This window comes from Meles meles, chromosome 17, assembly GCF_922984935.1.
Source record: "Meles meles chromosome 17, mMelMel3.1 paternal haplotype, whole genome shotgun sequence".
NCBI classification, from domain to species: Eukaryota; Metazoa; Chordata; class Mammalia; order Carnivora; family Mustelidae; genus Meles; species Meles meles.
The window spans coordinates 216,590-758,068 of NC_060082.1; the positions used below are offsets into that span (position 1 = coordinate 216,590).

General features: G+C 54.0%; 22 protein-coding genes, 1 long non-coding RNA gene, 2 other non-coding genes and 1 pseudogene across 65 annotated transcripts; 14 read left to right on the forward strand and 12 right to left on the reverse strand.

Moving 5' to 3' along the window:
* The first annotated feature begins 6,517 nt into the window (after positions 1-6,517).
* On the forward strand, positions 6,518-45,498 carry INTS3 (integrator complex subunit 3). 2 transcript variants are annotated; one of them, XM_045982339.1, is made up of 30 exons: positions 6,519-7,233; positions 16,158-16,241; positions 18,180-18,263; positions 22,943-23,056; positions 23,240-23,324; positions 24,625-24,691; positions 27,135-27,279; positions 28,140-28,269; positions 29,521-29,618; positions 31,450-31,641; positions 32,554-32,641; positions 33,326-33,405; positions 34,012-34,103; positions 34,403-34,509; positions 35,171-35,290; positions 35,608-35,737; positions 36,147-36,201; positions 36,383-36,486; positions 37,396-37,440; positions 37,631-37,750; positions 39,824-39,977; positions 40,923-40,991; positions 41,707-41,782; positions 42,141-42,254; positions 42,582-42,630; positions 43,502-43,669; positions 43,954-44,054; positions 44,167-44,239; positions 44,324-44,480; positions 44,585-45,498. In XM_045982339.1, the coding sequence occupies exons 1-30, from the start codon at positions 7,096-7,098 to the stop codon at positions 44,660-44,662; spliced, it is 3,117 nt and encodes a 1,038-aa protein (XP_045838295.1). In that variant the 5' UTR covers positions 6,519-7,095; the 3' UTR covers positions 44,663-45,498. The 2 variants fall into 2 exon arrangements, 1 of the variants encoding a protein (XP_045838295.1); XR_006815502.1 differs by lacking the exon at positions 44,585-45,498 and having other exon boundaries at positions 6,518-7,233; positions 43,954-44,058; positions 44,324-44,386.
* Positions 45,499-46,315: 817 nt separating this feature from the next.
* SLC27A3 (solute carrier family 27 member 3) lies at positions 46,316-51,525 on the forward strand. Of its 3 annotated transcripts, XM_045982340.1 has the most exons (11): positions 46,409-47,100; positions 47,393-47,602; positions 47,815-47,973; positions 48,494-48,618; positions 48,829-49,023; positions 49,133-49,223; positions 49,326-49,524; positions 49,736-49,833; positions 49,960-50,090; positions 50,352-50,530; positions 51,115-51,525. In XM_045982340.1, the coding sequence occupies exons 1-11, from the start codon at positions 46,509-46,511 to the stop codon at positions 51,119-51,121; spliced, it is 1,986 nt and encodes a 661-aa protein (XP_045838296.1). In that variant the 5' UTR covers positions 46,409-46,508; the 3' UTR covers positions 51,122-51,525. The 3 variants fall into 3 exon arrangements, with proteins under 3 accessions (XP_045838297.1, XP_045838298.1, XP_045838296.1); XM_045982341.1 differs by having other exon boundaries at positions 46,316-47,100; positions 50,352-51,525; XM_045982342.1 differs by having other exon boundaries at positions 46,319-47,100; positions 50,391-51,524.
* A 15,041-nt stretch (positions 51,526-66,566) lies between these two features.
* On the reverse strand, positions 66,567-155,153 carry GATAD2B (GATA zinc finger domain containing 2B). 3 transcript variants are annotated; one of them, XM_045983035.1, is made up of 11 exons: positions 155,071-155,153; positions 82,188-82,523; positions 77,551-77,680; positions 75,998-76,129; positions 75,160-75,291; positions 74,574-74,744; positions 73,775-74,015; positions 72,660-72,862; positions 71,523-71,633; positions 71,254-71,371; positions 66,567-70,650 (listed from the first exon to the last, which is right to left on the reverse strand). In XM_045983035.1, exons 2-11 carry the CDS (start codon positions 82,520-82,522, stop codon positions 70,517-70,519), a joined length of 1,707 nt encoding a protein of 568 aa, XP_045838991.1. In that variant the 5' UTR covers position 82,523; positions 155,071-155,153; the 3' UTR covers positions 66,567-70,516. The 3 variants fall into 3 exon arrangements, with proteins under 3 accessions (XP_045838991.1, XP_045838990.1, XP_045838992.1); XM_045983034.1 differs by having other exon boundaries at positions 73,775-74,087; XM_045983036.1 differs by lacking the exon at positions 155,071-155,153 and adding an exon at positions 154,497-154,696 and having other exon boundaries at positions 73,775-74,090.
* Positions 155,154-157,975: 2,822 nt separating this feature from the next.
* DENND4B (DENN domain containing 4B) lies at positions 157,976-171,119 on the reverse strand. Of its 7 annotated transcripts, none has more exons than XM_045983032.1 (28): positions 170,966-171,119; positions 169,443-169,782; positions 168,668-168,920; positions 167,988-168,057; positions 167,617-167,786; positions 167,283-167,527; positions 166,950-167,016; positions 166,799-166,857; positions 166,339-166,483; positions 165,918-166,093; positions 165,692-165,792; positions 165,219-165,434; positions 164,729-164,874; positions 164,295-164,434; positions 164,089-164,215; positions 163,496-163,702; positions 163,091-163,219; positions 162,187-162,364; positions 161,768-161,935; positions 161,155-161,543; positions 160,942-161,064; positions 160,632-160,801; positions 160,398-160,539; positions 159,991-160,227; positions 159,400-159,517; positions 159,146-159,311; positions 158,994-159,058; positions 157,976-158,886 (listed from the first exon to the last, which is right to left on the reverse strand). In XM_045983032.1, exons 2-28 carry the CDS (start codon positions 169,757-169,759, stop codon positions 158,741-158,743), a joined length of 4,470 nt encoding a protein of 1,489 aa, XP_045838988.1. In that variant the 5' UTR covers positions 169,760-169,782; positions 170,966-171,119; the 3' UTR covers positions 157,976-158,740. The 7 variants fall into 7 exon arrangements, with proteins under 7 accessions (XP_045838988.1, XP_045838983.1, XP_045838985.1 ...); XM_045983027.1 differs by lacking the exon at positions 170,966-171,119 and adding an exon at positions 170,462-170,919; XM_045983029.1 differs by lacking the exon at positions 170,966-171,119 and adding an exon at positions 170,341-170,919.
* A 937-nt stretch (positions 171,120-172,056) lies between these two features.
* CRTC2 (CREB regulated transcription coactivator 2) lies at positions 172,057-181,021 on the reverse strand. Of its 7 annotated transcripts, none has more exons than XM_045983228.1 (15): positions 180,748-181,021; positions 177,973-178,074; positions 177,786-177,902; positions 177,247-177,308; positions 176,555-176,623; positions 176,280-176,383; positions 176,150-176,179; positions 175,938-176,032; positions 175,787-175,836; positions 175,428-175,678; positions 174,717-175,120; positions 173,469-173,738; positions 173,192-173,272; positions 172,818-173,004; positions 172,057-172,690 (listed from the first exon to the last, which is right to left on the reverse strand). In XM_045983228.1, exons 1-15 carry the CDS (start codon positions 180,898-180,900, stop codon positions 172,470-172,472), a joined length of 2,196 nt encoding a protein of 731 aa, XP_045839184.1. In that variant the 5' UTR covers positions 180,901-181,021; the 3' UTR covers positions 172,057-172,469. The 7 variants fall into 7 exon arrangements, with proteins under 7 accessions (XP_045839184.1, XP_045839188.1, XP_045839182.1 ...); XM_045983232.1 differs by lacking the exon at positions 180,748-181,021 and adding an exon at positions 179,771-180,513; XM_045983226.1 differs by lacking the exon at positions 180,748-181,021 and adding an exon at positions 178,385-179,721.
* Positions 181,022-181,488: 467 nt separating this feature from the next.
* On the reverse strand, positions 181,489-185,322 carry SLC39A1 (solute carrier family 39 member 1). 2 transcript variants are annotated; one of them, XM_045982542.1, is made up of 5 exons: positions 185,250-185,322; positions 184,963-185,091; positions 184,523-184,771; positions 184,223-184,353; positions 181,489-183,026 (listed from the first exon to the last, which is right to left on the reverse strand). In XM_045982542.1, the coding sequence occupies exons 3-5, from the start codon at positions 184,707-184,709 to the stop codon at positions 182,370-182,372; spliced, it is 975 nt and encodes a 324-aa protein (XP_045838498.1). In that variant the 5' UTR covers positions 184,710-184,771; positions 184,963-185,091; positions 185,250-185,322; the 3' UTR covers positions 181,489-182,369. The 2 variants fall into 2 exon arrangements, with proteins under 2 accessions (XP_045838498.1, XP_045838497.1); XM_045982541.1 differs by having other exon boundaries at positions 184,523-184,777.
* Positions 185,323-190,121: 4,799 nt separating this feature from the next.
* CREB3L4 (cAMP responsive element binding protein 3 like 4) lies at positions 190,122-194,714 on the forward strand. 5 transcript variants are annotated; one of them, XM_045982537.1, is made up of 10 exons: positions 190,122-190,766; positions 190,869-191,040; positions 191,198-191,420; positions 191,574-191,680; positions 193,032-193,124; positions 193,261-193,367; positions 193,489-193,557; positions 193,668-193,752; positions 193,915-194,011; positions 194,125-194,714. In XM_045982537.1, the coding sequence occupies exons 1-10, from the start codon at positions 190,459-190,461 to the stop codon at positions 194,316-194,318; spliced, it is 1,455 nt and encodes a 484-aa protein (XP_045838493.1). In that variant the 5' UTR covers positions 190,122-190,458; the 3' UTR covers positions 194,319-194,714. The 5 variants fall into 5 exon arrangements, 4 of the variants coding, with proteins under 4 accessions (XP_045838493.1, XP_045838496.1, XP_045838495.1 ...); XM_045982540.1 differs by having other exon boundaries at positions 190,122-190,483; XM_045982539.1 differs by lacking the exon at positions 193,668-193,752 and having other exon boundaries at positions 194,125-194,265.
* JTB (jumping translocation breakpoint) lies at positions 194,499-197,780 on the reverse strand. Its single transcript, XM_045982543.1, has 5 exons — positions 197,387-197,780; positions 197,207-197,244; positions 196,964-197,046; positions 195,424-195,503; positions 194,499-195,032 (listed from the first exon to the last, which is right to left on the reverse strand). Exons 1-5 carry the CDS (start codon positions 197,467-197,469, stop codon positions 194,876-194,878), a joined length of 441 nt encoding a protein of 146 aa, XP_045838499.1. The 5' UTR covers positions 197,470-197,780; the 3' UTR covers positions 194,499-194,875.
* A 3,121-nt stretch (positions 197,781-200,901) lies between these two features.
* On the reverse strand, positions 200,902-205,769 carry RAB13 (RAB13, member RAS oncogene family). Of its 3 annotated transcripts, none has more exons than XM_045982330.1 (8): positions 205,459-205,524; positions 203,790-203,850; positions 202,975-203,117; positions 202,665-202,742; positions 202,491-202,580; positions 202,343-202,408; positions 202,185-202,238; positions 200,902-202,015 (listed from the first exon to the last, which is right to left on the reverse strand). In XM_045982330.1, exons 3-8 carry the CDS (start codon positions 202,975-202,977, stop codon positions 201,938-201,940), a joined length of 369 nt encoding a protein of 122 aa, XP_045838286.1. In that variant the 5' UTR covers positions 202,978-203,117; positions 203,790-203,850; positions 205,459-205,524; the 3' UTR covers positions 200,902-201,937. The 3 variants fall into 3 exon arrangements, with proteins under 3 accessions (XP_045838286.1, XP_045838287.1, XP_045838288.1); XM_045982331.1 differs by lacking the exon at positions 205,459-205,524 and adding an exon at positions 203,354-203,561 and having other exon boundaries at positions 202,975-203,035; XM_045982332.1 differs by having other exon boundaries at positions 200,905-202,015; positions 202,975-203,035; positions 205,459-205,769.
* A 1,711-nt stretch (positions 205,770-207,480) lies between these two features.
* RPS27 (ribosomal protein S27) lies at positions 207,481-208,519 on the forward strand. The gene is made up of 4 exons (XM_045982333.1): positions 207,481-207,513; positions 207,761-207,869; positions 208,028-208,138; positions 208,434-208,519. Exons 1-4 carry the CDS (start codon positions 207,508-207,510, stop codon positions 208,460-208,462), a joined length of 255 nt encoding a protein of 84 aa, XP_045838289.1. The 5' UTR covers positions 207,481-207,507; the 3' UTR covers positions 208,463-208,519.
* A 278-nt stretch (positions 208,520-208,797) lies between these two features.
* NUP210L (nucleoporin 210 like) lies at positions 208,798-284,464 on the reverse strand. Of its 2 annotated transcripts, XM_045982328.1 has the most exons (40): positions 284,259-284,464; positions 281,865-282,001; positions 275,887-276,018; positions 274,097-274,190; positions 273,200-273,350; positions 271,601-271,733; positions 270,401-270,559; positions 266,062-266,130; positions 264,534-264,640; positions 263,556-263,696; positions 260,634-260,771; positions 259,524-259,679; positions 257,749-257,947; positions 255,207-255,352; positions 248,428-248,649; positions 247,774-247,947; positions 243,879-244,071; positions 239,397-239,485; positions 239,089-239,193; positions 238,749-238,850; positions 237,711-237,839; positions 237,282-237,409; positions 236,340-236,472; positions 234,724-234,786; positions 234,180-234,359; positions 233,756-233,836; positions 233,545-233,676; positions 229,923-230,081; positions 228,924-229,015; positions 227,126-227,300; positions 225,857-226,032; positions 224,650-224,867; positions 222,359-222,495; positions 217,565-217,691; positions 215,089-215,238; positions 213,467-213,717; positions 212,020-212,224; positions 209,404-209,511; positions 209,072-209,146; positions 208,798-208,998 (listed from the first exon to the last, which is right to left on the reverse strand). In XM_045982328.1, the coding sequence occupies exons 1-40, from the start codon at positions 284,456-284,458 to the stop codon at positions 208,895-208,897; spliced, it is 5,670 nt and encodes a 1,889-aa protein (XP_045838284.1). In that variant the 5' UTR covers positions 284,459-284,464; the 3' UTR covers positions 208,798-208,894. The 2 variants fall into 2 exon arrangements, with proteins under 2 accessions (XP_045838284.1, XP_045838285.1); XM_045982329.1 differs by lacking the exons at positions 212,020-212,224; positions 213,467-213,717.
* Positions 280,791-280,922, forward strand: LOC123928577 (annotated as a pseudogene).
* A 789-nt stretch (positions 284,465-285,253) lies between the features above and the next one.
* TPM3 (tropomyosin 3) lies at positions 285,254-307,901 on the reverse strand. Of its 3 annotated transcripts, none has more exons than XM_045982145.1 (8): positions 307,688-307,901; positions 301,617-301,750; positions 300,034-300,151; positions 299,848-299,918; positions 298,439-298,514; positions 297,697-297,759; positions 297,449-297,518; positions 285,254-286,574 (listed from the first exon to the last, which is right to left on the reverse strand). In XM_045982145.1, exons 1-8 carry the CDS (start codon positions 307,817-307,819, stop codon positions 286,492-286,494), a joined length of 747 nt encoding a protein of 248 aa, XP_045838101.1. In that variant the 5' UTR covers positions 307,820-307,901; the 3' UTR covers positions 285,254-286,491. The 3 variants fall into 3 exon arrangements, with proteins under 3 accessions (XP_045838101.1, XP_045838100.1, XP_045838102.1); XM_045982144.1 differs by lacking the exon at positions 298,439-298,514 and adding an exon at positions 299,136-299,211 and having other exon boundaries at positions 307,688-307,896; XM_045982146.1 differs by lacking the exons at positions 298,439-298,514; positions 301,617-301,750 and adding an exon at positions 299,136-299,211 and having other exon boundaries at positions 307,688-307,755.
* Positions 307,902-311,478: 3,577 nt separating this feature from the next.
* LOC123928211 (tropomyosin alpha-3 chain-like) lies at positions 311,479-314,059 on the reverse strand. The gene is made up of 3 exons (XM_045983293.1): positions 313,893-314,059; positions 313,071-313,196; positions 311,479-311,529 (listed from the first exon to the last, which is right to left on the reverse strand). The coding sequence occupies exons 1-3, from the start codon at positions 314,004-314,006 to the stop codon at positions 311,479-311,481; spliced, it is 291 nt and encodes a 96-aa protein (XP_045839249.1). The 5' UTR covers positions 314,007-314,059.
* Positions 314,060-324,227: 10,168 nt separating this feature from the next.
* On the reverse strand, positions 324,228-332,760 carry C17H1orf43 (chromosome 17 C1orf43 homolog). Its single transcript, XM_045983334.1, has 7 exons — positions 332,462-332,760; positions 332,106-332,207; positions 329,031-329,148; positions 328,760-328,813; positions 327,991-328,157; positions 327,849-327,907; positions 324,228-325,036 (listed from the first exon to the last, which is right to left on the reverse strand). Exons 1-7 carry the CDS (start codon positions 332,525-332,527, stop codon positions 324,841-324,843), a joined length of 762 nt encoding a protein of 253 aa, XP_045839290.1. The 5' UTR covers positions 332,528-332,760; the 3' UTR covers positions 324,228-324,840.
* Positions 332,761-332,989: 229 nt separating this feature from the next.
* UBAP2L (ubiquitin associated protein 2 like) lies at positions 332,990-375,391 on the forward strand. 5 transcript variants are annotated; one of them, XM_045982133.1, is made up of 29 exons: positions 333,067-333,112; positions 335,170-335,373; positions 337,871-338,000; positions 338,702-338,779; positions 339,354-339,464; positions 343,952-344,120; positions 344,509-344,604; positions 345,038-345,083; positions 345,953-346,068; positions 349,858-349,910; positions 351,501-351,586; positions 353,559-353,730; positions 358,326-358,524; positions 359,139-359,416; positions 359,571-359,743; positions 360,722-360,911; positions 361,607-361,661; positions 362,037-362,211; positions 362,520-362,592; positions 364,051-364,246; positions 364,326-364,414; positions 365,751-365,804; positions 366,418-366,499; positions 367,245-367,462; positions 367,942-368,047; positions 372,532-372,599; positions 373,319-373,516; positions 373,924-373,974; positions 374,778-375,391. In XM_045982133.1, exons 3-29 carry the CDS (start codon positions 337,911-337,913, stop codon positions 374,871-374,873), a joined length of 3,318 nt encoding a protein of 1,105 aa, XP_045838089.1. In that variant the 5' UTR covers positions 333,067-333,112; positions 335,170-335,373; positions 337,871-337,910; the 3' UTR covers positions 374,874-375,391. The 5 variants fall into 5 exon arrangements, with proteins under 5 accessions (XP_045838090.1, XP_045838091.1, XP_045838089.1 ...); XM_045982134.1 differs by lacking the exons at positions 333,067-333,112; positions 335,170-335,373 and adding an exon at positions 332,990-333,047; XM_045982135.1 differs by lacking the exon at positions 335,170-335,373 and having other exon boundaries at positions 333,022-333,112.
* Positions 366,203-366,339, forward strand: LOC123928553. Its single transcript, XR_006815762.1, has one exon. It is a non-coding gene; the product is annotated as a small nucleolar RNA SNORA58 (small nucleolar RNA).
* Positions 375,392-375,608: 217 nt separating the features above from the next.
* HAX1 (HCLS1 associated protein X-1) lies at positions 375,609-378,935 on the forward strand. 5 transcript variants are annotated; one of them, XM_045982140.1, is made up of 7 exons: positions 375,609-375,714; positions 376,791-377,053; positions 377,220-377,410; positions 378,028-378,079; positions 378,204-378,310; positions 378,439-378,529; positions 378,682-378,935. In XM_045982140.1, exons 2-7 carry the CDS (start codon positions 376,816-376,818, stop codon positions 378,765-378,767), a joined length of 765 nt encoding a protein of 254 aa, XP_045838096.1. In that variant the 5' UTR covers positions 375,609-375,714; positions 376,791-376,815; the 3' UTR covers positions 378,768-378,935. The 5 variants fall into 5 exon arrangements, with proteins under 5 accessions (XP_045838096.1, XP_045838099.1, XP_045838097.1 ...); XM_045982143.1 differs by lacking the exon at positions 375,609-375,714 and adding an exon at positions 375,766-375,895; XM_045982141.1 differs by lacking the exon at positions 375,609-375,714 and adding an exon at positions 376,139-376,291.
* Positions 378,936-383,745: 4,810 nt separating this feature from the next.
* On the forward strand, positions 383,746-387,297 carry AQP10 (aquaporin 10). The gene is made up of 6 exons (XM_045982675.1): positions 383,746-383,903; positions 384,357-384,483; positions 385,143-385,280; positions 385,377-385,495; positions 385,711-385,928; positions 386,374-387,297. The coding sequence occupies exons 1-6, from the start codon at positions 383,799-383,801 to the stop codon at positions 386,564-386,566; spliced, it is 900 nt and encodes a 299-aa protein (XP_045838631.1). The 5' UTR covers positions 383,746-383,798; the 3' UTR covers positions 386,567-387,297.
* A 151-nt stretch (positions 387,298-387,448) lies between these two features.
* ATP8B2 (ATPase phospholipid transporting 8B2) lies at positions 387,449-406,027 on the forward strand. Of its 4 annotated transcripts, none has more exons than XM_045982672.1 (29): positions 387,449-387,672; positions 388,413-388,468; positions 389,848-390,659; positions 391,787-391,845; positions 392,033-392,146; positions 392,254-392,352; positions 392,606-392,667; positions 392,765-392,837; positions 393,474-393,544; positions 393,769-393,848; positions 394,556-394,714; positions 394,960-395,048; positions 396,846-397,042; positions 399,023-399,231; positions 399,698-399,741; positions 399,976-400,141; positions 400,280-400,468; positions 400,593-400,708; positions 400,793-400,957; positions 401,040-401,151; positions 401,249-401,354; positions 401,441-401,585; positions 401,716-401,899; positions 401,994-402,217; positions 402,765-402,848; positions 403,003-403,248; positions 403,332-403,470; positions 404,502-404,632; positions 404,902-406,027. In XM_045982672.1, the coding sequence occupies exons 3-29, from the start codon at positions 389,885-389,887 to the stop codon at positions 405,178-405,180; spliced, it is 4,317 nt and encodes a 1,438-aa protein (XP_045838628.1). In that variant the 5' UTR covers positions 387,449-387,672; positions 388,413-388,468; positions 389,848-389,884; the 3' UTR covers positions 405,181-406,027. The 4 variants fall into 4 exon arrangements, with proteins under 4 accessions (XP_045838628.1, XP_045838630.1, XP_045838627.1 ...); XM_045982674.1 differs by having other exon boundaries at positions 389,848-389,915; XM_045982671.1 differs by lacking the exon at positions 388,413-388,468.
* A 15,231-nt stretch (positions 406,028-421,258) lies between these two features.
* IL6R (interleukin 6 receptor) lies at positions 421,259-460,385 on the forward strand. Of its 3 annotated transcripts, XM_045982246.1 has the most exons (11): positions 430,657-430,923; positions 433,155-433,531; positions 436,672-436,920; positions 437,341-437,464; positions 439,155-439,336; positions 439,569-439,735; positions 440,085-440,226; positions 449,768-449,814; positions 450,903-450,972; positions 453,130-453,223; positions 457,304-460,385. In XM_045982246.1, the coding sequence occupies exons 2-11, from the start codon at positions 433,501-433,503 to the stop codon at positions 457,515-457,517; spliced, it is 1,320 nt and encodes a 439-aa protein (XP_045838202.1). In that variant the 5' UTR covers positions 430,657-430,923; positions 433,155-433,500; the 3' UTR covers positions 457,518-460,385. The 3 variants fall into 3 exon arrangements, with proteins under 3 accessions (XP_045838200.1, XP_045838202.1, XP_045838201.1); XM_045982244.1 differs by lacking the exons at positions 430,657-430,923; positions 433,155-433,531 and adding an exon at positions 421,259-421,526; XM_045982245.1 differs by lacking the exon at positions 430,657-430,923 and having other exon boundaries at positions 430,982-433,531.
* Positions 460,386-469,841: 9,456 nt separating this feature from the next.
* On the reverse strand, positions 469,842-484,285 carry SHE (Src homology 2 domain containing E). Its single transcript, XM_045982247.1, has 6 exons — positions 483,370-484,285; positions 480,812-480,938; positions 473,401-473,685; positions 472,374-472,530; positions 471,627-471,746; positions 469,842-470,441 (listed from the first exon to the last, which is right to left on the reverse strand). Exons 1-6 carry the CDS (start codon positions 483,844-483,846, stop codon positions 470,255-470,257), a joined length of 1,353 nt encoding a protein of 450 aa, XP_045838203.1. The 5' UTR covers positions 483,847-484,285; the 3' UTR covers positions 469,842-470,254.
* Positions 484,286-491,718: 7,433 nt separating this feature from the next.
* Positions 491,719-495,034, forward strand: LOC123927571. The gene is made up of 4 exons (XR_006815488.1): positions 491,719-491,753; positions 492,053-492,531; positions 493,242-493,647; positions 494,202-495,034. It is a non-coding gene; the product is annotated as an uncharacterized LOC123927571 (long non-coding RNA).
* Positions 495,035-515,747: 20,713 nt separating this feature from the next.
* UBE2Q1 (ubiquitin conjugating enzyme E2 Q1) lies at positions 515,748-522,914 on the reverse strand. The gene is made up of 13 exons (XM_045982248.1): positions 522,405-522,914; positions 520,174-520,278; positions 519,754-519,858; positions 519,316-519,366; positions 517,987-518,127; positions 517,766-517,850; positions 517,500-517,560; positions 517,309-517,399; positions 517,164-517,222; positions 517,030-517,078; positions 516,842-516,937; positions 516,603-516,669; positions 515,748-516,223 (listed from the first exon to the last, which is right to left on the reverse strand). Exons 1-13 carry the CDS (start codon positions 522,729-522,731, stop codon positions 516,192-516,194), a joined length of 1,269 nt encoding a protein of 422 aa, XP_045838204.1. The 5' UTR covers positions 522,732-522,914; the 3' UTR covers positions 515,748-516,191.
* A 4,360-nt stretch (positions 522,915-527,274) lies between these two features.
* On the forward strand, positions 527,275-527,380 carry LOC123928524. Its single transcript, XR_006815737.1, has one exon. It is a non-coding gene; the product is annotated as a U6 spliceosomal RNA (small nuclear RNA).
* A 2,479-nt stretch (positions 527,381-529,859) lies between these two features.
* On the forward strand, positions 529,860-540,914 carry CHRNB2 (cholinergic receptor nicotinic beta 2 subunit). The gene is made up of 6 exons (XM_045982243.1): positions 529,860-530,088; positions 531,456-531,601; positions 531,764-531,808; positions 532,226-532,335; positions 533,105-534,005; positions 537,625-540,914. The coding sequence occupies exons 1-6, from the start codon at positions 530,025-530,027 to the stop codon at positions 537,793-537,795; spliced, it is 1,437 nt and encodes a 478-aa protein (XP_045838199.1). The 5' UTR covers positions 529,860-530,024; the 3' UTR covers positions 537,796-540,914.
* The last annotated feature ends 565 nt before the right edge of the window (positions 540,915-541,479 follow it).

A 541,479-nucleotide genomic window follows, 5' to 3' on the forward strand; every position in this document is an offset into this window, starting at 1 on the left:
ATATTATAAATGGAATTGCCTCTTTCTCATTCTAATTCCACAGCTACTTGTATTGTATTTATTTTTTGTTTTTTACTCTCCATCAGGTACAGCAATATACATAATTACAAAATGGTGAAGAAAAGAGGTTCCCTGCCCTTGGGTTGCTCATGGTCTTGTCATCCAAGTTAAGATCCATTATAGAGGAGCGCCTGGGTGGCTCAGTGGATTAAGCCACTGCCTTCAGCTCAGGTCATGATCTCAGGGTCCTGGGATCGAGAGCCCCGCATCAGGCTTTCTGCTCCGCGGGGAGCCTGCTTCCTCCTCTCTCTCTGCCTGCCTCTCTGCCTACTTGTGATCTGTCTGTCAAATAAATAAATAAAATCTTAAAAAAAAAAAAAAAGATCCATTATAGACCCAATTTTCAGCCATTACTTTGTCTCTCTGATGTGGTTTTGAAATATAGGTGAGGTTCAGTGGGCTGGAATCTGGAGCTGATGACAAAGAAAGAATTCTTGAGACATCTTTGGTGCAAAATGCTGCTTTATTAAAGCAGAGGGATTCCCATGGGCAGAAAAGAGCTGGTCCACAGGGGTTGTTTGGGGTGGCTGATTATATAGTATGGGGTTGGGGGAGTAAGGAAAGGGCAGATTTCAAAAGAACTTTCATGTGCTAAAGAAAACCTGTGAGATACCGGAGGCCTTGCCCTTGTCAGGTTAAGGTTGTTTCCCCCTCTAGCAAGGCATTACCCTGAAGGCGGCTGGGGGGATTCCTGGAAGAATGTCACAGGCGCCCCACCCAGGGGTGGGAGTGGGGGAACGGTGCATGCTGTCTACTTCTGCTTTGTCTTCAGCCAGCCTTCTGCTCCCTCATCATCTCCTCAGGTCTTTCCCACTGTCTTGATGTGGCCCTTTTTTTGTTTGCTGTGAAGGAGCTGTTTAGTTAGTTTTCAGGTCTTTTTCAGAAGGAATTGTACCACTCATAGCTGTAGAGTCTGTGTGTCCAAGCAAGGAGAGTTTAGGACCTTCCAAATCGTCCATCTGGGACCACCCTAGATCACTGGTTGGTTACAAAATGATACAACTTGGGAACAGGCGGAGGGAAGAGTTACTGGGGGGGGGGGTGGGTATGGGCAGGGGGCATGCAGCCTCTCTGTTCTTCAGACAAGCCACTCTCCCCAACCTTCACATGTTGGCCAACCCAGAAGCTTCAGAGATGCTTTTTTTTTCTTTTTTAAGATTTTATTTATTTGTTTGACAGACAGAGATCACAAGTAGGCAGAGAGGAAGGCAGAGAGAGGAGGAAGCAGTCTCCCTGCCAAGCAGAGAGCCCGATGCGGGGCTCGACCCCAGGACCCTGAGACCATGACCTGAGCTGAAGGCAGAGGCTTAACCCACCGAGCCACCCAGGTGCCCCAGAGATGCCTTCTTAATTTCCTTTCCAGATTGCTCGTTGCTGGTGTAGAGACACAGGTGGGTTTTGTGTGTTGATCTTTTACCCTACAACTTTGCCAAATTCACTAATTAGTTCAAGGAACTTTTTTGTGGATTGTTTGGGGTTTTCTTTTTTTTTTTTTTTAAAGATTTTATTTATTTATTTGACAGATAGAGATCACAAGTAGGGAGAGAGGCAGGCAGAGAGAGAGAGAGAGAGAGAGAGGAGGAAGCAGGCTCCCCGCCAAGCAGAGAGCCCGACGCGGGACTCGATCCCAGGACCCCGAGATCATGACCTGAGCTGAAGGCAGCAGCTTAAACCACTGAGCCACCCAGGCGCCTGTTTGGGGTTTTCTATATATAGGATCATGTCATCTATGAATAATTAATATTACTTCTCTAATTTTTTTTTAAGATTTTATTTATTTATTTGACAGAGAGAGAGATCACAAGCAGGCAGAGAGGCAGGCAGGGAGATAGAGGAGGAAGCAGGCTCCCCGCTGAGCAGAGAGCCCGATGCGGGACTCGATCCCAGGACCCTGAGATCATGACTTGAGCCGAAGGCAGAGGCTTAACCCACTGAGCCACCCAGGCGCCCCACTTCTTCTCTAATTTTGATGTCTTTTATTCCATTTTCTAATTGCTCTAGAATTTCCGGTATCTCATTCTGGTTTTTTTTTTTTTTTAAAGATTTTATTTATTTGACAGAGAGAAATCACAACCAGGCAGAGAGGCAGGCAGAGAGAGAGGAGGAAGCAGGCTCACTGCGGAGCAGAGAGCCCGATGTGGGGCTCAATCCCAGGACCCTGGGATCATGACCTGAGCCGAAGGCAGAGGCTTTAACCCACTGAGCCACCCAGGCGCCCCCATTCTTGTTTTTTGGGTTTTTTTTAAATTTTTTTTTTAAAGATTTATTTATTTGACAGAGAGAAATCACAAGAGAGGCAGGCAGAGAGAGAGGAAGGGAAGCAGGCTCTCCGCTGAGCAGAGAGCCCGATGTGGGACTCGATCCCAGGACCCCGAGATCATGACCTGAGCTGAAGGCAGCGGCTTAACCCACTGAGCCACCTAGGCGCCCCCCCATTCTGGTTTTAATTACCCTAATAACTGATAATGTTGACATCGTTTTCATGTGTTTATTAACCATATGGATGTCCTCTTTTGTGAAATGTCAACTCAAGTCTTTTGTCCATTTTTTCAAATGAGTTGTCTTTTGTATATTGTATCTATCTAACCCTAGATACATATTTATCTTCTGATACAATACTTTGTCACATATATGCATTACAAATACTTCCTCCTAGTCCATGGCTTAACTCTTAATGGTTTTTAAATGCATCCTTTTTTTTTTAAGATTTTTATTTATTCGACACAGAGAGATCACAAGTAGGCAGAGAGGCAGGCGGGGGGGGGGGGGAGCAGGCTCCCTGCTGAGCAGAGAGCCCGATGTGGGGCTCGGACCCAGGACCCTGGGATCATGATCTGAGCCGAAGGCAGAGGCTTTAACCCACTGCGCCACCCAGGTGCCCCTTTAATGGATAATTCTTAATTTTAGTGAAGTCAGTTCCATCATTCCATCGTGATGTATCTATTTAAGAAATCTAGGGGTGCCTGGGTGGCTCAGTGGGTTGAGCCTCTGCCTTCAGCTCAGTCACGATAGGGTCCTCAGATCCAGCCCCGGGCTCTCTGCTCAGCAGGGAGCCTGATTCCCCCTCTCTGCCTGGCTCTCTACTTGTGATCTCTGTCAAATAAATAAATAAAATCTTAAGGAAAAAAAAAAAGAAAAGAAATCTTTGCCTATCCAATTTCATGAATTTTTAAAAAAAGATTTTTATTGGGGCGCCTGGGTGGCTCAGTGGATTAAGCCGCTGCCTTCGGCTCAGGTCATGATCTCAGGGTCCTGGGATCGAGTCCCACATCGGGCTCTCTGCTCAGCGGGGAGCCTGCTTCCCTCTCTCTCTCTGCCTGCCTCTTTGCCTACTTGTGATCTCTCTCTGTCAAATAAATAAATAAAATCTTAAAAAAAAAAAAAGATTTTTATTTATTTGGCAGAGACAGCAAGAGAGAGAACACAAGCAGGGGCAGAGGGAGATGGAGAAGCAGGCTTCCCGCTGAGCAGGGAGCTGGAGGCGGGTCTTGATCCCAGGACCCTGGTCTTCAACTCAGGTCATGATCCCAGGGTCCAGGAATTGAGCCCTGCATCAGGCTCCCTCCTTGATGGGGAGCCTGCTTCTCCTTCTGCCTGCTGCTTTCCCTACTTGTGCCCTCTCTCTGCCAAATAAATAAATAAAATTAACCAAAAAAGGTACTACATTTACATGGTGCTTAATTAAAAAACTATCAAAGTGATGAGCAGAAGGGAAGCTGAGGACAAAGCACAAACTGATCCCCGCCCCCCACCACTGTGGAATACTTGTGACATTCCTCAGGCCCTCCTGGATGCCCTAAAACTAGGGGCAGAGAAACAAAAATGGTTACTGATAAAGATCACAGTCCTGGGGCGCCTGGGTGGCTCAGTGGATTAAGCCACTGCCTTCGGCTCAGGTCATGATCTCAGGGTCCTGGGATCGAGCCCCGCATCGGGCTCTCTGCTCTGCAGGGAGCCTGCTTCCTCCTCTCTCTCTGCCTGCCTCTCTGCCTACTTGTGACCTCTCTCTGTGTCAAATAAATAAATAAAATCTTTAAAAAGAAAAAAAAAAAAAGATCACAGTCCTACAGCACTTGGGTTCCGGCAGTTTACAAATGTCTTAGTGATGTACAAGAAAAAGCATTCTTATGGATAGCCTAACTTCCAGAGATCCATAGACTCAATTTCCGGGAGCCCTAAAATCACCCTACCCTCCATTGTGATGTGGAGAACAAAGGTAAAAGGAAATGCAGGTAAGATGAGATTTCCCTATAACCTGCAGCCATTGACAAGGACTTGCAATCCAAAGAGTATAATATTCCTCCAGGAAACTCCCAACTGTCTTTTTATTTTCTTTTTAAGATTTTATTTATTAGACAGCAGAAGCAGGGGGAACAGCAGGCAGAGGGAGAGGGAGGCTCCCCACTGAGCAGAGAGCCAGATGTGGGGCTCAGTTCTAGGACCCCAGGATCAGGACCTGAGCCAAAGGCAGACACTTAACCAACTGAGCCACCCAGGTGCCCCAAACTCCCAACTGTCTTAATACTTTAGCAGAGGGAAAAACAACCTCAGCTTCTCGTTGGCAAGGGCTCTAGCATCCTGAAATTCTTTTTTAATATATCAAAGTCCTTTTGGATGTCTCCCTTCTTCCTTGCTTCCCCCAACTCCTAAGCATATTATCAGCCATTCCTCACAATCCCAGAGCAGCAGCTCTTTCTGCCCATGGACCCTGTTCCCGCGCTTTATTAAAATCACCTTTTTTTGCCCCAAAGACATCTCAGGAATTCTTTCTTGGCCATAAGCTCCGGACCTCACCAACATCCCAAAACTCATCAAAAACATACACAGTAAAGGGGCGCCTGGGTGGCTCAGTGGGTTAAGCCTCTGCCTCCTGCTCAGGTCATGATCTCAGGGTCCTGGGATCGAGCCCCGCATCGGGCTCTCTGCTCAGCCCGGAGCCTGCTTCCTCCTGTCTCTGCCTGCCTCTCTGCCTACTTGTGCTCTGTCAAATAAATAAATAAAATCTTAAAAAAAAAAAAGTTAAAAAAAAAAAAAACATACACAGTAAAAAGTTTCTCTCCCACCCCATCTCCCAGGCAGCCGGTCTCCTACTCAAACACAACAAATAACTACTGGGGTTTTGTGTGCTTCCGGAGGCAGCCTCTGTATTTACAAACATGGGTGTGCTTTTCCCCAGTTCCCACTTTTAAAAACCCACACACAATGAAAAGTGTGAACGTAGTGTTTTAAACCTAACTTTTCTTCTTTTGTCTAATGTATCTTTGTGTTTCCAGTGACCCATAGTCGTCTTACTGTCAAGACATGTGCATTCCTCAGAGGCTAACGCAGCGCCGTGCACCTGGAAGGAACCCAAATACATTCAAATAGAACTAGACTTTCCGAGCTCTAAGGGTAGAGACCAACCAATCCCTTTATTTTACAGGCAGGATAATTTACTGAAAGTCAAAATCACTTGCCTAAGGTCTTCTAGTTACCATGTACATTAATGCAGGAGAGCCAACCTCAAGGATCACCCACGTCATTTCGGCGCACGTGCACAGGTAGCTCAAAGACTCAGCCTAGCAAGTGTAGACATCGAGTCCCCTGTGGTGTTAACTCGTATGTGACCAATCTCAGTTTAAAAAATAACCTCACACCCGTTAGTCCACATAGCAGTCCTCTGGTCGGTGACCCTTGTCTGCATTTTCTAGAGGGCAGAACGGCACGGGTGTGGGTTTTCTTCTGGCTTCGGATCCTGTGTCAGGCAGTCCTAAGTGCTCCCGAGTAAACGGGCGGAGCTGCCGGGCCCGGAGGCCGTGCGCTCGGGGCTGCGCCGCGCGCACAATGCACGGGCCGGGCTCCGTGGCTGAGGGTGAGAGCCGACTCGGGGACCGGGGCAGACCGCGGTGCTCAGCACAGGGGTGCAGACGGTTGTGTCACTCAGCACCCCGGCTGGTGCGGGCGCCACTCTAGGGATCCGGGCTGCCCGAGGGGGGTCCCCGCGCCGGGCGCGTGGTGCTCGCGCGCGGACACGCCTCTGCGACGCGCGCTCAGCCCTGGGAGCTGGCTCCGTGCCGCTTGACCGTCTCTGCCTGGGACTGCTTAAGGCGACGCTCCCCCGCCCCGTACCGCCCGCTCGCGGCCAGGACTCGGGTTTCCATTGCCAGGCTGGGACCCGGCAGAAACTCGCGCTCCCACCCACGCCCCAGAAGGAGGAGGGCGGGAGGAGGACGGAGGCCGGCGCCGCGCACGCGCACCGGGACACGCCCGTCAGCGCGCGCAGGCGCAGCCTCCCCTTCCTGATCGCCTCGCGGTCCCACCCCTCTCCCGGAAGTCTTCCCGTCCCGCCCCCCCGAGAGCAACGAGGGCTGCGAGTGGGCACGCCGGTTGTCCATCAGGCCGGTCTTACTGCCATTGGCACCCGGGGAAAAGGCCGGGCCCCGCGGCCGCTCGCTTCCGGTCTCCGCGAGCCCTCCCCGCCACCACCGCCGCCGCCGCCGCCGCCGCCCTCAGCCTCCCCGCCCCCCGCCCTTCCACCATGGCCGCCTCTGTGTGGTGTGGGGAGAAGCTGGCCCTCGGTGTCCTCCTGTAGCGCGCACTGCCTCCCCCTCACCCCTCGGGCCGGATCCAAAGGAGCCTCGCTCCCCAGCCCTCCGGCCCCGCCAGGAAGCTCCCTGCCCCTACTGCAGGGGCCGGACTCCTCTTCCCCAGCTGCTGAGGCAGACACTTAGGGTTGGAAGCCAAAAAGGGCGCCCCGTCCACTCGAGGGGCGGAAGGCTCGCGTGCCCCGCCCGGAGGTGCGGACCTGCCCCCGGCACCCCCGGAGCTGGCGGCCTTCGCTCAGCACTGCCACCCCAGACACAGGACCCCGAGGGCCGCCCGCGCCCGCGTCCTCCACAGGAGCGGCCTTTCGGAGACGAGGGCGGGGCGGACAGCGCGGGACCCTGCCCGACCCCGCTCGTGCCTCTGGCCCCGGGCCCTGGCCCCCGGAGGGGTCGTTTCTAGGACTTCCCGCCCGTCCACCCCCCGGCCTCTTCCCGCGTCTTGGCCGCGGCCATGGAGTTGCAGAAGGGGAAGGGGGCGGCAGCGGCCGCTGCGGCGGGAGCGGCGGGAGGCGGAGCGGGAGCGGGAGCCCCAGGAGCGGGGAGGCTGCTACTCTCCAACAGTTTGGACGCCAAGGATGAGTTAGAGGAGGTAGGTGTGGGGGGTACGGAAGGGGGCCGAGCGGGGCCGCCGGCGCGGAGCGGGGCCGGGGCGGGGGGCCGGGGACCGGGCCTCCGGGCTGTGCCGAGGCAGCACGAGCGCCGCCGCACACTTCCTGCTCCGGGAGGAAGGAGCGCGGCCGACTTCCTGGACCGGTTGTCATGGCAACAGCAGCCACTCGGAGGCGGCCGGCGGGGGTGTCGAGGAGGACGGGAAGCGCCGTCCGGATCGGCCGACTTTGCTTTTGACGTTCCTTTCCTCGCAGGGGCCGCGCGTCCGCTTCGGACCTGTCCTGCCTCAGCCGGGCGCTGGCTGAGTGGACGATTCGGCGCGCGCGCGGGCGGGCGTCCGGGGCGCTGGCCGGGGGTCGCGGCCGGCTTCGAAGCCCCCTGCTAGGTAGCAGGGACTTCGCGTGGACGGGGTCCGTTGACGGCGATGTGCACTGCGCCTGCGGGAGTGTGGAGACCCGGGAATGGTGTTAGGGTTCCCTCGCCTACAGCCTCTGCCCTTCAGAAGCAGAGAGCACCCACGGGAGGGTGCTGAGGGTCACGCTGGGCAGTGGAGCCTCTTCTCCCGCACTCGTTCCCCCTTGTGCCCGACCGCGCAGATGCTGCCGCTCGCGTAGACGCGCAGCTCGCGTAGGAGACCCCGCGCCGAGAGCGACTGCGACCGCTTGTGGCGTGGACGCCTTCAGCTCCGCTCGCCGGGCACAGGAAGAGCACGCGAGCAGCACCGGGCCTTCCCTGACCGTTTCCCTGCCTTCTCTTGTTCTGTTAAGATCTTATTTCTTGACAGCGAGCACAGGCCGGGGCGGTGCCAGGCTCCGCAGTCAGCAGGGAGCCCGACGCGGGGCTCCATCCGGGACCCTGGCATCACGACCGGAGCCACGCAGGTGGCCCCATTGCCCTGCTTCTTTGTCACGGCCCTTTTTCAGCCGCAGAGGGTGGGCAGGCAGATAGGTGGAATTCCTAGTTTCGATTTTTAAAAAACGTTGGTTCAGATACAGAGTGATGGAACGTACAATGAACTTTGCAGGTCGAGGTGGCGGGTATAACTTTGTGGATCATCCTTTGGCAAACGTCTGCTCACAGGCTGGTGTTCCATCCTGCTTCTCCCCCGTAATTCTGTGTGCACTTAGAGAAATCAGTTTTTCTGCTGCTGTTTTTAATCAGCTAAGGTAGATACAATTAGGAGAAGAAACAATGTTCTAAAAATAATGTATTCCCAAAACAATAAAAATGGCTATAGGTTTGTCTGGCACTTTGAATTGCCCACTTTTTAAGAATTGGCCACTGGGCGCCTGGGTGGCTCAGTAGGTTAAAGCCGCTTCCTTCGGCTCAGGTCATGATCCCAGCGTCCTGGGATGTCCTGGGATCGAGCCCCGCATCGGGCTCTCCGCTCAGCAGGGAGCCTGCTTCCTCCTCTCTCTCTGCCTGCCTCTCTGCCTACTTGTGATCTCTGTCTGTCAAGTGAATGAATAAAATCTTAAAAAAACAAAGTTAAAAAAAAAAAAGAATTGGCCACTGCCATTGTCTAAGTATTTGTTGAGCCCAGTGTTCTGGTGCTGCAGCTCTAAAACTGTAGGAAGAAAATAGCTGACTGCCTTTGATCCCTCCACCAGTTTGGGTGGAGGGAAAAAACCCCCAAGCATTGGACGAAATCTGTTTATTACCCACCCTGATTGCCAGAGGGTTCATCCTGCCTCTGCTGATTTGTACCACAGCCCAGTACAGCATCCTGTCCTGAACAGTGACATGTTTGCCCTCAGACTCAGTGATATGGTAGGAGGGAACCATGAAAGACAGGAAGCATTTATTTTTTTGGTTTTTTGGACTGAGAGTGAACTTTCAACTGTTTCCAGAGAGAAGGGGCAGGGAAGGTCTCTCCCTTTTTTCCTCCTATCCTTCCTGGTGTAGATGCTTCCCAGCATTTCTTGGCTCCCCCTTTTCCTTCTTTGGCCTTTACCCTTTGCATTTGAATTTTCCATGTTTTTAACACGTGTGTATGGTTCCCACTGGACCAGAGTGTCCCTAAGGGAAACACTTACTGGCTTCTTCCTCTGGGTCTCCCCACAGAGCTCTGTATGCAGAAGTTAACAAAACCTGCTGCTGAGTGACTGGTCTGTGTGTGTTCTGGTGTGGTACTTTCCATCGCAGGCATACCTGTTGCCCAGGAGCACAGAGGTAGCTTCTTAACTGTCTGTGCTTCCTGTGTGCAGTCTCACAGGAATATAGATGAGGGAGACCCACGTCTGCTTTGCAGAGCTTCTCATCGGAAGACTGAGTTAGCATACCCACAAGGAGGGTGAAAAAAAAGCACCTCAAAAACCTGGTAGTAAAGAGGCTAGGGTCGTTGTAGATGGGTGTGGTGAGGAAAGGCCCCTCAAGAGTCCTGGCAGATGGACACGATGCTGAAGAGCATCCCAGCCGGGGGCTGTGAATATTCTACTCAAGGGATCATTTGTTGTGTCCTTTCTTCTCTTTGGCTCTGTTTCTCTCTCTGAAGGGAAAATTCTTGCCCATCCCATTCCAAGTTGGGGAATGAGATAAAAATAGGGCCAGAGATTGGAGGCGTTTAGAACATGCAGCTAGTCTCCCTTCCACGGCTCCAGCTCATTCTTCGCAGGGAAGGACCTGGTCTACTCTGAAGTCAGGCTGAAAGCGGAACTGTGGCTTAAATAAATCAGAACTTCCTCTTAAAACGATGGACAGGTCTTAGCGTTGCATTGGGTAGAGGTGCGCCCCTTTCAGGTTTCCTCCAAGGGATAATTCATCTCTTGTCTCTGAAGAACCTCCAGGGAACAGGCTTTGAGCCAGCTCTAGTTTTTTCTCCTGAAATCCTCATTGCACTTAGAAGTGACTCTTGGCGATAGAGTACTTGGAACCCAGCTTATTCAGTAACTCCTCACTAATGTGGGCTCTTGGGGATTTTGTAGGTTGAAACATACCTTCTTCTCCTGAAGACAGTGGACTTTGCTCTTTCAGGGCCACTGACTTCCCATAAGAGAACCCTGTTTAATACATCATTTACCAGGCTGTCTTTTCACCCGTTTGAGGGAGCAGAAACTGGGAGGTTAGAGGGGTCTCTCTGCCTTCAGCCCCAAGCTTCAGGTATACACTGGCAACCTGGAAGGCCTTCCCCTACTCTGCCCCGCTCTGTCCCCTGCCGCTGTTGTGGAGAACATGGGCAGGTACTCTTGGTACTAGAAAAGTTATTTCAGAAGCTCCTCAAGGTGGTAAACATTTACTCAGCTCTCTGAGGTGCTGTCATGGAGGGCTTACTCTGAACAGAGCCACTCTGCCAGTAATTGTTGGCAACCGCGTGTATGATTCCAGGTTTACTACGGGCCTCAGGGGACTTGGGGGAGAAGAGGGCTTCTGCTACCTGATTGTAGGGATTTGACTTCCTACAGGCCTCTTTGATGGGTTGTGGTCCTTCTTTGACTCTGAACGATTTGTAATTCCTTCTCCCATCCCTGTTTGGAAAAGTGATTTCTGTAGTTTGTGAAGAGCAGCATCTTCCACATTCCTGTTGCGTAGAAATCGCCGTCATGTTTCTTTCCTCATCACTTTTATCCGTGCATCCAAATTCTGGATTTGGATTCTGGACCCAGGCGCCCGGACAAACAGGGTTTTTAAAAAAAATAATTTTGGGGCGCCTGGGTGGCTCAGTAGGTTAAGCCTCTGCCTTCGGCTCAGGTCATGATCCCAAGGTCGTGGGATCGAGCCCCACATCCGGCTCTCTGCTCCGCAGGGAGCCTGCTTCCTCCTCTCTCTCTGCCTGCCTCTCTGCCTAGTTGTGATTTCTCTCTGTCAAATAAATAAAATATTTTAAAAAAATAATAATAATTTTGTGAGAGAGAGCCAGAACGTGGGAGCGGGAGTGGGGGAGGGGCAGGAGGCGCGGCCGGGCCAGAGTCTGCACAGACCTCCAGCTGAGTGCGGAGCCTGCCCAGGGACTCAGCCCCACAGCCCTGAAACCGTGATCTGAGCCAGAATTGAGTCGGACGCCCAACCGACTGAACAGCACAGGGGCCCCTATTTCTGTTTTTCAGATAAGAAAACCAGGGTTTAGAGAGGCTAAGGAACTCACCCAAGATTAGCTTCAGTCTAGCGGGGGTGGGGGGCACCCTTCCATACCACGCTTTCGGTGTGCTCATTAGCTGGCTGCTGTTTGACCTCTCGCATCTCTTGGTTTGGCAGACTCCTTCCTTTGAGTAGGAAGCAGTATCTGGAATGGGTAAGCAGGGTTAGCTACTGGGGGATCTGAGTCCCCCGACGCTTACAGCTGTCTTGGGTTAGACAGGGATACGACTCACAAAGGGAAAATCCAGCTGGCTGTTTTCCCTCCCCTCTCCTCCTCGTGTGGGAGCCGGACCAGGTAGTGCCGGATCTCACAGCTCTGCTTTCCCGTGATCTCACAGCTCCTTTTCACAAGTACACAGGTCCTGTGGAGGCTGAGTGTGCAGAGCTGACCTAATTTGGAGGCTAGTCAGACCAGACGGGCAGTGAAGTTGTAATACCTTCAAATCTGCATAGCTTTGGGCCTAATGCAGGTCAGAGTTTTGAGGCTGTGGGAGCTCCTTGCCTTAACTCTCCGTTCTCCTCTGTGCCACCTTATGCTCTTGGTCAGGGATGGATATAGGCAACCTTAGGATGATGCTGAAGGGAGACACAGGGTTGCCTTTCATTCCTACACCTCTTTTCCCCAGTCCTTAGTCATGGGTTCTTCTCAGCACTGTGGCAGAACCTCTTCTCAGCAAGGTGTTTTGTAATGACCTGTAGGGTTAGGGGGAAGTAAATTGCCTGCCTTTGTCCATTTGCCAGCATCACCATTACTGGGAATTGGAAATTGGTTTTCCTTAAATAGTTTTGGGGTTAGTCCTAAAGTTTTAAAGGATTCGGGAAGTACTTTAGGTGGTGATAATGGAGAGGCTCACTGATTTCATATGATACACATTTGTCAATATCTTCTCAATATTTAGTATTAAATGTTTCTTTGGAACAAGGGCCAGTGACTAAGGTCTCCTTAGAACATTGAGCGTGTGTTGGCCTTTGAAACTGGAGTGCCTCTTGGGTGGACTTCAGTGCACCTGTCTCCACCTTGGTTTGTCCAGAGGCTCAGTCAATTTGGCCTCTTGTTCTCCTTTCCTTTCCTCACACTCATTTTTTAAAATTTGCCTTTAGCTTTTGGGGGGACAGATTTTATGTATTTATTTGACAGAGCAAAAGAGTACAAGGAGGGTAGCAGCAGAGAAAGAGGGAGAAGCAGGCTCCCAGCTGAGCAGGGAGCCTGATGTGGGACTCAATCCCAGAATCCTGGGATCACGACCCGAGCGGAAAGCAGACACCCAACCCACTGAGTCATTTGGAAACAAATCCAAGATAAATAATTTCATCTGCAAATTACTTTATATATATGTCTGTGAGGGAAGGATTTTTTTTTTAACATAGCCATGATGTAATACCTAAAAATATTAGTAGTAATTCTTCAGTGTAATAAAATATTCATTGTTCAAATTGATTGTCTCATAAATTCCTTTTTTTTTTCCATTTTATTTTTTCAGCGTAACAGTATTCATTCTTTTTGCACAACACCCAGTGCTCCATGCAAAACGTGCCCTCCCCATTACCCACCACCTGTTCCCCCAACCTCCCAGCCCTGACCCTTCAAAACCCTCAGGTTGTTTTTCAGAGTCCATAGTCTCTTATGGTTCGCCTCCCCTTCCAATTTCATAAATTCCTTTTTATAACTGGTTTGTTCAAATCAGTGCTCAGACAAGCACCACACATTGCATTTGATTGATATGCTTCTTAACTTTTTTTAAAGATTTATTTATCCATTTTAGAGAGAGCAGAGGGAGGGGCAGAGAGAGTCTTAACCAGACTCCTTGCTGAGCACGTAGCTCAAAGTGGAGCTCAGTCCTGCAACCTGAGATCATGACCTGAGCTGAAGCCAAGAGTTGGATGCTCAACCGACTGTGCCACTGATATGCCCCATTATGTTTCATTAATTTTTTTTTAAATATTTTATTTATCGAGAGAGGGAGAGCACGAGTGGGGTTAGGGGCAGAGGGAGAAGCAGGCTCCCTGCTGAGCAGGAAGCACTACTTGGGGCTCGATCCCAGGACCCTGAGATCATAACCTGAGCTAAAGGCAGAGGCTTAACCCACTGAGCCACCCAGGTGCCTCAGTGTTTCTTCAACCTTTTTTTTTTTTTTTTTTTTAAGATTTTATTTATTTATTTAACAGACAGAGATCACAAGTAGGCAGAGAGGCAGGCAGAGAGGGGGAAGCAGGCTCCCCGCTGAGCAGAGAGCCCGATGCGGGGCTCGATCCCAGAACACTGGGACCATGACCTGAGCCGAAGGCAGCGGCTTAATCCACTGAGCCACCCAGGTGCCCCTTCAACCTTTTTTTTTTAAAGATTTTATTTATTTGACAGAGAGATACACAGCAAGAGAGGGAACACAAACTGGGGGAGTGGGAGAGGGAGAAGCAGGCTTCCTGCCCAGCAGGGAGCCCCATTCTGGGCTGGATCCCAGGACCCTGGGATCACGACCTGAGCGGAAGGCAGCCGCTTAATGACCAAGCCACCCAGGTGCCCCTTTCTTTAATTTTTTTAACAGCTTTTTATTTTAAAATAATTTCAAGCTGGGGCGCATGAGTGGCTCAGTTGTTAAGCATCTGCCTTCAGCTCAGGTCATGATCCCAGGGTCCTGGGATCGAGCCCCCACACTGGGCTCTCTGCTTGGCGGGGAACCTGCTTCTTCCTCTCCAACTCCCCCAGCTTGTGTTCCCTCTCTCACTGTCTCTCTCTCTCTGTCAAATAAATAAATCTTTTAAAAAAATGATTTCAAGCTTAGAGAAATTTTAATATGTAGAACACTCACAGACTCTTCACCTGGACGCAGCGGTCACTAACTCTATTTCCCTGCACAGACACGGTTTCAGCCTTTTGAGAGTCAGTTGCAGCTGTGAGGGTTTCCTCACATACTTCGTTGTCTATTTCCCGAGAACAGAGATGGTCAGTTAACGGAATTGCTGCTCTGTTGTCCGGATGGGGCATTCAGCTTCGATGTGCTGCTGTGACAGAACGCGGACTTGACCGCTTGTCCCAGGAACATCTGTGTAGCAGTCCGGGATCACAAGTTGAGTTTAGATGCGCTCGCTCTTTACCCTGAAGCAGATTCTTCATCTTCCTTTGTCTTTCATGACCTTAAACACTTTTGACAGGTCAGTTATTTTGTAGAATATTTTTCATATTGGGTTCTCTGAGATTTCTTCCGTGGTTAGATTGAGATGATTCGTTTTTTGGCCAGAAAACCATGCAGGTACTGCTCCAGCTCTTCGGGCACCCGCCGAGGCATATGCAGTGTCAGGAGTCAGTGTGTCTCCCTGTTGGGGACGTTAATTTTGATCACTTCGTTAAGGTGGTACCCTCCAGAATCTCCTGCAGTTACTCTTTTTCCTGTGTATTAAGTATTTCGAACCCACATAAATATTCCCTTGTGCAGTATCACCTCTGGTTTAGTATCTGTTGGTGACCTTTCCCTGAATCATTTGTTGCTCCTCTTGTTCCTTACGGATTTATTAGTTGGCATTCCGCTATAAGGGAGAGCTTTCCATTCTTTATTATGTGTGTACCTATTAGCTTGGATTCTTATTTTATTCAATGGGTTATAAACTCTTTTTTTTAATTCCTTCCAGTAAGCTCTACACCCAACGTGGGGCTTGAATTTATGTCCCCTTGAATTTTTTTTTTTTTAAATTTTTTTTTTAATTTTTTTTTTTAATTTATTTGACAGAGAGAAATCACAACTAGGCAGAGAGGCAGGCAGAGAGAGAGAGAGGAGGAAGCAGGCTCCCCGCTGAGCAGAGAGCCCAATGCGGGGCTCGATCCCAGAACCCTGGGATCATGACCTGAGCCGAAGGCAGAGGATTTAACCCACTGAGCCACCCAGGCGCCCCTGTCCCCTTGAATTTATGAGATCAAGAGTCACATACTCTAAGGACTGAACCCCCTCCCCCCTCCACCGCCTTGGGCTATAATCTTAATCCTCTTTTATCTTACTTTTTTTTTTTTTAAGATTTTATTTATTTATTTGACAGAGATCACAAGTGGGCAGAGAGGCAGGCAGAGAGAGATGAAGGGAAGCAGGCTCCCTGCTGAGCAGAGAGCCCGATGTGGGACTCGATCCCAGGACCCTGGGATCATGACCTGAGCCGAAGGCAGAGTCTTTAACCCACTGAGCCACCCAGGAGCCCTTAATCCTCTTTTTTTTTTTTTTTTTAAAGATTTTATTTATTTATTTGACAGACAGAGATCACAAGGAGGCAGAGAGGCAGGCAGAGAGAGAGGAGGAAGCAGGTTCCCTGCTGAGCAGAGAGCCCGACATGGGGCTCGATCCCAGGACTCTGGGATCATGACCCGAGCTGAAGGCAGAGGTTAACCCACGGAGCCACCCAGGCACCCCTTAATCCTCTTTTAGTAATGGGTTTCCCCCTCCCTACTTTTTCTCCTTGGGATTTGTGGAAGAATCAGGTTACCTGTCGTGGTTTCTACCCTCTGAACTTAGCTGATTATATCCTAGTGTAATTTTACTTTAAACTGGTAGTTAGATTTAGAGGTATGATGAGGTTTAAATTTCTTTTTTTTTTAAAGACTTTTAAAATTTATTTGACAGAGACAGCAAGAGAGGGAATATAAGCAAGGGGAGTGGGAGAGGGAGAAGCAGGCTTCCCACTGAGTAAGGAGCCCCATGTGGGGCTTGATCTCAAGACCCTGGGACCATGATCTGAGCCAAAGGCAGACGCTTAATGACTGAGCCACCCAGGTGCCATGGTTTTTGGGGTCAGAAATACTTTATGGGTGATGGTATGACACACTCTGAACTTTTTCTCACCCCTTCACAGAGGTTAGAAAGGTGCATGAGCATTGTGACATCGATGACTGCTGGAGTCTCCGAGAGGGAAGCCAATGATGCCCTCAATGCTCACGTGAGTATAACGCTCTCCCCATCCATTACCACTGCTTTGGAAGCTTGGAGCTGTGATCCAGAAGATAGGACTTACGTGGCTGGGAATTAGGGAACTGAAGTGCATATCTTGGCTCCTCGAACCAGACTTCCCAGCAACTCTTTCTCTCTCACCGTGGCAGTCCAGCTCTTGGAGCTTGTGTGTCTTTAAGTCACAACTTTTAAAAATAACTCTTCGTTCTGTAGTGACCTTTTTTCTTTGCAAATTATTCTCACATAGTTGATCCTTTACATTTCCTTTTTTTTTTTTTTTTGTAGGGAGGGAGGGGCAGAGGGGTAGGAAGGAAGGAGAGAGAGAATCTTAAGCAGGCTCCACTCCCAGTACAAAGCTCCATGCAAGGGCTCGATCTCACAACCCTGAGGTCAGGACTAAATCAAGAGTCAGAGCCAAAGTCCAGTCGGACGCTTAATGGCCTAAGCCAGCCAGGTGCCCCGTGACCTTTTATATTTCCTAATCTGTGATATTGAAAAGATTTTAAATAGTTAGTACATGTAAAGTTCTCAGTAATTCCAGGCGCACAATGAATGCTTAGTATTTCCTTTCTGTTGGTAGCATATTATATTTATTGTCTTCATCTTTTTTTTTTTTTAAGATTTTATTTATTTATTTGACAGAGAGAGATCACAAGTAGATAGAGAGGCAGGCAGAGAGAGAGAGAGGGAAGCCCTGCTGAGCAGAGAGCCCGATGCGGGACTCGATCCCAGGACCCTGAGATCATGACCTGAGCCGAAGGCAGCGGCTTAACCCACTGAGCCACCCAGGCGCCCCTGTTGTCTTCATCTTATAAATACCACGGACTCAAAGATTTACCCAAGGTCTTGACTTGATATGTACGCCATTACCCGGTTCTGCGGGTCCCTCCCTCTTGAAGGCTATTGAGGTCTGGTAAAGGTGGTACAGTGGGATTTTCTTTCTGTTTATTCATTATTTTTAAAAAATTTTCTTTTCTCTGAATATTTATTTATTTTGAGAAAGAAAGAGTGTGCACACACGCGAGTTGGGGGAGAGGCAGAGGCAGAGACTCTTTCAGGCAAACTCCACCTTGAGTGTGGAGCCTGATGCAGCTGGATTCTATGAGATCCCATGAGAGTCCATGAGATCCCATGAGATTGTGACCTGAGCCAAAACCAAGAGTGGGATGTTTAACCAACTGAGCCACCCAGGTGCCCTTAAAGATTTTATTTTGTTTTATTTTTTTTAAGGATTTTTATTTATTTATTTGTCAGAAAGAGAAAGGAAGAGAGTGATTGCACAAGGAGGGGAAGCAGCGGGCAGAGGGAGAAGCAGGCTCGCTGCTGGGCAAAGAGCCTGATGTGGGGCTCGATCCCGGGGATCATGACCTGATCCAAAGGCAGACGTTTAACCAACTGAGCCACCCAGACATCCCAAAGATTTCATTTTATTTATTTATTTACTTATTTATTTTATTTTATTTAAAATTTTTAATTTATTTGTCAGAGAGAGCCACCAGCAAGGGGAGCAGCAGGCAGAGGGAGAATAAAGATTTTTTTTTTTAATTTTTTTTTTTAAGATTTTATTTATTTATTGGACAGACAGAGATTACAAGTAGACAGACAGGCAGGCAGAGGGGTGGGGGAAGCAGGCTCCCTGCTGAGCAGAGAGCCCCATGCTGGACAAGCCCCATGTGGGACACGGTCCCAGGACCCTGAGATCATGACCTGAGCCGAAGGCAGAGGCTTAACCCACTGAGCCACCCAGGTGCCCCACCTCTCTCCTGAAACAGATGCTTCGTCACTTTTAGGAGAAGGAGATCATCAGAAGAGTTAATGATTCTCCTTTGTGGGTTACTCAGGAGTCCCAAGTTTTCTGGGAGAAACTGTGCTCAAGAACTTTTCTCCTGTGAGAGACAACTAGTTTTTTTCCTTCCTCATATCCTAGGTATGCAAAGGCCCCCCCCAGCATGAAGAAATCTGCCTGGGCCTCTTCACCCTTGTCCTGACTGAACCTGCCCAAGCCCAGAAGGTAAGACTTCCTCCTCTGGACCCACAGACTCCCCTCCGATGGTCTGAGGATACAGTGGGTTTGCTGGCATAACGCCAAACCCGTTGACCAGAACTGGATCACCTTGTTGTCCTGATAAGCTTCCAACTCTATTTTTATTTTTAATAAATTGGTCATTCTGACTCAGATCCTTTCTCTATCTAGATTCTGAAGCTAAAGGGCAAGAAAAGCATTTGTGAGGTGGAAAAGCATCTGAAGTGTTGCACGTTGTAGATGGATGATGGGTCAAGGGTATGGGAGTTGGAATTGAATCCAGAGACGAGAACAAGTACAACCAAGTCCATTGAGAGTTCTTATCCAGAAGAGTGTGACCTGTAGTTTGCAGGTTCTGTCATTGGCAGGTGGATAGAAAGTAGGCTCAACATTGTAGCACATAGGATTTAACAGCTTAATGTTGATGATTGATGCAGCCGTGGTGTAGTGACCAAGAGGACCCTGGAACGGACTGGAGCCAGATTTCCTCAGGAATACTGTGTAAAAACTAGGCTGGGGTCTTCACAGCCAGGAGAGTGTCCTTTATGTGGAATGTTAAAGTGGGATCCTTGCCTGGGGTGAGGGATTAGGAAGGATCTTCTCTTTGGATTCCACTCTTTCCAGAATAAAGCAGCAAAATTCTGTCTTTTCCTCTCCAGCTGTACCTTTTCCAGCAGTTCTGTGTCCTGGAACTCTTGGGGCAATGCGTTAGAAGTGTACGACTGCGATCTGGCATTAACTATATGACATTAACAGAGAGGAGCTGCAGAAATTCAGTGTTGTTATTGGCCCTTCCTTGAACAAGCACGGAAGAAGACACATGTGCTCTGTGCCCAGCGTTGTGTTGGGCTCTACCCAGACAAGTTCTTATTTAATCCTCTCAAGACTGGTGGCTTTGTCCCCTCTTTCCAGACTGCTCCCAGTTTACCTATAAGATAACTGGAGGTCAGAGACGTTATCATCTGTTCAGGGAGAATCAAGAAAGTCATCCCCAGGGCCAAGGACAGGATGGCCATGCCCTCTCTGGCATTGAGTTCACCCCAGGGGAAGATCTGTGGGCATGGCAGCCTGAGCAGTGTGTCGTCCTCTGACGCCAGCTGCGGCAGTGTCCGGGATGAGGGTCGGTGGTAGAGCAGCAGGTGCGTGCTGGTCCTTGGGGTCCCAGGCCATTTCTGGGCTGGGACCTTGATGCGTTAATTTGACATTTCATTTTCATACTGGATTTATCACCAAGATCCTTGAAGACAAATGAATGTCTCCAGTTTGGAGCTTCCAGTCTAGCCACTCTGTTTAAAAGAAATGGTTGGATGGGGCGCCCGGGTGGCTCCGTCATTAAGCATCTGCCTTCAGCTCAGACGCTGGAATGGAGCCCAGCATTGGACTCCCTGCTCGGCGGGAAGCCTGCTTCTCCCTCTCCCACTCCCCCTGCCTGTGTTCCCTCTCTCGCTGTGTCTTTCTCTGCCAAATAAATAAGTAAATAAATAAATAAATGGTTGGCAAAGACTTTTATAAATAAAGTTAAAATCTCACGTAGTCACCTTAGTGCAGATATGTGTATCCTGTTGGGTTGGCTTGTTTACGGGGATCTTCGTCAGCCGGGGTGAACCCCTAGCCCTCGTGAAGGAGGCAGAGGGTGCGTGGTGTTTCTAGGTCTTTGTCTAGCCTGGCAGTGAAAGGCCATAGCACTCTCCAGTGCAGACACTTATGAAGTCATGAATTTGGCCATGTAGGCGTGGGAGGGTACTAGAGCGTGGCAGGGAGATACACAGCGAGAGAGGGAACACAAGCTGGGGGAGTGGCAGAGGGAGAAGCAGGCTTCCCACTGAGCAGGAGCCTGATGCAGGGCTCAATCCTAGGACCTTGGGATCATGACCTGAGCTGAAGGCAGACGCCTAACGATTGAGCCCCCCAGGCGCCCCGGCACTTAGTCTTTTTAAGCTGGGACAGCCCCATGAGAGTGGCCCAGGCCCTTCCTTTCCTTGGCCCTCATCGCTGGTTGACAGCCGCACCAGGCCTGTGTTCACACACGAGCTGCTTCCAAGTAATTCCCCTCCCCGGAGTGTATGAGGCCGACAGGCCCGTGTCAGGGCTCTTCAGACAAAGCAGTGGAGTTGGGGGTTCAGAGGACAGCTGAGGGTCAAGCTCCTGAGCTTCTGGCCGGTGGTAACTCGTTGAGAGACTTGGAGCCAAGTCAGAGTATGGGAAGGATTAGTGACCTGTCTCTGAGGTGCTTTGATCCTTCTCCGTAAAAGGGTGATTATCTTGTGAAATCCTTCTGTCCTGCAGAAGGTTCAGGCAGGAGTTACTGGCAAAGACAGATTCTGATGCATTGTTTTAGGCTTCAGCTTAAAACAAGGGAAGTGTTTTTAAGAGTTTGTTTGGGGTTGACTCTGTGTCCGGACCAGAAAGCTCAGGGAGGAGCAGAGACCTAGTCTCTCGGTCTCGGCCGAGGATGGTGGAAGTGGGACGAGTCTTGAGCACATTACAGCCTGCTCTGGGAAGCGCGGCTAGCTCTCTAGGACTTGGCGGTGGCGCAGGGGTGGGTTGGACGCGAGCGCTCGGTGAAGGACAAAGCAGGCTGGGTTTTGGGGGGAGAGTGGAACATGCATGGGGTGGGTTTTGTTCTAGTTGTACCTTAACTTTCATCTGCCGTCTTGGCAGCTCTTACATATACGGGTTTTGAGTTTGTTTTCTGTTTGATGTCTGAGCTGACTAGCTGGGAGCAGGCCATCTGGGGGCCGTGGGGCTGTAGGAGGCCAAGTGGCTAGGCTCTAGCAGTTAGATAGAGGAAAGGACAAGGTCGAGCATCCGTGAGAAGGGCCCTTTTCATCGAAGAGTCAAGGACCCAGCCGTGGGAGTTGTTGATCACAAAGGCAGGTCGGAGGCTGCATGTGCCCAGGCTGGAGAATCGCTCCTGCCAGCAGTTGGGGCCGAAGCACCAGCTCCCTGCCATCCGGCCACCTTTCCTTTCTTTTGAGACTCTCTGCTTCTCCTCCGTGTTCCCCGCTGAGTTGTTTGGTTTGGGTTTTTCCCCCACCTACTTCTCTTTCAAGCCACTCAGAAAACTGGCACAGAGGTTGCGGAGGCAACTGGCGGCATCAGGATGCGGTCCCTGGTGCTGAGCTGCGAGTTAGCAGCAGTGTGGCCGAGAAGGTCCCACGTGGCACGTGGGATTCGGCAGACCATCTCTGCTCTCTTCTCTGTTCCCTGTGTCTCCTGAGAGACTTGTCTTCTTTCCCTGTCTGGGGTCTGTTCTGCATTTCTGCTTCTGGTTGAACAGACAGGGCTCCTCTCTGGTGAGCCTGGTCTGTTTGTCCTGACGTAGATTTTCCTTCTACCTCTGCCCCCCTCCTCTTCTCTGCCCCCTTCTCTGCCTCTGCCCCCCTCCTCTTCTCTGCACCCCCTTCTCTGCCTGTCCTGTAAGTCAGACCTCCAGGGGAGGCTCCAGGGCTGAACCCCGTTTTACTGATCAGTAGAGGCAAGAGATAGTAACAGTAGTTAACCTCTCAGGAGCCCCTCCTCACCCCCAGGCCAGAGAGTAGGAGCGCCTTTCTCCGAACACTGAGGAGGAAAGCGCGCAGGAGTAAGGTCTCATCAAAGCCACTTGCACCACCCCCTGGCTCCCTGGCGGCCGCTTCTCCTTGCCGCTGTTTGTGGTGCTGGTGCGGAGGTGTCAGGAGCGTGGAGTCTGGAGCGGGACCGCCCGGACTTGGGTGTTCTGGTTCTTCCTACCTCTTCAGTGACCTGGGCCGAGTTACTTACCCTCTTAGCCCTGTTTCTTCATCTGTAGGAATAAAGGCCGCCGCGCCTGGTACCTATTTCAGAGGGTGGTTGTGCGGTTCAAGTGCGGCCACGGGTGCTGGCGCGCGACCCCAGGGCGTGTTGGCTTATCGCAGGCACTACTGTTGCTGCTGCCTTGGGTGTTCCCAGGTGGTGGGGTGACACCTGCTTTTCCCCTCCATGCCGAGACCCTGAGAACATGGACGTCCGCAGGCCCGTGAGGCCGCCGGACGCATTCCTCCAGAAGTCTAGTCTCTGGAGAACCAGGGTGAGAGCCCTCTCGGGCAGGGGAGCAGGAGCGCTCCGAGAAGGTCACCATGCCGTCCCTCACCTCTTCCAGGGTTGGGTGTGCTTAAGGACCCCTTCTTCTTCAAGCCTGGCAGAAGCAAGGGCAGCCCAGAGAAAAGAAGAACGATGTTTAGTTAAGGAGGTTCAGTCTTGGCCTGCCCCTCTTTCTGGGGCCTGGTCCCCAGTCCGCTTCCCTAATGCTCCTAGCCCTTCGCTTCATCCGTCTGGGTCAGTACAGGTCTAAGAACCTCTTTGGGGTCCTTTCTGGTCTGTCAGCCAGACCCATTCTGCAGTGACCTTCCCAGCAGGTGGGAGGCAGACGGGCTCCACCTGGGTCTGCTCCGCTTGTGACAGGAAACAGTGGGGCACTTTCCAGAAGGGAGGCAGGGGAACAAGGAGGCTTTCTTAGGCTTTTCCGCCTTCTTAGAGTAGCTCCGTTTCTTCTCTCTGCCCTGTGTGACAGGGCCAGGGCTGGGTTCGGGGTGGAGGAGCCCTGTAGAAGGTCTTTCATTGTCATTTGAGTCCCGCGGGTGGCATTTGAGAGGACGTGGGAGCCTGTCCTCGGTCGGCCAGATGCTCACGAGTCTTCCTTCTCACAGTGTTACCGGGACTTGGCTCTGGTGAGTCGCGACGGCATGAATATTGTCCTGAATAAGATCAACCAGCTGCTCATGGAGAAGTACCTGAAGCTTCAGGACACCTGCCGCACTCAGGTGAGGCCAGGAGAGGGGGGGTCTGGCTCAGAGACGGACCAGACGATGGGCTCTGTCTCCTCCAGGGTAGGGAAGGGGAAATCGGGGTAACACACACCCCACCTTTGCACACCTAAACGGTAATGTGATTCACCCCTTACTCAGAGGCCCTTCTCTCCACCTGCCTTTTCCTCTCTCTTTCAGTTGGTGTGGTTGGTACGGGAACTAGTGAAGAGCGGGGTCCTGGGGGCCGACGGCGTCTGCATGACATTCATGAAGCAGATTGCCGGTGAGTTTGGGGACAAGCGCGTAAAGAAGAAAGGACAGGAGCCCAAAGGCTAGACGTGGGCAATGGAGAAGGATTACTTGCCCGGGTGTCTCCATTCCTGGGTTGCCCCTCGACTCTTCCTTCTGGGACAGGCCTCTTTTGGGAGAAAGAAATGGAAAACTCACATGGGGTCTTTTGAGGCAGTACATCTACCTTGTTCCCCTTTCTGCGAAAAACCAGGGCCTGACGTAGCTGGTCTCTTTTAACCAGTCCTCACTCTGGGGTTTCATGGCGTGTTGGATCTGGAAGGATCCAGAAGGAATGGGAAGAGTAGTGAGGGCAGATCATTTGTTCCCATTACATTATGCTTCCAGAAACCCGACATCTTCCTGGGCTCCACCCCGGGTTCTGAACACTTGCTTCCAAATATTTATGACATCTGATGGGAACCGGTTTGAGAGAGGGACTGTGTCCCAGAAGAGACCCTGACATTTAGGTTTTGTTATCTCCTTGGCATCAGTGATATCTGTTTGAGCCTCAAATATCCAAGAGGCCTGCCTGTACTACGTCTTCTGCTCCCAAGAACACGTGTGTGTGTTTAAAACTGGCTCTGCTGCGCCATCTCCCTTTTCCCATTGGTTCTCGGCTTCCTCTTTGGAGTTTCTGTGACACTCGCAGCCCTGTTCTGATGTGTGTGACCCTCGGACAGTGGGGACACTGACTTTTCAAATGAGGGCTGGAGAGCAGGCCTAGTGTTGGTCTGGCTCCTTTCCCTCCTGGCGTTTCCTCCCCAGTCTGGTCCTCGGTGTCCTCTTCTTACCGTCACACTCTGGTCTGGCTTTGCCCCAGGGAGTTCCACCGCCAGCACGAAGACCAGGATGCCTGGAAGCAGGAAACTCTGGGCCTGTCCTGAGCCTGACTCGGGGTTTGAGTTACTCCGGCGCTGGAGTGCCGCCGCCGCTGGTCTCCTGCACCTCTGGTCCTATCTGAGATGTCACCGTTTCTTCCAGCCAGGCCTTCTTCACGTCTCTGTCTCAGACATTTCCTTTCCAGGGTCAGGGTATTCTTGCTCCAACCCCCAGTCTGTGGAAAAGTAGCAGCTCTGGTTTCTGGAAATAGCGAGAATTTCCCTTCCTTTCTCTGAGGACACAAAGGGGAAACTCTAAAGCCTGACCGAACAGAAGGCGGTTTTCCCAGCACTCGGAACCTCTGTAACAGGATAACCGGGACGGAGAAACAGGAGGGGTGAAGAAATGTGTGGGATGAGCTGAGTCGCTAATTGGAGCCATTCTTCTTCTGTTTTGTTCCCCTTTGAAACCAGGTGGCGATGTTACTGCCAAAAATATCTGGTTGGCAGAGAGCGTCCTGGATATCTTGACGGAGCAGAGGTAGAGTCTGCCATGACAGGAGCAGGCGTGGGTGTCGGGGTGTGAGGACTGACAGGTGGCCTGAGAACACCTGGGGTTAGAACGGGTGAGGCGGGGGAGGGAGAGGCAACCGAAGGGATCCATGCCATGGTCTGGCCCTAAGGGATGAGGGGTGGGAAAGAAGGGCTTCGCTGAAATACTTCAGAGCCCGGGAAAAGCTGGTTTCATCTGATAAGGGTTTATTTTTGATCCAGACCTCCTTGGAATGTTTATCTTTGGGGGGAGATGGGGGAGAATGACCTCAGCAGAGTGGGACCAGCCAGTGGCCCCGGCCTGGCAGGTACCCCTTTTCTCCCTTCCGAGGCTCTCCACCCAACCCCCAGACCCCTTCGCTGAAGCGGCCAGGGGCGTGGTGGGAGGCCGAGGTGACCCGCCGGGGATACAGCTCAGATCTGCACACTGCGTTGGTAGAAGGCATAAGGGGGCGCGTGGGCATTCTGGCTAATTCTTTCCCTTTCCCGTCGAAGTACAGGACCAGAGATCTGGTCCAGTGGCTTCGCTCTCTGTTGCTTGACTTCTGAGTCGGTTTCTGTGCGAGGCCACTGCCGTAGTCAGATGACTGAAAGGCCTGCAAGTGGCCTAGTGTCCCGTGGTTCAGGACAGACCTCCTCCCTCCCTCACACTTGCCCTGGGCCCCGGCCAAGCTGAGGCCTGGGTCCGGAGCCTTGCAGCGCCACCTAGCGCCCCGGGCACAGCTCACTGCCACCGCACAACCTGGGAGATGGCGGCAGAGTCCGGCCGGATCTCTACCTTCCTAGTGTCCCGGTCGATGGTTTCACTTTCTCTCTCTCTCCATGATCCCATCCCGGGGTTCAGATACACTCATCACCTCTGCTCACAATCTTCCTGGAAACTGATTTTCCTCATTTGGGCAGTTAGAGTGGTCTCTGTGCATGTGTTAGATAACTGCCCTACCTTTTCTCCTGCCCTCCAGAAACTCGGGTCCTTTGGTGCAAGTGAGTCCCTAGATGTTGGGGGCTGTCCTCCTGTACAGCCTGCCTCCGTCCCTCCCTCCCCCGAGTTTCTAGGGCCTCAGAGTTAATAGGGAGCAGGTGGGGGAGGGCCTCCTGTGTCCTTGGCTACTGTGTTCATTCTGTGAGAGGAAGAGACCGGTCTTTGAATTAGGTGGCTTGAGCACTTTTCAGGAATCAGGATGTCGCCCGGTTGGACTAATTAAACTCCTTGGCTCCTTGCTTTCCAGCAGGGGCGCCAAGCCTTGCAACCACTTGCTTGGGGGCCGGCCTCCGCATTCTGGCGCTTCGAAGCAGTGTTGAGAGTTTTTGTCATCTCTTCACTGTCTTTTCAGCTTTATTTTTATTTCTGGTTTTTTTTTTAAGATTTTATTTGTTTATTTATTTGAGATAGAAGGCACAAGAACAGAGGGAGACGCAGGGTCCCTACTGAGCAGGCAGTGGATGTGGGGCTCAAACCCAGAATCCCAGGATAGTGACCTAAGCCAAAGGCAGGTGCCCAGCCTGCTGAGCCACCCAGCACGCCCCCCCGACTCTGTTTGTTTATTTATTTATTTTTAAACTTTTTTTTTTTAAGATTTTCTTTATTCATTTGACAGACAGAGATCACAAGTAGGCAGAGAGGCAGGCAGAGAGAGAGGAAGGGAAGCAGGCTCCCCGCCAAGCAGAGAGCCCGATGCGGGGCTTGATCCCAAGACCCTGGGATTCTGACCTGACTCTGTTTAAAGCAGCAGGGAACACACAGTTCCTTCACTACCCTCTTTCCCCCATGGAAGTTCTAAAACTCCTGGGAAAGTAGGCTTTGCCATCCCCAGTCGTGTTTTTCTTTTCAGACTGTGGTTTAGGACAGGTGCCTCATTGGCCGTGAGTGGGAGCAGAGGGCCAGGGAAAGGCGTGTAGCACGGTGTGCCTCTGACGATAGGCACAGTGGCAGGGCTGACACAGTGTCCTCAAACCCCCAGGGTCCTCAAAGGATCTTGCACCCTGACGGTCCTCATGCCACACTGTAAGATCTGCTGACATAGAGATGCCTCTAGAACCTCTCTCCCCTGCTCTCTGAGCTGGAGGAAGCTGCAGTGTGCTCTCTGTCCCCGGTCCCTCACAAGGTGCTAGGCGGCGATGGGCGCTCAGCACTTGAGCAGTGAGCCAACGAGCAGTTACTTCGCTGGAAGCTGAGTGGTCAGTGGGAAAGAGAGGTCGCTTTCATGCGGTGCTTGTCTCTGTTGGGAGCCTGGAGGAGCAGTGGGAGATTGTCGCTCCCGTAGCCGGTTGATGGTCCTAGATAGGTCGTGAGCAGGCAGTCAGGGAATCCAAGAGCCTCCTCCCAGTGCTAGTAACCGGGCGCCGCTGAGGCCCCAGAGCCACGCGTGGGAGCGAACAGGGAGCGTGAAGGGCCAGGCAGAGCCTCAGTGCCAGGCGCCCATGTCCTGCAGGGAGTGGGTGCTGAAGAGCGGCATCCTCATCGCCATGGCTGTTTACACGTACCTCCGCCTCATCGTGGACCACCACGGGACCGCCCAGCTCCAGGCCCTGCGCCAGAAGGAGGTGGACTTCTGCCTGTCACTGCTGCGGGAACGGGTGAGGATGAGCCCGGGCTGGCACACCTGTGTGAGTTCCGGGAGGTGACCTAGGCCAAGAGATGTCATTGTAGAGAGAGAGGTGGTGCAAGGCCTGGTGCTTTCTCATCATTCTGCGACAGAGGAAGGGGGAGGTGGGGAATCCAGGCAGAGCAGCCCGGCCTCCTAGAGGGGCTGCCTGTTGGGCTGGCATCCTAGGGGTTTCACTGGTCAGCGTCATAGACGCTCCGGCACACCACAGACGGAAGCTGCCGCTGTTCTCTCGTCCTCCCTGCCTGCCCGCCTGCGTGACGGCTGTGATCAGGTGGGCACTGTCCACTGTCAAATCTCCTGAGAGAGATCCCAGAGCTGTGGTCTCTACTCTGGTAGCCACTCCCCATATGTGGCCATTTAAATTAAAGTTAATTAAAATTAAACAAAATTTAGAAACTCAGTTCCTTAGTTGACTTTGCCACGTGTGGCTAATGGTGATCCTTTTGGACAGCATAGAAGTGGAGATCGTTTCCATTTTCACAGATTGTTCTGTTGGACTGGGGAGTGGGTGGGGAAAGGTGTCTGGGGCTCAGCTTGCCTGTCCTGTCCTTTCGGAATGGTCTCTCTTGATCTGGGTCACAGCCGTTCTGCGAGGGGAGGGGAATCGATTCGTGTGGAAGCTGGCAGGCTTCAGTCGTTCTCAACAGCCTGTCCTCCTGAGGTCCGTCCCCAGCCTCCAACTCTCTTCCCCTTTGGTTCCAGAAGAAACCCTCTTGTTTCTGGGATCCTCTTTCCTTCCTTCCCTAGAACAAGCTGCTGCTTGGTCCTCCCTTAGCCGGTAAAGTTTGTGTTTTTCTTCTCTCTCCTGTCCCTCCTCCCCCCATCAAGTTCATGGAATGTTTGATGATTGGCCGGGACCTGGTGAGACTACTTCAGAACGTTGCTAGGATACCAGAGTTTGAGCTGCTTTGGAAAGATATCATCCACAACCCTCAGGCCTTAAGTCCTCAGTTCACAGGTAAGTATGAAGCAGGGCTCCCTGCCCTTGGGAGCTGGGAGGTCAGTGGGTGTGTGCTGAATGAAGCCAGAGGGTAGGAGAGGCTTTGGCAGCCAGACACAGAAAGCCTGGGACAGGACAGGCCCTGCTAGGTACAGCTGTGTGTGGCGACGGCAGAGCAGAGCCTAATTCGTGGGACTCCCAGCAGCCCCTGCGTGGCAGACCCTGGCTGCCGCTGCTCCTAAGAAGAACTGAGCGGGGGCTGCGCACCCCGCCCTGCAGCTCTTCGGCTTGGGAGGTGATGGCCCGCTTCTTAGCCTCACCGAGGCCAGCAGGGGAGTCAGAGGTCAGCTCGTGAGACTGAGTCAGCAGAGGGGCTGGGATTAGCCTGGGGAGAGAACGCTTCTCCCTGGGAGCAGTCTAGCCTCTGATCCAAAGATCCAACTTGGCCAGAATTCTCTTCAGGGGAGGGAGTCTCGGTGTGCCTCTCCCCAACAAGGCCCTTCTGACGGCTCTTTCCCCTTCTCAGGGTCCCCACCCCACCTGTACATCTGTACATGTCGATTCGTGGGTGTGCCTGTTCACGCGTGTGCCCATGGAAGCAGCTTTCTGGGTCCTGGGGAGTCAGGAAGGAGAGGACAGGCCTGGCTCCCCCGTATGTCGTGTTGCTCTCATACTGAACACGTGTTGAGTTGTTTAAGCGCTTACTGTGTGCTGGACCCATGCATGTGAACTCTTTTAATCCTCAGGACAACCCTGTAAAATGGGTATTTTACTTTCCATATTTACAGATAAAGAAAATGAGGTTCAAGGAGATTAAGTAATTTGCCCAAGGCCACACAGCTAGTGAGTGTCAGAGGCAGGATTTGGATCCGGGTCTGTCTGACTCCAGAGCCCGTGCCTTATACCACAGCACCACATTGATCCCAGGACCCAGGGATGGGACCTGGGTCAGGAGCAGGAAGGGAGGCTAGGGTTCCCGTTTTCCCCCCTAACTTTCCTACATGTTGCCAACTGGAATAATGTGAGTAGCGGGCTCCGGATGGCCAGAGCAGAAGAGAAGTAATATATCTGGGTCCTGGGGATGGGGGTTGGCAGATGCTGGATAGAACCCCACTCGTATCTGTGCTTGGCCTCTCTCGGTCTTGTCGTGGAACTTTCCCAAGAGCACGACCGCTGGCCATCACAACTTGGCCCAGGTTCCCCACGGGCCTGCTTTCCGTCTAGTCCTCAGGCTTCCCTCTTTTCTCTTCCCTCACACACTTGGTTCAGGTATCCTGCAGCTTCTTCAGTCAAGAACATCCAGAAAATTCCTAGCATGTCGTCTAACCCCAGACATGGAGACTAAGCTCCTCTTCATGACCTCCCGGGTAAGCTAAGCTTTTGCAGCAGGGACAGAAGCCGCAGGTCGGCTGGGCCTCTTCCTGTAGATGCCTTTCCCCCAAGTGCAGACCGGCGGAGCGGGCAGGTGGGGACCCCGTCTGCCTGGCCCCCGGCAGGACGCTGCAGTCTGGGAGCACGGGGTTGAAAGACGTGCATCTAGCTCAAGCGCTTGGGAAGCTCCAGTGTGTCTGAGACGGTCATTAAACCAATAGTCGTGCACAAATTACGGAATTTGCAAGTGTGGAATGTGCTCTAGAAGGGTAGAGTGTCTGTTCTGGGAAGGCCACTGTTCCTCTGCTGCACGTGAACTCTGGCCTGCTGGTTTCCAGACGTGACTGAGTTATGGCAGAATTGCTTGAGCAGTGTGTTGAAAATGCATCTTCCCAGACCCTATCTCCCAGAGAATCTGCTTGAGGAATCTGTGTTTTTAGCAGAGTTTCCAGGCAACGGCAGCTGGTCTGGGGTTGGGAAGCCACTGGCCTAGACCACTTTTGTTCTCCCGAGTCATGCGGGAGAGCCGTCCAGAGCTGCACTCTCCTGGGTGGTGGCTGCTAGCCAGGGGTTGCGATTGAAAGTAGTTCAAGCTCCGTCAGCGGAGCGTGGGGCTCTTGATCTCGGGGTCATGAGTTTAAGCCCCACTTTGGATGTAGAGATGGTTTAGCAAAATCTTAAAAAAAAAATTGGGATTGGGGGGCCCCTGGGTGGCTCAGTCAGTGAAGCCTCTGCCTTCGGCTCAGGTCATGATCCCAGAGTCCTGGGATCGAGCTGCACATCGGGCTCTCTGCTCACTGGGGAGCCTGCTTCTCCCTCTGCCCGCACCTCCCTGTGCTCGTGCTCACTCGCTCGCTCTCTAACAAATCAATAAAATCTTAAAAAGAATTTTTTTAAATAACTAAAGTCACTAAAGCTCAGTAGAATTAAAAATTCTGTACCTCAGCTGCATGAGCTGTGTTTTAGGTGCTCAGGAGGCACCATCGTCGCAGAAAGTTCTACTGGACAACGTTGATCTGGATGTATCTTTCTTTTCTCTTTTATACTTTATTTATTTAGAGAGCGCGTTCACTCATGAGAGAGAGCCTGATCAGAGTTTGAGGGGCAGAGGGAGAGGGTGAAGCAGGCTCCCCGCTGAGCAGGTGCCTGATTCGGGGCTCGATCCTGGGGCTCCCAGATCATGACCTGAGCCAAAAGCAGGTGCTTAACCAACTGAGCCACTCAGGCGCCCTGTATTTTTCTTTTTATTCCTTCTACTCTCTGTTTTGGTCGAACTTGGGGAGCAAAGGGGAGAAAACCGGATCTCCTCTACTTAGTGTTGCTGTCGCACCGGTGTAGAGTGAGTTGCTGCAGAAAGGTTTGGAGGGTCTGTACCTTGGGTTGCTGAGACAGAAGCAGTCAATCAGTGCCCTAGGGCAAACAGGCTCTGCTCTTGTTGTCAAGGAACACTCCCTGTTGGCCACAAGGGCCTCGAGAGGATAAGAAAAGATGTTGCTTAGGACTGGAGCCTTGGTGACCAGAACAGGAGAAGGGAGCCAGGAGTGGGCTGCAGCTCGGGGGAAGCGTTTGGACATCAGGCGGGTGGCGGGAACGAAGGCAGCTGGTAAGAGGTGAGTGAGGAGGAATCTCGGCACTTCTCTTAGTCAAGGGAGATTTCAATCAGGAAGTCTCCACAGAGGAGAACCCGAGAGGAAAGTGAGTTAGTGAATGAATGGAGGGAAGAGACTGAGGTCTGGGTCAAGCCCAGTGTTGAATGGTGCTCATTTCCCTCTGCCCGGAAACCCCGGCCTTGCTTCCAAGTTTCTCTCCTGTGCCCCTTCACTCCAGGTGCGGTTTGGCCAGCAGAAGCGTTACCAGGATTGGTTCCAGCGCCAGTATCTGTCCACCCCAGACAGTCAGTCTCTGCGCTGTGACCTCATTCGCTACATCTGTGGGGTCGTCCACCCGTCCAACGAAGTGCTGAGTTCGGATATCTTGCCACGATGGGCCATCATTGGCTGGCTCCTGACCACATGCACGGTGCGGGGCCGGGCTGTGCGCCGGAGGCTCTCCGGCGGTCAAGGGTCCTCTTCCTTGAGTTCCCCCTATTTCCATGCTTCCTCCTGACTCGCTGGGCCTCCTGACCCCACGGGCTTGCCTTCGCTTTCTTCCTGCTCACCGTCTCCACCCTTGTCCACCTCCATCCGAGTATCTCAGAGCTGACCGCACTCTTCCTCCCCATCTGGGGCTGGGGTTGGATCGGTCCGTCTCTGCCTTTACTGCTGGTCCTGAAGCCCAGATTTCTCAGGCCTCCCATCTCTCCTTTTAGTTTCCGGAACCATGTGTGGTTGTTCCTCTGAACGGCTCCTTCCTCAGATTCAGGGCTTGTGTTCGTTAGACCCTCGCTGGGCAGCCTTTTGGCATCAGCTTTGGATACTAAATGCAGACGTAGGGACTCCATGGTCAGCCACATCTTTCCCAGCATTTTTCTCCCTGTTCCTTGGGTGGGAAACTCCACATTGTCTGCTCTCTGGCTCCTAGTTGCCTTTTGACCTCCCCTGTCTGACTAGGTCCTTGGAATGTGCTGATTCAGACACAAAAATAGGCTGTTTCTGGGGGGGTCTTTCAGTCAGGAATGTGCAGGGGAGCCCAGCAAGGACAGTCCAGGGTCTGGTCTGAGTGAGTGTCAGCCAGGTCCTTGGCTCCTTTTCTAGGATGGGGGATGTGTTGTTCTGGATGCATGAGAACCCAGGTCAATCCCTGGCCCCTTGGTCAGTGAGAACATGGCCACTCACAGACTCGTGTGCCCCGCACCCCTGGGGAGTTCACCTGTCTCACTAGGAAGTGAGTTTATCTCATAGATGGGCCGTTGTGGGGGCCCTGGAGTCTGCCTTGAGCTTCTGAAGGGAGCTGGTGGATGAAGTCAGCCATCCTTTCTTACCCCTCTTTCAGTCAAATGTCGCTGCCTCCAATGCCAAGCTGGCTTTGTTCTACGACTGGCTGTTCTTCAGCCCAGACAAGGACAGCATTATGAACATAGGTACGTGACCAGGACCACCTCCTGAGCCCCCGCTTAGGCTTGCTGACGGCAGTCATAAATCTCGGCAGCGTGGGGGGAGGTGGCGGATGCGAGGGCAGGTTCACTGTCACTCGCCAGCGCTCCCTTGATGGAGAAGGAAGATTGCTTTTGTGAGGCCAAACGCTCACTCCCACACTTCCTTTGTGGTTTTTTTTTTCAAGATTTTATGTATTTATTTGACAGACAGAGATCACAAGTAGGCAGAGAGACAGGCAGAGAGGAGGAAGCAGGCTCCCCACTGAGCAGAGAGTCTGATGTGGGGCTCGATCCCAGGACCCTGAGATCATGACCTGAGCCAAAGGCGGAGGCTTCACCCACTGAGCCACCCAGGCGCCCCCTCACTCCCCAACTTCTGCCCTAGACCTTCTGCTTTGGCTTCCAGTGGGGGGCGCCTGGGCACAGGACTGGACCACGCCTTGCTTTTCCTCTCCTGTCCCCTCTGTCCTCCAAGCTTCATGCTGGGGACAAGGGAGATGAGGGCTAGGGCTCAGCGCTGTTTCGGGGTTGTCTGCTCAGTGGGAATAGGGGGTATAGGAGGTAGGGATACAGCTTTCTCCCGAACCACTCATGAGCAGTGATGCCTTGTTCCATGGAGCTGGGAACGGACTGTCTGATATGGGGGCCCTTTCATTCCGCTGTCCCCAGAACCGGCCATCCTGGTCATGCACCACTCCATGAAGCCGCACCCGGCCATCACTGCCACACTCCTGGACTTCATGTGCCGCGTAAGTCTGTGTCCCTCCACCTTACGGGCCTGCAGGTAGCTCTTCCCAGTGCCTTCATTGTGGGGGCAGCTGTGGTCATACGTCCTACACCCCAGGTTAAGGAATGCTCCCCTTCCAGTTCCTGCCATCTCCTGTGGAATCTTTGCATGTCTTTCTTGACCTCAGGAATCATGGCTTAAGGTAGAATCTGGTCTCTCTGAGGAGTAGTCAGGTCTAGGAAGAATTAACCATTTAGCAACCTGGAATGATGAAGAACATTCCAGACCTTTTTTTTTTCTTTTTTTTTTTTTTTAAAGATTTTATTTATTTATTTGACAGAGAGAGAGACCACAAGTAGGCAGAGAGGCAGGCAGAGAGAGAGGAGGAAGCAGGCTCCCTACGGAGCAGAGAGCCCGATGCGGGGCTCGATCCCAGGACCCTGAGATCATGACCTGAGCCGAAGGCAGCGACTTAATCCACTGAGCCACCCAGGCGCCCCCATTCCAGACCTTTCTGCACCCGTACTCCCTAGTGTCTCCTGATCAAAACTGAAGCAGCTTCTTAGCTCTGGTTCAGCAGAACACTCTGTGCTGTGTGTCATTCTTTGCTTCCTTTCTTCCCTTCCAGATCATTCCCAACTTCTACCCACCATTGGAGGGCCATGTGCGACAGGGTGTGTTCTCCTCCCTCAACCACATTGTGGAGAAACGTGTCTTGGCGTAAGAACTTGATGTGTCTATAAGCAAGGGGGAGGCGCTGTTTTCTCATGTGTCACCAGGTCGGGCACATTCAGATACTGTCCTGCCACTGCCGACTCTTTTTTCTTGACTGGTACCGAAAGTACTGGCTCTGCCTCAGACTGCTAAGAATATGTCCTCTTGACGCTCAGAGAAATTTCTGTCTTGTGATCGTATTCCAAGGGTCTGAGTATGGCCCAGCTCTGCTGGTTGGGGGTAGACTTGTCTCTCCAGCTGAAGTGAGGAGCTCTGATGTTGACCTTCATTCACGTTCCCCCCAGGCATTTGGCTCCCCTGTTTGACAACCCTAAATTGGATAAGGAGCTTCGGGCAATGCTGAGGGAGAAGTTTCCCGAGTTCTGCAGTTCACCCAGCCCGCCGGTGGAAGGTACGGGCCCTCCCATGCTTCACCTGTTTGAGAAGAGGGATGGACGTACCACGTGTGTCGTCCTGGGGCTGCCCTACCTCTGTGACTGTCCATTTCAGGTTTTTGTTCCACACCTTCTCGTTAATGAGTTTTTGTGTTGTCTTCCTTGGTTCTCCCTCTCCTCTCACCTGACTCTACTGACCTCTCTTGCTCCTCAGCTCCTGTGTCTTCCCTCATGAGCCTCCCTGCCATAGGGAAGTCTTTCATGGGATGTGTGTTTGCCTCACTGTAACTTCACGCATTCTCTTCCCATCCCCAGGCTCCAAGCCCTCATAAGAGGTGGTCATATTAGGTCTCAAGTCTTTTCTCCCAGTTATACACACGCGCGCATGTGCGTGCGCGCACACACACACACACACACACTTTTTTGTTTTGGGGTAAGGGTTAAACCAAGCAGAACATCCCAACTTGGTTTTGAAGTGAAGAGCACTTGGGACCTTCCTTGGTCTTACCTACGTGCCGGTGCGAGCTAAGCACAGGAGGCATTTCCCGTACCATTCTGAGGTGATATGAGGACAAGATGTCTCCTTCCAGGGTCTATAGTCCACCTGCCTCCAGCCTAGAGAGTTAGGCATCTTAGGTCACAGGAGGCCATCAAATGCCTTGTCTCTTTCCTCCGAAGTCAAACTTGAGGAGCCGGTTTCCGTGGAGATGGACAACCATATGTCCGACAAGGATGAGGGTTGCTATGACAATGCGGAGGCGGCCTTCAGTGACGATGAGGAGGACCTCAGCAGCAGAGGTGGGCGCAGCAGCAAAGGGGCTCCGGATGACATCCGCCCTGAGAGGACCAGGTGGCAGGAGCAGCTCTCTGTGGCTTCTCTGTCGCCTGGGCCCCCTGAGTTCGTTCCGTTAGTAGGATTACTGGATGGGACTCCTGGGCGCAGAGCCCTGCCCTTGGCCCCGAAGCAGCGGGAAGAGGAGGAGGAGGGGCCCTCGCCGTCGTCTGCTCCGCAGGCTGGGTGTGCCCACATGCAGGGTGTTTGCACACCGGCGCGTGGGGCTGTCCCTGCTGCTGGGGCCTGGGCAGGTGACCGCTTCCCTTAACACCCCCTTCAGGGAAGAAGAGAGAGTTCCGCTTCCACCCCATCAAGGAGACCGTGGTGGAGGAGCCAGTGGACATCACCCCTTATCTTGACCAGCTGGACGAGTCCCTGCGGGACAAAGTGCTCCAGCTGCAGAAGGGGAGGTGCGCGCCGCTCATGTCCTCGCCGTGGGAGGCTTAGCCCCAGGCTCGCTTCTGCTACCTGGGCGGTGCTGGGAGTATGGAGAGGGAGCAGAGGCCCTGTGATGTGCCTTCTGCAGTTTGGGGGTACAGGCAGGGCAAAGGGCAGCCTCAGTCCTCAGCACGTGGTTCTCACTCTGTACGTTCTGAGGACGTGAGTCTCTGAGAACCAAAGCAGGGGGATGGGGATTTCCCTTCTCTTAAGGCCTCTGCCCAGAGAGTAGCAGATTCTGCCCTAAAGCCTCCCCAGCCCAAGCCAGGATTCCCACAGAGGTCCTTTGTTTTGTCCCTGCGTGAATGTGCTTTGCTGGGTGTGTCCTGCCTTCTGCTGTCATTTCCGTCCCTGAGATTTCCTCTCAATTCTGCACCACAGTGACACCGAGGCCCAGTGTGAGGTCATGCAGGAAATCGTGGACCAGGTCCTGGAGGTGAGGAGATCGCACCCAGCACAGGACTCCCCCACCCAGGCAGCTGACTCTTTCCCATCCCCAGCTGCTCACCTCTGGTTAAACCTCGAGGTGGAAGCAGATGGAGTGCAGGGGCTCTGGGTCCTGGGACTGGTCAGGGTGGGATCATGTGGTGAAACCCGTCACTCGTCTCACCACCCAGGAAGACTTCGACTCGGAGCAGCTGTCTGTGCTCGCTTCCTGCCTGCAGGAGCTCTTCAAGGCCCACTTTCGAGGGGAGGTGTTGCCTGAGGAGATCACCGAAGAGTAAGGCTTTTCTTCCCTGTCCCCTCTGCCCAGCCAGTGGCTCCTGGGAGCCAGGAGTGTGGTCTTAGAGCCCTAGTCCAGAAGGCATCTGCTGTAGACTTGAGAGGAATAATCTTCACTTGTTGTTTAATTTTCTTTTTTTATGATTTTATTTTCAAGCAATCTCTACACTCAACACGGGGCTCGAACTCAGACCCAAGAGTCACACACCCCATCTACTGAGCCAGCCAGGCGCCCCTCCTTGCTTTTATCCCATGTGTGCGGATTCACTTAAGGGTTCGTTTTTGTCTGCCAAATGCAGCACATGGGGCAGAGACTAGCACCCCTTCCTGTGTGCCCGGTCTTTGCTGCTCCAGGTGGGATTGGAACCTCCCAGAAGGGCAGGAATCCCATTTTCTTTTTCTTTCTTTTTTTTTTTAAGGTTTTATTTTTATTTCTTTATTTAAAAAAAAATTTAAGATTTTGGTTTTTTAAAGATTTTATTTATTTATTTGGCAGAGAGAGATCACAAGTCGGCAGAGCAGCAGGTGGGGGGAGGGGGAAGCTGAGCAGAGAGCCCTGAGATCATGACGTGAGCTGAAGGCGGAGGCTTTAACCCACTGAGCCCCCCAGTGGTGGCGCCTCTGTACCCAGCTTGGGGGCTCAAGCCCACAACCCCAAGATCAGGAGCTGCGCGTTCCTCCAGCTGAGCCAGCTGGGCGCCCCAGGAATCTCATTTTCAATGACAGTCACTACCTAGACTGTGGTGTGTGTTGGGAGTCTGTCTTCTCCGTTACTGAGCCTCTGGGGCAGCAGGAGGGTGACGTCTTGTTTGGAAAGGAGCAGGCTGGCATCTGGCCTCCGTAGTGTTTGCCTGTCGTGCGTTTTCTCCACTCATGTGGACTCTTAGATGTCCCCCTCCTCTTGCAGGTCCCTGGAGGAGTCTGTGGGAAAGCCTCTCTATTTGATATTTAGGTAAGAATCCCGTCATAAGAGACTCTGCTGGGCCATCCGTCCTCATCTCGGCAGTCCTGTGCTTCTGTCCAGGGGGAATGGGACCCTTTTTCCAGAAGGGAGGGACGTGCAGTGGTCACAGACAGCTCCTGCCTCCGCAGGAGGGTCTGCCCTACCTACAACTCTGCTCCCTCCCCCACCCCCCCTCCAGGAACCTGTGTCAGATGCAGGAGGACAACAGCAGCTTCTCGCTGCTCCTGGACCTCCTCTCTGAGCTCTACCAGAAGCAGCCCAAGATTGGCTACCACCTGCTCTACTACCTGCGGGCCAGGTGCGCGCTCCCCGGGCCTCCTGCGCATGCCGACTCTCCGGCCCTTGGCTGCCACCACCTGGCCTTCCGTGTAGTGTTTCTGGGTTTTTTTAACAGCAGCTTTAAAACCATAGTTCAGTGGTTTAAAGTACATTCCCGAAGTCATACAGTTGGTGCTGGTGGCTAATTCAGAACATTTTCATCACCGGCAGGAGAAACCACGTCCCAATCACCGCACCCCTGTCGGCCACGGATCTGCTCTCTCTTTCCAGATTTACTTCCTCCGTATATTGCGTAGAAACGGAATCGTAGCACGCGTGCTTGCTCATGACTGACTTAGTGTCGTGTCTTCAAGGGTCAGCCCTGTGTCGCTGTGTCAGGACTTCCTTTTTTATGCCCAAATGCTCCTCCGCTGTCTGGAGGTACCACAGTTCATTTCTCCATTCACCCAGCGGTGGACATCTTACTCGTTTCCACTTTTCTGTCTATTGTGAAAAGAGCTGCTGTGAACATTCACGTACAGATTTTTACCTGGATGCGGGTGTTTGATTTTCCCAGGTATATATACCTCAGGGTAGAATGCCGGTTGAACAGTAACTCCGTCTTTAACCCCGTGAGGAACTGCCGAACTACTTTGCGGAGTCCCTGCGGCCCATTCCCAGGGCTTCCACGGGCTTCCCGACCCCTGTGGCTGGCAGCTTTTTCAGTAGAGCCGTCCTAGTGGGTTGGTGGTTTTGATTTGCGCTGGTGATACTGAGCCGCTCTTCATGCGCTTGTCATTGGCCGTTTGTGTGTTGTCTTTGGAGAAATATCTGTTCAGATCCTCTCCTGTTTTTTTTAAGATTTTATTTATTTATTTGACAGAGATCACAGGTAGGCAGAGAGGCAGGCAGAGAGAGAGAGGAAGGGAAGCAGGCTCCCCATTGAGCAGAGAGCCCGATGCGGGGCTCGATCCCAGGACCTTGAGATCATGACCTGAGCCGAAGGCAGAGGCTTAACCCACTGAGCCACCCAGGCGCCCCTGTTTTATTTCATTCTGAGACTTATTTATTAGCGAGAGAGAGTGTACATGGAGGGGATGAGCACAGGGACAGGGAGAGAGAATCCTCAGGCAGATGCCACGCTGAGCACAGAGTCTGAGGAGGGGCTGGATCCCACCGTCCAGAGGTCACAACCTGAGCCGACACCCAGAGTCAGACGCCTCACCAACTGAGCCACCCAGGCGACCCTCCTCTCTGTTACTTAATTGGAGTCATTCATCTTTTTATTGTTGATTCTTAAGTCTTGTTTTTATATATTCTGGATACGAGTCCCTCGGGAAGCTTGTGGTTTGCGGGTGTTGTCTCATCCTGCGGATTGTCTTTTCACATCCTCCGTGGAGCCCTTTGAAACACGGAAGTTTTCCGTCTTGAGAAGTCCGGTCTGTTTTTTTCTCTGTCGCTTGTGCCGTGCTGTCACGGAGATTTTCTCCTGTGTTTTCTTCTGGGCATCGTGTGATCTCAGTCCTTCACTTTCAGGCCTGTAACCCGTTCTGGGTTGTTTTGTACGTGAGGTGAGGTGGGGGCCTCCATGCCTCGTTGCCCTCGTTGCCCGACGCCCAGGAAGTGGGAGAGCGAGCTTTCTAGGCTAAGCTGAGCCCTCTCCTGTGTTCGACTCTCACCGGTTAGCAGCGTCAGTAGCCGCGGTCAGCGCTGTTGGGGACACTGCAGGAGGTGGGGGGAGAAAAGTGTGTCCTCGTTTCTCTAAGTCACCACACTCTTTTTTTTTTATAATTTTTTTTTTTAATTTTTATTTTATTTATTTGACAGAGAGATCACAAGTAGGCAGAGAGGCAGGCAGAGAGAGAGGAGGAAGCAGGCTCCCTGCTGAGCAGAGAGCCCGATGCGGGGCTCGATCCCAGGACCCTGGGATCATGACCTGAGCCGGAGGCAGAGGCTTAACCCACTGAGCCCCCCAGGCGCCCGAGTCACCACACTCTTGAGGAAGGCGGGGGGAGCGTCGGGCAGCAAAGGGACTGCTGACGAGGGCCTGCTCGGGGAGGCTGAGGCTGGCCGCCAGGCTTGGCTGCCGGCTCAGGTCCGACTGCTCTTGCAGCAAAGCAGCTGCTGGGAAGATGAACCTGTACGAGTCGTTTGCCCAGGCCACGCAGCTGGGGGACCTGCACACCTGCCTGATGATGGACATGAAGGCCTGCCAGGAAGACGACGTGCGGCTGCTGTGCCATCTCACGCCCTCCATCTACACGGAGGTCAGCGTCAGACGGGTTCCGCTGGCTCGGGCCGCGCTGCTGGGCGGGCTCACGAGACTGCGCGTCTCTGCGTACAACCCCTGCTGGCCGCGCGGGGCTTTTCTTTCCGGCACCACACCTGCCCGTGGCCCTCCCTCCCCCATTAATGGCTAAAAAATGTCTAAGACCCCCAGAATTCCTATGCTGTGCTTTGTGGTGTGAGTTGGGGTCTGGGCCTCTACACCCGGCTTCTCAGCTTTGGCCCCATCCTCTGGACCCAGGACAGGCCTCCGGCCAAATCCACGCTCACACATCCCAGGCCCTCTTGCCAGCTGACTGCTCGCCCTTGGTTTCTCTAGTGGTTCCCGAAGACCAGGGCCTTGGCGGTGGAGACTCGACTTTCATTTCCCTCATTCACTCGCTGTCTTCTCTAGGAACAGGGAAGTCAGGGCGTGGGGTGTGGGCATGACAGGAGGAGCTGTGATCTCAGCCGGAAACTGCAGAGGAGGTGCACGTGCCCAGCGCAGAGCAGTGTCCTCTTCTGCTTCCTCCCCGGTCAGCCGGCCTCCCCCGGGACGGGCCTGTCTCTTGTGCAGCCCAGACTCTCTGTGCCTTCTCTTCCTCGGCTGAGGGTCAGCACAGATCGGACTTGTTGTCACTGCTGCCGCACAGCCCTCACCAGTCAGGGCCAGTCCTCTTTGGCTCGGGCAATGGCTCCCCATTGCTTTCCTGAGATGCACACACTCCTCGTGCTGTGGGCACACAACAAGCAGATTTGGGTTTTAGAGTAGTTAGAGTCCCAGCTTCGCAGCTGTTGGACCTTTCTTTAGGTATTTGTGTTCGGAGCCCACATCTGACTAACCCAGCTGCCCCCTGAACTTCCGGGAAGCAAGGGGAGCAGATTATGAGGTCCAAGTCGGGGATGCACCCTGGACCCCTACCCCAGCTTCCCTCTCTTTTGCCCAGTTTCCAGATGAGACCTTGCGGAGCGGCGAGCTGCTGAACATGATCGTGGCCGTTATCGACTCTGCACAGGTGCACGGGGCGCTGTCATCCTGGGGGGCGGGGGAGCTGCACCTGTGTGCGCTTCAGGCCGGGGGCTAGGAGAGGAATGGATCCCCACGGAGGCAGGTGGGGCTCATGCTTTCCTGGGTACGCCAGGTCCGCGCGGAAAGCGAGGAGGTGGGTTTCTTTTTTAGCTCTCAACGGGCCGTCCCGGTGGCTCAGGATGAAAATGATCAGGCCGCTGACCCCACCACGCACAGGCCCCGGGAGGCTGCAGCTTTGCCTGTGTGTTTTCTTGTGCCGAGCTGCGGTCCCGGTTCTGCTCCTCCTCCTCCACTCACCACCCCGTTGGTGACAGAAGAGCCCTTCTTTCTTGGCCTTTCGCCTACCCACACCTCCGTTTCAGAGCTCGGCCTCCCGGGGCCCTCCCTCCTTCCCAGCACAGGCTGGTGTGGGTGGGGGCCCAGAGTGGGGCCAGGTAGACCAGTTGCCCATTCTCCCTCTGCTCTCAGGGCATGGAAACCACTTTAACGATTTTCTTTAACTATTTTGCCCCAAACAAGCCTTCACCTGTTCTTCACCAGCCCTGTGCCCTTCAGAGACCTCCCCAAGCCTTTAAACTAGATTTTCCCTGCCTCTGGTTTTTCCCCCATGTGGGTCCTCCTGTTTCTCCTTCCACACCGGCTTCCTGGCTTCTTTTAGAACCAATGCGTCTTGCCTCCTTCTTCCTCCTCCTCCTCCTCAGCTCCAGGAGCTGGTCTGCCACGTGATGATGGGGAACCTGGTTATGTTTCGAAAGGATTCTGTCCTCAACATACTCAGTAAGTGAGCAGACCCCGCAGGCCACCCGGGGGGAGCGGGGAGCGCCGTGTGGCTGCCCGAACGTTTTCTAGTAACAGCGGAGCTGGCTTGGGCTGAGAATGGGGTAGACGGTCACTCTGCCCTGCTCCATGGTCTTGGGTGGCGTCTCTGGGTCTGGTTATTAAGCTCAGGGCGGGTGGGACTATAGAGACAACGTGAAGCCTTTGAAAATGACGCTCCGTGCGGAAAGGGAGAGTATCTGTAGCCTTGGGGTCGGTATCCCCACCTGTGCACCACCCCGGCTTGCAGGGCTGCAGTCAGCGGCTCAGCCCTAGGTGTGTGTGAAGGAGAGCACACGCCCCTCTCTGTCTCCCGCAGTCCAGAGCCTCGACTGGGAGACCTTTGAGCAGTACTGTGCCTGGCAGCTCTTCCTGGCCCACAACATCCCGCTGGAGACCATAATCCCCATTCTGCAGCACCTCAAATACAAAGGTGGGCAGGGCTGTGGGCGGGGAGAATGGAGGGAAGGACCACCCCAGTCCCTCAGGGGCAAGGCTGAGGCCCCTAGCCTTCTGGGTGAGCAGACCCCCTGCTGCCCCTCCCTGCGAAGTCCAGAGGGCCAGGCTCCCTGATGAGTCCTGCAGGCAGGCGCACTCTGAGCCAGGCGCGAGCTGGGGCTCAGGCTGCTCAGAACTCTGTAGAAGCAGGGATTGTTCTTCGACTCCTTGGGGAAGGCTGCGCGAGCGGCTGTTGATGGGAGAGGGATCGTGCTTCCCGGGATTTGACAACCCTCTGACCAGCCTCTGCCCACCCCCGCAGAGCACCCAGAGGCCCTGTCTTGCCTGCTGCTTCAGCTCCGAAGAGAGAAGTGAGTTCTGCCGCCAGGGACTCCTGCTCCCATTCACAGCAGATCGAGAGGGAGCATCCTGTAAACGGCTCCTGTCTGCTCCTTTAGGAGGCTGGCCATGCCTTCTCTTAGCGTAGACATCTGCTTACTCTGCCCTTCCCTAAAATGATCTACAAACAAGCAGCTCCCCTGAGATCTGGGCTTCCTCTCGACCTTAAGCCCCTGCCCACCAGGAGCTGCCCTGGGAGGAGGGGATGGGGGGGGACCGGACATCCCGGTTTCCTGCCCCCCCCCCCACTGTGAGGAGGCCACCCTGGGCCAATCTCCGAGAAGACTGGGTCAGAGTACAGGGGTGGGGCCCGGAGGGGAACCGCCAGAGTCCCCTCTGCCCTCTAGCCCCCGCACTTTCCCGACAGCCCAGATAAGTGAAGCAACAGCTGTCGCCTTCCTGCCACCTTTTCTGCTCTCTTGCCTGCGAGACCAGAAGTGGTACGGAACGTCCTAAAGGAAGTGGCAGGTTGAGGGTTGTGGCTGGCCAGCCCCCTCCCCTGCGCCTTCTCGGCCTAGATAGCGGCCATCCTTTCAGCTCCCTGGCCCGTTTCCTGACTGTTGCGGGCACGGTGGGAGAGTTCTGGTGCACTGCCTCCCCGGCATGCCCGCCGTCACTGCTGCTGCGGAACTGGCAGGGTCCCTTCTGGCGAAACCAGCACCCGCAGGCCCAGGGGCAGGGGGTGTGAGAGAGGGGAGGGGTTGTGGGGGGGTGAGAAGGGAGCGGGGAGGGGTGGGGTGGGGAGGGGGTGTGAGAGCGGGAGCCGCAGGAATAGGGGGCTGAGGGCTGGGGAGTCGGCGGGGAGACCGGGGGACCCTGAGGCCTCCCCCGCGTCGCGCCCAGGCCCAGTGAGGAGATGGTGAAGATGGTGTTGAGCCGCCCGTGCCACCCGGACGACCAGTTCACCACCAGCATCCTTCGGCACTGGTGCATGAGGCACGAGGAGCTGCTGGCCGAGCACATCAAGGCCCTGCTCATCAAGAACAACAGCCTCCCCCGCAAGAGGCAGAGGTGGGGGCAGGGGCCAGCGGGGGCGGGGGGACGTGGGCCTGTGGAGGGCTGCCCCCTGCCCACTGCCCACAGCCCGGCACCCGGGCGGTTCCTTCGCCGTGGTTAGCGGGTGACACCTAGCGGTCTGAGGCTCCGGCCCCTCCCTAGAGGCCAGCTGGTCTCTGTCCCAGCCCCCACTCCCGCTCTCCTCACAAGCCCCGCCCGGGGGGGGGGGGGGGGAGGGTGTCCCCCACTCCCCGAGCCCGCCCCTCCCCTCAGACTCTGGCTGTGTGCCCTCCCTGCAGCCTGAGGAGCTCCAGCAGCAAGCTCGCCCAGCTGACCCTGGAGCAGATCCTGGAGCACTTGGACAACCTGCGCCTCAACCTGACCAACACCAAGCAGAACTGTATGTGGCAGACCCTGGCTCAGAGCGGCCCTGGGCGGGGGCGGGAGGACCCAGTGACTTCCCTGACCCCTCGCTGTCCTTCCTTCCCTGCTCTCCCTCCTCCTCCGGCTAGTTTTTAGCCAAACCCCGATTCTCCAGGCGCTGCAGCACGTGCAGGCAAGCTGTGACGAGGCCCACAAGATGAAGTAAGGCGTTGGGAAGCCGCGGGAGGGCCCTCCCCTGCGGGACAGAGCACCCCGGGGCGTGTGCTGAGGCCGGCTCTCCCTCAGGTTCAGCGATCTCTTCTCCCTGGCCGAGGAGTACGAGGACTCATCCGCCAAGCCGCCCAAGAGCCGGAGAAAAGCAGCTCTGTCCAGCCCCCGCAGCCGAAAGAATGCGACGCAGCCCCCCAATGCCGAGGAGGAGTCAGGTTCCAGCAGTGGCTCGGTGAGAGCCCTCTCCTCGGTGCTCAGCCGCGGGAGCGGGCGCAGCGGGCGCAGCGGGGACTGGTCACTGCTCAGGCTAATGGCCGGTGCCCCCATCTCTTCCAGGAGGAAGAAGACACAAAACCGAAGCCTACCAAGCGGAAACGGAAAGGGTCCTCTGCGGTGGGGTCTGACAGTGACTGAGGCCCCTGTGTTCCTCCATCCCTCCCCTCCTTGGTGCATCAGAGATTAGTAAGGGCCGGGGAGATACAGGGGGGACGCCCTCTCCCTCCGCCCTGAGGCTCACCTGGTGCCCAAGACTCGCCTGGCAGGAAGGACGAGCTTCTCCTTCGGCTCAGCCTGCGAAGCTGCCACGCAGCCCCAGCCCCTGCTCCCTCCCCTCCGGGGGCCTCTAGCCCCCTCACACTGCGGCTCCCACCGACTCAGGCCCCACGGAAGCCAGAGGCTGTGTGAAATCTGGGCTGGTGCAGGTCCTCAGCCCCTGCCCCTCCCCAGCCCCCCAGCAGGCGGGGCTTGCTGGTCAGAGAGGCCCGGATGGGAGTGAAGACAGTGTATGGACAACCCTTCCCGGCTCCCCCATCTGGCCTGGATTCGCTCCTAACAGGCGTTTTATAGTTGCTCTCCGTCCTCCCCTGTGCGACGGGCGTGTCACCAGTGATGTTCACCTGCCTGCCTGTTCCTCCGCATGGAGCAGATGCCATAAGGGTCGGGGCAGGGACCGAGGGCAGAGGGAGGCCAGAGCCCCTGGGGCTCCCAGAGCAGCTTCCACGGAACTGTCAAAGGGTCCCATTTCCTTAGTTCCTTTCTGTTTGGTTTCGGTTTTTGGCAGAGATAATCGCTTTTTTAAGAGTTTTTAAATGACAATAAGAGCCAGAACCTCTTTTGTGCTGGAGTTGCTGGCCGGGTGCTCCTAGTGGGGGGCACCTGACCAGCGCTCCTCCGGCTCCCTGGTGCCACCACACCCCCCTGGCTGGGGAGCTTCCCCTTGTCCCTTCCTGCACACCCACTGGTCTGGCCACTGGGGCTGTGGGCCAGGCACTGACCTGTCCAGGCACCTCTCCCTCAAATAAAACTCTGTTCCTCCCTACTTCTCTCTCAAGAAACTAGAGGCTTCCAAAAGTGAGTATTTGTTCAGTTTAGTAGATCTGTGTGCTTACCAACTGCTGGAGGATTCGTTGGGGGTGAAGGGTGTCCCCAACTCAGATTCTGATGGACAGAAGTGGGCCCAGTGGGGAGAATTCAGATAGGAAGGAACCTCTTTGTTCCACAGCCACTTGCCTTGTCCCCTGTGTCCCAGCAGTAAAGAACCCCCTTGGCTGCCCAGGAGGCTGGGTGGCCGGCGGAGCAGGGAGGAGGGAGGTCTGGGCGGGGGACAGGGGGCCTTCAGCGTCCAGTGGCTCCTTCCTCAAAGCTGCTATTCCTTCCTTTAAAAGTCCAAGTCGCAGGAGCCTCTCCTTCCTCTCCCCTTCCCCTTCCCTCTGTCCCAATTAAAACCAGGATGGAAAGCATTTGCTGGCTGGCCCCAATCATTGTGCCCTTGCCCAGAAGGAGGGGCCTCCGCCGTCGCCCCTCCAGAACTTGCTGCCTGGGCCGCCACCCTTCCCCTAGGGCTGCTGCTGGCGCTGGGGGAGGGCACTGGTCTGGCCCTCGGGCCGGGACTTGCAGCGCCAAAGGGGCAGAGGGCCCAGGTCTCCGGCCGTTTGCGGGGGGGAGAGCAGTGGTGGCATCCTCAGGCCGGGACAGAAGCGGCCTTGGGGAGAAAACCCGAATCCGGACGGTGGAGGTGTGAGCCGTCCGCTGTCTGGGAGGGAGCGCACAGGGCGGAGCGCGGCGGTGGGGAGGGCCGAGAGTTCGGGGCCGCCCCCCACGCACCTCCCGGCCTCGGCTCCCCGCCAGTGCAGAAGGGGGGCGGGGGAAGGGGCGTGTGCTGGCGCACGCGCGCTCCCGGGAGGGAGAGCTCTCCGAGCAAAAGCGAGCGGCCCCAGTTTTGGAAAGGGAGCCTCGGGGTCGGGCCTGGGACGAGGGCACCATGGCCGCCCTCCTGCTGCTGCTGCTGCTGCTGCTGCTGCTGCCGCCGCTGCTCCTGCTGCTGAAGCCGCACCTCTGGCCGGGGCTGCGCTGGCTCCCGGCGGACTTGGCCTTCGCGGTCCGCGCCCTGCGATGCAAGCGGGCTCTTCGAGCGCGCGCCCTGGCCGCGGCCGCCGCCGACCCGAGGGGCCCGGAGGGGGGCTGCAGCCTGGCCTGGCGCCTCGCGGAACTGGCCCGGCAGCGCCCCGCACACATCTTCCTCATCCACGGCCCGCGACGCTTCAGCTACGCGGAGGCCGAGCGCGAGAGCAACCGGGCCGCGCGCGCTTTCTTGCGCGCGCGGGGCTGGGGCGCGGGGCCCAGCGGCGGCGCAGAGGCCGAGCGGCCCGCGGGAGTGGCCGGCGCCGCGGCCCCTCTAGCGCCCGGGGACACCGTGGCGCTGCTCCTCCCCGCCTGCCCGGAGTTCCTGTGGCTCTGGTTCGGGCTGGCCAAGGCCGGCCTGCGCACAGCCTTCGTGCCCGCCGCCCTGCGCCGGGGTCCCCTGCTGCACTGTCTCCGCAGCTGCGGCGCGCGCGCGCTGGTCCTGGCGCCAGGTAAGGCCCGGGCGCACGGCCCTGGGGGCGGGGCCGGCCTCGGAAAGGGGCCGCAGAGAAGGGGCGGGGCTCCGAAGGTGGCCGAGCCTTCTCTAGGGGCTTCGGAAAGGGTGCTTGAAGGCTGAGTCTTCGGGTTGGCCGCGGGGTGGAGCCGGGTCGTCGGTCCCCAGAGCGGTGATGGGATGTTCAGACCGTTCCCGCCCTGGAGCGGCGAGGTGGTGGGGAGGGGCGAGGGCAAATAGGCGGAGGGCGGAGAAGAATCCCCCCCCCCATGCCTTCCTGCCTCACCCAGAGTTCCTGGAGTCGCTGGAGCCCGACCTGCCAGCCCTGAGAGCCATGGGGCTCCGTCTTTGGGCTGCGGGCCCTGAAGCCCAACCTGCAGGAATCAGCGACTTGCTGGCCGAGGCCTCGGCCGAAGCGGACGCGCCCGTGGCAGGGCACTTGTCTGCCCCCCAGAGCGTAACGGACACGTGCCTGTACATCTTCACTTCTGGCACCACGGGTGAGCGCCGGCCGTGCCTCCCGAAACCAGGCAGAGGAAGGCGGGAGACGGAACAAGAACTACCGCCTGTTTCCAGGCTGCTGCTCCCCGCCCGCCCGCCTTCCTCAGCTTCCCCCTCGCCTCTGCCTCTTTCTGTGCGAAACCCAGCAGGGGAGGAGGGAGGCAGGGCCCGAAGCTCAGACCCTTCCCCGGTCTCCGCCCGCTGCCCACAGGCCTCCCCAAGGCTGCGCAGATCAGTCACCTGAAGATCCTACAGTGCCAGGCCTTCTACGAGCTGTGCGGGGCCCACCCGGAGGATGTGATCTACCTGGCCCTCCCCCTCTACCACATGTCCGGCTCCCTCCTGGGCATCGTGGGCTGCTTGGGCATTGGTCAGTCTCCCCAGCGCCCCCACCCACCCCCCCCCCCCGTCCTCCCCACCTCTAGTCCTCCCACAGGTGTTTTTTCTAGCAAACATTTATTAAGGCCCCTCTGTGATGTGCTCACCTGGGGACGCTCCCTGAGTCCTTCTGGGTAGGGAATCCGGAGGGAGAAGGAGGCAGGGGCTCCTCTCGGAGAGCTCCTGGTCCAGGGCTGCGGCACCCACCCCTGCAGAACCTGCAGCCGGGCTAGGGAGCCCGTACACTTGGCAGGACTCCAGACTCCCAGGGCGGGTTGGGGAAGGAGCAAATGGACAGAGTTGGGGCTTGGAGCCAGGGCGCAGGGCACTGAGCTCTCCGGGACACAGGCAGGGAAGGAGGCGCATCAAGCCGCCTGCTGCTACACCCGCAGCAGGGCCTTCCCGGGAGCCACACACAGCAGTGAGGGCTGGTGTCTGGGAAGGGGGTGGTCAGGGCGCGCCCCTCAGCCCTTCACCTCACCCTTCTCCACCGCCCCCTCCACTTCCGGCAGGGGCCACAGTGGTGCTGAAGTCCAAATTCTCGGCCGGTCAGTTCTGGGAGGACTGCCAGCAGCACGGGGTGACCGTGTTCCAGTACATAGGGGAGCTGTGCCGGTATCTGGTCAACCAGCCACCGGTGCGTGGGCCGGTGCAGGGGGTGGGCACTTCGTAAGGCGCAGACCGTGCGGGAAGGCGGTGGTGGGGCGGGCTGAGGAGCCTGGGATGCCAGGACGTCCGAGCGAGGTCGCGGGGGGCAGGGGCTTCAGGGGACGGGGAAACGGGACCTCACGTTTGGGAGCCGGCGTCTTGGTGGTGACCCTTCACCGCCCGTCTCTCCTCGCCTCAGAGCACGGCGGAACACGGCCATAAGGTCCGGCTGGCAGTGGGCAGCGGGCTGCGACCCGACACCTGGGAGCGCTTTGTGCGCCGGTTTGGTCCCCTGCGGGTGCTGGAGACCTACGGGCTCACCGAGGGCAATGTTGCCACTTTTAACTACACGGGACAGCTGGGTGCTGTGGGCCGTGCCTCCTGGCTTTACAAGGTGAGGGAGGCCTGGGAGAGAAACGGGGGGTCCTGTGGCAGGTGGGGGCCGGCAGGGAGGGGGCTCACGCCACCGAAATGACCCAGTGCCTGGGTCTCCCTTCCCCCAGCATGTCTTCCCCTTCTCTTTGATTCGCTATGATGTCACCACAGGGGAGCCGATTCGGGATACCCAGGGGCACTGTGTGGCCACGTGTCCAGGTTCGTGCTCAGGCGGGCTGGGCTGGGTGGCGCAGCCGGCAGGGGAGGACCGGGACCGGCCAGTGGGCCAGGCGGCCGCCCCTGACCCCAGTGCTCTGCCAGGTGAGCCCGGGCTGCTGGTGGCCCCGGTCAGCCAGCAGTCCCCGTTCCTGGGCTATGCCGGGGGGCCGGAGCTGGGCCAGGGGAAGCTGCTGAAGGACGTCTTCCGGCCGGGGGATGTTTTCTTCAACACTGGGGACCTGCTGGTCTGCGACGACCAGGGTTTTCTCCGCTTCCACGATCGGACTGGAGACACCTTCAGGTATCCGTGCGTGACCTGGAGTCCTTTCCCAGACACGCAGTCCCTGTGACCCAGAGCCCCCGACCCTGACCCTCACACACACCCAAACCCGGCCCCTCGCCCATCCTCTCCTGTCAGAGCGGCCTCCGCAATGCCTCCCCGGGAGCGTCGGGCTCCCCGCTCTGCCCTCCCCCGCCCACCGCCTAAGGCCCGCACCTCCGCCCTCCGGCAGGTGGAAAGGGGAGAATGTGGCCACAACCGAGGTGGCGGAGGCCTTGGAGTCTCTGGATTTTCTTCAGGAGGTGAACGTCTACGGAGTCACCGTGCCAGGTGCCAAGACATGGGAGGCAGGAGGCAGCCGGCCGGCGTCCCTGACCCGGTGTGACGGGGGCACAGGGAGCGTGAGGCCAGCGGGTGAGCCCCCACAGCAGCTGGCAACCTGTCCCCGCCTCCCAGGGCACGAAGGCAGAGCGGGAATGGCGGCGCTGGTTCTGCGGCCGCCCCACGCCTTGGACCTGGTGCAGCTCTACGCCCACGTTTCGGAGAACCTGCCGCCCTACGCCTGGCCTCGGTTCCTGAGGCTCCAGGTACCTGGCTGCCCCCGCCCACCCCTCAGCCCGCGGGTCCACAGCCCTCGGCGGGCCCCACACCACACGCGGGGACCCGAGGGGACGCTGTCCGGCGCAGAGAGGGAACAGCGCCTGCCCAGACGGGCGTTCCCTCGCCCCCGACATCCCTCTGCCTTCCTCCAGGCTTGTCTCTTTCTCTTCCCTGTCACCCCGTCCCCTAAACCCCGGCCTCGTACCTCCTTGTCCCTGCCTCTTGGCTCGCCTGAACCCCCGGGGCAGGACACGCCTGCCTTCAGCTCCCTTCGTCGCCCTCCTCAGGAGGCTCTGGCCACGACGGAGACCTTCAAGCAGCAGAAGGTGCGGATGGCCAAGGAGGGCTTTGACCCCGGTGCACTGTCTGACCCCCTCTACGTTCTGGACCAGCCCGGGGGGGCCTACCTGCCCCTCACACGGGCCAGGTACAGCGCCCTCCTGGCTGGGGACCTTCGCCTCTGAGCGCCCCCCATGCTCAGCAGCCCGAGGGAGCGACCTTGTGGCTCCGGGGAGTGGCGGGTGGACTGGGGGCCGCCTGGGACCTTTTTGGTACCAGATGCGGAATCACTGTTTCGTAGTAAACGGGGCCGGAGCCCGCCGAGCTCGGTCGTTCCCATACGCACCTGTGCTCTTCCGTGTCTGGGGAACTGCTTCGCCCTGACCCACAGCCCCACGCCCCTCTGCCCCGACCTTCCGGGGCCGGAGCTCTGCGTCTGGACTCTCAGGACCCCCTGTGGCCCTCGTCCTCCGAGGGCCGCTGGTGGTGGATGTCAGGGTGTGCCCTGTGTGCCCATCCCAGCCTCACGCCCTGAGCGCCGGGCAGCTCCGCAGGGGGAGGTGGGGGACGGGAGGGATTGACCCAATGGCACGGGTGGGCCGAGGCACGGAAACGCTGCCGCCCGCGGCCCCACAGCCCCAGGTGCGGCTGGGCCGGAGGAGGGCCAACTGGGCCAAACAAAGGTTTGATCTGGAGGAAAAGGAATCTCTAGACACCCCTCTTCCCTCACAGCCTCTGAGGAAGCCAGTCGCGGGGCCCCCAGCCTGACCCGAGTCCTGCATTCCCAGAGCAGCAGCCTCGCTGGGGACCCCTCAGGCTCTGAGGAGACTTTGAAGGCTTTCCTGGGAGCAAGGCTCACAGTGCGGGTGTGCATGTGGCAGCAGGAAGAGGGGGATCAAGAGGAAAAAGGCCTGTCCTTAGCCTGCAAATGAAGCATCAAAAAATTTCATCATTTAAAAAATGATGAAGCTCCTGCTTCTCCCCCCACCCTTCGGGGTTCCTGACTGGCTCAGTGGAACATCGCACTCTTAATCTAGGGGTTGTGGGTTCGACCCCCACACTGGGTGCAGAGATTACTTAAAAAATTTAAAAACAAGGGTGCCTGGGTGGCTCAGTGGGTTAAGCCTCTGCCTTCGGCTCAGGTCATGATCTCGGGGTCCTGGGATCGAGCCCCGCATCGGGCTCTCTGCTCCGCAGGGAGCCTGCTTCCCTCTCTCTCTCTCTGCCTGCCTCTCTGCCTACTTGTGATCTCTCTCTGTCAAATAAATAAATAAAATCTTGTTTTTTTTTTTAAAAAAAATTAAAAACAAATAAAACCCCTTCAGTTTTGAGCTATGGGTCCTCAACATTTTCGGCCACCTTCCCTTGGGTTATCTTTCTCCCTCCAGGTCCTCTCCCCAGAATGAGAGGTCAGGGGATGGGCCTCGCCAACAGCCTGGGGTCCCGATGGCTAACTCCTGTTCCAAAATATACACATTCCTCCACCTTCCACCAGAAATCCCGGCTCAGCACCAACAAAGACTGAGGTACACACTGAGGCGTAGGTGACGTCACGCACTGACCAATAAATGAGGAATCTGGCTCGTTCCACTCACCTCTCTCAGCCCAGAACAAGAGCAATAGTTACGTGTATGGGGGGTGACAAGGGGGACTGGGTAGGTGTGTCATTGGCTGACGGCCATGCCCTGCAGCTGCCCTCTTAAACAGCTCAACACAGCCGTTTCCCAGGACTCAGTGGAGCCATCTCTTCCCTCGTGGAATCACACACGTTATTTTCTCCACATTCCCTGTTGCATTACACCGACGTCTGCTGTGTCCAGTGTGGTGGCCACTGGCCACAACTGCCTCCTGAGTGCCCAAAGCAAGATGTGCTGTTCGGTGTGAACTACACACCAGGTCTCAAAGACTTGGTACACCCCCCACCAAAATGCATTTTTAAATTTTGTATTTTTATTTTCTATTACTTACACGTTGAAGTTGCATTTTGGATGCACTGAGTTAAATATAATAAAGTTAAACTTGTTTATTTTTACCTTTGTAAATGTGGCTACTAGCAAATTTTAAATTCCATATAAGTCATGTGGTTAGGAATTCTGTTCCAAGGCTCAGAGCAGGTGACCGCGATTGGCACTCGTGTTCAAGATGCAGCCTCAGGGCCGCCTGTGGGGCACCGGTCATGATCCTGGAGTCCCGGGTTCGAGTCCCGCATCAGGCTCCTTGCTTGGCCGGAAGTCTGCTTCTCCCTCTGACCTTCTTCCTTATGCTCTCTCTCCCGCTTGCTCTCTCATTCTCTCTCATATAAGTAAATAAAATCATTTTTTTAAGATTTTATTTATTTGACAGACAGAGATCACAGTGGGCAGAGAGGCAGGCAGAGAGAGGAGGAAGCAGGCTCCCCTCTGAGCAGAGAGCCTGATGCAGGGCTCGATCCCAGGACCCTGAGATCATGACCCGAGCCGAAGGCAGAGGCTTAACCCACTGAGCCACCCAGGCACCCCTAAATAAATAAAATCTTTAAAAAAAAAGCAGCCTCCGTACAGACGCGATCAGCAGTAGTAGAAACTGACAGCTGCAGAAAAGCGGATCCAAAAGAATTAAGTGTCCCACTCACCACAATTAAAAATAATAAATCCGGGGCGCCTCTCTGCCAACTCGTGATCTCTGTGTCAAATAAATAAATAAAATCTTAAAAAAGTAAAACGAATAGATCTTAAAAGAACTAGGTTACTCTGCGAGGAGAAAACCCCTGGAGCAGAACGGGAAGGGCCGACGACAGCTCGCGCAGACCAGGGGCTGCGCCTCCAGCACTTCCGCCTCCGAGCCGCGGGAGCGGAGGGCGGTGCAGACGGCGCCTGGCCCCGCCCCGCCCCGCGCCTGGCCCCGCCCCGGCCGCCGCCCCGCCCCGCCCCGCCCGGCTGCGAGCCGCGGCGCCGGGGCCTGCACCGCCAGGGGCTAAGACGGGTTCTGCGCCGCGCGACCGAAGAGACGAAAGGGGACTGCGCGACGAGTGAAGACCACGTGGGCTTCCGAGGTCTGCGGCCGCCTTCCCGCACCGAACCAAGGCGGGCCGGCGTGACAGACCGCCGGCCCAGGGCACCTACTCCGCTGGCCCCGACACTAGCCTCTGCCGCGGGGCGCACGGGGTCACCGCCCGCCTTAGCGCCCAGCTCTCTACCCAGGGCCGCCTCCCACGACCCGCTGGGGAAAGGCCGGAAGCGCCGGCAGCGCGGCGACTTCCGGGCGCCCACCACCCCACCCCTCTGCGGGCTCCCTGGGAGCGCTCGCCCTCACGGCGCAGGCGCCAGTTGGCGCCCACGGCCGACCGCCTGGCACGTGCCCGGGCTCGAGGGAGGTGGAGCCGATCTGGCCAGTGGGAGGAGCCCTCCCACGTGGGCGGGGCGAGCCGGAGCGCCTTCCGACCGAGAGTGGCGCCTGCGCACTGGTGCCCCGCGCCGCGTGGGGGCTCTCCCTCGGCGGTCTAGGAAACTGGAGGAGGAGCGGGCGGGGGACCCCGTGTCTGCAGCTCTCTCCTCTGGGGCTCTGGGGACAAAAGCGGGGAGTGGGTTGAGCCTCTGCCTTTTGGCTTTGGCTCAGGTCCTGATGTCAGGGTCCTGGGCTGGAGCCGCCCGTGGGGCTCGGTGCTCAGGGCAGAGTCGGCTTGTCCAGCCGCTCACGCGTGCGCGCGCGCTCTCAGATAAGGGAAATCCTTTAAAACGTTTTTGGCTTTTTTGCAAATTCTCTTTATTATCTGCTGCATTTTTTTAAACTGTCTTCGTTCCGGTTACCATACAGGGATGTTCTCGTGGTTGCAAGTGTCCGGTGTAGTGACTGAGCCCTTCCATCCATCACCGGGGCTCATCGCCACCGGCGCCCTCCTCTCTCCCCCGCCTTGGGGCCACCACTGTGTCCTCTGTGTTAAGGGTCTATGAGAAGGGGCGCCTGGGGGCTCAGTCCTTAAGCGTCTGGGGCTCAGGTCATGATCCCAGGGTCCGGGGATCGAGCCCCGCATGGGCTCCCTGCCCGGTGGAAAGCCTGTTTCTCCCTCTCCCACTCCCCCTGCTTGTGCTCCTCTCTCGCTGTGTCTCTCTCTGCCAAATAAATAAAATCTTCTTAAAAAATCATGTAAGAGTCTATGAGAAAATGTTTAAAATTCAGATCAATGCATATACCATAAAATGTGTGGTATTTACTTTGAAAGTGTAAGGTGCAGGGTTTTTTACTATGTTCATAAGTTTGGACAGCGGAGGCGTTATCTAATTTAGAACATTGTCATCAGGGGCGCCTGGGTGGCTCAGTGGGTTGAGGCCTCTGCCTTTGGCTCGGGTCGTGGTCCCGGGGTCCTGGGATCGAGCCCCGCATCGGGCTCTCTGTTCAGCAGTGAGCCTGATTCCTCCTCTCTCTCTCTCTGCCTGATCTCTGCCTATTTGTGATCTCTGTCTGTCAAATAAATAAATAAAATCTTTAAAAAAAAAAAAAGAACATTGTCATCAACCCCAGAGGAAGTCCCTACCCATCACTCATCTCTCACTGTTCCCCCTCACTGTGGTCCCTGGCGATCACCAATCTACTTTCTGGGTCTCCGGATTTGCCTCTTCTGGACATTTCGAATTAATACACTCAGAATAGGTGGTCCTTTTTTTTTTTTTAGGTTTTTTTTTTTTTTTGGACAGACAGAGATCACAAGTAGGCAGAGAGGCAGGCAGAGAGGAGGAGGAAGCAGGCTCCCTGCCGAGCAGAGAGCCCGATGCGGGGCTCCATCCCAGAACCTGGGATCATGACCTGAGCCGAAGGCAGAGGCTTAACCCACTGAGCCACCCAGGCGCCCCTTATTTTTTTTATTTTAATAATTTATTGAGGTAAGGGACTTCATTCCTGGGTGGCTCAGTCAGTTAAGCTTCTGCCTCCGGCTCAGGTCATGATCCCCCTGGGAGGAAGTCCCACATCAGGTTCCCTGCTCAGAGGGGAGTCTGCTGCTCCCCCTGCTTGTGCTCTGTCTCTCTCTGAAAAGAAATAAAATATTTTAAAAGTAATTTATTGAGGCACGATTCACATAGCATAAAATGAACCATTTGAGGGGAGCAATTCGGTGGCATGCAGTTCACTCTGTGTGTGTGCAGCCGCTGTCCCTGTTGTTCCCACGTATAAGCCCCATCCACTCAGCGGTTTCTGTTACCATCCCTCCATCCCAGCAACCACCGATTTGTATTCTGTCTCCATGGATTTATCTATTTTGAGTATTTTGTATCAATGGAATCAGGTAACATGGGACCTTTCGTGTCTGGTGACTTGAGTTAGCAGCAGGTGTCTGTGGTCCACGCCCACTGCGGTGTGTGTATCAGAACTTCATGCCTTTGTATGGCCCATTAATATCTACCGGATGTAAAATAGGTGATGGGTGTTAAGGGGGGGCACCTGTGACGAGCACTGGGTGTTGCACATCAGTGATGGGTCACTGACTTCCACACCTGAGGGACACCCGGCTGGCTCAGTCAGAGGAGCACGTGACTGAGTTTGTGCCCCACGCTAGGTGTAGAGATTACTAAATAAATAAATAAACGAACTTGTGAAAAATGTTCTACAACAGAAACTAATATTACACCATATGTTAACTCCCTGGGATTTAAATAAAAACCTGGAAAGGGAAAAAAAGTCTCCCAGCTTAAAAAATATATATGTTCTATTGGCCGTACAGACCACAATTTGTGGATCCATTTCTTCGCTGCTGGAATTTGGGCCGCTTGCTCTTCCAGGCTAGGGGAATACTGCTTTAAGCAATTGTGTACAAGTTTGTGTGCAGGCTTACATTTTCAACTCTCTGGGCTGTGTATTTGAATGGTAGCGCTGCGTCTCATAGAAGCTGTGTGTTTTTTTACTTTGTGAGGAACCGCCAAACTTTTCCACAGTCGCCGCGCCATTTTCCATTTCCACCAGCAGTGTGGGAGGGTTCCAACTTTTCTACGTCTTCGCGACACTCGTTACTGTCTTTTGACTGTAGTGATCGAGTAAGTGTGATATGTTACGTTACTGTAGTTTTTGATCTGCTCTTCCCTGATGGATAACAATATTGAGTATCTTTTCAAGTGCTTACTATGTGTATATTTTCTTTTGAGAAATGTCTATTCAAATTCTTTCCTTATTTTACAACTGGGTTGTCCTTTTATTGTTGAGTTGTGAGGGGTATATCTGTAGGTCTGTAGATACAGATATGGAATCCAAGCTCCCTATCAGACTTACGGTTTGCGCTTCCTTTATGGCGTCCTTTGAAATACAAAGGTTTTAAATTCAATGAAGGGCAGTTTCTCTATTTTTTGTACAGAGATAATATTGCAAGAATTAATTTTTCCTTAAGAACAAGTAAAGATACAAAGACACGTTACATTTCATGCCGTAGTGTACTCGTTATAGTAGCGCTGACGTTAATTTTGGAACTATTTTATGGCCTGTTACATAATAATACACATACTAGGAGTCACCGTTTCCAGAGCAAGAGAAAAAAAGACGTAAGTAAAGAACAAAATTAGTGAAGTAAAAATCTTGGCAATGTTGCTGAAAAAGCCTAGAGACAGTCTGGCAGCCCTTAGGTCTGCTGGTGAGACTCCTCGCAGAACAGGTTGATTCCCTGGGCGAGGCAGGAAATACTCAGAATGGGCCTCGGGGCATCTTGTGCCAGAAAGCAAAGGTACCAAAGAACAGCGGAACAGCAAAAGAACACAGAGCTCCTACTGCCTAAAATAGGGCAATCGGAATGTCAAAAAGATAATAAATGCATTTGAAACCTTGAATATACAAAATGTATCAGGTCAGAGTGACAGTAAACTGAGCGAGGATAAAGGGAGAGAAACACTTTGGGTAGGGGTGCCTGGGTGGGTCCCTCGGTTAAGCGTCTACCTTCAGCTCAGGTCATGATCTGGGGGTCCTGGGATCCAGTCCTGCATCAGCGGGGAAGCTGCTTCTGTCCCACCCTCCCTCCCTCCCTCCCTCTGCCACTCCCCACTGCTTGCTCTCTCTCAGATAAATAAAGAAAACTACCCATTGGATAAAGCATCAGCTCCTTGCTCTGAAAACTGGCAACTAAAAGAAAGAACTAGACATCTGTCCCTGTGAATTCCAGGTCCTGTGTGGATTGTATCTCAGACTGACTAAGTTGTCCCCGATGATGAGGAAAAAGCTCTTTGCAAAGACGCTCCAGTTAGTAGGTGATAAAGGGAAGACCACAGTGGAAAATCACTTTGCAACCCAATGAAACCACTGTGGCAGGCGATTCCCAACGAATGCAACCACTAGACCAGGCTGGCGGGGGTTACACTGAGGGGTCAGGCCGCCCCCAAACATCGCAGACCTCCCGGAGGCTGCGGTCCGGCACACAGCAGCCCCTGTGCGGGTCTCTTCTCTAGCAGCGGAGCCCAAATCCAACCGAGCTTCTAGGGCCCGCACTAACTTGTAGAGGGTTATGTTCCATGACCCCGAGGACGGCGACAGCCGGACTGCGGGAATTCCAGAAAACGTGCCCATCTCTTCAGCTCAGTGACACATGGCAGGGGCTGGGAGCTGGGCCGCCTGGTTGGCTCAGTGGATAGAACATGCCACTCTCGATCTCAGGGTTGTGAGTTCAAGCCCCATCCTGGGTGCAGAGACTGTGGAAAAAGAAAATCCTGAGGGGCACCTGGATGGCTCAGTCGTTAAGTGTCTGCCTTCGGCTCAGGTCATGATCTCAGGGTCCTGGGATCGAGCCCCGCATCAGGATAGAGCCTGCCTCTCTGTCTACTTGTGATCTCTCTCTCCGTCAAATAAATAAAATCTTTTCTAAAAAAATCAGAAGGAAAAATGTAATTATGAATATATAATAATAATGAATATAATATTGAATATATAAAAATGGATTATATTTGTTTTTATACCAATTAAATTATAAAATACAATTGTGTGTGTGTGTATTTAAGTAAGTTTTCCTTCCAGCGTGGGTCTTGAATTCACAACCCTGAAATCAAGAGTCAGGCTCTACTGACTGAGCTATCCAGGCTCTCCTATAAAATACAATTTTAAATGTTTTTTGTGTGTGTTTTTTTTTAAAGATTTTATTTATTTCGGGCATCTGGATGGTCAGTGGGTTAAGCCTCTGCCTTCAGCTCAGGTCATGATCTCAGGGTCCTGGAATGGAGCCCCCCATCGGGCTCTCTGCTCTGCAGGGAGCCTGCTTCCTCCCTCTCTCTGACTGCCTCTCTGCCTACTTGTGATCTCTGTCTGTCGAATCTTTAAAAAGAAAAAGATTTTATTGATGTAACAGAGAAAGACACAGTGAGAGAGGGAGCACAAGCAGGGGGGTGGGAAAGGGAGAAGCAGGCTTCCCGCCGGGCAGGGAGGGCAGTGCAGGGGATCATGACCTGAGTCAAAGGCAGAGGCTTAACAACTGAGCCACCCAGCCGCCCCTTGTGTGTGTGTGTGTGTGTGTTTTGTTGTTGTTTTTTTTTAAGATTTATTTATTTATTTATTTGACAGAGATCGCAAGTAGGCAGAGAGGCAGGCAGAGAGAGAGGAGGAAGCAGGCTCCCCGCTGAGCAGAGAGCCCGATGCGGGGCTCGATCCCACAACCCTGAGGTCATGACCTGAGCCGAAGGCAGCGGCTTAATCCACTGAGCCACCCAGGCACCCCCCTTGTGTGTGTTTTAAAGGTTTATCTATTTATTTTAGAGAGCGTGTGCGCAGGGGTGAGTAGGGGAGGGGGCATGCGAGCCTGGCGGGATGACGGGGGAGGGGCTGGGGGAGAGAATCTCCAGCAAACTCCCCGCAGAGCACAGAGCGCGATGCCCCTCAGGACCCTGAGATCATGGCCTGAGCCGAAGCCGGAGCGGGAGGTTCACCAGCGGAGCCGCGGCCGCAACCGTCAACGCGTTCACTGAGGGAGGCCGAGAGCTCGGGAAGTCACTGCAGGGGCCGCGGGCAGGGGCGGGGCCGCGGGCAGGGGCGGGGGCCGCGGGCAGGGGCGGGGCCGCGGGCAGGGGCGGGGCCGCGGGCAGGGGCGGGGCCGCGGGCAGGGGCGGGGCCGCGGGCAGGGGCGGGGCCGCGGGCAGGGGCGGGGCCGCGGGCAGGGGCGGGGCCGCGGGCAGGGGCGGGGCCGCGGGCAGGGGCGGGGCCGCGGGCAGGGGCGGGGCCGCGGGCAGGGGCGGGGCCGCGGGCAGGGGCGGGGCCGCGGGCAGGGGCGGGGCCGCGGGCAGGGGCGGGGCCGCGGGCAGGGGCGGGGCCGCGGGCAGGGGCGGGGCCGCGGGCAGGGGCGGGGCCGCGGCTGGGGCTCTGGGGTACAGCCTCCGGGGGCAGAGCCAGTTCCGGACGAGCGGACCCCTCCGCCCCGGCCCAGACGCAGCCGAGAGTCCCCGGGGCCGAGCGGGGCTGGGACGGGGCGCGGCCGGCCTGGGGCGCACGGGGTCCGGGGGGCGGGCGGGGCTCGGGGTCGCCTTGGTGTCGCCGGGGGCGGCGGCGGCGGCGCGTCTGGGGCGGAGCGGAGAAGCGGAGCCCGGAGGAGCCGGTGCCGGGGACGGGCCGGTCCCGCGCGTCTGCGGCTCCGGCCACGAGGGGCCCCGCGGCACCGCCGACTCGGGCCCGGGTGGCCGCGTCCCCAGCCCGCGGACGACAGGTCACCGAGGGTCATTCCACCGAAGACGGGGCGGGCAGCGCGTGTCTCCGGAAACTGAAGGCACAGGGTGGGGGTCAGGAGCTGCTCCCCGAGGGCAGAGAGAAGCCTGCCGGGTCCTTCCCGCCTCCGCCTCAGTGCCGGGAGGGTCCCTTGTCCCCAGAGGCTCAGAAGCTTCGGGTATGCCAGGACAAAGACGCACCTGTTGGGAAAGGTCAGGGAAGGAGCTGGGGTCTTCCCCAGGGGCTGGAGCTGAGGACCAAGGCCCCAAACCATTGGCCACTGCTCACACACTCCCCAGGGAGAGGGTGTGAAGCCTCCAGGATCCAGTCTCATCCCCTTGGGGCCAGCGACTCACCTCTCTGATGCTTGCTTTTCCCTCCTCCATAAGCACTTGCCTCCCGCAGGAGGGTTCTAGGTGGGTTCGGGCAGGTGGAAAGGCTCAGCAGTGGCTCCTGGGGCCCAGGCTCTGTCTCCACCACCAAGAGTCAGACCCGGAGCACAGCCTCCTTGGCCAAGGTCAGTCCATTCCAGGATGGTCTCGGCCGGAACGAGCGAGCATGAGAGGCGATCGGAGGGGTGCCTGGCCTGGAGTCGGTCCTAGGTGTCTTGTTATGGGATGGATGGATGCAGAAAGGAGATAGGAAGAAAGGAAGGAGGGAGGGAGGGAGGGAAAACTAATGTAGGTCTCAAGGGTAATGTAGGTCTCAAGGGTTATTTAAAGATGTGCAAGACTCTGTATCATTCTTGAGAAACTTTCCCTTTAGAGACACAAAATTTTGTATGAGATGTTCTTTAAAAAGGACATTAAGAGGGGCACCTGGGTGGCTCAGTTGGTTAGGTCGCTGCCTTCAGCTCCGGTTGTGGTCCGGGGATCCTGGGACTGGGTCCCACATCAAGCTCCCTGCTCGGCAGGCAGTCTGCTTTTCTCTCTGCCTCTGCCTGCTTGTGTTCTCAATCTCTCTGACAAATAAATAAAATCTTAAAAAAAAAAAAAAAAGACATTAAGAAAGGGTTTAAGATAAGCTACAAAGGAGGCGCCTGGGTGGCTCAGTGGGTTAAATCCTCTGCCTTCAGCTCGGGTCATGATCTCAGGGTCCTGGGATCGAGGCCCACATCGGGCTCTCTGCTCAGCAGGGAGCCTGCTTCCCCCTCTCTCTCTCTCTGCCTGCCTCTCTGCCTACTTGCCATCTCTGTCAAATAATAAATAAAATCTTAAAAAAAAAAAAAAGATAGGCTACAAAGTTGCATAAAATACAAAGTGCAAAATTAGAATGCCGGGACTTGGTAAGGGAAAACAAAGGTGTATTTTCTGAAAGTTTGTAGCCATGCTCCGGGGCGAGGACGGGGCACACGGCAGCCCCCACTGATTGGACAAGTCACCTAGTGAAATGGGAGACAGTGGCATAAATGAAGACTTGGTTTAACCCCAAATAGCAGTGAATTTCAAACACGTTTCTACCCCTCCTGAGCTGCGGGGCCATCACTGCGTTCTCAGGAGGCCCTGGCTTGCTTTCTGGGGGAGGGTCTCCTGCCACGCCGAGCCGGTCCCCTCCTTCTCCTCGAACCTTAGCCCCGGGGTCTCCTGGCACAGCACCTGGGTGAGTCGTGTTCTTTCTCCAGGAACCGGGAGCGAAGCAGCAGCTGCCCAGCCCCGCTCTGAGGCCTTTTGAGGACTGGGAGCAGAAGCTTGTCCTGGGCGCAGAGCCGGGCAGCTCCGTTCCCCGTTCCAGCTCGCTGCTCCCCTCACAGCAGGGTCCTCACGGCTACCGCGGGAGCCGGAGGTCCTGTCCGGGCCTCAGAATCCGATGCCCACCACGCGTCAGACAGTGGGGCCGGAGTGCACGGCCACCAGCCACCTGGGGCCACACGTCTCCTGGAGCTGCGAGGTACACAGCCGTCCTGCCCCGGGCCATCAGAGCCCCCGGCCCTCGGCCCTCTCCTGGCCCAGACCACGGGCCTCCCTGCGGACGGCCGCTCCATCAGAGGGGTGAGGGCGTGCAGGTCCTGAGCGCTCGGAACCTTGTGATTTCCGAAGCGTCTGGCCCAGGGGAGTCTGTGTCTGTGCTGCTAATTGGCTGGGCCCCGTGACCGGCGCCTGGCACAGGGCGTCCCGCTGGCAGGTCCAGTTCCCAAGGCCGGCCTGGAGGGCCCTGGGCTTGGTCTCTCCCAGTGGGAACCTGCACGGGGAGAGGGACAGGTAGGAGGGGACAAGACACAGGGCCTCACGGGGCCGCCTATCCATCGGCCAGCACCGCCCTCCCCTCCACTGCCCTAACCCCACCAGCTTGTCTGGTGGCCACAGTCCTTGTTCAGGCCTCCCCGCAGCAGCGCCATGGTCACCGGTGAGGCCTAGGGCGTCCCCAAGCCCCAGCTGGTCTGGTTGAAGAATGGGAAGGTGCGGAGTCTTGGGGGTAACATTTGGTTGGGCCATGACAACAGGTGCCCCAGGTTCCTGTGCCCAAAGTGGGTGCCTTTGACGCCGCAGGCGCGCATGCCCGCCTGCACCGAACACGCCGCCTCCCTCTGAAGCCCTCACGAAGTCTCGGCAAGTGGCCCCCAGGCAGCTCCGCTCCCGCGGCTCCACTGAGGCAGGGCCCACAAGGGAGGCAGGGCCTGGCCCTGGACAGATCCGTGGCCTCGGAGAGAGACAGTCCCCTCCTTAGGGCCCACTAACCGGGACAGGGGACTCGGCAAGAAGGAGGCCCCAGCGGGTGTGGCTTTCCCTTGCACAGGGACACTGGTGGGGCTTCAGCAGAGGGCAAGGCCATCAACCAGCGCAGGCTCCAACCAGGCCAGTGGCCGCCTGGCTGTGACAGGGGACCCAGAGCCACCCAAGGGTTAGGGTTAGGGTTAGGGTAACCCTGACCCACGGGGGCTGCCAGCGACTGCCCTGTCCGTCTCTGCCACTCCCCTTGCCCCCAACCGCAACGTCCTTGACCATGTGCTGAACCTCAGGCCTGTGCCAGGTGGGGCGTGGGTGGGGGGACAGGAATCCCTGGCCACCTCTGGGCCTGGAGGCACAGGGCACGTCCCTTCTAGTCCTCGCAAGCCTGGACCTGTCTGGGCCGTTGCTGGGCTTCCGGATCTGTGGCCCCTTGTGTCTCCTCATGGCCTGGCGGCCATTCTCGTCCAGCCCCGACACTTCTGCCCCCGGCCACCCCGCTCCGTGTCCTTCCCCAGGCATGGAGCTGTCCAGCCCAGAGAGGCGCACTGCCTTCCCGGTGTCCTGCTCCCTGCAGAGCCGGGGGGGGGGGGGGCCCTGCAGGAGAGCCAGGCTCAGGCACTCAGTGCCCAGGGGGATGGTCCCAGTAGCCCGCTGTCCCCTTGCACGAGGAGGGGTGTGTTGGGAGGGCAGCAGGCGCGGCGCAGAGCGGCCGTCCCACAGGACTCACGAATGTGGGTCTGCAGGGAGGCGGAGGGGCTGGACTTCCCCTCCACCCGGCCCGCTGATGGCAGGCACTGTGTCCGCGCAGTCCGGCGCCGGGTGCTGCCCAGGGTTGTGCTGGGTGTCGCCGCGGGCCTCGCTGCTCCGTGCCCTGGGGGATCCGTCTGCATCCAGTGGCCCTGGGGCCACAGAGTCGAGAGGAGGAGCTGGCCGCCCCCTCCCGGAGTGGGAGAGGCACACTCTGCAGGCAGGGCTCCCAGGAGTGCTCCTGCCTTCCACCGAGCTGGGACCCCTGAGGGGGCGCTCCAGAGAGAAGGCTGACCTCCTCTGTCTCGCAGGGGAGGGGATGTGCAGGAGGCCCGCGGGCGGGGAAAGCAACGCACTTGAGGCCTGGGGCTGAGGCCTGACCCGGGCAGCGGCCCTTGGCCTAGGCCCTGCAAGTGGGCTCCCTCGCGGATGGCGCCAACTGGTCCCCCCCCCAACTCCCCGAGAATGCCTCACCTGCCCCGTCACCCCGAGTCAGGAAAGAACCAGCTTCTTTCCGGGGAAGCGTAGGCCCGCCACAGGCGAGAAGGGCTGCTCTCCTTCCTCCCTCCTCCTCAGTAAGTGGGTGTCATTGTCCCCACGATGACATAGCTCAGAGCAAACCAGGCCCAGCTGGGGGTCATCCCGACGGCTTGACACCTGCCTCTGCACCCCACCCGGGAGACGCTCCTGAGCCAGACAGGACGCTACCCGGAGACATACAGCCTCAGGGGTCTGGCCTGATGGGGAAGCCGGGCAAGGGTCTCCGCCACCATCTCTACCGCAGGGCCAGGACCCCTCGTGTGGGACGGGTCTCGTCGTGGCCCAGCTGAGCTCTGATGCAGGGCCCGCAGCCTGCTTTCCTCTGGGTCTTGTCCGGAGCGGCGGGCGACGGGCTCTCAGCATGGACAGGCTCGTGTCCCGCCGCCGCCGCGCCCCCCGGGGAGCATTTTCTTGCGGGTCTGTTGGCCATTTGCGTGTTCTTCGGAGAAATGTCTGTTCATGTCTTCTGCCCATTTCTTTTTTTTTTTTTTAAAGATTTTATTTATTTATTGACAGAGAGAGAGATCACAATTAGGTAGAGAGACAGGCAGAGAGAGAGAGGAAGCAGGCTCACTGCCGAGCAGAGAGCCCAATGCGGGACTTGATCCCAGAACCCTGAGATCATGACCCAAGCCGAAGGCAGAGGCTTAACCCACTGAGCCACCCAGGCGCCCCTCTTCTGCCCATTTCTTGACCGACTACTTGTTCTTTGGGTGTTGAGAAGGATCTGGAATTTAAGACACAAAACCGAGGATCAGAGGGGAAGGGAGGTGAAAGTGAGGACGGATGAGGGGGAGACAAGCCAGGAGACAGTCTTGGCTGCAGGACCGGCGCGGCGGGGGTGGGGGGGCAGGAAGGGGGCGCGGGCTGGGATGGGAAGAGCACTGGGTGTCGTCCAAGGGCCGACACTGAACTCTACTTCTGAAACTAGTGACACACGGTATGTTAATTAACTGGATTTAAATGCACAAAGTGCGCAGTTAAAAAAAAAAAAGCCCCAAATTTTCAACATCCCATCCTCCTGGGTGGACCTGACTTAAGTGTATTGTTGGGACATAAAAAAGCATATGGAAAAATTAAATTAGGATCTGGTTAATGTTCTGGGTTGGAAGAACTTGGGGGGACGCTGTGGGCAGATGAGGGGACGGCCGCCACCTCGGGAGATCAGCACGTTACAGACGGCGCTGCAAGTGGGACAGACCAGAGCAGCAGGACCGGCAGGGCCAAGGCCGGCTGGGGGGGGGGGGGGGCTCACCGTCCTGCGCAGTACCGCCAGGCCCTCGGCTGCTGGAACACAGGGTCCATGACGGCGGAGGAGCAAGGGCTTCCTGCGACCCCTGCAGTGGAAGGCATACGGGCACCCCAGAGCTACCCCAATACCCCTGCAACTCCCCCACCAAACTGCCGCCCCAAGCCAGCCATGACGAAAGCACGAGCCACAGGAAAAGTTTAGAAACCATTCCTTTCTTTATTAAACATAGCTTGCAAGTGATAAATATTACAAAGTTTTTTTCTTTTAATCCTTTCTCCAAAAATTAGCTTATTATTTGAATCTGCTGCTGCTGAAATGCTCAGCAGCCTCTGAAACAGATGGGAGTGTATTTGCCTTTTTGAAAACCAGTTTCTGTTGGTCTTAGTTTTTTCATTTTAATTTCCAAACACAATGCAGAAAATCAGAATGAGTTAAAAAAAAGGAAACTTAGAGCCTGTGCAAAAGGGTCTTGCCCCCCCATCCCCATTCAGAGGCCCATCCCGCCCCAGCCCTGCTCCCCACCCGAGCCCCGCTCCACCCCCACCTCCGCCAGGCCTGCGCCACCTCCCCAGACCCTCTCCAGGCTTCCCAGGCCGGGAGCCTACAGGGTGGGAGCCTCAGCCCAGGCCGCGGGGAGCCGCCTGCAAGGGCTCACGTGAGTTCTGAAGGAGCCAGGGACTGGGGTGCATCGGGCCCCGCTACACTGTCACCAAGAGGACGGGCAAGGTCCGGCCCCCCCGCAGCTCACCAGCAGCCTGGGCACCGCCACTCACGCGCCCCTCAGGCCCTGCGGCTGCCTGCGATGGGGTCGCAGGCCGGAGGCCGAAGCTGTCCCAGGTCCCCTGATGGCTAGACGTCACTCTGCCCCCTTCCCCAAAACCAGAGGACCGCACACCCCACCCCACCAAGGAGGTGCCCTCCCTGCGCCTGCGGCCCACCCCGCCCGCTCGGCAGCAGAGGCAGTTTTAGTCCTGCCGGTGGCCGCTCTCCCCTGTCGCCGCACAAGTTAAGAACTGCGACCCGGAACACCAACTACCAAGGTCGCACAAGTTAACGGGAAAGCCTGGGGCGACCCCAGGTTTCCGGCGGTGCCCCCCCCCCCCCGCCCCGGGCTGCGGCGCCCCCCTCTGCGGCCCAGACCGGGAACCCGAGCCTTCACGGAGGCCCCGCGCCCCAATTTACGAAGCCAGAAACCGCGAGCAGACGCGCGGGGCTCGGGAGCTGGGCTGCCTGAGGAGGAACTTGTTCGAGTCCCTGCCCTCCATCCCTGATCATCTCTCCAAGAGCCCCGGAACCAGGTCCTCGTGTGGGGGGCGGGGCGGGGGCCCTGCGTAAGAAAGCTTGACACTGAATTTCGTTGTATAGGTATATTGTATATACGCTGATGCAATCGGAGGGAAAAAACAGTGCAAATACAGTTACAATTCATAATAATACTTGGTTTCGATGCCCCCAGAACTGCCCCTTTCCTCGGCTACCTCCCGGCCCCCAGCACTTCCCACGGTGTCCGCCTATGCCGGGGTGGAGGGTGGGCAGGTGGGGGAGGGCGTGGGCTGCCGAGGCAGTGCTGGTGACCCGGCGGGAGGCAAGGCACAAATCAGGGCTGGGAGGTGGGGGAGGTGGCATCTCTGAGGAGGGAAGGGGCTGGAGCCAGGCCAGTCTGTGCGCTGGGCCCGGCCCACTCCCCGCCCCGCCCTCCGCAGCCCTGCCTCCCGACCCCCGCCCCTTCCCCAGAAACCCTTTTGCACGGATCATACACAAACGGGCACATTACAAAATGACATAACACAGTTTCACAATATCCATGGCGAGGGCTTTTTTTTCTCTTTTTCAGGTTTTTTTTTTTTTCTACACAATGTACAATTCCTTTTAAATGGATCAAGAAATAGCTTATATACACGAATGAGTCCTTGTTATAACATCTCGGCAGCAAGTATCATAAGCTAATGAAGGTCTTGTTGGAGGGCAGGGGAGCCTAGGGCCGGGTGGGGTGGGGTGTGGAGAGGAAGGTTAGGAGGAAGGAGTGCTTGGGGTAAGGGACAAAAGTAAAATACCAAGAAGCATCTTTACAAAGCGGCTCTATAGCTAAGTCCTTTTAAAGGGGAAAGGAAAGGTAACCAAAGCAGGAAAACATTTATCTTTGTGTCTTAAAAAAAAAAAAAAGTCTACCATACATACATCCAAAAATATGGAAAAATACTTATTCTGGGGATGGGAAAGTCCAGATGCTGTGGTCAAATGACAAAAATAGAAAATGAAAATTAAGAATTAAAAAGAATCGACAAATGAGGACGTCTGTCCCTCAGCTTTACCCAAGCCTTCCTGCTCATCTACCCACTTCGGGCACCTCGGGAATGAGCCACTGTCCACGAAGGACCACCTGGAGAGCCTCTGGACGCGGAGGACGTTGGGAAGAACGGGGGGTCCTCACTCTAGTTGTCCTCTGAGCTTCAAGAGCTCTGGGAGGGAGGGGGACTCTGAACACAGCGTCTTTCCTCCTGTCTTCAGGCATGAGGGTTAGTGTCTATGGGCCCAGCCTGGGGATGGGGAGCAACAAGAGACTCAGAGGGACACAAGGTGGTCAGCGATGAGGAAGAGAGAAACAAGGAAGACGGAAGGACAGGGTGGAGGGCAAGGGAGGAGGAGGAAGGCTACGACTTCACCATGATTACGGGAAACTCACCCCCATCACTAAGCCCAAGGAAAGGGATGAAAACGGGGAGGAGGGTTAAGAAATCAAACCTCAGCAACTGAGCAAAGGGTCACAGAGCTCTACTCTTCGACAAGCAGCCTCTATGCAACTGAGCCTGAGGGGACAGACAGCAGGGAGGGCTGCCCTGTCCTCCCCTGCCGCCTCAGGACCCGGGCAGGCACTCGGCTGGGCATTCCTCCCCCATCGCTCCCCTCTCATCGAAACGTCCTACTTCCAAACCCCACTCAAGGGTGCTGGCTTCCAGCGAGGAGGCTCAGCTCAGGGCAGGGGTGGCCCCAACCAGACGGTATTGCACATTCTCTGTTCCTCACTTTTAATCTCAAGTGACAGACTTGGGCACCTGGTACCTCCGAGCTGGGGGAGGGGAGACATAACAGAAATGGCACTTGGTCACGGCGGGCGGGGCGGAAGAGGCTAGACAGACAGGCCACAAGGCGAGATCACTTGTGGGCAGGGGTGGGGGGGAGCTTCCAATTTCGCGGAAGAGAGAAAAGCAAAACCAAACAATTTATCCAGTGCTTTCAAAGCACAGAGGGCAAAGAAAAGATGTAAGAATATATCTTTATATATATATATATATATAATTTTAAAATAACCCCAGACCCAGTTTCATACCCCCCTCCCTCTCCCATCACGGACAGGGGACCACATTCCCCCTGAAAACCGCTCCGAACAGCCCCATCGCTCTCCGTTACTAGCATCGAGCTTCAGATCACTTCACCACTGGGGGAGCCCAGACACAGGTGTATCTCTGCTCCTTTATTAAGTGCTCAACGAATCTGGGGGAAGGAAGGAAAGAAAAAACCCAGGGAGGCCCGTAGGGCCAGTACAGCAGCCCGCAGTGGCTCTGGGGTCTGCGACAGGAGGGAACGGAGCCTGACTCCACCCTCCTCCACCCCAACCCCCCAACTTTATGGGGCAGGCGTAGGCGTGCGGTCTGAGTGTGTTATTTTCAAAGTGCCTTCTTACTCTAAACAATTTATTTAATTTCTTAAAATAAAAACGGGGGGATTTTTCCAGGTGGCTTTCAAGGGCAAAATGCTCCACTCGTCTTCACACCCTGCTGCTCCGAGGAACCCTTCCCTCCCCCTGCACTCAGGCAGCTTCTAGAGCTGCAGAGGCCGGTGAGAGAGCGTCACCAGAGAGCGGAAACCCCAGCCTCCAAGGGGCTTCCCTTACCTCCAAACCAGCCTGGTCCCTGCCCCCGCCCCCGGGGTGTGGGCCGATGGGACGCTAACCTCCCCGGACCCCAGAACAGCAACATTGCACAATTCAGTTCATCCTCTACATTAGTAGCGCTTGAAGAAAAAGGTGAAAACAACACGAAAGGAAACTTACTAGAGTTCTGCGGGGAGGGGGGTGGTGGTTGGGGGGGGCAACCGCTACTCGGCACAGAGGTCCAGAGCTGGCGACCGGAGGGGTGTGGCTCTGAGCAGTTACTGCTGTACCTGCCGCGGGAGGCTGGGGCAGGACTCCGGGCGGCTCAGGCCTCCCTCCCTGCCCTCTCCTCCTGGCACTGAGCGGGGAGGGCGAGATGGACGGAGTCTCACCTGCTAGGAGAGAAAGCCCTCCGCCCCCCCCCCCCGCCCCTGCCTGCCCCCAGTCTCTGCGCTCCTCTGTCTCACTCACCATGCCCAGCCCAACTTCTGGGACCCTGGCTAAGTTGGGCTGGAACAGCCACATAAGAGTCGGGGCCGCGCTTCCCTCTTGCCAGGAGCAGATTAGGAGTAAAAACGTGGTATGGGGGAGGGGCAGAATTTTACAAAGAAAATAAGATGAAATAATTTTGGGCTAGTTAACCTGGAACAGACTTCCATATCCGCTGGGACCAGGGGAGCATCCAGGAGGCCAAGACCAGCCTCCGTCCCTCTTGGCTGAACACTACTTGTCCTCACGTCCCCCGGCCCCTTCTCTGTGGGTTAAAGCTGCTCCCTCTGGGCTGTCTCCCCTCATTCTTAGAGCCCAACTTGAGCACAAGCACTGCTTCCCAGACTGTCCAGACCAGGGACACCCAAGGCTGATGTCCTCTGATGCCCGCCCCCCAACCCCAGGTTAAGTGCATTAAAAATTTCTGCCCCCAACACTCCCAGTCATGTCCCCTTGGGGAACCCCCTGCAATGCTCCTGTCACTTATCTGAATGTCATCTGTGTTTAAAAAAAAAAAAAGGCAAAAGTAAAGAGAAAAAGAAAAATACTGAGGGAAAATAAAAAGGTTTAACCGTCCACTGAACAAAGGGAGGACACACATCATCATTAAAATGACAATAATTATAGCATAAAAACTTTAGAAACACATGTCAGAGGGCTTAGATGGCTCCCCAGGCCCTCACTCTGACCTCCACCAGAGGCGAGGAGCACCTCCCTGTATGTGAGTGGGGACAGGAGAGAAGACGAGAGCGGCAGGGTCGCAGCAGTGGGGGTTGCGGGGCAGGCGCGGGCCTTCCTGTCGGTTTCTAGTCTGTCCTGTTTCGCGGTTTGTTTTCCGTGTACGGGAGGCACCAGTACAGGCACTGCATGCGACGGAAGTTGGGGGCAATGGGAGAGGAGGGGAAGAGGGTTCGAGGCTGGGGCAGCGCGCGTGGACAGGCGTTATTTCTGCCCGCTGATGGACTGCGCTATAGACCGGGGAGGGATCATGTCTAAAAGGTACTCCCGCTGTCGGTCCGCCAAACTGGGAGCTTTGTGTCCTCCGATGCCGGTGTTCAAGTACGCGATGTTGACACCTGGACCCAGAAGACAGAAGGGGGGGGTGGGCATTAGAAAGGAGGCCGCACCTTCTGGGGCACGGAGCGGGGGCGGGGAGGAGGCAGCGGAAGCGTCTGCCTCTGTCCAGACTCAGGCAGGTTTTAGGTCAGCAGTCAAGTGCCCCCCTGCACCCCAGCTTTAGGGAATGAGGTCTTCTTGACACTTCGGTCCTGCCAGGAAAACAATAAGCACGATCTTGACAGGATGGGAGAGTCAGAGGAACCAGCGGTGAGACGGGACGAACCAAGGCAAAGAGACACACTCACGGAGTCTGCTCTGGATTTGGGGGGGCCAACTGTGAGGAAGCACCCCTCCGCCATTCAGAGAGCGCCCCGCTCTTCTCACCAGGAGATCGGCAGCCACACGCCCGCCAACAGGGGGCGCCAGACAGCGAAGCATAATGGCAGGGACTGTGGCGTCTTCACTACCAAAACCTGAGTGTGCTGGGCCGGGAATGTTGCGAATTTAGCCAACGCTTGCCAAATAACGAAGAGTGAAGGGAGGCAGGCCTCGAGAGCGCGCGGAAACAGGACAGACTCTGTCCCCAGGGGCGGCGGCCGAGCCAGCCCAGCCCTTCTTACCTGGCATCCCGAGGAGGCCGCCCGGCACAGAGAGCTGGGGCGCCTGTGCGAAGTTGGAGAGCATGGAGCGGGCAGAGGTGGGGAGTCCCCGCTGCAGGCTGCTCTGGGGCTGTGGGGCCTGCAACGCACAGCGGATGCGGGTGACGACGTGGCCGCCGCGGAAGGGCAGGGGGGAGGGAAGGGCATGGGGCACAGAGGAGCAGAAGGACTTCCCGCCGAAGAGACCCAAGGCGGGATCAGCGGCCGAAAAGCCCTCCAGAGACCCTCACCTGCCGAAGCGTGTGGTGTCTCAGGATGGTGTCCTGTTTGCTGACGCTGGACACGGCGGGAGCCGCCGTCGGGGAGAGGGCTGCCTGCTGCTGGAGTCGCTGTTCAATTTCCTGTCGGGAGTCACCAGGTCAGCGCGGCAGGACGGCACTCCGTGGCCTACCCACACAACCTAGAAGCCTTCTTATCTCTAACGCTGCCAGTGAGCAGGAGGAGATGGAACAGGCCAAGAGTTGGGGGGGGGGTAGCTGCACCGTCTCTGGCCACAAGCAGCCAACGCGGCTTCGCTGATGAGGGGAGCCGCCTGTCTGGGAAAGCTGGTGCTCAGGCGCGGGCAGGAGAGCTCTGGGCGGCGGCAACCGGCAGACTCAACCGATGCACCACGACGAGTTTACGGAGGTTTTAGTTTTGACTCTTGTCTACCCATTTTCCAGAAGATCCATGACGCTACCCAAAAGGGTCTGACGAGTGGTGGGATGGGACGGGACAGAGGAGAAGGATCCGAGCCTCCCCACACGTCCTCCTCTCTCCCAGACATTCGCGACTCCGGAAACACTACAGGGGCACAAGCCACTCACTCGGCACCACTCCTCTTCCCTGCGCCACGCCACAGTCCGCTCTCTCCACTGTCATTCCCTTGCCAAACTCGGGCTGTAGAGGTTCTGTCTCTCCAAGAGGTCCAGGAGAACCCTGGGCCGCAGCCAAGCTGGCTCTCCGCCAAGAGCTGGAGAAGACGCTCCTGGGGATCCCGCCCCCGAGGCCTCCCGCTCCCCTGCTACACTTCCTGCCCAGAGCAGCCAACACGAGTCCCACCAAAACCCATTTCTTTGAGGAGGAAATAAGGTTGAGCGAAAGGAGGGACTTCTTTGGCACCGCTAGGGAGGGACACCCACGTCTTAGCCGCCTGTCCCTCCCACAGTGGACCATACTGTTGTTACGCTCCGGCCCAACCAGAGACAATCAAGTGGAAAGGGGAAGACAGAACGGTAAAGAGAGAAACAGGGAACCCGGGCCTCGAGGTGCCCGAGTCCAGGTCGTCAGGGACTGTGGGGATCACACAGACAGCCCTGCTCAACCACAACGAACCACCTCTTGGGAAAGCCCCACCGGAGCGCGGGCTGCTGAGTCTGCGGTCTTACCTGTTCCTGCTGTAGGGCTTTGACAAACGCATTTTTCAGCCGGTTGGTGTGCTCAGCCTTCAGAGCCTTCTTCTGGTTGGAGGTCATGCACTGCTCACACAGAATCTTCCCGTTCTTCTCCTGCTTCCAGTGCGGGGTGAAGTCTGTGCGGCACTGGGCGCAGACAAAGGGTTCGACCCGCAGGAGCGAAGCGCAGCTCTTGCCTGGATGCCAACGAGAAGAACAGTGAGGGGCTTCCCACCCCGATGCCTCATCAGATCAGTTTTCCAGAAGGCTATTCTGCTGAAGTAAGGAGACTCTACAACTTAGAAAATAGTTTTATTTGACTGTAACAGCATCACCTCAGGGATTTCGGCGCCCGGCACCCTGTTTAGAGACGAGGAGGCCAAGTCTAAGCGTGGCCGCTCACGGCCAAGCCGGCCCGAGAACCCACGCGCCCTGACTTCCCTGTTCGGCGAGACCGAAACGTGCCTCGTTCCAGCGGACTCCGTCCGACCCCGCCAACGCTTCTGCTTCACAGCATCTTTTTTTTTTTTTTTTAGATATTTTTTTTCACAGCATCTTTTTACATCAGACTGCACTCAGCCCTGGCCCCGAAGTTCACAATTTTCAGCGATCAGCGTCTGACTCGCTCCCTTCGTGATCTGCTGCGAGTCAGCACTGAGTCCCTCAGGCACTTGCCCCTACCATCCCGTGTTCCCCCCTAAGTCCACGAGTTTGGAAATTCAGGCGTCGTAACTTGTGAGAGTTACTACATCCCAGCCTGGCCCAGCCACGACTATGACCGCTCACGTCCTCCGGGAGTCTACTTTCCCAACTCTAAGTCCTCAAACAGCAGGGACGGCCCAGGAGAGCGCAGCGCAATGCCACCCGAACACAGATACGAGCAGTAAGTGCTCTCGTCATCGAAAACGCACCCACAGCGCCGGCACCGCTGAAAACTAAACAACGAGCTGCAAAAAATACGCAAAGTACCGTCAAAATATGAAGCCTAAGCTATGCAGACACACGAAAAGCATTTCTGCTGTGCTGTTCCCGAACAGCCTCTGAGCAACGGAGAGGGTGCGGCGAGAGAGAGAAGCTACTTGGAGGTGCGCAGCCCCCGCGAGCCTCACCTTGGCTGTCGATGACACTCTGCACGACTTCTTCCAAGCCCACCATGTAGATGAACTCGCTGTTGGCTGCACTGGGCAGGAAGTGTAGCAGGGGAGCGGGAGGCTTCGGGGGCGGGATCTCCAGGAGCGTCTTCTCCAGCTGTTTGCGGAGAGCCAGTTTGGCTGCGGCCTGGGAGTTGGCGGCGTCAGTCATGGCGCTGGGGCTGGGAAGCGGTGAGGACACTCTGTTCACGGCCCCTGGCTGGATGTGGGAGGCAAGGTTCATATAGATGGCGGAGGACGCTGTGCGCTGGCAGGGAGCAGAAGAACTCGACTGCTGGAATGCAGGGAGCACAGCGGTCAGTGACGGCATGTGGGAGCAAAAGGACCAAGTCTTGGTGTCAGGGCAGAAAACACTATCTGAGCCCCGCCTGCACGGCCAAGCTCGCCCCAAGCTCGGGAAAAGACAGGAGGTGTCCGACCTCAATGAAAAAGAGCTCCAGCACACCGCGAAGGAGGGTGGTAGCGGCCGGGACAAAAGCTAACAGGAAGACGGGGGGACGCTCTCTGTCCTCGCGCCCCTGCTTCCTTCCAGGCAGGCGGACTGGCTGCTACTCGCTGCGCCACCCCCTCTGCCCACTCCTGTCCTCAGGGGCTCCCCGTGCCATCACGCCCATCAGGACTGCTGTCAGTCCCGACTCCACCAGAACCGCCCTGGGTTGTCCTACAGCCTCTCCACCTCCACACCTTCAACCCTGTACTCCTCTCAACAGGGAAAGTGGTAGAAGACCTCCCTGCCTCCACACCAGGGCTCTCTCACCGGCTGGTAGTTGATGGCGGGGTTCATGCTGGGTGTCGTGGTGCGCACGAGGCCAGGCTTGGGCGGGCCCCGCTGGCCCTGTAGCTGGGCGGGGTTTGGCGCGATGACGCGCTGAGACATCAGCATGTGCGGGAGGGAGGTACTGGTCGCTGAACGGATGACACTGTGACCCTGGAAGGGAAAGAGGAAAAGCAGCAGTCAGAGCTGGCAAAATGCCCCACCAAAATGCTGATGAGGTAACATGTAACGCACGGCTGAGTGGAGATGCGGACTTGGGAACTCTGTCTAATGAGCTACTGAATGAATGCGTCGTCAGTGTAAACCCCGATCAGCGGCAGGAATCCCCTGGATCTTCTTGGAATAAGCTGGATGGAAAGGGGCAGAGCTGGAGATGTCCAGATGGAAGGTGGGGTTGCTCACCCCATGATGCCCCCAGCCCCACACAGCGAGTCATGCCGGGGGACCCAGGGCCATGGTGACAGCACCGACCCCAGCCCGGTTCTTCTATAACCGTCATCAGAGTCCCCAACCAGAGACGGGAGACACAGGGCTCTCCGGCAGAAAGACCCCAAGGTGGGTCACATACCTGTAATGTTCTCAGACTCTGGGGTTCAACCCCTTGGGCCCCAGGCCGGGAGGGAAGCTTGGACAGGCCCTGCTGTCCCCCGTGGGCAGGAGATGGCTGAACAATGGACGCTGCATTCTGCACAACTGGGGTCTGAGGAGAGAAAAGACCATGAGACGGGAGGACGCGCCTGGCCCACTGCCAGACTTTAAAACTCCTTGTCGGGGTGAAGCCTCTGTTGGCCAGAAGGAAAAATGAGAAAAATGGAATCAAGGTTTCTTCTTTTCTTTTTTTTTAAAGATTTTATTTATTTATTTATTTGACAGACAGAGATCACAAGGAGGCAGAAATACAGGCAGAGAGAGAGGAGGAAGCAGGCTCCCCGCTGAGCAGAGAGCCCGATGCGGGACTCGATCCCAGGACCCAGAGATCATGACCTGAGCCGAAGGCAGAGGCTTAACCCACTGAGCCACCCAGGTGCCCCAACAATCAAGGTTTCTTGATTAAAGCCTAAGATAAAGATGGACGCCTGGGTGGCTCAGTGGGTTAAGCCTCTGCTTTTGGCTCAGGTCATGGTCTCAGGGTCCTGGGATCGAGCCCCGCATCAGGCTCTGCGCTCAGCGGGGACCCTGCTTCCCTCTCTGCCTGCTGCTCTGCCTACTTGTGACCGCTCTCTTTCTGTCAAATAAATAAATAAAATCTTAAAAAAAAAAAAAAGCCTAAGATGAAACAAAAAACAGAAACCACCACTATTCTTAAAAACGAAAACCCATGGGACCAGAGAAGAACGGGCCACCCAATGGAACCTACCCGGGAAGTCCATTCTCAAACCCAGACATGCATTTCTAGGCCATAATACCTTCTGGACGACGTTCTCTTTCTGCAGCTGGCTCTGCCTCAGCTTCTTTAACAGCACCAGCCGAGCTTCCTCCAATCGCAGCTCATCTCTCAGCTGCTTGATGAGCTGCTGCCGTTCCTCCATGCCTTTCCCCTGAGGAGACAGGAGGCGGTGAGCAAGGGGAGCAGGCGCCCAGACAGAGTCCCTTCCTGCAAGATGAGGCTTCCTCCTGGGCTGGAATCATCTCCCAACCAAGCAGAAGCAGCACCGGGACTGGTGTCTTTGTGTCCCAGAGCCCAGCACAGGGCTTGGTATTCAGCAGGTGCTCAAAAAGTGCTTACAGAATCCAAGAAGAGACCACATATAAATTGCAATCAATCAGATTTCTGGCAAAACAGAAGAATGGCCACAGGGAAACACTGCTTTCCTTTAAAATAATGTTTCTGGGGCGCCTGGGTGGCTCAGTGGGTTAAAGCCTCTGCCTTCGGCTCAGGTCACGATCCCAGGGTCCTGGGATCGAGCCCCACATCAGACTCTCTGCTCAGCCTGCTTCCTCCTCTCTCTCTGCCTGCCTCTCTGCCCACTTGTGATCTCTGTCTGTCAAATAAATAAATAAAATCTTTAAAATAATGTTTCTGGATCTTTTAAAGCCGAGTTTCTTCTAGATACACATAAAAACTTAGGAATCCCCTCAAATTATGAGAGCCAGGGTAGGGTGGTTCTAGCTTAGAGTTTATGGGACAAATGAAGCTTTGTTTTCGCATTTTCCAAAGGTAAGTCATACTGAATATGCTTTGTCCAGTTAACTGTTCTTCACTTGGTTCTAGTAATTCCCTGTAAAAGGGCATGCCCTTGGGGCACGTGGCTAGCTCAGTAGGTAGGTGGAGCGCATGACTCTTGATCTTGGGGTTGTAGGTTAGAGTCCCAGGTTGCTTAAAAATAGTATCTTCAGTGGCAGGGCGCCCAGGTGGCTCAGTTGGTTGGGTGTCTGCCTTCAGCTCAGGTCATGATCCTGGGGTCATGGGATGGGGCTCCATGGGATGGGGCCCCGCATCGGGCTCTCTGCTCAGCAAGGAGGAGCCTGCTTCTCCCTCTCCCTCTCCCCCTGCTTGTGCTCTCTCCCTCTGCCACATAAATAAAATCTTAAAAAAAAAAATTCTTTCAGGGCATCTGGGGGGCTCAGTTGGTTGAGTGTCTGACTCTTGATTTCAGCTCGGGTCATGGGTCCGAGCCCCACATTGGGCTCTCCAAGTGGGGAGTCTGTGTGGGAGTCTCCCTTTCCCTCTGCTCCTTCCCCAGCTTGTCTTCTCGCAAATAAAAATACATAAATCTTTAAAAAAACAACAAAAAATAAAATCTTAAAAAATTTTTTTAAACTTAATAATTAAAGGGCATGCCCTTGAAGTTGAGAATCACTCGAAAAGTTTCATCAATGGGAAAAAAAAATTCATCAATGGGTAATTATTTAGATTAAAAAAGTAAACCATAAAAACACAGAACGGGGACTCTTACATAGGGGGAGCAAAAAATGAAGAAAGAAATTGTTTTTTCTTTCTTCTCTCTCTCTTTTTTACCTTAAACATCTCTAGGTTGGCTGCTTTGAGTCTTTCTTCCATTCGGGAGCTGGAACGGGGACTGGAAGCCTCATTATCAGATAAAACAATGATGTCTGGGGAGGGAGTCAGCCTTCCTCGGTCTGGCTCACTAGACAAGAAAAGAAAAATCCAAGTATTTCAACAGTGAAAATTCATAGAAAAGTTAAAATTTTTTTCTGCACTAAACAAAGAGATTCAAGGGAACTTAAGTCTGTCCCAATTTACCCAGGGTATTCAAGTCCTAGGACGAAGAAAATACCAAGACAGAAGTGGTGGTGAAGCCTCAGCCACGGGATCTCCTGTCTAAATCCCTTGTGTGGGGACGACATACACACACAGCCACTGGCTTCAGAAGTGGGGACAAGAGAGGAGTGTTCTTATCACACTGATTTGAATAAAAATTCTAAATGTTTCCCCTATACCTCACTCTCCTTTGGGTTGTCTCACGAGTTATGCAGAGGCTCAGGAAGGAAACACCGTGCAGGGAGAAGAAGGGCAAAGGCAGCTAAGCTCCGGTACAGACGCTGCATTGCTAACGAGGACCCTAAGCTTACTGCACCCACAACACGGTCCCGGCCACCTGCAGGTTTACGAAAGAGGAGGTTCTATGACAACCCTAAGGACAGGCTGTCCTGTCACGAGTTAAGGCAAAAGAAGGTACTGCTATCAGCTGCTTGAGGGAACGGACAGTGCCAAGTCCACAGCCTTCTGGAGGGACTAAAACCCCAAAACTAGATACATGGGCCCTGCATCTACTTGCCAGAGCTCCACTTAGCATCTGCCCTCAGCAAGAAACTCTTTAGCAATGACTCTGAAATCTAAATCCCCCACACTGGGTCCCCGGATTCCCAATCTTATTTATTAGACAACTGTAGTTTTGGCCTTTTGGGGCTAGCTGTAAAAGCATCATAGTTGCTTTTCTGATTTAAAAAACAAACAAACCAAAAAACTGCACTGCATTCTGGAGATTCTAACTGCCTCAGGCCCCCAAATCAATGACCGCATCTTCTAACTCTCTGATTTCTTAAAGATATCCTTCCAGAACCTTCTTCCTCGAGACCTTCAGTGTGGTTAGGAACACACGGATCTAAAGTAACATGTAGGTGTTACTTAAACATGAAACTCGAACCCATAAATCCACAGATCTTTAACGCTGAGCCTTTCTACCATTTCTCTGGGTCTCTTCTGTCAGCTCTGGGCCATAGATGCCTTTTGAACAGGGCACCCTGACTAGAGGGAATAAGCACCCAACTTCTCAACAGGGTAAAACAGTTAATAAAAGCAACCAAATTTAGCTGAGGAAACAGAGGGACAGACTGACGTGTACGCCTGTGCTGGGAACTATGACGGCATTTACATCTGTCTGGACTGTTCTATAACCGCTGGTCACAGACGGCAAGCTGAGGATGTGAGGTTCCAGAAAACGAAGGCATAGAGAAGACCCTGTCTTTCTCTGACCTCAAGTTGCTGGAATAATGGTCGGGCCTTACAGTGTTTGATTTTACTTTCTGGTGACTTCATTTTTCATTTCTGCATTCCTTCATCCCTGCCTTCCACCCCTAACGCTAACACAGGTGACTGATTTTGAGATCTGGTGGATTTCCAATTCCACATGACTTCCCGATGTTTATCTACATCAACAGTCTGATGCTACTTCCATTCCGGTCCTGGGTGGATACATACATCAGTAACATCTCTAAGAACTCCTTTCTCACGTGAATGCCACCCACTGCTGAAGGACTGTCCAGCAACAAGACAGGCAGAGACATTCCTGGGTGGAGACTGTGGATGAGCAGCATTTATCAGGAAGCTGATCTGAGAACAACCCTAATAAACCATAATAAAATAAATGGTATTTTATTCCTGGATGTAAATCAGACACAACAGATAACAGCACAGGCAAGGCAATACCCAAGTCAAGCTTTGGTTCATGCTTCAATTGCTTTTTTTTTACATCTGACTTCAGATTCTGGTCTCATTAATTAAGCTTTTCGCGGAAAGAAAATATTTTGCTACCTTCCCAAATATATATATGATTTACATTATTTGGTGTTCTTAGGTATGAAACTTTACCTGTTGGACAGAGATTGCCCAAAGTCTGTTTTGTCGCTGACCTCACTTATGACCCAGACTGCCAGGTTCCCTTCAGAGCTAGGTAACAACTTTTTTTTTCCTAATAGACAATTTTGTTTTGTACTTTAGAGGTTTTTTTTTTTTAACTTGATTGGTATTTCTTCAAAGATTTTATTTATTTATCTGATGGAGAGAGATCACAAGTAGGCAGAGAGGCAGGCAGAGAGAGAGAAGGAAGCAGGCTCCCTGCTGAGCAGAGAGCCCGATGTGGGGCTCGATCCCAGGACCCTGATCTGACGACCCCGAGATCATGACCTTAGCTGAAGGCAGAGGCTTAACCCACTGAGCCACCCAGATGCCCCAAAAGCTTTGTAACTTCTAATCCTTATTCCAGTTGTAAAAACAACTAAATAGAATGAAAACTGCCATGTCTCTCTAGTGTTCCAAAATATGAGCAAGCACTGGATTCACACACCCCTTATTTCATACATGTTGTGACCTGCCCAACGGATGGCAAAAAAAAAAAAAAAAAAAAAAAAAAGATTTAGGCAGTTATGATGCGGCTATCATGGTTGTCAGGGCTCTTCCCTCTGCTTTCAGATCGTCTTCTTTCAGCCAGATCAAAGACACTGTTGTTCTCCCTGCTCAACAATTCATCAATCCTGTTCATTCTTAGAAAAAGCTTGCGGCTAGTGGAAGTAAGTGTCAGTGGGTCTGGTGGAAGGGGAGAGAGAAGAGTGCCAGGGGCCAGTGGGGCCCACTCCCCATGCAGAACAGGGACCTATGTAGTTTACGTCAACCCTCCTTTCCTGGAGACCATTAAAACCAGTTCCCAGCTTCCAGAGGATCAAGTTTCAAAAGCTCATTCCTCTAAAATAAGATTAAATGCAATAGTAGGGTTCTCAGGGCAGTCTGACTTTTCAAAGCAGGATTTAAAAAATTTATTTAATACGATACCAATAATACTAGTACTGAGATCTCACCAAAATGTGTAACAATGTTTCTGCGAAAAATGCATTTTCGGGGCCAACTTGGGATCTGAGGAATCCGTCCAACATTTGTCCTCTTTCTCCTCCCTAGTCAAGGAGGGTCAGTGCCTGCTCGAGACGGTGAGGGTGGTTATGGGCACGTGGGTTGCTCAGGGGCCTGATTGCATTCATCTGCTTTCTTTTTTTCCCAAGGATCTCAGAATTAATCTATTTTCGTAATATTCTGCTGACACTACATATAGCTTCCAAGCTACCCAAGGACTTTTCTCATTTATGACCAACAGGGAATTTATTTAAAGTTTCCTAAGGATATTAAATGCTATTACCAAAAGTAATGTTCCATCATTGGGTGTGTTTTAAAAAAATAATTGTGTGGGGGGTACCTGGGTGGCTCAGTTGGTGAAGCAGCTGCCTTCGGCTCAGGTTATGATCTCAGGGTCCTGGGATGGAGCCCCGAATCAAGCTCCTTGCTCAGCAGGGAGTCTGCTTCTCCTCCTGCCCCTCACCCTGCTTGTGCTCTCTCTAATAAAATCTTAAAAAAAAAAAAAAAGAAATCTTGGGACATTAACAGTAAGTAAACGTTAAAAGCTAGAGAAAGAAGGCTCTAACTGGGGGTGCCTGGGTGGCTCACTGCATTAAGCCTCTGCCTTCAGCTCAGGTCATGATCTCTGGGTCCTGGGATCGAGCTGCAACGGGCTCTCTGCTCGGCAGGGAGCCTGCTCCTGCCTCTCTGCCTACTTGTGATCTCTCTGTGTCAAAAAAATAAAATCTTAAAAAGAAAAAAAAGGCACTAACTAACCTTTCTTTCTTCTCCAGTTGTAAGACAAATTCAGCTGAAGGGCAAGTGGACTCTACAGAATCATTCCCACGCCCTATCGGCTACATGTGAACTATTGATAAACAATGTTCTTGAAGCCAAGGCTGTCTACACTGTGACTCACTGTCCCGGACGCTCTCCCTCCAGCCAGCACCTCCTCTAAGTAGACGAGCGCCCCTGTTTCAAGTACTCAGCCTTGACAGACACCAGAAAAAGGTCCCGTGAAACTGCGTGCGTGCGAGAGCACACACACAAGGGCCTGTACACAACATACGAATGTTTGCGTGTACGTGCAGGCCGAAGAGAGCGGCACAAACAAAGCAAGAAGGCAGAGAAGCAGCGCGTGAAGGCCACTGCCTTGTTGGCACGAGAGAAGCTGGGCCCCTGCTTTCGGATGGAACGGGAGCGGGGGCTCCGGCGCGGCAGAGTCTAAAACCCTCAGGGTGACCTGGGGGCCCGTCTGCTGCCCTCCGAGAATGGCCCTAAGATTGGAGGGCAGCCCGCATCACCTCCCTGCCGGCGCCACGGTGCCTCGTTCACCGCCAAGTGACCTTTCTCCGCAGGGCGCTGACGACGGGCGCTCCGCGTGCTAAGCAGGGACAGGAGGCCCCGAGCCTCACTGGAAGGGAGAGGGATTCCTGGTCAGGCCAAACGGCGCACGCCTGTCTTCTTCCAGGAAGCCCCCCCTCACCGGAGCGCGGCCCACGAGGAGCGGCCCCCGCCGCAGCGCGCCGTACCTCCGCCTCGCGCTCATGTCCACGGGCTCGTCGCTGATGTTCTCCTTGCCGGGCCTTCCGGCCGCCCTGCCGTCCCCGTGAGGCCGGAGGTTCCCGTTGAGCTTCTCCTCGTAGCCCTTGCCGCCCCCGCCGTCCTGCTTGCAGGGCAGCTCGTGCGGCACCTCCAGGTTCGCCAGGTCCTTCCGCTTCAGCAGCGCCAGCATCTTCAGGCGCTCCATGGCCTCGTGCCCCTCCATCTTGAGCCGCTTCGCCAGGACGTCGTCTCTCTCGTCCGCCGGGTCCAAGCTCCGCTTCAGCAGGTTGAGGCGAAGAGCGTCTTCTGTCATTCTGTCCATCCTGCGGAAAGGAAAATACAAGTGAGAGGAGACCCTCTTCGGCCGTCTGGAAGGGAGGCGGGCGGGCGGCAGGGGGCTCAGAATCGCGGGGCACCTGGTCGGCGGCGCTGGAGAAGCGCGCGACCCGATCTCAGGGTGTGAGTCCAAGCCCCACACTAAGTGCAGCGCTTACTTAAGAAAAAAGAGGGGCGCTTGGGCGACTGCCTCTGGCTCAGGTCATGATCCCGGGGTCCTGGGACAGAGCCCCGCGTCAGGCTCCCTGCTCAGTGGGAGCCTGTATCTCCCTCTCCTCCCTGCTTATGCCCTCTCTCCCTATCTCTGTCACTATGTCTCTCTTTCTCAAATAAATAAAATCTTAAAAAAAACAGTCTAAAAAAAAAATCAGATACATGGAAGTTCAAAGGTCACCGAACTAACCTACCTTCTATCTTCCCAGAAGACCTATAACTAGAGGAGATTTCTCCACTCAACTTCAGCAGTGAAAAGTAACCCTCAACTACTTTCTAGTCATCGAAGTCCTTACTGTATTACCACTACACTCAACTGGATGGTCCATTAAAAACCCTACCTTTCTCAGAACAAACATTCTTTTGTGACGGGCTTTTTGTGCCTGTATGCTCAGTCAGATGCATTGGTTTTTGCTTTTTTTTTTTTAAGATTTTATTTATTTTTCAGAGAGTAAGCAAGCACAAGCAGGAAGAGGGACGAGAGAGGGAGAAGCAGATTCGCCACTGAGCAGGGAGCCTGACGTGTGACTCCATCCCAGGACCCTGGGATCATGACCTGAGCCAAAGGCAAAGGCTTAATCGCGGGAGCCACCCAGGTGTCCCAGATACGCTGGTTTTAACTATCACACCAAATCCTTTTCCTGGAAAAGACTCTTATGAACGGAGAAGTTCTTCCAGTCACCCAGGCGGATCTTTAGCCAGCCCATCTTATGAAGGACGAGAAGACAAAGTAGACAAAGAACACTTCATGGGAAGCCACGGTTGTCTGGACACAGCAGGTCTATGCAGACACAGATCCAGTATTTTAAGACACATGGCTTTAGGGGGTGCCTGGCAGGCTCGTTTGTTGGAGCAGGAGACTCTTGATCTTGGGGTTGTGAGTTCAAGCCCACTGGGCATAGAGCCTACTTAGAAAAAAAAAAAGATACTTGACTTTTATGAAAGACTCAGGTGTTTACGCTGAAAAGAGGTAATACTTTCTCTACTTATGCAACGACATTATTAAAGGAAGAAAATTATCATTTTCCCTCTCACTTTTTTTATGCTAACAAAATTTATTATTTTAAAAAATATTTTATTTATTTATTTGATAGACAGAGATCACAAGTAGGCAGAGAGGCAGGCAGAGAGAGAGGAGGAAGCAGGATCCCTGCTGAGCAGGGAGCCCGATGCGGGGCTCGATCCCAGGATCCTAGGATCACGACCTGAGCCGAAGGCAGAGGCCTAATTAACCCACTGAGCCACCCAGGCACCCCTGCTAACAAAATTTAAATGCAGATTCTCTTCCATACTTTTAAATCCAGGGCTGTTTTCCTGGTAGGAAATAGCAATGAGGCACTGGAAAGAAAGTTTTTTGAGTCATGGAAACACAGGTTCAAAGTGCTCATTGCTTTTATAAGGTCTTATAAGTTACTTTACCTCCCTAAATCTCAATTTTATCTTTAAAAGTGGGTACTTAGAAGATGCTCAACAGAATTTAATTTCTATACCCTAGGGTTATGACTTCTACACCTACAACATGAGCTCAGACCCAATACTCACAGGCTTGAGCAGCAAGACAGAGAAGACCAATGCTAACTGTGCTCTTGCAAAGAAAAATATGTGTATGCCTGTGGCAGCTTCCTTCTTGTAGTCAGGAGTAAAATAACTGCTACTTAATCCTTTCCTGAGTATGACCAAAAACAAAAACAAAATCAAACAATTCCAAAAACAACCAACAAAGGAAACAGACATTTTGGAGATCAGAAAAAGAAGTCAGAAGCCAGATCTCTGAATTTTTGGGTAATGTTACTTCTTTTCTTTCTTTTATTATGTTATGTTAGTCATTTTAAAAAAAACTGTTATTTATTTTTTTTAAAGATTTTATTTTAATTCATTTGACAGAGGGAGAGAGATCACAAGTAGGCAGAGAGGCAGGCAGAGAAAGGAGGGGAAGCAGGTTGCCCGCTGAGCAGAGAGGCTGATGCGGGGCTCGATCCCAGGACCCTGGAATCATGACCTGAGCTGAAGGCAGAGGCTTTAACCCACTGAGCCACCCAGGCGCCCCCAAAATTGTTATCTTTTTTTAAAAAAGATTTTATCTATTTATTTGAGAGAGAGTGAGCACAAGTGGGGGTTGGTGGGGAGGAGCAGAAGGAGAGGGAGAGGGAGAAGCAGGGTTCCCACCGAGCAGAGAGCCTGACGCGGGACTCCACGATCCGAGGACTCCAGGATCATGTACTCAGCAGAAGGCAGTTGCTTAACTAACGGAGCCACTCAGGTGACCTGAATCTACCTATGAAAAGCGTACACTTTGGGATGCTGGGTGCCTCTGCTGATTAAGTGGTTGACTTGATTTTGGCTCAGGTCTGATCTCAGGGTCCTGAACAGAGCCCCGTGTCTGGCTCCATGCTCGGCAGGAAATCTGCTTCAGGATACGTCTCATGTATGTATCTCATGTATGAAGCAGGAAATCTGCTTCAGGATACGTCTCTCAAATAAATAAATGTTAAAAAAATAAAGTGCACATTTCAGTGGTTTTTACTACATTCACAGAGCTGTGTACCATCACCACAATCAATACTACAACATTTTTATCATCTACCCCCTAAAAAACCATACCCATTAGCAGTCCCTCTGCCCCCATCTCTGTCCTCAACCAATTTACTTTCTGACTCTAAATTTGTGAATTTGGACTTTTTTCCTTCTTTTTCTTTTTTGAGAAGGAGGGAGAGAGAGAGAGACAGAGAGCAAGTGTGCACAACATGGGGGAGGGGCAGGGTGAGAATCTTAAGCAGATTCCACGCCCAGCACACAGCGAGACATGGGGCTTGATCTCACGACCCTGAGAAGTGCTGACGTGAGCGGGAATCGAGAACCGGATGCTTAACTGACTGAGCCACCCGGGCACCCCTGGACTTTTCACACAACCGGAACCATGTAATATGTCTTTCTTTTGTGACTAGCGTCTGTCCCTGGGCGTCACTCCTGTCTGCAGCCTGTGTCAGTGCGTCTGTCCTTTCATGTCCAAATAACATTCCCTTCGTGCTTGTGCACTTCGTTTATCCATTTTTCAACTGATGGACATTTGTCTTTCCCCTACTTTTTGCTGTTATGAACAATGCTGCTATGAACTTCTGTGCACAGTTTTTACGTGAACAGGTTTTCAGTTCTCTTGGGTAAAGACCCAGGAGGGAACTGCCGGGCTGCACGGCAGCTCTTTGTTCAGCCCTGGGCTGCTTTCCAAAGAGGCCAGGCCATCTTATGTCACCTCGAGCAGCACATGAGCTTCCAACTTCTCTGTATCCTCGTTTCATTTTAACAGCTTCAGACAGGAGACAGACGACACAGCACACAGAGTCTTTGGCTACGGGTCCCCCTAAGGATCCGGTATTTTGATGAATGTTATTTCTGAAGTGGTTTACTTCTGAAAAATGCCCACAAGGTGGAAACTGGAATGCTGAATGCTACAGAACATCAAAAGTTAAACCCCAACTCCCCAGTGTTCCAGAGAAGGTGACCAACACCTCATACTGAGGGGCACCTGGGTGGAATAGTAGGTTAAAGCCTCTGCCTTCGGCTCAGGTCATGATCCCAGGGTCCTGGGATCGAGTCCCAATCAGGTTCTCTGCTCAGTGGAGAGTCTGCTTCTCCCTCTCCCTCCTCCTCCCTCCCTCTCAAATAAATAAATAAAATCTTTAAAAAAACAAACTAAAACATCTCATATTGAGAGGACCACTGAGAATCCCATGGGAAGTTGCAGGTGAGAAAAGTCTGTTACTCAACTGATCATACACCTAGATGCAAAAAATACTCCAGAAAAGTACAAAGCAAGATACACAAATGCAAATTAATATGGCACAGAGTTCCAAGTTTTGAGGCAAATTCATAAGCACTGAAAATATGTAACAAAGGAACAAAACTTCGATAACCTAGAGTGAATGGAGTCTGGGACCCCATTATCATCCCAGCTTCTCTGAAGGTTATACAAACAGTTGAACAATGCTCAAAGCCCCCCGCCCCCCATATTATACTCCAGCAAAATACACTAGAAGCTGGGAGAAACCAGAAACAGATATTTGAATAGAAAGGTAAGTAATCTTTCCCAAGAGATGCCTTGAAAATGCTGATCAAACTTTCCTTGCCCATTCTTTACTGATCTAGCCATTCTGCCTCAAAATCCAATAAAATATGGATGAATCTTGGAAATATCATGCAAAGCGAGGTGAGTCACACGCAGAAGGACAAGTATGTCCACTAACATGAGGCACCTACAATAGGCAAATTAACAAAGACAGGAAGTAGATTAGTGGCTACCCAGGATTGCAAGTGGAGACAGGACAGTGAGGAACTATTATTTAATTGGAACAGAATCTCTGGGATGAAGAAAAAGTTCTTGGTGGTGCCTGGGTATGGCTCAGTTAAGCGCCTGCCTTTGGCTCAGGTCGTGACCCCAGGGATCCTGGGATCGAATCCCACATCCAGCTCCTTGCTCAGCAGGGAGCCTGTTTCTCCCTCTGCCCCTGTTCATGCTCTTTCAAATAAATAAGTAAAACCTTAAAAAACAAAAAACAGTCCTTAAAATGGAGAGTGGTGATAGTTTCACAACACTGTGAATATACCTAAAGCCACTGAAACTATACAGGTAAAAATGGTTAAATTGATAAATTTTGGGAAAAAAAAAGAAAAAAGGTTAAAAAAATAAATTGTTACATTTTGCCACAATAAGAAAAAAATCCAATGTAACAGAGATAAATTAAAAATGTCATGAGAGGGTCGCCTGGGTGGCTCAGTGGGTTAAGCCTCTGCTTTCGGCTCGGGTCATGATCTCAGGGTCCTGGGATCGGTCCCGGAATCGGGCTCCCTGCTCAGCAGGGAGTCTGCTTCTCCCTCTCCCTCTGACTTCTGCTCTGCAAACTTGTACTCTCTATCTCTCTGTCAAATAAATAAATAAAATCTTTAAAAAAAATGTCATGAGAGAGGGGTGCCTGGGTGGCTCAGTCATTTTACACGTCCAACTCTTGATTTGGGCTTAGGTCATGATCTCAGAGTCATGAGACCAAGCCCCTGCACTGGGCTCTGTGCTGGGTGAGAAGCCTGTTTAAGATTCTCTCTCTCTCTAAAAAACAAAAAAAAAAAACAAGAAAAAAAACAAAAAAAAAAAAAAAGAAAGAAAAAAGAAAAGGTGAAAGAAAGAAAAAAGAAAAAATATGGCACAAGAGGTCTTTTGGGGTGATAGAAATATTCTAGAACTGGATTGTGGCAATAGCCACACAACTCTGTATATTTACATAAAAAAAAAAAAAGAGTCACTGAGGGGCGCCTGGGTGACTCAGTCAATTAAGCATCTGCCTTCAGCTCAGGTCATGATCCCAGGGTCCTGGGATTGAGCCCCACATCCCTGCATCCGCTCTCTGGTCAGCAGGGTTCCTGCTTCCCCCTCTCCCTCTGCCTGCTGCTCTGCCTACTTGTGTGATTTCTGTCAAATAAATAAATAAAACCTTAAAAAAAAAGAATATTAAATGAAAAGAATATTCAATGTAAATTTATCACATAAAAATTCCTCTCTAAAAAAGCAAAACAAAAATTCTGCAAAATAGGGGAGCCCCGGCTGACTCAGTCAGTAGAGCATGGGTTGCTTAATCAATCTCAAGGTCGTGAGTTCAAGCCCCATATTTGGTGTGCAGCACCCTTAAAATAAAATTTTCAAAAAACTCTCTAAGATAAATGTTGATTTTGCCTTTTAAAGATTATTTACTTATTTGAGAGAGAGAGAGAGCACGCGTGTACACTAGAGAGTATAAGCTAGGGGAGGGAGAGCTGAGCAGGGAGCCCGATGTGGGGGCTGGGCCCATCCCCTGGAATCATGACCTGAGCCTAAGACAGATGCTTAATGGACTGAGCCACCCAGGTGCCCTGTATTTTGCCTTTTAATGCCTAACCAGCCTTTTTTTGTTTCTTATGGGCTGCTAATTATAATCACTTATCTTTAAAAGCCAAACACACTGCTAGGCACTTCTCATGTGCTCTCATTTAAATCTCCTCGACAAGTTACTAGGTGGTATTATCCCTAACTTCACAGTTGGGAAAATATTCAATCCAGTATCCCAACGCTATAAAGCTTTAGACAGCGAATCTGGGATTGCTATGCAGGACTAACGCACTTCAAAAATCTGTTACACAGATTGACGGACCAGAGCTGGAGAACCGTGGGAAGCGGTGCTGGGTATTGGAGAATGCACACACCCATCCACCCGCCCCTGCCCCAAACACTAAGAATACTATGCATCCAGTTCATGGTTAGCTGGCAGGAATAAAGGTGAAAAAGATTAGGTCACTGTCTCTTTTTCTTTCTTTCTTTCTTTTTTTTTTTTAAGATTTTATTTATTTGACAGAAAGACAGCGAGGCAGGAGCCTGATTGGGGCTCCATCCCAGGATCCTGGGATCATGACCTGAATTGAAGGCAGACACCCAATGGCTGAGCCACCCAAGGGCCCCTAGGTCACTGCTAACAATTTCATTCTGACAGGAAAAGATGTGCATGTAACTGAAATAAGAACTCGGGTGTTCACACGAACCCATCTTCTCTGCCTTCTTACAGCCGGCTTTTCTTATACGTCAATGAAGAGAGCTGAATTCATCCACAGACAAAAGCCAGAAGCCTGGGAATCATCCCTGACTTTTCCTGACTTAAATCTCAGCCACCAGGTCCTACCCAGTCCTATATTCTCTCCTCTGAATGAGAATGTGAAAATACGCAGTCCTGGCGTGTTGCTGCTGGCAGCCGTCTTGAGACCACGAGGGAAGGCAGGTCGCCTGCAGACAGAGCAGACAGTGCACCAGCCACACGGAGATGAGAGGTAATCCCAGAGCCGGGCCACACCTCAAACTGCCCCAGAGCTAGTTCCTGGATTCCAGTTACACAGACCAATAAACTCCCTTAATGTGTAAGCCGTTGGAGCTAGGTTATCTGTTACCCAAACGGAAAACATCTTCATGGAAAACTGTCAGAAGTGCCGATGTGACACCGAGGGGCATGCGTCCAATGAACAGGGCACACAGCAAGCAAACTGAAGAGCAGGGCTCAGGCCAGGGCTGGAGACAGGTACTTGAACAGGCAGTGGAGGTAACGCAAGTAATGGATGGGCGCTGAGCAACGCTGCCCAGAAAAAAATACGGAGTCACAAGAAAAGAGAATCAAGCATAGATCCCTGGGCAGTACCTACATTTAAGGGTTGGAGGAAACTAGGAAACGGACAGAGAGCTGGAGGAAAAAACCAGGAAAACAGGACCTCTCAGCAAACTAAAGGAGAGTCCCGACGCTTACGTCTAACAATTACAGCCGAAAAATGCCCAGCTTAAATCTGCTGCTGCCCCTGTGAAAAACAAGAAAGGCCAGGTGGTCACAGCTGTGGCCTCACGCTTGTCCAGCCTTCATCTGACTGTCAGCCCCAAACCAAAACCCAGGTCTGCAGCGGAGACTCAGAGGACCCTGAGAGAACAGAGGGTGGAGAGGAAGAGCGAACCAAACAGACATCTGCCGAGTGACCGCTGTTCGCCGGCCGACGTACAACGCTCCTCACATTTGCTTTCCCGAGTAACCACATCAGAGAATGAATAGAAAAATTTTAATTGTCAGTTAAGTTACAAAGCCCCAATTTTCAGGGCACCTGGCTGGCCTGGTCAGTAGAGCATGGGACTCTCGATCTCGCAGTTGTAAGTCTGAGCCCCATGCTGGGTGTCGAGCCTACTCAAAAACAAAACAAAACAAATCAGAACAAAAAACCTCCCCACCAATTTTCAAAAATGATGAAATTTAAGCCTATAGTTATATAAAAGCGAAGCAGTATTCCTTTAAAAAAATGTTAAATTCGGGGCGCCTGGGTGGCTCAGTGGGTTAAGCCTCTGCCGTTCCCTCAGGTCATGATCCCAGCGTCCTGGGATCGAGCCCCGCATCGGGCTCTCTGCTTGGCGGGGAGCCTGCTTCCTCCTCTCTCTCTCTCTCTGCCTGCCTCTCTGCCTACTTGTGATCTCTATCTGTCAAATAAATAAATAAAATCTTAAAAAAAAAAAAAAAGTTAAATTCTAGTTAACATACAGTGTAATATCGGTGTCAGGAGCAGAACCAAGTGACCCGTCACTTACCTACGACACCCAGAGCTCATCACAAATGCCTCCTTAATGCCCATCCCCCATCCAAGCCATCCCCCTAACCCTTCCCTCCGGCAGCCCTCAGTTTACTCCCCACAGTTAAGAGTCTCTTATGGTTTGACTCCCTCTCTGTTTTTATCTTATTTTCCCTTCCCTTCCCCATGTTCATCTGTTTTGTTTCTTAAATTCCATGAGTGAAATCGCATGGTATTTATCTTTCTCTGACTGACTTATTTCGCTTATAACGTTTTCTAGTTCCATCCACGTCACTGCGAATCCTGAGCCAAAGGCAGACACTTAATGACTGAGCCACCCAGGTGCCCTGCAAATGGCAAGATTTTATTCCTTCTGATGGCTGCGTAGTATTCCATCGTATACATACACCACATCTTCTTTATCCACACATCTGTCGATGGACATCTGGACTCGTTCCATAGTTTGGCTACTGTGGATGTTGCTGCTATAAACACTGGGGTGCATGTGCCCCTTCGGATCACTACGTTTGTATCCTGTGGATAAGTCCCTAGTAGTGCGATTGCTGGGTCGTAGGGCAGCTCTATTTTCAATTTTTGAGGAACTTCCATGCTGTTTGGATTCCAGAGTGGCTGCGCCAGCCTGCATTCCCACCAACACCGTAGGAGGGTTCGTTCCCCTTTCTCCGCATCCGTGCCAGCATCTGTCGTTTCCTGACTTTTTTTAGCCGTTCTGACTGGTGTGGGGGTCTCATCGTGGTTTTGATTTGTATTTCCCTGATCCCGAGTGATGTTGAACATCTTTTCATGTGTCTGTTGGCCCTTTGGATGTCTTCTTTGAAAAGCTGTCTATTCATGTCTTCTGCCCATTTCTTGATTGGATTTTTTGTGTTTTGCGTGTTGAGTTTGATTAGTTCTCTATAGATCTTGGATACCAGCCCTTTGCCTGACATGTCATTTGCAAATACCTTCTCCTGTTCTGTTGGCTTTTAGTTGTGTTGATTGTTTCCTTTGCTGTGCAGGAGCTTTTCATCTTGATGAAGGCCCAGTAGTTCATTTTTGCTTTTGTTTCCCTCGCCTCTGGAGACGTGTCTAGCAAGAAGTTGCTGTGGCTGAGGTCAAAGAGGTTGCCATCTGCTTTCTCCTCTAGGATTCCGATGGTTTCCTGTCTTACATTTAGCTCTTTCATCCACTTTGAATTTATTTTTGTAAGAAAGTGGTTCAGTTTCATTCTTCTGCATGTGGCTGAAGAAACCGTCTTTTTCATTTGGATATTCTTTCCTGCTTTGTCGAAGATTAGCTATTTAACACATAAAAAATAAGTTGTTTCGGAATGCCTGGCTGGTTCAGTTGGAGGAGCATGCAACTCTTGATTTCGGGGCCGTGGATTCGGGCCGTATGTTGAGTGTGGAGCTTGTTTTTTGTTTTTTAAGTACTTAACACATATTATATATATAATATACATGTCTGTGTAAGATATATATATTCATATAAACATATAAAATATACCCTTCTTATAAATTCTAATACTTTTCAAAAATCTTAAGACTTTTTGGGGCACCTAAGGGTGCCCCAGTCAGTTAAGCCTCCAACTCTTGATTTCAGCTCAGGTCACGATCTCAGGGTTCCTGGGATTGAGCCTCACACCCCCCATCAGCCTCCCCACTCAGCGGGAAGTCTGCTTGTCTCCCTCCCTCTGCCGCTCCCCCTGCTCACACACGCTTTCTTGCTCTCTAAAATAAATATATCTTATAAAAAAACTTTAAAATCTAAAGACTTTAATTTTTTTAAAAAAAGATTTTGTTTATTTCACAGACAGAGATCACAAGGCAGAGAGTCAGGCAGAGAGAGGGGGAAGCAGGCTCCCTGCCAAGCAAAGAGCCCGATGTGGGGCTCGATCCCAGGACTCACGACCCAAGCCGATGGCAGAGGCTTTAACCCACTGAGCCCCCCAGGCACCCCAAGACTTTGACTTTAATTTTTAGCAACCTCTATGCCCAACATGGGGCTCAAACTCACAACCCCAAGGATCAAAAGTCATATTCCAGGATTTGGATTCCCCAAATCCAAAGACTTTTAAATGAATATTAATAAGTTAGCAAAAAATACTTTCAATTCATATTGTTTCCAATATTTTTACTGATTTCTCTCTCTCTGACCCATCTTCCAAATGGTCACAACATGGAGTTAGGGAGAATTTCACCGTACACATGAAGAAACTACACGTTCTCTTTGTTTTGCCTCTACTTTATTTTTTATTTTTTTTAAGATTTTATTTATTTATTTGACAGAGAGAGATCACAAGTAGACAGAGAGAGAGAGAGAGAGAGAGAGAAAGAGAGAGAGAAGCAGTCTCTCCGCTGAGCAGAGAGCCCGATGCGGGACCTGATCCCAGGACCCTGAGATCATGACCTGAGCTGAAGGCAGCGGCTCAACCCACTGAGCCACCAAGGCGCCCCTCTACTTTATTTTTTAATTTAACTTTCTGAGGTAATTGTAGAGTCACAAGAAGTTTTAAGAAATCTTGTAGGAAAGATTCCATGTACCCTTTACCTAGTTTCCCCCAACACCATGACCAGGATATCAACGTTGATATAATCTACAGATCTGGGATGTCTGGGGGGCTCAGTTGGCTAAGCATCTGCCTTTGGCTCAGGTCATGATCCTGAGGTCCTGGGATTGAGCCCTGCTCAGCGGGAAGCCTGCTTCTCCCTCTCCCACTCCCCCTGTTTGTGTTTCCTCTCTTGCTGTCTCTATCTGCCAAATAAATAAATAAAATCTTAAAAAAAAAAAAAAAAGGCAAACTCCTGAGGCATCTGGGTGGCTCAGTTGGTTAAGCATCCGACTCTTGATTTTGACTCAGGTCATGATCTAAGGGTCATGAGATTGAGCTCCGAGTCTGGCTCTGAGCTCAGCACGGAGTTTGCTTAAGTTTCTCTCTCCCTCTGACCTTCCCCCACCCTGGGCACATGTGTACTCTCCCTCTCTCTCAAAATAAATAAATAAATCTTAAAAAAAAGAAAAGGATAACACTTTAGATATGGAAAACAGATCGGTGATCACCAGCGTTTGGCATGTGGCCGGGGGGGGGGGGGGGGGGGGCAGTGACAGGGTGGATATGTTTACAAAAGGGCAACGCTGAGGATCTCGAAGTGATGGAGCTGTTCCCTACCTTGACTACGGAGGATGCACGTGCCTACAGACACGGTGACACTGTACAGGACTAAATAAGGACAAACGCGCCCAAGTAAAACGGGAAGATCTGTAGATGACTTTAAAAATTTTTTTTATTTGTAAAGATTTGAGAGTGCGCGTACACACGAGAGAAAGAAACCAAGCGGAAGGGGCAGAGGAGAGGGAGAGAGAGAATCCCACGCAGACCCCACACTGAGCGTGGAGCCTGATGTGCAGTTCCACCCCAGGACGCCCAGATCATGACCTGAGCTGAAACCAGGAGTTAGACCCTTAACTGACGGAGCCACCCAGGTACCCCTCGGGTTGGCTTTTTTAAAAAATGGATTTTAGTAGAATTCCTTTGAGATTCGTCCAAATTTTTCCATGTACCAATAGTCCATTCCTTCTTATTGCCAACTAGTAGCCCAGGGTCAGAACGTACCCTATTTATTGCATTGCTGAAGGACAATGGAGTTGTTTCTAGTTTTTGGTGTGTGTGTGTGGTTTTTTTTTTTTTTGGCCATGACAAAGCTGCTATGAACATTCACATACAAGTTTCTGCAGAAACATAAGTTTTCATTTCTCTGGGATAAATGCATAAGAGTGTGACTGCTGAGTAATATAGCAAATTAATGTTTAGCTTTATAAGACACCACCCATCTGTTTTCCAGCATAGCTGGCCCATCATATAATCCCATAAGCAATGTTTGATAAGTCCAGTTTCTTCATATCCTCACTGGCATTTGATGGTGTCATTATTTCTTATTTAACCCATTCTGAGAGGTGTGTAGTGATAGTTCACCATAGTTTTCATTTGCATTTCCCTAATGGCTAGTGATGCTCAATATCCTTCTATGTGTTTATTTGCCATCTGTAAATCCTCTTTTGCAAAAACCCCTCTGTTCATGTTTTCTGGCCATGTTCTAACTGGATTGTTTTTACTGTTTAGTTCTGAGAGTTCTCCACATAGTTAGGCCCTGGTAATTTGTTACATATGTGGCTTCCTAACTTACTTTAAGTGAAATTAAACACTTAGAGATATATTCAAAGCACCCGGGATAACTACACCCCCAATCCATTCCCCACCTCCTCCTCTCCCCAGAGAAAGGCGTTATTCTGATGGGTTTGTTATCATTTCCATGAATACTGTTATAAGATTACTGCATAAATATCTTTAAATAATATACAGTATAGTTTGTGTGCTTTTATAAATTATAGTTTAGAAAGTAGGCTCTTGTACATGTCCTTTTCCATTTGACTTTCAATGTTCATTTTTAAAATTTTTTTTAAGATTTTATTTATTTGACAGACAGAGATCACAAGTAGGCAGAGAGGCAGACAGAGAGGGGGTGGGACAAGAGCGGGAAGGAGGCTCCCTGCCAAGCAGAGAGCCTGACGTGGGGCTCGATCCCAGGACCCTGGGAACATGACCTGAGCTGAAAGCAGGGGCTTTAACCCACTAAGCCACCCAGGAGCCCCCATTTTTTTAATTTTTAAAATTTATCCAAGTAAATGTACGAAGTCCTAGTTCATTTGTTTTAACTACTGTGTAGAACTCCATTGCAAAAATATACGATTTAGTAATCCATTCTCCAGTTCAACATTAAGTATCAATTTGTTGATGTTTAATGCTACGGAGTCTACTTCTGGCCAAGATGGTGTTAACAGGGCTGGCTTTACTCTCCCCCCTGAAATAACAACGGCCCAGACAAAAAAATACATGAGACAGGTTTTCAAGACACTGGACATCGGGCAGCAAAGGCAGTGATCCCGCAGGAACAGGAAGCAAACAAGGTAAGCCCGCCAACTGCCCTCCTTTATTGTCTTGGGAGAGTTTCTAAGACACGGTGTGGGCAGGGGGAATTGAGGCAGAGCCAGGCCGACTCGTGAGCAGAAGAGATGGAGGGGAGGTACAGTGGAAGGACAGAGTACCACAGAGGTGATCGCTGCAGAGACACACCAGTCACAAAAAGCACAGGAAGTGTTGAGGAGCCTGCAGAGAAGCGGCAATCTTTTCACACTGCTGCTGGGCATGGAAAATGTACAATCAGTTTGGAAAAGAGCCTGGTGGTTCCTCACAAAGTTAAACACAGAGTCATCATACGACCCGCCGATTCCATTGCTAGGCATATACCCAAGAGACCTGAAACATTATTCCCACACAAAAATCTGTACACCGATGTTCACTGCAGCATTATTCCTACAGCTGAGAAGTGGAAACAACTCAAATGTCCGTCAACTGATGAATCAACAAAATGTCGTGAATCTGTAAAATGGAGTATTATATGGTCACAAAAAAGAATGAAGCCCTGATAAGAATTACAACATAGCTGAACCTTAGAAACATTACCTAAGTGATGGAAGTCAGGCACAAAGGCCATCTATTGCATGATTCCATTTATGTGAAAAGTCCAGAATGGGCAAGTCAGTGGAAACAGGAAGTGGACCAGTGGGGGCCTAGAGCTGAAGAGAAGGTCATGATGCATCATGTCTGCTGACGGGTCAGAGGTTTCTTCCTTCCTTTTTTTTTTTTAAAGATTTTTTATTTATTCATTTGAGAGTGAAAGAGCAAGCATGAGTGGGGGGGTGGGTGGCAGGGGGGATAAGAGAAGGGCAAAAGGAGAGGGAGAAGTGGGCTCTCAGGGCTCAGTCTCAGGACCCAGAGACCATGACCTGAGCCAAAGGCAGATGCTCAACCATTTGAACCACCCAGGCGCCCCAGAGGTTTCTTTTTTGGTGTGATGAAAATGTTCTAATCTTAGAGTGTGGGGACAGTTGCACAACTCTGGGGATACACTGAAACCATTAAACTGTCCACTCCACAGGTGCATTGCCTGGGTGGCTCAGTTGGTTGGGCGGCTGCCTTCGGCTCAGGTTGTGATCCCGGCGTCCTGGGATCGAGTCCCGCGTCGGGCTCCTTGTTTGGCAGGGAGCCTGCTTTGCCCTCTGCCTCTGCCTGTGCTTGCTCTCTCTCTCTCTCTAATAAATAAATAAAATCTTAAAAAAAAAAACAAAAAAAACCACTGATTTAAAAAGCAGATTAGTGGGCGCCTGGGTGGCTCAGTGGATTAAGCCGCTGCCTTCGGCTCAGGTCATGATCTCAGGGTCCTGGGATCGAGTCCCGCATCGGGCTCTCTGCTCAGCAGCGAGCCTGCTTCCCCCTCTCTCTCTCTGCCTGCCTCTTTCCTATTTGTGATCTCTCTCTGTCAAATAAATAAATAAAATCTTAAAAAAAAAAAAAAGGCAGATTAGTGATTACAGGAAAAAAAAAAGATTAATGAACCAGGAGATGTAGTAATAAAAATTACCTCAAAACAGTCAGAAAGAATAAATAAGAAGAGCATGAGGGGACCGGGAGACTTTTTTTAAAGAGAATAATCTATTTTTTTTTTAAGATTTTATTAATTTATTTGAGAGGGAGAGAGAGAGCATGCGTGCAAAGGCAAGGGGAGCAGCAGGGGGAGGGAACAGACATCCCAGGACCCTGGAATTATGACCTGAGCTGAAGGCTGATGCCTAACTGACTGAGCTCCCCAGGTGCCCTAAAGCTGGGGAACAACTTTAAGCAGCCTAATATCCAGATAACCGGAGTCCCTCAAAGAGCGATAGGAGTGGACAGAAAAAACGTATGAATAAATAATGACCAAAAAAGAATAAACAATGAAAATTATAAACCTACAAATCCAAGAATCTCAATAAACCCCAAGCACAAGGAACATGAAGAAAACCATATCCCAAGGGACATAGTTAAATTGCTTAGAACTGCTACAAAAACTTAAAAGTAGCCAGGACAGGGCAAGGGGAAGACAGATTATGTAAAAATAAGGATAATCCCAGATTTCTTGTTGGAAACAAGGCAAAAGAGAAGACAAAAAGTGGAAGAAAAAAACCTGACAACCTAAAATACCATACCCAAAATAATATCCTTTAAAAACAAGGGTGCCGGGGCGCCTGAGTTGCTCAGTGGATTAAGCCACTGCCTTCGGCTCAGGTCATGATCTCAGGGTCCTGGGATTGAGCCCCGCATCGGGCTCTCTGCTCCTCAGGGAGCCTGCTTCCTCCTCTCTCTCTGCCTGCCTCTCTGCCTACTTGCGATCTCTCTGTCAAATAAATAAATAAAATCTTAAAAAAAAATGGTTACATGGTAACTATTTAAAACAAAAAACAAAAAAAACAAGGGTGCCCAGCTGGTTCAATCAGCAAAGCATGTGACTCTCGACTCTGGGTTAGCAGTTCAAGTCCCACATTGGAGAAGACTGTACTTAAAATTTAAAAAAAAAGAAACTTTAAAAAATTTCCTTTACCAATGTTCTCCTTTATTTTTAAAAATTTATTCTTTTTTTCTAAGTAGACTCCACACTCAGTAGAGCCCAATGTGGGGCTTGACTCATGACACTGAGATCAAGATATGAGGTGAGCTCAAGAGCTGGACACTTACCTGACTGAATCACCCAGATGCCCCTAATCTTTTTCTTTTTTTTTTTTTAGATTTATTTGTATCTTAAAAGTTACTCTAATTATGGCCTCAAAGTTTATTTTGTCTATTATTAATATGTAGACATCAACTTTCTGATTATACTTACTTGGAACATCTTTTTCCATTCTTAATTTGTGCCCCATTTTTAAAAATTTCTTTGCCTATTTGATCGCATTTACCTGAATTTTTCCATGCAACCTGATAAGGCTTCTCGAGCTGGCTAGCACGGTTTATGCACGTATTACCACGATCGCGCATGTGCACGTGAGCACGGTTTATGCACGTATTACCACGATCGCGCACCTGCACATTTTACTTCCAGCACCTTCACGCTGTCTTGCTTGTTCTGTGCTGCTTTTTTGGTCGTTTATGCCTTCCTATGACTGGAGTGACTTAAATAGTCTTTATTTATTTTCTCTATTTTATTTCAGCCCTATTTTGTTTTTTAGTTTCTATCAGTCATTTTTATTTTTATTTTTAAAAAAATATTTTATTTATTTGACAGAGAGGGAGAGAGGGAACACAAGCAAGGGAAGCGGGAGGAGGAGAAGCAGGCTCCCCACTGAGCAGGAGCCTGACACGGGGCTCGATCCCAGGACCTTGCAATCACGACCTGAACTGAAGGCAGACACCCAACAACTGAGCTACCCAGGCACCCCTCAAATTAGTCATTTAAAAAGTTTTTTTATTTATTTGAGACTGAGAGAGAGCACACGTGCACAAGCGTGTGTGAGGGTAGGGGCAGAGGGCGAGCATCTCAAGCAGACTCTGAGTGGAGTGTGGAGCCTGGCGCAGAGCTTGATCTCACAACCCTAGAATCATGATTTGAGCCAAAATAGAGTGGGATGCTTACCCCACTGAGTCACCCATGTGTCCCTCAAATTAGTCATTATTAGTGTGTTATATACAGTGAAAGCTACCTTGGATTTACCCACAAATTTCTTTTAGTCCTGCCAATCTTAGTGGATGCAAATTCTTTTCTCTTTTTTTTTTTTTTAAAGATTTTTTCTTTATTTATTTGACAGAGAGAGATCACAAGTAGACAGAGAGAGGCAGGCAGAGAGAGAGAGAGGGAAGGAGGCTCGCTGCTGAGCAGAGAGCCCGATGCGGGACTCGATCCCAGGACCCTGAGATCATGACCTGAGCCGAAGGCAGCGGCTAACCCACTGAGCCACCCAGGTGCCCCACAAATTCTTTTCTCTGGATACATACCCTGTATTAGTTCTTTCAGCAGAATACCTAACTACCAACAATGTCCACACAGTCAAACTATGCAAAGAGGCCGGATGTCCACTGACAGGTGGATGGATAAAGGCAACATGGTACATACACACAGTGGAATACTACTCAGCCATCAAAAAAACTTAAAATCTTTCCATTTGCAATGACATGGATGGAACTAGAGGGTATTAAGGTAAGTGAAATAAGTCAGTCAGACAAAGACAATTATCATATAATCTCACTGATATGTGGAATTTAAGAAACAAAACAGAGGATCACAGAGGAAGAGAGGAAAAAAATGAAAAAAGATGAAATCAGAGAGGGAGACAAACCATAAGGGACTCAAAATCATAAGAAACAAACTGAGGGTTGCTGGAGGGGTGAGTGGTGGAGGGATGGGGTAACTGGGTGATAGACATTAAGGAGGGCACATGATATAATAAGCACCAGCTGTTACATAAAACTGAGGAATCAGGGGCACCTGGGTAGCTCAGGTCATGATCTCAGGGTCCTGGGATCGAGCCCCACATCGGGCTCTCTGCTCAGCGGGGAGCCTGCTTCCTCCTCTCTGCCTACTTGTGATCTCTGTCTATCAAATAAATAAAATACTAAAAACAAAAACAAAAACTGAGGAATCATAGATCTGTTCCTCTAAACCAATAATACATTAATTAGATTTTTAAAAATAATTTTTAAAAATGAATTAAAAAAAAAAACCTAGCTGCTGAACACATTCAAGTCTCCCTGAAAATGCTTACTTCACCCTCACTTTAGAACGAGCACAGAGTTCGAATTCACTTATCTTTTCTCTGTCCTTTGAAAATATTACTTTCCTTGCATTTTCTTGGTGTTGAGAAGTTTGACTGAAGTCTAATTTTCATTCCTTTGTGGTAGTATTTCTTCCTCTCTGGTTGCTTTCATTAGTTCTTTGTCTTTGACGTTTTACAAGATCCAGTATCACTAGTGTGTTCTAATGTATTTCATTTTATTGCTCCTTTCAAAATTCACTTTTTTCCTGAAGTTGAAGACTGGTATGTTTAGCAATTCTGGAAAATTCTCAGCTATTATCTCTTTGAGCATTATTACCATCTCATTTTTCCTATCCTATCCTAGAACCCCTATGACATATATCTTGGGCATCTTATTCTGGTCTCTATCTCTCAATCTTTTGGTCATATTTTCCATTTCTTTCTATCTTGATGCTGCATTCTATAAAATTTCCTCCTGTTGCTCCTTATTCTTTCTTTAGCTATGCTGAATATGCTATTTAACAAACATATCTTGAGTTTTTGTTTTTTTTTTTAGATTTTTAAAAAATTTGGCAGAGACAGAGAGCGAATGCACACACAAGTAAAGGGAATGGCAGGCAGAGGAGGAAGCAGCAGGCTCCCCGCTGAGCAAAGCCAGATGCAGAACTCATCCTAGGACCCCGAGATCATGACCTGAGCCACCCATGCGCCACACATCTTCTGAGTTTTTTTTTTTTTTTTAAGATTATTTTATTTGACAGAGATCACAAGCAGGCAGAGAGGCAGGCAGAAAGAGAGAGGAGGAAGCGGGCTCCCTGCTGAGCAGAGAGCCTGATGTGGGGCTCGATCCCAGGACCCTGAGATCATGACCTAAGCCGAAGGCAGAGGCTTAACCCACTGAGCCACCCAGGCGCCCTGTCTTCTGAGTTCTTAACTTTACTCATCTACTGCAGAACATATCAACTTTGGATACAATTAGAATCATCTGACGGGGGTACCTGGGTGGCTCAGTCATTAAGCCTTCAGCTCAGGTCATGATCTCAGGGTCCTGGGACTGAGCCTGACGTCGGGCCCCCTGCTCAGCAGGGAGTCAGCTTCTCCCTCTGCCTCTGCCGCTCCCCCTGCCTGTGCTCTCTCTGTCCCTCTGTCAAATAAATAAAATTAAAAAAAAAAAAAAAAAAAAAAGAAAAATCCACTCACTTAGCAACTTTCCAATGTATCACACAGTATTATCAGCTATGGTCACACCATGCTAAACGCAGCATCTCTGCGATTAAAAAGATCTCTAGAACTATTTTCATCCACTCATCCCCACAAGCAACCATCAACCTATTCTAAGTTTTTGGTTTTGTTTAGATTCCTCATGTAAGCGAGAAGGTACCTTTCTCTCTCTCACTTACCTGAGAATAATGCCCTTAAGGTCCAAAAAGGTAAGATTTGTCGAAAAGGCAAGATTTCCTTCCTTTTTATGACTAATATTCCACATTTATATTTGGTGGTCTGTTTTCCGCCCATTAAAATGTTAAGCTGCTTGGGAGAGGTCCCCGCCCCTCACTTTATTGAGTGTCTAGCCTGCTGAACAGAAGACCACATTCTGCATTTTTAAATATTCTACTCGGTTCTTTTTTTTTCAAATCTGTCTCCCTCAAATTATTTTTTCTATTCTTTCAAAATCTTTACACTTGATACTTTAAATATAGTTATTTTTTAAGCTATAATCAAGAGATTTGGGGCACCTGGGTGGCTCAGTGGGTTAAGCCTCTGCCTTCGGCTCAGGTCATGGTCTCAGGTCCTGGGATCAAGCATGCATCCGGCTCTCTGCTCGGCAGGGAGCCTGCTTCCCCCTCTCTCTGTGCCTACTTATGAGCTCTCTCTGTCAAATAAATAGATAAAATCTTAAAAAAAAAAAAGAGAGAGAGAGAGAGAAAGAGAGAGGGGCTCCTGGGTGGCTCAGTCGTTAAGCGTCTGTCTTCTGCTCAGGTAATGATCCCAGCATCCTGGGATGGAGCCCCACATCAGGCTCCCTGCTCCACGGGAAGCCTGCTTCTCCCTCACCCACTCCCCCTGCTTGTGTTCCCTCTCTCACTGTATCTCTCTCTCTGTCAAATAAATAAAATCTTTTTTTAAAAAAGAGAGATTATCTGAAGTTTCAGTTCCTACTTATTTTTTTAACAGTGACTTATTCATGGTAAATGAATTAATTGTTTCTTGTGCCTTTTGTCATTTTCTATTGCGAGCCTTGTTTTCACTGTGACTTTATCTGAAGGAACCCCGTGTCATTTGGATTGTGGACCTGTTCCTTCAGAGTATTCCATATGCTTCTGCCAGTTACCCCAAGGGAACAAAGGGTTCCAAATAGTTTTTTTATATTTATTTCTCGGCTTGGGGGTCTCCAGACGGAAGCAGTCGAAGCCTACATGAGCGCAGGCCGGTACTGAAAGTTGCAGGGGGCACTCCTGCCCACCCTAATCAGAGCCCGAGTGTGACAGAAGTTTCCTTGTTTCTCTGAAATGGGGTTTTTATGGTCACCTCTCTGTGACCTCCTGGCCTCACAAGGGGGTTCTCATCTCTAACTCTGCTCCAGGCCTAATGCTTTGTCTCTGGACCCCAATCATTAAAGCATTAAAAACAAGTCTTCTGGTTCCTGAGACTGGGAAAGCCCCCAGAACTGTCCCAGCATGAAGTCACACACACACACACACACACGCTCATTCTCAGTTCCCCTTTCACTTGCTGCCCCCAAGGATTTTCCTTATTTCTTCCAGGCTTAGCTGTGCATTTAAGAGGAAGTTTGTTTAAGGGGAAAAAAAAAGTTTGTTATGCTTTATCCAATACTCCTAGGTTGTTGTTGTTGTTGTTTTAATATTTTATTTATTTATGTGACAGACAGAGAGAGCGAGAGGGAACACAAGCAGGGGGAGTGGGAGAGGGAGAAGCAGGCTTCCTCCTGAGCAGGGAGCCTGATGCGGGGCTCCATCCCAGAACCCTGGGATCCAGACCCGAGCCAAAGGCAGATGCCTAACGACTGAGCTACCCAGGTCCTCCGTACTAGGTATTTTGTAATGGAATTACAAAGGGTTTTAAGGTTATGTGGTCTGCCATACTCCAGAGTCAAAATGATAATCTGAAAGTGTAAACTTTTTATTTTTAATAACTACTTTAGTAACTTTTCAGAGCAGACAGGCCTTCCAGCTCCAACAAACAAAACAACCCCACATATCGCTAAGTGCAAAGGGAAAACCGTATTTGGATGACGGAGAGATCTTGCTGCCGGCTGCAGCCGGGGATCAGACCCAGCAGCGCAGGCAGTGAGACTGTCAGGTGGGACATGCCTCCTGGTATGACACAAGTAGGAAGTCCACAGTGTCTCCCACGAAGTATTTCTGCCCAAAACAAGTGACCTTCACAATGAAATCCACTTCGCAAGAAATACAGAGAATCAGAAAGGCAGCTAGAGGATACACTACGGGAACAACACGAGAAATCTAAAATGCAGAAGACCGTGCACAGAGACGCTCTCTTCCAGAGCCGCTACGAAAAAGGGCATTATGGTGGAACAGGAAATTTTTATCTTTTTGGAGAAGCATTTTTTTTTCTTTTTTTTTTTTTTTAAGATTTTATTTATTTATTTGACAGAGAGAGATCACAAGTAGGCAGAGAGGCAGGCAGAGAGAGAGGAGGAAGCAGTCTCCCTGCAGAGCAGAGAGCCCGACGCGGGGCTCGATCCCAGGACCCTGAGACCATGACCCGAGCCGAAGGCAGCGGCTTAATCCACTGAGCCACCCAGGCGCCCCTGGAGAAGCATTTCTATGGCTGTGTAAGAAACTACCACAAAGTTGGAGGCTTCAACAATGCAAATTTATTACCCTGTGGTCTGGGAGTCTGAAGTTTTGAATGGGTCTTGCTGGGCTAAATTATGGGCATCAGCAGGGAGGACTGCCACATCTTCTGGGTGTCTGAAGGAAAATCTACTTTTCTAGCTGGATACTGCCTGCTGTCCCTGGGGTTTCTCCATCTGTAAAGTCATCAGTGATGGGCTGGGCTCCCCTCCTGCTCAAGCTGTCATCTTTCGGACTCTCTTCTGCCCTTTTCCATGTTAAGGACCCCTGCGATGACAGCGGGCCCATGTGGATGCTCTGGCCCACTATCCTTATTTTAAGGTCAGCTGATTAGCAACCTTAACCCCATCTGCTATCTTAATTCCCCTTTGCCAGGAGAGCGGGACACACCCACAGGTTCTGGTAATCAGAAAGTGGCTATCTTGCAGGGAGGGGCAGTATTCTGCTTAATCTTCAGCATCTGGCAGTCAAGTCTAAAATCGACTTTGAAACAGTCCGGAAGAACTAGGCACACGCTGCACACCGATGAAGCAAATACGGCAAACGCGTACTGCTAACTGTGTACCGCTAACTGCATACCGCTAACTGAAGATGCTCTTACGTACGGTGGTACTGTTCTAGCCTTTGTTTCTTTATGTATTTAAACATTCCCATTTTTCTTAGAAATTGGAGTTTTTAGATTAACTGAAAAGGGGGGGGCATGAACAGAACAGACTCCTTTTTCAAGAGGAGGCCTTTCCCTTGACCACAGAGAACAGAAAGTGAGGCAGAAGGACACAGAGTGACACCGCACCGAGCAGCAGTATGAAGGGAAGCGCAGACACAGCCCTCCTGAACCAGGACCCGGTTACTGCCGGGCTCCTGTGAGGGAACTCGGCCCCGGCTCTTGGCACAGAGCTACTACAACCCTTGTCACTTCCTCAGTGATAAGAACACGAGGAGCAGGGGCGCCTGGATGGCTCAGTGGTTTGGGCCACTGCCTTCGGCTCAGGTCATGATCTCACGGTCCTGGGATCGAGTCCCGCATCGAGCTCTCTGCTCGGCAGGGAGCCTGCTTCCCTCTCACTCTCTCTGCTTGCCTCTCTGCCTACTTGTGATCTCTCTCTGTCAAATAAATAAATAAAATCTTTAAAAAAAAAAAAAAAGAACACGAGGAGCATCTTTTGTTCTGTAAGACGTATCTGCGTGGGCGCTTGGAGGGCCCCCAGGTGGCGGCTGGTCACCAGTTAAGATCAAGCCCCAGTCAGAAGCTCAAAACTTTCCCTCTCCAGCCCCACCCTCCAGACAGGGGCTGGAAATGGAGTCAATGATCCATCCAGACTATGTGACGAAGCCTCCACAGAATCCAAAAACCACGGGGTGCAGGAGCTTCCAGTCGGTGGACAGTCAGAGGTCCTGGGAGAGGGGCGTGCCTGGACCGAGCACGAAAGCACCTTAGATTCTATGAAATACAGTATTATGAAATGCCTCCTACTTATTATTAGCATTATTCTGCCATTGAGGACACAATTTTGAACAAAGTCTCTACCCTCCTGGGCTTAACATTCCAGTGGGAAAGAGAAAACAGTAGAGAAAACACACATATGTAAAGTAGGGATAAGTACCTTTAAGAAGGTTAAGCATGAAAATGGGTTAGAGAGCGTTGGTGGGGGAGACTATTGTTAGGGCACAGTCAGGAAAGTCCTATCTCCTGAACTGAGTGAGGAAGTGAAACCTGGACCGAGAGACAATGTAACAAGTACAGGAAACAGCAAGAATGCTGCCAGAGACAGGAGCTCAGCAAGTGCAAGAAACAGTTAAAAACACAAACAAACAAACGATGAAATGCCATAGCCAAGACAGAGAGTGGTAGGAAATGAGGTAGGAGAGGTAATCTAGAGGCCAAATCAGGTATGGCCTTGACTCAGGAGTATCAGGTAGGATACACACCTTGAGAGAAGAAATAAGAGGGACTCCTGGGAGACTCAGTCAGTTGAGAGTCTGCCTTGGGCTCAGGTCATAATTCCAGGGTCCTGGGACAGAGCCCCGCACTGGGCCACCTGCTCAGTGCACAGCCTGCTTCTCCCGCTCCCTCTGACGCTACCTTTGCTTGTGCTCTCTCTCACATGCGCTCTCTGGCAAAGAACGAAATAAAATCGACGCCTGGGTGGCTCAGTTGCTTAAGCATCTGCCTTCGGCTCAGGTCCTGATCTCGGGGTCCTGGGCTGGAGCCCTGCGTCAGGTTTCCTATTAAGCGGGGAGTCTGCTTCTCCCTCTCCCTCTGCCTGCTGTGCCCCCTACTTGTGCTCTCTCTTTCTCTCAAATAAATAAATAAAATCTTTGGGGCGCCTGGGTGGCTCAGTGGGTTAAAGCCGCTGCCTTCGGCTCGGGTCATGATCCCAGGTTCCTGGGATCGAGCCCCGCGTCGGGCTCTCTGCTTGGTGGGGAGCCTGCTTCTCTTCCTCTCTCTCTCTGCCTGCCTCTGCCTACTTGTGATCTCTGTCAAGTAAATAAATAAAATCTTAAAAAAAAAAAGAAAGAAAGAAAATCTTAAAAAAAAAAGAAAAGAGAAGAAAAAAAGAAGGAACCGAGAAGTACGGGTGCACGGGATGCGGAATCTGAGGAGACAGAGCAGGCTCCAGGTCTTCCGTCTCCGCAGGTGTGTGAGTGAGTGATAATGTCTTCTGTAGAAATGGTCACTCGTGGGATGTCCGCGGTGAAAAACGAGAGGAACCTTTACACGGTGAGCCGGAACTGCCTGAGACACCAGCTCGAGCTAAGAGGAGACGCTTAGGGTGCAGACACACCACCCACACGAACAGTGCGCAGAGTCACGGGGCTAAATCAAAACCACAGAAAGAGTGAGAGCAAACGGAGAAGAGTCCAACATTTACAAACTGAAGAGACACAAGCGAGCAGGACGGGACGTGGTCTGTGCAGTAGAAGGGAGCCAGGAGCAGGTGTCGTAGAAGCAGAGTAGAGTGATTTCCCACTGGTCTGAGTCTCTACAGCTTTCAACATCTCCCGAGTCTCTCCATTCTTTCAACCTTCCTGCCATCCTTCAGAAGAGCATCTTTTCTCTCCTAATCTACAGCAAATACGTTCCATGACCTTGAGGTCTCTGCATGTAAGGCACCCTGCCTCCTCCCATTCATCTTTCAGAGAGCCAGGAGAGTGACCAGAGAGAGAGAGAGGAAGAAAGAAAGAAGAAAAGTGTAACCTTACCATCTCAGCCTCAATATCACAGACTTCCCGTTACCTGCAACAACAGCACCGTTGGTCCTTACATCGTCTGGTCTCAATTCACCTCCTTACCTCCTGCCATTCCCACCCCAAAGTATTTTATGGGCCAGGCACACCTACACACGCTCTCCAAGCTTTACGGTGTGATATTTTCTTTTCTTTTTTTTTTTTTAAGATTTTATTTATTTATTTGACAGATAGAGATCACAAGTAGGGAGAGAGGCAGGCAGAGAGAGAGAGAGGTGGAAGCAGGCTCCCCGCCAAGCAGAGAGCCCGATGCGGGCCTCGATCCCAGGACCCTGGGATCATGACCTGAGCGAAAGGCAGAGGCTTTAACCCACTGAGCCACCCGGGTGCCCCGGTGTGATATTTTCTTAGTAAATCTTCCAACTTTTACTTTAACACCACACAAAGACATTTCTTTTACGAATAGGGGGACAGTGTGTACTAGTGTGCATGGAACAGTACCAGTTTATACCTACTGTCCCCTCAAAATGGAAAAAGCATCCCTTTCCCCTTTGATACTGTTCCAGTTTAGAGGGTAAATTTCGACAGGCCGCTCTATCTAGGAAAGCTTCCCCATTCTCCCAGGCAGTACTTTTCCTCCTCGGTGTTCTCAAAACATTTCTGACATGTCACCACCTATCTCATTACTAAATTACTTGTCCCTTTCCCTTAAAAACCTGTGAGATCACAGAGCTCAGGAACCATGTCTTCTTCGTTTATTTACCTCTTGCACCTAACCCATACATATCCGGCACTCAAAAATCATTCTGTTGAATGAATTCCTGGCTTCAAGGATCGGTCGGTCTCTCTCTCTCTCTCTCTCAAACACTCTGAGAGGAGGGGCCAGGTAGACGCGAGGGAAATAAAGAGTGTGGGGTTGGAGAACAAGACGAGACCGGAAGCCAGTTGAGAGAAGGGATGATCTGCTCTAGGATTAACAGTAAAGGACCCTAAAAGGAGTACCAGAAACTCCAACTCAAAAGGGCACCCGACTCCTGAATGCTTTAACTCTATTAGAGAAGTATGTTACATGCTTTCAAAATGTCTTAGTTTGGATTTATTACAAAGAAACATCACCAAGTTATACACTTTATTTTTTTTCTAGTTTTAAAAGATTTTATTTATTTGACACAGAGACAGAGATCACAAGTAGGCAGAGGGGCGCCTGGGTGGCTCAGTGGGTTAAGCCGCTGCCTTCAGCTCAGGTCATGATCTCAGGGTCCTGGGATCGAGTCCCGCATCAGGCTCTCTGCTCAGCGGGGAGCCTGCTTCCCTCTCTCTCTCTCTGCCTGCTTCTCTGGCTAGTTGTGATTTCTCTGTCAAATAAATAAATAAAATCTTAAAAAAAAAAAAAAAACCAAGTAGGCAGAGAGGCAGGCGGCGGGGGCGGGGGGGGGGGGCAGGCTCCCCGCTGAGCAGAGAGCCTGATGCGGGGCTTGATCCCAGGACCCTAAGATCATGACCTGAGCAAAAGGCAGAGGCTTAACCCACTGAGCCACCCAGGCGCCCCCAGATATTGGTTTAAAATGCATTTTTGCCAGCACCTGGGTGCCTCCGTCATTAAGCGTCTGCCTTTGGCTAAGGTCATGACCCCGGGGTCCTGTGAAAGGCCAGGGTCGTCAGTCTCTGCTCAGCCCAGGAGCCTGCTTCTTCCTCACCCGCTGCCCCTCCACCCCGCGCTCTAATAAATAACCTTAACAAAAAATGATTGCCCTAAACCTTCATAAAATAACAGGCAAGTAAGCAATCTAGAGCATATATAATTAAATAAAAAGGATGAGTGAGACACATTTTTCCAACCTTCTTCAGAACTTATCTATAAACTCCATTTTTCTTCACGCGATATAGAACAAATGGAGGGTTTCTGTAGGAACATTACTAAAATAACACCTAAAAAGAAAAACAAAAAAAAAAATCTTTTTCATGTTTTATCCCAGAGCTAATAACGATGGGCAGAGGGAAAGAGGAGTTTAGGTTGTTGAGATCTTTCCTACTGCTGGGAAGACTATCTCCTACGCACATTTTGTACATGCGTTTGGAAGCGCCTCTTCTCAGACAAACCATGTTTCAGGTGAAGCATTCACAGCACATTTCTGAAAACAACTGGGCAAGTGCATTTCAGCAGAAGGTGTCAAGGTGTGTTTGGGGGCAAAGAGGAAGGGAAGACAGGAGAAGAACAGGGGTGCCTGAGTTGCTCAGTGGGTTAAAGCCTCTGCCTTCCGCTCAGGTCATGATCCCAGGGTCCTGAGGTTGAGCTCTGCATCGAGCCCTGCATCAGGCTCTCTGCTAGGCGGGGAGCCTGCTTCTCCCTCTCTCTCTCTCCCTCTCTCTCTCTCTGCCTGCTTGTGATCTCTGTCTGTCAAATAAATAAATAAAACCTAAAACAAAACAGGAGAAGAACAACAGCTGAGTGATGGCTAAATAACGAAACTGGGGGCTAAGAACCACAGAAACAGTGTTCCGTGTAATCCTCAGCACACTCTTGTGGGGTCCCTGTGAGCACCACCCAGCCTATGAATGAGGTGACTGAGACCCAGGGAGATTGAAGGTCACACAACAATTAGGAGAGTCATGATGAAAACCTAGGTCTAAGGGTGCTTGGCTGGCCCAATAGGTGGAGCATATGACTCTTGATCTCGGGGTTTTGAGTTCAAGTCCCACGTTGGGCACAGAGATTAAAGGTAATTAAAAAAAATTTTTTTTAAGATTTATTTGACAGAGAAAGAGCACAAGCAGGGGGAGCTGCAGACAAAGGGAGAGGGAGAAGCAGGCTCCCCGCTGAACAAGAAGCCCGATGTGATGTGGTAACTGAACCACTCAGGGGCCCTTAAAGATAAAATTTTAAGAAAACAAAACAAAAAATAAAAACCCAAACAGCAGCAGCAACAACAAAACCCCCACAAATTCTGGGTTGAACTGCAGTACCCAGGACACACCCCTTCCACCACACCAAGGATGGCAAGTGAAGGCAGCTTCCTATCCCTGGTGGTGGTCACCTATAAAGTTCTGTTCCGCCCGGAAAGACTTTTATGCACTTATGGTCTTCCATAGCTACAACACAGGAGAAAAGCAGCACACAGGTAAACCACGTACTTTCCACATCCACACTCTCATACACAGACTAACAGAAGCCAGAGGCTGTTGAATTCATGGCCTCTGAAGATAACCACATTTTTGCACTTTGAGGAAACTAGAGCTAGGAGGTGGTCATGACAACAGAAAGAGCAGTGATCTACAAGCCATAGGAAAATCTCACGGACCGCTGCCTCACAAAAATTTCTCCAGAATATTGTAAGTAGCAGCCCAGCTTGATATTTATTCCACAAAGAGTAGGCCTAATAAAGTTTCTCCGTGACAATTCATGTACTTTATTTTTTTTTTTAAGATTTTATTTATTTATTTAACAGAGAGAGAGAGAGATCACAAGCAGGCAGAGAGGCAGGCAGAGAGAAGAGGGGGAAACAGGCTCCCCGCTGAGCAGAGAGCCCGATGTGGGGCTTGATCCCAGGACCCTGAGATCATGACCTGAGCCAAAGGCAGAGGCTTAACCCACTGAGCCACTCAGGTGCCCTGACAATTCATGTACTTTAAAGGGACAAACAAAATCCCACACATAAATTCTACTCTCAACAGTGATTCGGAGATTATGGGTTTGTGCCCTCTTCTTGCAACTGTAGAGCAGAACGAACGGCCATTTGTCTCCCACCAAACTGGAAGCAGACTGCACTTCTAGGTCCTACAGGGCAAAGATTCTGTTCTGGTTATTATTTTTAAGTGACCTCCATACCCAAGGTGGGGCTCAGACTCACAACCCCAAGAACAAGAGTCGTGTGCTCCTCCAACTGAGCCAGCCAGGCGCTCCTTTACCTTGGTTTTTTGACATGGTATGCATTTGCTTGTTGTAGGTTTCCTTCCCCACAGATTTTTAAAGTCTATGGAGTGAGGACTTGTCTACTTTGTTCACTGCTACATCACCAGTTCTCAGCTAAGTTCCTAGCACTTAAAAATCATTCAATAATTATGTTAAAAGAATAACTGGGCCCTTTATGCTGTTTTAGCAGGGAACAGGGGAGAAGCTTAAGACTGAGCAAATGCTCAGGTCATGATCCCAGTGTCCTGGGATCAAGCCCCACATCAGGCTCTCCGCTTAGAGGGGAAAGAATAACTGGGCCCTTTATGCTGTTTTAGCAGGGAACAGGGGAGAAGCTTAAGACTGAGCAAATGCTCAGGTCATGATCCCAGTGTCCTGGGATCAAGCCCCACATCAGGCTCTCCGCTTAGAGGGGAGCTGCTTCCCGTTCTCTCTCTCTGCCGGCTTCTTTGTCTACTTGTGATCTCCGTCACATAAATAGATAAAATCTTAAAAAAAAAAAAAAAAGACTGAGCAAATGCGAAAAAATTCTAATTTCAATGGCAGAACTGAGTAATTTCTGCTACTTCTGGGTTATTCAGCCCCCTAACTAGATGAAGATTTCTGGGGGTTATTCTGTGCATTAACATCTTCCCACTTTTAGACATTTTTTTAAAAAAGATTTTATTTATTTATTTGACAGAGATCACAAGTAGGCAGAGAGGCAGGCAGAGAGAGAAGTAAGCAGGCTCCCTGCGGAGCAGAGAACCCGACGCGGGGCTCTATCCCAGGACCCTGGGATCATGACCTGAGCCAAAGGCAGAGGCTAAAACCACTGAGCCACCCAAGCGCCCCTCTTCCCACTTCTAAAGCAAGAAGCCTCACCCCCCACCATAAAATATCCCCACCCTACTCTAGACGGTTAGCAACGTCTTAGCTTCACATTTTTCATTTGGGTTTGTGGGCCAGGGAAGTGAGGGGATGAGTCCCCCTTTAGGAGAAATTCTGGATCACGTACACTATTTGGGTACTTAGCCACCAGGGTACCAAGGGTCCCTAAAACAGTGTTTGTGGCTATGATTTAGAGTGCAAAAGTAACAGCACAGAGCATTACCAACAGGGAAGATGTCAAGGCCCTTAGGTTTCTCAGCTGACTTCTTGCTCTTCCATTGGTATAAATCTGATCACGCTTCCTACAGTATCTTTTAGCTTCCATTACTACTTTTACTGCCTGGCCTTTTCTACTGTGCTTTCTTAAGCCACTCTGTCCCAATCTTCCCAGAAAAACCAGTCTCACTTCTACATATGCCTGTACACCTCCCTGGTTAATCAAGCCTATTCAGTATTTATTCTTCCAATGTCTTGACGACACTGTTGCTCACTGCCCACCAAAATTACTTCTCCCTTTTCCCCACGGTAATACAAGTATTGGCCACGTGGCTGTTCAGCTACACTACACTTCCCAGACTCCCTGCTGTCAGGATAGATTCTTACCAGTGGACTAAAAAGGAAGTCATGTGTGCTACTTCCTGGCTAAGAACTATAAAAGGTACACAAGCCCTCCCATCCTCTTTCCCCTTCCCATTGGCTGCACAACCCAGTTCTAACCCTGCAGAAAAGGAAAATACCCTGGAAACTGATATCCCTCCTAGAGGCATCAGCATCCCTGAGGAATCTGTTAAGACATACAACTTTCAAGCCCCATCCCACATCTATGAATCCAAAATGCTGGGGAGGAGGACTAGGAATTGTGTTTTACCAAGTTCCCTAGGCAACTCTGTCTGGGCACTAAAGCATGGGAACCTCAGTCTCGGGGATCAGTAGAAAACACATGTAAAAGAAATAGAGTTCCTGAACTACCACTTGAAACAACAGAGCAACAGGAACCACCTACCTTAGGCAACTACATGAAAGAGATATTTTCTGTATTGTTTGAGCCACTGTATTTTTAGAACTTTGTTGCAGCTGGTAGATGCACTCTCCTGGTTCTCAAAACTTTTTGGCCTCAGGACCCCTTTAAGAGGACACTTGTAAAAATTAAGGACCCCGAACAGATTTTGTTTATGGGCTACAGCTACCAGTAGCGCACATCAGAAATTAAAACAGAATTTTAAAATGTGAATTCATTAGGAGAAAAAAAAAAAAAAAGCCCACATTCCAAGTTAACATGACACATCTTTTATTAAAAATAACCCCTTTCCCCAAAAAAGAACAATATGGTGAGAAGAGTGGCATTTTTTTGAGTGGCAAATCTCATTACTATCTGGCTTAATTACCCACAGACAGCAGGACTCCCACAGCGGCTTCTGCCTCCGTCCGCAGCCCCGCCCTGCACCTACTCCTAATGTTTCCTGTTTCTCTCCTCCAAATGTGACAGTTTCTTACTCTCTTCACCTCACATTTTTGAAGAAGAGTACTGGCCAGTTTTGGGGTAAAATGCCCCTATATTGGGTTTACCTGATGTTTTCTCATAGACCAAGGTTATATATTTTTTACAAGAATATCACCAAAGTGATGTTGTATCCTATCAGGAAGTACATGATGTCAACAGGTGGCACTATGATACTAACTAATCACCTGACTGCCCTGCTGTTTGACGGGTTTCTCCACTAAAAATTACCAAGAAGAGATACTTTTGAGGCTATGCCAAGTATCATTTTGCATCAAACTTTCAGCCACTAATTTTAGCATTCATAGACAGTTCTTGCCTGTAGTTACTACTATTTGCCTAATGTTCCCATTGTTCCTTCTATATTTATTAATTTGAATTTTACTGTAATAAACAGCTACCTCCTATTTATTTAAATATTTATTTATAGCTGCATGGACTAGATATTTATTTTATCCTTTGGATTATAACCCGTTATTATCATTATTATTTTATTTTTATTTATTTATTTGACAGAGATCACAAGTAGGCAGAGAGGCAGGCAGAGAGAGAGGAGGAAGCAGGCTCCCCGCTGAGCCAAGAGCCCCTTACGGGGCTCGATCCCAGGACCCTGAGATCATGACCTGAGCTGAAGGCAGAGGCTTTAACCCACTGAGCCACCCAGACTCCCCTATCATTATTATTTTGTCCTTCAAATTTACCCAGATCAGGTTGTTGGAAGCTCCTACACATTGGCTTACCATTTTTTCTTTTTAAAGCATTTTGTTAGGGGTGCCTGGGTGGCTCAGTGGTTAAGCGTCTGCCTTCGGCTCAGGACATGATCCCAGGGTCCTGGGATCGAGCCCCACATCGGGCTCCCTGCTGGGCAGGGAGTCTGCTTCTTCCTCTCCCACTCCCCCTGCTTGTGCTTCCTCTCTTGTGTATCTCTCTGTCCAATGAATAAATAAAATCTTTTTTTTTTTTTTAAAGAGTTTATTTATTTGACAGACAGAGATCACAAGTAGGCAGAGAGGCAGGTAGAGAGAGAGGAGGAAGCAGGCTCCCCGCGGAGCAGAGAGCCCGATGCGGGGCTCGATCCCAGGACCCCGAGATCATGACCTGAGCCGAAGGCAGCGGCCCAATCCACTGAGCCACCCAGGCGCCCCGAATAAATAAAATCTTTTTTTAAAAAAAAGCATTTGGTACTTTCTGGTACCTATGTGATGATTCAGGTCCATATGATTTTTCTCTCTGCCCAAGTCATTTTTCTAAGGAAAGAGTTTCTTTCTTTTTTATGATTTATTTTTATTTGGGGGGGGAGTGCATATCTGCGTGAAAGAGTAGGTGAGGGACAGAGGGAGAGTCTTTTAAGCAGCCAACGCCCTGCCCCCGGCCCCCGGGGTGCAGCTCAAAACTCAGGCCCTGGGATCAGTCACCACCCAGGACACCACCCAGGATCACAACGTAAGCCGAAAGGAAGAGCTGGATGCTTAACCAGCTGCAGCACCCAGGTGCCATGGAGCTCTGGCTTCGTTCTGGAGAACAGCATTTAGAAACCAAGATCTGGGGTCAAGTGTGCTCACTGCTATGGTGGTGTCACTGCTTCCAAGTCCTCTCATAAAAAGGAAATATATGTACATTTGCATATACACACATTTGTATTTCTACCTCTATCTGTGTGCATAAATATGTCTGTATATTAAAACTCATGAGTTCTTACTGATACCAGAGAAGGGCATTCTAGCAATCTTTTCAAATGATCAGAACTGTAGATATCTTCATCTTTGACATCTCAAAACTCAATACAGGGGCTCCTTGGTGGCTTAGTTGGTCAAGCATCTCTTGATTTCAGCTCAGGTCATGAGATCAAGCCCCCCACTGGGCTTTGTGCTCAGCAGGGACTCTGCTTGAGGATTCTCTCTCCCCCTCTCCCTTTGTTCCTCCCCCTGCTTTTGTACATGCTCACTTGTTCTCTCTCTAAATAAAACTTAAAAAAAAAAAATCTTAAAAAAAAACCCTCAATACATGTGGGCAAAGAACTTGAACAAGATGATACATTAATGGCCAATAAGCACATGAAATGATGCTGAACATCATCAGTCTTTAGAGAAATGCAAATCAAAGCTACGAGACACCAATTCACGCCCATTAGGGTGGCTATGATCAGAAAGACAGAGGAGTTAAGTATCGGTGAGGATGTGGGGAAACTGGAATTATAGTACAGTACACTGCTGGTGGGAATTTAAAATGGTACAGCTGCTTTGGAAAATAGCTTAGTGGTTCTTCAGAAAGCTAAAATTATCAAAAACAATTATCACATGACTCAGAATCACCATTTATAGGTAAATATCCAAAAGAACTGAAAAGATGGATTCAGTCAAAAACTTACACAAAAGCGTATTCAGCAGTACTATTCGCAACAGCCAAATGTCCATCAACTGATGTGTGGATAAGCAAAATATGGTATATTCCTATTGTGGAAAATTACACATAAAAAGAAATAAAGTACTGTGATGTCTGGATGGCTCAGTCAGTTGGGGGTCTGACTCTTAGCTCAGGTCTTGATCTCAGGGTTGTGAGTTCAATACCTGCTACAACATGAACCTATCTCAAAAACATGCAAAGTAAAAGGAGCCAGACTTAAAAGGTCACATATTGTATGACTCCATGCACATAAAATAACCAGAAGAGAGAAATCTATCAAGATAGAGAGCTTAGGGGGCACCTGGGTGACTAAGTGGGTTAAGCCTCTGCCTTCGGCTCAGGTCATGATCCCAGGGTCCTGGGATCGAGCCCCGCATCGGGCTCTCTGCTCAGCGGGGAGCCTGCTTCCTCCTCTCTCTCTCTGCCTGCCTCTCTGCCTACTTGTGATTTCTCTCTGTCAAATAAATAAATAAAACCTTAAAAAAAAAAGAAAAGAAAAAATGACAGAGAGCTTAGTGGTTGCCAGAGGCAGAGAGAAGGAGAAATGGGTGGTGATGGCTTAGTGGATGTAGTTTCCTTTTGGTGTGATGAACTTATTCTGGGATTTGATTTAGATGGTTGCACAACACTGCAAATGTACTAAATGCTACTCAATCATACAAATTAAAATGGTTAATTCTATGTTTGTGACTTGCACCTCAATTAAAAAAAAATAAAGCACAGTAGTTTCTAAGTATTACTTGCAATGTGAAATCTGAGACCTTATCAATAAATTCTTTACACTGTTATATTAAAATCTGTTGGTCTATCTTACCTTACACTATGAATGAATCTTTCACCCAAATGTGATTTTGTTACATCATGCACTGGTCATTAGAAAAATTCTGGTCCACTAAGTCATGCAGATTTCAAGTGTTGAAACATTTCATTATAATATAATAAAAGAATCACAATGGTTAATGTCACCACTAATTGCATCAGAAAAGTAAGTTCTGGGAAGCTGCCAAACTCATAGTTTAATTTTTACTCATTTTATTTTGATATTATCACTGGGCACAAATACAATCAGTTGTTTCTCCAAATCTAAAGACCATGGTTTGTTGATCACACTTTCATCAAGCAGAAAAAGTGTCCTATGAAGAGAGCAGCCGGTCAGCTCAACCGTACTTTTCCTTGGGACAAGCACTGAACCACTGCACTCCAGTGCAGCAAAGTGCTGTAGAAGCATATTTTCACACAAAATATTTCCCATTTTATCACACAAAGTATTCAAGAGCCATGTTCTGAAAGATCAAGATAAATAAAATTCATTTTCACTCCTTCATCAGAACACTTATGTGAAACTATCTTTAAAAAAATTTTTTTAAACAAAATTTTTAAAAAGATTTTACTTATTTGTCAGAAAGAGAGAGAGAGCAGGAGAGGGAGCACAAACAGGGGGAGCAGGAGGCAGAGGGAGAAGCAGGCTCCCCACCAAGTAAGGAGCCTGATGTGGGACTAGATCTGTGGACCCTGGGAACAGGACCTGAGCCAAAGGCAGATACTCAACCAAGTGAGCCACCCAGGCATCCTAATCTTTTTTTTTTTTTTAACTCCAAGTTTAAACGGTGCAGCAGTGAAGAATACAATGACTACTGGTACAGTTTGGTGCCACTGCTCTGATTCATGCTAAGGCACCGGCAGCTTTACTCACTACTGCTTCTGGATCATCAGTACAAATGTCAACACAGTGAAAAAGAAAAAAAAAAACAAAAAAAAAAAAAACCTTTCTATTATTATAAAGTATTCTTCATCTCAAGACTCCCTGAAACACTCAGGAATTCCCAGGAGTCCACAGACCACACTTTGAAAACTGCTCGCCTACTCCAACTGACACACTTGTTTAATAAAGTAACCTACCATCATATTACTCCCACATTTTACATGTGATCTCTACCCCCAACGTGGAGTTCAAACTCACAATCCCCTTAAAAAGTTGGGGGGGGGGTGCCTTGGTAGCTCAGTCGTTAAGTGTCTGCCTTCCACTCAGGTCATGATCCCAGGGTTCTGGGATTGAGCCCTGCATCAGAAGGGAGCCTGCTTCTCCCTCTTCTACTCCCCCTGCTTATGTTCCTGCTCTGGCTCTCTCTGTCAAATAAATAAAATCTTAAAGAAAAAACAAAAACAAAAAAACCAAACTCACAACCCCAAGATCAAGAGTTGCATGCTCTACCAACTAAGCCAGCCAGGTGACTGTTTTCTAAGTTAAATCCAAACTAAACCACTTGATGGTAAACCTTCCTTCTTTGTAATTTCTCTTTAATACCCACTACATGAAATGCCCCAACAGACTAGATAAGTACTAGTATTGCCTAACCAACTCCAAACGGCACTGTCCTTCACCTCAACTTGTATCAGTTATGCCAACAGAACTTCTTTCTACTAGTCTCCAGGCTACAAAATCCCATACCTAAAACCCTCTCCTCCTGGCCCATTTAAATTTAGTCTATTTTAATTACCTCTCTTGATTTCTAGAGCTTTCTTACTGGCCCACTGTTCTACTGAAAAAAGACTCTTGGTCTAGACCAGGGGTCTGCAAGCCTTCTCTGTCAAGGGCCAGATAGTTAAATATTTTAGACTTTGTGGGCCATCTACTCAATTCTGTTATTGTACGGAAATATGTGTGGCTGTGTTCCAAAAAAACTTTACAAAAACAGGCACTGGCTATAGTTTGCCAGACTGACTTCCAATCTCAAGTCTTCCAACATATAAGCCAATAAATCCAGTCTTAATGGAAAGATATGCCAAGAGTAAAAAATGGAGGTGGTCACAGATTGGCTAAAAGGAACTAGTGAGAGCACCAAAACAGCAGTAAATGAACCTAACAGACAGAATACTAGTAACAGTTGCAAAAATGCACTGAGCTCTTATTATTGGCTGAGAACAAAATGCCTAGTGCCAAAGTGCTTTACAAAATATTATCTCATTTAAGTCCTTCATAGGAGGGCTTTAATAATTTAAATAATTCTCCTTTTATAGAAAACAGATCAGGGGCGCCTGGGTGGCTCAGTGGATTGAGCCGCTGCCTTCGGCTCAGGTCATGATCTCGGGATCCTGGGATCGAGCCCTGCATCGGGCTCTCTGCTCCGCAGGGAGCCTGCTTCCTCCTCTCTCTCTGCCTGCCTCTCTGCCTACTTGTGATCTTCTCTCTGTCAAATAAATAAATAAAATCTTTAAAAAAAAAAGAAAAAAGAAAAAGAAAACAGATCAACTACTCACAGTCTGTAAATGACTAAGCCTACTTCAAACACAGAGATCTTTCTTACTTCTAGGTCTGTGTGGCATCTATCTTTATTGCGATTCTTGTTTTTTTGATCCAAACTGGCAAGCTAGTTATTCCTAATAAGAACTGACAGGCTATTATTGTTTACTTACTCTTACTGTGTCTCTTCTGTTTCACTTAGTTTCCCACACAAACGTGGCTCAATCATTGAATGGAAGAATCTAGGTGGCCATGTTTTCGGTGACAGAATGTTTAGTAATAAGCACCAAAGACCATAAAGGCCTCTATACTTAACTGTGACAACTTAGGGGTATGCTGCCTAAAAACTTAATGAATAGGAGGTAAGCAATCCTCTCCCGTTGTGATCTTACAATAAATCTATACAATAAATCAGCACAAAATAATAAGATATTATTGTGCTAATATATATTATAATAAATCAGCACAAACGTTCTGACATATAATGAAAATCCTGCCAGATGTCATTTAAAACAAGGGATATTAGAATGAAGGAGACAAAGGTGTCAAAGGACAGATTCCACACATCCTTCAAAATGACTCTTCAGCCACTCTTAAACAATAACTAGGGCCTAGTGAGAAGAAATAAAAAGCCTGTCCATTAATAAGATGTCTTCACTTATGCCTCACTGATTGTAACTATCTAATCATAAGATTATCCCTACCAATCTGCTCCCAAGCACCAAGAGAAAAGTTAGAAATAAAAGGCTGCAAGAAGATCTTTTTTGAAACCTACTGCTCCAATAAGCATCAGAATATAGACAGAATCTTAAATTAGAGAGGGTAAGGGGAGAAATAAACCTTATATCCTCACTTCTCTTTGTATTTTAATATAAACCAGTGTAAGAGGGAAACCTCATACCACACATACACACACATAAAACGGCTACTTCCCATGGAGAGTATTTCCAAGCAATCGTATAAAAATGGTATCAAGTAAAAAAGTTAAATCACTTCTAAGAACCAGGGAATCTCACAACTCCAAATGAATCCTTAGTCTCTAGGTCTAAGCTGGGTTGGTCTGATGCTGTTTTATCTTCCAGTATCCAACTGACTGGGAAACAATCTCCTTTCATTCATTTATAAAGAAATGAGTAGTGACTCCTGCTACTCAGGGAAGGGAAATGACAGGACAGCCCAGGGAACGAGCACAGCCCAGCCACTCTGGTAGATCCCATCCAGCAACCCTTCAAGTATAACCTCATATGCACCTCCTAACACTTGCACCAAAATTCACATACCAAAGGGGAAAAATACACATATTCAAAGATTGCTGGTTGTAAAAATGTGGCAAGAGTACAAATTCATAGGCTATAACAAAAAGACTGAATTAAGGAGCTTCCTCTAGATTGGAACCTGACAAAGCTTACTAGAGGCCAAAGTAGTCTGAAAGCTCCCTCCCACTCCAACTACTGCATGACCCTATTGATTTCCGCGGATCAGCACCATCGGATGGTGAGACAACAAGCAGAAAAAAAATCACATGAAACAACTGTAACAGTATATCCCCCCCTTTTTTTTTTAAAGATTTTATTTATTTATTTGACAGAGAGAGATCACAAGCAGGCAGAGCGGCAGGCAGAGAGAGAGGAGGAAGCAGGCTCCCTGCCGAGCAGAGAGCCCAATGTGGGACTAGATCCCAGGACCCTGAGATCATGACCTGAGCCGAAGGCAGCGGCTTAATCCACTGAGCCACCCAGGCGCCCCGTATATCCCCCTTTTGTTCATTAATACACTTTATTTCATATCCACCTAACACAAGAGCCACATCATTTATGTATCACAGCTAAGAAACACATAAAGAAATTAAGAAGAAAGACACCGTGGTAAACTGAAATACAATTTCTAAATGAATGTTGAGCTCCTAGTAACAATGAAAGATACAATCATTCAAATGAACCTCCAAATGGCAACACCTGCAAGGTCTGCAAGCTCCTAGCTCTAATTTTTCCTTCTGTCCATGTGCTATTTGACTTTCCTTTTGTACAACTCTAACTCCCTAGCAGATGGCAGGGAGGAACACGGCATTTTTGTAACACACTAAATACAACGACCACAAGAAATAAAGAAAAGGAAAAGGGAGGGAGGACTCGAAGGAGTGGTTAACATATTATTTTGATTTCTATTATCTGGCTTTTTGCTTCTCCTTAAAATAACCACCTTGGCCATCAACCCCTGTACCCGTGGCAATCTCGAATGATTAGGAACAGTCTGGGTGGGGGTGGGGGTCTTAACAAATTATAGCTGTTAAAATCAGGCGGCAGTGCTCTCTAGGGACTTGAGCAGGCACACCTCTCAACGGGCGCAGGAAGAAAAGATGCAGAACGGACAGCCTCAAGCTCCCAAAGAGTTGCTGGTTCCACGAGGAACACAGTCACTATCACTTGGACAGAGAAACCCCCTCTCATTTTGCCACAACAAAAATACCTTTTTTTTTTTAAGACAGCAAGGGGAAGAAGTGTGAGCGCGCACACACGCATGTGTGTGCATGTGTGTGTGTGTGTGTGTATCAAATGGGTATTTTCCTGTTTTAAACCTTCCCCTTTTCCTTGTCCGTCAGCCCAAGTAAGCAGAGATGACGCAGACTTCCGTATATAATAGCCTGTGACTTCCTAGACTGCAGGCCTCTCCCTTTGTGTTCTGTACACACTCACACACGCGAGCGCGCGCATATTCTCACTGCTTTGCAGCCCCTGGCGTGATGCCAGCACTCAGTCAGCTGGCTGACTCCATTCACAGAGCAGGGCTGGAGCTGACACGGAAGAAGGGGGGCTAAGTGAGGGTAAGGGGGAGCTAGAACCATCATTGCTACAGACAAAAGAAATTTTTTAAAAAAGAAAGAAAAAGAAAACCTCAGTATAACATTCTTCTTACAGCTTCAGCTCAAACAAAATAGAAGCCAGAGACCATCACAGCAAAGGAATGACGCAGAAGGGCTGAGGACCCAAACCGAAAGGAGCTTTGATTGAGAAACGATTACTGCACAACAGATTTCAAAAAGCAACAGTATTTATTACTTCAATCCCTTTAGAAACCTCAGCATATCACCTTCTACACATAGTCATGAAAAGGCTGTGAAGAACTCAGAGCAATTCTGAGTTTCTGCTTTTAGAAAAAGAAAAAAGGGAGGCGGGGGGAGCAAGACAGTTAAAAGTACTTACAGGTATACATTTTCCTGCTCCCTCCTCTAGCTGCCAGGAGAGCTGGAGACAAGAAGGGGTGGGGGGAGGGAGGGCAGAAAGAGGAGGAAAAGAAGGAATAAAAGATGGGTTTAGGTTTTTGTTTTTGTGGGGTTTTTCTGAGGGGGAGGAGGTGGGGAAAGGCTCCCTTTCTCTTTTCTATCGTGAGAGGCTTTTTCTATAGCACAGGGAGGACCCCATACGTGCCAGCCCCCTTGAGAGACCTGCATCAACCTGGTCTCCAAGCGGGCACTGCCCTGCCAATCACATGGCGTACTGTTACATTAAACAAAAGAAACAGAGGGATGCTTACTTTTACCCATGATGCCTAGCGGGGGCAGGAGAGGAGGGGAGAAAAACCAGTTGTAGCCGGTTTATAACCTCAGGACATGGAATTATCTCTTAATTTTTTAAAATGTCATTTGTGGTACAAAAGTCAGTCAGTCTCCCCACCCTAACTATCCCCCCCATTATTCTGGCCTAGTGCCAAACTTTGCCTTCATTCATGAGAGCTAGTTTCCTCTCAAATCAAGATGCTTTAACTGTTTAGTTTCCAAACCCAACATCCAGGACAGGAAATCACAGCATCAATAACAAGACTTGCCCGAAATTTAAAAAAAAAAAAAAAAAGAAAGAAAAAGGAATACGCTGCCAACAAGGTCTTTACCCTTCCATTTATTGCTGGTGCCAGGGGAACAGATACCGGTAAGGCAGTAGATGTGTTCATTAAAGATGTGCTCCTGGAGCTATCCCACAGGTAGACACTGATGTCGTTTATTAATTCACATCACTCAAGGCAGCGGAGCCACATCCCACACAGATTACAGCAAGGTTTCAGAGCAAAGTAGTCATGATAGTATATGTATATTCCATACAAATGGGCTAGACCCTTGTGATGCATATTTCACCACAATTAAAACAGATTTTTAATGGTTTAGGCCTAGCCACAGTATGGTTGCAGTATCATTCTCCTTTCCTGGGTCCCAGCCAGAACACTTTCCTCTTCGCATTCCCGCAAACTTCTCACCCACCACGTACCATTGACACCATCCTATGTCATTCTATTGACTGATCAAGACTCCAGACATGTCTGAAACTTTCTCCTGATTTTCTTTTTTCTGTTTAATTTTTTTTTTTACAAAGATTTTATTTATTTATCTGACAGAGAGCGAGTACAGCAGGGGGAGCAGCAAGCAGAGGGAGAGGGAGAAGCAGGCTTGTGGGAGCAGGGAGCCCGATGCGGGGCTTGATCCCAGGACCTAAGCCAAAGGCAGATGATTAAAAATTGAGACACCCAGGCACCCCTCTTTTTCTGTTTTAGAGTGACTGTCTTCAATTACTTTATAGGGAGTTTTCATTTCTCAAAAGTACTCGTAAGAGGTCAGAAAGTGGTTGGGAAGAAAACCAAGCAAACCAAAAAGGAGGTAAAGTAGTAATTGTTTTGGAGATCTACTGGCTAGAAGACCCTTACTCTAGGATCTCTGTTTAAGGAAATAAGTTCTTTAAAAACAGTAACGAGGGGGTGCCTGGGTGGCTCAGTGGGTTAAGCCTCTGCCTTCAGCCTAGGTCATGATCTCAGGGTCCTGGGATTGAGCTCCACAGAGCCCCATGTCACATCACGTCGCATCACGTCACGTTGTGTTGTGCATCGTGTCTCATGGGGCTCTCTGCTCAGCGGGGAGCCTGCCTCCACCACCCCGCCTCTCTGCCTACTTGTGATCTCTGTCAAAACAACAACAACAAAAACTTAAAAAAACACAAAAAACAGTAACAAGGAATAATGGGGGAGGGGTTCTTATTTTTCAGCTGATCTCTTCTATCAATATATACCCCAAACACCTGTCTCATTTGGGCCTCTGAAATTCAAATCATAATTGTACTAGCTGCATCAGAATCTCTCACAAACCCTTATTTTCCAAATATTAAAGCTTCTAGAGTCTAGAGAATACAGAGAAAAATAATCTATACCATACCCAAAGATTTTAGTTTGTAAATAAAAGTTTTCCTGAGCAATCTAATATCAACCTTAATTTTCAGAAAACAAATACTGAGTTAAATCTGAAACAGGCAGTACTGGCCACTAGTAAAAGGCATCCAATAATTTACAAACTACAAAGGAAAATCCTACCTCTTCTCCAAGCTAAGCTTTAAGCGGATGATGCTGTAATATCTCAGACACAATAAGATGTACTTAATAGAAGTTAGGGGGCACCTGGGTGGCTCAGTGGGTTGGGTCTCTGCCTTCGGCTAGGGTCATGATCTCAGGGTCCTGGGATGGAGCCCTAGAGCCCTGTATCGGGCTCTCTGCTCAGCAGGGAACTTGCTTTCCCCTCTCTCTCCGCCTGCCTCTTTGCTTACTTATGATCTTTCTCTCTGTCAAATAAATAAATAAAATCTTAAAAAAAAAAAAAAAAAAAAAAGGAAGTCCATCAGAGGTCCCCAGATCTAGGTACTACTGTTATTTTAGGAGACAAAAGAAATTATTATGTCTTGTGAAAAATGGGGCCAAGAAAATAATTCATTTTCCTCTTATTCAATACATTTCACAAAAGACCAACTATGAATTTCAAACTGAAGCTCACTAGGTTCCATGTTTAATCAGGGCAAGGAAGACTGTATTTTTCAAACATCACTCAGAGATCATGCTCATTTAAGTCCACTGAATACATTTTACTGCATTTATACACTGGTCAATTTCTACCAGACTCTGAGATCATACAAAAGGCTTAGATACAACCAAGCATTTAATAGTGATTACCATCAGCTAGGAGTTTAATTCTCCAACATTACACAGGCTAAGGCAGTGTGCTCTGTGTACTACAGTACCTCCTCTGTATACTACATTGCTTAGTGGTCCAAAGGGACCCCCGATGTTCTCAAACCAACAGGTATTTTTCTTCAGGGTCCTGAAAAATTAAGAACAACGTGGCAGCCAACAACCCAGATCTTTTCAGCTGATTATGATCATCCAAAACCAAAGGTACTTATTGTGTAAGCTGAAAACTGTATTTAAAATACCTCTTAGTAGGCGCCTGGGTGGCTCAGTGAGTTAAAGCCTCTGCCTTCAGCTCAGGTCATGATCCCAGAGTCCTGGGATCGAGCCCCACATCGGGCTCTCTGCTCTGCAGGGACCTGCTTCCCTTCTTCTCTCTCTGCCTGCCTCTCTGCCTACTTGTGATCTCTCTGACAAATAAATAAATAAAATCTTTAAAAAAAACAAAAACAAAAACCTCTTGGTAACTGCTATCCAAACTGTGATGCTCTGAAGAACATCAAATTGTTTCAGGAAAATAAAAGATCTAACAGTCACTGAGCATTTTAATGCACTAAATATTTATTTCGTCCATACTACAAACCAAGAAGATAGGGTTCTCTTCCTATTTTATAGATATGGAAATTAATTTGGTGAAATTAAGAAATTTGAATGAAGTCATTCATTCACCTAACAATAGCAGATGCTGGCTCCAAAGCCATAGTCATTCCAGTACACCATGATGACGTGAGCACTTCTCGGCCAATACTCAAGAGCCCAGTTCGCTATGTGTGCCTCACTGATCTCCACTCTAAGCCACAGGATTAGCCGAATACAACTGAGGTAAAAAATACAAACTCTTTGGCAGGCACATCTGATTTCCACTCACAGAAGGTTTGATTCAGGACTTCTCTGGAAAGGCTAAGAAGGACATACAATCTAGATATGGAAAAAGGAGATCTGATAGATAAATGACCAGTAGGGTCAATTCATAAAATTCCATGATGAGGAAAGAAGCAATTATCCATCCAGACTCAGGAAACAAGACTTCAAATTAAATACAACTAAAAGGTTGAAGGTACTCCTACAAAAGAAGCATTAACTTTGTACAAACACTTAAAAAAAGAAAAACCTTCACCAATAACAGGAACAAATTTGCAAAAGTTATATAGTCCCCCTCTTTGTTCTTCAAAAATTTTATAATAACCTGCTAAATTTTTGGTGACAATTTTAACATAAATCCCCGGGCTCAGAGAACAAGAGATCAAAATTAGAACCACTGTTAAGGTTGAAAAATAAAATTTATTTTTTAAAAAGCCAACTTTAAGGGCACCTGGGTGGCTGAGTGCGTTAAGCTTCAGCCTTCGGTTCAGGGCATGATCTCAGGGTCCTGGGATGGAGCCCCGCATCAGGCTCTCTGCTCATCAGGGAGCCTGCTCCCCCCCCTCTCTCTGCCTGCCTCTGCCTACTTGTGATCTCTCTGTGTCAAATAAATAAATAAAATCTTTTTTTTTTTTTTAAAGATTTATTTATTTATTTATTTGACAGAGAGAGATCACAAGTACACAGAGAGGCAGGCAGAGAGAGAGAGAGAGGGAAGCAGGTTCCCTGCTGAGCAGAGAGCCTGATGTGGGACTCGATCCCAGGACCCTGAGATCATGACCTGAGCCGAAGGCAGCGGCTTAACCCACTGAGCCACCCAGGCGCCCAATAAATAAAATCTTAAAAAAAAAAAAAAAATCCACCTTTCTCACTAAATGCAGAAAAGCTCAATTAGTCAAAAGAAGTTAATTCTTAGGAGAGAGGAGTTCTTCTCCACATTCTTTAGAGACTGTACACAATACTATCAAGCAATACTACAAAAAGACAAACAAAAACCCACCACCCCAACAAAGACCATTTTGCTTTTGCAAAGCTTAATACATGAACTGGGTAATTACTTCCAAAATAATGTATTGGTTTTAGTCTCTAGAAATATGTGATTTATACTCATTAACTAAAACAGAATAATTTCAGGGTACCTGGGTAGCTCAGTCAGTTAAGCATCTGACTTCGGCTCAGGTCGTGATCTCAGGGTCCTGGGATTGAGCCCTGCCCGGGGCTCCCTGCTCAGCAGGGAGCCTACTTCTCCTTCTCTCTATGCTCTTCTCACACTGTGCGTGCATGCACACACACACTCTCTCACAAATAAAGAAAATCTTTTAAAAAATTTAAAAATCAGAATAATTTCTGTTTAAAAGGGGGAAAGTCAGTCCTCAATTACGTGGAGTTATAAATTAGTGATTGATGGACTGATTGACAGTGAAGTGTCCACCACTAACTGGGAGAATGTACTTATTAAAATTTTGGTTAAAACCAAGTAAAGACTAGGGATAGTACCTTCTAAAGCAGAAAACGGACTGAGTCCTACCCAGGTGGAAGAGGAAAGGAGAACAAGACTTCCTGTCCTGACGCAGCATTTGAGTTAGGAAGTACTGTGTTTCTCAGAGCAGGATTCCTTAATGTGTTCACCCCTTCTGGTTTACAGGAAGTAAGATTACTGTAGAGGTAAAAACACAAAACTCTACTGACTCACGTATTGCAAATAAGTATAAAAAGCTACTGTCACACCCTACTACCAATAACTTCACCACCAAACAGAAATACAGGAAGTAAATTTCATCAAGTATTTCATCTGTAGCATGAGATGTTTCTAGACCACTCTTTTCTATGAGGCTGGCTTAATTTTTCCAATGGTACTAGGGAATTCCTCTGCCTACCCCCAGGAAACAGAAACAGGAAAATCAGGGCACCTGGGTGGCTCAGTGGCACTTGCCTGGTCTGGATCTCACTTAGGGGAGCTTCTGACAGTCTATTAGCTAAGACTTGCCTACCAGCATTAACAGGCACAGGGAGACTACAGGAAAAAAGGTGTCACTTTTCTTGAATACAGGGACAAAGATCTGAGACTGTTGGTAGGATCTGGTATCTTAAGCGATCAAGAAAAAGGGTTATCATTTTATGTGGCAGTAAATATTCACCTTAAGAAGTTTATCTTTGGGGGGCACCTGGGTGGCTCAGTGTTAAAGCCGCTGCCTTCGGCTCAGGTCATGATCTCCAGGTCCTGGGATCGAGCCCCGCATTGGGCTCCCTGCTCACTGGGGAGCCTGCTTCCTCCTCTCTCTCTGCCTGCCTCACTGCCTACTTGTGATCTTTCTCTGTCAAATAAATAAAATTAAATTAAATAAAAAAAAAAGAAGTTTATCTTTGGGACACCTGGGTGGCACAGTCAATTAAGCATCTGCCTTTGGCTCAGGTCATGATCCCAGAGTCCTCCGATCAAGTCCCACGTGGGGCTCCCTGCTCAGTGCAGAGCCTGCTTCTCCCTCTGCCCCTCGAGGTCTCTCTCTCTCTGTCTAACAAATAAATAAATAAAATCTTTTAAAACTAAATAAATAAAAAAATAAAAAGAAGTTGTTTACCCTCAGGATGCCTGGGTGGTTCAGTCAGTTAAGCTTCCGATTTTTGGTTTAGGCTCAGGTCATGACCTCAGGGTTGCGAGATGGAGCCCCGCATCACCCTCAGTGAAGGTCTCCTTGACATTCTCTTACCATCTGTGCTCACATTCTCGCTCTCTAACAAATAAATAAACCTTTAAAAAATAAAACAGTTTACCCTTAAGGGTTCCTTGTTAATAATGATTTTTTTCTATGTAAGTAAGGATTTTTGCTTAATGACAAAAGTTTCAAAAGCAGAATAGGTTTGGGGCACCTGGGTGGCTCAGTGGGTTAAAGCCTCTGCCTTCGGCTCAGGTCATGATCCCAGGACCCTGGCTGGGATCAAGCCCCGCATCGGGCTCTCTGCTCAGCAGGGAGCCTGCTTGCTCCTCTCTCTGCCTGCCTCTCTGCCTACTTGTGATCTCTATCAGATAAATAAATAAAATCTAAACAGAAAAAGCAGAATAGGTTTTCTTTCTTTCCTTTTTAAAAAAGATCTGTTTAGGGCGCCTGGGTGGCTCAGTGGATTAAGCCGCTGCCTTCGGCTCAGGTCATGATCTCAGGGTCCTGGGATCGAGTCCCGCATCGGGCTCTCTGCTCAGCGGAGAGCCTGCTTCCCTTCCTCTCTCTCTGCCTGACTCTCTTGTGATTTCTCTCTGTCAAATAAATAAATAAAAAATCTTTAAAAAAAAAAAAAAAAAGAAAAAGATCTGTTTATATTTTAGAGAGTGTGGGGGGAGACGGCAGAGGGAGAAGAGAATCCTCACGCAGACGCCCTATGAGGGTGGGCCTGACTCAGGGTTTGATCTCAACACCCTGAGACCATGACCCGAGCCCAAACCAAAAGTCAGGTGCTCAGACAACTGAACCGCCCAGGCGCCCCGGGATAGGTTTTCAGCAACCGAATGAATGTCACCGCCAGCATCACTGCAGTGGGTCCTGGCTTGAGGACAGGGTTTCTCAGCCTCAGTAATACAGACTCTGGGAGCCAGACAGTTCTTTGCTGTGGGAAGCTGTCCCGTGCATGGGAGGGCACCAAGCAGCCCCACATGCTCGAAGCCAGCACCACTACTCCACTTCTGAGAACCAAAATACCCCATACACAGCCAAACGTCCGCTGGGGAGGGGGGTGCGGGCGGGGGGGGCAAACCCCCTGCTGAGAACCACTGTACTGACCGCCGCCAACAGCAGTTCGGCCTGGTGGAGGGCTGGAGCGTTTACCTCAGCCCCAGAGCCAAACGATGTTAGCAGAGGAAGTCAAAGGAGCAGTGGTCACCTCTAGGGGTGGGGAAGGAAGGATAATGGCAGGAGAGAGCCTGAGAAAGCTGCTGGGTAGAGGTGAGCTTCTGTATCTCTGTCTATGTGGTCACCTTATAAAACTTCTTCTGAATGTGTTTTGCACCTAGCGGGAGAGGGGAAAGTTCACCAAAAGCACAAAATGCTAGACGAGAGACCGGCAGCAACTTCCTTGCCTCAGTGCTGATACAGATGTCGCGCGAGAGTACAGAACCAAGACATCTGAGGGCCAACACAAGTCACTCGATGTTTCTGGATGATGCAGTGATTTACCCTCAGATTCAAGAAAGCTGACAGTATCCGGGTCCTTCCTTTAGCCACACAGCAAAAGTTACCTATTCCTTTTTACCTAAGAATCTTTCTAAGATTGCGGGGCCTGGCTGGTTTAGTCCATTAAGTGTCAACTTTTGATTCAGTTCAGGTCAAGATCTCAAGGGTCATGAAATCAAGCCCTGCTTGGACCTCTGCACAGTCTCTGCTTGTCTCTGCCTCTGCCCCCCACCCCACGTGGGCTCACTCACTGTAAAATAAATAAACCTTTAAACAAAACAAAACAAAAAAAAGAGGCTAAGATTGATAATCATATCTGAGGTAAGGGGTCATGTATCCTATTCACTGAGACTCTCATACTTTTGACCTTGGCAGTTAAGAAAGGCTCAAGGGGCGCCTGGGTGGCTCAATCGGTTAAGTATCTGCCTTCAGCTTAAGTCCTGACTTTGGGATCCTGGGAGCCACCTCAGCAGGAAGTCTGCTTCTCCCTCTCTCTCTGCCCTTATGTTCTCTCTTTCTCTCTCAAGTAAATAAAATCTTAAAAAAACAAAACAAAACAAATAGCCTCTTCAAAAATCCCTCTAACAAGAAAATCTCTAAGAGCATGAAAGAGGTCTACACAAGATCAGGCATAAACATATTGGTTCCTAATATCAAGACAGTTGGGATGCCTGGGTGGCTCCATTGGTTAAGCATCTACCTTCCGTTCAGGTCATGATTCCAGGGTCCTGGGATCGAATCCCACATTGGGCTCCTTGGTTCAGAGGACAGCCTGCTTCTCCCTCTGCCTGCCACCCCCCCTCCTGGACAATTAAATTAATTAATTAAACTTTAAAAAAGATTGATTTATTTATTTCACAGAGATCACAAGTACGCAGAGAGATCCACAGAGAGAGAGGAAGGGAAGCAGGCTCCCTGCTGAGCAGAGAGCCCGACGCGGGGCTCGATCCCAGAACCCTGGGATCATGACCCGAGCCGAAGGCAGAGGCTTTAACCCACTGAGTCACCCAGGTGCCCCAATAAATAAGAATTTTTAAAGGTTTTATTCATTTATTTGAGAGAGACAGAGATCACAAGTAGGCAGAGAGGTTGGCAGACAGAGAGGAGGAAGTAAGTTCCCTGCTGAGCAGGGAGCCTGATGTGGGGCTCCATCCCAGGACCCTGAGATCATGACCTGAGCTGAAGGCAGAGGTTTACCCCACTGAGCCACCCAGGCGCACCAATAAATAAAATCTTAAAAAAAAAAAAAAAAGAAGAAGAAGAAGAAGGTTGCCTCTCCCCAAGCAAAAACACCACTCAACAAGAACTGGATTCTCTACTCCACTTAGAACAAATAAGGGGATAATCTGAATCAGAAAGGAAAGCAGGAGGGACCAAAACCCAGAATGGCTTGTAGGCCTTTCTGTAGATAGGAAAATTTTCAAGCTCAAGAAAGCAATTCCCAATATTGACTCAAATATTAATTGCAGAGGAGTTTAGAATATATATCCCCAGATTTCTTAGAGAAAAAAAGTCATCAGACTAGACATTTTATGTTTCATTGCTTTTTATGTTTTTTTTTTGTTTTTTTTTTTTAAGATTTTATTTATTTACTTGACAGAGAGAGATCACAAGTAGATAGAGAGGCAGGCAGAGAGAGAGAGAGGGAAGCAGGCTCGCTGCTGAGCAGAGAGCCCGATGTGGGACTCGATCCCAGGACCCTGAGATCATGACCTGAGCTGAAGGCAGCGGCTTAACCCACTGAGCCACCCAGGCGCCCGCTTTTTATGTTTTTATATTACAACTTTATTAAGATGCCTTTTGGAAGGGTCTTTTCTTTTTTGGAATGATCTTTTAAAAAGAGGAGCTGGTAAAGTAAATGATTCCAGTTAATTAAAAAATACTGTGGCTGGGGTGCCTGGTGGGGCGCCTGGGTGGCTGGCTCAGTGGGTTAAGCCTCTGCCTTCCGGCTCAGGTCAGGATCCCAGGCTTCTGGGATCAAGCCCTGAGGGCCTCCCCCCCCCCCCCCCCCCCCCCCCCCCCCCCCCCCCCCCCCCCCCCCCCCCCCCCCCCCCCCCCCCCCCCCCCCCCCCCCCCCCCCCCCCCCCCCCCCCCCCCCCCCCCCCCCCCCCCCGCATCGGGCTTTCTGCCCAGCGGGGAGCCTGCTTCCCTTCCCCCTTGCTCTGCCTGCCTCTGGCCAGCTTGTGATCTCTGTCAAATAAATAAAATCTTTAAAAAAAAATACCGTGGCTATGGCTCTGAAAACTAAATCTCTTAAAACACTTTTCATAGCGAAGAAAAGATGAAGAACACTCAAATCATCCAATTTTGCCTTTTCCATTTCTTCTAATATGATGAAAACAGAATGATCTCACGCAGCCTGGAGAGAATGTGAACAGCAGACACTCACCCAAACAACGGATCTGACTCTTGGTGCTGTTTCAGACTCCCCAATGGGGTGCAAGGGAAAGATTAGTGCTTCTCAAGGAAATACTGAATAAAATCAATATTCTTCTACAAATAATCAAAATTACATCATGTTGTTGTGAAGTGGAAATCTTAAGAGAAACTTCTATAAGGATCCAGCATTGTCTTTGAAAAATACCAACTATACTGTAATGGATTCAGGTCACCACTTCTGCTATATGGTGCTAAGTTCCCAAGGTTAAACACTTGGCCAGAGTTTAATCCATCTTCAAACTAAAAGGACTGCTGCAAAAATTCCCCTTACTCTAGCGACTTTGTTTGTTTCCGTATTTAAATATTACACTCCTCTAAAATGCTGCTGGTTTGCTAAAAGTTGTTGAAAGAAGAAACATTAAGCTACCAAAAATCATGCAGCTCTGGTAGGTATTTAAAACTGTCAAATATCCAAGGGTAAACTAGAATCGGGAACTTTAATAACAAGCAAGTTAAAGAGGGAGTCAAAGGGGAAAATGCGTTAGATTCGGATTCATCCAACAAAATGGGATTACTCCTGGATAGCCATTTTATTACGATTGTTTTCAAAAGATTTTATTTATCTGAGAGAGCGTGCGCATGTGCGCGCACATAAGCATGCAGAGTGGGCAGGCCGCAGAGGGAGTGACTCTTGACGTGTGACTTAATACCATGACCCTGAGAGATCATGACCTGAGCTGAAATCAAGAGTTGGACGCTTAACCCACTGAGCCACCCAGGCACCCCTGAGTAGTGATTTTGAAACTTCCATGAAAGTCAATTTCCGGCGGACCGATACTCCTCTGAAGGAAACATTCTTTCAAAAAACACAATCTGGGGATAACTTCCTCAAAATTATTACAAATGTTTACCAAATAACAGCCCACTTGCCCAGTTATACCACTATTAATCTAGAACTGGAATTTATCTATCTACACCATGGATTGGCCTTTTCTATAGAAGGCCAGACAGAAACCACTTTAGTCTCTGGGGACATCATCTGTGCTGTGACGACTGCACCACCGGGGCAGTGTGACAGCAGCCACACACAATACGTAGAACGTGCGATTATTTCCAATGAAACTTTATTTATGGCTACTAAAATAGGAATTTTATATAATTTCTGCATATAGTGAAATATCCTTCTTTTGACTTTTTCAGCCACTTAAAACTGTAAAGGGGCGCCTGGGTGGCTCAGTGGGTTAAAGCCTCTGCCTTCGGCTCACGTCATGATCCCGGGGTCCTGGGATTGAGCCCCACATTGGGCTCTCTACTCTCTCTCTACTACTTCCCCCTCTTCTCTCTCTGCTTGCCTCTCTGCCTACTTGTGATCTCTGTCAAATAAATAAAATTAAAAAAAAAAGAAAGAGGGGTGCCTGGGTGGCTCAGTGGGTTAAAGCCTCTGCCTTCGGCTCGGGTCATGATCTCAGGGTCCTGGGGTCGAGCCCCGCATCGGGCTCTTTGCTCGGTGGGAAGCCTGCTTCCTCCTCTCTCTCTGCCTGCCTCTCTGCCTACTTGTAATCTCTGTCTGTCAAATAAATAAATAAATAAATCTTAAAAAAAAAAAAAAAAAAAGGAAAGAAAGAAAATTTCTAATGTTCTTTTAATTTCAAAGGAGATGGTAACTTCAAACACACATCATGCCCTTGAATTACTCAAATTTCCTGTCATTCCTTAAGAATGTTTATGAAAACTAAGTTTCATTTTACTTTTTTTTTAAAAGATTTTATTTATTTGTGACAGAGAGAGAGAGATCACAAGTAGACAGAGAGGCAGGCTCCCCACTGAGCAGAGAGCCCGATGTGGGGCTCAATCCCAGGACCCTGAGACCACGACCTGAGCCAAAGGCAGAGGCTTAACACACTGAACCACCCAGCGCCCCTATTTTACTCTTGACAGCAGACCGGAATATGGGATAAAATAAAGAATGTGGGGCTGTGGTACCAACAAAGGTAACCCTCTACTCGGACCCTATCAAGGCCTGCTAGCAAGCTCTAAGTTCACTAAACAAAATTTAAATCTATTAAATAAAACAAATCACCTTCACCCTAGAAGCACAGAAACAGAATGAGGAAGACAAGTGACCCACTCGGCAGGAAAACTAGTCAGAAAGGCAGTCTAAGTTGTGTTAGGCATTCAGTCTCACCCATCTGAACACCGTCATTTCCTGAAAACAGGACCCCGCTGCTGACAGAGCAGGGTTTGAGTCTCTCGCCTCCGCCTACTGGGAGTTCAACAAGTCAGTAAGAAGTTGCCATGTGAGCAGTCAACCGGGAACTGTACATGCTCCAGACTCCGACAGTTGTTCTGCTTTAAAAAGACTGTGGTGACAAAAAAATCAATTTATCAAAACTTTTACATTTAGATTGACAATTGAGAGGTTTGAGGGACATTTCAAACTTGAACATTTTTCTCTTAAAATGCCTTTTCTGGGGGCGCCTGGGTGGCTCAGTGGGTTAAAGCCTCTGCCTTCTGCTCAGGTCATGATCCCAGGGTCCTGGGATCGAGCCCCGCATCGGGCTCTCTGCTCAGCAGGAAGCCTGCTTCCTCCTCTCTCTGCCTGCCTCTCTGCCTACTTGAGATCTCTGTCTGTCAGGTAAATAAATAAAATTAAAAAAAAAAAATGCCTTTTCTGCTTTTCAACCACTGGCTATAGTCACATGGCCAATAATTAAAATTCAAAGACATGTACTTTTAAGAAAACAAATGCTAATAAGGCACATAAGTATTCCCAAAAGTACGCGAAGACAGGCCTCATCACTGCCAGCCACACGACTTCCATAAGTTTAAACTGGGTTGTTTTAGAAACTCATAGCCTGTTGGTGTGAATGTAAATTGGTACAAATTTCTGGAGAATAATAATATCTAACAAAATTCTAAATATGAATACACCTGATCCAGTAATTACATTTCTAGGAACTTTACTTACAGATAAACTACACTGTATAAATGCACGAAAGATGTTTCACTGGAACCCTGGTTATGAGAGAGCATGCGTGCATGTGTGCGCGCGCACACCGACAAACTGGAAACATTCTGGGTGCCTGGGGGCTCAATGGGTTAAGCGTCTGCCTTGGTCTCATGTCATGATCCTGGGGTCCTAGGATAGAATCTCACATCAGGCCCACTGCTCAGTGGGAAGTCTGTTCCTTCTTCCTTCTCTGTGTGTGTGCTCTCTCTCTCTCAAATAAATAAATAAAAACTTAAAAAACAAAACAAAACTGGAAATATCCTAAACATTTCTCAGAGGGAAAAGATTAACTAAATTAAAGCATATCCTACAAAGAAACATTATAGACACTGAAAAATGACATACACGCGTGTCACATTTCTACATGTGTGCGCATCCCAACACACAGATAAGAATACAGCATAATGTTCAAGAGTTTGAGCCTAAGAGTCAGACTTCCTCATTCCACCCTCGAGCTCTTCTACTTAGATTTGTGGTCTTATGCAAATCACTGAAATTCTCCCCACCTCCCTTTTTTTTTATTTGAAAAATGGAATAACAGCATCTACCTTTAGAGTACTGTGAGGATTAAACAAGCTAACTAATGTGAAGTGCTTAGTGTTAGTTATCGTTAAAAACACATCCAGGGGCGCCTGGGTGGCTCAGTGGGTTAAAGCCTCTGCCTTCGGCTCGGGTCATGGTCTCGGGTCCTGGGATCGAGCCCCACGTCGGGCTCTCTGCCCGGCGAGGGGCCTGCTTCCCCCTCTCTCTCTTCCTGCCTCTCTGCCTACTTGTGATCTCTGTCAAATAAATAAATAAAATCTCTAAATAAATAAATAAATAAATAAAAACACATCCAAGGTAGGGGCACCTGAGTAGCTCAGTCGGTTAAGCATCTGCCTTCAGCTCAGGTCATGATCCCACAGGTCCGGGCTACCTGCTCAGCACGGAGTCTGCTGCTCTCTCTCCCTCTGTCCCTCTACCTGGTTCATGCTCTCTCTTTCAAATAAATGAATAAAATCTTAAAAAATTATATCCAAAGTAGTATATGAATATGGGCAAGCAATCACAACAGCTAAAATTAAAGCAACAGGGACAGGCAGAAATTGAGAGATTCTGAAAGCAGCATTTTCAGGATTTGGTAAGCCTATCTCACACTTAGACCTAAGTAGCAAAAAAGTGCTGAATAAAGGCACTGTTCCTACTTAAAAGGCACTTTTTTTTTGTTTTTTAAAGATTTTTTATTTATTTATTTGACACAGACAGAGATCACAACCAGGCAGAGAGAGAGGGGGAAGCAGGCTCCCCGCTGAGCAGAGAGCCTGATGCGGGGCTTGATACCAGGACTCTGAGATCATGAACCGAGCCAAAGGCAGAGGCTTTAACCCACTGAGCCACCCAGGCGCCCCTAAAAGGCACTTTTAATGCTGGTTACTTAATTTATAAACACTCTCTGTCAACTACTGTAATTATTTTAATATAGATTTTCCCTTCTGGGCTACAGATCTTCTAGAACAATGAGGCTGTATCATTTATCTTTATATATTCTACAACACCTACATAGAGATCTTTTCACAGTAGGTGTACAACAAACATTTTGTGAATATATAAATGGTCAGGGCTTTTCAGTTTTCCATAACCAGTGGATTTAAATGGTTACAAAGCTCTGACAGGCTGAAGAAGAGAAGAAAACCAAGGTTTTTTTCTCTTTTTCCCCCCCAAGGTTTCTCTTTATTAGAGTGATTAACTGTCATTTTCCTAAACTGAAGCAATGTAGGACAGAGAAAACCATGTGAGGTCTATACTTAATGACCTGGAAAGATAGCTCCATATACTGATAAAGGCCTTGGATTTTCTGACATAATCTGATTTCATGAACTGGGTAGCCAACATTCCTAAATTAAGTTGTTGGGTCTTTTTTTTAAAAGACTTTAAAAAAATATTTAATTTATTTATTTGACAGAGAGAAAGAGAGAGATCACAAGTAGGCAGAGAGGCAGGCAGAGACTCCCTAAGGAGCAGAGAGCCCGATACCATACTTGAGCCCAGGAGCCTGAGATCATGACCTGAGCCACCCAGGTGCCCCTGAACTAAACTTTTAAAAATAAAAAAAATTGGGGGCGCCTGGGTGGCTCAGTGGGTTAAGCCGCTGCCTTCGGCTCAGGTCATGATCTCGGGGTCCTGGGATCGAGTCCCACATCGGGCTCTCTGCTCAGCGGAGAGCCTGCTTCCCTTCCTCTCTCTCTGCCTGCCTCTCTTGTGATTTCTCTCTGTCAAATAAATAAATCTTTAAAAAAAAAAAAATTGTTCCAACTATAACAAAATAATTCAATTCACTTATAAGAGCAAAGGTATTTGGAGTAACCTTGCATCTAACACAATGAAAAAACAAACAAAAACCTGTGATCCAGGGAGCTAAAAGTTAATTCGAAACTCAATGACAGGAATCAGCTACCATATTATAATAATAGGGTCTCATTCAGTTTAGTTTTATATTCTTTGGTCTGATATAAAAAAGCATGTGAACAGGGGCGCCTGGGTGGCTCAGTGGATTAAGCCGCTGCCTTTGGCTCAGGTCATGATCTCGGGGTCCTGGGATCGAGCCCCGCATCGGGCTCTCTGCTCCGCAGGGAGCCTGCTTCCTCCTCTCTCTCTGCCTGCCTCTCTGCCTACTTGTGATCTCTCTCTGTCAAATAAATAAATAAAATCTTAAAAAAAAAAAAAAAAGCATGTGAACAGAAAAAACCCAACCTAAAATTCACAGGGATCCCAAAAGGCCAAACAGTTCTGAAAAAGAACAGATAGAGGAATCACACTTCCTTACTTTAAAACCTGCTGGGAAAACGGGTTACCACAAGCACAAGAACGAAACTGGACCCTTACAGCACACACAAAAATTAACTAAAATGGATCGAAGACCTATATGTAAGAACCAAAACTATAAAACTCTTAGAAAAAAAAAAAAAAATGGATAAAAGCTTTGTGACTCTGAATTTGGAAACAATTTTCTTTAAAAAAAAAGCTACTTTAAAAAAAAGATTTTTTTAAAAATTTTTTTAAAAGATTTTATTTATTTATTTGACAGACAGAGATCACAAGTAGGCAGAGAGGCAGGCAGAGAGAGAGGAGGAAGCAGGCTCCCTGCTGAGCAGAGAGCCCGATGCGGGGCTCGATCCCAGGACCCCGAGATCATGACCTGAGCCAAAGGCAGCGGCTTAACCCACTGAGCCACCCGGGCGCCCCAAAAAGACTTTATTTTTAGAGAGTGCGCACACACACAAGCAAGAGCAGGGGGAGGGGCAGAGGGAGAGAAAGTCTCTCTCCCTCTGAGAGGGGCTTCTTTAAGATTCTTTTCTCTCCAGACTCCCCACCCAGTGCAGAGCCACCACCTGGAGATCATGAGCTAAAACCAAGTCAGATGTTCAACCAACAGAGCCACCCAGGCTCTCCTATTTTTCCCTTAAACACTGTATTTATTTGAGAGAGCATGAGCCGTGGCCCCCAGGCATGCACACATGCACTCGAGCAGGGAGAGGGGCTGACGGAGAGGAAGCAGCAGACTCCCTGCTGAGGGCAGGCACCCCTAAAAGACTTTATTATTACATAGTCTCTACCCCAACATGGGACTTGAACTGAAAAATCCCAAGTTCAAGAGTCCCATGCTCCACTAAGCCAGCCAGGTGCCCAACAAGTCCTTGACTATGACACCAAAAACACAGGCAACAAATGAAATAATAAGCTGTACCTTACCAAAATTTAAAACTTCTGCACAGAACGCCTGGGTGACTCGGTCAGTTCAGCGTCTTCCTTCAGCCTGGGTCATGATCCCAGGGTCCCAGAGTTGAGCCCTGAGTCAGGCTCCCTGCTCAGTGGGGAGCCAGCTTCTCCCTCTCCCTCTGCCCCTTCCCGTTTGTGCTTGCTCTCTCTCCCATGCACTCCTGGGTCTCTCTCTCCCCCCCAAAAAATTAATAAAATCTTTTTTTTTAAGATTTTATTTATTTGACAGAGAGAGCACAAGTAGGCAGAGAGGCAGGCAGAGAGAGAGGGAAGGAGGCTCCCCACCGAGCAGAGAGCCCGATGCGGGGCTCGATCCCAGGACACTGAGATCATGACCTTTACCAAAGGCAGAGGCTTAACCCACTGAGCCACCCAGGTGCCCCAAAATTAATAAAATCTTAAAAATAAGTACGAACTTCTGTGCATCAATGGACACTAACAACAAAGTAAAAAAGGCAACCCACAAAATGGGAGAAAATATTTGCAATTATACATGTGATGAAGGACTAATATCCAAGAAATATACAGAGTTCCTACCATTCAACAGCAAAAAAAACCAAATAAAAATGGGGGGGGTTGGGGCGCCTGGGTGGCTCAGTGGGTTAAAGCCTCTGCCTTCAGCTCGGGTCATGATCCCAGAGTCCTGGGATCGAGCCCCACATCGGGTTCTCTGCTCAGTGGGGAGCCTGCTTCCTCCTCTCTCTGTCTGCCTGACTCTCTGCCTACTTGTAATCTCTGTCTGTTAAATAAATAAATCTTTAAAAAAAAATGGGGGGTCTTGGGGGGAGGACACTGGCTGGGTCAGTCAGAAGAGCATGAGTTTTGTTTTTTTTTAAGAGTTTATTTATTTGAGAACAAGAACATGAGGGAGAGGCAGAAGGAAGGAGAGGAAGAGAGAGAGAGAAGCAGACTCCTCACTGAGTGGGAAGCCCAACGTGGGGCTCTATCCCAGGATACGCAGATGATTGAGCCAAAGGCAGACACTTAACCAACTGGGCCACTCAGGTGCCCCAAAGCATGAGATTCTTGATCTTGGGGTCATGAGTTTGGGCAGAGAGTACTTAAAAATAAGTGTTTAAAAAAAAAAAAAAAAAAAGGAATGGACTTGAATAGACATTTCTCCAAAGAGGATATACAAATGACCAATAAGCACATGAAAAGATGCTCAAAGTCACTCATTAGAGAAGTACAAATCCAAACCACAATGAGATACCACTTCTCACCAATTTGGACAGCTTTATAAAAACAAATAAACAAAATAAAGTATTGGTACGGACACAGAGCAGTTGGGACTCCTTGTGCACTGCTGGTGGGAATACAAATGATACAGTCACTGTAGAAAACAGTATCGTGGCTCCTCAAAAAATGAAATACGGAACTGTCCTATGATCCAGCAATTCCAGCTCCAGGTATATTCCGAAAAGCACTGAGAGCATCGACGTAAACAGGTATCTATACACGGATGCTCATAGCAGCATTAATCACAACAGACAAGAGGCAGAAACAACCCAAGTATCCACAGACAGATAAAAAGATAAAATGTGGCTAAAACAATAGACAGGGGCGCCTGAATGGCTCAGTGGGTTAAAGCCTCTGCCTTCGGCTCAGGTCATGATCCCAGGGTCCTGGGATCCAGCCCAGCATCGGGCTCTCTGCTCAGCAGGGAGCCTGCTTCCTCCTCTCTCTCTCTGCCTGCCTCTCTGCCTACTTGTGATCTCTGTCTGTCAAATAAATAAATAATCTTAAAAAAAAAAACAAAGATAAAAGAAAAAATGTGGTATATACGTGAAATGGGATATTATTCAACCTTAAAAAGGAACAAAATTCTGGGGTACCTGGCTGGCCCAGTCCGAAGAGCATGTGACTCCCGATCTTGGGGTCACGAGTTCCAGTTCCATGGTGGGTGTAGAGATTACTTTAAAAAATAAATAAATAAAGGGGTGCCTGGGAGGCTCAGTTATTAAGCGTCTGCCTTCGGCTCAGGTCATGATCCCAGGGTCCTGGGATCAAGCCCTATATCTGGCTCCCTGCTCAGCGGGGAGCTGGCTTCTCCCTCTCTCACTCTCCCGGCTTGTGTTCCCTGTCTCTCTGTCAAATAAATAAATAAATAACTTTTTTTAAAAAAAGGAAGGAGATTCTAATGCACACTACAAAATATGGATGAACCTTGAAAACTTCATGCTAAGTGAAATCAGCCAGACATAAAAGGAAAAATATTGCATGATTCCACTTTTATGAGGTACCTAAAGTAGTCGACTGTGTAGAGACAAAGTAGAACAGTGGCAAGGGGCTAGGGGCTGGCGGCAGTGGGGAGGGATTGGAGAGTTGTTGGTGTTTCTGTTTGTCTGAAGTAGGCTCCACGCCCAGTGTGGAACTCAACCCCGGGGCTCGAACTCACCACCCTAAGATTCAGACCCAGGCCAAAATCAAGAACTGGACACTGAACTGGCTGAGTCACCTAGTCGCTCTATTTTTTACTAGGTACAGAGTTCCAGTTTGGGAAGATGAAGAAGATGTGGAGATGGACAGTGGTGATGGCTGCAGGAGGAGAATCTACGCACTGTATACAGGACGTATAGAATATACGAGGGATACAGTAATACCATGGAAATGAATATTTATGGTTAAATGTAATACTTATGGTTAAAATGTTAAATTTACGTATATGTGACCACAGACTATATGCTAAATTTACTATTACCTTTTAAAAGAACATCTAACTTTACTGAATAATTTCTATCTGCAAGGAACAGGAAAGTTAAGTAATAGGTCTTAAAACTACTAGTAAGTGATGGAGTAGAAATCTGAACCCAGGACTTTGGACCGCAGAGCTATACTTGCAATCATTACAGTGACCAAAGGGTACTCTAGTTTAACCAAGGAAAGAAAGCTTTCAAGTAACTAAGTGGAAAATATCCACCAGGAATAGTAGCAATACTAGACCAATCTTTCATACACAGATGGCAGAATTCAATTCATGCCTACCACTGAGAATGGTTGGTTTGGGGGCGGGGACTGGGGAGACCACACCAAAGCTTTTCAGAGTAATAAGCAGAAGCGAATGCAGCACAGTGAAATGTCCTAAACAGTCCTGGTAACAACAAAATTAAAATGACAACTTCCAAAAGCTTCTTCAGTTAATTTATAGAGCTGTAAAACAATGACGAAAAAATCTCACTGTTGGGGAGCCTGGTGGCTCGGTCAGTTAGGCGTTCGCCTTAAGGTGAGGTCATGATCCTAAGGTCCTGGATGGAGCCCTGCATAGGGCTTCCTGCTTAGTGGGGAGTCTGCTGTTCCTTCTCCCTCTGCCCCTCTCCCTGCTCGTACTCTCTCAAATAAATAAAATCTTTAAAACAAACAAACGAACAAAAACATAAAAGGTGGTACCTAATTAAGACCTGTATTAAATCATTAGATCTCAGAAAGTTTTACAACCAGGGAGCCTGGGTGGCTCAGCTGGATAAGCGACTCCTTTCGGCTCACATCATGATCATGGAGTCCCAGGATCAAGTCCCACATCGGGCTCCTTGCTCAGAAGGGAGTCTGCTTCTCCAGCTGACCTCTCTCCTCTCATGCTTTCTCTCTCTCTCTCAAATAAATAAATAAAAATCTTTAGGGGCGCCTGGGTGGCTCAGTGGTTTAAGTCTCTGCCTTCAGCTCGGGTCATGATCTCAGGGTCCTGGGATCGAGCCCCGCATCGGGCTCTCTGCTTGGCGGGGAGCCTGCTTCCCCCTCTCTCTCTGCCTGCCTCTGTGCCTACTTGTGACCTCTCTGTCAAATAAATAAAATAAAATAAAAATATTCTAAATAAATAAAAATCTTTAAAAAGTCAAAAAAATTTTTTTACAAACCTACTTAGGTTACAATGGTCTCATGCCCTTGAATCCTCAAGGTTTTTCAAAAATGCACTTGTTGGGGCGCCTGGGTGGCTCAGTGGGTAAAAGCTTCTGCCTTCGGCTCAGGTCATGATCTCAGGGTCCTGGGATCGAGCCCCACGTTGGGCTCTCTGCTCAGCGGGGAGCCTGCTTCCTTTCCTCTCTCTCTGCCTGCCTCTCTGCCTACTTGTGATCTCTGTCAAACAAATAAATAACATCTTTTTTTAAAAAATGTACTTGTTATTTTTAAGATGTTTCTATCCGCTGCATAACACAACTATAAAAGATCTTCTTCCAGTCACCCATATTCCTTGAAACCTTTTAGTTCAATATTAATGCATTACACAGAATTTAGATGGGAAATGGCTCTCTAAGCAGAAGGTGAAGAGTTAAAAATGAAGCTAATGAAAATTTAGTCCTGGATCTTAGTGCAGTAAGAGACCAATATTCTAGTTTCCACTCATTTGGCACAAAATACCTGGATTTAAAATACTCTCAGGGCACCTGGGGGGCTCAGTGGGTTAAGCCTCTGCCTTCAGCTCAGGTCATGATCTCAGGGTCCGGGGATCAAGCCCCGCATCGGGCTCTCTGCTTAGCGGGGAACCTGCTCCCCCCGCCCCCACCTCTCTGCCTACTTGTGATCTCAGTCAGGTAGATGAATGAAATCTTTTTTTAAAAGTTTAAAAAAAGGGGCGCCTGTGTGGCTCAGTGGATTAAGCCGCTGCCTTCGGCTCAGGTCATGATCTCAGGGTCCTGGGATCGAGCCCCGCATCGGGCTCTCTGCTCTGCAGGGAGCCTGCTTCCTCCTCTCTCTCTGCCTGCCTCTCTGCCTACTTGTGATCTCTCTCCCTCTGTCAAATAAATAAATAAAATCTTTAAAAAAAAAAAAGTTAAAAAAAAATACTCTTTAAAAAAAGCACTTTCACACTTATAACGCACTCAGCTGAGGAACTGGGCATTCTTTACTACCTGAATTATAAAATAAGAAAAGAACAGAATCAGAGTACCATACCAATTTATTCATGGACACTTATTTTTTTTTTAATATTTTATTTATTTGACATAGAGAGATCACAATTAGGCAGAGAGGCAGGCAGAGAGAGAGGAGGAAGCAGGCTCCCCGCGGAGCAGAGAGCCCGATGCGGGGCTCAATCCCAGGACCCTGGGATCATGACCTGAGCCAAAGGCAGAGGCTTTAACCCACTGAGCCCCCCAGGCGCCCCTCATGGACACTTATTATAAGCCAAAATCTAGTATATGGCAAGAGTGACATGCTATTCACATCAAATTTCCATAAAAGAGAATATAAGGTCTTCTAGCCAACCTGTCCAGGGAAGTAGGAATACACAATACCAATTACTTCAAGCTTTTTGATAGCAATGCATCAACCTAGCATTAGGTTAATGTTAAAGAATGTTAAACGTTAAAGAATGTTTAAAATGTTAACGAATGATTAGAAAACTGCCCCTCCCTCCAAAAAGTATTATCGTATTGGGGAAACATTTTCAGTATTTTCACTGGTAGCTCAAACTTTGAGATAAAAACTTGAAATTCAGGGGTGAACACCATTCAGGTACCCTTTATGCCATCAAACAACAATTTCTCCAAGTTTTGTTTTGTTTTTAATTTCAAGACCAACATATCACTTTCAAAAGACTGGAAACCAAGGATAGTTCTTCTCTCTCTGAGACCCTGGTCCCTCTGCATGCCTCCCAGTCTAATGCTGGGCTTTACAAATTCCCTACTGTGGTACTAACATCTTCAGGGAAAGGAAGGGCTTCTTGATTGTGGCTCCAAGGTTTCTGTTTACTTACAAAGTTGCAACCTTACTCTCCTGCTTCTAGCACATTAGATTAAAGATGGGGGCGCGGCATGACAGCAGCTCACTTACCCTCCTGCGAATTCACTTCTAGTGAGGGCCAAGCTGGATAAGCTGTGCCGTTTGCCTTAGAAGATTCATGGGGAAAAAAATGGCAGCCTCCATACCAGTGAGGTTTCTAAAAAATATCTAGCTTAATGCCACCATCCTAGTTCTCTGGAAAACTAACACACAAAAGCAATCAATTCCCTCACTCCAGAGTAACAACCCTTAAAAAACTTTCAAACTCAAAGAGGAAAGCAGAATAGCAAAGTGCAGTATTCTCCAAGCACTGAGATCACTAATACCTTAAGAAGCTCTTTCATGGCCAAGTAACTAGGAGAACCTCCGCACGCTCTAGCCATTCTCTGACCAGTCCCAACGTACAATGTATATTTAGACACGCAAGGCTCTGAGAAGTCATGCCGTAAAGAAATCTGCCTTAATTTAACTCAGAATTTTTCAGACCACTATTTGACCATATAACTTTTTTCACATAAGACCTATTAATGGGCACCTAGGTGGCTCAGCTAGTTGGGCGACCGCCTTTGGCTCAGGTCATGATCTGAGTGTCCTGGGACTGACACCCACATCAGGCTCCCTGCTCCGTGGGAGGAGCCTGCTTCTCCTTCTCCCTCTCCCTGCCACTCCCCCTGCCTGTGCTGTCTCTGTCAAATAAATAAAATCTTAAAAACAAAAACCAAAACCTATTAATACTATTGTATTTTTTGTCTGGTTGTTTTTTGCTTTTTTAGGGCAAAACAAAACTCTACAAGAAGGGACACCTGGGTGCCTCAGTTGTTAAGTGTCTGCCTTTGGCTCAGGTCATGATCCCAGGGTCTTGGGATCAAGCCCCACATCAGGCTCCCTGCTCATCCGGAAGCCTGCTTCTCCCTCTCCCATTCCCCATGCTTGTGTTCCCTCTCTTGCTCTCTCTCTCTCTGTCAAATAAGTAAATAAATAAATAATAATAAAAAAAGATTTTATTCATCTATTTGACAGACACAGATCACAACTATGCAGAGAGTCAGACAGAGAGAGTGGGGGAAGCAGGCTCCCCGCCAAGCAGAGAGCCCGATGTGGGGCTCGATCCAGGACCCTGAGATCAAGACCCGAGCTGAAGGCAGAGGCCTAACCACTGAGCCACCCAGGCACCCCAATAAATAAAAATTTTTTTTTTAAATCCTCTACAAGGGGCGCCTGGGTGGCTCAGTGGATTAAGGCCTCTGCCTTCGGCTCGGGTCATGGTCCCAGGGTCCTGGGATCGAGCCCTGTGTTGGGCTCTCTGCTCGGCGGGGAGCCTGCTTCCTCCTCTCTGTCTGCCTTTCTGCCTACTTGTGATCTCTATCAAATGGATAAATAAAATCTTAAAAAAAAAAAAAAAAACCCTCTACAAAAAATGTTGGAAGAATTTAAGATTACAACTCTTGAGGTCAGGCAGAGTTGTTACATACTGGATTCCAGCAAAATGACACTACCTCTGGGAATTGGGTTGTCTCATCTGTAATATGGTTACGTATTAAATATATACATTTAAAAAATTCCTTTTAAGGGGCACCTGGGTGGTGCAGTTGGTTAAGCATCCAACTCTTAGTTTCGGCTCAGTTTGTGATCTCGGTCACGATCTCAGGGTCATAAGATCAAGCCCTGTGTTGGGCTCCACACTCAGCACAGAGTCTGCTTGAGCTTCTCTCTCCTTCTGGTCCTTCTACTTGTACACATGCTTTCTCTCTCTCAAATAAATAAATCTTAAATAATAAATAAATTCCTTTTAAGTTCTCAAAGTTGCAAAAGTGCAATCCAAAAAAAGAAAAAAAAAAAATCTGAGGGGGAGCCTGGGTGGCTCAGTGGGTGAAGTGTCTGCCCTCAGCTCAGGTCATGGTCTCAGGGTCCTGGTACTGAACCCCATGTAGGGCTCCCTGCTCAGTGGGGAGTCTGCTTCTCCCTCTCCCTCTGCTCCTCTCCCTCCCCTACCAGCTCGTGCTTGCTTGCTCTCTCCCAAATAAGTAAAATGTTTTTTAAAAATCTGAGAAAAAATGACAGAATTCATGACTGAGACATTCCTTGAGAAGAGCAACTTCTGAGAATTTTACAACCTTTTTTATCCGCTAGGATACTGGAGAAGTCTTTAAACCCTGCACGCTTACGGTGACATACAGGAGTACGTCACACACTGATGAAAATGGTATGAACAGAACACAAGTTGCTGAAGAGTACTTACGGCTTCAACGATAAAAAAAGGGGGGGCCTCATTTCAACATGAACAAGAAAAAAGAAGTTATGAGGAAAGCTCAGCTTGTGTTAGCACAAAGCAACTGTACAGTGCTGTACAGTTTATAAAGCACCTTTATATGTAGTCTCATTTGACTGACACGGACATCTAGTGAAAGAGATAAAGCAGCTCTTGATCCCCATTTCTAAGATGAGGGAACTGTAGTGTGAAGGCTTCAAAGGACTAAGCCAAGGTCACACAGATGATAAATGGCAGAGCAAGGACTCCAACCTTGCTCTTCTGTGCCAGAACAAAACAAAAGGGGTAACTTCTAAATGTACACATTTTCTCATATTCGTATCTTTAATACTTTTCAGATGACAGGTACTACCATGCCAGGCACAGGACACACAACAGTAAAAACACATGGTTATCTTTCAGGATGTTTACAGACCATTGAGGGGAGACAGACACTATTTACAGAGTGAGATCGAAGAAGAAAGCGAAGTCTCTCTGGGAAAATCAGGAGGCGGCTTCCCAGAAAGGAGCACTTTCAGGAATAATCCGTAAGGCAGAAATGTAAGGCCAGACAGAAAGGCAGAGGCCAGGATTACAGGGCCTGAATATTGGGCAAAGTTTAAATTTCACCTTTAAATGATTGGAAACTATTCAAAAGTATTGAGAAAGGCCAAGAGAATAATCCGATCTCTGTCAGACCATTTTGAGCCAATAGAATTGAGAGTTTAAAAGGCAACAAAACTAAAAACAAAGAGAACTATAAGAGATCCCGGCAACCTCCCAAATAAGAGTTGAGGCCTGAAGCAGGAGACCGCGAGAGAGACAGAGACAGGGGCACCTGGGTGGCTCAGTGTGTTAAGCCGCTGCCTTCGGCTCAGGTCATGATCTCAGGGTCCTGGGATCCAGCCCGGGCTCTCTGCTCAGCAGGGAGCCTGCTTCCTCCTCTCTCTCTGCCTGCCTCTCTGCCTACTTGTGATCTCTCTCTCTGTCAAGTAAATAAATAAAATCTTAAAAAAAAAAAAAAAAAGAGAGACAGAGACAGAGGTACTGGTTGAGAAATATTTAGAAAGTGATGGAGAAGAGAAATGTGGCGATGCTACTCCCACCTCTGGCTTAGGGGACTCGAGGAATCACAGACGGGGCACCAGGATGAAAACAGAGTGTGAGATGCCGACGGAGGAAAGTGGGCATGCCCAGCACCAGCAGAAAACTGGAAACAAGAGGCTGGAGTTTAGGAGAAATGTGATAATCTATGGGAATACATGAAGGGTTTTTCTGAACAATCAAGTGTTATTTACCATTTCAATGGGAAGGCAATAATTTTATCTTCATTATTTGTATGACACTTCAAAGTCTACACTTTAAAATCCCATATTATGCTAATCACATTTCACACTTTTGTTACAAACAATCATGAGATTAGGAAAACGGTTATTATTATTTGATCAACAAATATTATTAACTATGTATCAAGTCCTGTATTAGGCGTTAAAACACCAAAATAAATCCATGCTTTTGTAGACCCTGTATCACAGGCGGGGAACCAAAATACAATAAATGTAAAAAAGGGGGGGGGCACCTGGCTGGACCAGTTGGAGGAGCTCTTGGTCTCAGGTCATGAGTTCGAACCCCACGCTGGGTGTAGAAATTACTTAAATAAACTTTTAAAGAAAGGCAATAAAAGTCAATCAGAGAAAGAATTATCATATGGTTTCACTCAAGAAACAGAGGAGAGGATCAGGGGAAGGGGGGGAAACTGAATGGGAAGAATCAGAGAGGGAGACAAACCATGAGACTCTTACCTACAGGAAAGGAACTGAGGACAGCCGCAGGAGAGGTGGGGTGGAATGGGGTAACTGTGTGATGGGCACTGGGTACCACTCATGCAACTCATAAATGACTGAACTCCACATTTGAAACTGACGCTGTACTATATGTTTGCTAATTGAAATTAAATTGAAAAAGCAATAAATGTAACAAATAAACATTATAAAGTTAGAAGCACTGTAAAAAAAAGACAATAGAGCATGGAAAAATCAGGAGAGGTGGGCGCTGAAGGTACAATTTTAAGAGATCTCACTGAAATGGTAACATATTTAAGCCAAGACTTGAAGGAAGAAACCTAGTCATGTGTATTATCTCTGTGAGAAAAACAAGCTATTTCCCACTAGAAGGAATAGCTAGTGCAAAGGTCCTAAGAGTGTGACTGGTGTATTCAAGAAACAAGGCAAGGTTGGGGTGCCCGGGTGGCTCAGTGGGTTAAAGCCTCTGCCTTCGGCTCAGGTCATGATCTCAGCGCCCTGGGATCAGGCCCCAAATTGGCTCTCTGCTCAGGGGGAGCCTGCTTCCCCCTCTCTCACTGCCTGCCTCTTTGCCTACTTGTGATCTCTCTCTCTGTCAAATAAAAAAATAAAATCTTCTAAAAAGAAAGAAACAAGTCAAGGTGGCTGGCTGGATTGGAGTGGGCAAGAGGAAGCAAGATGATCAACAGAGAAGGTGGTGGGGAACCGCAGATCATACAAAACCCTACAGGCCACTGTAAGAACAGACTTTTATTCTGGAAAAAAAAAAAAAGGGAATTTTAAAATTAGGACCCTTAAGTAGCATGGGGGGAAAAATTAGAAGGCTTATCCAAAATCATACAGCTAGAAAATGGCAAAACTAGGATTTGACTCGGGATTTCTAAATTCTCTATGCCTGTGTTCTACTATCCCAATATGCCACTTACTAGCCCTACAACCTCCCTCCCCAGAAGTCGGAACTTAAATACTCTCAAAAAGCTAACTCCGCAAATATTTTCTAGGTAAGAGAGGTACTAACTCTCTGGTTAAGATTTCTAATCCCTCACAACTATAATGGGAATTTATTAATTCTGATGTCTAATCTAAATCCCACTGACAATCCAGCCTATATTTTGGGTGATTAAAAATTCCACCTTCCCCCCAAATGAGACAAGCCCAAGAAAGCTTTGATCAGGAGGCTTAATCCATGACTTTCAGCTTCAAGTCATGGTAACCTGAATTACTTAGAAAACGTGTACCTCTCAGATGTGAAAAGCAAAAAGAATGGCTCAGGAATGTGGAAGTATAGTCATTTTTGTTAATACTTTACCAGTTAGTATTGACTAAAAGTTTGTATGTTGTCAAAGAAGTTTCTGCAGTTACTGTAACTTTGTGGTCTAGGACTTGACCAGTCTCATACCTCAGGAGTAACAAAATATGTGTTCTTATTCATCTGTTGCTTTTGGTACTTTAACCCAAAACTCCTGATGGCTTTTTGCCAGTTCGTGGCAATTTAAGGCAACAACAAAGATTAGAGGATTTTGAGGGACACACCATCTAAGACATAGACAACTTTAGCTCTTTAACGACTCTGGGTCACTCCTTTCCTACTAAATGAACTCAAAACCACACAGGAATATTTCAAATATCCCTGAGAGGGGAAAAATGGAACATGAGCATTTCAAATCCAATCTATTTGCTTCAACATTACTACACAAGTCCAGGAGTCTCTGCTCCATGGACTCAGGAGCCACCAAGATCCCCAACCAGTACCGACAGAAAGTGTCACAGGGTAACTGAGGATAAACCAAACTATACAGCTAACAGAAGGTTTCTCCTTAAACGCACACCTTTTCAACAAAAACTGAACTTCCTTATACATCCTTTCCCAAGCTTAGCCAAAGCAGGGGAACTGCAACTTTGTGTGGCATTGTCTGATAGGTTACATCTTTTCCTGAGCAAGAAATGGACAGCTTTACACCAGGGCTAGATTTATAGTCAATCTGGGTGTGTCTTTTTTCCCCCCTCCCCTCCAAACTGCTTCAGAAAATGCCTGGCTATTGTGCTTTGATACGTAACGATACACAGCTTTAAATACTGTAAAAGGTCTAAGAAAGAAAATTCCTTGACCCTAGTGGAGGCTCAAATCTTATGCTTTCTCCAGCAGTTGTTTTAATCAATCAAACGACACAGTATTCTGAGTGCAGAGGGGCGGCTTGTTAATGTGCTTATCCCAGTGGGTTGTCTGACATGGAATATACTCCAGTCTAGAAACCAGGACAGCACAACTCTGTTCCCCCATACACGCACCTCCAGCTTGGTGGGTGGGAAGATAAGGAAGGAAGAAACACAGTAGACTGAAGCAAGAGGCTTGTTGTTTACAGCAACATCCTAGCTTAAAGTGAGGATGAATCCAGAGGTCCCAGCATGATGGAAATCAGGATACTATTATTGAGAGACTCCTGAATGGCTCAGTCGGTTAAGCGTCTGCCTTCAGTTCGGGTCATGATCCCAGGGTCCTGGGATCAAGTCCCACATCAGGCTCCCTGCTCAGTGGGGAGCCTCTCCCTCTGCCTGCCTCTGCCAGCCTCTCCCCTTGCTTGTGCACCCAGCTCTCTCTCCGACAAATAAATAAATTTAATCTTAAACAACAACAACAAAAAAGGATACTATTATTGACACACTGACACCCTCCTCCCACCCCCACTCTGCTGTTCTGTAACCAAAATCCAACCTGAAGGTCTGGCCAGGACCAGCCAGGGAGAGAAGGAAAAAAAAGAGAGAAAAAGAAAAAAGAAGTGTGTATGTTGGGGGAATTGGAAACATTTGTCCAAAAAAGAAAGAGAAAGGGGGCAGCACACAGGGTTTTGAATATCTTTAAGACTGTGAGGTTCAGGGCGCCAGGGTGGCTCAGTTGGTTGACCCGCTGCCTTCAGCACGGGTCATGATCCCAGGGTCCTGAGATGGAGTCCTGCATCGGGCTCCTTGCTCAGCAGCCTGCTTCTCTCTCTGCCTGCCTGTGTTCTCCAACAGATAAATAAATAAAATCTTAAAAAAAAAAAAAGACTATGAGGTTCAGAAAAAATGTGCGTCTTCCCTCCCAACGCCCGTGGCCTTCTACTGAAACAGTAGGAAAGGTCACAGCCAGAACCTAGCCGAGAAGAGCTGAACAGGGACCCGGGTCAACACTGTTCCTAGCCAAGCACTGGAGCGGCGTCTGTGCAGCCCCTTTCCGGCCTGCCCCTAAACAGGAAGTTAGCAGACATCACAGTCAGAGGAGGCAAACCGCAGTGTCCTAAAGATGGATGCTGCCGTCAGCTACGAGTTCCTCTCGCTTCATCCAAAGTGTTTTCGAGTGAGGAATAAGCAGGACAAAAGTCCGTAAGCCTCGCCTCCTCTCAAACTGGGTCACTCAGCCTACAGGTCTGGCCTTCCGATTCCTGATTAATATTTATCTGCTCCACTCCTCACCACGATGACAACTGACCCAAGACTGAAAACACTAGATGCCTCTACGGACGGAAGGCAGCACTGCCAAACCAGCACGGCTACTAACTCCTTATTCACACAACCCACCTGTTTAAAAAGCCCAAGGAAAAACTATCCTCGACCCAGTCCATCCCCAAACACACACTAGAGATCAGTTACAAAAAAAAAACAAAACAAGCAGCCATTCCCAGCAGATGCGGGCCTTCCTTTCAAACACGCGGAGGCCCCCACGGCACCAACTTCACAGTCCGGAAGTACCTCCTTACCCACAAGCACAGACAGAAATGCTGCTCTAGAACAATACCCTGTCACGATCGCTCTGACACCAAAAACACGAGTCAGACCTCCACGAGCAGTGTAGGTCAGAGCATCCAAGAAAAAGCAAAAGTTTGCTCATGTCCACCATCCAGGCGCGCTGCAGCCAGGAAACAATGAGAAACCGGTAAATGGTGAGAACCGACAACTGGAGCAGTGAGAGGGAAGGCTTCACTTTGCATCCCATGCACGCACGACCTATCCAAAAACTGCATTTTTATACATAAAAATGTTTCCCAAACCGAAAGCATCAGCTCTTCAACGGGACCCGCGAGCCCTCCAGCTGCCGCAGTCTGGCCCGAAGGCACCGCTCTCTTTCCCAGCTCTGACAGCACACAAAAGCCCCGCAAATAACCACGGGTCGGAAACGGGAAAAGTCGCTCCCGGGAGGCGGCCGGCCTCCCCGGCTGACAGCAGGAGAAAAGGCCGAGGCCAGCTCGGCCAGCGGGCACGTGGCCCCCGCGCCGGGCCTCCACCGCCACCCCCGCGCCAGCCCCGAGCGAACGCCGCGCGGCTGCGGGGGAAGAGTCCGAAGAGGCGAGCACGCCTTTCCGGGGGGCGGCGGGCCGTCCTGGGCCGGCGAACGGCACCCCCAGGAGCCGCCGCTCCTCGGCGTCCCAGCGAGCAGAGGGGCAGAAAGTCCTCCAAGTGCCGCTCCGGTCCGCGAAGGGCCAGTCCCGGCTCCGTCGGCCCCCGGAGCGCCCCCGAGGCCCCGCCGTCGCTCGGAAGGGGAGCCCCACCCGGGCGGAGAGCGGTGCCCGCTCCGACGGCGGCGCGACGGAATAAAGGGGCCCGGCTCCGCGCGGCCGATCCCGTCCCCTAAATAAAGGGAATCCCGCCGCGCTCCCCTCACCCGAGGGACCCCCGCGCGTCCCGGCGGCCGGCGGGCCCGGACTGCGCGCGGGGAGCGGCCCCGGCCCCCCGAGGGCACCCCCGGGGCCGGAGCGAGCTGGGGGGGCGCTAGAGAGGAGCGGAGGGGAGCATGGCGGGCGGGAGGCAGGGAGTGGAAGCGGGGATGGCGGGGGAAACGGGGCGCGCGGGAGGGAGAAAGAGTCAGAGCAGAAGGAGCGGAGGGACGCGAGGCGGGGGCGCGCGAGGCCGAAGGGAAAGGCCGGGGAGCGCGCGCGGGGCGGGGGAGGGGACGAGGTGAGGGGAGCGCGAGGCGGGGGCGCGCGGGGCCGGGCGGGGGAGGGGGACGCGAGGCGGGGGCGCGCGGGCGGGCGTCGGCTCGCGGGCGCTTCCCCTCCCCCGCCCTCCACCTTTCCCTTCCCCCACCGCCGCCGCCGCCCCGCTCCCCCGGTCCTCGCGGCTCGCCGCCCCCGGGCGGGCGGGCGGGCGGCCAGGCGGGCCTAGGCCAAAGCTCCTCACCTGGCGGTGGCGGGGTAACTCCCGGCGAGCTCGCCTCCTCAGGCGGCGGCGGAGGCGTCGAAAAAGGGAGGCGACGGCACACTGGGTTCCGGGCCCCGCCGACGGGACCGGGGCGGGGGTGGGGGAGGGGGGCGGGCCGGACCAGGGCGGGCGGGCGGAGCAGACACTGCGGTACAGACGGGGGGCAGCGGCGGCGGCGGCGGCGGCGGCGGCGGCTGCACCGGCGGCGGCACCACACAAACAAGGACGCTGATTGGGCAGCTGCCAAGCGCCTCGGCTCCGCCTTCCCCACACGCCACGACGCCCATTGGGCGACCCCAGCCGGCCTCCCCGCCCTCCTCTGCTCGGCCACACCAATAGAAGAGGGGATGCCGGGACTACACCCCACCCTTGAAGTGTGAGTGGCTGTGGCAGTGATGATTAGCGTACGGAGTACCCAATCCTAAGCGGAGGAGGGGGGATGGTCTAGCGGGGGCGCGTTAATGGGTACCTCGGCCAGTCCCAGACACATCCGGGTCTTCAGCAGCCCATTAAGTGTCGGGGGTCAAAAAATCGCTTCAGGCTGCAACTTTACCTTAGAGACGTTTTGGTCCCCAGGCAGCCGCCGTACCCCAGTATCCCCAAACCCGGCTCCCCCCTCGGCCCGCTCTCATTCTTCCGACTCCAAAGATGGAGACGGGCGAGCGGCGCCGGGCTCCGCGCTGGGTGGTGGCTCCTCGCGACCGAATCCCGGAATCCGACGATGGCAGCGGCCGCGGGCGCTCGGGCCTCGCGGTCTGCGCGGGGCGTGGCCTGCCCGGGGCCTGCGGCTTCCTGGTGTGCGTGGGGCCCCGCGCGCGCGCCTGCCGCGGCCGGGGCGGCGGCGGTGCCCGGGGGCCGCGAGGGGCCGGCGGGGCGCGGCGTGCGGGGCGAGCGCAGCGCCGGCGCCGTGACGGCGGGATCCGACCCCGCAGAGCCGGCGGGGCAGGCAGGGGCCGGCGGGGAGCACCGTTCCCCCCCACACACCCGGGGCGCAGACCCCGCGACGCGCCCGGAGGTCCCCACGCTCAGTCCCCGCCGCGGCCGGAACCCCGAGCTCAAGAAGCGGCTCCGGGACGTGGAGTAACTCGCAAAGGTCGACAGCGCGTCAGGGAGAAAGCGGGGCTTTGAACCCCGAGAGCTCGGGCTCCCGGAGCACCGCGGCGTGCCAGTCGCGAAGTCGAGCGGGGCCGGGCAGTGCCGCGGGCGGAGGGGGCCACCTGAAGACAGGGGCCGCCCAGTGTCGCCTCCGTGGGCGGAAGCCTCGTCTCGCCCCGCACAGTCACCGGCCTGGCCTGGGAGCTTGGCGCTCCGTCTTAGCGGTTCCAGGATGCGGGTGCAAGGGACTCAGCCGCTGCTCTGTGCCCCGCTCTCCCTTTCTGCGGCGGAGTCCAGCTCAGAGCGCAGTGAGGTTTCGCAGGAGTGCGTTCAAACTGTGCGGGGCAGTGCGCAGGACACAGCCAGCACTCCGCGGGCACGGTACGCTGTCCTGCTTGGACCCGCCTTGCACTACACTGAAAACCATTTCTCGTTTTAACGCTTTCCCCGACTCAGTTATTTGAGCCACAAGACGGAGGGCCCGTCGTGCAATCAGGCGGCCCTCCGGGAGCCGGGGGTATAGCAGTGATGGTGAGGGAAAACCGCTGCCCTCTTTCCCTAACCTGCTGCTTTGCCCCTTATCACTCGGGCGCCTTCTCTGGCGTCTGCCGAGCCATCCTTCAAGGGCGCGGAGGAAGGGGAGTGCGGTGGTGGAAGATACCAGCCTGACCAAGACACTAGTGAAGCCTGAGAACACACTTCTCAGCAGAATTAAGTCAGATGGTGCAGGGAGCGTTCAGTCTGGCGTGATCCAACTCCAGGGAAGACAAGTGGCCGGGACCTGACTACCTGCCTGTCGGTTTTCTGAAGCTGAGACTGACCGGGAGTGCTTGGCGCTCCATGTGGACGGTGTCGTCGACCTTGACAAACCACCTCCTCAATCTGCACACAAGGAAAAACCGAGGCACGAGAGTTAAGTAATTTGGCGATGTAATAAAATTAGTAAGTGGCGGAGACAAAATTTAATTAAAATTTTGTTGTACCAAGCCTGTTTGCGCTCTGAAGTCTGGGAAGAGAAACTGGGCCTGGACGAGGCATGGCCTCCCCCATCCAGCCCCCCGGGCCCCAGCACAGAGATGTCAGGTGCCCCGGGGAGTACTTTGCTGTCGGAATTTCCAGATAGTCTTGTGGTGCAAGAACTCTCCAGTCCTGCACATCTGACCACAGGGCTCCGCAAGGAGGCCCAAAGGCGAGGGCGCACCGGAGGCGAAGGCGGTTACCACGTTCACCGGAGTCAAAGGGCCTTCAGGCCATTAAGATTGTGTGCTCTGTCAAAGTAGGGACTGAGCCCTAAATCTCTAGAACTCCAGGCAGTTCAGCACTCTGCTGGGCACACCGCCCTCGACAATACTTGTGAGGTTGCAGGGGGCAGGATGACTGCTCCCTTGCAGAGATGGGGAGAGGCTGGTTTTAGGGAGCAAGGTCTGATCAGAACGTGGGCTGATAGGAGGACTTCCCCTCTGAAGAAGGCGCCTCCTAGTCCCAGGCAGGATAGAAGGTACTTCCCAAGGCCCAGCTTCCCTCCTGTGCAGCTCTTTTTGGAGGAAAAGCATCTCATACACAGCACAGGATGGGGGAAGGGTCGGTCCTGTGGCCTGAAGTTGCCCAAATTCAGAAGTGCTACACTCTCCACCCCTGGGAATTTGCACTGAAGCCTCGCGTAAGTTATTCCCCCCACAGACACTCCCGCCTGCCTTCCCCAGGGCAGGCGTCTTGTTGGCTAATTCCCTGTGGTGACTGGTTTTGCAGTTCTGTTAGGGGTTCTTTCCTGTGTCTATTTCATCACACAGGAGAGGGAGAGTTGTGGGTGGGCCTGTCTCCCTGTTGCACATTCCGCGAGCTCCTCAGCCCTTGCCCCGTCTTCCTGATCTGTCCCAGGCCAGGAGCCTGGCTGGAAGGGGCCTGCAAGAAGCCAGAGCAACGGGGGAGCCTAGGACGGCTGCCAGGGGTCCCAGGATGCCAGAGAGTCGCCAACACCAACTACTAGGAGAGGGCTGTCCGCTCTGTGGCGTACTAGAGAAGCCGAGAGGCAAAAGCTGGGGGAGAGGGAAGAAGGCAGGGATGAGCTCAAGGCCCCCAGAGAACGGAGCCTTTGTGTGGGGTACAAATGAGGGACAAGGGGGTGATTGTGTGGGAGGGCCGGAAGCGCCACACAGACTGGCACCGCCATAGGCAGCACCGGACTCAGCCTCTCCTGCTCCGAGAGTGCCCCAAGCCCCACAGGGCCAGCACCTGCCCCGGTGCAGGAAAGCAGGGCATGCCCGAGGCTGCAGGGAATGGGAAGGTGGAAAGGACGTGCCGCCCGGGGAAAGAGAGCAGCATCCCCTGCCATTATCCCAGACTCAGGGAACAGGAGGCAGAAGGAAAAAGACAGAAGCAGCTTTTACTCTATTTACATCCAACAAAACTTCGCAAGGAACAATCCTTACTGCGTAGCCAGGGCCCTGGGCGGGTGAGGCATTCCCCACAGCGGAGGAGATGGGAAGGGTCAGGACTGGGCGGCCCCGGCCCTTCCTGAGCAGAGTATGGGGCTCCCCTAGCTCCCTCCTGACTTTACAAACCACTGAGCCATGGTGCCCCGTTTCCCTTCTTTTTCATCATCCCTAGGAACCTCATAAGCAAGGGGCCGTGGTTCCAGAATAAATAACTGAAAACACGAACACTAAGGTAGGAAGACCTGACGGAGAGCTTTGGGCTACTTCAGCAGTTCCGAGGAGGAACGACTCACTGGCGGAGAATGACATCCCTCCCTCATTCAGGGCAAAGGCTCAATAGCTCTGTACCTTTCCAGTTGTTTTTTAAAACAAAAACTCAGACAACGACCAGGGCAGTGCAGATCGGTGGGTACCCTGGAGCAGAGTCCCCGGCGTAACCTGGGGAGAAACAGCTGTGCCAACTCCCGCCAGGCCTCGTACAGCATCAGCATGAGCAAACTGGGCAGGCTGGAGATGGGGACTGACTGCTGCGGACAGCGGGTCCCTCTTCCTGCTGCCCACATTCGGAGCCTACAGCGGGGCCTGCTTCCCGGCCCGTTCCCAACTCCTCCACGAAAGGAGTAGGAAAGCAGGGCATCTCCAGAATCCGTTCTCCCTCCCCTCCCCAGGCTGGAGAGGAGAGCTTAAGGGTCCCTAGCATTCCAGAGGTGCTCCAAAACACTTGCGACAATCAATGGCCTTGGGGGTGGGCATCTGTGCCCGTCGCTGCCTCAGCTCCTCCTTGCCCATGCTGCCGGCCAGCTTGTTAAAGGCGGACTTATACTTCTTGTCGAAGGCCCCTAGGAAAGAGCGTGGAAGCAGGCAGGGCAACGGATTACAATTCCAACCCCCCAACACCGGGCGCCCGATACTTGTAAACTCCTCAGCCCCCTGCCTGCTCCCTCACCGATGTCCACGTGGTCCTTGCCCAGAGCAGCCATTGTCAGGAATAAGATCTCACGGTAGATGCCCCTGGAGTGGAGGCAGAGGGTACGAGTGACAGAAAGGGGGTACGGAGCCGGGGACAGGGCAGGGACCCCCCGGATGGGAGCAGCGTACCTCTGCAAGTGCAGACCACTGGGAGGTGGCCCTAAAGTCTCCAGCAGGAGCCCCACTGCCTTATGCACCTCGTTGAGACCCACATGGCGCAACACGGCCTCCAGCAGCTCCAGGCCAAGGGCTGCAGGGATGGGGCCCGGCCACACCACCCGCTGCGGGATCTGGCCTGGGTGAGGGAAAGGGAGGTGGCCAGATCACTGCGCCCTGTGGGCATCACCCACCCCTTCCCAGCCTAGGCTGGACGCCAGACTCACTGTGGACCCTCCAGAGCACGTAGAGAGGGGGGCAGCTGCTGGGATCCGGGGTCAGGATGTCCCACAGCAGCCGCACCTGCACAGCCGTGGGGTCAGGCGTCAACCAGGGAGGCGGGGCCTGCAGGGGCGGAGACATGGGGCGGGCTCAGGGGACAGCTGGCAGAGGGCTGGCAGAGGGCTGGCAGAGGGCTGGCGAGGGACGCTGCAGGCTAGAGCCAAAAGGAAGAGGGAGAGGAGCCCTCGGGCCCCCAGGGGAGTGCGAGCTCTCCAAGGCACACACTTGGTCCTGGAACTGCTGCGTCCCTCGTCCCTAAAAGCTGCCCGGAGCCTAAAAGGTGCTCAGTAGATGTTGGCAGAATGATGCCACCATCAGGGAGTCACCAGGTAGGAACCAGGCACTACATGGGCATCGAATGAGCCTGGGCACTTAGGCTGTTCTACAGATGAGAAAATGGAGGCTCGGTTGTGAAGTGAAAAGGCCAGGGGTCAGCCCAGGCCTGTAACTCGCTCTGCAGGGCCTGAGGGACAGACCCAGAGGCGAGGCGCACAACACCCAGCAAGCACCAGCAGGGGCCACGGGAGGGCACTGACCTGCGAGGGTGGGGGGCCATCACAGGAGGCCAGCACCAGGCATGGCAGAATACTGGGCAGACGCAGCCGCTGGAAATACCACAGAAGGTTCCAGAAGATGATGGGGTGGGCAGCAGGCAGCTCAGGCAAGGCCAGAACCTCACTGCCCTCATTTTCCACCAGCGACTCCAGTTCCTTACGCAGCACCAGGGGACTCAGGTACGCCCAGGCACCCCCATCGACCCGCCGGGAGGCAGCCTGTTGGGCACAAAGAGGGAGGACGGTCCCATCCCCAGAACCCTGCTTCCCACTGAGCCACCACAGGCCGCAGCTCCCAAGATGCCCCATACCCTCGATGCCCATCGCACCCCACCACCGCCGGGCAACAGGCGTGGACCCCCACCATTCTCCTCTGGCCCAGCCCTTACCCCTGTGTGCCCGTTGCACAGCTGGGGCTCATCCAGGGCAAGGCAGAGCCTGCGGTCACTGAGCACGGGGCCTGGGCCCCCAGGGACGGGAGCATCTTTGCTGCTACTGGCACCAGTAGGGACAGGCTTGGGGCTGGGGGCGCTGCAGGGGGATGACGGGGGTCAGCGGGGGGGTCAGCCCCAGAACTCCTGCCTCCAAGTCCCGCCCATAATACTTCCCCCCGCTTTGGGCACCTGGGTCGGGAGTCAAGGGTCTGGACGCTGAGCAGGGGCACAAAGGGGCAGGCACAGAAGGGGCACACTGTGTTGAGGTTGGAGTCGTCGGGCGCCCAGCCAGCCATGATCTCCTCGTCGTACACCAGCGAGTCACAGGCGCGGCACAAGGAGCAGCTGGAAAGCAGGATCTGCGGGCGAGAAGAGCCCCCGCCCCAGGCTCAGGAGCCCAGGCTCTGTCCACCTGCCCCAGCCTCTGCCGCACCAGAGGGAAGGTGGGGGAGCCTGCACGGGGCTGTGCGCCCATCTGTGCGGCAGGGGCTCTCCTCACTTCCAGGGAAGGCGGCTGCGAGGACCCAGGGGTGTCGCTGAGGCGCTCCGAGGACCGACGCAGGCCCAGGCTGCTGACGGAAGACTCGGAGAGGTCCCACTCGCTGCCCAGAGAGGCCGAGCTCTGCCACGGCAGGAGAGGGGCACTCAGTTGGCGCCCCGCCCCCGCCCAGGCTCTGTCTCCAGGTCTCTGGCCCTGCCCCTCGCAGGCTACCTCGGACGCTGTGGAGCCAGGCCGCTCCCGGGGGCGCAGGAGGCTGTCCATCGGGCTGCGGCGGGCCGGAGGCGGCAGCTCAGGGGGCAGCTCAGGGGGCGCATTCCGAGAGGCAGGGGAGCGGCGGGAAGGGGTGAGCAGCTGCTGTAGGCGGGCGCCCAGCCCTCGTCGCGGGGTGCTGGTCTCCTCCTGACGCCCACCAGCCTTGGGCGCCCGCCCGCTCAGCCCTTCCAGGGCTTCTGCCGACTGGGCGCTCAGAGCTGAGCCCGAGTCCTCTGGGCTGCCTCCAGGGGCCGGCTCCTCGCCGGTCAGGCTCAGGTCCGAGAGGCTCCCGTCGCGCCAGGGGACAGGGGAGCCCCGGGGCTCCAGCACCCCCAAGGCCTCTATCACTGCGGGGCAGACACAAGTCAGAGAAGACAGAGCCTCGCCCATCGTCCGGGAGCCAGGGAAGCACAGCCCTCGCCCGCAGGAAAGACAGCAACCCGGGCGAGGCACCCCAGCGTCCACAGCACCCCCCCACCCCGGTCACCTCACAGCCTGGCTCCGCTCTCCCCTTCTCCCTGCCCCGCGGTAAGCGAAGCCAGCTGTGGGGGCGGCTCCGGCAGACACTCACTGTGGGCCACGCCGGCCTCCACGGTGGGCTGCGCCCCGCGGGCACTGCCCAGACTGCCGCTTTTCACCAGGCGCCCCGCGGGGGAAGCCAGGTCCCGGAAGCTTCGACCGGCCCAGGTGGTCTGGCGCTGAAGTGGGCGGGTGGGGGAGGGCCGTTCCAGGCAGGGCTCTGCGGAGGACCGGGCCTCGGCTGAAGACAGCCAGGGAGAAGCCCAGCCCCAGCCCAGAAAAGGGCTCCTTGCGTGGGTCTGGGGTTGGAGGGCTCCCCCCAGGCAGAACATCCTCTCCTTTGTTCCCAGCCAATTGCGGCATCCCCATTCCCAGGACACCCGATGCCAACCACAGGGTCAGCCCCCGGCTCTCTGCACCTCTCCCCGCCGGAGCCTGGCTGCTCGGCCCCCAGCCCAGTCCCGTACCCACCTGTCCGGCCGCTGCCCGCCTCTCGTGCGGCCGCCTCCTGCTCCTGCTCCTGCCGCCGCCGCCGCCGTTCCCTCAAGGGCTGGCGGAACTGAGCAGCCCCCAGGACCACGTTCCGGAGCTTGGCCCAGCGCAGGCGCCCACCCGGTGTACCCGACAGCCACTTGCTTTCCAGCACGGCCTGCCAAGCACAGTGCCCATCAAGATGGCCCACTTCACGCCCGGACCACAGCCGGATGGCCGCTGCCTGCTCCAGGGGCGCCTGGCACCCAGGGGCCACCTTCCCCTGCAAACATCCTGCCGAAGGCTCGGCCAGGAGCAAGCCCACACGAGGCAGGTGGCAGCGGCCACCTGGGCGAGATCTGGAGGAAACCAGAAGCTGTGTGGATCCAGCTTCGTATCCAGACTCTGCTACTTAGGCAGTATATGGCTTTGGAAAAACCTTTTCGCTTTTCTGGACGTCGACGAGTTTCACCATGTAAAAACCAGCTCAGTTTTGTGGTTAAGGACCCGAGCACAGGAAACGTTGCTGTGCCTGTGTCCCATGCCCTGAGTCCCTCATTGCCTCCCTGTGGAGCCCCGGACCAGCCAGCCGCTCTCTGCAACCTCACCGCCCCCCAAGAGATGCAGGGGCCGGGGGCGGCCTGCAGGAAAGATGAACAGAGAGCAAACGTGGGAGGCGCAGGGACCGCTGGCTCACGCCAGGACTACCGTGGGGAGGGGGCCGCGCTCCTGGTGGGGGCCCAGGCGAGTGAGGGAGCTGCCCGCAGGAAGGGACGTGCCCGGTACAGGGGCGGACAGCGGTCACGGCCCGGTCTGGGGCGGGGTGGGGGTGGGGCGTCAGGGAGCAGCACCCTCCCCGTACCACCCCTGGCACTGACTGCCCCGCCCCGAGCAGACCCCGAACCTTGTTGTAGTAGCCGTAGGTGATGGTGTTGGGCACGACACCCGCCCGCCTCATCTCCAGCATGACCCGCACGGACAGCACGGGCTGCCCGTAGTGAGAGCAGAGCTGCAGCAGCACCCGGTAGCACACCTGCGCGGGGCCGGAGGTGAGGCCGCTCCCCTGCCCCCCGCCCCGGGCTCAGCACCTCCCGCCCCACCCCCCCGCCAGCCCCCGGGTCTCAGCCGCCCCCCCCGCCAGTCCCCAGGTCTCAGCCTCCCCCCCTGCCCCCCCGCCAGTCCCCGGGTCTCAGCCTCCCCCCCCCCGCCCCCCCCAGCCCCCGGGTCTCAGCCTCCCTGGGTCCCCACAGACCTCACCGGGCCCGCTCCCCCTGCCTCCCTCCCGGGCCCCAGGCGCACAGGCCCCCACCTCGTCGGGCAGCACCACCTTGCGGCTCTCCATCTGGCGCAGCACGTGGTAGGCCGTGTGCAGGGCCTGCACGCGGGAGGGCGCCGAGCGCACAAAGGCCGGCAGACACAGGAACCACAGCCCGTAGCAGTGCCCCAGCAGGCACCGGGCCCACAGCTCCGGCACCGCTGCCGCCCTCTGCGCCGTCCGCTGCGCCACCTTCATCTCCTGGACGGCGCAGGGCACACCCGGTAAGGACCGTGCCAGGCCAAGGCGGGTCTCAGAACGGTGGGGGAGACGCGGCCCCCTCCCCCGAGGCAGGGCCTGGGCTCCGAGGGGGGCAGGATGGACGCTGCACCCGGGGCTCGGTCCCGGGGCCCCAGGCAGAGACGCCGAGCCCTCAAGCGTGGACGGGGCCCCGGCCTCCGGAGCCTGGGAGACGAAGGTGGCGGCCACGACGGCAGGGCCGGCCACAACGGCAGGGCCGGCCGCCAGCGTTTCACGGGCCAGGCGCGCTGAAACCTGCTAACGGTAGCGCAGCCTCCCTGAGTCTGCCTCACAGCTGAAGAAACGGCCCAAATCAGGGGCCTGTGCGGGGCCCACGTCCTGGTCACCTGTTTGGTCCGGCGAGGGGCAGGGCTGCTGGGTGCGCTACGGGCTGGGCCGGGCACGGGCAGCGCCCCGGGCTGCTCCCGCGGGGACTCGAACAGCTCAGGCCGCAGCTCTGGGAACCCGTCGTAGCTGCGGGGGCGGAAAGAGGCAATAGCAGGGACCGCCAAGGCGAGGGCGGCCGCAGGGGCCGGGAGCAAGAGGCCCTCACCAGTACTGTGGGGGGGGTTCGCCGCCCTCAGGCGCGGGAGGCTCCTCAGGGGGTGTGATAAAGACCGTGAGCTCACTCCCTGACCGCTCCTCCAGCTCCACCAAGGGCGTCAGCTCAGGCTTCTCCTGCTCCGGGTGGACCTGCGGCAGGATGGTGAGGCTGAGCGTCAGGACGGCAGGCACCGTGGGCGCCACTCCCAGCTGTCCAGGAGACGGCATCGCCCGGCAGCACTGTGACGGGGAAGGGGCACGTGGGCCCGGGCGCCCCCGAGGCCCCCGAGATACCGCGGGCGGCGGGCACGGGTGGCCGGTGTGTCTGCGAAGCCAGCAGCGTGCACCGTGTAACTGCGGCGGGGGGCACCCCAGCGCGGGCCAGGGGTCCAGTGCTCGGAGCAGCAGCAGCAGGGAGCACGCAGGGCGGACGGCGCCCAGTACCTTGTCGACGCAAGAGTCGAAGAACTCGAGGGCAGCGTGCCGCGCGGAGCCGAAGGAGCACTCCTCGATGAACTGCGAGAACATCTGTGTGCGCAGCAGCTGGCAATACAGCTTGTGGCTGGAGCGCTCCCGGGAGCGGAGGAAGCCTGGGGGGGAGGGTCGTGGGGGTCAGCAGGCTCCTTCCCCCAAGGCCTCTCTTGGGCTCCTCAGGCAGGACGCCTGCGGGGCCCAACGTCCTGTCTGTCTGCACCCAGGGCCTCAGACCGGGGTCCCTGAGGTCAGGTCCCCAGGGACAGCTTGGCCCCAGGGGCACCGCACCCAAGCCCTGGGCCCCCAGAGGGCAGGCCGGTGCTGGTGTATCTCAGCGCCCCGACTCCAAGCCCAGAAGCGAGCAAGCGGCCGGTGCCTCTAACGCTGCCCATCGCACCCGTTTCCCGGGGCCCAGCACCCCTCCCCTGCCAGCTGCCCTCGCAGAGACAGGCCTCCCTACCCTGCAGGAAGAAGAGGTTGTCGACATCCCGAGCCCCCTCGGAGGGCGCCCGGGTGAGCGGGCGCAGGAAGTCCCGGTAGCCCTTGAGCAGACAGGCCATGAAGCGGAGGAAGGCTCCCTGGACCTCGCGCTCCAGCCGCGCCCGGCGCCCGCATACCGCCTCGTAGTCCGTCAGCAGGAACTCCAAGGACGCCTCCTCCTCAGGCCCAGTGTATGCTGGGGACCGGGGCAGCGGGGGTCAGGGCCGGCTCCGGCACCCCTCGGCGGGCACGGACCGCAGCATCTCCCGTGCGGAACGTTTCAAGCCGCCCCAGTGACCCGCTCGCCCTCCGCCCCTGCGCACACAGCGCTCCCGTGGAAACCCCGATACCGCTAAGCTCCTCAGGGAAGGTCTAGCTCTCCCCAGGCCTCCCCATCTGGGGGCTCAAGGTCAGTGCCGGTTTCCGGTCCCCACCCTAGCCCAGGGTTCTCACTCTGGTCCAGCTGCTGGTACAGGCTTGTCAGGGCGGCCAGCAGAACCTTGTAAGGCCTGCGGGGCAGGGTCCGAGGGGACAGGGGCTTCTTCTCCTCGGTCCTGGGAGATCCGCAGAGAGCAGAAGGGGCTGGGGGCAGCTCGCCAGCCTCCCCCGGGCTCGCGGAAGGTTCTGCGCGCACGTGGCGCGGCTCCCACCAGCCCCGAGGGAGGCCCAGCGCTCTTACTGGAAGAGCGCGTTGGTGTCAAGATCGACGCAGATGACGTCAGCAGGTGGGTCATGCAGGTCGAAGTAGCTGGAGTGGATCCCCACGATGAAGGGCACGGGGGCGCTCAGCACGTCTGCCAGTGCCAGTGGGCACAGCGGGATGTAGGGGCACTGCCAGTGCAGCGGGAAGGTCATCTGGGCACCAGGGAGGGAGGGAGCACCGGTGAGCGGGGGCTGGGCGGGGGAGGGGGGGCGGGCTGGGCGGGGGGATCGGAGAACTGCCCGCCACGCCTGCTGTCCGGAGCCCGTGCCCAGGGAGGAGGCCCAGGGACACCCCCACCCACGCCCCCGAGGAAGCGAGAGGAAGTCCAGTCGGGTCAGGAGTGGCTGGGGTGTCTCGCAGGTGGGAGGCTCCCGAGGAGGGAGGGGCTGGCGCTCACGGAGACCAGGGCCTCGCAGACGCTGGTGAGCAGGTCTGGCCGCAGGGAATGGACCAGCAGCTTGTGCTCTGTGAGCACGGCCAGCAGCAGCGTGACAGCCCCCTCGGGACCCAGGCTCTGCAGCAGCTGCAGGAAGCTCGCGCCGCTGCGGGGGGGGGGGGGGGGGGGGGGCAGCAGGGGGTCACCACGGGCCCTGGAGACCCCTCCCCAGACACCGGGCGCAGAGGCCACTGGGGCCTGGCCTGGCGCCTACCGGGTCCTTGGTCATCATAGCACCCTCCCCCGGGGCCCAGGCTCTGCAGCAGCTGCAGGAAGCTCGGCTGCGGGAGGGGGGGGCAGCAGGGGGTCACCACGGGCCCTGGAGACCCCTCCCCAGACACCGGGCGCAGAGGCCACTGGGGCCTGGCCTGGCGCCTACAGGGTCCTTGGTCATCATAGCACCCTCCCCCGGGGCACATACCTGAGGGGCAGGGGTGAGGACACCGGCTGGCAGAGCAGCAGGTTGTCATACGGAGACATCTGGGAGGCAGAGGAGCAGCAGGTAGGAAGGAGGAGGCCGCACCTCCCTCCCCTCGCCGCCACCACCCTGCCTGCCCGGCCTAGGCTCCCACCTGCACCAGGATGCGGGGTCTCTGCGGGGAAGGGAAGGGCACGTTGTGAATGAAATGAGAGATGTGCCTGGGGAAGAGACGGCTGCGGGTCAGAGGCAGGCTCCCCCGTTCTCTCTCCCTGGCCTCCCCGTGCTTCGGCCACGAGAACTCATACCCCGAGCTCGGAGCACAGTCCCTCCTGATTTCGGGCCTCCCCGCCCCCCTGCACGAACCCCACAACCCTGTCTGTGCTACGCACACCCGGCCGGAGCTCCCACCACCCTCTCCCACCGGCCCGGGGCTCGCCAGCCCTCCCTCTCGCCCCCTTCCCAGCAGCCAGGCAGCTGTGCTCACGCTTCCAGGGGCAGGCGGTGGGGGCCGGAGACAGAGTAGCGGTAGAGGAAGGTGAGGAAGGCGCGGAAGGCAGGGAAGGCCGGCCAGCGGGACAGCACGGCGATGGCCCGGCGGCTGCGCACCGCCCGGCCCCGCAGCGGCCGGCCCCGCTCCACGGCACTCAGCAGGCCCAGGGCCCGCGCCTGCCTCTCCGACAGCCGGGCCCTCGGGAAGGCCTCGTAGAACTGCAGGGCGGCGCCGTACACCTGGGGATGGGGGTGGGGGGGGTGGGGAAGAGAATCGGTGAGGCGGGCTCGGCAGGGCCGGGACCCCTCAGCGCACTCGGCACACCCACCTTGTCACCCGCCGCGCCCGTGAGCACGAAGGTGGAGAAGACGGGCACGGGGTACTTGGTCTGGGCAGGCCAGCACTCAACAGTGGCTCCCATGGGCAGGCAGAAGACGGGCACGGACTTGGGCAGTGGGAACGCCTCGTTGTCCTCCTCTGGGTAGCGACCCAGCAGCTCTGCGCCCCCAGCAGAGGGGTGTGGGGACGGACCGAAAGGAGGAGGGTCGATCAGACTCGGCAGGGATTCGGGGACGCCAGAGAAGGGCCCAGTGGCAACGGGGAAGTGGGTTCTGGGCACACTGAGGGTACCAGCCAAGAGGCAGCAGGAGAGGGGGACATTAAGGACCAAGGGCTTGGAGGGGCACAGGGGCCACTCACCTGCCTCGTAGACCAGCGTGTTGGCCTTGGCCAGGCCCACTTTGTAGCACAGGTACACCGCCGGGCCCCACTGTCCCAGAAATGACAAGAGACAGACACACAGCGGACAAAGATTTCTGGGCGTCATCTCCTCTACCATTCCTTTGTCGTCTTTTCAATTTTATTTAAAAGTTAAAAATTTTTTAAGTAGGCTCCATGCCCACCGTAGAACCCAAAAATGCAGGGCTGGAACTCACGACCCTGAGATCGAGTCAGACGCTTAATTGACTGGGTCCACCTACATTGCAGGGGCCTCTTGTCTTTAAAACTCCCGACAATCCTGGGGCATCTGGGTGCCTCAGCCGGCCGAGCATCCAACTCTTGGCTTCAGCTCAGGTCCTGATCTCAGGGTCATGATATCGAGCCCCATGTCGGGCTCCGGGAGGGGCATGGAGCCTGCTGGAAATTCTCCCCCTCTTCCTCTGTTCCTCCCTTCTCTCGCATCTCCCTGCCCCAATAAATAAATAAAATCTTCAAGGAAAAACCTCCCAGCAATCCTGGTCTCCCAAGGCTAGAGTCACTCCTCTGGGCCCACCCTGGGCATCAGAGGCCCCAGTGGCAGGGTGCCCTCTGTGCCCCGTGCCCAACCCCCATGCCAGCACCGTGCAGGCCTCCGCTCCCAGCCCCGGGGCCCTGCTCACCATGCCAGGGTTGAGGTTGCGGGCCAGTCGGCAGTAAGTATGAGGCGTGCCCTCGCCCTTGCTGGGCAGCACCAGGCAGAGGTCAGTGATGCCCAGGGCATGGAGCCCCGCCCCCTCTGCTGCCCGGCGGCAAGTGAGGTAGGTGCGGGGGTGTCCAGGGCCGGGAGGGGCCAGGTTGGCTGAGTGGCTGTAGGGGGTCGTGTCCAGCACCTGGAAGCCAGGCTTGGGTCGTTCCTTCCCTTCATACAGGACCCTGGACACAGAGAGCAGGCATAGACGTCAAGGTCTCAGGGCAGTGGAGAAAGACCCCAGTCCTGCCAGATCTGCCCAACTAGTCCTACCCACCAGCCTTGCACCCTCGGCCCTATCAAACTGGGCACCAGGGCCCACTTCCTGCAGGGCTCTGCCCTCCAGAACCCTGTGCGTCCTATCCTGCACTCGGCCCTGCTTCTCGGTCAGTAACCCCCTCTGCAGCCTTCCGTGGCTCTCCCACTCATTCCTAAACGCCCAGGGGAAAAGCCTCCACTTACAGACTCCGAGCCAAGTCCCACTCCTCGACCACCCTATGGGGCGGTGCTCCTTCCCTTCTCCAGGGGGGCTCAAGACCCGGCCCGGACCCCACAGCTAGCCAGCGGCCACACTGGTCCACGGCCCATCTCCGTGTACGGACCTGGTGAGTCCACCTCACCAGTCTCCGGCCTGCTCTGTTCCTGACCGCACCCCAGCCCCTGCCTGCCCCCGCCTCCCCTGGTGCCCGCACAGGAGGGACACGCACCCCAGCTCAATGAGGGGGGGCTTGTCACGGCCCCTGCGGTAGCAGATGGCGGGCTGAGTTCCCCCCAGGAGGCCAGCACTGAGTTCCAAGGGGTGGCCCCCGGCCGAGGCCTGGATGCAGGTGTAGCCCTGTGGGACCTCCTCGCCCAGCGCCCTGGCAATGACTGCCACGTCCGTGATGGGATCGGCCGGCCGGGGAGCGCGCAGGGGCCCACTAGGTTCGGGGACACAGGTCTCCTCCGGGATGGGTGCTCCGTTCCCTGCAAGCCCAGCTACCACGAAGTAATCCACCAGCCGGGGGGGCCGCTCCTCCGCCATGGCCCCCCCCTCACTCACTGCACCTGGAACAGCGGGGGAGGAGATGTGAAGAAGCAAGGGAGGCGACCAAGGGGCCACCCTCTGCTCCCTCCTCTCCTCAGTCCTTCCAAGGGGAGGGCAGGGTCAGTGGTGGTCGGCCAACCCTGAGCTCTCCCGCCTGTGACGTCACCAGGCAATTAAGGAGGCCAGGACCCTCCCTCTGGGTGGCACCGGCCCACTCCCCCAGGCAAGCCCAGCGCCGCTGCAACGCCCACAGCCGCCGTGGGCTCTGACCCCACACGGCTCCCCTAATCCCTTTAAAGGGCCACCCGGCCTCACTCCTGTAATGGCCCGCAGTGACATCATGCCAACCTGGCCGTCTGTTTGAAGGGTTTCTGACCTTCCCACTCTACTGATGACATCATCAGAACCTCTCGGTCCAGCTAAGGTTCTTAAAGAGCGCACCTCTGGGTTTTCAGGAGGACCCCACGGGGTTCCAGGAAGGCCCACAAGACCCAAGTTTTCGTGTCTTTTCCGCAGACTCAAGTGTCCTTGCTCCTCCCCTGTCCGCTAACCCGACGAGAAGCCCAGCGCCCTCCCACCTCCAGGATCCTGAAGTTAGGTCGGAGCCGCCGCGGGACGCAGTCCCGCCATCCGCCCTCGTTCGCGGGGCGCAGGGAGAGAGCCGGGCGCCCCGCGGGCCTCCGCGAACTGGGTCCTCACCTGCCGCCATGGCCCAACCCGAGAGCGGGGGCCCCGGGGCGTCCCCAGAGCCCGGGGGCGCCGAGCTGGGGAGCAGCTCGGCGGGAGGCTGCAGCGCAGGGCCGGAGGCACGGGGCGCTCGGGAGGGGAAGGGAGGGCACTTCCCGAAACCCGCGAGGGGAAGCTGCGCGGGCGGAAGTCGGCCCCGGGGCGTGCGGCGGGGGGACCGCCGGGCCGGCCCGCAGCCGCCCTCCGCCTCCCCCCCCCCCCGCAGCCCCCCCCCGCCCAGGGCGGCCACCCGCGGCGGGTCCCGGCCCGAGAGCCGCGGACCGGGCGGGGGAGGGGGGAGGCGGGCCGGGGGCGCCCTCCGCCCGCCGCACACCTGCGCGCCCGCCCCTGCCCGGCGGCTCCCCGCGCTTTCACTTCCCCGCGGCGGAGGAAGCGGAACCAGCTGCGCCGCCCGCCGCCCCGCCCGCCGCCCCGCCCGCACCCCCTCCCCGCCCCCCGCCCCCCGCCCGGCCCTACCTGCCGGCCCGCGGCTCCCCGGCCCCCGGCCCGCGGGCGGGCGGCTCGGAGGCGGGCGGCGGGCGGCGGGCGGCGGGCTACCCGGCCCCGGACATGGCGCCCGGCTCAGCGCGCTCCCCGCCGGGCGGCGGGCGGAGGGACAGGCGGCGGGGGCGCCGCGCCGGGCTCGTCCGCGCGCCCCGCTTTCCCCGCGGCCCCCCCACACCCCCACCCCGGCCGTGACCCCGCCGCGCCCGCCCGGCGCCTGCAGCGCGACCCCTGGCGGCCGGGAGGGCCCCCTGCACGCAGGCGGCGGGCGCCGGGCCGGCCCGGGGGCCTGGTCACATGCCGTCCGGGCGCCTGGCCGCGGACCCCGGAGGCCCAGGCCGCGCCGACCCCGCGACGGCCCCACTCCCAGGTCTAGGGCGCCCTGCACTCCCTGCGGGTCCCGGCCGCAAGCTCTCGGTTCCGTCTCGGGAAAAGGGGCTCTGGAAAGAGGAAGGGGAGCGGGCGGCGTGCGCGGTGCGCGAGTCCCGGAGGCGGCGGGTAGCCGCGGGGACAAGGGCAGAGGCTCGTGGCCGGGGGAGGAAGGCCCTTGGGGACCCTGCGAGCAGGCCGGCTGGCACACAGGGACAGCGGGACAGAGCCGGCCGGGGTGGGAATGCGGGCGAGGGAGGAAGCCACGCAGACCCGCCGCGCGAGGTCAGAGGCTGGGCCAGGTACCCCTTGGCTTCCAGGTTCTCTGGGATTAAAAGGCCCAAAGGAAACCTGAGCCCTGCCCGGGCACCCACCGGGGGCACAAAATCCTCCTGGGGCCCTCCCTCTGCCAGGCGGCCCTTGGGGCCAGCTGCTCCCGCGGCCAACAGCAGCCCGTGCACTCGGCCGGCAGTGGGGGCGGCGAGGGGGGCGCACAGGAGAGCCCGGGAGCTGCCCGGGGAGCATCCGGTCCCGACTTCCGTGCTCCAGGCCGGTGCAAATTCTGAGGCTGGGGCCTGGCCACAAGCCACAACAGTGACAGGAAGATGCAGAAAGCCTCACAGACACAAGGGCCTGGCCCCAGGGATCCTCTGAATCCCCAAATGCATCCCCAAGAGTAGAAACCACACCCAGTGTTTGATACGATTTTTTTATTAACATATAATATATTTAATAAAAAATAATATCCACTCTGGCTCTCTCCTCCACTGCACGGGGAAGAGTTGTGAGGAGGGGCCGGCACTGCCCACCCCAAGGCCTCAGGGTCCCCCCTTCCCCCCCCCCCCCACCTTCCAACCAGCTCTGACCTCCAGACAGACGGTTCAGGTTCAAAGTTACAAGTGCTTCAGGTCCTCCCTGCAGCTCCCCCAGGCCCACCCCTTGTGCAGAATTCAGGGGCCACCGGGACAAACCCCTCGCTTTGTCTCATTCCTAGGATCCCTCGTTCATGAGGATCTGGGGGCAGAGTGGAGTCTCTACTGGCCAGGGGAAAGGGAGGAAAGGGACAGTGATGGGGCACGGTCACGAAGAGGGGCTCCGCCAAGGCCCCTCACTGCAGCCGGTCGCTGCGGAATGAGTCCTCCACAGCAGGGTCGGGCAGCAGCGCGCAGGGGTCGCTCAGCATGTGGAGCCCATCCAGGCCCAGCGGCTCCACGCGCAGGTCGTCCTCCAGCCCCAGCCCCAGCCCCAGCCCCGCGGCTGCCACCTCAAAGCCAGGCACTCCAGCCAGGGCCGCCGCGATCTCCTTGGAGAAACCTGGGGAGGACTCGCCTGCGTGAGCAGAAAAGACGGGTGAGGCCCCACAGCCGGCCACTCCCCTACAACCCCTTGGCCTCCGAGGCACTGGGGAGCGGACCCTCCCCTCCTACCGCACCCCGCCGCCACCCACGTTCCTCACCTGGGAGGAGGACGTTGGGCCCTGAGGCGTGGCGGGAACAGTGGGTCAAGTTCTGGTGGTTGAGGGCATGGGGGTCCTGGAGGCTCCTCACTGGCCCCTCGCCCCCTAAAAATCCAGGTCCTTCAGAACAGCCAGGGGGATCCAGCGCCAGGCTGGCGGACGGGCTCTCCATGGTGAACTGCTCCAGCTACGGACACAGGGATGGGGCCCGAGGAGTGCACTTCAGAACGGGGGTCTCACAGACCCTGCCTGCCCGGCAAATACGTCCCGTTTGCCCAGCAAAGCGCGCCCCGCCCCCGACTGCAGAGATCAGAGCAGAGACAGGGAGAAGGTCGCCAGCAGAGCACGGGCGGCAGTTGGCGTGGGCCCCGTACCTGCCGGGACAGAGCGTGGGCGTGCCCGGGAGAGAAGGCATCAGAGCGTCTGTCATCAGCGAGCACACTGCGCAGAGCCGGCTGGGGGCAGCAGCAGGAGGAGGGGTCAGACGCAGGAAGACAGAAGCCTTGGGCTGGCAGAGCTGTGACCCGGGGGGGCATGGAGCCCCGCCCGCAGGTCTGCCGATTCAGCGTGCACCAGCCACCAGCGATGCGGGGGGGCCCCTCCAGCCCCTCCCCCCCGGCCTCCCCCCTGCTTTTGGACCCGGATACTCACACTCCCCAGGCCGAAGTCACTCACTGGCCGGTGGTAAGACTGCTGCCCATGCCCACCGGAGCTGGGCGGGTACAGTGTGCCAAAGTGCAGTGGCCGGCCCGGGGGCTGTCCCCCAGAGGGCTGCACGGAGCAGGCCTGGGAGGTCAGCCCGGGCTGCTGCAGAGGCTTTGGGGTGGCTGGCTGGCTGGGCAGAAGCAAACTGGGGGGGCTGTATGGGTACGGAGGCAGCCGCTGGTCAGTGGGCAGTGTGCTCGTATCCAAGGGGACCCCCTGAAGAGAAGGAAAGAGGGAGAAGCTTACCCCTCAGGAGAGCCCCTCAGCCAGGGTTTCCCACCCTGTGAAGCCGCAACCATTCTCAACACAAATGTGCCAGCGTTCCCCAAGGCACCCCGGGGCTGGGTGCCCGCAGTCACCGCGCACATCAGGACCACAGCAAAGGAGTGAGGCCGCCACCGGCCCCCCCACCCCCCACTCCCTGCCGCAGGCGCGCGCCCGTCGGACTAGAGGGCAGACACAGGTGAGCAGGAGGGAGGGAGGGAGGTCAGGCTTGATCCAGGCTGCAAGGGAGCAGAGCCCGGGCTGGCCCGGCTGAGTCTTTCCTCCAGCAGCATTCGGACCACCCGTCCCTGGGAAGGAAGGGGGCGGGGGTTGCCAGCAGCCAGGCGCTGAGGAAGGGCCCCTCCACTGGTTCTCCTTCAGCCCCCAATGCTTCCCAACTTGCTAAACGAGCTCGGAAAGTACTTTCCCTCCGGGCAGTGCCCTCATCTGTACCACGAAGACGACCTGAGAGCCCCTGACTCTATGAACTCTGCGGAAAAAGGACAGCGACGGGACAGAGGGTAGGACAGGATGGAGGCCCAAGAGACAGACAGATGAGGAAAGCAGCTGGAGGGGGGAGCGGAGGAGAAAACACCAGCACCTGCGGGGACGCACCCAGCAGGCCCGGCCCAAGCACGGCCGTATGCGGCTCCTATGACCCTTAGGACAGCGCCCGGGTCCGACAGGTGAGGCTAGAGGCTCTGCTGTCCCAGGACGGGGCGGGGCGGGGTGTGAACCAGGAAGCAGCTCACTCCCGGGGGGGGTTCGGACAGGAGGAGATGAGAGGGACAGAGGAACGGAAGGGGATGGCTGAGACACAGGAGTGAGACACAGGAGTGAGGAGAGGGCGTCGGAAGAAAGGGACGCGGGAGTGTGACAGGAAGAGCGGAGGAAGGGAGACAGACACGGACAGGAGGCAGCCACGCGTACCTGAGTGATGGAGGACAAGGTGGGTGACATTGTTGGCGAAAACTGTTTGGGCAGCTGCTGTTGGGACCTTCTGGCTTCAGCTGGGCCCGCGGGCAAACTCAGGGGGCTGAGGGGCACACGACGGTGGCGGGGGGAGGTTCCGGGAGTCGAAGGTGGGTAAGGGGGGGCCCCAAGCGCGGGAGATGAAGCAGAGGAGGATGTGGAGGAGGAGAGGGCTGGGGCGCTGAGCGAGGGGTGGCCCAGGGAGGTGACGGGCAGGGCATGGCGGGCCAGGGAGGACGCCGGCAGGGAGGGGTGGCTGTGGGAGCCCTGCAGCTGGGGCTGGGGGCCACTCAGGGAGGCCTGCAGGTTGGGGTTGCTCAGGGAGGCCTGCAAGGACGGGTGGCTGAGAGGGGACTGGAGTCCTGCAGGCACAGACAAGAAGCACGGATGCCAACGTTACCGGTGGGAGCCGGGCTGCTTTCCGCCCACAACAGAGAGCAGCGACCAGACTATGAAGTGGCGACACAGTGTCCTCCCTGCTCTGTCCCTGACAGTGAGGCCGGCACGGCCCACCTGGGGGCTGCCCGCCATCACCTTTGAGGAAAAGCCGCATCTGCCCTGTGGGATTCCTGGGCAGGACTGGCGTGGGCAGTCACAGGAGGCTACCGGACCGGCCCCCCCACACACACGCCGTCCCCCGCACCCCCCCCAGCCAGGACAGCCGCTCACCCGGCGCATCGTAGCCAGCGCCCGCGCCCGGACCCAGGCCCCCGCTGATGCCAAGGTGGGTCATGGTGTGGGTCAGACTGGAGGTACTGTTGCCCCCGCTCAGGCTGGGGCAGGCCATCTCCTCCGGGTCCAGGGGAGTGGGCAGTGGCGGGGGGAAGTGCAGGCTGGTGAGGTCGGGCAAGGAGCCGCCCGTGCTCATGGCCGGTGGGAGGACGGGCGTGCCGGCAGGCTGGTCGGGAGACGGGAAGATGCTGCAGGGGGACAGGAAGAGAGGGGACATGGGGGCAGTGGTCGTGGAGGGGGACGGAGGCCTCCCACGTTTCCCTCAGTCCCTCGGCCAGCCTAACAGAGGCACCTACTTAATTCCAGGGACTTCACAGGACCGAGGTCGGGAAGAGGATGAGGACAGCTGAGGAGAGAAGGAATAGTGTGGGAAAGGAGGCCAGGGCTCCTGAGGACGGAGGCAGGCCCGCCCCACAGAGCGAAAGGGGAAAGTGGGGCCACACCGACCTTCTTAGCATCCCACGGCTTCAGCCAATGCTTGTCGTCCGGCACGTTCTCCTCAACAGCGGGGACTTGAAAGAGAAAGACTGGCGATGAGAGAGCTGGAAAGGAGTCAGGAAGGCAGAAGCCACCGAGGTGAGCGGGCCCAGCACGAAGCCCCCAACACCAGCCCTGAAAGTCGTGGGCATCGGCACCCACGAGTGGCGTGGAACACCTACCTTTGGGATCCACTTCACCATCCAGAAAACCTACAAAGGATGCGGGACAGTTGGCTACAGTCCGGACTTCTCTATGGACTTCCGACTAAAGCTCCTCAGGTCACTCCCTGCCCGGGGCCAGGCCATTTACCTCCACGGCGGCTGGGCAGGATGCTGGGAGGGGCAGGGCCTGGGTAAGTGTCCTGAGGGCTGGGGTTCATCACACTGGTGTGAAGGGCAGAGTCAGAACTCGTCCTGGGGGGCGGGGGGGGGGCGCGCAGAGATGAGCCGGGGGGGACCTTGTTTCTGGTCCCCAGGCCCTGCTCGGCAGGGACACCGCTAGCAAGGCTGGGACAGGAAGGGGCGGGGGGCGGGCAGACAGGACAGACGAGACACGCGGCGCCGGCCAGGGGGCCAGGGCATCACCTGTTCAGCGCAGACGGTAGTCGAAACAGCTGGCCCTTCTCCGCGGGGAAACTGCCCCAGGGCACCGCCCTGGCGGGGGGGTGGGGGGGGGTGGGGGGGGGTGGGGGGGGGGATACAAGGTCAGGACGAGCAAGGCTAGCAACACTCTAGCAACACTCCGCAGAGCAAGCATGGGGTTGGGGAGGACCAGGCCACAAGCGGAAGACAGACGGGGCTGAGCACCCAGGACCACGCCTCCTTCCTGCTTCTTCTGCTGCCGGGGACCCCTGACCCCTCTCCCAGTCAAGCTAAGAGATCTGGAAATTCTCAGCTTGTCTCTGCCGGGACCCCGCTGAGTAGCCCCCAGAGCCCCGCAGCCATGCTGGTACAAGCGCTGAGGACAGGACGACTCGGCCCGGGGAGGTTCAGACGCCCGAGGGCCGGACCTGACACACCGGACTCCCAGGCCTGGGGACGCGCCCCCCAGCCAGCCGCCGCTACCACTGCTCCTGCACTGGCTGGACCCGGAGGCTTGGCCGCCCGTGTCAACACGGCCAGGGCTGGACTCTGACCGTCCCCCCCCACCCCCCGGCCGTCAGGGAAGACGGAGTGTTCAAAGCCTGGACCAGCGAGCCTAGCCCCAAGCCCAGCTCCCTCCAGAGGCACAGCTGAGCGAGAGTGGACAGGAGATGCTGTCTGCCCTAGACACTGACCTCCGCCAGCCAGACTCCGGGGGAGGAGACAAGTAGGCAGGACCGTAGGGAGAGCTGTCGACGTGAGCAGCATCAGTTAAGGAGAAAGGGAGGAGGGGCAGAGGGCACCGAGACCAGATAAGCGCAGGGCGCCGGAGGAGGGGGACGAGCTGTTGAGAGAAGCAAGTACCTCCCTCCTCCTCTTCCGTGAGGGGCAACGGCAGGGCCAAAGAACGCAAGAGAAAAGGGAACCAGGCCCAGCAGAGCCGGAAGAATGAGGCAGAGTGTCGGGACGGGGCTTGGGACACAGGTCAATGCGCGTCTCCAAAACCGAAAGCTGCCAAGAGAAGGTGAGGCAAAGTGTGAAGAGGCGACCAGACCCCCTTGGGCAGGAGACACGTGTCCCCCATCAAAGGCGCCATCGCAGTCACAGGGGCTGAACGGTGGCTTTTCTGGGAGGCCCGGAACGGATGGGACGGAACCGCACACAGAGCCCCTCCCACCGCAGGTTCCCGCGGAGCCCGCCTCCTCCCCGGCCTGCCCGGTCCCCGGAAGGATATGTGGCGCGGGTAGCGGCGCAGCGGGGACACCATCCTTCGGGGGTCTCGCTGCACCCGTTCCACCAGCCCGTGGTGCCGAGTGCCCCGAGACGAATCCAGAGGCGAGTGCAGGGGGCTCTGCCGGAAGAGACAGGCAGGTCAGCGAGGGAGGTCGCCCGAGCGCCCGTGCTCCCCCTCGGCCGCTTACCTGGAACTCAGCCAGCCCACAGCCAATCTGGTTGACGTTAGGCAGAGAACCGCCGTAGTGGGAGCTCCTCGTGTAGGCCAGGCGCAGCTTCTGGGCCTGTAACTGAGAGGGAGGACGAGCGGGAGTGTCAGGGAAGCTTCTGCCCACTGCTCCTGAGCCAGCTGTCTCCACGGCATGCCGCCCGCTGGTGCTGGGAGGGGACGCGCCGGGAACCGCAGAGCCAGCCAGGCCGGGAACATGCCACCCGCACCCGCGGCTCCAACGGCTGGCGTTACCCAGCCAGGCAGGGTCTGATGCTCTGCTCGGGGCCTGGCCCAGTTGGCCTCCGTCTAAACAGAATCCCCAAACGGTTGCCAGCAGCCTCCAAGCTAGTCCCATGGGGTAACTCCCGGGAAGGGGGCCCATTAGGCACCTCCGCTTTCCCTTCCCGGTGCGCCAGGACTAACTGGAACACGAGGGGACCGCCACAGGGGGAGGCCACAGAGACATTATCGCCAACCTCCTTCCTTCCCGCTCTGGACGCGCGGGCTTCTAAGCTCGGCCATTTGCCCCGCCTCAGGAAAGCTACACAGAGCCTGCACCACCCCAACTGGAACATCTGGGAAATGACGGCTCTCCCCGCTGGAAAACCAGTGCCAAAACCAAGAAGCAGTCTTCTTCTAGCTCATTCAAAAGGCCCTGGATGGCCAGGGGAGCCTTGAGACCGGCGGTGAGAGAGGGAGCAGTAACCCTGTTCAGCCTGGCCTGATCCCCCCTTTGCGGAGAGGTTATCTGACCCGGCAGGGAGACGCCACAGCCCTCAGTCTGGCAGGCCGGTCCTGCAGAACCGGAGTCTGTCTACAGATCCTAAGTCCTTCTGCGGGAAGGGAACACCTACTTCTGAGGACCACTGCAACCAGCCGAAACACAGACCTCGGGCAGCTGATGAACCTCTGGGGGTCCTGCATTGCTCTGCTGAGCCCAACGTCAGAACTTTCTGTTCCAAGAGGTCAGCACACAGAGTTCGGCAGACGCTACGGAAACCGTTGGGCCGCTCCAGATTGCTATTAGTACGCATTCCAACACCTGCCTCCCGTTACCATCGGCCCCGACGGCTGTCCGGGCCTCGGCAGAGCCCTCTCGGCGAAGCTGAGCCCCAGATCCCTTCCCTCCAGCTTCAGACTCTCGGGTTCCCAAGCCCCGGCCTTGTACACCCACTAGGCGTTGATGAGCAGCAGAGAAGTCATCTGCTGTGGCAAGGTGGGCACGGGGCGTGTTTGGACAAACCAAGGCGCTCAAAAGAGGCCTCAGCTCTGAGCTGCTCACAGGCTTTAAGCTTGTGCACACAAACCCTAACATCCCACCCGGCGGCTGCGGGAGTCAGAGCCCAGAGGACAGGGCCTCAAGCGGAGGCTCCGGCCCACCTTCCGGCCCACATTCCCGCCTCCGGCCCCACCACGACCAAACGCTCCTGCGGCGGAGCCGGAGCCGTCTTGGCTCAGATGGGTCACGACCCTCCCCGCACTGAAAGAGAGCTGCGCGCCGGGGCCTCCGACCTGCTTCCCCCCTAACGCTCTCTGTGCTGACTCCCATGAACTAGGACACAAGGTCTCTAGAGACCCGAAGGGGAAAACACACAAGAATAACAACAGTTGGGGAGACACAAACAAGAGCACAGCCGGAGTCACAGGCATTGATGCAAACCAGTCAGATGGGCAGAAAGAGCTCCCAGCGGTTTTCTGCCCCACCCTCTCCCTGGGAGCCCCTCCTTGCTCCGGCTGTGAGGGATCGGATGCCGCAGACCCTGCAGAACCCTCACCTGCCGTTCTAGAAGAACGTGTCCCTAAGCGAGGGCTGCACGCCAGCTGGGCAGGCTCCCCCCCTCATGCCCTCTGATACCGGGGCCTGGGAAGCAAGAAGCGCAGGCCAGAGGGGCTTCACAGGCAACCGGGCCAGGGTGTCTTCTTTCTGGAACTGCTCAGGAAGGAATGTCCCCTACCCACAGGAGCCCCTCCGAGCAGGCACCTTATAACCGACCCACAAAGCAGCCATCTTCCTAGAAAGCTCAGCAAACCTAACCCACAGCCAACTAACTGGTGACCGCTCTGGAGCTTCGAAGTCCTGCGTCCCCTCCGCGGCGGCCAGGACAGAACATCAAGCGCCGTCTGTGAGCCACGGACCTCACCTTCGTTCACGTCAGGAAACCACAAGAAGTATTTGAAAAAGGAAGCAAAGAGAAGGGACGCAGGAGGGGACTTCCTGCCCCCACGAGACCCAGCGCGGCGGCGCAAACCGCTCCCGGGCCCTTTCCCGAAGGCACCCGAGCGGCGAGACGGGCGCAGCGGGGCAGAGGGACCAGATCAGGAGATACCCGAGTCGGAGACGCCGGCGGCCCGTGCCCCCGCCCGCCGCCGCCCGAGCCCCGGGGATGCTGCAGGGGCGTCCCCCGGCACTCCTCCGGGGATGCCCGGACCGGCCGCCGCCGCCGCGGCCGCCGCCGGCTCCCCCCCCCCCCCCCCCCGGCTCCCCGCACGCCCGTCTGCCACCGCCGGCCCCCCCGGCTCCCCGCACGCCCGTCTGCCCCCGCCGGCCCCCCGGCTCCCCGCACGCCCGTCTGCCCCCGCCGGCCCCCCCGGCTCCCCGCACGCCCGTCTGCCCGCCCCGCGCGGCCTCCCCACCAGCGCCGCCCGGCCGGCGGCCGCCCCGCTCCGCCTCCCTCGCCGCGGCGCCCGCCCCCGCCCCGCCTCCCGCTCCGGGACGGCGCCCCCGGCTCCCGCTCCCCCGGCGGCCCCTCACCCGGGTGGAGCCGATGTCCATCATCACCTCCTCGAAGGCCGCCGTCTCCTCGGCCTGACGCTGCTTCTGCAGCGCGATCTTCTCGCTAAACTTGCGCGGATTGGAAGCTGCGGCCGTGGCCGAGCCGGGCCCGTTGGCGCCCGCCGTCGCCATCTTCCCCGTGCGTCCCTCCCCGCCACCCTCCCGGACAAGCCCCGGCCCCGCCGCGGGCCCCGGCCGGCGCCTCCAGCCGCAGCCGCCGCCGCCGCCTCGGCGAGCACCGCGAACCCGGCCCCAGCCTAGCCCGGACCTGCTGCGCGCGGGGGCCGCCGGGAACTGTAGTTTGTTTACGTGACCCCTGCGCGGCCCCAGGCGAGCAGTCCGGACAGGAAGCGGACTCCATTTCCCAAGAGTCCTGCGGCTCCGGGGCCTGGAAGCCTGGCCCCTCCCCCGCGGCTCCGCCCTGCGCGCAGCCCGCCGGGAAGAGTAGTTCTGAGCTGGTCTCGCGCCTCGGAGCGCGAAGGGGAGCGGGACGCGGGCGAGGGAAGGATTCGGGAGGAAGGGGAAGGGGTGGAGACAGGGCGGGAAGAAGGAAGGAACAAAAGAGGGAGAATCTGGGTCTTCGGGGAAGCGGACGGCGGCGCCCGAGAGAAGGCGAGAGCGGGACCATCAAAGCAGCTAGAAACGTCTGGGGCTCCGGCCCCTCAGACGGGCCACGTGCCCACCCCTTGCCCAAGACAAACGAGTCGGACACTGCACAAGTGTAGAGAAACATCTTTTATTTGGGTAACAAGTCCCAAAACAGGTCAGTTAGTAAAATAGATTCTAGAGGACGTGGCTCTACCCACAGCCCTCCCTCCCCCGAAGTACTGGGGTGAGCCTTCCCGGCTCCGCTGGTATAAAAACGTTTTGGCAGCTCAGTGTTTGTCCTCTGGGCCCGCGGCAGCCCTGTCGGGTCGGGCCGGGATTCCTCGGGCCGCGGCCCTGCCCACCCTCCCCCAACCTCAGCTCAGCTATAGGGCTGCCTGGAAGGGGCAAGCAGGCCCCTCGCCGAGACGTTGGGCGGGGTCCAGGGCCATCACTGTGCTTTTCGACAAAGAGGGAAGGGATTTATTTGGCACTTTAAAAACAGAGAAGGGAGCAGGACTCGAGAACCCAGAGAAGGTACCAAAACTGGCAGGAAGAAGCCATGTGGCATGAGTCCTCTGGGAGAAGGGAAGCAGGAGATACGAGGAGGAGCTCGGAGAAGTCGCGTCCACTCCGCCCCGGGTGACAGAGGGCCGAAACGGGCTAGAACCCGCAGGACTGCTGACTCTGGGCTGGGCCTCGACACCTCCCCATCCCACAGCCGCTGGGTGCGGCCCTCCCAGGCTTCCCACCATCAGCCCGTCCCTGTACGTAGTGTCTGACCCCAGTTTCTAGCACTCGGTGTCTTCCGCAGTGTGCATCCCCAGTCACGTCCTTAGAGATCTGACTATCCCTTGGGGCCAGGCTCTTGTCTGCCACATCCCTCCCACTGGTCGGTCCGTCCCAAAGACTCCACCCTGTCTCCCAGAGAACCCTCTGACCCTCCGTCCTCCCTTCCCCACTCCTACTCTTATACACTGGGGAAAGAAAGAAAGGTCAAGGGCCCCTGGAGCTCCCTAGACCTGGATGAAGAGCAGGCCAGTGAGCAGGGCAAAGCCTGCGAGGAGCAGAATGACCTTGAGGATCCTCTGCTCAGAAGTGGCCAGCTCCTGGGGCAAGATTTCCAGGAAGGTGATGTAGAGAAAGGTGCCGGCTGCCATGCCTTCCAGCACAGACTGGGCCAGCTGGTGCAGCGGCCCGGCCGACTCAGCCAGCGCTGCCCCCAGCCCGATGCCCAGAGGGGTCATGCATGAGAAGAGGATCCCACAGCCAGCCACCACCTGTGCCCGCAGGTGGCTCTGCAGCAGCCGCAGGGACAAGCTGACCGCCAGAACACCCTTGTGGAGCAGCAACGCCAGACACAGCTCCACGGCCCGGGCCCGGTCCCGCTGCAGCCCCACCGCCAGTCCCTCGAACACCGAGTGCAGGGCCAGGGAGAAGACCAGTACGCAGGCGCGCAGGGCTGAGGGGGCTGCTGGGGCACCCCCTGACTGCGGGAGCCCCGGCCCGTCGTGCCAGTGCTGTGGCCCGCCGTTTGCCGCTCCCAGCAGAGCCCTGGTCTCCTCTCGAGGTGGCGGCCCTGACTGCTCCCTGTACGCCAGTGTGATCTGTTCCATCACCAGGACCAGGAAGAAGCCCATTGCCAAGATGAACTCTTGCAGGGGAAACTGGAGCTGTGGGCAGACGGGCCGAGAGTGGGGCAGAGCCGTCAAACTCCGCGTCTCGAGGAGTCCCAGTGACGCAGACTTAGGGTCCCCCACAGGCGCAGGGCTCCTCTCACTTACACAAACACACCCACAATCACACAGATGAGGCCCAGCCCAGAGTCAGCAGTCCTGCCGGTTCTAGCCCGTTTCGGCCCTCTGCCACCCGGGGCGGAGTGGACGCGACTTCTCCGAGCTCCTCCTCGTATCGCCTGCGTCCCTCCTCCCACACGAGTGTCACTTGCAGGATCACACAGACACCAGCTTCTCAGCTTTGGCACTATTAAAATTTGGGGTTGGACCATTCATTTTGGAGGGCCGTCCTGTGCTCAGTAGGATCTAACGGCATCCTCTGCACCCGGCATATGCCAAGAGCAAGCACAAAGCCTTCCTTCCCCGAGTTGTGACAACGAAAAACGTCTCTAGACACTACCAAACGTTTGCTGCGAAGGGGTCGCAAAACCAGCCCCCGCTGCCAGCGGCTCACACAGACTGCACAGAGTGGGACACGAAGGCACACACAGGAAGGATCACACGTTGCCCGCCTCACAGAGCCACGCAGTATCATGGGGCCATCGGACTTACACACAGTCACACAGGGCCACGGGGCACTCAGTCACAGAGGGTACATCCTGTATCACTTCCCCAGTCTTAGGAAGAGGAAGAGTGCGGGGGGCCTTCCCAGTGCCTCTGCACAACTGTGTCAGTTTTCCCGAGACCTTCCTACGCCTTGGACTCGCTCTTCTTCACGCCCTACCCCTTGAGTTATGGCTCCTTTGGTCCCAGACTCCAGGCCTCCCTCCCTTCCCGGGCCTGTAGGGCGCTCTACCGCCAACCCCGTCAGCAAAGTGGTGTGAGAACGAAGCTGATTCTTGGAGGCTGGGGCTGAGAAATTCCCGGAGGAGGTCACATGCCTGGCCAGAGGCTCCTCTCCACCACCCGGAGTGCATCACAGTCATGGAGGGATGGGGGTGGGGGGGGAGCACCACAGGAAGTTATTCCCCATCACCCAAAATCACAATTCATAGGGTCCCGCGCTCAGTGCCTTCCGCACGGTCACAAGGTCACAGAGCCCCCAGGAAGGGATCCGAAAAGCCCCCTCTCCCACAGGGATGTGACTGAACACCCCCACCCCCACGGGGTCACACGCAGCAGCCAGAGCTCACCGTCACGTGCAAGGCCGCTAGGGCCTCGTCTATGGCCGCCAGGTAGTCAGGCAGGAGGTCCAGGAGACAGGTGGCCAGGAAGACACCCCCAGCGAAGCAGCTGACTAGGCTCAAGGCTTTCTGCCGGGAGGCTGGACGGGAGTGGAGCACGGACGGGAGTGAGCCTGGACGCCCTTGAGCCTCGCTGCCCCACCCCAAGCAAGGCTCCCTCTGGCCTTCCTGCGCCCGGGGGACCCTCTTCAGCTCCCGGCGCCCTCCCTAGGCCCAGCGCGGGCGGCAGCGGGGACCCGAGAGACTCACCGGAGGCTTCGGGGTTAGCCCCGGGCCGGCGCAGCGCGCAGACGGGCACCAGACTGCACAGCGCGGTGAGCAACAGCAGCAGCACCAGGGCCCCGACTTTCACCTCCAGCCCCACGGGCCCTGCGGGTTCCGAGCCCACCGCCTCCGGGCGCCACACCAGCAGCTCCGGCTCCTCCCAAGGCCCCATGGCGGCTGCAGCGGCAGGCACGGCCGTCGGACGCGAGACGAAGCGAGCGGGGCGGCGGTCACCTGCGGCTGGGGCCGAGCAGAGGGGAGAGCTGGTCCGCGGAGGGGGGCTCCCTCCCCCCGCCGCCCTCCGACCTCCCCGGCCCCCTGTGGCTCGTGCACGCCGGGCCCCGCAGCCTGCGCGCCCGCAGACGGCTCACCGGGGGACCCCGCGCGGGGGTTCCGGCGTCGGGGCGGCGCGGGTGTCCCCTTACCTTTCCCCTGGAGCGCAGCCCTCCGGGAGAGGACAGGCCGGGCCCCCCGCAGGAAGGAGCGGACCGAGCCGAGGGGGTCGGGCTGCGCGAGCTGTCGCGGGGAGCGTCGCGGGGAGCGTCGCGGGCCACCTGGGCAGGGCGAGTTTGGGGCTGGATCACTCCCCGCTCCCGCTTCCCCAGCGCCGCGCCGGAAGGCACAGCGGCAGGCAGACGGCCACCGCGGGGGGCCCCAGGTGGCGGGGTCGCGGCCAGGTCGCCCAGCCCGCACCGGCCGGGCGCACACTCACCTCGACAGGGTCCCCCCCTCCGCCGCGGCCGCTGGGTTCCGCCGCGACCCTGGACCCCGCCCCGCCGCGTCCCGCCTCCCCGCCGCCGGCGGCCAATGACGGCGCCCGGAGGGCGGGACCCGACGCGGAGTGACGTGCCCTGGAGGCAATCGGAGGCCGGCGGGCGGGCTGGCGGGGGCGGGGCGGGGGTGCGAGGGGGCGGGACCAGGGGCTGCGGGCCCGGGGCGCCGCGGGGCGGTCCGACTGGCCGGGCTGGCCGGAAGCGCGAGCGGCCGCGGGCGCGGCGGGAGTCGGGACCCTGCGCGCGGAGCCGGGTCTTCCGCTCTGGGACGCCGGGTTCGGGTCCCGGTGTCCGGCAGCGCCTTCTTAGCCATCTCCGCGGAGACGCGGGGACCCGCTCTGCGCCCTCGGCGCCGGGGGCAAACAGCCCCTTCCTGGGACGGCCTCCTCGCTCGGCTTCCCTCTCCGGCGCTCACGGCGGAGGAAGAGGACGAGTCGGAATGGGAAAAGGGAAAAGAGCAAAGAGAGGCCGCTTCTCCGCAACGATCCCTCCGGACCACCAGGGGCCTGGGGGCACTCCTGTGCGGCCTTCCCCGAGAGTGTGCCCGGAACCGGGGGGACGCAGCCTGCCGGGGGAAGAGCTGCTCCGGCCTCCGTCCCGACCACGCCTCAGGGCATCTAGCCCGCTTCTCTCCAAACTCGCCTCGAGCTCTGCAACTCCTCTCCCGCAGCCCTGCTCGCCTCCCTTCTGTCTTCTGCGCCTGGATTGCACCAAGTACTCGCAACTCAGGACCCTCTTGTTTGCTTAGCCTGGATCCTTTTGGCCCACGTTCCCTGCGCTATCAGAACCCAACCTCATTGGAGGGTAGGATTTAAAAAGGGAAATAAAGAAGGGGGTTCAGCCTAGTCTTTGGAAAGGCGCAAAGACCACTGTCTCAAGAAGAGGCAGGAGTAATGTCTCTGAAGGCTCTGGAAATGGAGGCCAGCAACTTTCTCAAGAGCGAATGTGAGGTGGCCTGGGTGGCTCAGTGGGTTAAGCCTCTGCCTTCGGCTCAGGTCATGTCTCGGGTCCTGGGATCGAGCCTGCTTCCCCCTTTCTCTCTGCCTGCCTATTTGTGACCTCTCTGTGTCAAAGAAAGAAAATGTTTTTTAAAAAATTACCGTTAAGAGGAAACTCTGGGGCATCCGGGTGGCTCAGTCTGTTAAGCATCTGCTTTCAGCTCGGGTCATGATGCCAGAGTCCTGGCATCACGAGCCCCATATCGGGCTCCCTGTTCAGCAGGGAGCCTGTTTCTCCCTCTCTCTTTACCCCTCCCCCAGGTTTATGCACACTCAAATAAATAATTTTAAGAAGTTTGGGGTACCTGGGTGCCTCAGTCATTAAGCGTCTGCCTTCGGCTCAGGTCATGATCCCAGAGTCCTGGGATCGAGTCCCACATCGGGCTCTCTGCTCAGCAGGGAGCCTGCTTCCCTCTCTCTCTCTCTCTCTCTCTCTCTGCCTGCCTCTCTGCCAACTTGTGATCTCTCTCTGCCAAATAAATAAATAAAATCTTAAAAAAAAGATTATTATTATTTCTTAAAAGATTTATTTATTTATTTTAGAGAGAGACAGAGACAGCATGACTGGGAGGGGCAGAAGGAAAGGGAGAGAGAGAATCTCAGGGAAACTCCACACTGAACACAGAACCTGACAAAGGGTTGAGCCCAAGACCTGGAGATGATGGCCCCGGGCCAAAACTGAGAGCTGAATGCCTAACCGACTGTGTCACCCAGGTGCTCCTTAATGTGACTGATGAGTAGTAACATTACCAAGAAATCATGGACTGCGAGACAGGACACCTGCATATGGGTCCCAGCTCTACCTTAAATTTTTGGTAAGATTTTATTTATTTATTTGAGAGAGAGCAGAGAGAGGGGCAGAGTGAGAGAAAATCCTGAAGCAATCTCCCTACTGAGGGCAGAGCCCAATGCAGGACTTGATCTCAGGTCCCTGAGATCATGACTTGCGACGAAATCAAGAGTTAGTTGATTAACCGACTGAACCACCCAGGCACCACAGGTTTTTTTTTAAATAATTTTTTTAGGGATGCCTGGGTGGCTTCGTGGGCTAAGCCTTTGCCTGCGGCTCAGGCCCTGATCTCAGGGTCCTGGGATCGAGCCCCGAATCCAGCTCTCTGCTCAGCAGGGAGCCTGCTTCCTTCTCCCTCTCTCTGCCTGCCTTTCTGCCTACTTGTGATCTTTGTCAAATAAATAAAATCTTTAAAAAAAATTTTTTTTAATAAAGATTTTTCTTGGGGCGCCTGGGTGACTCAGTGGGTTAGGGACTCTGCCTTCGGCTCGGGTCATGATCCCGGGGTCCTGGGATCGAGCACCGCATCGGGCTCTCTGCTCCGCGGTGAGCCTGCTTCCTCCTCTCTCTCTCTGCCTGCCTCTCTGCCTACTTGTGATCTCTGTCTGTCAAATAAATAAAGAAAATCTTTCAAAAAAATAATTTTTATTTATTTATTCATTTATTTTTAAAGATTTTATTTATTTATTTGTCAGTGAGAGAGCACAAGCAAGCAGAGTGGCAGGCAGAGGCAGAGAGAGAAGCAGGCTCCCTGCAGGACAAGGGGCCCGATGCGGGACTCGATCCCAGGATGCTGGGATCATGACCTGAGCCAAAGGCAGTGGCTTAACTGACTGAGCCACCCAGGCGTCCCCTCCAAAATAAATTTTTTTTTTAAGATTTTATTTATTTGACAGAGAGAGATCACAAGTAGACAGAGAGAGAGAGAAGCAGTCTCTCCGCTGAGCAGAGAGCCTGACGAGGGACTCGATCCCAGGACCCTGAGATCATGACCCGAGCTGAAGGCAGCGGCTTAACCCACTGAGCCACCCAGGCGCCCCCAAAATAAATTTTTTAATGAAGATTTTTATTTATTTGACAGACAGAGATTACAAGCAGGCAGAGAGACAGGCAGGGGCCGGGGGAGCAGGCTCCCCACTGTGCAGAGAGCCTGATGTGGGCCTCGATCTCAGGACCCTGAGATCATGACCTGAGCCAAAGGCAGAGGCTTAACCCACTGAGCCACCCAGGCATCCCCCCAGTTTGTTTTTTTAATATGAAATTTTTATGTGTGTGGGGGCGCCTGGGTGGCTCAGTGGTTTAAGCCTCTGCCTTCAGCTCAGGTCATGATCTCAGGGTCCTGGGATTGAGCCCCACATCGGGCTCTCTGCTCAGCGGGGAGCCTGCTTCCCCCTCTCTCTCTGCCTGCCTCTCTGCCTACTTGTGATCTCTCTCTGTCAAATAAATAAATTCTTAAAAAAAAATTTTATGTGTGTATTTAAAATTTTTTTTTCTTAAAGTAAGGTATACCCCAAACGTGGGGCTTGAACTCACAACCCTGAGATCAAAAGTTGCATGTTCCACTGACTGAGTCAGGCAGGCATCCCTCTACCTTAATTGGATGTGTGATCCTAATCAAGTCATTTTCTCTCTGAGGAATTTGATGAAGCAGGTGAAAGAGGGAAGTCAGACTAGAAAATGATGCCAGTGAGTCCTTCCAGGTTTTTTGGTTTTTTAAATTTTTATTTATTTCAGAGAGAGAGAAAATGAGAGAGAGCATGAGAGGGAGAAAGGGTCAGAGGAAGCAGCAGACTCTCTGCAGACCAGGGAGCCCGATGCGGGGACTCCATCCCAGAACTCCAGGATCATGACCTGAGCCGAAGGCATGGCTTAAGCAACTGAGCCACCCAGGCGCCCCCGATTCCTTCCAGTTCTAATTAACAGAAGCTGATTACATTTTCCTCATAATCATCCCTGCACATGCAACCTGCAAGAAGCCCTTTGAAACCTTTCTTGCTCTAGCAGAGATCTACGCCAGGACAGCTCTGCTTTTTCCTTCGAGCTCTGCGTCCGGCTAGGAAGCCCGCCTTGTCTCCGCACTGCTTTTGCAGGAAGATGCAGGAAGACGAGCAGGGGCTCGGCACAGAGCAAAGGTGCGCTCAGGCACCCAGACCGTGGTTCTGCCTACAGCGGGACCCTGACAAAGTTACTTCTCTCTAAGCTACAGCTATGAGAAATTATACGAGTCATGTCGAATGCCTCAACATCTAATAGTCACTCGATAAACACTACATCCCGCTCCTGTCTACGCTCAGGAGGAGACCGCCGGCTTGAGTTCCGGACCCGCGCCCGAACCCTCCGGCTTTATGCACCGGCGGCGGCCCCATTACCGTCTTTGAAATGGGTTCCTCGCCCACCGGCTCCGAGGCCGCGGCGAGGCGACACTCCAGAGACTTTGCTGGTGTCTCCGCCCGAGGGCGAGCGCGCGCACGGGCGGGCAGAGCTGCGGGCAGAGGCCGAGCGAGAAGCAGGCTCCCCGCTGAGCAAGGAGCCCGCGGCGGGGCTCGACGCAGCCGCCTGGGCTCCTGACCTGAGCCGAAGGCAGCGGCCTCACCGAGCCCGCGGGCGTCCCGAGCGTCCCGACACTCTGATCCCGTCGGCGAGACAGTCCGGCTCAGTCGCCCGCCGAGACCCGAGGGAGGGACGTTTAGGCAAACGCGCGACCTACAGAAACGCGGGCCGCAGACACTGTTGGAAATGACGCCGAGCCGCCCCGCGCCGACCCTCGGTGCCTTTTCAGCCTCTCCGTTTCCAGCCCCGCGTGGCTCCCCCGGGCCGGTGGGCGAGTCCCGCGAGCGCGGACAGAGCAGCCCCGCGCCCAGGCGGGCGGGCGCGACTCTCCGCGCTCAGAGCTCCAGCTGGGCCGACGGGTTAGTCGCCTTCGCCCGGGTCCTAGCCAGGGCCTGGCGGTCACGCGGGAAGCGGCTGCCCAGGCGGCTGCGCCCCTCCCCCCGCGCCTCGGAACGCCCCAGCGCCCCCGCACCTGCCGGGCCGCGGGGTGGGACTCGGAATCCTCGCGGGGCGGCCACCGCGGCACCCCGCCCCCCTTGGCAGCCTCCGGCCAGTCAGCGCGCAGCCTGCCTCGGGGCGGGCGCTCCCATTGGCTCCGGGTCACGCCCCTCATCCTCTTGCGTCCAATCAGACCCCAGAGCGGACAGAGCGCCTCGAGGCTGCGGCGGGGCTGCCTCGGCGCCCCCCCCGCGGTCGGCCGCCGCTTCCCGCTTTCGTTCTCCAGCCGGTGGTGCGCTCGTCTGGCCCAGCGACGGCGGGAGAACAGGCTCTTCGTGTCCTTCCCTGAAGAGACCCCAGGCTCTCGGGAAGATGCGCTGTCGCAGGAGAAACCGAGGCAGGGAGGGCGGGCGGCCCGTGCCTTCCTGCAGTCCGGCCCGCGGGCGCCTGCGCGCCCAGCCCCCGCCGCGGCTCCCGGCCAGGGACAGTCCGCGTCGCACGCCCGGGGTCAGCCCGGGGGCGGGGCGGGGCTGGGCCGGTCCAGGATGCGAGATCCTGGAGGGGGGAGGAGCCGCGGTGCCCCGGGCCGCCCGCGGGCTGGGCCGGCTCGGCGGCGGCGGGCGCGATCGTCTGAAACAGAGAGAAGGCGGGAGGCGAGGTCCCCCGGGGCGGAGGGGCAGGTGAGGCAAGGGGGTGGCGGGAGAAGACCCCCGGGGCCAGGTGAGGAAGGGGGGGCCCAGCAGCCGCGTGGGGAGGGTGCGCTCACCCAGCTGACCCCGCAGGATGGACTTCCGAAACCCCGACCTGCCGGACGCGTGGCTGGCGCCCCCAGAAGACGTCTCAGCAGGAGCCTTCCTGGAGCTGGGACTGCCCTGCCCCGCCCCAGAGGTCCCGGGGACTAAGCTCCGAGAGCGGGGGCCTGCAGGCTGCGAGCCCGGCGGGCGACGGGGCTGTGTGAGTGAGGCACGCAGGTGGCGGTGGGCCGCGTCTGGAGACCAAGCCCCTAAGACGTCCGGGGACACGGGGGACTGAAGTGGACCGGGGCGGCCGGGGGAGGGCGGCCGCCCTGCAGACTGGCCCGTGCCCACGCGCGTGCTCTCCCACGCGGCAGGGCCTTCGGGAGAGTGAGCCCGAAGACTGCCTGCAGCTGTTCGTCGATCCCAATGAAGTGTACCGCTCCGAAGCGGCTCGTGGGGGTGACAGTGCCGTCTGCGAGGACCCTGGCCCTGCAGCCCGTTCCCCTGCTCTCTGCGAGGTCGTCTATGAGGCAGGGGGCCTGGAGAGGCGGCCAGGGGAAGCGGGGCCGGCTGTGGGGCTCGTCTCTCTCCAGCTAGGTCAGTGTTCTTTGTGGGAAGGGGAGAGTGGCCTTGCAGGTCCAGCCCTATTCCCGGGGTAAGGGGTTTCCCCAACCTCTGCCTCTCCCCAGGCCCCGCTGCCATTCGGGGATACCTTCCTCTCCTTTCTCCAGCTGCCTGTGTCTCCCTCAGGTCCACGGAGCCCACCACGCACAGTGCCCGCGGCCTGCACGGTGGGCGAGCTGCCCCTCGCCGCTCCCACACCACCCAGCGTGGATGCTGTCAACCCAGCGCCCCTGGTGAGTCTCAGCCAGAGTCGCACCCCCGGATGCAAAGAGATGCACCCACACCCACGGGGTGAGGGGCTGAGGGAGGGGAAAACTCGTGCTGAACTCGGCCCGGTTCCTGTGGGCCCTGAAGATCAGAGAGGCACGAGCAACTCTGAGAGCGGGAAAGGACAGGGGAGACAGCAGCCTTGGGAAGTAAGGCGGGGTGAGGAAGTCTGCGGAGAGGGCCTGGGAGGAAGCCCAGACCTCGTGTGCGGTTCACTCAGCCACAGGTCAGGACTCAGAGTGGGATGGGCTGGCCGCCTGGGGATTCGGCCTGCGAGGAGGCAGCGGGTGGAGAATTTTCCGCCAAAACAACTGTGTGGCTGCACCCCCCACCCTGGGGGGGAACACACAGGGGCCTTCGGAAGAATGGCTGCTCTGCTTCCTGCAGTGGGGGAGAAAGGGGTCCCGCTCAGGTCACTGTTGACCAACAGTCACTGGAAAGAAGTCCTAGTCTTCCTGCCAGTCTGTGGCTGAAGCTGGCCCCGGGGTCCAAGCCAAGCAGCTCTGAATTGAGGGGCCTTAAGAAGTGTGATGCTTCCAGGCTTGCTTTCCCATCAAAACACTGGGGAGTCTGTGGCTTCAAGGGAGCAAAGGGATCATGGGGAAGAGGCAAAGCGACAAGAAATGGTTTGGCTGAACGCCAAAGGCCGTCAGGAGCCAAGAGCAGAGAACAATTCCTCTGAAGTCAGAGTGCAGCATAGAGATTTCAAAAAGGAGCGTCAGGAAGGCAGGTCCCTCGGCGGACAGGCTCAGGTGTCCGATGCCCCCTGCCCCACATACCGTGTTGCGAGAAGCAAAGTCTGGTGACCCGTGGGAGTTCTTTGCGAGGAGACCGAGCTTTAGTCTTGAAAGTGGGGCTCAGACCCGGAGGGAAAATGGGTCACTGCCCCAGGGAGCTCCCCGACGTTGACCCTGCTGAGACGACACACTGCCCAGTGAACGTTAACGGGCAAAAGGGAATCATTTGCTTGCGGTGAGACTAAGCAAACCCTGCCTTGGCGAGTTCCTGTCTTCGAATACCCTTCGGAATCGGGGAGGCACACACCAGAACAAGCCTCCTTCGTCTGCTCAGACGGCCAACGTCCTAAGTCTGCGGGCAAAGGATGTAACAAGCCCTCCTCTCCCTTCGCAGCCCCAGGAGGCCCCTTGGCGTGGTCCGGGGCCTGTCTGAAGCTCCCTCCCTCCCCTCATTTCGTGGTTGCTTGTTCCTTACCACAAATGGGAAACTCTCCAGATGTGCAGGGGGCGTGGCCCTGGGTAAGGGGAAAGGGAAGGCGCCCCCCCCCCCCGCCCCCACGGATTTTCTCTTCTCCACCAGCTGCCCTGTCAAACGTTGTTCCTGACAGAGGAGGAGAAGCGTCTGCTGGGACAGGAAGGGGTTTCCCTGCCCTCTCACCTGCCCCTCACCAAGGTAACTTGCTTCCCCAAAGAGTATCCCAAACCCAACCCAGTGGCCCCAACATGGCCTCTGAGGAGCCAGGATTACCAGAGCAAGTGGGGAGCTGAGGCAGGCCGAAGGCCCAGCACTGACACGCCGGGGCCCCTAGGCAGAGGAGAGGGTCCTCAAGAAGGTCAGGAGGAAGATCCGTAACAAGCGGTCGGCGCAGGACAGTCGGCGACGCAAGAAAGAGTACATCGACGGGCTGGAGAGCAGGTATGTCTGCGCCCCTTGTCTTGCCCCCTGTGGGCCACGTTGGGGGACTCCTTCCTTACCAGGGCAGGCCAGGTCTGGGACCCCGGGACTGCAGACTGTCCTACCCTTCCACGCTCTCTAGGGCAGCTGCCTGCTCTGCACAGAACCAGGAACTACAGAACAAAGTCCGGGAGCTGGAGAGGCACAATCTGTACGTGACGGCAGACAGCGCGCCCCGGGGGAAGGGCGTGTGGCACTCGGGCCGGGGCTGGCTCCCAGGAGAGCTCACTCTTCATCCTCCTCCTCCCTCCGCCGCACCAGCTCTCTGGTAGCTCAGCTCCGCCAGCTGCAGGCGCTCCTTGCCCAAACCTCCAACAAAGCTGCCCAGACCGGCACCTGTGTTCTGGTACTGCCTGCTTCCCACCTCCCCCCCCCTGCCCCGACACCCCCACTCCCAACCATGCCCACCTGCCCGTCCCTGATGGCGCCAGCTGCCCTCCGTTCGTGCTGCCCTTGGGGCCCTTCCTTCAGTGTCCCCACAACCCAGGTGTCCTTTTGCTTTCTCCAGATCCTTCTTTTGTCTCTGGCTCTCATCATCCTGCCCAGTGTCAGCCCCTTGCAGGGTCTCCAGGAAGCTGGCGCCGAAGATCACCAGCCGCAGGGAGGTGAGGCGGGGCAGGGTAGGACTCTGCTTTCTGGGGGTGGTCAGGAGGTGGGAGGGAGGTCCCGTCCTGTCTGGGACCCCCCACGCAAGGGAACACTCTATTACTGCCCACAGTGATTTCCAGAAATATCCTGACTCACAAGGACATGACAGAAAACGTGGAGACCACAGCGGTAGAGCCCAGATCGGAGGGGCCCCCCAGGGCCAAGGCTGTCAGTGGCTCAACAAGGAACCTGCTGGAGAAGAGGGGAGGGAAGACAGGCCGCAGTGGGCATGTCAGAACTGTCCTGCATGCCGACGAGATGTGAGCTGGAACCTTTCCCAGGCTGCATCCGGCTGCAATAAGGAATCCAGGACCCCCCCCTCCCCGACTTATGCCCCCCACCCCCGGGGATCCCCATGCAGAGTTCTTTGGCTTTGGCTTCAGGGGTCTGAATCATTTCAGGACACCCTGAGGCCCAAGCTATGTGAGGAGGCATTTCAGACACTTTTGTTATACATCTGCAATTTTATTTTTTCTTTGGGGTTAGGGTTGGGGGGAAACAGAGGTTTTGGCTGAGAAATAAACTTTTTTGCTGAAATTCTATCCTGAAATATTTAAATAAGTACCAGAAGAAAGGGAAGATGGGTCGTTGGTACTCTGGGGCCTAGAGCTGCTATCCCGTTTCTGCCGCCAGGCCCTCCTGTCCCAAACCGAATTATAACAGAGAAGAAAACTATTCTGTGGTTTGCTCGTTAATGATCTAGACGAGAGACAGACACGGAGGTGCCGCCACACGTTCCCAAGAACAAAGGGCACAAGTCCGTCCATTCTCCTGTGTCTGAGGTACAATCCCTAAGGCCCCTACCACACAGCGGAAGGTGGCTATATGGACTCGATTTGCTTCCGGACCTTTTCCAGAGCTTTTCTGTCCAGCTGTCGCTGACGAATGATGACAAGGCAAGCAAAGACCAAGGCCACACCCACGATGGCCCCTTCAAATTTCCAGAATAAACGTTGTTCCATCAGAGCTGAGCGGCAGCTAAGAGCAGGAAGAAACAGTTATTCCCAGGGAAGGCTGAATCACCTCTCCCTCCAACCTCCCTTCTAGTGAAGGCTAACCAAGACACATCCGAGGAGAAAAGAGGAAGCCACACTCATCCTTCTAATGTGTTTACCCCATACAAATCCCACTCAAGCCTATCGTTGGACTGAGTTTCTAGTGCGGTAAACAGAGCTGGTATTAACCAGTTCTACGGATGAGAAAACGATGGAGTGCCGAGAATGAGAGCTGCCACGTGGACGCAAATACTTTGCCCCCCCCCCATGCCACACTACCTCCAGACAGAAAGATGTGGGGCTATTAGTCTGCCTAACGTCTCAAGAACAAAAGAGGTGATCTAGAAGGTTCCGAGATGAGAAACAACACTTGCCTTTTGAATTCATTCCTCTTAGATGAGCTGCATGTGATTTTCTCCACATACCCGGTGGAACCACACTCAGGGGTGGTTTTCTGTCAGAAGAAAAGGACCAAAGCACATGTCAGGAAAGGGCAGCAGAAGCAGAAAGACTGCTGTTCAGAAGCGCCAGGTGTCCCCCTGCTATGGCTCAGAGCAACAGAGAACCAACAAAGAAGTTGTTCGTTTTTAAGGATTGTCTTTATTTGACAGAGACAGCGAGAGGGAGAAGCAGGCTCCCGCTGAGCAGGGAGCCCGACGTGGGGCTTGATCCCAGGACCCGGGGATCATGACCTGAGCTGAGGGCAGACACTTAACGACTGAGCCAGCCAGGCGCCCTAAGAGAGAGTTCTACTGGGGATGCTGGAGGTGCTGGTCACATGATCATCAACATATTAGAACACTTCAGAGGCAACAGTCTAAGAGAGGGACAGATTCCAGAGCCTACGGGATTAAAAATGATCACGACTGGGGTGTCTAGCTGGCTCAGTCAGCATTTGAGTCTTGATCTCAGGGTTAGGAGCTCCAGTCCCACACTGCTGTAGCGCTTCCTTAAAAATAAGACATTTAGGGGCGCCTGGGGGGCTCAGATGGTTAAGCATCTGCCTTCAGCCCAGGTCATGATCCCAGGGTACTGGGATGGAGCCCCGGCATCCGGCCTCTCCCTCTCCCTGTGCCCCGCCCCCAGGCTTATGCACCAGCTGTTTTTTTTTTATTTGACAGAGAAATCACAAGAGAGGCAGGCAGAGAAAGAGGAAGGGAAGCAGGCTCTCCGCTGAGCAGAGAGCCCGATGCGGGACTCGATCCCAGGATCCTGAGATCATGACCCGAGCCGAAGGCAGCGGCCTAACCCACTGAGCCACCCAGGCGCCCCATGCACCAGCTGTCTTGCAAATAAAGTCTACTGGGGAAAAAAAAAACAACCCACAAAAAAAGCCAGAAACCAGTTTGTAATAATTATAGCTTAAAAAAAAAAATCTTCAGGGCACCTGGGTGGCTCAGTGGGTTAAGCCTCTGCCTTCAGCTTGGGTCACGATCTCAGGGTCCTGGGATCGAGCCCCGCATTGGGCTCTCTGCTCAGCGGGGAGCCTGCTTCCCGCCCCCCCCCCCCAGCCTGCCTCTCAGCCTACTTGTCATCTCTGTCTGTCAAATAAATAAAATCTTAAAAAAAAATCTTCGAAGAATTAGAGTAAGGGCACACGAACCTGGCAAGCGGCAGAGAGAACAATGTCAAGCGTGAGCCCAGAGCCCACAGCAAGGGGCACGACCCTGAGATCACCACCCAAGTGAAAGTCAAGGAGGCTCAACTGACTGAGCCATCCAGGTGCCCCGAAAAATAAGTTTTTTTTTAATGAGTGTGATTACTGGCCAAATACCACCACTAACTTAGGAAAGGCCCATTTTCAGAGGGAAGCAAGTCAGAGGGACACGCACCGAGACCGCAAGGAGAAACACTGGAAGGCGATGCGGGGGCACACACAGGCCGAGCCAGAAGCCGGGCAGGGCAAATACTCACGGCCTGGAAATGCGAGCACGGAGCGCACTCCTCCGCCACCGCGAACTCTTCGGCCAGCCAGCACGGCGGGGCCGAGGCGCTCACTGAAACGGGGGAGAAAGGCCGCCCCAGACCGCGTTCAGAACATGGGTCTCGCGAAGTTGCGGCCCACCCGACCTCCCGGCACCGCGGACCGCCCGCGTCCCCACCTGCGCGCCGGCCCGGTGGGCGCACGGGGGCCCGGGCCCGCGAACCATCACCCACCTGACCGCTTCTCCGCGGGCGCGGGGGCCTCGGCCTGGCTGCAGCCGGAGCGGGGGGGGGGGGGGGAGGCACAAATCAGAAGCCGGAAAACAGGGACGTCCCCACCTCCGCGGCGCCGGATCCCGCGCGCCCTCCCCCCACCCCTGCCCCCCCGAGGGGCGGGGACGTCGCGGTCCTCACCCGAGCTGCAGGGTGAAGGCGCAGAGCAGCCAACAGAGGCGGCAGCGCAGGGGGAGGCGCCGCCTCCCTCCGCCCGCAGGCATGGAGCGCTCAGGGTCGCGCCTGTCGGGGCGGAGGGACTTGCGAGACCGGCCTCGTGCCTCGGACGGGCGCTTCCACCGCAGGCTCCGGAGGTCCGGTCAGGCTGCGAGAAGCGACGCCGCCTCTCAGGGCAGAGGCATCACTGGGGCGTCCCCACGGCCACGGCAGGAAACGCCATCGCGCCTTCGTTGGACTGGGCTTGAGCTCGCTTCCTGGGACCCGCACGGCCTTCGGGAGAGACCGCGGGGCGGACGGCCTAGCGCCCCGTCACCTCCGGGGCCGTCCCGGACGCCGCCATCTTGCTCCGCGGAGGATGCCGGGCCCGCGGGGGGGAGGGGCGGGGCGGGAGAAAAGGCCGCAGCCGCGGGGGATGCCGGGAGCCGGGAGGGTTCCCCTGGCTGGGTCGTTCCGCGCAGGCGCGCGAGTCTCGGGCCTCCGCAGGCGGCGGGCTGGGCTGGTGCCGCTCGGCCGGTGTTCGCGGCGGCCGGGTCCTTCTGCGTGGCCGCCCGCTGGCCCCTTGTGGGCGAGGTGAGCAGCGACACGGAACCGTCCGCCGCCACCTCCGAAAGCGCGGGGATGGCCCGCCGATCCGCCACGGATGGTCGGGGGAGCGAGGCGCCCCCGCACTTCCTCCTCCCGGGGCGCGGTGTCTCCGCTCCCCCGGCCGAGCCGCCGGCGCCCCTGCTCCCGCTGATCCCGGACTGCCCCCGGGCCCGGGACCCTGGCGAGCTCCGCGCTCCGGCTCCCCGGTGGGAGCGCCGTTCGCGCCGGGACGGGAGCGCGGGACCGGGAGCCCCGGGGGGAACCGAGGGGGGCCTGCAGGGCGCCGGCCGCCCCTCGGTGGCCTCGGAAATGGGGACGTTCGTGCGGCGTTTCCAGGGGTTTGGGCGCCGTGCAACCAAGTATTTTCTTGACCCTCTAATTGCACTGGGTCCCATCACTGTCCTACTTCTTGACTTCAACGTTTCGGTCCTTTCGGTCTTCCATGATCCTGTTTTGTCCCCATGTCGTGAGCTCAGAGTAGAAGCGACTTGCAAGGCCGCCCAGAGTGAGCGGGAGAGCCCGGAAGAGCAATTCCAGGGCCAAACATTCATCCCCCGCTTTCCACCCCATGGAGATAACCCTCCATAGACGTACCCAGAACTGCGGAGACTTGGCCGGCACTCTGGGTTCGTGCTTTACTGCCTGGCTAGCGAACTCTGCCCGTAATTTCCTAATTTTACGCACAGGTGGGTTCACAGCCTCCCAGACAATAAGACTGAGTGAGTTCACGGGGGTACTTAAAATTCATACAATTATGGTCACTAGTAGTAATCTGTCCCACTTCTCAAGACGAAAAGGCTTGTTCCCTGTTTGGTTAACCCTACCCCACATTCTCCTGTTCCCATAAGTCTTCCTGGCCTACCCCCACCCCACAGCCCTAAGGGCTAGAGCACTGCGTTTAAGTTGAAGCATATAAGCAATGCCGCATCCCATAAAGGCTGCCGGGCCCTCAGGAGCAGGAACAATCAGACTGGAAAGATGACGAGATGTGAGTTGAGACCAAACTTTTACTCTTCTTGTGACTGTTTGCTCATTCCTTTAAGTTACTGTTTGTACATGTCTATAGCTGTACGTCACAGGAAGTAGGTGTGAGTATTTTCCAGTAGCTTTTAGCTGTTAGGAAAGTTTGGCCGAAATCCTTCTAGCATCCTGGTCCTGCTTATCAAACCTGACCACGGCTCGTAACAGCTGTGGGAGTCCTAAGCTCTCACTTCCAGCAGCTGTACCAAGCAACACTGATACTGGATTTTCTTTTTTTTTTTTTTAGATTTTATTTATGTATTTGACAGAGAGAGAGATCACAGGTAGGCAGAGAGGCAGGCAGACACAGGAGGAAGCAGGCTCCCGGCTGAGCAGAGAGCCCGATGCAGGGCTCGATCCCAGGACCCTGGGATCATGACCTGACCGGAAGGCAGAGGATTTAACCCACTGAGCCACCCAGGCGCCCCGATACTGGATTTTCAAACATCTGCTCTGCAGTGTGATGATGTCAGTGTTCTTCCTGGGATTCACAAAATGCAAGTCTTTCCTCACAAGCTTGAGCAAAGCACCCCAGCGGGGCTGCTGACCACAGACCCAGGGCTGATCTTCACCCCACAGAAGTTTGGAACTTAACACATGTATGCAGTCGTTCCGAAGTTCTCCGCCCAGCATGGTCAGGCTTTTCCCTGGTGTTGTCCTTTACCAACAAACAGCGGCACAGATACGCGGACCCCAGGTTGTGCCATCCATTTCCATGCCGCCGGCACGGGGATTTCTCAAGTGCCTTGAACTTCCTATCGTAAATTAAACTTGTGGAAGCCAAATGTGCCATTTTCATGAACCCTGATAAAAGGTTGTCTGTGAGATAATTTTGCTGTTCAGAAACTCCTGTGCAAGTGTCCAAGGGGGCTGTGGATGTTTATGGGGACTATGCGTCATCAAGCCTGAGCTTTTGGATGGTGGTTCTTTGGCAGGCCAGTAGTTTTGTCTCTTTGTTATTCAGTTCTTAGGAACTATTTTTTGTTGTTGTTTTTAAAGATTTTATTTATTTATTTGACAGAGGGAGATCACAAGTAGGCAGAGAAGCAGGCAGAGAGAGAGAGGGGGAAGCAGGCGCTGAGCAGAGATCCCGATGCGGGGCTCCATCCCAAGACCCTGAGATCATGACCTGAGTCCAAGACAGTGGCTTAATCCACCCAGGTGCCCCAGGAACTATTTTTGTTAAAATTTGCTTGTCCTTCTTGTAAGTTCCACCCAAAATTGACCATTATGTTTGGCACATACTAAATGTTCAATAAAGATTTATGACTGTGGGGGTGCCTGGGTAGCTCAGTGGGTTAAAGCCTCTGCCTTCAGCTCAGGTCATGATCCCAGGGTCCTGGGATCGAGCCCCGCATTGTGCTCTCTGCTCAGCAGGGAGCCTGCTTCCCCCCCCCCCCCGGCCTGCTTGTGATCTCCGTCTGTCAAATAAATAATAAATAAAATCTTAAAAAAAAAAAAAAAAGATTTATGACTGTGGGGCACCTGGGTGGCTCAGTCGGTTAGGCATCTGCCTTCAGCTCAGGTCATGATCCCGGGGTCCTGGGATCGAGTCCCATATCAGGCTCCCTGCTTGGTAGGGAGTCTGCTTCTCCCTCTGCCTCTGCCACTCCCCCTGCTGTGTGCTCCTGCTCTGACAAATAAAGAAATAAAAATCTTTAAAAAAAAAAAAGAGGGCGCCTGGGTGGCTCAGTGGGTTAAGCCACTGCCTTCAGCTCAGGTCATGATCCAAGGTCCTGGGATCGAGTCCCGCATCGGGCTTTCTGCTCAGTGGGGAGTCTGCTTCCCTCTCTCTCTCTCTCTCTGCCTGCCTCTCTGCCAACTTGTGATCTCTATCTGCCAAATAAATAAAAATCTTTAAAAAAAAAAAAAAAAGATTACTGACTACAGTGCCAGGGTGGCTCAGTAAGTTAAGCATCTGCGTTGGGCTCAGGTCATGATCCCAGAGCCCCGCGCTAGCGCCCACCACCCTGTCAGTTTCCCTGCTGAGCGGTGAGTCCGCTTCCCAGCCCCACCCCCGTGTGCGTGCGCTCGCTCGCTCTCTCTCTCAAATAAATAAATATGTTAAAAAAAAAAATTTATGACTAAATGAATCTCCTCTGTGTCCCATTTTCCTCATCTATAAAAGCGGAGAATAATGCCTACCAGCTACCTAAGAGGACTGGTGGTGAAGTTAGAGACGCTTGAAGAAATCACAGGATAAAACCAGGACCTGTTACTTCCTTGAGTCTAGGGCTCACTCCCCTGAGAAGGCCTAAGAAAGAGTCCTCTGGAAACCAGGCCAAGGCTCTGCCCACAAGGCTCCTCTCAACCCTATAACAGAAAAAGGACATGCAGATCTCCAGGTTCAGATAATCTCCTTGGTTTTGTCCTCATCCATGTGGGGACAGGTCCCGGGTTCACAAGAAGCCGGCCCGATTCCGGCAGCCCAACCACCTCAGAGGCAGGAATTGGGTCTGATGATGAACGTCACCCAAACTGGGGACTTTTGTGTGGCTGCTGGTCCTTCATACTGACAAGACCGTGCAGGGTCATCGGGTTAGACTTCCAGAGGGTACTGAGCCAACCTCTCACACAGCCCTAAAACCTGATCCGGTACCAACAAATCAACTGTTTATTTACATTTATGTCTGCCCTAGAAGCCCAGGGAAGGTCTGACCCCCAGGGCCGGTTCTTTCCTCCTCCCGTCTCTTCCTGCCCCCTCTCCTCCCGTTCCTCCCTCCTCCTTGCTTCTCCTTCCCTCTCTGTCCTACCTCCTCTCCGTCTCTCGCCTTCCCGTGTTCTTCTCCATTTGCTCCTACTCTCCACCGTCTACCTACCTCCAGCCCCTCCGAGTCCCACGTGCGCTTCCTCCCTGCCCACCCACAGCCCCGCCTCCCTCAGGTTCAGCCTCCGGGCCTAGGGTCTTCAGCCGAGGGAGCACTTGCTGGTGTTCTTCTTGTCACAAGGTGTCAGGTCAGCGCCGGGGGCCTTGTGGCTGTTGCCCTAGAGGGGAAGGGCACGGGGCCAGGCGACAGTGGGTGCCCGGGGTCTGTACCTGCCGGAAGGGGATCTGCCCTGGGCGGCGTTAGCACCGCTCCCCTCCCGGGGTTTCACCCCTAAGGGGTGTGCTCGTACACACACAGCTGTGCCCGTTCCAGCAGAACCAACTCACCGGTCTCCGGCCTCCTGACTTGTGCAAGATGTCCCGGGCCAGGGAACTGAAAGCCTGACGGGGAAGGGAGTGGGTGGTCAGAGCAGGCCGGTGGCGGGGGCGGGCTTGCTGTCCACGGCAGCCTCTGGGAGTGGGGGTGGGCTCGGGGCGTGTCTCACCTCGTCCACATTCGTGCTGGACTTAGCACTGGTCTCGAAGAATCGGATCCCATGCTCGCGAGCCAGCTGTGCGGCGGAGGGGAAGGAGAGAGGTGGGTACAGGATGACAGCCCTCTGGAACCCAGCTCCAGCCTGGCCCGGGCCTCACCTTCACAGCGCGCTCCTTCTGCACCTTCCTCTTGGCCTCCATGTCGCACTTGTTGCCCAGCAGCAGGCGCTCCACCCCGGCTGAGGCGTTCTGGGAGCACAAAGGCAGGAGGAGTCAAGGGTCCTGCTCACCTTCACGGCTCCTGGTCTCCCATCCCTTCAGAAGGGTCTTTACCTCTTTGATGCTTTTCATCCAGTTCTGAATATTCTCGAAGGATTTCTCATCTGTGATGTCATATACTAGGATAATGCCCTGCGGGATGGCAAGAGTTCACCGCGGAGCCTTGGGCCACATTCCCCCCATCTCGGCTTCCTGCCCCTTCAAGTGAGCCTGCAAATTCTCCCCAAGCTTCTCCCCATAGTCTGCGTGGGGTCCTCCACCTGGCGCAGTGCCCCCTCCCAATTTCCCCGCCCCAGCCCTGCCCCGGGTGCTCGAAGAGCGCCACTCTGCTGCCTCATCCCTTGTCCAGACCCACACCTCGTACCATGGCCCCACGGTAATAGGCAGTCGTTATGGTCTTGAACCGCTCCTGGCCAGCCGTGTCCCTGAAGAAGGGGCAGGAAAGAGGGAACGGTTCTCCAGACAGAAATGCCCCTGCTACGGATGTAGCCTTGCAACATGGCGGGGCTGAAAGGAACAGCACCAGGAAACAGTAAAGGGGGAACAGGAGGTAGGACGGCTGGGAGATGACACAGACTGGAGGGACAAGGTCTCTCGGGCTTATCTGTCCAACACTTACTCCATGCCAAGCACCTCCTTGGCCCTACCCTCGGGACCCTTGTCGCCGGGTCCCTGCTTTACAAACGAGGGCAGAGATGCGAAGGGGCTCAGTAAGGGATGGAGGTCATTCAGCAAGCCCCGACCTGCTCTTCGCCGCGGCGTCCTAAAGCTTCTCCAGGCCACCCCTGCTCCCACAGCTGGTGGCCCGCAGCTCTCTGGCGGCAGGTCGGCCCTCGCAGCTCGGCTGTCCGGGCTCTCCGGAACTCAGGGAGGACACACTGACCGGCTCAATTCCGCCGCTTGCTGGGGACCTGCCTGAATGCCCTTCCCGCGGGACAGCCCTGCAGACATCTACTGTCAAGTTCAGAGAATGCTCTGGAGCCAAGAAAGGCGACGGTTACAAAAAAGCTGAAAAAAGCTGAGCGGGCTGGAGGAGAGATGGAAGGAGGTCGTCTGAGGGGAGTGACAGGAAGTGGCCTGGGAGAGGTGGCGGGAGGAGCCGCAGTGGGAGAGGGACCGCCTTGGGGGGGAGCCAAGGGACTGTACCCCCCCCCCCCCCCGTGCTGGGGGTTCACTCACCAGACCTGCAGTTTGATCTTCTTCCCCTCTACATCCACGGTGCGGATCTTGAAGTCGATTCCTGGGGGAGAGCGCAGACGCTGAGGCTGAGACCGAGGGAGCAAAGGGAGACAAGGGACTGGGGCAGCCGCGGCACTAGGAACTCGGCAGGGGCTGCCCTTGGGAAGCAACCTTGTTGCCAGTGAAACAAGAATTTTCTCGAAGCCGTATTTGTACAGTAAGCATAGTTTTTCCTGCCATGTTACGGACCTGGGAGGGCAAGGTTTTGGAAATTCTCCTGGGAGGAAGCTTTGGGCACCTCTTGGGTCCACCCAGCCACCCCGGCTGACAGCTCAGTGTCTCCCTCAAAACAGGACTTTCAGGGGCGCCTGGGTGGCTCCGTGGGTCACACCTCTGCCTCCGGGTCGGGTCAGGTTCTCAGGGTCTGGGATGGCGCTGCTTCCTCCTCTCTGCCTGCCTCTCTGCCCACTTGTGACCTCTCTCTCTCTGTCATATAATATTTTTTTAAGATTTTATTTATTTGACAGTGAGATCACAAGCAGGCAGAGAGGCAGGCAGAGAGAGGAGGAAGCAGGCTCCCCGCTGAGCAGAGAGCCCGATGTGGGGCTCGATCCCAGGACCCTGAGACCATGACCTGAGCTGAAGGCAGAAGCTTTAACCCACTGAGCCACCCAGGTGCCTCATAAATAAAATCTTTTTTTAAAAATAGGACTTTCAGCTTCCTCTTCCCTTGTTTTCCTAGAACGCTATACTTCGATGCCCGGCCACCCTCCAGCCCTACAGGACAAAGAGCCAGGAAAAAGGTAGCTGAAGGCAGTTTGTGTCAGTTAAGGAGCAGGCCACACTTGCAAGCAAGACAAATTCCTCCCGAGGCTGAACTAGGAAAAAGAGGGCATTTTCCTTTGCTCTTCTAACCAGAATTGTCTTGAGACTCCCCTTGTTTTATTTCCCAGGCCAGAGGAGATGAAGAAAGACAAGGGAGGAGGGGAGGCAGCGTTCTTAGAGGCAACGTGGGCCCCTCCCCAGAGCCCTTTGGGAGCCCAGCAAGGAGGCTGAGTCACCAGGCTGACTCAGAGCCCCCAAAAGTCCCCCCACTCCTACCCTCCTTGCCCGGCTGACTGCATGTCCGCCATCCCAGCCCTTGGGCCATCCCAGCCCTTGGGCCGCTCTCTAGCACAGAGGGTCCCTCTGCCCCACCCTGGCCGCCCCGTTAATCTGAGGGGCAGGGAGACGGGGAAGTGGTGAGGTGGGGGTGCAGTGGGAGGGTCTGAAACTCAGCAGGATGGAAAGAGGCCAATGGAACGGGAGAGCACGTTGGGGGCACAGGGAATTCAGAGGTCAGCGCGAATGGGGGCGTGGGGAGCGATGCGCGGCAAACGCACCAGGGTTCTCGTGGGTTTGGGGAGAAGGACCGGATGAGGGGAGGATGGCAGCAGGAAAACGAGGGGCCAACCCAGAAGTCCCGCGGCCTGAGAGCTTCGAGGTTGGGTTCCCTTCGGAGGCGGGCGCGGGCGGGCCGGGCCTGGGCTGAGAAGCCTCCCTCTGGAGGACTGAAGAGCGGGGCCACTAGTCACCTGCAAGCCTGGGGCAGCCGGGGGTGTGGGACAGGGCAGGGGGGCCCGCGCCGGCGGAGACGCAGGGGTGAGGCCGGGGCGGCCGGCGGGCTCACCGATGGTGGAGATGTAGGTGCTGTTGAAGCTGTCCTCTGCGAAGCGGATGATGAGACAAGTCTTGCCCACCCCCGAGTCCCCGATGAGCAGCAACTTGAAGAGGTGGTCGTAGGCCTTGGCCATGGCGGACACTGGGGAGCCGGGGGAGGCGCCGGTGGGCGGGCGGACGCGCTGCCCGGAGCCCCGGCCAGGAAGTTTTCCTCCCTCTCCTCCCTCTCCGCCCAGGCTCCGGGAACGGGGGGAGGCGGCCCTGCCCTGGGCCCCACCCCCTGGCCGCCGCCCCCCGCGCGCTCGCAGTCCGCGCCGGGGACGCCGTGGGGACGGGGCAGCCTCCGCCACGCGGGCGGAATCTGGGGGCTGCGGGCTGACGGCGGGGGCCACCACGGGGGGGGGGGGTGCTGAGACGAGGGACCCGAGGGCCACTCCAGGCTGGCCGCCTTCGGGGCCCTACTGGGCTCCGGGGTGGCCCGCCCTCAGGTCCGGCCCAGCTCCCCGGGAAAGCGGCGGGACGCCCCGCGACCGCAGCCACTTGTGGGGACGCTCTGCCCCCTGGTGGCCGGCGTGAGGCGGCGGCGTCCTGCAGCCCCACGGGGCGGGGCGGGGGGGCAGCCGCGCGCACACGGACGTGCGGACACGCACCGCCGCCGCACACACGTCTCGCCAAGACTCCTCCTGGGGCTTTATTCGGGGACCCCGTGTGGGATCGTGCGGCGCGGACCGGGGCTACCCGTCTGCTTTCCTGCTCCGACGGGGCGGCCCGCACAGCGCAGTCAGCGCCGTGAGAAGGCTGCAGCCCGGCAAACGCGGCGGTGGAGACGCTCGGAGAGGAAACCGAACCCCGCTTCTCTCAGCGGCCACCGCGCGCGGTGCGGGTGCGCGAAGACCCCTCTCGTCCCCCGGCTCGTCGCGGCCGGCTCTGCGCCCAGGCCCGCCCCGTCTCCGTCCGTCACTTTATGTCTTTCTCCGAGCGAGACAGCGGGCGGGAGGGCGCGCGAGCAGGGGGAGGAGGGGCGGGAGCAGCCGACGGGGGCTCCGGACGCCTGGGCCCCGGTCAAGACCCCAGCCGAGGCAGAGGCTTCACGGCCCGTCCGCTACGGACCCGTCCGCGGTCCTGTCCCTTCGGCCCCGACCTGGGCTCTTCCCGCCCGCAAACCGGGCTGCGCGACGCCGCTCTCCGCCGCACCGGGCCGCCCGGGCCCCCTCATTCCGGCCCCGGCCCCGCCCCCCCCGCTTGTCCGTTTCAGCCGCGAGGCCGCTTCCCCGGCACGTCCCGGCCCCCGGCGGCGCGCTGGAGGCCGTGGGTGCCGGCCGTCGGCCGCGCTGGGAGTGCGACACCGGCCGCGGCGCGGGGCTCACCGCACCGAACTCGGCGGAGGCACGTCAGGGCCCCGGACCCCGGCGGAGCTCTCGCCCGCACGCCCCCGACGCACACGCCTTTCCCGGGACTCCTAGGCGTCGCGTCGTCTCCGAGCCTCCGTGCGACAAAGGGGCTGCGGAGGCCGGCGCTGCGCTCCTCGGGCTCTCTTCCCGCCCGGCCAAGCGCGCCCGCGCTGCGAGGGTCTGAAGCTCGGAGAGTCGGGGCCGCGGCCGACGGGCGGGAAGGGCTGCGGGAGCGTCAGGGGGCACCGCCGCCTCGGCGGGGAGGGGGCAGGACCCCGGGCGGCTCCTTGGCCCGCACCGCGCGCGGAGCAGTTCCTCCGTGTCGGAGGTCGTCGTCGTGCGAGGAAAGGGGCCGAACGACCAAACGCAGCGGCGGAGCGCGGCGCGGGCAACGGGGACTCTCCTGCCCCGCGCGGCTCACTGGCAGCGTAACCCGCGGAAAGACACCGAAGGTCTCCGCCAAGTCCCGGGCACCGCTCGGCCGCGCCGTCTCCCTCGGCCGCCCCGGCTGACGCGCTCCCACCCGCGCGGCGCCGCAAGCCCCGGCGGCGGGCGGACTCCGCCATGGCGGCCGAACGCGCGCGCGTCACTTCCGGCGGGCGGCGGATATAAGCGGCAGGATTTCCGCTTTCGCTCCTTTCCGGCGGTGACGACCTCCCCACGAGAACATGCCCGTGAGTTCCCCGGCCCGGGTCCCGGCGAAGCGTTCGCCTCCCGCGCGCGCGCGCACGTTCCTCCGCCGGGTGCGGCCCGCGGGCACCGGCCGCGGGCTTCGGGCCTCAGGCGGCGGGCGCGGGGGCGGGCGGCGCGCGGCCCGGGGCGGGGGTAAGATGGCGGCCCCGCTGCGGACGCCGGGCGGCGCGAGCTGCCGCTGCCGCCGGGCCGGCCGCCGCCCTGACCGCGCCTGTCTGCCCGTCGTAGCTCGCGAAGGACCTCCTGCACCCGTCCCCGGAAGAGGAGAAGCGGAAGCACAAGAAGAAGCGCCTGGTGCAGAGCCCCAACTCCTACTTCATGGACGTGAAGTGCCCGGGTGAGGGGCGCCGCCCGCGGGCCGACGACGGGGGAGGGGGAGGGCCAGGCGGGGCGCGGGTCCCCGCGGGGAGTCCTGGGGCCGCCGGGAACGCGGCCGCGCCCGAGCGAAGGCAGGGTCGGGCGTCTAAGGCGCCGGCGCGCGGCGTGTCTCCGCAGGCTGCTACAAGATCACCACCGTCTTCAGCCACGCGCAGACCGTCGTGCTGTGCGTCGGCTGCTCCACTGTGCTCTGCCAGCCCACGGGAGGGAAGGCGAGGCTTACAGAAGGTGAGGCCCGGCGGCCGTGGTCGGGTTGTCCGCCGCCTCGTGGACCTTGCGGGCGTTGCGGGCGTTCGTCCCGCACGGTGCTGGGCCGACCTCGTGTTTCTTAGGGCCCAGGCCCTGAGCGCCGAGGCCGAGGGGTCCTAGAGCGTCTGCGTTCGGGCCGGCGGCGGCGGTTCTCACGCGACTGGGGGGGTAGCCGCAGGGTCAGAGGGACAAGACGGAGCTTTCTTGCGGGCGGGTCGTTGGGCCCGTTTTGCGGGGTGGGCCGGAAGTTAACGTCGGAACCTCCTCCTTCCAGGATGCTCCTTCAGGCGGAAGCAGCACTGAAAGCACCCGCAGTCGAGATGAGTGGGACGCTACCCCAATAAACAGATTTTGGATACATTCTGTTTATTGTCTTTGTTTCACTGCTAGAAGTTCCCACCTCAAGGCCTCAGGGGCAACCAGAAGAGTGGACTGCTAGAGTCGTTTGGGGCAAGTAAGTGGCCAAGTACTTAAAAAGTGTGTTTGGGACATTTCTGTCCACTTAGGTTTACTGAGTAAATCTTTGATCTTGGTAAAAAAACGTGGGGTACTATATAAAAACGCTTATTTCACTTCTATGTTTTTATAGCGTGAAGAACGGATACATAACCTTTAAAACACATCCCAGCACACTTTAGAACAGTTTAGGATCCTTTATTTACAGTGCTCAGAAGCCTAGTTTGGGGTCTTACGGCTCCAGTCCTCGACAGCTGAGGGGCTCCGTCCCGGTGGAGGTCAGTGCCGTACACTCCATAGCCAGTGTTGGAGCCGACTCTGGCCTGGTGGGGGTTGTGGACTCACGAAAGGTGGAGGAGAACGTGTGGTGGAAGTATAAGAACCTAGGAGTGAAAGGGAGAAGCAGATGACGTATGAGTAGTTCGAGCTTTTCATAGGTGGGGGGGTATTTTTTACCTGGTTGTGGTGCCCCTAGAGTTGGTACATAAACAGCTGGAACCGTCTGTATCTTGTTTAAGAAGGCATCAAAGGCTGGCAAAAGAAGGCAGATAGCACCACTCTCAAGGCTTAGCGGTGGTTTCCGCTTCCGAGTGCAGTCTGTCACGGGCAGTTTACTGCTCGGTAAGTTGGGCGGGACATTTGGTCCACCAGGTGACCAGGGTTAGGGAGGCTGAATGAGTTCCAACTGTTTGTCCTAAGTGAGATGTTAATTTTCATCCTCATAGTTGGTGAAGTTAAGGCAGTTTCTAAGTCAAACGTCCATGGTGCTGAACGTGAGGGTAACTTACCTAGAAAGATGAAAGCCGTTGATGCCAGTACGGCAAAGAGGGTAAAGAGGATGATGGTCTGGTGAGAACCCAGGAACTTCTGGAGGATACCTGAGTCTTCAAATTGATCTGTGTATTGGTCAGAACGATACAGTGTAATAGTTAAAGCTAAAAACACACGGTCATCCAGCAGAAGCTCTCAGAACCCAGTCCTTGGGGAAGTTGTTTTGCTTCTTAACAGGGTTAAAGAGGTAAATTATGTACTTGGTTCCTCTGCCTCTTTGGCTTGTTGTTAAGTCCTAGATCATAAACTCCCAGACTTGGAATCTTGTATTTCTTACCAACTTACAGATGGGTATTTAGCAAATGGATATGCTATCTTAAGATGCCTGTTACCTTTCCTGTGTATTTTAATTCCAAGTGACTTGCTTCTCTTGACCAAGTTTCTGATTGTGGCAACTGAACTTCCAGTTCTGACCCCTCTAACCTGAAATTCTTATTTGGATCCCCAACCACTTTTCAGTTCCAAGGGTTCTCGTCATTTTTTACTTAGAATGTGGTTTTTAGGGAGCATTCTGATTTTTGTATAACACTGTCCTCAATAAAACTTAAGACTTGTGTTTTTGAAGCACACCTGACATTGGACATTGGTTTTTTTCAAATTCTTCAGTGTCTAGAGACGAACATGTGCCCCAGCAGACTCCCCTGAACTTCCAGGTCTTACCATATATCCATATTGTCACCAGGTCCTCCTACCTAGTTCCTAGTCTGCATCCCTAGTGTAGGCCCTCTAGCCTTCAGATTTGTGAGTGGTCTCTCTTCTCATGATACTTTGTTTCAGAACTGTTTACAAACTGCTTTGCTCTGAAGAACAGTTTGAAGTAGTTTGAAGTAAAGATGCACTAAAGACAAGGTGCTCTATACTAATCTTTGATCAGGTCCAATTGTTGAAAGCTTTTGGCTTTCCAGTATTTACAGGGTAAGAGTCCAAATAAATTGATTAGGAACAGGATTATGATTATGAAACATGATGAGCCTTTCCAGTACTGCTTTGTTCTGGCTACAATGAACTGATTACTAGCTCCTTAATTAGGCCCTGGCTTAAATCTGATTCCTGTACTAGGTACCATGCCTGGCATATACCAGCGGGCCGGCAGTATGCTTGTGTCCATAAGCTGAAGGCTGGGTTGGACCTTCTGTCTGACCACTTCTACTCACCAGGGCTATACTATTCCCCCTGGTCCCTCTTTTAGCTCTGAGAAGTGCAGAGGTTCTTAACCGCTTCTTACGCTGTGAACAACTTGGGCCGTATGGATCCTATCTCAGAACGTTCTTAAATGCAAAAAATAAAATGTGTAGGAATAAAGGAAACCAATTTTGGCGAAGTTAACCAAAACAGAAAAAATCTTAATTGTGATACAGCTATGTATACACTTAGCAAGATGTTAAAAAGGCCTTTTTTGATACAGTAATGTGCTTTAGTAACAAAGATCTAGACTCATGTCTGATAACTGTTGTAATTTTTTGTGTAATTTTGAAGTGAACATTGGTATCTAATTAATTGGAACGTGAAAATACCTGAATTCTGTAGGTGACAGTCCTACGTATTGCTATTACTGTGGCTTGTTGCCTATATTCATAAAATTGGAAATGGTAACTTTAAGTTAGAGGTTAATTGAAAATAAGGGTGCAGGGGTGCCTGGGTGGCTCAGTGAGTTAAGCAGCTGCCTTCGGCTCAGGTCATGATCCCGGGGTCCTGCTCAGTGGGGAGCCTGCTTCTCCCTCTGCCTGCAGCACCGCTGCTGTGCCCTTTCTCATTCTGACCAATAAATAAAGTCTTTAAAAAAAGAAAATAAAGGTGCAGGACTTCCCCTGTTGAAGGTCATGCGCACCTGGAATTCTATCCATTGGACCCTTGCAGAAGCCCATTAAAACTCTAGATTTACAACAGGACAGATTGAACACTGGTTCTAGTCGTGGAAACTTGAGCATCTCCAGTTCCTCAAAGGGAAAAACATCTACTTCAGAGTTAGAAAAGAACAAATGCATATAAAATGCACTTAGGGTATTGGCCAGTACGTATCACGTGCTTGTAGAAACACCTTTCATGGGAGACGAACAAGGGTTCATTCAAAGAACATTCTCTGGAGGGAGGGGCAGGTAGAGGTGAGGCACAAGGAGGAGGACCCTTCGGCTTTCCTGCACTTGCCCGGAACTGCACGTGTTCCCACATCGCCCAGACGGGGCATAGTTTCTAAACCGAGTCATGGCTAGAATCCGGAGTTTGGAGAGCAGAGTCTTAGTTCTAAGGCTGTCGCCATTTGCCCACTGGCTGACATGAAAAGATCTGCCAGATGTGTTTGAAGAAACTTATTTATCAAGAGGTTTACGACAGAAAATAGTACCTGAACAAGACCATAGTTCTTAATAACTACTCTTAAATACGTCAGGTAGGTAGAATACCTTGATGGTGATGAGAGAGCTTCCTGAAAGGTTACGCCCCAGGTAGGCTTGGAAAACAAAGATCCATGCCCCAGCTAGTTTGAGTAATCCTAGCCAAGTGGCTGAATGTTTCTCATCAAGCAATAAATTCTGCGGTCTTTCCTTCTCTAGATAAAAACAAGCCCCAGTGCTCACCTGCACCAGACTTCTCCTTCAGAGCTCTGACTAGCACAGCCTCACTTTGACTGGTGAGCTCACAGGAAATAGTGATGAAAATGGGTGATGCCGTCTGCTGAAGGGAGGTGAAGTTGACTACCCTTACGGGATAGACAGCCAGGCCAGGTGTGAGGGAAGACGGCCTGTGGCCAGAGACCACTAGAACTGGGGAGCTGGGGAAGACCTTGGAGAAAAGATAAAATGGCACTTGTCTGACAAGGAAAATCAGTTTTGTATCAATATTGCGTTCTAAACATACAGTAAGATCCGTGTATTTCTAGTGAGCAATCTTAAGCCATCTGCTTTTTCACACTCAGATGTGTTGAAGTAGTTAACGGAAGAGGATGATCTGTGAGAATAAAATAGGCTTCAAAAAAGTTGGGAAGGCACCAGGGGCGCCTGTGGCTCTGTCCGTTGAGCCGCCAGTTAACTCTTGGATTTCCCTCGGGTCCTGCTCTTAGGACTGGAGGGATCCAGCCCTGTGTTGGGCTCCACACTCAGTAGGAGTCTGCTTGGATATTTTCTCCCTCTGCCCCCACTCGCTCTTAGACAAATCCCCCCCCCCAAAAAAAAGGCAGGGGGACACCTGGGGGGCTCTGTTGGTTGGGCAACTGCCTTTGGCTCAAGTCATGATCCCAGAGTCCTGGGTTCACACCCCACATCAGGCTCCCTGCTCAACAATAAGGCTGCTTCTCCCTCTCCCATAGTCCCTCTCCCTATTCATGCTCTCTTTCTCAAATAAAACTTTTGGGGCGCCTGGGTGGCTTAGTTGGTTGAGGGACTGACTTTGGCTCAGGTCATGATCCTGGAATTCCGGGATCAAGTCCTGCATGGGGCTCCCAGCTCCATGGGGAGTCTGCTTCTCCCTGGGACCATCTCCCCTCTCCTGCTCTTTTTCTTTCTCTAGCAAATAATAAAATCTTTAAATCTTTTTCTTTAAAGTTTTTTTAAAAATTTATTTATTTACTTGACAGAGACATCACAAGTAGGCAGGCTGGCGGAGAGGGGAAAGTAGGCTCCCCACTGAGCAGAGAGCCCGATGCCATTCAGAGCTCTATCCCAGAACTCTGGGATCATGATCTGAGCTGAAGGCAGAGAGAGGCTCAACCCACTGAGCCACCCAGGCGCCCCTAAAAAAAAGTTTCAAACTAGAATTCTAAAGATTGTTATCTTCCAGACTGACAAAGCTCATGACCTAAATTCTGGACTCTGGAAGTCCCCTGGCATTGTGAAGAGGACAGGTTTTCTTCATTCGGTTTTAAGAACCACCTCCCTCCCTGCTCCCTCACCGTGGCCCCCCTCCCCCGCTCATGGTGAATTTTATCAAAGTCATTCCATAGCTGTTCCTTTGCCCTTGGACTACGAATGAAAACTCCTTTTTCAAAACCTTGATCTCAGTTATGTTTTGGTTCAGTGCTTCACATACCTCTAGCTTCTCAAGAACTCTCTCCACCCCTAGCACTCTGATCTCCCCGACGTCTTGTCTGCGGCTAAGAACCAATTCTGACTGGTTGATGTAAAAGGCTGGGATGAAAGGAATAAGGATTCTTTGCATTCCATTATTGCTCCGCTCACTGACCAGTGTGGCCCACCCATAGACTGAGGTGTCAGCCACGCTGAGGGCCTGGAGCAGCTCTGCAGACTGGGGTCGAACCTTGATTAGGCAGACATAAACCCCTGCAGGAAAGATGAAAAATGAGCGGGGAAGGTTCAGAAGCTCTGTTCAGCCAGCTGGCTGGAAATAGGAAGGAAACATGGAAGCAAGTAGAGAAGAAAAGGTGAATTCAATTTTGAGTGTTCCTTATTGGCAGACTGTTGGCCAATGTGGGGAGAGAATGTACTGAAGAAAAACAGTCCCAGGCAACCCACAGCTGAACTTGTTGCTTAAATCAGCGTGCCAGGGAGCGGTAAATAACACAGGGCAAATGGAAATTAAGCGGATGTAGAATGAAGTAACCAGCAGTTGCCAAGATCAGGAAAGGGTTTGTGGAAAGTGCTTTGAGCATGGCTTAGTCACTTCCCTGTCATACCATATCTCGACGGAATATTGTGCTAGTTATCCTTGCAAGTTAGTTCAACTCAGCTGTCTTTTCACAGACACCCTTTCCTTCATTCCTAAATCCAGCCATCCAGATCTTGCTAACTCATCTTTTGAAATGTCTGACACCTGCCCCTCTGTTAGTATCTCCCTGTTACTTGGGCTAGACCCTCAGCAGGTCAAGCTTGGATTACTGCAGGGCCCTTCCCTGACCGCCTTGCTGCCTCTTCCCTCTCCATTCTGTGTCCCGCCAAACTCCAGGCTCTTTATTGCCTGGGATGTCCCGGCCTGTGGCCTTCTCACATCTAGCGCGTTCCTAGTCACCCTTCCACGAGCCTTGCTGTGTAAAACTGACCACCCCCCAGGTTCGAGGTAGCTGCTCCTCTTCTCTGTCTGCAGCGTTCCGTGCATCTCTGCTCTGTGACGGGTCTCCCCGCACCGCACTGGTGCAGATGAGAAAGCCCTGACTTGCTCCCCTGTGAACACCTAGTCGCTGTCCTGGCACCAGGCATTCTGGTTAGTGCCCACCACTTTGCTGAGTGAGCCTTCCGGCCATGGCTGCTCGCTGCTCGCGCTATATTGCCTGGCCTTGGAGCAGGTCTTGGACGGTAGCACTATCCTACTTAGGCCTCACGTTTGACACGAATCCTCTCATTTTACAAGGTGACTCAGGAAATTCCAATGTCACGCCGATTGCTACTTTATGCTAGTTAGTGCTCCTCTGCTTGGAACATCCTTCAGTTCAACAACAAACACTCCAACACTGCTACTTCCTGGGGATAAAAGATGAATGATCCAAGCCCAGAGAGAACAGGGACGGACTAGCAAAGAAGTAGAAGACTCTAAGAGAAAAGCACAGGGTGTTACAGAGACTAAACAAAAACGCTGGTTGAGAAAGTTTCCATAGTTCTCCAGCAGATGAACCGGCAAAGTGTAAACGCAACCCAGGAAGGAAGTGGCCCGTGTGCAGAGACAGAAACAAGGGCGCCGGGTGCACGAGTGGGACCCACCTCTCTCCATGCTGAAGCCCGCGTGGACATGGAAGACCCTGCTTGCTGGGATGTCTGGCAAACTGCTGCTGAACTGCACGCGGCACAGCACAAGGCCCTCAGGAAGAAGTCCTGTCGCGATGGCCGAGGCCTGACCTGGGGTACAGGATCCTAATAAGCAGAAAAGAGAGAAAACTGCCATAAGAGTTTGTAAAAGAGGAAACTTACATGAGCCGGTGGTTTGATTTAAAAAAAAAAAGTGAGGCACGTGGGTGGCTGAGTCTGTGGAGCAGCTGAGTCTTGACTTCGGCTCAGGTCATGATCCAAGGTTGTGACGTGGAGCCCTGTGATGGCGCCGCACTCAGCACGGGGTCTGCCCGAGAGTCTCCCTCCTCTCTCACCTCTCAAAGATTTTATTATGTGAGAGAAAGAGAGCACAAGCAGAGGGGAGGGACAAGCACACGCCCTGATGATTGGGGAGCCCGATGCGGGGCTCCATCCCGGGACTCCAGGATCATGACGAGAGCAGAAGGCAGACATTTAAGCAACTGAGCCACCCAGGTGCCCCTCAAATAAGTAAATCTTAAAACGGGAGGCTAGGGAAGCAGCTGAGCCAGAGAAGCACGCAACTCTTGATCTCAGGGTTGTTCGTTCGAACCCCATACCGCGTGTAGAAAGTACTTAAATAAAAAATGTTAAAGAATAGCAAAAGAGAGGGGTCAGTTCTGTCTTCTTCGGCCAGCCCCTTTGGCTCCTGCTACAGTCAAGATAAAAGAATGATCTAAGCCCCTTGCTTTTGCTGATGTGTGCATGACTGTGGGGCACTTCCATTATCAATATCAGAGGTGGGTCCTCTTTCAGAAGTTTCCGGAATGCGTCAGTGGGAATGAGACAGATTCAGGGAAACTGGACAGCGATTACAGCTGGGAGGTAGCTTTTCAGTCTAGGAAGTCTGATTTTCCATAACTGATTGCGGTGTGATTCAAATTAGAGATCTCCAGAATATTATAAATGGTGTCTTAAGTAGGAGACACACAGCCATCAAGAAACGGACAGTTTCAATGGGCAGCGTTTGAGATTAAGTAGGAGCTGATGTCCTGTCCAAGATTTTCCCCGGCACAGCTTCTTAATGGCCTCAGTTTGCTGAAGTTCTTTCTCAGCTGCCAGTAGTCAGTCCGGTGACCATTCTCATCTTTTGGAGACTATCAGCAATATCAAAGGAGTTGTGCTTTTAGAAAGATTCTGGGGGCAAAAACTGCGATCTGCGTATCTTAAGGCAGAGAGCAATGTGTGAATGTGTTATACATATTTAATACTTTGTAAAAGAACCTGGAACTTTAAAAAGAAAATATTTATATATACTTAGATTATACTTAGAAAATTAAATAATGTGAAAAGAAAGTAAGTGCTTAAGAACTGAATGACCAAAAGGGCAATTAGACTTAAATTTTATAGACAGTAATATTTTGGACTTCTTGGTTTTGCATGCTCTCTTGCAAAAAAAACAGAATTTGTTCTTTAAAAGAATGAAAGAATTTACATGGACTTTGGAGCGGGCCAGATCTACCAATTCTGCCACTAACTACATGTTACTTGCTCTTAGATTTGATATTTCTCATTTTTAAAATGATGATAATTATTACATAAGATTGTTAAATGAGGGGCACCTGGGTGGCTCAGTCGGTTACGCTTTTTTTTAAAATTTTCTCGTAGACCTTTTTTTTTTTAATATTTTATTTATTTATTTGACAAACGGAGATCACAAGGAGGCAGAGAGGCAGGCGGCAGGGGCGGGGTGGGAAGCAGGCTCCCCGCTGAGCAGAGGGCCTGATGCGGGGCTTGATCCCAGGACCCTGAGATCATGACCTGAGCCGAAGGCAGAGGCATAACCCACTGATCTACCCAGGTGCCCATGTTTATTATTTTTTTTAAAGTAATCTCTATCCCCAATGTGGGGCTGAGATCATGACCCTGAGATCAAGAGTCTCATGCTCCTCTGAGTTGGCCGGCCACCACCTCCCCACCTCTTACTGACAGTAAATTATAGCCCAGTACAGAACAAAAAACACGGTAAATTTGCTGAGCAAATCACAGTTAAAATGTCGCATACTCCAACACTTCTTAAATCTAGGGAAGCTGGAAAAGAATTGGGTCTGAGGCCTTATCCCAAACTTATTAACTATCTGGATGGAGCCTAAGACCATATTTTTACAAAAATTTCATCAGGTAACTTTGAAAATCAGCCATATTTGGAAATCCCTGGTTTAGGCCACCTCTCAGGCAAGGTTATAACTAGAAAACGACAGCGACCAAGTTTAGCCTATATCAAAACCTGGTACTGAGTCATTTTGAGGTCACAACAGTCAATGATTTATTTATTGAAGGTGGAGTCAGTTCTGAAATAAAAGGAAATATGGACTGCTATTGTAAGGGGTACATGAGAAGGAAGACAGGAAGGATGGGAACAATCACCCAGACCTATTAAGAGACGCCTGACCTTTGAGATTCGCACCATTTCCACCAGTGGTGATGAAGAGCTTGAACACAGTTGAATTGGGAGTATTGGTGAGGTAGGTCTTGAGGTCATAACTGAGCGTTAATCTTGATGATGCATTGACCACCACCTGTGAGCAAACCAAAGGAAAATCTGTACCTAATTCTTAGAAAATATTGTTCTCTCCCTCTCTATGCTTTCAACCGAAAGCGCCATCTCACTCAAGGCCCAGGGGCCTTTCTACTTCACATAGTTACGAACCACAAAATCGGTTTACTTTTGAGAAGAAAATAACGTGTTTGGTTTTTTTTCCCCTAAAAGGAGGTCTTTGTCCATTATTCTGTTTGCCATCTTCTCTTTGGATGACCCCTATTAAAATGCCTTCAAAGACAACTGCAACTTTCGTTAGTTTCAATAATCTCAGCCTTTTCTGAAACTTCAAAGTACTTTGTTTCTCTCAGTGTACTTTAATGTTCTGTCTTGTGCTGTAGGGATTTGTATTTTTTTTTTTTTTGGATTTGTATTTTTGTTAAAAATCATTCCTACTTGAATCGAAGTTCTTCAACTGAGAGACTAGTTTATCTTCGTATATCCTGTAATGTGCCTTGTGTTTAAGGCAAGTGCTTCGTGATTACAATGAGAGAAGATGATTATGACGGCCCTCTGCACCCAAATATCTTCAGCTTAAATGTGTGTTATCTTGTCACTGTATCATTATGTCACTATTCTCAACATTCTGTCATTACATTAAATGTATATCATGTCACAACACACAGTCTCCTCAGCGCCACCACGATTTTTTGTTTTTTCAAATACTCAAGAACGCTGAAACCAGTTCGTGACATTAAAAGCTCAGGAAGGGAAGGAGTTTTTTTTTCTTTTTCTTTTTTTTTTTTTTTTAAGATTTTATTTATTTGACAGAGAGATCACAAGTAGGCAGAGAGGCAGGCAGAGAGAGAGAGAGGAGGAAGCAGGCTCCCCGTGGAGCAGAGAGCCCGATGCGGGGCTCGATCCCAGGACCCCGAGATCATGACCTGAGCCGAAGGCAGAGGCTTTAACCCACTGAGCCATCTGTCTCATCCTTGTGTTTCCAGAGTCTGTCACAGGGCTACACAGAAGAGGCCTCCGTGGGTGTCTGCTAGTCAGTGAACTGTTAAGTGAGGATTTTACACAGTACACCACCTAGGGTCATCACACCCTTTTTGACTTCTCTGTAGCCTCTGACAGCAAAGACCACTTCCTCCCTTGTGACCCCCCTCTCTGCTTGCCCAGCACTGAAACCCTTCTCAAGCTCCTCCAGTCGTTGCCTTTGTCCCTAGCCCTCTTATCTGCTCACCGTACAAGTTCTCTTTAGATGTTCTCTAATTTTCCCTTTCTAGCTTTATGAACTTCTGCTGAATCCACCCCGATTTATTCATTGGTCTTCAAGCAACATCTACTTGTATTTGCCTTTGCACATCATTGCCTTTAGTCTAAGATACCTTCTCTTTTGGGGGTGCTTGAGTGGCTCAGTCAGTTATGGCTCAGGTCATGATTTCAGGGTCGTGATCTTGGGGTTGTGAGCCTGAGCCCCAAAACTGCCTCTGCACTTGATGGGGAGTCTGGTTGAGATTCTCTCCCTTCCCCAACTCAATCGTGCTCTCTCTCTAAATAAATCTTTTTTAAAAAGATTTTATTTATTTATTTGAGAGAGAGAGAGAACACAAGCAGGGAGAGTGGCAGGACGGCAGAAAGAAGCAGACTCCCACTGGGCAGGGCGCCTGATGCAGGGCTTGATCCCAGGACCCTGAAATCATAACCTGAACTGAAGGCAGATGCTTACCCGACAGCCAGGCATCCCCCACACACAATATTTGTTGGAAGTTGACATCAAGAATCAGACAGTCCCCAGCTGAACCAGCCAGGCGCGTCTGGACTCTAGGAGCACTTCTCACTTGTCACTTGTAAAGCACTGGTCCGTTATGTTTTAGTTATTTAAATTGTCCACATGTAATTATTTCTATCATCACTAGACTGTGAACTCCTTACGACACGGCACCAGATACCATGTGGGCAAAGATCGGGCAGTTCAATCATCTATAAAATTGGGATAATACTTTGCAGGGTTGTGAAGATTAAGAATGAGAGTTACACTGATGTAAAATCAAAATTTAAAAAAAAACAGATGCAAGATGCCAAGCCCACAGTAGATGTTCAACAAATGATAACTGTTATATTTGGGTAATGAAAAGAGGAACAAACAAGTCCTCTGGGCACTGAGGAGGGAGACCCAGCATGGATTTTAGGGGAAAGAGAAAAGGCTTCATCAAGCCAGTCCATCACTTGTTCGACCATCTCACCTACTAAAGGTCGTTGCTTCCGCAACTCTCCCTACTCCTGCAGCACTCTTCCCTTCTCTGCTAAACACTCCTAAACCATTTTTTCTCCCCTCTCAAAAAATGATCAACCAAACAAAAATTTGACTCCAGTTCTCACAGAGCTGTCTTATGCCCTGAATCCACACGTCCTCTCAATACCCTCGACTTCCGCTCTGGTCATTGCACTGAAGCCACTCCTTCAAGTAACCACTCTGTACTGCGAACCCATCTGTCCTTTCTGTTTTCAGGTTACCTGGCCTATCGATAGTGTTTGACATGGCTGATCCCTCCCTCCCTCCTTGAAATACAGGGACCCCTCCACTTCTCAAAAATTTGCATTAAGCCCCATCACTTATAAGAAAGATATTAGTAAATGGTTTCCCTAAGAAAAATAAATCCAAAGAAGATTTTTGCTTTTACAAAAAAAGGTAAAGGGGCACCTGGGTGGCTCAGTGGGTTAAAGCCTCTGCCTTCGGCTCAGGTCATGATCCTGGGGTCCTGGGATCGAGTCCTGCATCGGGCTCTCTGCTCAGCGGGGAGCCTGCTTCCTCCCCTCTCTGCCTCCTCTCTGCCTGCTTGTGATCTTTGTCAAATAAATAAAATCTTAAAAAAAAAAAAAGGTAAAAAGGGAAAGTAGCGTTCAGCATGTGTTTCGCAGAAGAGTTGGACGCTTAACTGAGGTTCCCCTCAAGTGATGGCAATTCTGTCCTTTTAGTTATTGAGTCAAAAACCTGAAGTCATTTTTTTTAAAAACTTGAAGTCAATGATATAGTATCTGATTACATTACATCATCAGATCACACCTAATCTGCCAGGAAATGCTACCAGCTCTCCCTATAAAGGACACTAGAATCTGACCAACTTCTCATGACCTCCTCTTACCAGACTGGTACCCTTGTGCACCATCCTATCGTACCTGGATCACTGCAAGAATAGCTTCCCAGCTCTTCAACCCTTGGCCCTACTGTCTAGTACCAACCAGTAGCTGCAGTGAGAGAGAGAGATATATATATATATTAAAACCACACACCACCTTGTTTTGTGGGGAGGGGTTGGCACAGTTTTATTTATTTATTTATTTATAAAGATTTTATTTATTTGAGAGAGAGAGAGCATGACCCAGGGCAGAGGGAAAGAGAAAAGCAGACTCCCTGCTGAGCAGGGAACACAACACAGGGCCTCAATCCCAGGACCCTAAAATCATGACCTGAGCCAAAGGCAGATACCCAGCTGACTGAGCCACCCCGGTGCCCCTGGCGTTGTTGTCTTAAAGGTTTATTGGGACGCCTGGATGGCTCAGTCAGTTATGCGTCTGCCTTCAGCTCATGTCACACTCCCAAGGTCCTGGGATTGAGTTCCCCATCAGGATCTGCTTGGCGGGAAGCCTGCTTCTCCCTCTCTCTCTGCCAGCCTCTCTGCCTACTTATGATCTCTGTCAAATAAATAAATAAAATCTTGAAAGAAAAAAAAAAGATCCTGTGCAGGGGGACAGTATACATGTATATGAATATCCTCTAATACCTAATCAAAGTATTAAAAAAAGATTTACTTATTTGAGGGGATAGGGCCAGAGGGAGAGGGAGAATCTCAAGCAGACTCCCTACTGAGCACAGAGCCCGGTGTGGAGCTCAGTCTCATAACCCCGAGATATGACCTGAGCTGAAATGACTGAGCCACCCAGTCACTCCACCACAGTGACATTTTTTTTTTCTTTTTTTTTTTTTAAGATTTTTTTTTTAAATTTATTTATTTGACAGAGAGAGAGATCACAAGAGAGGCAGGCAGAGAGAGAGGAAGGGAAGCAGGCTCTCCACTGAGCAGAGAGCCCGATGTGGGACTCGATCCCAGGACCCCGAGATCATGACCTGAGCTGAAGGCAGCGGCTTAACCCACTGAGCCACCCAGGCGCCCACAGTGACATTTTTTTTTTAAGATTTTATTTATTTGACAGACAGAGATCACAAGTAGGCAGAGAGGCAGGCAGAGAGAGGGGAAGGGTGAAGCAGGCTCCCTGCTGAGCAGAGAGCCCGATGTGGGGCTCCATCCCAGGACCCTGGGATCACGACCTGAGCCGAAGGCAGTGGCTTAAACCACTGAGCCACCCAGGCGCCCCTTAAAAAATTTTTTAAAGATATTATTTATTTCTTTGACAGAGAGAGGGAACACAAATGGGGGAGTGGGAGAGAGAGAAGCAGGTTTCCCACTGAGCAGGAGCCTGATGCGGGGCTCGATCCCAGGACCCTGTGATCGTGACCTGAGCCGAAGGCAGAAGCTTAACTACTGAGCTACCCAGGCGCCTCCTAACCACGTTTAGCTTTGTATTCCAGTTTTCTGGCTGGCTTTATATCTGACATGTCAGTACATATCTTTTCCTCAGAGGTGTATTCTATGTGCATATCCCCAAATATGGAAATAGTCACCCTGGCCTTGTTAGGGTTACCTCTCGATATGTTTTCACCACTCCTGGGACATCATGAAAGACTGTGGCTACTCCCGGACTCCTGGCCACTCCCACTCCAGTGCGGGCATCTGTCTGTAGAATGTTGTCAGCAGAAATCGACCACGTCCCAGGTTCCCCTAGGAAAGGACAAGAGAAAGCACTTGGTTACAACCTGATCTAAATGGAAGGTCGCGCTGACCTTATGCAGACTCTGTATCAGCAGACCATTCAAGCACACAGGTATCTCTTCCTTGGAGGAACATTCAGCTTTGAAGATAACTTTATTTTCAGGTTCCCCTTCATAGACCATCATACCCACAATATAAAACAAGGATTACTCAGAATCACAGAAGGAGCTACTTAGTTGGAGGATCTAACTGTTCTTAGGAAATAGGAAAAACTCTTTTACACACAGGAATCACTCTCTTTCGGCTACTGATCGGCATCAGCAGAAGACTGCAAGAAGGTGACAGCTGGCAAGAAAGAAGGTTTATTTGCTTTGGCTTCAGTCTCAACGTGGCAGAGGAAGGCTACCTGGCGTTGGCGTTAGATTACTGATCCTGGCATTTGGTCCTTTTGCTTCCCATTCAAAGTGGTATAGCTTTAGAAAGTCAGAGTATTCCAGAATGCAAGACAGGACAGTCCTGACAAAATCGAGCAAAAGAGTAAATAAAGTAACGGTGTTGTTGCACTGACAAGAGGGTAACAATCATAAGATTGTAACTCGGGCAGCCCTAAAGCAGGGCTAGCTCAATGGCCCTGGGTTCCATGTTCGTGGTGACTGCTTGCAAATCAGTCCCTACAGGACTGGGGGATCTGACCTGAGCTGAGTGGACTCCCTCTCAGTCAAGCCCTGAATATACAGACTCTGGCCTCACATCGCATCACTGTACCCACGTGGCTCCGCAGTTCCCAGAAGAGGTCACAGAGCCATACAACGCGCCACTAGTCCTACTCGGAGGGAGGATTGGGATGCACACACCCAGGCAGGGCACATAGCTTTGGAATATGCTCTCGGTAATCCCAGAGAACCGATACTCATTTACTAAGCAAAGACTGATGTTCTTGCACTCAGTAGTACTTCTTAGGGCAGAAATGCTTTGTTGATCAAGAGTCTAGTCTAGGGGCGCCTGGGTGGCTCAGTGGGTTGGGCCGCTGCCTTCGGCTCGGGTCATGATCTCAGAGTCCTGGGATCGAGTCCCGCATCGGGCTCTCTGCTCAGCAGGGAGCCTGCTTCCTCCTCTCTCTCTGCCTGCTTGTGATCTTTCTCTGTCAAATAAATAAATAAATAAAAATCTTAAAAAAAAAAAAAAAAAGTCTAGTCTAGCCCAGTACAAGGCCGAACCTTATTATGCTGATGACGTATTTAAGAGTGAGGCCTTCAAATGTCTCTCACAAAACAGTGTACTCACAATTGGTTCCTAGAACTAAAGCCTTACTTCATTTTCCTTCACTTTAGCTCATCCTTTACATTCTTCAACTTACCACTTCCCTCCTTCAGAAGCTGGGAATGGGGGAGAAGACACATACCCGTACCCATACCACCTGTGTAATAATACAGTGAGCTCTGTGACCGGGAGGTGCATGACCGATATTCCTAGAGAGACCCTCAAGATTGTTTTTTTTTTTTTTTTTTTTTTTTTTTTTTTATTTTTTTTTTTAAAGATTTTATTTATTTATTTGACAGAGAGAGAGATCATAAGTAGGCAGAGAGGCAGGCAGAGAGAGTGAGAGGGAAGCAGGCTCCCTGCCGAGCAGAGAACCCGATGTGGGACTTGATCCCAGGACCCTGAGATCATGACCTGAGCCGAAGGCAGCGGTTTAAACCACTGAGCCACCCAGGTGCCCCTCAAGATTGTTTTTTAAAGATTTTATTTTAGGGGGCACCTGAATGTTCAGTTGATCAAACATCCAATTCTTGATTTTGGCTCAGGTCATAATCTCAAGAGTTGTGGGATCAAGCCCCACCCTTAGGCTCTGGGCTTGTGGGGAATCTGCAATGTGATTCTCTCCCTCTGCCGCTGCCCCTCCCCCAACCCCTCCCTCTCTCTCTCTCTCTCAAATAAACAGATCTTTTTTAAAAATATATTTTATTTTTTTAAAATAATCTCTACACCCAACATGGGGCTTAAACCAAAGCTCCAAGATCAAGAGTTGTACACTCTACTGACTGAGCCAGCCAAGTGATCCTGGGCGCTCAGATTTTAAATCATTTTGAAAGAATTATCTAAGGGATGAGTTGCTTTCTCATCCTGTCAGCTGTGAAGTTAAGAAAGGGAAGGTATCCAGACCATTGTGGTTGAGGAGGTGTGTCCTGAAGCAGATGACATCTCCAACAAAGGTGAGCTGGGTGTCTGGTGTGATGGCGTGCTCCACAGCAACCGGGATGTAATCTGCCACACCTGGGTGTCTCCGGTCCCAGACTCCCACAAGTGTCACTCCTGTGTTCACTGCCTGGGCCACATAAGTATAGTTCCTATTCCCTGGCCCAATAAGTAGCAGGTCATCTCTGAAAGGAGATAAAGTAGCAGGTCATTTCTGAATGATCACTGTTAAGCCACAGTTCTGGGGGCAGAGCTCATCACGACATTTTCTGTTCAACAGCTCAAAGGTTCAGAAGGAATTCTACGTGGTGGGCAAGCGACGAGTGGCCAAGGGACAGGTCTATTATATACAGAGTACCCAGTAAGCCCTTTGTTTTTAAATTAAAAATTTGGGGCGCCTGGGTGGCTCAGTGGTTTAAGCCGCTGTCTTCGGCTCAGGTCATGATCTCAGGGTCCTGGGATCGAGTCCCGCATCGGGCTCTCTGCTCGGCAGGGAGCCTGCTTCCCTCTCACTCTCTCTGCCTGCCTCTCTGCCTACTTGTATCTCTCTCTGTCAAATAAATAAATAAAATCTTTAAAAAAAAATAAATTAAAAATTTGTTTTCCAATCAAGTTTTTTTTTTTTTTTTTTTTTTTTTAAAGTAGACTCCACACCCAGCAGGGCTTGAACTCACAGCCCTGAGATCAAGACCTGAGCTGAGATCAAGAGCCGGATGCTCGACTGACAGAGCCGGCCAGACGCCCAAGACAGCTTTTGGATAATACTCCTACCAGCTCCCTATGGAGGCTTCCTTTGAACTAGGGCTTGACAGATTGAAAACACCCTGAAATACTTCTTCATTAAACAACCAGCACCATCTGGTGTTTCCCATCCTAAAGAAAGAAATAAGTATCAGGGGGGCGCCTGGGTGGCTCAGTGGGTTAAAGCCTCTGCCTTCGGCTCAGGTCATGATCTCAGGGTCCTGGGATTGAGCCCTGCATCGGGTTCTCTGCTCAGCGGGGGAGCCTGACTCTCTGCCTAGTTGTGATCTCTGTCAAATAAATAAATAAAATCTTTAAAAAAAAAAAAAAAAGTATCAGGTTCTGAGCTGAGAACATGAGAATTTACTGGATAACCCTAGCCTATCTGCACAGTTTCTCCCCCAACATGGATATCATTCCTTTGACTCCGCACCTGTTCAGAGCCAGATGAAGCTGGGTGTTGTGTGTGTGGAATTTCTCTCCGATGCTGTTGTAGAACTGGACAACGAAGGTGAGAGACATGCCCACAGGGAACGCCGGCAGAGCCCTCCCCCGGGCGGCGTACAGCCTGGGTTGGCTGCTCATCCGCAGGTACGTCACGGGCGCCACCTGTGGGAGCAGGGCCGCTGGAGAGGAGCTGCGAGAGATTCTGGAGGCCACAGGCCACGGTGAAAACGGTTCTTCTTTCACAGGAAACAGCTCCTCATAAGGGATGTCTTAAGTCAGAGTTGAATAAGAAATACAACAGTACAGGAAATGGCCCCTTAAGTATTAAGGCTGAGAGAATGTGGAGAGAAGTTGGAACTTTCTTTTTAAGATTTTATTTATTTACTTGAGAGAGAGAGAGAGTGCACACAGACAAGCAGGGGGAGGGACAGAAGGAGAGACAGAGAATTTTTTTTTTTTGAGATTTTATTTATTGGGGCACCTGGGTGGCTCCGTCATTAAGCATCTCCCTTTAGCTCAGGTCATGATCCCAGAGTCCTGGGATCAAGCCCCACATCGGGCTCCCTGCTTGGCAGGAAGCCTGCTTCTCCCTCTCCCACTCCCCCTGCTTGTGTTCCCTCTCTCACTGTCAAATAAATAAAATCTTTTCAAAACATTTATTTATTTGAAAGAGAGAGCACGCAGAGAGAGAGAATGAGAGGGAGAAGCAGGCTCCCCACCGAGCAGAGAGCCCGATGTGGGTCTCCATCCCAGGACCCTGGGATCATGACCTGAGCCGACGGCAGATGCTTAACCCACTGAGCCCCCCAGGCAACCCGTGGAGAGAGAATCTCAAGCAGACTCCATCCCCAGCATGGAGCCTGACACAGGGTTCGGTCTTACAACCCTGAGATCATGACCTGAGCCAAAACCAAGAGCTGGATGCTTAACTGAATGTGCCACCCAGGCACTCTATGTTAGACTAAATCTTTAAATTCCAGTAACAAAGCCTACTTTTGGTGGCAATAGTCCTACCTTTCCCCATGCCCTTTTGCCAGCACTGCTCGGAGGTGTACCAATTTGAGGCTGATCCCCCCTATAACCAGGGCTCTAAAGGCCCCTTTTAACTTGATGGCTTATATCCATGTCAAGACTGTCCTCTATCTTACAGTGCGTTCTGACTTCCAGGGAAGTTCCTAGTTCTTAAATCAGGAAATCTGCCTCTTCAGGCCATGGTAGTCCTTTGATTTTTTCTTGAGCAAATCCCTGAACTCACCTGAACTCCAGTTATGGTTGTCTGATTGACTCCAGAAGGTTCCACGGACGTGACTTCCAGCACAGCACTGCCCGCGATGGCACCAGCTTTCAGGAGCCCCTCCCCGTCCGCCTCGATGACGGCTGAATTAGGGAGACACTGGAGAACGCGGGAACTCACAAAGGCGGCCCCTTCCCTAGGGAACAAATGGAACAGGTGCCATCTCTTGGGGGCTCTGACCAGAGAGAGAGGAGGCGGGCGGGGTTGCTGTTAGAGGTGTACTTGCCATTCTCCATATCAGCGCTTATTTCTTCCTCAAGTAAAAGTCTTCGTTTGGATTATGCCTGTCTCTCTAAAAACCACATCCTACTACATATTTATCATTAAAATCATTCAGCTAGGGGCTCCTGGGTGGCCCAGTCAGTTAAGCATCTGCCTTCCGTTCAGGTCATGATGCCAGGGGTCCTGGGATCGAGCCCCGCATCGGGCTCTCTGCTCAGTGGGGAGTTTGTTTCTCCTCCGTCTGTCCCTCCACCCTCACTCGTGTTCTCTCTCCCTGCTCTCTCTCTCAAATAAATAAAATCTCTAAAATATAATAAAAATAAATTTAAAATTCAGCTAAAAGGATTAAAACAGATATTCAAATAAATAGTTCTCTGTGATTACTCATAGTAGCGTAATATTCACAAGAGCCAAAGATAAAAACAACCCAAATGTCCAACAACAGATGAATGGATAAACTATGTTATATCCATACCGCAGAATATGATTTAAAAATTAAAAGGAAAGAAATAGGGGCACCTGGGTGGCTCAGTCTTGGGCGGCTGCCTTTGGCTCGGGTCATGGTCCCAGGGTCTTGGGATCGAGTCCCGCGTTGGGCTCCCTGCTTGATGGGAGGCCTGTTTCTCCCTCTCCCACTCCCCCTGCTTGTATTCCCTCTCTCACTGTGTCTCTGTGGGTCAAATAAATAAAATCTTTAAAAAAAAATAAAAGGAATGAAATAGGGGCACTGGGTGGCTCAGGTCATGATCTCAGGGTTCTGGGATCGAGCCCCATGTCAGGCTCCATACTAAGCGGGGAGTCTGCTTCTCTCTCTCCCTCTGCCCCTCCCCATACTCATGCTTGCTCTCCCTCCCTGTCTCTCAAATAAATAGGTTAGCGTGACTGCGGACGGGCAGGGTCCCCTTTGGTGGTGATGGAGATGTCCTGGAGCTAGACAGGGATGAGGGCTGCACAATACTGTGATGCACGAAATGCCGCGAAACCGTCCACCTAACATGGTCAGTCGGGGCACCTGGGGGGCTCAGTGGGTTAAGCCGCTGCCTTCGGCTCAGGTCGTGATCTCGGGGTCCTGGGATCGAGTCCCACATCAGGCTTCTTGGTCAGTGGTTATCTTGCTTCTCCCTCTCCCTGCTGCCCCTCCCCTTGCTTGTGCTCTCCCATTCTAAAATCTTTATTTTTTTTTAAGATTTTATTTATTTATTTGACAGACAGAGATAGCAGGCAGAGAGGCAGGCTGAGAGGGAGGGGGAAGCAGGCTTCCCGCTGAGCAGAGAGCCCAACGTGGGGCTCGATCTCAGGACCTGAGACCATGACCCGAGCCAAAGTCAGAGGCTTAACCCACTGAGCCCCCCAGGCGCCCCACCTCTCTAAAGTCTTAAAAGAAATTTTTTTAAATGGTTAATTTTATGTAACATGAATTTCACTTCAGCTAAAAAATCTTATTCATGGATTAGAAAAATCACCTAGAAGGCAAGAGTTCTTTCCATGTTCCTAACGGTAAGGTTGGAACCCGGCCTGCCCTTCCCTAATTCCTCACCTGTTGGTGTGGAGTCTGAGCTGGGAATTCATGGACATCAGAATTTGCTTAGGCTGGCACTCCGGAAAGAACAGTTGGAGTTTCTCAAACACCTAAAGTGGAAAATAATGTCTTCCGCATTTCTGGAACAGACAAAACTATAACCTTTGTTCACATATGAACTACAAATCAACACCTACGTCACTTTAGCTTGGCCTGAGGACCCACAACACTCTTTTTCAAGTGAGCCTGACACTTAAAACCTGCCTCGGTGTTCTAGAACACAAATCTAATATTAGCCCCGCTCCTGATGAAGCCACACGGACTGACCACATCCTCTGTACCGCTTAGATATTAGGTATAAAATCATTTTGAAATTTCTACCTTTAACTCTGGCTACCTGAAAAGAGATTTGAGAACAAAACCTACAATAAATTAGGAAGAAACATTATTCAGGTTTTCTACTTCCTAGTAAAATGCACTTTCCTCTACCCCTCACTGAACCAGAGAAACAGAACCAAAATAAAGGAGAAGAAGAGAAAAAGGAAAAAGATCCTAAAGTCAGAGGCAGAGAAACTTATTTGCCCCCACAGATGATCACTTTTGAACACTGGAAACAATCGGGCCAGTTAGCTTTCAGCCTGAGAACACCTGTAGAAGCCAACCATCCAGGCTTTTCCACCCTCCTGGAAGTTAGGGTTAGATCCCCTACATGGACGGCATCACAATATCTGTGTTAGGCAGAGCAGCTCGGAAATGAGTCCCTCTTTATTCTGCTTTCGTATCCTGTGTTTATTGTGTGGGGAGGTGAGGGGAGTGCGTGTTCTTAATTTCTGATATCAGTACTTACACAGATGCAATTAGGAAGAATGACAAAGCTCTAGAAACTATGAGCCTGTACTAGGGCTCCCTCTAGCACTTTCTCTACCTCTATCCAGACCAATCTCCGCATGGATGATAAGAGAACATAACTTTCTTCTCTTTGATATGTAAAAACAAAATTTAGGTTTGGGACCTTACCAGAATCTGAACTTCATCAGACAATTCTAATAAATTCCCCTCAAGCTGCCCAGAGGAACTGTTCATACAGCGGACAGTGACTTTGATACTGGTCCGACCAGCTGCTTTTGTATGGACAACCATGGCAAAGTTATTTTCTACCGGGAGCTGTAGGAAAACCTGGAAAACAGTCAGGAATGGATTAAGAAATATTCATTAATCATCACTGTGCTCGGGGCGCCTGGGTGGCTCAGTGGGTTAAAGCCTCTGCCTTCGGCTCTGGTCATGATCCCAGGGTCCTGGATCGAGCCCCACATCAGGCTCTCTGCTCAGCAGGGAGCCTGCTCTGCCTGCCTCTCTGCCTGCCTGTGATCTCTGTCTGTCGAATAAATAAAGTCTTAAAAAAAAAAAAAAAAGAACTAGAGCACCAGGGACTGTTCTCACGGTCACTTCTCTTCACCCCCAGCAACGGTCACCCCTAAAGTGAACTCCATGTATAGCGCTCAACTAATTCTGGCAAGCCTCTCTGAGAGTCTCATGTTATTTTTTTTAAGTCTTTTTTTAAAAGTTTTTTTTTATTTATTTGACAGACAGAGATCACAAGTAGGCAGAGAGGCAGGCAGAGAGAGAGGAGGAAGCAGGCTCCCTGCTGAGCAGAGAGCCCGATGCGGGGCTCAATCCCAGGACCCTGAGACCATGACCTGAGCCGAAGGCAGAGACTTTAACCCACTGAGCCACACAGGTTTCCTGCATCTCATGTTATCTTGAAGAATGAAAGTGAAGGCGGCGTTTCTAAAATGGCCTTAGATAGGAGAACTGAAGCCGGGAGGAGTGAGACAATCTACCCTGGAGTTCAGGGTGGCGCCAGGGAAGGCAGTGCTATTTCAGGACTATGCTCACCCCGTGGACCGTCTCCCTATGCTTCCCCACCACTGTGGCCCAGACTGGATAAGGCCATGGGGAAGGCAGGGCCAACAGTAAGACAGGTATTGGAGGAGACACCTGCCCACCTTTGGGGCACCCATTTCAAGTCCTCTTTCTCCTGCCTTTTTGCTGTCCAGAGCCCTCTAGACCTTTCTTGCACTTTTTTTTTTTTTAAAGATTTTATTTATTTATTTGACAGACAGAGATCACAAGTAGGCAGAGAGAGAGGAGAAAGCAGGCTCCCCACTGAGCAGAGAGCCCGATGTGGGGCTCGATCCCAGGACCCTGGGATCATGACCCGAGCCGAAGGCAGAGGTTTTAACCCACTGAGCCACCCAGGTGCCCCCCTTTCTTGCACTCTTGACTCACAGAGTCCCAACTTCCAAAATCCTCCCCTACAGAAAACTTCCCATTTCCGTGATGTAGATCTCTGGAACGGTCCTACACTAAAGAACCCGTGCTTTGTAATCTGTTTGACCCGAGTGAATCTGAGCGCTGACACCTCCGCTCGGGAGAGCTCCTGAGGGGCCACCTTAGCTCGCCCTGCAGGATCTGAGGCAGGGGGAGAAACTGCGTGGGGCTCTCAGTCACTTTCCCTGGAGACGAAAGTCAGGTTTTCGATAAAGCTAGACAAAGGGAGAAGTAGAACACGTGCTAAAGGCCTATGCCGTCCCCTCTTTTCGCACAACGTCTACTTGCTAGTCAAGAAGAGCTGAATCCCTGTGGCGGAACTTTGCCACACCAGGTACAGTTCCATCTCTCCTCAGTTCTGAGCATAAGCAGGCTCGGGGGAGCCCCCGGGAGACAGAAGACCCAAACAGCAGAGTTTCCCTAGACCACAGATCTAGGACGTTTTAGAAGGATTACAAATAGATTTTGTAACTTTTTTTCAGACTTCTCTTTTCTTTCTGGTGGCTCCAGAAACACCGTATTAATTCTAGCTCCTGCAACCTCTCTGTTCTCTTCCAAGATCTACCTCTAATTCTTAGTTCTTCTGGGCACTGAGTCGTGACCTACTGGGTAACTTGGCTCCACGTTCCTTCTTCTAAGGATCTGCCACTGTCCCCAGATGACCTTGGGTGGGTTCTCCCAAACTGCTGATCCGGTGACCATATTGTAAACTAGGTAAGTTAGCCTGTAGCATCCACTTCTTTTTTTTTTCCCTTTCCTTTTCTTTCTCTCTCTTTCCTTCTGTCCTCCCACGCTCCCTCTTTTCTTTTCTTTTTTAAAGGTTTTATTTATTTATTTGACAGAGATCGCAAGTATGCAGAGAGATCCACAGAGAGAGAGGAGGAAGCAGGCTCCCTGCTGAGCAGAGAGCCCCATGCAGGGCTCGATCCCAGGACCCTGGGATCATGACCTGAGCTGAAGGCAAAGGCTTAACCCGCTGAGCCACCCAGGCGCCCCTTTTCTTTTCTTTCTTTCCTTCCTTTCTTTCTTTTGTTCTTTGTCTTTCTTTCTTCTCCTTTCCTTCTTTCTTATCTTTTCCAGGTTTCTGAGTAAGGCTTAAAGCTGTGTGCATCAAGGTGTCAGAGCTCTCTGCACTCACCACAGAGCACAGGCTCACTCAGCTCTGGGCCACCACAGTAAAGCAAATGTTGCAATAAAGTGAAACAAATGAATTTTCTGGTTTTACAGTGCACATAAAAGTTATGTTTACACTTAACTGCTAGTCTCTTAGGTATGCAATAAACAGCATTATGTCTACAACAGTGTACATATCTTAATTAAAAATATTTTATTGAGGTGCCAGGGTGGCTCAGTGGGTTAAGCCGCTGCCTTCAGCTCGGGTCATGATCTCAGGGTCCTGGGATCAAGGCCTGCATCGGGCTCCCTGCTCCACGGGGAGCCTGCTTCCTCTTCTCTCTCTGCCTGCCTCTCTGCCTACTTGTGATCTGTCAAATAAATAAAACCTTACAAAAAATATTTTACTCCCGGGGTGCCTGGGTGGCTCAGTCGTTAAGCGTCTGCCTTTGGCTCAGGTCATGACCCCAGGGTCCTGGGATGGAGCCCCACATCGGGCTCCCTGCTCCATGGGAAGCCTGCTTCTCCCTCTCCCACTCCCCCTGCTTGTGTTCCCTCTCTTGCTCGCTCTCTGTTAAAATAAATAAATCAAATCTTAAAAAAAATTACTTCGTTGCTAAAAAATGCTAACCATCATCGGAGCTTTCAGTGAATCATACTCACTGATCGATCACAGATCCCCATAACAAATAAGATAATAATGGAAAAGTTTGAAATATTGTGAAAATTACCAAAATGTGACACAGAGGTACAGAGTGAGCAAATGCTGTCAGAAAAAACGGCACCAATAGACTTGTGGTTGCTACAAAGCTTCCGTTTGTAAAAACTTGCAGGATCTGTGGAGCACAACGAAGCAAAGCCCAGTTCCGTTTAGCCTGTGCACACACCGTGTATTCATGACGTGTTACTGCTCATGGAACACAGTCAAGTGCTCACAAATACAATATTACAGGAAACATTTTTTGGAGAACTCATTCTAGCAAAGTATACTAAAAATTACATAGGATTATCTGAGTACTCCAGTTGAACTCTTCATATGATTTATAGGTTTCTAGAGTTCAGAGAACAAGGGGAAAAGGAGATAAATAGTAATACTGTGTAGCTTAGAAAGTGAAATCAGTCTCAAACTTGATGAAATAAGGTGAATTTACTATCAATGTCCCAGAGATGATATAATAAAGAGATACATTCGTACCTCCGAATGCCTGGGTACTAGATCCAATACGTCCCTTTTGCTCATGGACCAATGGAATGTGAGTCCAGGGTTGGCATTGCTGAAGGAGAAAGGGGTCTGGGTACTGGTCACCCCCATGACATAAACCGGCATCTGAAAGGAAGAGGTGCGTGCTGTATGTCCTGCCCCGCTGGTACTGCCGGCGTGCGGAGAACAGAGGCGCCATACCGACCTCAGTCGCCGTGATGAGTCGAGTGGCGGCTGCAAGGACCCTCACGGCCCGGAGCTGGACCACTTCAACGTGCACTTCATCCTGCGCCACGGGGAGAAGCAAGCGCAGGCTGAGAGGGAGTGTGTGCGGGGCAGAGGACCCTTACACTGACTAGCCCGTTGCTGTCTGGGGCATTCAGCAAAACATGCCAGTAGATGTGTTTGGTCTCGTTCCCTAAACAGTTCCTGAAGACAGGGACTAGGTCTCATACCAGCGCCAATACTGCGGGGGGTCTTCACTGAAGACCACATATTTCCCGTGCTTGGTTAAGAGAACGCCAGGTAAGGGACTCAAAGGGTTTTTCTGAGCTACTGACACCCTCCCTCCTCACCCCACATGTCCCGAGTTGGTTCCCAGACAGAGAAGTGGAAGCAGAGCAAAGAACCTGAGAAAACACAATGACTTTGCCAGTGTCTTCATTTACTGTCTGGATGGTGCCTCGGACCACAGCTGTGCCGACGCCCTTCCCCGTGACTTGGCCCCGCCTATTCACAACAGCCACAGTCTGGTTACTGCTAGAGAAGTGAATGATAGATTGGGGCTGGGGGCCACCTTCAGACATTACCTAGAATTGAAACATGCAAGCGAATGGCTGGAACATGGGGAGAAATCCCATCTCTTTTCCCAACATTTTGTCCAAGCAATTCAACCTCTTACTCCCCGCCACTCCCCAACGGACAAATCCCACATCGACTCATATGTACAAGAAACCAAGTGCCACATATGATCTTTGTGTTCCCAGAGGTGGGTTCTACCCTGTTCGTTAGGGGACGCGAAAGTACTAATTTTCTTCTTCATCAGGTCCTGCTGTACTTGGCAGGAGTAGACAAGAGGAGGCCAGTAGGAAGAAGGGCACACAGACACGTGGAGGGCAGGGCAGAGCAGGGTGAGGAGAAAGGGTTAATCCTATTTCCTGACTTTGAGATCACCTGCATCATGTTAGCTGGGATCAGTGTCATTTTCGCTGGAACAAGTCTGAAGGGAGGAAACACCTTGAAGGAAAAGACCAAAAAGATAACAGGGACAGATTAGAATCAATTTCATAATAAATGATCATGCAGCTTATTCTAAGGGGAAAAAATCCTATACACAGACATGTATTTTACTCTATTCATAAATATAAATTTTATTTATAATAGCAAAAAGTAAATGAGAATGCTTAAAAAATTTTATGTCCACTCACTGGAATAAAAGTGGTCATTTTTAAAAAGATTTTATTTATTTACTTTTTTAAAATTTTTTTTATTTTTTTATTTTGTTTTTTTTTTAAAGATTTTATTTATTTATTTGACAGACAGAAATTACAAGTAGGCAGAGAGGCAGGCAGAGAGAGAGAGGAGGAACAGGCTCCCCGCTGAACAGAGAGCCCGACGCAGGGCTCGATCCCAGGACCCTGGGATCACGACCTGAGCTGAAGGCAGAGGCTTTAACCCACCGAGCCACCCAGGTGCCCCTATTTACTTTTTTTTTTTTTCCCTATTTACTTTTTTTTAAAAAAAGATTTTATTTATTTGACAGACAGAGATTACGAGCAGGCAGAGAGAGAAGAAGCAGAGAGCCCAATGGGGGGCTTGATCCCAGGACCCTGAGATCATAACCTGAGCTGAAGGCAGAGGCTTAACCACTGAGCCACCCAGGCACCCCTTTATTTATTTACGTGAGAGAGAGTGGATGGAGAGCACAGAGGAGAGTGAGAGGGAGAAGCAGACTCCCCACTGCACAGAGACACCCCCCTCCATGGGACTTGATCCTGAGATCATGACCTGAGCCAAAGTCAGATGTTTAACTGACTAAGCCACCAGGTGCCCTAAAAGTGGTCATTACAGTTATGTTTATAATTATCTTTCTTTTTTACTTTTTCTCCAACATATATAAAAGTAGAGAGAGCAGTATAATAACTCTCAGGTACAGATACCTATTACCCAGCTTCAATAATTGCCAACACGTGGTCAACAATGAGTTTTTTGTTTTTTTTTTAAAGATTTTATTTATTTATTTGACAGAGAGAGATCACAAGTAGATAGAGAGGCAGGCAGAGAGAGTGAGAGGGAAGCAGGCTCCCCGCTGAGCAGAGAGCCCGATGCGGGACTCGATCCCAGGACCCCGAGATCATGACCTGAGCCGAAGGCAGCGGCTTAACCCGCTGAGCCACCCAGGCGCCCAACAATGAGCTTTTAATGACATAAAAAATACTTTTGATAAAGGATTAAGACGAAAAAAGCAGTATGATTCATCTATGTTAAATAAGCATGAGGAAGAAGTGAAGGGTTATTAATCACGAACAGTTGCCTCTATGTAGTGGAATTATAGGTGATTTTCGCTCTGCATCTTTATTATTTCTTTTGCTTTCAAATTTTCTACAAGAAGTATATTACTTTTATACAGAAAAACAAAAGCCTAAAACATATTATGTATTGTTTCAAGAGTTAAGACAACTATCATTTTACTGAGTCAAATAATTTTTAACTTGTGCAAACTAAACAGAAAAAGACGAATCAAGCTAAAGAAGATGCGGTACTAACTGTGGATGAGATCCTTTCCTTACCTCAATGTGGCGGGGAGCTGATGTGAATTTCCTCCCCATCTTGTCCCTGGCAATAGCCACAAGTGTGGTTTGCCCAACAGAAACAGCTCGAAGTATATAATTTTCAGAGAATTCATCCTGTTCCTCCATTAGCCTGGAAAGACATGTGTGTTTGTCAGTAGGAAAGACTTGATGTTGGGACACGTGAGTGGTTGGCAGTTGAGCGTCCAGCTGTTGGTTTTGGCTTGGGTCCTGGTCTTAGAGCCGGGGGATGGAGCCCCTTGCCGAGCCCTGCACAGAGTCTGCTAGTCCCATCCCCTTCCTCTAAGCCCCCTCCCAAAATGAATAAATAAAATCCTTTAAAAAAAAAAAAGATTTTATTTTAAGAGTAGCCAGTTATGCTTCTTTCTAAGATGTCTAACATTTTCTGCTCTTTAAACTCTAGCTAAAGGGAACTGCCAGAAAATAAATTTCCAGAGTCAAGACAAAGTTCATGGCAATGGCAGGAAGCTCCTGAAGGCTGAGTGTTTGTTCTAAGGTCCCAAAGGAACAAGGGCAACAAAAACATAAACATAAACATAAAACATAAACGAAACCGGAAATACTCAAGCAACTTGGCGTTCTGGGTCCCCCTTCTGCAGAGGGGAACACCAGCACCTCTGTCTCTAGATAGAGTTTCGAAGGTCCTCCATGCTGAGGCACCCCAGACGGTACCATCCAAGGAGAGTTCCATAAAACGGAAATATTCACAAGACACGAGGGTTTGTCCCGAAACAGCACATCTCAGGGTGTGGGGGGGAACCTCGTAGAGGCCGGAAGATGGGGGACAGTACAGGCTGAAGGGCAAGGCTGCAGAAAAGGAAAGACCAGGACGACGTGAAGTCATGCAGGGAGAGCAGACACCGGCTGCCCAGCAGGGGAGCAGGAGTGCTGAGGCGGCCCTCAGGGCAGCGCGACACTCACGTCAGCGCGACGACGGCAGAAGCCAGCTGCAGTTTGAGCCCCATGTTTCTGAAGTATTTGTTGCGGAATGGGCGTTTGGAAGAGCCAAGAACCCTCACAGTCACTAACACAGTTTTACCTATTTCAACCTGGTAGTAAAAGAGAAAAATAATTTTAGTGAAAGTATTTCACTAACTCTTTCAGGGCGACAGACTATTTTGTTTGTGCTGAGTGCTCCCGGCCAGCCCTTTACCAAATAACCCTGCTCAGCACGCGCTAGGCTGTCCGCTCTGCGGTGCTCGCTTCGCCGGTGATGCTGGAATGTTGGTCTTCAAGGACAGCATTTCTGCTCCCATCACTGAAGGCTGCTGTGCGCCCGCAGACCACACCCCCCCACTGCGGGTGAGGCTACAGAGCGCGAATGAGGCCGGCTCCTCTGAAGCCTCTCACCTTATCAATCAGATCGAGCTCCAGCTCCTGAATGTCTGACACCCTGAGGTAGGCCACTGCCGGACCTAGGAAAGCCAAGCACAGATCGTAGACCTCCAAGGTGAGAAATCCAGGGTGTACCGGAACTAACTAGAAGGAAGAAGATGGCAGCTGGGTAAGAAAGGACACGTGCTCCAAACACCATCAAAGCAGCTGTTCTCATTCAAAGCACAAAACACAACAACTTACTTCCTTTGTGATGGGAACTGAGAGGTCACAGCACATGGGGCAGGCACAGCACAATCTGCCCCTTAACAAACACTAACCATAAGGAGCAAGGGGTAAGCTGGCTGATTTCCAGTGGAATCCAGCGTACATATCCAGCTTTCTTGATTATGAGCAGGGAAGGGACTCATGGGTATGCTGAAGCCACCAGTGGGGGAGGAAGCATGAGAAGAACCTGTTTCTGTCAAGGGCTGCAGATCCTGCCCGGCACAGCGGGTCCTTCCACACCCTGACCCACTGCTGCAATCCCCCCCTCAACAGTATGACGGAGGAGTTTTAAATTCCTCTGAGCTCTTAGAAGGAAGGGAAATATATACATATGTTAATATAAGCTACTGTTTTTATTACTAAACGTCAACTAAGAGCAAATCCCTTGGCATGATGACTGCAAAGATAGTTTAATGTATCGAGTCGTCACACCCTGGCTAGAAACAGCCTACACTCAGGTTATGAAGTCAACAGTACAACTAATTGTCCACACAGTTCTTGCTTTGAAATGTGTGGAAATAAACCCTCTTTTCATGGAAATCTTACAATTAGATGTCTTCTACACCGTCTCGGTTCAATGAGAAACAAAAATTGCCCAGCTAGTTGAAGAAAAAAAAAAAAAAAGCTTGTTTTGGGTTTGGGTTGGAGAATCTAAGAAGGTTAAAAAATGAGGCAAATGTTACTTTTGTAACCAGTCTGAGACACACAGTGGAATTTTTCCAATCATTCTTGTAAGGATGAACTTTGACCTGAGACTGTCAACCTGGGACTATCTCTAGACCTCACCTGGATGGAACTTTCTGCTTCCATGTAAGTGATGGTGACAATGTCCTGCTCACTGCTGTTGACTAGAAAATAACCAGATCCTTCCACAAGGCTAAATATCTCCTAGGGAAAGATGAGAGAGACAACACTCCATTCTCTTTGGGCCAAAGACAAACCAAGATTATCACAGTATTACTACCAAGGGTGCTGCACCTAATTTTTACGCATGGGTTACATAAACTTATCCGGGGTTCTCAACGCGTAACTTAGCTTGTTTTTATTGCCATACTGTTCATCTCAGTCACCTCACACTCTTCCCCTCCCACGGGATCCCATTTGGCTCCACCCCTCCAACTCTCACCTTCACATCAGGGTGGTCATAGATGGTGGCGTTCTCAGGCAGTACGGTCACATCGTCCACCAGGAGCAGCTCCACAGCTGCTGATCTGGGCAAGCTGGAAAGTTTCTAGAAATGCACAACCGCCACAAAGGTGAGTATAAACTTTTAACGCCTCAGCTGAGAGAAGATTCCAGAGTTCTTTCATGCAACACAGGTAACAGAATCAGAGAGGTGCACAGTCCTCAGATTTACATTAGTTGCAAGTGATTTTTGTTCTTTTTTTAGTTAGAAATGAAGAGCCTGAAGTTTCAGTGATTCCTATTTCTTACCTCTGGACTTTTCTTCTCTGAGTAGCCCACAAAACTGACTCCGATGAGTACAGTCCCTTTTAACTGATGTACTTTAAGGACCTGATGACCTGGAGACATATGAGAAACAGTAACATGTAGACTACAAAAGTGTCTCCAGAAAACCAAATTCTGCCCTATTTTTTTCCAAATGATATTCTACTGCAGGAAGAAAAAAAAAATACTTTGTGGGGAAACACAAGAAAGAGAAAACTGAATTTTTGTGTTGATTGCTACTTTTTTTTTTTTAATATTTATTTGACAGAGAGAAATCACAACTAGTCAGAGACGCAGGCAGAGAGAGAGGAGGAAGCAGGCTCCCTGTGGAGCAGAGAGCCTGATGCGGGGCTCAATCCCAGGACCCTGGGATCATGACCTGAGCCGAAGGGCAGAGGCTTTAACCCACCGAGCCACCCAGGCGCCCCGATTGCTATTTTTTTTTAAAGATTTTATTTCTTTATTTGACAGACAGAGATCACAAGTAGGCAGAGAGGCAGGCAGAGGGAGAAAGAGAAGCAGGCTCCCTGCTGAGCGGAGAGCCCGATGTGGGGCTCGATCCCAGGACTCTGGGATCATGACCTTAGCTGAAGGCAGAGGCTTAACCCACTGAGCCACCCAGGCGCCCCGATTGCTATTATTTTTTTTAAAGATTTTATTTATTTGACAAGAGAGATCACAAGTAGGCAGAGAGGCAGGCAGAGGTTGTGGGGGCGGGGGAAGAGCAGGCTCCCTGCTGAGCAGAGAGCCGGATGCGGAGCTCAATCCCAGGACCTGGAGATCAAGACCAGAGGCAAAGTCAGAGGCTTAACCCACTGAGCCACCCGGGTGTCCCACCCATTTCTTTTTTATTTTTTTTTTTTTTTTTTTTTTTTTTTTTTTTTTAATATTTTATTTATTTGACAGAGAGAGAGAAGTCACAAGTAGTCAGAGAGGCAGGCAGAGAGAGAGGGAGAAACAGGCTCCTCACTGAACCGAGAGCCCGATGCGGGGCTCGATCCCAGGACCCTGAGATCATGACCTGAGCCGAAGGCAGAGGCTTAAACCACTGAGCCACCCAGGCGCCCCCCATTTCTTTTTTAAATGAGGGTTTGGGCTAAGCAAAGTCTAAAATTCTTTCCAACTCTAATGGTCTGTGGGTCCAAACACAGACTGACAACCGTGTATGGAGAAATTTTTTAGTTTAAAAATTGGAGTGAAGGGGCACCTGGGTGGCTCAGTCCATTAAACGTCTGCCTCCAGCTCAGGTCATGATACCAGGATCCTGGGATCAAGTCCCACATCAGGCTCCCTGCTTAGCAGGGATCCTGCTTCTCTCCCTCACCCTCTGCCTGCTGCTCCCCCTTCTTGTGCTCTCTCCCTCTGTCAAATAAATATAGTAAAATCTTTTAACAAAAAAAATTAAAAAAAAAAAAAGGAGAGGGAGAAGCAGGCTCCCCGCTGAGCAGGAAGCTGGATGTGGGGCAGACACTTAACCAACTGAGCCACCCAGGCGCCCCTCAGCTCGGCCACTTTAAACAACTAATCCTCATTACAGCAACTCAAACTCCTTCAACTAGTATTTGAAACTTTCTGTAATCTGACTCTGTTTTACCTATTCATTCTTTTTTTTTCTTTCTTTTTAAAACTTTACCATAAATCTGCCACTTAAGTCAATTCTTGTTTTATCTTCCAAATAGTGGTATGATTGTGCCTGAACCTGGGAGTTTCGCGTGATGCTCTAGCCATCCATAAACACAGATCTCCTGCGGGGCCACTGTGGGGACTGCGCCAGATAATGAGGAGGCAGAGATGAAGAAGAAAACACAATCCTTGCTTTCTAAGAAGCCTGCAGGGTTAGTATGGTGATTGAGAGGGAAACCAACCACTACCACAGCGTGCGTGAGCGCTGCTACAGTACAGAGCTGTTCCGTACAGAGCACAGAAAAGGAATACTTTCCTTAGATAGGTAATATAGAGGGACAGAAAACTGACAGGGCAAGAGGAAAATTTCAGCCCCGTGATGGTGCAAGAAAAGAAAGCGTAAACACGTGAGAGGGAAGAGGTGTGAGAAGCCTTGTCATGGCTACGGATATCAAGTTGTGAGTGGGGGCATCGCCGGCTCAGCCAGAAGTGTGCCATCTGGATCCTGTGGTCGTGAGTTCGAGCCCCACATTGGGTGTAGAGATGATTTAAAACAATAAAACCTTAAAGAACCCTTTTAATAAATAAAGTTGTCGAGTATGAGAAAAATGTAGAGTATACCTGGGTAGGAAGAGCAGGGGGAGCCAGAGAGGCAGGCGGGGGCTGGTATGGTAAAGCTGCACCAGGGGAATTTTATCCGGAAAGACAGGGGGAGTCCCCACCGGCAGTGCGGTGACAGGACAGTGAGGGGTTGACGGCACAGGCTTCAGTGTCAGAGAGCTTGCTGCTTCCCCTATTTTCCTGTTGTAATCCCAAAGCTTAAAACCGCACCTCCAATACAGTAAGAACTCGCCAAATGACGGAGGGACACGCTGACTCCACGGGGTGATACTGGTATGCGGGTCACGTGAGAAAACGCACGTGAAGCATATTCAGTGCAGCGTTTGGCATGTCGTAGACCTCAGGCCACAGTAGCCAGAGCAATTTTTGAAAAGATTTATTTATTTATTTAATTTGAGAGAGACAGAGAGAGCGGGGCCGAGGCAAAGGGAGAAAGAGAGGAGCAGACACCCCACTGAGCTCAGAGCCTGATGCGGGGCTCAGTCTCAGGACCCTGAGATCAAGACCTGAGCTGAAACCCAGAGTCAGATGCCTAACCGAATGTGCCAGCCAGGTGCCCCAGGTGCCTCCTTCAAGAAGGAGGTTCGGATCTGTACTTTAGGAAGGTGATCTGGACAGTAGCGTGGAGGACAGATTAGAGGACAGCCCGGGCACAGGGAGGTCAGCCAGGAGGCTACTGTGGTAACATGGGACAGACATGAGGACACAGTGACGGAGTTAGAGGAAGGATGAAATTGTAAAACAGAAGACGCACAGATGGCATCTGGTGGTTGACTGTTAGAGCACGTATGAGCATCTCTTTCCTTGCTACTTTTTTTTTAAAGAGTTTAAAGTAATCTCTGCAGGTAACGTGAGGCTCGAACCCACAACCTGAGATCAAGAGTCGCATGCTCCACCGACTGAGCCAGCCAGCGCCCCTCCTTGCTACCAGGTTTCACAGGAAGTGCACCGCACTGTCGGTGTCGGAGTGGTACCATATTACATACACGCCAGTACGGTGCCGCCGCGTTCCCGGGCAGGGCTTTTAGACTTGGCCTGTGGAGGAGCTCCCTGTGTGTGCGGCAAAGGCTGAATCTTACTTCTCCTCCAAGCGTTTCTTATTCCATGAATGGTTACACCATCCATCCAAACCTTCATGCCAGAAACTTAAAAGTTACCTTCTGTACCTCTTCCTTCACTTGCGGATTGCTGGGCGGCAGACTTCCCTGTCACCGGCCTGCGGGGAAGCATGCCTGCTTGCACCCGTGTCCTTGAGCAGGGCTCGTCCACCTTGTGTCGGTCTGGGCAGGTGACTGCTTCGGTGAACTGGGTTATGCAAGCAGAGGATTGAGGACTGATGCCAGGTGAGGGCTTGCTGCTCTCTCAGAACTCCTGCCAGTCCCTCTGGTCCCTCTGTAAAATTCACTCACCTTATTCTCACTCTGTCTCCCCTTTTGGCCACCCCCTCAGGTCTCAGCGTAAATGTTATTTTCTTGGGCAGCCTTCTCTGTTCTGAACTACGTTAGGTTCTCTGCTATAACTCTGAAAGCACCCCATCTTTGTCCTTCAAAACACCTAATACAACTGTAATATCTAAAGTCTATGAGTGGGACACCTAGGCGGCTCAGTCGGTTAAGCATCTGGCTCTTGGTTTTGGCTCAGGTCTTGATCTCAGGGTCATAAGATTGAGCCCCGCATTGGGCTCCACACTCAGCAGGGAATCTGCTCGAGATTCTCTCTCTTCCTTTCCCTCTGCCCCTACCTGCCTCTAAAATAAATAAATAAATAAATAAAATCTTTAAAAAACATTTATATAAAGGCAGAGGCGCATATATATATATATATATATATATAGTTACTTACACACACACACACACACACACACACACACACATGAGGGCAGAGGCCATGATTATCTCATGTACCGTTCCATCTTCAGGTGCCTAGCACAGCGTCCTACATGTAACACTCAATAAATATTTCTAATAAATGAATGAAATTTTTATAACATTAGGCAAATAATATGTAATAAATAGATTAAAATTAATTTTATGTTCCAGTGAGAAATATTGGATCCTAGACCCTGACTTTGCAACAAGAAATCTTTATTTACATTTGCTAAAACATACAATGATCAAAGATGAAAAGAGAGATATGACGAAATCTGAAATAAACTGTCACCCAAGGGAAACAGTGCAAAACACTAAGCAGACATGTAAAAGGATTTATAAGTCACCAAAATACCATGTAGCCGAGTCTGCCCACTGCCGTCATCCTTTGCTACCATCTCCACTGAGTTATAGTTTTCGAAATGAGCTAGTGTTTCATTTGAGGATTTCCATTCCAGCATTAGCGAACTGAAATTATCAAACTTTCTCCCATGTTGATCAAACACTGCCAGTTCCAGAACTGTGTCCCTCAGGCTTGATACAGGAATCTGCATTAAAAAAATAGAGAGAGTTGGGACGCCTGGGGGGCTCAGTGGGTTAAGCCTCTGCCTTTGGTTCAGGTCATGATCCCAGGGTCCTGGGATTTAACCCCACATGGGGCTCTCTGCTCAGCAGGGAGCCTGCTTCCTCTCTCTCTCTGCCTGCCTCTCTGCCTACTTGTGATCTCTCTCCGTCAAATAAATAAATAAAATAAAAAAGAAGAAGAAGAAGAAGAATCTCAAATCAATAACCTAAACTTCCACTTTGAGAAACTAGAAAAAATAGAGAAGCTAAATTCAAACCAAGCAGAAGGAAGGAAATAATAATGAATACAGCAAAATAAATAATATAGAAAAACAAAAGAAAAAAATTAACCAAACTAAAAATGGATCCTTTGGAAAGATCAACAATATGGACCAGACCTTAGCTGAAATGATTAAGAAAGAGAGGACTCAGTTTACTAAAATCAGAAATGAAAGGAGGGAATTAGTACTATCCTTACAGAAATAAAAAAGTTTACATAGGGTTACTGTGAACAATTGTTTAAGCCTACAAATTAGATAACCTAAACAAAATGGGAAAACTCTATATACAAACAACCAGAAATGACTCAAGAAAAAATAAAAAATCTGACTAGACCTATAACAAGCAAAGAGACTGAATCAGTAATTAAAGAAACACAGAAACATTCAAAGAAATCCTAGGCCCTGATGGTTTCATGGGTGAATTCTACCAAATGTTTAAAGAATACTGAAGACCAGCCCTTCATAAGCTCTTCCAAAAACTAGAAGAGGAGCCAGTACTTCCCAACTCATTCGCAAAGGCTAGTATTATTCCAATACCAACCAAAGACACTACAAAAAAGTAAAACCACAAAATCTTGTATGAATATAGATGTAAAAACACTAACAGAATACTAGCAAACAGAATCCAGGAATATATAAAAAGGTTCATAGGTCATGACCAAGGGGGTTTTATCTCAGGAATGCAAAGATTTTAAAGGTGTCCCAAGGTTAACTGATTCTTTTTTAACAAAAGCCCAAGACAATTTACAGAGTGAGAATAACCTTTTTAACAAATGATGCTGGATTAAGTGGATTATCTCCATGCAAAACAATGAAGGTACACTCCAACCTCACATCACAAACAAAAATTAACTCAAAATGGACTAGGGCCAAAAGTAAGACCTAAAAACTATAAAGAGAAGTCACAGGTATAAATATCTGTGCCCTTGGATTAGGCAAGCATTTCTTAGATAGGACATCAAAAGTATGACCACCACCACCAACAAAACTGATAAACTGGATGTCACTAACCGAAAACTTTGTGCTTCAAAAGACGCCATCCAGGGGGCGCCTGGGTGCCTCAGTGGGTTAAAGCCTCTGCCCTCGGCTCAGGTCATGATCCCAGGGTCCTGGGATGGAGCCCCACATCTGGCTCTCTGCTCCGCAGGGAGCCTGCTTCCTCCTCTCTATCTGCCTGCCTCTCTGCCTAGTTGTGATTTCTCTCTGTCAAATAAATAAAATATTAAAAAAAAAAAAAGACGCCATCCAGAAAGTGAAGACAAACCACAACATGGGAGAACATTTCTGCAAATCAGATCTCTGAAAAGAGACCTGTACTTAGGATATATGAAAAACGTGTACAACTTGAATAACTCTATTACAAACTGACAAAAGAGGGGCCCCTGGGTGGCTCAGTTGGTTAAGTGTCTGCCTTCAGCTCAAGTCATGATCTCAGGGTGCTGGGATCGAGCCCCCTGCATCGGGCTCTCTGCTCAGCAGGGAGCCTGCTTCCCCCTCTCTCTCTGACTGCCTCTCTGCCTACTTGTGATCTCTGTCAAGTAAATAAATAAAATCTTTTAAAAAAAAAAAGAAAGAAAACATTATTAAAAAAATAAATTTAAAAAATTGACCCAAAAGGGTGCATCCACATGTTATAGGGTTCCACTTACATGAAACGTACAGTACAGGCAAATCCACGGAGACAGACAGTGGTTTCCAGGGACTAGGGTGGGGGATGGGGAGTGACTGCTACTGGGTGTGCATTTCTTTTTGGGGAAATGAAAATATTCTGGAGTTGGACCAGTTGGCATTGGCTGCAAAACTCTTACTTGTATGTTATTTCTTTTTAAAGATTTTATTTATTTATTTGTGAGACGGCGAGGGAGAGAGAGAGTGAGAGTGTGTGCAGAGGGAAAGAGAGAAGCAGGGTCCCAGCAGGCAGCCAGATGCAGGGCTTGATCCCAGGACCCTGGGATCATGACCGGAGCCGAAGGCACAGATGCTTCATGACTGAGCCACCCAGGCACCCCCTAAGTGTTTTTTTAAAAAGCAAATCATTTATAGGGGCACCTGGATGGTGCAGTCTGTTGAGTGTCAGACTCTTGGTTTTGGCTCAGGTCTGATCTCAGGGCTGTGGGATGGTGCCGGGGTCCATGCACAGCTCTGAGTCCACCTGAGTTTCTCTCTCCCCCCTCCTCTGCCTCTCCCCCCATGCTCTCTCTCTCTCTGAACTAAACACATCTTTTTTAAAAGAGTACATCGAGGCTCCTGGGTGGCTCAGTGGGTTAAGCCTCTGCCTTCGGCTAAGGTCATGATCTCAGGGTCCCAGGATTGAGCCCCGCATCAGGCTCTGTGCTCAGGGGGGAGCCTGCTTTCCCCTCTCTCTGCCTGCCTCTTGGCCTACTTGTGATCGCTCTCTCTGTGTCAAATAAATAAATAAATAAAATCTTTTTTTAAAAAAGTAAAAAAATTAAAAAGAGTACATCGCTTATAAACTTCAAATAATATTTCCTGTGGAATTTAGTTCTGAAAAAAAATGAGTTCCTAACCTGTAGCATCTCATATTCTTCTTCTTTTATAGTAAAAAGAATAATATAAAAGTCAATAACATGCGCTTTGGAGTTGAACAGGATATGCTATTTTCTAGCTTTATGCCTTCGGAGAAATTACTCAACCTCTAGGAGTCTCAAGAGTCTCAATCTGTAAAACAGGAACAATTGATCATTCTGTTCTGCATAGGCTAAGAAAGGACTTCGATTCTCCTATGCTTGTAACTAAAGTCGATCTCATTTAGTATACAGTCTGTTGTTCTCGTTTCTAGGTTAGAAAACTCATTTACGGGGCGCCTGGGTGGCTCAGTGGGTTAAAGCCTCTGCCTTTCGCTCAGGTCATGATCCCAGGGTCCTGGGATCGAGCCCTGCATCGGGCACTCTGCTTGGCAGGGAGCCTGCTTCCTCCTCTCTCTCTCTGCCTGCCTCTCTCCCTACTTGTGATCTCTGTCTGTCAAATAAATAAATAAAATCTAAAAAAAAAAAAGAAAACTCATTTACTCCTCAATCCCTACTAGTCACATTATTGCTTATCATTACTCTTCATGGTGGGTTTAGAGTAGAGATAAATTCTATTAATTACCAAAAATGGCAATAAAAGGTCTGGTAGGGGAAGATACTACCCAAACTATCTGGAAGCTGAGAGACATCTTCTTTGTTCAGTGCCGCACTTACAGGCTACCTCCCCGGGTGCAGTGAGCAAAGTAAAGTGTCACCAAGCGTAGCCAGTCCTAACTAGTTTAATGATCTCTTTACAGACACTGTCAGAGAAAGAATAACAAATAAATACTTCCTTCACTTTCATAAGGCAAAAGCTATACTTTCTCCAAGGCGTGGAAGACCCCAGTATCAAGGCAGACGGAAACACAGTGCTTACCAGTTGCTTGTGGTGCTGTGGCAGAGGGCACGGCTGGGCACCAGCCGGCACTTCGTAGACTGGGGTCACTGCCATGCTGGCGGGGTGGGCACACGTGAAGCGAACCTGCACAGCCTCCACGGCCGGACTAGGGTTCAGGACACTTGGGTGATTTCCAATTCGGAATGTCAGAGCCTTTAAAGAAACAGCAGAGCAAGAGGCAACTGTGGGTAGAAACTTGATGTCAGTTGTTCCAATCTACACGTGTCAGAATTATTCAAGATCCCTTTGGACACGATAATCATCACAGTTCAGAATCATGTGGCTAAGAGAAACAAGGGTATCGTGGAAATTTATAAACAAAGAGAATATTAAAAAATCTAATTCTGAGGGGCACCTGGCTGGGTCAATCACTGCTTCTAAAATAATAAAACTAATTCGACTGATAAAGGGCAACACACTTACTATCTCATCTGCACAGATCTAATCAATAATCAGAATTTTCCGGTTTTAACTAACTAGAATTTAAATAAAAATTTGGAAGAAAAAAGGAATTTCCCTAACCAGTCTCTAAATGAAATCCATTAGAATCTGAAAAGGAATGGCTAGAAGCAAAAAAGGCTCGGGGTATTACTGCTAAAAGCAATGTTAGAAAAAGATGTTTTTCCTACTTACTTGTTCCCCTAAATCCAGGCACAAGACCCGGTAGATGTACTGGTTCTGTTTTCTCTTAGCCGGCAGCCAGACTTCTGTTAATTCAATTTTCTCTGTTTTCTCCACGCTCAACTCCAAAAAGAATCGGGAGGGCTCCAAGATCCATGGGCGGGGGCCCCCTTCAAACACCACCTCCTTCACAGACTGCCAGGTCACCAAAGCCACCTCTACAGGGTTAACAGCCTGATGACATTCAAAGAAACCCTTGATTGGTCAGGGAACTCAACAATTTTCTAAAGTGAAAACTAGCTGATTGCTGAAAATGACATTAGACTTAACACCCAAGTCAGGAGACATGTACACAATGCCTCTCACTTGGATGCTTCTCAACCTCTGTATTCAGAGACGAATTCAGAACGACCTACCTGTCGTCAGGCCTGACTTGTGTGACACCTCACCCATTAATATCAAAACATCCCAGACCACAGCCACTTCCACATCCTCAGAATTCCTACAATACTCATCCCACTACTCATTTGTACACTAGTTCATCTCCTAATGCTGGTCGAATATGTCCAATGTTTCACATTTCAGAGTGTATTAATTCTTCTTATGCTTTCTGGTTATATAAAATTATTCAGAGAAGAAAGCATCTTCTACCTAAATTTAAAAAAAGAATGTCTGGGGCACCTGGGTGGCTCAGACGGTTGGGTGTCTGCCTTTGGCTCGGGTCACGATCCTGGGGTCCTAGAATCGAGCCCTGCATCGGGCACCCGGCTCAGTGGAGAGTCTGCTTCTCCCTCTCCCTGCGGCCGCCTGCTTGTGCTCTCCCTCCCTCTCTCTCTCTCTCTCAAGTAAATAAATAAAATCTTCAAAAAATATATATAAGAACAAATAAAAATAAAAAACAAAAAAATAAAAGAGAATGTCTCTTCCTTAATGGATTTAGTACAATGTTGGGCAGATAAAACGTACAAGTAGCTGTATAGACATTTTAAATGAATATTTTACTTTTTAAATCTGAGTATAGCTGACACACAATGTTGTTAGTGTCACACATACAGAGATTCAACATCTCTGCTACCCGTGCTCAGTACAGCTACCACCTGTCACGCAGTACAGTACCACTATGTTCCCTAGTGGTGACTTTTACTCCCATGGCTTGTTCACTCCATAACTAGAAGACTGTGTCTCCCCCTCCTCTTCACCCATTTTGCCTATCCAGCCCCACCAATCTGGCAACCATCAGTTTGTTCTCTGTATTGATAGGACAGGTTGTGCTTTTTAAAGTTTGTTTGTTTTTTTTAGATACCACATATGAGTGAAACTGTACAGAACCATTTGTCTTTCTCAGCCTGACTTATTTCACTTACCATAATACCCTCTAGGTCTATCTATGGTGGCACAATGGTATGACCTCTTTTTTGTAGCTGCATAATATTCCTCTGTGTTTGTGGTACATACGCATCACATCTTCCTTATCCACTCATCTTCTGATGGACAGATGGCTTGCTTCCATATCTTGGCTATTGTAAATAAGCTTCAATAAACACAGGGGCACAGACATCTTCTTAGTGTTTTCATTTTCTTTGGCTAAATACCCAGTAGTGGAATTACTGGATCATAAAATAGTTTTTTTTTTAATATTTTATTTATCTGACAGAGATCAGAGTAGAGTAGGCAGAGAGGCAGGCAGAGAGAGAGGAGGAAGCAGGCTCCCCACCGAGTGGAGAGCCCGATGTGGGGCTCGATCCCAGGACCCTGGGACCACGACCCGAGCGGAAGGCAAAGGCTTTAACCCACTGAGCCAGCCAGGTGCCCCTCTTTCTTCTCTTTTTTAATGCAGCCGTTCTGACAGGTGTGAGGTGATCTCTCACTGTGGTTTTGATTTGCATTTCCCTGATGCTGAGTGATCTTGAACATCTTTTCATGTGTCTGTTGGCCATTTGTATGTTTTCTTTGGAAAAATGTCTCTTCAGGTTCTCTGTCCATTTTTTAATCAAACAAGTTTTTTTTAGTGTTGAGGTGTATAAGTGCTTTATATATTTTGGACATTAATCCCTCAACAGATATATCATTTGCAAACATCTTCTCCCATTCCATAGATTACCTTTTGTTTTGTTGGTGGTTTCCTTCACTGTGCAAAAGGTTTTTCTTTTGATGTAGTCCAATAGCTTACTTTTGCTTTCGTTTCCCTTGCCTCCAGAGACATCTAGAAAAATGTTCGATGTCAATGGCTGATGTCAGAGAAATTACTGCCTATGCTCTTTCTATGATTTTTATGGTTTAAGGTCTCACATTTAGGTCTTTAATCCATTTTGTGTTTATTTCTGTGTACGGTGTTAGTGGTCCAGTTTCGTTCTTTGCATGCCACTGTCCAGTTTTCCCAGCACCATCTATTAAAGAAACTGTCCTTTCCCCACTGGATATTCTTGCCTCCTTCGCTGAAGATTAATTGACCATATAATCACGGGTTTATTTTTGGGATCTCCAGTCTGTTCCATTTATTGATGTGTCCATTTTTATGTCAGTACCATACTGTTTGGATTACTACAACTTTGTAGCGTATCTTTTTTTTTTTAAGATTTTATTTATTTATTTGACAGACAGAGCTCACAAGTAGGCAGAGAGGCAGGCAGAGAGGCAGGCAGAGAGAGAGAGGAGGAAGCAGGCTCCCTGCTGAGCAGAGAGCCCGATGTGGGGCTCGATCCCAAGACCCTGGGATCATGACCTGAGCGGAAAGCAGAGGCTTTAACCCACTGGGCCACCCAGGCACCCCGCAGCGTATCTTGAAATGTAGGATTGTGATACATCCAAGCTTTGTTCTTCTCTATGAGGATTACTTTGGCTATTCGGGGTCTTTTGTGGTCCCATACAAATTTTAGTATTATTTGTTCTGGTTTTGTGAAAAATGCTGTTGGCATTTTGGTATGGATTGTGTTGAATCTATAGATTTGCTTTGGCTAATATGCGCATTTTAAAAATATTAATTTTTCTAATCCATGAGCATAGAATATCTTTCCATTTGTTTGTGTCATCTTTAATTTCTTTCATCAGTGTTTTATGGTTTTCAGAGTACAGGTATTTTACCTCCTTGGTTAAATTTATTCCTGGGTATTTTATTCCTTCTGGTGTAATTGTAAATGGTGTTATTTCTTAATTTCTCTTTCTGCTACCTCATTATTAGTGTATAGAAATATCACCAATTTCTGGGTATTAATTTTGTATCCTACAACCTTACTAATTCACTTATTACTTCTAGTATATTTTGGGGTGTCTTTAGGATTTCCTATGTATAGTATCAGGTCATCTACAAAAAGTGACAGTTTAACTTTTATACCAATATGGAAGCCTGTTGTTTCTTTTTTTTTTTTTTTTTTAAGATTTTATTTATTTGTTTTACAGAGAGAGAGAGACCACAAGTAGGCAGAGAGTCAGGCAGAGAGAGAGGGGGAAGCAGGCTCCCCGCTGAGCAGAGCGCCCGATGCGGGGCTCGATCCCAGGACCTCGAGATCATGACCTGAGCCGAAGGCGGCAGCTTAATCCACTGAGCCACCCAGGCGCCCCTCGTTTCTTTTACTTGTCTGATTGCTATAGCTAGGACTTCTAATACTATGTTGAATGAAAGTAGTAAGAGTGGGCATCTTTGTCTTTCTCAGATCTTAGAGGAAAAGCTCTCAATTTTTCACCATTGAGTATGAGATTAGCTGTAGTTTTATCATATATGGTCCTTATGTTGAGGTATATTATCTCTACATCCATTTTGTTGACAGTTTTTATCATCAACTGATGCTGAATTTTGTCAAATATCTTTTCTGCATCTATTCAGATAATCATGATTTTTATCATTCATTTTGTTGATGTGGCATATCACATTGATTGATTTGTGAATACTGAACCATCCTTGCTTTCCTGGAATAAATCTCACTTGAATGTGGTGAATGATTCTTTTAATATACTGTTGTATGTGGTTTGCTAATATTTCGTTGGGGACTTTTGCAGTTATGTTCATCAGTAACATTGGCCTGTAGCTTTCTTTCTTCATGGTGTCTTTGTCTAGTTTTGGTATCAGGTAATGCTGGCCTTGTAGGATATATTTGGAAGCTTTCCTTCCTTTTCTATTTTTTGGGGATAGTTTGAGGAGAAGAGCTATTACCTCTTCTTTATATGTTTAGTAGAATTCACCTCTGAAGCCATCTGGCCCTGGACTTTTGTTTGCTGGCAATTTTTTGATTACCAATTCAATTTCATTAGTAACAATCAGTCTGTTCAGATTTTCTATTTCTTCCTGATTCAGTTCTGGAGGATTGTATGTCTCCTTCTTTAAAAAAAAAAAAAAAATTTTTTTTTCATTTATTTTAGAAAGGGGGGGTGGGGTGAGGGAGAGAGAAAATCTCAAGCAGACTCCCCACTGAACTCAGAGCCTGACATGAGGTTTAATCTCACAACCCTGAGATCATGACCTGAGCCAAAATCAAGAGTCAGACAATTAACTGACTGAGCTATCCAGGTGCCCCAGGAAGACTGCATGTTTCTAAGAATTTATCCATTAAATGGTATTTTATTAAGTTAACAAAGAAATTTTGTCCTAAAAATATAAAATAATATGGGGCGCCTGGGTGGCTCAGTGGGTTAAGCCTCTGCCTTTGGCTCAGGTCATACTCTCAGGGTCCTGGGGTCGAGCTCCGCATTGGGCTCTCTGTTCAGCAGGGAGCCTGCTTCCTCCTTTCTCTCCGCCTGCCTCTCTGCCTACTTGTGATCTTTGTCAAATAAACAAATAAATAAATATATTTTTAAAAAATAAAATAAGGCAGGCGCCTGCCTGCCTCTCTGCCTACTTGTGATCTCTGTCAAATAAATAAATAAAATCTTTAAAATACAATAAAATAACTTTTTTTAAGATTTTATTTATTTATTTGACAGAGAGAGATCACAAGTAGGCAGAGAGGCAAGCAGAGAGCCCAACGCAGGACTCAATCCCAGGACCCAATCATGACCCGAGCTGAAGGCAGAGGACCACTGAGCCACTGAGCCACCCAGGCGCCCTTAAAATACAATAAAATAATACATCTATACGCTTCACCCTATTTCTCAAAGAACTCCCACCTAAGAGGTGGAGTCAAGACTGGTATTATTCACTCCAGTATACAGAGAACTTGGATGCTATTATAGATGAACAAACTTGTTTTAGGAAAATAAAGTATTATAAAAGTATAGGTTATTTTCATGTGGCACACGGTGTCTATCTACAACAGTGACTAAGTTGTAAAATGAAGTACAGAGTTAAGCAATCATTAAAAATATATACAAATCATGCCAGTATATCTTTCCTGAACTAGTCAATCATATTTATTATTGAATACTATTAAAATTAAACATTGCTATGTCTAATGGCAGTATTCTCTTAAATAATGTACATATAATTCAATTCAACAACTATTCACTGATGGCCCATTGGGGATATAGGAAGAAAAAGTCAAATAAGGTCTTGCCTCACAGTGGAGCTCATGGCTTGGGAAAGACAGATTTGACGTAGATAGAGTATAATGGGCATCACTAAAAGGCATAGTACAGTGTGCCATACAAGCCTGTAGTAGAAGAAACAGAATGAGAAGTTTCACAGAAGGCCTCCCTGAGAAAGCAAGACAGAGGTTATTCCTTTTTCCTAGATACATGGTCCAAAATTAACCACATCAACTGAACTGGACTGATATGTACAAGACAAATTGAGAACTATACTACGTACTGAAACATAATATTGATAACAAAGATGGAAAACACATATTCTTTTAAGCAGGTAAAGGGAAAAATATATGACCAAAGCACTACATAGAAAAGGAAAATCATCATTTTACTTCCTTTCCTTTAAGGGCGGTTTTCAACCAGGGGAAACCCGATCTGTGGACACTCAATAAATACAAAATAATGTTCAGAATAATCATAGAATAAAATCTAATGAAACGACGATGAGCCACAGCCAAGTACTTTCACTTAATTAGGCAACTAAGATGATTCATCCACTGAGAACAAATGAAATATGCTTGAACCGTATGTTTCATACTTACGCTACGTAATGTGCAATAAGGCCAACTTGAAATGCAAATTTTAAAATTAATAATGTACCTTGCTTCTTTCATTAGTGTTCATTTTTCCCCCTATGGGTGCCTCCTTATCCCAAGAAACACTGACTCAGGATGTATCAGTATCTATCAGCAAGAACTTGGAGATATCAGTTTTAGCTCCTGAATGATTCAAATATGAAGGCAAACAAAAGGCTCTACTTTTGTTTTGAACTACCATCTGTTATAGTGTGCCAGTTATAGCGGACCAATGCTTAGGGCCCTAAATAATGATAGTCGTGCTGAAAATCCTTAAGTATACAGGTTAAAGGTAAGTAACGTCCCTCTCTGAATAAAGTTTTCTTTCAGAGTTCTTCAAAAGAGGCCATACTAATATTCAGTATCTTATTCAGGGTTGTGTTTACAGGGATATACACACAGGTAAAGATTCAAATTGCACCTTGGGATTAGTGTGCTTTACATACTTTACTACCCATATTTTATATTTCAAGAAATAAAAGAGAATATGTCCAAGTCGCGATACAGCTTAAAGATATTCCTGCGGCAGAAGCGTGAGGGAGTCAACCCCCCAGTACTCAGGTCTGATGGCAGAGCAGGCACACAGGGACCACGAGCATAGCTGATCTTTAAGAGACATCACAGAGAGCTGGGAAGCCTCTTAAGGGGACACAGTGGGTTCCATGAAAAGATATGTCAATTTCTTCCCAGGAAATGTCTCACCTTTAGGGGTTCATAAGCAGCAAATGTGGCACTGCTCTCCAAGTGCTCGTCAGACTCAGCCACACTCACTGTTACCAGGGCATGGCCCAGAGACTGGGCTGCTATATGTATACTAGAGCAGTGTGCTGGCCCAGGTCTTTGAATACCTGCAAATCAAACAAAATGACTTCATTAGGATAATAAGCAGTCAGTTCTCAAGGGGATCAGTCTACAGAAATATAAGAATTTTAATACATTAAAAACCATTTTGGGGCGCCTGGGTGGCTCCGTCATAAAGTATCTGCCTTTGGCTAAGGTCATGATCCTAGAGTCCTGGGATCCAGCCCCGCACTGGGCTGCCTGCTTGGCAGCGGGAAGCCTGCTTCTCCGTCTCCCACTTTCCCTGCTTGTGTTCCCTCTCTTGCCGTGTTTCCCCTGTCAAATAAATAAATAGATAAAATCTTGAAAAAGAAAATCTTGATCTCTCACGCTGCTAGGCCCCAGTTGTTTGTGTCAAACTGATACAAAGACCGGTCGCTTCTATTAACAGATACATACCATGTAAGACCCAGCTTTGTGTTCAGTGAGGATACAAATACGAGCGAAGGTCCTAACTTCAAGGCGTATATACTTTCCGAGGGGAGACTGAACATTTACATAAATTAAGGGATTAGTCAAACATGGTAAGCAGTATAGAGATCTAGAAAACAGAAAGATTACTTCTGGTTGGAGAGATGAGGAAGATGTAGATATGGAGAAGACAGTCTGTCAAACTGATGACTAAGCAAAGACAGAAATGTAAACAAGACCCATGTGAGCACATAAAAGACTACACAGGAAATTTTACCTCAAATAGTTGGTTTAGCTGGAGCCGTATATGAAGGAAGCCAAAGTATGAAGTAGCCCTTTTTTATGGAAAGTAAATCGGGTTATCTCGTAGAGACCTTGAACATTAAACTAAACGGATTTCAGCTCTATTCCACTGGCAATGAAAAACCTCTCATATTTTTTGAACAGGAAAAGTAACACTGAAAGTGAGCTTCAGGGATCCTGGGTAGCTCAGATGGTTAAGTGTCTGGGATCAAGTCCCGCAACAGGCTCCTTGCTCAGGAGGGAACTTGCTTCTCGCTCTGCTGCCACTCCCCCGCTTGTGCGCGCTCTCTCTCTGTCAAATACATAAATAAAAACCTTTTCTTTTAAGATTTTATTTACTTATTTGACACAGAGAGAGAGAGCATAAGCAGGGGCAGAGAGAGAGGGAGAAGCAGGCTTCCTGCTGAGCAGGGAGCCCGATGTGGGGCTCGATCCCAGAACCCCAGGATCATGACCTGAGCTGAAGGCAGATGCTTAAAGACTGAACCACCCAGGCGCTCCAATAAATAAAATCTTTAAAAAAGAAAAAAAAAAAAAAAGGTGAGTTTCATGAAGGTCCATTTTGTAGCCACAGATTATCAAAGGTGAGCAACAGTTAGGAGGATCCTGTTATATTTTAGATGAGAGATAATGAGGGCCTAAAAATTAGGAGACACACCTTGAGAACTGAGAAGAGGAAAGAGGTGTTTTACTTAGCAAGGGCAAGGCCGAAGTCCGAATTATAGATGCATTGTGAGAATTAAAAGAGCTAATATATGAGAAGTATTCGGAACGGAGCCTAGCAAATAGCAAAGGCTGAGTGAATATTTTATACTACTACCACTACTATTACTAATAAGAGAACAACAGTAGTCAGGGTCACACATGCTATTCAGTCACAGGAAATGATGCTGGTCTTTAGGGATAGCTTGTTCACATTCTCCTTTTATTAGAAAAAGATACTCTTTTCGAACAAATTTAAGAATGGTACCATATCCATCCTAGAAAGAGGTACGAAATATTTAAAGAAAGAGGAAAAGAGGGGCGCCTGGGTGGCTCAGTGGATTAAGCTGCTGCCTTCGGCTCAGGTCATGATCTCAGGGTCCTGGGATCGAGCCCTGCGTCGGACTCTCTGCTCCGCGGGGAGCCTGCTTCCTCCTCTCTCTCTGCCTGTCTCTCTGCCTACTTGTGATCTCTCTCTCTGTCAAATAAATAAATAAAATCTTAAAAAAAAAAAAAAAAGAAAGAGGAAAAGAGCTCAATACCTTCATACGAGCTGAAGGAATAGCCACAACACTTCTCTGAACATGTTATTCAATTGCTGGGTTGTTGTGTGTTTTTTAAGATTTTATTTATTTATTTGACAGAGAGAGACACAGCAAAAGAGGGAACAGAAGCAGGGGGGAGAGGGATAGGGAGAAGCAGGCTTTCTGCAGAGCAAAGAGCCCAATGCAGGGCTTGATCCCAGGACCCAGAGATCATGACCAGAGCCGAATGCAGAGGCTTAACCCACTGAGCCACCCAGGCGCACCATCAACTGGTGGACTTTTGTTTCTAAATTACATTATAATGAGGCAGTAGACAGAATACAAAAAAGCACTGTAAAGAAAGGTAATGTGTGAATTTAGACTATAATTTGTACTTCCTGAATTAATGATTGGTCCTCTCATTCAATGACGAGGAAAGGAGAAAAAAAAAGGCGCACTCTTACCTCCCTTGAGAAGAGTAAAGACTCCTTGCTTATCCATGTTCAGATCCAACAATAAATGAGAGCAGTCTGTGAACACGATGACATCTTTGTGCTCCTTATTTACATGGTACATTGCAACGGGGATTTCTATAATCTGGCCGATCTCCACATCAGCATGAAATGGTAACAGCTCCATTTTGTTCAATTTTAGGACATATATCTGGAGAGAAAAGAAATTAATCTTTCAAGAAAGTTATGTTCGGGATGCCTGGGTGGCTCAGTCGGTTGAGTGTCTGTCTTTGGCTCAGGTCATGACCCCAGGGTCCTGGGATCAAGTCCCGTGTTGGGCTCCCACTCAGTGAAGAGCCTGCTTCTCCCTCTGCCTCTGCCTGCCTCTCCCCCTTGCTTGTGCTCTCTCTAACAAATATATGAATAAAATCTTTAAAAAAAATTCAGTTGTCAGATGGAAAAAATAATTAGATACTTTCTAAACACAAGTTTTACCATATTACTAACCAGTGGAGAGCGAACACAGGTTTTTAAGGTTAATGTTTTATGGAAAAGGCTAGACAGCAAATATTTTAGGCTTTGGGGACCACATGGTTTCTGTGGCAACCCCCAACTGTGTAGTTGTGTCTTGAAAGTGGCTAGAGACCATATATAAATGAATGAGGTCGGTTGTATTCTGATAAAACTTGATCAAAAAATTAGCATTTTGACGTTGACCATTAGGTCTTAGTTTTGCTCTGTCCTTCAAAATTTGTGTTCAAGTTCTCATCTCTTCATAACAGTCTCTGACTAGTCACATCTACAATGATATTTATTTTATAAACTAATAATACTTTTATTATACAATTTAAGTAGCTCTCAATCATATACTGCTTTAAAAGAACTCATATCATTTCCTTAAAGTGTTATTTAACTTCATGTGACTAGAACCTCCTATTAGAATTTAGATTCTTTAGAGGCGCCTGGGTGGCTCAATCGTTAGGCGTCTGCCTTTGGCTGGGGTCATGATCCCAGGGTCCTGGGATGGAGCCCTGCATCGGGCTCTCTGCTCGGCAGGAAGCCTGCTTCTCCCTCTCCTTCTCCCCCCTGCTTCTGTTCCCTCTCTTGCTGTGTCTCTCTCTGTGAAATAAATAAATGAAATCTTAAAAAAAATTATTTAGATTCTTTAAAGTAGACATGTATGTTATGTTTGTTTAAACGTCTTATGATACCTGGCACGGTGGGATATGTCTTAAGGGTACTCCGTAAATGTTCACTGAACAAAAGACTAAGTTTTTCAGGGAACGACAACATACATAAACATATATTAGAAGTGGGCAAAAAACAGTAATGTGGTTATATAATACAGTGAAAGGTGTTTTCAATCTTTTAGAAACAAGACTGATAGACAAATATGAGACCAGAAATAAAGTTACTATGAAGGTCATATATATATATAATAATGACAAAACACAATAACAAAAATAGATAATATTAAGTATTGAATATATTCCAAGCAACGAGGTAAAACATTATCTCATTTTCTTCTGACAATAACACTTTGAAGTAGATACTATCATTATCCCCATTTTAGAGACAAGGAGACAAAAACACCCATTCAGAAACGTGCTATTAAGTAAAGCAAGATTCAACCCAGGTCCAGAAGTATTCAAGATGCACTTCCAGAATGAATTTAAGTATCATGTTCAAATACCCAATTTGGACTAGAAAGACTTTGAAACATGTTCTGTACTTAAGACAGCAGTGCCTCAGGGTATGATAATAAGGCTCTTTGGAGAGTTGCTTACCTTAATTTCTCCATATCGAAAGGGATTTTGTGCATCTCGGGCCAAAACAGTACTGTTCCCCCTGACCTGACCTGCAGTCACCACTCCTTTAGCGGTCACCATGGCCACTGCTTCATTAGAAGAGGTCCAAGTGAAGTCGCCACTGCCGCCCTCTACCTGTGAAAAAACAGAACTTTACGTTTAACGGCCAAAGGAGGAAAATGGAATTTAAGTAAAGATGTAAAATCTGGTGAAATAAGAAGTCAGAAATAAATAGGGCGCCTGGGTGGCTCAGTCAGTTAAGTGTCTGCCTTCGGCTCAGGTCACGATCCCAAGGTCCTGGGATCAGGCCCTGCATCGGGCTCCCTGCTCAGCAGGGAGTCTGCTTCTCCCTCTCTCAGCTCATGCTCTGTCTCTCTCAGATAAATAAATAAAGTCTTAAAAATAAATAATAATAATAATAATATAAAAACTATATAACACATGATTTATGGGCATATGAAGAAGCTGTGATGCGGGGGATCTGGTCGGCTCAGTCAGAAGAGCATGTGACTCTCATCTCAGGGCCGTGAGTATGAGCCCATGTGGGGTGTACAGATCCCTGAAATAAATAAAACTCTAAGAAAAAAAAAGAAGCTAGGGGCGCCTGGGTGGCTCAGCGGGTTAAGCGTCTGCCTTCGGCTCGGGTCATGATCCCAGGGTCCTGGGATCGAGCCCCGCATCTGGCTCTCTGCTCCTCGGAGAGCCTGCTCCCCCCTCTCTCTGTCTGCCTCCCTGCCTACCTGTGATCTGTCTCTCTCTCTGTCAAATAAATAAATAAAATCTTTAAAAAAAATAAATAAAAGGACATTATGTAATTGGAAGTATCACAAAATGTCAAAAAGAGCACAGGGGAGCTTGACAAAAACCTTACAAAGTCCCAAGTAAAGGATACATGGAAGAGAGACGGAAAGTACAGCAAGTCTTACTATAATAGCATTTAAGAACATGACTTTGTTATCACCAGAAACTGAATTATATTATTAGGATCAGGGAGAAATAAAAATTAACATTAACCAAATTTCAATAAACTAAATTAACAGAGAAACTGACTTATCTCTTTGTAAATTCTCATATAATAGGACACCATACCTGCACTTTATACCGATATAATATTCCCATAGGATGATGAGGAAACGCCAGAAAGTTGGGTGTAAGCTTGATGGGAAAATAAATATTCACTTCTTGCTGATGTATGATTGGAAATTTTATAGGCTTAATATTTTTATTCTATAAGAACAGGGAAAAAAGGAACAAAATAAATTTTATAAGGACTATTTTTATAATCCATTCATATTCAAAGCATCAGCAAATGGTGTGTAATGAATTACTCAACCAGTTTCTTTCTATAAACGAAGTAAGTAAATGTTCCTATCATGAGGGGCGCCCAAGTGGCTCAGTCAGTTAAGGGTCTGACTCTTTGGCTCAGTCAGTTAAGTGTCTGACTCTTGATTTCAGCTCAGGTCATGATTTCAGGGTTGTGTGACTGAGCCCCACGTCAGGCCCCATGTTCAGTGGGGAGTCTGCTTGAGGATTCACCCTCTCCTTCTGCCCCTCCTCCACTCACAACTCTCTCTCTCAAATGAATACATAAAATCTTAAAAAAAAACACTATATGATTGTTTCAATAGACACAGAAAAAGCATTTGAAAAAGTACAACATCCATTCATGATAAAAACCGTCAACAAAGTGGGTTTACAGGGAATATACCTCAACATAATAAAGGTTGTTTATGAAAAACCCACAGCTAACATCATCTTTAATGGGGAAAAACAGAACTTTTCCCCTAAGGTCAGGAACAAGACCAGGATGCCTACGCTCACCACTTTTTTTTTTTTTTAAGGTTTTATTTGTCTGAGAGGTTTAACACACAAGCAAGAGATCATAAGCAAGGGAAATGGCAGAGGGAGAGGGAGAAGCAGGTTCTCAGCTGAGCAGGGAGCCCAACACAGGGCTCAATCCCAGGACCCTAGGATCATGATCTGAGCCAAAGGTAGACACTTAACCATCTGAGCTACCCAGGCACCCCTCTCACCACTTCCATTCAACATAGTACTAGAAGTAGTACCGCAGGATTCAGACAACAAAAAGAAACAAAATGCATCAGAGGTGGGGCGCCTGGGTGGCTCAGTGGGTTAAAGCCTCTGCCTTCAGTTCAGGTCATGGTCCCAGGGTCCCAGTATCTTGGGATCAAGCCCCCCGCATCGGGCTCTCTGCTCAGCAGAAGGCCTGCTTCCTCCTTTCTCTCTGCCTGCCTCTCTGCCTACTTGTGATCTCTGTCAAATAAATAAAATATTTAAAAAAAAAAAAAAGGCATTAGGGGTGCCTGGCTGGTTCAGTTGATTAAGCAACTGCCTTCAGCTCAGGTCATGATCCTGTAGTCCCAGGACTGAATCCCGCATCGGGCTCCCTGCTCACCCAGGAGTCTGCTTCTCCCTCTGACCCTCTCCCCTCTCATTCTCTCTCATTCACTCTCTCTTTCTCTCAAGTGAATAAATAAAATCTTTTAAAAAATTTTAAAAAAAGAAAGAAAGAAAAGGCATCAAAATTGGTAAGGAAGAAGTAAAACTTTCACTATTTGCAGATGACATGATACTATATACAGAAAACTCAAAAGACTCTACCAAAAACTGCCAGAATTAATAAGTGAATTTAGTAAAGTTGCAGAATACAAAATTAACATATAGAAATCTGTTCATTTCTCGGGGCTCCTAGGGACTCAGTTGGTTAAGTGTCTGCCTTCTGCTGAGGTCATGATCCCAGGGTCCTGGGACTGAGCCCCACGTTGGGCTCCCTGCTCAGCAGGAAATCTGCTTCTCCCTCTGCCCCTTACCCTGCTCAATGTTCTCTCTCACTCTCTCTGTCTCTCAAATAAATACAATCTTTAAAAAAAAAAAAAGACACTGTGCAGTTACTAAGAAATGGGTTTGAGAGATATTGAGAACTGACATGGCATTCAATATTGTACTAAATGTAGCAGGTGAGGGGAAGGGAGAGTCAAGGACCACCCCTGGGGTTTTATCTTAAACAACCAGATGAAAAGATCCATAGAAAAAAAGGAAGTCTAGGAGATGGCAGGCTATTAAAAACCAGAAACTTGGGATGCCTGGGTGGCTGAATCTGCTAAGTGTCGGCCTTTGGCTCAGGTCCTGATCCCAGGGTCCTGGGATCAAGTCCTGCATCAGGCTCCTTGTTTGGTGGGAAGCCTGCTTCTCCCTCTACCTGCCACTCTCCCTGCTTGTGCTCTTTCTCACACAAATAAAAAACAAAACAAAACAAAACCAGAAACTCATGCATTTTAGAGACAGTAGAAACAGATTCATACTTTATCCTTTTACCCAATAATTCCATTTCTGGCATTATGCCATATGAAAATTAACCAAAAGAAAAAAATTATACAAAGAAACTCAGTTATGGGGGCGCCTGGGTGGCTCAGTGGGTTAAGCCTCTGCCTTCGGCTCAGGTCATGATCTCAGGGTCCTGGGATCGAGCCCCACATCGGGCTCTCTGCTCAGCAGGGAGCCTGCTTCCCTCTCTCTCTCTACTTGCCTCTCTATCTACTTGTGATCTCTCTCTATATATCAAATAAATAAAATCTTAAAAAAAAAAAAAACTCAGTTATGGCATTTATAAGAGTGAAAAAATGGAAATGCAAAAAGTTCACTGTTAGTGGCATGGTTAAATAAATTGATATTAACATTTTGGATCTTCAGACTAGAAAGTATTCTACGTAAGCCTGACAACACATGGAAATGCACACACGAAATAATTTTTTAAAGGAACCTCAAATGGCATGTCTACACAATGAGCACAAATGCAGACATGAGCAATAACAAAAGACGGCAACAGAGAATCTGCACGGGTACGAACGACCGAGTGTACCGGTCGTCAGTTCCTTTTTCAAGTTTATGAAAGGTAGGGTGGGACAGACCGTGTGTCTGCCTACAAACCAGTAAGCCAGCCCAGCCTCATCGGTGTTCGGGGGATCCAAAGACTGTCCTTATAATTCCTACCTGGTAGACGATGGAAGTCAGGGATGCATTTATCACCACGACACCACTTTTCAAGGCTTTGACTACGTGGTAAGACCCATTCACAGTAGTGAGCTGCTCCTCAAAGTACTCCCTTTGGAACCGGTACATGATCCTGAGATTCTGTGAATCAGCCCAACAGCGACACAAAACTGAGATGTTGGCTTTTTCCCGACAGCCATCTTAATCCCAAAGCATTAAAAAAATTAAAAGTGTGGCTATGCACTCTGGGGATAAATAAAAACAAAACTTTTGCTCTCCTCATGGAAATGCTAAGTTGGAAAGATGTGATTTTAAAATGGTACTTGAACGATCCATTAATGGCAAGTGATCAGAAATAGAGTCGGGGCGCCTGGGTGGCTCAGTGGGTTATGCCTCTGCCTTTGGCTCGGGTCATGATCTCGGGGTCCTAGGATAGAGCCCCGCATTGGGTTCTCTGCTTGGCGGGGAGCCTGCTTCCCCCTCTCTCTCTGCCTGCCTCTCTACCTACTTCAGATCTCTGTCTGTCAAATAAATAAAATCTTAAAAAAAAAAAAGTCAAAGTTTATATAAATTTTGGTATAATTTTTGCCATTCCATAAGCTAACATTTTCTCAGGGAAAAACTCCAAAGGGCACTGGAGAGTAAGCACGGCGCTGTCCTCTGGGCCTCACTGCTCCGGCACCCTGCCAAACAGGTGACCAGCTCCGAGGGAGTCCTAGAATGAGACACCCTCCAAAATGTTTTGGCCTACCCTTCAACTCTTTCCTAGAATTCTGACTGAATTATATATTTTACTTTCAGTTTAGCTTTCCTAAAGGACAGAACTATTTAATAATCCTAATAAAGTAGTAACTTTTTTTTTATTTTTTGTAACTTTAAAAGTCTGGAAGCAAAAAAAAGAAAGCCTTCCTAGCCAAATGGTGGCCCACTCAAGACGTTATCTATACATGGGGCTAGAAAAATACAAGAGACACTCACATCTGAAATATAGACCTTTGTACTGCTTTTATCAAACACTTCTACTGTAATGACATACACCTGTCCCACCTCTAGACTCCATCGGTCTCCAGGCTGAACTGTGAAACCTGTATATAAATCAAGCAACAAAAATATCAGAGGCGGCGGTTCCATGGTTTAATGGTGAGCACTCTGGACTCTGATTCCACCAATCCCAGTTCAAGTCTGGGTGGAACCTTGCCCTTTGGGCCAAGCTGCCGCCACCTTTGGGGCACCTGGGTGGCTCAGATGGTTAAGTGTCTGCCTTCGGCTCAGGTCATGATCCCAGAGCACTGGGATCAAATCCCGCATCGGGCTTCCTGCTCCTTGGGGAGCCTGCTTCTCCCTCTGCTTCTCTGTCTCTCATGAAAAACATCAGAAGAGAATGTTCATTTTCTACAATGAATTAAAAAATACAGGGGCACCTGGGAGGCTCAGTGGGTTAAGCCTCTGCCTTCAACTCAGGTCGTGATCTCAGGGTCCTGGGATTGAGTCCCGCATCAGGCTCTCTGCTCAGCGGGGAGCCTGCTTCCCTCTCTCTCTCTGCCTGCCTCTCCACCTACTCATGATCTCTGTCAAATAAATAAATAAAATCTTTTTTAAAAAAGAAATAGATGGAGATTATTTCTTTTTTTTTTTTTTTAAAGATTTTATTTATTTATTTGACAGAGAGAGATCACAAGTAGGCAAAGAGGCAGGCAGAGAGAGAGAGGGAAGCAGGCTCCCCGCTGAGCAGAGAGCCCGATATGGGACTCGATCCCAGGACCCTGAGATCATGACCTGAGCCGAAGGCAGCGGCTTAATCCACTGAGCCACCCAGGCGCCCCAGATGGAGATTATTTCTAAGCTTGATCCTTTCGCTCCCTCCATCAAATTGAATAATTTGGAATTCTAAAGCTCCTGGCTTAATTTAGTTAATCTCAAGTATAAAGAAACACTCTCCCTCACATCTGTATATGAAACAAACCACAGTTTTGCTCATTCGTACTGTGTCAGGCAAGATTTCAGCTTCTTTCAGTCAGACCAGTTTGATATGACCTAAGGGCATCAGTATTCTTTTCTCTTTGTATGAAGTCTCTTTTTCTAACCCAATATTGTACCACACAGGTCTTCATATTTTTTCACAATGTTTCAAGATGTTTCACTCTTGCAGGCAGCAAGGAACCATAACGATGTGAGAAAACATGTCAAAGGAAAGTTAAATTTTGAAGGTTCAAGAAGTACCCTAGTTTCTAATGCACTCATTTTAATGATATAGTCAAAGCTATTCAGCTTTCTGAAAATCATTATCCAAAACACCTGAAACTCCAGGAACGCCTAGGTGGCTCTGTCGGCTGGGCGACTGATTCTTGCTTTCAGCTCAAGTCGTGATCTCAGGCTTGTGAGATTGAGCCCTGAGCTGGACTCTGAGCTGGGCATGGAGCCCACTTAAGATTCTCTCTTTCCCTCTCTATCTGCTCTTCTTTCCCCCAACTTTTCTCTAAAAATATATACATACATACATACATACCTAAAAATCCAGGCTCCACAACATATATGGTGCAATTTGGGAGTCCAGACACGGATCGCATATGGACATCTTAATTTTTGCTTAAGGAAATCATATGAATCAGAGTTGGGTGAAAAGACAAATGTGAGCTACTGAAGAAAAAAATAATAAATGCACAAACAGAAACAAACAAAAGTCCTATCTTTTATTATCCTTTGGAAAGCAAAAACTTGAATGTGTACATTTCTGAGAAAAGTCTGAGGAACTCAGTCATAATAGGAATCAGGTTTCTTGAATTTCAAATTTAAGGAAGATGGAATGATACAAAAAGATAACTCTCCATGCTTTTAGTATTCATTTAGCTGTAGAACTCTTTCTCCAAGTACATTCTTTTTTTTTTTTTAGATTTTTATTTATTTATTTGACAGACAGAGATCACAAGTAGGCAGAGAGGCGGGCAGAGAGAGAGAAGAGGAAGCAGGCTCCCCATGGAGCAGAGAGCCCGATGCAGGGCTCGATCCCAGGACCCCGGGATCATGACCTGAGTCGAAGGCAGAGGCTTTAACCCTCTGAGCCACCCAGGGCCCCTTCAAGTAAATTCTTACATGAGGGGCCCATCATGGAAAGCAGGACAAAGTGGCATCACTCTGGCTGTTGAAATGGATAGCGGTGATGACAGGGAGGGAGGGGAGTGACCTGCCATCCAGCCCAGCAATCTGCCTCAGGCTCTGCAGACAGTTTTAAAAGTTACTAGTTGACTTTCCATTATCTACAGTAAATCTTTATTACCAAATGTTTTCTCTTTGTCATGAAAGATACTGCTAGTCACTTAGACACCATATTACCCACTACCCCTTCAGTTAAATTCTAGCAAAAATACAAACTTAGTCTGTTATTGTCCTATCCAGAATCAGGAATATACTTCCTGGAATATGCTTCCCTCTCTAAAATATACCACACCCAAACGCTAAGAAAAAATATATAACTGAGATAACTGAACAGAAAACAATCATTCTAAGTACACTAATTTAGGAAGCGCAGTAATTCAGCCATGCACTAGATTACAATTTATCACTACTGTAATCCATTGTGATAATGGAAGTAAAATAGTATTTAATCCACTTGAGGGATCAAACTTTTAAAACTGCCTCAAAATCCAAATGAGCTACTGATATGCAAACAATTGACATGTCAATTAAAGATTACTTTTATCTAGTCATTAAAACAAATCTTTTAGAGACTGTACAGGCACCTCTGTGGCAATCTAGGTTTGGTTCTGATATGTACTCTAATGTAATGTTCATAAAATGTAAGAGCTAGAAGGAAATTCAAAGACACAACATTCCCTCCACTTTTGCAGACGAGGAAACAGATCTGGACAGATCGCTAAACTAATTCATTCCTCCGTTGTCAGAATAAGAGACCTTCCACCCAATCCTTCCATGTGTTCTGAAACTCATTTTCTTACCCCGCAGAAACCTTGCTCTATCATCCAATGACCCTCCTTTCTCCCACATCTGCGCTATCTTTCTGTTTACCTTACAGTCATGTTCAAGTTTCTCTTATCTCATAAAAGTTCTCACATCTTGGGGCACCCGGCTGGCTCAGTAGGTTAAGTGTCCAACTCTTGATTTCGGTTCAGGTCATGATTTCAGGGTCATGAGACTGAGCCCCGCTGTGTGGGCTCCGCACTTAGCGCAGTGTCCTGCTTAAGATTCTCTCCTTCTGTCCTCCCCCACCCAACTCATTCCCTCTCTCAAAATCTTAAAAACAAAAGAATTCCTCTTTTTCCATATGAACCTTAAAAGCTGGTCTTTGCTCCTCTTCTCATCTTAACTCTGTACTCTCAGTGATTTTTGTCTCCGACACCTTCAACTGTCACCTATCTGCAAACGGATCTCTCAGATCCCTCTTCATGCTGAGACTTTCTCCTCCAGATGCATAATAAATATACCCTTTGGGGGCGCCTGGGTGCCTGCCTTTGGCTCTGGTCATGATCCAGAAGTCCTAGGATCGAGCACCACCTTAGGCTCCCTGCTCAGTGGGCAGTCTGCTTCTCCCTCTCCCTTTATCTCTCCCCCCTCCTTCGTGCTTTCTAAGGCGCATGCTCTCTCTCAAATAAATAAAATAAAATCTTTTAAAAAATAAAAGTAAAATATCTGTTGGCATTTCTATCCCACAGGAACTTCAGGTTAACTTGTGAAAAAGTAAGCTAGTTTTCTTTTCCCTTAAACCTGCTGCTTCTCCTGTTCTCTGTGCAATCTCTAGAACAGTGCCACCAGTCGCCCTAAGCTAGGTGCTGGAAGAAACTACGAATAGCACCATCCATATCCTCAAGGAAGACATATAAATAGATAAGTATACTGCATTTTATTTATCTGACAGAGAGATAGAGATCACAAGCAGGCAGAGAGGCAGGCAGAGAGAGGGGGGAGCAGGCTCCCTGCTGAGCAGAAAGCCCGATGCAGGCTTCGATCCCAGGACCCTGAGATCATGACCCGAGCCGAAGTCAGAGGCTTTAAGCCACTGAGCCACCCAGGCGCCCAAGTATACTGTATTTTAATATCTACTACTTTGGAATAAATAACAATATGACCTGAGAATATTGGGGTGGGAGGTCATATAAGTCTGCCTGGGGAATTCAGGGAAGCACCGGACACACAGCTGGGGCTCAAATATTGAACGACTTAGTTAGTTTCCTACGTACTATTATATCTGTTGACCAATGTCCTGTGCACCTTACAATGACTAAAAAAACAAACAACTTTGGACCCAAAACCCTCCTTAATATGTTTTAGACAAGTAATATAAGGCGCTAATATGACTATACAAGCAATACTGAACTTTTCTAGCCTACTAGGTGCCACATAACTCCCTCCCTCCCCAACTCCCCCACCGCTCCTACTTTGCCCCTCTTCTCGGCACTTCCGTCCCACTGCCGTCTTCGCTCACCTTTAACCATGCCAGACACGCTCCGCCGCACCGCTCGGCAACTGCTCTCTCTACCCCCTGGAGCTCTTTCACCCAGGTGTCCGCATGACCCATCGTTGCAGGCTGCCTTTCACAGAAGCCTCCGTAACTACCCGGAGTAAACCAGCAGTCCACCTCTCCAGCACTCAGAACAATGCTGAGCATATTGTAGGAGTATAGTAAATATTTGCTAAATGAATTAATTTCTTTCAGATTCAAATATTCAAAAATAGGACATATTTCAAAATCAAACACTGAGAAATGGAGTCCAAATATTTCAATTTTGTTTAAATCTTCGTTCTGGGGCGCCTGGGTGGCTCAATCAGTAAAGCTGCTGCCTTCGGCTCAGGTCATGATCCCAGGTCCTGGGGTCGAGCTCCGCGTTGGGCTCCTTGCTCAGCGGGGAGCCTGCTTCTCCCTCTGCCTGCCTGTAGCTCTGCCTGTTTGTGCTCTCTCTGACAAATAAATAAATAAATACAATCTTTAAAAAATAAATAAAATAAACCTTCGTTCTGTTTTCTTTGACTATAACAGAGCTCTAAATCTCTCTCTTTGGGGCGCCTGGGTGGCTCAGTGGTTTAAGCCTCTGCCTTCTGCTCAGGTCATGATCTCAGGGTCCTGGGATTGAGCCCCGCGTCGGGCTCTCTGCTCAGTGGGGAGCCCGCTTCCTCCTCTCCCTCTGCCTGCCTCTCTGCCTACTTGTGACCTCTTCTCTGTCAAATAAATAAAATTAATTAATTAATTAATTAAAAAAAATAAATCTCTCTCTTTGTTCAGTCATTACAGTGCAGGTTTAGTGAATTTTTTTTTAAGATTTTTTTATTCATTTGACAGATCACAAGTAGGCAGAGAGGCAGATAGAGAGAGAGGAAGGGAAGCAGGCTCCCTGCTGAGCAGAGAGCCTGATGCGGGGCTCGATCCCAGGACCCTGGGAGCATGACCTGAGCAGAAGGCAGAGGCTTTAACCCACTGAGCCACCCAGGCACCCAGGTTTAGTGAATTTTTAAAAATTACTCTCAACTCAATTTAACAAAAATTAATTAAGCATCTACTTCACACAATACCACACCATCTTTTCTAAAATATTCATGTGGAAATGGGAACGAACAAATTAAACAAAATTCACAGAAGTTTCTTTAAGCTGCTTTTCCCAGTCTAATTATAATTTCACTGAGGTTGCAAATAAGCATCGAAGTCAACAGATGCCACATTCCAACTATTCTTTTCCTCACCTTCCCTTTGTTAGAAATTCTGACAATAATAATTTATAGTCCCTTGTTAAAAATAAAACTTATACAAAATAAGCATAATCTTAACAAACTACTTTACCAAGGAACATGTCTTGCATGCTCAGGGAAACAGACTGACAGCCAAAACTTGAAAAGGATACTTTTATGGACAAAGACAAGGTTGGTCTGGCCCAGTTGGACAGCAGTCACCATAGCTCTTTTTTCATCCAGTAAAGCCACTTTCCCAGGAAGAGACCAATTACATGCAACTCTGTCATCTTGCAATTCCAGTGTATAGTGTTCCAGGGGAAATCCCACCTCTGTAAGACATGAAAGATACTTTATAAATGTAACAAGAGCAGCCATTATAAGAGACCACAATGTATTGTTGGCTTATAAGAGGAAAATCAGGAAGCACGCCTAAGTAAGAGTATGATCGGAATCTACTTTCCTTCCCCCTATGATAAATGTTGACATTAGCCATTGGGGGGTTACTATATGAGTTGATCATTGATAGTGCTTGTGTTCTTAAAAACCAGCGAACTGAAAGTATTAAGAAGGATCCCACTGAGTAAGGAAGGAAAGGACTAAGGCTAATGGAGCCAAGGCACTTTATAAACTCAATGGGACTTCTAAGGTCAACAGAGTGTTAAGTTTTCAGTGAATGAACTGAGTTTCTCAAGAAACAACTTCTGCAAAGATCATTCAAGTCCCTTCTGGTAAAGTGTCCTCACTTGCCGTACAAAATCTAGTAAATATTTGGCTGTGGTTTTAACAGAGAATTTAGATGCCTATAGGCACCGGGCTAATCATTAGTCTGTTCAAGACATGGGGCCAATCTCTGCACAGTATTATCTCAAATATAGCAATTAAGGAATACTTTATCACAAAATCTAAAAACACAAAGAAGTATTTGTATATAATATATATATTAGATGTATTATAGATACATATAGAATATAGATACATATAGAATATATATATTAGATGTGTATATACATATATACATATACATATACATATATATATATATATATATATATATATATATATATATAAGATATAAGATGGAGTTGCTTCTTGGGGCGCCTGGTGGCTCAGTGGGTTAAAGTCTCTGCCTTCTGCTCAGGTCATGATCCCAGGATCCTGGGATCGAGCCCCTCATCAGGCTCTCTGCTCAGCAGGGAGCCTGCTTCCTCCTCTCTCTCTCTGCCTGCCTCTCTGCCTACTTGTGGTCTCTGTCTGCTAAATAAATAAATAAAATCTTAAAAAAAAAAAAAAAAAGATGGGAGTTGCTTCTCTTATTGTCAGCAGGAAGGATCTGGGAAATGTTCGTCTTAGGGAAAGATAAATCACCTTACCTGTCATTCTTCCCTGCACCATTTTTGCAACTCGGTATTTAATATATGCTCCTACTAAGAGATAGACATCATGCGATGGTATAAGAAATATATTCTCTAAAACTAGCAGACGTATCAATGCTGCTGCCACTTTCTAAAAGACAAAGGAAAAAAACAAGTTTCTATAAACAACGTTTCCCGAAGTTCATCTTCCTTGTTAAGTTTACTTCTTGGGGCACCTGGGTGGCTCAGGGCGTTAAAGCCTCTGCCTTCGGCTCAGGTCATGATCCCACAGTCCTGGGATCAAGCCCTGCATCAGGCTCTCTGCTCAACAGGGAGCCTGCTTTCCCCTCTCTCTCTGCCTGCCTCTCTGCCTACTTGTGATCTCTGTCTGTCAAATAAATAGGGGAGCCTGGGTGGTTCAGTGGGTTAAGCCCCTGCCTTCAGCTCAGGTCATGGTCTCAGGGTCCTGTGACAGAGCCCAGTCCTGAATCGTGCCCCACATCAGGCTCTCTGCTTCCCCCTCTCTCTCCGCCTGCCTCTCTGCCTGCTTGTGATCTCTCTCTCCCTGCCAAATAAATAAATAAAATCTAAAAAAAAATAATAAAATAAACTTTGAATGCAAAGGGAGCTGCTGTTCCTACAAAAAATTTAAACGTTTTGTAAAGAAGTCCAAAGCAAGCTGAAAAAATGTACAGCTATCGGGGCGCCTGGGTGGCTCAGTGGATTAAGCTGCTGCCTTCGGCTCAGGTCATGATCTCAGGGTCCTGGGATCGAGCCCCGCATCGGGCTCTCTGCTCCGCGGGGAGCCTGCTTCCTCCTCTCTCTCTGCCTGCCTCTCTGCCTACTTGTGATCTCTCTCTCCGTCAAATAAATAAATAAAATTTTTAAAAAATGTGCAGCTATCTTCTTAGGTGTAGGTGAGAAGTGTAAAAGATTATGAAAAAATCCTTGAAAAATATAGAATTCTGTACTCAAATTGCTTCACACACGTCTAATTTTTCACTTGACTATAAAATGAAATTAAAAATGAAAACAGGGACGCCTGGGTGGCTCAGTTGGTTAAGCGGCTGCCTTCGGCTCAGGTCATGATCCCAGCATCCTGGGATCGAGTCCCACATCGGGCTCCGTGCTCGGCAGGGAGCCTGCTTCTCTCTCTGTCTCTGCCTGCCTCTCTGTCTGCCTGTGCTCGCTCTTGCTCTCTCTCTCTCTCTGACAAATAAACAAATAAAAATCTTTTTAAAAAAATGAAAACAAAAAGAAGAAGAAAGTAGGAATAGCACTGGGGGTAAGCATGAGCACACATGTTTCTAAACCATGAGCTCGTGGCTGAGAAAACATCTTGGGCCCACACCAAAGGACGGGTGAACAAACTGCACGTACACATTGTAAGAGAAACACCAGGTGCATGTGTAATTGTAATTAGGTAGTATCAGGCTTAAAGAAGACAAGTATTTTTTAAGTCTACCTATTTCAAATGACTTTTCAAGTAAAGACCAACTATTGACCCAAATCATATCAGGTTAAAGGGCTTCTATTATAAGCAAATACAAGGAATAATATTTTCCACAGACAAGGCCCTTAAATGAGGTTTGAAAGTTTGTGGCACAAACTTTTTACCTTATAAAATGGCTCATAAATTCGAACTTTTACAACAGCAGCACCAGTTCTGATCCCAGACACCAAAATCATATCTCCTTGTTTCTCTTCTTTTTCCATCTCAGCGATGTACGCTGGGGGGGAGTACTCGGCTTCAGAGTATTTCAGAATCCTTAAGAGATAAAATAAAGTTTGTTCCTGGTGTAATCAAGTACTGAGTCATCTTCCAAAAGGCCCTAAGAGACTTCAGTTTCTTCAATGTCTATATATTGTAAAAAGTCCTAAATTTTGTTTTGCATGGGCTCTTGAGTGTCTTAGTCAATTAAGCATCTGTCTTCAGCTCAGGTCGTGACCCCAGGGCTGGGATCCAGTCCCACATCAGGCTCCCTGGTCTGCTTCTCTCTCTCCCCTTGCTCCTCCCCCCTGCTCATGCTCTTTCTCTGCCAAATAAATAAAATCTTCTTTAAAAAATCTGTTTTCCATAAGGATTAGATAGAACGAAAGTATTTAATGTGCTTCTGACTAAAACTGTTATGGGACTAAAACCTGGGACTGTCTGAGAGCTATTTCTTAGTACTAAAGACAAAATTTCATGCTGTCATCCACTCCCTGTCCCCCAGCATGTGCAGAGAGCATAAATAACGAGCCTGCCAGAGGATGCACCTGGCTCAAACAACTGTACAGCCCTGAGCTCATGAATTCCTCTGGAGTGGGTCACATCAACCAATCATAAAAGGACCTGCACCCACACCATATGTCATTCTATCAAAGACATTTCCTCCTGGTAAATTTATCTGTTCCCCCAAAGTCCAGACAGCAGGATTATCAAAGCCCACGCAGATAGTTGCTCTTCAGTGTGCCACCCAAGGGCAGATGTCTCCTTCAAAATGAGATGGTTTATGTTGGTTTCAATGTTACCTAATTTTGCTAGACAATTCTTCTCTTGCTGATTCGTTATCCTGGGCGATGCTCCACTCAAACATCATCCCTGCCAAACTACTAAAAGTATTTCCTATAAAGTAAGCCAAAAGGAGACAGGACAGAATCACATATTCAAAAACATTCAAGTATCTTTACCTAGAAAGAGAAACCTAACTAGAAAATTATATTTAGGCCTCCTTCATTAACAAATAGAAGCACTACCATTAGTGAATTTAAAACACATAAACCAGGAAGATGCCTACACAAACAATAAAACTACTGTTGCTACACAAACTTTCTGAATGTAGAAAAGACTCAAGCTGATTAACTTCTGGCTCTTTATCTCTTTCTGTACCCTTCTACATAAAGGTCACCGCACAGTCCACTTCAGGGATGACAGGCATCCCTAAATCCTGGTCCCTTCAATATAAATTTTTATAAAAACTAGATTCCAGAATACTTCTAATATTTATTTTTCAAATTTAAAAATTATTATTTACGGGGCCCCTGGGTGGCTCAGTGGTTTAAGCCTCTGCCTTCGGCTCAGGTCATGATCTCAGGGTCCTGGGATCGAGCCCCGCATCGGGCTTTCTGCTCAGTGGGGAGCGTGTTTCTCCCTTTCTCTCTGCCTGCCTCTCTGCCTACTTGTGACCTCTCTCTCTGTCAAATAAATAAATAAAATATTTAAAAAAAATTATTATTTACAATAGTTTACAAAGAAAGTGGCAATAAATTTTTTTTTTAAGATTTTTTATTTTTATTTATTTGATAGAGATCACAAGTAGGCAGAGAGGCACGCAGAGAGAGAGAGGGGGAAGCAGGCTCCCTGCTGAGCAGGGATCCCGATGCGGGGCTCGATCCCAGGACCCTGGGATCATGACCTGAGCCGAAGGCAGAGGCAAACTTAAATGTTTTAAATATCACACTACACATTTATATAGTGTACTAAAAGCAATTTAAAATCAGTCTCAAGAAAAATAAAATCAGGGCACCTGGTGGCTCAGTTTTAAGCTTCTGCCTTCAGCTCAGGTCATGATCCCAGGGTCCTGGGATTAAGCCGCACATTAGGATCCAGACGCACACTGGGCTCCCTGCTCATCAGGAAGCCTGCTTCTCCCTCTCCCACCTCCCTGCTTGTCTTCCTCCTTTCGCTATCTCTCTGTCAAATAAATAAATAAAAATCTTTAAAAAAAAGAAAATCATAAAACTTTTCATAGGTTTACACATAATTCCCCTGGCCTACAGAAAGTGGACTGATCAAAACAGAGCTAGTAATCAATTGCAAACAAATGTTCTTAATGGCTGATCTAGGGACCATCAGCAGAAGCTCAGTGACTAAATCCAGATATTTACAAAAACATCTGAGATAACCAATAATTAAATATAAGCAGAAAAATTTTATGAAAGTATGTAGCTAATACATTGAACCATACTCATAATTATCAGTTCCTCGTGTACATGAACCTCATATAAAAAAATAAATACTGGGGCGCCTGGGTGGCTCAGTGGCTTGGCCTTCTACCTTCAACTCAGGTCATGATCTCAGGGTCCTGGGATCGAGCCCCACATCGGGATATCTGCTTAGCGGGAGCCTACTTCCCCCTCTCTCTGTCTGCCTCTCTGCCTACTTTAGTGATTTCTCTGACAAGTAAATAAATATTTTTTAAATAAATAAATACGATTTCTCACCTAATTTTATCTCTCAAGTTGCTTTTTTCCCCCAGTACTAAACACAAAGGAGTATTACTTTATTTTAGGTAATTTTGTTGAATCATCTAAGTCCTTACCTTCAGCATCCAATGCCCTCACCATCAGTTCCAGTGGTGAATCATCTACATAGAGTTCCCGGGTACGAGATATAATTTCAATTCTGTCTATCACGTCAACCTTAACATCACAGCGCAGTTCATGGTCCGTCACTATGATGAACCCAAAAACTCAGAATTTAGTTCAATAGGTCATGAATCTATTAAATGTCTCAAACACGCAAACCCTTATTCTATATTATAAAAAAGGTTTTCACAGTTGCTTTCAACCTGTGGAAGAAAGGAGCGTAATGACAAAATACCAAAGTCTCTGTTTATTTTTTTTTAATATTTTATTAATTTGACAGAGAGAAATCACAACTAGGCAGAGAGGCAGGCAGAGAGAGAGGAGGAAGCAGGTTCCTTGCAGAGCAGAGAGCCCGATGCAGGGCTCGATCCCAGGACCCTGAGATCATGACCTGAGCCGAAGGCAGAGGCTTTAACCCACTGAGCCACCCAGGCGCCCCCCAAAGTCTCTGTTTATAAGAGACAACAGACCAGTCGTTCTCAAGCACTGACCTATAATGATATTTTCATTCATCCATGGAAAAATGAGAAAGGTAAGAATCCTAACAGAAGAGTAATAAAATTAAATGTCTTCCGTTTGAAGGAATGTATCTCAAGGGCGCCCGGCAGGCTCAGTCAGTGAAACATGAAACTCTTGATCTTGGGATTGTGAGTTTTAGCACCACGTGGGGTGCAGAGATTACTTAAAAATAAAATCTAAAAAAAAAATAACAGGGGCGCCTGGGTGGCTCAGTGGGTTAAGCCTCTGCCTTCGGCTCAGGTCACGACCTCAGGGCCTGGGATCCAGCCCCGCATTGGGCTCTCTGCTTCCCCCTCTCACTGCCTGCCTCTCTGCCTACTTGTGATCTCTGTCAAATAGATAAATAAAATCTTAAAAAAAATAAATGAATACACTTTATTATTATATTCTATCTGAGCTTTGAAGTATTGAAGTTTTTTCCTTTATGAAATTATGGCATTAGATTTGTTTAAATGTATTTGTCTCAGAAAGCAAAGGGTGCTACCATATGTCAGTCATGCCAATAAATCTCTCTCTGAGGTTAAAAGCCTGGAATAATGTATTAGACCAACCAGAGTTCTGGTCAATATAACCACAGTGAACTTCAGAAACATAAACAGTACAGAATGAAATGAGGATGAAATAAAAATTGTTTCATACTATCTTTTAACAATATCCCCACCTCTTGTATCTGCCGTGTGTAGAGGACTGCCTACATAGCTGTCTCATTCTGCTGTTATAACTGTTATTTTTTACTTTCAGCTTCATGTACAAGAAACAAAAGCAAAGCAACCACCACTACAATACCCAACATTACCAGTGGACAGCGGCGGTGAACTCTGTCCCTAGCTGGGGATCCGCTTTCATGGAATTCTTAAATCAAAGGAAATGTTAATCAGATATTATAGGCAAGTGCCCCTCAAAAAAGGCCAAGGATGGGGCGCCTGGGTGGCTCAGTGGGTTAAAGCCTCTGCCTTTGGCTCAGGTCATGATCCCAGGGTCCTGGGATCGAGTCCCGCATGAGGCTCTCTGCTCAGCGGGGAGCCTGCTTCCCTCCCTCTCTCTCTGCCTGCCTGTCTACTTGTGATCTCTGTCAAATAAATAAAATCTTTAAATATATATATATATGAAAAGCCTTGTGCATGCAATGACTACCCATCTGACTACTTCAACAGCTATAAGCTTTTCAATACACGGCCATTGACTATAAGGGAAAAAAAATTCCCTCATATGAATTACAGGTAAATTTAGAGTGACTAACAGAAATATTATACCTTCAACTTACCTTTTTTTCTTTTTTAGTTTTTTGTTTGTTTGTTTTGTTTGTTTTTTACCTTTTTTTTAAAATAGCAATCTTTTTTAGTTTTTTGTTGTTGTTGTTGTTTTTGCTTTTTGACAAGGAGAGGTAAGGGGAAGGGCGGAAGAAGAGAGAGAAAATCTTAAGCAGGCTCCACGCCCACAGTGCAGAGCCTGACATGGGGCTCGATCTCACAATCCCGAGACCATGACCTGACCTGAGCCAAAATCAAGAGTTAGACACTTAAACAACTGAGCAATCCAGGTGCCCAACTTACCTTTTTAAAGATAAAAATGAATAATTTCATTAAATAATAATGGAAAATAAATAATATAGCGAATATTCTTAACTACACATCCATATTACCTCAGATCCACACAGGAGCAAGGCAATAAAGGCAAGAAAATGAATGAAATAGACAGGACAAGAGTTGACCCAGGGCCATGAAGAAGGAAGAATAGAAAAATAAGAGAATGTATGAAACCAGTATTGCAAGAATCAAGGGGATGCAGAGCTGGGAGCAGAAGTGGCAAATATTTCCTGCCTTCCCTGATTCTTGTATTTATCCTAGTTTCCATATCATCTCCTCTTGTTTATACAATTATAATCCACGGTAGCAACTAAGCAACCTGTAAGAATTTACGGAACATCAACCATATGCTGAACACACCACACCAAGTACTGCTCACTCTATATTCCTCTCATCCCACACCAAAACCTTCCGGTTATCCAAACCCTTTCTTCATCCTTCATGTGAGCTAAAATCATGCCTTCGTCTCCGAACTCCACCATTTGTCCTTTACCTAAGGCTAAGAATCCAGATTTCCAACTAGAAAAGGGGCACATTCATGTATTCAGTCTGCCTCTGAAAAGTGGCTACCTCTTGGAGAAATGAGGTTAGAGGCTTACTTTCCACTCTATACCCTTTTATATTCTTTCACGGCTTTACCAAATGAAGCAGCACCTAGTCACAGCACAACAAAGATCACAAGCAATCTAGCCCTCCTGCCAAATGAAACAAGCCCACTTCAGTAGGTCCCTCCACAGCAGCTCCGTCATAGCCACTGATATGCTTCACTAGTGTTGACAAAAACATCATAAAACTCTAAGCACCTAGACCCAATGGAGTGCTTAAATCTGTCTTTACAGACATCTCACAGTTAGGAAGCCTTTCCTGAAATACTTGTCAAATGAATAAACAATCTCTCTTGGGCATATGCTTCCCTTTCACAGTGCCTCTCCCTCTCCCACCTCTCCTCTGTTCCACTCAGATGAGAAGGGACCTGGTAGGACACTGAAACTGGCTTTTACTCCTGAGTCTAGCAAAACTGGGAAGGCGGATTTAAAAGATATTTAACTTTGGAATATTCGTAAGTCAGATGAAATTAAGCTGAGGCCAGATTTGACATTTTTCGTAGCAATTGTGTAAATGTATCTTTTTTTTTTTAAGATTTTTTTTTGGTTTTTTTTTGACAGAGAGAGATCACAAGTAGGCAGAGAGACAGGCAGAGAGAGAGAGGGAAGCAGGCTCCCTGCTGAGCAGAGAGCCCGATGCGGGGCTCGATCCCAGGACCCTGAGATCATGACCTGAGCCGAAGGCAGAGGCTTTAACCCACTGAGCCACCCAGGCGCCCTGTAAATGTATCTTTTGATATCAGAATGAATTCATGTAGTTAAACGTAATTACATTAAAAAATCACTTATGTGGGGGTGCCTGGGTGGCTCAGTGGGTTAAAGCCTCTGCCTTCGGCTCAGGTCATGATCTCAGGGTCCTGGGATCGAGCCCCGCATCGGGCTCTCTGCTCAGTGGGGAGCCTGCTTCCTCCTCTCTCTCTGCCTGTCTCTCTGCCTACTTGTGATCGCTGTCTGTCAAACAAATAAATATTTTTAAAAAAGAATTTAAAAAATAAATAAAACAATAAAATAATTAACTAATTAATTAATTAAAATCACTTATGTGACCAATACAATTCTTCTTTTCTGACCTTGGTATCCTTCTCTATCTGTTGTAGCTGCCCTGTATGACATGTTCCTCACAGATTCTCATCTTTGAGAGTCCTCATACCATATTTCACTGATTCTAAGACAGTTTTTGATATTTTAACATCTCTGAAATTGAGATTTTATCTTGTACTGATGACGTCTTCCACTTGCTGTCAGCCAGGCGGCAATCACAACATAGTTGTGATTGACTGCAGATGTGAGAACATTAAAAGGGCCAGCATCAAAACTTGTAGAATGGGTATCAGCTGTAAGAAGAAAATCGTGGCTAATCAACAATGGCACGCTCTTTAATCCCCTGGGAATCAAATGGTTAAGGAGATGGGGTGGGAAGGGTAGTAACTGAGGTGTACCAGGTACTTTTCCAGTACAAAAAAAAAAACAAAAAACCACACACAACAGTTCCATGTAATTGCAAAGCTAAACTTAAGAGCCCAATAGGATAGCTTTTAGGTGTTTTTGGTTTTTTTTAAAGTTTTATTTACTTAAGTAATCTCTACACCTATCGTGGGGCTCAAACTCACAACCCCGAAATCAACAGTTAGGGTGACTGGCTGGCCTATTCGGTGGAGAACACGACTCTTGACCTCAGGGTTGTGAGTGTGAGCCTCACTCTGGGTATAGAGATTGCTGAAAAATAAAATCTTACAAAAAAAAAAAACAAAAAAAACTTGCACACTCTTCCAACTGAGCCAGCCAGGTGTCACAGCTTTTACGTGTCTTTGTTTTTAATTAATTCTTTTAAGAAATCTACATCCATAACAGCCTTGCCGGCATAGAGGAAGATATTGTGGGGATAAACACAGACACTGATGATTCCTCGGAAAAAAAATGTTTCATCTGAGAAAGAAATGCTAAGGTAGTTTGAGAAATACCTTAACCAGTTTATTTGATTTATATTTCCCTTTTTATTAGGCATGAGAGTGAAACATAAAAATAACCATCTAATTAAGTCTTAGTTCTTCTACAGGCATAAAGTAGAAATTCTAAGGAAAGAAAAGCATAGTTTACTTGGCTGTTTTTCTTAGTAGTACATTAAAAAAAAAAAAAAAAAACGCTTTCAGCTTTGCGCAGTGGCAGTATCGTAGCCAATGAGGTTTATCCGAGGCGCGATTATTGCTAATTGAAAAAAAAAAACGCTTTATACTAGATGGCATCATCAATCATATAAAATATGGTATACCAAACAACTTGAAGTTCTCTTTAACAACATAGTAGAGTTGCATCATTTATCAAAATATTTTTTATAGAATTTGGTTTTTTGTTTACTTATTTATTTATTTGACAGACAGAGATCACAAGTAGGCAGAGAGGCAGGAGAGAGAGAGGGAGGGGAAAGCAGGCTCTCTGCTGAGCAGAGAGCCTGATGCGGGGCTCGATCCCAGGACCCTCAGATCGTGACCTGAGCCGAAAGCAGAGGCTTAACCCACTGAGCCACCCAGGAGCCCCTCATTTATCAAAATATTTTTAGGGGCGCCTGGGTGGCTCAGTGGATTAAGCCGCTGCCTTCGGCTCAGGTCATGGTCTCAGGGTCCTGGGATCGAGCCCCGCATCGGGCTCTCTGCTCCACAGGGAGCCTGCTTCCTCCTCTCTCTCTGCCTGCCTCTCTGCCTACTTGTGATTTCTGTCTGTCAAATAAATAAATAAAATCTTTAAAAAAAATATTTTTAAACAATACAGGTATTTCTAGCCTATCAATGTAGCAATGAAGTGCCAGAAACTAGGATAGAAAAAGTCTTGCTTTGATTTTGGATACAAACAGCATTTCTCCAGCTGCTCTAATCTAAAAAAGACTGGTGCCAGGCTTCCTGGACTTCAGTAACGTATGAGAATCACTGGAGAGCTTTGTTAATTCCCTGGGACCACTCCTGAGACTCTGATTCAGCAGAACTGAGATGGGGTCTGAGAATTTACATTTCTTTTCTTTCTCTTTTGCACCTCACAGTTATATTTTATTTATTTACTTATATTTATTTTTACAGAATAGGATGCCACAATTAGGGTTATTGTGCAGATTGCTTTCTTTTCTACTTCTTACCATTTGAAGCCAACACGGTTCGTATTAACCATGTATAAAAGATATCGATTATTCCACTCTAGATGAACGACTTCACAATGTGTTTTCTCTCAACATACCTATCTCTCGAGCAAGAATAATGCTGCTGAGGCGCATCGGTTGGGTAGATTCAGCAATGAGCACAGCTTTTTGGGAACATAAGGTGCCATTTTCATATAAAGGCTCAACAGTTACTGCATCACGACGGGAGGAATGCCTGCCAAAATAAAATACTTAAGAATCTGAAATAAGAATGTGGGTTCAAAGTTAACTCTCAGAGGAACACAGATCCTTACGGGTTTTCCATGTCACACACTACCTGGCATATTTAAATGACACTCTAAAGTGGAGAACGTGCTTGAGAGAGACCTCAGTGAGACTGACGAAACCTTCCCTAATGATCACTTGTGCAATGCCGCACATGGATTCTACTCCTCCCTCCATATCTAAAACAGGCTTGGACCACGGCGCCTGGGCGGCTCAATCCGTTTTGCATCTGCCTTTGATTCAGGTCATGATCCCAGGGTCCTGGGATCAAATCCCACATTGGGCTCCCTGCTCAGTGGGGAGTCTGCTTCTTCCTCTCCCTCCTGCTCTTGCCCTTTCAAATAAATAAAATCTTTTTTTTTAAAGCCCCAACGCAGGGCTCGATCCCAGGACCCTGAGATCATGACCCAAGCCAAAAACAGAGGCTTTAACCCACTGAGCCACCCAGGCGCCCAAATAAATAAATTTTTTTTTTAAGATTTTATTTATTATTTATTTGAAAGGCAGAGATCACAAGCAGGCAGAGAGGCAGGCAGAGAGAGAGGAGGAAGCAGGCTTCCTGCGGGGCAGAGAGCCCAGAGAACTCACCCACTGAGTCACCCAGGTGCCCAAATAAATAAAATCTTTAAAAAATAAACTAAGGATGCCTGGGTGGCTCAGACAGTTGAGCCTCTGCCTTTGGCTCAGGTAATGATCTCCAGGTCCTGGGATGGAGTCCCACCTTAGGCTTCCAGCTCAGCAGGGAGTCTGCTTCTCCCTCTTCTTCTGTCCCTCTCCCCTGCTTGTGCTCTCTTTGTCTCTGATGAATAAATAAAATCTTTAAGAAAAAAAAAAAAAAATAAGGGCACCTGGGTGGCTCAGTGGGTTAAAGCCTCTGCCTTCGGCTCAGGTCATGATCTCAGGGTCCTGGCATCGAGCCCCGCATCCGGTTCTCTGCTCAGCAGGGAGCCTGCTTCCCACCCCCACCCCCCCTGCCTGCTTCTCTGCCTACTTGTGATCTCTCTTTCGGTCAAATAAATAAATAAAATCTTAAAAAAAAAAAAAAAAAGGAATGAAGTTGCTGACTTCCATTTAAAAAATAAATAGTTAATTAAATAATTTTAAAAAGAGAGATTGTTCCAGTCTTCCCTCAGCAGGCAAAAACAGGATTCATGGGGCGCCTGGGTGGCTCAGCCGGTGGAGCGTCTGCCTTTAGCGCAGGTTATGACCTCAGGGTCCTGGATGGAGCCCCACAACCGGCTCCTGCTTAGCAGGGAGTCCGCTTGCTCCCCCCACCCACCCCGTGCATGCACCCCTTCCTGCGCTTTCTCTCCCTCTCTCTCCAATAAATAAGTAAAATCTGTAAAAACAAACCAACCAGCCAACCGGGGTTGATCTTGTGTTTCCAATCATGAAAGACAAGGGTTTCTCCCACTGTGAGGAATGAGTTTTGTCCACTCTTAAAACTGGGCTGCCAAGACCGAAAATCGGCCTAAACTCTGAAGTGTGAGTACGGCTCGGAACGCAATGAAAAAACATTCTGGGACGCCCGGGTGGCTCCGCGCTATGCGTCTGCCTTCGGCTCGGGTCGTGACCTGGGGCTCCGGGGATCCCGCGAGGCGGCGACTCCCTGCTTCTCCCTCTGCCCCTCGCCCTGCTTGTGCTTTCTCTCGCCGGCTCGCTCTCTCGTGAACGAACAAACAAAATCTTGTAAAAATTAAAAAGCGTCTTGGCTTCGGACGGTGAGACCCACAGCGGGGCATGTTCCAGCCGCGAAACCCCAGTCGCCGCGTCCCGGGCGGCCGCAGCCCCCACGCGCGGCGGCGCCCACGTCCCCGCAGAGCCGCGGAAGCGCCACAGCACCCCCAGGCAGGCCACCTCTCCCCCGGAGCGAGTCTCCCCTCCCCACCGTGCCGGGGCCTCGCCTCGCTCCTGGGTGACGTGGGGCTGCACAAGGCCGTGGGCGGTGCCCCGAGGAAGAGAGCCCCGCTGGTCCCCCGCTGGTCCCCCGCTGGTCCCCCGCCCCACCCCAGGCCCCGCCCCCCAGGAATCCCCTCAGGCCGTGCGGGGACCACCTCGCGCTCCCGCGGGACCCCACAGGGAAGCCCCTGCAAGCCAACGGCCACTGGGCGCCGCGGTATTGTCCTCGTCGAGGGAAGCCCGTCGACCCTGGCTTCGACCCTTGCAGGGCCGAGGGGGCGCTTAGCCCCGGGGACCCCGCCCCTCACCAGGTGTAGCAGCCGCGCTGCGCCTCCAGCGGGAAAGGCACGCGGCCCGGCTCCCGGCTGAAGGGGAGCAACACCTGCGGCACGTTGAGTTTGCTGGCCCGGGTCCCCAGCAGACACTGAAGCAGCAGCAGGACGCCGGCCGCGGACGCGCTGCCAAACGGCCGGCCGCATCCGGGACGCGGGGCCCTGAAGGCCGTCATGGCGACCAGCGGGTCTCCAGTTCCCGCTCGACTGCGGCCGCGGCCCGAGCCGCCAACGCCGGCCAATCGGTGGGCGCGACGTCACGGGGGCGGGGCCTCGCGGGCCGGGAATTGTGGGAGCTCCCGGGTGCGAACGCGGAGGCGGCGCGTGCAGACCCGGCGCCGGGCGAGCGCGATGAGCCGAGACAGGCCCCGCGCCCCAGTGCAGCTTCCTCCGCTGCCTGCCTCGTGTCTGGCTCCGGGCCAGCCACCTGTGCTGCCGCGATGTCCGAGCCTCCCGGCCCTGCATGCAGAGCGGGACTCGGCCCAGGAAGCGGCGTCGTGGGTCCGAGGAAGTGGGACTCGCGTCCCGCCGCAGGCCAGGGCGCGGGGTGGGCCAGCAGGTCCCAGGAGGCCGCCCCCCCACAGCCGGCGGAGGCTCAGCTCGGGGGCCGGGGCAGGGCACGGACCGGGGCAGAGCCGGCGGGTCACTTCCGCAGCCCCGCGTCCGTGGCTCCCGAGCGTGAGCCCCGCGAAAGGGGCGCGCGGCTCGGCCTGAACTCGTCCGCGCTAGTGAAGGAACCTACCGCCTCCCAGTCCCTCGGACGCCGGTGACGCGTCATCTTTGTCTCACGGAAAACCCGAATTGTGCACATCGGGCCGCGAGGCCGACGCGGCTCCGACCCCAGTGGGGCGCGTCCACGGCGCGTCCCGGCGCCCGAAGCCCGCGGCCACCACCCAGAGATCGGGGCTCTCACTCCCTCCGTGGCTCCTGTGGGGAAGGTACAACTGGGTCAGCAAGAAGAGTCGAGCAGGTCCGAGGGCAGAGGGACTGGTTCTTTATTTCAAAAAGACACTGGTCCGTTTTCAGTATCAAAACACTTTGCACTACGGGTTTCCTTCCTCCCGGCGGCCGGAGAGCGCCCCGCAGTGCGCGCCCCGGACAGGCCGCACAGAAACCGCACAGAAACCTCGCCGAAAGGGGAACCGGGGAGGGAACGAGACTAAAAGAGCAGCACGCGGTCAGCGCGCAGCCTGGAGAGAATTCTCAGCCAGACGCGGTGGCCGGTGTGCCCCAACCCGACAGAAGCAAAGTTTCAAAATAATATAAAAGTTTAAAAACAGTTTTGTACATGAGCTATTCAAGATTTCTCCAGCGCGGACCGATACAAAGCACGAGATGGCACGTCTAGAGGCAGCAGCTTTGGACCCAGCGAAGGGCGATGAGATGAGTTTGTTTCACGTGGCTGAGTCAGGGCAAGCACGGAACGTTCTTTTTCCTTCAAGGAGGCAGGAGAGCAAGGAAGTGGTCACCTCCACCTAAGGGGAACACGATCCATTCTGTGGGCAGTTAGGGCCAAGACAGGCCCGGGATTTGGTCTCAGACAGAGGTCCCACCATCTTAACTTGTTTGGTCACTTCTGATGAACAAAAAAAAATTAAAAATAAAGGAGCTCAAAGATACCTTAAAGCTAAACCCTGAGCCACACTTTTTTGGCCACTCCCCTGGAATCATCTTTCTAATTTGGCTGGTACTTTGGACGAAGCAATGAAGCTTCCCAGAGTGGGGGGCTCTTTCCGCACTCCGGCTCTCAGCAAGGCAGGCCCTTGCCGCTTGCCCTCCTCTGCAGAGGGCAGGACGCACTAAACTGAAAAGTTACTTCCCACATGTGAGGAAGGGATGAGACTGCTGCTTCAGAACTGTGGGATAATTTGGAATGTTTTACAAATGGTCGCTACATCAACAACAGCAAAAAAGGTAATTACAAAATGTGTACATCACAACATGCTTTTAAAGACACTTTGCATTGTGCTCACATTCCCTTAAACATTGTTCCCAAAGGTGCTCAGCCTCAAGCCCAGCTGGAATCTCTAGGGAGAGGCAGAGACGGTTTGGCGAAAAAGACACAGGGGTTGGGGTGGGAGAGGCGGCAAGAGGAGAAAGCAGCCTTCCAGCTGAAGATCAGCCCTCAGTGGCAAGGCCGGCTTCGGGCAGGCCGGCCTCAGGCGGAGTCGGGGCCGAGGGAGGAGCAGCAGCGGGCGGGACGGGGGCTCTACATCTCGTTCAGGTCCAGCAGAGTCTGGTCCAGCATCCTCTGTGTGCACAGGTGCTCCTCTTTGGTGCATTTCAGCTTATCTAATGGGGGTAAAGGAGAGACGTTACACGGACTGGCAGTGAACAACCCGGTCTTCCCACGGAGAACCACTCCTGCTGCAGGGAGGAGGCGGACGAACCCAGCAGCTGCCCTCTCGGCCGCAGGCACGCTACGGCACCACTTGCTTCTGCGGCCTCGGGCGGGAAAGCTGCGGTTACAGGTGTTGCTCTTCCTCTGCGGGGAAGAGGCAGGAGGCCTTATCAGTCATTTCCTCATTCACCCACACCCAACCAAGGCTTTCAGTTTGCAGTCCCTGGAGGAGGCAGCCTTAGGCATCGCCATCCTTTCTTTCTGGGCTTGGCCCATAGCACAGTGCCTACTTGATGTCGCTCAGGGGTGTGAGCCCTTAGAACAAGGAAGGGCACGTTTCTACCAGTAAAACCAGAGGCTCGGTGCAAGAGAAACCTCACGCACTATAGGCTTCCTCCAACAAGGAAAGGAACAATTAACTGGTGGGATAAATGAAAGACCCCATTAGCCTGTCACAGAATCACTAAAGGCCACAGAGCCAAGACCACTACTGAACATACAAGCACAACCTTAACTGCGATTTTTATAGAGCTATTCTCCAAAACTAGCCTGTGACAGTTACTTACAGTTAAACATAAAACCAGGGAAAAGGAGCAAGAAGGAAAAAGTCAGGAAGAGAACGTGTGGCGTGAACAGCGAGGAGAATCTAATCTGCTCAGCAAGCAAACCACTCAGACCGCTCTAGGGGCGCAAATACTCACCTCGGCCTTATTAACACCCCATACCCTTCAACTCTCTTCCCTTTTACCCACCCAGTCAGAAGGGCCCAATCTCTGGGCCTGCAGATGAAGCAGTCACAGCATCTTGTCCAACTGCTTCTTTTATTGTTAGAAAACATCCGCGCAGGGGGAACACCGCCTACAGCCAATGCCCGGGGCAGCAAGTCAGGGTGGAAACCAGAAAGCTCTCTCTGGTTCCTCACCATGATCTCTCAAGCCCCTCCCTTATCACCCATTATCGCTGGAAAAGGAACAGAAACTCAGCGCCAACTGTTCTCACTCCGCAACACAGTTAGGAAGCCAACGACATTCTCACTGTCCCAATTAAAAAGCAATTTGTGGGGCACCTGGGAGGCTCAGTGGGTTAAGCATCTGCCTTCCGCTCAGGTCACGATCTCAGGGTCCTGGGATGGAATCCTGCGTTGGGCTCTCTGCTCAGCAGGGAGTCTGCTGCTCCCTCTCTCAAATAAATGAATAAAATCTTAATTTTTTTTTTTTTTTGCTTAAGGCAAAATGACTTAAAAAAAAAAAGCAATCCGCTTTCTGCTGGGGTCCAGGTCAGTGGTGTCAGCAGTAGGCTCGGCTTATTGGACACCAGGGAGCCCTGCTCATCAGTCCCACAGACCATGCAGCGCGAGCTTCAGCTTGCTAGAGAGCAGGCGGTTTCGCTCAAGTTGGCTGTAGAGACGCTCTGCAGCAGCGCCAGGAGGAGGAAGCAAGAGCAGGAGAGGACACAGAGAAGAGAAAAAGGGGAGGTTAGCAGACACCAAAAGAAACCCTGAGATTTCTGACTAGCTGATATACGGAACATGCACCTGAGAGGCAGGGTCGACATTCAGACAGAGAGGGCAGGAAGTCAGTCAGGTGGTGGACAGACCAACAAAGGAACAAAATAAAATATCCTGACGGACCAGGTGGAAGGACATTTTGAGAAAGAAAAAGGTATCTCCTTTGCAAAGGTATTTATTCCCCGGGTTGAGAAATACACAAGTGAAACGGTGAAGCAAGGCACAGAGCTGGCTTGTAATCAGTGTTTGACAGAAGCTGAAGTGGACGGCTGGGACGTTTTCTGTAAAAGCATTCAATACGGGGCGCCTGGGGGGCTCAGCTAGTTAAGTTAGTTCATGATCCCTGGGTCCTGGGACGGAGTCCCGCATCAGACCCCCGGCTAGGCAGGGACCCTGTTCCTCCCTGTGCGGCTCCCCCTGCTTATGCGTGTGTGCACAGTCTCTGACAAATAAATAAAAATCTTAAAAAAAAAAAAGATTCAACACAGTATTATGAATGATAAATTAGGGCCAATATCGCTACATCCATTCAATCCTACTTTCTAATGCTCCTTGTTGTAGGTGCTTGGTGGTTAACCCATCTCAAGGGACTATCCATCAAACCCCACTTCCCCTTTTCAAAAAAAACCCAATCCTGTCAAGGTGGGCAGCATCAAGCAAGATGACCCTGCCATTTTTCCAGCCTCCCTTGCAGTTAGACGTGATTATGGAATCCAGCTCTGGCCAGTGAGATACAGGAGTAGTAGTCTGCTGGAAGGCTTCTGGGAAAACCAGCTTTCTTTCTTGCCTTGAACATAGATGTGAGGGTGAAAAGTTACAGATTTCAACCTCAAGAGAGGGCCAAGAGAATCACAGAAACCCAGCTACACCAGGCCACAGTTGCTCTAACCTGGACTTGTTATTACAGGAGACAAGTGAGTCCCATATTTATTTAAGCAACAGTTAAGCTGTTTCCCATAACCAAAAGCAGTCCTGATTAAGAGTAGTTAAGTACTGGGGCACCTGGGTGGCTCAGTTGTTAAGTGCCTGCCTTCAGCTCAGGTCATGATCCCGGGGTCCTGGAATCAAGCCCCGCATCAGGCTCCCTGCTCAGCAAGAGACCTGCTTCTCCCTCTCCCACTCCCCCTGCTTGTGTTCCCTCTCACTGTGTCTCTGTCAAATAAAGAAAAATCTTAAAAATAAAAAAAAAACAGGGGCGCCTGGGTGGCTCGGTGGGTTGAGGCCTCTGCCTTCAGCTCAGGTCATGGGGATCAAGCCCCACATGGAGACCCTCATCGGGCTCTCTGCTCGGCGGGGAGTCTGCTTTCCTTCCTCTCTCTCTGCCTACTTGTGATCTCTATCAAATAAATAAAATCTTTTAAAAAAAATAATAAAAATTAAATAAATAAATAAAAGTACTCAAACCACTGACTTTATCTCAATATTCCACCTGGAGCACACCTTTAAGAGGAGGTACAGAGAGAAACCAAACCCATCTGACCACAGGGTTAACAGGAATTTGGGGACAGACATTCCTGGTCTCCAACTCTCAAGTTCACAAATAAGCTTCTTCCTACGTTTTATAGTCTGTTTCAAAATGGCCTCAGGACTTCGATGTAAAGATATATTCTTCCGTCTTAAAGATCAAGTGTATCCACAGAAGGACTGTGCCCACAGTCCAAGTGCATTGCTCAGGCGCCTTGCCCTCTGGGCAGAGGTTTTCTCCTGCTCTACCCAGAAGCTGGTGACCAATACGGTCCCAAGAATACTTGCCACTTTATGTACACTATCAAAACAGAAAACAGGGCGCCTGGGTGGCTCAGTGGGTTGAAGCCTCTGCCTTCAGCTCAGGTCATGATCCCAGAGTCCTGGGATCGAGCCCCACATCGGGCTCTCTGCTCTGCAGGGAGTCTGTTTCCTCCTCTCTCTGCCTGCCTCTTTGCCTACTTGTGATCTCTCTCTGTCAAATAAATAAATAAAATCTTAAAAAAAAAAAACAAAAACAGAAAACATACGTAATACAAAATGATCCTGGGAGGGAATAACTAAAAATGATAGTTGTATTAAAGGACAGGATGAGAGTGAACTTTAAGAACTGCACTTCTCGTTAAACCAGTGGTTCTCAATACACGTGATATTATTGCCTATTCTTTCCCCTTGGAAGGAAATTTGGAAGTGTGTGGGGGAGGTTTTAATTGTCACAGTAACTAGAAGACCCTACACATATTTATTGGTTAAGGGACAGCAATAAGTAGGACTGTTCCGTACATCCCAGAATCATCTTGGTTTGAATGACCACAGTCCACCACTGAGAAACACTACACCAGTCTACAAGCCCCACGAGGCCTGGGATCGGAACTGTCAAATCTGCGAACGCTCACTTCTTAGGTTTCTGGTAACATTCTACACAGATTCTAAACACCGCCTGACTCTGCTGTAGCGTCCCTATCCACCAGTTCCCGCAGCCCACTCCTGTCCTGGGAAAGAAGGGTCTTATCAGAATCTAGTCCCTCCAAACAGCCTTGTCAGTGAGGGGTTTGTTCCATTTAGGGAAGGAATAAGGAGAGAACTGGAAGCGTTTTCTTGCCTGATTAAATCCTAGAACCCACAGTTCCCTAAAAACCGCAGAAGGTCAACAGATAAATGTGGTTATTTGTTCACCCTGAATTAGTATGTAGGAGTTCCAATCCTGCTATCTCTGGTAACTAAAAATTCAGGATCAGATACCAGCTCATTTAGTCAAAGTTCTTGGTTCCCTGATAATAGCAAAATAAAACAAACCAAAAAAGGCAAGCCAGGGAATCCATTTGGTCTGATGTTCCTTTTAGGCCTGTGCAATTAATTAGGGAGTGATCCCACGGATGCTAGACATCCTGAGGCTTCACTGGTCTGAATCAGGCCAATTTCACTCTCGAACAGGAAAAGGGAGTGGGAAGGCTGGAAGGGTAAACGGAACTCTATGTGTCTTAAAGCCTCACAATTCAAGAGATGAAAAGGAACAGATTTTGCCTTTTTTTTTTTTTAAATTTCCCCTAATATTAAGGCGGGGGGATATGCAACCAGTACCATGAGAAAGTACTAGATTGGGTGGGGCTAAGACAAGGCTGCCCAACACTACAGGGCAGGTCTGCCCACCAGGTAACGGGACCCAGTCACATGTTGTGCCTCATCCCAACAAAGGTCATAACAAAGAAGGGTAGAAAGGACTCTTAACGCATCAGACTGTGGTTCAGTCTCAGAAATGGAGGGGAAAAGAGATCAAAATGCTTTGCTGAGATTACCAATGCTGCTTCTTGACCCCATCCCCATAGCTAGTCCAGGCCTGAGTCACATACAGTGGCTTCTGCAGTAAGCAGAAGAATGAACTCGGCACCACACAGCATTTCAAATTTCACTCTGCTACTCTGGCCTGTTGGTTCCATCCTTGCTCACACCAGTCACGCCCCTGGGGGAAGACAGCGACCACCAGCAGCAGAGCGTCTTGCTTTTGTCCTAATTCGCCTCCATCCTCACATGCTTCTTTCTTTCCCAAGAAGCCTTTCTCTGTGCCCGTCAAGTCCTTCTGCCCAAACACAGAACATCCACCACTGTACTACCCAACACAGCAAGCAGTCACTGACCACATGTGGCTATTAACGTCAGTAGTAAAACTAGCAGAATCTTAGCTCCTTGGTCACATAAACCATGTTTTGAGTGCTCAGCAGGCCCCATATGGGCCTGCTGGTCGCTGCTTTGGCAAGACTGTCAGAAGTCCTTGCTGGACAGCCCGGCTCCAGGCTCTGTGTCTCGCCCTGGTTTTCCTTCCACTTAGTTCACCCTTCTGCTCCTTGAAATATGGCTTCTGTCCTTGATCTCAATGCTCAAAACACACCCCTGAATTAATCCAGGGCTAGTGGCCATGTCCCATCTTGAGCTATCTTTCTTCTCAACCTGCTGAAGCTGGGAGCCCCCGGAAGCCATCTGTCACCAGCGGAATTAGCAGAGCTGCTGCTTCTCCTTCCGTCCCTCCCACCAGCTCCACCAGCACCGGGACTCCTCCTCTGCGCAGGTTTTCCTGTTTGCTTCGTTCCCTGTACATCTGCGACTGTCTTTCGGGTTCTAAACGCGCTTTCGTGGTCTAAATGGGCCTGCCACTCACACGGCGTTCCGAATCTTACATCAGCCAGCCTATCCCCTCAACGCCCAGAATTTGGTTTTCTCCTGGATACCTGCCAGCATTTCAGACTCATCTCCTCCACCCTCTCCTGCCTCTTCAAACCAGGACTACACCATCTCCCTCTACCTTCAATGCTCCCATTTTCCTAGGATCCAAACCAGTCGCTCCTGCCTTTCCTCCTCACACCGTGCCCTCCATCGTGTGCGCCTGCAGAGCCGTCTCTCTACAGATGACGATCTCCGGGAAAGCTGCAACGATCTAAGCCAGCTTCTCTCAAAGCCAACTTGCTGCTGGTGCTGCGTAAGGAGATTTCTGACAGCGTGCACTCGTGAACTTAAAGAAACTTGCTGTGTTGTTCTCATGTGCGTCAGGAAAAACCACTAGCAGGAATCTAACCTTTTACCTTAAATCAGAATTATGTATATTAAGACAAACTTGAAAATAAAGAGTAAGTGTGAAGGAAACAATGTAGGGAGCACATGAATATGGCAGAAGCCACCAGGTAGGACACAAATGACTCAAAGTTGTGAACTATCTTCTATCTAAATGCATCACTTTGATAATCTGCTCCCCTTGTCATCTAGTAACTTAGCCGCCAAATCAATTCGTTGCGATTCATACCAGAACATATCCTTGTTCAAAATCTCCACAGGCATCCCCATCCCCTATAAACCCCAACGTGGATTTCAGCACGCACTGCCCATCCTGTCTAAATCTACCTGTACAGCCACTATATCCCTTCCCATCTCGACCGATGCTTCTACTCTCTTGCTTTTTAACCAAAATGCTTAATATCCACAACCCTTCAACCAAAATGTCAGAAGTGCAATCCTTTAGAACCCAATAAAAATGAAGAGGCAAGTTTTAATATGTTTATTAAGTACCTATTATGTGCCTCCTTCTTTGAGTCTTTATCATCCCCACTGAAAACAGCCTCTTCCCCTGCTGAATTTCCACAAGCGTATCATTTGTGGCGCTGATCACAGACCATCTTTAGCTTTATCTATGTGCTCTCCTACTAGACTCCGGGTAACCTGAAAATAGGGACGGCGCCTCCGTCTTTGATCTTTTCTGTCCCCAGCCTGATAACTTCATGGCTTCTAAGGAGAACAGTTCAAGTGTCAGCTGAACCAATCAGTCTGTACCTTCGCCTCAAAGGCTGTGTAGCAGGAGGAAATGGTGTGAACAGAAAGAAACCTGAATTCAATGAGACCTCGAGTTTTAGATTAGGGAAAACCTCTCTTTGAGGCTCTGTTTAAACGAAAAGCAAGTTGGAAATATATAATTTGCTAAGAAACTGAAGTACTCGGTGCGCCGAACGCCACTTAGGTGACCAGGTGTGTACAAGGACAGCTGCACTCTGGCTCGGAACCATCCCAGCTGTGGAAGCCGGACCAGGAGTTCGTAAAGTGTTGCTATGTGATCCCACAATATGAAGCAGGAACAATTTCACTAGCAGAAATACATCATTTTTAGGGGCGCCTGGGCGGCTCAGCCACTGAGCCTCTGCCTTCGGCTTAGGTCATGATCCCGGGGTCCTGGGATGGAGTCCCACATCGGGCTCCCTGCTCAGCGGAAGCCTGCTCCTCCCTCTCACTCTGCCTCTGCTTGTGTTCCCTTTCTCGCTGTGTCTCTGTCAAATAAGTAAATAAAATCTTAAAAAGAAAAGGAAAGCCAAGAAAAGCAAAGGGTCACTTGTAGGCACGTAACACAGGATCAGCACCTTGCGCACATTATCAGAAGCGCGCATGGCCGGCTGTTCTAGTTTTCCCAGTAACGACCATTTATCATCTGCCCTCTAGTCCACCGGCACACACCGACGGGCAAATGGCAGTGAACCTCCAGCATGTGACAAGAGTCTGGGCAAGAAAACAAAAATGTGCTGAAAACACTGCTTTTCTGTGACTTGGGATGGTCTAATTCGTTAAGTTTGCTGCTAGTACATCTGAGTCCGACGAGTGCTCTGAAGAGGCACCATCTGAACCACTGGAAGAAGGGCCGAGAACATGTACTGGGAGGCACGTGGACGCTACCAGAAGAGAAGAGACCAAGGAGAAGGGGAGCCTTCCAGGCGGCCAGACTCAGGAGCCTCCAAGTACAGGACTCGGACTCCCAAAGCGTGCACCGGAGGACCCCTACCCTACGGCCCCCACTGCTAAGTCCGCCGCTCGGACAGACTCAGATCAGCTGAGCTTAAATGTCAAGAAAAAACAGACACACACAAAAGTGGCTTTGATTATGTAAGTCAGGGAGGGCCTCCAACAGCTGTTCTCCACATCACACCCCAAGGCTCCCTTTGAGGGACAGCAGCAGCTCTGTCCATGACACACATGCGGGGGGCATGAGGCTTCCGGCAGCTAAACACTTTAATTTAGGGGGAGGGGGAGGAGTGGAAGAATACATAAGTTGCTTTGTGCCCCCCACTACATCCTAATGCCTTGGGGACCAGCCAGGCCGACCCAAATGGAATCCAGAGCGAGTGGGGCGTTGGGCTCCCCGAGGAAAGGGGGCAGATCCAGAACAGAGCAGAAACGGTGAGAGTTATCTGTGTGAGAAAGTAAGGAGACTCTAGGTAAGAAGGACTGGCATCAATGTACACAGCAACTGGGGAGGAAAGGGAAGAGAAGGCAGCAGGAAGGAGAAAGACAGCCAGACACTCCAGCCTGAGTCATCCGGCTTCTTCTCAGGGTTAGTGGGAAAGATCCAAAGGGGCGGATTAGCGTCAGGGATCAGGGTCCACAGCAAACGGATGAAATCCCCAACAACGCTTTCTGGTGCTTTTTACCGCCTGGCTTGCTCTGGGACTCAGCTCAATTCTTAGGTGAATTTGGTGTTTCCAATCATGGCTGTTTCCTCTGAACTTTACTATCAGGACACCAATTAAATACACCCAAGGAGGTGTGAATTCTGTCATGCCATGTTAGGGCCCAAGTCACTGTTCTCTGGGCCCGATGTCCTTAGTGCCAGGGTACCTCCAGCAGTGTCCCTCTGAGAAGACTGCATCGGGGCAGCAAACAGAGAAACCAGGGCGTTATGAAGAGGGTCTCTCAACAAAAAACACTAAAAACACGTGTCCGTCAGGGTGCCACTGCGGATCCAGTATGAAAAGCCACCCAGCTTTTGCCAGTAAGTAATCAGCACCGATGTTTTAAAAACAGCTTGAAGTTTCTAGGCTCCAGGGGATAAAACCAAAGCACACTACGCACAGCCTGTAACCCCAGCCACCCGCGAGCCGAGGGGCAGCCCCCCTCCACTGTCGGATAGTTACATAGAGGTCATGTCATTGAGGGCGTGGTCCAGCTCCTCGCTAATGGCCTTGTACTTCAGTTTCTGGGCATAGAGCTCATCTGGATACGCACAGGAACACCGGAAGGGACGAGGGGACAGAGTGAAAAGTATCAGAAGCAGATGACAAGAGGGAATCATTAGAAATAAGGAAGAGTGTGACTGTGGGTCTAATACCCCAGGTCAGGAAAACATCTATCCTGGTGGCCACAACAGGCCATTTTCAGATCCGCTGCCCCCCCCCAGAACCACTGGACTTCTCGACACCTCTGATCGCTTACAGTCAGGGGTGAGCATCTGGGCACAGTCATGACTAGAAATTCCTGTTACCAATACTACTCCCACGGAGTCAACCCAGTTCCTCGCAGGGTGACGCAAGTAGAAAAGGGAGAAAGCACACATTAGTACTCAGACACTTCTTCTCTATCTACCAAGCAAGACCAGTACACTTGGCCCCTTTGTTCTTCAGGCTGCCTGCCCAAACCCCCCTGAAGTAAGACTATCCTGCTACCCAGAGCATACCAAAGAACCCTATCTCAGGGTTCTCAAAGTCTATTTTTGCTCATTAGAGCAGACGAGTTGCCGAAATAGGGGGACAAAAGTATTTAGAAAGCCCCCCCGGGGGGGCGGTGCCTAGATGGCTGTTTGTTGAGCCTCTGCCTTCGGCTCAGGTCAGGATCCCAGGGTCCGGGAATCGAGTTCCACATCAGGTTCCCTGCTCAGCAGGGAGTTTGCTTCTCCCTCTCCTCCTTGCTTGTCCCCTCACCCCGCAAATAAATTCTTTAAAAAAAAAGAAAAGAGGGGCGCCTGGGTGGCTCAGTGGGTTAAGCCTCTGTCTTCGGCTCAGGTCATGATCTCAGGGTCCTGGGATCAAGCCCCACATCGGGCTCTCTGCTTGGCAGGGAGCCTGCTTCCTCCTCTCTCTCTCTGCCTGCCTCTCCACCTACTTGTGATCTCTTTCAAGTAAATAAATAAAATCTTAAAAAAAAAAAAAAAGAAAGAGGGGCACCTGGGTGGCTCAGTGGGTTGGGCCACTGCCTTCGGCTCAGGTCATGATCTCACGGTCCTGGGATCGAGTCCCGCATCGGGCTCTCTGCTCAGCAGGGAGCCTGCTTCCCTCTCTCTCTCTCTCTCTGCCTGCCTCTCTGTCTACTTGTGATCTGTCTGTCCAATAAATAAATAAAATCTTTAAAAAAAAAAAAAGTAAAGAAAGAAACCTAATTTTTAAAAAAGGAAAAAAAGAAAAGAACGGGGTGCCTGGGTGGCTCAGCGTTAAGCATCTGCCTTAGGCTCAGGTCATGATCCCAGGGTCCTGGGATCGAGCCCCGTATCAGGCTCCCTGCTTCTCCCGCTCCCACTCCCCCTGCTTGTGTTCCCTCTCTCCCTGTGTCTCTCTCCGTCAAATAAATAAATAAAGTAAAAAAAAAAAAGGTAACAAAATAGAAAAAAAGGAAGCCCCTGGGAATCCTCAGCTGAGACATGGACATTTCACAGCTGCCTCTCTCAGAGATCCGCCAGAGCTTCCGTGACGAACAGGACTGCCCAACGTCGCCGTGGGGTACCACACGCCCTCACTGCCTCCCGAAAGTGTGGCTACCATTTCACCCGGAGACCAAGACTTAGGACTACTATGCTGGAGGTAAATGCAGTCACTACCAGTCTCCTCCAAAGGAAGGATGCAAATTCCAGAATACTAGGGGAAGTCTTAGTAAAGGAAAAGGCTGTGTATGTAAAACTCCAATTCTGGATTTTGACCTATTTCACCTCGCTGGGGCACACGACAGGGCGACGGGCATGTGGCAGGTCACTACCAACTCCGTCCGGCGGACAGGGAAGGGTTGACAGTCAACGGGCAGGGTCTCCCTCTGTCTCTCTCCTTCCTCTCCCAGGCTCCATACCTTCCAAATCATCGATTGTCTTCTCCAGCTTCGCTACGGATCTCTCAGCAAACTCAGCACGGGTCTCTGCCTGGGGGAAATGTGACACCAGACGGAATCAGAGATGAAGATCACAATAAAAAGGGTTCTCTCTCTCTTCCACTTTCTATGCAGAGAACGTTCCGAACCAAAGCCAAGCCTGAGTCTTAAAGAGGGCATCATATGCCTCTGAATGTTTTGATTCCTTCCCTAGAACCCCCTCAGCTCACCTCCTTGAGTTTATCCGTGAGAATCTTTATCTCTTCCTCGTATTTGTCCTCCTTTTGCGAGTACTGCAAGAGAAGGAGAGTAAGTGTCAGAGCGGAAATTCCCCGCACAGACCCTCCCGGCCACCACATTCACTCGCACAGTGAACAGCCTCTTGGAGCTGATGTGCTGAATGGCCCATGAGAAAAAGAGCAAGGCCCATTTCTAGACAAAAGATCCTTAAAATCCACAAACCAATTTCCTTAGAGTCTTGATACCCTCTGATTAGAATCCTCCAGACCTTTATTTTTAAAATGGACTTAAGGTTTTAACTTATTCAGATCAACCCAAAGAGGTTTTTCCTTCCTCCTGTTTTAACAAGTAGGTGTAATGACAGCCCAAGGCCACACCGCAGAAACAGTCCGACATGCTGGTAAAGACCAGTCATCTGTCTTGACTGCCTACTAGATCTCAGATCTGCCATGTGATGTCCCTATCAGTCTGCTAGAAAGCCGCCTGGGAGCTGTGATTACTGCTATTTCGCACAGCCGTAGTCTGAGGAGAACATGACCCCAAGCACCTGAGGCCACGAAGTGATTTTCACTAAAGGAATCAGTGTGCACAGGACTTAGCATTAAACCCAGAATCTGGATGACAAGGACGCGTCTCACTAGGTGGAGTAAGGAATGGGTTTCTCCAGTCTTTCATCAGGGGCAGGGCTGGGCCCAGGCCCCAAAGCCTGTCACCATCACAACCAGCCCCTACCTTCTCCGCCTGAGCCTCAAGAGACTTGAGGTTGTTGGTGACATTCTTCAGCTCCTCCTCCAGCTCAGAACACTTACTGTGAGTGTTTTAAATACCGCAGGAGAGGAAAGGGGAAGAAGGAGAGAATAAAAAAAAAAGGGAGAGAGAGACACATAGACGTGAATCGAACCTATATGCAGAGAGAGCTGGAAGGCGTACGGGGGCAGAGAGAAGGTCCCGGTCACCTAAGCCGGCGTCACCCCTCCTCCCTCTACCACAGAGCATGTCAGAAGCTGGGCCCTCCTGGGCTAGGACTTAGAAGTCTGGATACTAAGCGAACAGGTGAGAGAAACCCCTCACGGGAACAGGTGCTAACAGCTGGCAGGGGTGGAGGTGGGATCAGACGTCCAACCCGCACAGGCCCGGGGTCACCCGCACAGGCCCCGGGTCACCCGCACAGGCCCCGGGTCACCCGCACAGGCCCCAGGTCACCCGCGGGAGGGAGCGGCCCTGCGGAGAGGTGCTGAAGCAACTCGGGAAGAGATGACAGATGCTGAGTAAGTGGGATCGAGAATGGAGCAGTCCATGAAGAGATGAGAAAGCGCTCAACAAACCAACCAGCGGAGGGGAGGCAGCCGCCGGACAGACAGAAGGACGGAACAGAACGGAAGCACACCACACACCCGGAACCTGGTCGCGTGTCTAACGGCTGTAGTACCTTTTCTTCAGCAGCACTCAGACACTTGAGGTTCTGGTCCATCAGTCTGATCTGCTCATCCATCTCCCGGCAACGGCTGTTAGTGACAGTCACGGGGGTCGCACAAGCCAGGTTGTGGGGAGGGAGAAAGGTCAAAAAGGACACAGCAAGGAAACAAGCAGCAAAATGGTGGGGGGGGGGGGGGGTTTTCCTCCAAAAAATGGGAAGAAAACACCACCATGGTCATGCTATGCCAGGTCTGGGAGAGGGACACAAAGGAAGCACAAATACATGCGCGTCAGCACTGCCTCTGTTACGCAAGGCCCAGAAGGTGCCAACAGGGGGGCACTTCCTGTCTGCCCTGGCCCTCAAGTTCCCCAGGCTGGCAACGTGGTAAAAAAGAGATCAGGAGATCGCAAGTCAGCAGAGCCACGCCAGGTGGGAGGACCCTGTGAGGGCCTGCAAGTTAACTCTTCACCATATATTAATCAGTCTTTATCTGCCCGTTTGCAAACCCTCCCTACAAGAAGTAAAGGAAGCCTCATCTGTCATCTGTCACTAGTCCAGAGAGTTCGAAAAGCGCACAGCCACTCCTTGTCAGGGCCTAAGAAAAGCCCACTCTCTAGGCCCTGTTTAACAAGGTCGAAGGAATGCTACTTAACTTACATTAATGCACAAGCCAAAGGGAAAGGGACAGAGCGGTATGGCAAGATTTGGGGAGCGAAATACTCACGACTCTGCCAGCTCAGCTCGTTCCTCTGTGCGCTCCAAGTCCCCCTCAATAATCACCAACTTCCGAGCCACCTACAGAAGAAGAGCCCTGAAGCTCGGTGAAGCAAAGAGGAAGCCATCTCCCTCTACCACGATTCTTTTTCAGAATCCCTACAACACTGAAGAGGACACACACAAGGCACGGTACCTCTTCATACTTCCGGTCTGCCTCTTCTGCAATGTGCTTGGCCTCCTTGAGCTGGATTTCCTGGAGTTCCATCTTTTCTTCATCCTTCAAGGCTCGGTTCTCAATAACCTTCATACCTCTGCCAAGAACAAGGACTAATGTGGCACTGACTCCCTGCGGAGCCTCCCGCCTGCGGAGCCGGAGGGATAGGAATGGCCCCTTCTGAAGCCCATGCCTCTCTGCCTACCACCCAGAAAGAACTCCACACCAGCCCCCACCTTAGTCTGTTTTAATACTTCTTGAAAAACAAAAAATGAAAAAAACAAAACTCTGGGGCACCTGGGTGGCTCAGCTGCTTAAGCATCCGCCTTCAGCTCAGGTCATGACCCCAGGGTCCTGGGATCAAGAACCGCATCGGGTTCCCTGCTCGGCAGAGTCTGCTTATCCCTCTGCCTGCTGATCCCCCTGCTTGCGCGCTTTCTCTCTGACAAACAAGTAAAATCTTTAAAAATATATAAATAAATAAAATAAACTTTTTAAAACAAAAAACAATACACCGTTCATATTAAGTACACAGTTTAGGATACAAAATAACCCTCCCCACCTCTACTCCTGCTCAACAAACTCTTCATAACCCTTCCAGAAGGGTTTTATATAGATAAAACCCAAACAAACCTCAGCCCCACTTCCCCACACCCCAGAAGAATCATACACTACCCTGTTCTGCAACATCTTTTCTTCACTTCCTAGAACCTGGGGTGCTGCTCTGCACCAGCAGAGACCGCCAAACTCCTCATCTTCACGGTGGCGCTGTGCCCACGTGTTCTGGCAGAGCATTGCTGGTTCCGCAAGCTTCCCCTGACCTCACGCAAGTCCTTACACACCTCTGCTCTAGTCTAACTCACAGCGGCAAGGAAGCCAATTGGCTATTTTCACCAAAGCTGAGTTTTGATTTGGTTCAGGGACTGTGGTTCTCAACTACAGACACACATCAGGCAAACTTTAAAAACGTCAACACCCAGAGCCTGCTTGCAACGGCCTCTCACTGAACTGGGGTGGAATTCCAGGCATTCTGATACTTTTAACTCCCCAGTGATCCCCACCAGTAGCTCCCGGGATCCTAACACTGCAACACTGTAGCAGCGGCAGACAGAGCTTATCTCACACTCTCTGCTGGGCTCCAGCTCCGGGGTTCCTGACTCCTAGATCAGGGTAAGGGCTGAGAAACTGAATTTCCACCCAGTTCCCAGTTCCCAGGTGCTGCTGGGCTGGGAGCTCACTCTGAGAACCACTGCTTTCGGGGGACTAACCTCACAAATTAAGCCTATGATTCCGTGGAGGCCATCCTGGTGGCCCTATTTAAGAAATGAATCGTTAAATCAGTTTCTAGTGTAACACCAACTACCAAAGGTCACAGTGCCCAGGTAACCCTTAATCTGCCTTCAAGTGAAAAGGATATGCAGAACAGAAACAAAGAGGTAAGTTACCATTTTTATATGTTAACTAGGTGGAATTTAAATAAAAACTGGGGGAGGGGGCAGGGAGCAGGACTGTAAGGAAATCCTCCTCGGAGTGTCGGGGCCCCACCAGGCTGATCTACACACCTCTCGCTCTCATCAGCAGCTTTCTCTGCTTCCTCCAGCTTCTGCAGGGCAGTGGCCAGGCGCTCCTGGGCGCGGTCCAGCTCCTCTTCAACCAGCTGGATCCTGCGGTTCAAGGAGGCCACCTCAGCCTCGGCCTGTGAACGAGAGGACGGAGAGGCGGAGCAAAGCTAAGACCGGGTGGGGCGCCAGGAAGGAGCCAGGGTCCAACATGGCAACACATGTCCCAGTGCAGATGCGACAGGATGACAGAGACGCCCGTTTCCTCCCTTTCCCACCAGCGGATTTCCATGTGCTCCCCAAGAAGCATGTTTTAAAGCTCAGTTCCTTGCCCAGTCCAGTGCCGGTTAGTGGCAGCGCCTTTCTGGACTCAGGTCAAACTCCTGAACCCGCTCCTGTCAGAAAAGGTGGCCAGTGAAGGGTCCCTTCTGCCCGCGCTCTGGCTTAGAAGGGAGTTCCGCTCTTTAGCAACTTTCTTCTAAGTATCTCAGAAAGTGAAAAAATAAGTAAGCGAAGTTTCTCAAAGAGGGAAGTTTGGATTATCTACTAATTTGCTGCTCAGCTCAAGTTGTTTACCCTCCAATGACCTTACCCTAATATACCAGGAGGGTCACTAGCCAAGAGAACGTTTTTCAGAGGAACAGTCTAGACCAGAAAGCAAAAGGAGCCAACATCAGGATAACCACCCTCCCACCCCTGCGACTCGCTCCCCATCCCCACCTTTTCAAAGGTGACAACAAGGAGCTCTTCTAGCTAAAATGACCTGCCTTGATGACATACCGAAAAAATGGGGGCAGAAGAGAATGTTTCCTCCACGCCTACCGCCACTCCTGCAATCTCTCAGCCGCGAGCCCTTGCTACTCCCGCAGTCATGAGGATTGCGGACTTCAGCCCCCCTCCCCACGACTGCTGGCAGTCCTCTCCCCGCCCCATGCCTCCTCCTTGACAGTGGAGTTGAGAAACAAGAAAAGGAGGCGGCCTACATGTGCCCGAATTCTACTGGCAGAAAAGCCTCCCTCTCAGGACTACCTCTCCCCTCCATACGCCTTTACCCGTGGCAAGTACACTGGCCGCCGCCACAAGCACACAAGAATTTAATCCGCTCTGCAAGCCAGCCGGTTCAGCTGCTTATCCAAGTGCTTGGTTAACGTGATCTCTCTCTACAGTCCAGACTGTGTCTGAATTCTATTACCCTGATTTCCTGCTGGCAGTCAGGGGTGGGAGCAGGTACAGAAATAATCTGGGCCACAGTCTCTAAAGGGAGGGATAGAGCCCAAAAGACTCCCGTTAAGAATCAGGTTATTTGGGGGGTACGGAGCGGGGCGGGGCGTTCAGAGCAGGGGGAGAGCAAGGCTCAGTCAGTTAAGCATCCAACTCCTGATTTTGGCTCAGATCTCCAGCCCCACCTCAGGCTGCTCCAGCTGGGTGTGGAGGCTGCTCGGGATTCTCTCTCCCTCTACTCCTCCCTGTTGCACTCTCACTCTCAAAAAAACCCCAAACAAACAAACCAAATTTCCAAACAGAACACAGGAGGTTCAAAGTACTGTTTGGGCTGGGACTACAGAAGCACTAACCCCCAAGAGAAAAATAACAAGGGATCCACAGAAGCTGAAATTACTAAGAAACCATCGTGTCTCTAACTATACTACTCAAAATACCGCAGAGACAAGCACTCTCTCGTCCTGTCTCTTCCAGGAAAACAGATGTCCCATGGTCCCTAGGACAACACACACTGCACCTCACAAGCTCAGAAAGGGCAGCAGGTCAAGATGACAAGAACAAGCCAAGCTACCGGCAAACACACCGGCAAACCCACCGCCAGTGCAGTGTTTACCCCACCACCCCCTTCAAATGCCTACAACAACAACAACAAAGGAACCAGATTTGGAAGAAGCTCATAAAATCTGAGTCCCCTCCCCATCTAGCTCACCAGCAGTTACCCAAACGGAGGAGAGAACAGGCTACGGGGGCGGGGTGCCGGGTTTCCATGACAACAAGCTGGCTCCGGCAGTTTCCCCCACAAATCAGCATTTACAATAGAATTCTTAGCAAGGATGAAAAGGGAGGAGAAAACACCTCTTGGTGCCCTCACAAGAGCATGCACGCACTGAACGAGCTTGTATCAAAAGCAGAACCAGCCATGGGTGTCCCAGCAAAAGCGGGGGGGGGGGGGGGGGGGCCGGTGTGACACGACACACAAACACTGTTCTCTTTTTTCTCCTCCTACAGAGGATCAGTTCTCTCTACAATGAAACAGAAGTTTGCAGAATCAAGATCTGTGACTGTGTCTAAGGGAATAAGGGAAGACTTCAAGCCAGAATCTGTGTGCAATGCCTGTCCCTTCCAGATCAATCCATCCTGCAAGACGCTGGCTGGGACTAACTCCTGCAAGCCAGGACGAGAAAAGTCAGCTCTATGCTATTCCGACCACCCTAGGGTTGGCGTATCCAGAAACAGTTTTGAACGTGCAGCCCACCCACCTCTGCCCCCCCAAAAGATACATTCTGAGGGCCTTCCTTTAGGTAATAATCAGACTCCCGGTGGTCCAAGAAGCAGAGATCCCAAGGGAGGAGGGGCACAGCTGCAGTTTGCTCCCCTTAGTCCACCGCCGATCACAGCATTCGCCGTGAAATGACTTCAGCTTAAACATTACCATCCTCCACGCGGAAGAGTCCCCAAACCCACTACACACCTCCACGCAACGAACCGACAGGGCACGGGTGCTCCGAGGCAGATCAGGGCCAAGGACAGAACGGGATTAGCCTAAATCTGGCCACTCTGGGGTTTCTCTTTTTAGAAAAAAGCCAGAGATGAAATTCAAAGAAAACCAGTAATGGAAAAGTCAGAAGTGAGCCTGTGAGCAAATGGCTGGTTGGTATGACCTTGTTCACAAATGTTCTACCCAGGGACACCCACTGTCCTCAGGGACTTGAAATTCACCAAGGGGGAGGCAAGCTGGGGGAAGGGAGCACAACTATCTGCTCCAGAGCAAACAAAGGTGGAGTCTACATGAGGAACTCAGAGCAAAGGGCTATTTGCCTCTCCCCTATGAGTGTGTGCTCTAATGTGAAGGAGAAAGAAAAGCAATCAGCAGGAGTAAATCTAAACCAAAGATGATAAAGGCCACTGTGCTGCCCGCCAGACCCCACAAACAGGAGAGCCACACAACAGCCAGGCATTCTAACTCCTCCAGAGACCAGGAATTGGGTGTAAAACCAGAATGAGAACTGCTGTTTTAAAGCCCACTCACTTTTTCAGTAATAGGCAATTTTTTAGACCAGGAAAAAAAAAAAAAAAAAAAGGGAAATACCAGGACAGGTTAGGAGAGACCTATTAAAAACAGGTAAGGGGGCGCCTGGGTGGCTCAGTGGATTAAGCCGCTGCCTTCGGCTCAGGTCATGATCTCAGGGTCCTGGGATCGAGCCCCCGCATCGGGCTCTCTGCTCCGCGGGGAGCCTGCTTCCTCCTCTCTCTCTGCCTGCCTCTCTGCCTACTTGTGATCTCTCTCTCTCTCTGTCAAATAAATAAATAAAATCTAAAAAAAAAAAAAAATTAAAAACAGGTAAGAAGAACTATGTAAAAACGGCTAATATAGTAAGTTTCATGTTGCGTGTATTGCTACCACCACCAAAAAACTGGTAAAGAAAAAGACTGCATTTGAGTACTGCTTAAGTTTAGCAAGAACTGCAGAGGAGGGCACAGTGCGACAATGGAAAAGGTCAATCTCCTGAAAACCGAGAAGGAAGATGGATCCCAGAACAACTCCAGACTCGGCTTTGGAGTCTTCCAGCTTCCCAACAAAGGTGGATGTTCACACAAAGCAACCAGAAAAATAATTAAGTGACAATCCCACTAACAGCATGAGATAGCATCAGGGAGTGCTGAGTTTCCAGCTAAAGAGGAGGGAGGAGCCTGCAAAACTCACATTCCAGAGGCCCTAAGAGGATAACAGGTAGATCAAGCACCCACTTCCTTCCCAGGGGTGTCTCCTCCTCAGGAGGAGTTCAAAGTTTGCCAGAGCAGAAAGTCAAAAGGTTACGCTCCCTCAAGCTGGGAAGCAGAAACATAGTGGTTTCATCAGTATTTAACTATCACCCTACTTCCCCATCTGAACTTCCTCACTAGACTTCAACGCTCACCTCAGGACGCAAATTTTCAGGCTGTGAGAAAGGAACAATTTAAGAAACATCTGAAGCTGCTCACTCTGCTGCCTATCACCGCAGAGCCACCTAGGAAGAGTGGGGTGAAAAGGAGACAAATTTTCCTGCAAGGAAAATTACCAAATCCTGGGGAGAGAAGGGAGGAGGAGATGGGCATCACCAACTCTGGAAGTATTCCTGGGATGCTCACACTTAAATGCTGAGCCCAAGACTGCGGCTCAACACAAGGCTACCTCTTTAAAAGCCATCCTGCCTTCCTCTTCAAGGTGATCTAGTCTCCAGAACAAAGGAGATGAAAAAGTGTCCCTACTCATAGTCACCCAGCCAGTCCATCTCACTTGAATTGATAATTAGGAGTCACCAGTATAATGAATAGGGAAAACCAATCCCCTGAGTAAAAGGTGACCGAGGAAGACAAACTCCCAGCAGTTCCATGCCCAGTTATAAAAAGAAAAATGTATTCTAACAATTTTCATGTACCAGCTTAGTGGGCAGCTGCCAGAACAATAATTCTCAGCCACTCCCCCAGAGGAGGAAAAGAACCAAAAAAAATTTTTTTAACGGGAAAAGAACAAGGAATGGCAATAAACCACAAAAGTTCTTCATTGGGTCTTCAAATTTTAGCAACAGTTACTTTTCTTTCCAGCCTAGAGATGCTCCAACAAAACCAAGGCCTGAAGCCAGGAGGTCATCTCCAGGCACTGGATGCACCCGACACCCTGGAAAATCTCGGCTTGCTGCAACCAGAGAACCACTTCTAAACAGAAGGCAGTCTCAAGAATCACCCCTCATTCCACCAACATTTCACGTTCCCACTTTCTGTTGAACAAACGCCTAATGATCTCTAAACCCCACCCACCACCGCCACCACCACTGAGGAGGGTGACCGGGACAGCAACAGAGTAACATCACTAGAGGCCACTCGGAGCTCATTATTTTGTCTGCATCACCCGCTCGGCCGGGGCCAACCAGAAACCCCGACAGAAACCGGCGCTCCACCGACGCTCCGCCACACCAACTGGCTTATCAGCTGTGCTCGGAAGGCGGCGTCGCAACCGGTTCAGCGTGCACTGATTACACTTCGGCAAGAAAGGCCCGAGCCTGGCGCCTGGCAGAAGTCCCTGCCTTCCAGGTCACCCCGCGCAGGGCTCGCAAGTTTCGCTGCCCCGTCCGTTTGCACTAGCACCGCGAGCGAGGCACCGGCTCGTCCTCTGCTCCTTCACGCCGACGAGAGGGCGGCTTTAGCGGTTGCCCCCTGAAGAGGAAAGAGCCCAGGCCGGAGGATGGGAAGCACTGCGGTGGCCTCAACCTCCTCCAGGCAGGGCACCGCGCTTCCTCTCTGCCGACTGCTGCCTCATTTCCTGAGCGGGCGGGGGGAGCGGAAAAGCTGCAGCAGGCCAGGCCGGGGGCTTTCCGGCGGTTCCCACCCGCACCCCCCGCCCGTGCGCAGTAAGTTCGGCCCGGCCCCTCCCAGACCAGGGAAGCACCCACCGCCTCTCATCTCGCCCTCTGGGCCGGAAACCTCGAACGAGAGAGCAAATTCCACACCACTCCCCGCCCTTCTCGGAGGAGTGGGGGAGGGAGAGGCCGCTGAGCCCCTCCCCCGGCCGCGCCGGGCTCCGAGGGAGTGAATGAATGAGCCGGGAGAGAGGAGGAGGAGGAGAACCACCGCCGGGCCCCGAGGGACTCAACTCCGCCAAAGGTCGAGTCTGCTCAACCGAGCACCCAGGTCCCCCCTCGGCCGCCTCAGGGCCACCTGCGGCTGAGCCCCACCCATCCTCCGGGCTCCAACTTCATCTCCGAGTCCGCCCGCGCCCGAGAACCGCGCTGCGCCGCGGAACGAGGGCCGCCCCCATCCGGGGTCCCAGCCGCGGCAGCGCCCGCTCTCCCTCACGCGCCTCACCCTCTCCGTACCTGCTCCCGGGCCCGCCTTTCCCCTTCCACTTCCCGCTGCAGGCGCTCGGCCCTCTCCTCTGCGTCATCGGCTTGTTGCTGCAGAACCTGGATCTTGCGCTTCACCGCCTCGATGGTGGTGATCCCGGCCATGGTGCCCACCCAGCCCTGCTCGCGCTCGGCTTCCTGCCTCCTCCGCTCGGCGCGGTAGCCGCTTCTCACCCCCACTTCCGCCTGCTCCGCCCTGAAATACCGGAACTCGCCCACCCGCCCGGATGTGACGTCGCCGCCGCGCCCTAGCGCGCGGGGCCACGGGAGGACAGCCCGCTGCGCAAGCGCGGGGCGGGGCCTTCTCGCGCCAGCAAAGGCGGGCGGGGCTGCGCCGGGGGGGGGGGGGGGCGCTACCATGGCGACCGGGGAAGCGTCGCGCTGAGGCTGCTCAGGCCTCGCCGGCTGCGCTCGGGTCCGCGCGCCGGGCCGCGGCCACCCACCGGTCGGGGCACCTTGTGTCCTCCCGCCCCGAGCGCCGCGTGCGCCTCTGCTTCCACCCGCCGCTCCCAGGGCCGGGGCTTGCGGGGCCCCTCCTCCGCAGCGCCCCGCTCCGCCCCGTCCTGCCCAGGTCGGCCCGGGGGTCCTCGGTCCCCGCCCGAAAGCCGGTGAGGGGACCCGCGGGTGGGAGGAAAGGCCGCGGGGCCACTGCTCGTCCCGCAGGGCGTCCGTTAGGAACGAAGCGCCGCTTCCGTCTCGGAGCCGCGCTCTGGCCGGCGCCCTCGAGGGTCGGAGCGGAGCGCGGTTTACTCGTCGTCGCTCGGGCGTCTGCCGGTGAGGGGCTGTCCTGCGCTCCCGCTTCACCGGGAAGGAGCCCTCGGGGACGGATCGCTGCGCCCAGGCCTTCGTGCCGCGGCCACGGCTGCTCTGCGGTGCCCTGAAGAGCTGCTTGGGACTCGGCAACTGCGTCTGCGGCACCGCCTTGCGGGCGTCCCGGGCGCGAGAGCCGCGACCCTGGAAACGTACCATCTCCGCCCTGCTTCGTTGGCGCGCCGGCCTCCCAGCGAGCCCTCGGAGCGGACGGCCCCTCCGCTGCAGCTCCTTCCCGCCGAATCACCGGCCGGAGAGCTCTTCGAGGTGAGAATCCTGCCTGCGGAGAGCGCCGGTGGCTGAGACCGGCGCGGCGCGCAGTGCCTGGTCCGAGGACGCTCCTCCCAGGCTCTGTCTTCCCTGCCTCCTTTCAGAAAATACTGAGCAAATGCGGTGTGGGGAGACCAGAGATAAGGGGGCCGATCGGACCACCCTGCCCTCTGGGATAGTCACCTGTGACCCACAAAGAATAACCAGCCCCTAAAAAGGAGGGAAGCTGTTGCAGGTGCTCTCAATGAGATGTTAAAAGGATTTAAGTCTCCTGGTTAGCTTTCTACAAAGACCCACACTAAAGGCCCTCATTGGCAACCAGAGGACCCCTCTCACTCTTGAGAGCTTTTTCTGTGTCTTCACTTAATAAACTTCTTACCAACTAAATAATAAAAATCTTAAAAAGTACGAAGCAATGAGCCTGTTGAGAGGAAGCAATTGAGACAGTAAGTAATTTGCTTGATAGAGTAACCTGTACACGGGTTTCTCTTTCCCACTCCCAGGAATTTGGGAGGAAGAACAAGGTTCTGAACCTTGGTAAACTCTACCCTGATGGCCTAAGAATTTTCCATCTCTTTTTGGAGAAATGAGAGACTATGGAAGCAGAAATGAGACGTTGTCATCTGGGTGGCCATCAGCAGGGGGCACTGTCTACCTCCCTTTGTCCCAGTGAAGTTGCGGGAGCCCTTATCCAAGACCAACCCACGGCTGCTGAGAGCCCCACTGCATTCCTGAGGCTGGTAGATGTGAACAGATAATCTTCTCTTGATCCATGGAAACAGGTGCATTGACTCCTGACACCCTTTAAAGGCATGATGGATGGGCAGCAAGAGGCCCAGTACTATTGTTTTCCTGGTGACCAACAATACAACAGCGTGTCAGCAGGTATGTATGTCCATCCCTGGCTCTTATCTCCCACCCCTTCCACGTCTGGTATGACCCAGTGTTCCAAACATTACCCTCTTCTTTCCTCTTGTTTTACGCTAATTAGCTTCTGACTTCACCGCGGGCTGAGAGGATGTTAGACATCGTTGTGTAGCACGATGTAGCAAAATGTTCTTACTGCCACTGAAGTGTACACTTAAAAATGGTTAAAATGGCAAATGTTACCTGGTTGTGTTGCAGTTCTTTTAAAAAAGGACCTCGGACGGGGCGCCTGGGTGGCTCAGTGGTTTATTAAGCCGCTGCCTTCGGCTCGGGTCATGGTCTCAGGGTCCTGGGATCGAGTCCCGCATCGGGCTCTCTGCTTGGCAGGGAGCCTGCTTCCCTCTCACTCTCTCTGCCTGCCTCTCTGCCTACTTGTATCTCTCTCTGTCAAATAAATAAATAAAAAATCTTTAAAAAAAAAAAAAAAAAAGGACCTTGGACAAATTCAGGGAGGAAAAACTAAAGTTTGGACCAACCTTGCCAACCCTTTGCCCTTTCTTTGTTCAAGCAATCCAAGAAATCCTGTGCTTTCCAGAAAAGCTTGTCAGATAACCAGAACTCACTGTGTGGACATACACTGACTGACTCCCTCTCCTCTTCTCCTTCCCTTTATATCTGCATCAAAGTCATTTGATCTGTTTGTTCATCTCAAAAGTGGAAGCTGAACTGCGAAGGGCTTGGCTAGTTGTATGGGACAGGGTGCCCTTCCTGGCAAAATACACCTATCATGTTGCTGATGACTCTGACCCTTGCTCTCTCGACTTTAAACCTTGCTGCCTCCTCCTTATTCAGCCCTTTTCTCAATTCCTATAAACACTTTACTTCTTTGATCCTTTGAGGCAGGAATCTCCCGCCTTTTTCTGTAAAAGACCAGACTGTCAGTTTTTCTGGCTTGGCGGGCCCTGGGGTGTGGTGACTCTCGGTGTCGGGAGGAAGACGAGAGAGGACGTGTGAGTGAGTGGGCATATCGTGTCGTGCCAGTAAAACTCTCCAGAACTGGGCGCCTGGGTGGCTCAGTGGATTAAGCCGCTGCCTTCGGCTCAGGTCATGGTCTCAGGGTCCTGGGATCGAGCCCCGCATCGGGCTCTCTGCTCCGCGGGGAGCCTGCTTCCTCCTCTCTCTCTGCCTGCCTCTCTGCATACTTGTGATCTCGCTCTCTGTCAAATAAATAAATAAAATCTTAAAAAAAAAAAAAAACTCTCCAGAACTAGGCTGTGACAGGATTCACCTTACAAGTGGGAGTTACTGACCCCAGCTTTGAGGAAAGAAACCCTTGCTCTTCCATTTCTTGTTCCCAGCACACCTCTGAGGGCACTTACTGACTTGTAAGGAAAGCTACAAGGTTGGGTGTGGGGGAGAAGTTAAATGAGTTTTTCTACCCTCGTATTACATACCGAAGCGGGTTTTGATGAGTTCCTGTACAACGAGAGAAACTCCTTCCGAGTGAATCTGAGTCCACGCTGTCCAGGTGGGGACGAGAGTGTGTTCACGTGTGCAACAGCTTAGGACAGACAATTCATCCTCGGGAAATTCCTTTATCTTCCGAATAAAACTGAGGTATTGTCTAGAGCCTCTGTGTTTCTCTCTCTCCCCCAAGATCTAAGGTTCGACTTTGTTGTTCTCACTGCCCCTAGACACGCCTCCTCCAACCCGCGCCCTCCGTTTTAGCCTCCAGACTCTGCCTGGGGGCTGTCAGCCGACATCTCACAAAACTGTCACTAACCTGGCACTGTGCTGGTTTGAGAAAATTCCTGTCCCTAGATCAGTCCGTTGGAGTCCGAGAGCTCCGTGCCTGTGCACCCGGAACCCTGGCCGGCCAATTCCAGCAGGCCGTCAGGCATTCGCCCACAGCTCTGGAGGTACCTGTGTTCATTGCAGTTTTCCAGCAATTTTGCAGGAAGGGAGAATTAATAGTCTGCAGGGGCCTAAACTTTCGGAAACTGTGAATATGTATAAGGTATATGATCCGCTTTACCTCTGGCCTCCGGTATGACACATTCAACAACGCTCACCATGTTCCCTAACCCCTGAAAGTGCCAAAAAGCCAAAGAGAAGAGAGACGTCACAGCGGAGAGGTCCCATGGGAGGGTCTGGAAACATTTGTGAATGGCCCACGTGTCTCCAGCTCTTTGCCAAAACCAAATGTGATTTTAAAAAGTATGTGCTCCGGGCGCCTAGGGGGGTCAGTGGGTTGGGTGTCTGCCTTCGGCTCAGGCCATGATCTCAGGGTCCTGGGATCGAGACCCACATCGGGCTCTCTGTGCAATGGGGGTCTGCTTCCTCCTCTCTCTCTCTCTCTCTCTCTGCCTGCCTCTCTGCCTGCTTGTGATCTCTGTCTGTCCAATAACCGAAGAAAATCTTAAGAAAAAAAAAAATCTGTGCTCCTTGGGGGCACACCGCCAGCTTAGTCGGTGGAGGTTAAAACTCTGGAGCTCAGGGTCGTGAATGGCAGCATCACGCTGGGTATGAAGCCTACTTTAAACAAAAATACATGCTTCTATTTCCTGTTAACTTCGTGCTAAGAGTTGATGGTATTTTCATCAATATCAGGACATTTTTTGGTTGCTGTTATGTCACTTTTCTTCCCAACATCTTTCCTCTGAAGCCTCTCATCTGTTGTTGTGCTAATCTTCGAGTGTGAAGATAGAGGGAAGTAGGTGTGCAAACGTGAAGGGGAGAAGGGAATTTTATTTCGTGTTTGGTTGGGAAAATCCAACCCTGAGCCTAGAGAAGCTGAGTCATTGAACCAGCGCCACAGTCAGGTCTGGTGGTGACACTTTTCCCTCCTAGGGTTCCTTCTTGCTTCTCCCACGATCTCAGAAAGCCTCTCTGCTGCCCTAGGAGCGATGCTCGGGATGGCCCCTCGGCAGCAGCAGGGCAGACACTCCCATTGGCCCGGATAAATAAAGCCATATAGGGCCAGGGTCAGTGTGACCTCTCTTGTCCCATTGTGAAATCGGAGCCGGCTCCGCGGGGCAGTTGAGAGATGAGAGTTTCCCTATTAATACACAGACCTCTGTGCCAAGTCTTGGACACAAAAGCTAAGAATGCGGCACGGGGGAGGGGGTGGGGAAAGAGAGCAGTCTGGACTCCGTTGCTCGGGTCCTGAGAAACCTATTAAATTCCCGGGTTGAGGGTGAGACACATGAGACTTCTCCCTACGCTTCAGAACAAACGTGCCTGCGATAGAGCGTCGGCTTATGTCAGGTTATAGGCAGAAATGCACGCGGTGCGTCTCCGCACTCTGCCCCCGTGCGTGTGCAGTGTGCAAGTGTGTGTGGGACGTGGGCCCGTCAGGGCGGCGCTCTGCGTGCGTGCACCAAACCCCCTTCGTGTCTCCAGCACTCACGTCCGCGGCCTTCTTCTCCGCCAGCTCCAGCTTCTCCTGCGCGTCCTTCAGCGCTTCAGAATACTTGTCCAGCTCGTCCTCCGTCCCTTTCAGCTTCTTCTGCATGGCTGCCAGCTCGTCCTCCAGCTGTGGGAGCCCCAGGAGTCACACACAAGACATGCACACAGTGGTACCCGCTCAGACCCGGGGCTCCTGGGCCCTGAGCGGCCTCTGAACCCAGGCTCGCTGTTACCAATCCAAAAGAGACTCGCTTTCTCCCCAGCCACTCCCCGCCAACTGCCCCAGGACTTAGGCCTTGACGTGTGACCCTGGGATCTCTGACCCTAAGATGACCAAGCCATGCTGGATTTTCATCGAAGACCCTGGGATGGGAAACGTCCTAGAGAGTAGGTGCCCGTGACTCCGGTTAAGGCCGGCTTGGTCAGTAGAGACTCTCAATGTCGGGGATGTAGGTTCGAGCCCCACATTGGATGTAGAGATTACTTAAAAATACCATCTTAAAAATTTTTCAGGGGAAAGAGATGCTACGTGCCAAGCTCCCACCTTTTCCTCTAGAAATCGGGTCCTCCCAAAACGTGACCCCCCCCCATTTAGACCAGCAGACACACCATGGCTCAGAGGGGGCTACTGACTTTCCAGAGGTCATGCAGGCCGTCTGGGGCAAACACCCTAGATGTCCTCTGTCTATCCAGGGAGGCTGGGAAGGAAGAGGGTCTCCCGCACCCAAAGAACAAGCAGACACAGGTGCTCACTGCCTCTCCCGCGAGAGCTCTCCACCTGCCGCTCTGGCTCGCCCGCAGGGAAAAGCTGACGGGGGCCCACCTGCTTACTCCTCTCTTCCGCCTGCTTCTGCTCAGCTTCGGCTTGTTCCGCCCGGTCCAGAGCATTCTCCTTGTCCAGCTTCAACATCTGCATCTTTTTCTTGATGGCCTCCATCGTGAGCAGTGGCTGTTGGTGAGCTGACCTGTGAGCCTTGGAGAACTGGAGACCGAGGGCCGAGAGGAGGGGCTGCTGCCTGACCGACTAGGAGTCCCCCAGCCTTAAGCCTTTATCCCTACTCCTGGCTCCACCTCTGGTTCCTAATATGGTCTTTCTAGCTCCTTCCATCCCGTTATTGTTCTCCCTGGGGGAGCATAGGGTGAGACACTTTGATGGACTGACATCACCAGCAAAGAAGAATTAGGGAACAGCTGAGGCTCATTTTAGACAATGGAAAGTGGGGGAGGGTGGAGGTTCTCCCTGACCCTGAAACTTTCCATTCTCAGGGCAGCAATCTGGGTGTTCTAAAAGGCAAGGGCAGGGGAGAACACTGAAACAGAGAAGGGTACTTGGGCAATTCCAGATCAGTGGTTCTCCCCCAGAGTGTCCTTCTGTTTCCCGTCACCTCCCCCTGCCTGTGTTGGGTGGCGGGCAGACTCCGGTGGCTGAATTCTGCCTTTTGATTCCCAGTGTTCGGGGAGCTTGAGCTCCAGTGAAGAGGGAGGTCACTCATGATCCTTGACAATTCCCCCAGATCCCCAGATCAAGTTACTGTGCTATTTCCAGAGTCTCTAATTGGCAGGGAGACATCATTCCTCCTCTAGAGCCACAGGGATGGAGTAAATCGAGAGGGCTGGTATCTGGAAAGCTCTCCCAGAACTTCAAGTGGGGGTGAGGGAGAGAAGCAGGGGAGGGTCCCCGTCATCTGGGTCGGATCATGCCCTCTGTTTGCCCCCTGTGCTCTTTAAGTAGAACGTCCCTGCCCCCCTGGCAAGCTCTGCCTGCTGTCCACTGCCTGCTCCCGGCTTCCTCCTGACCCCCGCCCAACCACTGCCATGCTCGCATCACGAACGTCTTCATCACCGTCTCTGTTCTCCTGGGCCTCCCTAGACCAGGTCATTCCTCCGCTCGGAGCCTTTTACTGACAGGCGGCCACTGAGCCCCGGGCGCCGGGGAGAGGTGACCAGGTGGGCCGTCGGAGAGGAGTGCGAGGGGTCAAGCTAGTCGTTCTGGCGAGGAGAGCTGGCCTCCCGCTAGCACCGAGGCCCAGCAGCGGGGTAACCGAGCCCCGCACCGGGTCAGAGGGCAGAACTGGAGCCCACTCTTGAGAGCTTCCAGTCACTAGAGGTGTGGGCAGAGAGGCCACGGTTAACTCCTGTAGGAAAGCAGAGAAGCCAACGACCCTCCCAGCAGGACGCCAGAGCGAGGAGGGCCCAGGGACCGGAGGCAGCCCTTAACATGGGTGTGGGGAGCGTTGGATAAGGAGGACAAAAGTACAAGGACAGAAGGTCAGAGGAACGTCCCTTCCAGTAGACGGGAAAGATGCAGGAAAGATGCTCAAATTCCGGCTCTGGCGCTCCCACACTAGCCTCCAGCTTGGGACTGAAGTGCACGGAGTCATCACTCTTTTCCAGAGGGTCCTGGGGAGAAGAGGTCCTGGGGAGAAGAGGTCGGGTAAAGGAGCCCCAGAGGCTGATGCCAAATCGCCCACCTCTGTAAGAATATGTTCGATATTTAGTTGGTTCCTAATTAAACAACCCAATATCAAACATATCACACAGAAACGGGCAGGAGAGCCTCGGGGGTCATCTCCCTTCCATCCAAGCATGGCTGGATGGCAAGCCGTCTCCTCTGGGAAGGACACCGCCCCTGCTCTTCCCCTCCTGAGCCGGCCAAGCTCTTATTCTGGCACCTTGTGCTGTCCCTGCGTCACCCCTCCCTGTCGGTGCCTGGCCTTTGCTGGATCACGTTCGCCTAAACCAGGAAGCATGTCTGGCCGGGCTCCACGTCCGGGCACCTATCCTTTCCCAGGGCTCCCACACAGAGCTTCTCCCCCTGATGTCACGACCACAGCGCTGAGAGCGGGCCCGGCCACCTGCTGTCCTCAAGCTCCTCCCCACTGCTCTGAGGCTTTCCGGGGGTGGGGGTAGGCAGCTTGCACACCCTGCTTCACCTCTCCAACAGAACTCCCGACCTTCCAGATCACCCCCAGCAGACCGCTGAGAGCCTTTGAGCTGACCCTCTCCCGGACTCCTCCTGTTCCTAAGTATTATGGAGAAGTAGCCCCGAGGAACTTCCAGAATGTTCTGGCTGCTTCCTCCCATGACCTTGTCCCTTCTCACCTTCTCCCTATGTCTTCCAGGCATCCTTAAAGTCACCCTGGGATGTCCAGAAGAGAAGAGTGACCTGTCTCCTTGGTAGCCTCCAGCCTGGGCTCCGGAGCAGATGTCTGGTCTCTCCAGCCCGGCAGGATGGACTCAAGGGAAAGGCCCCACTCAGCCCAGAGGCAGCCCGCCCTCCTTAGGGTTCTTCTCTTCTGGGGCTCTTACACTGAGAACTCCTGCCCTGGCTTCTCTAAGGGTCTGCCCTCATGGGGATCCAGCCGTGTTCCTTTCCGGGGGATTTTCTCTTCCGAAGAGGATTGGGTCTGTTGACTGTTCTGTGGCAGGCTGACGCTCCTCCCCACTGTGGCAGAAAAGAGCCCAAGTTATAGCCTCGCCGGGCGGGCAGGGGGCTTGGGTGCCAGTGCAGGGGTGGGAGGAGAGGGCCGCGCTTCAGCCCCAGGCTTGTTCCATGTGTCCTTGTTCCCATCGGTCTGGATTCCTGGCCCCCTGCAACACATGCAGCAACCCCACGGTGCCCTTGATCAGAATCAATAGTCTGTCCAAAGCTCTAGTTGATTCCTGTTGTGTGGCTCCGGCCGCCCAGGGCAAGACAGACGAAAGGGTCCCCAAGCCCACGGTGGCCCTGTGCTGTTGTCTTACGTCCTCACTCCTTCATGGCTCGCGCTGGGGGTGTGTAAGTTTTGCTTCTGTGACCATCTTTCCTACCCTAACCCCCACATTCAGTTCCCTTCTCTGGGAACTTGGGTTTCCCTTGCAAACCAGAGGCTGGGAAATGCCGAGCAGGAGGTAGAAGGATGAGGCCGAGACTGGGAATTGTGTGGACGTATAAGAGGAGAGGCTTTCTTAGGAGGCGTTGACTTTGGGACATAACTAAGCAGAAGCATGGATGGCATCTTTGTAGCTCTCCTGGAGTGGCTTCCGTGCAGCCATTTCGAACAAGGCTGAGCCCGCTGAGCCCTCTGAGCCAGAGCAGATGGGCGAGGCAGCAGCCGCAGGGGAAGACGGGATGGAGGGGTGTGATGGGCTGAAACCCTCAGCTGATGTGATGAGAGCAGACAGAGCCGGTGGAGGGGATCGGAGGAGATGGGCTCCCGAGGGGCCAAGCTGCCAATACAGGAGCCAGCCTGGCACTGACAAGCCCTGGGGAGAGAGGCCAAGGTCAGGGACCAAGGCAGAGGGGGCGGGGTGTCCTGTGGGTCCCAGTGGACAGAGGAGAGAGGAATGAAGAAATTGCTGAAGGAGTATGGTGGTGGGTGGGGAGCAGCCAGGAGACACAGGGGAAATGAGGGAAAGAAATATCCTCCGGCAAGAAATCATCATTACGGCATTGGACATCGTGTCCCACCCTGTGAGGGGAGGTGTCTTCTCCATTTTATCAACAAGGAACTGTGACTCAAGGCCACTCGCCCCAAGCCCTGCACGCAGTAAGCGACAGACGCAGGTTCAAAGCCAGATCTGCTCTGCTCCCCCGAGGCCAGGCTCCCGGGGAGCGGGAGCCACAGAGTCGGCTGGGAGGCGGCCGCAGGTGGATGACAGACGTGGACGGACGTGGGGGCCGCGGGGGACAGGCCATGTGGGAGACCTAGCCTCAGGCTGGGGGTCAGATCCAGGCCATGTGCTCCTGGTTCTGTCCCTTAGAACAGGGTCACCACCCCTTCCTTCCTTCCTCCCTCCTTCCCTCCCTTCTCTCTTTCTAGGGAGTGGAGGGGAGGGGGAGAGGCAGAGGGAGGGAATCCTAAGCAAACTCCCTGCTGAGGAGGGGGGGGGGGTTGGCTCTCACAAGCCTGAGACCCTGACCTGTGAGGAAATCAAGTAGGCAGATGCTCAACCGACGGTGCCAGGAGCCGGTCACCTGCCTTCCTTGTCCACATCTGCCCCCCACCCAGCCCGTGAGCCCCATGTCTTGTTGGTGCAAGAGCTTATGGGTCATGGACTAAAGGGGCTTGGGAAGCAGGGCTTGGTGGAAGCAGGGCTTGGTGGAAGCTGGCGGACGAGTGGATGCCCAGGCGGGAGAGGCGGGCCTGGGATCAGGGACAACCCGGCTGCATGGAGGGTGGCCAGGGGCTGGAGAGGGGCCTTCGAAGGGTCTGCCTGGGTCACAGGGAAGTCTGAGAGGGAAAGGGAGGGTGCCCGCTGTTGGGCACGCATTAGGCTTGCTCTCTACACACCTTACGTTGTTTCATTCTCAAAAAGCGCCTGTGACACGGGTGTTATTTTCCCACTTTCAGAAGAGGAAACAGCTTCAGAGAAGTAACTTACAGAAGGTGACCGTTGCGGGATGAAACCGGGCTCTGAGCCCACACCTGACTCCAAACCCACACAGTCCTCTGCCCCCGCTGGCTCTCTGGGCCTCAGCGGGGTGCGGGGGGAGAAGCCAGGCCGGCGGGGAGGGCCGCGGGAGGTGGGAGGCCGCGGTGCGCGCAGCCCCGGGGCGAGGGCGGCCGGAGCCGTGCGGACAGCACGAGAGGGCAGTGAGGGCAAGTGAGCCCCCGTGGTGCGCCCTCACCTGTCGCCCCGGCGCCCTCGTCGCCGGCTGCACAACAGGGAGCGCCCAGGCCTGGGATCTCACGTCTGGAAAGTGGATCTTCGCGCTCAGCTCCGGCTCTGCGCTCCGGGGCCGCTGGGTCCTCCGGCCTCTCGCTCCAGCCGGTCCGAGCCTCGCCGCTGCCGCTGCCCCGACCCGCCGGCCTCGCCTCCGTGGCCCTCGATTGGGGACCCCGTCCGTCCGCGGGGGGGGGGGGTCCGGGTCCAGGGGAGAGAGACCTGCCCGGGCCTCCCGACCGGCTGCCCTGGCCGAGCTGTGGGTCCCCGACGGCCGCCACCAGGGAAGTGAGGCCCGAGAGGCGCAGCACGACCCGGGAGCGGCTTCCGGATGACGGTCACCAGCGGACACTGCAGAGACGCGGGGACTCGGCTGCGTCCCTGGCAGCAGCTCAGACTCTGTCCGCGAAGCCCGCGCCGCCGCCCTCGTCCAGCTCCTGGCGCTCGGCTTCCAGCAGCTTCGTCCACGGGCCTGCGGGCGGGCGCGGTGTGAGGCCGGCGGCTCCCCCTCCCCTGGTGGCTTTCTGGCCGTGTCCTCTGAGGTCGGCCCTTAGCTGCTCCCTGAAGCCGGCCGTAGCGGAGAGGCTGCCCACGGCAGGGAACGGCCGCCCGTGCTTCCTCCACGGTCAAGGCCCCACCTCTCGGGGAGCTCTGATGGGCCCTGGGGTACAAAGGTGACATCACGCCGCAGGGACTCCGGGCAGGGAGCGTCTCTAAGAGGCAGGTGCTGGACACTGAGAGGCGGGGAGCAAGGACAAGCCCAACCTCCGCGACCGAGAATGTGCCACCTGCGGCTGGACGCGAAGAGGCGGTTAATGAAAGAGTCGCTGCTCTGGAACAACGCAGAGAAGGTGGGCAAGCGATGGCAGCGACTCGGGGTCCGCGAGCCCAGTGGGCATCAGCACAGGGCAGTGGCGGATGAGCCTTCCGGTCCCCCTTGCTGGAACCCACCATCAGGAGTTGCTTGTCGGCCAGCGCCCACTCCTGTCCCAGGGTGTCCTGCAACCTCACGGTAGCGTCCAGGTTTCTCCTCTGGCTGTCATCTGCCACACACAGCGAGCGTCTGAGTTCCGCCACCTGCCCCAGGGACAGAGGTAGGAGCCCGGTGGGTTAGTTGGGAGCGGAGACACAAATCCCCTCGGTGAGGCCCAGGGCCTCCGTGCCCGTGTCAGAGGACGGCGAGCTCCTTGAAAGGCTAACCGGAGCTAACTGGAACCTGGGATATGTTGAAGGAGCAGGCCATTTAATCATCACGACAGACGACTGTCACAGAAACTGGCGTCTGCATCGTGCTGCCGGGAAACAAAGTTCAGGTGGGCTGCCCGAGGTCGGTCACTTAGCAGCAGGTACGGCTATAAAATCCTGTCTAAGAATTCGTACCTTCTGTTATACCCTGATCCGCAACCTTAGCTAGACACATTCTGGAATCATTTGCTAAGGTTTTGTTTGTTTTTTAGATTTTATTTTATTATTTTTTTAAGATTTTATTTATTTGACAGACAGAGATCACAAGTAGGCAGAGAGGCAGGCAGAGAGAAAGGAGGAAGCAGGCTCCCCACTGAGCAGAGAGCCCGATGTGGGGCTCGATCCCAGGACCCTGAGATCATGACCTGAGCTAAAGGCAGAGGCTTAACCCACTGAGCCACCCAGGCGCCCCTAGATTCTATTTTTAAGCGATCTCTACACCCAGGGTGGGGCTCAAGCCCACAAACCCAAGATCAAGAAGTGGACTCACCGCCACCTGAGCCAGCCAGGCGTCGCCAAGGTTGCTTTTTTTTTTTTTTTAAGACTTCATTTATTTGAGAGAGGGAGGAGGGGTAGGAACAGCGGGAGAGGGACGAGCAGAATCCACCCTGTGCGCAGAGCCTGACTTAGGACTTGATCCCAGGACCTAGAGATCATGACCAGAGCCTAAATCAAAAGTCCGCCACTCAACAGACTGAACCACTCGGGTACCCTTAATACGTAAGAGGAGTATTTCTTTCTTACACACACACACACACACACACACACACACACACCCCACTCTCTCTCTCTCCTTGGGTAAACCCTGTTGAAAAAATTTTTAAAGGGTGTCTGGGTGGCTCAGTTGGCTGGGCAACTGCCTTCAGCTCAGGTCATGATCCTGGAGTCCCGGATTGGGTCCCACGTTGGGCTCCCTGCTTGGAGGGGAGTTTTTTTTCTCCCTCTGACCTCTCCCCTCTCATGCTCTCTCTCTCAAATAAATAAATAAATAACATCTTTAAAAAAATTTTTTTTTAAATATTTCATTTTCGATTTGTTTCATGGGGGAGGGGCAGAGGGGGAGGAGAGAGAAAAATTTTTTTTTTAAGATTTTATTTATTCATTTGTCACAGACTGAGATCACAAGTAGGCAGAGAGGCAGGCAGAGAGAGGAAGAAGCAGGCTCCCCACTGAGCAGAGAGCCCGATGTGGGGCTTGATCCCAGGACCCTGAGACCATGACCTGAGCCGAAGGCAGAGGCTTTAAGCCACCCAGGCGCCCCTGGAGAGAGAGAATCTTAAGCAGATTCCAGTCAAGAGACTACACCCTGAGTGTAGAGACAGGGGTCGAGCTCCCTGGTGTAGTTCCACAATGTTGGTGAGGTTCAGAGCCAACTGCCAAGAAAGAATTTTTTCTTTTTTTAAGATTTTATTTGTCAGAGAGAGAGAGAGAGAGAGAGAAAACGCGCACAAGCAGGCAGAGCGGCAGGCGGAGGGAGAGAGAGAAGTAGGCTCCCCCAGAGTAAGGAGCTTGATGCAGGACTCGATCTCAGGACTCTGGGACCATGACCTAAGCCAAAGGCAGTGTGACTGAAGGCTCAAATGACTGAGCCACTCACCCGTCCCAAGAAAGAATTCCCAACGCAGAATTCTTGATGCATCTCTGGCACAAAGGACGGTTTCACTAATGCAGGAGAGGGCGGTGGACCGGGTGTGAGGACTGGCTGATTATATACTTGGGAGTTCAAGGAGGTTTTCAAAAGGACTTTCATATGGTAAAGAGATCCTAGAAGATACTGGAGGCCTCGCCTTTGTCAAGTTAAGGTTTTTCCCCCTAGCAAGCCATTAACAGGAAGACAGTTGGGAGTTTCCCCCTGGCAGTTAGGTTATTGATAAGAATGCTTTTTTCTTGTAAATCACTAAGGCATTCATAGACTGAGGGAGACTCCCATCCTCCCGGATGTGATCTCTGTAAGTTTAACCCTTTGTGTTTGGTTTCCTTCCCTCCTTTCAGAGCCACCAGGACTGCCTGAGGACTGTTTCACCGACCCCACCGGGAGTGAGCTTTGTCCTCTTCCCTTCTGCTCCCTCATCAAGACCCTGCGATCTCAACCTGAGCCAAAATCAGGAGTGGAACATGTAACCAACTGAGCCACCAGGTGGCCCTTCAAGATTTTTTAAAAATTTATTTATTTATTTTTAAAAGCTGTTATTTATTTACGGGCGCCTGGGTGGCTCAGTGTGTTAAAGCCTCTGCCTTTGGCTCGGGTCATGATCTCAGGGTCTTGGGATCAAGCCCCGCATCGGGCTCTCTGCTCAGCGGGGAGCCTGCTTCCTCCTCTCTCTCTGCCTGCCTCTCTGCCTACTTGTGATCTCTGTCTGTCTAATAAATAAATAAAATCTTAAAAAAAAAGATATTTATTTGACAGAGATCGCAAGTGGGCAGAGAGGCAGGCAGAGGGCTGGGGCGGGGGGTGAGCAGGCTCCCCGCTGAGCAGAGAGCCCAACTTGGGACTCGATCCCAGGACTCTGGGATCATAACCTGAGCCGAAGGCAGAGGCTTTAACCCACTGAGCCACCCAGGCGCCCCGGTTTATTTCTTTTGAAGTCATCTCTACACCCAACTCACCACCTGGAGATCCACAGCTGTGCGCTCTACCGACTAAGCCCGCCGGGCACCCCCTGTCCCCCTTCTGTCGGCGAGGCTGCCTGGAGCACCTGGCGCGGGCACCTTCTACGCTCTCGCCGGTGCCCACGCGTCAGGCCGACCAGACGTACAGTTGCCGGTTCCGAGATGTGAATTTTGAGATCTTCAGTTTTGATAGATTCATCGTGTCTTGTACAAAGGCTTCAGGAGTCTGGACTCCCGCTCGAGGGACATGCACTTGCTCCCTCACGTACTAATTATATATTAACAACCTGTGACACTTTTAAAAACGGGCCTCTCCTACCTGATGCCAGGCCACCGCTGTCAGAGTCTTTTGGGTTAAGAGCTGAGCACGTTTCAAAAAGCTCCCAGGTGACGGAGAGTCCCTCAGCGCGGACGGGCCGCACACCCATCACAGCATCAACACAACAAATACTTGCATTCCACTGGAAAACCGAACACGAACTCTGCTGTTCCCCGGGCAACAGGCGCGCAGATAATAAAAGCGCCGTGCTACCCTGCCCCCGCACCCCCGTTTCCTTCTGAGGAGCCCCGACAAGAACGGTATCCGAGCGGTGGCCGCAGGAAGCCCACGAGGGCGACAAGATCAAGTTGAGGGGAAGGGAAGGGATAGAAGCAGAAATAACCTGTCTGCCATCTTCTTAAATCCCAGGACCCTTTGAAAATCCTGCCAAAAAAGCAAGTTGCCCACCCCACCCGCGCACCCTTCCCGTGGACCTCTCCTCTCGACAGGGACGGTCCCTTCCTAGGGGACGCGGCAGCAAGAGTGCTACCCTTTTCAGAACGGATCGAAGAAAACATGCAGGGAAGAGCCGGCCTGAGCGCAGCCGTCACCTCTCGGCCCCTCGGGAAACTGCCTCTGGTCAGCGCAGCCCCCTTCCAGCTCTGCGCACGTCTTCGACTTCTCATCCTTCCCGCAGACGTGTCCACGAGCTGCTGGGACGCAGGCTCCGGGCGTGAAGCAGGGTCTCCCTTCCGTCTGGGCGCTCAGCCAGGATCAGTCGTCATAGCCGCACGTTCACCTCCGACAACACACCCCAGGCCTAGGACGTGGTCACCTCGCCTGTTGGCCCGGAGACCTGAAGAGAATCCTGGTTCTCCTGCCTTCTATCAGTGACAGAGGCAGTTCGAGGAGCAAGGACCAGAGTTCCTATTTGAAGGGTTCTTCTGTGGGGCCCCGGTATGACGCTAAGTCCAAAGAACATATCCCATGCCTGTTTCATGAAAAGGCAACCACAGGGCACCTGGGGGCGCTCAGTCTGGTAAGCATCTGACTTTTGATTTCCGTTCAGGGCATGATCTCACCGGGCGGAGACTGAGTCCCACAGTGGGCTCTGCTCTCAGTGGGGAGTCTGCGGCTTTCTCTCCACCCTCCCCCTGCTCGTGCACACGTACATTGTCTCAAATTAAAAAAAAAATGGGGCACCTGGGTGGTTCAGTCATTAAGCGTGAGCCTTTCGTTCAGGTTATGATCCCAGGGTTCTGGGATGGAGCCCGTCATCGGGCTCCCTGCTCAGCAGGAAGCCTGCTTCCCCCTCCCACTCCCTCTGCTTGTGTTCCTTCTTTTGCTGTGCCTCACTTTCAAATAAATCTTAAACAAACTATAAAGAAATGAATCATATACTTTTTAAATTGTTCATTTTATTAAATAATCTGGAATGTCGGACCAGTGCATTGGTCTGACATTTTTTCACTGTCCCACAGCATCCCCAGGAAGTGTAGGGGATGGGATTATGTCAGGCTCCGAAGTTCCCTTTATTCAAGACAGCAGGGAAAGAAGCCCAAAGGCAGATGCTTGCCTATCAGGGAAGCCATGTCAATGTTTCCTACCAATACGCCTCTAAGATGTCTCAAACCCAAATGGTCCCATTAAAATACACAGAAAGGGGCAGACACGGAAGACACGAGGCCCTGCCGCCCCAACTCTCACTCTTAGGGTCATTTGTAGTTAGGAAAAGGGGGAAAAAAACCAGATGAACTATAATAAAGACCAAGTGAGGATTTTTAAGAAAACATTGATGGAAACATTAGAAAAACATCTGAATTCAACTCCAGAAAAAAGGGCTACTAAGGGAAAATAAAGTCCGGATTTCCCGAAATGGGCTCTGAGAACGAGCTGGAGAATGACCCTCCAGGCAGGAACTCTAAGAGCTGTGGACACTGCAGCAGGTCCGCCGACCCGGGCCCACGAGCCACATGACGTGAGGTCGCGGGCCCCAGCCGGCGCCGGCCCATCACAGAGTGCTTTCCAGTGTGTTGTAGTTGTCCTTAAAGCTCTTCAGTTCAAGGAAGGGCTTCGCACGCCTACTCCTCTGACCGGAGGGGAGGTATGTCACCTGGATGGTCGCCGCTGAGCCCTCGGGGCACTGCGTCAAGTCTTTGGCCGCGGACTGGTGCTGTCGATGCGAACTTCCACTTCGCGCCTTGACCCTGGAGCACACACGGAGGGCAGCTTAAGGACAGAATGAGGACTAACACAAGAACACAATTTAAGGCTCATCCATTCTAGAAACGTAGCTATAGCTGCAAAGGACCCCTGTTCTTGTCCTACCTACTTACTAAAACCCCATCTGATAGCTCAGAAGTAACAGAGAAACTAATCTTCCCACTGAGTCCCTGACTCTGGCTCAACATCTTCATTTCACTCTGAAGAGAACTTTTCATTCTGCTGATCTACCTAGTGTGTGCTGCGGATACACTCCCAGTCCCAAACAGTCCCTTGAAAACCGAACAGCAAAAACTAAGAAACACAAGTAGCTACTGAGTACTTAGGACACGTTACATTAGATCTGGTGTTTTACCAACACTAAATTACTGATATCTCAGTATCTCTGTATGGTGGTTAACATTCCCATTTTCCAGGTTAGGAAACTTAGAGCCCCCTTTCCTGAGGTCACAAAGCTATCAAGTGACAGAGTTGGGGGGCACCTGGGTGGCTCAGTGGGTTAAGCCTCTGCCTTTGGCTCAGGTCACGAACCCGGGGTCCTGGGATCGAGCCCTGCATCGGGCTCCCTGCTCAGCAGGGAGCCTGCTTCCTCCTCTCTCTGCCTGCCTCTCTGCCTACTTGTGATCTCCGTCTGTCAAATAAATAAAATCTTTAAAAAAACAAAAAAAGATTTTATTTTTGGGGTGCTGGGGGGCTTAGTCATTAAGTGTCTGCCTTCAGCTAAGGTTATGATCCCAGGGTCCTAGGATCAAGCCCCGCATCAGGCTCCCTGGTCAAAGGGGAGCCTGCTTCCCCCTCTGCCTGCTGCTACCCCTCCTTGTGCTCTTTCTCTGTCAAATAAATAAAATCTAAAAAATAAAAAACATTTTATTTTAAAATAATCGCTGCACCCAATGTGGGGCTTGAACCCACAACCCCACAATCAAGAGTCACATGGTCCATTGACTGAGCCGGTCAGTCACCCCAAGAACTAAATTTTTAATTTTTAATATTTAACTTTAATATTAATAATTTAAATTATTATATATATATTATATATATATATTATTATTATAAATAATTTAAATTAATATTTAATTTAAATTAAATTAATATTTAATTTTAAATTTTTAATATAACTGTGATAAAATACACCCAAAATTTACCCTCACAGCCATCCTGAAATGTTTGCCTTGAGCAGCGTCCGCGTCAAGGAGCACTGTGCAGCCGTCCCCACAGCCCATCTGCAGCGTTCTTGTCACGCAGCAACATCAGCGCTCAGTCCCCATTAAACACTAACCCTCCAGCCCTTGGTACCCACCAGCTCCCTTCTAGCCTAATGAATTCGCTGACTCTCAGGACCCCAGATGAGTAGAACCAGAAGGTACTTGTCTTTCAAAGACACCGCAGTTTCAACAGGCCCCCAGGGTGACTCCCAGACTAAGCACCCATCTCCTCCTCTCCCCTGCAGTTTCACTCTTGTTCTGAGCAGTGTTGGAACAAGATAGTTTATTTTTAAGGACAGAGACAAAAGAAGACAGACACCCCTTATCTTTCTTTCTTTTTTTAAAGATTTTATTTATTTGGCAGAGAGAGATCACAAGTAGGCAGAGAGGCAGGCAGAGAGAGAGAGAGAGAGAAGAGGAAGCAGGCTCCCCGCTGAGCAGAGAGCCCGATACGGGACTCGATCCCAGGACCCTGAGATCATTACCTGAGCATGAAGGCAGAGGCTTAACCCACTGAGCCACCCAGGCGCCCACTCCTTATCTTTCTGAGAAAAAACGATGTGTCTGCAACACAGAAGACAGAGGAGGCTCTTCTCAAGGCCAGTTAAGATTTTATTCTACATTGGCTTTCCCTCTCCACTCTCCCAACATTTGCATCAACAGCACAATGAAACTATGTTAGTGCACATTTAAAACGACGCCAGGGGGCGCCTGGGTGGCTCAGTGGGTTAAAGCCTCTGTCTCCTGCTCAGGTCATGATCCCAGGGTCCTGGGATCGAGCCCCGCATCGGGTCTCTGCTCTGCAGGGAGCCTGCTTCCTCCTCTCTCCCTGCCTCTCTGCCTAGTTGTGATTTCTCTCTGTCAAATAAATAAAATATTAAAAAAAAAATAATAAAACGACGCCAGACAAAAGTTGGGATTCCAGTAAGACACTCAGCAGCTAAAACTACAGTGATGCCCTTCGTTTCCGACAAAGTCCCTAGTGCTTTAAGTGCTGATAAAAGTGGAGGGCACTGCGGCGCGGGGGGGGGGGGGGGGGGCTCGGTGGGTTATAGCCTCTGCCTTTGGCTCAGGTCATGATCCCAGGGTCCTGGGTTCGAGCCCCACATTGGGCTCTCTGCTTGGCCAGGAGCCTGCTTCCCTTCCCTTCCTCTCTCTCTGCCTACTTGTGATCTCTGTCAAATAAATAAATAAAAGCTTTAAAAAAAAGAAAAAAAGGTGGATGGCGCTTAACTGTTACTTTTATCAGACGAAGATATGTCAAGAGGACACAGGAACCCTGGAAGAGGAAGAAATCTCTATACTGTAAAACTTCATTGCCTTTACTGATAGCAACGTCATACCACTTCGGACATTTTACTCGCCTGGACTAAAAAAACTGAGGGGGCACAACAGCAGGAGAGGCTTCTCCCCCTGTAAGCTCGCAGAGCAACACGTGCTTTCAGACGCGAGGGAAAAGGCAGAACCGGACAACCTGTCCCGGCGGCTGTGATAGTGCTGCCCATGACGGGCATCCCGCGTGGGGGGTGGGCGCCGCAGCTGGACCGCCCTCTCCAGCCCGCCCCTCCAACGTGGTCCCCTTCACACTTACACAGTAGCCAGCTCGCTCAGGGCCTCCTGGTAGCGCAGGTACTCACTCTGGCCAAAGACCTGAGGAAAGAGGAAGAGCAAGAGTCCCTCAGGCTGGGGCATTCCTTTAGTTCCCTGAAGGGAAAAGTGGCCGCCCAGCTTACCCCTGTCCCATAGCGGGCTGTCTCATAGCCATCCAGCAGGGTATCGATGAGGGCCTTGCGCACGCCCTTAAACGGGGTACTTGTGTTCCGGAGATCTAGCAGGTAGGAGCGGAAATTCTTGCCCAGTAAGGAACGGGGATGCCTGCCTTCAGCGTGAAAGGGTATCTCTGTGGAGAGGACAGAGAACACTTCGAACACTTCTCCCACGTATCAGCGTTTCTAGTTAATCTCCCACATTCAGAGGTGGGTTCGATGACTGACTGCCTTGGGGGAACTCTCAGAACGAAGACGACCACAGGTGTAACGCTACGTCTGAGTGGTCGCCTGGCGGCGGCGACGCAACCATAACCTACGTCAACGGAACACAATGCTGTCCCCGTCCAATCTACCCTCCTGGCTCTGAAATGTAAACCATGTTTTATCCGAGATGAAACAACTTGACAACGGTCAGAGAGCAGAAGAAACTCCAGAACCGTCTATCTCTGTCTTACTGAAAACGCAGACGTCACCTGTCTTTTGTGGGAAAGGCCGTCAGTCACCACCACCCCGTCAACGAGGCTGAAGGTCCGTGAACAAATGCTCTCCCTGGAGAGTAATGCGTCTGTCATTTCCTCAGACAAAACGATAACCTGGTACTCTCAAAACTCTAGGAAACTCCTCCTAGCCGGAGATTAGAGAAAGGACAAATTCCAGTATGTATAAAGTGGCTTCCTCCCTCTTCCCCAGGTGAGGCTCCAGGACCCTGACCATCCTGCCAGGCAGGCCTTACCAGAGGCGCGGATGGCATCCAGAGCTTTCATCCTGTAGAGATAGTTGTAGCAATCTGTTGAGAGAGAGACTGGTCACACACACAACCTCAGAAAACTTTCCAAACTTCAGCAAGCTAGTAAACAGCCTCCCTGTATCTGACGGGTACCCAGCAACAGAGGAACCACAGGTGTAGGTTTGGCCAGAGGCTATGTTAACAGCTCGGAGAACAAAGGAATTCTGAACTTGGGGGGATTCCTCATTGAAGTATCATCCATGAGCGCGCCACGTACTCTGATTTCCCTGGGTTTCTAGCTGTAGCAGTCTTGCGTCACCATCTGCAAGGAGCTGAGGCTCATACTTGATATCTTGAACCCTGGACAGCCGGATATCAATTTCCTCTTTTAAGTCCTGTTCACACAAAGAAAAGAACATGCCGTAACTTACCCTACGCTCTGCTTTCCATCACCCTAGAAATGGGGCAGAGCAAATGAACGACTAAGACAAAAGCAGCAGAAAAAACCTCCTATGGCTGATAAAATTGCCAGGTTAAGACTAAAAAACTTAAGGATGGGATTAGGCTCACTGAATACCTCTCCAAACTGTACATCTCTAAACTAGATCTTTTAACCTGCCAGAATTTCTTCAAGGTCCACAACATCAATGTTACTTTTGACTCAATTGGCTTTAAAATCTTCCTTTTTATAAAGAACTTCCAGAGAAAGAGAAAAAATGGACAGCAATTGGAAATCATACTCTAAAATCTGTGAAGAGGCCTGTAATGATTTATAATAGCTTAGGGACTACCCTACCTGGTGGACCACAGAACTTCTACAATTTTTCTTCTGGACCACGTTAATTCTTTTAAGCAGGTAACTCACATCCATGGTGTAAACTTCACAAAAGGCTCTAAAGCCAGCCCTCACTTACCCAGAAGTACCACTATTAATAGTTCCAAGCTCATCTCTCTTACTTATGAGGGTTCCAGAGCCCCAACAGATTTTCTTCTTTTAACTTTTTATTTTTAAGTAGGCTCTACACCCAGTGTGGAGCCCAATGTGGGGCTTGAACTCAAAGATCAACACCTGGGCTGAGATGAAGAGTTGAAGGCTTGACTGACTGAGACAGCCAGGTGCCACTTCTTGCCGTTTTAGAAACTTCCACTGTGAATTACACACGGCACACGTCTTACATACATTTTAAGTAATCATAAAAATCATTAACACCTACCCCTGCTATCCTGTTTATGAACGGTTACCAGTGACTGTGCAACTTGCATGCCTATCCCTGACTGAATGCAACCCCCAAAGTTAATTTGTCAACAACCTCGTTTTTCTTTACTGTTTATTACATCAACCTAAACAAGATGCTTAGCTTTGCCTGGTTTTGAACTTTGCACAAATGGAAAAAATGTTTTGAATTCCTCTGCAACTTGTCTTTTAAAATTTTAAATACTTGGGGTGCCTGGGTGGCTCAGTCAGTTAAGCGCCTGCCTTCAGCTCAGGTCACGTTTCCAACGTCCCGGGATCGAGCCCCCGCTCAGCGGAGAGCTTGCTTTTCTCTCTCCTTCTGCTGCTCCCCTTGCTTGTGTGCTCACTCTCTCTGTCAAATAAATACGTAAGTAAAATCTTTTAAAAAAATTTTAAATACTTCACTGCAATAGGGTGAACTTCCATGTGATAAAACGCATCCAATTTGTGTGGACTGATGAGTTTGACAAATGAATACACCCACTCAACCACCATTACAACCAAGACACAGAACATTCCCATCATCCCAAAATGTTCTTCAATCCCTTTGCAGTCAACCTCTCCTCTGCTCCAGACAATTATGTACTTTCTATTGATGTAACTCTGCCTGCTGCAGAATTTAATATAAACGGAATAGTTTTATGAATGACTTTCTGGTTTTTTTCCTTCAGCATGTTTTTGAAATTCATTCAAGTTTGTGATTTTTTTCATTCAAAAATGCTTTTTTTAAAAAAGATTTAACTGATTTATTTGACAGAGATCACAAATAAGCAGAGGGGCAGGTGTGGGGGAGCAGGCTCCCCGCTGAGCCAAGAGCCCCTGCGGGTCTCGATCCCAGGACTCTGGGATCATGACCTGAGCTGAAGGCAGAGGCTTAAGCACTGAGCCACCCAGGCGCCTCCGGGGTCAGTGTTTCGTTTGTGTTCACGTGTTCGGTTAACCGTCACCTATTCCGGATCCGTCACCACACACATCCTCGCAAGCAGGCATTTGGACCAGCAGTTTCTTCTGGAAATGTCACCACCGCGGACAGGCACGCTCGTGCACTCTCTTGTGGTGCAACCGAACCAGCGAAGACCAATGCCCCGGGGCAGGCAGGGGCAGCCTCACTGGGCGCCGCCCCGGTTTTCCGAAGCGGCGTCACCCTCTGGCACTGCGGCGGCCAACACCCGGGGGGGGGGGGGGGGGGGGTGAAAGGCTTTTCTAAAGCGGAAGGAACCTCGTCTGGGCCAGGGACCTCTCAGACCCTCCGAGCTGTGACTGGGCGCCAGCCCGCACCCCTCGTCCGGACGGCGGTGGCCCTGGGAGACCTGAGCGATGTGGAAGCCGCTGTGCCCCGGGTCTGAGGTCTCAACACCTTCCTTCGGGTCGTCCGCGAACGACCCGGGCCAAGAGCTCCAGGAGTGACGGCAGCGCGGGGGCCGAGCACTGATCCCGGAGCCGAACACCCGCCCTGCCTTCACGGCGGGCGACAGACCCGCGCCGCCGAAGCTCGCCGTCGAGGGGAGACTGGGCTTAGACACGGGGCCACGCATGAAACCTGCGCGGAAACAGTTTCTAGAAAAACACGAGGACGCGAGGAGGGACGAGCGCGCGCCTGCACGGGGCGGCGGAGGGCGGCCGCGCCCAGCTGAGCGCGGGACCGCGAACCGCCGCGGCCCGACCCAGGCCAGACGCCGCGCCCAGGGCGAGCCCCGAGAGGGCGCGGCGGGGCCCCCAGGCGGCCGGCGCGGACAGGTCGGGCTCAGACGCCGGCGGACCCGGCGGCAAACCCGGAAGGGACACGCGCGTGCCGGAGCTGGGCGCGGATCACACGTTCTCCCTCCCCCGATGGGACCGACTTGCTGCAGCGCGTGCGCCAGCGGGCCGGGCAGGGGCCGCGCAGGGGCCGGGCAGGGGCCAGGCGCGGGCCGGGCGCGCAGCGGCCCCCGGGGACGACGCTCCGAGACGCCGCGCGCCGTCGGCCCCCGCCCCACCCGCAAGCAGAGCCGCCCCGGAAGGCGCGGCGCGGGGCCTCGGCTCGTCCCCGCGGCCGGCCCTTCCCGCTCCCCGCGCCGCGCCGGGGAAGCCCGGCCTCCGCTGTCCCCTCCCCGCTCGCCTCGGGCCGCGAACACCCACCTTGGGGGCGTTGTGCCCCACGGGGACATGAGGGCCCCTCCGCGACTTCATGGCGAAGCGCATGATCTGCCTCTTGACGAAGATGAACAGCAGCACGAACACCTGTCCGGAGGGTGTCGGGAGGCGCCTTAGTAAAGCACAGTTACAAGGGGGCGCGCCTCGGTCCCGAAGGCCCCCGTGGGGCTCCCAGGGCCGCTCCGGGGCGGGGCCGAGGGGGCCGCGGCTTCGGTCCCCGCGCACTCCGGAGGCGGCTCCGAGAAGGCGCAGCTGAGCGCGCGGCGGCCGGGGACGGGGGACGCCCACACGGGCCCTACGGGGCCAGACGCGGCGGCAGGACGGGGCGGGGGTCTCCTCACCAGGCTCCCGTAGGCCATCACCAGCACGACATTCACGCCCGACAGCCAGTTACTGCCGGACGCCATGGCCGCGCCCCCCCACCCCGCGCACAGCTCCGGGTCACCCGCCGCCCTGCCTCGTCAGCCGGGGCTCCCTGAAACCCCTCGGCCATGTCCTCACAGGGAAAGACCAAAGCTGACCCGGCCCGAAAACATGGCGGACGGGAAACCAAGAAGGACCGTCGCCTTCCCGCTACCCCCCCAGCACGTGACCGAGGCCCGCTCCGGCCCCGCGGGCTGCACGCGCCGAGGCGCCGAGCGACGCAGGAACAGGAAACGGAGGCTGCCAGTGCGTCACGCGTCGGAGGCGGGGCGGACGCCCGGAGCCGTAGCGCAGCGCGGCGGCTCGTGGCGTAGTGGTGCGCGCACGCTTGCGTGCGCGTCCCTTTTCGCGTCACGTGCCGGGGTACGCAGGCAGGCAAGTGGGAGGGGGAAGGCGCGAGAGCGAGCGCGAGAGTGGAAAGGAGGGAGGGGGTGGGGAGGAGGGAACCTCACATCACGTGACAGGGGCGGCGCGGCCCGGGGTGTCAGTGTGGAGGAGACTGAGGTAAAGTTGGGAGCGCAGCGGCGTTGGCGGCGGCGGCGGCGGCAGCGGCAGCGCGGCGGGGCCGGGTATTGTCCGCGGCCCCTTTAAATCCGCGGTCTCCCTTTCCCCTCCCTCCCTTTTCCCCTACCCCGCCGGCGCCCCCCCCCCCCGGTAGGCCCCCCGCCCCGTGCGTTCCCCCCACTGGACACCCCTCCTGGTCGTGGAGCCCGGCGCCCCCCCCTCGAGTCGGCCGCCGGGGGTTTTGTTTATGGTTGGATTTGCGGCCTACTGGGCCGCGCCGGAGCCGGGGCCTCGATTTGGGAGCGTGGCCGGGGCGGGGCTTGGGCAGCCGGAGGGGGGGGCCATGCGGCTAGAGCCTGAGCGGGGAAGAGCGCGAGCGAGCGCGGCCTGGGCCCCGCCTGAGGTAGGGCCTGCTCTGCTCTGCCCGTGAAGACGACGAGGGGGCCTCCTCCCTTCGCAGCCCGCTGCGGGCCTCCTCGGATCCGGATCCGGCCTGGTTTGGGGGGGGCGGGGGGGCGGCGGGTGGAGCTGCCCCGAACTCCCCCATGTGGCCCTCGGTTTGGAGTGCGGAGGATTAATTTGTTCCGGGTGGGAGGTGAGGAGGCGATTGGCCCCGGGAGCTCCCGAGGTGGCGCGGAGCGGGGTGAGCCTCCCATCCTCCACGCGTGGGCTTGCGTCCCCTCCGTTCCCAGCCTCTTTGTCAGCGCCTCTGGCCGCCCTTCCTTCTCTCGCAGCGCCCGGCTTTGGGGACGTGATCGTGGCTGCTGTCGTTGGCTCGCTGTTGTCCCTGCCGTAGCTTGGGGTGCCCCGAACAGTTGTGCTGTGTTTGGGAAGCTGGACGGGGAGACCCCCGTCGGCTGTATTACGCCTAAGGGACGTCACCAGAGCCCTGGGGTGTTTGCCCCCCCCCCCCGTAATAGGACCGGAATTCCGAATTTCCGCAGACCCCTCACTTGGTGGACAGTCCCTAAATTGCTCTGCAGACTGATGTCACAAACAGGAGACTGCTGTGCACCGGGCTTGAAACGTAGCCGCCTCTGGTGTAGGATGTTGGGGAAGGAGAAACACCACAGTAACAGGCCTTTTTTGTTGTCATTGTGACCGTTTTCGCCTTTGAGTGTCCCTGAGTGCTGGACGGAGAAATGCTTTTTTTGTGTCCTCTCCGTCCACCTCTCCCCGCCCGTATCCTGCCTGGGGGATGTACGATGTGCCTTGTGGGGCGGGGACGGGGGTCAGTGACAACCAGGCTTCCTGGCAACTCGCGTGCTGGTCACGTATGGGCCCATGGGTTGGTAAAACTGCTTTGAGATCTCACCCCATTGTCCCTAAAAGAGTGGAGCGTGCCCGTGATTGTTCCCGCCGCGAATGGCAAGTATCGCTGGCCCAGAACTAACGATGCAGGACCTTAAAGTGTACTGTTGTTTCTGATTTTTGAAGCCCCTCTTTGCTGAATGTGTCCTCGCTGGCAAGTATAAAGTTAGACTCGAGTGTACGGAGAAGGGGATGCTGGGGTCATTTCCACAAAGCCTCTAGGGGAATTAGTTGTTCTGTTACAGGTAGCAAGCCCTGTTCGCCCCAGTCCAGCTTCAGAGTGTCTGGATTGTTTCTCAACTTAGATTGTAAGCTCCCTGAGGGCAGCAACCAAGTCCTACTGCTTGTGTATTTCCTAAAGTACTGGACACATAGTAGATACTCAATAAATACTTGTTATTTATTTTTTTCTGTAAAATTTCTCTGGCTATTTTTTCAAGTAGCTGGTTTTCAAAAGATGGTCAAGGGCACTCCTGTGTTGAAGCCAGTATTTGTTCCTGCGCTGTTTGCTTGGTCTCCCAACACTTCTCGTGTGTTTCCCGTAAATATTTTTATTTTCTAAGGAAAAGTAGTTAACAAGATTCCTCCCCTCCACTGTGATAACTCTAGGTATGTGTCTCTGCTTGCTCCTAAAAGGCTACTAATTTTGTGCCCTCCGGTGATCCCAGATCACTTACTTTTGACCTGTCGCTCAGTGTGGTTACCTACCTAGGTGGTAAAATTTTCTTAGTCACACATTTCAAAGCACTTGGAAGAAGGAAATGGAAGTTACCAGCCGGACTGATCAGGACTATTTCTTTTTTCCCCTCAGTAGTTAGGAGGCTTTCAAGAAAACTCGTTAATGTGTTTACACTGGTACAGCAGATGCAGTCATCGCTACCGGTAGTCCTGCAGCTCGTGTCTGTCCTATTACTGTGCTCGTCGGTTGGAATCACGAGAGAAGTAGAAGGCAGTCAGTAGTTGTAAATTACAGGAGCATTTATTCACATTAGAAGTTTCATTTTAGAGCCAATTAGTAAGTATAATAGTTTTCATCTAGTTTTAATTTTTCTCTTTGATTTGAATCCAGCAGTATTGGTTAAAGAACACTTGTTTTCTTGTGAGGGATGAAACTTGGCTATAATGCCGCTCTGGGAAAATGGACTGCTGTGTAGCAAATAACCCTCTACTGTAGCTAAAACTGTTTACAGGCCTTTGTGCGCACATGTGCACGTGTGTAGGGAGAAGAGGTAGTGGCTAAAGAATTAGCTCCGGGATTTCTTTAAAAATTCTGGCAATAGGGGCGCCTGGGTGGCTCAGTGGGTTAAAGCCTCTGCCTTCGGCTCAGGTCATGATCCCAGGGTCCTGGGATCGAGCCCCACATGGGGCTTTCTGCTCTGCAGGGAGCCTGCTTCCTCCTTTCTCTCTGCCTGCCTCTCTGCCTACTTGTGATTTCTCTCTGTCAAATAAATAAAATATTAAAAAAAAAAATTCTGGCAATAGAGAACGTAAAACTCTTAATTCTTAATGACTGTATCAAAAAAACAAAAGATCTGTGCATCCTGTTGACCCAACTTGGTGAAGACTTTATCCACAGGGAATTAGCTTTCTTTGTGACCCGAAAAACCAATGAAATCCCTATTTCTTTAGAAGCACAACCTATTTCTCCCTCAAATTCAGCAGTGTCTTTTGGGTAGTCTAACATTACCCCATATATAAAGTTTCATTAACGGAAAAAGTTGTGTGTAGAGTAGAAAATGCAAACTTACCCTCTTTGGGAAGGAATAAAAACATGCCGAGTAAGGTCTTTGAGCGCTCCATCATGTGGTGGATATTTGTTTACTAAATGCAGCCGCTGAGGGTGTGTTACAAAGCAAAGTATGAATGAAGGGAACTCAAGTTCTGGAGAGTCCTAGCTTGCTAGAACTGTTTTTTTTTTTTTTTTTTTTTTTTTAAGATTTTATTTATTTATTTGACAGAGAGAGAGATCACAAGCAGGCAGAGAGGCAGGCAGAGAGAGAGGAGGAAGCAGGCTCCCCGCAGAGCAGAGAGCCCGATGCGGGGCTCGATCCCAGGACCCCGAGATCACGACCTGAGCCGAAGGCAGCGGCTTAATCCACTGAGCCACCCAGGCGCCCCAGCTAGAACTGTTAATAACAAAAACTGTTCCGGTTTTGGGAAGGCCCTGTGTGTTCTCTGTCTCGTTAAAGACTCAACAAAGTCCCATTGCTGGCAGTAGAGTCTCAAGTTTAAAATGATAGTCCTAGGGGCACCTGGTTGGCTCTTTCTGTTAAGCATCTGCCTTCAGCTTGGGTCATGGTCCGGGGATCAAGCCCCGCCTCAGGCTCCCAGCTCAGCAGAGAGCCTGCTTCTCCCTTTCCCTCTGCCTGCCACTGCTCTTGCTTGTGCTCTCTCTGTCAAATAAATAAAGTCTTAAAAAATAAAATCCTAACTCTTCTTAAAAAAACAAGAAAAGATAATCCTAGAAGCCCTTTCTTCCAAATAAAACTTTGTGCTAGACCCTTTTGGTTTGGGACAGATTTGCGATTCCCTGTATATTAAGGTGAGTGGTAAAGAGTATTTGCGTTTCTGGCGCCTGGGAACTGTGGACTAGGAGGCAACAGAAATAGCCGGGAAAACTGTGTGTTTGAGTTATCTGGGGAACCGACTGAGATTCTGAGCAGTCACTGGGGCTAATACTTGCTTTGTTGAAGGTTACACAGGCTCCCACTGCATGAGGAAAGACAAAACTTGAGGGAGAAAGGCTAGACTTTGCTTGTCCTTTCCCAAGTGATGGAGGCCGCATGCAACTTACAGAAACTGGTTGTAGAGGGGGTAGGAGTGCTTCTGTAGGTAGACGGAGTTTGGTGTTTTAAATCGGAGTATAGACTAATCCCCTTCCTGGAAAGCTTTCGTTTCCAGGTTTTGCTGATTATCTTTCCTTCTGTCAAAGGGACTTTAGATATTTCCACGTAGAAGGCTTTTGATTATTAACATTGTTTCCCTTGGCTACCAAGATAGCAAAACTTCACAAAACCTGTGTATAGGGGGCTAGTAACCAGACTGTGCTCATAACGTTAAAAAAATAAAAAAAGCATCACTGGGGGCACCTGAGTGGCTCAGTAGGTTGAACCTCTGCCTTTGGCTCGGGTTATGGTCTCAGGGTCTGGGGAACGGCCCCCGAATTGGGCTCTTTGCTTGGCGGGGAGCCTGCTTCCCCCTCTGTCTCTGCCTGCGTCTTTGCCTACTTGTGATCTCTCTTGCTCTGTCAAATAAATAAATAAAATCTTTAAAAAGATAATAAAACCATGACTTAACACATGCTTTATATATTTTTTGTTCTACAGAAATGGATTAATAGCCATTGTTCCTTAAGGAATTTATCAAGCTAAATATGTCTTAAGAACAGATGAATTTTCTTGTTTGTTGCTTTTAAAGAAATGGAAGTGTTTGGTGAAGATGCTGATGAAAGAGCGGTTGAAAACATTTTGCCCATATTTAACATCTAAATTGCTTTTTTTTTAATCTTTCAGTATTCTACCTTGTAAATACTGTTATTTGTATATACTGTAAATGATGACGTCGGTGGGCACTACCCGAGCCCGGGGAAACTGGGAACAACCTCAAAACCAAAACCAGACACAGCACAAGCAGCGGCCACAGGTAAAGAACCCAAGGGATACAGCTTTACTGGTAGCATTACCAGTTGTTACTGGTTTCCATCCGGTGCAGCAGTATTCTGTGCTTTGGATTCTTGGTTTGGGTTTTTTCTTCTTGTTTTCTAGTCTTTGGCTCTTTTTACTTAGGGCTTGATGACTGTTACTGATATGCCGTGATGCAGTGTTCTTCCTTTTTGTTGTTTAATATGGCATCAGGAGACTTGGAAAGAATGGGTCCTGGGCTTTGTATCTGTAAGGTAGCATTTCCCTCGGACAAAATTTTAATGTTGTTCTCAGCCCTGGAGATAAGGGGGTGGCGTTGGTCCTTGCAGAAACAGGAACAGGGTTTACACGTGACATTGCAAATAAATATGAATTATTGAAGGCACAAATGTTTCAAGAAGGCGCTGTGATCCCCAAACAGGAGCTGCTTTAACTCTGAACATCAGTGGAAAAGCTCCCTGGTTTTCTAGGGACTGTAGAGTGGACTACTAATAGCTTCAGTGTTCTTTTTTGTTTTTGTTTTTGTTTTTTGTCATTTTGCAAATTTAGGCATCTTAATTGATGTTAGTATTTTGCCACTTGGTCAGTTGCAACAAGAAGGAAATTGGACTAGGAGGTGGGCGGATTATTGACTATATAGGTCCCTCTTAACTTCTCTGTTGTCTCATGATCATGCTTTCTTGAACTTGTTTTAATTCCTAGGCCACTGCGGAACAAATTCGACTTGCACAGATGATTTCAGACCATAACGATGCTGACTTTGAGGAGAAGGTGAAACAAGTGAGTGTATTGCTAATTGCTGTAAGCAATGGGGAGAGACATCAGGATTAAAGCATAGTTAAATGTCACAGATAGCTACTGGGGTCCTTTGTGCTGTAGGTATAGAAAGAATTATGACCTGGAATATAATAGGTTAAGCCAATAAGTACATGCTTTTGTTTTCCGATTTACCATCCGAACAGCTACCTTGTTCGAAAAGGTTTTATCTTAATTTTAACTTCTTATTTGTTGGATGACTTTGTTGATGCCGTTTCTCAGAGCAGCTTTGAGCAGTCGTGCCGTCTCGGAGTTGTAGAAGCTGACGGTGTGCTGAAGCCTGTGTGCTTCTGGGTGTGATTCTGTATTAGATACTTCATTGTTTGGTTGTTTCATAAATACTTTGGCCCCATCCCTAATCAAAGGTGAATATTTTGCTTACCGAACTAGAATACCAAAATTCTGCATATTTTGCTTTTTTAAGCCTGGGGTTCTTTCAGACTCAACTGGTGTCTTCTCCCTTTTCCCTTGCTCACCTGCCTGCCTTTTGTGAGGAGTGCAAGCTTGTTCATGATGGTTGCTGATCTTTTTCTTTCAGTTGATTGATATCACAGGCAAGAACCAGGATGAATGTGTCATTGCTTTGCATGACTGCAATGGAGATGTCAACAGAGCCATCAATGTCCTACTGGAAGGAAACCCAGATACGGTAGAGTGTTAATGGAGCATTCTAGAAAGTGGGTCCCTGGCTGAGAAGCTCAGAATATTCTAAAAATAGCAAGTGGAGTAACTCAGCTTAAAGGAGAGTAGTTAGGGGCTTTTGGGTGGCTCAGTCATTAAGTGTCTGCCTTCAGCTCAGGTCGTGATCCCAGAGTCCTGGGATCGAGCCCCACATCGGGCTCTCTGCTCAGCGGAGAGCGTGTTGCTCCTCCTCCCATTCCCCCTGCTTGTGTTCCCCCTCTCACTGTCTCTCTCTGTCAAATAAATAAATAAAATACTTAAAAATAAATAAAGGAGAGTACTTTATTCTCCAAACGGAGCAGAGAACTGCCCTGGAGATTGTTTGCTGGGGGTTACGAATACTTAAAATTTATATACAGTAAGTAGGAGGAGACATAAAATCTGTCCTTTTTAATTTGCTTAGAATAAATCATTCATTCTGGGCTAGCGAGTGTTTTCCAGACTGCGTTCTGAATTAGGGATGCTAGATGTTAGCCTGAGTTACTGATCATAGAACATTCTGCTCATCTGTTGTATTGCTGTTGAATAAAGCCACACAAACTAGTGGATTCTGATTTCAAGACATTCTCATTAGTGTTACCTTTTACAATACATTTTCATTGCTTGAAGTTATTTCTGTTGAGGTAGTAGAGAGATTGTTAACAGCCTTTTGACTGTCCCTGGAGATGATAGAGGATATCTTGGAGGACCTCTTGCCCTAGAATTTCACCTCTTACCCTTTCCACTTAATGAGATCTTTATATTTTTGTGCTTGTCTTATCATTGTCCCAAATTGTTAAGTCCCTTAAGAACAGGTGTTTTGCCTTGCTAACCTTTGGGATGTGCCTGTGGTGCTTAGCAGAGAACTTTATTGTTTTAATGAGCAGTGTATCATTTTAAAGTAATCTTCGTTTACGTGGTCTTACACTGGGGATCTTTGGTTGGGATAGATAACCAGAGTTCACTCCTAGAGAGATCAGCTTGCTGGTGTTACGGTGTCATATTAGCTAAATGTTGGAGGTTTGTCAGTTTCCTTGAGACAATAGGAAATAATAGTGGCAAACTTGGGGCGCCTGGGTGGCTCAGTGGGTTAAAGCCTCTGCCTTCGGCTCAGGTCATGATCCCAGGGTCCTGGGATCGAGCCCCGCATCGGGCTCTCTGCTCAGCGGGGAGCCTGCTTCCTCCTCTCTCTCTGCCTTCCTCTCTGCCTACTTGTGATCTCTGCCTGTCAAATAAACAAATAAAAAATCTTAAAAAAAAAAAAAAGGTGGAAAACTTTTTTTAGTTGTTGAATTTAAATTTGTGGATTTTTCTCTTAAAAAGTGTGGTCTTTAAAAAAAAAAAAAAAAAAAAAAAAAAAAAAAAAAGTGTGGTCTTGAGCCTGGCTGGCTCAGTCAGGGGAGGCTGTGACTCTTGATTTCAGGGTCGTGAGTTCAAACTCCATGTTGGGTGTAAAATTTACTTTAAAAAAAAATGTTGTCTTAGATTTTACGTTATTGATCTTATTTGAAAATTACTGTCCGGGGCGCCTGGGTGGCTCAGTGGGTTAAGCCACTGCCTTCGGCTCAGGTCATGATCTCAGGGGTCCTGGGATCAAGTCCCACATCGGGCTCTCTGCTCAGCCGGGAGCTTGCTTCCCTCTCTCTCTGCCTGCCTCTCTGCCTACTTGTGATCTCTCTCTCTCGCTGTCAAATAAATAAATAAAATCTTTAAAAAAAAAAAAAAAGAAAATTACTGTCTGGATAAATCAGATAATAGTGCCTTTAGCTCACTTTGAGTTTACTCTAGAATAATTGTAAGATTTTTGGGTTGGGGGAAGAGGTGGGACTGAACTCATGCCTTTTAAAAGTCTGGAACCCTTCCTCCCTCCCACCTTCCCTCCCTCCTTCAAGTCACATTTGTTTCACCTTCCACCATCTTCTGCTTAACGCTATGAAGCTGACCTTCCACAGTATCAGAAAGGAAAATAAACTGGAAAATGTGGGCTAACTCTCCAAGTACACTAGCCGCTAGTGAACCAATGGGGCGCGTGTCAGCTGCCGGGGGTGGTGGATGTCTTTAGGTGGATGAGGTCATATCAGAAAACTGGCAGTGCCTTTGGGAAGATCATGGTCATTTCTTTTCCTTATAGAACATGGGTAGCGCCAGCTGCTGATACATGCCATAGAGAAGGGAAAGGTGACAGGTTTCTGAAGCTTGCCAGATTTTAAGACAGACGAGCTGAAAACTGTTCTGAGTCTAGTTTCCAGGATTCCTGATGCAGATTTAGTTATAATAGGGGTACAATAACTTGGGAATTGAAGCTACTGTGAGCATAAAATGACCTACCAGCTGTGGTGCGGAATGAGCTTGGACTGGAAGAGTGGGCAGCACGAGTCCTGGGTGGGTCCTTAATCTTTTTAAAAAGTTACTAGTGAACTGTTATAGATTCTGTAGAATTGTGGTTATGATTTTGCTATAATTTTAAGCTGAGGTTTTAACTTAAAAACTTTTTTTAATTACAGTAAAATACATTTAAAATTTATCATTTTAACTTTTTTTTTAAGATTTTATTTATTTATCTGTCAGAGAGCACAAGCAGGCAGAGTGGCAGGCAGAGGTGAAGAGAGAAGCAGGCTCCCTGTGGAGCAGGGAGCCCGATGCGGGACTCAGTCCCAGGACCCTGAGATCATGATCTGAGACGAAGACAGTGGCTTAACCAACTGAGCCGCCCAGGCGTCCCTCATTTTAACCATTTTTAAGTGTATAAATCGGTGCCATTAAGTACACTGACAGTGTTGGGCAGCCATTAGCATTATGCATTTCCAGGACTTTTTCATTTCCCAAACAAACACTGTATCCCTTAAACAATAATCCCTCAGTAACGCCCTCTTTCCCCATCTTCCCAGCTCCTGGTAACCTTCTATTTTCTGTCTCTATAAATATGCCTATTCCAGGTATTTCACGTGAGTGGAATCACACAGTATTTGTTTTTTTGAATGTCTTCTTACTTGGCGTAGTGTTTTCAGAGTTTATCCATACGTGGCTGCGTGTCCGAGTTTCACTCCTTTTTAAGACTGAACAGTATTCCAGTACGTGGATATGCCACGTGTTGTTTATTCATCCACTGATGGACCCTTGGAATTACTAGGAAGCCAGTTATAGTCCTCATAAGTCAGATACTGTGCAGCACGCTTCCCTTAAGGATATTCTGTGTGACCTAATATTATTGGCCCTGAAAAAATGACTACTCTTTCATACTGTACTTGGTCCCTGGTCTTTAAAGTTACTAGATACTGGATGGCTGTTGCTGGGCACTGGGTCATTGTTGTCTGAGCAAGACGGGAACTAGGGTAGTAAAGATCTGGTGCTCTTGGTGTTTGGGAATTTTTATTTGTTTGTATTTTCTGCAAAATATGTGTGACTCCAGGGTGGTTTTTTTTTTTTAAGATTGAACTTATTTGACAGAGAGAGTGAGTGAGGGAACACAAGAAGGGGCAGAAGGAGAGGAAGAAGCAGGCTCCCCACTGAGCAGGGAGCCTGATGCGGGGCTGGGTCCCAGGACCCCGGGATCATGACCTGAGCCAAAGGCAGACGCTTAACAACTGAGCCACCCAGGCGCCCTGAGGGGTGTGTTTTTAAAACTTCAGATTTATAAAACTCATTTCCTGAGGAATAAGGTTTTGCAGGATGGTCTAGCTTACTTCCCTTACCACAGATTTTCTGTCCTGCACTGTGGAATGAACCACAGATCACCATGCTTTGGAGAGAGTTTGATTGGACTATTATCAGTTCAGGAAGGATAGGGAGAACACCTCTCCAGTGTGTAAAACCTGGAGTAGAGGGTTTCCTATAGTCCACATGTCTCAGGGCCAGGGCTATGTCTTCTTGACTTGGTCTTTTTTAGCAAAGGAAATTGTGTGTGTTATAGAGTGTGGTGTGGAGAGTTGGGGGTGGTGATGAGTCGGTGCAGATGTTTTCCTCCTAAATTCTGGTTGCTTGATGAGAGAATGTGCCTGGGAGCTCGATGTGGTTTGTTCGTTCTGAATTCAAAGTCAACCTTTAGAAACTTTTAGTTCTTTTCTGCTTTGACAGGAATAAGACTGTAAAAAGTTGAGAGTCACTGAATCCAAAGGGAATTAATTTTTTCAGCCATGGAAATACCCTTGAAAGATAGGCACCAGTAACTAGGTCCTTTGATCTGCCAAGTGACTGCTCTGGATCCAGATCTCGGCGATCCTTATGGAAGTGATCCCTGTGATCCATTATCCATAAGCACCTCCCCTACAATAAAGGACTTCGGTTTTGCCGTGATAGGTGTAGAATTTGTACTGAGATTGTAGTCTGTACCCTCCATTTAAACAGGACGTAAATTAGTGGAAGTATCTTAGACTTGGGTGATGAGAGGAAAAGGGTTGACAGTTTTCCCAGCTTTTATCTGCGATTTCCTGATAGTAGTCCATACTGATGAGACGACGTGAATGCTCTGCCCTTCAGCATTCGTGGGAGATGGTCGGGAAGAAGAAGGGAGTCTCCGGACAGAAGGATGGTGGCCAAACGGAATCCAACGAGGAAGGCAAAGAAAATCGAGACCGTGACAGAGACTATAGCCGGCGACGTGGTGGACCACCAAGACGAGGGAGAGGTGCCAGCCGTGGACGAGAGTGTATGCATGGGGCTTTAACAAAACCAGCTGTGGGTCAGTAATGTCTGGACTTCAGGGATGTCAGAACGTTGCTAGGCTGGACCTAGTAACCATAATATCCTTTTGATTTTTTTTCTTCCTGCTCTTTATTGTGAGGCCTTGGTACCTCTTACAGGTAGCGTTTTCTAGCTGCAGCTGCCAGGTTGGCATGAAATTACTCTGCAGTTATTGGTGAAGTTGTATGACCTACAACTCTCTGTTGTGGCTCATCCCTGAGTAGCCATCCTGTCCCATCCTTCCAGCTCATTTTCTCTTGCTCATTTTTGACTCCCCACCACCGTCTATACATGCCATTTACGTACTTAGATAAATTCTATTGACTCTGCTCTGGCTGTGTTTTTAATTTTAGTTCGGGGTCAGGAAAACGGATTAGATGGCACCAAGAGTGGAGGGCCTTCTGGAAGAGGTACAGAAAGAGGCAGAAGAGGACGTGGCCGAGGCAGAGGTGATCAATTTCTTGAGGGGTGGGGGTGAAAATGGGAGGCAGATTACTCTTACTGTTATTTAGGGGTCTGCTTTATCTGAAAACAAGCAAATTCACATGGCATCTCATTATCTTAATTGTTGAGATGTCATGCAAATTCTAGAGATTGCTGAGTGGGGCAGTGGGAAAGAAGGTAGGTGTCGTTTTCTTTAGTCTTTATTGTTGATGTTAATGTATTTACTTAAGGACCAGCATTTAGCCAGCAAGGGAAAAGTCTGTCTGTAGTAATGGTGGTCCTCCTGTGGCGTATATTAACTGCACTGCGGGGTGAGAGAGAGAACATCTCATAATATCACCCAGTTAACTGTGGCAGAGTTGTCTCATTTAGCAAGGTAGTTCTGTATCAGCTTCTAAAATAGTCTCTTTTCCTCTCTTTTTCTCCTTTTCTCTTTAGGTGGCTCTGGTAGACGAGGAGGAAGGTTTTCTGCTCAAGGAATGGGGTAAGTGTCATTGATTTGATGCTGAAGTCTTTTAATTTCTTTTCCCCTAAGCACCACTGTAATATTCTAGAATGGCTAATATCCTGGTATCCTGAGGATAATAGGCAGCCCTAACTGAACTGTGATCAGAAAAATTTCTAGGGGCGCCTGGGTGGCTCAGTAGGTTAAGCCTCTGCCTTTGGCTCAGGTCATGATCTCAGGGTCCTGGGCTCGAGCCCTGCATCAGGCTCTCTGCTCAGCGGGGAGTCTGCTTCTCCTTCTCTCTCTGCTTCTCTGCCTACTTGTGATCTCTCTCTCTGTCAAATAAATAAATAAAATCTTTAAAAAAAAATTTTTTTCTAGACCGTTTGAGTTAGATAGGTATGTAGACTTCGGGCTTAGAGATGAATGTCCCCCACCTGGGTCATTCTCTCCATCTCATGGCTTCATTTGAATGCATATACCTGCTGTTTTCCAAAATTTTACGTGGATTTTGTTATTACTATTATTTTTTAAGATTTTATTTATTTGACAGAGACACAGCCAGAGAGGGAACACAGCAGAGGGAGAAGCAGGCTCCCTGTGGAGCAGGGAGCCCAATGTGGGACTCTACCGCAGGACCCCAGGGTCATGACCCGTGCCTCTTACTATGATTCTTGATGTCCTAATCCAGGACAGGGTAGATCTAAATTGAGATTATACCATAGGATTTTAGGTAGGCTGATAAGTGAGGGAAGTAGACGTATACAGGGTGATAGAATGGGGCTTGGTTGATCTGTCGTTAGGGCAGAGTCAGGGTTCTTGTGGCCGTCCTCTCTGAGTTCATTTTTGCTGGTGCTGCTTAGAGCTCAGAGACTCTTTTAAGCATTTCTCCCCCGTCCTACCCCTAGAACCTTTAACCCCGCTGATTATGCAGAGCCGGCCAGTACCGACGATAACTACGGCCCTAACAGCGGCGGCAGTACGTGGAACAACACTGGCCACTTCGAACCCGATGATGGGACGAGTGAGTGACCGTTTCTTGTTTCTTGTCTCCAGAACCTGAGGAAATAAGTACTTGAGGTTATCGTCATATTAAAAAGTGGAGGAATAGTTTTCGGGTGCAGAGATAGGAGAGAGAGGGATGGCCTTTGAAGTACTGTGTATATTCTCTTCCTGTCTGTGTGCCTGTGGGCACTTAATCATGCCGTGTCACCTGGCCTCGTCATTCTTCTGTGAGATGGACGCTAGTCGCTATGTTCAGATGACAAGCCACTGAAGGGTGGTCGTGAAATGGCCAGTATTTGAACTTAGAATTGTTGGACTCTCAGAGCCCATGCTTTGTCACCCTGTGTGGCTGCCGTTAGGTCCAGGTGCATTTCCTAGGGTTTCTGTTAGGGTGTCTAGCTTTGCTCTCAGAAAAGGTATCCATAATTAATTAATTGAGACACTACTTGCAGAGGTGAAAAAGGCCTAGAATCACAGCCCACTAATAGCTTAATTGTTTTCTCTCATTGAGATAGTATCTTTTTTCCCTTCATTTTTGGAAAATTGCAGTATCTGGGGAAAATGGAAATTGTATCTTTCTAGCTCTACTGGATAGTCTTCTGAACGTGGAAGAATATTAAGGGGATTTAAATACGATTTTTCGTTGTCATTAGCTGACTTCGGTGTCTGTAGCTGGGTAGGTTGTATATATTTAAGGATATTTTAGGTTTGTAGGATATACCAAGAGCTGTTAGGGAATAAAAGATGGTTTTCTCTCTCTCTCTCTCTTTTTTTTTAACTTTCACCCTTTTAAATAAGAACAGCTTCTAGGCTCCAGAGTCTTTTATTCTTATGTGATCATTAACTTCTTAGAGCTGAGCCAGCAGGTGGAGAGCCTGCGACCCTTTTCTCCTGTAAAAGGGGGAATGATTCCGTAGCAGAACATGAATTAGGCTCTTTGACTCCATCTGTTTACTTGCCTTGCACTTTTTCAAAGACCATTGATCTTTATCTCTTTCTTTGGGAGGGTCTTTGGCACAAACAGTTCATCTCCTGTCCACAGATGTGAGACCTTAGGTCCTGAATGTTTCTTGCTTTTTGTTTACCACACTATCTCATCAGTGCATTTTGGATACAGTTTTCCCATTGGTGGAGGCTCAAGTTGAGTTATGGACAAGATGGAGATCCCATTTTAATTCCCTAGACATTTGGCTAAGAAACATCTTTATTACTTTGGAGGTTGATGAATGAGTTGCTCTTCATTCATCTCCTGATGGCTTTGTAGAGGTAGTGGTAGCAGTCTGAGTAACAGAAGTTACTGTTTCTGAGCTCTAGTTCTTGGACATTTGGTTTTTTATCATTGGCACAAAACATTATAGAGATTAAGGGATTTGTTTTCTGTTGTGGGTAGAAAATCACTCATGGAGTCCTGTCCTAGATTGAAAGCCTTAGCTGTTCTCAGCAAGGATTTGGTTTGGAAACAAGGAATGAAGAAGTGTTTGTTTGTTTATTCTTCTAGAGTACAGCAGATCTGGGAGGTTAGACTCAGAAACCCGAGTTGTGGCTGACTGGAAGCTGTGATGCTGCTGCCATCTTGCTGGGTGGAAGCGTTGGGTGGAAGCGTTGGGTGAAGCTTCATGCATTTCCGTTGTTCATTTCACAGCGTGAACTGATTTCCGTGCATGATCTTTCTGTGTTTTCATGATAGCACACTTCAAATACTCTTTTTTGATTTAAAGAGAAATTCAAACCTACCCTTAAAATATCCACAGGTACAGTGGGAATTGTGTTTTGGGGGCAAATGTTCTCATCCATAAGCAAAATTTCACTGGTTGTTTTTTCTTTTCTTTTCTTTTTTGTTTCAGGACTTGATTTCATTGGGGCTGAGGGGTCAAATTATCCCCGAAAATTTGAGACTGCTCCTGGTATGATACATCCAGGTGCCTCACTGCCCCGGATATTTTTTTAGATTTTAATGAATTGAAGTATCTGTGGATATGTAATTTTTCTGTCATCCTGCTTTTTTCCTTTTCTGCTTTTCTCTCTCATACTCTGGGCCTGTTTTCCCTTCTTGAAAAATTTTGTCCATTAATGAAGATTGAACATTTACATCGACTGCTGTCTGCTGACAGAATGGGAACCCTTATCTGTTCAGATTCTTTGCACTCTCTCTGTTCCTTCGTGCTGCGTCAATACAGTCTTCTTGGCCACGACTGCACGTCCTGTATGGGGTCAAGTAGGCGTCTTCCTTCTTCCTTCCCATCCCAGACGGCAGTCGCCAGGGTGCAGGCGAACATTCCTGCCTTGAGAGAGCCTGTTAGTACGTGGTCACTTCCAACTCCAGAGTTACGTATGTGCAGAGATTGGGATTCCGTTTACAAACCGAGGCAGGATGGGTGTCCGTGCAGAGGAAGAGTCGTGTTACCGGGAGGGAGAAGAATGTGCTTTTGTAGCTTGTCTGAACTGAGGTTGGACTTCAGTTTGATTTGGAGAACTTTGCCATTATTAAGTGGTTTGGAATTTCCCTGGTCCAGTTACAACGCTCTGGGAGAGCTACTACAGTGAACATCTTTTTCTCTAGGAAATGAGGTTCTTTCATTATTAAAAGTTAAGAATTTCTTTTCTTTTTTTTTTTTAAGATTTTATTTTGAAGTAGTCTCCACACGCAGTGTGGGGCTTGAACGCAGGACCCCATCATCAAGAGACACATGATCTGCTGACTCAGCCAGGCAGCTCCAGAAGAATTTCAGGGTTTTGTAGGTTTAGAATATTTCTCTTCAGTGACAGTGAAATATCTGAATGCCAGACTTCGTACTTTTAAGAGGGTTTCTCTATTTGGAAGAAAGGCTTTAAGAGTTAATATGTGCTCTTGTTCTAGAGAAGAAAATAAAGAGCGTTCTTGTCTTTTCTATAGGCAGGCTATTTCTTACTGTGGTCCTGGCTCTCACAGAGCAGTTTCCCTTTCCGAGGATCTGTGTATACATGAAGCAACAGAAGGGGGATGTGGAAGGTGGTTTGATTGCTGATGGCCCTTTCCTGTAGAAACTATCCTGACTTCATTTTTACCACCGTGAGGAGAGTGTACACCAGTATTGTCTTCACAGAGCCTTTGGTGGGTTAGATGCCACACTTTGTAGGATTAGGATTAGGATAATAACTAATGCACATTTGATTTCTCAGTTTTGGCCATTGTCTTTTGAAAAGAGTAAGACCCGTGAGGGTTTCTTAGGATTAGTCCAGCGAGATCTATAAACTTGACTGCTACTGAGTATACATTTTTAAATTGAGTTCCTATAGCAGATAGTTGTCCGTACCCTTAGTTTGGAAGCCGGTCCTTCTTCACTGCTGTTCCACTATCCTGTGGCAGCCATTCGTGTTCCTCCTCACTGCTGTTTTCTCCAGATCTCCCACAGAGCTGGCTCCTACCAGATGAGTAGGTGGTGTTCTGGTTTCAATTGGCTGCTGCCATTTTACCTGAATTGACCACTAAGTTAAAGGGCTGAAGGGTTTAAGAGTTTGCCTGGAGCATTGGGTCTGTTGTCCCCTGGCTCCCGCACCCCCACTGCCTTTACCATTAAAACTATGTAACAAAACCAGAAAGTAGGTGTGAAATCATAATCTTATTAAAATACTCGTGTACTGAGGTATCACTTCCTAAATAGTCTTTTTCTCCTCCTGGAGCCTAGGAATCCCTTCTGATTACTAAAATCTGGCTACACTTCTGGCTGCCAAAATGTTAATACGTTAGTGTTTTTTGCACGTATCTTGCACTGCCACTTAAAACTACGTCACTGTTTTGTTTTGTTTCGTTTTTTCCCTTTATTGCCAGGTGCTTGGAGGACTGCAACAGAGGAGTGGGGAACTGAAGATTGGAATGAAGATGTAGGTATTCCCAGGTTATTCCTCACTAGTGCTTTCTGTCCCTAAGTGGTGTTTAGGGATAGAAAATGGGTATGTTTCTACCCCTCAAAATTCACCCTTAAGATTCTGACCCAAAACTTTTACATCCAAAATAGTGTTCTGAGCCAGAACATTTCACATATGTTATATGAAGGAGACTGGGCATGAACAGGACTCTGTGGAACCAGACTATGGAAAGGGCAAGTGCACCTGTGTAAGTCCAATATCTGATTGTCGGATTTATCCCAGGAAGAGATGGTGGTTGGGTAGAATACCAGAAAGGGAGCCAGGCAGGGGGTGTGCTGAGTAGCCACTGCTGGCGGCACGTGATTCCGGAGCCAGTTCTGGTGTTCAGTCACGTTCAGACGTTGGCGCGTGGTCCTGGGATTGGCTTAGAGGTGGGTACGAAGAGAAAGGGACTGTACCACATCTTCAGGTCTACAATCTGGTTGGTTCTGGAAACCCTTTTATTGACTTGAAGCCCAGCTTTGTCATTGAGATGAATATATAGAGCCGGCTGTCTTCCCTCTTGACTCAACCTGGAAACCTCATACATGGGCGGCGTAAACGTGGCATGGGAACAACCTCTGAATTCATCAGGGTAGTACCTGAGAAAAAACGTCAGATTCTTGGTCACAGTCAAGCTTTTGTTATGAATTCTACTTTTCAGTGATATGGATTAACTCCTGTTTTAACATTTTTCGTTGTACTTTCCTGTACTTGCGTGTGTTCAGGCAAGACAGCTCATGTAGTGAGAGGGTAATCGGTCAGACTGTCCTGATTTGCCAGGCCTGAGTTCTTAACATTTGAGGTGCACCAGCGTAAGAGGGTGATTCTTCTCTGTTGTAACTGAGCTAGATTGCCTGTGGATACTTTCTAAGATTTGGCTTGTCTGTTTAAGCAACTTTGAGAAAATGGTATATTTGGGGAAGTAGATTCCCTGTTTTTAGAGAGGAGATTTTAATCAAAAAGTGAAAACAAAACCAAATGAAGTTTTGAAAGTTAGAATGAGTTATTTCTACAATTGCTTACTTACACTGCAAAGTCTAGGTGTAGTAAAGCCTCCATTAAGGCAAAAATTGCATATTGTTGAAATTATCCCTGAAAAGACCTTAATTCACCAGTATTTGGGCCCTTACTGCTCAAAAGCTAGGAATAAATTTCTTTTATTTTTGTTTTTGTCTTGGCTGTAACCTTTCTTCGAGAGGATCAGTGGAAGATAAAGTTTGGTTTTTTGGGTCGAGGTGGGAGTTGGGAACTCTGATCGGAAGGTATAAAAAGGTTTTCTCTCTTTTTCTGCATAGGATATGTATTCAGGTTTTTGTAAGTTTGGTGTGCATACCATGAGACTCCACTCTATTTTACTGGGTTTCTTGATTTTACCCTCTTTTGATAAAATCACTGAGCCTGTCTAGAAGGTACATGGAGGTCAGTCCAGGTAGGGTTCCTCTGAGTAGGTGGTCCTCTCTTAGGATTTTCCCTTTTCCCTGGTGTTAAATTCCCCTTATCTATGCCAGATTTCTGACTGTAGCCCACCTAACACCAGGAGTGACGAATCCCTCTGTTTTCCAGCTGTCTGAGACCAAGATCTTCACGGCCTCTAATGTATCTTCAGTGCCTCTGCCTGCGGAGAATGTGACAATCACTGCTGGTCAGAGGCAAGTGTGTGGTAAAGTTCCGCATCTTTTTCTGGAGGGACCTGGTGAGAGCTATGAGGAAAAGTAGCACTGGGCCTTGATAGGCTCCTATAGTGTTGGTAGTAATGGTGACCAGAGCACACTAGGTTCCTCTGTAGCTGACTGATAGGTTTACAGGAGTTGATCTACTTAATGGAAATCTATACATTACAATTTTAAGGATGTTTCTCTCCAAAATAGCTTCTTTAATTATATAGGTCAATCTGAATTAAAATTTAGTATGATATAACTTGACTCGTAGTAAGGTAAAGTTAAACAGGGAAATGTTTTCATTTATTTGAGTTTGCAGAACTGTTTAGTAGCTTCTTCTCTTGCTTTTATAATTATGATTTTTGTCCGCTGAGCCTGCTGAGTAAAGTGATCATTTTTACCGTAGGATCTGGCTAATGAACTTTTTCGAATTTGATCCCTAAGTATTGGAGTCAGTAAAGGAAGAAACAGTTATCAGGAATATTTTTATCCCCAGAAGTCCTCTTAGATTATTTCTAGACCTTGGTATGATAGCTGTTGACTCAGAAAGTCCTGAATTGCACTGGAAATAGGATGTTGAGGCCATTACCCCCAGAGGTGATGTGTATTGTTTTTCTGACACCAGTTCTTCAACTCTTTGACACCAGCTACAGCTGTTCAATAATTCAGTTCAATTCTGATACTATCTAGAGTTAGCACACAGCCTAGTAGATGCCTTTGTCCCGTAAGACTGCCCTTGCTTCAGAGGTCAGCTGCAAATGGGTGCCCAGGGTATCCATACAATTCTGCCTGGCTGGCAACAAATTTGGGAATTCTCACAGCCTCCTTCTTAGGCTCAGTAATCCGCTAACACGACTCAGAACTCAGGGAAGAGGTTCCTTGCCGTCACTGGTTTGTTACAACCAGTGCTCAGGAACAAGAGCCAAACGGAAGAGTTGCATATGGCAGGGCGTGGGGTGGGGCACAAAACCTCCCAAGTTTCAGTACTTTAATAGGCCTGACTGATTAAGCCATTGGCTATTAAAGGCCGTCCCCAGCTTCCAACCCTAAGAGTGGGTAGAGTGCGCTGGGGCTGAAAGGTCTAACCCTTCAGTCCCCTTCCTGGTGTTGCTGGTGGCCGCCCCCTTCCTGAAGCTCTGGGGTGGGGGGGCTCCCGCCCCGAGTAACCTCGTTACTGTAAACTTTCATTGAAAGAGGCTCATTACGGGGCACCTGGGCGGCTCCGTCGGTGAAGCGTCTGCCTTTGGCTCAGGTCATTATATCCAGATCCTGGGATTGAGCCCTGCGTCAGGCTCCCTGGTGAGCAGGGAGTCTCCTCTTTTCCCTCTGCCCTTCCCCACCACTCGTTCTGTTTCTCTCTCTCAAATAAATAAAATCATTAAAAATTAGTCTCTAATAAAAGTAAGAATAAAGAGATTCATTATGAATAACAAGATATTCTGGAAATTTTAAGGGTTTCAGGAGTGCTCTGTCAAGAACTGAAGACAAAACCAAACTATAGGGGTTTTTATTATACCACATTAACTTTGGAAATTTTATAAAAACTGGGGGAGGGATTCAAAGACATTTGAAGAAGATGCCATTGTTCTAGTATATGTTTTTATGTATTAGGTACCGCTGATGACAGGTATTCAGTATTAAAGTCTTGGCTAAAGAATTGTAAAGTTTTGGCCTAAGTAATCAAGCTGCTTATTAAAACTAACATTTGCTACTTCCTTAAATTGATTTCACTAAATTGGAATATTTAACATTATTATGGTTGACAGCACCATTGGCATACAGCTGGATCCCACAAGGGCTCTTACATACCAATTACTTTGGTAGATGAAGTATTTCTACCAAATACTGTTACTGATGTTACTGATGAGGGCTTCATTTTGATCTAAGCCTAGTCTGAGTTGCGAGTTGGGGAATGCTGGAATGTTCTGTCATTATTCATCACGATGTTGTGTCTCCCCACTAGAATTGACCTTGCTGTTTTGTTGGGGAAGACACCGTCTTCAGTGGAGAATGATTCATCTAATCTGGATCCATCTCAGGCTCCTTCTCTGGCCCAGCCTCTGGTGTTCAGTAATTCAAAGCAGAGTGCCATAACCCAGCCTGCTTCCGGAAACACGTTTTCTCATCACAGTATGGTAAGTAGGAGACATGGTGTTTTCCAGCCACCCTTTCCCCGGCACACACATGCAGTACTGCCTTCTGATGACAGGTTTGGGGCAGGGTAGAGCATCCCCTTTTGTCCTCTAAGCAACCTTGGGTGTAGAGATGTAGAATTGGGTAATAGGGGTGCCCCCAGAGGAGGACTTAGTTTTGGACACACTGAATCTTTTCTAGAAATGAGTGCGCTCAGTTACTGAATACTGGCTGTGCTGAATGTTAGTTGCTCTTAAGAGAAAAACGACATCAAATTTTAATCCTTCTTTAATTCTAATTAAAATTCGATGGGAGGTTGTAGTGCTTCCCTATTTCTTCCTTCCTTCCTTCTTTTCTTTCTTTCTTTTTTTTTTTTTTTTTAAGATTTTATTATTCATTTGACAGAGCACAAGCAGGAGGAGCAGGAGAGGGAGAAGCTGACTCCTGCTGAGCAGGGAGCCTTTGGTGGGGTTGGATCCCAGAACCTCAGAATCATGACCTGAGTCGAAGGCACATGCTCAACTGACTGGGCCGCCCAGGCACCCCTCCCTATTTCTTGATAGAACAGAATTGCCGTATGAATTTGTTTAAACCGGACATTTCTGAACTAGGCTTCCAAAAACTGGAAGTTTTCGTGACTGTTTCTGCTTACTGTCAGTCCCTTTCTCTGTAAGCAGGGCTGCGAGTAATTGCTTTGCCTGCCTTACTGAGCTGTGGAAAGACGAAGTAAGATGAGTGAGGGCTGTGCAGGTTTAGAGTGGCGGCGGTATTGTTCATTAACAGCTAGAGCGCTTACGGCATGTGACTTGTTGATCCAGTTAAAACACTTAAGGTCATTAGTTATAGTAAAGGAATCATTTAAGCTAAAGAAAGATGAACCAATTTTGGAAGGGGCTGCTGTCACATAAAGGAAACTTTATTTGCAGCAAAAAGGAGATCACAGGGCGGGGTGGGGGGGTTGACCAGTTTTTTTTATAGTCAGCAAATCTAAGAAATACTTTTTTTCTGTTTGCTTTCCCCTTCCTATCTGTATATTTTTTGGTGGAGGGATACTGTAGTTGTAAGAGCTAAGAGACCATGTGTGTGCATATAATTTTATTTTTCCAGTAGGAGAATTACAGTAATTACGTGAGATAGAAAACTGGTGAGCCTCTAATCCAGAACTGTCAGTTTTTAACTACCGCCTAAGAGTGTGTGTGCGCGTTAGTAGTCATTTGGTGATTGACGTTCTGACATATATGAAAGGTGGCAGGTGAGGAAAGGTGGGGCAGAAGGGACAGGGAGCAGAGCATCAGGATTAAAGAAAAAGGGAGAATAAAGAACGCTTGGGTGGCTCGGTCCATTAAGCATCTGCCTTCAGCTCAAGTGATGATCCCAGGGTCCTGGGATCGAGTCCTACATCAGGCTCCCTGCTCAGCGGGGAGCCTGCTGGAACTCGTTCGCACATGCATGTGTGTGCATGTTCATGCTCTCTCCCTCTCTCAAGAAATAAGTAGTAAAACCTAAAGAAAGAAACCTAAACCTAAAGACAAAAGTCGTAAAGTTAAGGAAATAACACCAATCCCTGAGCTATATGGTGGGAAATGTGGTGATGCATTCTGTGTATCTTTTAATTGCCTTTTTTTTTTTTAAGATTTTATTTATTTATTTGACAGACAGAGATCACAAGCAGGCAGAGAGGCAGGCAGAGAGAGAGAGAGGGAAGCAGGCTCCCTGCTGAGCAGAGAGCCCAATGCGGGACTGGATCTCAGGACCCTGAGATCATGACCTGAGCCGAAGGCAGCGGCTTAACCCACTGAGCCACCCAGGCGCCCCTTAATTGCCTTTTTAATATCTGGATTGTAAAGATGTACAACCTAATTCACACTCTGGTATGAAAAATAAGTTTTCAGCGTATTTCATTTATCCTAACAGTCTGTTTAATGTGTCACATGATGTTAAAAATAAAAATACCAGTCAATATTGTATTCTCGGGCACCTGGGTGGCTCAGTGGGTTAAAGCCTCTGCCTTCGGCTCGGGTCATGATCCCAGGGTCCTGGGATCGAGCCCCGCATCGGGCTCTCTGCTCCACAGGGAGCCTGCTTCCTCCTTTCTCTCTCTGCCTGCTTTTTTGCCTACTTGTGATCTCTGTCTGTCACATAAATAAATAATAAATATTTTAAAAAAATATTCTTCTTGTTAGCTGTATTGGTCAGTATGTTATTCATTTTGTTTCGTATTAAGAGTAAATATTAGAGGATTAATTTCCTTTAAAATTTAATAGATGTAAATAATATAGGAGGGCCCCATTGTCATGTATGATATGTGGACATTACCTCAGGTGCTGTGCCTTTAATGTAAAGGTGTGCACTCGCGGACTATCTGTTCATCGCTGCTACATGCGATCATCTCTTTGCCACAATCCCATACTTTTAACTCGACTTCTGGTGTTTTGTTTTTGTTTGTATAATCTTGTGAGACAGACTGAACTGGGAAAAATGTCTTACCTTGGGTTGGACGATTGGTTTTGTGTAAGAAAGCACTGCTCAGGGGAAACTAGGTGGCTCAGTCAAGTGTCCCTTTTGGTTTTGGCTGAGGTTGTGACCTTGGGGTGGAGAGATTGAGCCCTGCATTGGGCTCTGTGCTCAGTAGGGAATCTGCTTGGGAGTCTCTCCCTCTGCACCACTCAGGTGTACACGCTCACTCTCAGATAAAAAAGGCACTGCTTAGTGTTGAGGATGGAATGGTTGGGTAAGAACCTAAAGAAAACCAGATTCTAAATCTCCTTGAAGGTGTTTTAAAAGATTTATGTATTTATGTGACAGACCTCGAGAGAGAGAACAGAAGCAGGGGGATTGGGAAAGGGAGAAGCAGGCTTCCCACCAAGCAGGGACCCCAACACGGGGCTCGATCCCAGGACCCTGGAATCATGACCTGAGCCAAAGGCACATTCCCAATGACTGAGCCACCCAGGCACCCCTCCTTGAAGGTGTTTTAAAGTAGTCAAGGCCACATGCTTCATCTTCTGGAGAGCCTCGTCGTCTTACCCAGGAGTAGGGAGTGGGGAAAATCTCCCCAAAGCCTTAAGAAAAAATTTTGCTTTGTTATTCATGGTTACCCTAGAGAACTTGGATAGATACAGATAAAACAAATCATACTGACTTGTTGGTTGACTGTCCAGTGCAGACATTTTTTTTTTTTTTTTTAAGATTTTATTTATTTGACAGACAGAGATCACAAGTAGATAGAGAGGTAGGCAGAGAGAGAGAGAGGGAAGCAGGCTCGCTGCTGAGCAGAGAGCTAGATGCGGGACTCGATCCCAGGACCCTGAGATCATGACCTGAGCCGAAGGCAGCGGCTTAACCCACTGAGCCACCCAGGTGCCCCCAGTGCAGACATTTTGATAAGCCCTCAGCTCCTCTCCTTCGGCTCCTGTGCTGGTTAGGGCAACGTGGCGGTGGGGCTCCAGTTAGTTCTTGTTACTTTTCAGCTGTTAAGTGGAAGGGGCTAGAACGTTAATGCCTGAAGTGAAGTTTTGTGTTAACCTTCATATGAATTTAATAATTACATACTGGTTGATTCAAAACTAAAAGGAAAAGGATTGCTTTTAGTCATTAGATGTTAAATTCTTTTTTTTTTTTTAAGATTTTATTTATTTGATATATAGAGAGAGATCACAAGTAGAGAGGCAAGCAGAGAGAGAGGGGGAAGCAGGCTCCCGCTGAGCAGAGAGACCGATGTGGGGCTCAATCCCAGGACCCTGAGATCATGACCTGAGCCGAAGGCAGAGGCTTTAACCCACTGAGCCACCAGGCGCCCCAGATGTTAAATTTTTTTTTAAAGATTTTTATTTATTCATTTGACAGAGAGAGACACCGAAAGAGGGAACACAAGCAGAGGGAGTCGGAGAGGGAGAAGCAGGCTTCCTGCTGAGCAGGGAGCCTGACGTGGGGCTCAATCCCAGGACCTTGGGATTATGACCTGAGCTGAAGGCAGATGCCTAACAACTGAGCCACCCAGGCGCCCCCAGTCATTAGATCTTTATCCCTGAGGAGGCAGTGACGGCATAGATTTTAATGACTCTCATTTCTTTGCGTGCTTATTACGTGCCATGCACATACTAAATGCCTTTTTTTTTTTTTTTAAGATTTTTATTTATGTATTTGACAGAGAAACAGGGAACACAAGCATGGGGAGTGGAAGAGGGAGAGGCAGGCTTCCTGTTGAGCAGGGAGCCTGACATGGGGCTCGATCCCAGAATCCTGGGACCGTGACCTGAACCGAAGGCAGATGCTTAACGGCTGAGCCACCCAGGTGCCCCTAAATGCCTTTCTATGTACATTCCTTGTTTAATCCTCCTACAGCTTTATGCAGTACTATTCTTATTTCTATTTTCAGGTGAGGAAAATGAGGTCAGAGAAATTACAAATGAGTTTTCCATGATTCCGTAGCCAGGATTTGAACCTAAGCAGGCTGACTCCAGAGACTGTGTACTCAGTCTGGTGACATTCTTCACTTGTCTGATCTCCACTGGCTCTCACTGTCCTGAAGTGTCTTTCGGAGTAGTAAGCACATGGGCTTGCTGTGGCTCTGTCTCATCTCTGTGTTGCTCTGCAGGTGAGCATGTTAGGGAAAGGATTCGGTGATGTCGGCGAAGCCAAAGGCGGCAGCACCACCGGCTCGCAGTTCTTGGAGCAGTTCAAGACGGCTCAGGCTTTGGCCCAGTTGGCGGCACAGCATTCGCAGTCCGGAACCACCACCACCTCCTCTTGGGACATGGGCTCTGCCTCTCAGTCCCCATCGCTGGTGCAGTACGGTGAGGAGAATGGGAAGCGACTTGAATTCTTGAAGCATGGGAGTATGAGTGCCCGACGCCGGCAGGAATCAAGGGGGGAGAATATGTCTTGAGGTCAGGAGAAAGGCGGCAGGGCAGCCACCTGGCTAGTATCCCCTACTGATCTTCCCCTAGTCGGACAGGCTGAGTTCAGAAAGCTAGGAAATAGGAAAAAGTTGTGGCTTAGGATGTCTTTATCAGAATTAGACGCATACATGGTTGCAGTCTTCAGTTGACCTAGGGGTTTGTGGGTTCTCCCTAGATTGGGTTTTAGTGTTTGAAAATAACACATTGCCATTGAGAAGGTGCACGGACTTGGCCGTTTTAGGACTTTACATTCAAAATATGGGCAGTTCTTAGGTCCTGTCTGACAGAGGCAGGGTCGTCGTGCTGGCTTGATTGGGCTATACTTAGGACAGGTGTGATCCAGTGGCTCTCACTTTCAGAAATGAGGGTAAGCCCTACAAAGAGAGCCTGTTTATATGAGGTACTGACTCTTGAGGGCCTTGTTTTCTGCTTTTTAGAGTAGGAAAGGAGCCTTTTTTTGAGGTTTATCAGCTTGTCTGGACTCACACATACTGAGTCTCTTCATACAGATTTGAAGAACCCAAATGATTCAACCGTACACAGCCCCTTTACCAAACGCCAGGCTTTCACCCCGTCTTCAACCATGATGGAGGTGTTCCTTCAGGAGAAGCCCCCGGCAGCGGTTACCTCCGCTGCCGCACCTCCGCCCCCCTCGTCTCCTCTGCCGAGTAAACCCGCCTCGGCCCCGCAGATGTCTCCCGGCTCTTCAGACAACCAGTCCTCTAGCCCTCAGCCGGCTCAGCAGAAGTTGAAACAACAGAAGAAAAAGGCCTCCTTGACTTCAAAGGTAGCTGAGCTGTGAGATGGGTGTCATCTTAGGGCAGAAGGCGTATGAGACTGGGGAATTGAGATTGTAAGGGGAGAGTGCAGGTTGGAAGCAGAGGTTCGTCGTCATCAGTCTCACGTACGGTTGTACTGAAACCCTTCCCTTCTCTCCGTAGATCCCTGCTCTGGCTGTGGAGATGCCTGGCTCGGCAGATATCTCAGGACTGAACCTGCAGTTCGGGGCTTTGCAGTTCGGGTCAGAGCCCGTCCTTTCTGATTACGAGTCCGCCCCCACCACGAGCGCCTCTTCAAGCCAGGCTCCCAGTAGCCTCTATACCAGCACGGCCAGGTAGAGGACACATCAACCATAAGACTTTGTTACTTGGGCTTTTCCTACTTTTTCTGAGTTTCGTGCTGATTCCTTTAATTCCTAAGAGGCCGAGCGTCTGGCTGAATGAAGGAAAAGTGTCTGATTATAGCATTTCACTAAGTATTTCAAAATACTGTTACTAGCGTTATCTGTAACTCAGAACAGGTGGAGCGATGCCCCTTGGGTACTTAGAGTGTCCGCGCCCAGTTCTTAAGAGGTGTGTATGAACCTTTAGCAGGAGGACCTTGCTGTCTGGCTCACAATGCCTCTGATAATTTGGTCCTTTGCTGCGTGCCTTGTGCCTAAGAAGGGTGAGTCTCTGGCCTCCTAGAAAAGACGGAGCAATTGATATATCACATAAGTTAAATGGAAACTTTCCTGCCTCCTCCAGTAACCACGTGGGAGAGCCAGCGGAAGCAACAGCAAACCTGGAGGGCTTTCTGGGACTCGGCTGTTTCCCTCAGTCCTTCGAATTTAAGAACAGCGGTGTTAGGCCCTAGCCTAATCTGTTGAATCATCATTGCCATTAATGCATGTGAATATTTTAAAAGTTTTTCTCAGGAGAATTTTACCAGTAACCTTATATGTAATAGGGTTTCTGAGAGCCAGGAGGTCAGAGTTCCTTAAAATGAATATGAGCAAAAGATGACTTGCCTTGTGCTTAGGTTTCCTGTGAGGGTGTTTCGGAGGGATCAGGAGTGGTCCATCCTTTCTGCTTTTGTCTCTTTTTCCTGTAACAGCAGAACGTAGGGTAGGTGTTTCAGTTTACACCCCTGATTATGTAGGATGTGGAAATGCCAATTGTTGTCAGGAAAAGATTGTTTTTTATCTGTTCCTGGAAGTTTTCATTTCAACTGCAATCAAATTACCCTAGTAGAAGATCTCCACTATTTCCTTCGTATCAGTGGATCTGTTCCGCTTCGTTTCTCTGAGATTTTCCTTCTGCATTCCCCACAGTGAATCTTCATCCACAATTTCATCTAACCAGAGTCAGGAGTCCGGTTATCAGAGCGGTCCAATTCAGTCGACAACCTATACCTCCCAAAATAATGCTCAGGGTCCTCTGTATGAGCAGAGGTCCACACAGACGCGACGGTACCCCAGCTCCATCTCCTCATCACCCCAAAAGGACCTGACTCAGGCAAAGGTAGTGGCTTTACAAGTCCCTGGGCTGTGGTTACGACAATATTGGGGAGAGTCTCTTCAGTGTTAGTGTTTTACTTCTTGATAAATGGTGCTGGGATACCTCAGAAGTGCGGATTGAGAAGCTGGAAAAAGCCCATTTCTGTGGTTGGTGATAATAAAAAGTTCTTTTCAGCAAGCCTAGATATTCAGAGCCAGAAACCATTCTCTTTGCAATAAAGATTCATTCTTTGTAGTAGAATCAGTGTCAAATAATGGTTTACTTTTCGGGAAGACCTGAGTTCTAGACTGCTGGGTGTGTACCTGTAGACACCTTGCTGTGTCTGGGCCCGGTGCGGGGACAGCATGTCCCAGAGGTGCTGTGGAGTGAACACTGGCTGGTTTGGCTGAACTGTTGGACCCCCCGTCCTCCCCTGGGGCCCTAGACTTAGGCCTTTGCTGTGTCTCTTCTGGGTTCGGGCTGTCTCAGGCAGTTTGGGGGTTGCCTTCTGCTGCCGTGGGTCACACAGAATCGGCGTACCTTGTTTTCGTTCCATTTTAAATCTTGTCGTTCTGTTTGGATAGTCCACGTTACGTTAATCCTTCGGTTAGCTTGCAGAATTCTCTGACAGATTTGGTCATGGGAATGAAGCTGAGTCAGTGCTGACTGGGCCTGTCCACTGGAGCTTGTTTCTTACTTCTCTGTTGTTTTTGTGCCAGAACGGCTTCGGCTCTGCGCAGGCCCCGCAGCTACAGACCACGCAATCTGTTGAAGGTGAGTGTTCTTCAGGCCTTTTCCTCTGTGTTGTAGTGTTTTTCCTCTCCTCTCAACATTTTTTGCTTTTCTTGGATTGTAGTGAGAAGAGTCCTGGCCTCGGTTATAGTCTTGATTTGGTTCTGCCTTGCTATTTAATATCAGACAAACCTAAGGTTCTAGTTTCTCTGTTTTAGAATAGTGATAATACCCTTGGTTCCCTTAATTGCATAAATGAGATCAGTGCCCTGAAGTGCTTAGAATCTAAAAAAAAAAAAAGAGAGGGGGAGCGGGGGTTACCTAAACACGCAGAGTCCATTATTAGAGAATCACACTCTTGGCTTGGGGCTAACGCTCCTCTCCTGATGGGGTGAGTTACCTACCCTTCATTTCCAGGTGCTACAGGCGCTGCGGTGAAATCTGACTCCCCTTCTGCTTCGGGCATCCCCCCTCTCAGCGAGACGGTGTCTGCAGCTTCCTTACTGACAACAGCCAGTCAGCACTCATCCTCCTTGGGTGGCTTGAGCCATGGCGACGAGAGTCCAAATGCGACCACCACACAACACAGCAGGTGATCCGGGTTGGGGTCGCAGGAGCAGGATCTCTGCCTCTCTGCTGTCCCTGCTGCCTGGCAGGGGCCACGTGAGTGAGGTGGAGGCCCTGAAAGCTGCGGGAAGTAGAAACAGAGGAGGCCCGTCCTGCCTTCTCAGCAGCCACCCTCGCTGGGTCTGCTCCCTGCTTTTGGCTGGTCACTGCGCTCCCCATGATCTCAGGTCTCCTTGGCCCCGTATCCCGCCTCCTCTCCTCACCCCGTTCCTGCCGTGTGCTCCGGGTCCCGTAACCACAGCAGTGTGGCTGATGGCGGCCTCCTCTTTGCAGCCCCTTAGCCACGCAGCAGAACACCCTTCCGTCGTCTGCATCTTCCGGGCGCACTTCTGCGTCCGCTCTTCTGGTAAGTGTGGTGGCGCCGAGGAGGAAGTGTGCTTTTCCGAGCACGTCCTCAGAAGGGACTCTTGGGCTCTCTTCAGGGGCTGGCAGAGGCAGGAGAATCCGTAGATGGTACAGAGCTGCGGGCCAGTTCCCAAACCCCCGCGTCTCTCTTTTTTTTTCCTTAAGATTTTGTCTATTTAACAGAGAAAGAGGGGCGCCTGGGTGGCTCAGTGGATTGGGCCGCTGCCTTCGGCTCAGGTCGTGATCTCAGGGTCCTGGGATCGAGCCCCACATCGGGCTCTCTGCTCTGCGGGGAGCCTGCTTCCTCCTCTCTCTCTGCCTGCCTCTCTGCCTACTTGTGATCTCTCTCTCTGTCAGATAAATAAATAAAATCTTTAAAAAAAAAAATAACAGAAAAAGAGATCACAAGTAGGGCAGAGAGGCAGGCAGAGAAAGGGGTATGTAGGCTTCCTTCTGAACAGAGCGCCTGATGTGGGGCTCAATCCCTGGGCCCTGATCGTGACCTGAGCTGAGGGCAGAGGCTTAACCCACTGAGCCAGGACCCCTGACTCCTGAGTCTTTATGTGACTTTTTTTTGTTTTTTAACACTGAGGTGGGTGGGACTTTGTATGCTCTGATAAGTGCTGTAAGAATGTCCCTTTCCCGTTCTGGCTGTTCTCATTACTTGGTCTGGGATATGCCGAACATGACTGCTGAAAATCATCCGTGTGAGTCTGGGCATCAAGCTTTTGATCAAATCGTTAATCTTACTCTTACGATTTAGAACAACCATTTGTGGAATTAGGCTGATAGGGTAAGGAAGTCGCATTCTGGGCAAAGATGTCTGGTTTGCCAGGAACCTGGGGGAAGATGACGAGCGCTGAGGCTTCCTTCGAAGTCTCTTTTTCCTTAGATAAAGATTCTAAGAACTTGCTGGACTAGTGAAGGAGAATGTGGGAGAGAAGACTGGGATGTATTTCTTTGACTTATTGGCCAGCCAGCACTGGTTTCTGGGGTGTTGGCCCCCGCTTCCTCTGCTGCCTCTGACGAGGGTAATGGGTGGTGGGTCTGTTGTTAACCACCCCTGCCTGACGAGTCTTGGGAAATGGGTAGCTAGAGGGTAACTCCTTCGGCAGAGGGCACCGAGGATTCAGCCACAGCCTTTTGTTTTTTTTTTTTTAAGGTTTTATTTATTTGACAGAGATCACGAGACAGAGAGGCAGGCAGACGGGGGTGGGGGGGAGCAGGCTCCCCGCTGAGCAGAGCCCGATGCGGGGCTCGATCCCAGGACCCTGGGATCATGACCTGAGCTGAAGGCAGAGGCTTAATTAACCCACTGAGCCCCGTAGGCGCCCCGGCCTCAGCCTTTTTAACTGGGCAGCTGATGCGCTTTCCCCAGCAGGAGGGAGTATGCATCTCTCCTGACCTGTTTCGCTAATCACCGTTTCGTCCTGTCTTCCACCGCTCCCCCTTTTTTAAGCACACAAGCGTGGACAGTGAGGCGAACCTCCATTCTTCCTCCAGCACTTTCTCCACCACGTCCAGCACGGTTTCCGCGCCTCCTGCCGTGGCCACTGTCTCCTCCAGTCTCAGCGGCGGCAGCGGCCTGGGCCTCGGGCTCAGCAGCAACTCCACCGTCACGGCCTCGACTCGGAGCTCGGTTGCTACGACTTCAGGTAGAGGGTGGTTGGCGCAGCTCTGGGACAGGGACGAACAGTGCGTGTGTGACAGGGTAAAAGTGATTTCTCTTTCTAGGAAAAGCTCCTCCCAACCTCCCTCCGGGGGTCCCGCCATTGTTGCCTAATCCGTACATTATGGCTCCCGGGCTGTTACACGCCTACCCGGTAAGTGAGACCGAAGCTCCTTCTCCAGACGAGGATGGGGTGGCTGCTCTTGGCACCTGTGGCTTCAAGGGGAGCGTCTAAGTAAAATACCGAATGAACGAGTTGTCATATGTAAGCAAACAGGTTTTTAACCTTTGTAGATTGGGAGGAAGTCATCGTTTCTAGAGAGGAAGGGCTAAACCGAGGCCATTTCTCCTATTACGTATTTTGTCTGCGTGAAACACAGATTCTGGGCCTCTGAATCTAAAGGCCAGAGAGTCCATCTGCAGTCCCTTTCAGTTTCTCTGAGAATTATTTTCTCTGGTTGGATTGATGCCCTGCCTTGGAGGGTCTTTGCTGGTGCTGACCAGCCAGCTAGAATTCCCCGACCTGATCTGGGACGATCTGAGAGCAGGCCACAGACAGTGGTAGCTTTCCCCTGCTGTTTCTTCTGTCCAAATCGTGGATGCGGTGCCTGTTAAGATGAAGGGTATTTATTTTGAAATGTTTAAAAAGACACATGTTTTTGCTCCTCAGAGTGTCTAGGTGAATATCATACAGAGGAAACATACAGTAATGTTTTTAATTTTTTTTTTAAGATGTATTTATTTATTTGAGAGGGAGAGTGCATGAGCGGGAAGGGCCGAGAGAGAGAGAATCTTAACGGAGATTGAGTGCTGAGCACGGAGCCCAACATGGGGCTCAGTCTCACGACCCCGAGGTCACAAACCGACCCAAAACTGAGTCGAACAGATGCCTAACTGTGCCACCCAGGAGCCCCTACACTTTTTTTTTTTTTTTTTAAGATTTTATTTATTTATTTGACAGCAAGAAGGGGAACACAAGCCAGGGGGAGTGGGAGAGGGAGAAGCAGGCTTCCTGCAGAGCAGGGAGCGGGAGCCAAAGACACGCTTAAATGAGTCAGCCACCCGGGCCCCTCCCTTACACTTTCTAACAATAAACATACCACCTTAGTACCCATACATTAGAGAAAATAAAGAGTAAAATGTGAAACCTTTCTGAGAGAGATAAATCTTAACCCATGTTTTTGAAGGGGTGACAGAGACTGGTGGGATAGAGAGTGAAGCCGGCCGTTCCCACGCAGCTGCTGTCTGTCTCACTGCCCAGGCGGGCGGCGTGCTTCAGTCAGTGTGGCTTATAGTTTAAGGGGAGCTTAAAACCCTTGCGCACATCACTTAATCTTTTTGTAGTTTTACTTCTTTCCTCTTGAAGGAAACGGAAAGAAGTAATCTGTGTCGTATTCTCCCTGTGAGCGACTGACCACGTTTCTCAGCACCTTGGGCTGCTCCTGTGGTAACAGTTCCTGTTAATAGTGTAACACGCTTGTATCTTGCAGCCACAAGTTTATGGTTATGATGACTTACAGATGCTTCAGACCAGATTTCCCTTGGTGAGTACGTGGGTAGAGCTTAGGAAAAGAACGAGATCTTCACCTTACTGTTGAGGGTTCAGTTGAGAAGTCACAGGCTTAGCGCTTCCCCAGCCTGCATGTCCACACACACACACTCTGATTCTCAGGCTCTGTTAGAACACAGGGACTTTGGAAGTGGTTTTAACTGAAGGTAACTTTTTGTTTTTTAATCAGTTGGGATTTCTTTGAAGTAAACAAATTTTAATGTGATCCATATCTCAGAGTACTTGGGAGCTCTCTGGGTGCTTGTTCCATATGGGTCAGGTGTTTCGAATTACAGAAGGGCAGTCTCTTTTCCAGAAGTAGGAGACTGTTAGGTATATACGTAAAAGTCTGAGTGTATCCTTGGTTCCGATGGCCTTGATGTGTTTCCTGGTGGGCATACCCGTAGACCTTGTCTGACTGTGCCTGTGGCCAGGCGAGGGGGACAGTGTATGCGAGAGTGACCTGGAGTTGGTGCCAGCTCTGACCAGCTGATTCGGTGGCGGGCTAGACGGCAGCACTCCCAACACGGTGCTTCTCGCCCTCTGCTGTTACTGCTGCTGGGGACTGAGTGGCACTGAGTGTCTGCTATTTGATTTCTCTCTTCTAGGATTACTACAGCATCCCATTTCCCACGCCCACCACTCCGCTGACTGGGAGGGATGGTAGCCTGGCCAGCAACCCTTACTCTGGTACGGCTGGGATGGGGCCGAATGAGGGGAGAGTGTGTTGGGATTGGTGGCAGAAACCTGATCAATAGGAGGGGAAAAAACTGTAAGAAGGAAACCAGTTCTGGCTTTAGTTAAGCCTTTGGCAGAAGGTCTAGAACGGATGTGCTGAATCAGGGCGGGCAGATCTGGAGCGCTGCAGAAGACGGACGTCCCCTTCTTACCCACTCGCTGTCTCCCAGCGCTTCCAGGTGGCAACTTGACTTCATTTTCTCTGCGCTTCTCCAGTTTTTCCCAGAAGTGGAGTGCTTGAGCTGGCCTCTCTCTGCTCCTCTCCGCTCCTGTCCCTGCTCACAGTGGCAGTCTCAGCGCCTTGCCTAGGCCATGATGCTTCTTTTTATGCCTGACCTGTCGTCCTCTCTGACCTAGCTTTTTTCCGACCCGCGGCTGTGTTCTGGGTCCAGCGTGGAGCGTTCCTGACGGAGGGGAGGCAGGGGAAGGCAGGAAGGGGGGAATGAAAGGGTAGGAGTGGGCTGGGCAGAGAAATCATGCAGGAGCTTTGTTCTCGGGGTCTGTCTCCCACAGAATTGTACAGGCAGCCGGTGTTTGGGTTGACTCAGCACTGTGCTCAATGTGCGCTTAGCAGTGCTAAATGTTGCCGTAAAGAAATCTAATTCAGAGAATTGAGCTTTTCATAGCCTTGGGTCAGGGTCTTCTGGAGTTGGGGGTGAACAAAAGCAGTAGGTCCATTTAGTCTCTCCTGTCATAGGTGACCTCACAAAGTTTGGCCGTGGGGATGCCTCCTCCCCGGCCCCGGCCACAACCTTGGCCCAGCCCCAGCAGAACCAGACTCAGACTCACCACACCACGCAGCAGACGTTCCTGAACCCGGCGCTGCCTCCCGGCTACAGCTACACCAGCCTGCCGTACTACACAGGGGTTCCGGGCCTCCCCAGCACCTTCCAGTATGGGCCTGCTGTGTTCCCTGTGAGTGCCTGGGCTTGGTCTTTCCAGGTGGTGGTGGTGAATCCCAGCCCCCAGGCACTAGCCTAGCTGTCTTCAAGGCTGGATGACTTTTCAATAATGCACGAGGAGAAACATTTCCTCTTCTGGCCTGTTGCTGGCCTGGCAGAGGGAGGGGGGCTAGAATTGGTGGGACTGGGATAAAGGTTACCTATTCTTAGAATTATCTAAAGGGCATAGGAGATGTGACCCCACAGGGCTTTGTACCCTAGACTGTCTTCATTCATTGCGGCAACTTGCCCCTTTCCCTTCCTCCGAACTACCATTTCTTGACTTCACTGGTAGATTTCATAAGGCTCTGTAGGGAGCCCATTTCACTACGCAGACTGGCCAGCCTATCTCAGGATGGTAGGCATCTGAATGCCCAGTCCCTGGAGTAGGACACAGTGAGGGGATGGTTCTCGGCCACAACGTCCCCTCACTTCTAGCCCTTTTGTCTTCAGGTGGCTCCTACCTCTTCCAAGCAGCATGGTGTGAATGTCAGTGTGAATGCATCGGCCGCCCCTTTCCAACAGCCAAGTGGATATGGGTCTCACGGATACAACACTGGTAAGTGCCCCTTGACCCTGGCTGTCTGTGGTTTCTGCAGGATGTGACTGAATGAGTTTCAGGGAGCAAGACGTGGTGCTTGAGAGACGGAGCTGCTGAGGCTTGCTGCTGGCGGCTCTGCAGAGGGTTTTTCCTGTGCGACTGATGGGGGTGTCTGTCCGAGCAGCAGCAGCCGAGGGGCTTGACAGAAGAGCATGTGTCCAGCACTCGTGGTGGGAATAGCCCAGGGCATGTGTCGGCTGTCCTTACATGTTGGCTGGCCTAAACTTTGGGTGGGGAGGCAGGGCAAGGGGCCCCGAGGTGTCACGGAGACGTCAGTGGAAGCGAGCGCTAGAGTGTCCGGTACCAGTAGGCAGCACGGAAGGCGAGTGCTCGCTGAACGGCGGGCTTGGGTGGGTTTGCTTTTTCACTCCTTTTTTCACGCAGCCCCTTTCCGTTCCTTAGCTGGGAAACCCAGGATGTGGAGAGGAAGCATGGGATACGAGTGCTCAACAGAGGGGGAGTAGGACCTTCGGATCCCTCCTTTGTATGGCTGGTGTCTTGGCAAAGTCTGTGCGCACATCTGATGGCAGGAGGGAAAGGCGGGGACCCTCTGCACGGGCACCGGCCGCACCGATAACTAGTCTAGCCCCGCCCCCCCTGACGGCCACGCCCCTTCCGCAGCGGCTTGGTGCACTTTCTTCAGTGACTTGTAGACAGACAGGGAGGAGCTTGTTGCAGTCGCAGGAGTTGGGATGGAGGGTTTTTCCGAATTCTGAGCTGTGCTGTCATGGTGATTGGGATGGAGCTGCCTCTGTGTGCTTCACCCCTGTGTGGGCTCCAGGTGGGTCGGTCGTCCGAGCTTCTCGGTGATCGGGAAGCTGAGCTGAACGTGGGGCAGTGGGTCTGGCAACCACTAGCCAGGCAGACCTTTGAACTGTGTTGGAGCAACTTGGAATGAGTCTGGATTTAACCTGGAGAAATCCTGAGGCACCCCACTCCTTGTGGCTGCCCCTCTTACCAAGCAAGGTGCACCCTGATCCTTGGAGGGGAGGATTGTAAGCTTTCTCACTTGGAGTGGCCCCATTCTGCGAACATTAGATTTAAGTTTTAGCTGGACCAGATTCAAGAATTTTGAGAGGTGGGTGATTGATACTAGAACGGCGCACTGCAGTGTTATTCCCTGTAAGATTTCAGAAACCTGCCATAACAGGCTTTTGAGCACCCCAGTTCCCAACCCCACAGAGGGCTCTTATCATCCCATTCCTCATCAACCTCTAAATTCATGTATTTTTATGTATTTGATTCCTTTTAGGAAGAAAATATCCACCCCCTTACAAGCATTTCTGGACGGCAGAGAGCTAATTTGGCCCAAGGCTGGGGGCTGTGTTTTGTGTGTGTGTATAAATTTGCACTGAAGTCTTGTTTCAGAAACCAGACCACTGAGGAGAGCCTGCTGAGCTGAGGCCATGGCCTGCGTGGCTTGGGGGAAATGAGTTGGTGGATACCTTCTGGGCTTTGAACTTGCCCTTCCCCCGTTTCCTTCTCCCCCATGTGTCTGGCCCTGTCTGATCCATTTCGAGTTCAAGCGGCGCAGCCCCTCCGAAGCCTCAATGCACACCTGCTGTCGCTTCTGATTTCTGGAAGGCATGTAGTTTCAACTTGTAACAAAATATTTGTAGTCTTCAATAAACTGTGGTATTTCTTTAGCTAACTCTGGCGTTCTTTCCGTGCATGTCTTTCTGGACACCAGGAGCCAATGTTGTGCTGTGGATGAAGGGTGGAGGGGGGCCTTCTTGATCAAACCAGCGTAGCCGAAGACCTGAGAACCGTTAGCGTCTCGCCATGGTGATTGTATTAAGGTGGGAGAGGGGAAGCGGCCTTCAGTTCCCAGCCCTTGACTGACTGGGAAAGAAAGCGACTTTGTAGGAAATCCCTGACGCTCCACGCTTGTTCCGGCTCCTTCACTTTTCCACTCGGCTCTTCCCCTTGCCTCTGGCGCAGGCAGAGGGAAAGCGAGAAACAGCTTGCAGTGTCCTGCCCTGGTGAAAGGCAGAAGAGGTGGCGTTCAGAGCTGCTTTAGGGAAGTGGCTTCCAAGGCCCAGGCCAGGTGGCTGGTGGAGATGTGAGAAGGCTTTAGCGAGCAGCTAGTTGAGGACTCCGGCTGTGAAGCTGCGCTAGCCCGCACATTGTTCTTAGTCCGCGGCCCTCCCTCCGTAGGGCTTCTCGGGACCGTGGATTATGTTGTTCTGCACTCGTGGGTGTGGCGACGCATGTGCGGGAGAGGTTTGCTCAGGCCTCTCCTTGACTGGGGGAATTCGTATCCCCACTCAGTCCGGCTGCTGCAGAGTTCACTCGCATGGTGTGAACACCGTCCTTGGTTCCTTGGAAACCCAGTACTCCACTTACTTTGTGTTTGTTCCCAGCCCTCGGGGGTCATTTTTACCTGTGAGTGTGACCCCACCTCCCAGGGGCTGCCGTGCTGGAGACGTTGGTTCTTGCTTCTCCGTGCTGTCCACGTCATGTCCGTGTGGTCTCCACTGCTTGGGAGCTGGGGGGCAGACGGGGCATGGACTGTTGGAAGGAAAGCAAGAGAACTCTGGTCTGAGGAGCTTTCTCGTGACTGGTGAAGGGTAAGTGGAGAAGCCAACGCCTGTTCCGTCTAGTGCTCGCACTCAGGCTGTTAGGGCTGCTAGAGTGTTCTCTTGTCCCGTATCTCCAGTCCCTTCAACCGATACCCAGACTGAGTCTCGGGCCCGGAAGCTGGATTTCAGCTAGTCCAGCCTCTGGAAAGAACGAGGCCGGGTGGGGGGTGCTGGCAACCTGAATTCCTCCCTCCCACCCAGCTTGAGAAATAGGGTGGCTGTTCTCTCATCCAGTATGGGGCAACCCTGGGCGTCTGCAAGGTGTTTGAGCCTGTGCAGTGAAGAACAGTCGTCGTCTCATTTCCCTCAAAAATGTTTGTACTCTTTCTGTCCCACCGCACTCTCAGCCCTTCCACACAAACCGTGGTGGCTTAGCCTTTTCCCTAAACGCACTGTTGTTGAGGTTCCATCCATTACCCATGATGTGTACATGGGCACGTGGGGTTTGAAGAGGAGGGGGCCAGACTACCCCCATTAGTCCCTGTAGGGTCCCCTTCTTTTACTTCAGTGCCTCTGAAGTACAAAGTTGCTGCTCTGGGGATCGCAGTGTCTTCTCATGCTCTGTTTCTGTAGTTCTGTTCCTTTTGACTTGTGCTCTGGGAGGGCTTTCCAGGTTCAGGTGCCACTTGTGTGAGGAAGATCCTGCAGTAGCTCTCCAAGGAGGGCTTAACCTTTGAGGGCTGCCTTTGCCCTTGGCATCGGGAGCATTGTCCTTGGCATCGGGGGGGAATTTGTGGTTTGGTCACGTAAGCACAATGGTTCTAAACAAAGTCTCGCATTGAAGTGCCCCTCAGAGCAGGAGAGAAGGGTCCAAGGATACAGGCTGAAAGGTTTTTCTGAAGTTTCATTTAAATTATCTCATGTGATGAGATTGAATGTATCTTTAAAAGTATGCTTTACATTTGAGTTATTTTCCCTCAAATCTTGGCATAAAATTTCTCTCGTAAGATGCTCGACGATTTTATCTGATGGCTTCTTCCTGTTGCCTGACCCGTGGCCCCATTGCCCAGGGTACAGTGTGTGTACTTCAGTGTCAGGAGCAGAAATTAAAATGAGGAGTGGTGCTGCTCTGGTTTCCTTGAAGTGGTGGTAGGGAGCTCTTCGGCGGGAAGCGCGCAGTTGTCGGGCGCGTGGGTCAGAGCCTGTGTCCTCGGAGAAGCTCAAGTTGAAACTGACGTCGGATTTTGTGTTCCACGTAGACCACAGGAGATGGCCTACCCCACCACCTTCCTAACCTCCCCCACCCCACCCCCACGCTTAGGCTTAAATTTCGCAGCTGGAAATGCACCTCGGTGTCCGCTCGTTAAGTTGCAAGTACCTGGCCCAGAAGAGCCAAGACTGGAGAAGCTGGGCCAGGGGAGCAGAGACCCCGAGCATGCGCCCTGCTTTTGGGGCTGGACTGGACTGCTCCTCCAGCTCTTACCTTACGCTGTGAAAGCACGGATCCTGAGCCCAAAAGTATCTCTTCGTGAACAGAAAGAGCCCAGACTACCTGTCTTCCGGGAGCAGGACTGAGTGGAGTCTGGGTGGGTTGATTTGAAATGGACGTTAAAAGTTTAATACGTTTCTTTTGGGCTTTGGCACACAAGTGTTTTGAAAAGTATGTTAGTGGAGTTTGGCTATGTCTCCTTGCCCCACAAAAAGCGGCTGCCTTGCTTTCTGACACACATACTCGGTACGTACCTGGAAAAGGCAAGAGATTTGGGTCATGAGCTCTCCTCTCTCAGGACTGACCTGAGCTGGAAAAACAGACCAGACTTCTCTGGCAGTGCGGCAGCTAGAAAGGCTGCGCGCCGTCTCCTCGCCGGGAGAGGGGCCAGCGGCCAGCTGAGCTAATCTCCTGTTTCCTTCCCCCTCCAGGTGTATCAGTCACCTCCAGTAACACGGGCGTGCCAGACATCTCGGGTTCTGTGTACTCCAAAACCCAGGTAGGTGCCTAGCTCTGGAGAGAAGTGGAAAGATACGGACAGAGAGGAGGTGGCGAGGCAGTGACAAGTTCAGTGAGCAAGCACGACCCTGACGGGGGCCCGGAAACCAACCCTAGGTGAATGGTCTCTGGAGGGCAGTTTCTCAAAGACGTTGAACTCTAACCCTCTGAGAAAAAGCCAGGGAAGTGTGACAGGACGATGAGGCACGGCAGATGGCGGTGGGGTGGGGTGGGACTCCCTGTGCTGCTGTCCGGACTTTTTTCCCACTGCCAGTCTTCCTGCAACTTCCCGAGGGAGCGATGTGGAATGAAGGGAGACTGGTTTGCTCCGTTCTCTGTACAAACAAGGAGCAGGAACTGTTGTTGGAAGCCCGGAATGTTAGAGGACGTGTGCTGGAACACCTCGTAGCCAAGACCCTGGCCGTGCACGGGCCCGTCTGCAGGGTGGGCTGGCAGAGTCACAGGGCACACTCGCAGCCATCGTGTGCTGCGGTCCTGACAGCTGGAAGTCAGAGCACCCCTGGGTTGTGTGTGAGAAACAGGAGTCAGAGATGGCGAGTCCCTCTCTGAGCGGAGACAGACCCGAGCACCGGGCACCAGGCGCGGGGCTCCTCTTCAGACGCGTACCGCTCTTGGTGGGGGGGGGGGGCTTGGGCCCGGAAACTCCAGGGATCGGTTTGCTGACCCCTTTTCCTATCTCGCTTCCGACCCCCTGCGTAGCAGTCCTTCGAGAAACAAGGTTTTCATTCCGGTACTCCTGCCGCCTCCTTCAACTTGCCTTCAGCCCTAGGAAGCGGGGGGCCCATCAATCCGGCCACAGCTGCTGCCTACCCACCTGCCCCCTTTATGCACATCCTGACCCCCCATCAGCAGCCGCACTCCCAGATCCTCCACCACCACCTGCAGCAGGACGGCCAGGTAACGGCCCTCCCCCTCTCCTTTCCCTTCCTCTTCCTTCCTGTCCCTTCCGACTGCCCCCTCTCCTCTTCTTCCCCTGCCTCAGCACCACCTTCACCCACCCCTCCCAGCGCCAGCCATGGGCACACAGCACACACAGACACGAGCGCACAGAACACCAGCCGCCGGCTGACCAGAGGTCAGAGGAGGGCTCAGGCTCAAACCTCCTTTGCCCTGTTCCGTTGGTACCTTTCGCCTCTGCATCCTGTAGCACAGCTGCCCTCATCCCATCAGACCTGGGTCACACCTGCCCTCTGACCTCTCCCAGCCTCCCCCCTTCCCTGACATTGTAGCTTTCCCTTCTGATGGTGGCGTTCTATTGTCAAAGTTTGTCCCTTTATTTTCCATATATCCTGGTTCTGCCTCAGCTACCATATTTGCAGATGGTTCTCTGTTGCCAGCGCCAGCAGGAGGAGCAGGTAATGAAACCGAGTGATGATGTGCTTGAACCCACTCCTTTCCAGCCCCCATATCACCGCCACAGCCTCAGGGAACTTGAAAGGCTGCACAGTCACAGATCAGGACACACGAACACAGACACCTTGCTGAGCTCTCTGGCCTCCCGCCCCTCTCTTGTCCTCCCCTCCCCAGTGCCCTCTTTTTTCTTTCTGCCCTTCCCTGACTCTGGAAACACTTGGTAGCCGGAATGGACAAGATTCTTGGGGCAGCATCTGGAGCCTGGGGCCTCAGACTGTCTCCTACCTTGCCTGCAGTGGGCTCTCAGCGCTGCTGTGTGGTAGGGCTGGGGAGCTGTGGCCATAGTGCAGGTGACCTCTGCTCCACCGCAGGTGGCTGGGGGCTGGGATAAGGGCTTCCTGGCTCTCGAAGACAGCTTCCCAAACGCAGGTATTCTTGGGATCAGTGAAATCACCGTATGATCACTCCTCTCCAAGAGACCATAATTCTCTTTAGAGAGAGTAGCCTGTTCTCAGAGCAGTGTAGGTGGGGGAGGGGAGAGGGAGGGACTGAAAGCGGGTGGGACTCAGTCACTGTCTTGTCTTCGCACTGCTGCCCTGTTGAAAGGTGGAAAGTGCCCTTTGACCCATCACAGGTGCTCTAGGAGCACACCAGGGTGTCTGGGGTTGGGAAGTAAGCGGCAGAGTAGTTTCTAAGCAGGGGGAGTGGGAGAGCAAGACAGTTTCCAGATCTCCACCTGAAGATGTCACAGATTTGTCCGACTAACTAGACACCTTTTTCCTCCTCATCGTCCCATTCCCTGCAGACGGGCAGCGGGCAACGTAGCCAGACCAGCTCCATCCCGCAGAAGCCCCAGACCAACAAGTCTGCCTACAACAGCTACAGCTGGGGGGCGAACTGAGGCCCTGACCCTCTTCTTCTCCCATCTTCTGAGAGGGCTCCTCAGCCTGGCAACTACGGAAACAGCATCAAAGAAAGGAATGGGGGGGGTCCGCTGCCCCCGACCCCCAGCGGCCGGCCCCATGCCTCAGCTTCATGTCTGTCCCGTTCCCATACCATCCCCACTCTGTTGTATGTATTATAGGATTTGTATTTTCTCCTTTTTTTTTTCCCCCTTTCCTCTCCTCCTACCCCCTTGCATTCAAGATTATGAAACTTTGCTGTGGGCCCTGCCTTCCTTCTCCTCCTCCTGTTCACCCTGGTGGTGTATGGGTGAGGTGGGGAGGGGGGACCCCCAAATATATATCAGCCCAACAGCCCCGAGTCTCCTCCTTTATTATTAGGAAACAAAACAACAACAAATGGCGTCATGAATATGAACAACATTGTCAGATGAATTAGTTGACGTGTTTTTTTTTGTACTGTGTCCTCAAATTTAATGGATTAATGTGTCTTGTATATATAAAAAGAAAACCTCTACCTTCAGCCTCTGCCCATTCTTGATCCGTCTAGGACGGTCTCGTCGGCTTGGTGAGTGGGTGACCTGCGGTCCCCGGCGGGCTCCGAGTCGCGGGAATGAAAGGAGCTCTTTGGCCGGACTGTGCCGCCAGCATCTTGCCCCCGGGAATTCCCTTTCCTCCTGCCCCAAGGGTTTCACACCTGCGAGGAGCCGCTGCACGACCCCGTTTCCTCCGGAAGCGGCCCCTCCCCGCGCGGCAGGTTTCGGGCGGTGAAGGGAGGGGGTGGGAGCAGACGCGGGGCGGACGGAGATGAAGCAGGAGCTGGAAGAGTCGGCGTGCGGGGTACACGGGCCAGGCACGCGCGCGGGAGGGAGGGGGACCCGCAGCCGCCGGGTCTGCAGGAGGAGGCGGCGGGCGGGGGGTACTCACGGCTCCGCACGCCTCCTGCCCCCGCGAGGCTGGCCGGGCCCCCCGGCGCCGGCACCCAGCGCCCGCGCCGCAAGCTGCAGGGCCCGCCCGAGCGGTGAGGACGGCGTGCGGGGTACGACGCGCCCCTCGGCCGCGGAGCGCCGAGTCCGTGCGGCCCGGCGGGGAGGGCACCCGCGCGGCCCCCGGCACCTGCCGCGGCCGGCTCGCGGGGCGAAGGCTGACCCCTGGCGGCGGCGGCCGGTCCCGCGCGGCCGGCGGGGAGGGGTCGCCTCCGGGGGCGGGGCCCTCCCGGGCGGCGGCAGCTCCGCGGCGCCCGCCCAGCGCCCTCACGGGAGGCCCGCGGCTCGGGACCCGGCGATCCGCTCCGCCCCGGCCCCCGTCGCGTCGTGCGGACGGTCGTTTTACGACAGTGCGGGTCGCAGGCCTGCTTTCCGGCAGGCGGCCCGACGCGTCGCTGCGTTTCCGGCCGCGGAGCGCAGGCTGCCGCCGGGTACGCATGGGCTTCGCTGGGGTCCGCGGGTTCGAGTCCCAAAACGGGGATGAGCCTCTTTGATCTCTTTCGGGGCTTTTTCGGCCTTTCTGGACCTCGGAGGTTAGAGTGGGTCGAGGTCGGACGAGGGTGGGGTCCTCTGAGGGGAGCGTGACCCCTGACACCCGGTGCTTGGGGAAGCAGCGTCTCCGTCGCCCCTTCACCTGCTGCGGCCGTGACCTGCGCGGCCGCTGAGGGGGCGCTGACCGCGGTCAGCCTTCCTGCGGTCTGCGGTGATGCAGCGGGCCCCGGGCGCGGCGGTGGGGCTGGGGGCGGCCGCGAGGGGACAGGGCCGCCAGGTGCGGCCTGGGATGGCGGCGCGACCGCAGCCACACGCCCCGGCCCGCCGCTCCCCCGCGCTCGACCCTGCGCGCCCCCGCCTGCCCTCGGCCCCTCCCGCCGCGAGCTGAGGCCGTGGTTTGCTCTGAAGTCCTGGTGCTCAACCCTGCCTTCACCCCAGCCACAGAGACCCCTTTTTTGGAGGGATGACTCGAGAGGACGACGACGACGACGACGAAGACGAGGAGGAGGAAGCCACGCGCGGCCGCGGGGGCCCCGGGTTTGAGGGCCCCCAGCCCCCCGAGGAGTTTGGCTTTGGCTTCAGCTTCAGCCCCGGAGGAGGGATGCGCTTCCACGATAACTTCGGCCTCGACGACCTGGTTCGGGATTTCGGTAACATCTTCAGCGAGATGGGAACCTGGACCCTGCCTGCCCGCCTTCCGGGTGCGTGGCCTGCGGACGACCTTGCTCTCTCCTGGGTTGTTGGAGGGTGAAGTCGGGAGCCGGAGGAAGGGAGTGCGCGGTGGGCGGGGCGGGAAGACTGGTGGCTCCAAGGCCGTAAAGAGCCCAAGTCCTCTGCGCCCCCAGCAGCCGCCTGCCCCTTCTGCAGAACTTCCAGGTCCCGGTCCTGAGTCCGAGACGCCTGGTGAGAGACGTCGGGAGGGACAGACACTCCGGGACTCGATGCTTAAGTATCCAGATAGTCAGCAGCCCAGGGTCTTCGGGGGCGTCTTGGAGAGTGACACAAGCGAATCCCCCAAACCAGCACCAGACCGGGGCTCCCGGAGACCTTTCGGTGTGGTGAGTGCTTCTGGGCCCAGGGTGAGGCCTGTGGGGGACAGCGATAGAGCACAGACTGGAGGCTTGTCGGAGTCTGACAGGCTTGGGCTGGGATCCCGGGCTCCCCGCTCAGCGTTCATGTCTGTTTTCCGCGTTAAGCTCCTTGTAGGATTTTGGTGGGAGTGGACACAGGGATGGGAGTTCTGCTTCCTCTTTAAAAAAAAAAAAAATCAGGTCTCCTGGGTGGCTCAGTCGGTTAAGGGTCTGGTTTTGGCTCAGGTCATGATCTCGGGGTCCTGGGATCGAGCCTCCTGGTGGGCTCTGTGCTCAACCGGGAGTCTGTTTCTCCTCCCTCTGCCCTTCTCCTTTCTCGTGCTCACTCTCTTTCCCTTTCTATCTCAAAAAAGAAAAAAAAAAAATCCAAAAATCCAAAAAAAAGTGTTAGTTCAGGAGAGTCTTTTGGTAGAAGGATAGATAAAACAGATAAGGAGAAAGGGGTGAGTAAATAAAGCTCTCCTGAGTGCGATTTTCTCTCCCAGGGAAAGGTGGTTTTGGATCTTAGGGGTACTTTGTGTCCTGTGACCCCTCAAGTTTCAGAGTGAAAGGCATCAGTTCACCTACTTTGCCTTTTTCTACAGTTTGATGATATGTGGCCTATGACCCCCCGTTCTAGAGCCAGAGAAGACAATGGTGAGTCTGGATGGAGAGGCCGTTTAAAGTGCCCTCAGCTCTCCTCCCTGAAGTTTCTTGTCATACTTGGGCCCCTCTTTTCCTCAGACTCTTGATTTCATGTTTCCTCTCCCTGCCCTTCTAGATCTTGATTCCCAGGTTTCCCAGGAGGGCCTCGGCCCAGTTCTCCAGCCCCAGCCCAAATCCTATTTCAAGAGCGTCTCTGTGACCAAGATCACTAAGCCAGATGGGGTGAGTTGGCAGAGAGGGGTAGAAAGAACGGTGGCCAGAGGAGGCCATGGAGAGAGCAGTCGAGGTAAAGAAACCAGTGAACTCACCTTGATTGATGTTAGAGACACGGTTCGGGCTTCTCCTTGTAGACAGTAGAGGAGCGCCGGACTGTGGTGGACAGTGAGGGCCGGACAGAGACCACGGTAACCCATCAGGAAGGAGACGGCCGTCCTAGAGATGGTAAGTAAAGTGTGTGAATCAAAGGGATCCATTTCTTACCTTCTTGGGAAGGGGGAACCCGTACTTTTCTAGCCTTTAATATTATTATTGTCTTTGTCCTTTGCCCGTTCTCTTTCATTTAGTGTGTCTCTGTGTATCACTCTCTTCCTTAGATCCAGAATTACCACCTCCTGCAACCCTGGATGATGCCTATTCCATCCTGGATTTATTCCTAGGACGCTGGTTCCGGTCCCGGTAGCTTTGTTAACCCTCAGAGGCCTTCAGATTCTTTCCGCCCTTGGCGCACGTCAGTGGCTCACCCTTCCCTCCTGCCGCCTCAGGGCCTTGGGTGTGTAGAACAGTGAACTGGGGGTTTGTCAGTATGTGACTCACCCAAACTGACCAATAAAACCTTTATTTATGCTAATTCCTTGGTCTTAGTTTTGTCTAGGCTGTTCCACTTCCTAGTACCATCCAGGGCTTCCCAGATCATTTTGGCCCACAGTGTTCTGATTTCTTAATTTTTTGTTCCACTTCCAAAACCGATTTGATAAATAGGGTCAAGTACCAGTAGAAAATGATTATTCTTATATCATAAGATATATCAAGGGAGACAATTCTAGGAAAATTTCTACACAGGGACGCATTGGATTCTGGATTCTGAAAAGAGGGAGTGTGTATGGAAATGTAGGGACACTTGCTTCCCTGGCGTGGAATCACTGTGATCAGAGAGTTCGTGACAGGATTCAAGGAACTACATTGGCAAATTTTTTTTTTTAATGTATGTTGGAGAAAATGTAACTAGCACAAAAGTTTCTAGATTTTCTTCTCATTAAGAAACCTTTTGGGCACCTGGGTGGCTCAGTCCGTTAAACATCCGCTTTCAGCTTAGGTCATGATCCCAGGGTCCTGGCGTCGGACCCCACATCCTGCTCCCTGCTCAGCGGGAGGTGTGCCTCTGCCCCACCCCCCAACCCCACCCCGCTCGTGCTCACATGCACATCCCCCCCTCAAATAAATAAATCTCTAAAAAAACCACTAAACCGTAGCCCTGTGGCCGAGAGTGGCAGATGTTACACATTCATTTACCTTTGTTTTCTTGAAATGACTCAAATGACAAGGGACTTTTCTAAGGAAGCCAATCATGAGAACAAAGGAAAAAAGGTATAGCAATAAAATTTTGTATTTTCCTTTTCTTTATTATATCTTTCCATGAACAGAAGTTGATTTATTGTAACTAAGTTTATATTCTCCACGGTTAGTGCTCTCTATATCTTTTAGGAATTTCCCCAACCCAAGGTGAAAAGAATGCTCTCCTTTATTCTCTCTAAGGTTTTATTAGTTCTGCTTTTTTTTTTTTTAAGATTTTATTTATTTATTTGACAGAGACCACAAGCAGGCAGAGAGGGGAGAAGCAGGCTCCCGCTGAGCAGAGAGCTCGATGTGGGGCTCGATCCCAGGACCCTGAGATCATGACCCGAGCCGAAGGCAGAGGCTTTAACCCACTGAGCCACCCGGGCGCCCTTAGTTTTGCTTTTACATTTAGGTTTTTAAATCCACCAGGATTTTCTCTTCTATTTGATATGAACCAGGGGATCAACTTCATTTTTTTCTATTTGGGAAAATACACACGTGTGTATAAATATGTATGTACAAACACTGAATCTATTTTATACACACACACATACATACAAATACACATGGGTGCCTTTGCCGGGTCTGTCTTTCTGTTAATCTATTTGTCTACTTCTGTACCTACTCACATTTTAAAATTGCGTGGCTGTGTTTAGTAGAACATGTCCTCCCACTTTCCCCCAACTTCTAGTGTGTAAGAATGCAGCAGGGGCGCCTGGGGGGCTCAGTCGTTAAGTGTCTGCCTTCAGCTCAGGTCATGGTCTTAGGGTCCTGGGATCGAGTCCCACATCAAGCTCCCTGCTTGACAGGAAGCCTGCTTCTCCCTTTGCTTGTGTTCCTTCTCTTGCTGTGTCTCTGTCAAAGAAATAAATAAAATCTTAAGTTAAAAAAAATACAATTGATTTTTAAAATGTATTTATTTATTTGAGAGAGAGCACACATGTGAGCAGGGGAGGGGGCAGAGGGAGGGAGAGAATCCAAGCAGACTGCCCACTGAGTGTGGAGCCTGCTGCAGGACTCGATCTCATGATGCTGAGATCATAGCCTGAGCCAAAGCCAAGAATTGGATGCTCAACGAACTGAGCCACCCAGGCACCCCTGTAATCGATTTTTCAAATCAGCTTTTCAGCGTATCATAAAGACATGGAGCTGGAGATTGCAGAAATGTGTGGATAGCCCAGAGCCTGAAGGGTGGACATACAGACAAGGGAAGCAACTTGGGAGAAACAGACCTGCAGAAAGATGAAAAATTAGGAAGGGCACATTTAATGTCCTTAGAAATATGATATATCCAGAAAGCCAGAAGACATTCCTATGAAGGAGGAATAAGTAAAATAAGAACAGACTTTGAGGATTTAAATGTGACGCCAAAAATGAAAAACTATCCGAAGATTTTTTTTTTAAGATTTTATTTATTTATTTGATAGAGATCACAAGTAGATAGAGAGGCAGGCAGAGAGAGAGAGAGAGAGAGGGAAGCAGGCTCCCCGCCGAGCAGAGAGCCCGATGCGGGAGTCGATCCCAGGACCCTGAGATCATGACCTGAGCCGAAGGCAGCGGCTCAACCCACTGAGCCACCCAGGCGTCCCTATCCGAAGATTTTGATGACAAAGTTGAAGTCTCTGGAAAGACCAAGTAACAGAGACAGAAAACAGGAAAAAAGTACCCCAAAACTAACATTACTTAGCAATGATACTCCAACTTAAAAACGGATTTTTAAAAAAAGAATAAAAAAGGGAAAAGATGGAAAACTGGAATTGTATAAACCATCAAGGAAATAAACCAAGAAAATATCCCAGAAGTGAGGAATATTTACTTCTTTTTTTTTTTTTCATTTTATTTATTTTTTCAGTGTAACAGTATTCATTCTTTTTGCACAACACCCAGTGCTCCATGCAAAACGTGCCCTCCCCATTACCCACCACCTGTTCCCCCGGAATATTTACTTCTGATCTGAAAGACCCACCACATGCTAAACAGCGAGGATGAAACCAACAAACAAAGCCTCTGCTTCAGAACACGAGAGAAAAAGGAAAACCCAGATGATCTGAGAGAGGGTTCAGAGGAATCTGGGATTCAGGATTCTCATTTGCATCTACCCAGACGTCCCTGTCTCTGGTGTCAGAGTCCTACCCTTTTCCTTTTAGGACCCTAACCTTGACAAAGGAAACCGACTGGGGCTGGGAACTCCACCTTCTCTAAAGCACAGCTACCCGGTGCACGCTGGAGCTGGTGCTCCACGCTGATGCCCACTGGATGCGAGAGGCTAGGCTTTCCTTAAACGCTGTAAGGGAGCCCACTGGCTTTCGGAGTGTGCCGTGGCTTAGTGATCCGTTCTGTGGAACCTGGGACCGTTTCCCTCAGCCTCTCCCGTGCTGGAGGTTCTATACAGGTGCCTGTCCTTCCACCAGTGACGGCTTCCAACGGATGACTGCTGGCGATTTTAACCATTGCATTGCTTCAAGCCACACACTGTCCATCTTCTACCTACCACCATGACAGGGTTCTTGTCAACCCGCCCGTAAGTGATCACCCAAATTCCCTTCTAGAGTTCATGGAACCACTGTCTTGGGTTCCCCGGGAGAAGACTAAGGCGAGGAGAGACATGAGCAAAGTTTACTGGGGGTGCTAATGGTCTCGGGACACACATGTAAGAAGGTAAGGAAAGCAGGATGACGAGAAAAGGGAGACTGACACAAGGAAGTTACAAGAGAAGCCTCAGCTGACCCTGTGGGGACTTGGAAGCTGAAGTGGCCCTTGCGGTTGTTCTACTTCAAGGCAAAGAGGCCGGTCTTTGCATCCCTGCACTGACCGGTCATTGACATGGGCATGTCCCCTTGGTGAGGCTGTCCCGGCCGTGAGAGGTAGTCCTGTGCGGTGTGCTCTCAGCATCTGAGAGTCCCAGCCTGGCGATGGGTGCATTGGCCCCAAAGTGGAGTCGGGGTGGCAGGCATCCAGAGCAGGGGACGTGGGGCTCAGTGCAGCGGGAGGCGCTCTGTCCGGAGCCGAGGAAGGGACACAAAGCTCGAGCACTTTCTCACTGAGGGGAGATTCTGCATGAGGGCAGGGCAAACGTGGAACGAATGGGTTTTATTTTAAGTGTCCAAATGGGTGGTGTTGTGCCCGAGTTTCCGCGTCCGAGAGACCGCCAAGGAGCCAAAACCGATGCAATCCCATGAGGGTTTATCTGACAAGCTTAAGCTTGGGCTCAAGTGTACCCGACGCAGTGGAGGAGGGACTTGGACCCCGAACCAGATTACAGTCCGAGTTTTTAAAGGCAGAGTGGGGGTGGACTCGGCCGTGGGTGAGGACAAAGGGGATTAGGGATGATGTGAGTCTCCAAGGAATTTCGGAAGCGAGGTTTCCAGGACCTTGAGGTGCTAGCTGTTTTTACCAGTAATACAAATCTTCTCGTGAGACCCTTTCCATGTCTATCAGTGGGCCACATGCTTGGGAATGATTCTCGATACTATCTTGGAGGTTTAGAGATAAAGTTTCCTAAAGGAACTGTTAAAGTAGACTTACAGGATCCCGGTCGGACCTGTTGGAGTAGGGGGTCGGTCAGGCTAGGATTGTCCTTAGCAAAACCTCAAGGTGAGGGCAGTTGAGTCCCCAGGGCAGAGCCGCTCTGCCTGTTTCAAGGGCCTGTCAGTAGGTGAGGAATTTTCATGATTTTCTTCGGCCCGTTTCCCACATCAGGCGGGGGAGGTGCTTCGCCTTCCGCAGGAGAGGGCGTCGTGCAGCAGGAGATGGGGAGAAAGCCGGAGCCCTTAGATGGCCGTGTGGCCTTGCGGAGTCCCGAGGCTCTCGAGCCCCTCACTAGCAGAGCGAACCGTAGTGCTGCCTCTGGAGGTGCTCGGGGCCCAGAGCACCCACGCGGGCCACGCCCTCCGAGCCGGCAGCACGGAGGTGGTCAGGCCGGGAGGGATGGGGGGTGGCAAAGGGGACAGACCGGGCAAACTCCAGGCTCTTGTCATGCACGGGGCCTGCCCTTAGACCTTCTCCCATTATCTCCCCGGCCTGTACACGGGTACAGATATTGCCATGCAGGAGCTGAGCCAATCGACTTGAAAGTCATTTCCTTATCACGTCCCCTGTCAGTAGCTGCGAGCCTGAGCAGACGGAGGGCGGCAGGAGGACACGGGCCGTCTTCACCATGGCCTGCGGATGGGCCCTGGCCCAAGTCAAAGGCCGGCTCCGGCTCCGCAGCCAGCTGGGCCGACAGTGCCTGGCGGAGTTTCTGGGTGTGTTTGTGCTCATGGTGAGCGGTGAGCTGGGACGGGGAGCGCGGGGCGAGGGGGGGCTCCTCCCGGGTCTCTGTTTCTTCTTGCAGGCGTCTTGCTTCTTCCAACACCCATCGCTTCTCTCCCTGCCCGTGTCCCTGCCATTCTGTCCCGCTTCCTGACGCTTACCCCCAGCCCTGTCCCGCCCTCATCCCCCTCCCCTGCCTTCAGTTTCCCCTTTATTGCCCTCGGCCTGCTTCTCCCCCTTCCTAGCCCATTCACTCAGCTCTCTCGGCTGGCGCCTTGCCTTCCCATCCCCTCCCCTGCTGCCCCTTGCCTTCCCATCCCCTCCCCTGCTGCCCGTCCCCCGGGCCCCTGTCCCCGCCGCCCGTCCCCTGGCCCCTGTCCCTGCCACTGGCCCCCCGGCCCCTGTCCCCACTGCCCGTCCTCCTTTCCCGGCTCCTGTGCCTCATCCGCCCTCTCCCCACCAGCTCCTCACCCAGGGGGCTGTGGCCCAGGCCGTCACCAGCGGAGAAAGCAAAGGCAACTTCTTCACCATGTTTCTGGCGGGCTCCCTGGCCGTGACCGTAGCCATCTACGTGAGCGGCAACGTTTCAGGTGAGGAGGGCAGGGCCTGGCGGTCAGAGACGTGGACCATGCACGGGAGTGTGGGTCTATGGTGATGGTGACAAGGCAGAGCCTTTGGTGATTCATGGACATTGTCTCCTTGAGCTTGGCGAGTGTCCTGGGCGGGGATAGGGCTTTGGCCTGGTCCAGCCCCTTCCCTCTGTGGGTCTCTCCTCCACTCACCTAGACGGAGGTCTGCGGCGAGGCGCCGGGCTGGGTGCCATCTTCTTGGGTCCCCCTGAAGCCCTGGGGTCATCTCTGTGCAGCACCTCAGCTGCTCCTCCTCTAGACACGCGCTATGCCAGGGTGCCCGGCCGGAGCCTGGAACACGAGCGGTGTTGTAGAAAGAGCAGGCAGACCCTGGGCTTTACTCTGTGACCCGGACAAGTTGCATGACCTCTCTGAGCCTCAGCTTCCCGACTCGCGACGGGAACAGTAACGTCCGCCTTCAGCGTTGCAAGCGGCAGCGGTGCGGGCTGGCTCGGTGAGAAGCGTGTGCCATGCTTGATCTCAGGGCTGTGAGCTCGAGCCCCACACTGGGGGCAAAGATAAGTAAAATTACATGAAAAAGCCGGAGGAGCAGCAGTGTCACCTGGCAGTGCCTGGTGGGACACTTCACGGAGTTGCTTTCCTTTTCTGGATCCTTGAAGGGGCCCACCTGAACCCGGCCTTCTCCCTGGCCATGTGCCTCCTGGGACGTCTGCCCTGGGCCAAGCTCCCCATTTACTGCCTGGTGCAGCTTCTGTCGGCCTTCTGCGCCTCCGGAGCCACCTACGCCGTCTACTATGGTAACGTGGTTGGGCACGGTGGTGTGCGGCCAGGAGCGCTTGGCGATGGTTTTGCATGAACAAAGATGGGAATCTGGGCTGTGCCCTCCCCTGCAGACGCCCTCTGGAGTTACACAGGCGGGAACCTCACAGTGACCGGCCCCAAGGAGACGGCCTCCATCTTTGCCACCTACCCCGCCCCGTATCTGTCCCTGAACAACGGCTTCCTGGATCAGGTCAGTGTGAGCGGAGACCCGGGAAAGCCCGGCTCTTTGCCCTCGTCCCCTGAGGCCCCCTGGGCTGTGGGGTTGGGTTTCTCTCTGAGCCACCCCAGTTGCCCACGTTGGGCAGTCGGATGACGAGGGTTGGTGGCCCAGGTTCCTTGGGTGAGAAAGGGCGGAGGGCGCGTCTGGCAGCTTACGGGGGTCCCTCTGCTTCGGTCACCTCCAAGGTTCTGGGCACAGGAATCCTTATTGTGGGGATCTTGGCCATCACGGACACACGGAACAAGGGAGTGCCTGCCGGTCTGGAGCCTGTGGCGGTGGGGCTGCTGATCCTAGCCATCGGGCTATCCCTGGGTGTCAACTGTGGGTTCCCACTCAACCCTGCCCGCGACCTGGGCCCCCGGCTTTTCACCTATGTGGCTGGCTGGGGCCCTGAAGTCTTCAGGTGGGAGACTACGGCCCCTCCCCTGGGCAGTCCCTCCGCTCCCCTCCTCAGAGGCTGGGTCCCCAGCTCCCCTCTGCGTAGTTCTCTCAGCCTCTTGGGACAGTGTCCCTCATCTACACCGCAGCTCTCCCTCTCTCTCTTACCCTTCTCTCCTCACACCCTTCCCCCCACAAACTGTAGGGATGATGCTCTTGGGTGTGTCATTACCTCCGGGGCATTAGTGACCTCCGCAACACGGGTATATTCAGATAATCCCTAAGGCAAGGGGCTGGACCAAGGCTCTCCTAGGGGCTCCCCTCCAAGCGCTGAGCTCTGTTGCGAGCCACACCCTTCTGGCGTCCATCTCCCCAGGAGCCGCCTTCAGGGCGCCCTTGCCACGGGGGTCCTCGGGCGGGGAGGCGAGGGCCGTCAGCCCTGAGGTCCTCCTCCTGGCCCTCTCTTGTAGTGCCGGGAACGGCTGGTGGTGGGTGCCTGTGGTGGCCCCTCTGGTGGGGGCTACGCTTGGCACAGCCACGTACCAGCTGCTGGTGGCCCTGCACCACCCCGACGAGTCCGAGCCAGCTCCGGATCTAGAGCTCGCCCGACGGAAAGCCTCAGGCTCGGAAACGACTGCCCCAGCTCGGCTGTCGCAGCTGTGATTCCCCCAGGACAGCCCTCGCCGGCCTCGTGGACCTGCGGAGGGCCGGCGCCGGGGACAGGACATCCTTTCCCGGACGAGTGCGCCGGCTTCGCGGTCCGCGGTCGAGGCACCCTTTCCTCCTGGGGCGGAGGACGCCTGCACGGGGCGACCCGGGCCAGCGCCTCCGGCCCGCCCCGCTCCTCCCGCCTCCCCCTCCCCGCTGCCGCTCCTCCCCTCCTCCTGCTCCGCTCCTCCCCCGGCTGGTCTTCGGACCCCACGGCGGCGGCGGACCGAGCGCCTCCAAGCAGCCACCAGAGGGCGCGCCCCGGAGCGGCGCGGGGGGCCGGGGGCGGCCGCGGCGAGGGGCGCTTGCCGCAGAGCCCGGTCCCCCTGCAGGGCTCCCAGCCCCGGCCCTCGGTGCGGCCGCCCGGCCCTCGCGGGGCGGCTCTCTGGATGGCGAGGGGGCGAGCCGGGCCTGCCTGGCGGCCGGGAGCGCAAAGGGGGAAACTGAGGCACGGCCCGGTGCCCAGACGCTCCAGCCGTCCGTCCCGGAAAGGGGTGCGGGGAGCCGCGGGGGCCGAGCGAGCGGGGGGTGCTCGCTCTCACGCCCCTCCCGGCCGCGCTGCGGGGCCCCTGTCCCTTGTTGGCGCCGGGCTGGCGCGGGCGGGGACTCGCGACGCGACCTCGGGCTGTGGGTCCGAGCCCTGTTGCGCGCGGGGCCGACGGCCGTCAATAAAGTCCGAAACAAAAGCGCCGGCTCCTGCTCTGCGGCGGACTCGGCTCTTCGGCGGTGCGACGGGCGTGCGCCGGCGGGTGGGGACGCGGCCCCGGAGGTGAAGACCCGCCCGCCCGCCCGCCCCGCACAAAGATGGCGGGGCCCGCCTCCCCTCCCCCTCCCTCCCCTTCCCCAAAACCCCCTCCCGCCCCCCGCCTCTGCCGCCGCCTCCGTCACTTCCGCCCCGCCGCGGCCGAAACTGACACAAAGTAGCGGGCCGAGCCCCGGGGGAGCGGGGCTGCAGCTGGGGGCGGGAGCCCGCGGGGAGCCGAGCCGAGCGCCCCCCGCCGCAGCCCCCGGCATGGGCAGGACGGGGAGGCCGGGGCGGGCGCCGGGCGCGGCGCGCTGAGGTGAGGCGGGGCGGGCGCGCGTGCTCGCAGGGACGACGGTGCGGGTGCCTGAGGATGGGGGTCCCGAGGCTGCCCAAGTGGGGGGCGCGGAGCAGCCTGTGGGGCAGCGGGAGGGGAGAGCCGCCCCGAGAGCTGCGGGCTGCGGGCACGTCCCTGGTCCGAGGGTCTGGGCGCCCGGAGAGGGGAGCGCGGGCTGGCGGGCTGTTCTCAGGCCGAGGTCTGTGCGTGAGCCAAGGCGGGGCGCAGGGAGCGGTGGTCGCGCTGGGGCCTCCGAGCTGGGGACCGAGCCCTGGCATCTGCCCTTGGCGGTGCGAGGTGGCCGGGGTGCTGGTGGCAAGTGAGCTGGGGCTCTAGGATTCCGTGTCCTTCTGTTCCCCCCAGCGGCCCACACATATCCCCGCCAGCCTGCTCTGAAAGAAGGGGCTCGCCTTCCCGGGTTTGGGCTGGAAGGGAGCAGGGGCCAGGCCGAGAGGAGGAGCCGCTTTCCTCCATGGAGCGTTGCCTTCTTCCCAGAGCCGGCTATTTTTATCCCAAATGTGGCTGCAGAGGGGGCTGGGGCAGGGTGATGGGCAGGGCGACGTGGCTGGTGTGCCTGATGGTTCCAAAAACCCAGGCTGTGTGAGCCTGGGGAGAAGTGAGAGGGGTTCCTTGTTTCCCCCTCTGCCGCTCTTGTTCCCTTCCTGTCAGAGCCCCCCAGAGCGGATGAGGTCTGGGACCAAGTCAGCTCTCATTGTCCCCAGGGTCTTAGAGGTAAAGCAACTTTCCTGCTCCGTGTCCAGACTCCTGACTCCTAAAGGTGTGTGTGGTTCCCTCATTAATTCTCTCATGGGACTCAAACCCAGAGCTTCAGGCTGGTGGTGTTTCCCGATTGCCTCCCCTTAGGGGGCGGGGCTGGCATGGAACTTGGGCTGCCCACCTTAACTCTCTCCCCACACCCCACCCTGCCGTGCCCCCTCTTCGGTCCTCTCCTAACCTCGCCCTCCACACCCCACCCTGCCGTGACTCATACCCAGGACTGGGTGGAGACCCTGGCGAGGGCCCCCGGAAGGGAGGCTTGGCATCTCCAAAACTGTGGATGAGGTTTTTCCTCCTTAGCCAGGCACCCAGGGCGACTGGTGTTGGGGAGGGTCGGGGAGGAAAAGGCCTTGTGGCTTTGTGCCCGATCTGGGGCTCGGAGAGGGAGTGTGAGTTAGTGAAGGGATGGCTGGTGTGGGTGACGGGCCGTGGCCAGAGCCTGTAATTACAGAGGTTGGGCAGACAGGCAGTCGGTATCTTTTTTGGCATCCGGCCGGCAGGCTGTGCCTAGGAGGCCTGAGTCAGGGGCACGGGCGAGGGGGAAGGCTTTCCACCCAGACGGAGAAAGAGGGGGCGGCAGGAGGACCTGCGACCCGGCTGGCGAGAGGGATGAGGCTCTGGGAGCCTGTTTCGGAGGCCAGGCCTTCTCCCTTTTCGGGTGAAAGGGACACGGAAAGATGGAGGGAGAGCAAAGTCTTTTCTGACTGATGCTCCCAGAGCACCTCTTGCCATCCCTAGCGTTCTGGGCTTGTGGGGGGTAGGGGGGAGCAAGGGCCATGCCCCAGCACGCTGGGCAAGGCCCCTCAGCTGACCCAGACTGAGAGGAAGTGGTTTGGGGACTGTGTTCAGGCAGTGCAGACCATGCCTTTAGTGTGAGCTCCCCGGCAGGAGGGGAGCTTGGAAGGCCCAGCGGTGGGGGATGGGGCCTTACAAGCGCTTTGGGAAGGCTGGCGCCTGCCCACTTGGTTTCCTGAGGTTCTGCCAGGTGTTTCCTGGCCCAGGTTCCCTCAACCCCACCCTCTGGTGGAAACTGCTTTCCAGTAAACACAGGGACCACTCATCACCACCCGGAGGGCACACGGGGGCATTCTTGGGCCTGGGGATGGGCTCCGTGAGAGCTGTGCCCCTCCTGTCTGGCCACTTCTGTCTGTCCTTTTCCCCGTAGGTCTCAGCTTCTGTAAACTGCCAGTCCTCACGCACGTGCGCACACACACACACACACCCCCATCCATCCAAGGCTGAGGCATGGGCTGGTGGGGGGGGGGAGGGCACCGTGGGGAGGGCCAGACCTGGGGAAGAGAACCTCAGGAGGGGTCCAAAGAGGGGGATGAAGGGTTACCCTTGGCTTTCTGACCTCACGCGTATGTCACCCTCCTGCAGGGTCTCCCATGGGATTGCTGGGACCTTGCTGGGTGAGATGGCACTGTGTGCAAAAAAGCGCCCCCCAGGTAAGACGGGGGCGGCAGGGGGATTGGAATCCCTGGGATCATCAAGATTGGGTGTTGCTGTGGCTCAAGGAGCAGAGGGAGGAGGGACGACTGGCCCTGAGTCTGGAGGAGGGACGACCACAGCCCTGCCCATCCTGGGGGGAGCCGAGGAGGCCCAGTCTTCTCCCGGGTGCCTGAGCCGGGCGCGCCTCCCCGGGGTGCTGCGTACCTGCCCCCACCTCTGGGGCACCCGAGCGCTTAGTCTCGGGCCTGGGGCGCCGCGATTCCACCTTCTCCGTAGTCTCCCTCCGCCCCGCCCCGCCGGTTTTCCTGCGGGCGGGGGCGGGATGTCAGCGGTTGCCCGGACAACACCGGCGGCCCCCCGGGGGCGGGGCTCCGCGGGCTTCGCCTACGCGGCGCGGCAGGCGCTGCCCTGCGGGCGGGGGGCGGAGCCGGGCGCGCGCCGCGCTCGGGCCACGGGGCGCGCGGGCGGCCGGGCCTGGGGGCGGCGGCCGCGGGGATGGCCGGGGCTGCGGGTGGGGCGCGCGCCCGGCGGCCGGGGCTCCCCTCTGAGCGGCCGCGGCTCTTGCGCCTGCCCCGGGCGCCGCCGCATCCGTGCCGCTGAGGCCGAGGACAGACCGACCGACAGCCCGCCGTCCCCCGCCCAAACCGGGATCATGACGGTCCCCAAGGAGATGCCCGAGAAGTGGGCCCGGGCCGGGGCGCCCCCCTCCTGGAGCAGAAAGAAGCCCTCCTGGGGGACAGGTAACGGGAGCGGCCCCGGCAGCGCTTCGCCCTCCCGCCCTCCCGGTCCTCCGTTCCAGACGCAGAGATCCGCGCCGCAGCGGTCTGGCCCCCGCGTCTCGCTTGCACGGTCTCCGGAGACAACGCAGGGGGCTCGGAGCAGGGGTCCCCGCTGGGGAACTTTCTGGGAGGGAAGGACCCTCTGCGTAGGCGGAGGGAGCCCTGGGCTGAGGTTTCGTCCCTGCGCTGTGCTCTGCAGGGGTCTTTGGAGGGGTGAGGGGGTCTGTAAGGCAGTGTTTGGCTCCCGTGCTGGTCGATGCGTTGTGTTCCCTGCGGCGTCAGGGAGCCCCCCTTTTCAGCCTGTGGTCCTTGTGACCCCCAGAGGTGGTCTGGAGAACCCTTTACAGGACAGCCCCGCGTTTTGGGACATGAACTTGATACCTGCAGCCCCAGATGAGCGAGTGCTCAGGATAGGTGTCCCTCCGTGGGTGGCAGGTGTGTTAAGGGCGAGATGCGCAGATGGCACGGGCAGGGGTACAGTCAGAGCAGCCCTTTAAAGCACAGCCCGTTCCTGCCTCCTTCATCGCCCTCTTGTTCTGCATGACCCATATCCCTGACCCCCCCTTCTCCGGCTGGAAGACGAGCTTTGAAGTACGGTGATGTCATTGTGGGCCAGTCGGAAGGCTCTGCGGTGCCATGTGACAGGCGGAGGGGGTGCTGCACGTGGGGCTGGGAGGCTGCCGCAAAGCACTTGCAGGGCAGGGTGACCCTCTGGCTTGCCACCCACCCCGCCCCCAGGTCAGGAGGAGGGCAGTGGCTGGGCCTGCAGGGGTTCCTTTTTGTCTGCAGCTGCTACACGGGAGATTCCTGAGTCAAAAGTGTTAATGAAAGGGATGGGGGAGGGGAACTGAGTGCCCCTCGCTGGAGACCTTGACATTGTTGGTCTTGTCCTGTGAGTGAAAGCCTGCGGAGCCGAGAGGCCAGGCTGGTGGTGAGAGCAACACCTCAGGTGGGGCACCAGCTCCTTAAAACTGTCCAGTGGAAGGAGCCAAGAGCCCTCAGTGGAAAGCCCACGAAATGGGCCGGCCTGATGGGGCGTTGGGCCCCCACGGGCCCCTTCTGACTGCGTCGTCCTCATTCTGTCGCAGAAGAAGAAAGGCGGGCTCGAGCCAATGACCGGGAGTACAATGAGAAATTCCAGTATGCGGTGAGCGGCTCTGGCGTGGACCCCAGGAGACTCCCTCTGGCTGCCCCTTTCCCCGTCCCAGGCCTGTGCTTGCTGGCCTTGGGGGGCAGAGGTTTGGGGAGGGTGGACGGTGGGGGCAGCCTTGGCTGGCTCTGGGTGGGGGGTGGCGGCCGCGTGGTGATCCTTTCCCGCCCGCCTGCCGCCGCAGAGTAACTGCATCAAGACCTCCAAGTACAACATCCTCACCTTCCTGCCTGTCAACCTCTTCGAGCAGTTCCAGGAAGTTGCCAATACCTACTTCCTGTTCCTTCTCATTCTGCAGGTAGACCGTTGGCGACTCCTGAAGCCCAATCAAGGAAGGGGGAGGTCGGGTGGGGGGGGGCGGGGGCGGGGCAGGGCCTCAGAGCCACGCCCCCTCTTCCCCTGCAGTTGATCCCCCAGGTGTCCTCCCTGTCCTGGTTCACCACCATCGTGCCTTTGGTTCTCGTGCTCGCCATCACGGCTGTTAAAGACGCCACCGATGACTATGTGAGTCACTTCCGTTCTCCCCTTCCTGCCCCTCTTCCTCACCCCCACGCCCAGCTTGCTCTCCTCTGCCCACAGAGGTACCATCCCCCACCTGGCCCCTAGACCTGCGGCACCTTGGCCACGGGCAGGGGGTGCAGGGAGAGAGTACATCTGTGGACAGGTGCACCGAAGGCGGGACCTGGCCCACGTCGCCCCCACGGACCGTCTCAGTCCCTGCGAGTGGGGGCGGCGTCTGACTTCTAGTTCTTTGCAGTTCCGCCACAGGAGCGATAACCAGGTGAATAACCGGCAGTCCCAAGTGCTGATCAGTGGGAGGTGAGTGCCCGCTGGAGACCGAGGGCCTTCAGGAGGAGGGGGTCCCCAGGAACTTCTCTCGCTACTGACAGCCTCTCCTGTCCTCTCATTGCCTCAGCCTCCAGCAAGAGCCGTGGATGAATGTCTGTGTTGGTGACATCATCAAGCTGGAAAATAATCAGTTCGTGGCGGTAAGGGACGAGGTGGCCCTCTAGGGCTCCATGTCTCTTCCGTTTTCATTCGCAGATAGAAATGAGTCTTTCCTGATTTCCTGCAGCCTCGTAATCACGCATGGATTGAACTTTCTTGGGTGGAGCTTCTTTTTTTTAATACATTTTATTTTTTTATTTTTTGAGGGAGAGTGCATGTGTGCGTGCCTGTGTGAATGGCGGGAGGAGGAGCAGAGGGAGAATCCTCAGCGGGGCCCACACCCAGTGCGGAGCCCACCACGCGGCTCCATCTCACAACCCTGAGATGGCGACCTGAGCCGAAGTCAAGGGTCGGACGCTTTTTTTTTTTTTTTTAAGAATTTATTCATTTATTTGACAGAGATCACAAGTAGACAGAGAGGCAGACAGAGAGAGAGGAGGAAGCAGGCTCCCCTATGAGCAGAGAGCCCCATGGGTCGGACGCTTAACCAACAGCGCCGGAGCTGCCTGAGTGGGGAGCTTCTGTGTCATATTAATAGGCCTGGGGCTGGCGTCTTCCTAGCCGTCACGCTTGGGGCGAAGCAAACCAAGAATGCTCAGGGGAAGTAGGGATCAGCAAAGAGCGCATCGCAAGTGGAGGGTTGGGCCTTTGGGCTCCTCACTGGACTTTCTCTCTAGGCGGATCTCCTCCTCCTTTCCAGCAGTGAGCCTCACGGCCTGTGTTACATAGAGACAGCAGAACTCGATGGGTAGGTCAGATGCCCAGCGTCACTCATCTCCTGCCTCCTTAAGGGTAAAAAGCTTGTTTTTTGGAAGAGATTCCCAGGTCTGGGGTCTGTAACCCTTGGACAATTTTTAGGGTTCAGAAAAGTTTCGGGTATGCGGAGGCGGGTGATGCCCTGAGGTCAGGCGCTCCCAGGAGGAATCTGGAGGGAGGGATGGGAACCAGAGCTTAGGGACACTGTCCTTCCAGGGAGACCAACATGAAAGTGCGCCAGGCAATCCCAGTCACCTCGGAGTTGGGAGACATCAGTCGGCTCGCCAAGTTTGATGGTGAGTGACGTTGGAGAGGCGACTTGTAGGTGGAGGAGATGGGGTGGGTTTGGGGTTTAAATTGCTCCTTTTCACGGGCTGCGGCTCCCCAGATCTTCTTCGTGGGGGATTGTGAGTAGGGCAGGGTGGCCCCACCTGCTTGAGGTCACGGCCGCCAGCTCCCTCCTGGCCGTGTGTAGAGAGAAGTTCAGTCATTCTCATCTGGCCCCAGCTGATGTTTGCTCTTTTGCTAGAGGAACAAACCATGATCTGTGTGAGAAACAAGCCTCCTGCGCCCCCGTGTCGCCCTCGGGCCAGGTGCACGGTGCCTTCAGTGGGTGTCCTTGCGCACTCTGTTTGCACAAACCCAAGCACGAAGCAGTGGGGCCCTGCGGCCCCAAGTCCCCACACCGGCCTCTCCTTACCTGCTGCGTCCTTCAGGCATGTGGGCGCTTGGCACTTTGCAGAGACCGGCCTCCTTCCTGGGGGCACCTCCCTGGGCCATCCCTCCGCCACGCAGTTGCTCCGGGTTTTCGGTTTTTCACTGTTCAGTGGTGGCTTCAGGAAACCTGTGGGGACCTGTGCTGTCCCTTCCGTAGAGCTTGCCCCCCCCACGTGGGGTCCCCAGGCTGGAGGGCACGTGCGACCCGGTCCCACGCCCCGCGCTCCCGGCGACGAGTTACTCCGGGTCACCTCCCGCAGCGCGTGTCCGCTCTGTGCCCGCGCAGGGGAGGTGGTCTGCGAGCCGCCCAACAACAAGCTGGACAGGTTCAGCGGGACGCTGTACTGGAAGGAGAGCAAGTTCCCGCTGAGCAACGAGCACCTGCTGCTGCGGGGCTGCGTGCTGCGCAACACCGAGTGGTGCTTCGGCCTGGTGGTCTTCGCGGGTGAGCCAGCGGCGGAGCGGCGGGGTGGACGGGGTGGGGGGGCGGGGGAGCGGAGCCGCACAACACCCAGCTGTGAGACGGGAGCCTCTGGCGGGAGGGCGGACCCTGAGCGTGCGCCCCGCACCCCCAGCTGTCTGGACTCCAGGGTGGGGGGCGGAGCCTGCATGCGCTGGGCGATCCCCCAGCCACCTCGCCCTGGCCAGGCGGCCCCTTGCTCCTTTGGCTCCCCCCGTCTTCCCTTCCAGGTCCCGACACGAAGCTGATGCAGAACAGCGGCAGGACCAAGTTCAAGAGGACGAGCATCGATCGCCTGATGAACACACTCGTGCTCTGGGTAAGGCTCCTCCCTGCTGTCCCCCCCAACCCCGCCCTTGCTCCCCACCTCCTCCCTGCTCAGAGGCTCATTTCGGCTCCCTTTAGGCGGGGAAGACGTTATTTCCAAGAACCTTAGGGACATGAGCGAGTCGGGTGGGACAGAGCTGAAGCAGGTCTTCCCTTCTCGAGGTTCCCGTTACGGTGGCGACGTAGCGCAGCGTGTCGGCTTCTGTTTGCTTTCGCCGGGGACAAGGAGCCCTTCACAGGGATGGAGGAGTTAAAGGAAAAATTTCCATGTGGTGGCCTGATAATGAACAGGGTCTTTCCCCTGACCTCTCAGAGTGGAGGATCCCAAAGGAAAAGTTACTGTTTTAGTTTCTGGCCGTTCTGAATCCTCGTGTGTTTTTCTGGAAACTGGAGCTCCTTGTTGGCTTCCTCCCCTTCTTGGCACCCCTGCTGGCTGCTGCCGGCCCCTATGCGCCAGCTTGCAAAGGTTGGAGCAGCCTCTGCAGAGCTGGTCTGCCCCGGCCTTAAAGGGTTTGCCAAACCTCACCCCAGAGAGTGGTTAAGTCTTGCACGAGGGCTCGCATGGCCCCCCTGGCGGTCCTTGGGCACCTGGGTGGTTCCTGTTTGGTTCCAGAGCGTGGATAGTGAGCGTAGCTTTGGAAACGTGTCTGGAATCAGACAGCAGGCTCTTTTTTCTTTTAACCGCCAGGATTTTCTTATGGTCGTGCTTCAGGGACTGCAAGATTTATCTTATTCATTATTGTATTTATCTGAGAGAAAAAGAACACACGGGAGCAGGAGGTGGAGGGAGAAGCAGGCCCCCCGCCGAGCGAGGAGCCCCATGTGGGGCTCGATCCCGGGACCCCAGGGTCATGACTGAGCCTAAGGCAGACGCTGCATGGACCGAGCGAGCCAGGCGCCCAATCTTTTACAATCTTTTTTTTTTTTTTAAAGATTCTATTTATTTACTTGACAGAAAGAGAGGTCACAAGTAGGCAGAGAGGCAGGCAGAGAGAGAGGAGGAAGCAGGCTCCCTGCAGAGCAGAGAGCCCGATGCGGGGCTCGATCCCAGGACCCCGAGACCACGACCCGAGCTGAAGGCAGCGGCCCAATCCACTGAGCCACCCAGGCGCCCCAATCTTTTACAATCTTTAAACTTTTTTGCTTTCAAATAATCTAATTTATGAAGATAAGATTTGTCTCCCTGGTTAGAGACTTTGCTGGCAGTCTGTGTGAGGTGATGAGCATTGAGAAGCCTGGCATTGTCGCCGGCCTGGGGAAGCTGGCTCAAGTAGATGGGTGCTGCGCCCCGGGGAGAGGAGTGTGCTCGCACCCTCTGACCGTCTGGGAGGGCTCCCTCGTCACACAGTGGACACAGGTGCTCAGAGACAGGACCATGTGACGGTTGGCAGACCACGAGCTCTCAGCAGTCCTGGTGCTTCTCGGGTCAGCGTGGCGCCGATTTAAAGATGCCTGAGCCGGGGCGCCTGGGTGGCTCAGTGGGTTAAAGCCTCTGCCTTTCGCTCAGGTCATGATCCCAGGGTCCTGGGATCGAGCCCCGCGTCGGGCTCTCTGCCTGGCGGGGAGCCTGCTTCCTCCTCTCTCTCTCTCTCTGCCTGCCTCTCTCCCTACTTGTGATCTCTATCTGTCAAATAAATAAATAAAATCTTTAAAAAAAAAAAATTAAAAAAAAAAATAAAGATGCCTGAGCCTTTGAGGGTTTGGGGTACGGGCTGTGACCTTCAGGGATGCACTTGATTTTGGGGGCCTCCTGAGTTGCGCCTCGCCTCTGTTTCCTGTTCCTCACCAGATTTTCGGGTTCCTGGTCTGCATGGGGGTGATCCTGGCCATCGGCAACGCCATCTGGGAGCACGAGGTCGGGACGCGCTTCCAGGCCTACCTGCCCTGGGACGAGGCGGTGGACAGTGCCTTCTTCTCCGGCTTCCTCTCCTTCTGGTCCTACATCATCATCCTCAACACCGTCGTGCCCATATCGCTCTACGTCAGGTAGGTGCTCGCTCTGCCTGGGTCTCCCGGGAAGCTCGGGCGGCCCCTCGGCAGACTCTCAGTGAAGGTGGACCCTTGGGGAAGGAACCCAGAGCTCCTTGTGCCTCGAGCATCTGGTTCGCTCTTTACCTTTGTGTGCGGAGCGAGCTTCGTCCCCATTTCCGGGCACTTTGGACGGTCGTGACAGAAAGAGTCCAGTTTATCTGGCACGGGTCGCCTGCGGGCTGACTTCGGCCATGCGCCTGCAGAGACGCGTTAGACAGACCCTGTGCCCTGCGGGAGCTTCCGTCGCGTAGAGAGACAAATCTAAGCGCCTTCTGAAGCGAAACGGGAGCAAGTGCTCTGGGAGCCGGTCCCCTGCAGCGAGTGAGCACAGGGGACGCAGGTGTGCAGCCCTCTGTCTGCCTCGGGAGCCGCGGCTGGGAGGTGGCGCGAGACTCAGACCCCGCGACCCCGCTGTGACAGCACTGGGGTGGGGAGCATCAGCCCTTGGGCCATTTGTCGTGGGGGGGGGGGCTCTCTGAAGATGGGCCGGGCGGGTGCGGGGGGCCTGGGGGAGAGGACAGGCACAGAGGCCTGGAGGTGTGACCCTCGGAAAGGTCACCTTCTGGCAGCAGCACAGGGCAGGACCGGGTTCCTGCCGACCTGGTTCCTGACGGAAGGTCTTGATGCTTTGTCGGTGCTTAGTGAACACTGAGACTCTTAGGAGAGTCCCCAGAGCGGCCGAAGCCTTGGCTGGGGGAGGAGCGCAGCGAGTAGGCGCTCGGGCCCCTCGGGACGCTTGAGGCCCAGAGCTTGTGAACAGCGCTGGGCCCGGGGCAGGGGGCAGCAGGAAGGCAGTTGGAAGAAAGAAACTTCCCATGCTTGCAGCCTTGCCCTTGGGGGCGGGGGCCGGGACCCGTGCGAGAAAAGCCTGGCTGGAGGCGTGGGGCCTCCCAAGGGCCCAGCCCGTGTGTCCTTCACACACACGCCCGGGTACCCTCCCTGAGTCCTGGTGCCGACGGCGTTTCTGTGCCAAGGTTTGGGCTTTTCTAGAACACCGACAGGAGACTTCTGGCCGCTGGGGGTCTTGGTTTCCTCATGTCACGTGGGAACGGCCTCATCCCACCTTCTCCCCGCACGCTGCAGATGCCGCATTAGAGGATCAGACGGGGCGGGCTGGGGGGGCAGGGGGTGGGGGAGCTTGTGTCGCCGCGGCCGCCGCTGTCCCTCAGGCCTGCTCAGGCGCTTCTGTTTACGTCTGACCCGTCCCCATCCTGGGCTTCTGCCTGAGCCTCGTCCCTGCCCCCGGCGTCCGTGGTGGCTGCCAGGAAGGCCTCTTGCTGTCCGCTCGGGCTCCGGGCTGTGCGGGGGGCGAGAGCCGCTCAGCGGGGAGAAGGCTGAGAAGACCCCTGTGCCCAGCCGGGGTCCTCGGTCAGGCCACGTGGGATTCCAGCGGCGCCCCGCGGCTCGGTCCCCTGCCTGGAGCACCTGCAGGCCCATTCGGACCCGGTGGAGGGCACCCTGCCGGGGTCGCTGGGCCGGAGCGGCCACGTGCGAGACGGCGGCGGAAGGACAGTGCTCGCGGCGGGCAGTGGGGGCCTGTGTCCTCGCCGTGTCTTGCTCGTCCCTCCCTCACACGCTTTCTCTTGTTTTCTCTGCACGGTTTCTGTGTAATTAGTGCTGAGGTAAGAGCTGGCCGAGCGCCTGTCTGCGGTCCCTCCTCTGCCTGTGCCTGTGCCCCGCCTGCCCAGGCCCTTTGCCCCTTCCTGTCCGGAGAGCACTGCAGGGTCGGGGACAGGGAGCTCCTGGCGGCCACAGCGAATGGCCGGCTCCACTTTCAGGCTCTCCTTGCCCTTCCCTCCCAGGTTCTGTGCCCAGGTGTCCGTCCGTCCGTCCTGTCTGCCCCCAGGCGGGGGGGGGGGCCTGCCGCGGAGGCCCGTGTGGGTGGGTCCCGTCCACGACCCCCTGCCCAAGCCTGACCTCCTGCCCCCTCTGCAGCGTGGAGGTCATCCGCCTGGGCCACAGCTACTTCATCAACTGGGACAGGAAGATGTTCTGCGCGAGGAAGCGGACGCCCGCGGAGGCCCGCACCACCACGCTGAGCGAGGAGCTGGGCCAGGTGGAGTACGTGTTCTCGGACAAGACGGGGACGCTCACGCAGAACGTCATGGCCTTCAGCAAGTGCTCCGTCAGCGGCCGCAGCTACGGTAAGGCTGCGCCGGGGCCCCACCGCCGCTCACTGGACACGGGCTTGGCTGCCTCCCTGCGCGAACCTGTGGGGGGGAACGTCCGCCTTGTGCCCTGGGTCGGGCCGCAGGTACGGGGCGGCTCCCCTGCCCTGTGCTGCTGGCCTCCCCCTGCCCCCCGGGCCTCCGCCCCAGGCGGCGGGGGTGGCGGTGGAGTGCTCAGCCCTTCCCGTGCTGCGTCCTGGGCCGCCTTGCGTCTCTGGAACGTGACGGCGGTCCCCAGCCTGGCCTTGCTGCCGTGGGCTCGTGGCCGGGCCCCGGGGTGACCTGGGGCAGGGGGTCCGGGGGCCTGGCCGGAGAGCGGGAGGGCCGTGCTGGGCCACGGTGCTCCACGAGGGCTCCGGGTGCCTGCGGGCTTCTGCGCTGGCGCTGTGTCCCCGGCTCCCAGGGTGCTGACGCGGCTTCACCTTCTGTCCTGTGCACGTAGGGGACGTGTTCGATGTCCTGGGACACAAAGCCGAATTGGGAGAGGTGAGCCCGGTCACTGTGGGTCAGTGAGGACGGGGTGCTCTGGGCCCGGCTGGAGGCTGCCGGGAGAGGCGGGTGTGATCAGGAAGACTCGGGAGCCGGAGGGGGACGTGGGGTCCGCGACGGGTGGGGTTGAGGGCCGTGAAAGAGCAGGAAACGGGGACGGGGACAGGGATGGCGGGGCTGGGGCGCAGCCTGCCGGTCTCCCCTCGACTCATGGCCCTGTTCCCGCGCTAGAGGCCAGAGCCCGTGGACTTCTCCTTCAACCCTCTGGCGGACAAGAAGTTCGTCTTCTGGGACCCCAGGCTCCTGGAGGCCGTCAGGCTGGGTGACCCCCACGCGCACGAGTTTTTCCGTCTCCTCTCTCTGTGCCACACCGTCATGTCTGAAGAGAAGAGTGACGGTGAGCCCGGGGCTGCCTCGCGCTCTCCCGGCCGGACGGCGGACCTCGGTCTGTTCTGGGGCGCGGTCAGGCGGGCCTTCCTGGGCAGGTCACGGCCAGGGCGGCCACTTGGACCCTGTGCTCTTGCTGCCCTCGCAGGCGAGCTGTACTACAAGGCGCAGTCCCCGGACGAGGGCGCCCTGGTCACGGCGGCCAGGAACTTCGGCTTTGTGTTCCGCTCTCGCACTCCCCGAACCATCACGGTGCAGGAGATGGGCACGGCTGTCACCTACCAGCTGCTGGCCATCCTGGACTTCAATAACGTCCGCAAGCGGATGTCCGTCATCGGTGAGGCCGGGGCCGTGCGGGGCCTGTGGTGGGGGAGGGGTGCCGGGGCCCGGCGGACGAGGTCGGCTGGGGGCCCTGGCCTGCCTGAGTCCTTCTGGGCCCGTCTCCCCTGCCCCGACCGTAGTGCGGAACCCAGAAGGGAGGATCCGGCTCTACTGCAAAGGCGCGGACACGATCCTGCTGGACAGGTTGCTCCCCTCCCCCCAGGAGCTGCTCAGCACCACCACGGACCACCTGAACGTAGGTGCCCAGACGGGCCCTGTGGCGCGGGGCTTGCGTCGTGGGCGGGGAGGGGCCGGCTGACCCTCTTCGCTCCGTCCCCAGGAGTACGCGGGGGAAGGGCTGCGGACTCTGGTCCTGGCGTACAAGGACCTGGACGAAGAGTACTATGGAGGCTGGGCCCAGAGACGGCTCCAGGCCAGCCTGGCCCAGGACAGCCGGGAGGACAGGCTGGCCAGCGTGTACGAGGAGGTGGAGAGCGACATGGTGGTACGGGCTGTACGGTGGGCCGCGGGGAGGCCGGGGGGCTTGAGCCGGGACTCCCCTGCCCGGAGCCTTGTGGTGTTTCCAGCTGCTGGGCGCGACAGCCATCGAGGACAAGCTTCAGCAGGGGGTTCCGGAAACCATCGCCCTCCTGACGTTGGCCAACATCAAGATCTGGGTGCTGACCGGGGATAAGCAAGGTGAGAGCCCGGCGCCCGGGTGCAGCCCCGTCGGGCCCTTGCATGAGCCTAGACCGCTGGCTGGAGAGCGTGCCGAGCTCCTCGGTCTCTGTTGTAGAAACGGCCGTGAACATCGGCTATTCCTGCAAGATGCTGACGGACGACATGACGGAGGTATTCATCGTCACCGGCCACACCGTCCTGGAAGTGCGGGAGGAGCTCAGGTAGACGCAGGCCGAGGCGGCAGGTGTCCTGCCCTTGCAGGCCCTGCTTCTGTGCTGGAGCCCACGGGCGCCTTTCCCCTTCCCAGGAAGGCCCGGGAGAAGATGCTGGACTCGCCCCATGCGGTGGGGAACGGCTTCACCTGCCCGGAGAAGCGTTCGTCTGCCAAGCTCCCTTCTGTCCTGGAGGCCGTGGCTGGGGAGTACGCCCTGGTCATCAATGGGCACAGCTTGGTGAGCGTCCTGCAGGGAGCCCTTCTCTCCGCGTGGCTGGTCCACCCCGCCTCGTTCTCAGTCCGCTGACCTCGGCGCGACTCCCGGTCTGCCCAGGGGAGAGGGGGCTCTCTCAGGCTCTGTGTTCCAGGCCCACGCGTTGGAGGCGGACATGGAGCTGGAGTTCCTGGAGACGGCCTGTGCCTGCAGAACCGTCATCTGCTGCCGCGTGACCCCCTTGCAGAAGGCGCAGGTGGTGGAGCTGGTCAAGAAACACAAGAAAGCCGTGACGCTGGCCATCGGGGACGGAGCCAATGACGTCAGCATGATCAAGAGTGGGTGTGGATGTGTGCGGGGGGGAGGCTCCAACCTGCTGGGGTTCCGCGCGTGTGACCCTCTGCTTCCTCTCGCCACCGCCTGTCCCCGTAGCGGCTCACATCGGCGTGGGCATCAGCGGCCAGGAGGGCATCCAGGCTGTGCTGGCCTCCGACTACTCCTTCTCCCAGTTCAAGTTCCTGCAGCGCCTTCTGCTGGTGCACGGCCGCTGGTCCTACCTGCGCATGTGCAAGTTCCTCTGCTATTTCTTCTACAAGAACTTCGCCTTCACCATGGTCCACTTCTGGTTTGGCTTCTTCTGCGGCTTCTCCGCCCAGGTAGGGTGCCCACGGCCCGCTGCGTCCGGTGAGCTCCGTCGGGGCGGCCGTCCTCTGTCTGTCGTCACGCTCCGGGGCCCAGCGTTGTCTGGTTCCTGCGTTAAGAAAACACGAACTGGGGGCGCCTGGGTGGCTCCGTGGGTTAAGCCTCTGCCTTCGGCTCAGGTCATGATCTCGGGGTCCTGGGATCGAGCCCTGCATCCGGCTCTCTGCTCAGCGGGGAGCCTGCTTCCTCCTCTCTCTCTGCCTGCCTCTCTGCCTGCTGTGATCTCTCTCTTTAAAAAAAAAAAAAGAAAGAAAAGAAAAGAAAACACGAACTGAGGGGCTCCTGTTCCTGCGACTTTCAGTCTTGGGTTGTGAGTTCGAGCCCCACACTGATTGTGGTGTCTGCTTAAAAAAAGCAGAATGAGAAGCAGTGAACACTCGTTCGGGGTATAGAAACGGGCTCCAGAGAATTCCCGAGGGCCCCACTCAGCAGTCTCTCACTGCCCGGTCTGAGGGGAAGAGCGTGTCCTCACCGCTCTCCTGCTCTGTGTTCCCTTCCCAGACCGTCTACGATCAGTATTTTATCACTCTTTACAACATCGTGTACACCTCCCTCCCGGTCCTCGCCATGGGGGTCTTCGACCAGGTGAGGGGCAGGGGAGCTGGGGCAGGCGCTGGGACGGATGTGGGATTTTCCTGGGTGGGGGTGGAGGCGGGGTCTCGCTGTCAGAGACTCTGGAAGGGAGGAAGCTGGACGGGGTCTGCCCTCGGCTGTCCTGAGGCCTGTGGTCCCCGCCCAGGACGTCCCAGAGCAGCGGAGCATGGAGTACCCCAAGCTGTACGAGCCAGGCCAGCTGAACCTCCTCTTCAACAAGCGGGAGTTCTTCATCTGCATCGCGCAGGGCATCTACACGTCCGTGCTCATGTTCTTCATTCCGTACGGGGTGTTTGCCGAGGCCACGCGGGACGACGGCACCCAGCTGGCCGACTACCAGTCCTTCGCCGTCACCGTGGCCACGTCCCTGGTCATCGTCGTCAGCGTGCAGGTGTGAGGCCCGCGGACTGGGCGGGCGGGGCGGGGCGGGGCGGGGCGGTGCCTCTTCCTGCCTGTGACCACCGCCCTCCTCAGATCGGGCTGGACACCGGCTACTGGACGGCCATCAACCACTTCTTCATCTGGGGCAGCCTGGCTGTCTACTTCGCCATCCTCTTCGCCATGCACAGCAACGGGCTCTTCGACATGTTTCCAAACCAGTTCCGGTTTGTGGGTGCGTCCCTGCAGCGGCTCCCCACGGACGGGGCGGGCACCTCCCGAGCACCGTGGGAACACGGGGAACGCGGGCCCCGCGCGTCAGGTGCCCGGCAAGCTGCTGGGGGCACGTCGGGCCGTCTCTGACCCGGGCTGGGCCTCCGAGGGCCTCCGTATCCAGGCCGTGGGGGGTCAGGCTCAAAGGGAGGGCGGACCTCCTCATGATCAGCAGATGACTGGGGAGGCTTGGTTGGGGACGGTCCACAGGGCAGGCTGCCGTGAGGCCCACTCCTCACCAGGGAGCCGGAAGCGTAGACGGGGCGGGCGAGAGGTTGGAAAGGTGGGAAGGACGTGGGAGGCACAGCGCTGGGCTATCGGGTCATGATTTACTCCACTAGGAGTCTTTCTCTTGGAGGAAGGAGGGGGGAATGGCCTTGAAGGGTTACTTCAGAAAGAGGAGTCTGGTGGCCGGTGAGGAGCCACCTTAGTGGCTGAGCGCCCGGCGTCCGGACGGGCGGGGAGGCAGAAGCAAAGGGGGCTGCTCGGGAGGCACGACGTGCTGCGCGGGTGCAGGGGTGCGTCGGTTCCGATCTGTTCTCCGTCCGCGCTGCTAGCCGGCACCGGCTGTGTACCGCTCACGGGCCCGGGCACTGAGGGTGCGGCACCCGGCGACAGGCACAGTCCAAACTCTCTTGGGTTTCATATTTCCGTGAGAGAGTTTACAAGTTAGCAGATGAAACGTCTAGAACTGATGAGTCTTGGGGAAAAAAATCAAGCAGGGTAGAGAGAGACAAAGGAGTCAGGGAAGACCCCTTGAAAGGACCACGTTGGCCCGGAGAAGTCTGAATCAAGGGAAGGAGCGAGCCTGGAGGAGGGACTGGGACAGGAGTCCTAAGGGGGCCTGGAAGTTTCACCAGCAGAGGAGGGGTGTGGAGGGGACGTCCCCGCAGCAGAGTTGGGGAGCAGGGAGACTCCAGAGCTGAGGGGGCCAACAGGGCTGCCCCTTGTCTGTGGGTGACGCCCAAGGCCACTGGCTGCTTGCATCCCCAGGCAACGCCCAGAACACTCTGGCGCAGCCCACGGTGTGGCTGACCATCACGCTGACCACGGTCGTCTGTGTCATGCCCGTGGTCGCCTTCCGATTCCTCAAGCTGAGCCTGAAGCCGGATCTCTCGGACACGGTGAGCCGCCGGCCATGTGCTCTGGGGGCCTGGGGCGGGACAGGGAGCCCCGTGGAGGGGACGTTTGTGCGGTGGCGCGCCGTGGCGTCCCCTGCTGCTTCTTGGGCCGGAACCCGCACCCCCACTGCAGCCTCCCGTCCCCGAGGCTCTGGGTTCCTCACGCAGGGGGCTGGGGGTGTGGGGGGTGGTGTCCCTTGTGTGCGGGGTCCCTTGCCCGCGACACCAGGGCCATCACCAACCCGGCCCCCTCCCCGCGCTGCCCTGCCCAGGTGCGCTACAGCCAGCTGGTGAGGAAGAAGCAGAAGGCCCAGCACCGCTGCCTGCGCCGCGTGGGCCGCACCAGCTCCCGCCGCTCGGGCTACGCCTTCTCGCACCAGGAAGGCTTCGGGGAACTCATCATGTCGGGCAAGAACATGCGGCTCAGCTCCCTGGCGCTGGCCGGCTTCACGGCCCGCCCCAGCTCCAGCTGGATCGAGAGCCTGCGGCGCAAGAAGAGCCCCGGCGCGGGCAGCCCCGGCCCGGGCCCCGACAAGCCCCTCAAGGGCTGAGGGCTGCTCCGGGGCGCCCCGCACCCTCCCTGCAGCTCCGTCCTGCCAGCCCGCACCTGCGGGGCCACCTGCGGCCAGGTGCGCGGGGAGGGGCGGGGCCTCCGAGCCGGCCCCAGGGAGGGGTCTGACGTGGAACCAAAAACTGAGGAAGTTGAGGTTGTGTCTGCCCCAGCCCTGCGTGGACCCCACGGGCAGACTCTAATCTCTGTATTTTTTTACTCCCACTCCCCAGAGGGGGCCGAGAGCCCCTGTTCCTGAATTACACGAGAATGTATCACGCCGGGAAGCCAGAGATCTGTTGGGGCCCACGGGCCCTACACGTTGTGTGTGTCTCTCCTTGATTTGTGTTTGTGTCCAGTTCGGTTTGTGTTTCTTATTTGTCAGGAGAGGGGGTTTCTGAGTGACTTCTGTGTTGTGGGAGCAGGAGGCCGGTCCCCAGGGGTACCCTAGCTGGCTGGGGGGGATCCGGAGGAACCACCGCTCAGGGAAGAAGGCGCCCGTCCGCCTGAGGGGTGCGCAGAGCGCGGAGGAGGATTTGGTACCGTCTCCTTCCTCTCCTTGAGAGCGATGTGCTCCTTCCTCCCCCAACACACGTGTCTGTTCCTGGTCCGTAAGTCCTGCTGGTGTTGGGCTGAGCCCGGGTGCACAGTCCTGTCATCTCTGACGTAAGGCCGATGTGAGATGTGTTCCAGAGAAAGATTTCTGTCGTTTCAAATTTTGATCTGATTCGTTAGCACAGTCCTGCCCGTCTTCCTCTTGTGTCATCTAGCATCTTCCTGCACCTGTACCTGGGACCAGAGAGGGTCTGAAAGGGGAAGTTGACCCCTGCTTCTCCCTTCTTGTATGAGGGGCCGGACCGGCCGGCCGGGGGCAGCGGTGCCGGCTGGGCCTGTCCTTCTTCCCAGCGTCCACACCCCAAATCGGGCTTCTGGGGTAGTTGCTCCCAGTTCAGTCTAGGTAGTGGAGGGGTTGCTGAGGGCTGGTGTGGGGTCTCACTCGGGCAGCCTCAAGGGAGGTGGGCTGGGAGGGACCAAGGGGAGGGGAAGCTTGACAGGGAAAATCCCTTTTGGCCACAGTTTACAAACCCAACATCATGTCTGTTTGTGTGTCTCTCAAGGTGAGAGTCTGATTTTTATACCAAAGAGGAAATGATTTTTTTCATATTTGATTTGTCTATATTATATAAATATATATAAATATACAGTTATATATATATTATTTTTTTGGTTCTCTCTCGTTTTTTAGGGAGGGAAGCAGTACCAAGTTGCATTGAGCTGTAATTAAGGAACATTCTGTATAATTTATGACACATTTCTATACTTGCAAGAATTATATCATTTTATGGACATGAGAAAAAATGCCTTTTTATAAAATTCCAATTTCTGAGAAGTGTGTAATTTGTCTCTTTTCTTTTTTCTTTTAAGATTTTGTTTATTCATTGGACAGAGAGAGACACAGCAAAGAGAGAACACAAGCAGGGAGAGTGGGAGAGGGAGGAAGCAGGCTTCCCGTAGAGCAGGGAGCCCGATGTGGGGCTTGATCCCAGGACCCTGGGATCATGACCTGAGCCAAAGGCAGATGCTTAACGACTGAACCACCCAGGCACCTTGTCTCTTTTCTAATCTTTAATCAAGACTGGTAGTAAACGCAAAGACTTTTCTAAACGGAATCCAGTGGGTGGGTCTGTGCTGAGGGGAGGAACCAGAGTCTGGGTGGTCTCCGTGCCCGTCCTGGGACTGAGTCTCGGCCGGACGGGGCCGTGGGCAGACCTGGCCCTCGTGTGCACCCAGGCTGGGCACTCAGGGCCTGGAACCATTTGCTTTTCCAAATAAGCCCCCCCACGTTCCTAACACACGGTGGCTGGGGGGAGAGAACCAGGTAAATACAAGTTGGTTTCGGTGTCCCGCGTCTTGTTTTCCCACGGGCACCGCCTCCTAGCCTCGTGCCCTCCAGGCTTCTCATGGAACGAGGACCCCAGGTGTAGACCGAGACTGCGGGGCATGGGGGGTGGGGGGGCGGGGGGATGGGGGGGTCGGAGAGTCCCAGACAAAGGGAGGTTTCCAGCAGGAGCAGAGAAGGGGAGGCTGTGTCCCGGGTGTGCTGGGAGCCGCAGTCGGTTCCCCGCTGACCTGAGCGGCCCTTCCTGTCGCGGAGACCGTCTTCTCTTCTCCGAGTTCCGAGCAGGTGCGGAGCCAGAGGGGAGATGACAGACGGGACCACTGACGGGACAGAGCTCCCTAACTCAGGTGCCGTCCAGGCGCCCCCCAAATGCCCCCCTGGCATCACCTTTGACCTCCACGTGACCGCTGGACCCTTCCAGGCCTGAGCTTACTTGCGTCCGACTTGGCCTCCCCCTCCCCCTCCTCTGCGTGGTTTCACCCCTGCTTCTCGGGTCCTGGAGGCGCTTCCCCGGCTCTCCTCTCCGCCGGGGCTCCTCGGGCTCTGAGCTCCTTGGTTTAGTTCGGGTCCGTAAGTGGCAGTCACCGTCGTTCGGCTGTCACAGACTTCTGTCCCCTCCCAGCACACCGCCGGCCCCTGCGCTCAGCTCCTGGTGGGACGCGCCAGCTCCTGTCACTCAACATGCCCCACACCGGACATTATTGTCCTCAACCTCTGCTCGGCTGGCCGCGGCCCCCCTGCAGTGAGGGGCGCGCTGTCCGCTGTCCTCGCGGCTGCCCGCACCCGGCGCCACGCGGGTCCCCGAGGGAGGCCGCCACACGCCCGATGGCGCGCGCAGTGAGTGCGAGCCCGGGGTTCCGGGCCGCGGCTCCCTGGGCTTGTGACCCAGGCCGGGTCTTGGTGGCCCGGTGTCCGCCCTGAGGAGGAGACTCACACGGACCCCTCGCGGGGAAGGCGCCGCGCTCAGGCCGGCCGGGCCCTGCCGGGGGATGGGGAGACGCGGGCAGCGGCTCCAGGACCCCCTGTGCCCGCGGGAGCGGGTCCCTGATGAAGACCCGGGACAGGGCCGTGGCCTCCACTTCAGGGGACCCTCCGCTGGGAGAGGCCCGGCCGCGTCCCTCTGGAGCCGGAGGGAGGGGCCGATCTCCCTCTCATCTCTGCTTTCGGAACCGAGTCGGGAGCGACACCCACGCTTCACACTGCGCAGGGCTCTGAGTGGGGTCAGGGTGGCCCAGGCTGGGTGGCTCTCGGCTTCCGCGCGGGCCCACGGCCGGGCGCAGGAGAGAGACCGCCAGCTCCGGGCTCTCCCAGGGGCATCCAGTCGGGTCGGCAGCTGCCACACTAGCTGGGGGGGCAGCGGTGTCCGCTTCATCCTTCGAGTGGACAAAGGCCTTTCCCAAACATTCCCCAGGGTCTGGAATGTATAAAAAACAACCCCCAGGGGGGTGTTTTCCCTTAAGAAACGAGTGCTTGGACAGAGGACGTGGGCGTCCCGAGGCCAGGACAGCCCGAGGTCTTCCTGGGCTGGAGAGTTTCCTGCTATGACTGGGGGCCCTGAGACACCTTGGGAAGGACACTTTCTCTGTCCCCTGGGGCTCCGCGATGGCTTGCTCGGCCTGAGTGTGGGGAGGAGGCGCAAGGGGTCCCGCAGGGGTGAGGAGGGGGCTGCCAGTGAAAGGAAAGGACCACGGATGCGGGGCCCTGGTTGGGGTCCGGAGGTCTCTGGCGGCTGCTCCGGGGGCAGGGAAGGGGCCCCGCAAGCTGGGTTTGCAGGAGCTGGAGCTGGACTCTTTCCTGGAGGAGCAGCGCCGACTCCCAGCAAGGCAGAAACTGTGAGGACAGAACGGGCACAGGGAGATAACGGGGACCTCAGCCACCACGACAGCCACTCTCTTGGCCCAGCTCCACCCAAGAAGCGACACCCCTGACCCTGACTCTGGAACTGGACGCTAGAAGGGGCCAACTCGTCCCGTCAGATGTTCTGCCGCCTCTCAACTGAGAGCTTGTGTGTGTGTTTGTTTTTTAAGATTTTTATATTTATTTTAGATACACGTATTGAGAGTGTGAGCGCACGAGGGGAGGGGCGGGGAAAGGGACAAGCCGACTGTGTGGGGCCTCGTCTCATGACCCCAAGACCACGACCTGAGCCGAAACCCAGAGTTGGACCCTTGACCGACTCAGGCGCCCCGCAGCTGAGGGCTCTTAACCACACTGGCTCAGGAGCCCCTTCACACTGGGTGGTAAGTCACTGTGGTGCGTGTCCGGGGCCCGTGGGCTCCTGGCAGCTCGTCCTGGGGTGCTCGGGGTGGGCCGGCCTGGGACAGGGCGGGGCTGGGGCTAGTGACACAAGGAGGCCACACACCACTTGTGTAAGTACTGAGGGACTTATGGGTTCAGGCTAACAGATGTTGGAGTCCCGTCTGTCCCCTGCCTTAACAGACGGTTCTCCTCCTCCTTCTCCGTCTTCATCTTCTTTTTTTTTTTTTTTAATATTTTATTTATTTATTTGACAGACAGAGATTTCAAGTAGGCAGAGAGGCAGGCAGAGAGAGAGGAGGAAGCAGGCTCCCTGCTGAGCAGAGAGCCCAACGCGGGGCTCGATCCCAGGACCCTGGGATCATGACCTGAGCTGAAGGCAGAGGCTTTAACCCACTGAGCCACTCAGGTGCCCCAATCTTCTTCTTCTTCTTTTTTTTTTAAGATTTTAGGTATTTATCTGAGAGAGAGAGAGAGAGAGAGCGAGCAAGAGCACGAGCAATGGGGAAGGACAGAGGGAGAGGGAGAAGCAGGCTCCCAGCTGAGCAGGGAGCCTGACGCAGGACTGGATCCCAGGACGCTGGGAGAATGATCCGAGCTGAAGGCAGATGCTTCGCTGACCAAGCCCCCCCGCGCCCCGACAGGCGTATCTTCTCAACAGTTTGGAAGGCCAGGCTCGTATTTAGAACTTGCCACCCATGGCTCCCGACCCTCAGTCTGCACCCTTTTCTGCCCATCTCCTCCCCTCTCTCTCTTCTGCACGGACAGACCTGGTGTGCATGAGCCGACACCCCAGCTCACGAGTCCAGGCCCCTGTAGTCCACACCTCCCGCCCCGGCGGGGCCGCGCGCCCTCTGGCCAGGAGGCTGCCCACTGAGGACAGCAGAGGTCCAGGCAGGGACCCGGGCAGTGGGCTCAGGGCTACTTGGGCAGAAAATGCCAGGGTCTGAAAGGGCTTCTGTTAAGCAGCCTGTCTTTCAGTCTCCAAGCTGTGATGGGCTGATATTTCTACAAAAGACGATGTATTTTATTAGCAAGGGTCCTAGCAGTATTACACAGGACACCAGGACAGAGGACAATGACCAGGAGCTTGGACGCTGCAGCAAAGGGGAATTTCTTTTTTCTTTTTTAGATTTTATTTATTTATTTATATGACAGAGATCACAAGCAGGCAGAGAGGCAGGCAGAGAGAGAGGAGGAAGCAGGCTCTCCACGGAGCAGAGAGCCCGATGTGGGACTCGATCCCAGGACCCTGAGACCATGACCTGAGTCAAAGGCAGAGGCTTAACCCACTGAGCCACCCAGGCGCCCAGCAAAGGGGAATTTCCATGTGACCGGGGCACCTGCGGTCAGGTCAGTTGTTCGGCATCTGCCTTTAGCATAGGATCTCAGGTATGGAATGTCACGTTTGTGTGCGGTTTATTTTGTTCGACATAATGGCTGGACTCACCCACGCTGTCGTATGTGTCCACTGTCCGTTCTGTCTCCGTGCGGGCTTGCACCTGTGAGCGGACAACTGGTTGACCTCTCCTGTTGGTAGACACTTGGAGGCTGGGCTGTTTTCACTCTTTTTTTTTTTTTTTAAGACTTTACTTATTTATTTGACAGAGAAATCACAAGTAGGCAGAGAGAGAGGAGGAAGCAGGCTTCCCGCTGAGCAGGGAGCCCGATGCGGGGCTCAATCCCAGGAGCCTGAGATCATGACCTGAGCCGAAGGCAGAGGCTTAACCCACTGAGCCACCCAGGTGCCCCTGTTTTGACTCTTTTGCTTTTGTGAATAAATTTGCTGTGAATATTCTTATACATATGTCTTTTTTTTAAACATTTTATTTATTTATTTGAGGGAGAGAGAGCACAAGCTGGGTGAGGGGCAGAGGGAGAAGCAGGAGCAGGGAGAAGCAAGTCCCATGCAGGATTTGATCCCACGACTCCAGGATCATGACCTGAGCAGAAGGCAGACGCTTCACGGCGGAGCCCCCTGGGCGCCCCAACCACCATAGATCAGTTTTGCCAGTTTTTGCATTTTACAGAAATTGAATCGTGTGCTCTGTCCAATTTCATGTCTGGCTTCTTTTGTGAGATCCATCCATCGCGTGCTATTAAAACACAGGCGGTGGCCCGATGCGGGCATGGGGGTGGTCAGGGTGGCCGGGGTTTGCTGACCCCGGGCTGGAGTCAGCAAGGTCCGAACAACGGCCAGCGGGCTTCGGTTCAGCAGTTTGTGGTTGTCCTCTGGGCCATGATGGCCCCAGGCTGGCTCCTCCTGGACCGGGACAGCCCCGACACCCGCACTCACCACGGTCCCCACGGGCCAGAGCCAGGAGGGATCTCCTGGGGCAGACATCACATCTGCCCTCACGGTGAACCACACGGCCTCCCGGGGGACACGCAGCGCTGCACCTGTGTGTGCGTGTGCGTGCGCGTGCGTGCACGTGGGGGCGTGCCTGCTGCAGGGCGCCCTATGCGTGGGGCCCCAGGCACGAAGCACACACTTACACCAGGCGGCGCGCGTGAGCTCCGGAGCCTGCTAAGCCCAGTGGCCAGGAGCCCAGCGGTCAGGAGCCTGCGGCCAGAGCTCCCCTGGAGAGGGAAGGTGGAAGTTCTGGAACCTGGTCAGACGGCACAGCCTCTTCCCCGCAATCAGCCGGAGCCTGAGGCGTAGAAAGTGGAGGAGAGACTCGGCCGCGCTGCCCTTCCCTGATAACAGCCGGCCCACCGCCAGTTTCTCGGCTTCTCACGAGAGTCTGGCGTTCTCCCCTCCACTCCCCTTCCTGCCGTCCCTGGGGTGGGAGGTGGCGGTCCAGGAAGGGGACGGGGTGTGGTGGTCGAACTCAGGACTCAGGGCTGCTGGGGGAGGAGAAGTGCTGGGAAGTCCCGTGAGCCCGGCCGCTGAGTGTGTCCGGAGGCCAGAGCCTGGCCCGGAGCGTGCGGACGAGCTCGGTGCTGCGCGAGCGTTGCTCTCTGCCGCAGACCGCCCCCCCGCTGTGGCCAGCGAGCAGGAGCCGGCCTGTTCCTCCCCACGCCCCGCTGCGGGTGGGCCTGCGGGTCTGCGCCTGCCCCCTCCTGTAGATCCCACGGGCCTGCTCCAGTGCGGGCCACGGCGTGTGTGAAGCACCAAGCTCTCAGCGCTTTATTTCAAGTGTCTTTATTCTCTCCCCGCCTGACTCGCGTTTTGGCTGGTATAGGACTCTCGGCTGCAAGTGTTCCCTGGCACAACTCTGAAAGCTTTGTTCCATCACTTTTAGGATCGCGGTTGAGGTCAAGGTGTTCTGACTCCTGGGTCCGATCAGGAGACAGAATCACACAGTGATTTATTTATTTTTTATTTTTTTCAGATTTTATTTATTTGAGAGAGAGAGAACGATCACAAGTAGGTAGAGAAGCAGGCAAAGAGAGAGGAGGAAGCAGGCTCCCTGCTGAGCAGAGAGCCCGATGTGGGACTCAATCCCAGGACCCTGGGATCATGACCTGAGCTGAAGGCAGAGGCTTTAACCCACTGAGCCACCCAGGCGCCCCCACCCAGTGATTTAAACAGGAAATTTTAGGGGCCCTGGGTGGCTCAGTCGAGTGAGCGTCCGGATCTTGGTTGCGGCTCAGATCATGACGTCAGGGTCCTGGGATTCAGCCCCGCTTCCCGCTCCCTGCTTAGTGGGGAACCTGGTTCTCCCTTTCCCTCTACCTCTTCCCTTGCTCGCATGCTCTGTCTCTCTCTCAAATAAATAAATCTTAAAAACAAACAAACAGGGACTTACCTTAAAGAGGTATTAAACTATGACAAAATCATTAGGATGTGATGTAAGAGAACTCCGTGGTCCCCGAGGGCTGAGGCCAGCCAAGGAAGAACCCATTTGGCAGGGACCCTCCCCACGGCAGGGGTCACCCCTCACTGGAGAAGGGGCTGTTGTGCCACGCGTGGGGGAAGCCGGGTGGTCTGTGGGGCCGGAGGCTGTCTACAGTCCAGGAGCAGGCAGGGAGCAAGACCTCAGGACCCCGTAGCCCCCCGGAGCGCAGTGCAGCAGGCCTGGGGCGCACAGGGCCCTGTCTGAAGGGAGGCCTGGGTGGGGGGCGTGCGTGCCTAGGGCACAGCATCCTTCCAGCCACCTCCCTGAGGACGCAGCTGCTGGAACCCACGGAAAAGCCCTTCCTCAACGTTCCTCCAGCTCCTTCTACCCAGAGGCTAAGCATTGCTGCAGGGGGAAACGCTGCGGGAATCCTCCTGGTTATGCCGAGAAGGCTCTGAAGGCTGTGAAGCGTGAGGTGGGTAACTGGCACACGGGTCCCTTGGGGGGGCGACTCTCCCTCTTTCTTTGCCTTCAGGCCCTTGTTGTTCGTCCAGTCCCGTCCCCTGTGCGAGGCTCCCGGCGGCTCCTTCAGGACAGAGACCAGCATTACTGGTCTATTTCTTTCTTTTCTCTTTTCCCTTTTCCCTCTACAGTCAAATCCCGTACTTCTTGGACTGTTTGTCTACTTTTCTTATCTTTTCCTCATTTCTTTGGATGTTTTTGCTCTAGCTTCTGGGACGTTCCGGTGTCTTTCCACACTTTCATTTATCTTTAACTTTGTCACCGCAACTCTGCGTTTCTGGGGCCACGCTTCCGGCGGTCCCTGTGAAGAGCGACCCGTTTTGATTCTCCGTGGCCCAGCTTCCCGTGGCTCCCTGAGGACCCGGGCTGTGTGCAGGCGGCTCGCTCTCTTCCTGTCTCCGTTTGTACCGTTCGTTTGTTTGTTTGTTTGTTTGTATCTTTTCTGGGCTGTTGCTCCTTCCCAAGCAGGGAACCGGCGGGTCAGCGAGTCAGTGACCGTCGGGCTCTCTCAACTCGGATCCTGTCGGGAGGATTTACTTACAAAGGCCGACGGTAGGAGAGAGGTCACGGCGCGGCGAGACGAAGGCAGCTGAGCGGACCCTTCTGAGGAGACGGAGGGACACGCAGCCCGGCCTCCCCTCCTCCTGGGGCTCACACCGGCAGAACCAAGCAGAAGTCGGGGAGTGCGGGAGCCTGCTGGGCGGGCCAGGCCCGGGAGCTTCCCCGTGGGGACCGCAGCTGGAGAGGGGGTGGCGGCCGAGGGGAGCCCGGCGCGGGGACCCTATGCTGCCGGGAAGCTCCGTGTGGGGCGGGCGTCCAGATGGGGCTGTTTGTGGCCACAATTCCCAAACAGCTGGAGCTTTGGGTCTTCCTTCTTGGGCTGGTCCCATTTCCCGGAGAAGAATCCAGCAATCTCCTTCCCGGAGGGGAAAGGTTTGGCCCCCAGCGTCTCGGCTGCCGGAGGAGGCACTCTTGGGCCGCACACAGGCCGCCCTCCAGCTCCGGGACCACAGGGAGGCGCTCCCCGGGGAGACCCCTGCTCTGCCCGGTCCAGAGATCAGCCCTCCCGGTCTCCTCCGTGGGGGCGAGGGGCAGCCAGCAGAGGGGCACGGAGCCCCGCTCCCTTCCTCACGCGCCGTCCGCCTCGGAGCCCGGCCGGCTGCCCCTCCCGGGAGATCTGTGTGTCCCCGCGGCCACCAGGCGGTTCAGCAGAGGCGGCTTTTGCAGGTTGGCCAAGTCCAGCTACGCGCAGGATCTGGGGCTTTATCTGGAAACCTTGGGCCTTCTCGGGCTGAAGTGCGGTGTCCCTGGAGGACCCAGGGGGAGGAGGAAGAGCAGGCACAGTGGGGCCAGGCCGCGGACTTTCAAGTAGATCGTGTTCGCGGGTCTCAGGGTGGAGCTAAAACAGGACCCGCTGTGGTGGCGTCTGGCAAGTTCTTACCCATATAGGTCCCATGGGTCCCAAGCCACTGCTTCCCGGGTGACCACTCAAGCAGGCAGGAAGCAAGGATGGGCTAGACGGTGCTGCATGCGTTTTCAAAGGACCCAGAAGTTTCCTGTCTTTATGTATTTGCTCAGTGTTGCTTCTGCTTGGGATTTCCTCTCTCTTCCCTGACCTCTAGCCCTCCTACACCCATCTGTAGAAATGATACCCGTAAGGCCCAGCGAAGCGTGGGCTCCACTAGGAACCTGCTTCCCTCAACCAGATAGAAACTCCCAGACTCTCACACCTTTACTGACGGCTGTCACTTTCTTGCTTGCATTCCTGCCGGCGTCCGTCAGGGTCCCCGGAGAAGCAGAAGCAGGGAGAGGTATTTTACGTGCACACACTTGTCGGGTGCAGGCGCGTATATGGGGACGCATTGACCCTTTCTATGTGCACAGTAGCTCTCTTCATATATATTTTCACTGTATTATTTGTTACAACACGTAGCAGAGACTTATTAAAAGGTTCACATGACGATGGCGCGACAAGTCCTGAGCTCTTCGGGACGAGGTGGCTGGAGGCCAGGAGAGCCGGTGATGTCGTCCTGTCCGCACCCGAAGGCCAGAGAATCAGGAGAACCGCTGCCGCAGGCTGGCGGGCTGGAGACCTGGAAGAGCTGATGTTTTAGTTCAAGCCCAAGAGCAGGAAAAAGTCTACTTCGAAGGCTGAGAGGCAGGAAGGGTTGTGTGTTCCTATTACGAGTACTGCTCTGAGCATCGGGGCACAAGTGTCTGTGGGTGCACGGCACCCGGGTGTATCCTGCGAGCGGAATTGCTGCATCAGTGGTGACTTCACGCTCGCTCTGAGGAACCCCTGCCTAGGGGCCCCCGCCGGTCATGGCAGAGCGGGACCTGGGTTCAGGCAGTTTGGCTCAGGGACCTGCTCTCCCCGCCTGTCAGCACACACACGGCCACACATCTAGAAACGACCGCCAAGGAGACCGCCGAGGGTCATAGTGTGCAGGTGACGAGCGACCTGGAGGTCACTGTTACTCCTGGAGGTCGCTGTTACTCCTTCCTCATTCTGTGAAACCTCAGAGTGTGACTCGGCCTCTGCTGGGAAGCAGGAGAACCAACAGTGCATCCAAGATCGGAACATCCTCCGGGAAAGGGGACGTGGGAGCTGGAGGCCCCAGGTCTGGCAGGAGACCCCTGCTGACCACAGAAGCCACCCCGATTGGACATCTACGTCTGCCGTAATTGGTCTCGAATCCAGAACACTACCAAACCCACGAGCTGGAAGGGGCCTCCCAGAGCAACTCGGGGCCAAATTCTATTTCAGTTGTCCGTTTGACAGGTGACACAATGAGCTGTAACTAAAAACATATTCAGATCGAGTCTCCCATCTAACAAGAAGGTGCTGTGGGAAAATTTACACGTCCACATTGATTTAATAAGCAGTCACGAGTGAGACATCTTTGGAACATTTTACGTATGTTAACTAATTTAATTCTCATAAGAATCTTAAGAAGGTTCTTTTACTTTCCCTGTTTTGCAGATGGAAACCCCGAAGTCCAGAGATGTTAGGTACCTTGTCTCAGAGCACATGACTATTGAGGGGAACCAAACCCAGGCCGTCTGGCTCCAGGGTCTGTGTACCGACAGTGATGCCGTGTGTTGCATTTAGGAAGTCTGCTCTCTCAAGGCGTGTCATGTCATGTCCTTACGTGAGGTCGTCTCCCCGTCTGCAGCACGCATCTGTTCTGTGTATCTGAATAGTCAAGCTCCTAGTTTGTTTAAACTTAACATTGTGATGCTTTGTTAAAACGCTAGTAGGGGCGCCTGGGTGGCTCAGTGGGTTAAGACTCTGCCTTCGGCTCAGGTCATGATCTCAGGGTCCTGGGATCCAGCCCCGCATCGGGCTCTCTGCTCAGCAGGGAGCCTGCTTCCTCCTCTCTCTCTGCCTGCCTCTCTGCCTACTTGTGATCTCTGTCTGTCAAATAAATAAAATCTTTAAAAAAAAATGCTGGTAAAATATGCAGAAGATTATATTCACCATTTTTAAAAGATTTTTGTTTATTTGTCAGAGAGAGAGATCACAAGCAGGCAGAGAGGCAGGCAGAGAGAGAGAGAGGAAGGGAATCAGGCTCCCCGCTGAGCAGAGAGCCTGACTCAGGGCTCGATCCCAGGAACCTGAGATCATGACCTGAGCGGAAGGCAGAGGCTTAACCCACTGAGCCACCCAGGAGCCCCATTTTTTTGTTATCTATTTATTTTTGTTTATTATTTTCTTAACAAGAGCAGAAACATTTGCAAGGTGGCAGACTCTAGACACACAATTAAATTATCCCACTACAACTGCGGGGAGCTCGGTTTAGGAAGTAGTGTGCTAGTCTGTTTGTTTGTTTTTAAGAAATAAAAGGTTGGGCTCATTTTAGCAGAGATAATTTTCAAGAAAACAAAAAGCAAGTTTAGTTCATTCACATGGGGTTTCTGACCCACATAAATGCAAATAGTCAATGATGTCTTTTTCAAATACCAGTGACCCTGGTTTCCGTGCTCACGGGGCCAGACGTAGGGATGACCCTGAGTTTCATGCCTTGGTTTTCTGTAAGTGTCTGTAACTTAGAAGTCAAATCTCACCTCCCTTTGGGACAGTAGATTTAGGACGCGTTTTATCTGTGTTTCTCCTCACAGATATTAGGTCCTTCCTTTCAAAAGCTGACCAAGAGTACGTGTCACGAAAATGATACACAGATGATACAGAAACAAACTTCCAGTAACGCAGGGTAAAGGGAGTTCTAGAAACACTAGGAAAGTGTTTCGAAACCCTTGAGCAGAAAACACTCTTTAACAACAGCACAGTATTGTACGCTGGGCCCTGCGGGGGCTTGACTGTACAGGTGCCACTGGCCGAGGATGCAGAGTTCTGCTGGTCAGAGTGGGGTCCCCATATCACACCCCGAGAGCCACAGAAGGTCACTTCCTCCTAGGCTGACAGGAGAGGGGAGAGGAAGGTTTCCGGGCATAATGAGTACCTTCTGGCAATGATTGCTGTGTCCCGGCAGAGGTCAAGGGAGGGGTCTGTAGCACTCAGGGTCATTGCCCCTAAAGGGGACAGAGAACAAAGGGTATTGTTTCCAACTCCCGCTGCGGACAGGACAGCCCAAGCCCGAGGGATGGGAGTAGGGCAATTAGGAGAAGAACAAACAACCCCTTCGGGGCGTTAAGGGATAGGGGTCGTGGCCTGAGTCACCTTCCGAAGGAACCATCCCACCCCCGGAGGCCCTGGGAGGAGCAGACCGTTTAGATTCCACACCCCCTGTGTTCTGTGGGGTCTCTGTGGGACCTCAGTCGAGGTTTGGCTCTGGGTGGGGGGGAGCTGACTTGGGGGCAGGGTCTGAGAAAAATGGTCCAGCCCGGGGCTCCCCTTGGGGGAGGGGAAGGGCGACTGCAGGAACGCGGCGGGTGGGGGAACCCGAGACGGGGTGTCCCCTCCAGTCCCCACTCTCGTGCTCCCCTCTCCCGGCCTCTCTGTCCAGGAGCCGGGCTCCGAGGGCAGGGGCGGCTCTGGGCTGGGAGCTGGACTTTCCAGTAGAGCCGGGCGTCCCGCTGCGGGTCTTGAACTCTGCCCTCTGCCGCTCCCATTCTCCGGGTGCTCCTCCGAAAACCGGGGCCTCGTCTCCCCCACTCTGGGGTGAGACAGTGAGGGAGGGGCTGCATCCAGTCCTCGTGCTCCTGCCCCTGCCGCGTCCCTAACGAGTCCTGGTGCGCAGTGCGGGGTCCCTAGGAGCGGCTCGCTTCAGCCCACTGGGTTCTCATTCCTGCTTCCTGGTGACATGACACCCCATTCCCACCATGCGATTGGCCTGGGGGGCTGAGTCTGTCTCCTTCCCCAGGGATGAAAAGGCAAGCACTGGCACCAGGGACCGGGTCAGGCTGAGGGCGGGGTGAGGGCTGGTCCCTTTTTCATCAGTGTTTTTCAGATCAAAGTCTGGAATGTGCTCTCAAGAATCTGAGGGGCGCCTGGTGGCCCAGTCGGTGAAGTTGCCTTCAGCTCACGTCAGGATCTCCGGGTCCTAGGCTCGAGTCCCGCATCCCTGCTTCTCCCTCTGCCCCTCCCCTGCTTGTGTTCTTAACTGTCTCTCAAATAAAGAAAACCTTTCAAAAACAGGAGAACAAGATAGAATAGAATCTTGAGTCTCCTGTGAGTGTAGCATCCTGGCAGGCCGGAGGGAGGTCTGAGAGCGTGGAGACCACATGCCCCCGGAAGTGAAGGGCCTCGCCACGGGCCAGGCCCTGCTCCCCTGTGAGCACACACAGATGGGCCTTGTGCTGTGTTGGGGCAATCAGGATGGTGATCAGAGTCGGTGTGGGCTTGTGGAGGAGCCCAGAGACGGGCCGCGTAACCTGGCCTTGTGGACGAACGTGTTCGAGGAAGTGGGGAAGAGAGCGGACGCCTTCCTGGAGAAGACATCCCAGAGCGCCTTAGGGACGGGCAGGGTGCAGGACCCAGGAGCGGAACATCTGGTAGAGGACGCAGTGTGCGGCATGGAGCCGGACAGAACACTGCAGAACACAGCTGCATTCAAGACACGGGGGTCAGAAAACGAGGCTGAGAGAATAAAGACGGGCCAGATCTTTCCACCGGGAACCACAACACCAGCGCTCGGCACAGGGTCACTGTCCTCTTACAAATGGGCAGTCAGAGGCTCAGAGAGGTTAAGTAACTTGCCCAAGTCACACAGTCAGCACGTGGCAGAGCTGGGATGGGAACTCAATCTGTCTGATTCCAGAACACAGGTTCCCCACCGGTGGATTAGGGACGGGAGGCCCAGTTTGGTGTGGGCAGGGCAGCTGGGCGGGGTTTGGGCCCTCCTCTTTGAGCAGATGGTTTTTTGTGGCTTTCTGGTTTCAGGAGGGCAGCCCGTCCCTCCGGTAATTTTCAGGTGTGCACCTGCTACAGATGGAGGGACGCAGCCACAGCGGGAAGCACCTCCCAGCCCTGCTGCAACCCCATTGAAACAGTGGAAGAGCAGACCAGTGGCCAAAAGATCTGCTCTCCAAAGGCCTCTCTTTCCCTGTGTGTGGGTGCGGCTGAAGGAGGCCACTGGAGGCAGCTTCCACTATGAGCTGGGACGGGGCCTGTGCCTGGTTCTGCCCAGCAGTGCTGATGGGCCTTCCCATGAGACCCAGGTGCATGGGTGGGGCCTGAGGCCTGCCTTCCAGAAGCTCTGTCCCTTCATGTCAGGGTCAGTCCACCTCGGGCCCCAGTCAGGCCATGCGGGTTCCAGCTGTTTGGAAACTGGATTTGGGGGAGGGTCAGCTTGAAGCCCAAAGTGGAAAAGCACATTCTAATTAGTTCTAATTAGTAGTTGGTTTTTCAGAAACTTCTCAACCTAGACCTTATTTCAGGACTTTTTTCCCCCTTCAAATTGAGCTCTGAGGCCCCCCATCAGGTCCAGAGGCCCTTGCCCCCCGACCCGGGAGCACAGGTGGGCCCTTTTGAAAAGTCCTTGCGGTTGCTCCTGAAAGCGAGGACCAGTTTCCATCTGTCAGGCGGGGAAGTCTCGCAGGTTCCGACCTCCGCGAACACCTGTGGCCCAGACCTGTGTCCAGGGGTGTCCATGTCGTCTCCGGGGTCCTACAGACTTTGTTATGCGCATAGGGCGGGAGAACACAGTGAAAAGCCAGCGACTCGGATCTGTGATCAGAGGTCCGGGTGCGGACCAGGTCTGGGTGCGCACCAGGTCTGATGGGCCCCCCACAGCGCGCGCCCGGGGGCAGGCGGGAGAGGGAACGGACGGCGACCGCAGCGGGTCTTCCGACGCCCAGCCTAGGGGGGTCCGGAGGGGGAGGCCCGGACCTCCGCGCTTTTCCGGGCCCCCGGGCGCGTCCGCCGCTGAGCCCCCGCCCGCCGCCTCCCCGCGCTCCCGGGAGCCGCTGACAGCGCGATCCCCGCCTCGAAACCCAAGTTCAAACCCGAGCGCGGCGCTCACTCCCCCGCGCCCCGCCGCACGGTGGGCCGAGCCGCGGCCGGGGTCGCCCGTGCGGACCGGCAGGTGCGGCGCCGCGGCCGGAAGCGGCCCCCGCGGTCGGCTGCGCGCGGGGCGGTTGCGCCACGCGCTCGGCTTTCGTAACAGCGCCCCGGGCCGGCGGGGCCGCTTCTGCAGGTCACAGGCGCCGGGACGGCCGGCGGCTCCGCGTCGTGCGCCCGCGGGAGCTGCCACCAGCCGGGGCCGAGGGGGCGCGGGGACTCGCCGGGCGCCGTGCGCGGGCCCCCGGGCACCACGGCGCTGCCCTCGGAGCCGGAGCCCGCTCGCCGCCCGCCCCGCCCCGCCGCCCCGGGAGCGCGGGGCCTCGGCCGCGGAGGAAGCATGCTGGCCCTGCGCTGCGCGCTGCTCACAGCCCTGCTGGCCGCGCCGGGGGCCGTCGTGGCTCCCGGGGGCTGCCCCGCGCCGGGTAAGAGCTCCGCGGGCGCCTGGAGGGCGGGGGCGGCCGGCGGGAGGAAGGGGGGCGGCGCCCCTGCCCCGCGCCCCTGCCCCGCGCCCCTGCCCCGCGCCCCTGCCCCGCGCCCCTGCCCCGCGCCCCTGCCCCGCGCCCACCCGCCGCTCGCGCGCCCCACCGCGTCCTGCGCCTTCCGCCGCGGAGGCGCCGCACTGCCCGCTGCCCCCGGCCCGGCGTGTTCTGGGAAGCCGCGTCCCCAGCCTCCTCCCTGCGCCCCCACGAGTCCTTAAAGCGCAGAGGGCCCAGCGGGGTTGGGGGCGCGGATCTCCCGCCCCGGGGTCCTGTGTACCAGCGCCTCTGCGCCGGCAGCCGTGGGGGCCGCGTGGCTGGCTCTGCCCCCCACGCCCCGACCGCGAAGGGGCCGGTCCTGCTGCCCGCACTGGCCTCGGCGTTGAACCGGCCTGCGGAGGCTGGCTCGGGAGCGGACGTCTCGGGCCGGGCCGGCACACACTGGGCTCTCCTTCCAGAGAGGAGGGGCGAGGCGCAGGGCAGCGGGCCTGCTGCTCCTGTTGCCTGTAATCAGCCCTTGGCAGCCAGGCCCTTTTGTGGGCCCTGGCAGCATGCCCAGCTGCGTGTCCAGGCTCTCCTCTAGCCCAGCGGCCACTGCTTCCCAAGAAGCTTATTTTAGGCTCGGAGGGCTTCTCGGAGGGGCAGCCTGCAGGTTTCTGGGAACCAATGGCTCCTGTCCTGGGCAGACATCCTCAGCCTGACTCTCTGCCGGGGAGGACTCCAGAGTCGGAGGCTGGGGGGCGTGCTGCCTTCTGGCTGGTGGTGCCCCTGGCGCTGGGCAGAGGGACCTAAAGGGTTCCCTCTGTCATTGCACACGGGGGACCCCTGCAGGGAGCAGTCGCTGTTGATTGGGGCCGCAGATACCTTACACTTGGGTGCTCGTCCTCTGCTGGGTGTAAAATACACTTGGTGCCAGGGAGACAGGTTCCCAGAGGTCGGGTGGGGGGGGGGGCGGTGGGCAGACCCTTGGTGGAGGCCCCTGGGGCTCCAGCGCTGTATGTGCCCCCCCTCCCCCCAAGCAGAGCTGGGGCTGTTTGTGGGGAGGGGGGATGAGCGCTGAGGCCAAAGGGGCCGAGGGGAGGAAGTGGAAGTGAGGCCTGGGCTCATCCCATGGGGTGCTGAGGCCTGCAGGGTGGGGTTGAGGCTTCTGTGGTGTCTGTCGTCCTCCAACCCCCCCCCCCCCCCCCCCCCCCCCCCCCGCAAGGGGCTCCCCTGCTTGCGACGGTGCACCTCCCCCACGCCCCAGGGCACCTGCCCCAGGGGGATTCCTGCCTTGCCCCCTCAGTGGTTGCAGCCAGTGCCTGTTTGCCGGTGGTCTCGAGGCCCAGGCAGCCCAGAAGAGGCAGAACTGAGAGCTGGGGGAGGAAGTGAGAGCCGGTTCAGAAGGAAAATGCAGAGACGTAGAAAATGCCCGCTCTCCTCCCACACCCGCGCAGACTCGGCCCACAGCTGGGGAGTAAAACTGAAGAGACTGTCCAGGAAGCCGATGCGTGTGCTTGTCTCGCCTGGGGGGGGAGGGGAGAGGGGGCAGCGAGGGGAAACCCGCTGGGTCTCGGGGCGGGGGCTTGTGCGGTGGGAGGCTGCCCGCGTGGCCAGGCCGAGGGCGTCGCTTGGGTGTACTCGCTGTCGGGGGCCCTGCACGGCGCGAACTTGGGTGTTGGGCGAGGAAGGCCTGGACACGGTGACTCAGGTTCCTGCCGCCTGCTGCGGAGCGCTGCGGGGCACAGGCAAGCACGCGCAGCTGCCCGTCTCTCCAGTCCTGTCTGGGCGTCTGAACCACCCTCGAGGCGCGTCTTCCTGCCGCAGCGCCTGCCTGCCCTCCTGGCTTCACCCCTGTCAGGCCTCCCCAGCTGGGTGGTTTGGGTCTCAGTGTATCAGAGTTCGAGGCTGTGTTGGTTTGATTTTTAGCCCCTACCCCAGATCCACTGCCGAGAGGGCTCTGGAAACAGGGAGGGTCCCTTTCTACACGTGCCTGTGATTCGCTGGCCGGGTCGGCCCTCCGCCCTCTGGCTTCTGGTCGCCAGAAGTCTCTCCCCGCCTTGGCTCTGCCCTTGTTTATTCACTTGAGCAAACACTGAGGCCGTGTAAAGCCCTGTGGGGCCTGTGTGGGACCGGCCACCCAGACTCCACCCTAAAAGGAGCTTGAACATGGCCAAGAGTAAGGCCCTAAGAAGGACCGAGAAAGCCCAGCTGCCTGAGGCCTGGCGGGGCCAACGTCCTAAGGACAAAGTGTCCGGAGGCAGGACGGTGCAGAGGAAGCCCCCAGGGACAGACCCTGGCGTGAGCTGCGGTGTGCGTGAGGGTCCCTGGGCAGCGGTGCGCTTCGCGTGTGCACGCCTCCCCCTCACCCCGGCCGGCCCTTGTGCCCCCGACCCGGCCCGTGTGCCCCCGAGCCAGCAGCCGCTGGTCAGATGCGGCTGCTCTGTTCAAACGAATGACGGTGAAGTCAGGTCACAGCCGCCGTCCTCGGTTGCTCAGCAGCGTGAGGGACGGTCGCGTCCTGGACACCGAGAGTCTCTGTCACTGCGAGAAGTTCTCCTGGGCGTGTGGCCAGGGTGGGGTGGGGGGGACCGGTTCTTCCCGAGCCTTGCTGCTGCAGCCAACGCCCCCCTCCCCCGACCTTGTCTTCTCCACGGGGGCAGCTCAGCACCCCAGCTTCCTGCCCAGACCGGCTGTGCACATGGGGGGAGCTTCTGTGAGGTCCCCTCTTGGAGCCTCGCTGTCCGCATCTGGAAAATACAAGGAACGAAACACCTAACCGGTGGTGGTAAAGATGAAAGGAGAGAAGGTGCGGGAACGTCGCTCGTGCGGAGTGTGCGGACGACCCCGAGCTGACAGTCGCGCCTTTGAGCAGATCGTCCACCTGTGTTCCCGACGCTGTTCTTAGAGCCTGGATGCAAACAAGAGCAAAACAGACCGAAGTCCAGGCTCCCTGTGCTCCGGTTTGGAGACGAGAGAGTTAAATACGTGGACCCGCGGTTGGGGTTGGGGTGTGGGGGAGGGGCAATGAGCTGGGTCGTGGGGAACGGGGACAAGCAGGGGGAGAGAATGAGAGGGTGGGGGGCTGGGACAGTGTGCGTGTGACAGGTGACAGGCCGGGAGCTGGCCTTTCTGAGGGGAGGCTCTCAGGGAGAGGGTGACGTGGGAAGGAGGCCTGAGGGAACTCGGTGGGGGTCCTTCAACCCCCCCCCCCCCCCCCCCCCCCCCGCCATGTTGCAGCCGCCGTCTCGCAGCCGGGTGCGGCTGGCACCGAGGGCCTCTAGGCTCTTGGGCAGAGGGCTCCGTGGGGACACTTGGTGCCCTTTGGACACCCGCGGGGAAGCTGCCATCGGGTAGGGTCTGTAAGAGAGTGCGTGAGGGCCGGAGTGGGCGCCTGCCTCTCTCCTGGGCCACGAGATCCCATGAGGGCTGCGGCCACCCTTGCCCAGTGCGCTGCTGGGTCCCCACCCCCACTCTCACTGCCCTCTGCCGGCTCTGCCCTGGGTTCTGCCCGTAGGAGTGCGGCCCTGAGGCCCTGCGGCCCTGCACCCGGGCTGTCCCTCCAGCCCTGCGCTGTGTCCCTCTGCCTCCCAGCTGCCTTTCCTCTTCCTTCCCCGCTCAGCAGCACGGCAAGTGCCAGCCACAGGCCGGGACGCGCTGGCTTCTGCCCCAGGCCAAGCTGAGGGCGCTGGGCCCCTTGCACACATGGGACAGGCGTGGGGGGGGCAGGTTTTGTTGGAGGGAAGCTCAGGTCAGTTTGGGACATACGGGAACGGAGACATGGATCCGCCCATGGGGGACGTGGGAGCTGGAGTTTGGGAATGAGGACGGGGCCTGCGCCTGCGGTGGGTCTCATGGCAGCTGTCATTTCAGGCCTGGAGGGTGGCCAGCCTCACACGCTCAGTGTAGCTGGAACAGGAGGGGAGAGGCCTGCGGAGCCTGCTCGGGCTGGCGGGGGACGGGGGGACCGAGGAGGGGAGACCAATGAAGTCGCAGGGGCCAGGAGCGTTGGGGTCTGGCAGCCCAGTGGGGACAGCTTGGGGAAGAAGAGGGAGCAGTCCTCGGTGTCCCACAGTGTCCCGCGGGGCAGGGGGCCAGGCGGGAGCGGGACTTAGCAACAGGTAGGCCTTCGGTGACCGTCGCAGGAGTTGCGGCGTGCTGGTGGAGGCGGAGGCCGCCGGGAGGGACTTGCGGGAGGACCGGCGGAGGGCAGCGGGGCACGGCGGGCCGAGGCTGCTCTTTGAGGACGTGAGCCGTAGATGGGGCAGAGCATGGCGTGTGCCTTTGCTGGAAACGTGGGGTCACGAAAAGAGATTTCTAGAAAGACGACTGAACCGTCAGCTCGCTTGTGTGCGGACGGAAACGACGGGGCACATAGATGGAGGTGAGAGCTGCGGAAACCGTCCCCGAGTGGGCGAGAGGAGACTGAGGCTCAGAGAGGTTGTGGGGCGCCCGAGATCACACAGCGAGGAAGTGACAGGCTCTGAAGCTGGCTCTTTGCCCTAACCCACATGTGCTCCTGAGTCCACCCCTGCCCCCCGCCCGGCTGGAGGGGACCGTGATGCCGAGGTCACCCTCTCTCTTGCCACATCAGAGGTCCACCAAGAGACGATGCCTTGGTGTGGCCGGGAGCGCTGCCGGGGCTCAGGCGGGGTCTGTCCTCTTCTTCAGTGTCGAACCATGCAGAAGGCTGCTCGCCAGCCTCCCAGTTGGGGGCAGGTCGCGTCCAGCCTCGGCAGGCAAGACTCGGACACCCAAGTGGGGCTTGATGGATGTTACTGATGCCCGGAGCCCATTCGGATGGGGGGAGGGGCGGCTAGAGCCCGAGGACTCCCTTGCAGAAAAGCGGAGACCCCTGGGGCAGTGGCGGCAAGAATTGCTGAGCCACACCGGCGTCTCCACTGGTGAAGCGGCTTGGTTTTGGCTCCGGTTGAGGTCTCGGAGTTGTGGGATCGAGCCCCGCGTTGGGCTCTATGCTCAGTGCGGCGTCTGTTTGGGATTGCCCCCCCCTTCTCCCCACCGCGCTCCTGCGCTTGCTGGCGCGTGCTCCCTCTCCCGTGGCTCGTATTTCCCGAGAGATCCGCACGTCTGGAAAGTAAGGCTGGGGCTTTAACCTTAATTACCGGATGTGATGCTCACAACATCATTTTGAAGTGCGTCGTCTTTTTATTTCCAATTTACGGACGGGAGAGTGGCGTCTGAGGAGCCTGAGAAGCCGGCCCGAGGTCGCCGAGCTCCTCGGTGCACCCTGTGCCCTGCCGCTGGAACTTGGCTCTGAGCCCCGGGCTGGCCTCACCAGTGCAGCCCACGGACTAGGAAGGAACCAGATTAAGAGCTCGGTGTCGTGTTACAAGGATAGAGGAGTCCTTCCCCCAGTCTCCTGGTGGGCACCTGACCGCAGGGCTGTGGGCTCCCTGGGGCAGTCTGCGGCCTGCAGGCCCTGGATGTGTGTAATTTCGAGAGAGCGCCCAGGCTGCACCTGTTCTGACCCCCAGCACGATGAGCGAATGCCTGCGTCTAGACCTTTGCCCAGAGTGTGTTATTAAACTAGCATCTACACAGAAAACGGAGTCTGTGTGGAATTCATCTGCATTTACCTTATCTGAGGGAGACTCTGGATTTTTCCATGTTTGAGAGACATTTGCATCACCTGTTTCTCAGCTCAAGAAATTTGGGTTGTTGGTCTTTTTCTTATTGTTTACAGGAAGTCGTAATATATTAAGGAATTTAGGCCTTTATGATGTGGTCTATGAAGTTTTTCACCGGTTTGTCAATTAGTGTTTTGACTTTTGGGGGAGAGATGTGTTTGCCCTGCTGATTTTAAAAAATGTAGTTGGGTTTATCATCTCTGCAGCTTCTAGATGCTGTTTCATACTTAATAAGATCTTCCTTTTGCCAATATTATCTTAAAAGATTATCCCCACCCCCGTGGCTTGAAGAGGTTTTCTATTTAAATATTTGCTCTGTTTTGAGTTTATCATACACTGAGGCATGAGGTGTGGCTCTGTTTTTCCCCCGTTATAACCTAATGTCCCTTTACAGTTTAGTGAAAATCATTCCCCGCCCCCGCGCTGGTTTTATTTTATTTATTAGTTTACTGAGAGTGGGGAGGGGCAGAAAGGGAGAGAGACTCTCTAGCAGACGCCCTGCTGAGTGCCGAGTGGCAGGAGCCCAAACTCCGACCCTGAGAGCATGAGCCGAGGGGCAGTCCAGAGTGGGTCCCTCAGCCCCCTGAGCCACTGAGACGCCCTTCCCCCACTGAGTTTGCAGGTCACCTCTCAGATCTGCCAGATCCCTAAATGCTTGGGTTTCACCTGCTTCTGGGTGTGGTGAGCAGTTGGGCCCAGGGTTTAAATCCAGGCTCGTCCCTGAAACAGACTGTCCTGCCGGGAGGGGTGTGGGAAGGCCTGGAATAGGGCCTTTGCTGAGTCAACACTCAGAATGAGCCCCCCGCCTTTTTTTTCTTAATTTATTTGACAGATCACAAGCAGGCAGAGAGGCAGGCAGAGAAAGTGAGAGGGAAGCAGGCTCCCTGCTGAGCAGAGAACCTGCCGTGGGCTCGATCCCAGGACTCTGGGATCATGACCTGAGCCGAAGGCCGAGGCTTTACCCACTGAGCCCCCGGCGCCCGGTGAAAGGTTGTGGTAAAACACACGTCAGAGGGACCATCGCAGCCGCTTTCAGGTGTGCTCTTCACTAGTGCTTGCGAAGCGAGTTTCGGGGATTGTCGTTTCTGCGCCATTTCTAGTTTTTCCATGACTTTAGTCTGTTTGGGGCCGCACTGTGCCGCTTCCCTGGCTGCAGCTCTGTAGGGCTCATCCCCTTCCTCCGCCGCCGCATTCTCGTCCTGGCGACCCTTGCTCACTTCTCAGTCACCGTATTTTTTATGAGGATCAGGTGGGATTTGCGGATTGGCCGAGTCTTCTGTCTCAGAGTGGGGCAGGGCAGGGGGGCCTGGGACGGGATTCCAGCGGCCACAGCTGCCCCCTCCAACCCGTCCCTCCCGGGGCCCCGGGTGAGCTGGAGGGACCGGTGAGGTGCGCGGGTACGTGGGTGGGGGGAGGTGCGCGGGCGGGGGCGGTGCGTTGGGGCGTGGGGCGCGGTGACCTAGGCCCTAACTCAGGCAGCCGTGGGACTGCGCGGGACTTCGGGGCCTGCATAACAGATGAGCGCTGGGCGTGGAAGTGCAGCCGCGTGCATTTTCGCAGAGCACACGCCCACGTGGCCAGCGGCGAGGCGAGGCGTTGAGGAGCAGAACGCGAGCGAACACGCAGGCCGTCACCCCCCACCTCCCCCAGGGCAGGCTCCCGGCTGACCACGGAGGCTGACTTCAGAGATGGGAATGGCTGTGTTCCCGGGAGGGGGCTTGCAGCTGAGGGGTGGACACGACTGGTCCCGGCCACCCTACCCACGGGTGGCTCTGGGACTCCCCAGCCCAGCCCCTTTCTGGCCTGAGGCAGAGTCAGTCTCAGGGCTCCCCTGGGGCCTTTGGGCTGTTCGCCCTGTTTGGTATCTATTCATCTAATTAGGTGATAACCTCAGAGAGGTGACCTGGCCAGACCTTCCCGGCAGGGCCTGCGGATTCCCTGAGAGGCTGGGGTGGGTGTGTGTGTGTGTGCGTGTGTGTGTGACATGTTTTCCCCTGCAGCTGTCACCGCGCAGGTCTGAGAGCCACATCCAGCAGCTCCTTTGTATGGGTCGCGGGGAGCCTCCTCTCTCTCCCCAGGCAGGGTGTAGTCTCCGGTGCGGAGCCAAGGTCAACACCAACTCTGCCAAAGACAAGGCCGATAGGAGCAGGTACAGCTCCGCACACAGGAGAGAGGAGGGGCGGCGGGGCCCCGGAGGTCAGGGTGTGGGGGGCGGGGCCGGGGACTGAGTTGGAGAAGGAGGCAGGGCCTCTCCCTGGGACCTGTGGACTTCAGCATTTAGGCACGTGAATGGGTGACCTGGTGAGAGCAGGGGAGAGACAGAGAGTGTGTGTGTGTGTGTGTGTGTGTGTGTCCCACAAGCTGCTGCCCTAGGGAAGGTCAGGGTTGGGCCTTAGTCCAGCCGGCAGGTATGCCTGGGGAGGCCTGCTCTCCTCTCGTCCCTCACACCCAGGACTCCCTTCCCGAGCTTCTGTGATGGGTGGGAAGGCCGGAGGAGAGCAGGAAGTGACAGGTGGCGGGCAGCCCAGAGAAGGGGGGGCTGGGGGGGAGCCCAGAGAGGCACCTGTCCCAGGGGAGAGACCCTTGGTCAGACGGACCTGGAGCCCATGCTGTTTGAATTTGGCAGGTTCCCGAACTTCGGTGCCTGGGTTGCCCTACAGGACGAGCTTCCCTTCCTGGCGAGGTCGAGGTCGTTGTGAGGAGTGGCAGGCCCAGGAGTGCTGATGCTCTTGACGGCTCCTGAGTGTGCGATTACAAGGCGCAAGTCAGGAGAGCTGTTTCGGGGGTAGATGGAGAGCACTGGGGACGTATGTTAGGCCCCCCGGGACCAAATTGTGCGTTTGGATGCAGGGACCCGCGTCCTTTTGGATACTTGGCCTCGGCCACTCCCCTCAGTTGAAGGGCTTTATTGCTGAGAAGGGACCTGGTTTCTCACGACCCGCCTGAAACCCCGGGCCCCTGTAGCCTGAGAGGTCAGAGTCTGTTCTGCGGTGCCAGGGGGGCCCGACTGCCAGACCTGAGTCCCTGCTCAGCCTGCAGGGCCCTGGGATCGGCAGGCGCGCCCGTGTTGGGTGGCAGCAGGCTGTGCCGCGAGCTCACCGCTTACGTAAGCGGGGCCGGGAAGCTGACCTTGTTTCTGCTGGCGGCAGCGGAGAGGGCCGTGGTGGAGTTGAGAAATACGTCTCCGTGTGCATGTTTTTCTGATTGTTGACATTTGCGAGTTTGCTTGAAGAGGAAAAAAAGGAGGAAAACAGCAAAGCTGTTTGGGTTTTTGGCGCCAGCCTGAGGTCCAGAACGGGGAGGGGCCCCGTTTCCCAGAGTGTGGGGCAGCGTCCCAGAGAGTGGGGTGGCCTGCTCCTAAGCGGCCTGCAGGTGTGGGGCTGGTTGCCGGGGCTACTGCTCTCGAGGACGGGATGCAGGCAAGTTGTGGGAGTTGCGTCCCTCGGAGCTTTCCAGGGAGAGGAGCAGTGTTGGCCTGAGGGCTCTGGGGTCTGGCTGTCATCTCTCTGCAAACCAGAGTCATCCACTATTAGGATGATAACCTGTTGATGAATGGCGTGTTTGCAGGTGGTGGTGGCCGAGGTCAGCAGACAGGGGCGCTTCCCCACCCGCGAGAGCTGATGAGACCACACGGGCAGATGCTGCGGGCGGGAACGGGGTCTGAAGGCTTCACGGTCAGACGGGGGCTTGGCCAGCCGCTCTGTGAGGAGCTCAAGGTTGCCTGAGAATTGCAGTGAGAGGGGGGCGGGGGTGGGGTGGACTCGGGCCTCCTGTCCCGTCCCGTGGGGCTGCCCCAATCCTGGATGCATAGTTCCTGTAAGTGCTGGGCCAGCCCTGATGCCGAGGACGCTGTCCTTCAGGGGGGTGCTGCCGGGGGCTTGTTTTCCGGAGTGGACACCTCCGGGTTCAGTCCCTGGGGATGGGCTTTTGTCGCCCGTGGGCCCCCTGCCTTCGCAGGAAGCTGGGGTGCAGGGTCTGCCGTCCTGCTTTGGACGCTGGCCTGGGGAGGAGCGAAAGAGACTCCCGGCCCTCCAGTACTGCCTGCTGTCCCCTGCCTCCGTGGCGCTCGGTGCCGGGGCCTGAGGGACAGCAGGCTTGTTCTCCAGGTGATGGGAGGGTGAATAGAAGGAAGGCGCAGTCTGGCTTCTGTTGGTGTTGGGCTGGGGGCCTTGGGCCTGTGCCCTTCCTTCCGCAGAGGCTGGTCTCACCCCCGAGGGCTCCCCGGCCACCCGTCCTCTGTGGGCTTTTGCTTTCCAGTGCCCCTTCCGGTCGTTCCCCCCATCAGAGCTCCAGTCGCTGCCCACTGCTCAGAGCCCCGACTCAGATCCCCCTTCCCCGGGTCCCTCAGTGCGCTGGGGACAGCTCCAGACGGCTGGTGGGACAGGCAGCCGCGAGTTCCCTGCAGGGCGTCGTGGGGTCTGAGGTGCCGCCATGGACAAGGAGAACGAGGAGGCTTGGTGCTCAGTGGTGGCGACTGTCTGTGCTGCCCCAGCGAGGGCTTCCGTCCTGGCCCGCAGTGGCACGCAGACGCCCTCGTGTTCTCCGGAGGGCCGGGCACGGGCTTGCAGACCACGGGGCTGTGGCTCAGGGGCCCGCGTGCGCTCGGGTCGGTGCTGGAGTGTGGGGGCTGCCCCTCGCCCAGGGCCCAGGGCCCAGCGCGTGAGGGAGGCCGGAGGTGCATCTGGAGGGATGGCGGGGCACCGGGGCCGCCCAGGGCCACTCCGCTCTCGCTCACTCAGGGAGCCCTGCTTGGGGAGGGGCCTGCTGTGGGGAGCTGGCTGGGCAGACAGGGAGGAGCCGTGACCTTGAGCAGACGGGGTCGGGCGGCAGAGCTGAGGGCCTGGGCTGTAGAGCCCAGCGGAGGCGACAAGGGACAGAGCCTGGAGCCCAGGGTCGGGCGTACCCTTTGTGACCCGGAGGGACTTGTCCTGAGGAGCCCGCTCTCTCCCACCCAGCCCCCTTGTGCTCCCTCCTCCTCCAGAGGCAGAGTAACTCGGAGAGGCCCAGCTGTGCTGCTCCTTTGTTCTAAACAGACACGCTGGTTCTGAGACAGATCTAAACGCTGCAAGAAGGTGGAAGGCAGAGAAAGAAGTCACTTCCCGTCCCACCCTCTGGAGAGGCGGGTAGGGCGGAGAGGGGCCAGCACTTCCTCCCTGCAGAGAGCTGCGCCAAGGCCCGGGTGTTGCTGGCCCTGGCTCGGGGGGAGGTGGCGTCTCGGGGGCGCAGGGTGAGCAGAGGGAGGGACGGCCCTGCCCGCCCTGGCTTTGGCGCCCTTATTGTCTTGCCATCTTTCCTGGCTGAGTATTTGACCAGCCTGCACGGTGTGCTCAGAAGCGTAGCTGACAAAGTGTTCTTCACAGGTTCTAGAAGAAGCAGTTTGCACACTGTTTGTTTGTTTTTTTTTTTTTTTTTGAGGGGCCCTCTGTGCTCGCTGCGGGGCTTGAACCCATGGCCCTGAGATCAGGAGTTGCCTGCTCTACCGACTGAGCCGGCCCGGCGCCCCCAGAAGAAACGCATTTGGAAGGAGGGCTGGGACAGGCAATAGTTGCCAATGGGTGGTTTATAATTAATCATTCCCTGTTGAAAAAAAATGGTGACTCAGTTTTAAAGACTCAGAAAACCATTACTCAAGCGACTTGGCGGAGGGAGTGGCCATCAGGTTGCTCCCCAGCTCTGCTTTTGTGGACGAGAAAAAAAGCCTTTTCTTTGCTATTTCTCGAGCTGCCCCAGTGCGGTGGGCATTGTTGGAGCAAGCAGGGAGGGACCGGCTGGTCCCCACGCACGGAGGCAGCTTCCGGGCCAACCTGGGGGAGGGAAGTGGGCAGAGAAGCGAGTCTCCTGGAACTGGCAAGTGCAGGAGCAGGACAGAGCTCCCCCCTCTGGGGCAGGGTCAGCGTTGCCCCAGACCACTGTGCCATCTCTAACGAGCTCTCTTGGCTGTTTCCAGTGTCCCTGTGGGTCCCTCTCCAGCACCCTGCAGGAGACATGGATTAAGTACCTCCTGAGTTCTTTGATGAACGTCCCATAGTCACGGCTGGGGATGGGAGCCGTGCCCTGTGCAAAAGTGTCAGTGGAAGGAGGAGCTGCGCGGACCTTCCTGCGGCCACCCGTGTCTGTCTGTCGTGTCTGTCGGGTTCTGGTGCCTGGTGACAGCGGATTTCCGCTTGTCGGCGGAAGGGGCGTCGGGAAGGTCAGCCCCGACCGGCATAGTCCTTCGTTCCTGCAGCGGCGGTACCTCTGGGTCAACTCTTACCGGAGAGCTGCCTTATCAGGTGGAAAATGCAGAAGCCAGAATGTGGACATGGCGATCAGAAGTGTTGGATGGTAAAAATAAAATCTTAAAAATAACGAACAAAAGACAGTGGGTCTGGTGGCTCCATCGATAGGGCACGTGGCTCGATCTCAGGGCCGTGAGTTCAAGTCCTACCTTGGATATAGAGGTTACTTACAAAAAACCTCCAGGGGTGCCTGGGAGGCTCCGTGGGTTAAAGCCTCTGCCTTCGGCTCAGGTCATGATCCCAGGGTCCTGGGATCGAGCCCCGCATCGGGCTCTCTGCTCAGCAGGGAGCCCGCTTCCTCCTCTCTCTCTCTCTGCCTCTCTGCCTGCCTGTGATCTCTGCAAATAAGATAGTAAAAAAAAAATCTCCAGAAAAAGAAGCACCGGGGGGTCTTCTACACACAGCTTCGTCGGGCACGGATGGGAGTCATCGCGGACTCTGGACCGGACGTGCCCATGAGGTGCCCATGGTGTACGCACGCTCAACTGCGTGTTCAGTCGGGAAGGAACAGACACTCGTGACACACACGCGGGGACCAGGCCCCACCCCGGAGAGTCCTGCGCTAATGACCGGGAGCACGTGGGAGGGAGCTGGTAGCCGCACTCGGGTGCCGCAGACGCTGGAAGCCCCCAACCCTCCCTGGGGGGAGAACCACGGTGGGGGGTGTCGCAGGCACGAGGTCACGGGGGTGTCGCAGGCACGAGGGGGTCACGGGGGGCGCCGCAGGCACGAGGGGGTCACGGGGGGCGTCGCAGGCACGAGGGGGTCACGGGGGACGTCGCAGGCACGAGGGGGGTGAGCTACGGCTTGTCCAGGATGAGTCCCAGACCCGCAGTGAATGACGAAAGCACGCTCGAGCAGACCGCGCGCGGACCTTTTATAGAAAGCTTCCAAATCAAGGCCCAGAAAAAATCAGGGGTCTGTGTGCAGCGAACCTCTTTTTAACAGTAAAGACGGGTTGCACCCAAACTGGAACGCTGCCAAGGCAGGGGGCTTTCCGGGCGGCGCCGTGTGAGCGCCGGGGCTCTCTGGTGGGACGTGTACCGCGTGGGTGGGGACCGTGTTTCAGCGGCTTCAGGAACGGCCCTGACGAGCCGGAGTACGTCACCGAGGGTCCCACGTGAAGGGCGTGCTGTGGCTCCGGCTTCCTAGAGCCGCCTGGGCAGGGAGGCACCCTCAGGGGACCTGGCTTCCAGGGGCTGGCTTGTGCTGCCGTTGGGGGAGCCTGGTTCCTGAGTCCCTGCTCTGCAGTGGGGAATGCGTCTCCTGTCTCGAGGGCAGGGTCTTTCTGCTGCCAGACGGTGTCCTCCTCCCTGGGGTCCTTCTCGAACATTTGTGGGATGTAGGTCAGAGAGGGAGGAGAAACCAAAGCCGAGGGGTCTAACGAACCAGCCCAAGTGGCTGCACAGTGAGATTCAGTTGTTTCTCCAGAGTCCAAAGTCCAAAGCTCAGGTGAAGGAGTCCGGTGAGGACCGGTGGCTACCCTGCCCCTGTCCCCTGTCCCCGAGTGGCCAGCCTCCAGGTAGAGGATGCTGGGGGGGGGCGTGTTAGGCTCCAAGGGGTGAAGCGAGGAGGGCTCCTGAAGGCCGTGCCGCGTCCAGCGGTCGCTCTGGGGGTGCTCTCCAACTGGGGGTCTCGCTGACCCTTGGTCCCTCTGCCTGACACCTTGGATGTGGTGGGGCAGGAAGGACAGCCTGCCAAGTGTGACATGAGCTCCTCCTCCCCAGAAGGCGGCTTCTGATGCCGGCCCTTCAGGCTGGGAGCTGGGGGAAGGTGAGGGCGGTTCCTGCCGGGCAGGGTTTATTGCTGCGGCTCACAGATGGCTGGAAGGGCCAAGTGTGCTTTTATTTCTTTCTTTTTAAAGATTTTATTTGTTAATTTGAGAGAGAGAGAGAGAGAGAGGACAAGAGGGGAGAAGGTCAGAGGGAGAAGCAGACCCCCTATGGAGCTGGGGGCCCGATGTGGGACTCCGGGACCCCGGGATCGTGGCCTGAGCCGAAGACAGTCGCCCAACCGACCGAGCCACCCAGCACCCCCAAGTGTGCTTAAGAGAAATGGCTGTATTTCCTGGCTTCGATTCCCCTAGCTGGGTGGACGCATTTACTTAATTGGTTGACTAATTTCATCTCAAATTCTGTGACTCTGTTTAACCTAAACTGAAGAAAGTTCACCTGTTCCTTTAATTTTCAATATTCTTTTTCTTGAGTCGCACATACATGATATTTTCAGGGGAGGGAGCACATTGGTTCTTTTTTACCTTCCGATTTGCTCCCACGGATAAAAACAGCGTCGTCCTGCAGGTTTGTAGGCAGGAGGGTCCCTGGACAGAGGTGCCGCTGTGCAGCCTCCCGACGCCCCGCGTCTGACGGCGTGTGGAGGGTCCCCGCTGTCCTGAGAGCCCCGGTGCGGCCCTGCGCCTGCTGAGCAGCTGGGCGTGTGCGTTCGCTCAGGTGCTTGCCCGCCGGATGCCCGGCGGCCCCGTTGTGTGCCCGCAGCGGGTGGGCACAGACACGGAACAGACCGGAGCACGGGCTGTCGCTGCCTGTGGTATTAGTCTTGGAGGGAAGACGGGGCAGACGGGTAACCCTGTGGCAGTGGGTGGGGGCCGCACCCAGCGGGGGGTGAGCCAAGGCCTGGGGTGGGCGCACAGAGACTTGACAGGTCATCACGGGGGCAGGGGCGGGGCTGTGTGCCCTCGAGGGGCGCAGGGAGAGGTGAGGCCTGCGGGCCTTGGGGGGACGGGTGCTCGGGTTCACGCTGTCGACAGCGGCGGGCCCCCAAGGATTCTTTTTTCTTTCTTTAAAAATGAATGTATTTATTTTTTCTTTACTTATACATTTTAAAAAATTTTACTTTTAAATTTTTTACTTATTTGGAAGACAGAGTGCAAGCGTGGGGTGGGGGAGAGGCAGAGGGAGAAGCACATTCTCTGCTGAGCAGGGGACATGGGTCTCGATCCCAGGACCCCGGGACCATGACCTGAGCCAAAGACACTTCACCTACGGAGCCCCCCAGGCGCCCCGAGGGTTTTCCGATCAGAGGAGTCGGGTGGCTTCCCGAGGCCCCTGGGGGGGCTGTGGCTGGGCTAGAGAGGCGTGTGGTTCTGAAGCCCCTGTGACTTCCCAGACCAGGAGCAGAGCCCTTCTTGGCTGCTGTGGGCTCACCGAGCGTCCTCTCCCTCCACAGAGGTGGCGAGCGGTGCGGTGACCAGCCTGCCTGGGGCCAGCGTGACTCTGACCTGCCCGGGCGGGGAGCCGGGAGACAACGCCACCGTTCGCTGGCAGCTGGGGCACCCTGTGGCCGGCTCCCCGCAGGGCAGCTGGGCTGTGGCAGGAAGAAGGCTGCTTCTGAGGTCCGTGCAGCTCAGCGATTCTGGGAACTACTCCTGTTACCAGGACGGCCGCCTGGCCGGAACCGTGCATTTGCTGGTGGACGGTGAGTTGAGAGCTCAGAGTGCTAGGGGACGGGTCCCAGCTGTCCCTTTAAACGCCTGTGATTTCCTTGGCCTGACAAAATCAGGAAAGATCCACTGCGGTCTGCCAGCCGAGATGGGTGAGGCTGCTCGGGGGCGGGGGCGGGGGCGTCTGGCCGCGGGGACCCCACCCTCCTCCTGGCTTGAGTGCTTAGGGCGGAAGCCAGGGATTTACAGCCTGAGGCCTGGGTGTGGGGGCTCCTCCTCCTCCACAGCGTCACCCCTGTGCCCCGTGTCCCTGGTGGTTAGTGTGGTTAATTTTACTACGTTACTGTTGGGCGATCGTACGAGCGTGTGTGTGTTGGGGGGCTCGGTGTGGTCTCGGGGCTGGCTGGGGGCTGCAGGGCCATGTCCCCCTCATACTGGCTGTGCTCTCCCTTCAGTGCCCCCTGAGGAGCCCCAGCTCACCTGCTTTCGGAAGAGTCCGCTCAGCAAGGTGGCCTGTGAATGGGCTCCCCGGCACCCACCCTCCCCGACCACCAGGGCCACGTTACTGGTGAGGAAGTTGTGAGTATCCAGGCGGGGCTGTGTGTCTGTCTGTCTTCCCCTCCTTCGGAGGCGCCTGGAGAGTCGCGGGCTGGCACTGGGCAGCTGGGCAGGGGTTCCCAGACTTCACCGCTTGGGGATGAGGGAGGGGCTGGGGGACAGAAAGAGCACTGGCCGGCTGGGCGGTGCTGCATAGTGACCACGTGACCCGGAGCCGTGGGGGGGCAGCGTGACTTCCCCTGCTCGCGGACGGAGCGGCTGACATGGAGCCATCCGTGAACTCGCTTTAGGGTCATCTCGCTTGTAGGTGGCTCTGCTGGGGTCAGAGCTCAGGTTGCGGGACTTTATTCAAATTGCCAGGTTTGGGGTGGGCTCTGAAGAAGGTGCAGAGGCCCCCAGAGGGCCCGGAGCCGGTGGCTCCTGAGAAGTGGGGGGTGCGAGCCTCTCATCAGGCCCTTCCCTAGGAGAGGCCTTGAGAGCCGTGGCGGGGCGGGTGCGGGGGGTTCCGCGGGGCTGGGGGGTGCTGGCCGCATGCTGCTGCTGGTGACGGAGTGTGCGCTGGAGGTCGTCAGGGTCAGAGATCCAGGCAGGGAGTCCAGGGCTTGGTTTCCGCTGGTGTCTGTGCCGAGTGTCGTCAGGGGCGACCTTACTGCCCGTTCTCCCTGCACAACTGTGCCCAACTCCGCCCGCGAGTGGCACGGCTGCCCATAGGGGGAATCGGGACCTCTGGAATGGACCCGGGTCATGGGTGCCGTCATTTGGGACCTGGAAGGTGTCTGTCCCCAGACAGGCTGTCCCGCCCCGCCCAGACCTGCCACGGAAACACTGGGCAGGCTCATGGGTCCCCGAGGCCACTGGGGTGTCTCCCAGCCCTGGCCTGAGGGTGTGCGCGCTGCTGCTTCTCGGGCGCCCCGTGTGCTGGCTCTCCCGTTCGTCCCAGCACGGCCTGGGCTGTGTACTCACCAGGACGGCTGGAGGGTACCGGGTACCCTCAGTACCCCTGGTGACCCACCCCTCAGCGTTAGGTGGGACGGAGGCTCTGACTCCGCCTGGGAGGGGACAAGCAGGGGAAGCTTGTTCTGGGCAGGGTCGGCCCCTGAATCCGTAGGGACCTGCAGCCGGGTGAGCGGCCGGGTGAGTGGCTGCCCGCCCCTCCTGCGCCCACACGTCCTAAGTGGCCACGTCAGGCTTCCAGGCCTGGTGGGACCGTGTCTGACTCACCCTGAATGTCTGTAGCTGCCCAGAATTCTCTTCTGGGCTCACTGGCCTCCTTGGGACGCTGGGGAGCAGGTGCCTGGCTGTTCCACGGGCTGTCCTCGTCCCCCGAGGCCAAGTGGTTTCTGTTAGAGACTTGGGGCTGGGGAGGGGGCCTCCCTGGGCTCCTTGCTGCCCCTCCCTGGGGACAGAGGCCGAGGCTCCCTCGTCCAATGCCTTAGGGGTGGTGTGTGCTCTGCTGGGCCCTGGGACCTGCCCGTGCAGGCGCTAACCTGGTTGTCTCCCTCCGTGGTCACTGAATCCCAACACGCCCCCGTGGGGTGGGTATTACCGATGTTCCCGCCTCCGAATGAGAAAACAGAGGCTTGGTGAGGTGGGATAATCGACAGAAATCACGAGACCTGCTAAGTGCTGCTGAGCGTGAGGCAAGTCGGCCTCGCGGCCCCGAACAAGGGCGGACGCCGGCAGCCAGCCCGTCCTCGTCCTGTGCCCGCAGTCAGAGCCGCCCGCGGGGAGACTCCCAGGAGCCGTGCCCCTACTCCCAGGGGGCCGGAAAGTTCTCCTGCCAGCTGGAGGTCCCGGAGGGGGACAACTCCGTGTACGTGGTGTCCCTGTGCGTCAGCAGCAGCGCTGGGACCAAGTCCAGCAGCTTCCACACGTTTGAGGGCTACGGAATCCGTGAGTAACTCCCGTGCGCCCGGCCAGATGCCCCCGCCCCTCTGACGCCCCTCACAGACGGCTGGGGGCACGGGGGCTGGTGCTGCCGTGTGTGGGCTGGTGCCCTGGGGGCTTCCCGTGCCCTGGCAGGTGACACGGGGAGGCTGGTCCGGGCACTGGGGCGTCTCCGGCCCGTTCCGGGCAGACGGGCCATGCTTGCCGCTGCATGGGAGCCTGCCCTCCTCGCCCGCAGTGCAGCCCGACCCGCCGGCCAACGTCACCGTCACGGCTGTGGACGGAAATCCCCGCTGGCTGCGTGTCAGCTGGAGAGACCCCCCCTCCTGGAACTCCTACTTCTACCGGCTGCAGTTCGAGCTCCGGTACCGGGCTGAGCGCTCGAAGACCTTCACCACGTGGATGGTAAATCCTTCTACTTACGGAGAAGTGTGGCTGGGTCCCCAGGGCTCCTGGGACGAGGCCCCAGGTTCTCTGTGGTCATGTGGCTCCCTGCTGTGCCGTGGGTGAGGCCCGGGTCCTCGGGAGGCTGGGCCGTCTCGTTCAGCACACGGCAGTGAGGATGCTGTCCCCCGCCTTCAGGAGCCTGAGCCGGGCGAGGGCGTGGGGGCAGGGTCCTGCACGGAGCCTCTGAGCATCTCCGCAGCCAGTCCCTCCCTGTGTCTGACAGAGGATGCCGCTGTGGGGGAGGGGGCAAGAGCTGCCCGGCGGGTGCCCCTGGCCTCACCCGCGGCCGCTGGGCCCCTGCCCGCAGGTCCAGGAGCCACGGCACCAGTGCACCATCCATGACGCCTGGAAGGGCCTGCGGCACGTGGTGCAGCTCCGGGCCCAGGAGGAGTTTGGACACGGCTCCTGGAGCGCTTGGAGCCCTGAGGCCAGCGGCACCCCTTGGACAGGTACTGTGGCGGGCGTGGGGAAGTGTCTGCGGCGTTACTGTCCCCCAGCTGGTGCTGTCACGGCGAGCCTGCAGCCCCCCGGCTTTGGGAGGGAGGCCGGCACCAGCCCCCGTGTGGCGCACGCACGCCGCTCCTGGTGCTGCCGGCAGCTGGGGCCTTGGCTCTGCCCGTGCGGGTCCCCTTCCTGGCTGTGGAGGTGCGGGCGGGGGATGTGGGCGGCCGGGCATGCAGCGTCCCAGCTTTGTGGGGAGCCACCGAGAATGTGTAGTGTCCTCAGTGTCCACAGTTACTAATGTCTCATTTTTAAAAAGGTGTTAAAGGTGATAAAACTGCCTTTGGGGAATTATTGAAATTACTGTGCTTGACGGAAAACGTGAAACATTCCCCAAATGTATGAAAAATGATGATTATCGGTATCTTTACCGCCTCGAGAACCCCAGTGAGAACATTTCAGTGTGCTGCTCGCCTTTTCCAAGGGCGTGTGTGGGGAACACTGTGAGTGCTCTCATGTTCGAAAATGTGTTGTTTAGTAACTGTGATTAATGTGTTTTTTTAACTGCTGAATTTTTTTTTAAGATTTTATGTATTTGACAGAGACAGAGATCACAAGTAGGCAGAGGCAGGTGGCATGGGGCTGGGGTGGGGGGAAGCAGGCTCCCCGCCGAGCAGGGAGCCAATCTGGGGCTCGATCCCAGGACCCAGAGACCATGACCTGAGCCCAAGGCAGAGGCTTTAACCCACTGAGGCACCCAAGCGCCCCTGGGAAGGGTTTCTAATATCAGTGCCTCTTGTCCTAACCCTTCCCGTGTCCAGTCCTGCCTCCCAGAGGAAGCTGCTTGGCCTCTGTTTCCCATTCTTCTCCTGGTGCCTACGGAGCAGCAGCCAACAGGACTGTTGTTTTTCCTGAGAAAACAATTTAAGAAGTCTTTGATTCCTTCCTACCAAAGTTTAGGATTGAGCAGACAGACCCAGTGCAGGAGTTTCTCAGATTACGGTGTGGGGGAGGGTCATCTGGTGTCTGGTTGAATGCTTCCAGAGATGGAAGGCTCACCCCCCACCCCAGGAGCCCATTCCGTTGCTCCCGGTGTCCGCGTCCTGGAACGGTGGCAGGCTTCAGCATCACGACTCTTTAGCCCGGCAGCAGAGTGAGCCAAAAGAGTTGTTCTTAAGTATCAGGTAACTAAAGCAGAAAACGCAGTACCTGTGCACTGACCACGTGTGCGTAAAACAGAAAGACGGGAACAGAAGTGACGGGCGGGCCCGTCCCCACCCTGCCAAGCTCTCCCGCCCCGGCCCCAGGGAGAAGACTGGTACAGAGGCTGGCATTCCGCCCCAGAGAGGACGCTGGCGCACAGTGGCTCTTCCTCTTCCTGCTTCGCCGCGTGACGCCCTTCTTTCCTGTCCTGGGGGAGCCAGAGGAGCCCTGGTTGAGGAGCTTCTGAACTGGACGTCCGCGAGGTTGCAGGCTCGGATCCCAGCTGGTCCTTTTCCTGTCACTGCCCATGGGGAGCAGGAGGCAGGTTTCTGTTGGACCCTCTTCTCAAAAGCTCGTTTCCTGCGAAGGCCTGGACAGGAGGCGGGGAAGGCCTAACTGGTCCGTCTCCCGCAGGGGGAGTGTGTAAATGCATCGGGGCGTCCTTCAGGCTCGTGTTGACCTGTCCGTGACTTTCTGTGATTTGTGTACATTTTGAGCCAGAACAGGCTCATCGTCCGAACGCCAAACCTTACCGTGGCCTTGGAAGCCTTGGCCTGGGGCAAATGGCTGATAGCGTCGTGCGGAGGGCGTGTCTCAGACTCAGGCTGAGGCCTGTTTACTCCTCTGCTAAGAAGTTGTGTTAGAAAGCTATTTCTTTGTCTTTAAAAATGTTGGACTGTGGTAAAACACATGTAACTCAACTTTGACCACCGTAGCCGTTTCTGAGTATCTGTTCAATGGCGGTAAGCACATTGGCGCAGTCAACATGCCGTCCCACTGTCCGCTCCCAGAGCTCTTCATGCAGCAAAACCAAAACTCTGTCCCCATTAGATGTGAAGGGGACCGCCATCTGCTCTCTGTCTCTGAGGTTCGCTCCTCACGGAAGTGCCATCCAGCGGTAGGTGTGGTGAATTTTGATGTTGAAATTAATTTTGGTTCAGGGTTTTCTGGAGAATTTTATTCGATACTTTTAGTTGAAATGTAGGAAGTGAGTAATAATTATGGATAAGATTGTAGTCAATCATGCTGAGGTATCTAATTGTGTCATTTCATTCAGGAGAGGTTTGTGCTCACGGTCTCGAGCTGGTAGAGCTCTCTTTCGGTGATGGGTCTGTTTCGCGTAGTGTGATGTCCTCGGGGTTCATCCGCGTTGTAGCAAGTGTCCGAGCTTCCTTCCTCTGAGGCTGAGGCCTGTTCGGGGCGCAGTGGCCCGTGTGGCTTGTGCACTCCCTGTGGACGGCCCCTGGAGCTGCCTCCCCCTTCTGGCCGCGGTGGCGGACGCTGCAGTGCGTGCCGCTGGACAGCATCTGTCTGGGTCCCTGCTTGCGGATCTTTCGAGTAAATACCCAGAAGTGAAATTGCTGCCTCACACAGTAGCTCTGTTTTTAATTTTTTGAGGAACTACCGCATTGTTTTCCTCCACGGCTGCACCATCTTACATTGTTACCGGCAACGCACAGGGTTCCAATCTCAGCCTCCTCCACACTCGCGATTTTCTGGGTTCTTCGTGTTTGGTTGCTGATAAGAGCGCCCGCGGGCGTGAAGTGGGTGTGAGGCTGGTCTGCGTTTCCATCAGGAGCTGTGATGTTCACCACCTTCCCGCTTGCTTCTGGCCCCTTTGTGTGTCTTCCTTGGAGACGTGTCTGCTCAGGAAGAAAGTTCTTTCTCATGTGAGCCCCACCCTGTCCTCTGCGGTTTAGAGTCCCGAGACAAGTGCACCGGTCTGCTCGTCCAAAGTTGTCGGCGGCTCCCGGAGGACCCGCGTTGCTCAGGTGTCCCGTGCCCGGCTGCCGTGGGGGGGCCTGCACACTGGTCCTCTCCCTTCCTCTGCACCTGGTGTCCTTGGTGTCTGTCCCTCTTCAGATTACAGACATCGTCCCCACAGTGGGCAGCGGTGCAGCTGGGCCGCCTGGCCGGCACTGGGTCCGGTCTTTGACTCTCCAGCTTGGGGCGGCTGTGCTGCTGTGCCTTGCTGCGGTGACCGCGGAGGCTTGGACAGGACATCTGGTGGCGTCTCCCATCAATGGCCAAAGCCTTTGGGACCCCTGTCCTGTGCACGTGCGGTTTTGGGGGATCCTCAGAGCCCCCCAAGAGAGAAGCTGGCTGTCTCCCCTGCTGAGGGCAGTGGGAGGGGGGTCGGGGGGCCGGTGCGAGAGAGCAGGGAGCCGTCTGGAGAGTGGGGTTTAGCGAGTTTTCCTGACGGTGTGGTTCCTTGGCTTTTGGGGGCACCAGTGGGCTTCCCAGCTGCCCAGGACCTGGAGATGCAGGTCGTTCCTGCCTCCCAGCCTTGGTGTGGGAGTGGTGACCTCTGGGGGGACACGGAGGTTATGGGAGACACGCTGGACCTGGGGGTCAGGCTGTAGGGCCTCTCAGAGCCTTAGCCCTGCCCATGCGAGGTGGGGATGCTGAGATCTGTCCGGTTCCCTTCCAGATTTGTTTTCAAAACAAGCTCTGGCTGGTTTCATTGAAGAAATTCTTTGCGTGATTCACTTGTCACCAGCCTGTTCTGGCATGCCTCTTGTGACAGCGGACGTGTCTGCGTAGGTGACGGCCATCTCCCACGTGTGCCGCCCCTGGTGTGAGGGGCCCTGGCATGGTGGATGTGTGTGTCGCTCTGGTCCCCGTTACCCCAGTCCAGGCCGGTGCTGAGGAGGATGGCCCGTCTCTCTCTGCCTGTCTGGTCCGCTTCAGGGTCTGCTTGTGGCTGGGCACACGCCATCCCCTTTTCCTGAAACACTAGAGCCTAGAGATAATGGACTGCAGGGAGTTTTGTTCCTACCTCAAGGGCCACTGCCAAGATGGCTGGGACGGAGGCCCCTGGCGAAAGTTTTTGTGAGCGCGAAAGTTTTTGTGAGCGCAGAGAGAAGACACCCTCCAGGGACAGTGACGCGTCTGTCCGCTGCCGGGGGTGTTTGCAGTGGCCACACAGTGCTGGTTGGTCTCTGGGGTGACAGGAGGGAGGCTGTGGGTGTCCCAGGATCACTGTCCTGGACACCGACCCAGAGCCACTCAGACTGTGGAGGGGGCGTGGAGTGGGCAGTGCGGGGAGACGTCCCCGGTGGTTGTGGACCGCGTTGGCAGGCTGCGGCGCCGAGAGAGGAGGAAAGCTTCCCGGGGAGGTCCTTGGGGGGCGGACGGTGGAGTGTGTCCATGGAGACGGGGATTATAGGCTGTCTGCGCGCCGGCGGGAAGGGGGGTTTGGGCCGGGCTGGAGCCCAGGTGTGAGAGCCGCAGGCCCGGCAGGTGGACGGCGGTGGCGGAAGGACTGCTTGCGGGTGGCCTAGAGGGTGGAGAGGGGCAGGGGGGCCACTGTGTCCAGTAAGGCCATCACCCCTGCCGGCACCTGCAGCAGTGACGCAGGGAGACGGTGCCCCTGACGTCCGGCCAGGAGGGGTCACAGCTGGTGGCCGCCAGCCCCTCTCGCCAGTGGGAGGGCTTCCCCGGACCTCTCCTCCCTCTAGCGAGCCTGCGGCCCCGGAGCCCCTCTGCAGGGGGAGTCCCGGGCGGGGGCCTGGGAAGCCCGCGGGGGTAAGCGGGCCTGGTCTCGCTGCTTGCCCGCGCTCAGCAGACAAGTGACACTGAGGGTCCTTGGGGTGCCCTGAGCTCAGACCCGTGGCCCCCCGCTTGTCCTGAGAGGGAGAGTCTGCGCCTTCAAGAGCCCGGGCACCGGTTCCCGAGAGACCGTGCCCGCTGCGCTCAGCGCGGCTCCTGACCGGCCTCCCCCGCCGGGGCCTCGCGGCCACCCTCCCGCCCGCCGGTCTGCACATGCGCACACGCACACTGGCTTGGACGCACGCGCGCACGCACACGTACATGCAAACACCCGGCCCAGATGCACGCGCGGACGCGCACGCACACCCGGCCTGGACGCATGCGCACGCACACGTACATGCAAACACCCGGCCCAGATGCACGCGCGGACGCGCACGCACACCCGGCCCGGCCGCAGTTGCCCGTGCGCTGCTCTCCCGCTCGCCGGGTCCGGGCGTTTGGGGACCGTGGCCAGTGGCCGCTTAGTTCCGCTGAGGAAGGACTACACAGTTAAGTAGAAACGGCTCTTGGCCGTTTCACAGAAGGGGGGGCCACTTGGGGCGCGTGCGTGTCCGCGGCCGCGGGAGGTTTCTCTGGGCCGCAGAGCAGCCCCCCTCCCCCCGCACCCCTGCTTGTGGTGTCCGGCCCCAGGAGGCGAGGCCGGCAGTGATTGACTTGCTGGTGGGTGGTTTGCAGGTGTGAAGCCGTGAGTGAGCGGGGGAGGCCCTGCCGGAAACCCGGCCTCCCCGCCCCCTTCCTGCTCGGGCAGCCCCTCTCCCCGCCTCACCTCAGATCACCTCCCTGCCTCCGCCCTCCACCTCCCTTCTTCCTCCCGCTTCCCGCTCTGGGCTCCTGCCCCCAAGCCCTGCCCTTAACTGGTCGAGACACAGTTGACAACACAAAAAAGTGTTTTCTGCCCCCCCCCCCCCATTTCTTAATCTGTATTGAGATGTGATCGACCTGTAACACCACGTGAGTTTCAGGAGGTTGATACTATGTGGCCGATGGTGGTGCGTTCAGTCCGCTTAGCGACCCCCACCGCGCTGCAGGTGTCTTTGTGTTTGCTGAGGACCGTAAGGTCCCCTCTCTCGGCCGCCCCCGGGGCGCAGTGGGGTTCCGTCCGGTCTGGGCAGCACACCCCCGCCGAGGGTCGGCTCGCGCGCGTGTTTACCGGGACTCTGTGCCCTTCAGCGCGGGTGTGTCGGAGGGAGCCTGCTGGGCCGGAAGTGAAGAAACTGCGCGGAGGAGTTCAGTGTCTTAACCCAGATCCCTTATCTGTCACGGGGCCTCTCCGGCTTTCGTGCTGGATTTCCCTTTCCTAAAACCCAAGCAAGTGAACTCAAACCAGCCCTCAAGTTAATGGAAATGAGCTGCTTGTTTTAAAAACTCGTGTGGGGACAGGAAAACCCAAACCCTCCTGGGTGGTCTGTTGGTTTTGTCATTCATTTTGTTACGAATGTGGAAGTGTCTCCTGCAATCTTGGAGGTACCCACACGAGGAGAACACAGGGTGGCAACTACCATTAAGGTTTCTAATCGTTCCTAAATGCTTTTCCACAATTGAAATTTTACTAACTACACAGCTTTTTGGCCAGATGTGTTAAGTTCTGTGCTCACAAAGATGAGTACGATACAGTCTTGAATTTGAGGAATGCTCAATCTAGAGATGGTTCTAAAAATAAAGGAGAAAAAAAGCCCAGGGGCGCCTGGGTGGCGCAGTTTGATAAGTGTCTGACTCCTGACCTCAGCTCAGGTCGTGATCTTGGGGTCAGGAGATCCGTGAGCTCCATGCTCCTCGGAGAGTCTGCTGGAGACTCTCTCTCTCCCTCTGCCCCTCCCCCTGCTCATGCTCTCCCTCTCCTTTTCCAGTAAATAAGTACATCTTAAAAAAGTCATTCCTAGAGCCAGAAAGACTTGTCACTTTTTTTTTTAAGGTTTTATTTATTTATTTGACAGAGGGAGAGAGATCACAAGTAGGCAGAGAGGCAGGCGGAGAAAGAGGAGGAAGCAGGCTCCCTGCTGAGCAGAGAGCCCGATGCGGGGCTTGATCCCAGGACCCTGAGATCATGACCTGAGCCGAAGGCAGAGGCTTAATCCACTGAGCCACCCAGGCACCCCCTTGTCACTTGTTTCTTACAAAACTTTGGGCAAGTTCTTTAGCCGCCCGTGCCTCAGTTTCCCCATCTGTAAAATGGGGAAAATCGTGATACTGTCCCCGAATATTGTTGTGGAGACTAAACAGATCGATCCATGGGAGGTGCGGAGGTTGGCACACAGCAGGCGCTCAGTAAATGCTGGAGATGGTTACAGTTGGTGTGCTTTTGTTGCCGCCAGGCACTTCCAGGTACTTGGGGGCCAGGGCTGTCTGTTCCTTTCCCTCCTTTGCCCAACGTGTCTGCTGAAGGGAGGCGTTAGGAAATATGAAATACATTTGCCTAAATGCTCAGCCTCGGGGTCTTTGTAAAATGGAGATGGCAGGGCCCACCTGGCAAGCACCACGGGAGCGTGACGTGAAACCGAGCACGCACAAAGGAGCTGGGATGTGGCCGGTGTAGGGGTGCTGATGGTTTAAGGACACTGTCCCAGTGGCAGTCATCTGCCATCCCTCGGGCCCTGTTCCCTCGTCTGTAAAATGAAACGACGATTATTCCTAACAGTGCAGACATGCTTTACCTTCCGTGTCTGGGGACGTGATGGTCTGCATCAGGGGCTCCGTGGCCATCTAGGGAGTCTTTAACAAGTCTTGTCAGTAAGACTTAATTCTGTTATGCATTAGAAAAATTGTACTTGTGGGGCGCTTGGGTGGCTCAGTGGGTTAAAGCCTCTGCCTTTCGCTCAGGTCATGATCCCAGGGTCCTGGGATCGAGCCCCGCATCGGGCTCTCTGCTTGGCAGGGAGCCTGCTTCCTCCTCTCTCTCTCTCTGCCTGCCTCTCTCCCTACTTGTGATCTCTGTCAAATAAATAAAGTCTTTAAAAAAAAAAAAAGAAAAATTGTACTTGTTCTGGGTTGCGATAAAATTTCCACGTTGTACCCGGAAATCTAAGCCATCAAAGTTAAGCACCCTACTCTGGGCCACATGCCACGCTGCGCATCAGAGCTGTGGGGAGAGACTAGATGGGTCACCCTTGAAGCATCGCTCTGGATTTGGAGAGCTGTTAGGAGCCCCTGATGTGTGGGTCGCATCCCCCGGATTCGGAGGCTGTGGGGCAAGGATGGGGCCCATGAGGCCACAGATGATGCTGCATGTGGCTGAGTGTGGGAGGCCCTGGATCCAGTGGCCGTTTGGGATCAGCTGTATTCCCTGAGTAGGGCTGCCCCAACTCCTGGTCTTCACGGTAATTGGTGCCTGAACCCTCTGCTCCTCCTTCAGTCACCCCTGCTGTGGGTCTACCTGTTTTTGGCTCCGGAGGAGCACCCGGGAATCAGACTGGATCCTTCCCAGTCACCCCAGGCTGGTTTGGGGCTGGCTTGCTGTGTGATCTTGGACACGTTGCTTTCCCTCTCTGGGACTCTGTTTCCTCTGTACAGTGCAGGGGTGAACATGCTCTGGTTTGCTCCCCTCCTGGGGACAGGCCTGTCCTGCTGGAAATTCTCGGCTGAGCAGAAGCAGGAGCACTTCTCCTCTGTCCCTTACTCCACTCCTGCCTCAGGGAGGCTCCACATCTTTGTGTGAACCATTTCTGTGGTGGTTTTAACTTCTAGATGGAAACATGATGGACTGAAAAGAAAATACTTTAAATCCGGAGCATTCCTCCCGTTGCCTGTCACAGCTCAGCCCCGAGTCCCTTGGGCCCACATTTGTCGCGGAGCCCAGCCTCGAATTCCTGCTCTTGCTTCCATGCTTGACCTTTTGCCGCTTGCCGGGCGGTGGTGGGGGGGGGGGTTTAATGCAGAAATCCTGCTCCCAGGAAGGGGGGCTTCGTGTGTGTGCCCAATCCACGTCCCTTCTTGGGCCAAGCGTCTCAAACCCACCCAGGCACATGAGAACTTGTTCAGATGTTTTATTGCAAAAAGGTGAGTGCGAGAACGTTCAGATGCTAATAGTGCTTCTGTCTGGTGACGCGTCCTTGTGTTTCTCCCTGTGTGTGAATGTGTGTTACGGGGTATGATACAATGCACAATAATAATGATACAAATACATTTCTTTTGGGACTTTGGATCTGACCACATGAGCCTTCCATGTCTTGCCTTTTTTTTTTAAGATTTTATTTATTTATTTGACACAGAGAGAGATCACAAGTAGGCAGAGCAGAGGCAGAGAGAGAGGGGGCAGGAGGGGATGCGGGGCTCGATCCCAGGACCCTGAGATCACGACCTGAGCCAAAGGCAGAGGCTTAACCCACTGACCCTCCCAGGTGCCCCAGTCTTGTGTTTTTTATACATTATATCGTCAACGTTTTTCTACTTCATTTATTTATTTTAAATATTTTATTTATTTGAGAGAGAGCGAGAGAGAGAATGTGAACAGGAGGAGGGGAGGGAAGAGGGAATCTTCAACAGGTTCCACATTGAGTGCAGAGCTGGATGTGGTGTTCGATCTCACGACCCTGAGATCGAGACCTGAGCCGAAACAAAGAGTGGGACACGCAACCAAGTGAGCCCCCAGGTGCCCCTTTTCTCATTTATTTTTAGAGACCATTGCCACATCTGGGTATATCCTCATTTATACAGCGAATCCCTTGGGGTTGACGACTTGGTCATTTCTAACGTCAGGCTCTCTTAAGTAAGGTGGCAACGAATTTTCTCTGCTTCTGAGGCCCATCTGATGGGACTTAAGGGTCCGGGGGTCATTCATAGTGCGTCTTCCCTCCACAGAACCCGGGAACCCTCCAGCTGAGAGCGAGGCGTCCTCCTCCACGCAGGTGAGTTCGAGTCCTCATGGGGAGTCAGGGCAGCAGAACCTGGGGAGCAGTTGGGGGCTGGCACCGGGCAAGAGTCGGTTCAAATCCCGGCTCTGGTACTTCACTGGAAATGTGGCATGGGTGTTACTGTCGTTCTTGAGCCTCTGTAAAGCGGGGCAGGGGCGTCCCAGATCTGCCGTGGCCCTCGTGGCGCGTGCGGGGTGCTGGCCCGGCTCACAGGGTCCCTGGGTCTCGTGACTGCTGTGTCACCTCCGAACTGGCGGACGCTGCTGACGGCCTCGCTGGTGACTCAGATTTGGTCCCCCTGAGCCCTTCCTCTGTGGGCTCCTGGTGTCATAATTTTCTGGAAAGAGGATTACCTCCGAAGCTGCTTAGCACATCCTCGGGTAATCCCGTTTCAAGCTGCACGTCCTCCTGGGGTCCTCAGTCCCCGAAGGGCCGGCTGAGCTGTGAGGTTCAGCGCCTCCCGCAGCAAGGTGGCCCCGGGAGGGGGCGCAGGGCCTGGGGCTGTACCCGTACCGACCGTACCGACCACTGGGCTCCCGGGGAAGCCTGCGCAGTGTGGCCCGATGCTCCCGGCCCAGCCGGGCTGTGGGCACGGACGCCGGCAGAGGGCCTGCCCGCTGTGCTCTGCTCTGGGCTCGCACCTGGAGTCTCGTTCCGGTGATGTTAACGTGGTTCAGGGCCAGGAGGGCTGTGCCTGGAAAGGAGGAACAGGACACCCACAGCGGTTCCGAAATCTGTCCAAGGATGCAGAGCTAGTGAGCATAGGTCCAGGGTCCTAGTCTGTTTTCCCCGGGGGATGGTGGCATGCACTCCCTGGGCCGGTGCTGCGTTCGCTGCGTTCGCCTGTCTGTTGACTGTCTCTTCTGGGGAAGGGGCTGCGCCCCCGGCTCTTGGTGGGGAGGCGGATGGGAGAAAGTCCCATCTTGAGCAGCGCATAGATACAACTGGTCACATACTAGTGCAGATGCTGAGTGCCACGGGTCGGAACAGAGAGGTCCTGAGACGGAGGAAAGGTGGTCTTGGAGGGGTGCCAGGGATGGTGGGATCTGCAGAAACCAGCTGGCAGGGAATCTGTCTTTCAGGCGCTGACCACCAGCAAGGACAGTGGAGGTCATTTCTCTGAAAATTCTGCAAATGCAACCAGCCTCTCAGGTAAGGACTGGGTGTTTTTTCTTCTGGGCTAAGGGGCACAAAATGCTTCTCTGCAGAAAGTCCTTTCTGACTTGGAAATGCTGCCAGAAGGCCAGTCTGCAGAAGGAAGGGGGCAGTGGCAGAAATGTTCTTTTATGGCCGTGTCTGTGCAAGCCTGACATCGTTTGCTGAACGATGGTGAGGGAACCATAAGCAGAAGGGCACAGACCAGTGATAGGCGCCTCAGTTGGCCCAGAATACAAATGCCTGTGCCACAGACCATGTTACCGGAGTCTGGAATGGAATACATCTTGGGGAAGCCTTTATTTTAGGTGCCCTTGACCCCAGAGGTCTGCTTTGTTGCCTGGAAGACCAGGAAAGCTTCCCAACATTTGCACCAAGAAGAGCCCTGGGTCTGCCGGAGCGGGACTCCCAGGGTCCGGGCTCTGGGGCCTCAGCCTTGGGGCAGCTCTGCCGGCTCTGGGCTTTCTGAGGCCATCCTTGACCTCTGCTCCCATGTAGACTGCCTGGCGGAGGTCTGTACCCTCCCCCCTTCTCTCTGGGGCTCTGCTCTGTGGGGTCAGGCTCGGACAAAGAGGACAGTGTAAGAGGAACAGAGGGCAGCCTGGGAGACAGGCCAAAACAGAGGCGGAGATAAAGCAAAGGGCTGCTGAGAGATAGCAGAGGGCGTGTCCAGTTGGGGGAATAGCAGAAGGTTCCCGGCCTTGAGTGATGGTGGGGAGAGTCGGGGGGCCAGGGTGGGGCTCCAGGGCTCCGGTGGGGATGGGCCCTTGGGGGACAAGCTTCTCTAGCTGGATCTGTAACAGGAAAGGCCATCTGTGGGCTGATGACTCCCAGACTCAGATCCCGCATCTGATAGCCCAGACTCAACTATCCGGTAGCCTGGGTAACCTGCCAGGGGCGTGATCCTAGAAATTACAAGCTTAGGCAGGTCATGCTCTCAGGGTCCTGGGATCGAGCCCCGCATGGGGCTCTCTGCTCAGCAGGGAGCCTACTTCCTCTCTCTCTACCTGCCTCTCTGCCACTTGTGCTCTCTCTCTCTCTGTCAAATAAATAAATAAAATCTTTAAAAAAAAAAAATTACAAGCTTAGGTCTGAAGCCGCCTCTGCTTGCCAGCCCGGATCCGTTCTCCGTCTTCCTGATCTTGGAGACCGGCAGCACGTTCATGGGGTTGCTCCAGCCTGGGACCAGGCAGGCTTCCTCCACCGGCGCCGGTTTCCAGTCCCTTCGCAGGCCCCGTTGTACCTGGAGACACTTCTGGGAGTTGCCCTTCTCACTCCCTCCACCCTGTTGCTGCCACTGCCTCTCCCCTTTCCTGAGGGACTTAGGAGCTGCCCGCTGGTCTCCCGGCTTTCGCTGTTAATGCCCAAGAGACTCTTGTGACCAGCGGCCAGGGGACTCTGAAATCCCATGTCCAAGCTCTAGTCTCCGGGGGTCAGGACCCCACCCTTAACCTCGCCGCCTCTACTCTCCCGTCACTCGCTCTGCCTCCTTGCTCTGCGGCACATGCCCTACCTCAGGGCCTTGGCACAGTTGCCCCCCGTGGCCAGCTGCTTCACACACCCAGGTCTCTGCTCAGATGCCCCTTGTCAGGGGGCCTGTCCCGGTCACCCCTGTTCTTCCTCTGATTTTCATCATTGCCCTGTCACGACTGAGGTCATAGTACAGATTTGTCTTTCCCTTGATTAGAATGTAAAGTCCAGGGGGGCCCCTGGGGGACTCTGTCGGTTGAGCACCCGACCCTTGGTCGCAGCTCGGGTCTTGATCTCAGGGTCGTGAGTTCAAGACCCACACTGGGTTCCACACTGCTTGAGGACCGAGTGGAGGGACAGCTGAGACATGTCGTCCTCAGTGGGACCCCCAGAGCCTTCGGAGTCCTGCGTCCCCTGTGCTTCGTGGGGACAGGCCGAGCCCCACGAGAAAGGCCATGCTGACTGGGAGGAGGTCTGTGACCACAGGAGCTTGGAGGCTCTGAGCTCGAGGTGCCTCTCTTCCTCCTCCCAGCTCCGGGGGTGGAATCCTGGGGTCCCGTCTTCCCGGGTCGGGCGGGAGCGCTGGCCGGCGCCGTCCCCTCCTGCGGCGCTGTGGTTCCTCCGGGGCTCCGGACAGTCCCGCTCAGCGGCTTCCCTCCCCCTTCCTGCTCCTGTTTCTCCTAGTGCAAGACTCGTCTTCAGGGCCGCTGCCCACCTTCCTGGTGGCCGGAGGAAGCCTGGCCTTCGGGACGCTGCTGTGCGTCGGCGTCGTGCTGAGGTGAGCGGGGCTGGGGGGCTCGGGAGGCCTGGGGGGCCGCCGCCTCACCTGGCTGATGCGGGGTGAATCAGAGGGACCGACGCGATTGGATGACACGTGAGATGAGGAGAAGGAAGGGGGCACGTCCAGGGTGACTCTCGGGTCTCTGGCCTCGGCAGTTGGGCGGACGGCCGTGTCGTCACCCTGGAGGAGACGCTGGCGGGGGGCACAGCCGAGCACAGCAGCGACTCGACTTCGGGAGCGCGGCGTTTGCGTTTGGGAGACGGCGGGGGTCACTGCCCGCGCGTGGGCGGGTGTGGACGAGGCTGTGACGGTCCCTGTGGGATTCGGAGCTTGAAAACTTGCGTGGACGCGGAGGGACCGGGAGGCCTGTTTGCTGAAGCTGAGGGGAGGGGGCGGCGTCCCTCAGGCTGCCGTGTCATGTGACCTTGCCTGTCCCCCAAGAGCCACATGCCGGCGTGGTTGTAGGGCCACATGAGAAACCCCACGGGAGTCTGTGAACAGGCAGGTGCGAGGGGCCTAGCCAGCCCCGTTGGAGACGGTCCATGTCCCAGAACAGGCAGCCCCGGAGGCTCCCTGCCCAGTGCTCTGTCCGGGCGCATCCTCGGCCGTGTCGCTCCGTGTCTCTCTCTCTCTGGTGGCTGGTGGTTTTGTCACTTTGCAGGCTTGTGGACGCGTCCGCCGGCCCCACGCCTGTAGGGCGGGTGAGGAAACCTGCCGCGCTCCCCACTGGACGGCGGGGCCTTGCGATGGTGCCGGAGCCGGAGACCGGGGGCCGCGGGCCGGGCGAGGGGGGCTCTCGGGCAGGAGACAGCGTCGGTCTGTCCCTCTTGCCTCGTGTGCGGCTTTCTGAGGTTCTTGCCGGCGACGGTGAGGGGAGGTTTTAGGGTGTCTGGGAGGAAGGGATAGAGACATTTCCTCACCCGGGGGCCCCCCCAGACCCTGAACCAGCTTTGGTGCCAAGGTGGTGTGGCTTGGAAGGTGGCGAGGTGACGTCTCAGCGGTTCTGCGCGTCCGCTCCGCGGCCCCAGGGAAGGGTTTGCTGCCCAGGGCGTGTGCGGGAGGTAAGGCCCCGCGCGTGTGCACGTTGGCCCGGGGGTGCTCAGAGCTCACCGTCTCGTGCGGACCAGAGCCGGCCTTGCCAGCGGGCTGCGTCCATCCTCCTCCCTCCGGGGGACCCGCCACACACCCTCCAGAGTGCCTGACAGTGTGTCCGCCTGGCGGATGAGGAGGCGGGAGCTGGGAGGCTTGGGCAGCCGACGGCTGGGGCTGAGGAAGCCGACCCTGGCCTGAAGCTCTTTGCACGGGGCCTCCCGAGTCCGTTAGTCGGGGACACGAGATGGCTTGTCCAGGGGCGCAAGCTTGTTGCCAGCAGAGCCAGGACTAGGCCCTGAGTCCCGCGTCCCTGCCCACGAGGCTGTCGGCTGAGAGGCGGGCGCCGTCGCCGTGTGCGGGAGCCCCGATGGCGGAGCACGGGCCCGGGGACCGACTGGCCCGCTCCTCAGACACGGTGTGCTCAGCCGTGGGCGGTTTTGGGACACGGGCTGGGCGCTGCATGGCCAGCGTCTGGGAGCGTGAACGGGCCGTGCCCTGTGTTGCCGCATCAGGGACCTGTCTGCTCGCCGGTGAATTTCTGTTTTCTCTTGTGTTTGGCAGATGCATTGGGGACCAGGCCAGTTATTTCAAGTGTGACAACCTCTCCCCTCCCCAAAGCCCACATGTCAAGAAAGGTGCATAAACTTGGGGAAACGGGAATTTGGAAGAGTCGTGGTGCCGCAGGGATGGCCCCGGTTCACCTGGCGGAAGGCGACAGGCGGGCTGATGCACAGCCTGCCCGCCCTGTCCCGGTGTTTTTCTGTGTAACGTGTTTATTTTGCATCTCGAAGCATAGTTTCTCCTAAACGTTTTCTCACCGTTATCAGTGACAGAAAACTTGCAAATGTGCCGCTGAAGACGGGTGTGGTGCCTTTGGACGCCAGGGCTCTAAGTCGTGGCTGCTTAAACCCTTGTTTGTGACCCAACTGTGACTCAACTGTGTCTTGGTCCAGTAGTTGAAGCCACTTCTGAAAACATGGGGCGCTCCGGTGGCCGGCCACGGGGGCGGCTGTGTCCCTGGGTGCTCCCCGAGTCACTCCTCATGAGGGCTTGGTCTCTCCGTGTCATTTGTTTAAAAGGTGACGGTCGTCGTGTGGTTTATAAAATTTTGTTGCATTTGCAGCCCTTTTCTTCAAGTAAAACGTCACGAGGCACAGTCGGGTAAGGCCAAGAGAAGGCGCCGGCTGGGGAGTTTGGGGCCTGGCAGCGGGTCCCGCCCCCTCTAGCCCCGGACCCCTGGACCCCCGCCCCAGCCAGAACAGTACCTGTGCTGGACGCCCCAGCCGGGCTCCCCCGAAGGTGCGTTGAGCTCAGTGATTTTTAGGAAGCGTCTCGTTTACTTGGAGCGTTTCGAGAGGAGAAAAGCTCTTCTTTCTCATTTACACCAGTCTCTTGCTTTGGAGAAAGAGGTCGGACGCTGCTTTCCCTGGAGCCTAGGTAACGCCCATAGAGACTTTAAAAGAAATTACGATATTGCTTAGTTGCTACACAGTGACAGCTGGAAAGAAGAAACAATCACGGGTTACCCGAAGACCCCACTGTCGATTTTTAAAAACGTGAGTGTGACCAAAGTCCAGCACACACCCAGGAAGCTGAGGTCCCGAGTGTGCGGCTCCTGAGCATGCTGGAGGTGTGCACAGCCTCGCACGCGCACCCGGAGACGAGGTCGTGTGGAGGGGAGCTTGCCGCACAGCTCTCCTGGGGTTTCCACGTCTCTGTGAGGACTCGGCCTCCACGCCCGAGTCCTGCTTTTTACCTTTAGTATCAGCTAGAACAGAAACACGTTTCCACCATGAAAACTGGCTTACCTGGATGCAGGACGCCTCGTGGGCCTGCCCGGCACCTCACACGGGCGTGCCCTGGCCTGGGGGGGTGGGTCTCGTTCTCATAGACAGTGTGGAACGGCCTCGTGTGTCAAGCGTTGCTTTCCTCCGGGTGCGTCCCCGGAAGCCGAGCTCCTGGGTCGGAGGGTCTGAGTGCTCTGGAAGCTTGTGTGTCCTGAGGGAGGGCTGTCCCCCGCCCCGGCCTAGCGGCCGCGGAGCCCCTGCTGCGGGGGTGCCGCTGCCCGAGCGGGGAGCCGCGGCCACACTCCACACATTGTTTATTCCATCTGATCCCAGGCCGGATGCCAGGGGCCGATCTGGAGCCAACTCTCAGTGGTTTATCGTCACCGGGACAGGAATAGCCTGTTGATATAAAAAGAAGCCCAAGGAAAACCCCCGAACCTTGTTTTTGACCTTGGTTTCCCTCCTCCCTCCAAGACTTTCCCGGAGCGGCTGATGTTGGGACTGAGGGTCAGTGGGGGACCGTGCAGAGCAGGGGATGGGGTCCAGGGGCCTCGGGAAGGGGCCCTGGTGCAGCTCTGGAGGTGGCTGTGTCCGGCTCATGCTCGGCTCTGCCGGCGCTGCTGCTGGGCTCCTGAGCTGCGGGCCCAGCGCGGAGCTGCTGAGGGAAGCTGTGATGGCAGAGATGTCTATCTCCTTCCTGTTCGGCGTCCCCTTTCCTGCCCGATGAGTCACTTGGGCCTGCGCCGTGCCCATGGCAGGGCCCGGGAGGACCCGCCCGAGGAGCAGGGCTACTGACGGGGGCGGCCCTTGCCCGCTGCGCATTCCTGCCCCCGCCTGCCTTCGCCTGCCCCGGAGGCGAGGGGCCCTTCTCCCTCCGCATGGGAGAGTCCTCTCCGCTTCTGTAAGTAAATGCATTTGGGACCAGCGAGGTGTACCAGGCTCGGGAACAGGACCAGTCAAGTCCCTAGTGCTGTAAGGGACAGTCGTGGTCACGTAGGCCTCGGTTTCCCCATTTGTCAGCGGGACCAGCAATGCCGGCTGCCCCCGGAGTGTCGCTGAGAGCCCCGGCTCTTGAGAGAGCCGTGTGCCTCTCTGAGGGTGATGCTGTCCCTGTTCTGAGCCGAGAGCTGCTCTTTCTCACTTGGCTCCTCACGGGGGGAGCTAAGCACCTGTGTGGTTTGTCTTTGTCCCCGCGAAGGTTCAGGAAGACGTGGAGGCTGCGTGCGCTGAAGGACGGCAAGGCGAGCGGCCACCCGCCGTACTCACTGGGACAGCTGGTCCCCGAGAGGCCCAAGCCCACCCCGGGGCTGGTGCCCCTCATCTCCCCGCCAGTGTCCCCCAGCCGACCGGATGCCAGGAGCCCACAGAGCCCTTATGACGTCAGCAACAGAGACTACTTCTTCCCCGGGTAGCGGCTGCGCGGCGCCGGGCCGGCGGGGGAGTGACGAAGCCAGGCCGGCTCGTCTCAGGTGTGGGGCCCCACGGAGGGCATCACGTCCCCAAACGGGGTTGCTGCCTCTGCCCCTTGGAACCGCCTTTCCCCAGTGCCTGAAGGGGCTGGAGTCCACGCGGGACCCCCAGAGAAGGCAGGTCACCGTTGTGCTGGACACTTGGGTGGACGGCTGCGGGACAGATTTCCAGCCGCGACTCCCCGGGCACCTGCTGGCCCGTCCCGCAGCTCCGCCTTCCCGTCCCTCTCTCGGAGCCACCTGCCTTCTCGGTTTCATCTTTGTAGGCCTCAGGCCTTCTTCCCCGCACAGGGGGCTGGTGTAGTCTCTCAGGGCCTGGTGGTTTGAAGCGGAATTGTATAGTTCCTCATTGGCATTTTGCTAAATGTGAAGGGCGAGCCTCGGCCCTCACCGCATCCAGGAGCTGGTGCACAGCTTGAGGTCCCCCCGGCTCCCGGGACTCAGGAGGAGAGAGGCAGAGGACGGCGGGGCTTGGAGACCGGCCTCTGTGGGCACCGGCCTCAGGAAGCCCCCCCTGCTCCCCCTGCTGCCCCGAGAGGAGGACCAGCAGCAGGGGGTGCGGGGGGACAGCGGTCGCCACGGCTGCTCCCCAGCTTCCTCTGCTCTGTTTTCAGTTGAGCCCAAGAAGCAAGGGGAGATGAGGTCATGTGAAAAGACAAAAAGAACCCGGCAAGAATGTGTTTTGACTTTTTCTTTAAACTGCTGTTTTATCTAGAGGTGGGCGGAGCCAGTGTCTGCGCACGAATAACTTGGGGGAAAAGCACAATCACCTTGTTTAGCACAAAACTGAGTCAGGTGTGAAGGAGGAGAAGAGACCATTTTCCTTCCAGAGCAGGAAGTCCCGTTTCTACATTGTGTTTGTGGGAACGTAGTGTGTGTCTCACCTGACTTAGGAGAAAGCAGCCGCTGTCCCCCAGGCAGCCTGGAGGAGGGGGTGTCCAGACCCCCCCCCCCCCCGCCACAGAGCCCTTCTGGGAGGGGCCCTTCCAAAGTCCCCTGACGGGGCGTACTGAGTTCCGCGATGTGATTCGGCTCTGCCAGGACGGGAGCATTGACAGACCGCGGCCGCTGGCCGCCCCGGCACCTGGGGCTGCGCGGGGGTCACCGGGCTGGGGCCCTCAGGCAGCACGGGGTGTCCCAGAACCAAGCTGGGAGTACAGGCTGCCTCGCGACCACCGTGGAACAGCCCAGATGGCAGACTTCCCTAGCGGCCGCCTCCTTAGAGGAGCAGCCGCAGCAGCAGGCAGGTGGGCAGAGGGCGCAGATGGCCCGTTGGCTCCGGGTTTGCCCGGCGCCGGTGCTGCGGTCCCGCGGCCACTCGGGTCCCTCGGGTCCCTCGGGTTGGGGCCACCGCCTCTGGTTGACCAAAGTCGGCCAGGCTGTTGTTGTCCTTCTCGAGTTTCTTTGAGAACGGCAGAAATGCTGTCAAAGGGAAACTTACAGGAGGAGAATGTGCCTGAGAGAGGTCTTCACCTCCGGGAGGCTGGGTTTCGCCAGGGCGCGGGCGGGCCGAGCAGAGAGGCCGGAAGATGGGCCCGCAGATAGCGCCCGGCCGGCTGCTTTGATCTCCAGACCGTTCCTGCTCTCGCTATGACTGTAACGAAACTGCCGTTTGTTTTGGATCGGAGAGGCCTTTCCCTTGAGTTCATATAAGCTAGTGAAGATGAAGGAGCAGTGTTTTCCCCGGGCTGTAGGCTCTGCCCCCGGCGCAGGTGCACCTGCTCAGCCTGGTGCCAGTGGTCCCAGCCGTGGCCACCGCCCCTGTGTCCTGCGGGGCACCTACTGCCTGTTCTCCCTCACATGTTACCCGCCCCCGCCCCGGACCTGGAGCACAGCCTGACGTGGGAGGACGGCTCCTCTTGCTGGGTGGGCCGAGCTGAAAACCTGCTGGTCCGAGGTCTTAGTCTGGTCAGTAATTCTCGCAGCATTATTGAAAATTCTTTGAAATGTCAACGGGTAGCATTGAGTGGACCGACGAAGCCTTAGGTGACCCTGAGAGCTCTCTGCTCTGACGAGGTCCTGCCCTGGAGGCCTGTTTGCCAGGCTGGGCCGTCTGGGGGCAGGACTCCCAGAGAAGGGGGTGGCGCACGTGGAGGTGAGCAGAGCGGTGTGGGGCGGGCTGGGCCGGGCCACGGTCTGTGGCTTTCCTGCAGAACGGTCAGGGAGGTCTTGCCACCTCAGAGGTACCGAAGGTTGACCCACGTGGGGAGGAGTCTGTCCTCTGGTCTCACGTGGAATTGGTGAGAAGCGTCTTCGTTTGGAGAAGCAGGTGTGCCGGGGGGCCCCTCAGAGGTCACGCTGGCTTTCCCACGTGGCAGGCGGCCGTGGGGGCGTCGTTGGGACGCAGGCCAGCTGGTTGGGGATCTGCGCCAGCGTCTTGCCTGTGTGTCCCCTGCGTCCCTCCAGCATTGCGCCCTCGGTGTGGCCTGGCGGCGGAGCCGGGAGTTTGTCTGACGACCGCAGTGGCGGTGACGGACACCGCAGTTTTCTGAGCCTGAGCCGCAGCGAGGGTCTGCCGCGGACCGGACAGCGCGCAGTGGGGCTGCGAATGGGCGGAAACTGTGTTGGATGGGGATCACACGTTGTCAAATGTAATACCTCAGCTCTTTTTCTTTCTTTCTTTTTGAGAAAAATAATAGTTTTAATTTTTGTTTTTATCGTTTCCTAATTACCTGAAAGCAAATACCAAAGGTTGATGTCTGTATATGGGGCAAAGGGTCAGTATCATGTTTTTCAATATTTTTCTTTTTATCAGCTGTTTTCCATTCAAAGTGAAAATTGTAAATGTTTGAAATAAATAATTTCTAAAAATGTGCCTGAGACGGAATCATGCTTTGGGCCCTTGGGCTGTTTGGAGGGAAGACTTGCCCAGTTAGGAGGCGGGAACAGGCTTGAAACGAAGTGCCCGCCCCCCCGGGCACGGTTGAGTTACCTCTAGAAGGAGGTTCCAGAAATGGTAGCAATTTCTCGAGAGACTTCAGTTATGAAAATGTTTCCCAAAATGAGTCCTGGGGTTTCTGGAAGGGCGTGGGTGCTCCGGCTGCGTTGAGCCTGGCAGCCTGGGGCCGGCATGTGGGGAAGGAAGAGGACGGGCCTCTGCTCATCGGATGTTTATGGAAAGGGGTGGGAGCGGTGTCACAAAGGGACCCTCCTGTTCCTCGGCCTCGGCCTGTCCCTTTTGGAAGGGTTTTTGGCAGGAAAACCTGGGGTCACAGCCCTCCCCTGTCTTCAGACAGGGAAGCCATCGTGCGGCTGCCCGGTGGATGAGAGCCAGGCCGGGAGCGCAGAGACAGTGCAAGTTGGCCTGGAAGCCACAGGGCCGTGCCTGCCCACCCACCATCCCCGTGAGGCCGGTCCCCATGGTGCAGAAAGTGCCCCAGGAAACAGATGTCTCCCCTGGTGGCTGGGCTGTGTGAGCCGAGCCGGGCGCGGGCATGAGGACAGGAAATGGAAGGAAGAACGTGTCCTGCCCAGCGAGGCTGTTGGACTGATGGGGTCATGAGGCGCTCCCCGCCAGAACCCAGGAGCCATGAGTGAGCATCGCGGGTGTCGCGGGACAGCACCCAGTCACTGGCCGGTGGCGGAGGGAAATGCTCCAAGCAGGAGGAGACCAGGGCTTTCCCCATGTCCAAGAGAAGGGCAGGCCGCAGGCAGGAAGCTTTCCTGAGCTGCCGCTGGAGGGGTCCTGGGGCTCGGGGTGGCCCCCGGTGCCATGGGAGCCCCGAGGGGCTGCGCACACATGGTGACAGCCGCTGACCTTGAGCCCTGTGCTGTCCTCACATGCTGACCAGTCCCTCATGTCTCGTGGATGTCCCTGCTTGTCACTCACAGCACAGACGAACCCACACCCTAGCCAGGTCTGACTTCACACCAGTAGTTCTGGGTGATAATCCGAAACGTGGGCAACATTGCGTAAAATCCTGGCACATTCGCACCCCAGATGTGTGTAATACTCACGTGAGCATGTCCTAACACAACCTCAGATCACACTGCACGGCGGCCGGCGTTCACAGGGGGCGTGCCGCACACTGGAAGCGCCGGGAGGACTTGGTGAAGAATTCCTCGGGAGGACGGCGGCGCGGTGTTTGGTTTCCAAGTTGAAGTGTGGGGCAGGAGGGTTTTGAAATGTTGGATGTTGTAAGCGTGATCCCTGGGAGTCCGTGCCCAGCGAAGAAGGGGGCAGTGGGGAGGCAGGCAGCACCCCGCAGACCCTGCTTGGCAATGGGAGGGAGCACAGCGGGGACCGGCAGGGACTCCTGTTAGCAGGCCCAGTGTGGGCGCAGAAGGCTAAGTAATGGCCGGACGGCTCGGAGGGAGGTGGTGAGGAACCCCCGGATGACCATGGCCCTTTCTAGGGTGACGTGGCTGCAGGGGGCGGCCCACGTGATCATCTCCACGGAGGACGGAGCGGGTCTGGGGGTCGGGAGCTGCTTGGGCGCCGGCAGCAGACGTCTGGCCGCCGGCTGTGCTGTCTCCCTGCTGCGCAGCCGGCGCTGAGGGTCGCTGTGCCGGGGACCGGAGCTCGAGGCCGGAGGTGGGATTCCGTGGCAACGTGTGGTGTTAACTGGGAAACAATCTGTGGGCAGCAAAGGGGGACCTGCCCTGCTGGTCAGCTGGAAGTCCACGGCCCCTTCTTGGTAGAAAGGGTCTGCAGAAATCAGCCAAGAGTAACGGCTGCCCTTGGGAGCCTCCACCCCGGCCTTCACAAACGGGGTTTGCTTTCTCAGCCAACGGCGCCGCAAGGAAAGTGTTCTCGCCGCTCCCAGGGGAGGCGGCCGGGGTGAGGGCAGCCGGCCGGACCGAGTGGAGAGCCCGACCGAGGCCGTGAACCGGGTCTGCTTGAGTCCAAGACCGGTCAGTGCTCTGTCGCGCCGTGGCTCAGCCTCCCACCCCTCCCCGGCACTGGCGACCACCGGCGTGGCCTCTTTCCAGCCCCCGTGCGGGTGGGGTGCAGGCCCACTCACCCCAAGGCCCCATGTGGTTGGTCACCCTGTCGTGCGAGCGGGTGCTGGAGGCCAAGCCTGTGGGAGTCGGGAGCCCACAAGGCACGTCCCTGCGGCAGCCAAACCCCAAGAGATGAGCTGTGGACGCGGGGGTCGCTGCCAGTTCTTATGGTGACCAGCCTTGGTGGGAAGCCGAATCAAACCGCCCCCTCCCCCATCGGTACCAGCTCTCGCTTCCGAGCTCTGCGTGGATGGTCCGGTTTTCTGCAGCTGCTTCCTTGGTGGACACTTGGGTGAACTCCCTTGAAATGCTCCCTGTGTGCTCATGGGGACCGGAGTAACCCACTCTCTCTGGAAGGTCGTGGTCACCATACTGGAAGTGGCGCTTCTCTGGACGGTGCGACTTCTGAGGACAGTTTCCCCACCCGCAGTGCTGGCTGCCGGGGCACAGGAGGGACCAGAGCATCCTCGGGCTGCTGGCCGTCTGCCAGAGTTCATGAGCAGAGTTCATGCTCCCTCTGGGAGCAGACGGCCAGTGTGTTGTGGGGGTTGGGGGACGGGTCCGGGGAGTGTGGCTGCATGGGCGCAGCTTGGCTGGGCTGCTGGTGGGGGCTTGGGGGCTGCCTCGTGCACACACTGGCTTGAACAATTTTGTGATACTCGAAAGCAAGGAAGTCACTAAAGACTAGATACCCAACTTTGCAATGCACATGAAACAGTTTTTCATGGGCATATATGTTTCTACAGTTAAAGAAAGCTTTTCGTTAAGCGCTTATAAGCCCCCTGCACAGCTCAGCCACACTGTGCCGTGAAGAGTGTTGGTTGAGAAGTCGGAGAAGTAGGTGGGGACCAGAGGCCACACGCAGCAGGACGGGGACAGCTGGGGCAAAGCGGCCAGAGTCTTAGGTCTGAGTCTCTCCAAAGCCTTGACGTTCTCCATTTAAGAAAATGCAAGGGGGCACCTGGGTGGCTCAGTGGGTTAAGCCTCTGCCTTCAGCTCAGGTCATGATCTCAGGGTCCTGGGATCGAGCCCCGCATCGGGCTCTCTGCTTGGCGGGGAGCCTGCTTCCCCCTCTCTCTCTGCCTGCCTCTCTGCCTACTTGTGATCTCTGTCAAATAAATAAATAAAATCTTCAAAAAAAAAAAAATGCAAGGACGTTGGGGAGAATGGTTCACTTGCAAACATGCCATTTAGAACAATCCAAAACGAATATAAACACATCTCCTCCTTTTTTTAAAGATTTTTTTATTTTTATTTTTTTGAAGATTTTTAACTTATTTGACAGAGAAAGACACAGTGAGAGAGAGAACACAAGCAGGGGGAGTGGGAGAGGGAGAAGCAGGCTTCCTGCTGAGCAGAGCCCAGGATCATGACCCGAGCCGAAGGCAGGTGCTCAACCGATTGAGGCCCCCAAGGGCCCCAGATTTTATTTTTTAGAGTAATCTCCACACCCGATGTGGGGCTCGAACTCACAGCTCGGAGGTGGAGCTGTGTGGAGGATGGAGGCCGCAGGGCCCTGAGCAAGTGTCTGAACTGTCCTTAATGTAAACTGAGTTTCTCGCTCGTGGACAACCGCTGGTTGACACCCTGATGGTTTAAGCCTCCACGTACGCATACTAAGGCACCTTCTGGCTTAATCCACGCTGGTGGTCCTGGTTATGAACCCCAGTGGGCAGGCTCTGAATCAGTAAAATGTCCGCGGGAGGCATCTGGGTCCGCAGCAAGCGGAGGGCGTGGCTGGCACCCGGGGATTCCCATTCTGGGGCTCCTTGTGGGTTTGGGAAGTGATGATCTATGTGCTCCTGAGAGCATCTCCTCTGCAGCTGATGGCGTGTGGGCTGTCAGGGTTTCCGGCCACGCAGCTCGGTGCTGCAGCCTCTCCCGAGCGGGGGAAAGGCGAGGCCCTCAGACCCAGCGCGGGCTTGTCTGGTGGTAGCCACCAGGCCTCAAACCCGATTCCATGTCCCCGGCCCGGAAGAGAGAGCACGTTGGTCTCTGATGTCTGCAGCACTGGGCCTTGTTTCTAGTTGTTTTTTCCTCCCCCCTGTGGTAGAAGACACATAACAAAATTTTCCAATTGAGCCCTTTTTCTTTTTTATGAAGATTTTATTTATTTGCGAGAGAGACCAGGAGCAGGTGGGTGGGGAGCGGCAGGCAGAGGGGGAGAGAGAAGCGGGCCCCGCACCGAGCGGGGCGCCTGATGGGGGCAGGCATGTGCTGGGTGCACATGGGTCACAGCCCAGGACCCCAGGGTCACAACCTGAGCTGAAAACAGACGCTTCCCGGACCGAGCCACCGGGCGTCCCTCCACTGAACCGTTTCTAAGCGGACAGGTCAGTGGTGTGAAGCCCACTGACGTGGATGCGCACACAACCTCCAGAACGTTCCATCTTGCAAAACCGGAACTCCGAGCTATTAAAGAACTCCCCATGTCCCTGCTCTCCCCAGGCCCCGTGCCCAGCACTCCGTTTCCGTGAATTTGACTGGGTTTCTCATAGAAGTGGAGTCTTACATACTGTCTTGCTGGGACTGGCTCACGTCACGCCACAGGATGTCCTCAGGCTCCATCCTCGCTCTCCGGAGGAGAGCTCTCAGATTTTCCTGGGAGGCGGATCCCCCATTGTGTTTGGCTGGCACTGCGGGTTTCTGCATCCATCCGTCCGCCCGCCTGTCTGCGGGGACTTGCTTGGTTTCCACTTCTTGGCTACTGCGTTTTTTTTCAAATGTTATTTTTCTCTTGCTAACTAAAGCCAAGCGTCTCGTTGAAAACCTTCGTCCCGCTGGTTTGGTTGTGTTCTTCGAGCGTGGGGGCTTCTACCAGCCTCCTGTGTGGACAGGAACGTGCAGGAGGCTGCGGTCTGCACCCCAGCACGCACTCCGCGACCAACCCAGGACCGGTATTGGGTTCTTACGAGTGTCCTGATCTGAACAAGGCCGCCCCGGCTCAGCAGGTGAGGGGTTAAGGGCAGACACTGTTGAAGCAGCTGGGGTGATGCAGTGAGGTCTAGTCTCGTTGCTCACACTGCGACCTTCCACAGGGTTGGGATGTGACACGCGACAGTGCCGAACCCTGGGACCTTACACACACAGGCACCACCTGGACTCTGAGAAGCGTTACTCTGATTGCTCCCAGCAGTCAGTGGGGGTGTCTGACATTTCTGTGACACAGGCGGGCCAACTCGGCAGGCACTCCTACCACCTAGTGGCAGTTTATGTGAATGTTCAATGGAAATTAAAAATTTGATCCTGAAAGACTCAGTGCCATGGCCTTCTAGAACCTTCTAGAACCTCAGGTGGATGTATTTGTGTTTCTAGATAGTAGCTCCCACTGGTGGTGCTTGGTCGTGGCTGAGGACCGAAATCACCTCCGAGAAGTTTGAAAAATGACAGGTTTCAAGCCTCAGGACAGACTAAAACATCCACTCCCACGGGTGGGGCGGGGTCAGCATGAATAACAAAGGAACAAAAGCCTTCAGGGCAGGGTGAGGCTGGCTCCCAGGGCGGCTCAAGAAGATGCCAAGGAACCAAGGGTGAAGCTTCCCAGGCCCGGCCGACAGGGAGGAAGCCACACAAGAAGGGCTGGTGACCTGCGAGAGGCAACTGCCACCAGGTCAGCCAGTGGGCCTGTGGTGTCCTCTGCCATGGCCACAGGTAAGGGACAGCCCCACCGCTGCTCCCTCCAGGAAGCATTTGCAAAGGGAGGGGACGCCCCAAAGGAAGCAAAGCGAGCAAACGCACCGGGTTCGGGAACAGTGTTCGCTTAACCTTGCATCTCAGGGCCCGCCATCTTCAGGGGTTCGGGCTGCGGCGACACCTGCAGAAACGTTACAACCTCTCGGACATCATTTACCAAAGCACCAAAGCACGCCACCGGCAGGCACTGGCGACCCGGGCCGTCTTCGTGTCCGAAGCTGGAGGAGTGGGTTAGTTATGTGAACGGGTCAAAGGCCCTAACAAAATAACCGAATGGGTCAGGACGAAATGACCTCCAGGACGAGGATACGACCCGCCGCCCTGGCTGCCCCGGCCCCCACGGCGGCCTTGCCGGAGAAAGGCTCCATCCCAAGACCAGCCGCCGCGCATCCTCTCCCCGTCGCGCCCGCCGCCGCCCGCAGTTCGCGCTCCGGCCGCCAGGGGGCAGGGCCGCCGCCCGCAGTTCGCGCTCCGGCCGCCAGGGGGCAGGGCCGCCGCCCGCAGTTCGCGCTCCGGCCGCCAGGGGGCGGGGCCGGGCCAGCGGCGACCGAGGGCGGCCCGCGTCTCCGCGGACGGACGGGTGACGGGCCCGAAGGTCGGACGCCGGCGTGGAGGGCGGTCCCCGAGCCCGGGCGCGGGTCACGGCGCGGGGGGAGACGGAGCCCGTTTTCCCCCAGACCCGGGAAGCGAGGCCCGTGGCCGGAAACGGACATTTCGCCGCAGCAGAAGTGCTTGTCGGTGTCCGGCTCCCCCCACCGCGTGTCCACGGCCACGACCGCCCACGACCCCGCGGCCGGCTGGGACTCGGCCCGCCCCGCCCCGCCCCCGGCCCCGCCCCGCCCCCGCCCCCGCCCCGCCCCCGGCCCCGCCCCGGCCCCGCCCCGCCCCCGGCCCCGCCCCGCCCCCGGCCCCGCCCCCGGCCCCGCCCCGCCCCCCCATCCCCAGACACGCCGAGAATCGAGTAACGCTTCGGGGGAGAATAAAGGCTCTTCTGGTAAACCCCGAGAGAGTACTCTGGGCGACCTAAAAGCTCACTCCTGCCCCCAAACAGTAGGGTTATCAGTATTTTCATTAAAAAAAAGAAGGATTTGAGAGAGAGACGAGCAGGGGGAGGGACATGGGGGGGAGAGGACCCCGAGACCAGCACCTGAGCTGGAATTAAGAGTCGGACATGGGGCGCCGGGCTGGGGTCTGGGGTCGTGGTCTCGGGGTCCTGGGATCGAGCCCCGCATCGGGCTCTGCTCAGCGGGGAGCCTGCCTCTCCCTCTCTCTGCCTGCTTGTGGTCTTTCTCTCAAATAAATAAATAAAACCTTTTTTAAAAAGTCGGATGTAACCAACTGAGCCACTCAGGTGCCCCTTATTTTCCTTTTTTTTTTTTTTAAAGATTTTATTTATTTATTGGACAGACAGAGATCACAAGTAGGCAGAGAGGCAGGCAGAGAGAGAGGAGGAAGCAGGCTCCCCACTGAGCAGAGCCCGATGCGGGTCTCAGTCCCCAGGACCCTGAGACCATGACCTGAGCCGAAGGCGGATGCACAACGACTGAGCCGCCCAGGCACCCCGATATTTTCCTTTGTTATACATAGTACCACTGCTCCACTATTTTATTCCTTGTTTGAACACACACCCCACTGGCTGGAGTCCCTCCTGACGGAAACCACTACAGCAGCAAAGCAGACGGAAATGTCCCATAGGCCCGAGAAGAAGCAACGAAATAAAGTCTCCCGAGCCGGGCTGAGCGCTTGGTAAGAAGGGCTGTGCGGGAGGAGCAGCCCGGGACGGGGTCTGGGGATTCATGTTCCAGGCAAGGGTTTGCTGGAGGGCAGTATTCTCTTCAGCAGGAATCAGCAATCCTGGGAGACAGAGGTAATGGAGAAGAACGGAGACTATGGGAAAACACATGTACCAGGGCAAAATGACAGAAAGCCCAAGCATTCAGAGCTCAGAGAGAAAAGGCGTCACAGGGGTTTGGATAAGTGGCCCTGGAGGCCCCATGAGGAAGCATCAGGTCCAAGGGACACCTGCCCGGCCGGTTTTCAGAGCACAGGCACCTGCTGCTGGTGAGGCCTCTGTGGCTGCGGCGACTCACGGCCTCGGGGAGAAAACGGCAGCTCAGCCCCTTCTAGACCTTTCTTCTTCCTCCACCCCCCACGTGGTGAAAAGGGGCTGGACCACATTCAGACTCCACATCTCCACAAAGAACAGGACACAATGTCACGGGAAAACAGTGCAGAGAAAGCACACGACAGAAGCTTCATGAACATGTAACGCGCCAGGTCTGCCTTCAAGACGCCGTCTCATTACATGGTCATCACGGCTGCTGCGCGTCCGCCGAAAACCATCGAGAGCGCACAGAGAAAGGCTGCAGAGCTTTTTGGCATCAAGATTAGGATAACTGCTATATTTCGTAGGATAGGTTTAAGTAAAAAATCAGGTTTCACTTCTAGAATGCTGAACTAAAAATAAGTTTAATAAATGAATTATTTGTATATGGAAGATAATAAATATTTGTTGAATGGAATTGGAACTACAGGTGCTAAAAATGCTTTTTTAAAAAATCTTGTAATGTCACACATGAACCAATGCACACTTAAAACGTTCTATCGGTATTTTAAAAAGACACTCTATTAATAAAATCATTGAGATTCAGTAAGAAAAGTTTCCTCTCCCATTTTTTAGAGCAAAGATCACACGACCATCTGCTACAACCTTAAAGAGAAGCACGTGTCTACTAATGTGTAAATCGGAACAGCAGTGCTGACTAAGAGCTGGAAGGACAGGCTTTCCTGAAATTGAACCAAATCAACCTTTCGTGTGTCTGTAACAGACAACAGTGAATTCTTCAGAGACGTTGTGGTCCCGGCCTGGGGGCCACCGGCAAGGCCAGACCACGGATGCCGCTGCTCGGGGGACTGTGGGCCGCTCACCGGGCGGGGGCCCCTCCCGGAATGCCTTTCTCATGGGTTCTTACTTATTTTTTTCACAGTAAGTAAACTGGCAACCAAAGTTCACAAAACACCATAAAGAGAGCGCTACTGTGACTATTAATGGAACACGTGAAGCAGAAACCGCCTCTTTAAGACAGTTTTGTGCGGTGAGAACGGGTCTGATGTGCACAGGACAGGCACTCAGCTCCGAGGGGCAGGGATGTACGTACTAAAAATTTACTCCAAAAGTACAAAGCAGATCTAACGGGGGCACAAGTTAAAACCCGTTCCCTAACCACAGGAATGCCGGAAGGTGAACCCCGAAGACGTCCGAAGTTCCGAACGATTGTCCTGTAAGGAAATGGCTGCTGAGCTTTGCACATTTTTCAGATTTTTTAAAAAATCAGAAATGAAATCATTATTTTATTCTCTAATTCAGAATTATAATGATGCCGATGTTTAATTTCTGTTGCTGATTCTTAAACGGGGGGCAGCTTCCTTCCTGTTTATGTATATAGTAAAGATGATGGAAAAGTCCCCAGAGATGGAGAAAACAAAACTTTCTCCGAAGGCTGACCACCAACTACTCTCGTCGGAGCTGTGAATTTTCGTGGCCTCCGGAGCTGAACCAGGATGGCTTCCCCGAGTCCTCCATATGCGCGTTTTCCACTATTCATCCTTGTCCCCAGGAAGGGGTCCGTGGCGCACACTCTTCTGGTCCACGTGATCAAGTTTTTATTGCCCCGCATGAAGCCAGCTGCATTTTTTGTGGGTTTGCTTAGCGCCTAGGTGTTCCAGGGAACACCTAGTGCATTTTTGGAAAACCTTAGTATTCCTGGACTCCTGACTTCCCTTTCCTGAAAGTCCCCCCGCAAACAGAACACCTACTCCAGAGAGCAGAGGCAGCGGGTGAATTGCGATTTCTTATTGTAGAAAAGCAACAGGTCAGTGACCAAGTGTTGAACGGCTGTCAGGCCAGATTTTCGCCTTCTGGGTGGAGACTCCCACTGCCCACCGATCCCCGTGGGGAAGTCCAGCCCTGTCCCCCGGTGCTCGTTGGGGCTGATGCCCTCCTCAGGAGGAGGGGCCTGGCCAGGGCTCTTGCTGGCCGGACCTTAGTGCCCCTTGCTGTGCACGGGGTAGAGCAAGGTCATGTGTTCCGCCCCCTTGAAGGGCAGCTTCTCGTTGGAGTAATAGTGCACCACCTCGGGGATGCTGTCGAAGACGGCGCTCGTCTGATCCAGCGTGTACTTGTTGTCTTTGGTCTGGGCCACAATGATGTGGACGCACCCTTGACTAGTCCTGAAACAGAACAGGATGGAGGACACAGGAGTGAGCGAGCAGGGGTCCCCGCCCGCCCCGGAACTGCTCCAAACTCAGCTCTCCAGGGGCTCTCAGAGGCCCCGAGGCCCTTGGCTCAGTGTGGGTCTCCTTGGGGTGTTTGTCCCTAAAACACACAAGTCATCAGGTCCTGGACGAAAGAACAAAAAAAAAACAAAAAAAAAAAAGGAAAGAAAAGAAAAAGCCCAATTTCCCATCTCCTGTCTCCTAGATCACCAACTCGTGCTTACGCCATGGATGAGAGCACTGGGGTGCGGTTTAAACTCCCCCCTCATCACGGGACAAGGACGTATGTAAAGTTTCCTTTTCTTTCCTCCCCAAAGAATATATTAATAATAATAATAATACCCCTGGTTTCCTCCTTCCTCCCGCCCCGCCCCCCAAGCCGAGAAACCTGCTCCCGCTGTGGCTAGCGACAGCCGGCCGCAGGCCGGGATCTCAGCGGCCGGCTGTTCCGGCACCGAGCGTCTGGTGGCCGGCCCGGCCTTCCGAGCCACGTTGCCCGGACACCCCCAGCCTATCCCCCCCTCCAGTCTGATTGTTTCAGCTGCTGGGGCCCGGCTTCCTCAGGAAGGAAACGCTGCCTGGGCCTGACAATGACCCTCCATCACGGCTCCCCGGAGCCTGCGGAGCGGCGAGAATTTCCATGATACAAGCCCCGCCAGGCCCACCGGGCAAAACGAATGTTCTGGCACCATCAGGAGGGGGAGGAACAGCGAGTCAGTGTCTCCTCCGTCCCCAGGAGAAGCTGGTGTCCAAGGTGTGGTGGCGTTTTGACATCAACGGAGCGGACTTACTGAAGTCCCAACACCAGGGAACAAGAGAGTCACCAAATTGTCCCGCTGGAAATTCTCCCTTTTGTCCGGGATTATGTCTGTGCTGGGCCTCACGGAGGGCCTGGGCTAGGTCAGGTCACGGGCGGCACGCACTGAGTCACGCGGGAGGAGAGAGGCCCTCTGCGTCACCGGAGGCCGGGGCGTCTACCAGGACTGGCCCTGCATTCGGATCCCAGCCTCTCACATCCTGTGGTCTGCGCGAAAGCACCCTACTTTCCGGCAGTACGGACCCCATGGGCCACCCTGAGATCAGCTCTTTTTGGACCCATCCTCCACCCCATGAGGAGAGCCCACGGGCTCCGGTACTCACTTCAGGGCGATGGAGTATTTGCTGTTCCCCGACTCGCTATTTCGGACCAGATAAGCAGCTTCTTTGCAGGGCTGGAGTCGGCTCTCGGCCTCTGCGCGGGTGATGGCGCCGTGATACCAACTGTGGGGGGAGGGGGCCCACGTCAAAACACAGACCCAGCTGGGGCCTCGCACCGTGGACAGTTCTTTTTTTAAAGATTTTATTTATCTATTTGACAGATCACAAGTAGGCAGAGAGGCAGGCAGAGAGAGAGGAGGAAGCAGGCTCCCCACTGAGCACAGAGCCCGATGCGGGGCTCCATCCCGGGACCCTGGGATCATGACCTGAGCCAAAGGCAGAGGCTTGAGCCCACTGAGCCGCCCAGGCGCCCCTGGATGGTTCTGTTTAACGCACTTCTCTGGGAAGGTCAGTGGCCTGATCCAGACCCTGCCTCATGCTCAGGAGAGACGGGGACAGATGCGGGTGATCTGCATCACTGAATCTGTCAGTCCTACAAGCGGCCGTTAACAGGACTAGGGTCCTTGAAACGTTGCAGTCGGGGCAGGAGACTGTAAAGTCAGGCTCGTGGGCCGCAGCTTTCTCTTCTGCACAAACGCAAGGGGCTTCGAACAGGGGTTTTCGTTAATAAGCCCCACCCGGACGAGAACTCGTGAACAGAGAGAATCCGTAAAATGGGTGAACGCCCGCCCCGCTCCCCCATCAAGAGGCTCCTAGTCACTGTGGAGCGAGGACGCGGACGGGACTCACGGCTGCTTCCCCAGCGGCAGGCCCGGGGCCACCTTCTCGCCCTCGCCGTGCTCGGGGCCGGCCGGCTTCAGGGCCTTCTGGGTCCAGCTCCTCTGCCGCTGGTGGTGCTTCGCCGGGTCCTCCTTGACGGCCGGCCGGTCCGAGCCTTCAAACTGAACTGGAAAGAAGGCTCGTCGGGCACAGAGCCCACGGGGCCAACTGTGCGGGCCTCAGACACCCCCCTCCCCACTGGCTTCACGACCGTCAGGGTGCCTGCCCGACCCCGGACGGCGGGCAGCACGGCAAGGGTCCCCGCCGGCCGCTCTCCTGGGAGACGCTCCTCTGTGCCCAGCAGTGTCCGAACGGGCACGTCTACCGTGACTTCTGAAAACTGGGAGTTTCAGTGTATTTAGAATAAACGAAGCAAGAGGGTATCATTCTATGAAACCAAATACACCGCTTCCACGAGGAAATGATAAAACAGAGAAGTGCGCCTGGAGACAGAAACTCCTGGGCGGTAGGCGGCACCCGGGCTGGACAAACACAGATGTTCCAGAGCCGCCCCCGAACGGCCGGGGGTTTGCGGTCACGCACCTCACCCTGTCCGCCCAGCCCTGACCTGGCCGGCACTGCCCCTCGCCAACCTGGCTTTACTGGTGGGGGAGAGACCCCCGACGTCTTTAATTCAAAGGAAGAGGAGGTTTGGGCTCAGCCAGGCGACAGACTAGGTGTGGGACGCCTGTCCCATCTCCCGCCCCCGAGTCCCTCCGCGCATTAAAAGGGCGGATTCCTGGGAGAGGGTGATCGGCAGAACCGCCCGCTGGCTCCCCCTCCCCCGGCCTCCCGGGCACCCCGGTCTGCCAGGCGCCGGCCCGGAGCCACCGGCGGACTGGCAGGGCCTTCCACAGGCGGGACTAGGAGCCCGGCAGCCTGAGTGGCTGCGCAGCGAGGCCGCGGCCAGACCGGGATTCTCCTGTGGTGCCGTGTTAGGGCCTCAGCCGGGGACCCCACACACAGGGGTCCCTGGGAGCCCCGGCCGGGCCCTCACCTGACAGTGCCCGCGCGATCTGCTCCTTCTTCCACTCCCACGGCTGCTCGTACTCCGCGGCCGGCCGCTCGTCCTCCGCGGGCAGCCGCGCCCTCCGCTCGGGGGCCCCGTCGGGGGGCTCGTAGGGCGTGTCGTACAGCTGCGGGGGCTTCCCCACCAGCTCCTTGGAGCTCCGTCTCTTGGTCACCGTCTCCGCTTTCGTGCTGTTCTCGCCCAACTCGCAGGGACCTTCGAGCAGCTGAAGGGCTTTCACCAGGGGATCCTTGGAGCCTCGGCGCCGGATTTCTGGAAGACGCGCGCGGACAGAAGCTGGAGCGCAGTGGACCCCAGACGCCCCTCCTGGACCGCCAGGGCCTCTGGCCGGCTGCACGGGTGCTGCAGGGAAGCCACTTGTCCCGCAAGCCCGACGAGCGGGGAGTCCCTGAAGACCCGTTCCACAGTCTGTGGGAAGCCACGAGGCCACGGGCACCAGCTCCCCCCCGCCAGGTGGCGTGGTTTTCACCTGCCACGTTTCTACACGTTGGTGAAGGCTCAGACCCCAGGACGTGCACGGCCGCCGACGGACCGCTCACTCTGTTCCTAGTGCCGGCCGCACGCACGGAGGGAATTACGTCCGCTGGACAGAGTTCGGGACTTCCAGGCATTTCCAGACAGAGGAGGCCAGACACAGTCACAGCTGACCCTGCTGGCCAGCGACTGCGGCACCGGCTGCGGCCCCAGAGCCCTCCTGCGGGGCAGTGCCGCTCCTCCCCTGAGTTACAGAAGGGAAGGCAGAGGCAGAGGGTGAAGGACACTGTCCTCACCTGGCCGTGGCAGGGCCTGGGCGCAGGGGCAGGGAGCCGGGCTCCTGAGGCCGGACTCCAAGTGGAAGAGAAGTGGGAGATGGGGTCCCCCGACACAGAAGGTCACGTCCAGGGTAGGAAGCTGCGTGCGTGCAGATGCGCACTGGGGACCACGGAGGGCCTGTTCCCATAAGGGGGAGTGAGAGGGGAGTTCGAAGGTCAGAGGCCAGGAGGGGTGGGGGTGGGGGCTGGAGCGTGGGCACACAGGCCACCCCCGTGGGCGTGCGATGCGGCTGGGCTAGCGGGTCCCACCCACCGCAGCCTCCCCGGGAGTCACAGGGCCAGACGGCACCCAGCAGCTAGGCAGCCACAGTGGGAAGGAGCCAGCAGCCTGGGACCCACCAGAGGCCTTGGCGGGGGACGCCTGCCCTTGCTGTGGCCCTTCTAGAGACCCTCCAGGAAGCCCTCAAGCCCCTGGACACAGTCAAGAACCCTTCGAGCACAAGCATCTCAGGGCACCACCCAAGCCTGCGAGCCCCCCACAGTCTCCACACGGCCTGGGACGCCCGCCATGCCCAGGCCACCTCTCTCCTCCAACTTCTTGTCTCCACACCAGCCTGTCCCACCCCCCCAAAATCCACTTCCCGACTCCAGGCAGGTGGGACTGCGGACATCCTCCGTTCACGCTGTCCTGCCCTGTGTCCCGGGGACGCCCGTGGAAGTCTCGTCCTGGGCTCCTCGGCTCTCCGGCCCACCCCCCCTTTCGTGGCCACACGTGCCCACGGCTCTGGGCCTGCCCTTCTCTGGGCGCACACCTTGACTGCTGCTGTGTCTGTCCCTCCAGCACGGTGGGACTGTCACATCGTACCTGGGGAGGACACGCCGTCGTGCTAAGGAAGAGGGAGGGGAGGAGCCCCCCCGGCAGTGGGGATGTAGGCTCAGAGAGACGAAGGTCGCAGGGGCACCACGGAGCCACTCACAGATCAGTGAAGGGTTAGGGTGGAAATGAGAGTGACCAAGAGAAAAGGAGAGGGTCAAAGGCGCTGCTTGAGCTCTGGGCGGGCGGATGGGGGCCGGGGAGCAGGTGGGGGCCGGAAGGGCACAGTAACGCGCAGCAGTGACACTCGGGGGCAGAGCTGCTGACGTCTGTCACCAGGAGGGGCAGCGGCAGAACACTCAAGGGAGAGTGGGAAACTCAGGACACACAAGAGAGACCGCACGGGGCCTGGACCATACGCAGCCCCGCACCCTGGGTCAGCGGTGTCAGAGGCGCCCACTGCCGGGTCCCGGCGCCAGGGGCCGAGCTAGCCGGTCTGGGGCACGGGATTCTCACGGGACGTGAAGCCTGAGCAGCCCTTGCACACTCCTTAGTCCCCAGGGCCCCCGTCTGAGCTCCTCCTGCCTCCACAGCCTTCCCGTCATTGCTAGCTCCGGGGCAAGAACAGGGGTTCTCCCTGGGTCTGAACCCCCACATCGAAGGGTGGGAGGTCCTGCCCCGGGGCCAGGCTGGTGCCTGGGGCCGTGTGAGGTCCTGCGGGGCTGCCCGTCCGTCCACACCCTCCTCCTCCTTTCCTCCTAACTCCTAGACGGAGTTAGGGGAACGAGAAACACAACCTGCTCCTGGTTCGGGAAAGCAGGGCTGCAACTTAATGAGAGCATCTCTGTAGAGCTAAGAGAAAGGAAAGAGGGGACACAGAGGACTTCAGAGGGTGAACTTAGAAACTCTAAGTTTCTGATCAAAACCTCCGTTTGCCCTCAGTTTGGATGGCCTGATGCAGGCAGGGGTCGGTTTTCCCATGGTCCTGCCCTCCACTCCGTCCCGGCTGACTGAAACCAAGGGTCGATTCCAACCTTAAGACGCAGGAGTCCTACTCACAAGGAAAGTTCCAGGTCTGTGTTGTAATAAGTATGATGATGAGGGTCCGGAGTCCTTACCACGCGTATTCGCGGGCGGCAAGGGCCTGCCCCTGCCCCCCGCCCCGGGACTGGGTCGGGGAGGCCCGGGGAGCGGGCAGGCAGCCGGCCTCGGGTAGCCCCTCTCAACAATGTGTCGTCGGGGGAAACCAGGGCTTGCGTGGCCCCCCGCCCCCCCCCGCCCCCCACCTGGGTTGCTGTGGACGCAGGAACAACCGGGAGCCCGGAGCCGGCCTCGCTGGGGGAGAGCCGCCTGGGACGTGCAGGGCTGGCCCGGGGAGGAAACGGCCGAGGAGGAGAGGAAGCTACGCCCCGGCCCTGCCGACAGAGGCCATTTACCGCGGGGACAACAGAGTGAAGACAAACGCCACCCGCCCGCCACCGGAGCCCGCGCAGGACGGAGCCGGTCCCTCACTAAGCCGCTGTCGTCGGCAGATACGGGTCCTCTCCCTCGTCCGCATTCTCTTGGAAGACACAAGGCCCCCGCAGCGTCCGCACAATGGCTGAATGCACGGGACACGCGTGCACTAGGCATGTTACACCAGAGTCAGGCATGGGACACGCGTGATCCCATCTTCACAGGTGACTAAACAGAGGCCGGCACAGTGGGGGCCGTTGGAGGCCCTGACGCTCCACGTGGAGCGTTGGTCACCGTGCTGGTAAACCATCGGTGCACTCGGAGGCTGCTTCTCCGTCAGAAGCAGAAAAGGGCTGTTCCCAGTCACATCTTTTATTCCTACTCTCGCTTTTGATTTAAAATGACGAATGGGGTGCCTGGGTGGCTAAGCATCCAGCTCCTGATTCCTGGCTCCTGTCGTGGTCTTGGCTCAGGTGATCTCAGGGTCGTGAGATCGAGCCCTGTGTCAGGCTCCACGCTCGGGGGGTCTGCTTGAGACTCTCTCCCCCTGCTGCCGCCTCCCCTGCCCTCTAAAAAGTAAGTGAAATGACTTGAGTATTTTCTTATTGAATAAATCTAAATATCTGAACAAAAGCAGATGTAACTCAGGAGCCCTGAAATCTAAGTTTTACCAGAAAGTAAAGACTGATTACATAAGTCAGAAATCTGTATTTTTTTCCATAATGGTTTTTTTACATGGGCGTCCCAACACTGAGGTTCTCCTTTGGATCTATTTTTTTTTTTAAAGATTTTATTTATTTATTTGACAGAGAGAGAGGTCACAAGTAGGCAGAGAGGCAGGCAGAGAGAGAGGAGGAAGCAGGCTCCCCACGGAGCAGAGAGCCTGATGCGGGGCTCGATCCCAGGACCCTGGGATCATGACCTGAGCCGAAGACAGCGGCTTAATCCACTGAGCCACCCAGGCGCCCCTCCTTTGGATCTATTTGAACAAGCCAACAAAACCATCTGCAGCCAAAAATAAAACTGAACCCCCCCACCCCCGAGACAGGATATGGACCAGTAAAAGCGGATGCGGAAGGACCCAGCATCTCTGCAGTCCACGCGGACACAGCTTGGAGCCGTTCCGGACTTGGACACCCTTGCTGCAGGCTGGCGCTTCTAACACCCCCGCAGGGGGCCACGGGGCTCAGGCAGGGGACCGGGGAGCCTGGCGCCGACTTACAGGGTGCCAGCCTTGGAAAACGGTCTCCCACCAAATGACGTGGTCTCGGAGCCGCCGAAGACCCTTCCCGTGGAGCTCCAGACGCCCCATTAGGTCCACTTTCTGCTAATGATTCCACTAAAATGTTCCTGCTAGTTTAGCAGAGAGGTTTATGGTAATACCGCCTGTATCCATAACCCTGTCCTCCCGTGAACGATCCTTTGGGTAAATCTAAGGGAGAATTTATTTATAAACTTAGCAAGTCCTAGCTTTCAAGGGTAGGAGGAAAGTTTCGGAGGGATCCCTCCAGTGAGTGGGCCATCGGGGAGGAAGTAGTGCCTTTCCCGTTTCTTCCTCTGTTCTGATCCTGACTTCACGGCACTCACTGCACTTTCCAAGGACCTATTTTCTGGTCTCTTGGTGTTAGGTCTGTTTGCCTCTTGGGTTGTAAGAGGCATGTCGGTCCTCATGTCAGTCCATGAGGACACGGGTCAGGTGGGTCTGGTTTCCCGGATGCCGGAGCCCAGCACAGGGCCTGGCACCCGGTGAGTGAACGCCGGAGGAGCGTCTGCTGGACGGTGGAAAACAACATCGCCAGCGGCGTTCCGTCAGCGGGGCCACCCCACCTGCGGGGGCCAGCGAGGCCGGACATGGCCCAGGGTTCCCTAGCGCCTCACCAGCTCCTGAAAAATGCAGAAAATAAAGAAAAATCCCTAACATTTTCCAGAAACAAACATTTCTGAAGTGGGACATGACCACCAAGCATGCAAGGAGCCAACTGAACAAAAAATGTAGAAGGTTTAAAAAAAAACAAAAACAAAACAAAACCCCAGTAGCAAATCTTTTATTTCCAGCTTCCGATCAACTCACTTCCTGTTATTCTGTCCAGCTGCGGGCTACGGGGAGAATTGGGGGTGTACTCTGCACCGATCAAGAAGGTGCTTTTTGATAGAGGTTTTAAGAGACTTTAAAATTCGTGGATTTTCTTAAGACAAAATAAGCTATCAATTTTTTAAAAGTTTAATAAATTTGAGGGGCGCCTGGGTGGCTCAGTGGGTTAAGCTGCTGCATTCGGCTCAGGTCATGATCTCAGGGTCCTGGGATCGAGTCCCACGTCGGGCTCTCTGCTCAGCAGCGAGCCTGCTTCCCTCTCTCTCCCTCTCTGCCTGCCTCTCTGTCTACTTGTGATCTCTCTCTGTCAAATAAATAAATAAAATCTTTAAAAAAAAAAAGTTTAATAAATTTGAATTTAATCTCCAACTGAATTAATCTTATATTCCTAAACAAATGGATTCACATAAACTGTAAACAGAGGTTTACACTTAATAAACCCTCAAATATCAAACACTATTACTATCATTGCGTTTATTTCATGTTGGACAATTCTGATTTTTCAATACAACCCTCTTTGCGGGTCTGCGTGGAAAGACGCCTTACTCAATAAAGTGCCTTTGCACCCATCATTTCAAAGGGGTCCATCCAATCTGAAGGGGGGAGATCCTGGGTCTACTTTCTGTTGTTTCTTAAAAAGTCTATGAGCACAGACAAGTCCGGGTCTCTGTGATTTTGTACCAAGAGGAGAGGACTGGAGTCCATGAGCCCACAGTCTTGTGAGGAGTTTCTGGGGGGGAAAGCAGAGCATTTCCCTCTATTTTTTTTTTTTAACATTTTATTTAGTTGACAGAGAGGGATCACAAGCAGGCAGAGAGGCAGGCAGAGAGAGAGGAGGAAGCAGGCTCCCTGTGGAGCAGAGAGCCAGATGCAGGGCTCGATCCCAGGACCCTGGGATCATGACCTGAGCCGAACGCAGAGGCTTTAACCCACTGAGCCACCCAGGCGCCCCAGCATTTCCCCCTATTATCAGTGAGGCCCCACGAATAAACAGCTGGGACAGTGTAGATAAATTACTTATTCTGGTTAATAAGAAAGAGAAGAATAAAAACTAAAGGACAAAAGAAAGATAAAGATAAGTCAAAATTATCTTTTTTTTTAAAGAATATCTTTTTCCTCAACTTTAGGTAAAAGTAAATCTTTCCCCCTATTCCTTACAAGCCTCTGATATTTTTTAAAATTCTGACTAAGTTCATTTTCACTTCCTTTCATTCACAGATTTCGTTAGAGGTCACAGTCCAGTGACCTTCAGGGTCACAGCCTGGCCAGGGTACACCCTCCCCTGCCTTATCTCTGTGCGCAGGGAAGCAGGACACGGCGCCCCTTTCCTGCCGTAGCTCATGTTCATTCTGAAGCCTGTCCTGACCCTTCCAGGATGCTGAGTCCCCTGTGCTCGCCTCCTCTGAGACCAAGCCCGCGGGGCCTGTGCCTGACAGCTTTTCAATCTGTTCCCAAACAGGGGAGAGTCTAGAAGGTGTGGCCAACGAGTCCCTCCCCAGGCACGGAACGCTCAGACAAGGGTGCCGTGGCGTCAATGCTCAGAAACACATTTTTTCATTATGGAGTAAAAATTTTAAAAAATTGGGTGAATAAATTTCTCTAAGTTTCCCAAATAAATCTAAGTAACTTATTTCATGATATTTTTAAGTATCGTTTATACAAACTTAAGAGAATTATGAATAAAAGGGGAAAGCTGGACACTAAAAACCATAGAGCGAGAGCTTTGCTCGTGTTAGAACTGTTCCAGCTTGAAAAGTCCCAGCATCTGCGGACTTTGGTTCTAGGCGGTGTGCGGGGCGCGGGCTGGCTCGGACCAGGGCAGCCATTCCTGTTTGCTCTGGTACCGTAGAGCTCCTCGCACGGTAACACAGAGGCTCTCGTCATGGGCGCACCTGCTGACCACGTGAAGCCCCCGGCTAGAGATTCACGACTCCCCTTACTAAAGCCAAAGCTTTCAAAGCAGCTGAGAAATGCACATGACCAGTCTCCACCCTGAAGGTCACGTCTGCAAATTCACAAGCATCATTTCGCACAGAATTAGGAAAACATTGAAGACCCTGCAAATTCTCACACCGAAGGATACAGAACCAGAAGGGAAGTTCATTGGGTATTCTGATCCTGCTTTGGGTCTGATTTGTTTCTTTCAGTCAGTATTGCCTGATTCAGCCCATCATTTCTTTCCCGCACAGGCGTGGGTCAGGACGGCTCCTGCCTGCGCGTGAGGCTCCGCCCCCTCACCCCCGCCCGCCCCCCCCCCCTGCACACCTGTTATCATTTGCTGCGCATCGTAGGGTTCCATGTAGCCGTCATTCTCTCCTGCCCTCTCTGCGTCCCTTTGGCCTTTCGTCCTTTTGGCGTCGTAAGGGTCAGCATAGTCTTCTAAAATGATGACCTTGAAAGAACCAGAGAGGGGAGCGGCCAGGGTGAGCACACCCGGATGGCCACGGGGTCAGAACGGCCACCGACCATCTCAGACCGAAGCCGCGGTTCCCCCAGTTGTGGCGCGTACGTTCGGGCTCACATCACTGTCCACGTTATGGGGGACAAACTTCTGATTTGTCTTGGCGATGTAACCGACTGGCAACCGTTCACCCACACCCTTGCCCACCCCCAGCACCGAGCGGTGGTGCGTTCGGGGTGCAGGGGGCCCTGTGGCAGGACGGGTGGTGGGCCGTGGAGGGTGGCGAGCACTGCAGAGCAGAAGGAGACCAACGCTCCACCCCCGTGCCTGGGATGTTGATCTTTCTAAGGCCAACCTGGTGGGCCGCACGGACCTAAGTCAGTCGGTCCCCCCGGGACACCGAGCGTCCATCGGCGCTGCTGAGACCCTGTGAGGGGGTCACCGGAAGACCAAGGCTGCGTCTGGTCCTCCGGGATCTGCAACCCCCTCGGAGGGAAGGGCCTCAGAAGAAGTCTAAGGGATAGTCTAAGGGAGAGCCCCAGACAGGACTGGGGGTTCTGGGTTCTGGAACTCCCAGGCTATAGTCAGAGTTCTGGTCGGTATCCACGGCAGAAAGCATCGAGTCTTCAAGAAGAGAAAGGGGCCCGCGCGGTGGTGCGTGTGGTCGCTTCTGCTCTGCGGCTGCTGGGTGACGGCGGAGGCCCCGCGGCTGAGCCCGACAGGCTCTTCTCGGGGGCGACAGTTTTGTGGGGACTGCATGGGGACAGAAAGCACACACTCGCCCGACAGCAGTGTGCCCCACAATATACGCTCTTTACTCCAGCTGAAGAGGGAGACGGGGTAAAGCCAACGAGCAAAGAAAGGTGAACCAGACTCCAGGGAGGACGCGCCCGGTCCGGCTCCGGTCTCCAGAGAGTTTCCGGAGAAGGAGAGAAGCATTGGCAGCGCCGGCAGGAAAAAAACGAACAGAGAGACACGGGGGGATGGCAGCCTGCCCGGGAGGAGACAGCCCGAGGAAGGGCGGACCTCCACAAGCGATGCCGGCAGCCTGTGCCCGGCAGCCTGTGCGGAGCGCCCCCAGCTCCGATCTCACTGCCCCCCCCGCCCCCCTCGGGAGCCGCACTCCCAGGACAGACAGGAACCTGTCTGATCAGTCAGGGAGACCACTGGCAAGGATCTGAGCGAGCTGGGTCGTTGCTCGTCCCCCTGCCCCTTGGCCAGTGTGGCACAGGCGTGCTGTCAGGACGGGTGCGCAGGACGAGGGGGACGAGCAGAAGGGCCCCCTGCAGACACACACGGCGGGTGCTGCGGGCTCCCCACGGCACGCAGGGAGTCGGTGTGTGGGGGCGGGAGCAAGAGCAAGTCGGAATTCCCACGACAGGCAGGGATGGCCTGGGAACTCCGTCGGAGCTCTTCTCTCCCCTTTTTCACCCAGAAGAGTGAGTTTAAAAAACAAGCACTCAGGGTCGCCTGGGGGCTCGGTCATTGAGCGTTTGCTTTTGGGTCTGGTCACGGTTCCAGGACCTGCATCGGGCTCTGGGCTTCTCCCTGCCTCCTGCCCCTCCACCGGACCCGTGACGTCTCTCTCTCTCAAATGAGTAAATAAAATCTTAGAAAAAAGAAACCAAGCAAACAAAACCCAGCTCATCTCTCCAAGGATGGAGTGGGTCTCCTCCCAGAGTCATGCTCCTTTTCTCAAGTGCCTTGAGAAAACCCAGAAAACCTCTGGGGCGTAAGAGGCAGGGATCACCTTCTCTCCGGCTCTGTGATTTCCTTCAGGGCACTTCTGTGTCCCATTCCATACCCACGGCAGCCCATGGAGCCCCGCACGGCTTCTCCTTGAGCTGCTGCCCAGCAGACGTTCACGGAGGGGCCACGAGCTGCTGGTAGCTCCGCGAGGGGGCACCGGCGGGGGCAACCATGCCTCGACTCCCACGCGAGCAGGGGAGGGGCCAGGTGTGTGCCCTCCACCTAGTCCCCAGGGCTCTGAAATCCATGCTTCCCTTCTGCTCAAGAAGCATAAACGTATACACAGATCTGGCTTCGCAATCCCCCTGGATTTCAAATCAAAATGAACCGCATTCATAAGGAGGTCAAGTTTCACAGCGCAGGTACGTCCCACTCACTCTTCTAAAGGGCTAACAAAATTAAATGCATTAAACAAAATTAAATACATTTCTGAAAAGTCCCCCGCACTCAGAGTGAGGATTTTCCAAGATGAAAAGGAAAAAAAAAAAAAAAGAAAAGAAAAGAAAACCAACAACAAATGTAACGACGTGAAATGGTCCCTTAACTGTCGCCAGATGTCGGAGCGAGGCCCACCCTCACTTCCCCGCCACGGAGAAGCCCCGCGCAGAGCAGGTGCGCTCCGCTCGCCCCTCGCCCGCCCCCTCCGACAGGGCCCCGGGGGCTGCAAGCTCACCGTGTCCGGCTGCTTCCCGGTCTTGCCCTTGTCCAGGTCGGGGCCCAGCGAGGCGGGGGAGGAGGACGCGGAGGAAGAGCTGCTGGGGCTGCTGCTGGAGCCGCTGCCCCTGCCGCCCCTGTCCTGCGTGTCCACCTTGATGAGCCTGCTGATGTAGGTGCCGCAGCCCGCGCTCCTGGCCGCGCCCCGCTGCGGCTCGTCCTCTGCGGCCCGCGAGTTCTTGCGGCCCTTGCCCGCGGCGGCCTGGATCAGGCCCTGCAGGCTGTCCCGGGGCGGCCGGCTGTCCCTGGGGGCGCCGACGCCGGCCCTGCCGCTCCCCAGCTCGGCCGCCGAGTTCTTGCGGCCCTTGCCCGGGGCCGGCCCGGCGCCGCCCGCCTCCGAGTTCTTGCGCAGTCGGCCGCCGCCGCCACCGGGCCGGGCGCGCTCGGACGCCGTCTTCAGGTTCAGCGGGAACTCCTTGAACCACCGGGCCGCCATGGGGGGGGCCCGCGGGGCAGGCGGGCGAGGGGCGCGGCGCACACGCGGGGGGGCGCCAGGGGCCGCGGCCGCCTCATTCCCCGCGGCTGCTCCGCGTCCCCGGCCGGCCCGCGCGCAGCTCGGCGGGGTGGGGCCCGGGGCCGGGCTCGGCGGGGCGGCGGGCGTCCCTGCGCGTCCCCCCGAAGCGGGACAGCCCTGCCCACCCTCGCCGGGGAGACACGGGACGGCGCCGCGACGGACGGGGACCGACGGCGGCCGCCTCCCTCCGCGCGCCCCTCCCTCGCCGGCTGGCGCCTCCCGCCCGGCCCAGATCCGCCGGGGTCGGCGCCTCCGCCCGGGGCGCGGGGGGAGGGGTGGGGGCGGAGACCAGCGGCCGCCGCGAGGGCAGGCCCGGGGCCCCCGCGGTCGCGCCCCCGCCGCGCGGCCCCAGCTTCGCCACCAGCCCGGCCGCCGCGTCCCCTCCCCGCGCTCGCGGCGGCGGCCGGCCCGGGGGTGCGGGCTACGGAGCGGGGCGCTCCCCGGCGCCGCGGCCGACCCCCTCCCTTCCGGCGCCCCCCGCCCCCGCAGGCCGCCAGGAGGCGGAGCGCGCGGCCCGGGCGCGGGGCTCGGCGAGGCGGCGGCAGGTGGATGCGCGCGGCCCGGGCAGGTAGGGCGCGGCGGGGCCAGGCTGCGGCCGCGGCGGAGGGACCGGGGCGCCGGGAGGCCGCTGGGGAAGCCGCACCCCCATCTCCACCCCGGCGGCGGGGCGCGTGGTTACCCCGGGGCAGCCGCTTGCTCGCGGTCTGGGGCGTCTGCGAAGGTCCGGGTGGGGACGGTGGTGCGAGCGGACCCCCGAGACCGGCCTCGGCGGAGCTGGGGGCACTTTACCCCGAAGAGGCCCCTGCAGCCGCCCGCCCGTGGCGAAGCCGTGGCAGGTTTTCAGCTTGAAAAATCGAAACGCTCTGCGGGGCCGACGCGCTCGTCCGAGCCGCGGGCGCTGGTGATGCGGCTCCTCCGTGTGCGCCCGCCCGGCCCCGGGGCAGGCGGTGGCCGAGGGAACGCGTGCTCACAGCCGGTCTTGGAAACAATCTTCACTTAAAAAAAAAAAGCTTCACTGAGGTCTCATTGACGCACCATAAACTCACCTGCTCTGAGCGTGCAGCTCGGGGGTATTTAGTACATGAGGGTTCACCCGGCACAACCTGATTCTGGAACATTTCCGCAGAAGGAAACCTTGTGCTCATTAACAACCATCCCCGTCGCCCGCAGCCGCTAATCTGCTTTCTGTCTCTACAGCTTTGTTCTGGACTCTTCGTGTAAGGGGAACCACAGAGTCTGTGGCCTTTTGTGTCTGCCTTCTTTTCCTTAGCGTCATGGATTTTGTTTGTTTTTAAGATTTTATTCATTTGAGAGAGAGAATGACAGCACAGAGCGGAGGGGAGAGGCCGAGGGAGAGGGAGAAGCAGACTCTCCGCTGAGCAGGGAGCCGGACTCGGGCTCAGGACCGCAGGATCAGGACCTGAGCCCAAGTTAGACGCTTAACCCCCTGAGCCCCCGCAGGTGCCCCAGAGGGGGACAGTCAAGCAGACTGGGCAGGAGCTGGGCTCCCCGCCGGGGCTCCCACGACCCTGAGATCATGATCTGAGTCCAACCAACCAAGAATCGGCTGACTACACCCCCCGGGCGCCCCGTTTACCCACTTTTTAAATAGATCATTGTCTTCTTTTTATTGCGTTGCGGCAGTTCTTTGTAAATTCTTTGTCTTTCTGGAAACACAAATAGGGTGCTGCTCCCCACCAAGCGATGGAACGGAAGCTCACGACTTTGAGTTTCTAAGACCTAGATTCAAACACAGGCTTCCCCGAGTCTGAGCAGAGGCGGCCTGATCTTGGGCCCGTTGCCAGGCCATCCTATCCGAGCTCCAAGGCCTCACCGGCCCTGGGAGCAATGTCGCTTAGCTCTGAGTTTCCATGAGGATTATAGGACACCACTAAGGTTCACAGCTTAGAGAAGCCCCTGCAGACCTTGAAAGGCCTCTCTGAAAGATTTAGGGCGCCTTTGCCTGGGAGGGGTGGATGCCAGCCCTCTTCCGGCCCACAGGCTTGGCCGGGGATGATGCGAAAGCTGGTCCTCATGCCGCAGCCCCGGGTCTGCCGTGAACCTCTCTGTCCACCCGTACCCGCATCTCTTGCTCGCCTTAAGGACCCGGGGCTCCGTTTCCATGCGGTTGCTGCCAAGCCCGCACTTTCTCCCACGGCTGGGAGCGATTTACAGGAATTACCGTTTTCTTTCAAAATTTAATGTTTTAATGTATGTTTCTCCTAATTAAAAAAAAAAAAACCTTAACAGTGACATTGACAGCCTTGTTCTCTGTAGGAAAAGGACCTAGTCTTTACATCACAGACCCTGTCGCCTCAGGCTCTTGTAGTCGTGAGGAAGTCGTGTGCTGTCCCTGAGGTCTGCCTTTTCCAGCTGTCAGATGGGGAACCCGTCCGCCTCGAGGCCACGGGACGTGCCCTGAAGTCCGCAGACACACGGTGACTGCTCTGAACCGTGGCAGGTGCGTCGAGCGCCATCTCTCATGCGCTCGGGGCCTCTGGCATGGCAGGTCGGTTCCCAGGCCGGGCATGGGGGCTGGGCCCAAAGGCCCGGGTCTGCAGTTCCAAGGTTCCCTGGGCTGCCCGGCGGCCGTGCCCAGCGGACTGTGCTTTCTGAGTTGCTCACGGGTTTCCACTTGCTGCCGTAGCAAACAACCTCTTTTTTAGTAGTTTCAACAGCACAAGTGACGCGTCTGTTCTGACTCGGGTTTCGGGCAAAATCGATGGTCGCGACGGCCTTGCCTTTCCAGCTCCCAGAGGGGCAGGACCACGCCCTTCTCAGCCAACCTCGTCGCTCTCCAGCCCCAGTGACCAGGCTAGGCCCACCCGATCAGATCAGCTGAGAAGTGACTCGATTCACGCTTGTCACGTGACCAAACATATCCGTGATGTGATATTGTGGTTTATGGTAAGAGATACTTGTTTGGTCTTCATCCTCCTGCATGCACAGAGCTCCTAAAATCTACGGAATTTCCTGTGATAAGAGCCCTAAAACGGTCTTTTGTTATGCTAATGAGGTGGCCTGGAAGGCCAGTAGGTCCCCTAAGGAATGAGACTGGTGGCCAGGGCCCCAGCCCTGTGATTGGAGCCCCCCCTCCCCCCGCCCACCTCCAGGGAGGGGAGCGGGGCTGGAGGTCAAACACCTCACCAGTGGCTGATGACTTTATCAGTCATGCCTGTGTAAGAAACCCTCCGTAAAAACTCCAAAAGACGGGGCTCTGAGAGCTTCCTGTTGGTGAGCGCACGGGGACTTGGGGAGGCCGGTGCTCTCTGCTCCTTCCCGCAGTATCGACCCTCTGCGTCTCCCCCGCCTGCTCTTCCTGGCTCTGGCCTTTCCTAACAAACGGGCATCCTAGTAGGGAAACTGCTTCTCTGCCCGCCGAGAGTCGCTGCAGCCATTACCTGCACCCACGGGGGGGTGGTGGGACCCTGCGGTCTGCACCCGGTCAGCCAGCGGCACGGGCCGAGCTGGGCTCGCAGCCGGCGTCGGAGGGCCGGAGGCGCATCGTCTGCGGGCTCTGACGCTGCCTCCGGGGCGGTGGTGCGGGAATGGAGCCGGAGAGTAGGGCCACCCAGCTGGGGCCTGGAGAACTGCTCGGTGGTGCGAGCACGCTTCTCCTGAGGCTGGAGTTGCTGACTGGACACCTTACTAGCTCCCAAAGCTGAGGACACGGGCCATTTTGTAGGGGGCTCTTCTGCCTGCCCCAGGACCCCTGCAGTGGTGATGAGACGGTGGATTGCCCTGGCCCGTCCCACCGGCTTTGCGGGAGAGCCTGCTGGAAGCAGCCGCAGCACCCGCCGTGCCTCCTTCGTTGATAAGCAATCCTTTTCCACCCCACACCTTGCTTTCCCACTCCTGCTTCACTGTGCTGGAGCTCCGGGGTCACCCAGCCTTTCCCTAAATGTGCTGTAACTATGGGAGACAGGAATGCTCAGTGGGGGGCTTCCTGGCTCGGAACCTGGTGTGGCAGGAGGAAGGGGCGTAGAGGCTCATGGAGGGTCTGGGCTCGGGGTCTGGGCGCCTCGGTCCACGTCCTGGGACTGGGACTCTGTTTGGGCCCGAAACATGGGATCTGCAGCTTCTGCCCCCATCGGCAGCTGATTTCCCGTGGCACCGGGCGCCCGCCGCGGCCCCAGAGCAGACCCCTGGCACCCGGCACCTGCTGCCAGCTCCGTGCTTCACCCGCACTCTTTCTCCTGCCTCCCCTGCGTCCCCGGAGGGCTCCTGCTCAAGCCCAGCAGGCTGGCGTGGCCTCCCTGGTGGGAACCCTTGAGCACAGGCAAAGCAGGCGGTGAGTGCTATGAGACAGCCAGGGACTTCCTGGCTCGGCTGCGCCTGCCCGTCCTGCTTCCTCTCACCGCGGCCCACGTGCCGCACGCAGCTTCCCCAACTGGCCTTCACGGGCGCCTCCGCCTGGGTCTTCAGCCTCCCACACGGCGCTCTTCCTTCCCGCCCGCCTCCTGGCGTTAGCTCCGAGACACACCGTGGTCCTGAAACCCGTTCTAATGATGCAGGAAAGACGTTAGGGCTTGAAGCCGACGGCCAGGAAAGAATTCTTGAAACATCTTTGGTGCAAAAAGGAGGTTTTATTGAAGCAGGGGACAGGACCTGTGAACGGGGAGGTCTGCACCAGGGCACTTTCAAGTCCGGAGGGGCTTAGGGAGAGGGTGAGTCTGTAAGGGATTTGGAAGCAAGGTTTCCAGGGCCTTGAGGGGCGAGCTGCTGTTGGGAGAAGCCATTTAGTACCGTCTAATAAACCTGAGTCATGAGACCCCTCAGATGTCCATCGGTGGCCATGAGCTTGGGGGATGACTGCCAAACGTATGTTGGGGGGTTTAGAGATAAAGGAAGTTTCCAAAGGAAATTTTATATGTTAAAGTAGACTTACCGGATCCTGGGGGGCAGGGGGGCCGGGCGAGGCCAGGATTGCCTTTTGCCCTCGTTGAAGTGTTAGCTTTGGGGCCGTTGAGTCCGTAGAGGAAGGTCCCTCTGCCTGTTTCAAGGACTTGTCAATGGACTGACTGTAGGTCATAAGGAGATTTAATCATTCTTCTGCGTTTGTTTCCCACGTCACTCGGACGTCACCGGGAGCGCTGGGTTGCTGGCGGGCTCCGACCCCCAGCCTTGCCCGTCCGCTGGAAGGCCGTGGTGTCCCCTGCAGCACTCAGCTCCCGGCTGCTCCCAGGACTTGGCCAGGTGTCTGCCAAGTGGTCAAGCACGGCATAGCGGTACTGTTCCCAGGGGAGGGCTGTCTGAGGGGTGTTCCCACTGAAACGTGGCACTTACCGCACGCTCTGACCCTCCAGAGCCCCTGGCCTTATGCCTCTATACGCTGTTTCCCTTCTTAGGCCCCAGGGAAAGAGGAGCGAAGTGTGCTTCGGCGGCTGGACGGCTGCGGGGCGCGGCTGCGACCGCTGCCCTCGCTGGTCGCCCCCACTGGTCGCCCCCACACGGCTCATTAGTAACTTGATGTCACCAGATTTAAAAGCTGTTTGAGACGACGAGTCTGCAGGCGGTCGCTGCTTGGCGATGAGGCTGACAAATCCCTCCCGGTCTGCCCCGGACTCCGCCGGTTTGGGGCCGAAGGTTCCGCGTTCCGCGTCCGCCCCGACCCCCGTAAGACTGGGTGGGGGCCGCCCTCCCTGTTGCTTTGTGCGGAGGGGCCTTGTGGGGTGCAACGGCCCGGCCTCAGGTCAAGGGGGGTGCGTTTCAGCCAGAACACCGCCCCCACTGCATGTTGAAGCGAACCAGTTCCGAGGGGCGGCGGCGGCTCGGAGAATGGCGCAGCTGTGGTCTTTGAACCCCGGGTCTTACATCTGTGCGGGAGGCCAGACCCCGGACCCCGAAACGAGCGCGGAGCAGCGCGCTTGCCCGGGATTTGTAGTGAGTGCGTCCCGACTGCGGACGGATGGAGAACCCTGTCACCTCCCGAGTCAGCCTGCCCGTGACCGTCTTTTTGAGCATTTTTATTTTGCACGGGGGCTCAGCCTGCTTTTGACAAATAACCTGATTCTCGCCCCCAAGTCCCAGGTTCAGTCTGGGAGGTAGGATAAGAAGAGCCTTCGCGGGGCCCCGGCTGCCGGCCACACCTGCGTCAAGAATTTGCTGGTCTTGGCACCCGGCGGCCAGGTGCTCTGCCAGGCTGTGCTCGGTTCTCCGGTGCGGCTCACTGTGCCATCCCGCCCACGCCAGGAGACGGCCCGTCGCTGCGCCGCTGTTCCTGAAGTCCTGTGACGGCCCCGAGGTGGCTGGTGTCTCCGTCGTGGGGATGAGGCCGCTGGAGGTTGAATCCTCAGCCAAGGGTTGATGGCTGTCCCATTGCCCCCCAGTACCAAACCACATGGCTAGTGGGTTGGGTAAGAGATGGACCGGTCGTGCATTCGTCTGACGTCGAGGGACGCAGCACAGAGCACCACGTGATTCATTTTAATTAGTGACATCATACTCAAAGGTGTGGGTTGGGGGACTCTTAGCACCTGATCGCGTGCTGGGCTGATTCCTCCTCCCTTCTGCTCGGGCTGGGACCACCTGTTCCTCGACAGGCGAGAGTGGGCGGAGCCCCTGTGGCATCTGTGTCTGGGTGGGGGCGCCTCCCGGCGTCCTGGTTCAAGACCTGGCTCCGGGTCTTGCTAGGCCCTGCAGTCCCCCGTGGTGACCTAGGGGACCCGTGGTGGCCTAGGGGACCTGTGGTCTTTGTTGACTCACAGGAAGGGAGCGGCCTTCCCCACAGAGCTTGCTGCTGGCTGACGGACACGGAGCAGCCGCACTATTTTACTTTTATTTATTCGTCTTAGTCATCTCTGCAGCCAACGTAGGGCTCGAACTCACAACCCTGAGGTCAAGAGTCTCAAGCTCCACCACCTGAGCCAGCCAGGTGCCCCCAAAGCAGTAGGATTTTATTGATTTATTTATTTTTAAAGATTTTGTTTATTTAACAGAGAGAGCCACAAGCAGGCAGAGCAGCAGAGGGGGAGGGAGAGGCAGGCCCCCCGCCGAGCAGGGCCCCTACATGTGGCTCGATCCCAGGACTCCAAAGGCAGACGCTTGATTGAGCCCCGCAGGAGCCCCTGAGTTGCATTTTCTTTTTTTATTATTTTTTAAAGATTTTATTTATTTATTTGACAGATAGAGATCACAAGTAGGCAGAGAGGCAGGCAAAGAGAGGAGGAAGCAGGCTCCCCGCGGAGCAGAGAGCCTGATGCAGGGCTCGATCCCAGGACCCTGAGATCATGACCTGAGCTGAAGGCAGCGGCTTAACCCACTGAGCCACCCAGGCGTCCCTGAGTTGCATTTTCTTAACAACAGAGCCTCCTCTCTGCTGACCTGAGAGAACTGCCTCTTCAGTCCTTCGCTCGGGCCTTGCTGGTCTGTGTGTTCATCACCGGCCGGGTAGAGTCTGTGTACTTTTGGATGCAAGTTTCTTACCAGACCTGCGGCCGCGGGCCTTCCTGTCGGTTGTGTGTTCACAGCCTTCGTTGCTGCTCCGCGGCGCAAGACTGGTTCTGGCGAATTCTGGCGTTTCTGGTCTTCCTCAGGGGCTCGTACGTCAGCCATCCTATCCACAGTCTGTTGCCTAACCCGGGATCACCAAGCTTATTCTTTTTTCTTTTGTTTTTAAGAGATGGAGGAATTTTCTTTTAAGATTTTATTTATTTACTTATTTGACAGAGATCACAGGCAGGCAGAGAGGCAGGCAGAGAGAGAGGAGGAAGCAGGCTCCCTGCTGAGCAGAGAACCTGATGTGGGGCTCGATCCCAGGACCCTGGGATCATGACCTGAGCCAAAGGCAGAGGGTTTAACCCATGGAGCCACCCAGGCACCCCCCATCCGTGAGTTTTAACCAGACACAGTCATTTGTATTCTCGAGTGTCCCATCTTCAGCTCGTGTGGCCTCCTCTGCGCTAATTCTTGAGTCTTTATTTTATCTGGAAAGCTTCGAACATATACAGGAAATAGTAAGACAAACCCTGCATGCCCATCCTCAACGTGGGCAGTTCTCGTGGGCATCCCACGTTTGTCCACACCCCCCCCGGCCGTCCTGAAACAAAGCCCCGGGCCCCACACCACGTCCTGTGCCAGCTCCAGGGAACAAGTATCCTGCCACTAATTCAGCCTCCCGTCCTTCCAGGGAGCCCAGAGCTTTCTAGCTCTTGTCATAGCTCCAGCCCTCAAGTCAGCCATTTCTGCGGGAAGGCCTGTCTCCTCGCAGGGGGACGCGGTGTTTCAGAGGCACCAGCTGGGAGACAGAGACATCCGGAGGGTTTAACCCATTCTGCATCATGTGTGCCCCCGCATGCTCAGCAAGGACGACTCAGAAAACCAGCGAGGGTGGGAAGCTCGTGGTTCCTCGAGCAAGTGGTGATCAGTTCCAAAGCTCACTAAGAAGGCACAGTTACCAGAAGCGGACTCGAGGGCCGACGTCTAGATCAACGGAACCGAACGCCCAGAAATAAACTGCTACAATGATGGTCGTTTTTGACAATGGGCCAAGACTGTTCCCTGAAAACGATGGAGACGGCAGGATGCCCCCGTGTAGAAGAAAGAGGCCGGCCCTCACCTCACGCCACACACAGGAGCAAATTCAGAAAAGAAGTCACGGGCCTAAATGTAAGTGCCAGAGGTATCACAGCTCTTGGGGCGCCTGGGGGGCTCGGTCGGTGGAGCATCACTCCTGCGCTCAGCTCAGGTCATGATCTCAGTGTCATGAGATCAAGCCCTGCACGGGGCCCCATGGGGCGTCTGCTTGACATTCTCTCTCTCCCTCCCCTCCCCCCCGCTCGGGCTCACTTGCGCTCTCTCGCTCTCTAAAATAAATAAAGTCTTTTAAAAAATACAACTATAAAACTCTTAGAAGAAAATACAAGTAGGGGCACCTGGGGGTGCTCAGTGGGTTAAGCCTCTGCCTTCGGCTCAGCCTGCTTCCTCCTCTCTCTCTGCCTGCCTCTCTGCCTGCTTGTGATCTCAAATAAATAAGTAAAATAAATAAGTAAATCTTACTTATTTATATAATAAATACAAAGAAATAAGTAAATCTTTAAAAAAACACCAAAAAACCCCAAAAGCCCTTCCGGATGGTAAAGCAGTCATTTGTGATGACAGCTAAAGAGAGGGAAGGAGGTCGCGTTCACTGGACGTAACTGGAAGTGGGAAGACAAGAGTGTGTTAATATTAAACTTGCTCATTAAAGGGGAAGAATAAGGATCCTGTTTTTCCAGTTAAAATGCTATTTTAAGCCAAACTCTAGCTCATAAATGCAGAAGAAACCAAAGGGCTAGAAAACCCTCATCCTGTGAACGGTAACAGAATGTGTGTTTCAGACCGCCGCTGCCGGAGCGCGGGGAACTCGGGTAAAACACCGCTGGCGGTTCCACAGGGAGGGCCCGGCCGTCGCCCTCCAAACCTGCTGATCAATTTAGTGTCACTCAAAGCGAGACCAGGAGTAAGCCCCCGTGGAGTGGTGCCGTGTTCCTGAGCTCACACCGTCCGTGCAGTATTCCGGCCAAAAGATCACCCGTGCCCAGAGCTGTGTGGTTACTGTCCAGTCTAGCGGGAAGAGGGGCCCCGGACACCGGGGTGAATGTCGCCAGTGGGCCGTGGTGCTCTGTGTGGGCGACCCCGTCTCGAAGCAGAGTCACCGTCCCCGAGAAATCTGATGCCGGTTCAGAGACCAAGAGGAATGACAGCCAGATACGATGAGTCGACTTTGGACAAAAGCAGGAAAAGGTATTTGTCTTTTCTTCTAGAGAGAGAACATTCGAGCAGGGAGGGGAGGGGCGGCGGGACAGAATCCCCCGCAGGCTCCCTGGTGCTGAGCGCAGAGCCAGGTGCGGGGCTCGATCTTGTGACCCTGAGATCATGACCTGAGCTGAGATCGAGATCTAATTTTTAAAAATTGAGATTATCTATTTATTTATTTGAGAGAGAGAACACAAGCAGGGAGAGAAGCAGGCTCCCCACTGAGCAGGGAGCCCGATGGGGACTCGATCCCAGGACCCCGGCATCACAGCCTGAGCCAAAGGCAGACGTCCAACCGACTGAGCCCCTCAGGCACTCCGAAATTTTTCTAAATAAACTGCGGGGCAGAAAAAAGTGTCACGGTTGCGGCCTGCCTTCCGATTTGAGCTCCTAGTGGACCTGTCAGTGTGAACAGCATCGGCGGATGGGCTGACCTCACTGGTGACTTCAGTTGGGGTCCCACAGGTGGAAAGGTGTCACTGGGCTTTCTTTTGGGGGGCGAGTAGTGCTGATGGCGGTTCTTCCCTCCTCCCTCCCTCCAGCACATCCCCTGGAAACCAGTTTCCTGAATCTAGTGACACCACGGAACAGTAGCTTTGACCTTGGCTGCATATGGAAACGGTCTGGGGAGCTTTGGAAAAACACCGATGCTTCAGGCCGGCCCCAGAGCTGTGCTTCTGTCCGTCTGGGCCGGGCCGGGCACCGTAGATTAAAGAGGAGTGAAAAAGTAACTTTTCCGCTGAGTCTCCTTTGCAGCCAGAAGCGAGAGCTACGGCCTCACAGCCAGGTCTGCCGAGCGCTTTCCGTGTCGGCTCCGAGGCGGGCTGGCGGCCGGGCTCCCGCAGACCCTCGCGCCTGAGCCGGTTCCGCGGCCGCAGACGGCGAGGAAACGAAGGCCTGTGACTGCGCTTGTAAGACTGTAGCACGGAAAGCTGGTGGGCTGGGCTTGGCCCAAGGCTGTGGTTTCCTGACGCCGGCTACAGAAGAAATAAAAATGCCGGTTTCCTGTTTTATTTAATAATGGTACGGCCTCACGAGAGGCGCTATGGTCTTGCGTGGTACAACAAAGAGAATGTGGGATTTGAAGTTAGAAGCTCTGAATCCAGATCCTGCTCTGCATTTGCTATGGATCCGAGGGAGGTCGCTTAACCTCTCTGATCCTCATGCTTCTGGGAAAGGACATTTGTGATGGGAGCCACACAGGCACGTGCGTGGGCTTTGTCAATGGTGGGTGCCAGACTCGTACCCCTACTCTCTAAGACTGCTTGTTGCGCGGCAGCTTATAAATTTGTGTGTAATAAACATTAAATATTTAAAAGGAAAGCAAATTAGAAAATTTGAACTTGAATGTAACATAAACATGAAGACTGAGGGAAATGCTCGGGATCATGCATTTCTATTTTCTTAAGCCAGCAAAGTGATTTTGGATTGGTGAAGGCTGCTTTTAAAAGAAGACGGCGTAAATATATATTTTTCCAAAATGGAATTTGCTAGGGAAAATCGGTTTTCATCACTGCGGGGAAATCTACAACTGTAACGCGCCGGTCAGAAGGTGGGTAGGGGAGCGGAGGGCACAGGGAGGAGCCAGAGGAGGTCCAGGAAAAGCCCCACCGAGCCGCTCTGACATTAGAACTTCGGGGAAGCCTTTTTGGGAGGGCCAGAGCAGGAGCCGGACTCAGGAGGGCGCGGGCTGAGAGGAAATGGGCCACTAGGCGGAGACAGCCCTTTCTACAAGTTTGGCACAAAAGAGGAAAAAATAGGGTGTAGCCTCAAAGGGCATCAGGGCGGTGTAGACATTATGTCAAAGCAGGGAGGGCGGTGTGTGCGGAGTGGGAAGTGGTGGGACCTAGGATGCGGGCAGCCTGGGGGCAGCTGGGCAGAGCCCAGTGGGCAGGCGGCCAGCGCCCTGGGCAGTGGAGGCAGGAGGGGCGCAGGGGGGACATGGTGAGGGCAGCCTGTTCAGAGGCGACGTCTGCTTCCCTCCCTCCCCTCTCACCCCTTCCCACCAGAGCACAGGAGACCGGCCGTGTGTCCCCACTGAGCCGAGCCGCCAGCTCCGGGAGCCTGTGGGCAGGTTGGGCCCGGCTGTTCGGTGACACTCCGCAGGGAGCCTGTGCGTGTGCTGGGGCGGCCGGGGGGGCAACCAAGGTGGGGGCCGCAGCGAACTCGGGTTAAAACCCGCCTCCCGCCCACTGGAGCTGAAAGGGACTCAGCCCACACTCCTCCTGCATTACAAGCTGCCTCCTCCTGGGAGCCTGTCCTGACTACCTCCTCTCCCTCCAAATCTGGGTCAGCCTCGCGCACCGCCCCCTCTGCCCATCAGCCCAGCGTGGCCTGCGTGGCCTGTGCGGCCACTGGCCCAGCTGCGCTCCCGGGAGGGCCGGGCTCGGGTCTCTGCTGGCCGCATCGCACGCGGGAGTTCCCGGAAAGCATGTGTTCAGGTGCTTCCACACCGGCCGAGGACCTGAGAGCTCAGCAACTGACCGAGGGTTCCTGTGTGGCCACGAAGGAGGTGGCGGGAGCCTCCTGGGGCACGTCAGCCCCTCGGGGTCCATAGACTCTAGAGCTGCGGCTGGAGCTGGGTCCGCTCTTGCCTTCTTTCCTCGGGACGCACCTCCTGGCCTCCCTCTTTGTCGTTTTGCCGACGCCCTGATGGCCCCTCGGCCCTCTCTCGGCCGCCCCCGCCGCAGCTTGGCAGGGGGACCTTGGGGAGCCCGCGTTCCTCGGCAGCTCGCACCGTCTGGTCCGCACAACCTGGGTTTGTTTTGGGGGATGTCCTCGCTCCGTGTTCTTCCAGGCCCTCCTCCTGCCTTGGTGGCCCCAGAAAACGACCCTTTCACTTTTCCCCTCTCCCATTTTCAGGGCAGTAAAGGTGCTTTGAACTCTCGGTGTGAAGGAAGCCAGAGCCATGGCGCAGGGAATAGGCAGCCGGGTCAGGGCTTGTCTGCTGCTCCCCGACGCCGGCCGGGGTCTGGATGTCAGTGCGGCCCGCTCGAGGCCCTGGAGTGGCTCCTCTGCCGCCTTCCCCCTCCCCGACCCGCCTGAGGCGCGAACCCCGGGCCGACGGCCAGGCTGGTGCCCCCCACCCTGCCCCGCTTCTCTGGCCTCGCTCCTTCCTTCGCAGCCTCGCGTTTGGAGATCCGGGCTCCCCAGAAAGTGGCGCTGCCGTCCAGGAGCTGAATGGGAAGCCCTTCCCCAGAAGGAAGCCGATGTGAACCCGAAGGAAAGTTCTCCCAAGAGGACTGCTGACGTGGCCAGGAGGCCCTCTCCGTGCTGTGGGCCGGGGGACTCCGTGTTCGCTCCGGTCCTCCCTCTGGCATCTGGGCCCGCACAGAGAAGGCAGGGGCTCGGGTGGAATGAGGTGCCATCGGGCAGCTGGTCGTGGGCGATGGAAATCAAGGGTTTTGCACTGACTGTTGTCAGCGCGGCCTTATTCTGGCTGCTGGTGTGAGTCACATCAGGTCCTTCCCGGCAGGAAGACCAGCAGCGCCAGAACTGCATGGGGAGGGGCCGGGGGCTGCCTCTGCGGACAGAGCCGGGAGCCCCCCGCCCACCGAGCGCGGGCAGCTCCCCTCGGGTGAGGCGGGCCTGTCTGCAGCAGCTGGAGGTGACCTGGCCACGGAGGACCCCACGTGAGAGCTGGGACTGTCAGGGCCCAGCTGGGCTTTGTCTGCGAGGAAGTCACAGGGTGACCTCAACCAGCGAGCGGTCTGCGTTGGCGGAGTGGGGGGTGACAAGGTAAGGAGCCCACGGCTGGGTGGGAACTCCGGGGTGGTCTCCGGGTCCGGGGGGAAGATGGCAGAGGCAGAGGAAAGGGCCTCGGTGCTCACGCAAGGTGCTCGCAGAAGCCGGGACCGCGATCGGGCTTCTGTGCTGTTGGAGAGACCTGCCGCCCAGGATCTTAAACGCAAGGAGGCTGGAGAGGGGGGCCTCACGGGCTCCTGGCTGCCAGCTGGGGCCGCTGGCCAGGCCGGAGAGGGTGTGCGGGCCATGAGGCTGCAGAGGGGCACCGAGGGGACATGGGCCACCACCTAGGACAGTGGTCAGCTGTGGCCCCTGGCTTCTTCCAAACCGGTTTTCTCCCTTTCTCTTTAAAGTCTGGTGCTTAGGGACGGTGGCTGTCAGCTTGGCCTCGCTGGCCTGTCTGGTCGTAGCGGCCGCCTTCCCCGTTTCTCAGCTCTTCCCTCCGAGTGGGCAGCCACTCTTGTCTGTGGCCGCTCACGTTCAGTGGCCACGCGGACAACCTGCCCTTCTCTTGTAGACCGCTGTCCCTTTCAGCCCCTGCCCTGCCGTCAGCCAGCGTCCCGCTCCCCTGGCTGTGTCTCAGGGCCTGCCGGTGGCTCTGCGGACCGTCTGTGCAACGTCCCCGCGCTCGTCGCCCCCCCCCCCACCCCCTGACTGGAGCGGCGGCAGGGGAGCCTGGCAACTTCTGAGTCTCCCGCAGATGTGGACGAGCATGTCTGGGGTATGGCCTGAGACCTTGCGGGACTTGGGCCCTCAGGGTAGCAGGCTCTGCAGCCCCCAGGCCCGCGGCAACACACTGGGTCCGAGCCCGCCACCCCCACGCTCTCACCCCTCCTCGACCTCCTCGACCTGCTCAGTACGTCGTCAGCTCAGGTGCCGTCGTTGTAACACCGTGGTTCAAACACCTGTAACTCCCCAGGGCCTGGCGAACCCCAGCCCTCTGCCTGGTCCAAAGTGGCCCTCGGAGCGCCTGAAGACATGCACATGGCCTTGCCACGTGGTCTTGACCTCTGCCTGGCTGCAGCTTCCCCACTCATCCCCGCTGACCTGGCTGGGGCTCCTGGGCTCATAGGGGAGGATCTCAGGGCGGTAACCAAGGTCTCCCCACTCGGGCTGGGTTGGAAGTGCATTGTGTCTCCAGCACGACACAGCCCTCCCCCGCGGGACCTCGCAGGACCTGCCCTGGACAGGGGCTCGCTTGGGGTTTGGCTAAGGACCCGAGGGCCTCACCAGAGGTGAGCCGCTAGACTCCAAGGACTTTTCCGTGGCTCCTTCCTGTAGGGCACCCCGTCCCAGAGATTCCGGGCACCTGAACTGTCATCCGTGTCTGCCTCTTTAGTCCACGCCACACAGTTGGAAAAACACATCCCGGAGTCAACAACACAGAAGAAATCACGGCAGGAATGTAAAACTCCAGCGAGCAGAGCAGTGAGGAGAACCCTCGCCGTCTGGGTTTGGGTCTGTCCGAGAGGGACGGCGGGGCAGAAGCTGAGAGTGGGTTAGAGAGGGAGATAAAAAGTAAAAATAAACCCAAATAGACAACAGACACAAATTTTAAAAGCAAAGTTTTTCTAAAATTGAAAATTTTCCACGCTGAACTGTAGCTGTGTGCATCATACCCCCCCAAAGCTGGGTGTGGGATGGAGGAGATCGGTGAAGCCACAAGCTCATTCTTTGAGGAGATGAAGGAAATGGAAAAAACTTCCGCACGACCAACCAAGAAGAAAAGGACAAAAAAAGAGATCCTCACTGCAGATCCAGCAGGTAAAAATGTAAGATCTTGTAATAAGTTTGAAAACTGAGAAGAAATATACATACTTCTTAGAGTGTCTCATTTTCAAAACTAATATGAGGGGCCTTCTGGGTGGCTCTATTGGTTGAGCGTCTGCCTTCTCAGCTCAGGTCATGATCTCGGGGTCCTGGGATCGAGTCCTGAGTCGGGCTCCCCGCTCAGTGGGGAGCCTGCTTCTCCCTCTGCCCCTCACCCCGCTCATGCTCTCTGGCTCTCTCTCAAACAAAATCTTAAAGAAAAAAGATGCTTCTTTCTGAAAAGGAAGATGGGAGGCTGTGCCGTACTAGAAGATGTGGTATTAGCCTAGAATAGAGAGTTGGACCCGTAAAAGAGAACAGAGAGCCTGGCAGGCACTCACACGAGTGCAGACGCTTCTCACTCCCGCGGAGCCGCAGGGGCCTGGTGAAAGGGGGGGTGGGGGGGCACGTCAGTTGCTGAACGGGCACAACTGAGTTTGCACGTAGAAAAATAAGAGATTATATCCTCCTTGACTTCTGCATGAAAATAAGCTAGATTGACTAGAGACTTAATAGGAGAGTAGGGTCAGATTTGTTAAAGCATGAAGAGTTGCGGAAGAGGAAAAGATTCGTGAACGCGAATGAGGAGCTGGTCTCCTGAAAGGTCCCAAAAAGGAAGATAAATTCAAGCCAAAAGCTGGGAGCACATAGTCGGGGAAGCATGACCCGTGGAGGAGGGGAGGGAGGTCTGCTGATGTCGCTGCCGGTTCAAGTCCTTACATGGCTGGCAAGCTAAGAAGGCTTTTCTTTCTTCTGGGTAAACCTTTTAGTTTTTCACTTTTTCTTTCTCCTTCTTCTTCTCCTTCTTTTCTTTTTCCTTTTTTTTTTTTTTTTTTTGAGATAACTGGAGATTCACACGCAGTTGTAAGAAACAGTGCAGAGGAAAAGAGAAAGTTTACGGTTGCTTCCCGCAGTAACGTCTAGGGAAACAGGATCAGCCCCAGGACACTGAGTGGATACAGTTAAGGTTACCGACACGCGCGGGCTGCCCTCTGCTGCCTTTCTAAACACACACCCCCTCCTCCCTCCTGTCCCCTTCCCCACCTTGGCCCCAGGCAACACTAATCTGCTCTCCATTTGTCTAATACCGTCGCTTCAGGAATGTTATCTGGAGGACCCGGACAGTATGTAGCCTTTCGGGGTTGGGCTCTTTTCACTCCGCATCATTTTTTTAAGAGTCGTCCCAGTTGTTGCAAAAGCAGCGGTAACTTCCGCTGAATGCAGAGTCGCGGTGCAGGCGGACCACAGTTCACGGCCATGCCCCCCACCGAAGGCCATCCAGGTGGTTTCCAGCTTCGGGCTATTACCAAAAAAGCTGCCATGAACGTTCTTGTAGACTTTGTGTGTTTCTCTGCTGCAAATGCCCCGAAGTGTATTTGCGGATGGTCGTTGCATGTTTACTTTTGTAAGAAACAGCCAAACTGCTCGGTGTGGCTGCAGCGTTCTCTGTCCCTGCTGGGATGATGGCTGCGTCCACCGTCGCTGCTGTCCCTGGGTTTCGTTTCGGCCGTTCAGACAGTGTGCGGTGATCCCTTCCTGCTTCTTCCTCGGCATTGCCCTGGTGCTGCTGGGGTTGAACGCCGTTTCCTGCGCTTCTTTGCCGTCTATACTGGGCGTCCTCCTTGACAAAGTAGCTCTTTGTTTCTTCTGATCATTTGCTAATTGGATTGTTTTCTGTTGCTGAGTTTTGAGAGTTTGTTATATATTCTGGATTTATATTTATTTTTATAAATATATATTTATAAATATATAAATGTGTATATTTATAAATATATATTTATATATTTATATATAAAAAAAGTTCTTAGTTTTGCCCATGAAAGCTCCATTCATAATAGGAAAAAAATGACTTGGACTTTATTAAAAAAAGTTCTTAGAGAGAATATATATATATATATCTCAAATATATATATTTATATATATAAATATGTATATTTATAAATGTATTTATATTTATTTATATATTCTGGATTCTTTTTTTTTCAAGATTTTTTTAATTTTTTTTTTTCACAGAGATCACAAGCAGGCAGAGAGGCAGGCAGAGAGAGAGGAGGAAGCAGGCTCCCTGCGAAACAGAGAGCCGGATGTGGGACGCGGTCCCAGGACCCTGAGATCACGACCTGAGCCGAAGGCAGAGGCTTTAACCCACCGAGCCACCCAGCGCCCTTGGATTCTGGATTCTTTGCTGGAGGTTTGCAGGTATTTCTCTCCCACTCTGTAGCTCATGTTTCATCCTCCTAGCAGGGCTGGTTGGTTGGTTAGTTTACAGATGGAAGGTTTTAATTTTAATAAAGTCCAAGTCACTTTTTTCCTATTATGAATGGAGCTTTCATGGGCAAAACTAAGAACTTTTTGGCCAGCTCTAGATCCTAAAGATTCTGTTATTTTTCTCTAAAAGCTATATTGTTTTATATTTTTTAAGCCCACAATCCATTTTGAGTTAATTTTTGTACAAGCCATGAAACTTGGGGTGAATTCCTTCCTGCCTGCTTTCCTCCCTCCCTCCCCATCTTTCTTTCTGTCTGTCTGTCCATCTGTCTGTCTGTCTGGTCTCTGGATGTCCAGCCGCTCTAGCGCCGTTATTGATTATATTTCCTCCGTGAAGTTGTCTTTCAGCTTCGTCAGGAATCCAGCGGCACCGCTGGGCGGGCGTCTGCCCCGTCGCACTGACCTGCGGATCTGCGCCTCCAGCAAAACCACTGAACGCTCAGTCGCTGCGGTTGTTTGAAAAGCGTTGGAATTGGGAAGACTGATTCCTCACGCTCTCTTTGTCTTTTTCAAAATTGCCTTGGCTGTTCCTTTGCCTTTGCCTGTACATTTTTTTTTTAAAGATTTTATTTATTTATTTGTCAGAGAGAGAGAGACAGAGAGAGAAAGATCACAAGTAGGCAGAGAGGTAGGCAGAGGCAGAGGGAGAAGCAGGCTCCCTGCCGAGCAAGGAGCCCGATATGGGACTCGATCCCAGGATGCTAGGATCATGACCTGAGCCGAAGGCAGCCGCTTAACCAATTGAGCTACCCAGGCGTCCCTGCCTGTACATTTTTGCAATAACCTTGTGCTCTGCCTACAGAAATGTGGCTGGAATTTCAATAGGATTGTGTTAAACCTATGTGTCAGTTTCCTTCCTTCCTTCCTTCCTTCCTTCCTTCCTTCCTTCCTTCCTTCCTATCTAGGTTTGGTTATTCTAGGGCTGGGGCACGAGGGGCAGAGGGTGAAGGAGAGAAGCAGACTCCCCGCTGAGTGCAGAGCCCAACGTGGGGCTTGATCTGAAGACCGTGACTTGAGCGGAAACCAGGAGTTGGCCGCTCAGCCGACTGAGCCCCCGGCGCCCCTGTGCAGCGGCTCCTCTATGTTGACAATCTCATCGCTAGTAAATAGGGCCCCGCTCTCTCCTCCGGGGAAGAGAGCGTCGGCTGTAGTTTTGGTTGATGTTCTTTATCAAGTTGCAGAAATTCTTCTGCAGAGGCTTTAACCCACTGAGCCACCCAGGAGCCCCTTCTGTATCCTTTTCTATCCAGTTGTTCTGCTGGTTGTTGAGAGAGGGATGTTGAAGTCTTCCATTATAATTGTGGATTTGTGTATTTCTTCTTTCAGTTCAATTAGTTTTTGCATCGTATACTTTGCAGCTCTCTTGTTAGGTGCATACACATTTAGGATTGCCGTGTGTTCTTGGTGGAGTGATCTATTATTGTTATATAGTATCCTCTCTCTGTGATTTTAGTAATTTTACTGTGAAATCTGTTTTATCTGATACTAACATAGCTATGTTTTCTTTCCATTGATTAATGTTTGCATGGCATATCTTTTCCTATCATTTTACTTTATTTTCCTATCTTTTTATTTTAAAATATATCATTATATCTGAAGTGAGTTTTGGTAGACATATCATTGGGTCATGCTTTTTAATCCACACTAACAATCTGTGTCTTTAAACTGTTTTGTTTTTTTTTTAAAGATTTTATTTATTTATTTGACAGAGAGAGAGATCACAAGTAGGCAGAGAGGCAGGCAGAGAGAGAGGAGGAAGCAGGCTCCCTGCAGAGCAGAGAGCCCGATGCGGGGCTCGATCCCAGGACCCTGAGATCATGACCTGAGCCGAAGGCAGCGGCTTAATCCACTGAGCCACCCAGGCGCCCCTAAACTGGTTTTTTTTGACCATTTATACTTAATGTCATTATCGATAGGTTAGGGTTCAAGTTTGCATTTTATTTATTTATTTGCATTTTATTTTTTGTTTCTCTGCTTTCCTGTAGTTTACTTGGACATTTTTTATAATTCATATCCGTAGTGTTTTTAAATCTTGAAACTGAATATGTTACATTATTAATACTTAACTTAGCATGGTCTATTCCTGTTGACTTTCTTCATTTGAGTGAAGTATAGAAAACTTACTTCCCTTTACTCTCCTTGCTTATAATGTAATTGTCTTAAAAATTTTCTGTATTGGGGCACCTGGGTGGCTCAGCGGGTTAAAACCTCTGCCTTCGGCTCAGGTCATGATCCCAGGGTCCTGGGATCAAGCCCCGCATCGGGCTCTCTGCTCAGTGGGGAGCCTGCTTCCTCCTCTCTCTCTGCCTGCCTCTCTGCCTATTTGTGATCTCTATCAAATAAATAAATAAAATCTTAAAAAAAATTTTTCTGTGTTTATTTCGAACCATATCAGACAGTGTTATAGCTTTTGTTTCAACTGTCAAATATAATTCAGAAAACTCAAAGGAAGGAACCTACCATGTTCTTTCTTATTTCCTGATGTTTCAAGGTTCCTTCTTTTATCATTTCCTCTTTGTTTAGAGAACTTCCTTTGTCCTTTTTCTTTAGGGTAGGTCTGCTGGTGAAGAATTCTTAGTTTTCTTTCATTTGAGAATGCCTTAATTTGCCCTTCATTCCTGAAGGATATTTTTACTAGGTATACAAATCTTTTCTTTTAGCATTTGAGAAATAGTGCGCCACTTTCTTTTGGCCTCCATGGTTTCTGATGAGAAATCCACCGTCATTCAAATAATCTTTCTTATATAGGGTGTCATTTTTCTCTGTGCACTTTCAAGATATTTTCTTGGTCCTTGGATTTCAGAAGTTTAATGACGATGTGTCTTGGCATGGATTTCTTTGAATTTATGCTGCTCTGGGTTCCCACAGCTTTCTGAATGTGTAGGTTTTAAAAATCTTTCTGCTGCTCAGATTATATAATTCTGCTGTTCTCTCTTCTAGTCACTGGTTATTTCCTGTCCCCTCAAATCTATTGTTGAGTTTATGTACTTTTTAAAAATATCAGTTATTGTATTTTTAAATTCTAATTTCCCCACTTTTTTATATCTTTGTTTTGCTGAGACTTTCTGTTTCTTTCCTGATGATTTTTATTTTTTCATTTGTTTAAAGAGTATTTGTAATTGTTTGTTCAATTATTTTATCATGGCTGCTTTAAAATGTCGGGGGCATCTGGGTGACTCAAGTCGGTTAAGCATCTGACACTTGATTTTGTCTCAGGTCATGACCTCAGAGTCATGGGATCGAGCCCATATTGGGTTCCACCCCCAGTGAGGAGTCGGCTTGGGTCGTCTCCTTCCTCCTCTGCCCCTCCCCCACCATAATAAATAAATAGATAGATAGATAGATAAATAAATAAATGAAAAGTTTCTGCCATGTGAGCTTTCCCCATTTCCAGTCCTTTAGCTGGAGAGAACAGAGTTTTGTTGGGGCTTTTTTTGGCCTGTGCCTGTTGGTGCTTGTGGGTTTTTCGATTCTAAGTCTAGGATATAGGAGGCGAGATGAAAACCGACAGAATTCATCACCATGTTGTCCCTTGATTGCAAGGTCACAGTTGTCTTATGTTTGATTTATATTTATTTATTTATTAACGATTTTATTTATTTGATAGACAGAGATCACAAGTAGGCAGAGAGGCAGGCAGTGAGAGCGAGGGGAAAGCAGGTTCCCCGCTGAGCAGAGCGCCCAATGCGGGGCTCCATCCCAGGACCCCGAGATCACGACCCGAGCCAAAGGCAGAGGCATAACCCACTGAGACACCCAGGCACCCCTGATTTATATTTAATAAACAGGTTTTTAGCAGAAGGAATGGAAAACGGTCCATTTATACCATCTTCCCAGAGTAGAAGTTCTAAGAATGGTTTTTACATTAATGGTTAGGGGAAATTTTTTCAAAAGAATATTGTTTTATGACACATGAAAATTATATGAAATTCATATTTCAATGTCTACAAATAAAGTTTTATTGGAAAACAGCCTCACCCATTTACACACTGTCTCCTCTGCTGATCGTAGCAGAGCTGAGTCAGGAAGTAGAGACCGTATATTTGCAAAGCCTCAAATATTTATTCTCATTCTTTACCAAAACATATTTTGGCCTCTGGATTAAGATCTAGAATGTGTTTTAAAAACAAGGAAAAAGAAAAGCAAAGCAACATAAAAGCTCCTGAAAATCGGTGAGAAGAGGAAACAACCTGAGGGAAGGTTGGGTAGGAGCTGGGAACAGGCGTCTCTTAGAGCAGGAGGCGTGAGAGCTGCAGGCACGTCCGCAGGCAGCCAAGCCGGCCCCTCTGCTGGCCTCCGAGGGACAGCCTAGTTCTGACCACACCACGGCTCGTGAGGTTTCTCCACCCTCTTCCCCAAAGCTGCTGGTTTGCAGGGCTTTGCTCACCTGGCGGGGCTGTCAGCCGAAGGTTCCAGGCTGAAACATTCGGACCTAGTGCTTCTCACCGAGGGGTCGCGAGGCGCTGTTTGCTTCCGGTCAACCTCCAGAATCCTAAGACGGTGGTTTTTTGACAATTTTGTGAAGTTTTATTATTGATTTTGGGGGGAAAGGTTGTTATCAATTGAAATATTTTTGTAGTAGAATTGTAGAGAAGAGAAAAGTGAAACGAAAGGGTCAGCTTCCGTGGGCAGCGTGCACAGCGGGGGGCGTGCGGGTCAGCACGGGGGAGGAAGTACCAGGCGAGGACCAGAGTCTCAAAGGGAAGGGTTGGAGTTTTCAGACTGAAAGCAGCCGGCAAGTACCCAAGGAAATAAGTGGTAAAATGAAAAGCTATGCCAAGGGGCGCCTGGGTGGCTCAGTGGATTAAGCTGCTGCCTTCGGCTCAGGTCATGAGCTCAGGGTCCTGAGATCGAGCCCCACGTCGGGCTCTCTGCTCCACAGGGAGCCTGCTTCCTCCTCTCTCTCTGCCTGCCTCTCTGCCTACTTGTGATCTCTCTCTGTTAAATAAAATAAAATTAAAAAAAAAAAAAAAAGAAAGAAAAGCTATGCCAAGGCACGGTATGGAGAGACCGTACAATGTTGGCTATAGCCTCAGAGAATCCACACGAATGGGCACAGGATTGGGGCATGTCACTGAATTTTGCCCGACCTAATGTGCAAACCCAAATCTGTTCTTAATGCACTAAAATTAAATAAAGGTAAACTTAGGACTTGCTCCGAAAGGTCTCAAAGGATGTGTGATCCACATACTTGTTCTCAAAAAGCGATGGAGGGTCGTGTCCGATAACATGAACAAGGAGGCTCAGAGAGCAGGAGGGGCCGGCACGTGCCGGCGGCCGGCGCCGTGTGGAGCGCCCAGGCGGCGCCCAGTGCAGGGCAGAGCAGGCTGGGGTGGGACCCGGGGTGGTGTCTGCACAGGGAAAAGTGCACGGATCGGGGACGTGCTGCCGGAGACCGCGGGAAACCCAAGCGGGCGAGGAAGGAGAAAAGCAGTTCCTGGCGAAGTCTGCACAAGGATAAAAATGATCAGGCTGCCTGGGTGCCTCAGTTGGCTGGGCGTCCGCCGTCGGCTCAGGTCATGATCCCGGGGTCCTGGGATGGAGCCCGTGTTCGGGGTCCCTGCTCAGTGGGGAGCCTGCTTCCCCTCTGCCCCGCCCACCTGCTCCTGCTCGCTCTCTCTCTCAAATAAATAAATAAATAAAGTCTTAAAGAAAAAATAACCATAAGGACAACTTTATAAACATTACAACTTTCTTAGTTTCATGACAGGCAGAGACTCGGCGGCAGCAGGCTTTCCCGTAGTCCCCACAACGCTGGAAGGTCTGGCAGGGACAGGCCCCGGATCCCGCCAGCCCACGGATGACACCAGCGCCCGGCAGCACCGAGCACGCGAGGCCGGTGTGTCGCCTGAAGTTTGCTCTGCGTGGAGGACACGGAACCACCGCCGCAGGGACGTGATCACCAGCCACGCCCGGACGGTTTCAGCCGCGCAGAAGGCTGTGTGTCCGCCGCCCGGCCGGCTGCCCCCCTCCGTGGCCCCGGGCGGATTCTGGGGGATGTTCTGGCCCGGGGGTGTGCCACCGCGGACTCAGGGCCCACCCTGATTCGAAGCCGCCCCGCAGAATGGAGTTGGGACGACGCGGAAGCAGGAAGCCCCGTGACCCCGACGGCGGGCTCTTCCCCGTGTCTGCGGGGTTTGCCTGCTCTGGTCATGCAGGTCTGTGTCCGCTGTCGCCCCCCTGCCCCCCGGGGCACCCCCGGTTCCCTCTCTCTGCCTTGAGTTTCTCCGTCACCCTGTGGTCCCCCGACGTCGTGCTGCGCCTGTGACAGCGTGTGCCTCGCCATGTCTGGGACGCACACGTGCAGAGTGACAAAGTGGGGGTCTTCCCGGGGACGAGTGAGGCCTGTGTCTGGCATCTCGCGCATGCGGGGCCCTTCCTTGGCTGACAGGGAGAGAGAGAGGTGGAGGGTCGCCGTTGGAAATAGGAAACCCCCAGGGATGTGCCGGGCAGGCGGCCTCGCGTGCTGTCCCCGAGGGCAGATGGGCCTGTCAAGTGGGCAGCGCTGCCGCGGGCCTGGTGGTCCGGGGACTTGGAGGCTGCGGGGGGGCCGCCCTGCTTGGCGTCACCTTCGGCTGTGCTGACGGGAGGGTCTGTCCCTGGGCTGTGTCAGGATGGGGCGGACCCCCCGCCACCCTAGAGCCTTCTGGCCCTGACCTTGCTGTCCCGCGTCTTCTCCCGCACGGTTCAGACTCCCCAGCGTCTCTGGGGCAGGGCTGTCCCTCCGAACACTGGACCGGTCAAGAGGCTGTGGGCGGCTGTCGGGAGCCCGGGGCCCGAGCGTCCCTGGGCGTCGCGGCGGCAGAACGGAATCCAAGCGGGCCAGGGCGGCAGCCGGTGAGGGGGCGTCCCGGTGTCGGCGGCTCCCGGGGCCACCTCGTGTGAGGAGAGCCCCCGAGTTCTGGGTCTTGTTCGGGTCCGTGTGCTTGCTGCTTGGATGATTATATGTTGACTTTCTTCTGAAACTTAATTTCACAAACTGTCAAAATGGGATTGTTATATTTATCTCTTAAGCCATTAGGGAATAATAATTAGACCCAAACTGGATTTACGTGTTTCTGAGTTAATAATTTCTAGCTCGGAATCACGGCTGTGAAGGGGTTCCGAGGCCGGTGTCTGGAGCGGTCGTAGGAGATGAATGTTCTTGGCCGGAGGCGGCCGCTGTGGGCCGTCGAGGCTCCGAGTGGGCGGGCGCCGGACTGGCTCTGGGGCTCGCTGGCGGGCGGCGGCGCTCGGCGGGCGTGGACGCCTCCCCCTGCCAGCCCTGCCCCGCCGGCTTCGCTGCCGGGACGCGTTTGGGGACAGCAGCGGGTGAGCATCGGTGAGTCCCCCGGCCTGCCCCCAGCCTGAGGGAGCCCGTCGGCTCTCGGACCAGGACTGACCCCACAGCCCGCCTCCACGTGTAAAGCGTCTACGGCTGTCCCGTCCCGCACAGACGCCAGCCAGACGCCAGCCAGCTCCATCCGCACAGCAGCTCCGGCCGGGGGCGGGGGTTTCCGCTGTGGCAGAGGAAGCCCGGCTCGGAGGACGGAGAACTTGCCCAGGTCATGCCTTCGCCCTCCCTGCGCTCTGTGTCCGCGGAGCCCCACACAGAGTCCGGCCCGTGGGGCGCCCTCAGCGATCAAGGTAACTGTCAGAGGACAGGACTCCTAGTCGCGAGATGCTTGTGCTCTCGTGGGAAGAGCCACGCGGTGAACCAGTAAATAAGTGAGAAAATGTCGGGTAGCGTTAGGCAGAGTTAAGACGATGGGGAGGGGTCACTTCTGTAGACCACTCGTGGGACAGCATGTGTGAGAAGAGGCATCTCTGTGGAGGTCTGGACAGTAGGTCAGAGTCAGCCCTGTGGGGAGCAGGGGAAGAACATTCCAGAACATTCCAGACAGGTGGAGCACCTACAGAGGCCCCAGAGTGGGGCGCAGCAGCGGCAGGGGAGGGCGGACACAGAGGACGTCTGTGGAAGGAGGATCCGATCACGGGGGCCTTGGTGATCCCAGCGGAGACTGGGTTTTATGTGTAAGCACGGTGGGGATGCTCGGAGGGTGTCAATCCGGGGAGCAGCGGGACCTGAGTTTGGTGTGTCTGTGGGGGGACGCGGTGGGGGCCCGTGGAGGTTCTGGGGCAGCAGGGAAGTGTCTGGATGCTGTTGCCCGGCCCCGGCTGGGGAGGGCGCCGGCTGGTAGTGGGGGCATGGGCTGGGCAGAGAGAAGCGCGAGAGCCCCTGGCTGGCTTGCCGGCGGCTGCGATGCACGGAGCTGGAGGGGAGAGGACGGTGGCCTCAGCCAGCAGGTGGGTCGTGGTGCTGTTTGTGCAGCTGGAGGGAGCTGCCCCCTGGCGGACACGCTCCGGTGTGGCCCAGAGACGGCTGGGGCTGGGTCCCTGCAATGCGGGGCTGCAGGTGCGGACTGCACTGCAGGTCCGGCGTGCGGTGGGTTCGAGGAGAGGACCAGGTGGGGAGTGTCCACTGGGGGAGAAGGAGAGTAAGCGTCTAGGGCTTCGTGGCGGGATCGTGGTGGTGGAGGCGGCAGGTGGATTTGCGGATTTTCGGTCCAGAGCAGTGGAGAAGCCGCATGGCTCGCGGGAGGCCAGGGGCGCCGTCGTGAGTGGCAGGGCTCCAGCCTGGCCTCCAGCATGGCCATCGGCCCTCTTCCTCCCTCTGAGGGGCCGGCGCGCCTCCCAGGCCAAGCATTCCTGGACTAACGTGGCTGCCGGTCCCGGGGGGCCCCTGGCAGCGGCTGCCCTCCCCACCTCCCCATTTCTGGATGCCCTTTCTTGGGTTGGCTCAGGACACTGACAAGAACGGGGATGTGGGAGTGGAGCCCCCGGGGGAGCTCAGCCCTCGCCCCGCGGGGTGCTGCCGGTGCCATCTCCAGAGCTACCCGGAGCGAGGCCACGTCCACACCAATGAAGCACCCCTGCCGAGCGCCGCGTCTTCTTGCTCTAGGTTTTGGAGAAAGCTTTTGGTCAAGGGCTCCCCAGACCACCAGTGAGATTCTGAGCTGCCCCTGCTCCCAGGACACGTCTTTCCAGTTCCCGCTCTCCCTGGCCCAGCACCCTGCCGGCTGGTGCCACACTGACCCCTCCGTGTAGGGCGGGTCTGTCCTCTAGGAGGCTTTCTCCATCACAGGAAACCCGCCCCGCCGAGCGTCTGCGCGCAGCGGGGTCTGCAGGCCGCCACTCGGAAGGGCCCGTTTCACCACTTGCGCTCTCCTGCCGCGGAGGGCAGGGCCAGAGCCTGGCGGGGGCAGGGGTGTGGCAGTCACACGATGGCCCAGGCGCCTCCAGGACTCCCGTGTCTGCCCTCCAGCTTGCACACGGCTCACTCCTAACACTCCCGTGACTTCGGGGAGCCCGCGACGTGGAGGACAGCCTTCTGCGTGGTTCCCGTGGATGAGGTTCTCAGAGGTGCAGCGAGGACAGCAGGACAAAGGCCACAGCACATGTGGCTCAGTCCCAGGCAAGTGGTCAGACCCGTGCTGTGAGGCTGGGATGCACGGAGACTTAACAGGTTAAGTCTGGCCTGGGACGCCCCCGGGACAGAGACCCAGGGGAGATTTGGCAGGTGCTTTTAGCCCTGGGGGCAGTGACTGGGGCTGGGACCTGTGTCCTGGGTCATGGAACATGCACACCTGCCTCCTGCGGGAGCCCACAGGTCGAGGTGGCCGGCTCAGAGTCCCCGTGTCTCGTTTCTGCCCGGTGCGCCCCTTCCCACCCTCCCGGCCCTGTGCCCTCAGCATGGCGGTCACCAAGGACCCTTGTCCCTCTATCTGCCGGGGCTGGGGCCTGGACCTCCTGCTCCCAGTGACTGTCCTGCTGCGTCCGACCCCCTCTCCATTGCCTGCTCCTTCCTCGTGCTGCTCCTGATGCTTCCGAGCCCTGAGCTGGTCGCCACCCGCAGTGTTGGCGGGGACATGGGGCTGCTCGCGTCCAGCACTGTCCCCCAGGGCCCTTCTGGGCTCACACCACTGAAGCATGGGCTCGGGGTCTTCTCATGGGGCCTTCCTGGGTGAGCCTGGTGACGATGGGGGTCAGTTCCCGGCTGTGGCCTGGGCTGGGTTCCGTGGGGCAGATCTGCAGCACCAGCTCTGGGCGGCCTCCAGAGATGGACGGACGTGGGATATGGTGCAGAGGGTGAGGCCCGTGGCCTTTGTGCCCCCCGCAGACTCTGCACGGGGCTCTGGGGGCACCGTGTAGCCCTACCTGGCCGACCCTGCCGCAGGGTGCCGTCGGGGGATGACGGCCGGCCTGGGACAGGTGCTTGCCTGGCAGGGCTGGGGCCTGGGCATGTGGCCTGGACTCAGAACCGCTCCTCTCTGCTCCCTCCTTCCAACTCTGCGTTCTCCGCAGCGTACTCTCTCAAGGTCCCGCTGCTTAGTGCTCTAGGAAGGGAGAAGCTGCTCGGCCAGGCCCTGCCTTCCAGCCCTCACGTTGAGGGTGCTGTGACCACGCCGGGGGCAACACCGTCCTCTCCTCCCTCCCTCCCTTGGCCAGGTGCTGGGTACTGGACCGGGTGGATGCCTGTGGTCATTCTCAGCGACTTTGGTTGGTGGACTCCCCTCCCTGCGCGGTTCCTGTGCAGGCTGGACGGACGACTTCGGAGCCAACACCCCCCGCCCCCGACTCAGCCTACCGTGCTGGGGAAAGGGGGTGAACCTCCACTCTTCTGAGACTTGGGCTCCAGCAGGACAGCCAGGGGATGGCAGAGGGGCAGCGAGGGGCAGCAGGAGACAGCAGAGGGCAGCAGGGGACAGCTAAGGGACAGCAGGGGCAGCTGAGAGACAGCAGAGGACAGCAGGGGGCAGCAGAGGACAGCAGGGGGCAGCAGGGACAGCCGAGGGGCAGCAGGGGAAGTCGGGGGCAGCAGAGAGCTCAGGGTGCCTCGCAGTGTCTCTTCTCTCCCCCAGTTTTTGGAGCTGCCCCTTGCGTATTTGCTTCGTGCCCGGGGCCCTCAGGTGCTGCCCGAAGTCTGCGGTCGGTGGGAGAGCGGGGAGCGCAGCCCCCCCCCTTTCTGCCAGAGCCGCTCCGCTTTCCTGTGTCACGTACGTTGAGTTTTGCTCCGTTTCCCTGGGAAAGGAATCCATTATGGAAGAAAACCAGGATCTGGAAACCACTGATGGACGTGGGCTCTCCTGACCAGCTGCTTCTTCAGATTCGAACACCCGTCGGGCCGCGGCCCCTCCTGTGCTCCGCGGTGTGAGGAGGGCAGGGCGAGGCGCACAGGAAGAGGGAAAGGCCCCTCCCCAAAGCACAAAGGTGAGGGCCAGGGCCCCGGCGGCTGGGTGCCCCCCAGAGGTCATCTTGGGTCACTGCACGCAGAGGGCCCGGCGGCCTAGCATGGGGAGTGCCAGGGGCCGGCCAGGACCCAGGAACTCCTGCCAGGAGCCTGACTGCTTCGGCGGGGGGCGGGGGGGGGGGGGCGCATGGACGAGCCCCAGGCCCTGAACAGCAGCTCCCAGACAGGCCGAGGGGCCGGGGTGCCTGCCCCAGGCCAGGGGCGCTCAGCTCTGGTGTGGATATTGAGGGGCTCTAAGAGGTCAGGCGGACTGACAATTTCCCCCCTCAGGGAGGAGGACGGCGAGGTGCAGAAAAGTGACAGGAGCTTACAGCTGGGGACGGGCCTGAGGGCCGACTCTGTGGGGCCGGTTCCATGCATTCAAGCGGCCCTGCACTGGGGGCCCCGCGGCGGGACCGAGCAAGGGAAGGCCTCGGAGCAGGGTGTCTGGCCCCGCTCCCCGCGGGGAGCCTCTCAGGAGGAGAAGCTCGCTCCCGGCCTCTCTGCTTTCCAGCCTGGGCCCTCCAGCAAGGGCTCGGAGCTGAGTGAGCACAGTCCAGGTCCCAGATCCCCGCCAGGACTGCAGGCGCGAGAGTGAGGCCTCCTTTGATCGGCTCTTCTGCCTTCCACGCCCGCGGCACGGACGTCTGGGGTCAGCCCGCCCGGGGAACCGGCACAGACTCGCGGGTCCGCGCTGCCCCCCTCTCTCCCGCGGCCTCACCTCAGGCCACCCAGCTTTCCTGCTGTGCTGTGCAGACACTTGGGGCTGGGTTACACCGCCCCGCCCCCATACGGGTGTTTGGAGCTTGGAGGTAACTGCCCGAATCTAAGGTCGTAGGTCCATCCGGCCCTGGGCGCTCTGGGGCAGGTCACCTGGGCCCAAGGGCACACCTTGACCTGGCGTCCCCAGAGACAAGCTGAGGTCATGGGGAGGGGGGAGGGGGTGTGGGGGCGGGGCTTCCTTCCCACTGAGATGCTCTCTCTTCCGGACGGTCAGCACGCCCCTTCTCCTTCCCATTCTGTGTCCCCTGTCCCTGAGCACAGTGGCTCCTGAGGCCTTGGGGTGAGGCCACCAGTGCCAGGGGCTTTGACCCCCATTCGGCCTTGACCCCCGCTCACCTCTCAGGAGCCGTCTCCCTGGGTCTCAGTTCCCGGCTCAGCCTGAATGCCGCGCCACACCCGGGAAGCTTCCACGAGGCGGGAGCCGGAGCTAGCCTGCGGGTCCTCCCCACGTCTCTTCCGGGCACCCCCAGAGCACGACAAGAAGTTGCCCTGAGACTCCGGAGAACGGAGGGGCCCACGTTTGGTTTTCCTGGCCTTCCAGGTGAGAATCCGGAGCCTTGAACAAGTTGTCACCTCGGTGAGTGAACGATGGCAGGTTTCAGGGGTTGGGGTGTTGCTCCCTGTTAGCCGCCCCCCAGCCCCTCCTCCAGACCCGCTGTGGTGGGTCGGAAGCTGCCGCCCCCCGTGAGCCCCGCCTTGAGGCGTCGTGCGGCGACCTGAGGAGCACGGTTCATCTCTCCTTGTCTTCCTAGTGGAGAGAACATTGATTCAGGGCGTCAGGAACGTTGTTACGACCCTTCACGCAGGCCATCGTGGAGGGGAGGGTTAGGTCTGATGGGAGAGGTGGAGGGTTCTCTCCCCATCGGTGCTCCCGGAGCCGTGCCTCCCTTCACGCCAGGGGACGCGGACCCCGCTGGTCCTTCAGTTGTCGTCAGGGGGCGGCCGGCTGGCTCTGTTGCTGGAGGGTGTGACGCTGGGTCTCAGGGCCGTGAGCTCGAGCCCCTTGTGGGGTGTGATGAGTTAAATAAATAAATCTAAAAAAAAAATTGTATCAGAGCCAAACTATTTAAATAATTTTATTTGTTTCATCCTTTGGTAGATGAGAAAATACATTACAAAAGACACTGTACAGAGAATAGCTCACAGGACACAGGACACTAAAAACACCGACGACATCCCAGCCAGGGCTGGTGTAAGTTCAGAACAACGCCACAGAGGCCCCGAGACCCAGATTCCAGCTCTGTGGAGTGTCTCCCCGGGGGCCCCTCCTGATCTCGGCCTCCCTGGGCCTGAGCACCTGCGGCAGGTGGGTGTGTGCAGAGCCGGCAGCCTCTCCCTGCGCCCGGAGCAGCGACACTGAGGGTTCCCAAGGGAACCGGAGGCGGGGGGGCATGGCCAGGGTCTCCGACAGAACAGGACAGTGTTGGCGTCCCGCAGGCCCGTGAGCCTCAGCCCGGGGTCCCCCACGCCAGCCGTCGCCGGCCTTGCCCGGCCCACCCCCCAGCCTGCGGGCAGACGGCCCAGGGGCAGGCTCACGGGCTGGGTGGCAGGCGGCGTCCCCCGCAGGTCCGCACAGCACCGCACGACGTCCCCACACCCCCACCCCCACCCCTGACCAGCAGTTCCCAGAGCCGGGGTGAGGCCCCGGGGGCCCGGAATGAGCCCCTGGAAGCTAACCTCCCCGGCAGGACCCACCTCAGGCCAGCAGCTTCAAAGCACCCCCAGTTCTCCGGCCAGACAACCTGCTTCGGAGCTCCGCCCACCTTCCCGTGTGAGCCTGACGGGGCGAGAGGTCCGAGCCGTCACTCTGGGCCGGGGCAGGCCCGCCGAGGCAGGGGAGCCGGGAGCACCCCCCCCCCCATTCTGCAGCAGTTCTCTGAAGCGGCCTCGCCAGACTCCGTCCTCTTTCCTTCTCTCAGAAATTTGGGAACATTGACTAGTAGGAAAGGTCGTCGTGAGCATCAGCGTCAGCGCAGCCTGCCGTCGTGGCTCAGCGGGCAGGCTCTGCGTTCCGAGGGGACAAGTGCCGGTCGCTCCTGGGGGGCCTCCGGGAGAAACCTGGGGGCGAGCCAGGCAAGCCTCCGCAGCGAACTGCAGCCTCTCCTCAGCCGCCGGCCCTGCCCCTCCCCCACTGCCCAGACAGCGGGGGGGCGGGGGGGGGGTGTTGGGGGGGCGGGAGGTGGAAGAAAAAGAAAGATGAGTCAAGACCAGCATCTTCAAATTAACAAACTGTAATTGTTTTCCCAAAGATACATTTTTTTCATACACATCCATCATACACTGTAACCAAAAAAAGCAGTGTACATGAAATAAGAGAAAATAAATTAAAAATCCATAGCATAGGCGAGGAGGCTCTAGTCTGGAGCACGGCTGAGTTTCCAGCAAGAGGAGGCGGCTCGAAAGTCTCTTAGAAGAATGCCTGCTAGCAGGGGTTCCGGCCAGGTGGTCGTTGGTCTGTCCGTCGGTCGAGTACTGGGAACAGGTCTGTGTGTTTTCCTTAGCGCCGGGAATAGCCCTCACTGTCCCGCGTCAGGGCAGAGCTGCCGCGTCCAGGAAAAACGAGGGAGGGAACCACAGAGGCGGCGTGAGATCCGGATACAGCATTCAAGGGAATTGGTCCAGTGGCGCCTGGGGACGAGGGGGGGGCGCTTCTCCGGGTTTAGCCATCTTCCTTGGGGGGTGTGTACCAGCCTGCAGAGAAGAGCCACGGGACAGTCACCAGGCGTAGGCCCGAGCCTGCCCTCCCAGCCCGGTCCCCGAGGGCACCTCCAGGGCCATGGGTGAGAAGATCCCAGCAAGGGTTCCCAGTCCCCACACTGGGAACCCATGCCGTGAGGACACCGCGCCGCCACGAGCTTTCTGGAAAGGCGGTCCGGCGGAGGGCAGCACCGAGCCCCGCCAAGGACCGGCAGGCGCTGCTCCTCTGGGAACGGAGGGAGTGAAGTCAGCACCGCCAGCCCGTGTCCGGAGGGCCGGGCGGGGCTCACAGGGAGCAAAGGCGCAGGAGCCCAGGCCGGGGTTCTTGCTCTCTGGCAGGGGGTGACGACCCGGGGCCCTGGCCGCGGCTCACCGTTCTTCTCGTGGATCTGCACCAGGGACTTGTAGGACTGCTGTGCTCTCGTCAGGCTGTACTGGGACTGGGACAGGCGGCCACCATCAGCGCAGCGGGCCACAGACCCCAGCCCCGGGCCTGCCGCTCGGCGGACCCCGGCGCGCCCTGCTCCGGGGCCTGCTCGGCAGGGCGCCAGCCAGAGGCCTCACCCCGCGGTCCCGCCCCGTGCGAGCGGCCCCCGCGGCCCGGCTCCTCACCTTGTTGGCTCCGAACTGCACGCGCGCCTTTCCCTTCACCAGCGTGGCGCTGATCTGCATGATCACCGACTCGATGGAGTAGGCGCTGCTCCAGCCCTGGGGACGGGGGTGGGGGGTGGGGGGGTGTCAGGAGGCGTTTCCAGAGGCACCGGCGGGTGCAGGTCCGGCCCGGCGGGGTCCCGGCTCACCTGCTTGGTGAGGAGCTCCATGCAGATGGCGCCTCCGCCCAGAACGTACCTGCGGACGAGGACCCGTCAGGCGGCTGCGGCCGGCCACAGCCCCGCGGCCGGCCACAGCCCCACGCCCCCGCCGAGCCACTCACCCTCCGGAGAGGACGGGAGACACAACCCTGACAAACGGCGGGTCGAAGGGGAAGTTATCCTGAGAGGGAGACAGAGACGCTGTCAGGGGGCGGCCTGCCCCCGGGCCTGCCCGGCCGATGGAGGGGCCGCCAAGGGAAGTCTTACTTTGAAGGAAAAGTTGAGGAGAATGAAGTCCGCTCCCTCCTTCTCTTTGAGGATCTGGAGATCGTTGTGCAAAGCGCTGTCCTGGTCGACTCTGGGCAGCAAGGAGTGTGGGCTCAGACGCGGGGCCCTGCCTGGGAGCCCCGACACGGCTCTGCCCGCCCGCTGCCCGCCCGCTGCCCAGCCGCACTCACTTGAGGAGTTTCACGTTCCAGTCATACAGACTGTCATTCACGAGTTCGACTGCATAGTTTCCTGGGAAGGGGGAACACGACGGGCGCCGTCAGAAGGCCGGACGCAGCCCCCTCTCAGGCCCACAGAACAGAGATCCGAGGCTCCAGGTCCACCCCAGGCGGACACGCACACGACCTAAGCCGTGGACTTGAGGCGCCAGATTCATGGCCCGAAAGGCCCCCGTAGCCCCCGCACTTCTCGGGGGCCCTCTGTGACTCGCACTCACCGCCTTTGAAACTCTGTGACCGGTATATATCCCTGAGCTCCTTCATGAGCCGGTCAGTGGCCTGCACCGAGCCAGACACCGCGCCCTGCACGGGAGAGCACGCGCGCTGGAGACACGGGGCCGGGCGCGGACCCGCCGCAGCCCGCCCGGAGGCAGCGTCCGCTCCTCACACAGACGTGCCCAGGCCTCCCCCGCCCACCTCTCCCGGGGAAGGCACGTACGTTTAAGTAATCTTGCCTCTGGTTCTTCTTGATCTTCTCCAGTATGGCCAGGTTCTCCTTCCCGATGCCGTCGTCTTCAGATTTCTTGCCCTCGGCTGGCTCCTCCTCTTTCATCTCATAGTGATCCAGGTCTTCCGTGTCCTGGAGCGGCGCGGGCCGGGCGGCAGAAAGGAGGAGAACCGGCACAAGTTGTTCAGGGGCCGCCGTTCTCCCTGCCCTGTCCCGTCCCGAGCCACGGGTGAGGGAGCAGCAGCACGTCCATCCGTCTGGGGACCGTGGCGCCCCTCCACGGCTGCAGCGGGTCCCGGGCGGCAGAACCACACAAGGACCCGGGGAGGCAGCAGAGACTCCGCCGTCTCGGTCCCCAGAAGGACCCACCGCGCTGTCCCTAAACTCTCCCTTGGCAGCGACAGAATGACTCTGCCTGATGCTGTGACTCGCAGCTCACATCTCACCAGGTCCCTAGGGTTCCCGGGAGTTCTCAGGGCTGCGGCTCCAGCCGAGATGGGGTCAGAAGTCTCCCGCCCGCCCTGTCGGTGTGAGGGCTGGGCCGGGCTGCGGACACGGTAACGAGGGAGGGGGTGAGGTCAACCACGGAACGAGCCCCTCACCCCTCACCCCTCACCCCACTGCAGGTGGGGAGACGCACAGGCTGCCCGCCTCGTGCAGAAGCTGCGGCCCCAAGGCCACGGAGCGAGCAGCTCACTCCAGCAGGACGTGGTGACTGCCCACCCCTGTCGTCGCCCCAGCGGCTCCCCTCCCCAGAATGCCCGCCGCCTGCCGGGTGCTGTCCTCGGCGCCGCACCCAGCTCGGCCACTTCTCCGTCCCCACAGCGCTGTGTGGGGGTCAGCCCCCCGCCCAGACCAGACGGCGACAGCGGAACTATGACCCGAAGCTCAGGCTGCTGACCACCGTGGACGGCCCGTGAGGGCCCCTGACTGCGGAGACCAGGTCGGGGGTTCCGCACTTGCTGCCCACGGCGCGGTACACCCCACGCACAGCAGCCGGGTCTGTGTGGAAGCCACTGCGGTCCCGGCCCACGAACGAGAAAGCCGCAGCCCAGGGAGACACGGCGAAGCTCCCCAGCAGGACACAGACGCGCGTGGGTCCCACCGCAAGGCCCTGAAGCCGTCCTGCTGACCCCGTGGCTCGAAGGCGCGGGGGCAGGGGACGGGGCGGGCCCGTTTCCTACAACACTGGCTGCTCCGCCGGCTCTGTAAGTCTGTCCTTATCCTCCCCAGTCCAGACCGCAGGGCCGTAAGGTGGGTGCTCAGGACTGCCGAGTGCAAGGGCTGCCCCCCCACCGCCGCCCCGGGGGGCGCCCCTACCTCAGGCATCTCCTCATCTTCATCTTCAGAAGACAAGTCCTCCTGCGTGCACTGCGGGGGCGGGCGGAGGGCAGCGGTCAGAGCCCCGGCTCCGGCGTTGGGGTGCCTGCCCGCACACCCCGACCTCTCCACCAGCCAGGTCAGAAAGGAAGGCACAGCCCAGGGGGCTAAGAACCCCTCCTTTCGCCTCTAGACCCAGGCCATGCTGCCGGTTCTCAGCGAGGGACCTGGGTCCCCAGTGGCGACCCCCTGCTGCCCCTTCCTCTCAACCTGAAGACACTGCCCGTGGGTAAGCGCGACGGGCAAGGCCACTAGGGCCTCACCGGGAGATGGAGCACCGAGAGCCACGACCCGGTACGTGTCTGGAGGGGCCAGGAGGGGAGAGCCGCGGGGCAGGTGCTCAGGGAGCGCTGTCCGCGGGCCGCCCCGGGCGCTCACCTGCTCCGCCGGCAGGGGCTGGTCCAGCATCTCCACGTCGGGGTGCTGCGGGAGGTTGTAGAGCTTGCACAGGTCGGAGATAATCCTCTTCAAATGCTGCAGCAGCTGGGGTCGCGACCGCGGGGGGTCACACGCCCATCCCCTCCCGCTCCGCACAGGGCTCGCGTGAGCTCCTAACTGCCCCCCCACCCCCGCGGTACCTAGTTCTCTGAATCCTGGGGAGCAGGTGGCTGTGGGGGGCCTTCACGGGCCCCGTGCCAGGCTGGGCGCAAGGCTGTCCCTCCGGCTTCGGGGAGCGCCTCTCCGGGGGAGTCTGCCCCCAGGTGCGCCCTTTCCGGGTCCGTCCCCGTCACAGGGCGTCTCCGTAACAGGGGCCTCCCAGCCAGAAAGTGCCCCCCGCCCGGCACCCTGGCCTCTCACCAGAGTATTCCCTTTCTTTATGTCCACCAGCCTCTCCAGGACAGCGGCCAAGTTCGGGTCATCGGACTCCACTGACCAGATGGGGGGCACAGCAGGGTAGGACTCCTGAGGGGAGAGAGCAGCAGCAGTGGTCAGGACGGGAGACCCCGGGGAGGGCTACAGTTTGCCTGCCTTCCCCCCACAACGTTTCTAGTCCCTCTGCCCCTCCTGCCCCCAACGGAAGTTCGGTATCCAACCGGACACCCTCCCAACCAACCCCGGGCCAGAAGTCATCCCCAAGGGGGCCCTTTCCAAAAAGCCTGAAGACTTTTCTCTCTTCTCGGGAGCAGGCGTCAGAGACAGCGCAGCCACGCTGCCCACGGTGGGGGGGGGCTCCTCCCCGCAGTGCCGCCAAGGTGGGCTCTCCCACCCACCCCCCCCCCCCCCCGCACAGAGCCCTCCGCCGCGGCACTCCCCAAGTCCCGGGGTCCGTACAGGAAGGGGTCCCCTCATCACAATCACACTAATGTGGAAAAAAGTGAAGGTTCCAGATCACTTTCGCTTTAGCTGGGGAAGGAGACGCGCAAACTAGATGGAGTCTCCAGAACCTGGGAGAGAAGCAGGAGACTCTTCCCCACCCGGGTAACCCCCAGCAGACGCCCTGGAAGGCCAGTTCTCCCCATCGCTCCCTTGGGAGCCTGCCACCCTCTCCGCCCAGCGTAGGCTGCAGGAAGCCTCGCTGCTAGCATTCCCAGCGTTCCTGAGCCGCGGAGCCAAACGCCGCCTGACCAGACGCCCCCTCTGCCCAAAGCCCGGGGCCCAGGCCAGGCTGAGTCTCCCTTGCAGGGCCACGGGGAGTCTGGTGGAGAACCTCCTCACGGAACTTCCTTCCAAGCACAAAGCCAGGCGATGGCCTCTGGCCGCTAGAAGGGGGCAAACCTACTCTCCAGGAGCTGAAGTCCAATACAGGAAGAGGAGTCAGCTCCTGGGGCTTCCACCACGCCAGGGAAACCTACCCGCTTTCTACTGGGGGACTTAGCCCCGTCACGGCGCTACCCCTCGATGCTAGAAAAACCGATCACAAAAAGATGATCAAGTCTTCACCCGGTCCTTCAGTCTCAACTTTTTAGTGCGAAAAAAGGAGAGGAAGAAAGAAATGGGACACGCGTTTTGGTGGGACACGCATTTTGGTGGGGCACCATCCAACCCAGGCCAAGGCTTGACACACACCTTGACCTGGTTTGATGGAAGAAAAGGGATAGAAAAGAAGAACCATGAAAGTCGCAATCACACCCCCAGGTACCCAGACCACTCTGGTCTGCAGTCAGCCCGCCTGCCCCCTGGCTCCCTAGCGCCCCTAGCAGGGAGGACGCTTTCGCGGCAGGTAAGATCAGCCAGTATCAACCCATGCCAAGCAGCGAGAAGCCTCCCCAGGTTTTCCCTCGCTGACCCTCCTCCAGGGGCACCTGAGGGTGCACAGGCAGGGGACACGTAGGGTGTCTCCCAGATGAGCAAGCCTAGCACGGGAGGAGAAAAGGGGCCGTTACTGCTCAGAACCAAGAGGATGGTCCTCCCACCTCATCACTAGGAAAGGCAACCGCCCAGGGCACCCGGAGATACCCCAGGGCACAGGAGCGGAGTGGCAAGCTGCCGCCAGCCGGGCCAGAGGAGGAGAGTTAGAGGTTACACTGGAATGGAAGGGAACCAAAGGAAAAAAAAAGAGTCCCGACCCGCGATCTCCACTTGGTCATAATCAGGGAGCAAAGGGGGTTTCCTGAGAGGTGCCCGGCAGGGATCCCACAGGTGGCAACGGCCTAAGTCAAAGGTAGAGCGACCAGGGGGCATCTCTGAATCGTGCGGGACTCCAGGCCAGGGAGGTCCCTGCGGCTGAGCTCAGGGCAGAGGCCTGGAGCCCCGCGATGACAGCAGGGGAAGAAAGGGGCCTTCGCAGGCGACAAGGCCAAGTCGCGAGGGCCCAGATCACGACCCTCGGGATGCGGGTGAGCGGAAGAGGCCAATCGAGGCGCCATATGTCGGGGCGCCCCTCGCCACCAAGGGTCCGTGGCCGACTCCGGGCACACGGCACAAGCTCCAGCGGCCGCAGCAAGTGGAGCCCGCGGGGACGGGGCCGAGCCCGAGACGGGGCGGCGGGGGGCCTGGGCCTCCCGGGTCCTCGGGGAGCACGACGCTGTGCGGGGTGGTCCCGAGTCCCTGACAAGGGGCCCCGCACGGGCGCGCCGAGGGGTCCTCACCGTGATGTTGCAGTGGATGCGGACGGGATCCCCGGGCACCGGCCCCCGCGGGGGCAGATGCGGTCCGGGCGCGGCCCCCGCCCCGGCCCCTCCAGCCCCGGCCAGCAGGAACTCGCAGCTCAGCTCGTCCAGGCAGGCGCTGGCAATGCGGAAGCGCTCGTGGCCGCGGTGGAAGATGGACTCGAGCAGCTTCAGCTCCCGCCTCAGGCAGGGCCCCGGCCCCGGGCCCCCCCCCGGGCCGCCCCCGGCCCCCGGCGCCGCCCCCTGGCCCCCCAGCTGCTGCCCCGGCCCCGGCTGCTGCTGCCCCTGCGGCTGCGGCTGCTGCATCCTCCGCTCCGCTCCGCTCCGGGGCCGGCGGGCCGGGAGCCTCCGGCCTCCGCTCGGGCTCCGCCGCCGCCGCCGCCGCCGCCGCCGCGGTCCGCACTTCCTGATCCCCCCTTCGCCAAGATGGCGCCGCCGCCGCCTCCGGGACGGGGCCCCCCCGCTCGCCGGCCCCCAGCCGCCGGAAGCCGCGCGCCCCTCCCCCTCCGCTTCGGCGGCCCGCCCCGCCCCTCACGTGACCGCGCGGCGCCGGCCTTCCTCACGTGACCTCTCCCTCTCGCCCGCCCCCTGGCGCTCGCCCGCCGCCCTCTGCACGTGACCCAGGGGCCTCGGGCCGGCGCTTTCGGGCCTGGGCGCGTGCGTCGTGCGCGCGCGCTCCCGTCGGCCCCGCCGGCGCTCCCCTGTCACGTGTCCGGGCGCCGCGTGCTCGCGGCCCCCCCCTCCCCGCGCGGACTCCGCCTCCTGCCCCGGCGTGCGTGTCCCGCCCGAGCCTGCGCGCGCGTGGGGGCCTCCCGGCGCCCGTGGGGACCTCGTGGCGGCTGCGGCGGGGCGACGGCTCGGGGGCGGCCACGGGGGGGCCTGCAGGCTGGTCCCCGCCCCGCTGCCCGCCGGCCGCGTGACCTTGGGCTCGCCACCGCCCCTCTGAGCCTCAGTTTCCCCGCCTGCGCCGAGGCTCTGGGCCGGCCGTGCGCGCTGCGCCTGCCCCAAGGACTGCGGGCGGCTGAGAGGAGATGCCGGGGCGGGGTCGCGGCCGCTGACCCTCCGCCGCGTGAGCCCCGCGGGCGGGGACGAGGCTGGGGGCCGCGTGGGCTTCCCTCGGGGCCTGGGCGTTTCCGCCGGCCTGAGCGACCCCGGCGGGGCCTGTCGCAGTGGCCCTGGCCCTCGCTAGGGGGCACTGCCTGGAGGCCCGGGGCCGCGGCTTAGCCTGCGGCGGGCCCGGAGTGCTGTGGCCGCTCAGAGGAGCTGCCGGGGCGGGCGGCGGACCCCTGGTCGGCGGCGGAGCAAGGCCTTCCTCGGCCAAGTGGGGCTCGGGCCATCTGGAGACGCGTTCTGCCCCTCCGGGCCGGTTGTCTCCATGGGGGAGCGCACCGGGGGCTCCCGGTCCCCTTTGCGTCCGGGGTGCGGGTGCAGCCCGAAAGGCTGCGGTCAGAATTCCCACTTCCCGGGCTCTTCCCGGGCCGGGGCTTTCGGGTGCCCCGACAACCTGGCGAGGTGGGCGTCTGTACCCCCGATTTCCAAGTGGGGAAGGAGTGGCTGCCCCGGGGCGCGGCCAGTGAGCGGGTGCCGGGCCTGTCCCCAGTCTGTGACCCTCTGCCCCGCTCGGCCTCCCTCAGACTCCCTCCGATGCTTTCTCAGGAGGGTCTCCCCTAGCTGGACGCCAGGCCTTAACCAAGAAAGCCGCAGAGATGCAGCCATTTGGAAAATCCTGAATTCCGTATTTATTTATTTACGGTTTTTCTTTTTTTTTTGAATTTTTAGAGAGAGTGGGCAAGAGGGGAGGGGAAAAGGGAGAGAAGAGAAAATCCTATAAGCAAGCTCCACGCTCGGCCCAGGGCAGAACTGGATCCAGGACGGAGGTCATGACCTGAGCCAAAACCAAGACTCAGATCCTTAAGCGGCTGACGCACGCAGTCACCACTGAATTCCGTATCTTATAAAGGGTTTTAATAGGAGAAAACAACCCAACGAGACCCTGGCACCGTGTTGCCCAGACTCCAGGTTCCCCAGGGAGGAAACTCAAAGTCATCAGGGAGGGGCGAGCGCTGTCTTCCCCCGCCGCGGTGTGGGGCGTCGCGGCTCTCAGACTGAGAACCCTCCGGTCGAAGCTGAGGGTGCAGTCCTGTCCGGGTTCTGCTGAAACCTGGGGGGCAGGGGCGTTAGACGGGGACGGAGGTGATGGGGACGGTCCCTGCGTGGGACCCTCGGGTGCTAGGGAAGCAGGAGCGAGTAAAACGAGGCCGTGGTGGGGCCCGCATTCCCCGGGGAAGCAGATGCGCCCAGGTGGTCTGGAGGCCCGCAGACTCCCCAGGCTGAGCATGGGTTGGGAGGTCGGGGGACGGCCGGCCCATCCGCACCTCTCCTGCACCTCTCCGCGCGAGCCGCCGGCCGGGAGGGCCTGCACAGGCCGCACACTCCGGGGGCGCGGTGAGTCGCGCTCCTCAGGGAGGGCGAGGCCGGGTCACTGTCGCAGGCAGAGGCGCTGGTGTGCGGGAAGCTTCCGGGGTGGGCCGGTGGCAAGGCCGGGGAAGGGCCAGCAGGAGGGACGCCGCTTGGTCGACACTGGAAGCCGGTCCGGGGACGTGGGCGTTCCTTGAGGGCCGAGGGAGAGCGGACCCAGGGGGTTAGCAGTCTGTGTGCTTCGGCTTCTGCGCCTGTAGCCGGGGTTGGCGAGCTGATCCGGCGACGAGACAGGACAGCAGCGCTGAGAAGGCGCTGGTGGCCAAGATCGGCAGTTTTGGGAAGTGGCGGGTCAGCCTCCCTGGAGTCCAGGGCAAGGAGAGGGCAGGACACGGGGGGTGGGGACAGTCACTCTGGCTGCTCTATGGAGAATGAATTGTCGAGATTTCTGTTTTCTCCAAACTGGCTTGTGTTCTCAGAGGGAGCAGATGCCCTGTCCAGGCGGCAGCGAGCGGCTCTCTCCCTTGACATGCTCCCGGGAGCCGCCGAGGCCCTGGGGAGGTGGTGACTCCTGGCACACGGGGCAGGCCCCTGCCAGGACAGCTGGTACTCACTGGGTCCCACCCTCAGGAGCTCACGGGCACGGGCCAACAGCGGGTGGATAAAATCAACTGTAATACAGCCGGACGAGCCAGGTCTAGGGCTCTCAGCGGTTAGGGCCTTGAAGGGTGATACCAGTCAGGATGAACTCCCAGAAAGGAAGGTGAAGAAGTTACCTCGGTGGAGATGGGAGGACATTTTGAAAGAACCGGGCCCCAAAGTCGAAGGAGACCGGGAAGAAGGGCAGACGAGGGGAGGCTCAGCGCAGGCAGGAGGGTAGGGGTGGCTCAGCAGAGGCGGGCTGTGTTTGTGTTGTGAAAATTCAGCCGTGCACTTGTAATTTATGTATGTTTTGTGTGCGCCATACCTGCGTGCGCATGAGTTTGGAGATGCACGATGCCTACCTACCTGCGTAGGCAGCTGCTCTGTAGAGGTCATTTTATGTTTATTTAATAAATAAAGTCATTTTGGGGCGCCTGGGTGGCTCAGTGGATTAAGCCGCTGCCTTCGGCTCAGGTCATGATCTCAGGGTCCTGGGATCGAGCCCCGCATCGGGCTCTCTGCTCTGCAGGAAGCCTGCTTCCTCCTCTCTCTCTGCCTGCCTCTCTGCCTACTTGTGACCTCTCCCTCTGTCAAATAAATAAATAAAATCTTTAAAAAAATAATAAATAAATAGTCATTTTATTTTATTTAATAAAAATATCTTATTAATGTATAAATTCGGTATTTATATGTGAAGTGTTAACAGTCTTTTCCTCTGGGAGGTAGGACCATGACTCTTTTTTACTTTGTTTTGCTAATTTGTGTTTTCCAGTTGGTTTTCATGAGTAGGTATTACTCTGGTAATAGTTTTTAACAGTTAAGTCGTTTTTTTTTTTTTTTTTTTTTGCACTTAACCACTAAATCTTTATTAATTGAATTTTTATTATAACATCAATACAATATTAGTAAATAGAGAGAAATACAGCAATAAAATGGGGGAAGGGTAGGGAGGTGGTAGGGGTAGGGAGAAAGGCAGGGATAGGTAGGAGGACCACTGACAGGGTTCTTATTCATCACTTTTCTGTAACTTCCATGAATATTTACCATCCTTCATTATCAATTTCATTCCAGCAAGTCAGAGTTTCTTATCTCCTCATCCTGTAACTCTCCAAAGGCTTTGCTCACTATCTATAAATTTTGCAGGTACCTCTTGGGCTCCTGAATTGATCTGCCTGTCATCCACCACAGACGTCGAATGTCCGCTACAGTTCCAAGATTGGCAACAGAGAACACTCTGCTGGAAAGACCTGGGCAGAAATGAAGTTAAGTCGTTTTTAAATGTAAAGTAACTTGAGATATCTGGGTGTTTCAGTCAGTAAAGCATCTGCCTTGGGCTCAGGCCACGATCCTGAGGTCCTGGGATCGAGTCCCGCCTTGGGCTTCCTGCTCAGCGGGAGCCTGCGTCTCCCCCTGCCCGCTGCTCTCCCGCTTGTGCTTTCTCTCTGGCAAATAAATGAATAACATCTTAAAAAAAAAAAATGTAAATAAAGGAAAGCAGCATTAATTGTAGTGCCTCCCAAGAGAAAAAGTTCCTTACCGTCAGCGAGTCAGCGACTGTGGGAGTGCACCCGCAGAACTTTGCCCACCATTTTGCCTCAGGGCTGACCCTTCTAGATCTGTCCATCACCCTGCATGGTTTGGGGCCCGTTCTCTCTCCCTGACTGCCTTTCTTTCTGGTGGGGGTGGGAGGACTGTGTGAGGGAGCCCTGAGGGAGGGAGGTCCCGCTCTCCTGGGCACCAGGGGTTGTACTCAAAGGACCTCTGCCGAGCTGGAATTAAGCCTGAAGGGGAGCTCACTTCTCAGCACATGGACTGAATTTGGATCGATACACAGAAGATGAGCATGGCCCCTGCGCAAGGCTGACCTGCGAATTCGTGAAGCATTTCATATTTTACTTAAAAATAAAAAATAAAAAAAAAAACTGGAAGCAAAAGCTGGGGAAGCTGAGAAGACAGAGGCCAAGGGGAGCAGCGCAGGGCTTCAAGCAAGCACAGGACCCTCCGGTCGGTCATCCCGGAAATAAGAAACCACTTTGGAGAGATTTTCTTAAGAGGACACTCACAGCCTTCCTCAGTCAGCCCGCATCCACCAAGAGAAAAACCTGAGTCCTAAGTACATCTCCGTGCACAGCTCCCTGGCCCTCTTGTTGAGGACTTTGAAATACCTTTGTCTTGCCAGCTTCCTCCTCTCGGAAGTCTCGGTTTCGGCTGCATTTCCTGCAGAAGCTCCGGCACTGTGACCTTCCCCTCCTTGTAGCACCTTGTTCCCATCCCTGTCACGCTGAGCAATAAGCCTGTGCCACCAAACTGTGACCGCCTTATTGGCCGGGTGCTTTGATCATGGTCTCCTCAACACCTGTACGTCCTTGAAAAGCAACAGATACTCAACCAATGTCGATCCGGACTGTTGAAGCTGGGTCTTTTTCCCACCTCCAACCCTTCCGCCAAATGGAATGCTTGCTCACATTTCTTCTCTTTTCTTTAAGGCTTTATTCTCCATGCCTTTCCTCGCTTCCAAGATTTAATTCTCAGGAGATCGCTGCACAGAGGCATCGGTCCTGGAGCCTGTGGTGAGGTCTGTGCCCACTGCCACGTGCATCACGGGGCCCCTGGCCACCCACTTCTTTGCTGGTACTTGTCTTGATTTCGCCCTTCAATTTCAGGAACTGAGGACGTGTTAAATACGTTCTTTTTAGCTGAGTTTTAATTTATTTTTTTAAATAGCAGTTTCTTGGATTTATTTATTTATTTTGGATTATTTATGTATTTAATTTTTTTTACAATAAACGTAGAGCATATTTGTAATGAAAATAAACACAAAATCAAAAATTTATAAAAGACCATGCAGTATAAAGCCGACGTGTAAGCCATCACTGAGTAACAGGCAGCTGATGAAAGCATCAAGTATTAGCTGATGACAAGGAAGGGTTATAAAGGACATAGGGCCATTATGGACAGAACAGCTAATACCTGGTACAGAGAAAGTAGTCTTGGTTGTGTCAAGGCAATGGGCTGGTGGAGGGAGCTTTTTCTTGGAACCCATGCCCTCGGTAACATTTTACTTTAAAGAAAAGTAAATATCTTGATTTTCTTAAATTTTAAATTAAACCACAGTATAATTCATGTCCAAATGAGTGTGATGATACTGGGCATAGAAGGTTTAGCTGAACGTTAGAAGGAATTTTCCCATACGCACTGGAAGACGTCAGGCCTACACTAGCCCCTTGTCTTCTTTGCTGAGCCTTCATGACAAGCCTGGCACCGTTCTGGTGCAGGACCTGGCCACAGAGGCAACCCCTGCTTTAGCGCGGTTCCTTCAGCCACTGGACACTGTTTGCAAACAGCAGAGCACTTGTCTTAGTCCTTGGACAGATACAGCTTCCTTGAGGAAGTGACATTTCTGTCAAATGTTCAAAGTCAACTAGTTGAGGGGAAACGGGTAACAAGAGAATGGAGGGAACGGCCTGTTAAAAGGCCCCGGACTGTGGAGGATGGGGCAGGGGTGGGGCTGTTAGCGTTCACGGTCTGGAAGGCCTCACTGGAAGCCGGAGTGAGGAGCTGGGGGGGGGGGGGGTGGTCCAGATGAGGTTGAAAAAGCGGGTGGAGAGGGACTTGGAGCCTGGTCGTGTGGTAAGGCTGCTTGAGTCAGGAGTCTTGGTTGTAAGTGACAAAAATCCACCCGTTCATGGTCAAAGAGGTCATCGCGTCGTGAACCCTCTGGCTCGTGTTTGCTCTCCTTTGGGTTAGCTTTGTTCCGGAGCCTCTGAGAAGTGGTCCTCTGCTCCCTTGGCTGCACAGAAGCCAAAGACTGGAGTGGAAGGGAGGGGTGAGCAGAGCCGCTCACCCTGCCAGCACGGAAGGCTGCCCTCTCTTCAGCCCCGGAGGGCAGGAAGGTTGGCCTCTGAGGGAGTTCGTGGAGGTAGAGAAGGGGACAGGTGACGGATCTGTTCCAGACTCCAAAGCTGTTTGCTTTCGAGAAATAGCAAACCCGCAGCCCCTCTCTCTTTCCGGAAAGGCCTAAAAGTCATTCTCCCGCGGCGCCCTGAGCCTTCCAAGGAAGCCGGATCGTGCGGACCGGTAGGAGCGAGCAAGGAGGGCGGGAGCCCCAGAAACTGCTCCCGACGCCCGCCCCTCGTTCGGCCCTCGGCCCCCCTGCGCTGGGCGGGTCGTGACCTATTTGTCTTACTGGCGCGGCTCCTTCCCGCCCTTCTCGGAGTCCTTCAGGTCCTGCCCCAACTTCGGGGCTGCAGGACGCCCCCGTCCGGTGACCCGCCGAGCAACGAACGTCCCACCCAGGGACGCCCTTTTCTCCCGGGCTTCGGCGCTTCCGCCTCCGGGGCGGAGCCTCCTGCCTCTCACCGTCCGCGCTGTGTCCCGCAGAGCAGCCGGGAAAGCGTCCGCCGGCTCCGGCCGGGGCGAGCGAGAAGCCGGCTCCCTCCCGCCGCCGCCCGCCGCCCGCCGCCCCGCCGCCCCGCGAGCGCAGGACCCCCGGCGGCGCGGGCGCGGCTTCAGCACCGCGGACAGCGCCCCGCCCGCGGCATGGCCCCGCGCTCCGGCCCCGCGGCGCTGCTGCTGGGCTTCGGCCTCCTCGGGCTGCGCGCAGGTAAGGACCGGGCTGCAAGCCGCAAGGGGGACCCCCAGAGGTGGACGAGCCTGCCGCGGGGGGGAGGCCAGGGCGACCCGCGCAGGGATGAGGACATCCCGGAAGGAGCAGGCGGTGCGAGGAAGCAAGTGAGATCCGGGCCATGGTGGTGGGGAGGGCATGGGGAGGGAAGGGAGAGGGGGTCTCCCCAGGCTTCCTGGGGTGGCGGGAGGGCTCACTCTGCGACCCGACGCCATTTGACTTCCCGTGAGTCATTATCTCCAGAACTCTACCTGGATGGGCACCCTCCCTTGGCATCATTTCCTGTGTCCTCCATCGGCCTCCCGATTCTGGCCACTCCACAGGGGCAAGACAGGAAGGGGAGAAAAGTGGCTTCTCGACTCTCCCGTGGGCTGGGATGGAAGCTTGGAAGGGAAGGTGCTCTGCCAGGCTGAGGACCACCAGGAAGGAGCTCTGAGGGCTGGGGGTGCCTCTGTGCAGAGCCGTGGGAGAGAGAGTCTGTGCAGGGGTGGGCACGAAGGGACCGTGCAGCTGAACGAGCTTCCCACACCTGCACGCCATCTCACGGGAGGTGGGCTCCCCTAGGTGTGGAATTTGGGACTGGATGCATGTTCACATCCACAGCACGGGCAGCCCAGCCACCCACTCCAACCCAGTGCCTGTGAAGGTGGGCGTGGAGTGGGGTCACAGCCCACGTCACAAGTGGAAGTGCACAGTGTTACTTGTGTACAGAGACGGACCCAGCTGAGGTGGGGCACGTTCCCCACCATCCCAAACCCTCCTTGAACTACAGGGACTTTTTAGGAGAAGCCACGAGAGCAAGAAATCTCAAGTCTAGGGACACCTGGATGGCTCAGTTGTTTAAGTGTCTGCCTTCAGCTTGGGTCATGATCCCAGGGTCCTGGGATCAAGCCCCGCATCAGGCTCCCTGCTTGGCGGGGAGCCTGCTTCTCCCTCTCCCACTCCCCCTGCTTGTGTTCCTGCTCTGTTGTGTCTCTGTCAAAATCTTAAAATTAAAAAAAAAAAAAAAAGAAAGAAAAAAGAAGAAAAGAAATTTCAAGTCTTTTGAAACCACAGCCTGAGAGCTTGCAGGAAGAGTGGGTCTCCACTAATCCTTACAGAGTGGACTTTTAGTCTGGAGACATCTGTGTGAGGCTGTCTGGTCTCCCTGGTTGGTGATCTCAGAGAAGAATTTCTCTCTGTGGGGCCCTCATGGGATAACTGAAGCATTTTGCTGGATCTTTAGGGACGGAGCGGTGGGAGGCTCCTGTTTTGCCCTGGTTGCCCCATTTGCCTTAGGAGAGTGGGATGCTAGGTGGGCCCTCCTTGCCTACTTCCTTCATCCTGCCTCCCGCCCCCCTGCCCAGGAGTCTGGGGTACAGACACGGAGGAGCGTCTGGTGGAACACCTCCTGGACCCCTCCCGGTACAACAAGCTCATCCGCCCGGCCGCCAACGGCTCTGAGCTAGTGACCGTGCAGCTCATGGTGTCCCTGGCCCAGCTCATTAGTGTGGTGAGTGCAGGTCCCAAACTCTGCCCAGCTGCTGAGGTCAGAAAAGCCAGAATTACCTCTCTGGAGCCCCCCTGCTCGGGGAGGTATGGGAAGGACCCCGCGTGGCTGGGGCGGGCCTGCAGGTTGGGCGGCCTTCTCAACAGCTTCTCTTCTGCCCCGCAGCATGAGCGGGAGCAGATCATGACCACAAATGTCTGGCTGACCCAGGTTAGTGCTCGTCCTGCCCCAGTCCGCACCCCAGTCCGCACCCTGGTCTGCTCTTCCCTCCTTGGGTTTTTTGCATGTGCTTTCCCGTCTTTTAATCTCCTCACAGAAGGCAGAAAGGTACAGACTCTGGAGAGCCAAACAGCTGGCCGGGAAGCGTGGTGCTTCCACTCACCGGCTGTGACTCGGACCGTGTTAACCTCTACGAGATTCATTTTCTTATTGGTAAAATAAGGATTCTAATATCTTGGCTTAGATGTGCAAATTAAATGAGAAAGTATCTTGCCAGCCACATCGGCTGGGCAGAGAAGTCACTGTGGGGAGGGGATGGCTTTCCAAAGCCTCCTCAAGCCAGAACCACCACCCCCATCCTTGACCTTGAGCCTCAGCTTCGTAAGGTTCCCTCTCTCCCTTTCCCAGGAGTGGGAGGACTATCGGCTCACCTGGAAGCCTGAGGAGTTTGACAACATGAAGAAAGTTCGGCTCCCGTCCAAACACATCTGGCTCCCAGATGTAGTTCTGTACAACAAGTAGGTGGAGCAATGGGAAGACTGGAGGAGACCACAGGAGGGCTCTGGGAGGGCTGGGGTCTTTCGGAGTGTAATTGTGCTCATGCAGCGGGACAGACGGGACTTCTCTCTGGCACGGACACAATTACTATGCAGGAGACAGACCCAGATTAGTGAGGTGTAACGTGGAGAACCCAGAGGACTCCAGGATGATTTGGGCCATGGCCAGTCCCCTCCCCTCCAAATCTGAGTCCCATTGTTGGGAGCAGCAGTGGGATACAGACAAGGATTGACAGTCCCAGGGCCCTACTGATTCAAGAAGAGGCTTTCCTGCAGGATTGTTCAGGTCAAAACCTGGAGGCCCCATTGTCTCCTTTGGGTTCCATCCCCTTTCCTGCAAAAATCCCACTTACCTTCAAGATCCCGTATCACTGTGGGTGCCTTTCCTGCTCCCGCTGCACCTGTCCCCCTCATTGCTTGGGGCTCCTTACTCTGGCCTCCCTGGCTCTCCCAATTTCTCTGCCAGCCTTGGGGAGCAATCCGCTTGCACAGTGCATGACAAACAGCAGGTGTGCCCGTCACCCACCCTCCTCCACTTCCAAAAGGCCTCAGGGACCTCCTGACCACCAGCTCGCCCAGTTCCCCCTCTTGCTCAGTTCCTGCCCCACCTCTCCATGCTCCTGGATGCTGACCCTCAGACCTGGCTCTCCCTCCCGCTGCTCAGCGCGGGTGGACGGGTGGGGCGCAGGAACAGCGTGAGCCAGGGCTGACCCTGCGCGTCCCTCGGCAGTGCTGACGGCATGTACGAGGTGTCCTTCTACTCCAACGCCGTGGTCTCCTACGACGGCAGCATCTTCTGGCTGCCGCCCGCCATCTACAAGAGCGCCTGCAAGATCGAGGTGAAGCACTTCCCGTTCGACCAGCAGAACTGCACCATGAAGTTCCGCTCGTGGACCTACGACCGCACGGAGATCGACCTGGTGCTCAAGAGTGACGTGGCCAGCCTGGACGACTTCACCCCCAGCGGCGAGTGGGACATCGTGGCGCTGCCGGGCCGGCGCAACGAGAACCCGGACGACCGCACGTACGTGGACATCACGTACGACTTCGTCATCCGCCGCAAGCCGCTCTTCTACACCATCAACCTCATCATCCCGTGCGTGCTCATCACCTCGCTGGCCGTCCTCGTCTTCTACCTGCCGTCCGACTGCGGCGAGAAGATGACGCTGTGCATCTCCGTGCTGCTGGCGCTCACCGTCTTCCTGCTGCTCATCTCCAAGATCGTGCCGCCCACCTCCCTGGACGTGCCGCTGGTCGGCAAGTACCTCATGTTCACCATGGTGCTCGTCACCTTCTCCATCGTCACCAGCGTGTGCGTGCTCAACGTGCACCACCGCTCGCCCAGCACGCACACCATGGCGCCCTGGGTCAAGGTCGTCTTCCTGGAGAAGCTGCCCGCGCTGCTCTTCATGCAGCAGCCGCGCCACCGCTGCGCCCGCCAGCGCCTGCGCCTGCGGCGACGCCAGCGCGAGCGCGAGGCGGGCGCCCTCCTCTTCCGGGAAGCCCCCGGGGAGTCGCATTCCGGGCCGGCGCGCGGCGGGGCGGGGGCGGGCGGCTGCGGGCTCCGCGCGGCGGTGGACGGCGTGCGCTTCATCGCGGACCACGTGCGCAGCGAGGACGACGACCAGAGCGTGAGTGGCGAGGGGCGCGCCAGGCTGTCGCGAGTGCGGGGCGCGCTGTGGCCTCCGCGGGCTTCCAGGAGGCGGAGCCGCGGGGGCTGGGGCGGCGGGACGCGGAGGAGGCTTTGCGAGGGGCCTCGACCCCGAGAGGCCCAACCCCCGCTGCCCCTTCCCCTCCCCCCCAGTCGGCGCTGGTGGCCGGTGGCCCCAACTCCCGCCGCAAAGGGCTCGGGGGGTCCCTCGCGCGCCCCACGAGGGGCGGATTTGGGGCGGTCGAGGGTGGGTGGGGGCAGAGGCGCACGTCCACCGTCAGGACGGCCTGGTGAGGTCGTTTTGGAGCACGGACAGGTGGGGGCGGGGGGGGCTTCGCAGAGCTCTTTCCGCCGCGGTGCCGCGGAGAGGGGGACGCGGGAGCCCCGAGCCCGCGCAAGGGCCGGATGCTGCGGGCCAGCGGTCCGCCCTGCGCTGGCCGCTCCAGGCTGTGGCTAGGCCGCGGTTGCCATGGCGACAGGCCAGGTTTCCGCGGGGGGGGGGGGCAGCCCTGTTGCGCGCAGGGGTGAGGGAGGGCGGCTCCAGTGCTGCCGCTCGGGGGCTGGGGCTGGGGGCTTCAGAGCCTGGCGCTTCCGTTCCGGGGAGGGCAGAGCTGGGGCCGTCCGGAGCCAGGGCTCCGTCAGGGGCAGATCGGTGCGCGGAGGGCAGGACCAGGCCCGGGGAGACGCCCCGCCGCCTCTGCCGCAGCCCTCTTGGGGCTCCGGGGCTCGGTGCTGGGTGCTGGGTGCTCGGTGCTTGGTGCCGGGTGCTCGGTGCTGGGTGCTCGGTGCTCGGTGCAATGGCGAACGTGGACGCCGCACTGGCAGCTCCGACTGGGCACGTCCACGCCGCAGGGCTCCATCTACTGCCCGCCAGCCGCTGGCTTCCCTGCAGTGCCTCCGTCTTACGGTAAACGGCATCACCGTCCACCCAGGGGTTCAGACCAAACACCTGGCGTGGTTCTTGACTCTCGTCCCTCTCCCCTCCGCCACCACCCAAGTCCCGCCCTCCAGAAGATTCTCTTTTCTCCTCAGCTCTCCCGGCTACTCCCCTGGCGGTGGGCACGCCCCTCCCCAGCTCTTCCTGGCCCGGGGGCAGTCTCCTGAGCCGGCTCTGTCCTCCAACCAGACCCACGATGTCTCCTCGCCTTGTGTCTTCCCCTCCCTGGCTCAGGTCACTGGATCCCCCGCCGTCTGGTCTAAGCAAGCAAAGCCTTGTGTGCCTCAAGACGTTTGCACACGTTAGTCTCTGCCGGGAAGGCCCTTCCCGTTTTCCTTTAAAAAAACCATTATTTCTGGGGCTCCTGGGGGGCTCAGTCAGTTAAGCATCCGACTCTTGATTTCAGTCTGGGTCATGATGTCAGGGTTGTGGGGTGGACCCCGCACTAGTCTCTGCTCAGCAGGCCGTGTGCTTGAGATGCTTTCCCTCCCCTTCCCTCCCCCCTGCTCGCTCTCAAATAGATAATTGTTTTAAAGTATTGTTACTGTTAATATTTGCTCCCGGGTGTGGGCACAGGTTACAGACGCGTGACCCTTTATCCCGAATGCTTCAGTGTGTCTGTCCTGAGAATAGGGATGTTGTCTTGCATATCCAGGATCAATGATCAAATCCGGGAAATTCAACATCCATATAATATCTTTAACCGATATAAGATCCATATTATAAGTTTTCCAGGGGCACCTGGGTGGCTCAGGTGGTGAAGCGTCTGCCTTCAGCTCTGGTCATGATCTCAGGGTCCTGGGATCAAGCCCCGTGTTGGTCTCCCATGGCTCCCCAGGCTCAGTGGGGAGTCTGCTTCTCCCTCACCCTCTCCCCCCTACTCATGCTCTTTCTCTCTCAAATGAATAAGTAAAATCTTAAAAAAGGTTTTCCAGGTTTGGGGGCACTTGGGTGGTGCAGTCGGTTAGGCATTCAGCTCTTGGTTTGGGCTCAGGTCGTGATGTCAAGGTCATGAGCTGGAGCCCCACATCTGGCTCTGCGGCAGCTTGGGGTCGGCTCGAGAGTCTCTCCCTCTGCCCCCCGCCCCTGCCGTGCACCCGCTCTCTCTCCCTCAGATAAGTAAGTCTTAAGAAGCAAAAAACCAAAAACTTCTCCATCTTTCATCAGTGGAGCCCTTTGCAGGGCTCTCTGCTCCGTCCAGGATCTCAGGTTGCATCCATTCGTCCTTTTCTTGTTTCCAGTCTGGAACAGTTACTCGCTTGGTTTTTCACGGCATCAACATTTTGCCGTGTGCCGGCTGGCGGAAGGACCTCGCTTTGGGTTTGTGTGATTGTTTCTTTCTTCGCTTTGTTCCTGCCACAGCTGGTGCCTTCTTATGGTCCAATGTGCCCTTCAGTGTCCCTTCCTCAAAGAGGCCATTCCTCGGATGCCTGCGTGGCTCAGTGGGTTAAGCCCCTGCCTTCGGCTCAGGTCATGGTCCCAGGGTCCTGGGATGGAGCCCCACATCGGGCTCTCTGCTCAGCGGGGAGCCTGCTTCTCCCTCTTTTTCTGCCTGCCTCTGCCTACTTTTGACCTCTATCTCTTTCAAATAAATAGACAAAATCTTAAAAAAAAAAAAAAAAGAGGCCATCCCAGACCACACCCTGAAGGGTGTCTTCCCCTTGGGGTCTCTGTCTCAGGTGTTTGTTTCCTTATCAGCATCTAGCAGGGTAATTGTCTTATTCTTGCTTCTGGACGGTAAACCGCAGCCTACATTGGCTCCCGCTCACACCTCCCGGTGCCAGGCCCACGGTAGGTGCAGGCATGAACAAGCCCTTCCTCGGTGGCTGACCCAATGTAGGTGCAAGCGGCCTCCTTCGGCCCCTGGATGAACGTGTGCAAAGGCCCTGACTCCGGCCTGAGCGGGGCAGACCCGTGAGAGCCGCCAGAGCCGCACACATCCTCTCTCCGACAGACTGGTCCCCTCTGGGAGCCAGTCCTCCCCTCTGGGGCCTTCAGCGCCAGCCGCTGGGTCAGGAATCCGACCCGCGTTTCCTGGCGCTGACTGTGTTGCACAGTGGATCGGTAAGGCCCGTGTCGTTAGGAACTCGCGGCTGGCTGGAGTGGGGTGGCAGGCGTGCACACGGACGTGGCGATGCAGTGCGGCCAAGACACGGTGATGGAGATGTGGCCACCTGCTGAGGGGGCCCAGAGAGGACAGTGGCTCATTCCGAGCAGGAGTACCAGGAAAGATCACTCCAGAGAAGAGGTAACACTTGATTTGGGCTTTAGAGGATGTGTAGGAGTTCACCAGGCAGAGCAAGGGCAGACCAGAATTCTAGACACAAAGGAAACGCGAAGGCGTAGAGACTTGAAAGCAGGTAAGTCTGGGTTAGAGGGAAAGGACGGTAAGTGGGTGGGTGGGTGTTTGTCACAGGCGGGTCTTGAATCCAAACTTGGACTCTGGAGGGGCCCTGAGGGCCATGCGGCCACCAGAGGCTTCTAAGCAGGCAAGTTTGGAGCTGTGCTTTGGAAAAGTCGTCGTGGGGTCCGGAGGGAGAGGAGTGAGGTACGTGTGTACAGGCGTGTGCGTGTGTGTGTGTGTTGTGAAACCCGTCTGTCCCCATCCCGCTGCTGTCCAGCACCACGTGACCGACACCGGCCTCCTTTGTGCCCCGCGCAGGTGAGTGAGGACTGGAAGTATGTGGCCATGGTGATCGACCGCCTGTTCCTCTGGATCTTCGTCTTCGTCTGCGTGTTCGGCACGGTCGGCATGTTCCTGCAGCCTCTCTTCCAGAACTACTCCCCCGCCCCCTTCCTGCAGGCCGACCGCTCGGCCCCCAGCTCCAAGTGAGGCTGCCCGGCTCCGCGCCCCACCTTGGCCTCCGTGCTGGGCTGGTCCGGTCACTTCAGGCGAGGAGGGACGAGCGGCGGCAGGTGGGGGCTGCGGTGCAGACCGGCCTCTCCCCCCCATCCCAGCCCCTCCCTACCCCGCAGGCGATGGTGGACCCTGGAGGGCCCCGGCCAGCTGGGGGAGCTGCTGGCCGGGCATGTGGGCGGCGAGCAGGGTTGTGGCGGTGTTGGGCCGCGCACACGGAGGGAAGTGTGAGGGGCCGGGCGCCGGGGCAGGGCAGAGTCCCAGGGCGCCTGACCTGGCGTGCTGGCCGGACGCAGCAGCGCCGCAGCCAGCTCAGGCCTACCCTCCCTACGTGCATGGACGTGGGTTGGCGGGTCTGTCCCAGGGCTTCTCTGGTGCTGTGGCCAGACCCCTGGGGGCCCTCCAGGCCAGCCCTGCAGCCCCCTGCTTCTGTGGGCTCCAGAGCCCAGCCCCGGGCCCCTGCACCCCTGGACATCCCCCCACTTTCTTTCTTGCTCGGGCCGGGTGGGGCGGCCAGGCTGGGCATTGGACCCCTGAGTTTGGAGCCTTCCGGTGCCCTGCTTGGAGCCCAAGGGCCACGTCCTCCAGCACAAAAGCAGGGTCTCCGGTGGTCTCTCCCCACTCGGCTGGAGCAGGCTTTGGAGTCAGAGAAGAGAAGGTGTTCGCTTTCCGCAGCTCCAGGCTCTCTGTGCCCGCTCCCGGGCGGGAGGGAATCCCCACGGCCTGGCTGTCCCCCCAGACCGGAGCTGGGCCCAGGCCGAACCTCCCTACTGTCACCGGCTCCCTACAAACACAGCCTTTCCTTCTGTCCCGTGGGCTCGTGGAGGCCGTGTCCTGACGCTGCTCCCGGGGACCAGCCGGGGGACTCTGGGTTCTTAGCCGAGGAGACAGACCTCTGACGGACGTCCTGCCCCCACTCCTGCCACATGACTGGCTCTGCTCTGTGGTCCCCGCCTGTCCTCAGCACCAGTAGGTGGCCGGTCCCGGAGGGGACCGCCTGTCCAGCGCAGCCAGAGAACCGGCGGACACGGACCGCGCTGTCCTCTGGAACCCGGCTGGAGCCCTGCTTGTGCGGGCGCGGCAGAGCTGGGGACAGCGCTGACGGCTCGGGGGGACGCACCGCATGCGCCACGGGACCAGACGGTCTCAGTCCGGATGCCAGTCCCAGCTCACACCTGCTTGCTCAGCTGCCGCGAGCAAGTCCGTTTGCTTTTCTGGGCGTCGGCGGCCTCCTCTCCTGAGCGGGCACAGTAGTGAGGAGGAAGCGGCCCCGTCTGTTCTTGGCGGACACTGGCCGGGTGTGCAGTGTGGGGGCGGCCAGAGCAGGGGGGCTGACCATCCTTAGAGCCTCGCACAGCCCTCCTCTTCCTCTCCCAGGAGCAGAACCAGTCCCTGGGAGCAGCGTGCGGGTCCCCAGGCACTGGAGGGGCGTGGGCCGGGGGGGCTCTCGGGGGGCCGCTCGTCGGGCCTAACGGCTTGGCTCCCTCGAGCACCTTCAGGGAAGCCGCGTCCTGTTCTGGGGCTGAGCTCCTCCCGACACCGGTGTGCCCTCGGGGCCTCCGGGCTGATCTCGTCCCATCCTGGCTGTGGATGCTCCGCCATCCACTGGGCGAGGTGTGCCTCAGCACATGTCCCCGGCTGGCCGAGCGGGTGTCTTGGCCTGCGGAGACCCCCTCTGCCTGGCAGCAAACAGAGTTGCCTGTATTAAGCTGGAGCCGCTGCTGGGTCAGAGCCCCGGGGGGGAGCATCCCGGAGCCCCAAGAGCAACCAGAAAAGAACCATCCGTCTGGCGGGTGGGGTGCCAGCGCGAGGCCCGGCTCCTGGCTGTTCAGGCACCTCGCCGTGGCCGGGGCCGCTGGGAGTGCTTCCTGCCCAGCACACGAGCCTTGTCACCCGGGGTGCTGGAGTCCCACTGGCGGCTTCCCCATGCCCCCGGAGCCTCTGACCTGTAAGGAGACCCCGGGGAGGCGGGAAGGGGGTTGCTGTGACTCAGGAAAGCCCCTTGCTCTGACCTGCTCCTTCCTGCTGGTGACCTGGGGACGGCAGAGCCGGCTGAGGTGGCGGCGACAGAAGGTTGCACGGGACCCGGGTAGCTGGGCAGGGCCTTCGGGGTGGTGCCTCCACTCCAAGGGGACCAGCCGGCTGCAGGAGGTAGAGGGCAGGGGCGGAGGGAGGAGGCCCACCGCTCAGACGAGGTGATGCCCCGCGTGGGGATAGTTCGAGCCCTGGGGGCGCCGGGAATCTTGGGACAAGCATCGTCCCTTCTCTTCCCTTGGTGCTGTCGGGGACGCTCCCTGCCCCTTCTGTGGGGGGCCGGCTCTGCAGAGAATCTGTGCCGGGTCTGGAGAGGGCGGTGCAGACCCTGGAGCGGGAGCCTGAGCGAGGTGGGCTTGCACGGGGGGGGGGGGGGGGGGGGCGGCTGGGGGTGCGGGCGGGCGTCGTCTCCGTCTGCAAACCACCTTGCCGAGTCGTGGGGCAGCGCATCCTCCCGCCCCTGGCGCTCGGGGCTGCCGCCGCAGGAGAGCAGTGTCCTGGTGGCCCGGCGTGTCATTGCGCCGCAGCTGCACGGTCTCCAGGTCTCCAGCCGGCCTGGCCTGCAGAGGAAGGCGGCGCCTGCGGGAAGGGGAGAGGCGGGGGGGTGCTCTGGCAGCGTCTGGGCCCGACATCCGTCTCCTCCCAGCCCCGGGGACAGCCTGCAGGCAAGGGTCCCCGGCGACAGGAGACTCGCTCAGCTGAGTCGTGGCACAGGCTGTGGGAAGGCAAGGGGCATCTCTGAGTTGGTCCCCTGCCAGAGCACTTGGCTGCCTCTCAGCCTCTGCTTCCAGGAGCCCTGGCCACGTTGTCCCTCAGTCCAGTGGGTGCCGTCTTGTCACTTGCCCAGGCCGGAGCGAGAATTGGCTGCATGTTTCTTAGCGTGAGTGTCACACGGCTCCCGAGGGACTGCAGGTCCAGGAGCCGTCGCTAGGATGCCTCACCCATGCATTCAGAGCCCCCGTCCCCCCACACCAGCCCTGGCCTCCCTTCTCTGTGCTTCCGGAATATTTGCACTGGTCTAACCCACCTCAGGCCGGACCCCTTAGGAATTCAAGATTCTCGTAAAGAAAATTGTTTCCAAACCTGTCTTGTCTCTCTGTTGTATCTGGTGGTGAGGTTTGGCACATTTGGGGAACCGCGGGGTGGGGGCAGGCTGGAGAAATGAGGCTCAGAGGCACCAAAGCACAAGGATGGGAGGGAAGCAGTGACCGTGACCGTGATCAGTCCCTGACAAGGGCACTCGGCAGATGGGAAAGAAATGGCCTAAAGGCCCAGAAATAGCTCCTGGGGGGCGGGGGGCTCTTAAGCAACGGCCCCGGAGGCAGGGTCGGCCAGGGTGTCCTCGCAGCGCGGGCACGGGGCGGTCAGGGCTGTGGTCTGTGTGAAGACCGCACCTGCCCCCAGAACCCTGGTTTGCTCTGGGTCCAACCCCGGCGGTGGCGCTCAGCGGCGGCCCCTGAAGGAAGGCAGGGTGAGGGGAACAGACAGTGCCAGCCGGCGACACTCCCTCGGGCAGTCCTGTGTCCCAGCCCCTCCAACTGGGCAGTGGGGACGGCTCGTTCCCCGGCACGGGGCTGGCGTTCGCGTGCGTTGTGAAGGGGGCTGTGTCCTGGAGACTTGGGTAGT

Coding starts and splice junctions, on each gene's coding strand:
- INTS3 (XM_045982339.1), top strand. CDS start 7,096: ATGGAGTTGCAGAAGGGGAAGGGGGCGGCAGCGGCCGCTGCGGCGGGA. Junction 23,325..24,624: donor ATTCATGAAGCAGATTGCCG/GTGAGTTTGGGG, acceptor CTTTGAAACCAG/GTGGCGATGTTACTGCCAAA. Junction 35,291..35,607: donor GGAGGACCTCAGCAGCAGAG/GTGGGCGCAGCA, acceptor CACCCCCTTCAG/GGAAGAAGAGAGAGTTCCGC.
- SLC39A1 (XM_045982542.1), bottom strand. CDS start 184,709: ATGGGGCCTTGGGAGGAGCCGGAGCTGCTGGTGTGGCGCCCGGAGGCG. Junction 184,354..184,522: donor GGCTAACCCCGAAGCCTCCG/GTGAGTCTCTCG, acceptor ACTCCCGTCCAG/CCTCCCGGCAGAAAGCCTTG. Junction 183,027..184,222: donor TAGCGGCCTTGCACGTGACG/GTGAGCTCTGGC, acceptor GTCTGCCCACAG/CTCCAGTTTCCCCTGCAAGA.
- LOC123928211 (XM_045983293.1), bottom strand. CDS start 314,006: ATGGAGGCCATCAAGAAAAAGATGCAGATGTTGAAGCTGGACAAGGAG. Junction 313,197..313,892: donor CGGAAGAGAGGAGTAAGCAG/GTGGGCCCCCGT, acceptor GGGCTCCCACAG/CTGGAGGACGAGCTGGCAGC. Junction 311,530..313,070: donor CGGAGAAGAAGGCCGCGGAC/GTGAGTGCTGGA, acceptor TTGGCCGGCCAG/GGTTCCGGGTGCACAGGCAC.
- UBAP2L (XM_045982134.1), top strand. CDS start 337,911: ATGATGACGTCGGTGGGCACTACCCGAGCCCGGGGAAACTGGGAACAA. Junction 345,084..345,952: donor TTTTCTGCTCAAGGAATGGG/GTAAGTGTCATT, acceptor TCCTACCCCTAG/AACCTTTAACCCCGCTGATT. Junction 362,212..362,519: donor ACCACCACACAACACAGCAG/GTGATCCGGGTT, acceptor TCCTCTTTGCAG/CCCCTTAGCCACGCAGCAGA.
- CHRNB2 (XM_045982243.1), top strand. CDS start 530,025: ATGGCCCCGCGCTCCGGCCCCGCGGCGCTGCTGCTGGGCTTCGGCCTC. Junction 532,336..533,104: donor GATGTAGTTCTGTACAACAA/GTAGGTGGAGCA, acceptor GTCCCTCGGCAG/TGCTGACGGCATGTACGAGG. Junction 534,006..537,624: donor GCGAGGACGACGACCAGAGC/GTGAGTGGCGAG, acceptor TGCCCCGCGCAG/GTGAGTGAGGACTGGAAGTA.
- JTB (XM_045982543.1), bottom strand. CDS start 197,469: ATGCCTGCGGGCGGAGGGAGGCGGCGCCTCCCCCTGCGCTGCCGCCTC. Junction 197,245..197,386: donor GCCTTCACCCTGCAGCTCGG/GTGAGGACCGCG, acceptor CTCCGGCTGCAG/CCAGGCCGAGGCCCCCGCGC. Junction 195,033..195,423: donor AAGAGGAATGAATTCAAAAG/GCAAGTGTTGTT, acceptor TCCTGCTCTTAG/CTGCCGCTCAGCTCTGATGG.
- CRTC2 (XM_045983226.1), bottom strand. CDS start 178,570: ATGTTCCAGTTGGGGTGGTGCAGGCTCTGTGTAGCTTTCCTGAGGCGG. Junction 173,739..174,716: donor CCTTGTCCTCCATCACTCAG/GTACGCGTGGCT, acceptor CCTTCTCTTCAG/GGGGTCCCCTTGGATACGAG. Junction 173,273..173,468: donor GTGACTTCGGCCTGGGGAGT/GTGAGTATCCGG, acceptor TGCTGCCCCCAG/CCGGCTCTGCGCAGTGTGCT.
- RPS27 (XM_045982333.1), top strand. Junction 207,870..208,027: donor CATGGACGTGAAGTGCCCGG/GTGAGGGGCGCC, acceptor GTGTCTCCGCAG/GCTGCTACAAGATCACCACC. Junction 208,139..208,433: donor GAAGGCGAGGCTTACAGAAG/GTGAGGCCCGGC, acceptor TCCTCCTTCCAG/GATGCTCCTTCAGGCGGAAG.
- CREB3L4 (XM_045982537.1), top strand. CDS start 190,459: ATGCGCTGTCGCAGGAGAAACCGAGGCAGGGAGGGCGGGCGGCCCGTG. Junction 191,041..191,197: donor CCGGCGGGCGACGGGGCTGT/GTGAGTGAGGCA, acceptor CCCACGCGGCAG/GGCCTTCGGGAGAGTGAGCC. Junction 191,421..191,573: donor GCTCGTCTCTCTCCAGCTAG/GTCAGTGTTCTT, acceptor TGTCTCCCTCAG/GTCCACGGAGCCCACCACGC.
- GATAD2B (XM_045983036.1), bottom strand. CDS start 82,522: ATGGACAGAATGACAGAAGACGCTCTTCGCCTCAACCTGCTGAAGCGG. Junction 77,681..82,187: donor GACATGAGCGCGAGGCGGAG/GTACGGCGCGCT, acceptor TTTCTTGTCTAG/TGAGCCAGACCGAGGAAGGC. Junction 72,863..73,774: donor GAGTGTCATCGACAGCCAAG/GTGAGGCTCGCG, acceptor GTTGGCATCCAG/GCAAGAGCTGCGCTTCGCTC.
- ATP8B2 (XM_045982672.1), top strand. CDS start 389,885: ATGGCACTGTGTGCAAAAAAGCGCCCCCCAGGTAAGACGGGGGCGGCA. Junction 400,469..400,592: donor CAAGCGGATGTCCGTCATCG/GTGAGGCCGGGG, acceptor CCCCGACCGTAG/TGCGGAACCCAGAAGGGAGG. Junction 401,152..401,248: donor GCTGACCGGGGATAAGCAAG/GTGAGAGCCCGG, acceptor TCTCTGTTGTAG/AAACGGCCGTGAACATCGGC.
- C17H1orf43 (XM_045983334.1), bottom strand. CDS start 332,527: ATGGCGTCCGGCAGTAACTGGCTGTCGGGCGTGAATGTCGTGCTGGTG. Junction 328,814..329,030: donor AGAAACCCAGGGAAATCAGA/GTACGTGGCGCG, acceptor CTCTCTCAACAG/ATTGCTACAACTATCTCTAC. Junction 327,908..327,990: donor CAGCCCGCTATGGGACAGGG/GTAAGCTGGGCG, acceptor CTCTTTCCTCAG/GTCTTTGGCCAGAGTGAGTA.
- NUP210L (XM_045982328.1), bottom strand. CDS start 284,458: ATGACGGCCTTCAGGGCCCCGCGTCCCGGATGCGGCCGGCCGTTTGGC. Junction 233,837..234,179: donor AAGTCATTGTGTTTTCTCAG/GTTCTTTGCTCT, acceptor CCCGTGGCGCAG/GATGAAGTGCACGTTGAAGT. Junction 217,692..222,358: donor TGGTGAAAACATATCGAGAG/GTAACCCTAACA, acceptor GTTTGCTCACAG/GTGGTGGTCAATGCATCATC.
- TPM3 (XM_045982145.1), bottom strand. CDS start 307,819: ATGGCCGGGATCACCACCATCGAGGCGGTGAAGCGCAAGATCCAGGTT. Junction 299,919..300,033: donor CAGACCGGAAGTATGAAGAG/GTACCGTGCCTT, acceptor CTTCTTCTGTAG/GTGGCTCGGAAGTTGGTGAT. Junction 297,519..297,696: donor TCACGGATAAACTCAAGGAG/GTGAGCTGAGGG, acceptor CATTTCCCCCAG/GCAGAGACCCGTGCTGAGTT.
- IL6R (XM_045982244.1), top strand. CDS start 421,442: ATGCTGGCCCTGCGCTGCGCGCTGCTCACAGCCCTGCTGGCCGCGCCG. Junction 421,527..436,671: donor CGGGGGCTGCCCCGCGCCGG/GTAAGAGCTCCG, acceptor CTCCCTCCACAG/AGGTGGCGAGCGGTGCGGTG. Junction 436,921..437,340: donor CGTGCATTTGCTGGTGGACG/GTGAGTTGAGAG, acceptor CTCTCCCTTCAG/TGCCCCCTGAGGAGCCCCAG.
- RAB13 (XM_045982332.1), bottom strand. CDS start 205,582: ATGGCCAAGGCCTACGACCACCTCTTCAAGTTGCTGCTCATCGGGGAC. Junction 202,239..202,342: donor CCAGCACGAATGTGGACGAG/GTGAGACACGCC, acceptor CTTCCCCGTCAG/GCTTTCAGTTCCCTGGCCCG. Junction 202,016..202,184: donor AGTCAGGAGGCCGGAGACCG/GTGAGTTGGTTC, acceptor CTTCCCCTCTAG/GGCAACAGCCACAAGGCCCC.
- AQP10 (XM_045982675.1), top strand. CDS start 383,799: ATGGCCTGCGGATGGGCCCTGGCCCAAGTCAAAGGCCGGCTCCGGCTC. Junction 383,904..384,356: donor TGGGTGTGTTTGTGCTCATG/GTGAGCGGTGAG, acceptor TCTCCCCACCAG/CTCCTCACCCAGGGGGCTGT. Junction 384,484..385,142: donor CGTGAGCGGCAACGTTTCAG/GTGAGGAGGGCA, acceptor GGATCCTTGAAG/GGGCCCACCTGAACCCGGCC.
- SHE (XM_045982247.1), bottom strand. CDS start 483,846: ATGGCGGCCCGGTGGTTCAAGGAGTTCCCGCTGAACCTGAAGACGGCG. Junction 473,686..480,811: donor TGCGCAGCAAATGATAACAG/GTGTGCAGGGGG, acceptor CGCGTCTTCCAG/AAATCCGGCGCCGAGGCTCC. Junction 471,747..472,373: donor CTGCCGCTGGGGAAGCAGCC/GTGAGTCCCGTC, acceptor CTCCCCCCACAG/TTGGTATCACGGCGCCATCA.
- UBE2Q1 (XM_045982248.1), bottom strand. CDS start 522,731: ATGCAGCAGCCGCAGCCGCAGGGGCAGCAGCAGCCGGGGCCGGGGCAG. Junction 517,223..517,308: donor TCCTCAACTTTTCCTTCAAA/GTAAGACTTCCC, acceptor TCTCCCTCTCAG/GATAACTTCCCCTTCGACCC. Junction 516,670..516,841: donor TGCAGTTCGGAGCCAACAAG/GTGAGGAGCCGG, acceptor CGCCTGTCCCAG/TCCCAGTACAGCCTGACGAG.
- DENND4B (XM_045983027.1), bottom strand. Junction 164,216..164,294: donor GAACCCCCCCCACAGTACTG/GTGAGGGCCTCT, acceptor CCGCCCCCGCAG/CTACGACGGGTTCCCAGAGC. Junction 163,703..164,088: donor CCCCTCGCCGGACCAAACAG/GTGACCAGGACG, acceptor TGCGCCGTCCAG/GAGATGAAGGTGGCGCAGCG.
- HAX1 (XM_045982138.1), top strand. CDS start 376,341: ATGAGCCTCTTTGATCTCTTTCGGGGCTTTTTCGGCCTTTCTGGACCT. Junction 377,054..377,219: donor CCTGCCTGCCCGCCTTCCGG/GTGCGTGGCCTG, acceptor CCCCTTCTGCAG/AACTTCCAGGTCCCGGTCCT. Junction 378,311..378,438: donor AGATCACTAAGCCAGATGGG/GTGAGTTGGCAG, acceptor TTCTCCTTGTAG/ACAGTAGAGGAGCGCCGGAC.
- SLC27A3 (XM_045982341.1), top strand. CDS start 46,509: ATGGCCGCCCTCCTGCTGCTGCTGCTGCTGCTGCTGCTGCTGCCGCCG. Junction 49,834..49,959: donor CTACGGAGTCACCGTGCCAG/GTGCCAAGACAT, acceptor CCCGCCTCCCAG/GGCACGAAGGCAGAGCGGGA. Junction 50,091..50,351: donor CTCGGTTCCTGAGGCTCCAG/GTACCTGGCTGC, acceptor CCCCCGGGGCAG/GACACGCCTGCCTTCAGCTC.